The following is a 529,521-nucleotide window of genomic DNA, read 5'->3' on the forward strand; positions in this document are numbered from 1 at the left end:
ACTGCTGTGTGTGTGCACTTTGGATGGGTTAAATGCAGAGCACAAATTCTGAGTATGGGGCACCATACTTGGCTGTATGTCACTTCACTTTCACATTATATATATTAGGTTACACGTTATTATCATGTTAATGTATTGATTAACGCCGACAATTATTTTATTGAGCATTAACAGTTTTTATTATTATTATTGTTATTATTTAGAATTCACATACACACAATCCATGGGTCATAGAGGGGTGAGATGTTGATCAGTACTAGCTTGGGATGGGAGCCATAATACATCTCAACCAAAATAAATATACAAATCACAAAAAAAAACATTTTATCTAACAACAAATAAACATATTCATTGTTGCCCAGCACTAATATACATATATATATTAGTGGTCGACCGATATATCGCCAAGGCATTTTTCAAATATCGGATATATATATATATATATATATATATATATATATATATATATATATATATATATATATATATATATATATATATATATATATATATATATTAGTGGTCGACCGATATATCGCCATGGCATTTTTCAAATATCGGCATCGGTCGATAAGTTTTTCTGTTTTGCCAATGTGTTCGAGGTGGGACTTTTATTTTGATGGCACAGAGAGCAGCACCTGAGCACACAGGGTCTCACATTCTCCCTCTTGTTCACGTCGTCATTAACAGTTCTGTCTAATACGGATAGAAGTCTGTCTAATAATCCGATAGAACTATTAAACAAAGGAATTAAAATTAACGATTGCTTTTATATCACTAGTAATAGAAAGGCAAATATTATAATAATTTCTTGTTTGCCATCAGCATTCAGCAAATACGCATTTACATCATTTAAAAAAAAAAAAAATCTTAAAATGGCTAATGAAAATATAATTTCACAAACCTTGCAAACTTAGTCAAATGCAGTTGTGAGATCTTGTGAAGTGTGCACGTGACCTGCATGATCACGTGTTCTCTGCGTGACTTTCGGTCCGTGCAAATTGAATGCTTTAAACGTTAAATTTGTAATTTCAAATTATGCTGCACTTTATGCATTTGCCCACTGTCATATTCATGTCATTTTTACTGTGTGTATGTAAAATGAGTGTTACCTTGGCTTTACTGAAAAATAAAAATATGATTCCCAATGCACACAAACTTCCCAGAATACTGATTGCATTGTTTATTTTTTGATGCCTTTTTGGTGCCTTTTTAATTATATTTTTATTAAATATTTATTTATTTGTGGAAAATACTTTGTCATCTAAAGTACAAGTATGTTTATTTTACAAAGTAATTTCTTAATCCATTTAACATTTAATTATTTCGCAGATTTTTCAATTATCGATTTTCAAATGATTCTTAAATAATAATTCAAATAAATACAATTATATCGGCTTTATATCAGCCACCCTGCTTTCCAAGATATCGGCATTGGCAATTGGGGGGGGCTAAAAGTCACAATTCTCTTATTTTATTGGCAGAAGCAGGCTTCCACATTATTGTGAACCATTCAAAGAACAACTTTCCTCTATAGCCACTAAGCAATTTAACCCTCATCCTTGTCAAATGTCATCATTTGGGACATTCTGGTAGTGGGTTCAGCTGTGGTTGACTGAGTTTTCTGTTTTGATGTGCGCTAGTTAGCAGGCCAGATGTGATGGGGAAGGGAGGCGGGCGATAGCATATACTCCAAACGCTCTCAGAAGAGTGCTTGACTATGTCACAGGCTTTAAGAGGACAACTGCACTTCATGCTCATTCTCTTAGAGATGCCAGGGCCATTTGAGCTGCTTACATAATAACTGCAGCACACAGTCACAGCGCCTTTATCAGACTTTTGTGTATGCTCATGGGACATCCAAATTCCAGCGTTTCTCTCGTTTTCCGTGTGTGCGAGAAGCTCATTTTGCATGTATGATTCCATGCAAACACCATTCGCACTCCGGAAAACAAAGTAAGAGTTTTTATCTGTGGCCGTCCTTGCAGAAAAGCAGGCCAGCAACTAATTAATCATTAAATCTGAAATTAGCATACAGCATCCTGTGCCTGTGTTTGCAGAGGCCCATAGGAGAACAGAGAGAGAGAGAGAGAGAGAGAGAGGGAAAAGAGGAGAAGAGAAAGAGGGAGAATGAGAGAGACAAAGAAAAATAGATCTCGGGTCTTCAGGACTGATTCACTGGGAATTAAAACTTCAGGGGTGGTCACAGTCACACTATATTTTAAGCATCTCTAAAATTATTTTAGACCTAGTAATGAATTCAGGTGGATTTTTATATTTTCTGAATGTTTAAATTTTTATTGCCATGTAGTTGCTAAGGTGTTTAGAATGGTTGTTAATGCAATGCTATACTATGCAGAATTAAGTGTGTTGTAATTGTAGTTGATCTTTACTAGCATTTCTAATAAAATCTGAATTCTCAAATGAAATAGTATATACTCCAGTAAAATGCAATTTATATGGAATTTTTAACCCTGTACAGCCTGACACATGAAATAATAATCTAAACTAATGGATAAAATAACATAAAAATCAAATGGGGGAAAATGGCATACGTGATTTCTCTTGAGTATCATATTTGTTACAGGTCATATAGTTCGGGGGGGATGCACACCTTTACTAAACTACACACAAAAAAATTGCTCACACAAAAAATGTAGCTGTAAAAAGTGTGCAAGGACAGAAATTGTATTTCACAGAGGTATGAATGAACTAAAGGTGTACATACACTAATTAAAAAGCTCTCTCCCCCTCTCCTTTCTGACTTCGTTCAATGGAATCCATTTACATTTACTACTGAAAGGTCAGCATCTGTGTAAAGCCTGCCTTAATCCTATGCACAAATGAAAAGCAGGACACCAAAGATAGCTAACTCCTAATCTAACAGAATAACCCAATAAAAAGAGACAAGCATTTATGTAATGCATATAGAAACATTTAGTACTCATCTGAAGAAATGTTCTGGGTTCAATTTGAGTTAAGCTCTATCAACAGCATTTGAATTTGTAAGAGTAAAAGTGCATGTGAACATATTTTGTGATTGTTCGTCCTCCAGATTTCAGCAGTTTATAGATTTAAAAAATAAATAAGCAAACAAAACAAAAAACAAAACAAAAATCTAATTTGAATTTAAATGTGAACGGGAGAGGAACATTTAAAGACTTTCCAATGTCCATTGCCTTTCCTAATTTTTTTTTTTATTATTATTTCTGATATTAATATAACTTATTTATAATTTTAAAATAACAGAAATTATTATTAAAAAATAATTCTTAACAACCATTATTTTTTATTTATTATTAATTACTCAATTGATGATAATGTTTAATAATAATAATCTATCGTTATTTAACAATAATTATTAATAATAAAGCTGAACGTCATTTTCTTGTATCCCTTCACATATTGTGAGAAAATTACAGGGTATTCTGGCCTTCTGGCTATACTGTCAAAACAGTGTATTTTAACATTTACTGCACTGCCCCATTTACTTCTGTCAGCTAAGATCTGTGCATCTGCGAAGGAGGAAGTATGTAGCAAATTCAAACATTTCACGTAATGTCATTTCACATTCAACATCGCTCTTTCTCTCTGCCCCATTTGTGTGCTGCTCTTGCCTGTTTCATCTCTCTCTCTCTCTCTTTCTCTCAGGAAAAGAGCAACTCTCCTGCCCTACAAATACTCCTCAAATTACCGCACTCGTCAATCAACAACTCTCAGCAGCCCCAACAGACACCCCACCATAAATAGCAGCTACACTATTACCAAACAATGTGGGAAAGGCCTCAAAGAAGATGCGTACAGCACTACCGAAGCGATTACGCACCCCAGGACACGCGGCCCCCTACAGCAAATGACAAGTTCCTGCAGTTGCTGAGGTTTTTCCAAGAATAGTACAGCACTGAGCCAGAGAGAGAGGATGCGTCCCCAATGGGACACTTCGAGATGAAAATACGGAGGTAGGAAGGTAGCGGAGGGTGGCCCGACATCCCAAAGGCCCCGCTGATGCGCGTGGTATTCGACAAGGCCTGGAGTTTGCCCAATTTCTGTAGGGATAGGAAGAAAAAAGGAAGAGGAGGAATAAAGAATGGGGTGGGTACATCCCTCTGAGTGGTGCAGATAAAATGGAGACAGATACAGCAGTGCCAGAAGAGGAAGAATTCATATGCACAGCTTCAGACACGGGGGCTCCACTGCAGGAGGGAGAAAAGACAGGGAGGGAGGGGCACCAAAAGCTCCAGATCCCATAGATAAATATTTACACAGTAAGAGACAAACCCCCCAGCCATGAAAGGAAAGAGCGAGAGATAGATGCTCTAAAAAAAAGAGAAAGGTGAAGAACATTTCCATTAAGATTACACAAAAGAAACAAAACACAAATAGTAACATTTGAGAATTTACAAAAGAACCTGGAAAATGGAATCTGTCAAGCCGCCTGGGAAAACATTCTGCTCTTTTGCAGGGGTCAGGATGCTTAGAATGAAACTCCTGTATTTTAAAGATATTATCAGTTTAGAAATAAAGGTAAGAGCAAAGGTGTGCGTAAGCAACTTTTTGTGCTTTGCAGTCCCTTCAAATTTCCATCAGGCTCTGGATGAATAAATAAAGCAGCAGTATTTCATTTGAATTCCTGCCTGCTTATATTCTATCTAATAAAAAACTCTCCACTATCCTTTCTAATAAAAATAATAATAATTATTATTATTATAACAATCATCATCCTTATTAATGATTAGTATTATTAATAATTGTATATAATTATAATTACTGAATAGTCAATTATGATATACAGTATATATATACTTACTTAACTTAATAATAATAATAATAATAATAATAGTAAATTATTTAATTATTCCAAAAAAGAAACAATAATTAACTGGTTAATATACCCACAACCCTACGGAAGATAAGCTGTAAATAATGTAAACACACATAGACTACACTTGTAAAATATGTATCATAATCATAATTATTCTTATTAAAACACATATAGTATCCATTTGGATTTACAAACGGTTTGGAAATAGACACTGTAGAGATTGGACTTCTTAGAGCTTTACTTGAATGCATCTGGTCGATACTGTCTTGTTCCATTAAGGCAAAAATAACAAGACTATAACTAAAACAACAACAAATTATGTTTTATGGCTACAAGTTTCCAAGATAGGCAAGTTTGACAAGAAAAGGTCAGTAGATTGCTTCTCAAAGTACAGTATGAATGTTTGATAGTCTGAGGCATCAGAGCAGAAAGAGGACGGTGAGTTTTGACAGCGGATTAGAGACTAAAGAAGACGAGCAAGGTGATGATAGAGGGAGTTGTGCTCCAGTCTGACAGCGGGGAGAGCAGGACGGCCATATGCGCCATCTCTCTGGGCCCTCAGGGAGACAGGAGACAAGGTGACGTACTGAACACGCACGTCCCTACAGGAGCACTGGAACCTGATCAACAACACGGGCCTGACAGTCACTCTAACAACCAGTTTCACGCAGTGAAACGGCAGGAAACGGGACAAGATGAACGCAGTCAAAAGTTACAGTGATGAAGTCAATGATCATGTAAGATCATTAGTCTCGGCTCATCGGTTTTTCCTTACAAGACCTTGTGCACAAATCAATGTGCTGTATAGTGATGCTTTAATGAAGCCCCCTACAGACGAATGAATTCTCTCTCCTTCTCCACAAGAACATGCTTTTCTTATTATGTTAGTATAATCTACTTTAGATAAATCTGTCCTTAAACAAAACACAAAAAACAAAAGAAATGTTGTTTGATTACTTTACATGCCCATCAGAGCATGCATGTCATGTACAGTACAACACTAATATTATTTCAGGGGCTGCAATGAGATGACTAGTCAACCTGTTGAATCTGTACTAAATAGTCATGGATGGTGATGTTTTTCTCTATTATTGTTAACGTGATTTCTGTAGAGAGATATAGAAATATATAAATATAAACTGGATGATATAAAAAGTTGTGGAACTACCGAAACGGCACAGACCATAGATTCATTACATACAAACACTGACTCGCTGACTAATCGAGTTATTTTCTGGGAAACTAGAAAGTATTAGTCATACATGCCCTAGAATATGATACAGAAAAACGCTGTTCTCAAAGCATGAGGTGTTCTTTGTGAAACATCTCAAGAATTCATTAACTACTGAACTTCATTACACCATTTCTTCATGGTGCAACACATCAAGAACATGCCGTGCTTTGAGAACGCTGATAAAATCTTCATTGGCAGCATAGGCACTGCAGCCCCCTTTTAAGTCCCTCTAAAATCTGCAATTAGTCTGTCAGCCCCCTTAAAAATCAGTGCTTGTGTGATCTCTCTTGATGTTTGTTGAAAAAGCAGATGCAGTCAGCTGAGGTTCTTAGGTACTGTTCACACAGAACGTGGTCTTACATTCCATTACTTTTTCATTGTTTTTCTGTGAAAATATGTGGTATATGATGTGTTTGGTCATTGCGCTTGATCCTTACATAATTTGCAGCATCTCACACATGACACACTATTCTAAAAACACAGCACTCAAGTTAAATTAAGTTTTTAAAAAAGTGTCTTTAGATCTTGCACTTTTTTTTCATTAGGGCCAGTTCACACATTTCAGTTGGATTTTTTTCAATTTATTTTTGGTGTTTTTTGCAATTGGACAGTGTAGAGGAGACAGAAAACAGGATTGGGAACGGTCCTTGAGCTATGTCGGCATGGTGCCCACAAGGCTATCAATCACCAACACGGTTCACATTTTCCGCCTAAAAATGCGTGATGGTCTCAAGATGCGCTTTTGAGACATGAATCAATAACAAAAATATTTCTCTCCAGGCTCTTTTTTTTAAGAACCATGCGTGATGGTCTCAAGATGCGCTTTTGAGACATGAATCAAAAACAGAAATATTTCTCTCCAGGCTCTTTTTTTTAAGAACCAGGTTATGATAATCGCTTAAAGAAATGTTATATAATTCAGGGTATACAGTCACAGCCACTATGAGTGCCTCCTCAGCCATGTTGCCGTCAAATAAAACAGTTGCCCTACCAACTTGCTAATGTAAAAAGAAAAAAAAAAACCTTGCAAGTCTTACCCCGCCTCCAGGGTCTTCTGATTGGTTCACCGTTTTGGAACGCAGATCTGTTTTGGAACTTAAAAACGCAGTGCTCATGTGCAAGATGCTGCAAAAAACGCAAGCGCTATGGTCATACACATCCGTCTATGTGTGTTTACATAGAAAAACATTTGGGAAGTAGCACATTGAAATGGAAAAACATTTTCTGTGTGAACGGCCCATTATACTATCCTGCGTCTGTCATTTTTAAATGACTGTTCTGTACTTGTGAATGGCCCCATACTTGGCTCTGGAATACTTGATTCTAATCGTTGCGCCATTTAGACCTATCAACTGTAGTGGAAATTGCCTCAGAGAACTTCCCTATATTAGCCTATTCTAATAATGTTGCAGTGTTCGTCTGGATGGTGATTGTTTTGTACATTAATAGACTGTTTTTAACAAATACCAGTTAAAATAAACTCAAATTACTAAAATCATGTCTGGTCTGAGTGCTATTAATGGTGATAAAGTCCATTAGCTGTGTGTTTACTGTAACTGGAAACGTTATCAGGCCCTGTGCGGTGTCTCATCCCACACACTCTCCCCGTCTGTCCTCTGCATGAGGCTTAGATTAAATAATAAATGATCAATATCACCCGGCAATCGCCACAGTGACTTAGTGCAGCCATCGATCTGGAGCCTGGAGGGACGTGATGAAAAAGAAGTACCGTGACAGGTCGCATCGTCAGGCTTCAGCTCCCCAGACTCAGGAAGATCTGCAGCTCTGGTAATCTAGAGCAGCATCTAAAGTCTGGGCACACCGCCGAGTGCAGGAGCCGCTGCGTTTGTCCTCGCTGTGTGTTTTTGGGTGAGGGAATGTGATTTGAGAAAGAGATGTGATTGAAAGAGTGATGGTTTGTAAGGGCTGACAAGGTATTGGTACATTCCCGAATGCATTTGGAGCTCGGCAAAGGTCACATGCTCACAGGCGAGGGAAGATCATCTACACTTATTCTCCCTGTCGACCTGAGCTGTCTGATGTTGAATTCAGATTTATTCCTATCAGCCCTAGCTGAAAAATCCCAAAATTAAGCAACAGAAATTGTAGAGTATTCTGATGTGAATATGTATCATATGCACACACACACACACACACACACACACACACACACACACACACACACACACACACATTTACTTAAAGAAATGAAGCCTATTTACATAGTCAATGAGAATCAAATTCAATTTAAAAGTATAAAAGCACAGACGTGTAACAGTAGTGAAAATTTAGGGGTATACTGTGATGAAAATGTAACAATTAAGAAAACATTTAATAATAATAATAATAATAATAATAATAATAATAAACTGTTTTAAATTTAAAATAATATAATAATATAATAATAAAAAGCCAATAATAAAATAACAATCATAAAATAATATTTTTATAATAATTTTTTCTTTTATTTAATTACTTTTATATATATATTATTTTATGTATATTATTCAAATTATAAATAAAATAAAATAAAATACAACACACAGTTCCAAAAGAACTAATGACTCCCAATCAGTGTTATTTTAGCATCAAGATACTATTATAGTTTTTATATTTTTAATCATATTTTAATATTTTCAGATAAAATTTTATTAATTTAAATTCGTGTTTGTCATTTTTATTTGTTTTTATTGTTATGCTGTATAAATGTATTAACAGTTATTTTATTTAAAGTATTTTTTTTTTTAATAATTACAAATAATTACCCTGTTCCCAAAATGAAAGTGCCTCTTTAGAACACTATAATATAAGCAATTAAAAATATACATTTTACAAGCTTAAAACACCAAGGCCCCCAATTCAAATAGTGTTCTGTTGAAGAATACACAATATCATTAGGATATGAATCAAATAAGAATCAATTTGGACAATTCTTTAGGATTACGTGATTACAACAACTTTACAAAGCCATGGCTACAATACCACAGCAAGAGTTAGGAAGGTTACTTTTAAAATGTCTTTCACTACAGATTACAAAATACATGCGTTAACTATATTGCATGTTATAAATATCAAAATAACGAACTCATACAAACATACTGTAACTGGCAATCTGTGAGAATATGGCATTTTGTGAAAAAAGGTTCTTATATGATATATGCTATTGTTCCTGACTACAGCACAAGCACACATATATCAAGAGAAATCCAGCAATACAACAGTGAAACAGATAAGGTTCGATGAATCCAAACAACAGCATAATAATGGCATAAAACTGCTCGTTTGATGCTTTGATATTCTGGAAAAGGGTGATTCAAGACAGCCACTCACTGGAGGATTATCTCATCTGGTTTTTGAGGCCTTGATTAGTGTCTGATTTTAGTGATGTTGTTTTCGTGTGATTCAAGCTGAGAAGGATGCTGAGATACTTGACAGACTTGATTACACACATACACGCTTTGCATTCATTGGCTGAAAATGTGCTGCTCACGCTTCGCTGAGCAGAGGAACGGAAAACATCTTTAAGAGGCTGAAGATCAAAGAAAAATGCCTCATGTAAACATTCCTCTGTCAATCAAAGAGACTGGCACATAAACGTCATTCATTTCACTTCCATTTCTTCTATTAATATTCAAATTAAATTATTAGCAACAACAACATTTTTATTTACATCACATTTTCATCAACATCCATTATTTATGAAAAAATATAATAGAATGCAATGTGTATTATAAGGCATTAGGCACAGTGTTAAGGGAGTTAAAGGTACTGTGTACATTTAAAGGTAGTTACAATTACGTAACGTAATTAGGTAAATGTAAATCGTAATTAGGTAGTTACGATTGTCTTATAAATGACCATTAACTACTGTGCTTTTTTGTTTGTTTGTTTTGTAATGGAGCTGTTTTTAAAGAAATAGTTCACCCCAAAATAAAAACTGAAGTCATCTGAGAGTTTGTTTATTCATCAGAACCGGTTTGGAAAAATGTAGCTTTAATTGCAGTAAATGGGTGCCACCAGAATGAGAGTCCATAAAGCTGATAAAAACATTACAATGATCTACAAGTAATCCACACGACTCCAGTCCATCAATTAACATCTTATAAAATTAAAAGCTGCACGTTTGCAATAAACAAATCTGTCATTAAGACATTTTTAACTTCAAACATGTCAGTGGATTTTGATGTGAAAGGACAACATAAAATGGACTTGGTCACTGGAAGATGTGTTATTATGGATTATGGACTTCTTTAAAGTTAAAGACAAAAGTTAAAACACCTTAACTGTGGATTTGTATTTTACAAACACATGGATTTTCACTTCACATTAGACATTAATTGATAAACTGGAGTCATGTCATGGATTATTGTGATGTTTTTACCAGCAGCTGTTTGGACTCTCAATCTGACGGCACCCATTCACTGCAGAGGATCCACTGGTGAGCAAGTAATTTAATGCTAAATCTCTCCAAATCTGTTCAGATGAAGGCAAACTCATCTACATCTTAGATGGCCTGAGGGTGCGTACATTTCAAAAAATTTTCATTTTCTAGATGAATTGTTCCTTTAAGTTAGCAGGGTTCTTTGAGTTACATCCCAACACTGATTATGCACTACTTTATAATGCATTATATATACAGCCTACCCATAAAGATATATCTGATAATTTTGTGCATGTCCTCATGCGGTATACAGTGACTAAAATTGACATCAGAAAAAGTATTCAAGAGTAAGAACGCCGATGCTTTAATATGATTTCAGTCCATACTTATCGCTGCTCTGCTCTGTTAAAAGCATTTTATCAATCGCTCAGATATCTCTAAGAGCATTTCTAAGCAGCAGAGGTGTATAGTTTTACTGCAGTAATACACTTGAGGGTTTGTTAGCACCCATTAGACTTATTCAATATCTTGTTCTCAAACTCACAGAAGGTACAATGACCACAAAACGTCAAAACTAGCTGGAATGTCTCTCTCACACATCCGGTGATGAGCGAAGTTAGTGGCTCAGTCACAGAACAAAGTGCTGGGGAAAAGATGACAAATGTGATTAGCGTGAAACGCAATATTATTTGCTGCAGGTGTGCTTGAAACCTGACACAGGATTGGAAATGGCTGCGGTTGCTTTGGAGCTATTGTTTTTCAAATCACTAGGGGTGTATGACAGACGGGCAGAGGAATTAACAAAGGAGTAATTTAGGATTGTTGGCTTCTCTCCTTCCTGGAGCTCTATAGAGACTTCATAAAACTCTCCTTCCTGGCAGCTATAGTTAAACCATCGCAGCTCTGAGATACAGGAAACCTTCATGCTTTCTGAAACAGAGTAAAGCTTATTTGGGGCCTATCATTGAGATCCAGTGTGACTGTGAGGGAAAGCATCACTATTATTATTGTTTAGATTTATTTAAGTATACAGACATAAAAATTAGACAGCAAGAAGTTGTATTTTTTATTTCTATTCTTACAGCCACGGTGCACTCACTATTCAGTAAAGCACTGTTTACATCAAAATTGTGATTGGTTACTATGGTTACTGTAAGGCAGTTATTATTTATCTTATTCATAGCAAAAATGCTGTTGTTCAGTGCAGCAGATAATTAAGCAAGCTGCTAGAAAAACAGCACGCGACTGTGATATTAGTTCTATTAAAAATGTTGTGTAACTTACATTTTCAGTATTGCCAGTTGTGTTTCTCCGCCAACGAAATCATCCAAACAAAGTCACAAAAAAGCTGACCAATGTGCATCTTCAAACGCTCTGTTTCATTCCTGAATGATTCAGTATTCTGAATGAATCTGTTGAGTGAATGATTCGAGTGGCTCACTCATAAGGCTTTGCTCCTGTGAATCAGCGTTTTTAAACAAATCGGTTGAATAAATCAAGGAAATGACTCACTCGTTAAAAAAAGTTGTAACGTTTCTGTAAAAAAAAATTTAAACAAATAAAAAATCTGAAATTTTGAAAGAATCGGTTCAATGAATCAATCAAATGACTCACTCATAAACACAGTCACTTAAATTTCACCCCCTACTTGCGTAACGATGTAAACTGCAGAAAGAGTCAATGAAAATTGTCACCACTAATGCACAGGCCAGTAATGACAAACAACACATTTGCAATCATCTAGAAAATATACATAAAAACAGCATCACATTGTGTTGGCAAACTCTGAAAGCACCACTTTTTTAAATGAAAAAATGTAAATGTAAAAACCCAGTTGAAGTAAATCCGCTTCAAATTCAAATGAACTAATCATTTCTGCTCTTGAAGAATCAGTGCCATGTTTTGCATCCGTGAAGTATTGTTACATCCTTGAATTACTTGCTAATACATAATGCAACAACTGCCACATAAAGAGCATCCGCATGCATGCAATTTCAGCTTAGACATGTGATTATACATGTTAAACGCACCATCACGCATGTTGCCATGCTGAAATAAAAGATGTTGTGGAAGAGGTGGGCTAATCTGGCTTTCGCTCCCTATAAGCGCATTACACATCTCTGAGCCAACTTCATCTGGAAAGCGAACGCCTTGTCCGATGATTACAGGCGCTGCTGATGTCAGCTCCAGTGATACAGCTACAGCAGATGTATGCTGGGTGATGCAACTGTCATTCAGGCGAAACAGGTTGTGAGCGAGATGGGTCAGTGGTATACAGCTCATCATCTCTTCATCTGAAATTTATAAATGCATGTGTTTGTAAACTTTGCTTGGAAAAAATCTACTTCATAAGAGTTGATGTAATGAAATGATTTTACATAAAGTGCTCTTGAACGCAATGACTTTTCTTGAATGTGAGGCTCAGTGCATCTGTTTCTGGGTAGAAAACATTTCTTTGCACATACTGTACATCTTATGATAAAGAAATGCTGAAAGTCAGTGTGATTGTATCTAAATGCATAACTGAACACAACACGCTTTTTTTACCTACTGTAGCTCGATCCTTGGGTCCCGGGCTCAAATAAACAGGCACAAAGCTTGTCCAAAGGCAGATTAATTTTAGTTTGTTTCCTTGACTTTCCTGAAAGCAAGCCCTTGTAGACAAAAACATTAAAAAAGTTAGATTGATCTTGCTTAGTTTCATTGGACTGAAAATCCTTGAGTCCATGAATTTGCGTGTATAGACTAAGAAAAAAACGTCTGGCGACATCTACTAATTTTTTCAAATGACTCACTCACAAAGACACTTGTAAAGTGAAAATTGCTTGTTTTGCTTCCAAATGAATCATCACTTTTGAACAAATCAGTTGGAATAAATGATTCAAATAACTCACTCATTCATACTGGCATAACAGAGCAACCTGAGACCCTGGAAAATCCTTAGCATCATCCTAGAAATAACCCAAAACTTTTAATAAATGCAGAAATCAGAATGATTTCTGAAGGATCGTGTGACACTGAAAATCAGCTTTGCCATCATAGGAATAAATTACATTTTAAAATATATTCAAAAAGAAAACAGCTCCCTTAAATTGTATTAATATTTCACAATATTACAGTTTTTACTGTATTTTGATCAAATAAATGCAACATTGGTGATTATAGGATATCAAAACATTAATAGAACTACATTAATAGAACACAGTATTTTAATATTCGAAATATCATATTAGATTAATCATGTTAACTACAAAAAAGATTAATTTTTAATCTACTAACAGCCTCAGCCTACATTCATTTATGGAATACAAAAGTGTTATATTTCTGTTGTAATTTCACGCGTCATTGCAAACCTTCGTTTGTGCAGAACACTGAAGGAGACCTTAGAAATGAGCAGTTTACAATGCTCCTCCTGCCATCTCCAGAGAAATAAAAATAAGCACCTCATTTCCGCATGTCATCGTTAGCTTTGCATGACAACACCCAAAAATATTCAGCATGAAACACATTAAAATAAAGAAAATATTGTGTGCTTTCCATCCAGTACTGTATGTGAACTGCATTGCAGGCTTTAAAACAAACTTCCAAAGATCTTTTCAGTTTGTTTCCTGGGGTTAGAGTTTACATTAATATATTAATGCATATGGCTCTCAGACACCTGTACTGAATATATAAGGGTGAATATACCCTCAATATCTAGTTATGAAGACAGAGCCAGTATCTCTCATGTCCTTCATGTCCCACAATGCCACAGGCAATCTAGCCGCATTAGCTCCTTGTCTGATGAATTGGTTACAGCCCGCTCCTATAAGAGATGGCCACACACATGTAAACACACTTGTTTTATAGTGACCAATCGCACATTCATGCATAAACTCTCCTGCACTTGTCCATGCATGCTGATGACAGCGAGAGAGTGAATTTCTGCAGTCTACTCTCCCGTTCCCATAGTGTTCAGGTTGCATTAGGTGTGGCACCAGCTGACGGCCAGGCCTCAGAGATGACCCCACCGCTGTCAGAGCTAGTTAGCCTCTTGCCAGTGATCCAGGCAGGAATTCTGCATCTCCTCGCTGTTTCCGAACAATCTGACTTCGCTGTGCCCTGAAGCCTCTGCTGGAGAGCATGGAAGAGAGCAATGCTGTAGGACTCTTACCATAATTATAGCTGAGTAAGTGCTCCCTTCAGAACAGGAGAGCAGGGTTGGCATTCGGATAGCCAGGCGCTGGCGTTGGAGCTCTGGGTTTAGAGACTGTGGGTGATTAGAGCTCACAGTGGGGCAGCAAGGGGACAAATCAGTGCTGAGAGAATTGGTGTGGGCTAATAACGTCATATAAAAATGCCTAATGAGATGGGGCCCTTTCCGTGATACCAAAATATTCTCTTTGAGCTTAGAATCCTAATGAGCCAAGACATATTTTTCTGTCAGCTCCTCACGATTAGGCAACAATTCCAGCTGACATAAATTAGATTTTGTTTTGTAACTGCATACTGTAGAATGCAAAGCTGCAAGCTAATTTAAAGCAGTGAGAATTACTCTTTGAAAAAAAAAAATAAGATAACTATGGGCTTTAAACAAAAAGCTATGTTGAAGCTTCTTAAGTGGACAGTATATAAATGAAATATAATTTATATACTGTATGATGCAATAAATTAATTCAAGGAAAAAAATATATCACAGCTTGCTTTCAATAGGCCTACGTATTAATAAATAAACACCACATTTTATAATTTAAACAGAGCTGCATTTTTCTGCAAAGGGAATGAGGGTTTTGAATTAATTAGAACACATACATTCATGCTAAATAGAACAGTGAAAACTAGAATACATGGTAAATAGGTCTAAAACTAAAGTTTGTGAACAACTGCATTTAGGCCTAGGCTAAATATTCTGATAAAATAAAAAGCTGAAAATTCAATAAAGGGACTCGGGATTACAGCATTGTTGTTTTGAATCTGTTCAATCATACAAACCATTTGACAAACAAACAGGTTTTCTGGAATCAAATCAAACTTTCCAAAGCTAAATATGAGAGAGAGGGCTATTTAAAATGAACCGATTCACTATAATGATTTCAACTTTGCAGCGCTAGCCTACTTAGAAGAGAGAGTAACGTTTAAGAAGAATTGATTCATTAGAATGAATTGAACTTTCGAGCAGTGGCTCTGAGAAGAACTGATTTGATTTACTAAAATGAATTTGACTTTTCAGCACTACGTATACCAAATGACCATTTAAGAAGAACTTATTCACTAGAATGAGAAAAACTTTCAGGCACTTAGCCTACATCATATGAAGAATCGAATCACTAGCATTAATTGGACTTCATTCGCTTCAGGAGAAAGCGTGTTCGTCATTTAGCTTGCATTATTTGGGTTAAACATTACAAAGTAAAAATGTTTTGTAAAAAATGGAACATTTAGGCCTACACAAAAGATCTACAACATATATTTTGGAAAACAGATAGGGAGTCATTTCATGAATCCTTCAACTGTTGTGTGCCATCATACCTTTTTCCTAATGCATCTAATGAGGTATATGGAAACCATATATTAAACAGGTAAATAACTCAACTACTGTATTTAGCTGGTCATGTTTCAAAATGCTGGCAGACACACATATAAAGTACAGCTCTGAAAAAGCCTTGAACACCCACTGTTCTGAGAAATCAGAGAAAAGTTTGAAGGAGACTTAAGTTTAAATGGATTTAAGAGAGTGTTTTCTTTTCTACTTCATACCTAAAAAGAAATGCCACTACACATACATACTCTACATATATATGGTTTCTATGTTCATTTCTTAAAAGGACTTGACCGTATTATTTTAAAGACTGTTATGTAGCCTAATCTTCTTAATGTTTTGCATTCATAATTGCCCATCTGTCATTTTCACCTTCGGTATTGTCAGAAGATACTTTCTACAGCTGGCAGCTGATGCACAAGGACAGTTAATTTTATTTACAGTGTCATTTACTGTTTCTTGTTGAGAAGACCTTCATTTGTGTCCGTCTGATAGCTGTTTACAGGTGTTTAAAGAGAACATAAAAAGATTAGATCGCAAGCTGTCTGCCATTGTATTTATATTAATTTACCTGTCCTACCTGTCCTTGCTGGCATCGCCATTATTGTCCTCTTCATTCTGAATCTCATTCAAAAGCTTCTAAATAAGAGCACAAGAAGGCATTATTATATTTCATGCTCCCTTTCAGAACACTGGCAAAATGTTACATCATTTAGGGCTATTGAGTTCTTTGATTCATCTAAAGATAGTCTGCATTGATGTTTACTGTGATTAAGAAAGTTTCAAAGTACACAGTGCCAAAAAGAAAAGGGTCAAGAATTTGAAGATATTAAAACTTTGACACAGGACGAATACCTACCATCATAAGATTTAAGAGTCAAATACATTTGCTCGCCATAAATAAATAGATAAATAAATAAAAAATGCATTAATTCTAGGCTAGATGTGAATGTTTAATGGTCTGACCCTTGGGGGTGTTAGGTCACATGATTAACCAGACGAATTATGGGAGGTATTTGACTCTCTCTTTGTTCTTTGACTCTTTTCCTTTTTACAGAACTGAAAATAAATCAGCAGTTCTTAGAAATAACAGAATTAATTAGCACTAAATAGAGCTGCATTGCATTCATCTTCTTGGAATCAAATGTAGCTACAACGGAGGTTAGATAAACAGTTAGACATTTCAATTTTTGCATGGAACATTTGAACATTTTACATTATATATATATATTGAGAGAGAGAGATATATATATATATATATATATATATATATATATATATATATATATATATATATATTGAGAGAGAGAGAGGGAGAGAGAGAGAGAGAGAGAGAGAGAATGTTTCTTAGCGAAAATCCATGTGCATATTGGCGTACACTGTAAAATATTTTTTTTGAAGCTGTAAATAAAATGTAGATTATTGGAGTACATTTTACAAGAAAATACTACTTCAGTTTTTCTACAGTAGTCAACATTTGAAGTGGATCAAAAAGGTTCATCAAAGTTGTTCTAAGACAAGAACACATTTTGGTTTTAGCTTTTACAACAACTTTGATGAAAGATTTTGATCCACTTCAAATGTTGACTACTGTACTTTAAAATGTCACCTTTTATTCATCGTTTTACTAGCTGCTTCTTTATACTTGTTTGTGAAATTTACTAGCAATTTCTGATTGAAAATTATTTCTACACAATTTTTCTTTCAGTGTAGTATTAGAGTGCATATGTCTTTTATCATGATCACTTTAAGGTTGTGGTAATATGCCACTTACTGTAGTACTTCTAATACGTAATAGAAGTATTCCAGATTTTATTCACCCATGATTCCAAATTGTGATAAACGTTAAAGATATACGTTCATTCATACAATCTTGTGCTCATTTTAAAACCATTTTTACCTATAAGCTGCCATTTTGCGTTGTATGTCTTCACAGCAATACATTCTACTCAGCCGCACAGACTGACAGGTCATAAATTATGATTCAGGCCACAGGACATTCATAACAGCTGGCATTTCAACATGTCTGACAGATGAATTCCCTGCTATATTGGTGCCACGGTGTATTCATAAAGCTGGACTACAGATTTGGTTAAAACATTCATTTCCACAGTTCACTGCTATTTTCCACATGTTGATGCAGCGGATCCAGACCTTTCTCTGCGCCAACAGAGTGATGACTCGGTCAGTCTCATTCACACATCATTAAGCCCTGATTGGCTGCGTGATGACCTCAGGACACCTGCCACCTGGCCCTTGAGTCTCCATGACGACCGATTGCTGACTGACATTCATCCTCCGCCTGGCGCCCACAACACCTTCAAACGCCAGCCCGGGGTCTCAGGTTGAGATAGTCGTGCTCGACACATATTGATTTTCCTCTGCTCGATATCAACGTGGATGTTTTCAACCTTAGACGGCGCATATCTGTTATTATTTTACACCTCAGAGCATCGGACAGGCAGAAGCGAACAGAGACCAAGTAGTGAATTCTCACCGACTTCAGCTGGAAGGCAGAGCCTGCATGTCGACTCCCAGTGTGAGATGATGGGAAATTGGAAGAAAGGGCACTAATGTCTTAAAGGAGGATGTTGGAAAGCATCGCATGAGGAAACGAGGAGCAAAGCATGTTATATTTATGTCAAGACAGACTGTAGACAGAGCAGACGGCATATTCAATTTGACGTGAACGAACATGAGACTGTGAGGGATGAATATGTTGAGCGATTGTGTAGTCGACTTGGGAGTCGATCATTCAGCCCCAGGGTGCAAGAACATTCTGAAAAGTGTGCACATAATAATATACAGTAAAGAGGCAAATTATATACTTGACTAACCAAACAGCAGGTAGATGGACTGTAGCCATACTGTAGTAAGATTACAATGCAAAGGGACCTGAACTTATGTATAACATGTAACATTATTAACAATTAAGTAATTGCATTAACAAAGAAACAATTCAGTAAAATAATAACAGTAAAAATACATTTTTAAAAATGGATTTGAATTGAAAATATTTAAGAATTATACATCTAATATTTATAAAGAATACAAAAAAATATGCCTACTAAATAAAGAAATAATTATTATTTTTAGATAATAATTTAATCATTTGTTTTAGATTGTGTAAAATTAAAACATAAAACCAATTATTTAATTTTGGAAATATATGGAAATCCGTTTCCACCACAGGTTAAAACAATAACCTAAATTTCTTTTTTTACATTTTGCAATTCTGAGTTTATATATGAGGGGAAAAAAAGCATTGCAAGAGAAAAGTCAGAATTGTGATATAAAGTCTCAAATACTTTATTTTTTATTGCATGGTGGAACTGGGCTTCCAAAATAATATAATATCAACTATTATTCATCAACTATGCTATTTTTCACACACAAAGCGGGAAAAGGGTCCTTAGAAAGGAAATCGTATTTGGGGGTTCTTGGTAATCAAAAGGGTTGAAAAGCCCTGTGATTGTGGACTCCTAAATGTTGACAAACATTTGACAAACTGCACTGCACTGATGTTTGTCCAGTCAAATTCTCTCTAGACTGAGAAAGCTCCTCCCCCCAATACCACCTGCAACTGAGCTGGCATACACTGACTAAAGTCTAATACTTCTTCAAAACACCAATGTGTTATGCTGTAAAGAGAGTGCCTTTGTACAGAGAAGAAAGAAAATAACATAAACATTTTTTGTAACACTTTTAAAAATAAAGGTTCAAAAAGGGGGTTTTGTAGCCATAGAAGAGCCATTTTGGGTTCCTCAAAGAAACTTTCAGTGAATGTCTCTTTAAAGAACCATTATTTTCTTAGTGTGAAGAACATTTTAATAACCTAATGAAACTTTTTTCTTTTCTTTTTTTCTCATTATACAGCACCTTTTGTGCAGTGGAAAGTTTCCATGGCTGTTAAAGGTTCTTCATTGAAACAAAGATACCAGTAGATGAAAAAGATTGCTTGGAGTCTTACATACTGGACTAATGACTTTATTTGATTTGCTGCACGATCACAAGGCCACATGCTGCGACACATGCAGTGGACCGCAACTTACAATCTTCTTGAGAAAACAATATCACATTGTCTCAGACTAATCAGCTAATATATGACACTGTCTACAACGAGTGTCAGGAGATTATTAAAGCACAAAAGAAAATATGGACAACGAGACTGATTCATTATCTGAACTACATCTCACTGCCAGCTACCAGCCAATCAGGAACTAGAATCTCCGTCCTCTACTTTCAATTAGGACTGCAAGGACATTATATATATGGCAGAAGCGCACAATATGGTGTCAGTGACAACAGTGATAATAATTATTATTGCTTTAATGACAATTATGATACATAATGGTATTATGTAAATATGTTAATGGGCGTGATGATGACGACTATGATGTCATTGGTTTTGTCTAAAATTAGAAATTAGAATGCATTTACAGTCAATGTAACATCAAAATGGACCATATTTACTTTATTAAAGGGAATGTTCACCCAAACAATGAATAAAAATAATTGTTGAATAATTAATCAATTTACTTACTCTCATGCTGTTTCAAACCAGTATGCCTTTCTTACTTTTGTGGAATGCAAAAGATGATATTTTGAAAAAGAATATTTTCCTGTTTGGAAACATCAACATACTCTAGTATTTTTCAAACCTTTTCATTTAACCACCTGTCAGTCATAATCCAGTCATCCAATGGATTAAACCAAGTCCCAACCTACATTCATTTTCTCAACGATTATCCCGTTTCACTCAAAATATGCCACATAATGGAAGTATATATATATATATATATATATATATATATATATATATAATAATCATCATATTACTAGAATGATTTCTGAAGGATCACGTGACATTGAAGACAGTAGTAATGGCTGCTGACAATTCAGCTTTGCCATCACAGGAATAAATTACATTTATATATGCAAATAGAGAACACTTGTTTTAAATTATAATCATATTTCACAAAACTAATGTCAAAAATGTTTGACTTATAGTCTGCTTTATATCCTGAGAGCAAGCACTGGTGCCAGATGCCACTGGATCTGCTATATGAGCTGAGCTCCTCGTCCTTGTGTGAAGAGCTCTTGTCCATTGTGATCCAGCTGAGCTGTGTAGCTTGTATTTAAGTCATCTGTCCACCTTCAATTTTAGCAATGCAACCCCTGCAGGGTACTGGCTGCTGTCCCTGAGCTCAGATCGCTGATTAAAACCCAGCCAAGGCCAAAACGGCTCACACTACAAAGCCTCAGCACACAGCATCAACCTTCGCACTGAACGGAGGAGAGAGAGATCAAAGTACATCACTCCTTTCCACTGCTGGCTGGCTGGAAACATAAATTGCTTGGGTTTAACAAAGAGGGAGAGAGAGAGAGAGAGAGAGAGAGAGAGAGAGAGAGAGAGAGGAACCAAGCTGTTCAAAACTAATCATTCAGATACCTTTATTACATTAGCGGATAAGTTAGAACCGTCTCATCATTGGTGTGGCATCAACGCCACCCAGCGGTCGCAGACTGACACTACACTCTCTGACGGACACGACACGGTTTGTCCCGCCGTGCCGCTGTTCTGTTAATTAGCTTTGCCGCTTTCCCTGCAGTGTCCGGCCCCGAAGGCCTGTAAAGCCCCAGGTTAACTCGGGAAAACGGGCCTGGATGTGCTGAACACAAGGTGACTGCACACCTCTCTAATCTATCGCCGCTTCCCTGTGGAGAGTGTGTTCCCGAAAGCCACTTTCCACCTAAACCGGCCCGTCCCTCTCCATAAAAACGGTGCTTAACACCTTCGCTTTATGAGCAAACAGGCTGAGGAAACAGGTCAGCGCTTTTAAAGTGTTTTTATTCGACCCCCGGGTGCTGTTGGCGTTAACTCTCAAGAAATGGTACATTCAGCACCTCAAAACAAACCCCTAAAATAACCCCTTCCCTGTAATTGTGGCTCTGTATTCCTCTTTGACTGTAAGCTAAACGTCTGAAGTTTTAAAATGAACCGATAAACAAAATTTATCACGATGCATCACATCACTAATTTGTTTGTTTGCACACACACACACACACACACACACACACACACACACACTTGTGTGGGTAGTAAAAAGAATATGAATGGATTCAGTTAATGTGTTTTAGCTACTGAAACAATCACATTTTGGCTTCAGACCAGGATGCTCAAGTGAAAGGAGGCATTTATCTTTATAGAAACGCACTATTCTGCTTTAGTATAAAATAGGCTAAAATAAAATGAAATTAAAAAGTGTCTTTGAATTCTTAAACTCCAAATGATAAATGATAAGAAAGTCAAAATGATAACCAACAATGTTTTCCCATTAAGCAGAATCACAGGGTGCTAAACAACACTGCCCTCTACTGGTTGGGGGGGGGGTTGGAGGGGTCTTAGCTGGTTTAAGCTGGAAGTAGCTGGTTATAGCTATGGCTGGTTTTAGCTGTTATTTTTCAGCAGAGACTCTATCTACAATCTCAATTAGGATTGTCACTGGTCCATTTGAGATATAGGTGGGGGGTAATGTATTATAAATCTGCTTTCCGCCATAAAGCAAGAAGAAGAAGAAGACGCCTCATGCATCTGCTGCTGAGAATATGGCCCTGTCCCAAATGGCGCACTTCATGTGGACTTTCGGTCTCGTAGACTTAAATTGGGCATGCAGTTGTTACCTACAGTTTATACAAACATTATGGTCATTGACCAGTGTTTGATATCTCAAACGTAATAATAGTGCGTTGAGTAGCCTAATATGATCGCATTATGATTCATTAAATAAATAGTGAGCACAAAAATATGATTTCTCTGCATGGCAAGCCATCTCGCAAACACAATGGTAAAAACAACAACAACAATAGGCAGCTTATTCCCCGAACCAGCAGCTCCTGTCAAAAAACAACCAGACCGTTATTTCCAGCGTGACGATCGAGTCTGTCCCAAAAATGCCTCTCAATCCGCCCTCGTGGACTCGTGCCAAGGGCCCTATAGGTCTGCACTACATGATGTCACCAAAGTGTGTACTCTGACGAAGTCCACAAGGCCGGAGTGTGCCATTTGGGACAGGATGAGGACAGGCTGAGGAGAGTTCTAACAGTTTGGACATTGCTTGAATCAGAGGTAAAAAATTATATAAATACTGTTCAGTTTCTTACACAGACCAATCGTTTTGTGTCTTTACACATCAATGTATCGTCACGAGCCGCAGGGTTTAATTTGGTTTTGTTTGTATAAGTGTTTTTTTGTTTGTTTTATTGTATGTTTTAGCCGTGATTCCCATCCACTTACATTATAAGAGTGATAGACTTGCAACGGTTTAAGTTAAAAATCTTGGTTTGTGTTCTACTGAAGAGTCACCTACATCTTGGATGCCCTGGGGGTAAGCAGATAAACATCAAATTTTCATTTTTGGGTGAACTATCCCTTTTAGTATTTTTAATGATTACTAGGCCATTGCTAGTATTTATTTATTTTATTTTTTTATTTTTATTTTGTTTTTCTGGGTAGTTGTCTACTTGTCCAAGTCAAAAAAGAGTATCTGTGATATTCTGGTACTTAGGCCTTGGATTATTTAGTTATCATCATTTAGGTATAATTCTAATTACAAATTACACATTATAAAGCACCACAGAAAATGTAAACAGATCATGCAGAGTTAAAGAAAATCATTTTTAGAGTCCTGCTTATCCTGCTGAAGATAACCCTCCAGAAGAGGGCAGCAACATTTCACATTGAAGTGATAGTACATGGACAGAGAGAAAGGGTCAGCACAGACTCTTAAAATACTTTTCTGTGTGACAAAGGATTTGAACCTTTGCATCTGTGTGATATAAACGGGGATCCAAAAACTCAAGGGTAAAACAAATCTCAATTCTGTGTGCTTTACCCCAGGCTGTTCTGGACCATCTGTGGATTCAGTGTACTATAAAATGGTTTTGATGACAGGGCATCTGCTAAATGATGAACAAAGTCTCATATCTAAAGCACTTGGGAGACATACACAAACATTTCCGTCTATCAAGTCAGCAAGATCCTTCCACTTTCAGTGATGTGTGGGCAAACTTTCTTTATTATTATTATTCTTTTCTCACCTTCTTCATCTTTTTTATTGCAATTCGAGAGATACTTGCCAGATATACTGAAGGCACATATATATTTTAATAAACAAACACAGGCAAAGTTGATAAATACTGTTGTTGGTATAAGAGGCGAATAATACATTGAGTATGAATATTACTGTACATGAATAGGTGAGACATTAAACACACTGTATATAGACAACATTTTACAACTTTACATTGTCCGTAGCAGCTCACTATACATTCACATGCCGTCTTTCTCACATACAAACATCAGAGAGAGGAGCAATCGATCAAACACACATGAACTCTGGTGGGCCACAGGCCTTTCAGACATTAAGGGGAGAATTCAGAGTTGAAGTGCGCATGCTTTTTTTTTCCTTTTTTTTTTTTTTTTTCGCATGCGCTGTCTAATGTTAAGCCCATTTCTACCACATAAAGATAAAGATGCTTTGGTGAATCATACTTATGATACACACTTAGGACTTACGATATAAAAAGAAACAACAAATATTTATGAGATGAAAAGAAATTTTAAATCTCAAATAATCTCAAATAATCTCAAATGACTTAAATACGATCAATTTACATTAAATACATTACAATTAGATATTTTTTGTCAATTATTTCAGACTTTATATGTTATCTCAAAATTATGACTCAAAATTATGATTTTATCTCATGAATGACTTAATTACTTATTTTATCTCATAATTATACATTATGTCATTTGAACTACAACTATATCATTTGAATTACATTTATGGCTTTTGATCTCACAATCATGATGTTTTTTTGTCATAATTTATTTATTTTTTCATCTCATAAATATTACATTTTATGTCATAATTATGATTTAACAAAGCATATTTTTTTCACAAGTTTTAGCTCCTGATTCAGAAAGGCATTATGTAAATGAAGTAACAGTGCAAACTAAATCCGTACTGCCATGTTCAATAGAGAATGTACACAAACAGCTCTTGAAAATGAAAATTTATTTAACTGCAGTTCCAGGACGTTAATTGCAGCAGGCAAATATTGGTGGGTTTTGTGAATAATACACACCCCATAAGTAGCCTAATTTGCATATCCATAAAGGAGGTATGTTTGCACTGAAAATAATGACAATGACTTTATTGCCTGGTTAAATTGGATTACGGTTAGGGAATGGGATGCAGGTTTTCACACCAAAATACTGCGAGTGAATTCTTTCCTCAGTGTGTCTTAACAAAAAGTTTAAGAACAAGCCGCTTCATCATCCAGCAGCCTCTAGGTTTCCGCAAACACAAGTTTCGTATTGTTCCAAAGTTAAAAAACAAAACAAAAAAAACTCCTCTACTACACGAAAACATTTGTTTTGATAAATGTTAAAGCCAAATGAGGTAAGACTGAAGGGCTCTTTTGCCTTGTCTTGTGCTTTAGTAACACTAATCTCAATGTGTTCAACAATGTCCTTACATAAGGACTTGTGCCTTAGGACTCTTACAAATTAAACTCATCCTTCATTTTAACCAACATAATTAGCATTGGGAGTGGTTGGAATACAAACACTTACGAGCCATCACTCAGAGAGCTATTTGTTTAAGCCGACATGATTTTTGGAGGTAATTTCCCAAGCTGATTGTTTTTGGAGGCAGGCCAGCGCGAGGGAACGAGGCGCTCACGGAATGAGCGATCCAAGACCACACAAGAGAAAAAATCACTCGGATTTATCTTACACTGTCTCTGATCTGAAAAACAGCTAAATTAATCGGTAATTTTCCCCTTTATTCTGATGTCTACAAGAACACAAGATGTGCGCTCGCTTTGTTCTCTGTCCTGCAGAGATGCATGTTTCGGCCTCAATGCATCTTTGCAGCATTACACACACTCACATACACACACGCACAAACATAAAATATCACACTCGTTCTTGAGTTTCACAACTGACAAAATGTGCATTTGGAATTAATACAGATATATTTACAAATATATAAAACCACCCAAAGAGGACACTGGAATGGAGGAGGCCAACCTCTTATAAAGGTCTATGAGACCTACGAAAGAACTGGGAGTGATTACCCCACTCCCATGACCACAGTATTTACAACACACATTTCCAAATCCTCCTCTGAATTCCGCTCTAAACCAAACATAGTGTATGGGAACCTCAGATGCTGATATGTTATGACAACTACGATTTTTTGCTGCATGTCACTACAAGCAGGTCATGTCATCTCCGTTCAGGCTTGTGGACAAAATATCAACACTGGAAATGGATGGAACACCTCTGACTATATAAACACCTATGCTGACCAAACGACAATCTGTAATGGTGACACGAGGAGGTGTTATTGAGGGACACAGTGACCTTTCTCATGTGTGTTTTCAAGTATAATCAGGAGCACAAACGCAAAAAAGCCTTATGTGTATACTTTTACCCATAAGATGGTCTACATTTAGCTAACAGCTAACAGCTAATACTTTATCGAGGGGCTTTTTTAATGACACTGTTAATGAGCGTTTTATATCAACAAGCACTTGTAATCATAACAGTCCTCTTTCTCAATGAGGAGCAGCCGAAATGTGCACGTCGGTCAGCTTTGAACGCTTCTAAAGGAGGGAACGGCAGATTCCTGTTGGGATCTGAGAGTTTGTATCCATATATCAAGCCCTGGTCTGAATCCAGACTCAAACTTGGGTTAGGTCTCTGAATCCAATATCCCAACTGAAGTCCAGATTGTTAGTTTGATGGGTAATGTGTGGGTTGAATGTACATACGAATGCTTTGTAGCACACTGCAGCAAGATTTCTCTTGGAGGACTTGAGGTTTTTGGTTGGTGGCCAGGAATTGCTATTGATTCTTGAAACAGATTCTGGCTGCTCGTTCGCTCTTCGGTCCAGTAGTCTTTATCTTTCCGTATGGCTAGTTGCGAATTTAGCCTTTAGAGACTCTATCTCCGAGCGCCTTGCTCTGCGGTTCTGGCATTATTAGGTGAACAAATTGCTTGAATTCAGAGCAACAGTTCCAGCCGCAGTTCTAGCTCTTTGAGTAGTTTCTGAATATATGTTTCTCAGCCAAGCTGGGAAAGTTCCCAAGAACTTTTTCAACAAGAGCTGTTCAGGTGACCCTTAAATCAGGAAATAACCTGTCAGATTTATGAAGATTCTGAATTTTTGTTCTCAAATTGTATGTTCAATCCTGCTTATTCTCAGTCAGTAGTTTAGTTCTGAGTTTGGATAATTTCTGAACACTTTATGAATCCATCCAGCATAGAAGGCTACGTTCATGAAAATGGCCGGTCGGTTGTGTCGGGCACATCCTCTGCCGTTTATGCTCACGCCGACAATGACTTTACTGTTACTCTCTTGGCATACTAGAGGGCCACCATAGTCTTTCTGTGAGTATGAAAAATACAAAAAACAAAAGGTAAAAGGTATAACAAAGGTAAAAGTGCAACCAAAACCCTTACAATGTGTTTCAGTTCAAAAATAAGATTGTATTTGTCTCAATATGTCAGCAATTTAAATAAGTAGCCATTCAACCATTCAAAAGTTTGAGGTCAGAAGATTTTTAAAAGTATTTTTCAAGAAGTCTCACCAAAGCTGCATATATTTGTTCAAACATATTTTCTATTTGAATATATTTTAAAATGTAATAGGAAAATAATATATATTTTTGTAATGACAAAGCTGAATTTTCAGCATCTCTACTCCAGTCTTCAGTGTCACATGAAAAAAATATATGTAAAAAGTCATATTTCATCTTATTTTTGATGTTTATAATTTTTTATTTTTTTTTATTTTTTTTTTTTTTTGCATAAAACCAAGACACTTTTTGTGTAGGTTTCTTTGATTAATAGAACATGCAAAAGAACCACTTTTATTTTGTATAGATATATTTAAAACAATTTATAAGTCTCTACTGGCAATGTAATACATTATTGCATTAAAATTATTCATTTCTGACCAAAAAAAAAACCTCTTACTGACCCCAAACATTTGAATGGTAGCTTATCCTGCAGAGAGTAAATCTAGTAAATAAACTCACCTCGCACACTCCTTCGTCTCTCCTGCCACCAGCACACAGTTTTGAACTGGTGATCGGAATTGTCCCTTTGTGAAGCTGCTGGCATCGTCCATTGCTCACTATAGGCAGATTAACTCTTTTCAACGTTCCCTCATGTCCAGTGCCTGAGAAAGCCAGAAAACACTCTATTACAGACTATATTTGGCACATTTACTTGAATATGAACTCAGATTTATGTGCTTTCCCTCCTGCTTTCACACTGTTACGCTATGTAGTTCCAAAGCGCAAAAAGCTTCCAAAATGCTTTCATCATCAACATGAATTATTTTGGAAGCTATTTGTTAATGTTGCCTCACAACAAAACTAGAACTTTTTTTACGCTCACATTCTAAATATTTGGAGCATTTTTGTGACTTTTTTTCCCCCAAGCACTGGTTAATTTCCTACCCAGCTCCCATTTTTACAATGTATTCAAGTGCTGTTCCTTGGTGTACACACAAGTTTGGGTAATGGATTCATGCTAATCATAAGAACCTAAATTTATGGTCAATTGAAGACACTGGGTGGTTGTTGTGTTAGGCTGGAAGCAAGACAGCAATGTCGTGTGCCTGTGAAGCTGTCAGGTGGTGGGGAGTCTCTGATGACCGGCTCTTAAGTTGAACCCACCTTTGGTCTCACCCCAGCCGTAAACAGAGCATATGGTGTCCTCCTGAATGCTGCAGTCCGCCACGGGCAGCTGAATAATTCCGACTCTCTCTCTTGGGAGTGCAGGTCTGTGTGAAAGAGGAACAGAGAGGTCATTTCATCAACAACAAAGGGATAAGATCAAAGATGGCATTTATTAATAATATACATATTGATTAATCAGCAGTTCTTACTGAGTCAGTCGGAGCAGGGCGAGACTAGAGCCTTCCGGGCCACAGATGACATGCGAGATTCTTCTCTCCTGTCTGTGAAAGTCATTCTCACCCGACTCGTTCAAATGGGATATACCAAGCCAAACTCTGTACTCTGATAGGTCAGGAACACTAGGGGGGAAAGCATGTCATAAAATTATGATTTCAAGTTGTGGGCATAAATTATTCATAAATTTATTTGTGTGTGTATTTGTCGTTAATTTAAGTTTTGTATGACCATTTTCTCTGATCCTTAACATTAAATGGGACATTTTTTATGTCTTTCATGCCAACTGCTTTTTATAATAAGTTGCATCAGATATACTAGAAAACTGCATGTTTACAAGTCCAATATAAGTTTTCAGCCTCTTTGCAATTAAAAAATTCAGAATAGAAGATTTTTGCAGCATTGATTTTACAAATGGCCTTAAAATGTTATTTTTTAGACTAGGAAGGATGTTACAATATGTTTTTGTAGTAAAATGAATCTTCTTATCTCAAAAGTTCAAGCTAAATTTGATTCCCCGTGATATGACCTCTATATTCTTTTTGTGGATAAGTAGATATATGGATGTTTCATGTTATAAGATGCATGTTCTAAAACATCCGCAGCTTTGATTTGTTGGGTTACATGCTCAAGACAAATCATGGAAGCCCGCTGATCACTGACCCTGTGACCCTGAGAATCCAGAGGTCACGGCCAGGGCACGACGGTGACTGTGCAGCAAGGCTGGAGATAATTACCATGACGAGAAGCACTGTCTGTCTGTCAGCACCCACTCCTCCCTGACCAGAGAACCTCCGCACCAGTGAGTGCTCCTGAAGAGACCGAGAGACATCAGACAGTGACGCATCTCCAACATGACTCTCTCACATTATAAAACATGACAGCGCAGGGCTTTACTTCTGAGAAGCTGTCTGAACACTGACTTCATGGACAACTGCACTTTATTTGGAGGGAATTTTACAGTCAATCTGCCTGCGATTTGCTTTTTAGGAAAACAGACAATGTGTGTACTTCTTGCTTAAGTTTTATCAGCTAAGAAGATCAGCACTTTTAGAGTTCATCCCACTATCTGATGTGAGAATAAGTATTGGAACAGTTGCTTCACAGGTCTTTCTCAGTGATCAGCTGTATTCTGTTGCATTAATTATTCAGATATTAAAAGCAGAGAATGTTTCATATCAGTTATATCCATTGCTTCTGCATTCTGAGTATTGCATTCGATGACGACACACACAAACCAGGATGAAGAGGAGGAAGCAGACTCTGAGAGAAAAGCAAGCAATTTGGATGCTAAAAGGAAAGAGGAAGTCAAAGGGCATGGAGAAATCAAAAGTTTGGAGACCACCAGAGACATCAGCAGCCAACAACGACCTGATCGCCTGATACAAACAACAGCAGTTGATGACAGACAAATCATAAAAGCTGTGAAAATGGACCCTAAAATACATGTCTGTAAAATCACCAACAACCTCCAGAAAACTAGGGTGACGATCTGACAATCTACTGTGCGCAGGAGACTTTGACACAGAATTACAGAAGCTACAGCAAGATGCAAACCTCTGACCAGCACCAAAAATAGAAAGGCAAGATTAGAGTTGGCAAAAGCCAGTAAAGTTTTGGAACAGAGTTTTATGGACAGATGAGACAAAGATTAACCTTTATCTAAGTATGGGAAAACAAAAGTGTGGAGAAAAAGGGAACTGCAAATGATCCCAAGCATACAACCTCATCTGTAAAGCATGGTGGAGGTGGTTTCATGGCATGGGCATGGGAACAGGCCCTCTCAATTTTAATGGTGACTTAATGTATGATGGCAGCAGCAGAATGAATTTGGAAAGGTACAAAACCATCTTGGCTACAAATATTCTAGAAAATGCCACCAGACTCGTCAGCAAGCATCAGGAAAATTGCATCAGGACAATGACCCAAAACACCCTGCCAATTCATTCAAGGAGATTATCAGGGCAAAAAAAAAGTCTTAGGTTGCCCAAATCAATCTCCATATTTAAATCGGACTGAACATGAATTTCACCGGCTGAAGAGGAGACAAAAGGCAGAAACTCTCCAAAACAAGCAACAGTTGGAATTGGCTGCATTAAAGGCTGGGAAAAGCATTTCAAAGGATGATACCAAGAGTCTGGTGATGTCTATAGGTCGCAGAATCTCTGCTCTGAATGCACACAAGGGACCTACAACAAAATAATAACTTTTAATCTTTTTACCATACATCTGCCTTAAGTTCATCTGTCCCAAAACTTATGCTCACATCAAATAGTGGGATGAACTCTAAAAGTGCTGTCCTTTTAATTTGGTAAAACATATATGTGTTGAAACAGCTAATAATAAAATGTGAAAATCTGTAGTTTTGTCTCATATTCATCTTTTAATCATATTTGCACGTCTTCACTCCACAGCAAAGCAATTTTGTCTTTACTGTTCCAATACTTATGAAGGGCAATGTGTGTGTGTGTGTGTGTGTGTGTGTATATATATATACTGTATATATATTAGGGCTGTCATCATTAACACATTAACGCATGCGATTCATTTTAAAATAATTTAATGCAGTTAACGCAAAATTACTGAAGCACTATTTCTATTCTAACCCTTTAACCCAATTTTGCTTCTCTGCTTGACATCAGATCATTTTAAGGGAAATGACTCCGGGAAAGTTTTCAGTCCAATGATCCAGGAATGCGTTCAAAGAGTCCATCCAAAACAGCGCTAATATAAAGGAAACCAGGCTGATTACATCAGAGATTGCAGAGCTATGTCATATTCTGTGATTGTCTCTGAAGAGCGCAAGTCCTCACACATCACACGCGCTGTGTGAAGTATAGACTGAATGGCTTGTCAACACATCCCACCGCTGTATGGACAGATGACACAGACACTACGTTTTCTCGACTGGATAACCAGTTTTGCTAGTAAAGTTTTGATGGATGAAGACTGCAATCAAGATAAACAACACACACTCGAACACACAATAACAAAGTGTGTATGAGTTCCCACAAAAAATACACAACACAACTTAAAAATTCACAAAACACACACATAATCACATAAAATTTGATTCCACACACATTCATGATAATGAATGGATCTGTCTACAGTAGTAGATATGCAGTCAGCAGGTGGTGGGATTAGTTTTTTTTTTTTTTGGCATCTCCATGTGGTCCTGTTCGGTATCGCAACTTGACTTCTCTAAAATGTAAAAAGGCTCTTTGCTGTTGCACTGTACACATACTATAAAATTCTGATTTTTTTTTTCTTTCATATGTGCTTATATGGGCTCCTTTGGTGTCCTTTTGGAGTTTAAATACAGATTTTTGAGAATCACCCTTTAATCTTTTGGTTTACTTTGCTGGATATAGCAAATGATGACAAAATAAACATTTGAAGCAAGATAAATGGTATATGCCTAATTTAATGAAGTGTGTGATTAATCGCGATTAATCACAGAAAAAGGGTGTGATTAATCTGTTAAAAAATTTTAATCGATTGACAGCCCTAATATACAGTGTATGTATGTATGTATGTATGTATATATATATATATATATATATATATATATATATATATATTTTTTTTTTTATATATATATATATATATTATTATTATTATTATTTTCTTTTTTTATTAAATCCACATTAGCTATTTACATGGAAGTCTCAAGAGTAGTAGATTTTAAAATAATCATGATAACAGTAAAGCATATGTATATTAAAATATATAATTATAATTAATATTAAATTATAATTTATACATTATAGAAAATATTTTTTCTTTAAACAATTAAAAAATTAATTATATATAATATATAAATGAATGTATAAATTAATTATATACAATTATATATGCCCTTTTTTCTTGATATATTTACTTAAAATCTAAAATGTTTAATAAATAAATAATAACTAATAAAAAGTAATAAAATAATAATAAAAGTCATTTTAAAAACTGTCCTTTAATGACATTTCTTACTAAAACTGTGGAATAAAATAATTTAAAGCAGGAAATTCTAAATAAATATGCTTTATAGTCAATGAAGTCTTAATTAGACTAATTAAATTAAAATTACACGCTGGCAATTCTTCACCTTTCAATAAATACACAGTCTTGAGTTAACAATTCTTAGTGCACCACAAATAATGTTTGTTAATGATATTATTTAACAATGTTACCTACATATTTTGCAAATTGCTTACCCTCTCTGTATGCTGACCATCCAGCTGCCTTCTTTAATCCGGACAGGCCCACCACCGACGATTCTCACCTGCTTGTGAACAAAACATGAGGACTTTGTACCCTCATCTGTAAAGAGAAGCAAAAAGACAAAATGAGGGGTGACATAGAACACAGATCAGAACACAGAAAAACACCCAAAATGTGTTTTTGAAATAATCTTTCTAATGTAATCTGAAGCAAAAGAACATCAGCTGGAAATCTGCACAGTTTAACAACACTTGAAAGACATGATTACCTTTTTGTGGTATATTGTTATGTGAGGGCTCACCTAAAAAGGAAGGAAAAGGAAAGAAAGCTTATTTTTGTTCTAAGCAATGAATAGGCATGAGAAATGAAAAAAAAAAAGATGTGGTCACCAGTGATGGCTGTTTAGAGTATAATTTGAGTGAAAGTGTGTGAGGTCTTTAGCATAGGACTAGTCTTGGTCCAGCATGTGGGACCAGTTAGACCTGCGCAGCACTGAAGATTAACTATACATGCGAGTGTGTGTGTGTGACAGAGACAGAGGGAGTGCTGACAGTCCGAGCCACCTGGACTTTACACTCTTTAATTAAACTAAAACCTCTGTGGAAAGTGTGCGCATGTGTGTGTGAGTGATTGATGTGCTGTATGTAGATTTGTAACACATGGCCTAAATGCTCAACACAAGTCTGCGGTGTCAATGATGAGAGTGCAAGTCAACAGAAAAGCATATGTGGGTACATAATGGTCAAAAAGATGGCTATTGTGTAATGTACAGTATAAAGAAATCAACAGTCATACTTTAATATAAGTAAGGATAGATAGGCTCAAATGAAAGTTAGTGACATTACTTGTACTTAAGTATAAAACTTCCAACACAAGTGTGTGAGAGCTGTTAAATGCTATGAACAATTGATTGACCGTGTTCTTAACTCCAGAAGCACTTCAAATGATTCAGTGAATGAGTGAACTATTACAATACTGTTTAAAAGGTTGAGGTCAAGTAAAGACATTTATAATGTTATAAAAGATTTGTATTTTAAATAAAGAAATGTTTAAAAATTTTTGATTGATCAAAGGATTCTGAAAATATTAAGTAACATATCTGTTTTCTATGGAAGGCTGTTTCTGCCACTGAATAAAAAGTTTACATCTCGCAATTCTGACTTTTTCCTCAGAATTGCGTGATATAAACTTGCTATTGCGAGTTAAGTCAAAATCGAGAAATATGTATATGATAGTGTATATGATATTGTATGATATAAATTCGTAATTCTAAAAACATCAGTCTTTTTTCTTGTCATAACTGGACTTTATAACTCAACACTGTGAGTTTATATCTCAAAAATCATAATTCATCATTGCAAAAAAAAATCAGAATTTAGAAAGTTTATATCTTGCATTTCTGACATTACTTCTCACAATTAAGTGTTTATATCCCGCAATTTTGACTTTACATCTTGCTATTCTGACTTTAAACTCACAATTGTGAGATTATATCACGCAATTCTGAGAATAAAAGTTAGAATTGCGAGTTTATATCATGCAATCCTCAGAAAAAAAAGTCAGAACTGCAAGATGTAATCTCGCAGTTGCAAGAAAATAGACAGAATTGTGAGATAAAAAGTGGCAATTACCTTTATTATTTTTTATTTAAAGGCAGAAACAGGCTTTCATAGTTTTCAACATTAATAATGATAAGAAATGTTTCTTGAGCATCAAATCAGCATACCAGATTCATTTTTAAGATACTGAAGACTTAGGTAATGGCTACAGAAAATTCAGCTAAAACAACAAAAAAATAAAAAAAACAACAAAATTACTAAATTAAAACATTTTAAAGAAATAAATAAATAAATAAATAAATAAATAAATAAATAAATGTTAATTTGAATCAAATAAAGTATATAAAATACTTTTCTTTCTCATAAGAGACTTTTTTATTTTTACTACAATCAAATCAGTGAATTTGTTGTCTGACTAATTGAGACTAATTGAGTGATTTTAATTGTTCAGCTGCATTACAGACACAAACTAGTTCAACTAATTTAATAAAAGTCACCATTTTAAACAAATAACTTACATTACGATAATTTGCAACTTTGCAGTGTTTTGTAGTCTCAAATGAAAGGGTCTTGGAAAAGTGTTTCTTTTTTATACTTTTATGTTCTGCTCTATATATAAAGCTCTGGTTATTGTATTGTGACATAGTTCATTCTAAATTAATAAAATACAGAATTTTAGTCTATTTTAGGCAACATCTCTTTAGAATTTCCCTTTCTGGGTTCAGTGGTTTACATTAGCCTCATATTCCTCAGCTTGTGTTAGACTCTTCATGTTTCAAGCAGCATTTTTAGTGAACCCAAAGGTCTAAATCAGGTTGTAATGTTAGCACAGACAACATGCTGCTCACTCACATGGTTTGAGAGAGCAGTAATCCCAGGGGATGGATGAGCTGTTGGTATAACACCACGGGCCATGTTTGTCCTTGTCCGGGTTTCTGCAGAAGTTCCCTGCCTGTTCAGCCATCACCAAGTCCATATCTCTTTCATTACTGAGAACAAAACAAATCTCATCATTAAAGCAGAAGATGTGCAAAATTAACATGTTAATATAAACATTCAAATCAGGTGCATCAAACAGTCTTCCCAGTGTTTGTAACAAAACAATACATCTAAATCCATTTAGGAGAAGAGTCCAAAGAAACATCTTCTTCTCATAAGTTCATCTTAAGCCCCAGCTGTGTGGAGCTTCTCTCAGGAGGGAAGGTGAAGTATTTAGCTTGTGCATTACTCATGACATGTTTCCCCAAGCTTTTCCACATTATCACTCAGATTCAGGAAGATCCACAGATGCTACAGTTCTCCAAACATTCACCAGAGACCAAAAGTGCTACAATGAAGAGCACATGCATGACACCAATGATTTTCTTGCTGTGCTACTCTAGGCTTCATACAATGTAAACAATCTACGCCTAATGCCCGTCCAACAGTGACCTTTGCAACCCGGCCATGGCGGCTCACAGGCTGCGGGCCAAATAAAGGAGCTGATTGGCTTTGATGTGTTCATGGAGAAGGGTTAGGGTGAGGAAAGGGGTCAGAGGGCGGCTCTAAAGAATCCCGTTCCAGCTGGGTTGGCCTGCCTGCAATTTTTAGGGAATTGAGTCACTCCAACTGCTCCACGTTTACCATCAATTAGAGCTCTTCAGAATGGGGGTCCTGCACTAAAACGTGTTTTTCTTCCTCAGAAAACCGTGAGGGTCTTATTTTCTCAACTAAGACAAATGCAACCTGACAATCCCTGAGCTTTGCATCAATGAGCTGGCAGGGTTCTGGAAAGGTCGACCTTTGACCTGGAACTTGTTCATATAACAGGAAGTTATTTAACGCCACACATCTCAAGGTGAGTGTGGTGGCAGAAACAAAACAGACCTTTTGAGGAAACTATTGCTCGACTCCTCTTAGACTTAAACACACACGCTCACAGATAATGTGCCAATGCACATTAAACACAGGCAAAACTATAACTGGATTGGAGGAAATAGACCACACCTGGCAGGAACAGATATAAACCCTAGCTATTTAACACTCCAGTATGGCTGTAAGTAACTGTGAATGCATATTTGATAGCTCCATTTGCTTACATATATTTTAAAAAACATGAGATATTTCACAAAGCATCTGTCCCATTTATTCACTCTCACCAATTTAACAACAACTTGCTGTGATTTACCCTTGAACTTAATGATTAATGGAGTTTGTTCACCTTGCAAAGCAGCACAAAGGCATCATGGGATTGTCATTGAGATCCTGCATAGCAAGATGTGGACCTATTTTGGTTTCCATGGAAACTGTGTGAATGTCCATGACTGAATATAAATGATAGTTCTGCTTAATACTAGATTATGGAAAATTCATAGAGAAAACTAAATGTTTGTCCGTACTGAAGGACTGTAAACAATCAGTTTCTTGTCTCTGAATCTGTGCATGTTATTTTTTCAATTTAAAGCTCAAGCGATTAAAAAAAAATTGAATATTTACTCTGAACTTAATACACACAGACATTTATTTTGCAATGTAGACATGAATGGACAGCTCTTACCTTTCACTGTGGTCTTTCCATGGAGCACAAGGGATGCCAGAACGTGTTTTTGCCCGTTTTCCATTGTATGTATCACCAATGCCCGTATAACATTCTGAAAAAACATAGCCAGACAAAAAAAAAAAAAAACAGAACATATTTTCAAACTAAAGCAGATATTATAAAGGGGTTGTGCGGTAATAGTAAACAACAACATTTTCTGTGAGTGTGCTTGCCGATGCAAAACTCACAATTATATTTTGTTACTTTTTTACTTACATAGATATGGGTCTGGTCCCTCATTAAAATTTAAATTCACCATTTTTCAGGCAAAAACTATACATGAAATTGCTTAGAAAGTAATGTAACACTTTTCCTCAACCAGTTGCCTGTGTTTAGTATTTTTTACAGGTGCATCTCAATAAATTAGAATGTCGTGGAAAAGTTAATTTATTTCAGTAATTCAACTCAAATTGTGAAACTCATGTATTAAATAAATTCAGTGCACACAGACTGAAGTAGTTTAAGTCTTTGGTTCTTTTAATTGTGATGATTTTGGCTCACATTTAACAAAAACCCACCAATTCACTATCTCAACAAATTAGAATACTTCATAAGAACAATATTTTTTATTTTTTTATTTTTTTTGTGAATTGTTGGCCTTCTGGAAAGTATGATCATTTACTGTACATGTACTCAATACTTGGTAGGGACTCCTTTTGCTTTAATTACTGCCTCAATTCGGCGTGGCATGGAGGGGATTAGTTTCTTTGACAGTGGCCTTCAGCTCATCTGCATTTTTTTGGTCTCTTGTTTCATATTTTCCTCTTGACAATATCCCATAGATTCTCTATGGGGTTCAGGTCTGGTGAGTTTGCTGGCCAGTCAAGCACACCAACATCATGGTCATTTAACCAACCTTTGGTGCTTTTGGCAGTGTGGGCAGGTGCCAAATCCTGCTGGAAAATGAAATCAGCATCTTCAAAAAGCTGGTCAGCAGAAGGAAGCATGAAGTGCTCCAAAATTTATTTGTAAACGGGTGCAGTGACTTTGGTTTTCAAAAAACACAATGGACCAACACCAGCAGATGACATTGCCCCCAAATCATCACAGACTGTGGAAACTTAACACTGGACTTCAAGCAACTTGGGCTATGAGCTTCTCCACCCTTCCTCCAGACTCTAGGACCTTGGTTTCCAAATGAAATACAAAACTTGCTCTCATCTGAAAAGAGGACTTTGGACCACTCAGCAACAGTCCAGTTCTTCTTCTCCTTAGCCCAGGTAAGATGCCTATGACGTTGAGATAGTGATTTGATGGGTTTTTGTTAAATGTGAGCCAAAATCATCACAATTAAAAGAACCAAAGACTTAAACTACTTCAGTCTGTGTGCACTGAATTTATTTAATACAAGAGTTTCACAATTTGAGTTGAATTACTGAAATAAATTAACTTTTCCACGACATTCTAATTTATTGAGATGCACCTGTATATACTATTATAGGTTTTATTAATATATTGAATAAGCTTTATTTTTTAAATCTTCAATTTCCTTTTTGAATTTTAGTTTTAGTAATTTTTTTATGCTCTTCTGTCATTTTTTTTTTTTTTTTTTTTTAGTTTCTATTTAGCTTTAAATTATTTTTTGATTAATCTACATTTTAGTTTTTGTAATTTTAGTACTTTAACTTATTTATTTAAGTTAGCTGCCAGGGCATCATGTCTAATTTTCATTTAATTTAATAAATTATTTTATTTTATTTTATTTTATTTTATTTTATTTTATTTTATTTTACACCACGGCAGCAGTCTATTTTCATGGCAAAAGAGAAAAAAGGGTAAATACACAAAATATGTCATGAACAAAATTTATAAATCAATAACATACAGAAAAATAAAAACATTTAAAGTTAAAGTTTATAAGGCTTTTTAGGTGCACTTTTGATAAAAATTATTGTGCCAAAGATTAAGTTCAAGTTTTACAAACTCAATAAGCAATAATATGCTTGGCAGCCTCTAAATATATGCACAATATGCACAAAGTGAAAAATGAATGCAATGCAGCATGATTAAATATAGATGTTTTAATGATCCCATTGAAAACTTTGTTTTTAATTAGTGCTGTTAACCTAAATGCTTCAAAATTATTATCAAACTCTGCAAGTCAAAGTGCTTTAAGAAACACAGCAGGTTTGTGGAAACACACTGCTTATGGAAACACAGCAGGGCTCCCAGTGCACCACAATAGTCGAATGACCATCCCAACGGGCTCAATTGGAACACCAGCTAAATCGATCTTAACATCAGCGCTTGTGCGAGTCCTTCTATGAAGAGTCTCCTGGGCCCTGCCAGTCACACGAAGCTGTCAGCAGTGATTAATGCTTGACTCATGCTGTCTCATTCCCACACTGCAGCTCCTGCTCCCTGCACATGTTTCAAACAGCCCCCATTAGTGGCCGTGGAGATCGGACTACAGGGACCAGCGTATACCGTTGCCAAGACAGCAAAGAAAGAGCAAATGAAAGAGAGTGAAAAGAAGGGAGAAAGAGCTACGACATTCTTGAGCATCATGAAAAGCAGTTATTTAGATATTATGTCTTGCTGGGGAGGATTAATAAGAACAAAGTCAAGGAAGTTTTTTGAGGGTCGTTTTGATATGCAAAGAAGGAACTACTTCAAAAGTTATAGTTAGCCAAAGAAACATAGTTGGAAGAATGCCAGCCATAACATCATGGAAAACAAGATCAAGCCAGTAGATTATAAACATGTTTCTGAAAAGCAAATTAGTGTAATAGGTTTTATGGTCACTGTCTGTAAACTCGCCTGGCATACTGGCATTTTCGCTCGCAGTACAGAAATACACATCTAGACAGAGAAGAGCCAAAGCCAGGGTCAGACATGTCACAGACATGTCACATGTCATGAGTGTTAAATGTCTCCGGACAAGGGCATGGCTTGAAATACTCTTGAAATAAGCTACAGTTGCCACAGTGCTTTTACCAGATGATTAATATCTGAAACAATTCATTTCAGTGTGCGCTGAAATGTTCAAATGCATTCAAAAGTATCAATATGCCTTGGATTTCAATAAAACAGTACATTTCTCCCTGGATTTTCTCAAAATCACGGATGCTGATATTTTACATAGAATTATCTGTATATTAATGTCCCTGAGCTCAGACAGTCTGTAAGAGTTCATGGCCTGAATAAAAGTACAACACTCTGATCTTGTGCATGACAAATACAATTGAGAACACATGACTCTCTTGAACATTAGCTACCCAATAAGACAATGCCTTTCCATGGTAGCTTCACTGAATTCAAAACACAGTAGCCTTGCGTAAGATATTTTATTTCCCAATGCCTGACTGTGCGCAACAAACAGACACTGATGTCATAAACAAAGTGGTATATATATTTTTTTACCATTATTTAAGAACATATGCTGTAATAAATGTGAGTTGTTATGAAGAGCAATGAGGTCTAAATGGTTAAAACATTTTTTCAAGGTCTGTGTTCATGCACATCTGTGTGAATGAGAATGGAAAATGTAACGCTGTTAGCATGCAACAGGAATGCCAAACTTTCTAATGAATACCAGAAAATAAATATATAATGTGAATGACTCTTACCTTCAGGTTCAGGTAGTGTAACGCCACAGCGAGGGATGTTGGTGCAGAATGCCACAGGTACATTGGGGTCAGTTGTGAAGCACCATGGGAGATGACGACCATCAGGATTCCTACAGTAGTTCTCCCGGAGATCCCTGCAGTGCAGATGCGTACATTTAATCATATATATTGTACACATCACACATCTAGTGTTACAGAGCATATGCTGAACAGACTGAGACTGATCTTAAAAACTACAGGTTTTCAAGAATTATCTGAAGTTTTTTAAAAAAAAATATATAAACTTGTATGGTGACAGATTACAGTCTGGGAAACATTTAAGTTAGATTTTCCTATAGTGATGACAGAATGGAACCAGCATACCTGGTGAACATATTTTGTGCGATATATCAGAAGTGGTTACATATACAGTATAAAAACAATTTCAGATTTTTGTTGTATTTAATTCGACACTGGATATTTATCAGTCGATACTGGAAATTTTATTTGGCATGTTCATCTTAAAATTTATTTTATTTTTATTTAATTTCATTTGTTGGCTGTGTTTGTCCAAGCAAAACTTTTTATTTTGTTCCTTAGATTCCTCATTTAAAAGTATGTTTGTAATTTTTTCACCCATTTTTATCATTTTTCATCTGTTGTGATGTCTAAATATACTAAATGTTTTAGTCTTTCAATAAAAGGCCAGTCAATATTTGAACTATACATCAATACTTAATGCATATGTTTTAGGAGCATTTTCTTACTTGCAACGGTAATTCTGTGGCGTATAAGAGTGTCGATGAGGAAACTGGGCATCCCATCTCTGACAGGTCACTCCCTCAGGGGTGATGCCAACAGTTCCACGATAACCCTCTCCACGTCCACGGAAACAAGTTGTTGTGTTGTCAGTGTCACCGCCGTTGTCTGAATCTGAGTAAACAATGAAAAACAATAACAGAAAGTCAAAGAGAGTGAGAGAATGAAGCATAATATCACTCCTTAGGCATGATGAGTGCTGACTCATAGATTCACTATTAACTGTAAGACTATGCTGCCTGAGGAAGGAATAACAACTGCTTTATCCTGCTTAACAGAGAGACATGCTTCCTGAATGAGTCAAAGCAGTCACTAAATCGGTGACAAATGCTAAAACAGTAGCCTACAGAGCTTTTTTTAGGGCAAAACGTAAGAGTTTTATGAGTGCAAAACAGATATATATTGTTTTTGCCCATGAATCTCATTGCAATAAATTATGCTCATTGGAGACAGTTATTATGTTTACCTCCAATAAACTGCTAGTGCTTCAGTCTGCTAATGAGGCTAGCAGTATGGGGATATAGGCCAAGTCATGCTAATAAAACCCAAAATCAAACTCTCAAATGTATCCAATACACTGAGAATTTGAAGAGATCTACAGTGGTTCCCAGCATATGCAATGTTATCCCAGCTAACAAAAATGTTAACTTTTAAATTAACGTTGTTTCTGAATATTATCAGAATATTTCATTTTTTTCATTTTTGAGTTTTGAAACCGTTTTTTTGTTTTATGTTTATGCAAAGGTCTGCAAAAACAAGTAGGAAGCGTTCCTTTTTATGATTTTACAAACATTATGGCAACATGACTTTCTGAATGTTGAACATTTCTGAACATTTTGAAAACGTTTTGAAACTAGTAAAGTAGTAAGAAAAGAGTAACATTTAAAAAATACTAGACAAACATCCTCGAAAATATTTCAGGAAAAAAAAAAAAAGGTTCCGTGAATGATGTATAAATAATGTATAATTATTTGTGCTAACATTTGAATGTTATTAAAGACCAGATAGGATTTAAACAAACATTCTATTAACATTTCTGGAACAATGTCTATTCAGACCTTTGAGAGAACCTTGCCAGAATGTTCTGAGAACATTCTCTGTTAGCTGGGATTATGTTCGTACAATGTCAGGTTAGCAATTTTTGCGGTCAAGCAAGTGGAAACAATGAGGCACTTTTTCTTGCTATGTTTACTGCAGAGCAGTATTGTATCTTTTAAAAGCATGTTTAGCTTTATAGAGTATCAGATAGTCTTGTTAAGTATGATGTTCGTTCTGCAATTAGACGAAAGCCACTTCTTGTAAAAGCAGATGCACCTATGATGGTTTCCACAGGTAAAAAACGAGTGTCATGCAAAGCTAAACTCTGTTTAGCTACTTATTGAGATGCTGAGGTGTATGAAAAGAAGCTGCGTTCTGCCAAACAGGAAAGAGCGTGGTGAAAAGTTCCTCCCAAGACGGTGATCTTTGAGAATCCGTCACAGGATTTTGCTCAAGGTTACGACATTGACTTGCCAAATAGCTCTGAAATACAAATGCAACCCTTGTGGCTCGGTCTAGAATGGTGAAGAGCACAAGCATCGGACGCCTGAGTTTATGTTTCGCTTCCCACTAGAACCAACATGCCGTCGCCTCGCTAATGAAAATAAACAGAGGCAGCGCGAGGAGGAGGAAGTGGTGAGGGTGTCATTATAATAATAGGTTTTTGGGCAGTTGTGTGTTCGAGCGAACCGGGGGTTTGAAACCCACACGCGTGTTTTGTCTTTAGCGTGGAAGATTTACATAGCACTTGAAACTCAAGCACATTTCTCTCATGCAGATAAGGCAACGCTCCATTGCACTGATGAGGGAAAATAAACACGGAGGCACAGTACTGAAAAGACGGGGCAAGAGCGAGGAAGGAGAAAGAGAGGACAGAGAGTTTTATAGGTGGACCCTCCTCTCTCTCGGTTACAAACAACATTCCTGTGAGGGTCCCAAATGAGAGGGAAGCCAGGGCTACAGGAAGAGGAAGTTGTAAATTTGGCAAACTCTGCCTCTTTTTATTCTCTTTCTCTCTGGCTTCTTTTTGTTCTTCTCTCTGTCTCTTCATCTTACACATAAGATGCAGACGTGCACACTCACCGCACTGTTTGATGTTACAGTACTCCCATGGAGTGCTTGGATCGGTGGTGAAACACCAGGGTCTCTGGCGCCCGTCTGGGTTCCTGCAGTAGTTGTCCTTTAGACCTTTATCGGGGTATCTGTCATAGGAAGGGCAAAACGAACACACTTAACATGCCACATATCAACTATCCTGGTTCTGTGGAAACTTTGATTTATAGGTGGGATAAAATTCTAATAACCTCCAGAAAATACACAACATGATCTCTGCTACTGTTACAACAGGACCTCTTAGGTAAAGCACACAAGACAGAAGCCCATCACTCTGCATACATGTAAAGACAAATAGTTATACAGGTCACAATTTAAGTTTTCCACTATTAGTTAATTTTGAACAGAAATAAATATCATCAATACACTGATGATGTGTCCAGAAGCATCACATGGTGATGTATGTTAAAAGCAAACAGAAAACAATAAGCCTATTTTTATAATATTAATTAAACATTTAAACAGTAGTGTATATTGGCTGATGCCCAGTATTTAATTCTGCATGCTCATTTCCTATATTTTTTTCCTATTAAATACATTTTCAGATAACTTAAAGTCAATCTTAAATAACTATTTGATTGATTGAAATGATTTTAATGTTGAGACTTTTTGTGGCAGACTTGTCTTGTAAAGGGTGAAGAGCTTCTGTCTTGTAATATTCAATGGGTTTTTATGGTTGATTGAAGACATCACAGACAATTTGCCTCTTTGGTAGGTTCACACAAAGCAGTCATTTGATTTAGTGATTTATATCAAACGGGGGCATGACACAGTTCCCATGAGGTCAAGTGGGAAAAAACTTTATTGATTTTTCGAATATTTTTAAAAGTTGCTCACAAATGCCATTCCGGATTAGGCTAAATTCAAAATCATTTACCAAGTATGCAATCTGACATATTAAAAAAAATAGACTTTGTGTGTTTAGAGACCCTTAAGGGAGATTTTCAAAACAAACAGACATTTATTTCAAGATTAACAATATTGTTGTTTCCCAGAACTAAAGATGTAACTGGGCCACTGGAAAGGTTATGCAAAATGAAAATGCCATTGAATGGAAAGTGCATGTACATCAGGTAGCAATGTGGTAAACTCTTTCAGTTGCTATTTTCCGCAGAGTAGGTGTGTAATTGAGTAAAGATGTACAAGGAACTTTAAAACATATTTTTGTCCAACATGAACAAAAAAGATGATGTTTTCCAAAACAAAGTGTAATTTTTCATGACTGCTGTTGGCTATCGCTTTGAGATGCCTGCACACATTGTGATTTCAGACAGATTAAAGCATAGCTGAGTTGTTTTCCACAATTAACATTAAATGACATGAGGCCAATGATCCACTCATGACCCCAGCTTTCTTCAGCAAAACATTATCAAATCACTGACTAGTTTTTCAAATGATATCTGAAACTTTCTTTGAAACTTAATCATCTCAACATCTGAAGAAAATGTGAGTGATGTTTGAGGATGCTATGAGGATGCTAACATTTTCTGATTGGTTGTTAGTTTGTCGCTATGTAGTTGCTAAGGAGTTCTAGAAGGTTCAATTCAGGCAACACCCCAAGTTCCTATAATATTTTAGATTAGTCTCAGGTTCCTCTTTAAAGTGATAGTTCACCAAAAATTAAAATTCTTTTGTTTACTCAGCCTCATGTTGTTCCAGACTTTTATGAATTTCTTTCTTCTGCTGAACACACAAAAAAATATATTTTGAAGAATGTGGGCAAACAAAAAGTTGTTTGTCTCCACTGACTTCCAAGGTACAGAAAAGGTACATCTTTGAAACAATTTAAGGGTGAGTAAATGTCGACATAATTTTTAGGTAAACTATCCCTTTAATGTAAGTCTATGGATTTTGTGTCTTCCAGGTGCAAAATCATAACTATCATCACTTAGAAAAGTAACTGAACACCTTTTTGCAACAAGCCACCTGATTTTAGATATCATCAGTAGCACCCAACAGGCAAACGAAAAAGATTTGCATTTTTCCAAGTATGCCATATTGGCCAAGCCTCTCAAATTAATTGAAAATCCTAACTTAAAGTCAGTCTGACTGAATTGTCCCTTACTGTTTGCATTTTCTGGTAGGTCTCATACCTTTTAGGGTGGAAAAGGTGTTTATGTGGTTCATCAAGGTCCCAGCGCTGGCATTCCCGGCCACTCTCCGTGTGGTCCAATGGTCCACGGTAACTTTCTCCATTACACGTCATACATTCCACTATGGATAAGGAACATGGCTGGTAAGAATTTTAACCAGGACAAGGCCCAAAAGAGTCCAGCTGAGCGACATTAGCATGCTTGTAGAGGATGACTCAACAGGGTTCAACCTTTGTTGTCATGTTAAACGGTTAGAAGACTGCAACTGTGGCCGAATGCTCGTAGTAAATTAGTGCACGTTTGTTACGCATAGACTAATCACTAACGATTAATGACTGCAGGGACTGTAATCACATTTATCAAGATAACAAGCAATTATGGAGCCACATGTGACCCTCAGATTGTCTAAAAATAAATCATCTGACGCTTCAATTTACTAGGCAGACATACCACCCATTAGGTCTTTCTTTTAACCCCAAATGTACATTGCAGCTTCTAAAAGATTTTATACGATCAAAGGTTAAAGCAACATGTAATTATTACAGTACTTAGTAAAAAGCTTAGCAACTAGGACCAAACCAAATATCACAGCAGATGGGGGTCACCTCAGCTAGAGTCATCTCTCTAAATCCTGTTTTAAGTTACAGTACACACAGTATAAGGAACAGATTGCTGTAGTAGAAACAGATGTTAATGTCAGCCACTCTCATGAAAGCATGATTTTCCTTCCTTGTGTTTGTGTGTGTATTTGATTATGGGAAACTAATTTATTAAGAAACCTTCACAGCCACACCATAAAACCCTTCAAATAGACTAAAGGTTCTCTTTGTTGGCCTGATCACTTTCTCTCCAGAAAACCCCTTTTATGTATGCAACTCAATGTGATCTCCTATTAACGAAAATCTCCACTCACTCCAACAATCAAGCCCTTTTAATTCTTCTTCAATAGATAAAGTCTTGAATCTAATAAATGAACAATTCACATTAAAAGGGTGTTTTTAAAGGGCTGAAAATCAATGCAAACCAAGTGCTCATATTAAACAGCTTAAAAAAGAGATATCACAAATGAGATCGTTTAAACATCAAAATTGTTTCTCCAAAACAGTCAACTGAGAACAAATGGAGACTTTTGAAATCTCCCGATGAAAAAACATGCTCACTTTTGCCAAGAAACTGTTTACCATTAAATGTCAGAGATTTAAATTTGAAATTTTCAAAGATTTTCTAATTTCAGTAATTCATCTCTTAATGACCAAATGATCTTAATAATACTGACATAATACTTAATTTCATAGCTCTATCAAATATCAAAAAAAAAAAAAAAAAGCTATAAAAGAGAATACTGTGAACAATAAAATACAAAAGGTTGCTGGTCTTGGACTCACCTTCCGAGCATTGTGGGATGCTGCAGTCCTGGTGCCGTATTTTGGGGTCTGTGGTAAAGCACCAAGGACCTGTTGTGGTGTTGTCTGGATTACGACATAAATTCTCCTGTAGATCTCTGTGCTTGTGCCTCTGAGGTAAGAAACTAATGGAGTGAGAAGAAAACATGAAACTGAAGTGATGTTTGTGAATCATACACAAGCAAAATTGCTCCAAATTTCTTGAACAACATATTGTTACTCTTTGACACAATACTTGATATTTTTAGCTGCAGAGTGAGGTTTAATACTCTTTTATTGATGTTAGCAATCCTTTGCAATTATTAATTTTTTTGTCTTATTATTACAATAACATCTGATACTACAACTGAACTAAGAATTACCAATTTAACTGGATGTCACATGACACAGTTTTGACTTCCAGCCAAGTACAACAGGAGATCTCAATAACTTATATTTATATTAATAAGAATGGCATGACTAACAATATCTTTAACATCAGAACACAGCTGCTACTCTACATTTCATTGTGATGCAAGATCTTAACATGCATGTGGCTCTGGGGAAACTTGCATCTTCGTTTTTTTCTTATTACTTATGGAAAAAGTACAACGGTTGAATCTTTAAACAACAAATGCATGTAGTTAAATAATGATTTTGGCAAGCGAATGGTGTAGTGTAAAGCCTTTGGTCAGACAAGGTCAAAAACTGCACAGTGCTTGAGTTAGAGTTTGCTCATTATGAGCATTGTTGTTTTAGTAGCATTTTACCTTGGCTATTTGAATGTTATGAAAGCAGCATCACACAAAAACAAATATTTTTGGCTACCAATGCCATTACAGAACTACACATTTATCTTTCATCTAATAATCTATTTATTCTGAAACCAAAATCTTGATGGGTTATCACAATAAATTTAAAAGTTACTATATGTGACATGGTGACCACCATGATGGGATGACCCATCCTATATAGACCAATACAGGTCACAATTATGACTGGAATATTTATCTACATCATTTAAAACCTTTTTTTTTTTTCAAAGGTACTATTTCTTTATAGGTACCACTTTATAGTGGTAAAACTCTGAGATGCCGCTAATGCATAGAGTTTCAAAAAGTCTTTTGCCCTTGCCATGCAAATATTTGTAAACCATTAATAAATCATTGCCATAAGCCAAATGGTAATTATCTTTTGTGTAATTGCATTTGGCGTTCATAACACAAATCAACCAAGTTCATGATGATTGATGAATACAGATAAAAATGCAATCTGTGACAAATTAGCTGACCTACAGGCCTGTGTGGTATTTCAGAACGTTCAGGTCCATTGGTTTTTTGAGCCGATAAAGCATGCCTGTGATGTTTCAGAGGCAAGCGTATCAAAAGCTGGCTTTACAACTGTACTGATGTCTATTAGAGAGATAAAAAGAGTTGAAGAAAAAAGAGGAGAGAGAGAGAAGGAAACATCTAGAGCGGGAAAGTTGGTGGTAAGGGTTCAAGGTCTCTGAAAGGTAATTACATTTTCAGGATTTAAGAAAAGTGCATAAAACTTCTGTAAAGGCCAAAAAATAGGGCAGATCTATCGTATCGACTTGCAGAACAGGAAGTAAATCGAAGCACCATGTGGTTTCCCTAATGAATTCCTGTAGCCATAATGAACTCAAAGACGTGTTCTGCATTAGGTATCTTATCTTAGCTTTGTGCTGCTTTCTGTCAAACTCCCACATATGCACAAATCCTCTAAACATGACATCTATTCCAGGCTGCATATGGCTTCTTGGTGTTTATTTTTAGATGTAAGTGTATACAAAAATGTATATTTTAGGGTAAACTTGCCCTGAAGTATTTATGCATAGGCATACATAATTGTAAACAAACGTCTATTTTTGGTCATGCAAGAATGGAAGCAATTGTTTGAAAATGTGCTGGCCGCTCATTGGCGTTCCTGTCATTGACCTGATTGTCTCCGTCGGCCCTCCACTTCTGAGAATCGTCGAGTTGCACTGACTGTCACACTTAGACTCAGCGAGAACCCTCTAACGAATCAAAGCCAGCAAGACAACATGCATAAAACTGCACATTCATCATCATTAGAGACTAATGGGGATTTTTACAACTCACAGAGTCTGTTTTGCCATTAGCTATCTAATAGCGTAATATGTGCATACATTAATAAACTGAAACATACCAAGGAGATGTTAAAAGCTTTCTACACTCCACAAGACTTTTGATAGCCACAAAAATGCACATAGTGGGTAATTGAGTTTCATTGCCCGTAGAGAGAGAGAGAGAGGGAGAGAGAGACCAAACCAAGAATGGGAGGTAAAGAAGATGTGTAAGCACTTACTTGTGTTCATGCGGCGTTTTGGAATTCCAGAGTTGGCACTGGACTCCACTCTTGGTCACCGATCTCTTTCCTTTGTAGTTGAGTCCACTGCCAATGATGCATTCTCTCATGAAGTCTAAAGGACAACAAACATTCAGACACACCTTAGGTTACATAATATTTATGTGCAAAAGTCAGAAACTAAAAAACTCACTAAATTTTGATAAAAAATAAATCACAAACTGACATCACACAAATTGATTGCAAATCAAACTGACATCAAAAACTTAACATGACATTGATTTAATGTAAATTGAACGTCAAACATATTGGCCTACATATACAGTACATTAAACCAATTTCAGTGTGTAATTAGCTACCTATTTTCACCCAATTACCACTGGACGAAATTGCCATCCAAACTAAATTTAAAATGATGTTACTGCATCTTGATCAAGCTTTGGCTCATAGTTGACATCAAATTGAAATCAAGGTGTCCGCTGGGAAGATTATTTATATTGTGAAATATTATCACAATTAAAAATCACTTTTCTGTTTTAACATATTTATTTATTATGTATTTATACATCTGTGATGGCAAAGCTAATTTTTTCAGCGTTAAATAATCCCTCAAAAACCATTCTATTGCTGTATTCTGAATTTGTGCTTTTGTAATATTTTAAATGCCTTAACTGTCACTTTTGATCAACTTGATGTGCACTGGCTGAATAAAATAAAAAATAAAAAAATGTACTGAACACAAAGTCTTCAACAAAGGTCGCTAAAAGTCTCTTAATGTCACTGTTGCACTTTGTTGTCAGCAGTAATACATACAGACAAGCAAAGTCAACAGAAATCCCTGCCTGATCTTTGTGTTTCTGGGTCTGCGTAAACATTTGATAAATGTCAAGTCTTAGGAACAATAGCAATTAGCAATAGTTTTACACTTCAGAAAATCTGCAGTACTGTTAGAAATAGCAGGGAAAAACAGTGGGGTATTTAATTCCAGTGAAAGTCATTTTGCTGTGTCATCCTTATCCTGGTGGTGGATAGATAGAATGAGTGTGTGTTTGCATGAGTGTGTCATCATCACATGGACACTTATCTCACAATTATTCACACTGAAACTTAATTAATCCTTAAGAGTCCAGTACTTGGCTAAGGTTTGAGAACAGCTCTTCATATTATAAAACCCATCAGTGGCAGATTATGCCAGCATAAGCTTAACTCTAGATGTCTTTGAGATTTAAAAGAGTTTAAAAACAAATCATGCACCAGTATAGACATTTAGGTGCAATATCAGTTATAAGCATAAAAAAAATCCCGATATGATGGATGATATCAGAAATCTATACTGTTTCAGAATTTCAACTAAAGCCAAATCTATGATTTTAAATTCTGAAATCTGATGTAGAAAAAAAGTAGTGCTTAAATTAAAAAAAAAAAAAAAGTGCATGCTTCTAATATTGGTTTATTAATTAGATAATTGTATAAGACACTGATATTGGTATATGTTGATTTGATCTATGATAACTCATGCATCCCGATTAGATATGCTCTCTGGCCAAAAGAAAGTCTAACCCTGTGGAAATAAAGAAGGTTTTTACCTTTCTTCTCATATAAGTCAAAGTTGAAGTCATTCTCCATACGGACACCGACGGTGAGGCTGTCATAGGAGAGTAAATGACACTTTGCAGTTTTCTGATCAAAGTTGAATGCTCTGCAAAGATAGCACGTTAATCATATTAAATAATGTTAAGCATACAAAAACAAGAGGATGGTGACAAAACAGATTAAATGTCATGAATTGTCTTCAGTAGATACTTTTATCATGTAAAGCAAAGCATAAAATATTTTGAATAGTCAGGTGATGCCTCAAAAAAAAAAAAACATTGCAAGAGCTAAAGGTCAAATGTCATGCAACCTCATGAAATTTCTATCTACTAAGAGCTGCATTTTCTTTCTATGCAGAAGTAACCAGAGGTCATTGACCTGACACATCAAAATGGAAAATACTTGGACTGCTGATTTTTGATTTCCACTGGTGAAACAGATTCCAGCTGCTTCCTCTCACACTGTGTTGTACACAATTAGCTAATCCAATTCTATTTCAAATCAGCCAGTTTCCAATGGGAGTGTGCTGCTTTTATTTAGACACACTTCAGCTGTTTGTGATTACGTGTAAGGTGGAGTGTCTTTCTGCTTTAATCTTTGTAGACCTCTGTACCTGCAGGTGAACTTGAACTGGAGCTTCCTGTTGCGGCTACAGCGACGTGCACACTTTCCCACACTCATCTTGCGGCCTTTGGACATGTAGGACACATCAGGTGGCGTGACCAAGCGCACAGCATCAGTCTTCTGGTAGTCTTGCAGGGCATGTCTCTTCGTTTCTGCCACACAGAACACACGTGTTAGAACAAGGAGAAGCACCCAAACATGTGTTTCATGACAGATGGTGTGTGATTTTCTTTCTCTTAATCAGTAAAGGCTGGTTATAAGCCTCATGGGAGAGGCTATAAAAAAGAATATATTATTTTACACATATTTTTATAAACATATTTTCCAAATATCCTCTTTTGAGTTCTATAGAAGAAAAAACATCATAGATATTTGGAACGACGTGAGGGTGAGTAAACGATGTAAGTAAAATTCACCCTTTAAATTAAACGCATCTAGAAGTATTACACTCACAAAGATTCAAGTTGTGCAACAACTTACTAATAGTAAGGTCATGAATCGACTAGTCAATTATGGGGTGGGTAGAATACTTATTGGATCATAACATTACTGAGTTGTAACAGTAAAGGAAAAAAAAATATTTGCTATTAAAGTCAGTGGAGCAATAAATTAGGTTTATGTGTATAGCAGGATGCAAAGGCATCAATCACAGTCTGCTTTGGTTAGGTGGTGGAGAGGATTCTGAAGGCCAAAGAAATCTGGCTCTGATCCTTGTGTGCAGCACCAAACCTTCTCAAATCACCACCAGAGCCCATCCATGCCAGCTGCAGTCATAAGAATTGAGTTATCTGTCAAGCACGTGGTTAGAAAGCACCAATTTCACAACCACAAACCACATTGTGAGACCAGGCACGTTTTGTGTGTGTGAAACAAGCCCTAAATTCTTATAGTAGACCAACCAAGGAACTTTACACCCAGTCTAAGCTCTAAAACTGACCCAAAGCCAACAGTCATGCTCTTTGAAAAGACTCCAGCTCTTGACTAACTCTGAATATTATTAGAACATAAGTCTGAACAGAACAACAAGCACTGAGGGTAGATAGGTTAGAAAGGTTTTCTAAACATCTCCTTGGGCTCAATATGTCGGAACAAAGGTTTTTGCGCAACATTATAATGTATTACTATAGTAAAAAATCAATAAAAATGACTAAACACAGAATAATTAATAGACTCTGTGCAATAAAGCAGTTTTGATTTCAAAAGAAGGGTTCATAGTGCCACACTCCAACAATTCATCTCTCCCTTCGGCTCCATGCACACTGTCTGTGACTCATTTATCCAGATGTTTTGCGAAGAAACAGCCCACTCACCATGAATGTCAACATCTGTGAAGTTTTCCGTAGTGAAACTTCATACGATGTTTGGGAACTGTGACGCTTTTGATACATGTGTAATTTGAGTCATGAGCTGAAATTTGTTGGCAATGCCCAATGTATTACAATAGCTGAAAAATTAAACAATTGAAATTTAAGTGATTAATAAAGATGAAAAAAAAAAGTTTAGTTAGCACTGATCTTCAAATTTGATTGGCTGAGGGATGCTCATATTGCTAATAATCATATTGCTGATATTTATTCCAACAACATGTTTCCTGTTTGTATCACTTTGCTTGTCTGTGTTTGCAGAGTTCCAGATCAGAGTATGTGATTTGGCTTCTTTTGGAACTACTGTACTTTTATTAGAGAAAAAAAAAAAAACTATACAAATTACAAAATAAGAAACATGAAACTTTAAAGTCTGTGTGAAGTGGAAGTTGCAACTTATTTATTTATTTTTATTTATTTTATAATATTGTGATGTACTTCACAGTAAAAAAAAAAAAAAAAAAGAATATTGAATAATAAAAAAGAAGGCGGCCCTGATTTTAGCACACCTCCTCACTATCTGTAGCTCGCAACAGACTAAAGATTAGAGGAGGGAAGTTATTAAGGATGTTCCATCCAAGCCATCAGACTGATATTATCAGAAGCAATGCCATTTCAAGCAAATTTCAGATTTTGACTAAAGATTACAAATTATTTGTTAAGATTACATATTGTTAATAATCTTTATTTTATAAGTAAACAGTGAATTTGAGGAAATAAACACATTAAATAATACAATTTAATTATATAAAAAATTATATGTGTGTGTGTGTGTGTGTGTGTGTGTGTGTGTGTGTGTGTGTGTGTGTGTGTGTGTTTTATATGGGTAGATACAAGTAAGTGAGCATAATCTGTATGACGAATTAAAAAAAAAAAAAAAAACTTGAATGTGTTACTTTCATGAAACAAAGATACTTTGTTAATTTTTCAAATCCCAAAAGGCACCAACAGGAATGACCCATAAATAGCATCATGTAAGCTCAAGCAGAGACAGTGTTGGGCATCTCCAGAACACTGTTACAAAAATTAACCATGGTAACCTCAGTTTCCGCCATAAAACAATGTATTACAGTTATTACTATTGCTCTAAAACATAATACAGTTATTACTGTAAAATATGATACACGAGACCCAGTAAGACGCTTTCTCTGACTGAAGGAAAAAACTTACCTGAGTAAACCAAAACGGCCACACAGAGCAAAATTTTGTAAATCCACATGTCGCTTTGGATAGTTGTATGTGACCCCCCTAAAATACACAAGAGATGTCAGAAGTCTTGTCGTTTTCCTTCTCTGAATAAAGCTATTTGTCAGAGAAAGTCTCTAAGTGGCTGTAACTGACTCTCGCGGGTAGTGAGCGAGCGCGTAGTGGAATGACTGAAGATGAGCGCGAGCTGAGAGACTCTACTACCTCACGCGCTCCCTCCCCTTTCCCTCGGTCCATTTAAAGTCGCCTCGCCACTGTCCATTCCCCCACATAATATTATCGTATATTATCGCGTTTCCTGATAGACACCGAGGCTGTTGAACCGATCCGGGAAGTAAAATAAATGCAAACTGTTTATATTTGTTGACTGTCTAATTTATTGGAGCGAATGGAAAGTGTTAAGGAGACGTCAACACAGCTGTGTGATGCTGACTAACCTCCCTGAGGGTGTTCGCGAGGAAAGTTGTGAATTGATAAACTCTGGGCCACTCACGTTGTTTTAGTTTGTAAGACGCGATGGCTTATTTTACATTTGGTTATCGGCAACCCTTTTAGTCATGAACTCAGGCAAGAAATTATTGATTACGTTATCATTCCCAAACATGCTGTCATTTTACTGCCAATCTTAGTTTATGCCAAAATATTATAGATAATACAGTTTCCACAGTTTAGTTTACAGATAAAATTGATTATTGATATTAGCCATACGTCAAATAGGCCTAAGTAAATATTGCCGCGCTTTTCTATTGCTTTCTTGTAAGACATAAGGTACTGAATAAATGAATGAATAAATGAATAAGCAATAAAAAATAAATAACTGAAAAGACAAAATTACAGTTTTGTTATGTATTATTGATACAGCCAAATAAATATATGTCAAATAGATAGAGAGAGAGAGAGAGAGAGAGAGAGAGAGAGACACAAACACACACACACACACACACACACACACACACACACACACACACACACACACATATATATATATATATATAGCCTATATATACACACACACATTATGCACTTTTTATGGAACATCAATAGAAAAAGATACATAAATAAAAAAATAAATTTATGAAAGTTCAAAAGCATTTATAAAAAAAAAATAAAACTTTAAACAAACTAAATAAATACTAGGTACTGCAGCAAAAATTGGTTATGCTAAGTTTGAAGTAATTATAATCTATAATGTATTTATGTGATCCTTTGAGCTGTTATTCTTGTAATTTGTTTTATGGATTCATACCAGCAGGCAGCACAATAAAGGCCTACATCTGTGAAAATTCTCAGAACTACACAACATACGAAGTTTTAAATTAGCAACTACTTTCTGTTGAGAGATGGAGCTCATCTACTCATTGTAATCAGAAACTTACGATACTGATGTCACAATGAACATAATTCATCTTCCCATGCCACACATTTCAGATGGAAGAGAGGGATGAGAGCAGGTTGGAAGCACAAGTTGTTTATTAAACAGCACTACACTCAAGATGCTCTCCTCTTCTCTTGGAACAGAAAGGGCTCTTCTATTGTGCTCCGTGATGGAAACACTCTCCATCTGTTTATTTGTGGTGCATTCATTTTCAAACAGGTATTCCAGGCTGTTTTTCTTTTGGATGGATTTGAGCTTTTTTTGTTTGGATATCAATTTTTCACTCAGTTTGGCATGTTTGTGTATGGCTGGTTGTTTAAGCGCGCTGTGTTTGTATTAGTTTAGTTAATAGGAGAAGTGTTTATGTGAATGTCCTCCGTGACTCTATGATCGTATTGCTTCTCTTTCCTCTGATGATGGAGGTACAAACTACAAATGCCAAACGACATGCCTGACGGCCTCATGGGAGCAATCAGTCACTGTGTGGGTGTATCTAACACCGTTTCCAGCAGTGTCATTCCACATCCTGTCCTCACATCTCTCCACACCTCTGGGTGAATCTCACAACACATCCAGATAACATTTCACCCATAGAATTAACAGAAAAAAAACCACACAAAATTATATTTTGCATAATGAAAATGAAGACTACTTCAGGGTCATTACGTTTTTTTTTACGTTTTGATAATATTTTCAAGACAATTAGACACATTTCACCATAAAATTTTCATTAACGGAATGTTTCAGGACATTTTTTAATACTTTTAATACTTTTTTTTTTTTTTTAATACTGCAATATAATTATATATACACACATTTAAAAGGCTGAAGTCAATAAATATTTTCTGGTTTAAAAAAAAAAACTTTAACAAGGATGCACTGAATTGATCAAAAGTGACAATAAAACCTTTACATTGTCTTTCACACATACACACACAAATAAAATACATTAAAAATATTTTAAATAAATGCTGTACTTTTAAACTTTATATTCAATCCGCAGAACTGTTTTCAACAATTAAGATTAATATAAGAATTAATATAAAAGATTAATATAAAAATAAGAATGAGACTTATTTCTTGGACTGGAATATGTTACATTTTATAAAAGAATAGAAAACAGTAGCTTTAAATTGTAATAATATTTCACAATATTACAGTTTTCACAATATTACAGTTTTATATAAATATAAGCCTCTAAGTGCAGTCTGAAATTTTCATCTAAAATGAGCATTTTTATCAGGCTCCTATGTTTAGGTTCAGTAATTTTCAGTGGTGTAATGTAATACTTCATTACAGTACTTAAGTGGGCATATTTTTTAAGAGTACAGTATCTGTACTTCACTTGAGTTTTTATATTTCAGCCAACTTTTACTTTTACTCCACTACATTTCCTAATTAAAATGTACACTTCCACTCAAACACATTCACCACAAACAAAAAAATACACTAACTACAAAATAGTCAGATGTCAGAAGAACACGGAATGCAGGAAAGTAGGTTTGACGAATCAGTGGTCCGGCGCTTGCAAGTTAAAGTGCGACGTGACATACAGCCAAGTATGGTGACCCATACTCAGAATTCGTGCTCTGCATTTAACCCATCCAAAGTGCACACACACAGCAGTGAACACACACACCGTGAACACACACCCGGAGCAGTGGGCAGCCATTTATGCTGCGGCGCCTGGGAAGCAGTTGGGGGTTCGGTGCCTTGCTCAAGGGCACCTCAGTCATGGTATTGCCAGCCCGAGACTCGAACCCACAAACTTAGGGTTAGGAGTCAAACTCGCTAACCATTAGGCCACGACTTCCGACACCTTTGCTTACGTGCAAACATGTGCGGACACAACCGCGGATGATTCATTTTCCACTCAAGTCGAGACTGGGGTGTGCGATATACAGTATATCTACGATAATATGGTAAGTGATGTTTTAGTGATGTGCGATTTGACATTATCAAGTAGGCTATATCACCAAATCACACACATGCACGTTGTGTGCACACACATTGATTTTTTAGTCTATTAAAACTCAAAATTCCAGGCATTCTAATTTATGGATGGCAAAAATACTTCTCTATGCTTTTTATATTTATATAATTTAATTTAGTTAACTTAATCTATATCACACAAAGAGTACCGTTTTTCTTCAGATATCAGCATGATAACACATTTAATAATCATTTTATACAAGTTCAGTAAAGGTGAATAAGTGACTTACATTTTAGAGGCAATATTGCTTGTTTTTGCTCAATTTTGATTCAGTGATTCCCTATGCCCCAATTCAAAGGGTTTACCCTCCGGAGTGAGAGCTTTGAAGGGTTGAAGGGAGTAGGCAACCAAACAACTGTTTCTTGAAGTGCCCTTCTGCGTCATCATTACGTGCCCATACTGAGGCGCCGTCATCATGCAAAGAATCTGCGCAAAGGATTATGGGAGCCTGAAGTATCCATCAGTTGTACCCTTCGAAATCCTTCATTCTGAAGGGCCCTTTGAAGTGGCCAGTTTTAAGCACTTCGGTTTGGAATGACCATTCAATATGGCGGCCATGATTGTTTTCACTCTGAGCTGCCCTTTGGAGGGTAATATATATAATTTGGAATGCACAGACAGTCAAATGCTTTGTTCCTGAATGAATCAGCTGTTTGAATGAATCAGTTCAATCTCAATAACTCACTCATTAACAGTCACTTGCTGCCACCTACTGGCAGTTTTAATTTCACATTTCGACAATTTATTTTCATATTTTAAATTATTTCAAATATCAGTATTCAACGTTTTATGTTAAAAACAAGACATTTAGTCTATTTATGTATCTGTAACTGCAGGTTAATAGAATCCATGTCCCCTCTGAGATACATTAAACTGTAGGATAAATGCCATTTCAGATGCAGATTCCAGAAATGATTTCTTATGTTGGAATGAAAGACACCAAGTCTATCCAAATATCATCGATTAATCCATCCATCCATCCATTCATCTGTCATCTATCCATCCATCCATCCATCCATCTGTCTGACATCTATCCATCCATCAATTTACCATCTATCATTCCATCAATCCATCCATTTATCATCCATCCATCTGTCCAACTTTTGTACATTCTCTATACATTCACTATTAACTAAGAGTTTTCTCTTAGTAATAATCTTATAATTACGGCTTATTGATAGTAAGTTGTTCGCATTAGTTATGTTTAGGTATGGAGTAAAGATCTAGAATATGGTCATCCATAAGGCATTATGTGCTTTATAAGTACTAATAAACAGCCAATATGCAAGTAATATGTATGCTAATAAGCAACTATTAAAGAGTGTTCCCTAATTTAAAATATTACCCTGCATCCTGTTTGCCACTTCAGTAGAAAATGAATTCAAACAGAGAAACTGATTTGGAAATTGAAAGGCATTTTCAATTCAATTCTGGGTTGTGCACAGACCTGCTAAATATATGTATAATTGGGTGACATAAACCTTGTAAATGTTCAAATCCAGTTTAGGAGTTTAGTAATTAGAAACTGTACTTATGTTGGAATGAAAGACACCAAGTACCGGATGAAGAGCTTCTTATTCTTACCCAAAAATGCAAAATGGAAAAAAGAGTTTTAAACTGAACACAATCTTGCTACTCAAGCTGTGTCTTAACATTTTTTTTATAGCCTATAAATTTATTTGCTTCTTTTCCATTTTGCATTTACTTGGAATTTTACTTTCAATACTTAAGTACGTTTTAAGATTAAAAAATACTTTTTGTACTTAAGTACAATAAATATCATATACTTTAAGACTTTTACTGAAGTAATATTCTAAACGGTGACTTCAACTTCTACAAAAGTCATTTTCTGGTAAGATATCTGTATTTTTACTTGAGTATGGCTTTCGGGTACTTTATACACCACTGGTAATTTTACTCTTATGGCAATGTACAGTATAGGTCCTTTTCTATGCAATTCAAGTGAATTAACTGAACATAAAAATGCTCATTTTAGAAGAAAATTATATATATATATATATATATATATATATATATATATATATATATATATATACACATACAAAAAATAAAATAAGAAATAAGAAACATTTTCATTGATTTTGGGGTGAAACTTGTCCCAGACATATTCTGATCAATCAAATGAATGATTACAGTGCAAACTCTGTCTTATTGCTGACAAAAATACATTCTCTTCTCATCATCTCATTTATACGTATATACATACATAAATGTATATATCATTTGATCTCCTTCTCCTTCTCTGCCAACTTTTCAGTGTCTCTCTACTAGACTAAAACAATGTAGCAACATGGATCAACATGTCAGGAGCCCTTGGTCTGCGTAAAGAGGCTTCAAACCACCATAACTAAGAGCAGATGCATGTAGATTGCACAAGCTGACATCAGAAGAACCCCACTGTTGAAGTCAGAACTACGAGATCTGTGGTCAACCAGGCTACTTATTTGCGTCTAAGTTTGCAAAAATCGTGAACAACACATATGGGGAGATTGGCAATAAATTAAGAAACATTCATTAAAGGACATTTATAGGATGAGTAAAGACATTGATGAGATTGGGAATTTAACAAAGAATTTGCTTCACAGCCACATCAGTGAATAAGTGCAGTGAATTTCATGTGTTCAGGGTGGTCAGAACCACACATCTAAAGGTCACTTTCAGTCTTCAAGGAAGAAGTTTTGAAAACGATTCTTAATTAAAGGGAACATTCATAAATTGTCCATGTGGAATCTGTTACTTCATTATGACAGCTCAAAGGTACAGCTGTGATTCCCACATAACATGCTACTTTGTGAAAGTGAATCGTATGAATCATATTCATAATCTGCTGAAGTTGCAACAGGCTTGATATCTGGATCGGAACACAAACAGCGATTTTGCCACATGTGGTTTGGTCTATGTGTTTAGCCCTTGTTCCCACAAATAAACAAAACAACAGACTAATTCACTCTAGTGTGTGTCTGGTGTCTAACGAAAGCCATGTGCAGTGAACACAAACATATAATGAGTCATTCAGTGTGGTGCTGATGTGGTAAAGATGTAAAGAGCCAGACTTATTTACCTTTCAGTCAAACATGGATGTGTTACTGCTGCTGTGCACATAAATATACACATATTTACAAGCACACTCTATCTATATATCTATCTGTCTATCTATCTATCTATCTATCTATCTATCTATCTATCTATCTATCTATCTATCTATCTATCTATCTATCTATCTATCTATCTATCTATCTATCTATCTATTTATCATTCTATCCATCCATCCACCCACCCACCCATCTATTAATCCATCCATCCATCTGTTTATCATCTATCATTCTATCCATCCATCCACATCATGTATCAATCCATCCATCCTTCCGTTTATCAATTATCATTCTATCCATCCATCCATTTAACATCTATCATGCTATCCATCCAACTATCATCTATTAAACCATCCATTTATCATCCATCCATCTGTCCAACTTTTGTACATTCTCTATACATTCACTATTAACTAAGAGTTTTCTCTTAGTAATAAACTTCTAATTACTGCTTTTTGATAGTAATTTGTTCGTATTAGTTATGTTTAGGTATGGAGTAAAGATCTAGAATACGGTCATCCATAAGGCATTATGTGCTTTATAAGTACTAATAAACAGCCAATATGCAAGTAATATGCATGCTAATAAGCAACTATTAAAGAGTGTTCCCTAATTTATAATTTTCAGTTGAAAATGAATTCAAACGGAGAAACTGATTTGGAAATTGAAAGGCATTTTCAATTCAATTCTGGGTTGTGCACAGACCTGCTAAATATATGTATAATTGGGTGACATAAACCTTGCAAATGTTCAAATCCAGTTGAGGAGTTTAGTAATCAGAAACACAGCAGACTGATAAAAACCACCACTGTGGATTCTGGAAATTACATAATGTTAGCCAATAAGATCAAACTTTTCATTTTTAGGATGCATATTATGTGTGTAACATTTATCAGATGGTCTGCGAACGGTCAGAAAGAGCGCCATCTGAAGTCAATGCTACACACACACAACGCTGTTGTAATAAGGAGGAGTGGAAAACAAGGCAGACAGTCTTTGCAGACAGAATGATGATGGTATTAAGAGCAAAGTGCCCCATATGGAAAACTAAGATGGGGAGATGGAAATTATGACACATGGAAAGAGACAGACAGAGCAATTTTCAAGCATAAAAAAGCATAGGAGGTTAGTTCCTGAGGGTGCTAATAGATTTCCTGCAGCTTTGTAGAGATTTGTCATTCAGATCTGCTGCATGTTTTAGTTTCAGCTGCAGCAAATTACCTGAACCCGTTTCTGACCTCCAAGAACTCACAATATCCTGGCAACCCCTCCTAAAATACATACAGACACACTTGAGTTTCACCTCCCCCCACATACTTAAAATGTTGAGCAGGTATGTGGAACGCAAAAAAAATAAATAAATAAATACAATAATATACAGTCACTTACAAATAAAGCATACAGCTGGATTTGAGCATCCTGTGGTGAAGCTTCCAGGCAGAGTAAACAGAAGAGTCCTCTCCAAATAAACGCACACTTCCTGTGTATGACTCTCACTCTGGATTAGAGATAGCTGATAGCTGAGAGTTGACACTCTTCCTTGTGATGCACTTCCCTATGAAAAAAAAGACAGAAAAAAACTTGATAAATTAGTAGAAATCTGTAAACATACTTATCATGATTGACGACAAAACCATATATAAACATAAAGTACTATTTAAAAACACATGAAATGTGTTTATTTCACATAAAATCCACGTCTCTTTCAATTAAAAACAAAAAAAAAATCCAAAACATTTTTAAATGGGTAAAGGAATTAGTCTATTAGAGGAAATTTTATAATAATCAGCATTTATAAACATTATGAACAGTGAACAGTGAGTTTGTTTCAGTTACAGTGAATTTGGTAATTTTGAAGTAGTTCCACCAAAGCAAAGTTTGGGATGTTTTTTGTTTTCCTTTATAAACAGTATTGTGCTTTCTTTTGGACAAGAAGTCTCCAGAACTTTCTCAAAGTCACGTACATTTACTTCACATTGCAAAAATGTGTATGTCATGTCAAATATTTATGGGTGTTACCACTCGAAAGCCATAATACATTGTATGTAGAGTCGACAGAATGGTCTCATGACAAAGCCATTGTGTTTGTGACAAGTAGTGTTTGGAAGTGGCATCCTTTACCATAGACTTTTCACGTCACATGACTAAACAAACATCCCAAGAACTTTAATACACCAATATAAACACAAAAGATCAAACAAAATCAAAGAAGTATTAAAAGTTACCTTTGTTGCTCCTAAAATGACTAGAAAGCTTCATGAAGAAACACAAGGGAATAACCTTTCATTCTAAAATTGCCATGGGAAAAAAAATTCAACAAAATATAATATTTATTTCAATTAATGCGATTAAAAAATATCTTAGGACTTTCTGTTGGTAGATGAAAAACAGTAGGGGAAAAAGGTGAACAAATCTCATAGATAAAAAAAAAATAAATAAATAAAAAAAGTGAAAACAAAACAAAACAGTAAACAAAACAAAACAGAAAACAATAGTTGCAATGAAACATTTATAACATTTAAACCTCTTCTCAGGTGTGAGGTTTCATTTTATTGTGACTGATTTATTATACGGGCACACTGAATAACATACATGTAAGAGTACAAAATATTATTGACTTTGGCTTAGAATGAGAAACTATGCGAGAAGGACAAAGAGAGCTAGCTCATGTATGTGCAGTGTACAAACATGTTGTTCTTTCTTCACTGTGTCTATAATTGATCTATTAGAGTAAAGTGTTTCAATCACTTATGGTGATCCAGAGGAGCCTGGGCAAATGCAAACACTAATGAGGTAGTCGTAAAACATGTATCTTTCACATGGTGACTGCAAATGTTTGAATTCATCCCATTTGAGGATAGTCTGGGGTACATTTGAAATGACAAAAATGCTACATTTTAGATCTTTAAAGAAACAAAGCCCCAGCCACCTCAGTTTAGCACCCAAACACACAATAAACACACACATCAGTCTCTCTCTACCCACTGAGCACCTGTCAATATGCATCCCCCTAATTAGTCCTTTGATAGTAGCCAGATTTGGAGGGTCCATTACAGGCAGCTGCACACAAGTCAGAAGATCCTGGTCGACTTGAATCAAGGAGCAAGCCTGAGGGGAACACCAGTGAACTTCTGCACTGGTACTGCATAGATTTTGGGGGAAAACCTGTGGAACAGCTATAAGCATATGTGTGTATAAAACTTATATGGAAGATAAAAAGTAAGTCCACTATAAATTACTAATTACTTATTTAAAATTGTAATTTGATTACATTACTAATTACTGCATTTAAAAAGAAATCAGATTACTAATTACTTTGCTTTCAAGTTACTTTCAAGTTTACTTAACTTTTCAAGTTATCAAACCTAAAAAATACACTACAAAGTGAAACTCATAGTTCTTTCATTAATTTAATATTAGTAAGAAGTAAGTCATGTCAAAAACAAATATACAGTACTCTGATAAAATCATCTGTTTGAAACTGTACGGAAATGTTCACCTATAATGTGATCACGCCCAAGCTCATCACGCGATATAAGATAATCATCCATGCGAAACCAGGCTTGAGACATGCGAATATGTGAATGCCCACATCACCTCTGTAAACAAAGAAAGATTCAAGGTCATCTCGGCTGTTTTTTGGAAGAAGATGCGCTGTGAGAAATAGCCTAAGGCTTGAATTTATCTCAGAAGAAGAATGCAATTCAGCTTCATTCATCTTCGGAACACAATTTAAGATATTTTGGATGAAAACCATGTGACTGTCCCATAGACTTCCAAGTAAAATACACCATCAAGGTCCAGAAAAGTATGAAATATATTGTCAGAATAGTCCATCTGCCATCAGTGGTTCAACCATAACGTTATGAAGCGACGAGAATATTTTTTTTTTTGAGAAGAAAACAAAAATAACCACTTTTGTCGCTTCATAACATTACGGTTGAACCACTTATGGCAGATGGACTATTCTGACGATGCTTTTCATACTTTCCTGGACCTTGACAGTGTAATTTACTTGGCAGTCTATGGGACAGTCACAAGCCATGAAGCTTTTACGGGTTTGGAACGACATGGGGGAAAACCATTAATAAAAAAAAAATCCAATATTATGTGGAGAAACCCCCCAATCCAACGGAGTACTTATATTAGAATTACTGTGACATAAACTTGTAAACATTTACTTGTTGAACTTTTCCCAAACTATAATGCCAGACTAAAATATGTGAACTCGAGTGCAACATTTTTGAAATATGATAGGCAAACTTTCATTGCATCTAAATGTTGTAGGACTCATCTGCATTTTAGCTTGCATTCTTCGGTGATAAAGGGCATATTGATGCACAAAACATGGTTTTTACTCAAAATATAACCCCCCCCCACCCCGAATAAAAGTTACTGAATAAAATACAAAAAAATTTAATTTCATACTGTATCTTTAATAAACAAACACGCAAGGGGATATAGATGCTGAGTACTTTTTTAGTGGATTTCCGACTCATATTCCGTGTGGTCCTCCTTCTGACACCTACGCACACAAACACACACCGCGAGGCACATGCAGTGTACAGTCACAAATCTGTGGGCATAAATACACACGCCACTCTTGGGCTTATGGGAAGCATATCTACAGCGGCCCCATGTTTGCGTGATTAGCTCTTGATGAGGCAGTACTAAAGCCATCTGTAAATGTTTTAGCTTACGCACGCACACACACTCTCTCTCTCTTTCCTTTCAGTCCGATTAGGTCTGAAATAAGCACAATAGAGGTGATTAAAACAAACGTCAGGGAGGTTTGTGTGCTCATGGCCCTGCTGGCCTGCTATAATAATTACCATTAATGCTAAATGACCAACAGATGAGCCATTAGCACACGTGTTATTCTGTCTTACATGTTTTCTTATGTGTATGATTTTGAATCTCTGTCTGGGTGTGTTGAATGTGGGTGGGATGTTTCGGTTAATGTTCTGTTATATAGTCATGGTTTGGTACCAGGAAACCAGTGGAACTAGTAGTTGCTGACAGAACATCATCTATCAAGTGGTCATATTGAAGGCAGCGCTGGAGGTCTGGTAGTGTTTCTGAAGGGCATAATAAATTAGCCAGCGGTATTGTTTTGCTCCTTGTGGTTGATGCTGGCCAATTTTTTCTTTTGTTAGGCTGTTTTAACATTGAAAAATACTGACAGAATTAAATATAAGACTTTTTTCCCACTGACAGCTCACATGTGATATTTAAGCAAATTTATCCAAGCCTTGTAGGCCTATATGTGATTTTCTCTCTCTCTCTCTAAGAATTAGATTTGGACTCATATTTCACCCCAAAAAAAATGAAAATCGTGCCATCATTCATGTTGTTCCAAAACAGAATTTCTTTTGCCTAAGGAACACAAAAGAAGATTATTGTTTAGAAATGTTTTCTATATAAATATACATATCTTGACTATATCACAAACAAAAAAACAAATTAATATTGCGAAAATACATCCTAAATGTTGAATTTGGAAAGCAAATCAAATCTGAATGCACTTGAATCACTATTATTTTAATTTAAAGGGGTCATATGATTTCTCTTTGGAGTGTTACAAGCTCTTGGTGCATAAAGAAGATCTGTGAAATTGCAAAGACTAAAGTCTCAAATACAAAGAGATATTCTTTATAAGAGTTAAGGGTCACACCCCCTAAAATGGCTCGTTCTAACACACCCCCACATCTCTACGTCACTATGTGGGAAGATTTGCATAACACCACCCGGATGTTCACGCAAAGAAAGAAGGCATACCTTTTATTCTCTCTATTGTCACAGCTAACATGTTGTGGAGTCACTGTGTGTTTCATTGAAGTGAAACTTTGTTTGGCCTTCCAAAAGAGGACATGACTAGAAATCAGTGGATAAGTTGTATTTCAACACTGTTCAAGAACAGTTCAACCCAAATATTCAGATGTGTGCTGCGTTTCCTGAACCAGTAGCCTGCAATGCGTCTGTGGCACAAAGGCTGTTTCTATAGAGTTGGGCAGTTCAAACTTTTCAAGGACAGTCTGGCGCTTCTGAATCACAGCCTGTAGGTACGTTTTTTTATATTTAAATAATTTGCCAATGATGATTCAAACACGAGTTTTGAGCAGTAGAGTAGGCTTGTTGTTTGTTGTTTCTCAGATCACAAATGCAGACATGGTTTTATCAGTATAAGCCATTATAATCAGTAACGTTAATTATGTCACCACTGGATGCAACAAATGCTTCATTTGTAATGGGTTTTATTTGTTTTGTCTCGTCTTGTGACATCCGAATCGCGAACGATTCTTTCTATTTAACCGGATCTTCTTAGTGAACCGGTCGAACCAGTTCACCAAATCGAACTGAAAGTTTGAAATGGTTCGCGTCTCCAGTATGGACTAATCCACAAATAACTTATTCGGTTTATAAACGTGCTTTACACTCCCTCTGACGCGAAATAAACCAATATCCTGAGTTATTCAGTTACCCCTACATTGACTGAACTGCTAAAAGAGAACCGATGATGGGATGTGCACGAGCAGAGCAGCTGGACTGAGTCTCGTGCTGCTGGGAGACGGCATCACAGCATGTTAAGGGGCATAACATTTCTGTCACACGCTTTAGGCAATAGGCCAATCACAACGCACTGAATAGCTGGCCAATCAGAGCACACCTCACTTTTCACACCGATGAGCCTTATAAAAATCGACGTGTTTCAGAAGGTGGGGCATAGAGGAGAAACTAAAATGTACATTATATGGAAAATATTGTGGTTTTTTTTTTTTTTTACCTTAAACCACATAAACACATTGCATTACACCAAATACCAAATAAGCATCATATGACCCCTTTAAGACTATATTCACAATAAGTGAAAGCTTAATTAAAATGAATAACTATTAATTTTATTGCAGAAGTACTTTTTATTATTTATTATATTTTTTTTTCCATTTCGGAATTCTCAATATTTTAACTTAAATTCAGTTGCTTCCTTCAATTTTTAAGTATTATCAACTTGGTTGTACCAACTTGGTTGTAAAGTTGTTTTAACTTAAATTACATTAAACCAACCTAAAAAAAAAAAATTAGCTGAATTTCATAAAAGGAATTTCATGTCATTTAATTGGCAAGCACCTCTCTAATCTTCTGCATTTTAAAATCAAATTGCAATCTGTTGTTTTAAATTGTGTATTTTATCAAAAATTCCCAGGTTGAAACGGAGGCCCTGGTTTCCCTTTTTCCGATTGCTAGAAATTCCCATGGTGGAATGTCATTACTCTTGACAGCAACAAGAAGACCAATAAAGGAGAACTTTGGGATTTGTAATGCAGATGTAATGGCTACAAATCCATCCTATGGCTTATATGGGTCTTGGCAATTTAATGAGTCAAAGAGAATGAAACGTAACAGTCAATGAGGTAAGAGTAGATGATTACGCTATCATGTTTCAGCCTCTGTTCTCCGATCGATTTTACACATGAGCGCATGCCCTGCGCAACTGCCAACTGAAGTTATGCTTATTGAACGTCTACTACATCTAGAAAAGAGGAGCTGCTGGCACATTGAGTGTGCATGTTTATTTGACTGGTTATATGTTGCTGTCTTACTTGTTCTACCATTAAAAAAGCTCCAGAGGATCGTTACAGGCCCTTTACATATTAATGACTAATTACCATACAGCTCAGTAATGAGAATAACATGTTGCTTCTAATGATCTGAAAGGTCTGGCAGTCATGAACGCTGGCTCTTGCTTTAACACAGCACATAGAATACAATCTATACTCATCAATATTTCATTACACCTAAATTAGAACTAATTCTCTTCTCTCAGTGCAACAAGGCTGTTCAATTTGAGTGGTTGCACAGATCTTTACAATTAGCCACTGAGGCATGGAAATTACCTAAGGACAAAGACTGGGCCCTGTTGTACTGTTTAATAAAGCACCACATCGATATTTGCCAGAGTTAAAGCTGCACTATTAAGACACTGAAGACTTGCAGCTAGTTTCATGCACTCTTGCATTTATTGCTTGCAGGTGAGTCTGGCAGTGGTCACTGTTCAAGTGTTTGACTGCCATTATTCATGTTTTCAAGTTGTTAAACGTGCATCAGAACAGGTTAATATTATTTTTTTCCAGTACCTATAGGCCAATAATTATTTCACGTTTTGGCTGATAACCGATCATTCGACAATAACATGTAAATAAATATAAAACAAAAACAAAAACACACACACACACACACTAAAAATCAAATATATGAAATACTACGAGTAAATGTGGCATCACAACATGTTTTTTTTTTGTGATATGGTTATTATCTGAAATAATTATCACGAATCATTAATTACACAACTCAGAAAAGTAAGTTTTCTGTGATCTAAAAAAAAAAAAATCTAATATAAAAAATAGAAACCAATATAATAAATTTAGTGCTGTCAAACGATTAATCGCGATTAGTCGCATCCAAAATAAAAGTTTATTTTTATTTTATTTTTTACTTTTCAAACTAAAGTTTGTTTACATAATTGTGTATACTGTGTGTATATATATATATATATATATATATATATATATATATATATATACACACACATACAGCATATATTTTGAAAATATTTACATGTATATATTTATATTCATATAACTTATATCATATATAAATACATTTAATATATAAATGTAACATTTTTCTTAAATATATACATGTATGTGTGTGTATTTGTATATACATAATAAGTATACACAGTACACAGACATATACAGTATTATGCAAACAAAAACTTATTTGGATGCAATTAATCGTGATTAATCACTTGACAGCACTAAAATTTTTTACGAATAATAATATTAATCTAATATAATAAATATAGATCTAAAATAAAAATAAGTGAGTTTCAGATTATTGCAAATCTAAACATTAAAATAAATAAATAAATAAATAAATAAATAAATAAATAAAATATTTGTGTACAACTTATTTGGTAGAGCAGTATATTCTTCATACTTGACACAACCTACATTTTTCACCACAATGCTGTAAAATCAGCCTTTTTCCTCGCTTCTTGCTCAAAAACACAAAATGAAACATACAACACGTTATTTAAACAATGACTCCACTAATCCAGTCTGATGCAAAACACGCTGGGAATTGGAAAACCTGTTTCATTTATTGCTTTGTTAACACCAGCAAAAATGGTTACATGTAGTCCTGACGCAAGAATGTATACTTATATATTACAAAATTGGATACAAATTATTGAAAAAATGTTAAAAAAGTGTCTACCTAAGGGTGAACACACCATTCCTTCTGTCCTTGGTTGAACTGGTTACTCTCCTAAAGCACAATCTGTGCTTTATTAAGAGACAGGAACTAATCTGTGACCCTCACACTCCTTACAGAAACAAACAGCACCCTTACAAATCTCAAACCAGCACTGACCAATTAAGTTTCAGTGCACAGAGGTCAGAGGTGAATCCAGAGAGTTAGTCTGGCGCTGTGTGCGAGTCTGTGTGGTTGTATAACCTTCTTTACTGGCAGCTACTACACCTCCTGGATCAAATATTAATAAAAACGTCATTAAAATAAGAGACCAGCTGTAAATTAAACAAGTTATGTTAAGTATAGGTAGAAAACTGGATACTTGTTCTGCATTACAATTAAATACATTGTGACAACTTCCCTGTAAACTACTTTAAAAACTGTGTGCGAGTGGACACTATATGGGTAAAACGTTTGGGGTCAGTAGTTTTTAATGTTTTAAAAGAAGTCTCTTATGCTCATCAAGGCAACATTTAATTGATCAAAAATGCAGTTAAAGCATATGTGAAATATTATTACAATTTAAAATAAAATATGATTTATTCCTGTGATGCAAAGATGAATTTTGAGCATCATTACTCCAGTCTTCTGTGTCAAATGATCATTCAGAAATTCTAATGTCCTGATTTGATGCTCAAGAAATATTTCTATTATAGCAATGTTAAAACCAGTTAAACCAATACATAAAAAAAAAAAAATGTATTTACTGTCACTTTTGATCAGGTAATGCATCCTTGGTGAATAAAAGGACTCATGTCTTTAAAAAAAGTATCTGTAAAAGCTGTTTGAAAGGCAAATAATGGTTACACCACATACTGAATTGATTTAGGAAAAATAAGTTCATTTACTAGCACTATTTCTGCAAATTTTCTGCAAAATTTCTGAACAACATATGTGACCGCTGCAAAACCTGCCACGAGTCCTATAATTGGTTGCTGAGACTAGTTGGGGCCCCAGAGGCCTCTGTGGCCCCACACAAGACCTCAGTACTGGCTCACATTAAAGGGCCTAATGTTAATCTGATCCCTCAGATGCCTTTGCAATATAATTCTAACGGATTGTTTGTCAGCCAAGCGAATATTGCAAGTTCGATCGCTTAGAAAAATAATAGCACACCTCAAACCACATGACTGATGATTCTATTACGAACAAATCACACGTCCAGCCATTGTGTAATGACTGAAACACAGTGCTTAGACTAAACCTAAATATATGTATGTGTATATTTCATAGATACACACAAAGGACAGGGTTTTTTTCTAAATCCCAACGGATAACCTAAACATTAAATAGATCTGTGTTCATCCCTCTGACAGTTTCTACAACCTCCCAGTATCCTTGAAGTGTAATGAATACTGTTATTATTTAGACTTTGATTATCTCCGCTCAGGTTTTGCAGAGAATAGAGTCGTGAGATCTACCGGGTAGCAAGGCAATGGAGTGTCTCTCATATCACATTGTGTTTGTTATTGGTCCATGGCTTGCTTGTTTTGAGATGGTAACTGCGCCCCGGGTCACAAGCTGTGCATCGACGACAAGGCATATCTGATTACGGTGACCCCACGCCCCAGATAACCATCTCAAACCCATCCGCCTGCCCTAAAAGCATCCTGCACATCCAGTAATCTGCTCTCCAAACACCACTGAAGAAATTAAACGATAGTCTCTAAAAAGCCGGAGTGTGGCGCACGCACAGACACACATGCATCTGGACCTCTTCTGCTCAATGGGTCGGAAATAACAGCCAGGGCCTGTCGTCATAGATAGCCTGTTAAAAGCCATCAAAAAGCTAGGAAAGAGCTCCAGAAGATTCGGTCTCCCAAAATCTGGACTAAGGTCCACGCTCCGTCACCCTCAATCAAACGTCATTTCATCTCCCGGAGGGGATGTCCTCTTAGTGGTCGTGTGGGTGCGTTTTCTGATTTTGTCTGTTCGTAAGATAGGCAGAGTCAGCAGGAAATTACTGTTTCATGGTTGTGCTAACTTTTAAGAGGTCACATTTCCTGGGTGGGCATTCCTTGAGTGACTGATACAAAAACAGAAAACATATTATGTGAAAACTAACATAACAAAATGTAAAATGTAAATTTATTTGCTTGAAAAAGGTGAAGACCTCCTGAATGTATCTGGAGATCTAATCAGGACTATATATATGTATGTATAGTGTGTGTGTGTACGTGTTTTATAAATTTTAAAATGTTTTTTAAAAAAAAAAAAAAAAAAAGTAAAATGTAAATTTTATACCAATGCTTTTTTTTCAAGCAGCCATTACTCCAGTCTTATTATTGTTACTAATGTTGAAAACAGTTGTGCTGCTTAATATTATTTATTTATTTTTTTGTAAAAATGCATTATGCATTTTTTGTTTTGCAATGCCAGCAGGATTTACCATGTTGTTAGGGTTTTAAGTATTAGCTGGGATTTTTGTCATTTTTAGCACTTAGGTAGTAACTATTAGCATGTACCTGTTGCTATTCACTGCTTGAATGTGTAGCATATTGGAAGTTCTGTTTCCTAGTCCAAGATAGATAGATAGATAGATAGATAGATAGATAGATAGATAGATAGATAGATAGATAGATAGATAGATAGATAGATAGATAGATAGATAGATAGATAGATAGATAGATAGATAGATAGATAGATGGATGGATGAACAAACAAATAAATTACAATATTAAACCCACAGGTAGTAATGATAAATTTTATTGTGAATATATTATATTTGCACAAGAATTACACATTTGTAAACTTTACAAACTTTTTTGTTTTATTTTCTTGAACAACATTATTGTACAAATGTATACAAAATTGTTTCAGGTGTGTCAAGTTCCACAAAAGATATATATAGTGAGGTGGGCGGGGCTTTGATGCACATACCACGCCCCTTACACCCCTTCCCCACCAATGAACACACACGAATCAAAGAGTGACTTCGACACACTTAGGAAAAGAAGCGCAACCTCAGTGAAAACTTTCCGGCACACCGAGCACCAACACCAGTAAATACAGACACATGGCAGCCCTATGAGGCAGCACAGCAGCTGAGAGCAGCATTCAGAAAACATACAATAAATACACGCATCCAATTCCTCTTTACATGAGGGGGACACGTATGTACACGTCTAACCTTTCATGCGAGGGTCGAAATGTCAAAGAGCATCGCGGGAGCACCATGCAAACCTGAACACACTTAAAAATGTCTGTCCCCTCTTATGTAAAGTGGAATGCTTTTTATGAAACAGATTTTATTGATTTTAACTTTTTGGATTCATGATTTAGACTTTGGAGTGTCTTTTTTCACTACTTCTCAATCAATTGATCTACAATATACTCTTAAAAATAAAGGTTCTTTATCAGTATCTATAAGCTTTAACATCCATGAGATCTTTCCATTCCATAAAAGGTTCTTTATAGAGGAAAAAGATTCTTTAGATTATTAAAATATTCTTCACACTAAGAAGAAGAAGAAGAAGAAGAAGAAGTTTCTTTTAAAGGAATAGTGCATCCAAAAAGAAAAAAAAGAAAAATTTATTTAAAAAATAAAAATACTGGCACTTAGTACACTGTAGATGAGTTTGTTTCATCCTCTGAACAATTTGTCAAAATTTAGCATTACATCACTTACTCGCAATTGTATCCTCTGCAGTAAATGGGTGCCGTCAGAATGACAGTCCAAACAGCTGATAAAAACATCACAATAATCCACAAGTTATGACTCCAGTCCATCATATAACATCTTGTGAAGTGAAAAGCTGTGTTTGTAACGGAATTCTCTATCCATAATATTGCTTTCTCCAGTGAAAAAGTCTGTTTACAAATTTAAAACGTTTAATTTTATGACCTTTTCACCGGAAGAAGCATTATCATGGATTATGGACTCATCTGTTTCTTACAAACACGCAGCTTTTTACTTCAAAAGATGTTTTTCGTTGGTCTGGATTTGTGTGGATTATTGTGATATTTTTTATCAGTTGTTTGAACTCTCATTCTGACAGCACCCATTCACTGAAGAGGATCTATTGGATCCAAACCCATCTAGATTTTGGACGGCCTGTGATTTTCATGTTTGGTTTTCTTTAAGTTATTTTTTGGAGCTTTTATATTTAGATAGTACAGTAGAGTGACGACAGGAAAGCATTGGGTGGAGAAAAGAGAGCAGTATCGACAAAGGACCTCAAGATGGGAATCGAACTCGGGTCGCCGTGAGCGCAGCTGCACTGTTTGTCGACACACTAACCATGAGGTTACTGGTGCCAACAAGGTTTTCTTTTTTGGTGAACAATTCCTTTGAGAACTATTCACTGAAAAGTTTTCTGAAGAACCATGCTTTATGATTTTATTCTACTTTTTTAAAACCTTTATTTTTAAGAGCGTGTCATAAAACGTTTTTTTTTGTGTGTGTATGTGTGTGTGTGTGTGTAATATTAAAAGTTGAAGAAAAAAAAAATCTCTTGTACTCCATCATGATGGATAACATATGAAAACACTTTTTTTTGATGCGAGCCAATAAAATCCCCAGATGAATGCTACTTTTAGGTAATTTGCTGTTCTTGACTAACCGTGTAGGCACTGCCAGATTTCAAGTTTTTAGTTTTAGAATAATCATGTCATTAACCTGTTTCATGTTTTGCGGACGTTCTTTTTCGGACATGGCATGGGATCAATTTGCGTTCAAACGGTGAAGCGGTCTCTGTGGGGTTTGTATACATTTCGCTGGCATTTTAAACCCAGTATAGTTTGTAAAGAGGGGAGTTAGTTCAGCTCTCTTGGATCAAATCACATCTCACGTCGTCGTTTAGTGAGGTATTTAAATGTTACATCCTACAGCCTCCACCCCAGGCCTGAGATGAGAAATCCAGACCCAGAAAGCCTCCGAGGACTCCAAAAACGTCTGTAATAACTCATAAATGTACTGCATATTTAGATCTATAACTCAATGCTACATCAGTGAAGACAGAAAGAAAAATTCATCTCATTCCGAAGGAAAAAGCCTGACGTGGACGCACAGGTGCGAGCGATATTTTGCGGACATCCACTAAACTAAACACACACTTTACTTTAAACTCTACCTCGTGCATTTCTTTACATTTCATTTTCATTTGGCAATCACTATGACATTAAACCTTCCGCCTTCAATTTCAGATGCACTTAATATCATCACTGTAATTACATCACTTTAACAGCCTCCTCATCAAAAAGGCTTTAACAAAGAAATAAAAAAAAAAAAAAATTATAAAACTCCATACAGTCTAATAAAGCCATCATAATTTATTTTTTTGCATGAATATCAAGCCATAGAACTCATGCAAACACTGATTGTACGTTTATATTTTAAAATAGACAAAGCTTTTAAGCCGTCAAATGTTAAAACTTCTCTGAAATGATGAGAGAAGCATGTTATTTTAATCCTGGATACTTGGCCTTTGGATTGTGATGGATAAATATTTCATTTTTTCATAGCTCTAGGCATTGCCTTTGGTTTTTGTTCTTCTTCCAGAACATTCAAAGGAACATGGAAATGTTCCCCTGTTGGCAATAGCTTTGATTGATATTATCTAATCTCATGCAAGTACCTTCTATCAAATAAATAAATAAAACAAACATACATTCAACCATCATAAATGCACGATTCTCCAGGGTTGAGCATTTTTATATCCTGTCATGTGCTGTGTTTTCGCATAGTGGTTCAACATGTGGATGTAATATCTGACACTCTTGTAATATCATGTCTGTCGTGCTGGAACAAAATCTGACAGATGAAATATCTGGACGACATACAGTAAAACTCGCAATCGTCTGATAGCAGGGGTCCTGCAGACGGGATGGGGAGGGTACAAAGCACATTCAGCATGCTCTGGACACTTGGACGCAAGCGTGTGACTTCTGACACAACAAAAAAGGCTTCGCTATACTAATTGGAGCCTGTTCAGTCTTTAGAGTCGTCTGCATTTCACATCAGATGATGCACTCATATGTGGTTTGATCACAAATGAAATTTTCCTTGAATCATGACATTCAACATGGCACTTCTTTCTAACGTTTATATCAGATGCTTAAAGTACCATCAGATGATCGAGTTATCAGGGGATCTCTGAGATGTTTATAATCAGCAACAAAAGAATGCTAAGCCCAAAGACCTAGCAAAAATAATGAAAAAATTTGATAAAATCACATTGGGTGAATCTCAAATGAACTGGAAAGAAATGTCCAGGTCATATGTCACCTCAAAAAAATAAAAAATAAAATAAAAATAAATAAATAAATGAATAAAAAGAAAGAAAAAAAGAAATTATATAAGGTCAATACTGACTTTATTTTCATGGCAATGATTTTCTCCCAAAACCTTGCTATTTATTCTAATGTGAAAAGCAAAAAATACTTGAAATATAATAAAAAATTATATATTATTTAAATTGTAAAGAACAATTTTTAAAGCATAAACACAACACCACTGTTAAAACTTTGGGGTCAGTAAGATTTTTATCTTTTTATGTAAATATTTTAAATAATAATATATGTATATTATAATTATAATATATATATATATATATATATATGTATATATATATATATAATTACATTTAAAATCATTAAAATAATGTAATATTATGCAATAAAATATTACTTAAATATTATTCAGCAAGGATGCATTAATCAAACATAACAGTAAACACTTTTTCAATGTCAAAAAATGATTTTAACATTTTGACATTGAAATTAAATTACATTTAAAAACATTACATTACATTTTTAATTGTAATAATATTTTGCTATATTCTTCATAATAAATGCAGTCTTGGTGAACATAAAAGACCTCTTTTAAATGCATTACAAAATTCTTACCAACCCCAAACTTTTCAGTGGTGCTGTATATATATTCATATCTTTTAATGTTGAGGTGAAATATGACTTACAGATTTCTTCATGAGATTTCCCCTACTGCACATACCAGAGAAATCAAAGAACATAAAACAAGTAAAACAGCCCTTGATGGGCCTAAAGGGCTTGGGTGTGACATCACAGACCTACTACTGCTGCAAAGCTCACTTCCAGCAGAATTCATTATGAGCTCCAGAGCTGAACAGCCTTTCCTGTCCCATTAAACCCTGCTTCAGATCCAGACTGGCGCTGCAAGCCGTCTCTGACCACACTGTTGACACATTATATTTGCCTGTTTGTGGCACTAAACATTTTGCATGATCCATTTCTGTGGTCATAACGTGGTTCTGTGTTAAAAAGATAAGTGTATATATGTCTCTCGTGTCTGACTGTGTTGCTTTTTCTGGTTGGTCTGAGAGGGCAGTGTTTGGCAGTGAGTTGATGAGTCATGTCAATTTACCAAAACAGTAGAGTTTGAATCTGCATTAGTCATATTATTTTGGGTTGACTAACAATCTTAGGTCATATAGTTGAAGTGTGGTAATGTTATGGTCTGTATAATAAGCAGTTCAGTCAGTCTAGTCTGTAGATGTGCTCTGGTCAGGACAAACAGGTTCTGGTTCCAGTAAGCAGCCAGAGTAGAAGGAGCTGAAGAGCCAACATCGGCCAGAGAGACGGACTCAAACTGTAGCCACCACCACAGTCAGATGCGTCCTCCTGCGGTCAATACAGAGACATTAGTGATTTCAACCCCACATAAACACACCTACATACAGTAATACAGTCAGGCCAGACAGTTCAGTTCAGACAAAGCAGCTTAAAGGTCCTTGCACACTAAGTCTGAAATTTTCTTTCTGTATTCGCCATACTTTCCTATCAAAAAGCTTGCTATGGATGCGAAAACGCAGTAAATAGAACCTGATCCATTTTTTTTTTTATGACGTACGAATGTTTCGAAGGCAGTGTGTAATGCCATGTCCACATGTACAAACAGTTTTTCCTTCTTCCGTTTTTTAAAAAATCTCCGTCCACATGAAAACGCAAGCACATGCTATGATGCACTGTCAAGAGCATGCCAAACCAACAGGTGGCGATATAATCTCAACCTTAAAGTCATGTTGGCCAATCAGAAACCGGAAAAAGTTTCAAGTAGGCGGAGATAACAGCACAGGTTCTGACGTCACAAGCCAAAAACTCCGGTTTCGCTGTCTATACGATAACACTGCAACCAGAGTTTTTTTTTTTAATCCACACCCTGGCAGGAGTTTTTAAAAATGTTTCGTTTCAGTAACCTGGCACTGCGTTTGGATGAATGGCCAAACCGCGTAGAAAAAGCAACGGTTTTAAAAATAACTCCATTTGTGTGGACAGGGCCTAAATTTGATTGACACAACGTGAGGTTGTATTTATTTTTTAACGTGTGAAAATTTCGGACGAGAATTTCGGACTCGGTGTGCAAAGACCTTACGGGTTTCCACCTGTTTTTTAAAACATCGCATCTGGTTTGTTTCTGGTTTAAGATGGTCTATCTGCTTTAACCAGTGTTGTATTGTTAACTAAAACTAAAATTGAATTAAGGCTGAAATAAAATTAAATATAAACAATAGAAGTAAAACTTCTAACATTTCTAATAATTTTTGTTTTTTATTGTTTTTATTAGTTTTATGTTGCTTTAGCTCAAAATTGACCAACTAAAAATAAAAGAGATTAAAAAAATCCAAAAAGTTAAAGATAAATAGACATATTAAAATAATCTAACAAATCAAATAATAATAATAAATGAAAAAAACAAAACAAAAAAAAAATATTAAAATTACTAAATTAAAATGTAAGCTGAAAATATAAAACTAAAAAGCTAATTAATAAATACTGTAATGGTATGCAAATAACACTAACATAACACATGCTAACGATGTCGTAGGACCAGTGTTATTTTACTATCTTTAAATTTTAGTTTAAGGTCTATATTTAAGTTCCTTTTATTTTATTTAAAGTTAGTAATTTTGCTGTCTTTTTGTTTATATATATATATATATATACACACAACTATATATATATGTGAAATGAAAAATATATTGTGAAATATATTGTGAATATCAAAACATGTTTTGGCTGAAGTGAAAAGGAATAAATCAAATTAATGACATGCATACAAAAACTCTTGCTGTAGAAATAATGCACGACTCTGACTGATGGTCTATGTTCTGGTCTTCTGAAACTAGACTTGCGCGCTACAGTATGTGCGTGAAGGGCTTGCCAATGAAAGTCCTGGGATGCCCCAGGATTGAAAGGCATAGGGGCGTATCATCAATGTAGGACGGAAACACATCTGGAGTTTCCTATGTTTATACCACAGAAAATCTCTCAGGGAACTAGCTGAAAATGCACTTCCTACTTTCACAGCAGGAGGAAAGCAGTGGCGTCCTGCCTCTAGATTCATACTGAGGCAATGAAGAAACAGTATTTTAACCTACATCTAGACCCCTATATGGCATGACAACCAGATAAAGTCCAGCATGCTACAATTAATTCAATAAAGAGTTAAGAACGATTCAAAGAAATAGTTCGAAATATGAATGGCAGCACACAACAAGATGAAACTGACCATCAAACACAAAGCAGAAACAGCAGCAAAATGATGGATGGGTTATAGGTCAATGAAGAAGAGCCACTGATTGGACACAAAGGCTCATCCTAGCAGTGACAGGCATGATGAGCAACCAATGAGCATTCAACGTGCAAACAGAAAGGAAATGGATGTTAGTTAAAAAAAGAAGAAAAGCAAGCAGTGAATGATGAAGACGCATTTGTTGAGAATTACCCATTTTGGTTATAACTTACATCTGCGTTGTTGTCAAAGCAGACGTCCGGTCCTTTCCTGTACCGAGGGTTCTGGGCCAGCACACATGGATCAGGACCAGTAGCTGAAAGAAATCAATAAGGACAATAGCCAAAACTGCAAAAAAAAAAAAAAGAAAAAAAAAAAAGTTGGACAGGCTTAGATACTTGAGGACTAATTCAAATCAAAATTTTCCCTCTCTGTTTGGGACCCATTTCTTAGGTGGGACATAGCAACCACTCAGTCAACCACTAATGGCTCTTTCGAGGCCTAAAATATGAAGCACTTTTTTGGACTGTAGTGGTCTGGGAGTTATTTATTGTTGTGATTTTGTATTTATTCATTTATTGGTTGGTTGGTTGATTGTCTGTGTTATTTGTGTTTTTTAAATCTGAAAACCTAAAAGAAAGTCGTGGCCTAATGGTTAGAGAGTCGGACTCCCAATCGAAGGGTTGTGAGTTTGAGTCTCGGGCCGGCAGGAATTGTGGGTGGGGGGAGTGCATGTACAGTTCTCTCTCCACCTTCAATACCATGACTTAGGTCCCCTTGAGCAAGGCATCGAACCCCCAACTGCTCCCCGGGCGCCGCAGCATAAAATGGCTGCCCACTGCTCCGGGTGTGTGTTCACAGTGTGTGTGTCTGTTCACTGCTCTGTGTGTATGCACTTTGGATGGGTTAAATGCAGAGCACGAATTCTGAGTATGGGTCACCATACTTTAAAAAAAAACAAAACACTTTTTTCACATTCACTAAAAGTATGCAACAGAAGTCATAATAATAAGAAGAAAAAGTGTAATTCTTTACATATATAATGCTTTTATCTAAAGCGACTTGCACTACAGTTCAAACGTTTGGATTTATGTATTGATTTAAAACTGCAGTAAAAATATAGTAATTTTGTGAAAAATTATTACACTGTAAAATCACTGTTTTCTATTTGAATATATTTTAAAATATAATTTATTCCTGATATGGCAAAGCTGAATTTTCAGCATCATTTCTCCAGTCTTCATTGTCACATGATCCTTCAGAAATCATTCTAATATGCCAACTTGCTGCTCTTATTATCATAATTATGTTATCTTATTATTATTGTCAATATGTTGACAAAAAGTCTGCTGCTTAATTTTTTGATGGAACTTTGATTTTTTTCAGGGTTCTTTTATTAATAGAAAGTTCAAAAGAACAGCAAATTTGTTTAATTTAACGCATCATATTTGCACTAGCTAAATAAACACACAAACAAATAAATAAATACTTCATGCATTCCTTAAATAGTTTGCCCAAAAAGAAAATTACCCCTATTTTTTGAAGTCCAAAAAAGTACATTCAGGATAATGGTCTCAAACTCAATTCCTGGAGGGCCACGGCTCTGCAGTTTAGCTCCAACTCAAACCTGCTTGGAAGTTTCTAGTTTTCCTGAAGAGCTTGATTAGCTGGATCAGATGCGTTTGATTAGGGTTGGAGCAAACTATGCAGAGCTGTGGCCCTCCAGGAATTGAGTTTGAGACCAATGATCCAGGAGGTTAATAAATGCCTTCTGAAGCAAAGTGATACGTTTGTGCAAGAAAAATATCCATATTTAAAACTTTACAAACAATAATCTCAAGGTTCTGCTAACTGTTTTTAGTGGCGTTCCAGCAGATGGCGTAGGATTTGGGTGTAGCGTAAGCCTTTATTAACCCCCAGAGCTGTGTGGGGTACTTCTATGATGGATATCGAACCCCATTCAATGCTTTTATAAAGCTTGTAAGAGCCAGGACATTTTTTAATATAACTAAGATTGGATTTGTCTGAAAGTCATATACACTATGCACAAGTCATATACACTAAGTCATATACACTATTTTCCTTTAAGAATCAAACCCATTTCAAATTTCCTAATTTCAAGCACCATGCTCTACTGATTGAACATGAGTGAATCATTTGAAGGATACAGGGCTGTTCAGCTTGTCTCAGTGGTTTGGGATCGCAGGACAGACAGGAACTCTTGGCGTCAGAGATCAAAAAAACCAAATTTGTGTTTGGGAGCTTCTCGGCCCGGTACATTTGGAAAAAAAGGTGGGAAAACAGCAAAGTCATTAAAACAAACAGCTCTTACAGTTCTCAACAGCTTATATCATAAGACAGGTATCATGGTTTATGCATCTCTAAACTAAGCAGACATAAGCCTCATCGAGATCACCCATTTTACGGAAGGAGCAGTAAACATAAGCAAGCATAAACGGCAGCTGACTTAAAACATTATGCGTAAGCTCTTTGTCAGGAATCAATTATACACATCTTACATATCCAAAATGGTCCCAACATGTGTGCATGTCTTTAGTAAGTGTAACAGGAGATGAGTATATTATATTGTAAATCGGCTTTGGTTGGCAGCTTGTTACGTACTGTCATCGCCGAATGAGTTTCAGCCATGAGTTTTTTTATAGCATTCTCTTTTATAGCTCTCCTCCCTCTCTTTAAAACAGAGTGACACAGGTTTTTGCACCGGCCTGTGTGCATGTAAATGTATAAATGGGGATGTGTGCATAAAAGTCCTTTGTTACACATCACCTGCTCTCTCGGTAATCACAGGCTGTTTACCGCTACCCAGCATGCTCGGCGGTGCATAACGAGCTTCAGATCATAGCGGCCATGGGGTCACACTCAAACAAACACATATGCACACACACACGGAGGGCTTGATGATCACAGAGAAGCATGGAGTCCTAAAGTTCAGTGGCTCACATCTGTCTGCCCTCTGAGGAATGCTTTATTCATGAGAGCAGGAGAGGTTATAAGAGCACAGAAGAGTGTTTCAGGTGGGTTTATATGGTCTCCATGAAAAACATCCTTTGAGAAACTATAGTGATGTTCCAAAACCTAGTGAGTTGCAAACTCAAACATCTTTTTAAAAGGTTAGTCCACACAAAATGAGCATTTTATAATCACTTACTCAAAGTCATGTCACTCTAACACTGGAACTGGAAAAACACATTTTTATTGTATGGACAAAAAAACACAAAATAGTGTTTCACAAAATAATGATAGCAGTGCTGACCTGGAAATAATTGCAGCTTTGTGACTAAAATGTAAAAGTTGCAATGAGTTGTTGCATGGATTTACTAAATATGTACTAAAACCTTGACATAATTGTTCGATTCTATAACTTATTCACAAAAAAAATCCAGAATGTACACTACCATTCAAAAGTTTGGGGTAAGTTCTTCTTCTTCTTTTTTTTTTTTAAAGAAATGTATATTTTATACAACAAGGGTACACTAAATTGATCAAAGTAGACATTTATAATATTCTTTCTTTCTGTTCTTTTGAACTTTGTTCATCAAAGAATCATGAGAAAAAAATCCTTAAAAAATATATCACAGTTTCCACAAAAATATTTAGCATTAAATATTAAACTATTTTCAGCATCGACAATAAATAATAATTTACATATCAGCTTATTAGAATGATTTCTATGACACTGAAGACTGGAGTAATGGCTGTTTAAAATTCAGCTACTCCATCACAGGAATAAATCATGTTTTAAAACATTAAAATATTTAGTTATTTTAAACAAAAAATATTTTTAGTAATTTTAAACATATTAAAATATTAAATTGTAATAATTATGTAATAATCAAAATATTTCTGTTTTTACGTTGCGTTTGAAAGAATACATGCAGCCTTGTTAAGTATAATTTGAAAGAGATTTGCAAAATATATATACTTTATTAAAAAAAGAAAAAAAAAAAGAAAACGTACCAACTCCAAACTTTTTTAAATAGTAGTTGGGTTTAACAAAAGTAACATATATGGTACTCTTTATAAGTTGGAATTTAATTATCACTGAAGTGCAACAACATTAAATATTGCAAATAATACCATCAATTTTCAAAAATATTATTGTGGCCCAGTATACAACACTGAAAACATTACATTTGCAACTGGATATATTTGCATTTATTTCACAGTTTACATTTTCTTTTTTGATTAAAAAACAGCATTCTGTCGGAAAAACTGAAATACACATACATTATTCTAATTGTCAACTTAACACTTATTTTCATTCTTTAAAAATAAATAATGAAACATTAACATTGAATTACTGAAATTATTGGCACTTCTTGCAGTTCATCAGTCGGCTGATACTGTTAATTTGTTGCCTACGGTCTTAATTTGGTATTGATACCATGGGACCAGAGGATGGTAATGCACTGAAGCCAAAATTTCAGTATTGATTCAACCCTAGTGCCTCTGTAGGCAGTAGACAGCAAGGCAGCTCACTAGGTTTCAAAACAGAGGCATTACATAACCTCAGAGGGGAGTGTGTTGTCCAAAAAGCTCTATATCTGTAAGGCTGAAAGAAGACAAGCAGACAACCAATGCAAAAGTCAAAAAAAATAAGAAGTCTAATTTGCCGTAGTCTCCTTGATGTTCTGTTTAAGCCATCCTTTCTCTGGCAATTTCTTCATCCCACCAATCACATGCACACCCCTTACCCTTAACCCTTATCTAGTGTTGATGTCTCAGCGAGAGAGATTGAATTACATACGCCGAAGCTCAGGTCTCGAGCTCCTGAGATCTCACAAATGGATTTCTCTTGTTAAACTTTACATGTCTAAAGTAGTTAACATGGAAGAAAAGCTATCGTACGCAGAGTCACACGTGGGGCTCATAAAAAAGGCGTAGAGTTTCTGTCAGGCCGAGCGCCCCCAACCACCCCAACACGTTTCGCTTTAGCGGTGTTACATTAAACAGCACGGCCGGAGGGATTTACGGCCGGCTGGACGTCGGACGGATCCGGGGAACGAGGGAGCGGGCAGAGGGGACGGAAAGAAAAAGAGAAGGAAAGCTGAGCTGCTCGATCCTTGGAGAGATGACTTACCGGGATGAGCAGTTATCCAGGAAGAGACAGAAAGACAGCGCTGACATCATCTGCACATGCTCACACGCACTCCCACACACGCGGACAGAGGGAATGCGGATGGATTTATGCACACACAAACAGAAAAACAGTCCTCACCTGGAGCAGTTTCCACAGTCCATAGCTCCAGAGAAAGATTTGTTCTCGTTCTCAAAGAAATACTGAGTCTGTTCAGTGATACAGCTCTCTTTGGAGAAGGCATCCGAGAGGTCATCCTCCGAGTACACTGCAAACACACAAACACACCAGCAATATCAAAATATATATATCATGTATATCAAAACACACAAGCGCAAATCAACAGCCTATATATCAAGCACACTCACAAAATACCTGCTGCTTGTTCAATTGATGCAAATTACTACAGCAGTTCTTGAACGTTTTGACAATTAACAGCATTGCATGAAATCAATTTCAATTTTACTATATCAAATGTAAAGTTCACTTAATTTACTCAATGCATTTAAATGACATAATTTCATCCATGTAATAAAGACTTTTTTTTTAATAATTGCAAATAATATATATATATATATATACATATTATTTGCAATTATTTTAAAAATATATATATATATATATACATATTATTTGCAATTATTTTAAAAAAGATATTCTTATATATATATTCTTTTTTTAAAGTGGAAAAAAGATAAGTACACATACATTAGGCCACTAGTATTTTCGCCAACAATTGTGTAGAATTAAAAAGTTAAAATTTTCTTGATTTATTTGAAAAACAACAACAACTACAAAAAACTAAATAATTAAAAGGATCTTGATTTAAAAAATCCAAAGTTCTTGATTGCAAATTAGAAGCGCCAGAAATTCTGTTTTTTTTTATTGAGACATACCTGTTCCCACTATATTTGGGAGAGTCAGACTGAGAAGTAGCTGCTGCAAAACTGACCTAAAAGGAAGAAACAAATGAGAACATCCACTTCATACTGCAATCCTTCTCTATGTCTGTTTCTCAGTGAGTGGTGTCTATTTCTTCTCACCAGACCGCAGTGGAGGCCCACCAGCCTACAGTCAGCATATCTGCTATCGTTGGCTGTCAAAAACAAACACAGAAACATAGATGCCACAATCACAAACAAATTACTTACTTTCCACACAAAATAAATAAATCAAAAACAAACACATACATTCATTCTAAATAAATTAACACGAAAACTATACCACACAAAAAAAATAGAAGCGGAGTCCGGCAGCAGCTTTAGTTTCTCTCTCCGGGTCGCAGACCGATTGGTAGTCATACGTTTTATTAAAAGAGAACAGCGAGGTATTGACCAAAGTTATCATCAGAACAGGGTCCACTTCACCAAAGAACTGACCTATCTGAAACATCAGAGTGAGAATATGAAAACTACTTCTTTGTATGACTGTCAGCACACAGTATTGCTGTACCTGGCATTAGCCTTGTAAATATATTCTACCTGTGTAATATATTCATCCTGATTGGACATGAGCAGAAATCCGCCATCATCCAGAATCACGCAGTCCACTTGCTGAGGAGTGAAACCAGCCATTCATCAGAAACCGAGAGTGAAAGCAGCTTTAGATAAGTGGCTACAGAGGTCAGAGCAGCACGAAGCAGTCAGCGCCCTACCTTATCATTTCTGAGGCACCCGCAGATCTCATCCTTGCACTGCGGAGAGGAAATTATGTGAGGAGAGAGCTAAGAATTCATGAAACAAGTCTTTTACAACATTCATTAGAGCAAGTCAATTCATCTCCGCTCTTAGACAGCAATATCAGCCCATCTAGAGAGGCTGCATTTGTGACTAAACAGCTTCCACATGTGCCGATAAGGAAACGAGGGTCATTTCTGCTTACATTTTTCTTGGTGGTAGCGTTTATGAAGCTGTTCATCCAGGCTGACACATTGAGTTTGACTCCCACCACTGTATGATAACACAAAACACACACTGTCATCGGTGTTGAAATCCTACTCACGCGAGGTCAACAAATATAATGTTAAAAGATTCAGATGATGAGATGAAGCAATGTCAGGGTCAGACAAAGTTCTGAAATTAATGTAGAGAATGACCAAACGATCAGTCACAACCTTCATTAGTCATCAGTGATGAATCATTAAAACACAAGCAAAATTATTTACGCAAGAACTGGCCAATTTCAATAAAACCAAATACCAGTGACATTACTGGGTTTTTTCTTTTAAAGATAACCCACTTACTTAACCACAGAGAAATGACTTTACTACTGGTTGGAAATTCTGGATAATTCACTATATATAGGTCTATTAAAAAACAGTTATAACATTTATTATATCGACCAAATATTTAATAGAAAACATTTTCATTATCATTCAAATGTTAAGAGGCTGTTTTTTTGTTTTTTTTTAATTGTCACATTTGAGTTAAGTATTAATAATACACCATAATAACAAATACATTTTACGAGAAAGAAATGTTGAAATAAAATAATAATAAAATAAAATAAAACAAAGTCAGTTGGACTGCATTTATGTATCTAAGGTTCAAGCAGCTCTATTTTACTGTTTTTTTATTAATTAAAAAAAGAAATAGCTGAATTATAATTTTTTATTATTATTATTTAATCAATAGAAGTACAGCATTTATTTGAAATAGAAATATTTTATAACATTATAAAATGTCTTTACTGTCACGTTTAACCAATTTAATGCATCCTTGGTCAATAAAAATATTAATATAAATAATAAAAAGATCATACTGACCCAAACTTTTGAACAGTTAAGTAGCTGTATTTTTTAGGAGCTCACCAGCAGGTTTGAGTTTTGCTCCATTAATGTCCAAGTCCACTGCTTTACTGACAAGGATACCGGACTCATAACCAGACTCTCTGCTCTCTGTTTCAAGGGAAAAGACAACACAAAAAAAGCATTTAAGGTCACACTTAACCTCATACCTCCACTCCATTCAACAAATCAAAAAACTAATCCAAACAGTAACCTTATTATTATAATGAAACACAAGTAAAATGCAATTCTTCTGGTAACACCTGCCAAGGTAGACATGTTACATCTGATATCGAAATGTTTGAGAGATCTATAAGGGTTTCAGTCTGCTTTCACCATTAACTTAAATGGTAAAACCTCCTATAAACACAAGGACCAGGCATTCCCCTGGGGTTGAGTTTTGGCACATGGGTGCTTCTCGACCGTGTGTGTATTAGTCCTGCAGACCACACGTGCGTGAATGTGAGGTAGTCTCATTGAATGGTAATCCCCCAGTAATATAAGCTTACTCGACCTTGGCAGGAGATCTGTAGGTGTGCATTTCAAGTAGATCAACAGCTGTCTTAGTAAAGCAGTGTGCCAAAGAGAGCACACGTCGATCCAAACGTTAGAGAGGGGATGTGTACTGAAAGAACAAGAGTGTGCTTCTTACTGTTGACGTATGGGGCGGTGAAGATGTATATGTCATTGTCCAGGCTCCTTTTGTAAAAACTTGAGTCATAGGTCTCAGAGTTTTCACCCCATTCTTCCCCGGCACTGAGAAAGAGGGAGAAAAGCGAGAGAAAGAAATAGATTAAGAGGCTTTTAAACAAAATGATGAACAATAGCAATATAAATAATGTAACAATTGAATGCAAGAATGCATAACCCCAAAATCCTACATGAATGCATACAGAGAATCAAATGCCTTGTACTTGATTGAGTGGTTTTCGTTAAGAAAAGGCATCCTGCTTTTATCTAGACAGTGTAATGAAATAATTTAAGAAAGAAAACACAAATGTTTAAATATTAAACCTTTTTACTTGAATGTTTGTTCACTTTCCTACATATACAATAAGAAGAAAGAAATTCAGTTTTATTAAAACTGTGTAACTGTGTTCCTGTGGCTCACATCTATGAATAAAATAAAATAAATATCAAGCAATTAATAAATTAATTTAAAGTGGAGACATAAATCTCAGAGAGGGGACATAAATCTCCAAGATAAGTATTAATAATACAGCATATCAAGTTATTCTTTTATTGGAAATAAATATTGAAAATAAAATAAAATAAAGCCACACCCTATAAAGTTAATTAGACTGCATTTATGAATCTAAGGTTCAAGCAAAGAAAAAGCAAAATACATGATTGTTGGGAAAAAGTAATAAGTAATACTTATTATAAGTGTTATAAGTAATAACAATACAACATCCCAAAAATTTGAGGCAGAAGATAATCTTAAAGCGACAAGTGGAAAATCTCAGCCATGTCAATCAAACCTTATATTTTCCCCCAATGAAGCAAAAAAAGATGATGATTAGCAGTATGTACATGCTGCTCAATGCCAGAAAACGCAAATGTGGTTGGTGCTGTGAAGCTCCAAAAAAGACAAAGAAAACAGGTATTTTGTTTCTGGAACTGAGGTGAGTAAATATGAACTGCAAATAAGTGCACCACTATAGATTCTTAAACACCGTCCTGCTGTTTTACACCACCACAGTAAGTTTATGAACTCAACCAAAGTTTATGAACTCTCATAGATTTAAGCTAATAAAGACAGGAGAAAGAAAGTGAGAGCTGCACATGGCTTCCATAAGAAATCTCAAAAGAGTCACTCTGTACCAGCAACATCCTCTGAAACATCCTCTCTCACTCTTTCTTTCAGTCTTAACCGCAGACCCCTGCGGGGCTTGCAGACAGAAGAAAGATTGTAAAGAATTTAGCATCTCTCACACACACTTGCACACATGGGGATGGAGAAGTGCACATATTTCACACAACTGTGAATGGAACTTACCTTTTAGGATACACACGTGTAATGCCTCCATCTGTAGCCACAAACCGCGCCAAAACTCCATCTCTAATGAAATAAAAAAGACGTCAGTATGTTTAGCATGCAGTTTAGAAGTTTCCCAAAGACCACAAACAGAAACCAAGCAACTCTAGCTCTAGCTGTAACTAGCTTCACACCTGTGAGTGTTTTGTTTAGGTATTCTAGCCTTGTAGTTTAAATTCAATTACTTTAAGAATGTTCCAAGTAACTAATAACACATTCAGCCTCCAAATAAAAACAAAAAAAAACATAATGGAATATTTAGGTCATTCCTCAATGTACAAATTTAACACCATTTGTTTAATTAAAAACACAATTTTGAAATGTGTCATATGCATTAAGTACTGTGTTTTTGGACTCCCACATGGTCGGGTTCTTTAAGCCTGGTTATAATTGCTAGACTCTCGAGTTTGCTTTTGACAATAAGACAGCAGTCTTATTCATGTCAGGACTCTAAACAGAGCTTTGTGTTCAGCAGTTATACGAAGGCGTCTCTATGGTCTGCAGAGATCTTTGAACTTGAAAACTCGAGACATTTCACACAGACATAGATGAGTGTTTTATGTTGTTCCATGTGTGTGATTTTCTCTCAGCTTACACATTCTGATCCTTCCAGACATTGAGAAGGTCTGCTGTGAGACCGGCGTCCAGCAGCAACCGGTTTACAAGAGTGAGATTACCTGAACAATACAGACAAAGAGAAAGGAAAGCCTTTATAGTCAATAGTATTGGATAATGTCATGGAAAACAGCATTTTCCCATTTTCAAACTCCACTCCCTGTCGACCCAGAATGTGGAAACTAACTGCAAAACTGCAGAAATCTTCACGGCTGTGACAATAATTTAAACAAAACAGTTGAAATGAAACAAATGAAACTAGAAAATTGAAAACATAATTTGTTTGTCAGTCTGGTGTACATATATATCGGTCTGTTGCTAATCATAATTCTACATAAACAATTACATACTGTATATACACACAAACCTCTCTTACTGCTCAGGAGAAAAATAATGCTTATTAAGCAAAGATCTTTTGGGTGTGTCTGTTCGTTAGTTCTGTAGCGATAGCATCTCTTTACTGAAAAGAGTGAGTCATAATGGGTAAGAAGAAAGACAGCGCAGGAGTCATTACAGAGCAGACTAATCAATTACAGTGTGATTAAACAGAGCGCTGGCAGGGGTCACCTTCACAGACCGCAGGACCGTCACACACGCTGACATCATTTGAGTGGGAATCAACCTGACTCAGCCACTAAAAGAGAGTAATCTGAGTCCCCTCACCTCTGATATCACTACATCATTTTTTAAAAAATAACCACAGTGGTTTGTGTTTGCAAAAGGTGGTGTTATGCAAGGGGCTGAAAAATTATTTGAAACTTTGATGTCCAGTTGGTTTGATTACATCAGGTTTAATATCACTGCAAAAATGACTCATAAAACACTTGAACATTAAACTATAAACAAAAGAGAGTTCACTGAGGGTGTTTCTATGTTCTATGTTTGAATTTAACCTTCATACTGAATACTGTTTTACTGCATTCTGTGCTAAACACTGAATATATATTTACATTCATAATCAAAGCTTATAATTTCATAGAGACATCAGTAGTATTGGTATCAGTGATAATCACCTTGAGGCAAATAAAAAAGATGCCATTAACCCTCTGGAGTCTAAGGGTATTTCTATTAAAAATATATTGTCTTTGTTGTTTCTACGTTAATTTAAAGATTGAATGTGAAATTATTGCAATATAATAATGTTTAAAAACTTTATTGTTAAGTGGGATTAATCACGATTATTTGTGATTAATTTCAGAAACTAATGTGATTATTTGTTTTTTTAATCAACTGAAAGCACTAAAAAAATACATAAATAAGTAGCAAAGCTTATACTCATCACACAAGAAATGGAAGGTCAAGTTGAGCTTATTGCATTGTGGCACAGCACTCACACTTTAAGATGGATAAATGTGTTCAGGTTTGCACTCACACAGAGGATCATTTGGAGTTTTCCTGTCAATATACTCATTGAAGTCCATCAAAAACTGGGTGTTGTTGGATGAGACTTTGAGGTCCTTGCAGTATTCCCTGAAAAAACATTATTAGTGTTTAATTACAGCAAAACACACAATCAGTTTGATGACCACATTGAGGCGTGCATATTCAAGTAGTGTGACGTTTTCACTAAACATTTTTGCTGCCGTGTCTGTGGGATCCATTGTTAAGGGGAGTAAAGTTTGGGTCTGAAGGTGTGAATTTATAGGCCTTCAAAGACCAATGGAGTCTAGATACAGTCCACATAAACCTGTCACGACTAAAACCTGTCACAGACCAAACCTTTTCTGATCTCTGAGTTTTCTGCTCTGTGAGTGTGGTGTGTGTGTGTGTGTGTTACCTGGGTGCAATAAAGGTGTACCCATATATGCCAAAAATTAATTTCTCCTGCTGCATGGTTTCAAAGGCTACAGAGAGAGAGAGAGAGAGAGAGAGAGAGAGAGAGAGAGATTTAATTATGTTTAGACAGAATACTGAAAACATTTAAAACTATCTACCTATGTCAATATTTAGTAATTCTGAGATTAGACTGGTATAGATGGTAACTTCCCCACAACAACTCCTCCTACTATTTACAAAAAACTTAATAATATTGTTGACAAGATACAAGATATTAGGCTAGATATTCCCTCTCCTTGTCAAGATCCCTCCGTCCATCCACTCTTTACCAGTAAACTCTTTATTGTAAGACAGCTTAAACCCTCTGGATCTTCCTATGACATTCTTCCTCCTCATTTTTTTAAACATATTTTTGAGGTGATTGGGCCTACTGTTCTTAAGATTTTGAACAGCTGCCTTGAATTGGCAATGGTTCCAGATGACATTAAGCATTCCATTGTACATCCATTTCTTAAATAGCCTAATTTAGATCCAACAATGCTAAATAATTTTAGGCCAGTCTCAAAGCTCTCTATGTCTAAAATTTTAGAAAATAGTGTTTCACCAACTATAGAGCTTTCTCTTTAATAACAATATTTTCAAAGTTTTCCAATCGGGTTTTAGGAAAAACCATTCCACAGAAACAACACTGGTTAAAGTTCTGAATGATATTTTACTGACTCTTGATGCTGCAGAATCTGCTATGTTACTGCTGTTAGATCTGAAGGCAGCATTTGATACAATTGACCACTCTGTTTTGATTTCAGGTTTGGAGCACTGGGTGGGCATTTAGGGTAATTCTCTCAAATGGATTCAATTCTATTTTAACAATAGAAGGTTCTCTGTTAGTGTTGGTGAATTTACTTCAGATGCACAACCCCTTACGTGTGGTGTCCCTCAAGGCTCTATTCTCGCTCCAATCTTATTCTGTTTGCACATGCTTCCCTATAGGGTCAATTTTTAGGAAACATGGTGTCTCCTTTCATTGTTACGCTGATGACACCCAAATCTATCTGCCCCTTGAATCTAATAACAAAGGTTTGGATGCTCTGCTGGCAAAAGCAGTAATTAACTGCATGCAGAATGAATGTTTTTAGATAAAAATGAAATGCACTTTTGAGAAGTGACATTATTTTGATAAAACACACACACAGATGTGACATGAGCACTCTGGGGAAAAAAAATAGATGCATGCAAATGACACTGAAAATACTGTAAATGATACAACAACTGATGAATGAAATAAAACACGAAGGTCTGAGAAGAGAAGGGTGCAGTACTTGCCCTTGTTCCCTGTGGTGAAAATCCAACCAATCAGAAGACAAAGAGAAAGACAAAGTTACCACAGTCCATCACAGTCCCAAAAGACATCCAAAATTGTAAACCGGATACTCTGAAAACAGCATTTCATATAAAACATGCTAATGGAGACGATGGTGGTTTCAGATTAAGCAAAAGCCTGGACACACAACAAAGATGTGAGTTTGACATTACAGACGCGAAGAAATGGATGCAGTCCTTTCCATTCAACACAGAGAGTTACGAGAGGAGTGAGCGGAGAGTTTGGCAGGCATGGTAAAATAATTCTGACGCTTGATGAAAACATCAAATGACATGATGGTTGAACAAATTGGCATGTGGTATTCACGATCAGCAAAAAAAAAAAAAAAAAGGTCAGCCAGTGTTTGGTGAAATCACATCAAACTCTCTTTGTACATCAAAGGTGCACACGCAATCAGCCATTGATGTGAGCAGTAGATCAAAACAGAACCAGACCATCTAAGCATACAGGAGAAGTTGATTTGCCTGGAAACTTCTGGACTGCACTTTCACCCAGCCAAACAAAGGATTAACCCTAATTTTTATGTTAGAACAATGAAAATCAACTGTGATTGTAATAAAATCAATATAAAGAAAAGAGATAGACAAAACAACTCAAAACAGTTGTTCTTAATATATTGTTGAGAACTGATGGCATGCTGTGCGTACACAACATTGTTTTCTTGGCTGAGGCAATTGCTTGCAAAATCTAATAAAAGATGAATCGCGAGAGAACCAAAAGGAATAAAGTAGTGCTAGATCCAATGTACATATTTTTACTTAAGCTATGATATGCCATGCATTACTGAATTTACTGGGTTAAGGTGTGCATGTATTGGCTAATTTAAAACAGCTTTGAATTTAGAGCCAGAAATATTCATGTTTTATTTTTTCAGGGTTCATCAAATCTGGCCCTGGAGGTCCATTGTCCTGCAGAGTTTAAATTCAACCCTAATCAAACACACCAGAGCAAGCAAATCATGTTCTTCAGCATTACAAGAGAGTTATTATAGGCAGGTGATGTTGATCAGGTTTGGAGCTAAACTCTGCAGGACAGCGGACCTCCAGGGCTAGATTTGAAGAACCTTGTTTTATATTTTTAAGTGATGCCCTTGAAGGCTATGCTTAGAAGTTTTAGTATTCAACTTTGGTGGTATTACGCTTCTTTTTTTACCATATTACTAAGTGATCTGACTAAAGATCTTCATTTGGCAGATGACAAAAAGGCCAAAACAATTTCACTGACTGAAAGAGGGACCACAGTCATATCTAGAGACCAAAATATCACATTCTTGATGGTGGGCTATCTTGACTTGGGCTACTAAGCAACCACCCAGAATCTTAAAATGTGTTTTAAATCAGGAACATTGTTCAATTAAATATAGAAGTCCTAAACGAGGAAACCGTTGCACAGAATCTGTTAAAGAGACACTTTTCACACACACTGCTGTGTGTACATAATCACAAAAGACTCAAATATGTTTACATGCTCGTGCACTACTAATCATCTTGCACTGTTCCCCAGCTAGCTGCTTGACTTACAATGTTTCTCTTTGCACATGTACAGTATTATGTGAAGTATTCGTTCAGTCTATATATACTTTTTTTTTCGTTTCAGTTTATGTATAGGTAAACATTTATATATAGTATATTGATATTAAAATTCTGTCAGTAGGTTAGTTGTGTATAAGTACAGTGTTTATGTAATTAATATAGTTTGTATTTAGTTTCTTTTAGTTTATTTATAGGTAAAATGAAAACTGAATATATATATATACTATAATATATATATATTATATATATATATATATATATATATATATATATATATATATATATATGTGTGTATATATACATTATTTGTATCTATATATATATATATATATATATATATATATATTAGGGGTGTGCAGCGAAGCCAGTATTTGTATCTGTATTTGTATCTGTAACAATCACAAAATTATTCGTATCTGTATCTGTATTCGGATAAAACCGGAAGTAGGAGGAGCTTGAACCGGAACTTCGTACAGTTATAGTTGTTAAGACAGTTATGTCTATTGTTTTACTGCCTTTCTTTTTTCCCCGTAGTTATCACTGAACAAATATGCTGTGTTTAACTAAAAAAATATTTTTATGATTATAACTTTTATTTAAATATCTTCTAACAGTTGAAGCCGATATTGTATAGGCAGTCTTTCGAGATGTGTTGCAGTTGTGCTTGGGGGAACGCAAGTTCGATTCCCATTTTGGTGACCTTTTGTGATCCAATAAATATTTAAATACTGTATCTTCTATTTAAAACAGTAAGGGTTCCTGTGCAGTTTAGAAATATGGAAATTGATTTAAGTAATTTCCAGGAAATGCATGAAAAATGGCAAGTGCAACACTGCTATTTTATTTGTGCTCATTTCATTTATAGAATTTACACTCATTTACTTCACACACTTGCTACTGCATTGTAATATTAGAGTTTTATGTAAATCAACATAATTTCCTTTGGCTCACCGGTTCCAGCGCAGTTTTAAAAAGTGGCTATTTACCTTAATTAATTTGCAGATCTGGAAAAGTATGGGGAAAAAAAGAGAACAGAGTATGGAAAATATTTGTGTTTCAACTATTTGCCCTATTCAGTGTTCTAAAGTATAAAATCAATTTCTAAAAATAAATTTGATCATACAAGAGAGCTTTCATGACAATCGTTTGGTAATCATCTGAACGTGACTGAATTAATTCCAGGCACTCTTTTTCATTTAGCATCTTTAAGCAGTCTTTTTTGAACTTCACTAAACACCACACAAACCAGCAAAAGATAAAGAAGGAAATATGTAGGCCTAGTAGAAAATGTATCTGTATCTAAGCTGATTATTAGCCTACTCTTGACAGAGAGCTGGCTTGGTCTTTGAAAGACGCGGCTGTCTGATTGGTGATTGCACAGAGCTTATTCCATTTATTCATGTATCATATCGTAGCCTATAAGGTTTTAATCATTGCCTTTTAAATATACACACATATTAGAACATGTATGATGCATTATTTTAGTTGATATTACTCTTGCCAAGCTCTGATTTCTGAGAGATTCACAGAGAGGCAACGGCAATGCGGTGTGGGGGGGGGAAAGGGCGGCAACGGCAATGATATGTGCTCTTTTCATTCATAAAGTTTACATTCATTCACTTCACACACTCATTATTGCGTGACTTTAGGAGGTTTGTGTAAAATATTGTGCTGATCCCCTGGCTCACCTGTTCCCTAGCAAACACCAGAGTGTTCCAGCCTCAGCCGAATATTAGGGCAGAATTATTCGTTATCTGTTATTTGTTTTTGAAGCCATTATCCCCTAATATATATAAAAAATCTAAATATTACTAAATATTATAACAGAATTTAATAAAAATAAAACAGTGTATTTGACTAGCAGCATGGGGTGGGGTGGGGGGGGGGATTGCAAATACAATCGAGCATAATCTGCTGCATTGTCATCTGTGTCTATACACAGTCCCTTATTAGCTCTGCTCTCGTTATTGCCATTAGCAGAGCTTCTGATCAGAAAAACCATGACACAGCCATCACCAGCTGATAAAAGACAGGGAGGCCGACGTGATATGGTTTGTGCATGTCTAAACAGGGTGGTATTAGACCTTTGTTTGTGTGCAAATTGGTGTTTGAAGCTTCTGTCAAATGTGTCAATGAGTTAATGGCCACACATCTGCTCTGAATTTGCCGTCAATATAATTAGCACCATGTCAGATTATTTTCTTCTCAAACTAATGCTCTCAGCATCTCTGTTCTCCAACAAAAACTTTCCACTGCAAAAAATTCTATTTATTCTTTCTCAATATTTTTGTCTTGCTTTCCAGTGCAAACATCAAAACATTCTTAAATGAACAAACATTTACTTGAGAAGATATTAAAGGGTTAGTTCACCCAAAAATTTAAATTAGCCCATAAATTACTCAGCCTTACAAACAAATGCCTCCTGCAGTGAATCGATGCGTTTTTGTAAGAAAATTTCCATATTCAAAACCTAATAATCACTTTAATGTAGCTTGTGCCAACAGTTGTACACTGAAGCAACTCCGGGAGGATGACATATGAGGTCGCATTGCACATTCGCTGGTGAGTCTCATGAAAACCCACGTTTGTTAACAGGAGCAAAGGAAGCAAAGTTTCCTTAGTTAGTGGCATTAAACAGCTTGAAAGATCAAAGACATTTTTTATTATAACTCTGACTAGATTAATCTGAAAGAAGAAACTCATATAAACCTAGAATGACTTGAGGGTGATTTATAGGCTAATTTTAATTTTTTGGGGGTAAACTAACCCTTTAAGTCTTGTTTTCTAAAAATGTGGTGAGGTTTTGCTTAAAACAAGAAAACAATGTCTGCCAATATCTTCTTTTTTTCTTGTTTTAAGCATAAACTCAGGTTTTAAGCAGAAAACAGGACAGTATCTTTTTTATGTAGCTCTAAGTATGATCTAAGGTAAACAAGACAAAAATACTGAGGGCCGTTCACCGCCAAAACGATAAATCTATAGATAACTATGATGATAACTATATCAGCGTGTACACCAACAGATAACAATGTTCTATTTATTATAAGCACACACTGCTGCTATGTAGTCTGTCACTTTAAATGCTTGCACTCTTTAAAGCAGGATGGATTCTGACTGGCTGTCAATGTTTTTATCGTTCATTCGATGGAAAAAATTGTTTTGAAAGTGTTAGCGTTACAGTTATGGTGTTAACTCCGCTATTCTGCATATAAAACTATATCTTTCGTTATCATAATACTTATCATCCTTGGTGTGAACGGGCAATAGGACCATCATTTTTTGCAGTGTTGAGTACTTGGTGACACACACATGTGAGGCTAATCAAGCAGAAACATCCACAACTTCAGGGTTTGCCAGGTACAAGCACCCGAGTCCATCATCACAGTTTTCAGTTACGACCAGCCATAAGGACACATCTCTCGAGAGAACTCCAAGTTCACCTGTTCTTCTCATTATTTGCTCTACATTGCTCCCAAAAGCCACACTTCTCTAGTTCTGCCTTTCTGAAGTTTACATTCGGCTTTCGGCTTTGGTCATACAAGCCCTGTGGAGCTCCCAGAGTGCAAAGTCGGGCTCCTAAGATATCCAGGAGCACTCTGAAGACCACCACAAAACCTGACCCCTGTGCCGCTGCCTCTTTCCCTTTTCTCAATAACCACATGGACCTGCCTTTTTACGAGCCCGTAAACCTATGCCAGGATCCTTTATGACAAAAAATTGAGAGAGAGGGAATAAGAGGAGGAAGAGAGAGAAACAGATACCACATCCCACACATATCTGCAGTAGCACACACCAGGATACAGAAATATCTGTTTTAGCACATTAACACGCAGCCAAACACACTCACACATAATAAATTAGACGCACAATTATAATTGGTGTACAAAACATCAAATTCCTGTGACCGCTTGTGCGGCGAGAGTGGCCCTTCCAGGCTTCAAAACCTGCTTTACTCATTGTTTCAAAAGCTTAAATTTGTTTGTATTTGGCCTGGGGGTGTGGGTTTTTGGTTGGTGGTTTCTCAAGTTCCCTTCCAGGCTTCAAAACCTGCTTTACTCATTGTTTCAAAAGCTTAAATTTCCTTTGTTGGCTTTCTTACATGTAATGACTCAAGTTAAAGCTATGTGGTCTTACAAAGCACAGTTATGCTAAAATAATTATGCTGATGAACAGTGAGAAGAGGGAAAGGCTTCTGGCTCAGAGCTCTGCATTCTAGTATGATAATTCTGCATAATTCATCTCACAAGCCTTCACGCTATGGGCCTGAATGATACAACAAATAGTGTGGCTTGATGTGGAGAGGTGTGCTATTACCTTTCAATGCATTTAGGCTTTATTTCAAACACACATTGAAAGAGTTTTTGGTAATTGGAATAAAGCTGAATAAAAATTTTAAATCCTTAAACAAAAATGGGAAATGCTTCCTTTGCTAACTGAAATAATTCATTTAAAATAGTAAAATTACTAAAACTAAATTTGAAATAAATATAAATTAAAGTGGTGGTTTGCATTTGCATGGGCAATAAAAATCTTTATAAAAACAAAAAAACACAACATCAACAATCATCATTTTTTTTTTTCCTTTTTTTTTTTTTTACTTATCTGTGCATGCATGTTTAGACAAGCACCAAACACTGTTTAATAATCGGCCGATGTTACACAGACCATGCATAACAAAATATAGGCTACTCAAACAAACAGATGAGTTAAGCATAGAAAATGTAGCTTAAAATCATGCATAATTGAATAAAAAATAAATAAAATCTTAATAATGTAAAAAAAAAATGGCTAAAATCAAGAGAACAGACAGTGAGGGAACAGTAAAAGACAAAGAGATAGTACTTGCCCCATTGTGCTGTGCCATTTAAAGATGAAAAGGCAGAAAGGATAGATCAGAAAAAGATTTAGTGTTTTGTACATGTGCATTTATGTAGAATAAATGTGTGTGTGCAGGCTTCTCTGGTAATGTATATCTTCTTTGGTTTAAGGAATAGTCACCATTCTGACATTTTTAAATTAAACACATTTTCTGATTCCGGAAAGAACCATTTTTTTTGATCCGGTTCTTTTCAGGAACGACTGATCTGGTTGTCGAATTCACCTCTCTGATTCGAATGCCTATAATGACTTTGGTCTGTTCGTAAAGCTTCAAAAGACTTCTATATACTACAGGAGCCATTTAGACTACATATAATCATATAGTGATGTTTTAGGTACTATAAACATTCATTATATGAAAAGGAGCAACATAAAACATCCAGAAAACTAACGGCAATTTTCATTTCTGGGTGAACTATTCCTTTAAAGAATGTTCTGGCTTAAATACAAGTTAAGCTCTATCGACAGCATCTGTCAATTACCACGGAAATAGAAGTCTATAGGGCAACGAGATACAATTCGAAAGCATTTTCGACTCAGTTTGCTAAACTGACAGCAAGCCACATGCCATTGACAGAGCTCAACCTGGTATATTCCTCCAAATGAGCTGAGCGCCTGTGTATGTATGCAGATCTGGAACCTCAGAAGCACATGTCCAGAGGGGAGGGAGCGTTCGCAGTCTCTCTTCCCAGCCGGGGCCCCTGTGTGCTAGGGAGAGTCAGATCAAACGCCTGGCTACACTGCTCAGGATGGGTGGAGACCAGCTGGACCTCAGTTTAATACAGAGAGCAGCCCTGACAATCGAGGTCACACTCGCGAGCCGATGAGAAATATTTGCGAGCGGTCTCAGCTATTTCATAAAACAATAGCTTTGCATGCCGAAGGCTCTATCTGATCTTTAGTAAATGATAGTGTGTTTGCTCAACGTGGGGAGCTGGTTTGTGTGTGTTCTGGGTGAGAATGAAATACGGGTACTCACACATGGCTTGTTTTATAGTGTCCCCCAGGTTTGCCTCGATATAATGCAGACTGTATTCAGGCAAAACCAAGGCCAGGCTGCAGAACACCCACACACAGAGGAAAAAGACAAACAAATACTTAAAAGGCATACAAAAACACATTACAGTTATGAAAAACCAACAAAAGCAAAAGCCAACAAACCACCTGTAGTCTGTCCCGTTAACCGGCGCCCAGGTGTACGTCCTGATTCCTCGATCAATGTATCTCTGATATTGTAAATAAAAGGTATAAGTGAAGCAAATATGGTGAAAACTATAGAAGAAAAATTATAGAAGAGCTACGCACCTCATCTTGAGATTTCACAAGCGTTTCTATTGTTTTCTCCCCAGGGTCTCTGTCAATCATCAGAGTCCGTATCTGAGAAAGCGAGAGAGATCAGAATAACTTTGACTTTTACACTGGTACTACAGTGTTAAGTAAGTTACTCTAAAAAGTAATTAAAACAATACAAGGATAGACATGAAGTGGCTCTTTTAATTATTTCAAATAAATCATATAAAATTGCATAAATTATTCTTAAACTGACTAAAGTATTTACAAGGAGAAATTTACTATATAATACATATAATTTTTATATTATATTAATTTAATATAATAACATTAAATGTTACATTTGGACAGTAAATCCACTATTGCTTTATATGGGATTTTTTCTATAGTCTATACAGTATTTAATGCAATTACATGAGAAGTAACAAATTAAATTACAGTAATCCTTTACTTTTTCAAGGGAAAACTACATTTAGTCATTTAGTAGAAGCTTTTATCCAAAGCAACTTACTGTACAAATAAGGACAATAGAAGCAATCAAAACCAACAAAAGAGCAATAATATGCAAATGTTACGACAAATCTTGGTTAGTCTAATGCAGTACATGTAGCAAGGTTCAAATTACAATCAAAGTACAGCCATTAATTACTTAATTACACTGCTTTAAAAACTGCAGATTTTTATCTGCAAACGCATTTCATTTTGTACAAAAAAAAAAAGCTCTGTGACTTGTGTGGTCAGGCATTATGTCCACTACTATCATAAATCACTACTATCTAAGCTAACTATGCATCCCTTGAGCAAAAGGGTGTTTTCAGCACATTTTTGTAACAGAAATGTAAGCATTTGTAAGTATTGAAATACCACACATGAAATCAAAACCTCTCAGGTGTTTCATCAGCATAGCAATAAAATAAAACTGGTGATATCATGCTATTTGTGTTTGTACTGTTTGTGTGTGTTGTGGCATACCTGGACTTTAATATCATTTTCCAGCTCAGCGTCCAGAAAATCCAGTGTAACAGGCTCCTGGAATTTGGGGTTCTAAAGAGGAACCAAATGATGTTAACATTTCTCTCTCTGTAGTTTACTTTCAGCTTTGGGTTGAGTGTTAATGTACTCCAGGTCTACAATACATCACAGTGAAAGTTTCTGTTGAGCTATAGAAATATACAGTGTTGAAAAAGTTCATTTATGTAGGCATAAATCTGATTAATATGTTATTCTACAGAGAGAAGGAAGAAAATAAATTAAAATCAGTCCTTTCATGGAAAAAAAACAGGTATTTTATTTATATTTAATCTCCTTTGTGTCTCCTTTTCATAAACATTCACATTTTTTGAATACTATAGAAATGAAGAGAATGCAAGTAGAAGATTGTGTTTCTGTGAACAGAAAAGTCAATATTTCTGTATTTAACTATGTTAAGTTTTAACATAAAATAACCAAATTAAATCCAAATGTATTAATGTATTTAAAAAACTATTTCTTTACATTTGGCTGTCAAAATATGATTCATGTTTTTGAGTAAGAACCATGTAGATATTAAAATCTAGATTGCTTAACAAAACTTTGCCTCACTCCATTTTATGAGGTCATATTTTCTGTCCAAGAAAGAATGTTTGCTCTTGGAAACAAATGTTTTGGTTCATCTGTATGTATCTCACGTCACATTGCTCATGTACACATTAACAACACTGGCACCTACATCAAATCTATGATGTGAGAAAAGCTTTAAGGTGAAATGAGGCAATCAGACTCTTACATGCAACATGCAGAGCAGGCATGAACACAGTCAGAGGAGAGGATGATGAGGACAGAATCAAAACAGAGACAATGAATAAATAACATGAGACAAAACCATCACATTGAAGAAGGAAGAAAGAAAGAAAGAAAGAAAGAAAGAAAGAAAGAAAGAAGATGGACCGATGACAAGGAGAAAGACAAGGAGGAAAAGGGAGGAAAGAAAGAAGAAAGAAAAAAGAAAGAAAGAAAGAAAGAAAGAAAGAAAGAAAGAAAGAAAGAAGATGGACCGATGAAAGAATGACAAGGGAGGAGAGAAAGAAAGAAAGAAAGAAAGAAAGAAAGAAAGAAAGAAAGAAAGAAAGAAAGAAAGAAAGAAAGAAAGAAAGAAAGGGACATTTAATTGAGAACAAAATCAAAGGAAAAGCATTGAATATGAAAGCAGGAGTGTAATGAGAGACAGACAACACTGAGGAAGGATTTCAAAGTGTTGGGGTCACCCTCTGCTCCGCTACTGGCCCCTGGGGGACCCCCACATCGCCCAGATATGACTGACATGTGTCAGCTTCATGTGTCAATCTAACAGAGCGTGAGAGAGACTGATGAAAACTATGTCTGGCACTTCTTATATAGGATGTGAAAATATGTAAACTATTTCTTTTCTACCATGTGCGAAGCTATTCTGTGCTTGAACGCCAGACATAAACGTGTCATGTCACAGCTGATGTGGGCGTCGCTGTTTATGTTGATTGTGATAATAATAGCACACCACTGAGAGTCACGGTGACTAACCCCATTATCACACTAATTACAGTGTTCGAGAGAGATACAGAAATTGACAAAAAAAAAAGGCCTAATTAAAAACAATCTCAAGCACACAACTACTGATCTGAAGCATGGAGCATACGGTGGCTCCGAGCCAAAAAATACCCACTTGCTTTTTTCTTGCAGAGATATGTCCCCTAAAAGTATTTACAGCACACTTAAAAACTGCATTAATATCATTACATTAGACTTTGAGAAAAGTAGTATCTATAAATAAATAAATTGAAACAAACAAATAATTACATACATTTGTTGTTTTAGAGAGGTCAATACTTTTAAATAATTACATTTAAATAAATAAATAAATAAAAAGTTAAATTTATTTAATTATAATTAAAATGTTATTTTTTTTTATTTTTTTAGTAGCAGTCAGTTCCCTTAAAGGGATTCACTAAGTGTCACAATGGTTTTATACAGTATACTCATTGCTTTATTTAAAACCTATAAACTTATTTTTGTGAAATATTTTGCCTTTTTATTTTTTTTAAGTATGCAAATACTTCCTGGGGCCACTTCATTCAACAAAAACAAAGTATTATTTTAAAACACTGTCAAAGAATCTACAGAGTTACCATCTTTAGCGAGTCCAAACATCTTTCATGCAGAATACGTTGACCAAGAAGCAGTAATTTTTATAAACAGGAAAGGAAGATTTATACAAGTTCCTGCATGTCCCGCCCAAATCCCTCCCTCACCCTGAAACACACAGGCAATGCCAGTTTTAGGAAACATGTAACATATGACCCAAAACAGATGTATGATAATCGCAAAAAAACAGATACCCTATCATATTATCCCTTGAAAAGGACCTATGTGATACAAAACAAGCACTGCATTACTAAAAATCAATATTTGAAAGGAAATCCTTTTTTATTCCGAGTCTAAATAAAAAAGACATTTTGCCAATTAGGAGCCAAAAAAAGCAGCAGAATTTGTGAAACATGTCAGGCAGTCACTTCCCCCATAACGCCACTGTGGGACAGGCAACGCACCGTCTCAGCAAACATTTTTCCTTTCCCTTTTGTCCTTCTCATTTTTCACTCGTGTGTTTTCACTTGGACAGTAAATCATCTTTTTGTTGTTCGCATTACAAATGGAGGTCAAGCGAGAACACAGATCTGCCGTATGAAAAAATCATTACTGAATCCTTCAAGATTACAAGCACATGACACGAATACCAACTGCTTGAGATACGCATTGGATGCGAGTGCTGAACGTGCTACAGTAGGCAGAACTCTCCGCTATATCTGGTAATGGTTGGAACAAATAAAAACCATTATCTTTCTGATCCGCCAGACAGGAAATATCTCGATGAACTCTCACTCTGTAGACACAAACAAACATCAGATGGCATGCTAGCACTCCTGATAACCATTACACACACTTACTGAAGTCATATCCCCGCTGAAAACACCAGCATGACTGATCATAAGCATATGCTTTGTTTTGGATGCTAGTTTGCATGCTTTGTTGGTGTGCTGGTGTCCCCAATAGGCTGTTAAACTAGTTTAACTAGCGGGGCTGGACTACTACCGTTTAAAAGTTTGGGGTCAGTAAGATTAAAAAAAAAGAAAAAAAGAAATTTATACTGTTCATTCAGCAAGGGTGCATTAAATCATCAAAAGGAGAATAAAGACCTCTTCATTGCTACAAAAAAATATTTCAAATAAATAAATAAAAAGTTATTCGTAACTTTTTGAGCTTGTTTCCACCACATTCTTTTTTTATAATAATTATAAGGCAACTTTTATCTCACAATTCTGAGTTGTGAGATGTAAATTAAAATTGAAAGAAAAAAGTCAGAATTGATAGATAAAATGTTGCAATTACCTTTATTATTATTATTATTATTATTATTATTATTATTATTATTATTATTATTATTATTCCGGAGCATAAAAAAAAGACAGATTTGCAAGATGTTACCTTGAAAATGTGAGAAAAAGATCCAAAATTCTATTTTTTTTTTTTTATATATAATTTATTCCAGTGTAAAAGAAAATAATAATTGTGAGATGTAACCTAGAATAAAAATCTGAATTTTAATTAATTTTAAATTCAGATTTAAATGAATAAATAAATGAATAAATTTAAATTTAAATTTAAATAAAAATTTCCTTTTTTTACTCTGCCTATGGTGGAAACTGGCTTCAATAGACACTGTACACTTAAGTAATAGCTGCTGAATATTCAGGTTTACATTACAGGAATCAATGACATTTTTATAAATATTAAAATAGAACAGTACTTTAAATTTTAGTAATATTTCAAAATAGTACTGTTTTTACCATATTTTTGATTTAAAAAAATGCAGCCTTGAGCAAAAAAAAAAAAAAGACTTGACCAAACAAATTAAGGCTAAAAGAAATTGATTGTATTTATTTATTCTTCCTCTTGCTGACAACATATGTGTTGTGTACAAAATACACATATGTAGCATAATTATCACAAACTCTGAGATTTTGGGTTCCAAAACTACAGTAAGCTCAGTAATGCTATTTGGTAATATATGCACTACAGTACAATGCCTCTAAGATTACGGTTTGGAAGGCATACTAGATATCGTACTACAACTACAGGAGCCAAACGAGCTATTGAGCACTATTTCACTCTATTTCTATGACAGAATGGACTGGATCTACCACAGTTTGCATGGTCTCACCTCAGGGAACGTAAGAGCAAGCTTTTTACTTAGCCTGCGGCGACGGCTCTGAATCCTGTTCTAATGAGAAATATGGAGAGGATTTCAGTGGAAACAGAAAGAGGGTTATTTATGGGTGCCAAAAACTGACTTAAGCCTTGAAAGAGACCACACTTGTTAACAATGCTGTTATTGTAAAACACGGTAATCCATCATAGATGAGAACGTTTGAAAGAAATAAAAGTGCATGCTATAAATCGATTCCCATCGTGTAGGCCTTCCTACTGTTTGAACACAATTATTTCGATCTCTGGCGACCAGACAACATATGGCTGACATACTATAAGGGTTTGTTCAATTTCTGCACTGTCAAAATCAAATTAGCCCTTCCTGCAGTGTTCAAAGTCTCCTTGAAAGACTCTCCAAAGTTTTTTCGAAGTGGTCGCTTTCTCTTAACTTTAGCCGACAAATTCAGTCATGTGTTTTGCACCGCTGGATACTGGTGAAGCACTTTGAACTGTTTCCAGTAGATCTGGCACCCCATGGTTTAGTGGCTTGTGTTTGCATATCAGCGCTGCTCGGGGTTAAGTACGGCATCCACAGTTCAGAGATTCAATCCATGCCTACGTGTCTCTCTTAATCAGCTTGCCGATCTGCGGCCGCACCAGATCGCATCTCAACATCTGTCCTTGAGAGATCAAGCCTTCAGATGTGATCAGAGTCGGCTCGCTAAACTAGAGTAAAACCGACCGGATCGCAATGCCTGTTCGGCACATGGAGTCCGCTGGGAGCAATAACGCTGTCGTTTATGTTTGTCATAGCGCATGCACTTCGTTCATTTTTATGCCTTTAACAATATAGGTGAGGTCATTAAAAAAAAGCATTGTTTGCAAGTTATGTTAAGAGTTTGTAAAACTTTACTTCGGTAAAGTCTTTTCCATATGAATGATGGAGAGTGGAAGAAAGCTTCAAGTCTTAGTCGTTTCTTTTAATGCAAAAGCTAGAGGATGGACTTTGAGGCAAGATGGAAATACGTCATAACATTCGTTCTTACTGACGCCAAGGACGGAAATGTGTTCTGTATGCTGGATTTGACTGGCTTGTGGACTGAAGTTAATATTTTCCATATATAAGACCTGGGGCTTTGTTATTTTAATGTCGATTTAACAGCAAACATCATACTTCTCTGACCCAACAATTTAGCAATAACATTGACATGTTTCAGCACATGCCCTAACTCACAATCCAAGTGTCCTCAGGCAGTTACACATTAGGACTCAACAATAAGGATTTTTTTCTGCTGGTTCGGTTGGGGCCATGTTTCATATTTTTACCTGCCCTGTTAAAATGTACTGTTATACACACACTTATATATACATACATATATTATTAATATATATAAATGTTAAGCAGGACAACAGTTTTCAGCATTGATAATAATAAGGAAAACATAAAAAAAAGAGTGTTTGTCCTGCTTACTATTTTTGAAGAAACAGTGATAGTTTTATCAGGATTTTTTAAAGAATAGAAGGTTTAAAAAATATTTATTTGAAATAGTCGGAAACAAATGTAGATTTCTTGTAATAATTTTAAAGTATTCACTGATTAATTCAAGTAATACTTGCTGAAAAGTATTAATTTCTTTCAATAAATAAATAACACTAACCGCAAACTTTTGTACAGTAGTGTATATAATTTTCAAATTTATTTTTTAAATACAATTTCATTTTAATACAATTAATAATTTTTTTTAGAGTTTTAATTAGCAATAATAACAACAAAAATAAATAAAATGTACATACCATATGCACACAATAATATCTTATAACTTCCTATAACTACGTAAAAAAAAAGTCCAATAACTACAAATTAAAACAGTTCACACAATGTCACAATTTCAACAACAACAAAAAAAAACTACATTAGCAGGCTGGATAACGTTGCTTTAGTTACATACTTCAATTAGCATAATCATATAGCATAGATACATCACCCAAAACCAAATGTTTACGATGAATGTTAGATCTCACACTGGCCCCGAGTCATCCTTATTGTCGAGTCCTGCACATGTATAACTCTTTGCGATTGCATTTTGAGCTTAAATCAGAAAACGTCTAAACGATTTTCAATCTACAGCCATCCAGACATAATATATTTAATGCATTTTACCTCCTTAACTTGCGAGACTGTCATGGTGGGCTGGGACTGTCTGAGACTGGGGTGATGGACGGTGCTTTTACCATCCAGACCGAGGATAAACTATGACCCTGAACACATACATGTGATCTCTTTTCTCTTTCACATTCTTTGTTTAAAAGATGAAACACAGACTGGCCAATGTGTGTGGCTGGACGCCAGAATCAAAGGAACCTGCAAACAGACTGATATGTAAGAAGTGTAGTGGAGTTGCATTGAGAAACATGTATGCAGGTTCGCTGCCAGAAGCATGGCGTATTACTTCGGGCGATTTGCAAAGGTTATGTGCAAAGCTCACCCAGCAGAGGGGCTGTGTGCTCCGATCCAAAGGAAAAGCTATATGAGTGGCTGCTTACACACCGCAAATGCCTGTTCGTACATTCTAAATCTACAACTTTACATATGAGGTCAGATACACTTGTCAATAATGATATGAGCTGAATCACTCGCAGATGCTTGATCTTCCCATTGGGTCATGGGATTGATAAATGTAATGTGGTATTACCTATAAAAATATATGAACAGAAGGAAAAAAGGGATAATATTAGGGCTGGGTATTGCAATATGTCAAAATTCAATGCATTACAAAGAATTCCAATCTGAAAATTGAAACCGGACCAAACGCCACATAAGTAACAAATACCATGCTTTGATAAATTATAATTATGAAACATGACCTAAAAAGTTTAAATAATGACATTTTAAGCCATAATTGTGACATGGAATGCAATTAAATCTGACATTTGTTTATAATGAAATTATGAATTTTATTTCTCATACTTTAGGCTTTATATCTCAATTCTCACTTTGTATGCCATAATTATAACTACTTAATATGTTATAATTATGATTATTTGATCATAATTTTTTATTTATTTTTTTTGTCATATGTGGTGGAAATTGGCTTCCATAACAACTGTGGGAGATTAAATTAATACTGGTACAACAATTTAAAGTATCAATGCAATATTAAGAGAAAAAAAATCATCGCAATTATGTTAACATAAGTTTATATTTGCAAAGTTCAAAAGTTTGAGGTCAGCAAGATTTTGATCTTTTGTGGTCTATTATGCTCACTAAGGCTGCATTTATTTGATCATTAATGCAATAAAACTGTAATATTTTGAAATATAATTAATTATAATTAAAATAAACGTTTTCCATTTTAATATATTTTCAAATATAATTTTTTTGTGTGAATGCAAAGCTGAATTTTCAGCATTATTACTCCAGTCTTCAGTGTCACATGATCCTTCAGAAATCATTCTAAAATGCTGATTTGCTGCTAAAAAAAACACTTATTATTATTATTATTAATGTTGAAAACAGTTGTGCTGATTAATATTTTTGCGGAAATTCTGATTTTTTTTTTTTTTTTTTTGTGATGAATAGAAAATTCATATAATTTTTTGAAAAATGTGAGTATTTTTTCTTTTGTGGTAACTTTTCATTAATTTAATGCATCCTTACCAAATGAGTAATATATATATATATATATATATATATATATATATATATATATATATATATATATATATATATATATATATGTAATGTTTGATATATTAACCAACAGTTGTGTAAAATATTTAACCCAACCCTCTGGGCAGTAACCCAACCACTGGGCCAAACCAGCCCAATCGCTTGTATTGTATTGTCATGAGACAATTTATTAAAAATTTCAAATATGTCTTTTGATCAATTTGGACAGCTTTAAAAACAGTAAAATTAGTTACGATTTAGTGCAACATTTTGAATGGATTTCATTCCCTTACAACCTGTTCATCCATGCCAAATCCAATACGCCATCAAAGCTGAGAGGGACAATATTCAGAACAGCGGTTTATCAATTGTGGATTTCAATGGCAGATTCATAACCTAAACTCGGTTCTCTGTAATACTGAACATATGCTTGATATAAATGCATACATGAACACACAGACATGTGTACATGCCATTCAAAGTCACACACACACTCACACACACACATGTAGGTGAGAATGAACATAAATATGCAGCACATATACACTGACAAAAAGGGAGGGGGATATAAAGAGCGAGAGAGATACAAGAACTACAGATGTTAAATAACACCAATGTCAAACAAGACACAAATGTATCAGACAAGTATGTCATGGTTTCCCACCACAAACAGCCTCAAAACCTCTTCCTGGGTCATAAATGTGTTGTGATGTCATATTTGAGGTATTTGGGTAGAGAAAATGCTATGGTACCTTTGGTTGCAGGTTTGGATGGAGCAGTACGTAACCGTTAGGATCAATTGCGAAATAATATCCATTAGGACCAATCTGAAATGAAATAAGAGGAGAACAGTGAGGACACCTCGAAAAAGAAGACCACCATCAAACCCAAATCCCTGCTTGGACCGAATGGGCCTGGTTCCTCCGAGATGTGGCAGTTTATCCCTCACTAGCGGGGTACTGTCTAATATCCCCTGAGAACGTCGACCCGAGCTGTCAATCACCCCCAAGCACTTAGCGTTAATCAAATGTGTCGGTTCATCTGGAAACATTCCTCTGAGCTTAACAGAAAATCACAACCATTTACAAATCAAATGTAAGTACAAGCAGATGTAATGTACAAGGGCTTACGTCCTCTTAAGAGCGATCTTACTGTAAGGAGGCGAAACCGCAAGACGGCAGACCGCAGAACAATAGCGCATTTATCTTATGCATGCCGTGTTATTCTTATTACAGCGACTCAAAGAGTCCGCAAAGAAAACATCTAACACATGAGCTTTGCTTTGTTCTCTTATAAATTGAATTATGTAGCGTTCAAGGAATAGTTCACCCTAAATGAAAACTCGTCGCCGTTTACGCGCCCTCACGTCGTCCCAAAATCAGATTTTCTTTCTTCTCAAGTTTTTTTCCTCATGCAATGAAAGCAAATAAGGCTGTCAAGCACCAAATCTGAGAATAAAGTACCATAAAAGCACCATAAAAATAGTGCTTGTAACTCAGGCGCTATATATTGTCTTTTGAAGCCATACAAGTCTCTTCTTAGACATCAAACTGGTTTTATTTATAGATTTTATTCTACACTACTGTTCAAAAGTTTGCTGTTGGTAAGATTTTTTTTATGTTTTTCAAAGTCTCTTATGTTCACCAAGGATGCATTTATTTGATCAAAACACAGTAAAACTGTGAAATATTATTACGATTTAAAATAACTGTTTTATAATTTAATATAACTTAAAAAGTAATTTATTCCTGTGATGCAAAGCTGAATTTTCAGCATCATTACTCCAGTCTCCAATGTCACTTGATCCTTTAGAAATCATTCTTATATGCTGATTTGATGCTCAAAAAACATTTCTTACTATGAAAGTTATGATTTATTTTTTCCCCAGGATTCTTTATTGAATAGAATATTCAGAAGAACAGCATTTATTTAAAAATACAAATATTTTGTAACACTATAAACGTTTTTGTTACTTTTGATCAACTTAAAATGGAGGCCCATTACAGCTACTGAATAAAAAATAAAAAATGGTAACTGCGACTTTTTATCTCACAATTCTGACTTTTTTTCTTGCAATTGTTATATCACACAATTTTGAAAATAACTAAAGTCTGAATTGTGTATACAAACTCGCAATTGTGCTAAAAAGTCAGAATTATGAGATAAAAAGTCGCAATTACCTTTTTAAAAAATAATTTATTTAGTGTCAGAAACAGGCTTCCATAATGAGTCCTTCCTGAATAAAAATAAATTCTTTCAAAAAACCTTACGGAGCTCAAACTTTTGAACAGTAGTATACATGAAGATTACATGCAAATTAAGACTGAAATTTCTGCTTAAATAAAAAAAAATAAATAATAATAATCACCACTTTTGTGTGATTATTTGATGATGCGTTTTTGTTATTTCTGGAGCTTGTCTTTAAGTCATCATTAACTCTCTCTTTTTTTTTTGTCAAAAAACAAAACAAATAAAAATAAACAAAAAAACACGTGTGAACATTCATCATATCATCTTTGTTGTTTCACAAAGAAAAGTGTATTTGGACAACTTGGGTTTGAAATGAATGAAGGGTGAGTAAATAATGACGGAATATTCATTTTAGGTCAACTATTCTTTTTACTTGAATTTATTTTGTATTTTTTTTATTAGACTGAAACACAAACCGCATGAAATGCTGAATATATGTGAGTTGAAATAGTATGTGTTTGTGGTACTCACTGTGAAGCGGGGCGTCAATCTTTTGATATCATCGAGAGACACATCCACCCCCATCACTCCTAAAATCAACTGGCTCTGATGCTAAAAGAGAGATCAAAAAACACAAAGTTTCTACTCTGACATGCAATGGACTGACATCTATAAACAAATATGAGGCAAAACTACAGCTGGAAAGCATAAAACCTTGAATGAGATTTCACAAGAACACAAACTGTTGCATTTGGGCAAAAATAACAGCCATGAAATTACGTGAAGGTGTAGAGCAACACATCTAAACGGCCTCAACCCTCGTCATCAATACTGGAAATGGATATTAATCTTATCAAAGAAGTCAGTGACGCAGTTGGCGAGTGGAAAGTAACGGCAGCTTTCAGAGGGTCAAGCGGTTTAGTAGACAAGCAACGTACGAATCCTTTGACCCCCAACTAGGAAACTTTAGGATAAGATACTGTATTTATTTTCCATATCTGCTACTTTTGTAGTGTTGCTGAGAAGGTCACTGTCCGCATGGTTAATACATTCAAGAGATAATAAGGTTTACACGTTTGCGTCAGCACTAGCTTTATCCCCATTAAATGTGACAAAAATAGTAGTTTGTTCCAAGAGTTGAACTATTATTAGAGTATTGAGTTCATGACACATCTGGTGTTCTGGACTGGTCATTCGAATGTTTTATTCCCGCTTTTGGGGCTCAGTTTGAAACATTGTTCTTGTTTGTGCACTTAAGGACCTGTGTTCATTTAAAACAATATGTACACAGAGTTTTTTTTTTTTCTTTTCTTTTTTAATGTTACAGCATGTTCACATATCAGAAATAATCTTTGCATTTTCTACAAAGGCTGCTGTTACAGTAAATATATAGCATCAAATTTATAAATACTTTTCAGGTTTTACATTAATATTTATACAAAATGAACCATACTATATACATACAGCTGAAATATCTTGGGTCAGTAAGATTTTTTATTTTTTGTAAGAAATTAATACTTAATCAGCAAAAAACAATCACAATTAATAAAAAATTAAATAAATAAGAAAATAATTAATTGTTAATAAAAAAAAGATAAACTTAACTTACTTTTTAAAATATAACATCATAAAAAAAACTATGGAAGTCCATTTCTGGGGCATTTCCCGCTTCTTTCAAAAAAATAGAAAAAAATCTCACCAACCTTAAACACTTGAACGGTAGTGTATGTGGATTCAATATATCTATAATTTATGTATAAACTGATGTTCAAGATTTTATAAAATTTTGTCCTGTTTGGTCACCCGTTTTACTCTGAAGTAGCTGAAATAGATATGTTTTGATTTTTCAGTCATTACATGATTCCCATTCCACAGCCTTAATTATTTCTCTTTCATACAAAATTCTGAAAGGTAATACTGTACAAATAAAGAGTTTGTGAGTGTTTCCAAACTTTTCAAATCAAGATAAACAATGACCTGACCTGTTTTCGAGATGCGCCCTCCCTGGATTTGGTCTTGTTGAACACAGGTAGAGTTCCTGTGATGACTAGGCCCAACTCCTGAGGTCATGAAGAGAACACAAAAACAATCAAACACAATGCACTTTCACATTTTCTATGATGTTTATTTTAAAAAGGGGCTGTACCAGAGCGTCCAGGTACACGTTGGTCCACTGCACTTGTTTGGCATCTGCAAGGACCATTGGCCTGCCCAAAACATCTAGATACTCCTACGCAGCAGTGAACAACACAATGCAGTCAATGAGTGGTCATCCTTGGACCTTCACATACTGTACTTCTAAACAACTATCTAACCAAATGAATCACATTTGAAACACTTTGGCACTATACAGACCTGTGTGTTTATACGAATGGCTCCAATGGATGGGATTTCATAGAAATATCCTAGGAAACATCAATGAATATCAAGGTGTTTTTTTTTTTTTTTTTAGCAATCCAGTAGTGAATCTGCTTTAAGAGGCTGTGAAACGTAAGAATTATTTTTGTGCTACTGCCACTAGGGGGCAAAAACAGACTGAGCAATACTTACCCTTGTTAGCACAGGCCATCCACTTTATTGGCCCGGTGTCATAGTTATGTTGACCCACAGAGAATGTGAACACACGCACCTACAATCCAACAGCACAGTATTCAAATTCAGAGCACCGTTATTGTATTATGCCAAAAAGATCAAACAAAAAATAAAACTAATGAATGAATGAATATTATTGGCACCCCTCTAAAAATTTACTATAATGTGTTATAAAATGTGTGTAAATGATGATTATAAAATAATGTGTGCAAATATAATAAAGAATAAAAAAACAACAACACATGAATACAAGAATAAAATAAACACTACATATAATAACTGTAATCTTCATTTAAATGTTTTTGAGAAATTGCTTATGATTTATTTAGTACCAATTCCAACCAACCATTTCTACAAAAGTGCTGCTTCATTATAAGAATAGTGTAATATATAAAAATTAGAAATGTTATATAGTAAGTTTCCCCTAAAGGTTATCGTATAAAACCTGTTTTTAGGACTTACTATATAACATTTCTAATATATACATACACACACACATATATTATGTAAACAAAAACTTACTATATAACATTTCTAATATATATATACACACATATATTATGTAAACAAAAACTTACTATATAACATTTCTAATATATATATATATATATATATATATATATATATATATATTAGAAATGTTATATAGTAAGTTTTTGTTTACATAATATATGTGTGTACTGTGTATATTTATTATATATATAAATACACACACATTAATGTATATATTTAAGAAAAATGTTATTTTTATATATTAAATATATTTTTGGATAATATAAATTACATTAATATATATATATATATATATATATATATATATATATATATATATATATATATATATATATATATATTAATAAACCATACATTTCCAAAATATATACTGTACGTGTGTGTGTTTATATATACATAACAAATATACATAACACACACATATTATGCAAACAAAATGCAATTATTTTTGGATGCAATTAATCACGATTAATCTATTGTCACCACTAATATATATATTAGATAGATAGAGAGATAGAGAGAGAGATAGAGAGAGAGAGAGAAAAGAAAACTTTGAAAAGATTTAGAAACATTACGAGAATGTGAGCTTGATTTCCCCAAAGAAAAATATTTGTCAATCAATCAGTCCATCAATCCATCCATCCATCAATCAGTCTTAATACTGATTGAACAACTTTATTTCAAATGAAATTTTTGAAGTGTAACCTAGATCATTTTTGTAATAGTCACAAAAATGTTGGTGTTAGTTACATATGATAAATTTCAAACTGAAATCCAGCTTCTCACGCACCTTTTTGTCAATGTTGTATCTGCTGAAGACCTCCTCTGCTCTCTCCTCGCCTCCATCAGTAAACAGCATTATGATCTTGTTGCAGTTTGCTCTGGTGACGTTTGGCTGAAATAAGCACAATCAGATGCAGTTACACAGAACGACCACCAGAGGTCAGCAGAACACAACAATACTACTTTTACCCTTTTAACCAAACAAATATTACTAAGCAGAGATGATTCCAGGGTTTCAGCCTCAGACTTGTGGCTTATTAGAATATTTCTTGCCTTAAGTCAGCTTATGATTGAATCCATCAGTGACTTAAGGGAAAGATAATATTTAAACTGTGCTTATCAGACTCTACAGTATTTTAACATCAGGTAAAAAGAGGATGAAGAGTGAAATAAGCTTACACATTATTACAGACATTCCTTTCAGTCAACATGAAGAGAAATCACACAAAGTGAAGATTTTAAGGCTGCTGGGGACTAAGACGAAAGACTGAATACTTTTATAGATACATTTTCAATATAAAATCTCCCAAAAACAGCAAAAACTCATACATTTGACAGCTGATTGAAAGCAAATTCGAAGCCTTTGGTATAGTTGGTGATGCCCTTTGCTGTGATGTTCTGCACTGCATCTTTTAAGATCTTCTTATTGCGAACGTTAGCTTGAACCAGGTGGTCGAAACAAGCTGTGTTATTCACTTTTGTGTTAAACTGAAAAAGAGGAGAGAGAGGCATACAGTAAGTGAAAGTCATTGGTCTTCTCATTGTTCATTCGCAGCAAGAGAATTACAACAAAAGTCTGTGTGACTTAAAAGATCTCTATACTGGGGTCAGAACCTCTGCAGGTGTTTGTGAGTATGCGCATGTGTTGTGGTACAGTGATGAAAATAATTTGAGCTGACAAGCTGGATACCCTTACAAGTTTCTAATTTTCTGTTCAGATAGGGCTCTCTGTGTTCTGTCACTTATAGCGGCTGACCCCTGTGAACCTGTTACTTTCAAAGCTTGAGAGATTGAGAACAAGAAAATAGACTTAGGTAGAGGAAGGAAAGAGAGAAAAAAGAGGGAGAATGAACGTGGGAGGGAAAATAAGGAAAAACAGTATACTGCAGACTCCAATAGTCCACAAACAAGATTAAAAAAATCTATACTATGAGAAATTTTATTTTCTATTTATTTTAATGATTAAATTAAATAAATAAAATAAATTAAATATATAATAAAATAAAATAAAATAAAATAAAAAATTAAAATAAAATGAAATAAAAATTTCCAATAATAAAAAAAAGTTAGTTAGTTGAGAATGAAATAAAAATTATTTAATTGAATACCAATTCTACAGAATATATTAAATTCATGAAACAATTTTAAATTGATGGATATATTTTTTTTTACTAAAATTTAATTGAATACCAGTTCTACAGATTATATTAAATTTATGAAACAATTTTAAATTGATAGATATATTCAAGAAGCTAAAACCTCTGAGAAGAGTAAGGCCCAAATCATCTTTTTTTAATTTTTTTTTTATTATTTAGTTTAGTTATTGATAAAAGAATTTCTAATAAATGAAAAAGAAACGGTGAAACATTAAATAATCAAATGTTTTAGTCAATTAAAATTAGTTTTTAAAAATAAGAAAAAAATGTTTTTTCCAAAATATATAATTCAATATTAATTCTAAATGTTATTTCAAAATTATGACACTATTTTCCTGTAAAAAGTTGAAGACTTTATTTTTAGCATTTTATTTCTACTAAGGAAAAAAAAGTTGGTTGGTGAGAGAGTAAAAATAATAAATCAAGTTTTTGGCAATTAAAACTAGAAGATAGTTTCACCGTTTTAGTTATATTTCATGCTAGGATCATTTTAAGTTAGTCAATAGTTTATTTAATACATCAAACAGTTATTTTTACAAAAAGGTTCCTTTGATGCTTAATTGGACACCAGTATGTATCTTACCCAGGGACAGCGCCTCCTATAACCCCAACAATGGGAAAAGTCAGAATGATTAACAGGTGCGAGTCAATTACAGCACCATTACGGCTAATGAGGTGGTATGTGCAAGCTCATGCTAAAATTAAAATGATTACTATATCTCCAGCTCTCCCTGAGGACATGCAAAAGCGCATGATGCACTTCCTGTGGCAAGTGCAAGCAGAACACACCTTCAAACCTCCTGTCTCTACCATAGTGCAGTTTTTCATCTATTTTTTAATGATCCAGTGCTTATTTTTCATTCATGTCGACTCAAAAGGCTTCCTGACTCTGAATTTGTGGCCGGACACAAAGAGACGTGCGCTTGATTAGGACACATGCACCAGTCATTGATGAAACTGTGGGATCAGGTGTCTGTGCTCTGTTGAATGAGCTGGATGTCACAGTGTCTGCTGAATGAACCGATGAGTCACAGTTCGATTAGTCGCTCTAGCGTTGACTGAATATTTAATTAATGCTCAGAATTATCACCACGGAGGCCCCCATGACTCACTGCTCTCAGCATACGGCGGGTTATAAATAGAGGAATAGGACACATTGATGAAACACAGACCCCTACACACAGCAGACGGCGCACACTCACAGTGTAGACAGCTTCGTTGATTATAACGAGAACATTCTAGTTGTGTCACGTCTCTCCCCAGAGGACCGTTTTATTGCTCGGGGGTTGCTCGTTCACAGCTCAGGGGAATTAGAAGAGTTTTCAATTATGCTTTAAGTATTAAAATTTCCTCAGTTGCTTCTTCGAAAAGTCCTATGGTGAAATAAAAATAGTAACAGTATTTATTGGGACCCCAATATGGAGCAGAAGGGTCTTGTATGGGGTCAATAATGACCAGCTGACTGTACATTGTACCACCTTGGATGCTTACAAAATTAAACAGATTTTCATTTTCCTTTATTCTAATTTGGTGTTTCCTAATTTGATGTAAAAATGCTTGTAAATCTCTCATCATGCTATATTATCAACAAAACTCAGATTCAATCTTTTTGTCAAAAAATAAATAAATAAACGGATTAATCATAGGCCTTGAAATAGTGAAATAAGCATTATTTGTGGATAATTTTGACAAAGTTCACTCAAAAACTAAGGTGCATGAAGTCAGAACAATGAGGACAAATTTATGAGCAACTTTTTGTAGGCCATTCATTTTTGACCGCCAGGAACTTCAAAAGCGTAACAGGGTTTTAATCCAATTTAATATATTAACTAGCATTTACAGTAAAATAAATATCCACGTCGGGTCAAAATGACCAGAACAATTTTTAAGAAAACATTTTAACAAAATTACATTATTATAACTATCATTTAATTTTATGTATGTATATATATATATATATATATATATATATATATATATATATATATATATATATATATATTACACACACACACACACACACACACACACACACACACACACACACACACACACACACACACACACACACACACACACACACACATATATATATATATATATATATATATATATACATATACATATTAAGAATATTTAAATTTATTTTATATTATTTTATTTTTAAACTGAATTATTTTAATATGTGAGAAGAAAGAGAGCATGGAGTGATACAAATTATTATACAAAAAAAATAAGAATAGGTGAAGACTTTGCTTGATCAACCAGAATCAAGTATTCCACACCACAGTGGAAATAAACAGCTATTAAATGTATTGACTTGATATGCTGGAAAATGTATAAAAAAAAAAAAAAAAAAAAAAAACCTTTGAGACGTGGTCAAATCTCTTTTGAAACCTTAGAAGAGACACACATGAGTCTTTTTTCTAAAAAGAAAATTCTGAGAAGCAGAAGCACCTGATTCATAAACTGAGCATCTTATTCCACTCTTCATCTCCAAATGGAGAAAGGGACACGTTTCCTGCATAAAATCCACCTCTTAAACCCAGAGTTACCTCAAGGGACCAATTTAAAGCTGTAATCTTATGTTCACCATTCAAATTGTTTGTCATGCTGCAGGTCAATTGCACCAGTCAATCATTTCCTATGAAAATCTGCCCCACAGATGAGTCAATATAAATGATGAATCGGGTAATATCCTTGAACAATTCAGTGGCGGTTGCCACAGCAGAGCCCTAATGAGCATCAATAACCTTGATCCAATATTTGCCTTCATATACAACTAATCAAATATTTATTTGGACAACGACTGAAATTAGAGACACTTTAGCTGACCAGCAAAGCAGAAGACTGTGTTATCATAATATTCATATTTCCTTTGTCTCGCCTTCCTATAAATGTCACATTTGCATGGATATGCACCATCTACAATGATTACAGCTCTTATGTTAAGACAGAAGGCTGAATGTCATCTGTATCACCTACTTTGATTCAGCCTTAAACATATTTTAATTATGGGTTTAATTAATTACGGATTATGCAGCATAATTAACAGGTTAAATATTTGCTTTGATAATGGTTTGATTAAAATGGTTTGCTTGAATATGCAATGCAATGTGTGAAATTTTAATCACATTTTATTTTAAGTACACTGAAAATAGATGAGAAATTCTGTTTTATATAGAAAAAAAAGAAATAAAAACTATGCGATATACTTGAATATTATTGTAAATTGATTATTAAATTGTATAATCAACACACTGTTCACATAAGTTGTTTTCATTTATATTTCATGCATTTTATATTCAAAATCATAACCCAAACACATTTTTTTAATATTGTGTAACCGACTGCATTATTGGTCCACAAATTCTGTATGATCAAATGACAAAATCTCATAATTTCTTTCAGTTGGCTTTTCAAAAATGTATGAAGATTTATGAAATCCTTGGACTACTGTTATAAGAGCCTTAGTGGCTGTGTATGTGACATCATATTACAAAGCCTTGTTAAAATTAGCAACATTTGTTTGTAGGAAACTGTCGAGAGCCCCTGTGCTGCATTCACACACACACACACACACACACACATATACAGTATATACACCAATAACAGGCATATATTGTGTATACATATGTACTGTATGCAATAAGCAGCACACTAGTATTAAATTCCAAACACAGCCTGTATTACAATATATTTTCATTCCAAGTATTGTTCTTCACTGTAACTTGACAGGAATGCATAATATCTCTTTGCATACCAAGGGTTTGGCTTTGTTTATCAAGCAAAATCTATAAAATGTTCATGAAGGAAGCTTAATTATTACAACTGAAATTATTAGAATTTTTTTTTTTTTTATCTTGCATTGCTAAAGCCATAAAACTGTTTATTGATCATAATCCTCCTCACTTTCCTCATTCATAAACTAAATAACTACCACATTTATAGCACATGTTGTTTATACTGGTGGCGATCAACCATCTATAAAATCACAACCATATTATAGATTTATAAATTCAACCAACATAATGCCCACAAAGCCCTTTTATTTAAAACTACAGTACCACAGATGCTCTCAAACTACTGATCTGTACAAACACACACTCCAAATTTGATCTTTGGGTATCCAACTGATGCATCCGCGCTCGAATACACCCAAGCACACTCACACACATAACAAAACGCTACACTCTCATTGGCATACGTTCCCTGAAGCGAAACCTGTTGACAGATCTCACAGAGCTAATCCTTTATCGGAACAGTGATTCTCCAATGCAAGAAAACCTCAAAATCCTCTGAGAAGTGAAAACAATAAATAAATCAAACTTTATTCACTGAAGATTAAGAAATGCGGGATACCAAGCATGGTTTTTGAGGCAATATCACCCTGAGTACAAAAAACTGTGATTGTTCATTTCAAACATGTATGACAGCTTTTTCATACAGTTACAAGAAATGGGGACTGAGGCTTTCAACCTTAAGGACACAAAAGCAACATAAAAGCGTCATAAAAGTGGCAAATGCACTATATTCCAAGTCTTTTCAATTCATACAAATATATTTCAAGCTATTATTTTCTCCTAAAGTGAGCTGTCCAAGAAACAGATCAGTGCGATTTGTGAATGAATCCAATTATGTGAAAGAATCAGACTCATTTAATGATATGACTCAAATGAATCATTCATCAGCTAGGCCTGATTTTCAACTTGCATTTCTCATATTTCTATAACTCTTGGAATACAACATATGTGCCACTTTTATGACAATTTATGGTTTGTTTGGCTTCATTTTTTAAGCTTGAAAGCTTAATGTACATTTTATTCACTTCAGAAAATCAATTCAGGTTTGGAACATCATGAGTGCAAATCTTCATTTTTGGTTGAACTACTCCTTTAAGAAATAATGACCCCTACAACATATATGACAGGTTTCGACATGAGCATCCGGTGAGCTTCTTTGGTCAGAGGAAAATTTGAGAATAAAACTGGCAGCACCTGAGTAAAAGATCAGCTAGCCAAGATGGATTGGGGGCTCCTTCCAAGAGGAATGATATATAGCAATTTCCTCCCTCTTTCTCTGGCCTTCTCTTTCTCACTCAACCTGATCTCTTCTCCTCACTTTGTCCAGCCATTTTCAATTCAGCACACACAGCCCAGAAGCAGCCTTTTCATTAAGCGCCTGTTTTCAAGTGGCAGATCCATATTTCATTACAACTCCTCTGTCTTTCTCTGTCTCACACACACATGCTGTTGTTGCATCACACAGCAACTTGCAACCCACAAACTCTTGAAACTCCTCACTTTAAATTGAATTCAGAGTAACAATGTCTTGTTCCATTTTTACTGTACAGCTGCAGCTAAATACGCTTGTCACACTTTTCTGAGCGATTAATCCCATTCTGTACACACACATTTTTTTTTTTTTTACACACACATTTTTCTTTTTTATGGAAGTGACAAGCACTTTCTGCAACCCTCAAAACTTAGAGTAGTGAAAAACAACTTTTATTAGATCCACATAGTTGCTAATGCAGTGAAGCTACACTTTTTTTGGAAACTGACAGCTCAACTGAAATGCATCTTTCTTGAAGAACGAACTTCACATGGGCTTTAAACTATATGAGGGTAAGCAAACGCTAACAAAATATTAATTTGTTCAAGGAATATTCCACCAAAAATGAAAATTTACCCCCAGACCATCCATTATGTACATGAGTTTGTTTCTTCATCGGAACAGATTTAGAGAACATTTTCATTCCACCACTTGCCTTTGAATCCTCTGCAGTGAATGGGTGCCATCAGGATTAGAGTCCAAACAGCTGATAAAAGCATCACAGTAATCCACAAATAAACCACATGACACCAGTCCATCAATTAATGTCTTGTGAAGTGAAAAGCAGTGTGTTTACAAGAAACAAATCCATCATTAGAACATCACTTATTTCAAGTTAAAGCTCCATAATCTATAATAAAGCTTCCTCCAGTAAATGTGATGTGTCCTCTCACATCAAAATCCACCAGTATATTTGTTCAGGACTGTTTTGGATTATTTTCTCTTGTTGATTTGTGCATATTTCTCTCCTGATTCAGACGAGACAATTTTTCACTGGAGAAAGCAATATTATGGACAGCCAGAAGCAACAGTTCAAAGTTAAAAACATCTTCATGACAAATATATTTCTTACAAACACACAGTGTTTCACTTTACAAGATGTTAATTGTTGGACTGGAGTGCTGTGGATTACTTGTGGATTATTGTGATGTTTTTATCAGCTGTTTGGACTCTCATTCTGACGGCACCCATTCACTGCAGAGGATCCATCAGTGAGAAAGTGATCTAATGCTAAAATTCTCCAAATCTGTTCTGATAAAGAAATAAACTCATCTACACCGTGGATGGCCTAAGAGTGAGTACATTTTATTTTTGAGTGAACTATTCCTTTTACAACTATAAAGAAAGCAACACTTTTATCAACAGAACTTGAGAGCGCGTTAATGTGTCGAGATGCCAAAATGTTGCTACCAGTATCGCTATTCACATGTAGGCTACTCATTTAGCAGACACTATCCAAAGTATGAATTACAAATTAGGAATATTACAACAAAAGCAACTCATCCTAGGAAAACTACTGCTGCAAAACCATGTTCAAGAATTGCTCGGAAAAGTATGGGAATGTATGTGAAAAGCAGAATGAGAAAATGCAATGCTACTCTGTAAACCATTGCAGAAACTGGAATAAGTCCTATGGTTGACAAATCAAAAATCTGCGGTGTGCACACAGCATCTGATCTTACTTACATGGACAACATTGACATAATCGTCATCAGAAAGTGTCTCCAGCATTTCACTGACAGAGGTTCGGATCAGTTTAAGGGTCAGTCCAGATACACTACCACTCCTGCAACACACCAATGCAAACACAATGGCAGTTAAAGGGAAAGTTGACACAAAAAATGAAAATTCTGTCACTATTTAACAGCATGGTAAGCAAAAGATGAAAGAATTTAAATTTTTGGGTGAACTATGCCTTCAAGCCCTAATAAAAGCACTCAAATACAACGTTTAAATAAATGGTATGTTAATATATCTATACACATCCTGCTCTCGCTCTCTCTCTCTCTCTCTCTCTCTCTCTCTCTCTCTACCTTTATATATATATATATCTGTGTCACAGCATCTAAGACTAAACACATATTTAAAAGATTTATAATATTCATAATTTAGAAAGCACATACACATAATACTCACGCATCAACAAGAATCAGCATGTCCTTGGGCGACGCGGCACCTTGAACATACCTGGATACAAAGAATGAAATGTTCTGGAGCTCTTTCAAGGAGAATTTTAAACAGAGAACAAAGAAATGAAGGTTGAAGAAAAAAAGGAAAAAAAAGAAAAAGAATTCAAAGCGCACACACAGAACTACATATTAGTACCAAGGTCGCCGGCGCACATCGTACAGGTCGATTTTACTGGGTGTTTTCCTGGCATCCATCCAAGGGGAAGCTAAATGGACAGAGACAGGATATGGAAATATGAGTGACCCCTGATCCCAAACTCCATCTGATTTGTCACATCTCTGTCGTGAGCACATTAGCGAGCCTCACTAGAAACCTGTTTCTGTGTCCGGTGGGGGGTGGTTTGTGGTTTATATATATATATATACTGACTGCAGTGAGCCAACGTGGGGAAAAAAATGGCCCCAGTAGAATTTCAGCGTCAATTTTTCTATTTAATGGAGAAAATAACCTGGTGCAAATGAGGGTGCTCATCTGTGACTATCACAGCTGAACATCTAACAAGACGAGTTTCCTCATAAATGGCATCCCACGTTTTGACATTTAGTGAGTGGATTGCAACTGTAAGTGCCGACAGATCTAAGACACTGCAATTTGGCTGTAACAAAGTAATCGACCAGTGTTCTGCCGACTATAATGAATTGAAATTTACAAGAACATCAATATTTTACAGGTGTATATGTATCTATAAGGAGACAATCAATAGATGGGAGCCCACATCTTATTATATTACAGTCTTAAAGGAATAGTTGACACAGAAATAAGAAATCACCCATGTCAGTCCAAACCCGTATTACTTTTTTCTTCTATGGAATACAAAAGATGAATTTCTGAAGACTATACCAGGACCTCCTCTCAATATAATAAAACGAATGAGGACCAACATGACAAAAAACAATCAAAAAACACATAAAAGTGGTCCATACAATTTGTGCACTATATTCAGAGTCTGAAATAGAGAAACAAACTAATATACAAGTAATTTTTCAAAGAAAATATTAAAATATAAAATCTAGTGCCTTACACAACTGAAGCACATGTAGGTGTCAAATAAAAGTCCAATATAAACTTTAAGTTCACTGAAAATATTGCCGTTTGTGTTTCATGCTGCATTCATAAAAGTTCATGAGAGAAATATTTGTGAATGAATCATTCTTTTGAGTCAACCTGTTTCACAAAGCCAGTCCGAATGATGCATTCATTGATCTGCTTTTCTCCATTTCAATTGTCAATGATTTTCCAGTGAATAATTTTATTTGGACCTCTTTTATGATGCTCCTTCTTAAAGCTTGACAGCCCCTGTCTTTACTCACTTTTTATTATATGAAAAAGAATAACCAGGATACTGTTCCAAAATTCAGCTTTTGTTTTCTGCATAAGAAAGTATGTCATACAGGTTTGGCAAAATATGAGGATAGATATGAAAAATTCAAACTCTTATAAAACCGTTAAGGGACAGAGGTTCAACGGTGGCTAATACACTATTTATATGCAACATTTTTTTACTAAAGCCTTACCAATTACAAATCTGAAAGTAATGAAAATGAATTGAGCACCTCATTACTTTTCTCCTCTGTCATTAAATCTCAGAAGAATACAATAAGCTCTCTGCTGAGATATTTGATATTATAATTTGTTATGAAAATTTGGTGTAATTTGAGCTGGGACTACATGCTATGTTTACCAATTAGAGACAGTGGAGTCTTGGAAAGGGAGGGGGGGGATGTGTGTGTGTGTGATTCTGATAGTAATGTGCACTGAAATGTGAGTTCTGAATTCAGCAGACACTACAAGTTCATACCTGGGTAATAGCGAGCTAAACCAGTAGCACTGCCGAACACTTGCCATAGTAGCGTTGGATCCTCTTCTCTGTTTTTCTTAAAGACATCCTCCAACGCTTCAGTCCAGTTCAGCTCATTCAACACAATGGTAGCTGGAATACAGGCAATAACATACAATGCATGGTATTTCATTGATTGTTTGTTATGGCCTCGGTCAACAAAAGACTTGGAAAAATTGTTTTTTGTTTTTTATTATTCTAATATTCTGATTAGTGGTCAACAATTTATTTATTTTATTTTTTCCTATGGCCAATTATTATGCTTAGACGCATTTGCACCTCCTAGAAATATGATAGCAACTAGGGCTGTGCATTTAATCGCATTCAATTTGTCGTGCGCATCTCATCAGTAAAGCCGGTCCCATGATTAGTACTAAATCAGCATCACCTGCTTTCAGATGTAGTGGCTTTCACTACACAAAGCCATATTTCACTGACAATTAGGCAAAATTGCCCTCATAATCGCAGATGAATCGCATTCGATTTCGGAAGCGATGTCGCCAAGTTTGTCAGTGAACTACAGCTCTGTGTAGTGAAAGCTGCTCCATCTGAAAGCAGGTGATTCTGATTTAGTACTAATCACGGGACCGGCTTTACTGACGAGATGCGCACGACAATCGAATGCGATTAATTGCACAGCCCTAATAGCAACCATCCAGCGCAGCTTAGCAACCACTGACCAACACCATAGCTCCACCTAACTGCCTATCTAGCTGTATATAATATCTGAACAGATAATTTTGTAAATTCTAAAAAAGTATTACTTATATTACCTTGATATTTATAACAATAGTGATATAGCACTAACAGTGCAATATTTTTTTCTCTTATGCTCATAAAGGCTGCATTTATTTGATGAATAATCAGGGTTATTATAGTTAACTAAAATTAAAATTAACAAACAATTAAAAAAAAACATTATTTTAAATAAAATATATGTTAAAATATAAAATAAAACTTTCTTTATTTCAGCCAGCTGCTAAAAATATGCATAATTTTAATTTAGTTTAACTTAATATAATAAAGTAACTAAAACTAAAACTGAAATAAAAATGAATATATATATATATATATATATATATATATATATATATATATATATATATATATATACACACATTTCACATATATAAACAAAAACTACAAAAAAAAAATGACAGCACACACAAAAAATTACTACACCTTCAATTAAAATAAAATTACAAATCTTTTAAAAAATGATATATATATAAAAAAAACTAACAATATCGCAATGACAATACAGTGAAAACAGTAATATTATGAAATACTATTACAGTTTAAAAGAAGCTTTCTAGTTGAATATATTTTAATTTAAATTTTCATTTATTTCTGTGATGGCAAAGCTGAATTTTCACATGATCTTTCAGAACAAGATCCTTAATAACTCCAACTTTTAACCGGCAGTGTATGTGTATCAATAACTATACATCATCATCATAATCATCATCAAATTGACTGCAAAATTAATTAATTTAAATTATTTATAATATAAAATATTACATCACCTTTGCTTAACAAAGAGTGTAATAAAAAACATTAGAATACTTGAATCTATTTATAGAGGTCACAGTGCTTATAGTGATTTCCACAGTCCAGAGAGAGGAAATGAAGTGAGAGGAGGAGGAGAGACACAACGAGAGGTGTAATTTACTCTCATCTCAACCGCTGTTAACAGAATAATTCTGTGCTATGCACTGAGGGCTCTTCATATCCACAGCCACAAACAAGCTGATTGACTTTATTACATCATCACTGAGGCAACCATGGAAACCTATAATCATCCTATCAAACCTTGCACTTCTGAAAAGGCTGCGTGCTGATAGGCAGTCAGAAGTGCTAGTAGAGATATGCTAATCAAGTGAGAAAACAGCCTGCGTGTCAACAATTATTGTAATGAAGCATGAAAAATTCAGTGTTATAACAACCATAACTTTAATTTTATTGGTTAGCATGCAGCAGAGACAGGAGGGCAGGGTTGAGAGAAAGAAAGAGAGGAAGCAAATGAGGAAATGAAGCACGAGAAGCACATTTCTTCAGCTTTTTGTCTAAAATAGACAAAAGGCTGATCAATGAGTAGAGAGGAACTGAAACCTGCACAATAAATCAGGTTATGTTTGAACTGAATTGCACATATTATAGTATGTGCAAATACTGACATAATCAGAAATATACATTGTCTGACGAAAATGTGAGCTGTGCTTGCCTGTGCAAAACCAGTGCTAGCATGTCTATCTGCCATCTGTCTATCTGTCTTCTATCTATCCATCCATCCATTCATCTGTCCACCTACTTACCTATCTATCCATCCATCCATTCATTTATTCATCTATCTGTTCATCTATCAATTTATACATCCATTCATCTATTCATCTACCTATCTATCTGTTTATCCATCCATCTGTTTGTCCAAATAACCTTCTATCCTTTCATCATCCATCTACCCATCTATATGCCCATCCATCCCTCTACCCATCCATCCAACCATCCATCTATTAATCTCTCTGCCCATCTATGCATCTATCATCCCTCCATCTATCCAATTTGTCTATCTATCCATCTATTAATATATAATACTTATCTATGCATCTATCCATCCATCGATTTGTCCACTGATCTATCCATTCATCTATCATCCACTACACATCTATATGCCCTTGCATTCATCCATTTATTCATCCATCTTTCATCTGTCCGTACATCCATCCATACATCTCATCAACCATTCCACCAACCTATCCATCCATTCATCTATCATCCATCCATCTATCCATCTATTTACCTGTCCATCCATCCATCCATCCACCCACCCACCCATCCATCCATCTATCCACAAAAATATACAACCAACAAAAAAAACACACACAAAACTAAAAAAAATATTTCAAAAAAAAAGAACTACAGGTTAACATAAAACATATAATATATTACAAAACAAAAAAAACATCAAAAAAAATCACGTTAAAACAAATAAATGCAGTATACATTGACTACAATATAACCAGTTATTAATATTTCATTGGTTTTCCCTTGTATTTGATTAGCAGCCATTCTCACGCTCATTCCTCAATAAGCATGTTTACTCACGTTATCACAAATGAAACAATTAATAGGCAAAGCACATACACTATTCAAACATACACTCTCCAAACACAACTATGCAATATGCTTAGAAAACCCACTTCAACATACTGTAATACAACTTCCATAACACTTCTACACAAGTTTTAGGGTTTTTATACACTAAAATTAGCCCATAAGCCCTTTTTGATGGAGGGGTAAAACACAAACACTACAACAAAATAAAAATTCAACAAAAAACAAAATCAAATCAAAACCACACAAATCACATCCACACCACATTACACCTTTCCACAGCACAGCCCTACCCTATCTTCAGTCCAATCTTATTCTTTTAAAAAAAAAAAAACAATTCTAACAATTTAGAATTGTTTTTTTTTTTCTTCCCATGAACAGTAACATATCACAATGCTCCAAAGAATTTATTATTTCCTCAACCTCCACTTATATTACATCCATTCTTTTGGATGTGAAGGAGGGGAAATTGGCCAGCACCCACTGTGAGTTGTCTGTCTTAATCATGGTTAAGTTTTTCTTGGTGTCGGCTGACTGTGGCAGAGGGGGGTCACCCACCCTCCTCTGGCAACCCCTAAACGATGTACTACTTTATCCACGAAAATCCAATTTTCTCCCCAGCGGGAGAAGCAAATCTGTGTTATTTCTGTGTGTCTATGTGTGTGTGTACTGGAGGGTCCAGGCTATTTGTGGTATCTGAGTGTTTGATAGAGGTTGATGTGTGCAAACTTTGCTTTTAGAGTCGCTGGGGAAAAGCCACTAGGTTCTCATCGCCTTACACAGAGTCAACAACCTCCGGAATTAATGGACATATAGGCACTCCAGTAATATTGGACATTACTCACACACAACTCTGTTTCAGCACAGAGTATTAGAGGGTCTGTCACCAGCCTGATTCTACACACATACTGGGTTTCCTTCTGGCGCAAGGTCAGGTCAGACCCAAGACCACAGCAATTATAGCTCTACCCTTCTTGCCTTCCATATATGTCTCTTTCTGTCACTTGGTTATTTTCCCTCCCGCCCACTTTAAAATATACAAGTTTAAAGGAATAGTTCACACACACAAAAATTTAATTCTGCTATCATTTACTAAGAATTATTTTGCAGATTGTCCTGCCCATCTCATCCATATAATGAACTCGAATCATAAAGAGCCTGGCAATTTCCCAAAATTACTAAAAATAATGGTAAAAGTATCTATATGAAAAAATAGTCTATATGACTTCTACTAAGCCATATAACAGCTTTGTTTGAGGACCAGATCACACTGAAGTCATTATTCTGTGCAAATCGTTCCATCTGCAAATATGCCTCAAAACCACAATGACAAAACAAAGATCTCTTTTTATATTTTAGCATTTACTTTTAATATACAGGTATGTGGCAAAATGTATTAACAAAATAAAAATTTTATTTTAACATATTAAAATTAGTAATAACAATTATTATTATTATTATTATTATTATTATCATTATTATTATTATTATAATTATTATTATTATTATTATTATTATTATAGCAAAGATAAAGTTTCACTGCAAATTGAGAAACTGAAATAACTGAATCATGAGCTGCTAGCGTATAAAAGGATACAGTGCTGCATATCACTCTGAAACATGCAGCACATTAGACTATATATTTATGTAAATAAATTGCTGCATTTCCAATTTGCTAATTGCATTAACCCATATCGCACTGACACTTAACACCATTTCAATAACATTGCAGAATATAATAATATTAGTTACTGACTGTGAGTGGGGAAATCCCTTAGTCTTTATATGCCAATAATACTTTCTTTAAATTACAAAATTAACATACATTAATAACCAACAGGCTCTTCTAGTTAAAAAAAAAAAAAAAAAAAAAAAAAACTATGCCATATTTTTGTTTTTTTAATATATTTATTTCATACTAAGTATACACTTAAGACTTACTGATATAAAATTATAATTAACTTAATTTGGAGTATTTCTTCTTAATATTATGCCTAAAATGTGTTTTAATATCACAGTATGCGAGTTTAATATACCAAAAGTACAATTGCAGGGTATTTTTTTAAGCACACCAATATGTAAAAATATATGTAGTATACGTAGCACAAAATAAATGTATTTCAAATACATTTTAGTGTCTGTGATCACAACCACAGACAACCAGATGAAACAACCCTACCCAAAAAGCCTAAATGACTCACACATAAAATTAAAAATGGCAATAGGATTAGGAAATGACTCACAGATAATGGCATAAAATGGTATACAATTACAAGACAAGCGACGAGGAAACTCCCTTCTTGAATTACAGGGGCAGCCACCTCTGTCAGCATGTGTCGGAAAGACTTGGAAACAGTGCTAAGAGACTGAAGCATCACTTTATATCTAAAGTGATTTGGTATTCTGTATTTAAAAAGGCAGCAAACTCATCCTCCATATAACATTATGCTCACCGCAGAGCACATCTGTCTGACCTGATGCCATTTCAAATACCCCACTGCATTGTTTACCAAAGGGCACAATGGCCAAAGTAATTACCTGAATTATTTGTCTTCCATTTGTGTGTGAGTGTGTAGACAAGGTCAATAGGGAAGAGCAGTCTAACACCAAAGAGCCAGACGCTATCCCAGCAGGCCAACTGAGACTCTATAGCTTGGCCAGCCTACTATCCCTGCTTAAAAAGCATTGCAAAATTTAGTTTAAATAGATGCACACGCATACCATGGGCTTATCCAAACAAATGCACCTGCACTTATTCTGACAAAAGTTTCCCCAGAGAGTCTTTGCTGTCAAACGTATTCTATAATTCTCCTAAAAAAGCTCTTCCAAAGCCACATGTATACTCCGTTTTATAACTGACATCCAAAGCAATCAGCAGCAGAGCATCTCATCAGATTCCCAGCAACAGATAATATGTTATGGGGGAGCAGGCAGAGCGCTATGGAAGCATGTTTGTGGAGGGTGGGGGAGTTACTTACAGCCGTCATATATGTCCGTGGGGATATGCACTGCCGTATGGTTGTAGGATGTAAGGCGGTTTTTGAATGACGGGTCTTCTTTAAATTCAGGTCTTATCCGGTTTTTCCTTCCTTCTGTTTCATTGGCTTCAAGCTGGAAGAGAAACAACAGCAATCAACTCTGGTTAAATTGAAACAATATTTCACAAAATTACTGTCTTTAATGTGTTTTGAACAAATAAATGCAAACTTGAATAGTATAAGAGACTTGTTTCAAAAACATTGAAAAAATCTTAAAGATTTCAACATTTTCAATGGTATATGCACAGAAAAATCAGAAAAAAAGAAAGACAGAAAACTCCGTCATCATTTACTCATTTCAAACCCTTATGTCTTTATTTGATCTGCATTGGAGACTAAAGTTTTCAGCAATCATTAAAGGATATAAAAACACCATTAAGGTATCATAAGTGGTCCATACAATTCAAACATTAAATTTTATGTCTCCTGAAGCCGTACAATAGTTTGTGTGACAACAGACCAAAATAAGTTCAAAGTTCCAAATGATATTCTTCTCTTTTAGTCAGCTATTGACCACTGCAACTTTACTGAGTAAAAGATTTGAGAATTCAAGAACCAGACTGGCTCTGTGAACTGGATAAACCGATTCACTGAAAAGATTCGTCTCAAAAGAACAATTCATTCACAAAATGAAGCAACCTTTTGTGTTCCACAGAAGAAAAAGTCATGGGTTTTGAACAACATGTGGATGAGAGATAATAATTTTCATTTTTGAGTAAACTATCCCTTTGAAATTAGTTGGTGCACAAATGCAAGATGTTCACAAAATTGCCATAATTCTCTATAAATTTTATTTGACCTGTCTGATAGATTAGTTGGTAACTAATCAAATCCCACTGAAATCTCCTTTATTCAAATGAATACAAGAAATTTGAAAGCTTACAACAAATATAAATCTCAAAATAAATCTCTAGCCATTTAATCTATCAATATAATCATCTTATTATGCTTTGCACTGCAGGTACTGTATCTGTTCCAAACTAGTGCTTTGCACATTGATGAATAAAACCTCATTTTCTCTATATGTTCCTCCTGCTTTACTTTCTGTCTTGTATTTTACACACTAGTGCACACGCTCCCACCATGTGTTTTACAGACTCATCCTAATTGGCAGTTGAGATGTATGGCACACAGAGAGTGTGTATCCGCCGGCCGAGTCTGCGTCAACTGAGAAGATATATTATCATCATATCTTGACTGCCTGAAATAACTCACACATAAGCTCACTAACGCATGATCATAACTGGATAGAAGAGCTCATGGTTTTCATGTTTGATATAGTATCTGCACTTGAAAAAAACGCTGAGCGTGTCTGTGTGCAGAAGTGTCTTGAATTATATACTCACATTATCCTTGGCATTAAAGTAAACTATATCATCCTCCTGCAGAGAAAGAGAAAAATATGATAATTAAAAGAAAAGAACATTTTTCAGGCAAGGATGTTAAACCACCATTAAGAAATCGTAAAGTGGTCCATACAAATCATAGGCTATAAATACAATATTCTTCCCCTTTAGTGAGAGCTTAACCACTGCAAAAAAATAATAAAATAAAATAAAATAAAAAATAAATCAAAATAAAATAAAATAAAAATTTGAATAATAATAAAAAAGAGAACAGCTCAGATAATAAATAAATGCACTTACTATTATGGGATTCAAACCTGCAACCTTTTGGTTACCAGCCCAAATATTTTAACCCGTACAGTATGACTGTGATGTGTCCTCAGAACACCTACCCATCATGCAATTCATACAGTGGCAGTATCATTGCACTGAGCCAAGTATGCATACAGCACATGTTCCACAGATCTGATCACAGATCATACGTTTGCTTTATAGCAAGTGTGAAATGCATTAAGGAGAGCTAAAGAAAGCTTGGTCATGCCAGGTTTTGCAGCAAGTGGTCAGGATAACCTGCTGGTGGCCCATCATGTTGTCAGGGTCAGGCATTTTCATCATTCACAGCATATGGTGGGTGTGTGTGTGTGCATGTGTGTGTCTACAGTAAAAATAAATCCAGGGGAGAAATGCAGAATGTGTATTCAGTGAAATCAAATCTTCCGACATCTGCAGGGAGTGTGGGAAGTGAAATTAGATCCATTGAGCTGCAACACATTAACACACTTAAACACAAACTCACATGCACACAGAGTAAAGACACTCTGGCCATTGGTACAATCAGATTATTTATTTGTCCATTTGTTCCCTTGTTTGCGTTTAATTGAATGGCTCATGATTTCATTTAACTAAACGAAGAGGTCCAACACACCAAAGCATTAAGCAGTGAAACCGAGCAGAGGTATTATCAATTTCAAAAGCATCTCCTGCCTGCAGTCTTCATTTGGAATGATCTAATTAAAAATCTGCATAACACTTCAGAATTTATTCTTGTGATCAAGTCATCTAAGATGTCTTCCATTGCTTTAAATAAACTTTAATGTGCAGGATGCAAACTGATACTATTTTTTTTAACCTGGCCCCTTTAACTGTTAAAGAGATTACCAAAAAAAAAAAGTTGATACCCAAAAAAATAAAAATCTATCATCATTTATGCACCTTCATGTCATTCCAAACCTGCATGACTGACTTTCTTCTGTGGAATGCTAAAGAAGATATTTTGAAGAATGTTGATATCCAAAATGTTTTGGCTACCAATGACACAATAAATAAATAGAAAAAGAAAAAAAAAAAACCTAGAATTTTCTCTGTTTTGTAGAGAATGGGAAAAAAAGTCAAACAGGTTTGGAACAACATTAAGTGAATAATCAAAGAATTGTAATTTTTGGGTGAACTATCCATTTAAAGGTTGGGTGTTTTAGCATGTTTGTAATAAACAAATCCGTCCTTAAGATATTTTTAACTTCAAACCATTGCTTCCAGCTAAAATACAAGTCCTCTCTACATAATATTGCTTTCTCCAGTAAAAAAGTTGTCTCATCTGAATCAAATCAAACAAATGTGTCTTACAAACCCACAGCTTTTTACCTCACATGATGTTAACTTATATCAAATGCATTTTGACTTAAGAGGACAACAGGGGATGGACTTTTATTTGGGGAGGGGAAATGGATGAAGTGTTACTATGGATTGTGGACTCATATTATGGCCAGAATTTTTTTTTTTTTTTTTTTACGCCTTAATGATGGATGTTTCTTACAAACACACAGCTTTTTACCTCACATGATGTTAACTGATGGGCTACACTCATGTTGTTGTGTTGTGATATTTTATCAGCTGTTTGGACTCTAATTCTGACGGCACCCATTCACTGCAGAGGATCCATCAGTGAGAAAGTGATCTAATGCTAAAATTCTCCAAATCTGTTCAAGTGAAGAAATAAACTCATCTACATTCCAGATGGCCTGAGAGTGAGTAAATATTCAGCAACTTTTCATTTTTTGTGTGAACTATCCCTTTACATCAGGATATGCGATCTGATTGGCTGAAAGGTCACAGAACCATGCTGTTATGCGTGTTACTTTGACCACCATAGTAACAAATCACTTATGAGTAGAGATGGTAGACTAGTCATCCAGCTAGTCGATCAGGGAGGTTACCCAGTTAATGTTGATTTTTTTAACAGCAGTGTTTTAATGAGCATACTATGACTGTTGCACTGTAAAATTCTCCACCAGAAAAGTCTTTAAATCCATGCCCTTTAAAGCACCACTCTAAAGCTAGATGCACTAAGACAGACGTCTTGCCCTTTGCATTGCATCTTGCACTGTTTTTGAGCGTGTCAGGTTAAAAATAATCAAATGTCAATGTCTTGAAACCCTTGCATTCTATTTGATCTATCTGTTTTTGAATGCAATAATGTGTCTTATGTAAACAATACCCCAAAAAAGGCATGATGCATGGCATATTCAATTTCATTTTATTTGTAAAATGTATTATTTGGCTGCTCATGGTGACTGTTAATGGCTAAATTCTTGTGTGAACCAGTAACCTTGTAATAACCAATCCTGAGTTTATTTGAATTAATTTGGATTTAGATTTGCATGATTCCTCTCAATAATTAAATGAAATGAAAACTCTACCATTCACCCTTAAGTCATTCCAAATCTATATGACCTTTTTTTCTCCAGTATAGCATAGAAGGGGATATTTTGGATAAATGTCTGTATTTTTTTGTCCATGTAGAAGTCAATTGTTGTTCAGACCCCAAATATCTTCAAAATATCTTCTGTGTTGGTTGGAAACAACATAAAGGTGATTATATCATGACAGAATTTACATTATCCTTTTAACGTCTATTCTTGTAAAGCCGCTTTATATCTTGTAAAAGGGCAATACCAATAAAACTGGCTTGAGTTGATTTGAAACATTAAATCAAATAGAATAGCTACAGTATATATGCACCTTGTAAATGTTCAGTACACACTTGTAGAAACACTTACTTCAAATTCATCTTTCCATTGATGCTCCATTTGGAAATTCTCTGCTGCAGTTGCCAAAGTCTATAAAAAGAAAAAGAGAAAATAAATCATTTTAATTAGATAAGCACTGCATCAAAGTATCTGTGATCATGATCAAAGCAACTCTGATAATGAGATAGTAAATTAAATGCAACTGTAAAGCAACATTATATAGCCCTACTGGATATATATAGTTCAGTTTTTTCCATCACGATAAAAAAAAAAAAAAAAAAAAGACTAAATGTGCGACTATACACAGACCTTAATCATCAAAACAACTGGACCGAACAAATGAACTGCAAATGGAGATAGATACTGGTCAACATAGAAAGTTATAGAACAAGGGTTCTGGCCCAAAAGGTGATACCAAACAAACGTGTGGGCAAGAGGTCTGACAGGACGGTGAGTTCTGTTTAAGAAAAGGGCAGAAGAGAACAGAATAGAACGGAACATTCAGGTCTTTGTTCTGTCACCCGGAGCTCTCTGCAGCTCAACCCCCGCAACACACGCAGTCTGAGAGTCTTCCCTGAAGGAAACGCTACTGTAACATGGTGTGACATTTCCAGAACAAAGACGAGAATTCATGAGTTCTCACTCTTTGACACATACAATATTTCAGAATATATGTTGGGATTTTTACAACTCAGAACAGAATGAATTCTGGCACTATTGTCAGTTACACACGACCATGGTTAACCTAAATCAGCAAATGTATAACTCAAGAGAAAAATATCATTTTCAATGTTGTGCATAATATATGGAATTTTTTGAGAAGAACTAAACAACTACATTCTTCAGCAGCAACAAACACATTTTTCTAAATAATACAGCGTGACAAAATCACTTAAAACAGTGTTTAATATTACACTCTGTAGCCCTTCTAGCTATGGTAATAATTTATCTATTATGTCATGCTGAATTTTTAGAATAATTCCATTCAAAAAGTTAATGTAAATCACTACAAAAAAACAAACAAAAAAAAAACAAACAAAAGCACTATTAACAGTTTCATTTAAATGTGCCATGATTGGGGCAAAATAGATAAAGGTGGCACAAAAATTAATAATTAAATAAAACACTTTATTAAATAAATACATAAAAACAGTTGTTTATTATAAATACATAACAAAATATATTTAAAAATAAATAAAATTAAATACAAACATTTTTAAACACAAAACTAAAGAATATAAAAGAGTATAAAAATACAATTAAATAAAACATAAATTAATAAATTAATTAATATAAAGCCAATTTTGCGCTACCTTTAACACCACTATATGTAAACGTCCTACTTCTATTTTTATTTTTTATTTTTTTTAAACCTGGCCACACGCTCACACTGTCTTTCATCAGGGCAGGCTGAGTTTCTGAATACTGAACAAGTGTCAACATGTAAACAGACAATCATATGCCAATATGCGTGGTTGGGATATTACAATTAGTAAACCAAATGTTTCTGTAACTTAGTTTCAATAAAATGGTCTAGTTAGACAAGGGAGGAAGGTTTGGATTGTGAACTTTAAAGAGCCTGTCTACATAATACATCAAACTCTTATTTTAAAAAAAGAAAAGAAAATGATATGACAAGAAGATGGAATCATATGAGCATTATTCACTTTAAAGGTCTCCCGGGATGGGGCTTTGCTAAAATTGATGTTCAGTAATGTGAGCTTTCTAACCCAGCATTTGCCTTAAATAAACAGGTCCATCAAACCTCAAAACCCGCCAACAAACACAGATACCTGAGATCATCAGATACTCTATCAATAAAGCCATTACTGCTCCGAAATCCAACCCTTCATCTAGATTCTAGAACTTAGTACTGTATAATTGAGCAATGCCCCACTTCTGAACACCAAAAAGTTGTGCAATTTTTTAAGACGGCAAATCTGGGCTTGTAAGGTGGAAACTAATGATTACATTTCAGATTCAACTCGCTCCAGTCTGCAACACCTCTCACAGTTTCATCAAAAACTTTTACAACAATGACACCCATCATCGAGAAAAAAAAAATGCATTTCATGTTCTTATAAACAGACGGGCACTCACGCACATTATTAGACACCCCAGAGCTGGAAATTTGGACTGAGACAAAGTCCCTTTAAGACAAGTCATTTCACTCGGCAGCCATCTTTGTAACACCTCTCGGGCATGCTCCCATCTCTTTGAATGGGGAACATCAAATTCTCCAAAACTGTTCACCAAGCTTACAATTAAATTTCATATTTGAAATCACTAATAAAATCGGACAACTGCCTCATAAATGTTGTTCATTATGCTCCAATAGCATTAAAAAAAACATTTTTCAGGCTAGATCAGCCAGTACGCATGCGCAGTCCTAAGCACATGTCTCAGAACCACAGACTGTATAAAAACATGGACGTAGTGTCCGTGACGTCACCCATAGTTTTTTGAAGAGCGTTTTTGAAGCTCAAAGTGGGCAGAGCAGGCTGTCGCCATCTTGGCAACGCATCACCGCACGTCACTCCCGGATAATCGAAAATGGGCAAAGAAGCAGGAGCTGGTTGCTGAAACCAAGCCTACCTAGCTCAACATTAATTATGCAGAACTTTAAGGCTTAATATAATTTAAACGGATGAGTTGTCATAAGGGGCAAAATTAGCTATATAGACCAAAACAACTTTTTGTACCAGGCTGTAAACACATTTTTTTCTACTGTAAAGTTGGGAATTTTAACATGGAGAGTCTATAGGACTGACTCCCTTTTGGAGCCAGCCTCTAGTGGCCAGTCGATGACAGATTACAGTTTTAGTCACTTCCGTGTTGGCTTCACGAGAGAGACCGGGAGGTTGCCGCTCGCTCAGAACGCTGATTTTTCTATAGCAACCAGGATGCTTCTAACAGCAGCTGCAGTGACGCGCTGACTTTACAGATTAGCGACTGGCTCTTTTACTTGGCTTCCTTCAATAGCATGGCCATATTGAGCATTGGATTTTTCCTCATTCAAAACTATACAAGTGACACGTCTTGGCTATTCTATAGTCTTTGGCTGAGATCCAGCAGTCTCTGCACCTCCTCTGCACAGTCTGGGAGAAACTAAAAATATACGGTTTCACACTCCAGCACGTACACATTTACACATGCACCCAGCGCTTGTTAAGCAGGATATGTAAGACTGTGTTCAGACTAACCGTGCTCCTAAAGTATGGCAGGAAAATCAGAGAAATGTAAAACAGCAAGTCACTCATCCTCGTGCAAATGCACTACAATTATAACACACCGTCAGCATGGCAAACAAGTCAATATATATCTACACAGCATCAATGGCATGCTGCTGCCATAACAACCGTTTCAAGGAGAGACTCATTAGTGGCCTGCGGTCATTAGAGGCCCTCAAGGAGTAAAGGTTCATGGGGTTTATAATGGAAACTAAGACTGAAGTATTTCTGCTGCTCATTATTGAGAATAATCAATTATGTACAATAGAGATAATGAAAGACGGAGGGTGAGAGTTCCATTCATTCAGATTTTTCCTGGCAAAAAGTAAAGGCAGGCAAAGGTTGAGAGTTGAACTAATGTGAACTCTAATTTCTGCAGCCTCTCAGCAAGAAGACATCATCTTCAGATGAAACCTAGGCTATGTAATGAGTAAAAAAACATTACTGCAGGTAACAAACAAATGCTATTTACAAGTGACATCAATAAAAGAAGGGGGAATGGAAAAAGAAAAGAAAAGAAAAGAAAAGAAAAGAAAAGAAAAGAAAAGAAAAGAAAAGAAAAGAAGCAAAAGCTTACACTTGAGCGAGATGTGCTCAACCAACTCTCTATGTTTTTTGCACAGAACAACCTCCTGGACAGCAACCAATCTGGCTTCATAAGCGACCACTCAACTAAGACTGCACTGCTCTCGGTTACTAAAGCTTTGAGACTGGAAAGAGCAGCTTCCAAATCCTTAGTACTCATCTTCCTGGATCTGTCTGCTGCTTTTGACACAGTTAACCACCAGATCCTCCTCTCCACCCTCATGAAGATGGGCGTCTCAGGAACAGCACTTCAGTGGTTCAAGTCTTACCACTCTGCTAGGTCCTTCAGGATGTCTTGGAGGGGTGAGGTTTCTAATTCACGACTTCTTGCTACTGGGGTTCAACAAGGCTCAGTGCCTGGACCACTTCTCTTCTCCATCTACATGTAATCTTTAGGATCTGTCATTCAGAAGCATGGCTTTTCATATAATTGCTGATGACACTCAAATCTACTTCTCATTCCAACCAGATGATCTAACAGTAGCTGTTCGCATTGCAGCCTGTCTGACAGACATTTCTGACTGGATGATGGATCATCACCTTCAACTCAACCTTGCTAAGACAGAACTGCTCGTGGTCTCAGCCAACCCCGCACTTCATCACAACATCTATATACAGCTAGATTCATCAACCATAACTTCTTCCAGGACAGCCAGGAACATTGGAGTTGTGATCAGTGATCAGTTAAGCTTCACAGCCATATTGCTACAATGGCAGGGCCTCCAGGTTTGCCTTATACAACATTAGGAAGATTAGACCATTCCTATTACAGCAGACCACACAGCTCCTTGTCCAAGCTCTTGTTCTCTCCAGACTGGACTATTGTAATGCTTTCTTGGCGGGCCTTCCTGCATGTACTATCAAACCTCTGCAACTGATTTAGAATGCAGCAGCGAGAGTGGTCTTCAACGAGCTGAATAAAGCTCATGTCACTCTCTTCATCAGCTTGCACTTGCTGCCAATAGTCACTCACATCAAATTCAATGTACTGATGCTTGCCTATAAGACAACCACCAGCGCTGCACCAATATACCTAAACTCGCTAGTTTAGACCTATGCGCCATTCTGCATTCTGCAAGTGAATGACGCCTCATGGTGCCATCCCAAAGAGGCACAAAATCACTCTCACGGACCTTTGCCTGAGCTGCCTATTTCAATCCAAGCAGCTGAGTCTTTAGCCATTTTCAAAAAACATCTAAAGACACATCTTTTTCACCATCACCTGACCAATTAATACTAGCACTTACCTATTAACTATTCGTTTTGGACTAATTCATTTATTAAAAAATAAAATAAAAACCTTTCTATGTGCACTGTGCTAGACTAACTTAGACTTGTCACAGCACTTGTATATTGTTGCTCTCTCATTGGGCTGATTGCTTCTACTTTGTAAGTCGCTTCAGATAAAAGCGTCTGCTAAAAGACTAAATATAAATGAAAAAAACAGAAACAAGAAAACAAATATAACAAGAAAAAAAGAAAGAAAAAGATAAACAAAAAAGGAAAAAAGATAAAAAGAAAAAAAGAAAAGGAAAAAGATAAATAGAAAAGAAAAGAAAAACAAAAAAGACCAAAAAGTGAAAACAAACAAAAAAGGAAGAAAAGAAAAAATATAAAGAAAAAAAGAAAAAACAAAAAGGAAAGAAAAGACAAAAAGAGAAAAACTAAAAAAATTATAAACAAAAAGGAAAAAGAAAATAAAGAAAGAAAAACAAAAAGTGAAAAGGAAAGAAAGAAAATAATTGAATTAGAACTGCAACATGTAACCAATTTTAGTTACAGATTTTTCTTGTTTGTTGTGTTGCTTAATATTTTTGTGGAAACCATGAAATAGAATATTTTGCAACCTTATAAATGTCTTTACTTTCATTTTTAATCAATTATTAAGCCCTACCTCAATAAAAAGTAATTTCTTTCAAAACAAAAAACACCCCAAACTGTCTTCGCAAATGGATAATTTTGTCTTGCATCTCAAAATAATATGTAGCATATAATTTAAAGGGGTCATATGATGCTGCTAAAAAGAACATTAGTTTGTGTATTTGGTGTAATGCAATGTTTTTATGCAGTTTAAGGTTCAAAAAACACATTATTTCCCATATAATGTACATTATTGTTTCTCCTCTATGCCCCGCCTTTCTGAAACGCATCGACTTAAAAAAAAAGAACATTGGTCTGGAAAGCGAGGTGTGCTCTCCAGCTATCCAGTGCATTGTGACTGGCTGAATGCATCAAGCGTACGCCCCTTAACATACTGTGCCGTCTCCCAGGCCAGCAGCACAAGACTAAGTGCAGCTGCTCTGCTCGTGCACACCCCATCATCGGTTCTCTTTTAGCAGTTCAGTCAATGTACTGTTAGGAGTAACTGAATAACTCGGGATATCGGTTTATTTTGCATCAGAGGGAGTGTAATGCACGTTTATAAACCGAATAACTTAAGTAATTTGTGGATTAGTGCGTACTGGAGACTCAAACCGTTTCAAACTTTCAGTTCGATTTGGTGAACTGGTTCGACCGGTTCACTAAGAAGATCCGGTTAAATAGAAAGATTCGTTTGCGATCCAGACATCACTAGACTAGACAAAACCAGTAAAACCCATTACAAACGAGGCATTTGTTGCATCCAGTGGGGACATAATTACTGATTATAATGACTTATACTGTCTTTTTATGCATTGCATAAACATAAAACCATGTCTGCATTTGTGATCTGAGAAACAACAAACAACAAGCCTACTCTACTGCTCACAACTCGTGTTTGAATCATCATTGGCAAATTATTTAATTATAAAAAATGTACTTACAGGCTATGTGTCAGAAGCGCCAGACTGTCTTTGCAAAGTTTGAACTGCCCAACTTTATAGAAACAGCTGCTGTACCATAGATGCATTGCAGGCTACTGGTTCAGGAAACGCAGCACACATCTGAATATTTGGGTTGTACTGTTCTGCAACAGCGAGAATAAAAGTTACGCCTTCTTTATTTGCGTGAACATTTGGGCGGCATTATGCAAATCTTCCCACATAGTGACGTAGAGATGTGGGGGCGTGTTAGAACGAGCCATTTTAGGGGGGTGTGGTTGACTCTTAACTCTTATAAAGAATATCTCTTTGGATTTGTGACTTTTGTCTTTGCAACTTTACAGATCTTCTTTATGCACTAAGAGCTTGTAACACTTCAAAGAGAAAGGAAAATTTTTAATTGCATCATATGACCCCTTTAAGACATGTTTAAGACATATGTTTGAAACAGTCCAGACAACATACATCGTGCAGCATTTTTGTAAGATTTCTAATCAAGCAGTGAATGCAGCACCCATTAAAAGTTGTTCAGCTAAATGGAATCACTTTAGGTCTTAGGTGGACTTGATTCAATAGGCCAACCAAACTGATGACAATCACTCTAGTGACGTGAAGGCAATAAGTGGCACAAAGTGCTACAAGAACTAATGATTTCGGTAAATTATGACCTTTGTGTGTAGAGAACCCACAGTCCCAGTAATAAACTACAGCTGGGTTTGCTTGTTCATCTGCCGCTACTTCACTCGCCTCCAATTCATCAAGCTGATTACAGTAACCACAGTGGAGTAAGTCAATAACCTCACAGGAGGTCCATCAATACCTTTACTCCACTTTAATCTCGCCAGACTGGAGAGAGAGAGGAGGGAAAAAGTGGAGCAAAAGAAAAAAAACATTTAATTATAGAAGGGTTAGTGTCAAAAAGTGCTTTGCGGAATAACTTGTGAAACTCATCTTAAAAACTGCATGCATGTAATGTCCTGATAGGGTAAAAATCTGTGAAAAATGTTATCATATGTGTGGAACATTTGTGTTATAGATATGAATGATACCTCAAATCATGTGGTTTAAAGGGATAGTTGACCCAAAAATGAATTCTGTCATCATTTACTCACTGTCCAGTTGTTTCCAAATGTGTATGAGCTTCTGTCTTCAAAAGTTGCTGGTCCCCTTTGACTTCCATAGTATGGAGAAGAAAAAATAAATAAAAATACTATGGAAGTCAATGGGGACCAGAAACTGTTTGGTTACCCACGTTCTTCAAAACCTCTTCTTTGATGCTTAGCAGAAGAATAAAATTCAAAAAGGTTTGGAACAACTTGAGCGTGAGTAAATGATGACAGAATTAATTTTTGGGTTAACTATCCCTTTAAGTAGATGTGTGATGTTAGACTGGTTATGGTTTCCAATTGGAAGATGATAAAAGAGGTGAAAAATCCCTCTGACTTGCATTGAAGGAGGGACCTGAGCCATGTCTAGAGACCAGAATATCAAAGAATTGAGGGTAGACTCTTTTAACTTGAGCCAGTAAGTAACCACCCCGGACAACACCCTAGCAACAGCATAGCAACACACTAACAACCACTGAGAGCACCTTAGCAACCACCCTCAAATCATCCTTGAAAGCAGCAAGTTTTGTTCACAGTCTTCTTCTGAAGAATTTAATTAAATTCTCTCTTTTTTGGAATATTTGCTTCCCTGTCTTTGAAGTCATTTAAAAATGGTCACATATGAAAAATAGACATGCATTACAAGAAGACAACACCAGCACACGAAGGGCAGAAAAACTATAGGGTTACTTTTTAGGTATAAGGATAATTAAAAAGGACAAAGTAACCCCAGATATAGATGAAAGATGAAGAAAGAAAGATTAGCTGTAGTTTGTAACATACAGTACTTGGGTAAACAAAAAGCAATTTATTATTCAAATATTTTAACAACATCATCACCAGTAATTAGACTTTTAAATAAAATGACATTCTGTAAGTGTCAATCAGAAATGTGCAAACTTTCATATTTCAACCAAAATGTGTTTTTCAATGACCAGTGCCAATATCAATATCTCGTTAGCGGGGCAGAAGATAATTTCAAAAACCATCAAAAACATTATGTTAACTGAAATATTTTTCACTTGAAATCTGTGAAATTTTGAAATCTTAAATAAAATCTAAATATTAAAGATTAAAGATTAACAAAAATGTAATTTTCAAAGCCCTATGAATTCATGAAATTTCCAGAAAATTTATGAAACACACAGTATTTGATTAAATTAAGTTTTATTTTAATCAAATACTGTGTTCCATTAATTTTCTGTACTCCATTTTAATGATTTCATTAATTTTAATAATCAATGCATCTTTGATTAATTGATTTTATAAAAAAAATTATATAAAAATTTAAAACCGTAAGGAGTAATTTTTTTTTTTTTTTTTTTTTAGAAATAATTTTTTTTTTTTTTTTTTTTCAGAAATACAGTGTTGTGTATTTACATTTTTCTGGTAAATAATTTCTGTTAAATATTCCTTAAAAAATAATGTTTTAATAATAATACTAAAATAATTTATAATAAATAATAGTAATTTAATGAGAAAGAAAGAAAGAAAGAAAGAAAGAAAGAAAGAAAGAAAGAAAGAAAGAAAGAAAGAAATGTTGCCTTGAAGTACTACAATTACTAAATTACAAAATTTACTAAAAATACTAAATAACCAAATTATTATATAACTATAAAATTAAAGCACAATTACTAAAACTTAAACGAAAAGGAAAATCAGCACTGAAAATATAAAAGCTAATTTCAAAATAATACTAAATACTATAATAGTATGAATAATAATAACATAACTCTTGTAGGGTTAAACTAACACAGGGGATGTAATGATTCATTTACTAGGCCGATATATCTGTCTATGTATTTTAAGTTGTCACACAACTAAGATTAAACTTCAGAGTTTGAGTACATTAAATGATGAATTACTTGAAAAAAAAAAATATATATTATAAGTAGGAAAAGAATCAAAATAAGAATATGGTATTTTAGTACAGTGGTGCTGTGAAACACTGTAACAACAGGGAATAACCAAGTCAAACACGCCTTTCAAACTTGTTTGCCCCTTGCGATTTAGGCTGATCTTTCCTCATGTTTAACCAGACGGCGAACTCAGGTCCTGTCCGTTTGGAATAAAGGGATTTTGACGGGACTGTAAACCACAGCATCGCATAAAGGTGAAACAAATACATCTCTGAATGAGTGGGGAGAGAGAGAGAGGGAACTCACCGCTGCTATAATATCACTCCCATCAATCCTGGATTATTCTAGCCATGAAAACGCATGACAAAAAAACAAATGACACTCAAAGGCCTGAGCACACATGGGCACATTCATCTTTTTCGCAATTCGCCTCTCATTTACTTCCAGAAAGCATAGCTACCTGCTGCACAAACACTCCGCACAACTGGCAGCCTCATTTATTCTGCACGGATCCCAAAAACCAGCAACAAAGATGGTGCTTACTCCTCAACTCATTCTGATCAGATGCTCGGGAAAAAAATCTAAAATTCACCTTCCTGTCACCTGAATGCACTCCGGTGACCTTACAGTACAGTTGGTCCATTATTCCAGGACAAAGAGCCTGACAGACTGTGAAGTGACACAGGCTATAAACTAAGCAAGGCCGGAGGTATATTACTTTCTAATGGGAGATTTTGGCTGAGTGTCGTCATTGAGTTACGGCAGTCGGTCATAAATCCTGTTTGGTGCTGCTCTCCTGGGCAGTGGCGAGCTTCATAAATGATTCAAGATCTGATGTGCGCGTCTATTCACAGATGAAGATGTCCTCTGCCCTGTGGTGATGGACTGCAGTGGTAAACCCCCACACTAATATGGAGCGCTGCCATGCCCTGGCAGACGTTTAGGCAATGACATTAAAGTGTAATTATTTGCAATAAAGTCAGTAAGGTGATGGAAAAAGAAAACTCATAAATAAACAACACAAACTATAATACAACATTTTTATTTAAATATATAATAATATTAATAATATGCTATTACTATTATTATAACAAAAAAATGCATTAGTGTTATTGTTTAATAATTTTTTTTAACAAATTTATTATTATTATTATTATTTGTAGTAGTGGTAGCAGTAGTAATTGTTATTGTTGTTGTTTATTAGTTGTTTATTATTATAATAGAATAATAATAAATTATTATTATTATTATTATTATTAATCAGTAACTATGATTATAAGTAACATTTTTTGTTTGCTAAATTGAGAAAATAAATAATTAATGTATAGAAAATTACTTCAGTTTGTACATTTAAATTTTTAAATGCTATTATTATTATTATTATTATTATTATTATTATTATTACAAAAATGCATTGTTTTTTGTTTAATTAAATTTAATAAAACAGGTTAAAACAGATTCACACAGGTTAATAAAATTAGTAGTAGTAGTAGTAGTACTAATTATTATTATTATTATTATTATTATTATTACTAGTACTAATTGTTGTTGTTTTATTAGTTTTTATGAATAACTTTTTATTATAGTAGAGCATTAATAATAATAATAATAATAATAAACATTATTGTTTTCATTAATAATGATGACAATAATAATCAATAACTATAACTATCACTAAAAACACTAGCTAAATTAAGATTTTAAATAAAATAAATAAATACATAAAGGACAGAAACTTTAGTTTGTAAATGTTTTTATCAATGCTGGATTTAAAAAAAAATCCAAAAACTCAAAACCACAATACTAAAAAAAAAAAAAAAAAAAAAACATTTTTTTTTATATAAAAACACAAAAAAAAAATTGAAAACGAAATGCAACAAGTTAAAAAATAAAGCAATACGCCCTGTGAAGCCAAACAAAATAAAACAAAGCAAATAAAATGCAATGATATTAGTAAAAACATTATTCTTCTGCCAAACAATGATTGCATCAAAGGGGTTGCCGAGGTGTTTGTAGAGTAATTTATAACAGCTTCGAATGCGGCATAACCAATCAGAATCAAGGACTGGAACTATCTGTTTAATAAAAAAAGAATAAAAAAGCAGTAAACGCTCCTCAGAACACTTCATAGCAACACCCTAGCAACCAAACAAACAGCACAATATCACCGCATCACAGTCTAAATAACTTTTCCATGTATTTTTATTATGTTAATTTAATAAGTCTCATATGGATTCTGTGTGTGTGCTGGATTAACAGCGAATTGGGCAAAAGCAGCACAAGAAGAAGTGCTACAATAGGATTATCCACTACTGTCAAAAAAAAAAATCTTTACAAATGGCAAATGGTATATTCAAATAACCTGGCAATCCAGAGACGGCGGGTGATTATGGTGATGGAAGCCGGTAGAAAGGTGTCTTTAATAATGCGATTCTCCCCAGGGATATTCAGCCTGACAACAATGTTGCATTCATGACTGGATCTTAACACTGCTTTTCCTTTCCCCCAGAGGAGCTGAGAGGAACAATCCAATTACCTCCAAGACATTACATCCAGTGCCATTATTTAAGGGGCATAATCGTTAAACACGGTAGCAAACATTAGATAGACGGTTTAGTGGGACACCTGATTGGAGAAACCCCTTGGCCAGTAATAACATGGAATTTGGATCAGAAAGCTCAGTGCAATTTGACCAAACCACCTTTTTCATTTTCTATTTTCATGTTTATTCACTTTTTGAAAGTGCATGGCTAACAGACTATACCATTTAGGTTGTTATTTTATCTAAATACCATTCTCGTATAAGTTTGTCACCATAAAATAATCTTTGTTTTTAGGATTCTTTTCACAAATCATAACAAATTCAAATTTTCAAACATGTAAGGCCATATGGTTGAGAAAAATAATTGGTGATACTTTAAGGTGTAATTAAGGTGCAACAAGGTTTAATTTGTTAATACATGCAAAAAAAATTTTTCAAAAGTTGTAAATAAAGAGTATATTGTACAAGTGTGACGAGTGGGGTGGGGCCGAGAGCCGTGGGAATGGAGCGAGGCCGGTGGAGTGATTTGGGAAATGAGTGACACCTGCTCCACTCACCGGTCTCGAGTCCCACGGAGGAGATCGGAAGGATACAAAAGAGGAGCAACGAGAGTGAAGGACGAGAGAGGACCAGGCCTGGGTTTTATTTTGTGGTTTGGTTTTTGTTTGTGTGCGGCAGTAGCCAGTGAGGGGCTGTCGCGCTATTTTAATGTTTATTTGGTTATTAAAGTTTTATTTGAGTGTCCGCCGGTTCCCGCCTCCTTCTTCCCGTGATTGTGAAGTTTTTTTATTGTTACACTGGTGCTGTAACCCGGGAGGAAGGAGGGATGCGCTGCTGAAGATCCCTCGCCGCTGGGGTGAATCCGTGGTGCCATCGAGCAGGGCGTAGCAGTCTGGCACCATAGACGCTCAAGGCGGTGGGCTGGAGTGAGTTGCCGGGGACGAACGAACTCGCTGCCGGCCGCCAGCGATGTGGAGTGGCAGCTGCCGTCCGTGAGGGAGCGGAGGAGTTGGTGCCGTTCGTCGGGGGGCCGGAGCCTGCTGCCGTCCCATAGAATGAGGAGGAGCAGGGGACGGGGGACCCCCCGGCCTGCGAGGGGCGATGGGGGTATGTGACGAGAGAGAGAGGACCAGGCCTGGGTTTTATTTTGTGGTTTGGTTTGTGTTTGTGCGCGGCAGTCGCCCGTGAGGGGCTGTCGCACTATTTTAATGTTTATTTGGTTATTAAAGTTTTATTTGAGTGTCCGTCAGTTCCTGCCTCCTTCTTCCCGTGATTGTGAAGTTTTTTTATTGTTACAACAAGAAAGTATTATTTCAGTCTTTCTACATCAAAATTTCATGCTTAATTCAGTGTGCTTAATTCAATTCACTGTGTGTAGAAATTTCTAGTAAATTTCACAAATAATAACAAAGTGAAAATTGTGAATATATATATATATATATATATATATATATATATATATATACATATATATATATACCTATATATATATATATATATATATATACATATATATATATATATATATATCACTTTTACAGCATTTAATAATAATTTATTAATAATATATATATATATATATATATATAGTGATTAGGAACCATGAACTAACAATGATCAACACTTTTACAGCATTTAATAATAATTTATTAATAGGTGTTACTCTACATACCCTAAGTTTGTTATATTTAAGACTGTATCTGTATTTTGTGTTTATTATCTTGTTATTTATTGTTTATTATAGAAAACTAGAAAAAATATCTGTTTGTTGTTAGTTCATGGTACCAAATGCATTAACTAATGTTAACAGAAACTGAATTATTGTAAAGTGTCACCAAGATATTAAACCAAAGACATCATGGCCCACATTTCACAATCCAAACAAATCCTGATGGATACAAGTTCTATTGAATTACAACTACAGAATTGATATTCTGTTTTCACATTATGGAAGTGTGTTTTAAATGCTACTAAATATTGTCTGTAATGTTAAAATAATCTTAAATTGTACAGCACCAGTTCTATTGTGGCTGTATGTCACGATTAACACTAAAAGTTCACAAAAAACACTGTTTCAAGGACACACTATCCATGCTTTTCATTTTCTGAAAAGTTTTCCAGGAGCTATACAGTGCACAGTTCATTTCCCACGCTCTCAATGCCATGCAGCGTAATCGTATCTGTTCTGTGATATTCAGTGAGAAGTGTTTGATGCATATGGATGTAGAGGCGCTCAGACAGCTGCGACTCGGTAGCAAACAGAGTGTGCCGAGCATCCATCGCTCTTACCCTGCTCTCATCAGCGGGCCTCTGGCTGCCTTCACACACATGCCGTTATCGACAGCCCCTTGCTAATGAAGAAGCCGATAGGCTAGAGCAAAGAGACAGATACGTCCCTGGAGTCCAACTCGCCTGAAAATCAATGAGCCATTTACAACAGCCTGCATCCTGTGACACCACACACCAATTTACAACCAGGGGTATTAAGCCATGTAAAACTCTGACTAAATAAATGAATAAAATAAAACAATGGTCAGATGTTGATTTAATCTTTGGCAATATTCAACTATTAATACAGGGGAAAGGAAATAGACCTGTTGTGCTTTGGAAGAGGAATAGAAAAATATATAAAATGTGATTTACTGAACATAAAAAGAGAATGAAAAATAGTGAGAAATAATGTTCATAATCAGTATAATGAACAATCTACATCTATAAAATAATGTCAAATAATCAAATAAATCATTTTTAAAAATAACTTAATCATCAAATAAACAATCAAACATATATACCCTTAAAAATAGATATTTTTATTTGAGGAGCAAGACTGTATAATACTTTAAATTAATTAATTTTTATCATGCCCCACTGGCAAACTTTTTAATTTTCTTGTTGAAAAAAATAAATCTCTTTAAATTTAAAACAAGTCTTAATATTTTATTAAGACTACAACACTGATAAAATATAAATAATTAAAAAATAAAAAATAAAAAAAATCTGTAAACCTCAAAAATAAATTAGTTTTAATATAGTGAATAAAAATGACAACTGAATAAAATCTCTTTAATATCTCAATGTTTTTTTTTTCCTTAAGTTAAATCTAGAAAAAACTGTCCCCTAAGGAAAACACTACCTACCAAATAAATAAATAAATAAATAGTCAGAGAAAATAATGTCAGTCTGTAAAAGTCAGAGATTGTAATATAAACAATTCTCATTATAAACCAAATAATGTGAGCTATGTGAGCCACATTCATTTTATAAAACCATACTCTTGCGGTCTATCAACAATTGGCTTTATTTTCTCTTTTTTATTTAATTTTTCTATAATTGTATGACATAATTTCTTCCTTGGTATCTATGAATGCATCCAACCATGCATCAAGACGAGAACAGAAGGGGCTGAGATGTCAAACGAATAAAAATCACAGAAAGAAAGACAGACTGGGTGTCGGCGGTTCAGACTCCAGACAGCATGTGTCTCAAGTGAAGCAGGCCAAGAATGCAAAGCATCCAATTTGGTGCATTGGCCAATAGAGGCGAATCTGAGAGTATTAGAGTAGAAGATTTATGGGGCTGTCTGTGGCCTAACTGAGCTCTAGGGATAGATTCCCTCTTTCCAGTGGCCTTTCACAAAGGCCAGCACACACTGCTAGGGACAATAAAGATGAGCCACCACCGATGGTTATTACTCTGTGACGTGAGTGTGTACTCATTTATCTCCTGATTGCAAAACACCACACACACGACCACCCACACACTCTCACTCAGACACAACACTATAATTACAGCTCAGACAAATCATGTGACCCCAATACATAGCATAACACAGTCCATTCAATGATCGCTACTGAGGGATCATTTAAATAATTGAATTGCAAGCATTAAAAGTGAAGTGTGTTATTTTTACAATGAAATAAATTGTGATATAATTTCTCCCTAATGACTATAATGTAAGAAAGCCATTTATACTACAGGTTAACCTCCCTGAAAAGTGTAAACAGTGGATATTTACAGTCATTTTGTCATAAGGACAACTAAAATCTCCCTGACAATGACATTCTTATGCGCTTGCCAGCTTCAAATTGGTCTTAGTTCAATCGCATTCATTTGCATAATTGATTCTCAATGTGCAACTGTTCAAAAGTGTTTTAAAGTTCGGGTTGCCAAGATTTGGTTCTTATGCTCACCAGGATTGCATGTATTTGATCAAAAATACAGCAAAAACAGCAATATCGTGAAGACGGTGAATATTGTGAAAATCAAAATAACTGTTTTCTTTTTGAATATATTAAGTTATTCCTGTGATACAAAGCTAAATTTTCAGTGTCACATGATCCTCCAGAAATCATTCTAATATGCTGACTTGCCGCTATACATATATATATATATATATATATATATATATATATATATATATATATATATATATATATATATATATATATATATATAAAGCTTTTCATCAAAGAATGCTACAAATAATTAAGCAATATATTATTATTAATTATTAAGTTAATAATACTTAATAATACAGTGTGAATATTTCCTTTTTTGTGACCTCTGGAAGAAAGAAAGCCATACAGGTTGGAATAACATGAGTGTGAGGAAATGATAGCAATTTAAATTTTTGCATGAACACACACACGTGCACACCATCTTTAAATCAATGTTTGCATGTGGATAGTAGTTAGAAATCCTTTATACCAGTATCATTCCTTCCATAAACAGCATAAATAAGCATCCCAAGCCTGATAACATGTCCATTAAATGAGAATCTGAGCTGTGAATTAACAACTCCATTAGAGAACAAAAAAAAAAAATAACCAACAAAATATAACGCAGATGTCACTGAGCCGTCTGGGCTTATTAAAAATCCTCTGTACACAGCGTGCTTTGATATGAAACTGCTGGACTCTTGCGCAGACATCAGAACGTGATTGTTTCAAGACAACCCCATCTGCCTGTACAACACATTTCACCGAGCTGTGCCATGTTACGTTGCGCTATGCTGCGTTATAGCATCCTGTGTCGTTCTAAGCTGCGTTCCGTGTCAGCCTGTGCTTTGAAAAGCACTGTGTGACTCCGACGGTTGATTACGCGTGTGTAATGCGAGTGAAAGTTCCTCTGGGCCGCTCTCGTTTGATGTGAGGATATTCACATGAGGACGAAAGGCAGCATCTGCTCCAGACACACAGATTCAGTAATCAAGCACACTCATTACAAGCCACACACACACACACAGGGATGCAAGCTGATGTCCCACACACTCACACACACACACATAACGAGATGAAACACCAATAAACCGAGACACGATACGACTTCTGTATTTAACGCCACTGAAAATAGAGCCAATGACACCAGATATGTGGCGTCTGATAGACGTTAGATTACATAACCGATATTGCAGTCTGGCAGATATGTGTGAAAACGTCCAGATTTATGTTGGAGAGCACACATATTCAGTGTTTAATGGATATTTTCTCATCTTGAGCTCTCCTGAGCAAGAAAAATCAGATCTCATAATTCTATTGTTTCTTCTAGAAAGGAATTATTATGACAGGAGATCAAATGGAGTCTAAAAAAAACTCCTCTAGAGTTTTAGAGGATATCTCAATGTCACAGATTTATCTACAATCAATAAAGTCAACAATTAAAAGTCATAATAAATATTTCAATTTGAACGTTAACTCAATTCTCCAAACATCCAGAAATTATTAATACCAACATTCATTTTACATTCCCTAAAATATGTTTTGTTTTGTTCTGTCTAATTTGATTTCCCCAAAGAAATTTTAGGAGAAACAAACAAAAAAAAAAGTTACATAAAAAAGAAACATAAAATACCATTTAAAAGTTTTGAGTTAAAAAGTTTGGAGTAAGTAGATTTTTTTTTTTTTTTTTTTTTAAGAAATTACTTTTACACTTGCATTAAATTGACTGTTAATGACAGTAAAGGCAATCATCATATTGCAAATAGATGCTGTTTTTCAATATTTGTTCAAAGAATAATGAGAATAATAAGAAATGTTTTTAAAGCACCAGATCAGCCTATCAGAATGATTTCTGAAGGATCGTATGACACTGAAGACTGGATTAATTATGCTGAAAATGTAACTTTTCCTTCACAGTAATAAATTACATTTTAAAGTATACTCAAATATACAGTAAAACAGTTATTTTATATTGTAATAATATTTCTGTATATTACATTATTTTTGGTCAAATAAATGCAGTTGTAGTAAACATATTTTTTCTTTTTATTAAACGAATCTTCTTTCAAAAAAATACAAATAAAAAATAAAATTTGTAATGTATCTGACAATTACCAACATGAAATGTCATTTGCAACCCATATTACTTCCAATTTTCACAATCATATCAACTGCAAAACCAAGTCCTTCCCTACTTTTGTTTTTCTCATTGAATATGTATAATATGATAATGTATTCTTGGGTTAACATGATCCAATGGGTTATGTCAGCCAAAAAAGTTGCTTCAGAGGCAGAGCAAAAACATTTATTTTTTTTTTATTTAAAATAATGCACCCCATTGAATTTTGCACAATAAGACCAGAAACATGTATCAAGAAAAAAAATATATATATATAAAACAAAAAAAAAACATCAATTTTTATTTCATGCTGACTTTAAGTATTCCAAGCAGAAAGAGCAACCTTTGAGCAATAAAAGTCTCCTCTGGGGTGGACTTCATGCCATTTGTCTATACGAAAGGACATATTTCGCCTGGAGGTAAAGGATCCCAATTTGAGACGGTGTCAGAAGGATCACACTTTAGCTGTGCTTAATGATCTGACATAGCAGAGAACAGGCAGTCTGGGATGTGTGCACACGGGACAGAGAAATCATTTCAAGTGTCAAACGAAGTCCGTAAGGAAGGAAGACAGAATGTAAAGAGACACTAGCTTTGCCTCAGGCCAACTCTAAATGACTAATTAATTACTCTCTTCAATCCTGCGTGTACTATTCTCTCCCACATACACACATGAAGGTGATTTAATAGAAATTATTCAGCTCTTAATTACTTTTCACATGGCTCTTACAAACAGCAACACACAAAAATTACATTAATAATTCAGTTTTTGAGAATATCCACAACCCAGCTCCCATGATCAAACAAAAATAACATGGCCAGGCTTAATAAACACCAACACAACAGCTGGAGGACAAAGTCCACATCGCTTGGATGTCACCGCTGGCACTGTAATAATCTCAATGAGATTAAACGGGTCAAGAACCGAGTATGATTCATAAACCAGGGTCATATTTCACCACCAAATCAAAGAAAGAAAGAAAACTATACCCCATTGTCATTACTGTAATACAAAAAAGTCATTCTTATTATTGTAATTTTTAAAAATAATTACATCCTGGTCTTTTGCACTTCCACAAAAACACTAATAATGTAAGTATTTTACTGTAATACAGTTACAAATGAAAAAAAAAAAAAAAAAAAGTTGCAAAGAGGCAGAAAATATCTAGTAAATTTCCAGACACTTTCCAAAATTTTCTGAAAGTTTCCAAAAACCCATGGAAAATGTTCAAAATTCTAAAAGGTTTCTGAAATGTTCCACTCTTTTGCAACACTAATCGATTCATCATGGACAATAATGAGATATAATGTGAAACAGTAATGCATTTGTAGGGCAAATACATTAAATTGTGATAGATAGATAGATAGATAGATAGATAGATAGATAGATAGATAGATAGATAGATAGATAGATAGATAGATAGATAGATAGATAGATAGATAGAATGATTCTATGAGACAAAATTCTCTGATCTAACTATCCATCTCCCTCTCACAAACCTCTCCTATTGCACGTAGATAGCAATGATTTAACTATTCTCTAACAAACGCCTCACATCTATTATTAATAGGAACATGAAGGGGGGTGCATTATTCACTCTGATTTTCTGTAGATAACGATTCGGTGAAAAATTACAACTTCCACTGCATGACAAAATGCATATTTACTGGAGTGCCATGCCTAGAAGCAATAATTTCAGCAGTAATTCTGCTTGGTCTCAGTGTGATATTCAACATTGTCTCCTCTGAGATCCCTTAACAGGAAAATATGGACAGAACTGTGAAAATCGTAACAGCCCCCGCTACAGACTGAGGAAATGCAAGTCAATTAGGCTGTAAACATTTCACTATCTACTTAGCTGGACCGAGCAGACAAATATGCACAGTCTAGAGAAGACAATTAAAAAAAAGACTTCATCTCACAGATGGAAGAAATGCCTTTTAATTAGGAAGTAAACATTTCACTAGCTGGGAAAAGTTGGACTGGGGGCGCGAGCCGCAAACAGTAACATATGATGGAACGTCTGGTCTCTGTAATTCATCCGGAATAATTTGAAGCCATGGGATTTATAGGATGTACAGAAGGTGGAGAGGACCCTTCCTGAGCCCAGCATGTGACACGATCCTGCGGCTCAGTACGGCCACTTAAGAGAGCGACCTGCTGAGCACCAACATGCCCCAGGATGAGTGTGGCCGGCTGGAGGATGGTTATCTCAGATATGGTGTTGATCAAGGGGAGGAGAGGGCTGTTTAATAATGCATGTCGAAGCAGACAGGATCAAACGCAGGGCTGAGACCAGGCTTGTCTCAGACAAACCAGGCCACTGGATCGAACAACTTACACGCCTGCACACACACATAAAAAATACAGTCACAGCTGAAGATGAGCGAGATGATGGTTGTAACCTGGCTAAAAGACTTACGTGCATTTCCACTGGCACGGAGCGAGAGTTTTCAATTCATTCCTATGGAAGTTTAGCTTAAATGCTTGCGCAGTTACTAACTCTGATCAACACGCTCACAAATGCATGTCAAAATGACAAGTACCCTGCTAGAAGAGTACCCTACTGATCTGATCAAGGGACAATAATTTACAATAATAATGATTTAAAAATTAATACAAAAATATTATAATGTTGTGTAGTCATCTATAACACCTACTAAAGACACAGCCAGGTTTACTCATTGAAAAATGTATTTGTGTGTAATAATTACTTTATAATTGTATTGGATTCTTAAACACATGCTATACAATTAATGTGAGTCGTGCATTAATTTAAGTGATGACAGCTATTATGGGAGTGGCTTGATGGAGCAAAGGAGATGCCGATAACTTGATCTTGACCCTTAAGAAACTTTCATTAATGCTGTCACGTAAATGAACCGCTAATTACAACATTGAAATAAAAATATAAAACCTGTACAAATACTAGAAATCATAAATATAAATAATATAAAAACATAAAAAAAAAAAAAAAAAAAAATAAAAAACATTTCATTTATCTATTATTACTTTATGTCATTTTGTTCGCTTGGCTGTTTCCAGAAATTTGTCAAGTTTTTCATCAGGTGACTTTTTAAATTATATGATGTCATTACGTTGCTTGCCACCAGCCAATCGCTTCAAATCCGCAAATTCGTTTGAAGAACCAAATTAGCCAGTGATCAGTTATCATGATTACAAGATCTGGATTCTTTCAAATCATCTCAGATGTATTAAGTGAGGTATGAAGAATAGACCCCAGGAAAAGGTAAAGCTGCCTACTGGTAAACAGTCACAAACCTAACAACACATACACACCACATGTGAGAGGTTGTGGCTTATTAACGTGCTGCATTGCTAGCTCTAGTGGCTGTTGTCCTGCAAATATTAAAACCACACCATAATGGGGAAAAGACCTACAGACCACATGTGACACAAACAACCTTTCTCAAGCTTCAAACCAAGCCACACTGTGTTTCATCTGTATTATCAAAGCAGATCACAGAGGTTGGAGCTGAGAAGGCTGAGGGCTTGTGTCTGTGTTTTCAGAATGGTGCAGTGGCTGAGAAAAACAGAGAGACAGATGCTAAAGCAGTTCTTTATTTAGTCAGCTGACGACAGCTCTAGGGGAAGCTATGCCTGCGATTAAAATTTTCATCAATCACTAGAAAAAAAAAGAAAAAAAAAAACAGAAAAAGAATGTGGGGGGAAAAATAGATTTGCATTTCCTTAAGGAAATAGCAGTGGCTGTGAAGCAGAGAAAGAACGGTGTAAAAGTTTTTGCCAATATTAGATTTTAAGATTTATTTCTGTTAATAAAAAGCCAAATCAGAGCTCATAATCTTGTCAGCTGTGCATGAGAATCAGCACACAGCCTGACACCATCTTTGTAGTGTAAAGGCTAGTAGAAGGTTAAACAGATGAAAAAAAAAAAAAACACATTATGATTCAGTATGCAAATGGATGCAAAAGACTAATTACAATTCAGTATGCAAAATATAATAAAGTCATCACTGTCAGATTTCCAGTACCAAAAATTTTACAGTCAGTGGGAGATTTTCAGAAAGTTATCATAAAAAAGAACACACTTGAGGCTCAAATTAAACTAGGAAAGCAGGAAATAGTGTCAAGTTGTTCAAAGAAATTGCAAAAAAAATCATAGAGAAGAAAAAAATCAACAGAAATAAGATTTCTTAGATGACTCACAACCCTCCTTCAATGTAAGCCTATGGAATATTTATTACTGTTAACGAATAAAACGAATTGTTAAATGAAATAAAACCAAAATAAAATAAAACAAATATTATATATAATACTAAATTAAACAAAAACCTAAATTAAACTAAACTAAAAAAAAAATAAAAAATACAAATACGTTTTTTGGAACTAATATAAGTTTAAGTTGAAGCACTAAACTTACAAACTGGAAATAAATCGAAAAAATAAAAATAGAAATATAGTATACTAAATAGTATTTTTTTAAGCATATAAAATTAATAAATTACATTCAAATTAAAACTGAAAAATAAAAATAAAAAGCTAATTCAAAATATCAATAAAAGTATAATCCAAATAATACTAATATAACTTACGATATTTCCTTTTTTTTTTTTTTTTTTTACTTGACAGTCCACTAGGCAAAAACCTGAATGCTAATGAAGTCTGAAAATAGCATTTTTAAAGCACATACAATTAATAAAACCTTATTAAAACTGAAAAATAAAAAGCTAGTTCAAAATGTTAATACTAAAATAAAACTCTCCTATCAGGATTTTTTTGTGCTTATTTGATAGGCCACTACCTGAATGCTAATGAACAGCAAGAACATACATCTGATTTGAGACATCATTCATTTCTGAAGCACGAACAACAGAATGAGTTGCATGCCAAAGTTAAATCCTCACATTTTGCCACATAATATAAATAAAAGCAATCAATACTGTTTACACAAACAGCCTTCATACACAACTTAAGTACAGTAACAAAACATCTCCTCATTAGCGTCTTAGTAAATGACCACCTTGTGGCATTTCCAAGAAAAGGAATCAATATCCAGTCTTGCAAAACCTCAAATGAAACCATCACTCCATCGGCCCTCTCTAATCTTCCTGTACGTATACACAAGACAATTGTCTGACAAATTGTGAGGTAAAAAAGATTAAATCTATTCTAGTGAAACATTTAAGTCAATGTTAAGTGTTCTGGGGAGGCCGAGAGATGTGGGGGATGAAAAACAAGCGCACGAGTGTGTTATTGAGACAGATGTGAGTGAAAGAGCGAGGACATTCCCAAAGGCCTGTCTGTCTGTCACTAAAAGACGAGAGAACACCTGAGTAATGGGCTGAGAAGGACCAGTCCTAACATCCCTCTCTCTCTCCTGCCTCTCTGCAAAGACAACAACATTATTCACACAAACTAATACAATCATCGCCCGACAGCCTTGACCACTACTGAGACTTCCTCTGCATGCTAATGGAGCCACGGGTAGACAAACACAGCAGCCATGCCAAACCCCCTCCAGGTCTGCAGACGGGCATCAGTGAAGCGGGGAAAGCCCGACACATCTGTAGCAGGCGCAGACACCCAGAATCTTTCAAAGGCTGATAACAATTATAACCCGCTGGCATCCGTCCATCCATCTTTCCAAAGGATATGCCAGCTGGCGTGTGCGCGGACACACATGCGAACAAAAGTACACACATTATCATTGATGCTTAGATCAGATGCAGGTCAGTATGAGCACACAAGAGGGTAGATGCAATTTTATTTTGCTGTCTATGAGGCATCTGTTAAACTCCAAACAAGCAACTCAACAAGCATTCTAAATGTACACCTGCGACCACTGACTCTTGATTACATCATGGTTTACAAATTACAGACAAACTATCTAACGGTCTGAACATGCAAACAAATAAAAAAAAAAAATAATAATAATAATAATAAAATAAAATAAAATTTATATATGAATCAAAGATGAAAAGGTATTGTCAAGCATCAAAATAATAAAAGTTTAATACAGCTTTATTTTTTTTTCATAAATTAGAATGTGTCCAGGTTAATTTGATATTTTTCTAAGCATAAAATAATGACAATAATACATTTTCACCATGATTTACAGAAGACAACCACAAAAATGTAATTCAGTAACTTATGCCTTGCCAGGCATATTTAGAACACATTTTAATTATTTAAAATTAGTGTTGTCAAATTGATTAATCGCTATTAATCACATCCAAAATAAAAGTTTGTGTATGTACATATTCATAGTACACACACATATATTGTGTGTACTATGTATATATTATAAATACACAGGAATGCATGTATATATTTAAGAAATATATGTCAAATATAAAATATAATAATATTTTAAATTAAAAGCATGTTTCATTGGTAAATATGTTATGATGAATGTCATTTTTGATATGAGCTATATATATATATATATATATATATATATTTATATATATATATATATATATATATATATATATATATATATATATATATATAAAAATACAAATTATAATTAAGTGTGTGTGATGAATATTTTGTTGTTCTATATATATATTAACATATTTACATGTGTACTTTATATCTTTTGATGTTTATGCAATCATAATCAAATAAATCAGGATGGTCTTACCTCTAGAGCTGCAGCTCGCTTCTTTAAAAAATTTTCTATATTCCGTGCCGCTGTTTCCACAAGCTGTGCCGCATTATTGGTTTTCACAGTGAAATAATTCTGATTATCCATAAAGATCTGCCATAACGGAGAGAAAAAAACACTCATTAGGGACTCTGGTAATGAGGTAACGAGGTGATGGTTTACCGGTAATGATTGTTTTGATAATTAAGCAGGCTTTTATTGAGGCTTAACTCTCACTTATGATTTGTTGGACTGAATACAGATTAAAATACACATACATCAATATGTACAGGGGTGTGTGTGCGTGGTAAAGTGCAAGGCCTTTGAACCTCTGACCTGTCTTAGATTATTTCCAGCGCTGGCTGTGTCTGCTAGAGAAACCAGCTCCTGCTGCAGCTGATCTACCCATTCTTTTATCCTGCAAACACAAACACTCATATTAAATACACAGTTGCAATCTAAATATATACCTAGAGGGGCAGAAAATGTGATGGAAAACATTTCAAGTCTTTATGAAGTAACTAAGCCACAGTCATGAAGACAGCTACATATGTGAGTCATATCGAAAGCAATTTGCAGTATGGAAGAGTTACAGCAAATGTGATCTCATGACAGGTGCTTTTAATATGCACGTTTTAAAAATAGCACGAAGCAGCTACAAATGACTAAATAGTCAGTTAGCACTCTGCAAGCAAGAACTCATGCTGAATAACCTGGTGAATGCACAAAAAACCCTGTCCTTCAGAGCAAACACAAAACACTTCAAGAATAAACAAGTGTACCTCAGAAATGGCTTTAGGGATCGTTTTTTGCGTTATGTAAATGCTGTGCTTTTATTATGAAGTGTGTGTGACCCTACCTGATTGTTTGAACTAAACAAATGGCTCATGTATTTGATCAAGATGACACAAAAATCGATCAAGCATGTCAAATCCTAAATAAACCTGGGCATATTAAACATAGCAGATGAAGGGTTGTACAAACACAAAGAATTTATGAGTGACAAAATGAAATGCATCTGCAGAATAACACACAACTGGCGATCCCTCAAAGTGTTACTCTTTCATATTTTTAAGTATTTATATTTTGAGAAAGCAAAATCTTTCATCTTTAATCTACCAATCCTGTTATAAATCTTATATACTGTACATGGTTGCAGACCTGTTCTTCAAGACAAAATTCAGAGAAGTCACTGGTTCCAATGACTGCTCCGCATGGTTATATAACATCCAATTAATATTAATAATTAATCCTACTGTACAACCACCCTTTGATTGAAACTCTCTTTCTTCATGATATTCCTTGATGTTGCACTGCAAGATGAAAAGAAGAGCAGATCTAAAATTACCCAAACCACGATGAGACATTCAGGAGGTGTTTGCGAAGTGTGAAGTCCATCGGAAAACTAGAGTTACTGTATCATCTCTTGAAGAACTGTATTTCTGACAAACTGTGATCCTAAACACTCATTTGTTTTTATTCAATATACATTTTATATTTTAGCAAAGTATACAATTTTCAAAAGCTGAGCATTTTTGATTTATTTGTTTGTTGCTTATTTATTTTTATTTATTTATTTTTGAGGAAATGTGTCCTTGCTAAATAAAACTTTTAATTTCCTTAAAAAAGTAAATTAAATAAAAAAAAATAATCAAATAATGAATATAAGTTACAAATAATGTGTCACTGTTTCCACAAAAATATTAAGCATAACAGATGTTTTCAACATTAATTACAATGAAAAATGTTTCTTGATAACCAAATCAGCATATTAGAATTACTTCTGAAGGATAAAGATGAATAATGAATACTGAAAATATTAAAATAGGAAATGGTTTAAATTGTAATAATATTTTGCAGCATACTGTTTTTACTGTATTTTAATAAAACAACTGCAGCCTTAGTAAGCCTTTTAAAAAACATTATGTAGTGTATATGAAATTATTTCTAATCTTTAATTATTAAACATTCTCTCAGACTCTCACTCACTTATGCTGCACAGAAATATTCGGTAAAGCATTCTGCCCTCTCATGTATTATTTTTATGAGACCAAAAGTTTGCTGTCTACATAAAAGAAGCTGAGTAGCAAATGTTCAGTGGCTTTGTGATACCAGAGAAGGCCAGGGTCTTACTCTCTTTCACAGAAGAACAAAAACACACATATCCACAGCAGACATCCAAGTTTAAGTCGTGAACCCAGACCGTCAGTACTAGTATAAGAGAATCCTCCGGTGCTCTCTGTATTGGGGTCAGAAACGAATTTGAAAAAGGAAGTGAAAAAAGATAGATGGGTTGCAAAGAACTGTGAATTTAATATAGGCTCCTCCATTCTTCTCCTCTAGTGCTCATTCTATTCTTCTGTCATAGGCTTTTTTCCTCAGAGGCTGGAAACACAGAAGCACAGACATAGGTCCCAAAGTTGGCTGAGGTGATTTCTAACGAGCAGAAGTGGACAGATATGGTTATACCAGCACTTTTTTCCACTAAGTCTGCTAAGTCAAAATGTCCTGTTTGCAACTATGCTTCCAGCAATGTAAAGTCCCGCACATTCTTTAAAACACCCTGTAAACAAGCCATTACCAGTCAGACCTCCTTCGCTCACAGGGCTTTGGCTGGCTCACAGGATGTTGCACACTACCTAGTAAACTTACAACCACACACGCTGCCAGGTTTTATTGTGGAAGAAAAAGCAAAGTTTCTCACAACCACCATGACTCATGGACTAATGCAGCAAAGTCTAAATGTCTGCAGATGTAAGAAATACTCAAAGGAATAGTTGAATCAAAAAATCTTTGTCTGAGCAGATTTGGAGAAACTGTAACATAACATCACTTGCTCAACAATGAATTATCTGCAGTGAATGGGTGCCGTCAGAATGAAAGTCCAAACAGCTGACAAAAACATCACAATAATCCATAAGTAATTATCACAAGTACAATCCATCAATTAACATCTTGTGAAACAAAAAACTGTGTGTTTGTAAGAAATAAATTCATCAAGTTTAACAAATATGAGTAAAAATGAAAAAAAAAAGAGCCCATAATGAATCAATAATTCAAAATAACGCTTCCTCCAGTGAAAGTCCATCCCACATCGAAATAGACCAACATATTTGTTTAGAACTGTTTTAGATTGTTCTCACTTGTAAATGTGCTTGATCTGTGCATATTATTTTATCACTTTTATCAGCTGTTTGGACTCTCATTCTGACGGCACCCATTCACCACAGAGCTACATTTCTCCAATTCTGTTCCAGTGAAGAAACAAAAATCATCTACATCTGGAATGGCCTGAGGGTGAGTACATTTTCAGCAATTTTTCATTTTTTGGGTGAACTATTCCTTTAAGTTGAGGCCTGATGTTCAGTATAATGAACGTACTTAATCTTAATCAGTTAAAATATACTACAATACTTGCAGGTTTCTTACTATGCATAAAATTGGTTTATTATTATGTGTTTTAATGTATTTCAGTCTTTAAAGGTGTAGCCATGATTATTCATAAGAACATACAATGGTGCATTTTGAGGCATAATTAATGCAATAAGAAAACCTTTATAATGTATAATACATACAGGCCTCAAGTGAAGTGTTACCTAACTGTTCATGTATCTTTTAAAGGTACATCCAACAGCATTATCTTGAATTAAAAGAAATGTCTAGTACAGTAGGTAAGATAAAATGTCTAATCAAAGGAAAAAGCCACAGTTCTTTAGATGAATTCTGCTAAAAAGGTAATTTGACAGTGATCATAATGAGTTTATTCCAGCGAATGTGTGCTTTCATTCACTTCCATTTCCAAGGTCCATTCAGAGATTTCCCTGCGCTCCTCTATAATAAGCTATTTAATCCCTTTACAGGCTGAGGATTAGCACTCATCTGACAGGGGAACAGATCTGTGACTCTAAGCTTTTTTTCTTTTTAAAGAACTTATGTCTAAGCTTACACTAAACAGTTGCTGCTGGGAACAATGCAAGGTTCTAGGGAACCATGCAACTATTTTTTTAAGGGGGCACCATAGCAGTCAGACTTGGGTCAGTTAGGACAGATAAAACAAACCTCTAATGCAACTAAACTTGCACGCTTCAGAGAATCCTGTTATTATTTCTTTCTTAAAAACATGTTGCGGATAGCTTAAACATTCCTGTAGTTTAGAATGTTGAGCATGGCACTAGCAACACCAAAGTCAGTGTTTCATTCTCAGGGAATTAACTACTGTAATAAAATGTATACCTTAAATGCAACACAAGTCTGTCAAAAACTCAAAGTTTGGGGTAAGAAAGACGTTTTGAAAGAAGCCTCCTATGCTAACCAAGGCTGTATCAAACATTCAGTAATACAGTAATGCTGTGAAATATTATGACAATTTAAAATAACTGTTTTCTATTTCATATATTTTAAAATGTAATTTATTCCTGTGATGACAAAGCTGAATTTTCAACAGTCTTTACTCAAGTCTTCAGTGTCACATGATCCTTCAGAAATCATTGTAATATGCTGATTTTGGTCTGTGTGTTAGGAGAGCTTCTATTATAAATACTATTTTAAAATGATAATAATAAAACAAACTTTGCACAGCTAATGAAATGAGACTGAGTAAACAATAGAATTTTCCTTTTTGGCGAACTATGCTCCTAAACATACCGCTTATTACAGCATAACATATACCTCTCCACAGGTGAGTGGCGTCTCTGTGTCAGTAAGTGGATGAGTTTGGGACTGAGGGACAGGTGTCTCTGGCTGTCAAGAGGACACAGTCACAGTGATCAACTGCGTCATCTCTCTGTGGGAATCCTCCCTCAGTTCCCTCTCGAAAAAGCCTGTTTCTGCACTAATACTACCAGAGGAGCAGTGTGGCATATGTTGCTCAAAATTGAGTGGATTAGTTATTGAGTACCCTCACTTCCTTTATAAGTGTATCTGAGGCACAGATGGGTGGGATAGCCAAAGGTGTTTTATTTATTTGTTTTGTTGCTGTTTTTGTCTTGATGCACCTTTTCTTTCTCCCCCACAGTAATGGTTTCAACAACTGTTCTACATCCAAGAACAGACAGAAATAAAACTGTGGGAAGCATAAATGAGCTACAGTATATGCAAAAATCACTGCGCTATAAAAAAAAAAAAAAAACCTGACACACATACACATATATTAATACTTTACAGTATCTCTCACAACTAAAGGAGATGTTAACTTAAAGGAGAAAAAGTTATCTTAAAGGGACAGTTCACCCAAAACTGAAAATTTGCTGAAAATGTACCTAACCTCAGGTCATCCAAGATGTAGTTCATCGGAACAGATTAGGAGATATTTGGCATTACATCACTTGTTTACCAATGGATTCTCTTCAGCAAATGGGTGCTGTCAGAATGAGAGTCCAAACAGCTGATAAAACATCACAATAAAACAACAACCAATCCACATGACTCCAGTCCATCAATTAACGTCTTGTGAAGTGAGAAGCCATGTGTTTGTAGTAAACAAATCCATTATTAGAATGTTTTACCTAGCTGTTGTCCTCTCACATTAAAATTCACTGACATTTTTAGAACTGTTTTGCTTGTAAACAGTGCTTTTTTCTGCGCATATTTTTCTCCTGATTCAGACAAGACTACCTTTCACTAGCAAAAGCAATATTATAGACAGAGTACTCACATTTTAGCCAGAAACATTAATTGCTATTCACTTCACAATATGTTTACTGATTGACTGGAGTGTGTGGATTACTTGTGATGTTTTCATTAGCTGTTTGGACTCTCATTCCGATGGCACCCATTCACTGCAGAGTATCCAATGGCGAGCAAGTAATGTAACGCTAACTTTTCCAAATCTGTTCCATTGAAGAAACATTCTCATCTACATACTGGACGGCCTGAGGGTGAGTAAACTTTCAGCAAATTTTCAATTTGTGGTGATCCATTGCTTGAAGCTTTCTCCCTAACTTATAATTTACACTGTACTATTCTGCTGTAACCTTTTCAAGAAAACCTTTTCAACAACTGAAAATGACACAGAGGCACATCATTCTTTTTCATTATATTAAAGCAATGCATTATAGCCATAGATTCTCAGACATCTACCAGAAGAGCCCATTTAACAAAAGAACTTGTTATACTGAACAATTATATCCGGGTTTTTATGGCCATTACAAATATATCAGTCTACATCAGTCAAATCGTTATCTTAATGCATTGCATTAATGCTCTTCACCCCATGCAATAAAACACAATGTGAGACCACAGTCACAATGTAAAAATACACTAATTCTGTCTTTTACTGCATTCAGAAATGACAGTTTATAGATTTATGAAAGCATGTAAAAATCTGTGGCATGTTAAGATTGTATAACAGTGAGGAAACTGACAAATCTCTTGTTCTGCTGTCACAGCCACCTGGTGAAACAATCACTTTTTAAGCAGCAGTGCAGATAAAAAGGGCAATTCATCTCAGATGCATCTGTTGTGAAACATGCCAACAACAGGAATACCTCAATGTACTGAGCTGGGGAACAGCAATGGGCCTTCCGTGCAAATTCACAATCATGCACATCCACAACAGTTTAAACACTTCTTGCATGAGACACAACTTGTATGCTACACAGACTCATTTAAATATCAGGTTAACAAAAACCTTGCCAGCTCAAAACAGAACATTGCTCAACCATCTGTCAGGTCACATCTGTCTCTCACAAACACAATCATTTGTTTGCTATACATGGTAACAATGCACTTCTGTTGAATATTGTTATGCAATACATTGAACTTTTATTCAAGTAACAATGAGGCAAATAATCTGGACATATTTAGCAAGGTAAAATAATGAGTCTATTTTCAGTTAAATATCTCATTCTGAATAATATTTGTAAAGTGAAAAATCTTAAATCAAGGGTAAAGATTACATAAGGTGAAAGTGAAATGGAAACCACAGGAGGTAAAAGCTTTAACCTGGCTTGACTTTAAGATTAGTGTCAGTATAAAGTTAAACACATACACACAATATGTTTGCGAGATTAACAGACCTTAATTTGTCAAAATTCACCAGTAATCTAAAAGAGAGTCTTTAGCTGAAGAACCATTGTGAACAGATCGCTGAGTCAGATTTTAAGAACTGGAGCAGTGAATGAATCATTCTTTTGATACAGTTCTTTTCAATTGGTTAAACCAGCTCACAAATTGTTCTGATTCTTTTACAAATCATATTTCAGCTCTGACTCTCTCAAGATCACTGGGGGTGAAGATCATAATCAGAAGACTTCAGAAGGCTTGGGATTTCGCTCACAAATCATACAGAACACTTTAAGGTCCTTTTTGTTTCCTTTGTTTAGATCTTAACAGTTCTGCAGTCTGGCATGGTAAAGACTTACATGAAAAACCTTTTTTGTTGTTGTTGTTGTGTTTTTTTCACAGAAGGAGGTGACACAGGTTTGGAGCAACATGAGGGTGTGTGAATAATGACAGAATTGTCATTTTCGAGTGAATTACTCCATGCCTTAATAAACAAATCAATAATGGGAAATAATGTCTCCTCCCCCCAATCATTTCACATAATTCATAATATCGATTTGTCTGCTGCATTGTTAAACAACGTTACCTCTTAACAACACTAAACATAATTTATATATTGTCTATAGGTTTACATGTACGTTTCAGCGTTTGGACGTTATTGACCATTATTGGGGTTATATATATGCAGACAATTATTGTTTCTAATGAAACAAACATCTAAATAAAGTATACAGATTACATACGATAAATTCATGTTAACTGCACACAAGTAAATAAATAGTTTTTGTATTATGCATCCAGCACGATTTACACACTCACAAAAACTTAAAATTACACTTACGCACGTTCAAAAAGACACACGGCGGAAGAATGAAAGAAAAAAAAAGCGTATTAATCAACAGCTGAAACACTGTGACGCTCTCCTGCACACACAGCAACGTCAAAGTACTTACATGAGCGGACTGGGGAACTGCGATGGGCACGAGATATGAACAGATGCGAAGAGGAACATCATCAGCACGGAGATTCTGAACGGATTCATGGCCAGATCTGTTGATCTCGAGCGCACCATCATCTGTCAGTCCACACTAGTTACTTTTCTCCAGAGATATAACGCGTCGCTCTCCTGTCCTGCTGGATAATCTTATTATTTCCCGTCATCAGGTTAGAGACAGACGGGATCGGATTGGTGATCAGTGTCCTGTTTGGATAGCTCTATACGCGCCGCTTCATGTTACAAAAGCGCGTGTGTGGCTCTTCGGTGTGATCCTGCGCGCGCTCTGATCAAACTACTGACCCCGTATAGAGGGGAGGGAGAGATCAATAGCCCCGAATGAGCGTCATTCTGCCCCCACCCCTCTCTCTCTTGCCCTCTTATTGCAATAGCCTGCTATCTTTCATCGGATCTTCATGCAATGCAACCCTCTCCAGTCACCCCCACCCTCTTTCTCTCTCCTCCTCCTCCTCCTTCTCTTATGCTTCCTCAACACATACTAAGTAACACCCTCCTGAAATCAAATAAGAACGCGTACAAAAGTCCCGTGATACCCACTGAAAGCCAACTAAGAAGATATGACATTTACATTTTTACTTGAGTGCAGTAAGTTTTTGGCACATAATGAAATAAACTGCAAAGATTTGTTAAAAATATTTGTTTTATTGATATTTTATATAAACTATGGTCAGACAACCTATATAAATACATTGATTTTATATTATTAACACCATCTGCATATGCAATACTACTACTACTACTACTACTACTGATAATAATAATACTTTTGTTTAATCTATTATTTGATAGAATATATAAATATTTATAAAATCTTAACTACTATTACTATAAATTATTATTTATTACTTTTTAATAATAATAAAAGAATAATATTCAACAACAACAAAATAACAACATCAACAACAATAATATATTAAATAAAACATTGCTATCTTCATTCTACATTAAACATTTTATTTATAGATATTTTTATATAAATGTAAATATTTTACATTATATTATTATTTAATTAAATTATTATTCAATATCATTATTATTATTATTATATTTAAAAAATGCTACAGCTGAATGTAGTCATCATTCTACATGAAAAATATCTTATTTACATATGTTGTTATTTATATAAATGACAAACATTTTATATGATAATAAAAATCATCATCATTATGAAAATTAAAATGCCATCTACATTCTACATGAAAACATATTTCTTATATTTATATTATTACATTATAATATAATTATACACATTATATTTTAACAACAACATTTATGATTATTATTATTATTATTATTATAAAAGTAACTCAAACCCAAACTACATGCAAACACTGTGAGCTATTTAATCAACTATTGCCTGAAATACACTGCATTTTTATGCTTTTGTTTGAATCTGATCAATATCAAAGGCTTTCTCTAGCTTGTTTTTCACAAATATTCATTCATTATTCATTTAGGGCATCAGTGAATGATGCATCTCATTCATAAACACATACGTCTATATATCTTGCATGCACAGCATCCTATTTTTTTATATAATATAAGGCAATGCTATAAATCACAGCTGAGTTATATAACTATAATGTTCGTTGAAATGAGATACTTTTTTTTCCTTCCCTATGAAATAAAGTTAATAAGCCAGCGAGCAGGGATGGGAGGCAGGTCGGGGCAGTTAGCGGCGAGTTACCCAGGGATTTCGGCTTTCACCCGTTGCCTAGCAACCGTGCTCTCCGCGGCAACGACGAGTGTCAAAGCGAGACGCGTGCAACAGGGCGCGAGACTGCAAGAGAGCACAAGCTCTATAATAGGAGAGGCCTTGTGCTTTTGTTCCCTGGTCTGTATGCAGGTCCATTAGCACCCATCCATCCCATCGAACTGCGGATCCAATAGGGCCTAGAGGAGGTTTTGTACTGATGCACCACTGCAGAGAAGAGATACAGCGTGACCCTGTGGTAGCTTCAGTAGAAAAGAGTAGCTAACTACATAACAAACCAGGATAAAAGCTCTGGGCCTGCACTCGGCTAAATGAAAAGATGCCGTCCCATCATCAAAAACACACTTTCTCATTAAAACTCCCAATAGGTCTTAAATAGACAGCACTGTTGTGACCTCTTTCCTCTTATGCACGGCCCAGCCGATGATTAAAGGATGCTGGGAAGCGGAGTGCATGTGCACTTTGCTTGCTACCAGTTTAATGTGTTCACCCAACTCTTTTCAGACAGCTCTGTGTTTATGGGGTCGGGCCTGCACACAAGAGGCTCTGGCGGTGAAGTGTATTAGACATCAATGTGCATTAAAAGCATTTCCGAGGACCTTCCAGGTGCATTTGTGGATGAAACTCTTTATGTGCCGGCAGAGTGTTGGTGTGTTTGCGAGCGCGCCTGTGGCTTGACCGTGGGCTGTTCAGTAAAAGCTAATGACCGAGCTTGTTAAATGTCGACAGGAGATTCTCTAGCTGTTTGTCTAGACCAGGGGTTTTCAAATTAGAGGGGTGCAAGGCATTGCTAGACACTATTATTTTATATAATCAAGATACTTTTAGAGTTTTTATTAATATTTTGAATTAGTTTTTATTTTTATGTGTTCCGTTTTCATTTGAATTATAAATTCTATATATATATATATATATATATATATATATATATTATATATATATATATATATATATTAATATTTTGTTATGTCTTTTTGTGATTTTTAGGATTTTTTTCTTTTTCTTTTTTAATAGGTCATAGTATTTATTTATTTATTTATTTTCATTCACTCAATCCAGTTTTAGTTTTGGAACATCAAATTAAACTAAATGAAAGCAGGATGTAAAACAAGTTGTTTATATATAAACAAGTTTAATATATACATATAAACCCGATTAAAAAAAAGTTGGCACACTGTACAAATTGTGAGCAAAAAAGGAATGGAATAATTTACAAATCTCATAAACTTATATTTTATTCACAATAGAATATAGATAACATATCAAATGTTGAAAGTGAGACATTTTGAAATGTCATGCCAAATATTGGCTCATTCTGGATTTCATTAGAGCTACACATTCCAAAAAAGTTGGGACAGGTAGCAATAAGAGGCCAGAAAACCATAATGGATACCCGTGGTCTTCGGGCCCTTAGACGACACTGCATCACATACAGGAATGCTACTGTAATGGAAATCACAACATGGGCTCAGGAATACTTCCAGAAAACATTGTCGGTGAACACAATCCACCGTGTCATTCGCCGTTGCCGGCTAAAACTCTAAAGGTCAAAAAAGAAGCCATATCTAAACATGATCCAGAAGCGGAGGCGTTTTCTCTGGGCCAAGGCTAATTTAAAATGGAAAACTGTTCTGTGGTCAGACGAATCAAAATTTGAAGTTCTTTTTGGAAAACTGGGACGCCATGTCATCCGGACTAAAGAGTACAAGGACAACCCAAGTTGTTATCAGCGCTGAGTTCAGAAGCCTGCATCTCTGATGGAATGGGGTTGCATGAGTGCGTGTGGCATGGCAGCCTACACATCTGGAAAGGCACCATCAATTCTGAAAGGTATATCCAAGTTCTAGAACAACATATGCTCCCATCCAGACGTCGTCTCTTTCAGGGAAGACCTTGCATTTTCCAACATGACAATGCCAGACCACACACTGCATCAATTAAAACATCATGGCTGTGTAGAAGAAGGATCCGGGTACTGAAATGGCCAGCCTGCAGTCCAGATCTTTCACCCATTGAAAACATTTGGCGCATCATAAAGAGGAAGATGTGACAAAGAAGACCTAAGACAGTTGAGCAACTAGAAGCCTGTATTAGACAAGAAAGGGACAACATTCCTATTCCTAAACTTGAGCAACTTGTCTCCTCAGTCCCCAGACGTTTGCAGACTGTTATAAAAAGAAGAGGGGATGCCACACAGTGGTAAACACGGCCTTGTCCCAACTTTTTTGAGATGTGTTTATGCCATGAAATTGAAAATCAACTTATTTTTCCCTTAAAATTATACATTTTCTCAGTTTAAACTTTTGATATGTCATCTATGTTGTATTCTGAATAAAATATTGAAATTTGAAACTTCCACATCATTGCATTCTGTTTTTATTCACAATTTGTACAGTGTCCCAACTTTTTTGGAATCGGGTTTATATATATAATTTATTTTATAATTATTTTATAATGTTGAAGTAACAACATTTTTCACATTTTTAATTTTAGGTTTAATTTCAGTTAACTATAATAACCCTGGTTCTATGTCGTTTGTGAAGTTTAAACAACAAAATAAATAAATAAATAAGATTTTAAAATAAATTTGATTCGATACACAACAACAACAACAACAACAACAATAATAATAGTTTCAAAAAACAAATAAAATTTACAAAAAAAGTACAGTTAAATAAAAATGATTTAAATAAATAATTGAATTAATAAAAAAATAAAACTGGATTTGAATAATACATCTAACAGTACAGTACACTGTACTGTAATATTTTTTGTGAATTTACTAGCAATATCTGAGTAAAAACTTTCCCTAATTTTTTTTTTTTTTTTTTTTTTTTTGCAGTGTAGTAAGTAGCAAAGCGAAATGATGTAGCCTAACAAAAGAAACTAACTCTAGCTACGCGTTGATTAGGCCTGAAACAAAACACAGCATTGCCTCCTGGGAGAGTTTTGAGAACGCTAATTAACTTTAGATATAAGACGTTTGTCAAAGCAGTTCTGCGACGGCTATTGAGCTAAAAATCGTGAGCGGTGTTCGTTCGATTTTCAGGGAAAGCGTTCTCATTTGCACAGTATTACCGAGTAAATCTGGCTGATTAGACGGATCGAAAACAAGCATTTATCACGTTCTGCTGAACTGTGGATGATGAGGATCACACACTCGCTAGCACATCCTGCTATCCGAGCTACATCGCTCCCCTGGGTCCTCCTACCCCTGTACCCTCGTCTCCATGGCAACATGCCCTGCCTCACATTACCCAGAGAGAGAAAAGATGCTTACACTTCTCTCACAGTCGGTGGTTCTTGTTGCTCCTGCTTTGAAACAAACCTGAGGCTATACTGGTGAGTGGTAGTTTCTTTGTGTGGTGGCAGTACTTGTTATCGTTCTGGTAACGCCGCCTTGAGTTCTTTAATTTAGCCCTGACAAAAATGCTGAGAGGATAACGAGGCTCGGATGAGTCAGAGTCCATCTTTCTCCCTCATTTCCTCTTTTACTTAGTAAATATGTTCATGCTTGTTAAAGTTCAAATAATGGGTCAGCCCGAACCATATATCTCAAAATACTGATTCTCTCGTTTCATAAACAGAATCATACAGCTAACACAAATGTTAAGATAATCAAGTTGTTGAACTTCTTTTCAGGAATACAGTATGGCTAGTCTCTGAGGTACTTCCTGTGTAATTATTAGAATTATTATATCGCCATCTGCTGGCCAAACACTATAAATACAAAATCATTCAATTATACACAGTATTTTGCCTCAAAACGGGGAGAAAAACGATAAAATGAACAAATGTAGCAATTAAGTACTTTTTAGTAATCCTAAACCATTCTCGGTAGCTAATGTGATTGTAATCTCCTTGTTATAGGCCCCTAACTGCAAGCTACATTCATAAAAAAATATATATATATAGTGAAATATTATAATTTAAAATATAATTTATTCCTATGATGAATCTTAATTTTCAGCATCATTACTCCAGTCTTCAGTGTCACATGATTCTTCAGAAATCATTCTAATAGGAAGATTTAGTGCTTCTCTGGATTATTATTATTATTTTTTTTTTGATTAACAAAAATAAACAAACATTTATTTAAAATCATTTTGAAATAAAATTTTGAAAAAAATAATTCATTATTAATAATCTAATCATCTATTTTTTTTTATAATTTAAAAAAACTTAATGACCACATAATACATATGTGTGTGTGTGTGTGTGTGTGTAGTGCTGTCAAACGATTTATCGTGATTAATCACATCCAAAATACAAGTTTATGTTTACATAATGTGTGTGTGTACTGTGTATATTTATTAGATATATATAAATACACACACATGCATGTATACATTTAAGAAAAATATGTTAAGTTTGTACATTTAAAATATTTATTTATAATATCAATTATATGAATATAAATATACACATGGAAATATTTTCAAAATATATTTTTTATGTGTGTATTTATATATACATAATAAATAAACACAGTAAACACACATATATATATATATATATAACCTGACTAAGTTCTATGGCCCTAAAACAGGGCTGACAAAGCACTCTGCAATATATAAATGAATTCAACAAACAACCATCAAATAATAATGAAAAATGTAACATTTCTCATGTAACTGTCGACAAGACAAAAGCATCATAGAATCAAAACAATGAAATGCATTTTCACATTTGAAATAGAATCTATTCTTTATTATTTAGACGCAGGGAGAAAGTTTTTATTTCTTAGTTTTCATATATTTTTTCTCTACTGCACAATTTGCATAATTTCATGACATCCTGTGGACAACCATAAAACCATAACATTAGATTTTTTCTACTTTTTTTTTTTTACACGAAGTGAAAAACAAGACTCATTTTACAAGCATTTTTACAGTCCGCATACAACTTCAGATGATGTGTTTAATTTTTCTCTCTTTTTAAACTGAATCTGGAGGCAAAATATATCAACAAACATCTAACAAAACATGCAACATCTATGTAAAAACATAGAAACTCTTAGACAACCATTCAACTGGAGATTTTGTGTTGTCTTTTTTCCTTTTTTTTTTTTTTTGTAACCGTATCGTTTTCATTCTGAGAGATGTTGTTGATTTCGTCAAACAGGTTGGAATGGATTGATCAAACACATGATTTTAAACAGATCCAGATATTACTTTCTTACACAGTTAGACAAGTACAATATGTACAGACAGAGTTTGACCTTGATCACAATCACATGCTCAACGTCAGACCAAATAAATATTCAGACCTCTTCTTGTAGAAAATATCCTATATATTTACAAAATCAAAAAATAACCAAAATCACATTCACACGGTTTACGGCAACTGAATTCATCAAACGCATCAGGATTTTAAAAGGAATGGGGTAATGAAAAGATGATATTTAGAAGTGAAACGAAATCAATGTGCATGTTTAAAGGGACAAACAGAAGAAAAAAAAAAATCACACTTTGAAAGGTGTGATAATCTAAATAAAACTGATGACACTTGTTACAGGTTTTAATTGCCCATCATTATTATGCACCAACATAAAATATGCATTATTATGTTTCACATCTACACTGTTAGCATATATATATATATATATATATATATATATATATATATATATATATATATATATATATATATATATAAAATGTAACATGATGAAATTTAGAAACCTATGAAAACAATAACGTAAAGTACATATGAATAATATGTACTGTGCCATAAAGAGGAAGTAAAAAATAAATAAATAAATAAATAAATAAATAAAAAAATAAATAAATAAAAATAAACACTATACAATATTCATATAATTAATTTCTTTTTTTTTTCTTTTCTTTAACAGATATACATATATTCAGACACTCGCTTGATGTCGCATGTTAAGGTTTATGCAGTCAAAGAACATAATCCATGTTGCATAGATTTACCCAAACAGAACCAGTGGATTTGGTTAAAACATCAGGTTGGCACACGATAGTTCATCTTACTACGACAGCAACCTTATATTCAGGTACATCTGTGCACCAGCTGTGCAAGATGCAGATTAAATCATATGGAAACATTATTGTACATTTTATAAGCCAGGTTACAATACAATCTGTTTCCATGTATGAAATATGTCCACTGATATTAATAATGAAAACACTGACTGTTAAGATAGAAAATTACTGTCTGGTGTTGAGATCCTAGACAGACAAAAACACGTGCCTTTATCCATCAATGGCACATACTAGTGTAACTATTTACTGATATGGTGCAGGTTAAAGAGGCAGTGATCATAATGAAAAAGAACTAAACCGACATGAAAAGTTGAACTTTACACCAAGCACCATTAAAATAAACAACAAATGTTACATCAAGATTTCAATCGAGCCAATTGAGCCAGAAACCTCATGTACGTTAATTATCATCAATATCTTATTTTCCTTTTTTTTTTTTTTTTCTTTTTTTTTTTTTTTTTGTCATTGCATATTTGGATTCCACATACAACTTGGTCACAAAACAGAGACTATTGATGACAACATCTGACAACTAACATGACATTTACTTCAAGATGCTATTCATAAAACAAACACACATCGTGGACACGTACAGTCATACTTCTAGACAGAAAACAGATGCCCTTTAACCTCAGAGAACCCAGTGTAAAGGCTTGAGACACTAAAAACAAAGCACGCCCTCATTTAGCATCCAACAAATAGCCATTCTTGAAATAATCAAGAGGATTGTGTGAAAACCAGATCATCTCGACTTGATTGATGGATCTATGTCCAATAGCTAATGTCAGTCACAACCTGAAGTTTCAACATTCCCTAAACACTGAAGACGACACTCAAGACATTATAAACGGAGGAATCTCGAACTGTGCACGGCTGGATCTTGCATTCAATAAGGGGAATCCATTATATTTATGATTGTCTTTCTTACAGTATAACCTCCATACAGTGCATAACATAGTCAGATATGGTCATTATACATCACATGATTGTGTCAAGAACAATGTCTATCTCCTTGTAAACAATGTTATAATAATCATATAATATATATATATGATTTGGACATGTGATAACAGCTGAAATTACATTGAAATGTAATAATTGTTAGTAATAACTGGCTCATGCCTAAGATATTTTAGATGTAGAATGTAGTTGCAGAAATGACTCCCTCAAATAGACAATAGCAGTGCTCTGGGAGTGGAAATAGACATATATCCTGGTGAATGGCCTCAAACTCTTCGTCATAGTATTTCATTTCAACTGATTTTCTCTTTCCATAATCTATCAGTCATTCCAGATCCACAAACCCACCTTTTACTGTTTTATTTCTCTTTTTTTGGAGGGCACCGATAGGAGATGGACAGCATGTGATTATGGCTGCGTTTGATTGGTGGTGGCAACTAGCTTGTGCCAGCTGACCGCCCGCTTACGCATGTCCACTTTGTCCAGCCAGATGTAGGCCTCACCAATCAGGGTCTTCTTCATAAACTTCCCCCCATTTGACACCAGGAACAGCTGTGAAGAGGAAGGGGATAAAAGACAGGAGAAATGGTAAACAGAAAGTTGGAGGAAATAATTTCAATAATATAATACATACGCTATCGTTTAAAAGTCTGGGGTCAGTAAGATTATTTATTTAATTCATACATATTTGAAATGAATGTTTTTATTTAGTGACAGTAAAAATTTTAAATAAAATGCTTTCTATTCATCAAAAAAAAAAATAATCTTGAAAAAAATGTATCAGGCTTTTCACAAAAATATTAAGCAGCACAACTTTTTAAACTTGATAATAATAAGAAATGTTTTTGAGCATCAAATCAGTATATTAGAATGATTTCTGAAGGACACTAGAGTAATCATGCTGAAAATCCAGCTTTGCATCACAGGAATAAATTGCATTTTAAAATAGATTGGGGGGGGGGGGGGGGGGGGTTTAAATTGTAATAGCATTTCACAATATTCATGTTTCTATTGTATTTACTATCAAATAAATGCAGCCTTAATGTGCAGAAAAAAACTTCTTTCAAAAACATCTTACGACCCCAAATTTTAAATGGCACACACACACACACACATTATATGAAGTCATTTATTTGGACTTCCTCTCCGTAGATTGGTTGTCGTCTTGGATTGTGAAATATATATATATATATATATAGCTATATATATATATATATATATATATATATATATATATATAGCCTATGTATATACCGCCTGTCCGTCATTTTAAATTTGCCTCAGTTTATAATTTCTCTCACCTGAATAGAGTGGCCAACGGGATTCAGGTTAAAACGAAATGTCTCATTGAATGATGGCTCTCTGTCATGGCGACACACTCTGGTCTTCTTCTTTATGATCCTCTTTTGAGTTGCCACATTCACCACATAAAGCTTTACATACAAGTCTACAAAGACAGTTGAAATATTACAGATTCAAATACTCTATCAGCGTCTTTCTCAATGGACATTTCACTTATCTTGACTGCAATATTCATATATCAGTGTCATTTTTGAGGTTGTGTTTGAGGAAAGTTTCATTACCTGGTAGGTGGTCTGGAGATTTGAACTTGTAGGTGATGTTTCTACACTGCAGGACCTCAAGAACCAGCTGCTCTCCTTCAGTCTTCATTTCCTTCTTCAGAGCAACCTTGATCTCACCCATCATCTTACCTACACAGCCATAGACAGGCAGATAGATAGACAGACAGACAGACAGACAAACAGAGAGACAGACAGACAGACAGACAGGCAGATAGATAGACAGACAGACAGACAGATAGATAGACAGACAGACAGACAGACAGACAGACAGACAGACAGACAGACAGACAAAAAAAAAAAAAAAAAAAAAAAAAATAGATAGTCAATAAATATAGATAGATAGATAGATATAGGCTACATAGATAGATAGATAGATATAGGCTACATAGATAGATAGATAGATAGATAGGCAGGCAGGCAGACAGACAGACAGACAGACAGACAGATAGATAGATAGACAGACAGATAAAATATATAAAAAAACATTCTATTTAATATATTTGTTGTCTAATCAAATTTAAATGATTTTTCTCTTGTTGAAGGGCTGAAATGTTGCTGTATGTTGTCATTTGTTCAATATAAGTTAATATAAGTGGTGACCTCTAGTGGGCAGGTGTGGAATTACAATTTTACACTGAGCAGAATGGAACAGCTGGGAACCCAAGCAGGCAAAATCTTTAACTGTTAATACAAAATATATATTTATATGATATAAAACATGGAGCAGTATACCGAAATAGATTACAGAACAAGACATCAGTGGCAAACTAAACACAAAACAATGTTTTGTGTAATGTTCATTATGTTGTACAAAGATAAACAAAAATGTTTAGTAATGCACTTTTGACACTTTGCCATGCTCATGACAAACTTAGAGTCCATGTTTTGTTGTGCAGACATCTGTGTCCTTTGACAGCAACAAAAACACACCCTGTGCTGTGATGAATTATTCAGCAGTGTATGGCAGTGACACAGTAGAGCGGAACAGAAGGGGATGACTGCTGTTTTCCTCTGTCTAACAAGTTCTTAGTCTCCTCAACAGCTTTCAGACAAGCACTAATTCAACCTCAGGGGTGAACCTGACCTGTAGAACATGGTTCAAAGCTCTATTATGACACTCAGTTTGCCAATTTTATTTTGTTCTCATGAGGTTCACTGCTATGAGCACGGAAACATCTAAAAGTAGACTGCGTGTGAACTGAACGTGAAAATGAAACTGCAATATAAAACAGATTGTTACCTTCTGAATCAGACAGGTTCATAGATTCAAGTCCTCTGATTTTATCTGTTCCATTCGGAATGTTTTTCCTGATGAGAAGAAAAGTGTGAGAACTACAACTTTTTACTATTTGGGTATACAAGATTAGATGTCAACTATTTGGGTTTTTTAATTCGGACATATATACAGTTGTAGTTAAAAAAAAAAAATACATTTCAAATCTTATTTAAACTTGCAAATAAAGTTTTTTTTTTCTTTTTTTTATTAAAATAAAGAAATATTACATAAAATTAATAAGAAATATCTCAGAATCTAAAAATTTCATTACATTTTTCATTCAAAATGTTCTCTAAAATTATGATAACACAAAAACTTTGGGGTCAGTAAGTTTTCTTTTTTAATTAATATTAATTTGTTCAGCAATAACATTGAATTAATCAAAAGTGACAGTAAAGACATTTATAATGTTACAAATGATGTTATAAATGTTATAGATGCTGTTCTTTTGACATTTCCATTGATAAATAAATATATATATATATATATATATATATATATATATATATATATATATATATATATATATATATATATATATATATAATATATATCCTGAACAGAAAAAAATTACCACATTCACAGAAAAATATTAAACACACAACTGATAATAAAAATAAATATTTAAATATTTAAGCACCAAATCAGCATATTAGAATGACTTTTTTTAATAAAAAAAAACAGTTATATTAAACTATAATATTTCAAAATATTACTATTTTTACTAGATTTTTGTTTAAATAAATGCATTAACCTTTAACATTAACAATACTGACACAAGTTTTAAAAAGTGGTTTCTTATTTAATTTAATCTCAATATAATCATAATTTTAAATAAAATTACTTATTATTAAAATAGAACATTTTCACTAGTGGTCTCAACAAATTTGGACACAGCTCTTTGATTTATTGTCTCTTTTGTTGATTAAAAGCAAAATATATATACTCAAATCTAAAAAAAAAAAAAAAAAAAAGGTTAGTGTCACAACATGTATTTCACACAATTTTTACTCAGAATTCATTCAAAGATTATTAAAATAAACAAACAAAAAATGTGCAATATACTTTGGCAAAACTGGTGGCACTATCACTCTGTTAATCCAAGCATCATAAATCTATCATTGAAACCAGTGGAGCTACAATGATCTTAGACTTACAATGTTTTTGGGAAACACAGCCCTGCATGGTTATAGGCCAATGCAGATAATCTCAGAACAGCCAAATATCATCCAACATATCAATTTATCAGTCCGCTGGATACACTCAAATCCACAGAATACAGATTAATTACAATTACAGGAGGTAACAGGCAAACTTACAGCTGAGGGACCTGAAATATGGCACTGTCCACAGTGTTAGTGCCCATGTTTTCTTCACTGTCCAGAGTGTATGCATCCCCATCAATCATTCTGTGTTTTGTTTTATCTGTAGAAAAACACAAACACACAAACAGATGATTAGTCATCAGCCATATTATGCAATTTATGCAAAAAGAATGGGTATGCACTTTGCACACAAAGTTATATATGGACAGAAAAGATAAGAGAAAAAAAAAAAAAAAAGACACCATCACAGTGAAATGAAAGTTAATGCACTCTTTTTAAAATAACATTCAACATTGGTTCAAAATCAGAATAGATTTTTATGCAAATATCATGGCTGCCTTGTTTTTAGATTTAAACATTTTGGTGTTTTGCTTCTATACTGGAGGTGTGTTTAGTGTTGAGTTTATTCTTATATTTAGAGAGAGGGAGGAGTCACGTGTCTCTCACCTCCTCTAGCAGAGATCCCTCCATGATGGTCATCTGACTTGATACTTTGTTCTCATTGGCTGGAAGATGTTGTATGATCAGTATGGGGCCAGTTCTGCCTTTAGATGGGGCTGTCTCTACACGGACTCATCCAGAGATTGCATAGTTGCCCTCACATGAAACCAGCTCATGATTTTTACACACCACAGTCATGCGGAGATAGATATGGGTTTGATTTGGGGGTAAGGGCCTGGGATTTTACTTGCAAGGGGTAATGAGGTAACAGAGGGGTTCATCATGCTCTGGATGTCAGTGTGAAGTGTTTTACAAAATTAGCATCTCTATCACGGCAGGAAAGGTTTGTGCTGTACTTTAAGGGATTTTTTTTTAATGCAACAAATGCCTCCTCTGCTACTACAAAATTGGCTGTATTACAAAGAAACACTAAACCTGAATGTCTGGCATGAAATTTTATCTGGGAAATAAAATCTTTAATTGCTAACCCAAGTTTTACTACAGCTGAAGGCAGGTTTGTGATATTCAATTTACGGATGGGAGTTTAACAGACATTGGTAGTTTAAATAATTTAGGGTTTTATAGGCTTTATTAAAAATTAAGACCTTTATAATCTATTTTGCCACTTTTTTTGATGGAATAGTTCACCCAATAATTCATATTTCAAAAATGTACTCACCCTCAAGCCATCCAGGATGTAGGTGAGTTTATTTTGTCATCTAAACCGAAAATAAGCGTTACATCAATTGTTCGCCAGTGGATTGTGAATGGGTGCCGTCAGAATTAGAGTTATTTTTACCGGAGAAAGCAATATTATATAATATAGATAGACTTGTGTGGATTACTGGTGGATTATTGTTGATTATTGTTTTTATCAGCTGTTTGGCACCCATTCACTGCAGAGGATCCATTGATGAGCAGGTGATTTAATGAAATTTCTTCAAATCTGTTCTGATGAAGAAACAAACTCATCTACATCTTAGATCACCTGAGGATGAGTAAATTTTCAGCAAATTTTCAATTTTGGGCCAACTATTACTTGAATAGTTAATAAGATATTTTCTATTTGCTTGATTATTTAATATTAAGTTATATGTTTTCATTTAGTGGTTTTAGGTGTAGGCTTTAATTCATCAACATAAAATGATGAAAACAAAAACTAAACTAAATGAAAAAATGTGTCAGAAAGGTGAGGATGAGAGGGAATGGAAAAGAAATAGCGGAAGAGTGCGAGAACGAGAGGGCAGACAGAAAGGAAGAAAGAAAGACAGAGAACAGATAGGCTGTGAGCTCATGTGAAGTAGTAAGGGTTACTTGGCTGGAATCGGGCCTGTTGCACTGCAGCCTCAGCTGCAGCGATGGCGTTCCCAGCTTCTTCCAGGTGGGCTTGAGTGACGCTGCCTTTGCTCTGGCTGCGTGAGGGGCCGTGGGAGCGCAAGTGACCCTCAGAGGAAGATTTGGAGCTGCCAGGACTACTGTGAGACTTTTCTATTGTAGGGACCTGTGTGTCTGTGAACATAGAGTACATGCTCTCTATTAATCCAGAACTGATCCCAAATGTTAAACCATTCATCTCCTGTTCAAAGATGTTTTTGTTTCAAAAGAAATGAATACTTTTATTCCACAAGGATGCATTAAATGGATCAAAAGTGACAGTAAAGACATTGTAATTTTACAAAAGGTTTCTGTTTCAAATAAACAAGAGTTCTTTTGAACTTTCTACAGTATTTGTCAAGAATCCTGAGGATTTTTTTTAATTTTTTTATCATGGTTTCTACAAAGATATTAAACAGTACAACTATTCTCAACATTAATAAAGTAAGAAATGTTTCTTGAGCACCAAATCAGCATATTAACATTATTTTTAAAGGATCAACTGATTTTGCATAATAGGAATAAATTTAATTTTAAATTCTATTAAAATAGAAGGCAGTTATTTTACAATTCCAATAATGCAGCTTTGGTGACTGAAAAAAAATAAATAAATAAAATGTACTGGTTCCAAACTTTTGAATGGTATACTAAAACAAGTTGCACTATTTACCACCTGTGTGATTCCTGTGTGTATTTTTGTTTATCATGCATTACCTACCTTTAGCAGGGTCAGGGAAAATGCCATGACTTCGGCTCTTGATGACAGAAGTTTTAGGGGACTGTTGGTTCCCTGGTTGCCCTCCTTGACCTCCAGAACCTCCTGGCTCTCCAGGGCCTCCCTGACCTCCGAGTCCCCCAGAGCCGCTGGGCCCCTGTGGAGGGTGGGTTCTTCCATGGTGAATACTCTCGCTTTGCTCCTTTAGAGGGTGCCAGCGAGGCGTGTTATCCAGCTGAGCTGTGTTTGAGAGATCAATGAGCACCTAAAAAAAATTATTAAAAATGTGTTACTCATCTGACTTCATAGAAATGTCTGTTTTCTATAAACTGTTCTTTGGTGGATAATAATATAAACAGATACTGACAGAAACAAAAACTGACTTAATAACAAATTTCGTAACAATAAACCCTGGTAGAGAAGACAAAATGTTAGCTAACATTAAATCACATCTAAGGAATTATGCAAATGATGTTTATCTCTGCCATAGTGTGTGTGTGTGCACGGAATGACACTTTTATCTTATAACACTCACTTCTCCCAGGAAATCATTTGAGGAATATCTGTCATAATCCCACACAGTAACCTCCAGAGTTTTCTTCTTCAGCTGAGTCAAACACACACACACACACACACACACACACACACACACACACACACACACACACACATTTTCAGTCAGATGCAAGAAAAAAAGACATAATTCATCAAGGCATAAACATCTTTTAACATGAAATCTGTGACTCAGTAAACAGCATAGCAATGACAACAAAACTGGGTCAACTTTCAGAGTTTTCAAGCAAGGAATGCCAAATTTGGATTGAAAAAACGGGACACATGGGGGATGTGATTGTGATGTAACTTCCCTTGTGTTTTTGACTAATTTAATTACATGTAAAAAGATCTGTGCATATTCCTTTGACGGCCGCCGTGATTTTGCCAAGTAAGACATGTTCCTGGATCAACATTACTGTCCAAAAATACAGACTTAACCCAGTCCCTACCCCTAAACCTAACCTTACCCATAATTTATTCCTAAAATCAGAGGGAAATGATAGCTGGTTAACAAGGGTGTAGAAGCACCTAACCTTGATTGTAAGCCTAAAACTGACATTTCCTGAAAAGTTATCTCTCTATTCTGATTGGTTGATTGGAATGATGTTCCAGGATCAACAAGGATGTTGATCCAGGAACATGTTGTACTTAGTGAAATCACGCTCACCTTCCTTTGACTATATAGGCCATAATCTTATTCATAGCTAGAGTGAGATGAAAGATGAATTGTAAAAAAATAGTAAAAAGAGAGAAAAATAGAGAGAAAAACACACACAGGGAGAAGTTTTCATATAGATATGATCTTTTAGAAGAGATAAGAGAACTGGCTAATATTTTGAAACAATTTGTTTGAACTCAAATTTATGGTCCCCAAAAAGGAAATAACTATATAGGAACTGAATATAGAAATATTATCTTTTAGAAGAGATAAGCAGAACTAGCTAATGTTTTGAAACTGAATTTATATTTTTTAAATAGGAAATAACTTTATAAAATCTGATCATTTATAAGAAAATGCATAGGTACAGAACCACTATAAAGTTACAGTGATACATATGAAAACAAAAAATTTAGAGTAAATATAAATGTATAGAATATTTTTAATAATATAAATCAAAAGATGCACATTTTCATGAAATATAAATATTTTGTAACATTATGTCTTTCCTTAAATGTGTCCCTAACTTTTACACAGTAGTGTATATATATAATAATAATAATAAAAATACATATATAATAATGTTTGTCGTACTTACCTGCTCCAGATGGATGTTTTTATAAATGACAGTCTGGTTCCACTCTGGGTTCTGAGTCTTCTGGACATACTTAATCCTTCTCTTGTTCTCAGCACTGTGAGGTTATCATGTGGAGACAGGATACAAGGAGCAATAAAATTGGATGGATTTCAAATGTTTATGTAGCATATTTATAGCCACACTTGAGGTTAGCGGAGTTTTATAAAGAGATGACCTCACAAGAGGCAACACCGATGCATCTACAGTCCATGCCACCAATGATGATAATGACATTATCAGATCACAGACTAAAATGTGGAAAAATTCCATCTTCTACATGAGTTTATGGGCAATCTATGCAAGCATACAGCAGCACTAGACTCTTACAATGAGCTGGTGTGAATTTGCACAATGGTAGAGTTGCACAACTGTGCTTAATATTTACTGACTTTGAGGGAATCGTTTCAAGAATTTATTGACATCAAACAAACTTCAGAGGTAGAGGTTGCTTTGAGGTAGATCTGAGACACCGCACAGATGACGCAGTTGGCTTCACCACATGAATGACAGCTAGATAATGAAAGAAAGGAACTCCAAACACGCACACACACACACCATTGAAAAAGCAAAATGAAAAGAAAAAGAAACACCACGCTACCTTGCGTTCTGGACAACCATGACTTGGCTGAACCATTCCGGAGATTTGTATGGAATGCAAAGTAAAAGTAGACAGACAAACAGACAACAGTCAGAGAATCCAAGGAAGGGTAGGCAGAAACCCCTCAAAAACGTGGTCCAGATGGAGTCGTGGCTGTGGGGCTTTTAGAGCCAGACAAAAGGATCATTTGTGCAGGTAATAGGAACTAATCTCATAAACACTGCAGATTTGGCCATTAGGAGATGGCAGATATAGCATTACACACCCCATACTGGTGGAAGCCATATCGATTGAGCTGTCTCCTCAGTCCGAGACACTGAGCTTGATTACTAGGTAGCGTGCTAAGAGAGGAAGGCTAAGCTAATAAAAATTGACTTCTCTAAGGAAGATCTCTTCCACTTTAGCCTTCCAATAAGTAATTTCTGTACTAAAGAGGTGAGGACTTCTGTCCAGGATAGGAGACCTTTAAGCCCACTTGACATACAAGTTTTTATCAGTAACAATTTATTTATTTTTTTCCGTCATCCAGCATGAATAATTTTTTACATTTTCATTCCATTGTTATTATTACGGAATACTTTGTAAAGGGGTACAACGGAGCTAGAGGCGCACTTGATATTGTAGAAAAAAGTGCTTTTTATGAACTTACATTACATTTACTGTATGCATTTAGCAGACGCTTTTATCCAAAGCGACTTACAGTGCATTCAGTCTAACATATTTTTTTAGAAGACCAAGAGTAAAACAATAACAGGAGCTATTCCAGAAAAAGGGTAAAGGAACTAAATTAAGTGACTCAAGATTAAAGTAAAAAAAAAAAAAAAAAAAAAAAAAAAGACAATAAATCAACCACAATTACAACATTTATATATGTGGACAAGGACAAACATAAAAGAAATATACGTTGTACGTACTAGAGACTCTCTAAATCTTTCATTCTTCACTCTTACCATCACTTTAACACTTGCACGCGTCCACACACAAACACACACACACACAGAATCATGTGCACAGGGATACTTACCCTCTCCCTGGCAAGAGATAGACCTTAACGAAGGGGTCTGTGTATCCGTTGTTTTCTCTAGGAGCAAGGTTTCTAGCTTGTAGCACATGAACAATCAGATTGCCCATATTCCTGTCGTAGTTGATTTGAAGCTGGGAAAAGATACATTATGAGATACATACAATAATACTATAGATAGTCTATTCAGATTTAATTTCACTGTAAAATAAGCACTGGAAGGCTGTAATTTAAATTCAATAAAGCAGTCAATACTGGAGTGAGTCATTAAGGCTGATAGATCATAATCAAAGCAAAAAAAAATTTTTTTGCTTTTTAGTGCATTTTTCATTTATTTAAATTAATTCTTATTCATGAACAGTAACAGTGTAAACAACAAAATACTTTTTTTTTCTTCAAAAACTGATTTTTCTTTACTTATACACTGCGCACTTCTGCAATTTTTCATCCTGCACAAATAGTTTTGTATACACAATAAATAAATACCTAAATAACATAAAAAATATAAATTGATATTCTGTTACAATAGATATTCCAAAATCATTTACTTGATGTTTACATTATGTTTACAATATTGTAAACAATATACTTAGCTGTCTTATTCAGATAAGTAGAAATGGGAATAATTACTTAATCTGGTTATGGCAATGTTTTACATGTTGCAAACACAGTCAAAACACAATCATGCAATTTAAATTATTTTTAGACTAGTCTTACACAGTACATATAAATTTGATGATTGTGAAATTGGTGCACAGACTCACTTGTATTTCACCAGTGACTGGATGCGGTTGTGGCTTCAGAACCTCTGCTGACTGAAAAACAAAATAATGAAAAATAAATCCATGTCAGCTTTAAATCTAATTTGTAGTTCCAAAATTTAGACTCAACATTTGGTATATGCTCTATATACAGTATTTGGCATCTTCCTGGACATTTTTACACATACAGCACCTTGCTACTATGGCGCTTCTTGTTGACTGAAGGGGACCCGGGTTGCCCAGGGCTGGGGACCCCACTGGAAGCGGCAGATCCGGTGCCAGAGTGCAAGTGTCCCGCTCTCTCCAGAGCAGACAGCACGGAGGCAGGAGCCTGCTGCTGCGAAACCTTCTGCAGCTCTGCAGCCAGCTGCTTTGGGTCTATACCTGGAGAACGCTGATGCTCACCTACAACACAAAACAAACCCATTTCAACCACGGTTAGGAGTGCAAGAATTCTGATGCGCACATACCATACTAACACATAGATTCATGACCTGAAGTTAAAATAAATGCTAAGGAAAGCTGTAAGACAGGAAGTCACAACTTCCAGTTAAAATAGCAAATAACCATTTATACTACTGGCTGCATGCATATTAGCTGGACCTGGAAGCTCATTTTTGATGCCACTGAAATATAGTAAAACATAAGCTTAGTCAATGTTTTACAGATTGTCCAAGTATTTTGGACTCTGTCCATGACCAAGATGGCTGAAGAGTGAACTGATTTACCTTAAAGGGATTTGTTTTAGCGTGAAAAGCTTATTAAAGGCAGCAAGACATGTAAGCACAGAATGAAGGGAAGAATACAAAATGTTGGAGACACTCACCAGTTCTCAGCTGAGTATGGAGCTCAAGTTGTTGAGGGTGTTCTGTGTTGGAGAGCATGTTTAGATCTCTAAACAGCAATCAAGATAACAAATATATTAGCATACTGACTTAAAGACCAAATACAGGTGCATCTCAATAAATTAGAATGTCATGGAAAAGTTAATTTATTTCAGTAATTCAAATCAAATTGTGAAACTCGTGTATTAAATAAATTCAGTGCACACAGACTGAAGTAGTCTAAGTCTTTGGTTCTTTTAATTGTGATGATTTTGGCTCACATTTAACAAAAACCCACCAATTCACATCTCAACAAATTAGAATACGTCATAAGACCAAAAAAAAAAAAAAAAAAAAGAAAAAAGAAAAAAATAACTTTTTAGTGAATTATTGGCCTTCTAGAAAATATGTTAATTTACTGTACATGTGCTCAATACTTGGTAGGGGCTCCTTTTGCTTTAATCACCGTCTCAATTCAGCGTGGCATGGAGGGGATTCGTTTGTGGCACTGCTGAGGTGGTATGGAAGCCCAGATTTCTTTGACAGTGGCCTTCAGCTCATCTGCATTTTTTTGGTCTCTTGTTTCTTATTTTCCTCTTGACAGTATCCCATAGATTCTCTCTGGGGTTCAGGTCTGGTGAGTTTGCTGGCCAGTCAAGCACACCAACACCATGGTCATTTAACCAACTTTTGGTGCTTTTGGCAGTGTGGGCAGGTGCCAAATCCTGCAGTATAATGAAACCAGCATCTTCAAAAAGCTGGTCAGCAGAAGGAAGTATGAAATGCTTCAAAATTTCTTGGTAAACAGGTTCAGTGACTTTGGTTTTCAAAAAAACACAATGGACCAACACCAGCAGATGACATTGCACCGCCAAATCATCACAGACTGTGGAAACTTAACACTGGACTTCAAGCAACTTGGGCTATGAGTTTCTCCACCCTTCCTCCAGACTCTAGGACCTTGGTTTACAAATGAAATACAAAACTTGCTCTCATCTAAAAAGAGGACTTTGGACCACTGGACAACAGTCCAGTTCTTCTTCTCCTTAGCCCAGGTAAGACACCTCAGGAGTGGCTTAACAAGAGGAATATGACAACTATAGACAAATTCCTTGACACGTCTGTGTGTGGTGGCTCTTGATGCCTTGACCCCAGCCTCAGTCCATTCCTTGTAAAGTTCACTCAAATTCTTGAATCAATTTTGTTTGACAATCCTCATAAGGCAGCGGTTGGTTGTGCATCTTTTTCTTCCACACTTTTTCCTTCCACTCAACTTTCTGTTAACATGCTTGGATACAGCACTCTGTGAACAGCCAGCTTCTTTGGCAATGAATACTTGTGGCGTACCCTCCTTGTGAAGGGTGTCAATGATTTTCTTCTGGACAACTATCAGTCTTCCCTATGATTGTGTAGCCTAGTGAACCAAACTGAGAGACCATTTTGAAGGCTCAGGAAAACTTTGCAGGTGTTTTGAGTTGATTAGCTGATTTGCATGTCACCATATTCTAATTTGTTGAGATAGTGAATTGGTTGGGTTTTGTTAAATGTGAGCAAAAATCATCACAATTAAAAGAACCAAAGACTTAAACTACTTCAGTCTGTGTGCATTGAATTTATTTAATACACGAGTTTCACAATTTGAGTTGAATTACTGAAATAAATGAACTTTTCCACAACATTCTAATTCATTGAGATGCACCTCTATATCAAAATTTATACTTTTAAAATACTTTAAATGATTTTAATTATTCAGCAATGACATTTAATTGATCAAATGTGACAGTAAAGACTTTTACATTTTACAAAAATGATCATGGTTTCAACAACAACAACAATAAAATATTAAGTAGAACAAATGTTTTCAGTGGAGGAATTTTGAGCGATTTCTGAAGGATCAAGTGACGCTGAAGACTGGAATAATGGTTGCTGAAAGTTTTACCATCACAGGAAAATATGACATGATCAAATATATTCAATTCATTTTACTGTTTTTTATGGATGTATTTTTATTTTTTAATCAAACAAATGCAACAGTTGTGTACATGGTACTACCATTGTCTTTGTTCAACAAAAGAGTCCCGTTAACATGGTTATTTTTGTTGGTGCTGTTGGAATAAATCGAGTCTTGAACACTAAATACATTATTGCAACTTACAGGCGCACACATATTTCTGCCTCTCCATACTGCTGACCCACAATGCTTTGCACTTCTTCATATGTCTTTCCCAGCAGAGATATTCCATTCCATTCCAGAACCTGCATTCCTGAGGAACACAGCACATGCCTCAGAACCAGTGAGTGAATACATTTATTAGATTAAAATAGTAAAAACAGATACTCACAGTGCACCTAAGACAAAAGTAAACATTATTTGTCTGCATATTGTTATGGAAAGTATTAAAAAGAGGTGTTGTTTATAAGTCATCTACTGTATGTTTATTTTTAAAAACCTCAAAACTAGAACCGAAAACTATTATGATAGATTCACACACAGATAGACAGATAAATGCTATTGTGATTCTGTAGGGGAAATTCAGGAAAAACAATCACTGAATTAACTACACACATAAATAACACACACACTTTTTCAATAGCACGCTTCACTACACTCACTACAAGAAAACAGTCCTGGAGCATCAGAGACCGAAAATAAGTGCAGAAAACAGAGAGAGGGGAAAAAAGCATCACTGCAAACTCAAGCCCACTTCAGGCCAAACCCCGGGCACTTACACAAATGAAAGCGAGTCTTCAGATAGGTCTTTTGCATTCTGAGTGCTTCAGCGGCTGATAACAACAGGACATCATTCAAATGTCTGTTCATCTCCACACAATCAATCCCTTCAGTTTTCACTCAAAAACCTCTCAAATGTTCAGCAAGTATGTCTGTCATATCTCCATATTATTCTGCAAGATTACCACTAGGCTAAAACCATTTTTCAGCTTTGAAGTTAGTATCTAAATGATTCATGCATATTTGGGAATCCGATTCGGCTCATTTGTTGAAAACACTTTGTGCTATACAAGTGAAGATTTAAAATCATCTTCAAAAGGCTTTAATGTTAAAAATGCTGTAATTTTTCCATTGTTATTCATGAATGGTATAGGTAATCATGGTAAAAATTGCCAATGTGTTACTGATTCACTGGCTAATATAGATGATCACTGTTCTATTTAATATTAAGCATGCATACTTCATGTTTCTAAGTTGAAGCGCATGCATATGAGTATGCATTGTGCAATTGTGCATTCATTTGACTCTTGGCCCAAATAATAATATCGCTCCAGCTATCAGATATTAAATCTGGTCTCTAGCACATTTTCCACTGTGGCAGCAGACATTATTATACTGTATCAAGGGAAAAGCATACTTAAGATAGAGAACAGATGCTCATGTAATCTGCCAGCAGATTGGTGCTTGCATATTTCAGAGATGAAACAAATAAAATAGACAAAAAGTTTTGACACTATAAAAGGAAACATTTTAATACTAAGTGTCTTTGCTAAAATCAAGAGTTATGAAAGAATAAAAATCAAACAAGCAAAAACATGTTCAGGAAGCTGAGCTATTCTCAGAGGAGCTCATCTAAATTGACAAAGCATGCTGAGCCAGCATTTGTCAACCAGGAGAGCAATCATACCGCTACAATAGCCATCCCGGTTAAAATGAAAAATGGATTTCTAAATTAGGCACTTTTCCCTTTGAAAGAATACTGAATGCTTAAAATGAATTATTTTGCTGATGCTTGCTTTAAAACACTTTATAACATGACCTTTAAGAATAGAAAAATGCATGAATCATGTAAACTTTTTGAAACCAAATTTGCTTATTTATCGCATCTTTTTCGCTTCATTAACCCTTTACTGTCTGCAAGAAAATTTAACTTGCTAATGTTATCTGATTGACTAGTTGATAAGTTCTTACCTTCCACAACTTTTCCCATATGCTCAGCACATCCTCCTGCTGAAACCTTCGCGATGTAGGCTCCGATCTCTCCGTTGGTCCCTGGAATCTCTTTTCCACCCACAACTCTGATTCCCAGCCCACTCCCTGAATTCAAACGGGTTCAGTTTAGCTGATGAATGGCTGAGTAATTGGATTCTAATCAGAGTATCTCAGCATCATTTTAAACACGATCTCTTCATCGATATGGCGGATACGGGATATATAGAACATTGTTAGACATAGAGATAGACAATTGCTGTTTTGCTTTTTCTTCCAGTAATTTAATTTACAGGCCTAATTGACTACAATTTGCTGTGTATCTTGTGGAGTAATTGCTATGAGAACATACCTGAGACGGTGTGGTCCTTGGGGTCCTGTTGCAGTTTGATGCGAGAGTGTGGGAAGGGGTAATGGCTGCCTTTCATCTGCATCAACGAGCAAATTAACAACAGCTGAAGTTCTAACAGCACTTTTGCAAATTAAGTCTGGTGTTCTTTCAAAGATAGGTGCATTATATCCATCCATGTGTTTGCATGGTGAATGTGGTTTAAGTAGAAAATGTTCCTGGAATAACATTCAGATTGTAAGGGTTAGCCTTACAGTTTGGGTTGTGGATAAAACATTGATATTGACATATAATTGTACAGATTTAGAGATTTTGTGGTTAAAACTGTGTTTCCAGGAACACATCCTACTTGGCAAAGTCACGTTCACACTGGAGGTGCCACTTTACCTGTCTTCTCTCTGGCCCGGCTTCTGGTCCACCACGTCCCTGGCGAGGTTTGTCAAACCAGTCTGTCTCCTCATGCTGAAGGTGATATGCTAGAAGACAGGAAGAAAGCATCCGCTGTACCATCACAAGAGACAAAACTGGGGCATGTGTCCCACTCCACCACTTTTCTCCCAGACAACCATCCCTTCACCACCCCCAGTTGGGGACACTTGATTGCTAGAGTGTATGAACTGACAGATTGATGGATTTGGGTCAGGGCTTCCAAGAACAATATCTATGTTTCAAAAGGGTCGGACACTTACCTCCCTTCCACAAGGTCTAAAATCAAGAGCATTTGTTTAGATAAATGCTAAGTGTACTAAGTAGCCTGACCCCCCGGAGGAAGCAGTGACAGAGGATGGTGAGGGCAGAAAGAGCAATGATCTGAGACGTTTGTCGAGGCATGCACACATGAACATGCATGCTGTGACTGGGCTACATGTCATGCGTCAAGAATTTGATAGAGAGCTGCTGTGGGAATGAACCACAGCAGATATACGCACATACACACACCATCATACAACGTTGTGATGATGAGATGCCTTATCAAATGTCTGATGATTAGTACATTTTCTGTTAGTACACTCTCTAGTACACTAGTTAATATATACAATTAAAACACTACTCCAACAAAACCACTGCTTTGTTCTATAACACCAGACTTTCATGATGCTAAAGCAATTTACTTATTTTAAATGGCAATCTGCACTCCAAAAAATAGTTTCTTAGAATTTTCGTCTTGTTTTTCTGTAAAAATTTTAAAACATTCTTTAAGATAAATTTAGCTGAGATGCAAATCTAAAACTAAATCATTTTAAGCATAAAAATTAATTACATTTTGTGAGATTCATGCTGAAAATAGCAGGTACGCTCTTAAAAATAAAAGTTCCAAAAGGGAGGTTTGTAGTGATGACCTAGAACCACCATTTTTGGTTCCTTAAAGAACCTCTCAGTGAACAGTTCTTAAAATAAACACATTTTTTTCTTATTGTGAAGTATGAAGAACCTTTTGTGCAATGGAAAGGTTTAATGGATGTTAAAGATTCTTTATGGAACCATCAGTGCCAATAAACAACCTTTATTTTTAAGAGTGTAAGAAAAAGTTTTTTTTTTTTTTTTTTTTTAATATGCAATTTTGGCTCTCAAGTAAACTGATCTTGTTTTGTCTTAAGAATGTTTAGATTTTTTAATTGTAAAAAACAAGACAAAATACCAGTTAAGACAAGGATTTTTGCAGTGTACTTATTCTCATCTACAGAGTCGCAATGCTAATATATAAGATTTGCATCTTATCAGACTGTATATAGGCCTGCTGCTGTTTTTCCAGCTTTCATTTCAAGTAGTCTAGCACTTTCTTCAAAGACATTCGGGAATTCCTAGAATAATTCATAACTCCAGCTAAGGCAGGCATGTCAACACATACCTAAAATAGATCAGGCGAGCAATATCTTCTGTATTGTTTACTGGGTATTTTGCACAACCTGCAGGTGCATTGATTACAATACTGTGTAAGCAAAGCAATTTTTTATTCATGAGGCAGCACTACAGCATGCCACAAATCATCATTTAACTCCTAATAGAGTGAGAAGAAAACTGACAACTGGATCTTTCTGCAGGCGATTTGCAGTAAAGAGCTTGACGTGCTGTCCTTCTGCAAGGAAATGTCACCTTAAATCAACAGTGCCTTCACTTTATTACCCAAGTTAGAGGATGCATTGACCATGGCGAACCTATGGCCTGTGGAAAAATGGCATTCTGGCGAACATGCTATCAGAAGGACATTTTCTCTCTAATGATTTTTTTTCCTGCAACACCAAAAGCACCCTTGTTCTGTATTTCAGACATCAATTTGTTTCGGAGGATTCCATTACATTAGCGGCATTTTGGTGGGGCAAGATAAGTTCCCAGAGTGTCGTTTCCTAATGACACTAACTTGTTCTTGGAAACTTCTGCTACAGTATGCACACATATATACTTGTGTATGTAGTCATGTATGTGCCTTGGTTGATATGATCAGGCCATGTCAGAGAGACCTTGAAGAAGTGCAGTGATAATGAACACCAGGATGGGTCTGAGGTGGACCACTGAGAAACGCCCGTCACTCAAGACTATGGCACACATGAAAGTAGGTTTATGCTTAATGATATTTTGAAGGTTGTTGAACAACAGTTCTCACCTTTCACATTCCAGCTAGGACCTCCAGCTGTAGTACAAACATTGCATTTCAGAGAATTCATAGTAAAATTAGCCTTAAAACAGAGCTATGTTTTGCCAATAAAAAACACACTGTTACATTTGCAGTGGAAGTGGATGATGTACTTTTGCAAATATCTAAATCATGCAATTATCTAATTTTCTAAAATACGTAAAGCACACACAATTGTAGTCAATATTTTACTCTATAGAAAGCCTTTTAAATACATTCTGCATTCTGTAAGGTAGCCCCATAAAAGTAATTGTAATTCAATATAATAATATTTTTAAGATGTCCTAAAAGTATACACAACGGTTTACAGGCAATTATTTCTTTAGCAATACCAGCATTGGCGGTCTTAAATAAATGTCCCAGGTTCAAAACTAACTAAGCTCTATTAACAGCATTTATGGCATATTTGCAGAAACCACATAAAATATGTTTAAAAGTAAAATGGATGGCTATAAACAGCTGTGATTTATTACTTCTGTGTGTTTATACAAACTGATACTACTGAAAGAGCTTTTTGAAACTTAAATGCTGATATTCTCAAGACAGAGGCTGGGGTTATGTCTGTGCAAACCCAGGAGAGTATTTAGTGTTGAAAACCAATATATATTCACACTTTGCACTCTGTTTGTTTATACAATCTTTACACCTGGCTTATGTTAAACTTCTTAAACAGCTTGACGTTTAACATAATATTACACTATGTAGGGATTTTTACATGTTTCTCAATGCTGTTGTCTTATTGGAATTGAGAGTGCCATGAAAGCACAAAGATTTAAAATATGTTTTACAATAAATTTGAATGAAGCATTATACTTATTAATCAAACCATTTGTGTAATGATCTCACATATTATCTATAAGACTGACCTTCAACACACTTTAATACCTGGGTGATTCTAAATAGTAATACTAGTGTAATGTTCACTACAATAAAAAGTAAGAAAAAAAAGTATTCTTCATGTAGCATGCAAGATGTTTTTAAATTCCCATTCATAAGCCATGCAAATAAAAACTGAAATAGCAAGAATTTATTGAGGATGAAAATTGGAAACACGCATGACAGACATTAACATTACATGAAGAAAATTGTTAAACAAGCGAATTACAAGTAGTTGATTAGGAGGTAATAGAAAACTAAGCTCCAGTGAATGTATGTTATAATCAGATTAACTTCTAAATAATTTACAACTTTATATCATCACTTGTCAAAAGCACAAATTTGTCTATTTAATTGTCCACAAGCACAGAAAAGAGGAAAATCTAAATTCATTACATTAATTTTGTCATCTGATTTGTCCAATCTGTGTGATGACATACTTGCATATTTGCAATATAAAATATTCTGGATTAATGAAAACTAGACAAACTAAACGAGGTACTTGCATGAATATAACATATGAGAATGTCTTCACAGGAAGACAGAGGTTTACTTATGATTTACATAAATGGCTTAGTATCCCATAGCTGCTGGAAAGATAGTGAAACATACTGGCAGCTAGTAGACAAATTTATATTCTACCAATCAATCAACTGCATAACTGTTTTTTATTTTTTCCCCAAATACAGCACAAAACAAGATGAATCCCATATATATAATTCATAAATAGTGTACTGCCTTCCTAAGATAACCAGTCACTAAATGATTCTGACAGAATTATAGGATGTTGGAACTTCATAGACTGAAGGCAGATAAGTCACCTCGTCAACTGCAGGGCTGTGATAAATAGCACACTCACTGAGTGTATAATGAATTAAATCAGCTGAGTGAATAGTTTTGAAGATCTTCTTAATTGCTTCTCTTCTTATATTTATATGACAGAACAACAATGGCAAAGGAAACAACCAGTTTCCTTTTGCATTTAAGTAGCATGCAAATTCATTAAGAACTACAAGGCAAACGTTTATGCATAAAAAACAATTATGTATACATATGGAGATTAAATTTAAAATTTAGGAAGATGACATCATGCAAATGTGACAGCCTGCAAAGTGTAAAGCAAAAGATGAAAAGAGTAAAGGAAAATGTAACATTTGAATTTACACACAGATATAAAAAATGCATTCAGAGCCATACAAAAGATGAATATCAACAGAAGCTAGGGTTGAAGATAACAGATCTCATAACAAATTTACCTTCGCTATCTGACATGGCCCCCTGAAGGTCATCCTTTATAAAGGCAATGTCCCGTTCATAGCCACTTGTCCTGGACTCCTCTCTCATGTGCTGCTGGACTTCTGGAAGAGAGTGACTGGAGCCAAACTGGTCCCGTGAGTCTGCTGAGATGGGTGGGAGTGGGCCTGCAGATGCTCTGGCCATGCCCATGGGCTGACCAACAGGGCTCAGTGGACTCTCCTCTTCAGAGTTTTGTGCAACAATGGGAATTCGACCCCTGCTCTGACTAATTGGCAGACTTGTCGGTTTAGCCCTAGATACAAACTGGGAATCAATGCCCTCACCGTCTGTTTTCAGGCGTAGTGAGGAGTTTGACAAGTCTCTTTTGATAGATAGGTCCAGTCCATATACAGAGGAAGGCCTAGAGGAAGGTCTTGACCGAGTGCCACTGGGGTAGGTGCCATCATCGTGAAGGGAAGACCTAACGGTAGGCCCTAGGTTGAGAGATTGGCCAAAGTTGAGTGACTGAGCCAGGTTAGCGGCAAGAGCTGAACCCAAATATTTCTGTTGCTCTGCTAGGTTCTTCCTAAGACCAAATGTGATCTCATCCTGCAAGAGCCTTGCCCTGGCAGACAGTCCACCAACTGAGCTGGCAGAGGCCAAAAAGCTGCTGTAATCTAGTTCAAGGTCCCTGCTCTCTTGGATGGGTGAAAACTTTGTAATTTTGGGGTCAATTAGTGTTTTTTTATTCTTTAGCTGTTTCTGGTAAAGAACTGAGGCAGGAAGTTGCTTGGCAGCTTGCTTCTCTAAAGTTAGTCTCCCAATGCTATATTTCTCAGCTTTGGGGAAATGCCTAAAACTAGTGTCAGAGTGGAGGTAGTGAGGCAGTCCTGTAAACTGTTCGAGATTATCTGTACCGCGTCGAAACTCCTGCTTAATTTGCTGTTTCAACATCTTCAATTCATATGGCTCCTCCATAGAATCCTCGTCTACTTTACCATATGAATGCAATCGAGAAGCAGCCTGAAGAGGACCAAGAAAATCTGCCACATCTGCAGTCCGATGAAGGTCAGCAGCCCGGAGAAGTCGGTCAGCTTTGCTGATATCCTTATCAGCGATACTGAAGCTTGAACCAAGGCCTGTGGAGCTCTTTGTGAGTTCGCCGATGTCATCAATCAAGACATAGTTCCTGGCATTATGGTGATCGAGGTCTGCATAGAAGGACTCAGCTGATATGCTGGACATGGGACTGCTGGCCATGCTGGCCCTCTCTTCCAAGCCCATCCTCAGATCAAGGCTACTGTATTTACCACCGAGATGGGAAACTCCGTAGGCACTCTCTGTGGATGTAGGGACAATTAGGAGGGGCTGGTTGCGTATGACCTCATAGTTTGTCGTGATCTTTGGTTCTAAGTCAGACAAAGTAGTCTGACGTGGTTTCTGTTGCATCAGAAGGAGTGAGGAATGGTCATAGCCAGTCTGCTGGGACTGCTGATTGAGTGAGGGCACTGATGAGTAGATGGATTGGTAGGAGGACACCTGCTGATGGTAAAGAGACTGTTGCTGGTACAGTGTCTGCTGAGGATACTGACTTGTTTGGGATGCATATTGATAATGGGAGTATGGGCTCGTAAGCTGTGCATACTGGGACTCAGACTCAGTCTGTGGTGGAATAAACTGGTTGAACTCTGACTGTGGGGCAGTCCGTGGCCGTTCTAGTCCATGACCATTACCTCGTGCCTCTCTGATGTTGCTAACCTCACTATCTGACATGTAGTCTCGCTCTTCTGCCACTCCTTGTAAGTAGGCTCTCTCCCTCTTCTCCCTCTCTTTCAGTAAAGCCTCTTTTCTTCGATTTATACCCATCTCAAGATATCTCAACTTAGCATCTATCTCTTTCTCCTCCTCATCAAGCTCTGCCTGTATCTTACGGAGTTTTGAGGACTCACGTTCAACTAAATCCAGCTCTTTGTCTATGTCTTGGAGGATTTTGGCCCGCGCCATAGTGGTGTTCCTGCACATTCGTCTTCTGGCAGAAGCAGTGGCGTACCCAGAGAGGCCAATGAGGGTATCTTCTTCCGGTGGTGGATGAGGTAGTGTGCGTTTTACTTTCTTCTGAGTGCCAACTGGTGTGCCGCTCTGAGAACCTTTGCTCTGTTGATTAAAATATAAAATAGAAATAAAAAGAAAAACAAGCACGCAATAGACATGATTTATCCAGCATGGTCACTTGACATGTAATCATTTGGAGAAGGAAAATATAACAAACTGGTCCTTTAGATAACAAGAAAAGAGTGAATACAAGTGCAGTACTTACAGAGTAAGTGTCTGAGTACTGGTACATCATTCTGTCCTCAGTTGTCGGACTGAGTGACTTGGGGTCAGACAGAGATCGTTGTGAGGCCCTTAGTGATCTTGGACTACTGAGATGCCTTGATGAATCAGCGGTAAGCATCTTCTGTGAACTTTTCCCAGGGGAAACTGGTGAAACCGGGGAGCATAACACCTTTGGAGATTTGGTAACTAACGATGCTCCAACATCATCAGCTGTCAGGTGTGTGCTAACACTTATCTCAGCAGGAGCTGGACGTCTTTTATCTCTGTCTGATGTAATATCTGAATCACTTTCTGTTTGGCCCTCTCTGTGTAAATCTACTTTTGTGTCCACCTGAGCCCGAACAGGAGATCTCCTGATTGTCCCTGAATGCTCTGTCTGAACTGAAATCTCTGCTACAGTTTGAATCGCAATACTTGATACCTTGGAGCTTTTTCCCTTCTCTCCATCAGTATATCTACTGGAACGAGACCTGCGTCTACTCCGAACAGGGACGTCCCATTCATCCTGATCCTCATCATCAGTTTGCACACAGCTATCTACACTTCTCCTACTTCTTCTCCTTCTACCAGAAGGAATCTTTTCAACCCCATCTTCATCGTCTGTTTGAACACCACTCTCAATTAATTTCTTTCCACTTAATCCCACACTTTGCTCTTGTTTGGCTGTATCTGGCAGGTTTGTGGACAACTGCATTTGATCCTTTGTCTGTACACTTACTGATACAGGAATGCTTGAACTATACTGTGTAAAAGCCCCAGAAGTTGTTGGTAGCCAATTTTGACCTGTTGTGGAGTCATGGGTGGACACTGCAGATGATGTTGAATTGTCATCTTTCACCGGCCAGTATTGTCCATTATCTCCCCTGGAATATTTTGAGTCAAGGATGATGTCTGAGCTCAAGGGTGGGGACATACCCTCACTTGGCCTGAACCCATATGGGTATATTTTTTGCTCTTGTAGTTGTTGCTGGAGTTGCTGCTGTAATCGATGGATTTGCTCTAACTGAAGTTGCTGCTGTGCAAAGGTTTCTTGCTGAAGAATCAGATGGGCTTTGCGTTCCTCTTCTTTCTGCATTAGAAGTTGTTGCTTCATGTTCTGAAGCTCCTCCAGCTCCTTCTGAACAATGATCTGCTCTTGCTCACGGTAACGCTGTATCTCTTGCCTCTCCCATTCAAGCTCTTCAGCTAGACACAGCTGTTTCAACTTCTCTAACTGTAAGAACTCATGCTCAGCCTTGTACTGCTGGCTCTTGCTGTCATCTAAATCAGGGAAATTAGGGGATATCAGCATGTCCAGTGAGGCTGCTATTACCTCAAGAGTAGCATCCGAGTAGAGCTCAGGGAAGTTTGTCAGGGAGGGAAGGAGACTGGCTAATGCAGAAGGTAGGATATCCTTTGATATATCAGACTGTGGGAATATTGATTGATCTGTGGCTGTGGTGTGTACAAAGCCATATGGAGCAGGCTGATTTTGAAGTGCTGAAAGTGGATCAGTAGAATTGGTGAGACTATTGTATGTTGTGCTAAATATTGAACCTGGTTGGGTAGTAATTGCATACGTGGAGGGAACAGGTACAGCAACCGATGAGTAAACAATGCCATTTCTTTCATTCATCGTTCTTAGTAAACTATTAAAGCCAAACGTCGTTCCTTGAGAATATGGAGTAGTGGTGATCCCAGTAAATGCCAAAGTGCTTTTCTTTGAGTAGTCTAAGGCCTCCTCTGTTATGTTAGGAAAACAAAAATAGCAGCATCATCAGCATCTAAATGAACAATGGCTCTGTTTCATGCAACATTAACTAATAAAAAATCAAATGGAAGCCAAAGAGCATGCAAAGATCTTGTCAGTATCATCAGATTAGCAGGATGCAAAGCCAAAACACTGAGGGACAACACGGAGGCAAATGCATGCATCTGTGTTAAAAAAAAAAGAACAGAAAAAACAAGAATGAAAATCAAGATATTCAGAGAGAGAACATCACAAAAATAAGAGACATAACCAATAAATGATACATTAACATACAAAAATGAATAATAATAATAATAATAATAATAATAAAATAAAAAGTAAAATAAAAAGGATACATGTGCACTATCATACTGACCTGTTGACATTTTAGCTGATGTCAAATCAATAGCCCCCTCAGATGCCCTATTCTGATAGGTGAATCCATTCTTCCTTTCATAACTAAAGAGCCCAGCCTCTTTGAAATTACTGTCAGATATTGAAGCCTTCATGGTACTGAGATCTTCAGTGACAGGTGTTGTGGCAATATCAATTTGATAGCCAATTTGATTGTCTGGTTGTGTGGTCACAGGAGGCTGTGTTCTGCAGCTCCCTGTGAAAGGAAGCCTGTAAATTACATCGCAGCAAACAGTCCGCCTTCCAGATGTTAGATCAACTGGTGTACCGTCGTCTTCCAAAACAGTTGTGACCACTCCAGAAGATGAGGACAAAGCAACCATGGTTTTCATTGGCTTAGAAGTGGTGAGGTCTACAGGTCCAACTGCCGTTGGCTCTGTATGTATGCCATTTGTGAAGTTCAGCGGGGCAATAGTAATGGGCATATGAGTAGGAGCTGTGCCTGCAACAGCTCTGTATGAAAGGTTAATAGGAATCTCTGCACTGGTTGTAGCCTTAGGTTGTGAATTTACAGGTCTGTACACTATCTGTGCAAGTGGCTCAAATGGATTGTATGTGGTAAGTGGAAGAGGCACTGAAGTAGCATTTCCCAGGTCCAGAGGCTTGTCAACTGTGTTGTTGTTGTAGGCAATTGTAGCTGTGCAAGTAACAATTGTTATGCTGTCAGTTACAACAGAGAGTGTTGAGGTGGGGATTATTTCAGCACTAAGATTCACAATTTCGGGCTGTACAGCAGTGGCCTGTCGCCCACTTGATTCACTTGACAAGGAAGACCTACTTGAATCTGGGGCTGTCAAATCCATTCCTTGGTCAGTCATTGTAACATTGACTTTAAATGTGGTAAGATCTATAACATCACTAGGGTATTGTATTCTTCCATTCTGTTTAGGCTTTGGACGGACTTCTGGCTGGATTGTGATTGTAGCACCCATAGGTCCAGGAATGGGTTCGATAGGAATCCTCTCCTGGACAACTGACACAGTTGTTGTTCTTTGTACTTCAGTCGTGACAACTTGGGTTACAAGATTAGGCAATGCATCAGGACACTGCTCAGTTGTTGAGACTGCAGAGTAGACTTGGCTCATGCTTGATATAACTTTATCTTGTCCACACATTTCTTGACTCTCAATAGATTTTGTAAATTGGGTAAATGTGACTGGTACTGGTGGCACAGTTGTTGCAGAGGTCACTACTGAAATTTCTTGTTTTTGCTCATAAACTGTTTGCTGCTCTTGAAGCTGTGTTATTGGTACTGGTGATGGACCCAGTTCAGGTAAGGCCTCTTCAGAAGCTGAGACTATTAGTATTTCTTCCATATCCAATCCTGAAATGTCTTCATTTTGAGCTGGGACTGGAATCTGGGTAATTGTTATTGGAGCAGAATATGTTTTTTGCATTTGTTGCATCTCAAGTTCTTGTTGCACATCACTCACTGTATAGTGAGGAACTGACTTAGTAGAAACCCCTGACATTGGGGCTAAGGCTACTGGTACCTCCTCTGATGATTTTGATGTATGCACCACTGAGACTGGAGCCATGGCAAGAGGAGAAATCAAGGAAGGTGTGGGGTATGTCATTGCCACATATGCTGTTGGTTCCATAGCAATGGGAGGTGGTGGTGGTGCTGCAACAGGTGCTGTTGAAATCAGAGCAGAAGGTGCCATTACAACATGTGGTGTTATAAATGCAGATGGGGAATGCGTTGTATTCTCCATCGTGATATGAGGAACAACAGTCATAGTCTGTGATAGTCCTGATGATGCCTCTACAAGAGGTGCTGAAACAAATGTTTGTACAGAAGCAACTGGCAGCTCTGGGACTGTTACACAAGATTCCATAATACTTTGTCTTGAATCTGCAGCTAGTGTAATATGATGAGTATCTGTTGTGACTGAAGCAAAGTCAGGTGCCATGACCTCAAGGGGCATTACTATATTTAAAGCCGATGTAGGCTTTCGTGGGTCTGATACAATTTGTTCTGAAATTAATGACACAGGTGCATCCACTGCAGATTGAGCAAACACTCTTGGGGCATCAGATGGAACATGCTGTCTGGGAGTTGGCAGTGATGATCTTCTCATCGATGCTTGAGTTGTAATGCCCTCAACAGGTGATCCTGGTTCTGAGGGTAATGTTATCACTACATATGTTTCAAGAGTTCTAGCAAATCTGGGTGACAAAGGTGATTTTGGTGATGAAGCACTGTGCTTGGTCTCTACAGGAGCAGTCAAACTTAGTGGCAAAGCATTTGGAGGTTCCCTTGTTCTTGGCAGCGTTGCAGCACGAACTGCTTGAACAACTACTGGCTCAGGGCTAACTGGTGGCTTTACGCTCTCTCTTGATCTGTGACTAAATACCAGTCCTGGCGGAATACATACAGGTTTGGGAGGAACAGGGGGTGGTGACTTGTGTGTTGGGGTCACAACTGGTTTTATATTTATGCTGGCCACATTTGGTGGGGGTTCATGTAGAGTTATTGTAACTGATGAGGGAGTAGGAATAGACTTTTGCTGGTTAAAATCAGCCTTGGGTACTGCGCTATATAGTAATTCTGGTGGTGAAGCTGGAGGAGGTGGTGGAAATGAAATCACTGGTTTATCTGTTCTTTCTTGAGGAACATGGGGTTTTGCAGATGTCACACAAGGTGGAACTGTTGAATCAATGATGAAACTTGATATTGTGGCTGGATAAGTAAAAGGAGAAACATTAACAATAACAGGGTGCCCTCTCCCATCTTCAATGGTTGTTTTAACTGCCATATTTTCATGATTTGGCAGTCTGACAACAACTTGACCTTGCTGTGTCAGTACAACAGGAGAAATGATTTGTGAAACTGACTGTTGAGAAGAAATTCCATCATCTGGTACATTTTCCTTCTGTATTTCCACCATCCTTTCCTGAATATTGGTCAGCATTGACTGAATTGGTTGGGAGGGTGAAGCTCCAAAAGCAACAGTTGTAGTAACATTGGGAGAAACAACAGAGACTGTCTTTGCAGCAATATGCTCTCCATGACTTGCTGGAGGTGAAACAGTGGCTGCTTGGCCTAATTGGGGTGTCATGTGTGGTCTGGTTTCTGCTGGCCTGTGAATAGGAATTTGAATAGAAACACTGGTTGGTGGCTTAATCTCTGCTAAAGCAGCAATACTGGATTGAGCAGACAGTGGTGTGGCCACTTGTTCAACAGCTGAGCTGGTCTGGTCTGTAGAGAGTTCCTTTGCTGGTATTGAGGCTAATACCACTGTTGGAACAGAAATAGGTGCTTGATCCACTGCTGAAACTATAGCTGGAAGTGGGGCATAGGTTTGAGAAAGTACTGGAAAGGTCAGAGATATTGATTGAGATGGAGATGTAACCAGGTCTGGCATCTGTGCAACAATGGGGATAGTTGTAGAAATGTGACTCCTGAGTGCAGTGGATGGAGGGGTAGGCACTGAAACTGGAGTTTGTTCTTGAACTGCAGTGGACACAAGATCGGGCATTTGAATAATAACAGAAGTTTGTGTTAAAGGTCCTCTGTGTGACTGAATAATAGGTGTAGCAACAGTAGAAGGAATTTTTACATGGTCATCGTTTGAAGGAATTATTGGTGCATCAGCTTGTTTGTCTGCTGTGGCTGATTTAGCAGCTGAAAGTGTTTCATGTATTGCACCGCCCAAAGGTCTTTGAGCTAAATCTTGAAAAGCTGAATCCAGTGTACAGGATGAAACATTATCAGGAGTAGGGACCATTTCCTGTGTAGGTTTTGATATAACTGTTGGTTTTGGTGCAGGAGTTTGATTTGGACCTGGTGTAGGCTTTGAAATAAGAATTTCAGAAGGAGTTGGCGTGCCAGAATATTTTGAGACATGTGGCGAGGCTGGAATGACCGGTAAAGGGGATCCAATAATCTTTGTGGATGATACAACAGGAGCAGTTGCTGATGGGTTTGTTGTGGCTTGCTCAGACACCAAGTCTGGAATGTGAATTACAACTGGGGCAGAAACTTCAGCAACACTGGGGCTAGCTGGAGTAGTTAATTCCAGAACTCCAGAAACTGGGGTGGATGATGGTGCTGTTGTTAGTTCCATATTTGAATCTGGAGATGAGACTGTTGGAGATGTTGGTGGAGACAGTGGTGATATTGCTGTTGTCTCCAAAACATGTTTTGATGAAGGAACTTCACATATTACAGAAATGGGAACTGTTTCAAATGATTCTTCTGGGGCTTGTGGTTCCTCCTCACTTTGAGGTATATCAGTTGGCTCAGGGGAATTTTTTTCTTGTGTGACACTGTCCTCCTCTTCAACTTCCTCTTCACCAGAGGAGCACTGAGTTATCTTTAAGTCAGGAATTGGATATAAAGCTTTAATCCCAGATACATCCTGAGTAGATGTAGTATCTGTAATATAAGGCTCCAAAATGCATTCAATAGGTTCAGCTAGGTTGTCTTCTTCCCCACTTGAAAGGATGAGTATCACCTCAGGGGAATCATATGATGACTCAGACACAGTCAGAGGGGAGGTAGGAGACACAGGAGTTGACTGAGTAGGACTTGTTCCTGGTGTTAAAACATCTTTTTGTATCTTCAATCGCTCTTCATAGGCATCCTCTGTTTCCAACAGTGGCTTTGCTTTTTTATCTGTAGAAAGTGCATCATTTCCAGAAATACTCACATAACAAGTGTCACTGACATCAAGTGGCAAGGATGTGTCAATCTTTGTTGCATGTGCTTGCTGAGCCTCCTTCTCTTTTTGCATGATCTTGCTTCTTTTATTCATCATCTCTTCATAAGCCTCATCTGGTGTCATAAGTATCCTCACCGACTCATGTTCAGAAATCTTTCTCAAATCTTGCTCATGGGTGACTTTACCAAGAGCTGTTGCAGTCTGTTCTTGTTCTTCAACTAACGTTTCATAAGCATAGTCCTCTATTAACATGCCTCCATATAATGGTTCAATATCAGGTGGTGTGAATTTCTCTGATGTTTTGTATTCCTGTGCTTTCTGCATCATTTCCTCATATACCTCTTCAGCAGTCTTTAATGGCTTCTCTGCAGCATCATGTGTTTCAGATGATAATGTTCTGTATTCTGCATTCTCTGGTTCAGATTCAAAACTAGGTGAAAAGTCAGAGAAGGAGGACTTCCGTTCCTCCATCCCTGCTGCCTGCCTTAATTTATTAGTTGTAGTCAAATGATCCTGTCTCCTTTGCATGCCCAGATCATCTCTTTCTGTCTTTAATTTTTTCGTGATCTTTCTAAACTGAGGCTGATCATCTCTTTCATCTTCCTGCTCCGTCTGTTCACCCTCCTCATGTAACGCGTCCTCCTCAGATGAGTCCTCTATAGTGGGAAGGGCCTGACCATGAAGTTTGTGTTTTGCCTTTCTTTGCTGTTTACTCTCTGCTCTTGCCTTTTTATGACTTGGGCTACTATCACTGTCCTCATCAATAGAAGACACAGAAGTAGGTGAAGCTGTTCCTGGTGTGATGCTAGACACCTGAACACTGGATGACCCATCACCCTTGGACGAGTCTTCAGTAAGACTCTCATGCTCCTCTGTGGTCTGTCTAACAGGAGTTTTTTGTGTGCTGGCAACTACTGTGGTATCAGTAGCTATGATCTTCTCATTGTTATTTGACAAATCTATTTCCACTCTGATTTCTTCTAATGCATCGAAGACAGGGATGACTTGGGCAACTTGATCATCTTGGTCATGAGAAGACAGAGTGATATCAGAAATCTCCTCAGGCTCTACAGTAAGTTTCTTTAGGGTACATTTAGGCTTCATGGAATCATCTGATTTTTTAACTTCTCTGGTTTCTTGCTGTGTTTGTTGGTCTTCTCTGTGTTTTTCCTCATCAGAAGGCAAGTTCTCATCTTCACCCATGTGGATAAGTTGCCTTCGTATGAACTCTTCGTCATCTCCAGAGTTTGAACTGTCTAGTTTGTAGTCCTCACTGCTGGAGGAAGCAGGCCTCACTCTTCTTCTCTGTATCTGAGGGGAGGGTTCACTCTCACTGCTGTCCTCATGGTATTGTTTTACACTGTCTGGTGCTCTGACAGGCAACAGTTTTGTAGCAGTTTCTCTTATGGCCATTTGACTTACTCTCTGTATCTCCTTAAGCTCCTCCTCAGCAGAGCTGTATGATTCTACTGATACCGGCAAGATGTCCTTTCTATGTTGCTCTTTAATATCTGCTTTTAAGGTGTCTACTTTAGACATTTCTGGAAGACTGCTATCCATCTGTACCACAACATCTTCGTGTTGTCCTTCTTTTGCAGGTTGAGTGTATGTATCTTCTTTAACCTAAGGAAAATGAAGAAAGAAAAATGGCAAATACATTGAATTAATATTGTAGCTCTTTTCTTAAACATGCCTGCCTCCTATTCATGACTATCAACTTTTTTAATACATTACAATAAAATAATATAAAACAAATGTTTGAATAATAAAATAAAAAAACACATTGCTCAATAATGTATATATGTAATATTATACCTTTACTACATCTGCCTCAGTTGGCACTGCTGGAAGCATAGACGTCGGTTCTGTTTCTACTTGTGTCACGTCAGGGATTTTGTCTTTGCCTGTTTCTTTCAAAGTGACCTCAGCAGCAGTAATAACAGCTTTCTGAGTCTCTGCAGCTCGTATTGGTGCCACCACAGCTGTCATCTCTGTCTGTAGCAGCTCTGTGGTAGGAACAACAGAAAGAGGTGCAGGGACCGCTGGAGTGGTCACCGCTGCCTTTGCAACAGTAGTAGAGATGGCTTTCTCCTCCTCTGTCTGCTTTGCAGGTGATGGTTTTGGCTCAGGTTTTGGAATAGGTGTCTGTGAAGGTGCAGGAGTCTCAGACAACTGTGTTTTGGATGTGACTGTAGGCTTGTCTTTTGGGCTGGATATGGGTATTTTTCCCATGTCTCCCAGCTGCCCAGCTAGAGCTCTCTGTGTTTGACAATTCAAGCACAACCACTCAGCCTGGAAAAAAGACAAATACAATGATATTTGATAAATATACTGCAACAAATAATTTTTAATTTAAATAATATTAAGAAAATATCTCAGAAATACAGACATCCTATTAATTTAGTATCACCAAATATTCTGATGGTCCATACCCCTCCCCCCCAAAAATTAAATATGTTTGAATAAATTACTAACAACCTTAGGGCATGTAATTTATTGAAAGATTGCAGAGACCAGCAATCAAATGCACAATAAAAACACTGTCCTCAGCAATTTTACAAAGGCCCTTTTCTTTTCATTATTTCTGGTTAAAGCAGCAGAAAAATACCTGTCTCTGTTCCTACTGGACGCTTACAGGTGTTTACACGTGTGTGTGTATGTGTATGAGAAAGAATGAGAAAAAAATGCTTGCACTGAGGACATGCTATGATTAAAACATGTACGCTCGCTCGCGCCCACACACACACACACACACAGGGTCTTAACAGGAGATTAAGGTTTATTCCTACATCAAGTGACGCAAACAAACCATAATTCATAGGCACATGGTCTGACTTGAACACTGTTCTTTATGATGTAACACCTCCTCTGCCTCTTTTGTCATACTCAAAGGCTAATTCACAAAGCTGTGATTATAGAAAAAAAAATTGTTTTTAGAAATTGCATTGTAAATCAAATAATTTAAAAAGCATGGGTATGCAAATGAATCCCAAAGGAAAGAAATTGAAAGACAAATCCCAAGACTAACTCCAGACTGAAGCTGTAACTCCATTCTATTAAAAAATGCTGCTAAATCTCCCTATTTGTAGATCATTTGTATTTCATCTCTCTTGCTCTAATGACATTTTATTAATGAATGCAACAGAAAGCTGACAGATGTATTCTGGATCTTTTTAACATTGTGTACTAGAAAGAATAAATGAGCCATAACCAGATGATGGTAGACACATGTAATCACAGACAAAGAGGATAAGTCAATGAGGTAGATCAAGACAGCTTTCCTCTTCAGAACGCATGAATTACAGTAAAATACCAGACTAAAGAACCAGGGTTTGACTGGGTCATTACAAAGTGTCACCATGGAAACCAGATAAGAGTTATCTCCCCAACAGTACAGTCTGTCTTGAGCCTTTAGTTCTGTATCAAAACCTAGTGAGCTGCCTACCTAGACAGCGTCTTAAAGCACCTTAGGTGTGTAAAGGCAGGCTAAAAGCATTGGAACTATTCTTCAGACAGAAGGCAAAATTAATTAAAAAATTAAGTTCAAAATGATTATCATAATGTACTAGTTGGCTCAGTATTGTGTTTATGCTATTGAACTGTAATCTTAGCAAAATGCTAGTGTACATGAACATGCTAATTCTACTGAAATCTTATGAAGGGTAAAGAGTGTTCCAAAAGACAATAACATTTTAATCCACAAACTTAATAAACAGCAACAGATTTGAATAGCTTTGTTGTTCTTGTAAATTTGGGCAAAGTTGTGAATAAATAGTATTAATGGAGTCACATTGGTGAGGCAACTGCCTAGAGCAGCTTGTTTATTAAGAAAAGCCCTTAAGGGCACTTCTGAGCAAGAGAAGCTTCATGAGAAATAAAGTACTTCTAATAAGGTTCAGCATCCAGTACTTAATAAATCCTGAAAATAATGCAACAAATACGAACATGATATACTAGATACTAGCATACTATAAACTAGACTCATAAATTAACTCACAAACACAGCCATAACATGAACAGAAATGCCCATGTTGCAAAAATAAATGAGAACAAGCTCATTTCAACACTGGCTATGGTTTTAGTAAAAGGTGCAATCATCACCACTAATTGGAAACTTGACACCTTATACATATGGAAATCAGGAGAAGCCTGATTCAGCGCACAGGACCATCAGAGCAGGGAAACCAATCAGGAGATTAATTAACAATAAATAGAACCAATCATCTTTTCCAGCAAGTACGACTTTATGAAAGAATGTCCTCATCACTGCTGCTTGTCAGTACTGCAGGAAACGTAGAGTGCTGATCACGGCACATAAATAAAACCGCAAAAACAAAAAGACTGAATTGTGGGTGCTACAAACAGGAAAATATCCAAAAAGTGCTTAATCAAGGTGCTAAACAAGGAAGCCCAAAACAGCATTTTTTTTTTTTTTTTTTTTTTAAATCAATTAGCCTGTGTGTTGCCTGAACTACATGACTAATCTGTTTTATTATTTTGGGATTGACATAACTCCAATCAGCACACAGAATTTTATTTTCTTATTTTTGGAGAATAAATAGATATGCAAACTATGGAGATAACAATAGTGTTGGGATATAACCGATTTTCTTTTTAAGAATATTTTGCCAACATTCACAATCTAAAGTGGCAAAATATCTTCAGTCATTTATAAAATTCTTCCTCTATGTTATCTAAATTATCTTCCTCAACTTTACTTGTCTGCTTTTTATTACAGTAGAGAAATGAGAAAAGGGCAACAGTAGAAGTATGCCTTTCAGATCAATCTGACTACATGCCATAGTGATTACACTTATTCCAGAAAGAGCAGTCAAGGAGAGATATTACTCTCTAAAGCCATATTCGCACGGGATTAGTATTATCTGGGGACCTTGTGTGATTTTCAAAATCACCCCCCCCCCCCCCACACACTTGAATTTCGTGTGGTGCATTCCCACTGGATAAGCGAAGCCTGTGATTTTACTCGAATCTCCCGGATACAATGTCAAGGCTGTGAGAGTCCCGTTCTATGGTCCGGTTAGATGGATTTAAAAAAAAAGAAAGAAACTAATATATTTTCATGCCCTGTGTCATTTACATTTCATCCGGTTAAAATAATATCTCAAGCTTTATGCTTGATTTATTTGTAACACATTAACCTCAAAATCTTTTCAGCTTTCTCTTTCTGCAAATTGTATGGTATAGCGATATGACAGCACCTAAAATACTATCAAATACTCCAGTGCAGCTCCATTCTTTGTGAAAGATGGATAAAAAGGTGCACAGGAAACAAAAACCCAAATGCTGGCCAAATCACAGAGATGCCGATTCGCATAGGACTAATATTATCACAGGACCTCGGTGTTCGGCATAATATGGTAGGTCATTTTCGGGGGAATTTTTACTTTACAAATTACAGACATGGCCGATTGGCAAGGGATTAAGATCACAGACAACCTCCGCAATTATTACAAATGACTGGAGGTCACCAGGTAATACTAATGCAACAAGGAGAGATAAGAAACAGAAACAATATGTCTCTGATAGATGAGGAAATAATGTTTCACAAGAAAAAAACAAAACAAAAAACAAACACCTAAATTTTGAGGGCATTATTACCAATGCTATAAAATATAGCAATCCAGCCAACATAAGAACGAGAACAATAAAGTCTGCACTCTGTTTTACTATGACTTTTTTCATGCAACACAGCAGTGGAAGATCACGCAACATTACCCAACATCATAGCTTCCCACCTCACAGTGTTAGTATGGCTGGTTGCACTTGTTTTGCCATTCGTGCCATTTACTATCGAATATGAAATTCCAAAACTACTAGTACACTGGTAAAAAAAAAACACAGTCTTACGGTTTACGTCTGACTGATCAAGATATTCTCTTGTATGTTAAAGTAGCGTTTTCAGAACTTCTGTAATTTTTTCATGACTTTTTCAGTTGTTTGTGATGACTACTTAATATTTTTTATTTAGATGTATGTGTGTGTATCTCACAATTGCACTCACAAATTGTAATTTCCTGAAATACTGACTACAACCAAAAATGCATTGACTATAGAAATTTGTCAAAAATGAATTTTATTTGACCTTTTAATTTATTAAATTTGCATAACTTCTCCAGACCTAGGAATCATGCTTTTATGAACACACCGAAAATAAATTATTAATTATTTCCCACCCTTTTTTCAGCCCTCAAGGGCACTGTTGAGTCAAGTCAAGTCAAGTCGCCTTTATTTATATACTGCTTTTAACAATAAAGACTGTGTCAAATTAACTGTACAGCATTAAATAGGAAAATAGTGTGTCAATAATGCAAAAATAGTGTGTCAATTATGCAAAAGGCAGTCCATCACTGATTTCAGTTACGTCGTCAAATGTCATCATGCTGAGCAAGAGAGGCTTTACACGGAATAAAGTGCTTCTAATAAGGTTGAACATTCAGTACTCAACAAATCTAGTAAATAATACATCAAATACTAACATGATATAAAAATTACATTTAAATATCTGACATCACTGGGTGCTACGTATTAGATACATATGTATACTCAAGTTTACTGCTGCATTATGTTCTTTTGTCCAGTGTTCTTGGCTGTCCTTGGCCGTAATTTTATGTTTTGTTGGTAGCATCCTAGTAGAATGACTGTGAATAGTATTATTACTTGGTCCTTCCTGTTGTGCAAATGTATCTCTGTGTCCGCTGCAGCTGGTTCTGAACCAGCTGGGCCTGGCTGAACGCCATGCAAAGTCCTCTTTAATTACACACAACTAGCGAGGACCAGCAGGCCTAGAGACTGGCCTCATATGTGCCTTTGTTCTCAGCAATTAACCCCTGAGGAAAACATACCAGTTCTCTGATGATAAAACTCATCAAGCCTTACAGCACCACAACAAGGCACACTCCACTGAAGGAGATATCTGACCTTTTACCAAGCTCTGATCTGTTAAATCTGTTAAACTTCAACCAGCCAGGATGACTTGAGGTAATAGCTAATGACTTAGCCATATAAGTTGCATTTTTTCAATATCTGAAAGCTATACTCATTGCAACCTGTTACTCTCCAGCCATCTAGACAATTGCATTATTCCTTAAGAGCTCCTTAAGATATAGCTCTTCCATTCATCTGCTTAGGGCAGTACAGACTGCAATGCCAAAAGCCATTAGGATAATAACACTTTGTATTCAACATTCACTGCTGGAAAAGCTTGCTCTGTAAATAAATGCATATTAACAGCGTCCCAAGCTGCAGCTCTTTCAAAAAGTATACAACTGCATTTAGTAGTAACATGCCACAAGTTTGCATAATATTCTAAAACATCATAGGGCACATTCCAGGTGAAATAAAACTACAGCCTAGTAAGCATCAACCAGAGTTTGTTTTATTTTGTCAGCCTGCCTGTACTACAAAATCGGAAAAGATTTGCATTTGAGAAGTAAGACGAATTTATAGCCAAAGTTATATATTAGAGGTGCTATTCCTCCATGGGACCAAAGCACTGCAGAGCAGCGTCTGACACCGTATTGATTCCTGGCAGATGCCTTTGGCAACGGTTGTAACTGGCTAATATAGTGAGCTTTCAACCACCCCCGCAGCGATACAGTCATAATAAATCAGGCCCAATGATAATAGAGAATCTTGACCTACTAATCTGTAATAAGCAGAGTGCTTGGCACTGAAGGCACAGAGCCAGACCATGCCGCCCATCGGTGTGACAGAAAGCATATACACAGAGAGATGTGTAGAGAAGGGTTTAAAAAAAAAAAAAAAAAAAAAAATCCTCTTTTTATTCTTGCATGCCTCAACAAAAAGTAAAATTGAAGACATGCAATTTATCTCAGGTGGAGGTTGAAAGACAGAAGGTGAAATATTTCCAAACTATGCTGAGTTCTTCAAAATGCTCTGTTTGTGCCATAGTGATGTTCTTTTGACTGCTCTCATTTAAAGAGCCAAACATGCACAGACACGCTGTAGGAGCATCTAGGGAGCTCACTGCTTTAAAAGCAGCTTGCGAGAAGGGAAAAAAGGTTAGGTGCATCTCTCAAGTCTCGCCTCAGACTATTTATACACCCTTCGTCTCCTCCAGGGCAGCTCTCCTTGTAGACTCGGCAACAGTTGTTGTCTGCATTCGAGAATATGAAATGTCTCTTGCTGCAGCTTTCTGTGATTGCTGCAGCATTTGCAACGGAGGCAATTTCATGCATTGGGGTGCGTGCAACCTATAAATGTCATTAAGACTGTGCAGGTCAAAGATTAGGAGAATTAGATTTGTTGCGGTGTAATTCCTGAAAACTGTGCTTGCTGCAGAATCGCTCTAAAATCATTCCAATATCTTTTGTAGAAAGAAATAAAAGCAACAGACTTACATCTCATCATCTATTTATTTATTTATTTTTGCCTGTGCATTAAAAAACATTGCTGCAAGCAGCAATTATGGAGCCAAACAGCACACTTGTGGAATGGAATAGTGTAATGCAGAGTAGATTTGTGGAATATACCTTGTAAGGCTGCATAGATTTGTGTAGTCATGACAACTGCTGACAGCTAGTGTTTTGAAAACAACCGGTTCAAAGGCTAAAAGCAGATTCATTATTGTATTATTGCTTTTGACCTAAAGCTTAATGTTAATGGCAAATACAGAGCTCCTTTTCAGTATGAAATCTTTTGTTTCAACATTTAGTGTCCTCACTATTAACTTTGTAGCAATGCTACAGTCAATCTGAGCTATTTCCATACTAGCAGATGGCTGTCACCACAATAATTCTGCTAGTCATTTCAATGTACATGTGAATACATCACAGCATTGTGAAAAATAGTCTCCCTTCCTGATTTGCAATACTTGTTTGTCCAAAAGAAGGAGGGATAATCCAATGAAAACTGTTAGATGAGGTTAAAATGATTCTTTCAACAAAATTAAAAATGATATATCTGTTGGGAATAAATTGAAATCAGAAATCTTTAAAATTCAAAGAAAAAATATACTATGATAAAAATTATACTGTTTGGTTAAAAGGGTAATAAAGCTAAAATGCACACTTCCGGTTCAAAGTTTGGACAGATTTTAATTGTTTATTAAAGGAAACAATCAGTGTTTGAATAAATAATACAGTAAATCTTACATCGTAAAATAATATTAGATTAAATTTTTCATTTTAATATATTTAAAAATGTAATTTATTCATGTGACACAAAGCTGAATTTTCAGCAGTCATTACTCTAATCATCAGTGTCACATGATCCTTCAGAAACCATTCAAATATGATAATTTGGTGCTCAAGAAACATTTCTAATTATTATCCAGTTTGAAAACAGTTGTGCTGCCTAATTTTTATTTATTTATTTATTTTTATTTTTATTTTTTTGTGGAAACCGTGATACATTTTTTCAGTCTTCTTTGATGAATAGAAAGTTCAAAAGAACAGCATTTATTTGAAACATTTTTTTTTTGTAACATTATAAATGTTTTACTATCACCTTTAATCAATTTAATCCATTCTTACTGAATAAAGTACTAATTTATAAAATATTAAATGTATGAACAACATTTGAACAATAGTGTATCTAAAACTTTGAACTGTAGATGGAAGAATGTTGCCATCAGGATCAAGAAGACACTCCTCAATCAATGTGCCAAATTTCTCAACGATTTACCATACGGTTCTAGGGGCCACCACAGACTAAATGACAGAAAAAGCAGCCGAGAAAGATTATGACTAACAGATACAATATATGCCCACACGCCTTTGGAGCTTGGCCCCATAAAAAGATAGACTGTAGCCCCTTGCAGGTGAGGTTATATGATACGAGTTAATGACATTAAATTAGTCTAGCAGGTTTTACGTGCCTCTCAGAGTCTCAGTATAATAAACATAATTTATTAGCAAGCAGAACACACCTTGAACTCTTTTTCATGCACTGCACCACTGGGATGATCATATTACTGTGTATAAAGCATTCAGGGCACAGACACACCAAAACACACCCACACATGTGCGCACACACAAGACTAAAAGGAGAAAAAGAGGAAGAGAGAAACTGTGTGCATGGTGGCAATGGCCATGTTGTGTAAACCACCAGAGCATTGTTTCGTGTTAATGGCATGCCATAGAAAACTCGATCCCATCGAGAGGATACAGAACTCTCTCGGGCACAGCTGGGCACCAGTGTATTACCACCAGAGGAACAATGAGGAAACACAGCAGCCAGTAACCACTGCTGTTCAGTCCATTACTGCATATAAGACAAAACAGAACACTCTGTTCTTTAAAGGAGGCATATCATATGAAATTGAATTTCTCGCTTGCAATAAGAGTTTCATGTACAGTAGCTATGTAAACAACAGGAAGGAAATGAAAGTTTAATCTCAAGTACAAACAAACCATCTATTGCAATAAAGCTGCACTAAAGAAAGTGGAAATGGTTGGATTTCTGACATCAGGAAAAAAGAGATATATAATACCTGGAGAAAGCTATCGATTTGCATTCCCATCCATCTTAATGGCAGTTGTTTGGCTAGCGAAGGACATTACTGCACTAAGGTGGAAATGGTAATGTAAACTAAATATCACAGATGTTTTTGGTGCAAGAAACCTTGACGTTGAAGTTAGTGTACAAAATGTAATTTCTCTTTAGCGATAAGAATTTCATATACAGTAGCCATACAACTGGAAGGAACTGAAAGATTAATCAAGTACAAACAGACTATCTATTGCAATAAAGCTGCACTAAAGAAATCAGACATGGTTGGATTTCTGACATCAGAAAAAATAAAATCTATAATACCTGGAGAAAGCTATCGTTTAGCAGTCTCACTCATGTCAATGGCAGGTGCTTGTCTAGTGCAGTTAATCACTGCGTTAAGGTGGAAATGGCAAAGTAAATCTATCACTGTAAATGGACTTGTCCTAATAAATTGTAAAAATAAATAAATAAATTAATTAATTAAATATAAAATGCTAAATTTGTATAATATGACCCCTTTAAAATGTATGACAATGTATTATAGATTATCACCCTAAATGTTCACTGAAATCTAACATGGTTATTCTATCTTTCATAATTAACTACTCATTAATAATGTCTTTATTTTTCGTTTATGCAAAATCTGCAATTGCAAAAAGTTAAACGTCAGCATAGACTGTTAGATGGCATCCAAAAATACACAAGTCCCCTTGGGTCCAGTGACAGTTTTCTTGGAGCCGCTGTCACAATGCTAGCTGAGGTAGATTAAAATTTAAAGCTATTTTTGGCCAACGGTGTGCCAGATGCGGACACGGCATATCACTAAATATCTTAATATCACATATCAGTGTTTGAAGCTATGCCTACAGCCTTCCGCATGACAAATATGTGAATGTGCATTGTCATTCAAAAGGCTTTTCGGGCATACACTGTATTTTTCAATTAACATCAAAAGCACAGGGTCCGTTTTCTTGTGTGAAGGTGCAGGATTGTAGAGGCCAGAGTTAAAGGCTCATGTTAATGGCATATTACAAGAGACTGACTGTGTCATATCCAAAAGAGCAGGATGACAGTGCAGTGCCAAATATGATTTAGCACATAAAAATACAAGGGTGTCTGTTTCTAAGTGTGCCATCTTCTGCAGATACTTTTTTTAAAAATATAAAATAACAGTTTTCTAAATGGTGTGACCCCATGGACTGAATAATAAAAGGACAGAACAACAACAAAAAAAAGAGAAAAATCTATCAAATCTATGAATGCAATAAATAGCCTATTTAAAAACCACTAACTTTTAAACTATACAAAAACAATGCAAATATACCAACTGATAAAACGTCCACATAATAGTGCATACTTTTTCCCTAAACTAATATCAGACGATTTTATCCTGTAACTGGACCTACAGAGGACATGGGTGTACATAATACCCCAACAAAGTCAATTATATTATAGTTAAATTTGCCCATCTACAGCTGTTTCTACACTGCGCACACAGTACATTTTTCAGCTGCAAATATACTGATTACAAAGACATGGCATAAATGTATTTGCACTGATCCACAATTTTAGGAAACAGTGGATCACAGGCGATAGTTCATTAGCATGCACAGCAGGCAGAAAATTAGATGCAAGCTGACTGTCAAAACAGAGCTCCTATAGCTTGTCAGAGTAAAGGCACCATAGGAGCATATTTTACCAGGTTAACAGCTTTCCAAACATAGTCAAGTGTTTACTGATTAATTCAAAATTGAAATTTCCGAATGTTAGCCCATTGTAGCCTATTATATTATTTACACTTTCTAAATAACTGAAATCTAAGTGTTACAAAATGGGGGGAAAAAACAAACACATCAACGATGCTACACTCGTATATGATTTGCTGTGCACCACTGACAAAGAACAGCTGCAGCTGGACATAGAACAGATGGTCATTACAAAATATTAAATACTCTAACATGCCTTATTCTCATGCCATTTCCTTCAGTGTGCTGTAATAATCCACCAATCCATAAATCAAACAGTTTTCTCATTAAATGACTTCTGCAATCACAGTTCTTATGAAAGCAAAGAACACAGCTTGTTGGGATCACAAGCAAGGGAAGTCACATTAGCATAAATGATGGACGGCTGACATGCTGTGGAAGTGGCCATGTGCATGCTGCAGATGGCATGGGAGCTTTAGTCCATCATCCACAAGCACGAGAAAGATGTCTGACAACTCACCCAGCCCCAACCCTCATCACCACCTCCATTTATTGGGATCTCATAAGGCACACCAACCATCTCCAAATTCAAACCCTCGATCACTTTAAATGTGTGCTGCAAGCTGTGGCTCTCTTCAATCAGCCTGTTACGCAATCAAACATTTTGTCTAAACACAGGGATTCTTTCCCCGGAGTCAGCACTCAGCACGTTTCAGCATTAGCATGAAGCTACGCTCTCATAAGTACCACTCATGCAGATGACCGCCTCTGCTCTCCAAGTTTAGTGTTTACTCAAGGCCTGGGCATCTCACCAAATAAAAGTTTGTCCACATTTACAATGCAGAGGGCACGCATAATTTTTATTATTTTTTTTTAATAGTCTTGTTTTGCATACAAACAGCAGATTTAAATCATCACAGCAACACTACTGTCCACTTTCACCACTTTCATTTTTATGCTTTGAATTCCCAAACAGTTTCATTTATTAGCTGCTTTAAATCACCCTAGGGACAACAGAGCCCACTTTAATTTTCTAGGCTTTGGATCCACAAGTCACTTAATTTCTTAGTAGGGTTTTGTTGACTCAATCTACACTGGCTGTTATTGGCCAAACCTGAAAAAATGCCAATCACTCATTGGTCCCTGCAGAATGCTAATGCATTTATTGGCTCTTCTACAGCATCTTTAGCCCTTGTGGAGTTTTAGTGAAATTGCAATCATTTGGAAATAGCCATCTGGAGAATGAGTGGGCATAACAGAGGTTATGGACTGCATGTTGGAGAACCAACCATTCCAGATTTTCTGTCTGTCAGACTCATGCACCCAAGAACATTGGCTAATTAGTCATCAATACATAAGAGTTAAGAAAGATATCAGACTTAGATACCAGTCAAAAAAGCCTTTCGAGTAGTGACTCCCAAACAAGAGTCTAAAGTACTTCAGTGAGGAAATCAAATTAAATTAACAATCAATGCTTTTAGTATCTATTTACTAAGGACACATATCGAAACCAGACCTACAAAAACAAAGACAACAAAATAGTCAATGACTCACCTCAGCAAGGTGAGGCATGGGGTTAAATCCACAGAGATGACATACAGCGCTTTTACATTCAGTGCAGGTATTGTAATTAGGAGGGTCCTTCGAGCCCATGTTAAGATCCACTTTGCAGAGTGGGCAGGTGGATGGTTGAGGTGCACTTTCAGGATCTTTTACTAATTTATCCTGTCCAGTTTCAGGTTTATCCTTTTCTGAAGTAGGTATCATTGATACTTTAGCTTCATTGAGCTGCTCTGGTATCTTTTCAACAGGTGGTTTGTTCTCTTTTTCAGGAAGTACCTTGTTGGTTTCTGTTGCAACAGATCCTTTGTGAGATGTTGGCAGTGCAGCCTTGGCAGAGGCCACTGAGCCTTTGCGAGAAGCTGGTGCTGTAGTAGATTTACCAGACTCAGTAGAGACTGTGGAGCCTTTTCGTGAAGTTGGAGGTGTTGTGGATGGCTCATCTTGAACAGCTGAGGAGATCAGATTAGATGCCGAACTAAATAATGAGGATCCAAAGCCCAGAACTTTCCCGGAGACAGCAGAAACTGACTGTGGTGAGGGTGACCGAGATCTAGCCGTTTCTGTCAGTCCACCAAATCCACCGAAGAACTTTCCTGTGGTTGACTCAGATGGTTTAGAAGAAGTAGGCTGTGCTTTAGGACCACCTAATCCAAAACCAAAAAAATGTGATTCCTGTTTGGGGGGTCCAGCCTCGGCAGGTGGAGCAGATTTTACAGGAGTGGCTATATCTTTGGGTGGCTGTTGTTGTGTTTTCGCAGGATCTGGTCGAGTATCGTTTTGCTTAGGAGGCTCTCTTCTTGGGGTGATTGTATCAGTTGCCTTAGCATCAGTACCTGCCTTTTGTTGAGGGCTTGGAACTGAGATCTCTTTCTTTATTTCTTGAGCAGGGGCAGCTTTCTTTTCGGCTGCAGCAGGCTTCTTGTCAGGTTTAGATTCAACTGGAGCTGTAGATATCTTGTCAACTTTGGATGGAGTTTGGTTATCTTTCACTAAGGGAACTGGCTGAGGGTTCACTGTGGGACTTTCATTTGTTTTCATCCCTGCCTGTGTCCGTTGTACCTGGCAATTCAGGCAGAGCCATTCCTCAACCTGCAATAATTATAAGACAATTACTGGCAATAAGATATTTCATACTCTAATGTCTTGCAGTAGATTTCTATGTAGAAAACCTAATAACTACAAAAAACTGCTGCTTCAACATACATTAATATAACAAATTAAAATAAATGAACACTTATTCACATCATTAACATGGGCTCTGTGAAAAAAAAATGTTATCCTTGCTTTTAAAAAAGCCGGTGAGGGTCAAAGTTGAACTGTTGAACTTATTTTTATACTCCTTGATTACACAAAATAACAAGTAACACTGCTACCGAATATGTCTTGGGAATTTCAGTGGCTTGCCACATTGACATCATGACTACAAATGCACCCTCTTAAATATTATAAAAAAAAAAAAAAAAAAAAAAAAAGCAAATAGGCAATTAGCGGACAAAAAGTCAAAGATATACTGTACTTATCAGCCTTAAAGTAAACATAGACATAAAACTATAAGTGAAATTAGAGCTTAATGTTAGAAGACTAAAAATGCATGGTGAAATGAAAAAAAAAAAAGTTACATTTTATTTATTTATTTATTTATTCCAGAATGCTAGTGACATTGTTATGTTCTGTAATGTGATGACAATGCAAGTTATTCTGGCTTACTGTATGTAAATACTGTATCTACAGTATAATGGAATAAAGACGATAAGAATGGTACATGTGTCTTAAAAGTGTTAAAAGTAGAGATTAAATGTCTTACCTCTGTTTGATGAGGCATTGGATTAAATCCACATTGGCTGCACACTGTTGTCTTGCATTCTGTGCATGTGTTAAAATTCTTGGCATCCTTGGAACCAATATTGAGTTCCACTTTGCATAATGGACAATTGGTTTTGCCTTCTTCAGGAGCAGGTTTCTGAGGTGGTTTGGGTGCTGTGACTTGCTTGATTTCTGCTTTTTTCTCCGCTGGTTTCTCTGCATCTTGTCCAGCGTGTGGTTTGGTGTCTCCTATCTTACTAGAGGCTTGTACCACTGCAGATTCTTTGCAAGATGTGGGAGGAGTAGTCTTAGCAGAGGTCTGGGAAACTGTGGATGCCTTTCGAGAAGTTGGTGGTGTTGTGGAAGGTTCATCCTGTACAGCTGAGCTGATTAAATTAGATGCTGAGCTAAATATAGAGGATCCAAAGCCCAGAACTTTTCCAGACACAGCAGAAACAGACTGTGGTGATGGTGATCGAGATCTAGCTGTTTCTGTCAAGCCACCAAAGCCAAAGAGTTTCCCTGTGGTTGACTCAGATGGCTTAGAGGAAGCAGGTTGTACCTTAGGACCACTAAATCCAAAACCAAAGAAACTGGATTCCTGTGTTGGTGGCTCTGCCTGTAAAGGTGGAGTAGATTTTTCTGGAGACTTATCAGACTCTTTTAAGAGTGTATCAGTTTCTTTGTCTCTCTTTGAATCTGATGTTTCTTTCTTCTGAGATGATGCAGGTTGTACTTTTATGTTGGTCTCTGGTGGTTGTGGTGAAGCTGAGACTGATTCTTTCTTTTGGACATCCACTGAAACAGGAGTCTTAGTTTCATCAAGGATGGCTGCAACTTGAATCTCTTTCTTCTGGGTTTCAGCAACATCATGAACCACGGTTGACACTAATGATGGTGCCTCTGGTGTTATACTTTGTGTTCTTGGAGGTGGTGATGAGATGGAGACATTTTCAGATTGTTCATGGGTCTTCATTTTTGGATGTCCTCGTGGTTCCATTCCATTTAATGCTCGCTTTGTTTGGCAGTTCAAACAAAGCCATTCATTGACCTGCAAAGAGAGATTAAAAAGGAATTCTTGACTTATTTTTTCCATGATATTGATGGAAAATTGATATGAGATTGATTTTTCATGGAGACCAATAAACAAAATACACTGTAGCTGGAGCGACCAAGCATTTTAGATAAGTGTAAATTCATCTGCTCTGTTAAAAGAGTGTTAGCAACAGTTAAAACAGAACAGTAGCATTCTCTTACCTCTGTTTGATGGGGTGTTGGGTTGAATCCACAGAGGTTACAAACAGTGTTCTTGCACTCAGTACAGGTACTGTAGTTAGGGGTGTCCTTTGAACCCACATTAAGATCCACTTTGCAAAGAGGACATGCTCTGGTTTCTGCTTTAGGAGCTGCCACTGCTACTACTGAAGCTTCAGGCACTTCTGAAGCCTGTTGCACCTGATTCTCATCTGTTTTGTCCACCTTTGGTTTGTCTGTTATAGGTGCTTTTTTGTCACCAGTAGGTGGAACTTGTTGAGAAGTAACAGATCCTTTCCGAGAAGCGGGTGGTGTTGGTGTAGTCTTAACTGAAGTTTGGGAAACCACAGATGCCTTGCGAGATGTTGGTGGTGTTGTAGTCTTTGCAGATATTTCAGAAGCTGTGGAAGCCCTACGAGAAGTTGGTGGCGGTGTGGAGGACTCATCTTGAACAGCTGAGGAGATTAGATTAGATGCAGAGTTCAAAAAGGAGGATCCAAATCCCAGAACCTTCCCTGAGACAGCAGTCATTGAAGGCTGAGGGGATCCAGATCGAGCACCACCAAAACCAAAGCTAAAGAAACCTGATTCCTCTTTAGAAGGTTCTGGTTTCTGTTGTACAATCGATTTTGCAAGAGAAGGATCACATTTTGGCATTTCAGTTGGTTGTGTTGTAGCTTGTGTAGGTTTGTTCTCTTGATTCTCTTTAGCAACTGATGTGCTTATCTTCCCAATAACATCTGGCTTATTTTTTGGAGACACTGGAATTGGAGTATGTATGAGAGCCTCCTTATTTTCTGGTATAGTTGGTGGAGATGCTTTGCTAGCCTGTGGCTGTGGTTGAGTAGAGGGAGACACTTGAGCTTTCTTCACCTGGCAGTTCAAACACAGCCATTCCAACATGTAGGAAAATAATTGGAATTAGAATTAAAATAATAAAAGATGTTCTTGAAATTAAACTGAATTGAGACTGAATTAATTGAATTAATGCATTAAATCATGCATGTTGAACTCACAAATAAACAAATGAAGTACTCTTACCTCAGTTTGATGTGGCATTGGATTAAATCCACAAAGATTGCACACAGTGTCCTTGCATTCAGTGCAGGTGTTGTAATTTGGTGGTTCCCTCTTTATGTCCACTTTACAGAGTGGACAGGCTTTTGGAAGCTCCATAACTGGTCTGTTAATTTTCACATTAGCGACTGGTTCTTTGGTCATCTCATCCTGTGGTTTATTTCTCTCTTTTTCCTTTTCATCTTGTTTTGGTGCAGTAATAAGTTTGGCTTCTTCTGCTGGTTTAATTTTTTGTGTGGCTTGTGAAGCTTCTGAACCTTTTCGAGAGGTAGGTGGTGTTGTCTTAATATAACTTTGGGACACAGTGGATCCCTTACGAGAACTTGGTGGAGTTTTGGTGGATGACTCATCTTGAACGGCTGAGGATATCAGATTAGATGCTGAACTAAGGAAAGATGACCCAAAACCCATAACTTTCTCAGAGACAGCAGACTGAGGAGAAGGCGACCGGGATCGAGCACCTCCAAAACCAAACCCAAAGAAACTAGACCCTTCCTTAGTCTGTTCGATTTTAGATGATGGAGCAGGTTTGGAAAGAGAAGCTTCACCTTTAGACTTTTGAGCCTTTGGAGTTGGAGTAATTGTAGGTTTTTTAGTCTCTGCTGGAGGTTTCTTGTCCTGCTCAGCAGGGACACTCTGCTTCTTTTCTGGGAAAGTTGGAATGTGAGCAACTTTCTTTTCTGGAGATGCTGGTGGTACTTTGTTGGATTGTGGTTGTGGCTGAGCAGGGGGAGGTCCTGAGGTTCTCTGTACTTGGCAGGTCAAGCATAGCCATTCTTTCACCTGTTGATTATTTAAAAAAAAAATGTGGTTAATGAAACCATTAAACATACCTTCTTTTAAAAGTCAAAATCTACACAAAAAAATATATATATTTTTTTACATTTTCAATAGATCCTTTACATACATAAATGTTAAAGACATTGACATATGGTACCTCAGTTTGATGGGGATTGGGGTTGAATCCACATATATTACAAACAATTTTCTGGCAAGAACTACAAGAGCTGTAGTTCTGTGGGTCCTTCTTCAGAGTTTCTTTGCAAAGTGGACAGGTTTTTGGAAGTTCCTCTGGAGCATGTGGAGGTTCGGCCAAATTAGGATCTGGGGTTTTCTGCACTGGCTTTGGTTCTAGTATTGTTGTAACAACTGGCTTTGATTTCCCTTCAGGTGGTTTTTGTTTAGCATCCTGAGGAGCAACTGATCCTTTTCGAGAAGTAGGTGGTGTTGGTGTGGCCTTATTTAAAGTCTGGGAAACTGTAGATCCCTTCCGAGATGTTGGTGGAGTTTTGGTGGAGGATTCATCCTGAACAGCCGAAGAGATCAGGTTAGATGCTGAGCTGAGGATGGAAGATCCAAAACCAAAAACCTTATCAGAGACAGCAGTCTGAGGAGAGGGAGACCGAGATCGAGTACCACCGAAACCAAAGCCAAGAAAACTTGACTCTTCTTTATTGTGTTCACCTTTAGGTAGTGGAGCAGACTTGGAAGGAGAAGCATCACCTGTAGATATTTGAGTATTTGGTGTTGTTGGTGTTTTGGTCTCTATAGGAGGTTTCTTTTCCTGCTCAGCTGTAACACTTGGCTTCTTCTCTGGAGTCTTTTCCTTTTGTGGAGATGCTGGTGGAAGTAATTTTTTAGACTGTTGCTGAGCTGGGGGAGGACCTGAAGTTCTCTGCATTTGGCAGGTCAAACACAGCCACTCCTTCACCTGTAGATAATAAGAAAGATTACCACCTGTGACCATACAAACTGATTTACCCATTATTTTAACCTTATCTCTATTATTTACATTACAAAATCTGTACAAAATAATTTCTGGTAACAAAACGAGAGTCTTTATTATAAGATATAATACGTGTATAACACAGACTTACTTCAGTTTGATGTGGACTGGGATTGAATCCACAGAGATTGCAAACTATGCTTTTGCAATAAGTGCAAGAGCTATAGTTTTGTGGGTCCTTCTTAAGGGTCTCTTTACAGAGTGGGCAAGTTTTAGGATGGTCCTCTTTCACTTGCGCTTGTAGAGGTTTGGATGATTGAGCATCTGGTGGCTTTTTCTGTTCTTGGGTTGGTGAAGTGGTTGGATTGGATTTTGCTGCAGTAAGATTTAGTTTAGTGTCTTGTGAAGCTACTGATCCTTTTCGAGAAGTGGGAGGTGTTAGTGTTGTCTTATTCGAAGTCTGGGAAACTGTAGACCCTTTGCGAGAAGTTGGTGGAGTTTTAGAAGGTTCATCCTGGACAGCCAAGGAGATCAGATTGGATGCTGAGCTAAGGAAGGAGGAACCGAAGCCTATAACCTTCCCAGAGACAGCAGACACAGTGGGCTGAGGAGATGGTGACCTCGAACGAGAACCACCAAAACCAAAGCTTAAAAAATCTGAATCCTGTTTATAAGATTCAGATTTAGGTAGTTCATCAGATTTGGCAGGTAAGACATTTTTCTGGATTTGGGCATCTGATGTAGTTTGTTTGGAATCTGCCAGATCGGGTTTGCCTTCTTGTTTCACAGAAGCATTATCCTCTGCTACAACACCCCCAGTGTCTTGTTTTTTTGGTGGTGCAGGTGGAGGTAATTTAGATGTTCCTGGTTTCACAACTTTTGATTCAGGAGCTCTCTGCATCTGGCAGTTCAAACACAGCCATTCCTTCACCTGTAGGATGATGAAAATGGTAACCATGTAATTATGAGAAATAAGGACCACTACTGTTTCATTTTGAGATATTATAGACTGTTCATTCATAATAAATAAATTAACTTGCTGAAATGTATTTTCAATAATTGTGACTGAGAAAAAAATCTGTACAGTATATATAACTATTTTCTCACCTCAGTTTGATGTGGCATTGGGTTGAATCCACAGAGATTACACACAGTGCTCTTGCAAGTAGTACAGGTGCTATAATTTGGTGGATTCCTCATTATGTCTGCCTTACAAAGTGGACAAGCCTTTGGAGTCTCTGACATGTCGTCACCATCTTTTACAGCTTTTCCCTGAACCTCTGTCATGTTTTCTTCAGGTGTCTTGTCTTTCTGCTGATTTTCAACAGATTTAGCTCCCTGTTTTGGTGACACATCTGCTGATCCCTTCTGAGAAGTAGCTGGTGTTAATGTATTCATCACAGGAGTTTGTGAAGCTGATGAAACCTGTTGCTGAGTTGCAAGGAGTGTGGTGGAGGATTCATCTTGTACAGTGGTGGAGATAAGATTAGAAGCCGAACTCAACAGGGAAGAACCAAATCCAAAGACCTTCCCAGAAACACTGGAAGCAGCAGGTTGGGGAGAAGGTGATCTAGAGCGTCCAAAACCAAACAAGCCACTCTCTTCTTTTGTAGATGCAGCCTTTGGTGAGGAAGTAGATTTTGTGGATACAGTGTCATCCTTCTGTGTTGGCTGTACTGGATTTTTGATGTCCTGCTGCTGGGGTGGCTTCTGTGTTGGTGGAACTGCACTAGCCTTCCTAGACCCTGGTGTTGCACCTTCAGATAGTGCAGTCTTTTCTTTTTCAGTAGCACCTGTGGAATCAAGTGGCTTCTTCTGGGGAGGAACAGAAGTTGGTGTTGCTTTCTTTAGTGGTGATACTGGTGGAGGTACTTTGTCAGTCTCAGCTTGAGCTCTTTGCATCTGGCAGTTCAGACATAGCCACTCCTTTTTCTGAAACGGCATTCCAATAATCAGTTTAAAATTGAGCACACAGAGTACTACAAGGAACATATTTGAAATATTAAATTGTTTTTTATTATAATTTTAATGCATTTTTTTCATGCTTAAAAAGTCTAAAGTCATAAATGTTGGTGCCCATAATGTCATCCCCATATACTACCACAGTAATAATTAAATAACAATTATAATAATGAGTATAAGGTGTTTTATGTGCAAGGTAAAAAGGCTGCTTACCTCTGTCTCATGGGGCATGAGGTTAAAGCCACATAGATTACACACAGTGTTTTTGCACTGAGTACAGGTATTGTAATTGGGAGGCTCCTTCTGCAAATCGACTTTACAGAGAGGGCAGGCTTTGGGAAATGATTTAGTGGACTCTGTCCTTGTCGTTTCTGGTAGATCTCTATCTTTTGTATCTGATACAATTGTTGGCTGTGCCTGACTGGCCATGGATTTCTTATCATCTTTTTTTATCTGTTCTTGTATATTTTCAGTATGTACTTTTTTGTCATCTGAAGGAAGCATTTTAGGAGAGACATCAGATCCTTTTGAGGAAGCAGGAGGCGTGCTGGTCTTGAGAGATGTCTGAGAAACTCCAGAACCCTTTCGTGAGGAAGGTGGAGTGGTAATCTTATCTGAAGTCTGGGAAACTGATGAGCCTTTACGAGAAGAGGGTGGGGTTGTAGTCTTAGCAGATAGTTGGGAAGATGTGGATCCTTTGCGAGAAGTGGGTGGTGTTGTAGAAGGCTCATCTAGAGCTGATGAGATCAGATTACTTGCTGAGCTAAAGAGGGAAGAACCAAATCCCAAAACCTTCCCAGAGACAGCAGATGCTGCAGGTGGAAGTAAAGGAGACTGAGATCTACCTCTAGACTCTTCAGGGACTTCAGAGGAGACAGGAACATGTCCATCTTGGGACTTTCCTGGTCTTTGATGCTGTGGGGTAGCTCCTTTAGTGGTTTCTTCTCCTTTTTCTGCAACTTTAGTTTTTGCCCAATCTGTATTTTCAATGCTTTTAGAGTTTACTGCAGCTTCAGACTCCTTCTGTGAGGTTGCAGGAGCTGTTTTAACAGATGTCTGTGAAACTGTAGAACCCTTACGAGAGGAAGGTGGAGTGGTATGAACTTTACTGGAGATTTGTGAAACTGTGGAACCTTTGCGAGAGGTTGGTGGTGTCTTATCAGATATTTGAGAAGCTGTTGAAGCTTTGCGAGAACTAGACGGTGTCGTAGAGGACTCATCTTGAATAGCTGTTGACATTAGATTAGATGCTGAGCTTAAGATTGAAGAACCAAACCCCAGAACCTTCTCTGAGACAGCAGAGACGGCAGGCTGAGGAGAAGGTGATCGAGATCTAACTCCTCCAAAACCAAACCCAAAGAATCCAGGTTTGTCTGGTTGCGGATCAGTTTTTTGAGATTCTGACTTTGGAACTTCTGCAATATTATGTTGTTTAATTTCTCTTTGGTTGGGTTGTTCAGTTTCTGCTAATGTTTGCTTATTGTCTTGTTTCCCTGCCACTTCTGGTTTCTTATCCTTATGAACAGCATCTGCTGGAAGATGTCGCTTTTTCTGTGAAGCATCTGGAGTGGAAGTATCCATTTTAAGTGGTGCAACTTCCTTAGCATGTGACTGAAGCTGCGCAGGATGAGGTTCTGGTGCTTTCTTAATCTGACAAGCCAAACAAAGCCACTTCATCTGTAGATTTGTAAAGTATATTTAATTAATCATTTTGTAACTCAAATTTACATTATACAGCATCTCAAGACTTATGTGGATTAACCACACAGCTTATCAACTTGGAATGTTCCAAGCCAGCTCAGATCAATTAAATTAAAGAAGAGATAAGCATTTTAAGCTCTCCTGTCAACATAAAACTGTTGGTTCTCAAATTTCATCATGATAGTTTTCCATTAAAGTCAGAATTCAAGTCAGCATGAGCTCAAAATTAACACTATATATTCTCTTAATGCAACTCACTGGTCTTATTGTTAACAGTTTATTCATGCATTTTTTTCCCTTTGAATTTGCAATCTTTAAATCAGACTGTAAGAAGAATTTGTTCTTCTTGTGATATGCTATCTTCTCTGTGCAGGCATATGCAAGACCACGCGGAATTTAAGATCTGCCTCCATTCTGGTATGCAATGCTTACTTTTCACAATCAAATCAACAACCGATGGTGTCCCTCCTTCTTTGTTTTTTCTTATTTGATAGAAGTTTTACTCAGAAATGTCACAATTTGTTAATTTTCATAACTCTTTATTTTGATAGTCCACTTTAGACATTGTCTAAAGGGGGCATGTAAAAAATAGCAACAGACGCATCAGTTCATTCTACTTACCCTAACCTAACAGTCTACCGTTACTCTAATTAGTTAGTTGACATGTAGTTGCAAATTATTTAGAGTTAGCTGACATGTAGCTGGAAAGTTACTTACAGTTAATAGTGTCTAATGTGGACTACTTAAATAATGTGTAACTTAAAGTGGTTTGCAATTTCCATTCATGCTGACTTTAACAAAACAACACAACAGTGATATTTTCTTACCTCATTTTCATGGGGCATAGGGTTGAACCCACACAGGTTACATACAAAATTTGTGCATTCAGTGCAGCTGTTGTACTGATCTTTCTTGAGCTCCACCTTGCAAAGTGGGCAGACCTTGGTAAGAGGCTTGGATGTAGGTGTCTCTGATTTATCCTCTTTTACTTTATTTGATAACTCCTTAGACTGTTGAAGTGATGGTGTCTTCTCCTCTTGTTTCTGTCCAATTGATGGTTTAGTATCTTTACTATGTTGAGATTTCTGCAAACCTTGCGTGGTTACAGAATCTTTTTCTGAGCTAGGAGATGTTGTGTTGTTGTTGAACAATGACTGAGATACTGTAGAGCCTTTACGGGAGCCAGGAGGAAGTGTTGTTTCTGAAACTGACGAAACTTTGCGAGAGGTTGGCGGTGTTGTGGAAGGTTCATCCTGAACAGCTGATGATATCAGATTAGAGGCTGTGCTAAGGAAGGAGGAACCAAAGCCTAAAACTTTCCCAGACACAGCAGAAACAGCAGGCTGAGGTGAAGGAGACCTGGAACGAGCCCCACTGAAGCCAAAACCAAAAAATCCAGACTCCTCTTGATGAGGTTTGTCTGATTTCACTTGCTGTGATAACTTCGGCTGACTGAGCTCCTGTGGTGTCATATCAGTGGGCACCCTTCCCCCTACTACAGCTGTTTTCTGACCAGTTCTGGTGGCTTCCTCCACATTATGTTTCTTCTGCACAGATTCTGGAACATCTTGCTCCTTCTTTGGCACTGGTGTTACTTTCTTAGCTTGATCTTGAAGCTCTGCATGGGAAGGCATTGATGCTCGCTGCACCTGACAGGTTAAGCAAAGCCACTCCTTTGCCTGCCAACAAATAAGAGAGTTTGAGAAACCCCAGACAAAATGGTTTCCACAAAGCTCTTAAACTCCAGGTTAAAATAAGATTATTAATGCAGGTTTGATCATACAAAAACTTACACAACAATATTGTTGAATAAGCTGTGGAATTATAATACTGTCAGAAGTATATTATATTAAATGAAAATACTGTAGAGCAGTCCTGGAGGGACAGTGATCTGCATAGTTTACTTCCAACCCTTATCCCATACACCTGTTCATCATTTTTAATAGTCCTGAATACTTTGATAAGCTTGATCAGGTGTTTGATTAGGGTTGGAACTAAACTCTACAGGACACCGGCCCTCCAGGAGCCGAGTTGAAGAGCCCTGCTGTAGAGCCCACAGCTCATTTTCCAAATACTGAATTATCTTACCTCGGTTTGATGAGGCATGGGATTAAACCCACAGAGGTTACATACAATGCTCTTGCATTCAGTGCAGGTGTTGAAGTTTGGAGGATCTTTCTTGAGCTCTACTTTGCAAAGTGGACATTCTTTAGGCAGAGACTGACAGGACATATCAGCTGCTCGAGGCTTTGATGGAGGTGTAGATGGTGCTTTGAAAGTTTGAGATTGCATGGGCTTCTTGTCTGCCAACTGCTTTTGAGAAAGTGGCTTATTTTTCACAGCCTGCATTTTTGTTGAGTCTTGGGATGCTGTAGATGCCTTGTGGGATGAAGCTGCTGCTGCCACAGCAGATGTGGTTTTGAGAGATGTCTGTGAAACCGATGAACCCTTACAAGAGGCGGGCGGCGTTGTAGACTTCACAGAGGTCTGGGAATCAGTTGTACCTTTACGAGGTGGTGGCGGTGTTGTGGAGGACTCATCTTGAACTACTGAAGATATTAGATTAGATGCTGAGCTAAGGAACGAAGAACCAAACCCTAGACTCTTCTCCGAGACAACAGGTTGAGGAGAAGGTGATCGAGATCGAGCACCACCAAAACCAAAGCCAAAGAAACCTGTATCTTCTTTGGAGGAATATGATTTGGCTGGGGCACTACTATCTTTTGGCTGTTGAGGTTTTATATTTTCTTTCTGTGCAGGTTTTTCATTTGGGAGATTTGGTGCTGTAGATGTAGTAGTGGGTTTTCCAAGTGCTGTTTTTGAGTGGTCCTCAGTTCTACTGGCTCCTGGAGGAGGCTGATGTGGAGCTGTTTTGTCTTGTTCTGAGCCAGCATTAGTCTGTAGCTGGGGATTTAGACTTGAAGGTTCAGGTGCTCTCTTTATCTGGCAATTCAAACAGAGCCATTCTTTCACCTGCATGACCAAAATCACAACCACAAATCAACATTATTGTCCTTCATTAAATCAATTATGACCAGTAGAGTAAAATAAACCCTTTCTCTTACCTCTTTTTGATGAAGCATGGGGTTAAATCCACAACGGTTACACACAGTGTTTTTGCAATCGGTGCAGGTGTTAAAATTAGGAGGATCACTGGTAATATCTGCCTTGCAAAGTGGACAGATTTTGGGAAGAGGGAGGGGAGTTTTGTCAACTTTTGCAGACAATGTTTGGTCTATTTTTGGTTTCACAGAAGATTTACTGGATAGCTGAGGTGATTCAGAAATCTTTTTGTCTTCTTTTTGTGCAGTAGGTTGTCTATTTTCCCCTGTGTTTGTGATCTGTGGAACAGCAGAGCTCTTCCGAGACGTGGGTGGTGTTGAGCTCTGGGAAACTGTGGAAGCTTTGCGGGAGGTTGGTGGTGTTATAGATGTCTCATCTTGCACAGCTGAGGATATTAAATTAGATGCTGAGCTGAGAAAGAAGGAACCAAAGCCAAAACCTTTCCCAGATACAGCAGACATAGCAGGCTGAGGAGATGGAGACCTTGACCTAGCACCAACAAAACCCAAAAATCCAGTTTCTTCCTTGGCTGTCTTGGCAGGAACTTCAGATTTGGCTTCCTTTTCTTGCTGCTGGGCTTTTTGGATTGGCAGAGTACCATTTGGAGCCTTGGGTTGTTCTTGTAATTTCTGAGGAGGGTCAATTTTCTCGCCTAATTCAGAAACACCTTCCTTTTGAACTGAGGGTGAAGCCACTGGTTGAGTGGTAGGGATTTTGTTGGGCTGCGCTGTTGTCTCCAGTTTTGGAGCTCCTGGTGGCTCCATTCCTCTTAGAGCTCTTTGAGTCTGACAGTTCAGACAAAGCCATTCTTTCAACTGAAAAGTAAGACAAAGTGGTTAACACGTTCACATACAGTATATCATTGAAAACTTGTAAAAAGTATTAAAAGTCAACGTAACAGTACCTCTGTTTGATGTGGTGTTGGGTTGAACCCACAGAGATTGCACACAGTGTTTTTGCACTCAGTACAAGTGTTGTAGTTGGCAAGGTCCTTTTTGATTTCTACCTTACAAAGTGGGCAGGATTTGGGCAAGGTTTGAGGGCCTTTGTCTGTTTTTGGCATATGTGAAGACGGTTCGGCTTTTTTAATTTGAGATATTGTTGCTTTGTTCTTTTGGTCTGCAGTTAGCTCTGTCTTTTTCTCTTCTTTTTGACCATCTGATTGATTAGCCTTTCCTGTAGACACTGATAATGCAGCCCCTTGTGATGATGCGGACCCTGTGCGAGACCTCGGCGGAGTAGTCTTGAGGGAAGTTTTAGAGACTGAAGGCTCTAAAGGGTTATTTGGTGGTGTCGTAGAAGGTTCATCTTGAACCGCTGATGAAATGAGATTAGATGCTGAGCTCAGGAAGGACGACTTAAATCCTAGGACCTTACCAGACATGGCCGAAACAGCAGGCTGAGGGGATGGTGATTGTGACCGGGCTCCACCGAAGCCCGAAAAGCTGAAAAATCCTGACTGTTCTTGCTCAGTCTCAGCCTGTGGTGCTGCTTTAGACACAGAAGGAGAAGGGGCATTTTTTGCTGTCGGTTGCTGTGAAGGCTTAGGAGAGGGAGCTTTCTTTGCTTCTGCTGCACTAGTCTGTTGTTCATGCATTTCCTTTTTCTGAGAAGCAGGTTGGTTGGCAGGACTACTCTTTATTGGCTGAGCTGTGGGCTGTTTCTCTAAAGGACCATGTGTAGATTCCATCTTTTGAGATTTGCTGGGCTGTGTTTGGGACTTTATAGTGGGTTGTCCCCGAGGCTCTATTCCTTTCAGCGCTCTCTGTGTCTGGCATTTTAAGCAAAGCCACTCTTTTGCCTGCAAAAACATTACAAAAAAAAGAATGAGTTATTTTTCCACATTTATTTTACAACATGAATAACAAATGATAATATTATATATATATACTGTATATATATATATATATATATATATATATATATATATATATTGCAGAATGTATGTAAATTGACCTCACAAGCAGATCACATAACAGCTTAAATAGCTTTAAAGAAATATTTAGAAAACCCTCTGTGACCTTAACATTGGTGATTCATGCTCTTTTTTTGGTTATTAAAGATTGTGTGTGTGTGTGTGTGTGTGTGTGTGTGTGTGTGTGTGTGAAAAAGTGTGTGTGTGTGTGTGTGTGTGTGTGTGTGTGTGTGTGTGTGTGTGTGTGAAAAAAACTGATGTGTATTTATATATTTTGGTTACTTTTAGAAAAATGTTGCAAATGCTTTCATGAGAATCCTTCCCAGCCATCTGAAATTTGAATATGTCAGAGCAGCCCTTACAACTATAGAACTCTCAGCTATAGAGTTTCATGACCCTGGAATACTCCTACACATCACAGACAACTGTAAAGTATACTGAAAATGAATATTCTGCCAGAGGCTACAGAACTACTTTTATAAACACTTTCCAAGCTAGAAGGATGAAACCTCAGTATGTTCATCTCACACCAGCCCTAAGACACTATTCAATGTTTTATTATCCTGAAAATGCAAGTTTTAGAGGCCGACAGTGTAGTCTCTCTGACTTTCCAGTAAGCTAGAAGGCTGAAACAAATATTTTCATATCAGAGCAGTCCTCTGATGACCCATTAAGTCCCATTAGGCTACACAGATAATCCTTTGAAATATTTATCAATGGGTCAATGGGCTCTTTTGTGTTACAAACAACAAAACCATAAAATGTTGATTACCAAGGCCAACTGTAGTATTTGTGCAACTTTCAGAAAAAATGTCTTATTTGCATGAGCTCATATATACATACATACTGTGCACATAAAAATAAAAATAAAATAAAATAATTCACAACTGACATATAGCTAAATGACTGCTTCAAAAAAAATTACAAAAACAGCTTACATTGGTGTCAGTAGGCAGGGACAGCACTGTTACTTTGGCATGCTTTTTTCTAATACGTTTCAAAGTTTTAGCTGGTGTTAAATATGTATTAACTCTTTTAAACAACTTTTGTTCGCTTTTTGCTATTTTGCTACAATGGATCTCTGAGGGTTAAATTAAATGCCGTGTATCTCAAAGTTTTATTTATATTTGTGCTGCCTGCACAATTCTCAAGCACATAGCTCATCCTGAAGCCCAAAGCCAGCAGCACTCTTTTTTAGGCCTAAGGAAACAGACTAAATCATTAAGATAATTGTAGCATGGTATAAAAATATACACCGATGTATTGCATTTGTTAATTCTCTAGACTTAAGGAAGTTCTCAGGTTTGAATATTTCATGATTAAACACTAGCCACACAGTTGTGGCCATGAATGAAGGTGACCTTCATATCAGGAACATTTTTTTTTCACTATTATCTCATTTCAACAACACTGAGCACTTGACACTGAGCACAACCGAGTAGACGATGCCACTGTAATCTACACCTCATCTCTGTGCTTTTGAACTCTCTTGGAAAAGTCTTAGATGTTATCTCAGAGGCCTACCCTCTGAACCTGCTGAGTTTTCATCACACAGCCGGCCATGTGACCAAACTTTTTTTTTTTTTTTTTTCTTGGAGTCACCTTGCCAGGCTGCACATAAACTCTGAAAAGTTAATTACAGAGTCAAGTGTCTTTTGTGCTCAACACATCTTAAAAGATGAAATGGCCATTTAGGGGCCAAACTGGTATGTTCAGGAATTCCATATGATGACAATAGAGGTGGTAAGGGCTCTCTGGGGGACATACATTATTAAAGCAACTTCACTGCTAAAATTAAGCACATGACACATTGCTTGCCTTGGCTATAATAGTCCCTAAATATCCCTAAAATCCCTAAAACCTGCTTGCCAAGATACAAAATTAGTCTGTGTTTTGAAAAATATATACTTGCAAACACAAACATTATTCACGCTAGAATTTGGCATTAGTATGACATTTGTAAAAAGTGTATGTTTATGGCCTCAAGAAAAAATATTGATCCCAGCACTACCAGAAAGTAACCAACTAAACTTAATATTAAACATGATGAAAGTGATTTTAAATGTTTTGCTGACTTCAGCCACACCGAATCTCTCTCAAAAACCTTGCCCTCAATAGACATATTGGCTAAATTTGTAATAGCATTGTAGCATATTATTCTAACTACAGAGAGTGTTTTCTAGTTTTTTTTTTCAAAAAATAAAAAATAATACAAACAAGCGAGAAAAAAAAGCAAAATTGTATTTTTCAGGACATCTATTTATATGTCTGTTACTACATAGTTTTATGTGGGGTATTTCAAATAAAAACTTGACAAAGGTCATAATGACAGTAAAAGAAAATGAAAAAGGACCATCTATACTTAAAAACTAACTTACAAACAAAATTAGGTGATAAAAAGGGAAACCAGCAACAGTGGTAAGAAGTCTTCAAAATAAAAGACATGAATTCCCTAGGATTTAAAAATAAAAGACAAGAATGCCACTAAGGCCTGAAAATAATGACAAACAAATTGGTTACAATGAAACAGTAGATCTAACAACATTAGCTGTGAAAGGAAAATCATTAATCCCCTTGGATCAAAACATACAACACTAAAGCCCACAAGATCATCATGCATGAACCTCTCTCCCCAAGACTATCCTGATGGCTTTGCTGGGTCTGGAAAGTGGCTAAAGCTGCATGGAGAGCTGTCAGGTAAAATAGACAAGCCACTAACTGCAATGTTTGACATATCATTAAACTTCATAACACAAGTTACTAAGCACAGAATGTCTATTTATTCATAACATCTATTTATCACCCAAAGCCCTAATCAGTCTGTGAATCACTCAAATGCATGACTAAAAAAGGAAGAAACAGTGTGAAACTGCACATTAATGTTTTCTTTTTTTGCCTTGAGAGTCAAGCACTTTATTTTTGTAAAGTTTAGGCAGGGAGTAGTCCGAGGTAATTGAGAATCAAGGCACATTTTGTCTCTCTAACAGCCATTTTCGGTCTGCCTTCCACAAGACTGCCTCCACACAAACCAAAGAGACTAGAAAATACATCCATCTTTTACAACAGAATCACTGGAATCACTGAGAACATGTCCTCTGAAATTGCTCTTGACATTTTCTGCCCACAGTTCATTGCACAAACCATAATGTGAACCTACTGCAAGAAAATGCATTCATCTGTTTCTTACCTCTGTTTGATGAGGCACAGGATTAAATCCGCACTGATTACAAACGGTGGCCTTGCATTCAGTGCAGGTACTGTAGTTGGGAGGATCAATTCTCAGGCTTGCCTTGCAGAGTGGACAGGCTTTGGGAGGAAGTTTTGGGCTTTGATCTAATTTAGTGACCTGAGCAGATGAGGTTTCCTTTGTTGTCGTTGTTTTTTGAGTGTCTTGGGGTTTACTTTGTTGCATTTTTCCCTCCTGTGTCTGTGATTTAGGAACACTGGTGGAACCCTTAGTGGCCTCTGAGCCTTTTCTTGAGGAAGGTGGTGTGGAAGTCTTGGCAGAGATTTGGGAAACTGTGGAACCTTTTCGAGAGGTTGGTGGGGTTGTGGAGGGCTCATCCTGGACAGCTGAAATCAAATTGGATGCTGAGCTAAGGAACGAAGAACCAAAGCCTAGAACCTTTCCAGAAACAGAAGAAGCACCGGGCTGTGGAGAAGGAGAGCGGGATCGCGCGCCACCAAAACCAAAACCAAAGAAACTGGACTCTTCTTCTTTTTTAGGGTGCTCAGTCTTTGATGGTGTCTCAGTTTTGGCAGGAGGAGCACCTTTTGTCATCTGTTGTGGAGGAGGTTTTTGTTGTGACGTTTGCTGTGATGGATGAGCTGCTATTGTGCTGGACTGGCTTGACAGTTTCTGACCCTCTGTTGGTTTGGTTGGCTGGCTGGCAGATGGAGGCATCTGCTTACTATGAGGAGTGTTTCTCTGTGCAGGGTTCTGTGATGGTACGTTGTCCTTAGGCTGTGGCTGGGCTTTTAGCATAGTAGGTCCGCTGTTCTCTGCCCCTCCCAGAGCTCTCTGCATCTGGCAATTCAGGCAAAGCCACTCCTTAGCCTGCATACATGGATGATACACATGTGTTATACAATTGCTAGTTTTTAACTTAGAAAGTTCAAATTAATCAGTTGTTTCACATTGTTCTGCACAAAAATACAATTAATACAGTGAAAAATTTCTTCTGAGGAATTAAGATTACTTATTCATGATTGTATTGATGAAAAACTCTATTTACTTCTTTAGTGAACGGTGATAAACAATTGTGAAAATATGAGCTTTGGGGGACAAAACTTTAAAAATTAATCAAGGAATTAAAACCATCACAGTCCAATAAAACATGCTTCAGAGACAGTGGACTCTGGATTGAAACACATAATGGTGAACTTTCACCCGAGAGTAAAAAGTGACATGTAAATCTATAGTGGTCTATTCGGCAACAGATATATATATATCTATATATATATATATATATATATATATATATATATATATATATATATATATATATATATATATATGTATATATATATATATATATATGTATGAGACATGCCTATTGTATACCACTGCTTTATGTATCACGCCAATACAGATTCAAAACGACAAAGAGTTGTTAAATGAATTTTTACTCACGGTTGCATCTGGAGGACTAAACCCACACATGTTACAGACCACTGATTTACATTGTGTGCAGGTGTTATGGTTGGGCGAATCCTTAGACTTAAGATTGAGTTCTGTATTTTTACAGACTTGACAGAGGGATTTCACCCCAGCTCCAGGTCCACCTTTCACTTGAGGCTCTGATGAAGGAGGCCTTGAGCCAACTGCACCTCCTGGATGAGACCCAGGCCCACTTGGGCCATGTTGTTGAGGTCCACCCTTCCCAACACCCTGCTTAGGAGATCTACCCCCACCTGCTCCTTGCTGCAATCCTCCCCTGCCTGCTCCCTGTTGTGGAGGACCTCCTCTCCCAGCTCCTTGCTGTACAGGACTTCCCCGTCCAGCTCCTTGTGGTTGAGATCCACCCCGTCCAGCTCCTTGGCCTCCCCTTCCCACACCCTGTGTCTGCTGTCCACTTTGACTCTGAGGCCCCTGTGAGGCTGGTCGGCCATTCCCCTGTTGTTGAGGATCCTTCTGCTTTGCTGGTCCTGGAGGCTGCTGTTGTTGCTTTTCCTCCTCATCCCCAAAAAGACTGAACTTGTTTACAGCAGAGGACATCGCACTTAGAGGATTCCCCCCACTCAGAAAGTTGGAGGAGAACATGTTGGCTGTTGTGAATGGGGCTCTGAAGACTGGTGTAGTAGAGGGCTGGGATGGGGGGAGCCCAGAGGAGGGAGTCTCTCACCAGTTGCAGTTATCCCTCACATTTACCTCCAGTGGCCCTTAGGAAATAGAAAAAGGACAATGAAAAGAGAGAATTCATGCATCACTTATGTTTTTATTGCACGAATATATATGTGCATGCATTAAACATCAAGTAATACCATATACATAATAATATTAAAATATCAGTAGTTACGGACTCCATAAAAAAATGATTTAATACCATGTTGCATATTAAATATACATAAGTTCAAGACAAAATGGGGTAAAATGAGAATAGCATTTTGACTGAAAGTGTTGTTATTTTCAGGCATAGTTAAGCTAAATTGTCTTCTTCAAAGCAAGTAAAACCATAATTTAAGAAAGAGTGGTACATAGGAAAAGCACAACTTTTTAAACAGTTATCAGCTTCATAAGTCATAATTGTTAACTGACATGTAGAGGTTGTAGATGGAAGATGATCAATCTCACATAGTCACAATCTGCAGTACTCACACTGTCATGTAACATCCAGTCATATAGTAAATAATTTAGATAACACTGAAGTATAGAGGCTCCCTTACTGCCGTGATCATCATGCATTCCCCTCTCGTGTAAAGCATGACTGCATTCGCGCTGTAATTGACTGAGCGTTTGGACGTTTCCCTTCAGCACCCTGGACAGCGTTCTACGCTCAGCTCATGCATCACGTCTCTCTGCCTTTCTGCGTGTAATACAATACGCCACACCATTCACAGCCGTAACTTTACGCGGACACATTTATGACGAGGAACTTTAAAGGGTCAGTGGGTTTTCTGTGTGTATTTATTCGCAAATGTAGAAATGTTTTTCAGTATACCACGAGCCATCAAAATTAAAACCACATTGGCGATCATTAACCTGATATCAACGATAAATTGTCACACTGTGCTCTTCTAACAGCCTACAAATATATATTGACAGATTGTTAAGGTTTTGTTCTACTTCTGCTCCCTCAAAAGCAACATCTATAGCCCGTCGGCATATCCGGGTTGTAAAACCTCCGCTGCATGTGTAAAACACAAATGGGTTTACAACCTTATGTTAAAGAAAACTTAATGTTTCGTTATTTAAATAATTGGCGGTTTTAGTTACACGAAATCAGAATATGCCTGTGCTCCAATTTACCAAAAAAAAAACACTAAAATTATAGGTTGGTTATTTGATATGAGGTTGTAGATGGTAGATGATCAATCTCAGACAGTCACGATCTGCAGTACTCACACTGATCTCGCCACATAACATGCATTCAAACGGGATATAAATGAGCAAACGGTGAGAAATGGAGGTTCCCTCACTGTCCAGATCATGATGCATTTGCCCTTGATCAAACCCTGTCGGAGGATTTCCCAGCCTCATCACTAAAACCGCATCCTTCCGAGAGCATTTCCAGACGAGAAGTATTCCTCTACTATAACACCATAATCATCCTTCCTCAAAACTACCACTGTGATCAGATGGAAAAACATGCTTATTTTTATCAGAACGGCCAGCTGAAGTGGTAAAAACAGCACCCTACCTTACAGCGTGCGAGCATACCTATTTTTTCTCCCATTTCTGTCTCTCTAGTGCTGTTTGGTGATCGGCTGCTCGGCGTCTAGGATGGAGGTTACGAGGATCTGAGGGCATACCCGCTTTCACAATCGCCTCCTGTGCGCATGCGCCGCACATGACGGGTGATCTGCATACATCACCTCGCGAAAATTGAATTTAAAGCGACATAATCATTCGTCTCTGAAAACTCTCCGCTAAAAAATCGGCTTCCGTTTGTTTGGGCATCTGTTAGGGGTTTGAAATCGTTTGGGCAAAAAAAAAAAAAAAAAAAAAAAAAATCATAATTTTATTATTAAAGCACATAAGAATGTTGACGTGTATTAGTATAAATAAATAAAACCTCAAAATTATTAGTATTATCACAATACTGTTTTGATAAAATGCTGATAAAATGTTTAAACTTTTTTTTATTATTATTATGATAATAATGATTAATATTGTTGCCACCTAGTTAACCTGTTATCTGACTTTAATCTTAAAGTAAAAACACATAAAGAAAAGGTGGATACATTAACAATGGATAAAACAACAACAAAAAATTAAATAAAAACATGACAACTTCAATATTACCCACCCCTCTGTCAATACGCAATGATACTACTAACCAATAAACAAACAATTCTAAAGGAAGCTTTTTCTAAAGGAAACTATACAAAACAAAATATGTAACCTATATGTAAAATGTAAAAATATATCAATTGTTGTGCCAGAAAAGATAACCATGTCATTTACATATTTTGTGCTTGAATGAAAATACATATACATACATACATACAACCCTGAGGCGATAGCGTGCATCAGAAGGTTAAACAGCGACGATTACAACATAAATAAGTATATTATTATTATTATTATTATTATTATTATTATTATAGCAGCTTCTAAGAACTCTATCCACTGGATGGAAACTGCTATGACATGCAATCTGGTTTATGTTTATTAATTTAGAAGGTCAACAGTAGTCAGTATAAAAGAGTGAGCCTGTGGCACTGGCCTAAATCAGTTCACCTTCAAATTCACAGTAAACATTGATGGGGTATGACAATTCATTTTCTCACTTGTCTCTTCTACTTTTTCTCTATTCCTGCTTGTCATTTGTCTGTGCATACTCATTCACATGGAGCATCATTCAATTCTAAGGCAGTGAGAGAAGCATGCTTTTCTCTGTTTGCATTATAGGTTTTTTTTGTTTGTTTGTTTTTTTCCCCGCCTGGCAGGATCAGATATGGTCCTGGGAGAATCTAATGTGCTCCACTCTACTGCTAATGGTCGATCCATAAAAGACCATCAGTGCCGCCATGCCAGCACCATTACCTGAGTCTTGCTGCCCCATCCTTCTTCCAGAATGGAGCTCTCAACAGTCATCAGACTTCAAATATTTCAATAACTGGCCAATATAGGATCTCCTCTTTCCTACTGTGTCTAAAGCAGTGGTTCTTAACTGGAGGGAATGCAATTGGTTGAATTATAATTATGCATAGTTAGCAAGTTTATTTTTGTGTAATAAATAGTTATGGTTCTGCATTGGATCACCAACAAAGGAACCAAAGCACTATAAGCGTCTAATGAAGTGTTAATTTCTACTTTACTGAACAGTGATTTTTTTCCCCCCCATGATATACACTTTTTTTTTTTTTTTTTTTTTTTTTTTTTGAAGCATTACAATTAAAAACTCCTGTTAACTGCTTTCACTGAATTCAATGTTTGCAGAGCATGAGTGGCCACTTATCACATCCACAATGTCAAGGGCCAGACATTCCTTATACAGTAAGTGCTCATTTTTTTTATTTTTATTCACGCTTTGAATTGAGCCAAACTTGTACAAACTTGTATCAAATCAAATGACTTTATTGCCTTCATATTCTCTTTCTATTTTTCCCCTTTTCTCTTCTGTAGTTGCTAGTGGAGCCCAATTGCTCACTCAAAAGCCAGACTGAAAACCATGTTTGGATCAAGGTCACATAAATCAGGAGTGCCTGGCTTACAGCCCAGGTGAGTTTTTTACAAGAAACATTTGATTTAAGACAGTAGACCAAGCCTGTCACCCTGCAATGCGCTAAACAAGAGCAGTCTAAACAATCTGCCAAGAAGCTACACCGCAGATTGCATCTCTTCTGCATCTCTTCTGCATCTCTCTGGGGATTAAGTCCAAAACCATAACTGCCATTTACTCCTTTCAATGCAAATGAATTCTCATCACTTTAGAAAAAGCCCTCAATTATTCTGAGCTATAGTCTAGAAATGGTTTATGGAATAATCATATATCACCTCACTGTAATGAGCAGAGTCAAGAAATATTAGGAACAATGTCTCTTCCAACAAAGTCAGTATGTCTTGAAACCATATCATTAAAGGACCTCACCTCCTTGCCCAAGTTTAAAGACAAAAAATTAAAGGTTTGTTCCCCCATAAACCAGAGTTCAGAACTGAACCGAGAATGCATTTTAAATTATGATCCAATTAATGAATTTGATTTGAACTTTAATTGCAGTAGAAAACAGAATGCAGATTTGCAATTCAAATGTAAATATGGAAGTAAAATAACATTTGTGTTCATATTATATAAAAGTAATTGTTTAACTACAAGTCTTTTTGACCTTTAACTTCTAATAAAACTTTTTAAAGAGTTTTTGAAGAATAAAGGTACAGCAGATAGCTAGAACAAGAACAGTACAATATGATTAAACAATAAATAGAACAATAAAACAGTATAATGACAGACAAAACAGATAAAATTACAGATAGAACGATTGACAGAATGATACAATGATAGACGAAAATAGAATGTTACACTTTATTGTAAGGTGTCCTTGTTACAATGTAATTATACATTTAATAACCTTATTATACATTAACTTCATGTATTTACTATATGGGTAGGGTTAGGATTAGGGTTTCGCTTAGGGTTACTCATAATTTATTATTATTATAATAGTAAGTACATGTAATATGTAACATGGACACTTTAAAATAAAGTGTTACCTAATAGAATAATAGATGTAACAATAGAATGACAGATATAACAATAAATAGATAGAACCATAAATATGACAACAGGTCAGATTCAAGACAGATTTATTTACTTAGATGGACAGAACTATAGTTAAAACAGAACAATAGAATGTACGATAGAACAGTAGAATGAATGATTATCGAACAAACGTACGATAGATTGATTGATAGATAGATGTTTCACTGAAGAAATAAAAATCATTGTAACATAATAGTGAGTAAACCATGAATACATTTTCTTTCTTTGTTTTTTTTTTTTTTGTCTGAACTATTTCTTTAATCCAATATGAATCACTACATTAGAACGAGGTTAGCGGCTTGTGTTGAAATAATGTGTTTTTATAAATTCTACCAACATTCTGGAAAATGTTATAAAATTGCTTTGAATGAGGTATGTAGTGAAAGCCAGAATTTGTCTGGAAACAAATGCGTTGCCAAAAAAAAAAAATTGTCTCTAATGCAGTAATGTAACCATAAACAAGAAATTCATCCCAAGTCTCTATTCTGTCACCAAGCAAAATTCTGCCATTAAAACACACAGATCAAGACAGCCAGAGAGAGTTACGTTTCCCCATGGCCTGCTCCTGTGAGTGAGTGTGTGTATGGTCAGGACGTGAGCGAGTCGTGCATGGCTTCAATCCCCTACGCTTCACTCTCCCACTCGGCCTGCACGTCATGTGTTGGGGGAGGGCCGCGTGTATGCGTGTGTGCTGCTGATTATGTGTTGCGTCATGCGTGGGGAAGTGTAAACACTAGGAAGCTGGAATCATTTTTCCTCTCCCACCATTTGTCTGTGTGTGGGTGGGTGGGAGTGTGTCTGTACACATGGCCAGATTGGATTGAATATTTCTCTACACATGGTTACAGCACCATTCTCACCCAGAGGAACAGATATTGCTCTTTCAAAGCAAATCAAAGTGGTCTCATATATATCTCAGGGAGAAATAAAAATGTACACAAATGAGATTGACACATTAAGAGTAAAGAAAATAATAATTTAATGAATTAAATATTTGTGTTTATATTGAGATCTCGCAGACTTTGCTGTGTGTGTGTGTGTGTACAGTTGAGTTCTCACCTGAAACTCTAAAGACATAATGGCAATATCATGATACTGAATAAAGATCATATTCACATCTTATATTTATACTGAACTCCAAAAAACTTTTCCATAACTATGCACCTTCATAAAATATCATAGGAAGATCAAAAGAACAACATTTATTTTGTTTTAGATGATCATTAGAAAGTCCTTGCCATAGTTAATGTCTTTACTGTCACTTTTGATCAATGTCTTAAAAGAAAAATAAAATCTAACTGACCCAAACTTTTGAATGGTAGTATATATGTACACACACACACACACACACACACACACACACACACACACACACACACACACACCTACCTACCTACCTACCTACCTACCTATCTATCTATCTATCTATCTATCGTTTAATGAAAACATAAAAGCGAGTCATTTAATTGAGAACACGTCTTTATAATATTTCATATTTTTCTCATGTTTTAGATGATCATTAGAAAGTCCTTGCCATAGAAAGTTTGAAAACCCTGCACTAGTCATTTTATTGGTTTACTGTAGCTTGCCATAGGCCCATGGATAGATCAGCTCTTTGTTTGTTTGCATGTCTATGTGTGTGTGCATGTGTTTGAGTGATGTCTGGGGATGTAGGAGCATGTCTTTGCTTTTGGTAAGCTCTGCTGCTCCGCTGGGCCTGACATGTTATTCCATCAAGCATGCCTAAACCTTTTGACATTTGTCCTGAAACAAACTTTCTCTTTTTCTGTCCCTTTAAGTATCTCAGCTTTTCATGCATAAACAAATGTAGACATAGAAATCGATGCAAGCTGCTAAAAATATACACGTACCAAAACACGAGGACATGAACAGATGGACAAGCCCAGATAAACAGAAGCGACATTGACAAATACACATTCACACATGCACTCATCACGCTAGGCCTTGAATATTCTTGCTTTTACTCAGCAGTATTCATTCACATAATAAGAGTATATTTGAAGCACACATGCTGATGTTATTAACTGGATGTTGTAATCTACTTATACATACACACAAAGGCAAACATGCACACAAACCTTTAGGCATGTGGAGTACAGCAGAGGGTCAGGCTGTAATCAATACTGTAACTTGAACACCTACTGTTTGCCAGTTTCATTAAATTTAAATATCTGCCCTGTAGAGAAAAAAGATGGACTGCGTTGTCCAGCCAGAAAAAAAAATACATCTTGACAGCTAGTTCACAGCAAACCCCCATCCCTCCATCATATATTCATTTCATATCTGCAAGCCAAGCATGATGTAAAGCTTGCATGTATGATAGTGTACGGTTACGTTATTGAATCTAAAATCTTGGAGCCAATAACCTATCCAAATACTGTTTATTCAAAATAAATAAATAAATAAAAATAAAATAAAAATACACAACTGCAACCACTTACCTAATTTTAGCCCCAACAAATTAAGGTTGAACACATGCAAATAACCCAAGTCCAGTGTGTTTAATGGCGTTAGGCTGTGTGAATTCCCTTAAAAAGCTGTTAAATCCACAGAACATCAGCGTCTCTCCTTGTCATCCATGTTCACAGGCTGCCACTGCACTGCCGCCACTAACTCTGATTTTCCCCACCACTGACCATCATCAACTATCAGCCTAAAAAAATTCTTAAAGAGACAGCATCACTCTCCCCTTGCGCGCTTTGGACACCCCTCCAGCTGACTAGGAACTGCCCTAATCTCCTCCTGCTTGTACGGACCAATCAGAAGCAGGCAGGAAATCAGTAGTGATGTGTAGTGAGAGAGGAAAGAGAGAGAAATAGGCAGCTGCGGATAATAGATATGGAGCGAGCGCAGACAAGAATCAGCAGGAGATTATATACTTAAAAGATCATGCCCAGTATATGATGGCTTGCAGGATGCTGTGACTGGGGTTTTACCATTACCGGTTCAGCGTATGTTAAAGAAATCACTATAAACTGCAACTTCATTAGATAGATAGATACTGTAGATGGATAGATGGATAGATGGATAGATAGATAGATAGATAGATAGATAGATAGATAGATAGATAGATAGATAGATAGATAATCAAGTTTCATCATTTCATTTATTTGACAAATAATTTAGTATTGTAGTGTCAGGGGCATCATGCACTCCTTATTTTGTGGGGGCACTAGTGAAGGGTGGGGGGTTCTTATGCTTGCATTGTGACACACAGAAGCCTCGATACCACTGTATAACTTATATAGGCTTATGTTTTATTTTGTTTTTATTATTATTATTATTATTATTCGAAATATTCCCAAACTATATCATGAAATATCTTGATTCTCGAATATGTGTAAGTAAATGCATTTTGCACCTTTATAGATTGACAAGGGCATGGACAAGAAGTTGTGCAGCATGCCCCGTTAGAAAGGGCCTGATCTTTCTAATGTTGTGCAATGCAAACCTGCAAGATTGAACAGTCTTTGCAATATGGACTTTGAAGGTCAGCTGGTTATCAAAGGTTACACCAAGATTTCTGACCGAAGAGAGAGATTTTTATATATATATATATATATATACTGTATATATATATATATATATATATATATATATACACACACACACACACACACACACACACATATATATATATATAATACAACTGATTTTGTATTTAATGTGAATTTTATAAAAACATTGCAAGTTACTAACACTCTCATTGTACAGAAAGAGAGCATAGCATGTTTACATTATCAAAGAATATTTTCACTTCAGTCTAGCAAGTTTAAGTTTAAGAAAACTCCCATAATAATCACTAAAACTGTTTACACTGTGAAATGAATCTCTTACTTACATTCGTAAGTCTTTGCTTTGTTGTTTCTGATGAGAGAGTTCACCAGAGAATTGAAACACATGACTCATCTGAATGCCTCTGATAGGTCATTGCATTCATAAACTCAACAGAATCGTGTGTGATCGGTTATAATGAGCAATGCTGTAAAAACGTGTATGTCTCTGGCTCTGTGCCACTAGCCACATCCAGACCTGATTACTACCAGACCTGTTGAATCAAGAAATCAGTTAAATAGAACCTGTCTGACAAAGTGAAGCTTGCTTAAAGAGCAACACATCATGCCGCAATCTAAAGAAATGCAAGAAGAGATGAGAAACAAAAAAGTTGACATGTATCAGTCTGGAAAGTATTATAAAGCCCTTTCTAAGGCTTTGGGACTCCAGCGAACCACGGTCAGAGCCATTATCCACAAATGGAGAAAACTTGGAACAGTGATGAACCTTCCCAGGAGTGGCCAGCCTGCCAAAATTACTCCAAGAACGCAATGACATCTCATCCAGGAGGTCATAACCTTGCCTCAATTAAGGTCAGTGTTCATGATTCAACAATAAGAAAGCGACTGGGCAAAAACTGTATCCATGGGAGAGTTCCAAGCCAAAAGCCACTGCTGACCAATAAGAACACAAAGGCTCGTCTCACATTTGCCCCAAAATATCTTGATTATTCCCAAGACTTTTGGGCAAATATTCTGTTGACTGACGCGACAAAATTTGAACTTTTTGGAAAGTGTGTCTCCTGTTACATCTGGCGTAAAACCAGCACAGCATTTCATAAAAAGAACATCATACCAACAGTCACACATGATGGTGGTAGTGTGATGTTCTGGAGCTGCTTTGCAGCTTCAGGACCCAAACGACTTGCCATAATTGATGGAACCATGAATTCTGCACTCTATCAGAAAATCCTGAAGGAGAATGTCTGGCTGTCAGTTTGTGACCTCAAGCTCAAGTGCACTTGGGTTATGCAACAGGACAATGATCCCAAACACACCAGAAGTCCACCTCTGAATGGCTCAAGAAAAACAAAATAAAGGTTTTGGAGTGGCCAAGTCAAAGTCCTGAATTAAATCTGATTGGGATGCTGTGGCATGACCTTAAACATGATTCATGCTCGAAACCCCTCCAATGTGGCTGAATTAAAACAATTCTGCAAAGAAGAGTTGGCCAAAATTCCTTCACAGCAATGTGAAATACTCATTGACAGTTATCGCAAATGCTTGATTGCCCTTAATAAATGAAATCATTCTTTCAAAATTACATTTGTATTTACTCTGGTTATCCTTGTGTAATATTAAAATTTGTTTGATCTAAATCTTTCAAGTGTAAAAAATATGCAAAAAACAGGGTGCTGTAGGTTTCATGGTACTGTAGATGGACTGATAGAATGCAACAGAGATGTTTTTTTTTTTGTTTGTTTGTTTGTTTGTTTATATCATTCTTAACGTTATTCCAGCATCTATGGCTATATTCATGGAGAGAACCAGTTAATCCATACAGTCGATCCATAAACAAGTTTTGTCTTTACACATGCCCGGTGACAATTTAGAGTATGCAAAAGGGAGAAAATTCTGCAAAACAGACAGAATGCTAGAACGTTAAACAGATAGATGGATAGAAGGAATGCTAGAGAGATAGAATGCTACAAATTAGAATGCTAGAATGCTATTTAAACAGACAGACTGACAGAAGGACAGATAAAATGCAAAAGACAGATACAAAGTTAGACCGATAGACAAGGTTAGAGAGACAGAACTCTACAACAGTGATCAATCATCTGAAAAAAAAAAAAGTATATATATATATATATATATATATATATATATATATATATATATATATATATATATATATATATATATATATATATATATTAATCATCTGGAAACCTAATTGCAATTGTGCCATTTGACTCAAGTAAATGGGTCATTGAATGCCCATTTTCCACAAGTTGATATGATTCTTTATGGTCTTAATGAAAAGTCAATAACATACTTTGGTTAATATTTCTCAATTGTAGTGTAAAAACACCCTTTTTACCTTGTTAAAATCAGCTTTTTTCACACCAACCCATTTTGTTGCATTTTCCTTTAAATGCTAATGAGCTCTGCTCGCCCCGCCCCTCTCTTCTGTGGGGTGACGAGCAGTCCTGTTTACCTTAGCCACATTTAGCTGCATTTAGCCACAAAACTTGCTAACTAGCACATTATTAGGAAAGTCGATTTGCAAAGAGTCATTAAAAAACCTTATACTCACTTCATCTGTATAGGTGAAGCTGGATCACGAATGATTTGTGCAAACATAGATGCATTTAGATAGTTCAGTGGGAGCATTCCCTTCAAAAACGAAAGTAACGTTAATTCTCTGTCTTCAGCGGCTCAGATGTCGGAAGTAAATGATGACTACTCGGTTCATTATTACATCCAACAAAAAAACACCTCAATCGCTTAGGAGCCATTCTTGTCTATGACTCTGCTCCGGCGTCAAAACAATGGCGGACTGTTCACAGCTCACTCAGGGTGGGTCTAAAGTAAGATGGTAGTGTCATTCAACTATCGTGGGAGCAGCCATGGTCTGTGTGATGTCACACAGCCAAGAAGCTGAGAATGGCTTGATTTGAAAAAGGGGATATTATTTAACTGCTGAGTTTAAAAAAGACCACTGGGTGGATTTTTATCATTATATTGTGGTTGTGTACACACACTGCCAATACACATTTATGTTCAACATATAAAAGTGAGTTTTGCATCCGATGACCCCTTTAAAGATAAAAGCAGTAGATTATTAGAATGGACTCAAATATTTGTATTATTGTTATTATTATTATTCATACATGCACCATCGAGATATTCTCATTGAATAAATGAATAGGATGAATCACAGAGAGAGCAAGAGGAATGGCTAAATTGACGTGGTTTGTTGATGAGATTTGAGGGGAGGCTCTTTCCCAAGCTGCATCCTCCTGCCAAATGCCGTCTTTGATGGAGTAATGCAATAGCAAGGTCTAGACACTAAGCACTGTATAATTGACGAAGTGTAAAACAAGATGGGCATAAAACCTACCTCAGAAATCTTGCCCTCAACTCTCAATGTTGATTTAATGAGTCACACTCTCTCCAGACCTCAGGCATATCATTTTGTTAATGTTTGCTTTTGGGAATGAGGTGAATACAGAGCCCAGAATATCTTCAAGCTGAAAGCAAACATTCAGAGACCATCTGTTGCATTGTGCGCTTGACATCTGAATGATCCATTTTATGGTTACAAATTAAAAGTGATCAGGAATTTTTTTTTTTTTCTTGCAACAAAATACATTTCCATAACCATCTACTCTCTCGCTAATCATTAGAATTAGATTTTGCCATTATATATATATATATATATATATATTATTTGGGGGAGTCGTGGCCTAATGGTTAGAGAGTCGGACTCCCAATCGAAGGGTTGTGAGTTCGAGTCTCGGGCCGGCAGGAATTGTGGGTGGGGGGAGTGCATGTACAGTTCTCTCTCCACCTTCAATACCACGACTTAGGTGCCCTTGAGCAAGGCATCGAACCCCCAACTGCTCCCCGGGCGCCGCAGCATAAAATGGCTGCCCACTGCTCCGGGTGTGTGTTCACAGTGTGTGTGTGTGTGTTCACTGCTCTGTGTGTGTGCACTTCGGATGGGTTAAATGCAGAGCACTAATTCTGAGTATGGGTCACCATACTTACCCATTTTACAAACATTAAACTCCTTTTTGGAGAAGTATGTTTGTGCTACTGTGCCTTGAACACTCTCTTTGCATGTAAGATAAGTCATAATGCTTAAATAATAAATAATTTAATTATAATTCAATTAATTATTAATTTAAATAATAAAGATAAACTTAATCCAAACCTACCTAATATTGAAACACGTATATTGCAAATTATAGACACTGAAATAGTATCTACTACTTATAGTGTATACTACTGAATAGGCTTTGTTGGAATTAATGTGTTTTTGTGTTGAAATGATATTCATATTCATTTTTCAGGTTTACTATAGCTAAACTATAATTCTGAAATGGAGGATAATTTTGTCAACTACAGAAATATTGCACATTGAAATTGTTTTTCCAGATGCAGCCCAATTAAAACACTGAAGGTGCAATTTAGCACATTTTAAGAGATTCAAGCTGCACATTTGATGTTCAAATAAATTCTCAAAGCATTTTCTGGTGGTGCAGTACTGAGACGTTGCTTAGAAGTTCATGATTGTTCCCTCTCTATGATTTGGAATAACAAAGCCAGGTGCATAATGACACTATTCCCAGCATATGGAGCACGGGGTTAACATCTGCACTGCTGAATGCTTTTATGTGACAGGACTGACAACTGCAGCCTTCACCAAGAACAAACCGGTGAACATATTGCCTTTACTAATGCTGGATTTAGAGTTAGAATCATTGTACTTCAAAACTTAGACACACATATGGCTTTTTTAATGAGCAGCATTGCCAAAATTAATAGAAATTGCTTTGTTTTACCAGAGTAAATACTTGCTTTTCCCTTTAATTAACCATGAAATGCATGACATATACAGTAGTGGTGAACACAGTAAGCTCTCACACATTTTAGTAGTGATGCAAACATGGCTGAAGTAATTCTCTATAAAAAAATAATTCTTTAAAATACTAAAAAAAAATCAAACCCCTTACTAAAATACAAATATAAAACACCTTATTAAAATATTTTTTTTACAGCAATAAAAGTGTAACTTTTTTTTTTTTTTTTTTTTTTGGAATAGTGATTACCACTACTGTTTATTTTGTAGGCTATAACCACAATTGTACTATAAATACCATGGTTAAGCAATTTGTAGTTACCATGTTTTAACTATAGGAAAACTTTGTTTTTGTTTTTTTTTTTGCAATAAAACCATGTTTATTTTCGTAAGGGACAAGCGGTTTTAGCCCGAAAAAATATTTTCATTGACAAAAACAACATACCATCAGACAGTTTCATTGAAAATAGGTACCTGTAGTGACATTTCTGCTAAACGGTACCACTATGGTAATTTCCAGACAGATGGCGATAAAAGGGGGTTTAGTTTTAACCAAAACAGACTTGAATCTATTTACCCTGGCTGTTATTTCTCAGCAGTTCGTCTGTAAATGTGGCACTAAAGTGTTCTATCGCGTTTGAAAATTACGTACCAACTACACTCAACCTTACCAATAATGTTAACAAAAGCAAACAAGAGATAAAAACACGTTTGCTTAAGCAACATTCCCGAGCTTTCTGAGCTCTTTTACCATGACTCCTATACCGAGAAAGTCAGAACAGCAAGGCTATTTAGGCTACGTGATGCAAATGTCACAGTGTATTGCTATACAAATAATACGCTAAGTTTAAAGTGTTTTGTGGTCAGGATATAGTATTGTGCAAGGAACCATGTGAAAATAAGTCTTTCTTAACTGATAATCTGCCCCTATGATCATAATTGTGTGAATAGAAATAAAATAGTTAGCGTTTTGCTGCCTCTAGTGTTCATTTCAGCTGGAAACTGTTGTGAATTGTAAGTGTAAAGGTACGTTTTTGAAGTCTTACAAAAATGTATGTAAAGCATACTTTTCCAGTGTTGCCAATTAAAGTCCTTGGCCTTCTCGTGACATCTCAAACCAACTTAACTCGATGACCTTGAGTTTCATGTCCAGGTTGTTGTGGAAGGGAACACGGAAGAAAAATAGCATCACTTTTCAGGTGTAACTTTCATGACCAGGGGAGAAGTTATACTTCAATATCACCTTCACTGGCTCTGCATGCCCGCGGGGGTGTAAAGTTAGGGAGGTTACTGTACTCCAGTGCCACACTGGGAGATCAAGTCTCTTCTCAAATATTTATAGGCCATCACTGCCACACAGCTGTTGCTGCTGCTACTGCTCAAAAACATGCTAACTGGCCCGTGGTCAATGTGAGCCTGCCTGTCAATCACCACACTGATGCTATCACATAATATAGCAGTAGAAATGCACATTATGTTCGTCACTTCAGCGAGTTTTTGTGGGACTAAGTCTGTATGAATGATGTTGGCTGGGTTGGCTGAAATTATAAGGGCTCGTCTGTTTGAAAGGAAGTGAATACAATGAGAATACTGCGAACTCTATGGTATGATTCGACTGTCAGAAGACTTGATGTAAGACTGCAATGAACCATATTTTCTTACACAATACAGCCTCTCATGTAAGATGACTGAAGCAGAAGTAATGAGACACTCTGTCCCTGCACAAACTCATTTTCCTCAGGCCGCACACATCTTGGCCAAACGCTTTTCATCAATTGTATCACTTGATATCCGACATGGATTAAAGCTTTAGCGTTTGAGCTGACCAACTGGTGGGTTTGTAAGAGATGACGTAAAAACTGTGGGTCTCATCCATTAACTGTGAGCACAATCATAGTCATGCATAAAACCCGTGTGCAAATATTTCACTGAAGAAATTGAGTCATCACATAAGTTTTTCTAAATTTAAGACCAATTTTAGAACTAATTCAAGCCACTCTTTGATGCCTTCTGAAACATTGATACTATAATATCATATACAAGATTTTTGAATATTTTATATTTTCAATAAATTTATATATATAATTGAAAATATAAAATAATTATATATAAATTTATAAATAAGGCGTGTATGCAGGACTTTCTGGTTTCATGTCTATATATACACACCTATTTTTCACCTGTAAAGTTTTGTATCAAAACCTTTCTATACACCTAAGGACACTTGTCAACATTATTAAAGAATGAGATTCAATTTTCAGCTGTAATTGTGATTTACGATATGTGTCGAGGTGTACAAGCCATGCAAATCTACAAGTCAATGCTATTGATTTTAAAAATAAATATTTCCTGCATAGTGTGTCTCCCTGTATATTTTGGGCTGTCAACATGTGTTTGCTGTCCCAGTAACAGATGTTATGTTTTTACAGGGCAAAGGTCGTGATTATGTAATGTGCGTACACGAGTATGTGAGATTACAGAGCGGAACTGAAGACATGAATATCCACACGGCGGGTTATTACTCTCAGATTAAACACATTCTAGCCTGACAGCAGTTTGGTTAAGCTTCTCCTATTGTACAGAGCATAACAGAACAGGGGTCATGAAAAAAATGAGGCATACAATGTGATATTCTAGAGGATGCCACTTAATCCTACAAGGGCAAAAGAGCTTGTCCTTCTGTTGAAGACCACTGGTTTTGTCCCATCATATTTTAAGATCTATATTTTAGACCACTGTTTCATAATTTAATTTTTTGAGTCCTCTAATGTCAGAAACAACCTACAAATATTCTTCAACCCTTTCAAATTAAAGGCCTGAAATGCTCTGGACTCGTCACTTAATGTCTCTCACCAATCTAATGGCATTGGGGTTGCCAGATCTCCAGGACAAAGATCTTAAAATCAAATCAAAACTAGTCTAAAAGCAAAACTCAAAACATACCACTTCCAAACCAAATACAAAAGATCCTAGATTATACATTTTCAGATTTCCTCTCATTTGTAGGCATGCTAAATAAGGTAGCAGATGAAAGTAGAAGTCATCAATTAAAAGCTGAGCTGAAAAACCAACATCATCATTGCCAAATGTCAAATGCTCAAGCTTTGAGAAGAAAAATTAGGCCACAGAATAGTATAAAAGTAGTCTAATTCTGCAGGAAAACCTCAGACGGGGCAACACTGTGCTGCACGACCCACTAATCACATTGCATTACTCTTTCTACAAGGATGTCCCACATGGCTCTGTTTTCGGCCCTTTAATATTCTCCATTTCCACCAAATTACTCAGTTCTCACAGCTTCATGGCTTAATTTTTCTTTTATTCTTTTATTGACAAATCATTGAGTTTTTTTTTTTTTTTTTTTTTTTTTTCTTTCTCAGTGATCTCTGTGATGTCAGTCTGTTTCTCAAAACATCTCGACCTGAATGACAAAAATCCATGTCACTCCTGGTCACAACCTCCTCAGATTAAACTCTCTTCACCTCACCTGAAGGTTGCACAGGTTCCCCAGGATACAGAAAAATCTTTGCATGACCAACTCACATTACAATCCTGCCGTTTCATGCTTCACAACTTAAAGAAAATGAGTCCCAGCTCCTTGGTCAGGCTTGAGGTATTTCATGGCCACATAACTTGTTGGCTTATCCTAAAATTGCAACCACCATCCATGTTAAAACTACAGAACACGTTATATCTTTGCTCAGGTTCTCTCACTGACTAAATGAAGTGTCTTAAAATGAAATTTAAGGCAATTATTCTATTCTAAAGCGCAGTCAACAATGTTACTACATGCTTTCTGTAATCTTAAATCACACTGCACACTGCAATCAGTTACATCTAGTCATCGAAAATATAAAAGACGATTTTATATATATTTTTCTGATGTATGAATATTTGCAATTATTATTGTATTGTTATTATTATTTTAAAAATACAAATGATTTTTTGGTAAATTCTAAGTGCACTGAAGGTCTGACAAATGAATAGGTCTGACAAAATTAAACAAAAACAAACTTTCATGTAAATATATTTTGTAATATAAATTAAAAAATAAAAGTTTAATCGAATTTACAAAGTATATGTAACTGTGTAAAGTAACTGATTTTACAACATTTTGCTGCAGGGAGCACTTCTAATGTTGTGCAATTACATTAGCATTCTTTTTGCCACTCTGAGGTTTGGTGGTACTGTACATGATTTGTATCCACAATAAATGCTCATGTGAATTTATATTCCTCTCTTTTCTTCTCTGCTGATGAATTCTCTACTGGTCCTCTGCATTTCTTTTCTATCTCTTCTGTCTCGTTCACTGCCAGTAGCTCTCCTCTCTATCTCTCTGAGTCAGTGTCTGCGTGCAGAGGCTGATGAATTGTGGGTTTTACTTCAACTCCCTCGCTGTCCTCCTCCATAACTGTGCTGTAGGCAGTGTGAGTAAAGCGAAGCCTTGAGTGTGTGAGCGTGGAGTGTGTTTGCGTGTCTGTTCGTGATGTATTGTGCTCTGCAGAGCAGGGACTGATGGCTATCCTATGTGAACTCTGTTTTTAGCCACATTCTAAAAATAAAGGTTCCAAAGGGGGATTTTACCATTGTTTTTTTTTTTTTTTCTTAGCCTGAAGATCATTTTAATATTCTGAAGAAACTTTTTCCAGTATAAAAGAACCTTCTGTGCAATGAAAAGGTTCTATGGATGTTGTTCATGGGACCATATATGGCAATAAAAAAACCTTATTTGGGATTTATCCTGAACTGAATTGCAGTATTTGGAAAAACTGCTTTTTAATGGACGCTGGGAAAATCAGTTTTTTTTTCTCTCTCTCATCCTCCTCTGGCATCATTCTGAAGTCAAAGACAAGTGTTTATTTGAGAGCCGATGAACTTTGATAAAGAACAGTGGGACTAAGCCTGCTCTGTGATGATATCTGCAGCGTAGCATCACATGAACGCCTTTCAAAGGATTTAACATGTCTGAGAGCACCAGGAAAGCTAAAAGCAAAGATTACAAATAATTATTGGTACTTACATTGTGTTTGATGGATTATTAAAATGGTAGACTAACTCATCAGGTATAGTAATTGGATTTCGTTAAACTGCAGTCTGCTACCTTTCTGATGCTAGATTAATAATATTTACTATTCTCACAATTCTGAAAAAAAGGTGAAATATAAACTTGCAATTCTGAGAAGAAAAGTCCTCACTGAAAGTCAGAATTGATTTAAAGTTGCATATTAGACGAACAAAAAAATACATGAAAATTAACTTTAAGTTAAATTACTAAAATGGAAATTTAAAGCTATATATTAAAATGGAATAGAAAAAAAAAATCAAAACGATTAAAAATCCATTACTTTTATGATCTGTTCAAAAACATTCATGGAAAACAAAAAAATTGAACAATCTGTTAAACATCTCCTTTCGGATTCCATTGAATAAGCAAAATCATGTTTAGTACAGCTTGACGGCACGTAAATGAAGACGGTTTTCATTTTTCAGGGTGAATTATTCCTTTAACATCAACACAAAATGAAAATTGACCCTATTTACTTTTTAAAAGCATGTTGCTGCAGATTCATCTGGGCTAAATGGCTATTTAGGCACTGCTTTAGCAAACTCACATGCCAGGCCTACTTTTTACAATCCAACCAATTCCTGATGGATAAAAATCAAGTTTCATTATCACGAACATTCTAAAAAATGTGCCAAATTGCAGAAGCAAAAGAGGTTGAAAACAGCAATTCACATTCCTTTAAAAGGCTTCATCGCTCTTTACAATCACAGGTGAAGAGTAAAAGGTCAGAAGCTGAAATGAAAGGCGTTTGGTGACAATGCTGAATATTAGGAGGATATCTGTGTTAAGACGAGATAAGACACCTCCACAAAATGCTGTTGCACTGTCAACGGAAGCCTTTCATCCACAAGCATACCACGATCACACACTTTTTCAGGAATCCTTTATAAAAAGAAGTCTGTGGGCGAGGTGAGTAAAGCTAAAGGCAGGAAGCTGGCTGTGAGAGGAATGAGTTCAATAAAACTAGCTCTGAATGAAACCGAGCAAACATCCCTGCTTATGAGAGTATAACTCGTTTTCCTTTCAAGAGGCTAAAATTAGTCTAAATCTACACCGACAGAATGAAAAGAAGTGCTCAGCAAGAAAAGAAGAACTTCTAAGTATCTTCGGGGAATGATTCATACTGTAGATAACTTTCAGCTTCGGCGCCTCCTTTATATTTCCAATTTTAGTGCCGTTTAAAGACTCAGACAAACTGACCATCAGTTTGCCAACTCACTGGGGACATTTTTTATGTAAAATAACTAATTTCAACAATAAAAACAATAGTTTGACCACTTTTTTTCCTTCTACATAGTATGCTTCAATGTAAAAATAATTTAGACTGGTTTTGTAAATGTTTATGTCAGTGTGTGTCTACTTTTAATGGAAAGATTTTTTATTTTTTTAACAATCTTTTTTTTTTTTACCTTTTACTAAAAACTCTAAAATTATATTTTTAAACTATATATCTAAAAATGTCTTCAAAAGTGTTAACTAAGTAAAAAGGTTTCTCACAGAGTTAAAACCAGATCAATCTAATAAAATGTGTGTGTGTGTGTGTGTGTGCGTGTATGTATGTATATACATACATATATATATACTGTATATATATATATATATATATATATATATATATATATATATATACACACACACACACATATATATAAAACTTATGTCATCCTGAAATATTGGTTTTGTAAACTGGGTAAAATAATCATTAAATAGATTGAACTCAACATTCAGATATTAATAGATCAACTATTATAGATCATTTTCTAGTGAATAATGATTTAAATGTATTTACAAGTTATGAAACGATACTATGCTACTAAGCTACTAGCAAATGTCTACATTTATAGTGCCTTTGTGTCCCTTTTAAAGCTTGACAAAATGTGTTGCTATTGGTAACTAAAATGAATTACAACAATTTTTATAAATATTAGATGAAAAACTTAAACTTAGAAAAACTTAAATGAAAATCAGAAACTAATCTTTTTTTAAGTTAAAGTACTAATTACTAAAATAAAATTAAAACTATACAGATTAAAAACAAATTTTAAAAATTACAAAAACAAATAAATATCAAACTAAAATTAAAATGTCAATTAATAAATATAACAATATAAAAATAATACTAAAACAACACTGTTTGTAACCTCCAACCCTCACACAAGTGCCTCGAAAAGAAAGCCTAAAGTCCCATTTAAGCGGGTGAGAAAAATGATGAGAGAAATTTGGATGGTACATTTTCTCCATTCATTTCTAAAAAAATATTTTGGATCCTGGCAAGATATAGAAGAACGGACAGAAAACATAATAAAATAGTTCAGCACATACTGTACTGTACTGATATACACCAATCACAGTCATTTCAGAGCAATAAAACATTAAGTGGAGAATTTGAACACGAGCAAAAGGTTCTTGAACTCAGTGCTATGTTGAAATGTTTTAAATGTGAGAAAAATGAAGGAATGTGGAAGCAATCTTCATTATAATGAATCATCAGCACAGGGTCTGCGCCGCATGTTTATGGTGAGGCGTTATCAGTGACACACTCGGGCGACTGTCTCACTCATAAATGAAACACATTATTTCCATTGCAGACCGGCGTACATATTGCTAATTAAGAGGTCCATCTGCAATAAGCAGAGAGAAGAAGAAAGAGCAGGAGAACGGCTGTGCTGGAAAGTCACAGATAGCAAGGACTGGAGGACCAGACTCTGAATATTAATACGCCATGTTACGGACCTCCATGAATACAAACTGCTTCCATCCATCATGTCAAAAACAAGATGCTTCTTCCCGTCATGCTCACCCTGAACTCCAAAGCTGGGTTTCAGCAAGACATAAGATATATTTCATATCAAACAAAAACAATATAATACACAATTCAGAAGTTTGGGGTCAATAAGATTTTTTCGTCTGGGAAAGTTAACGAATAATTTTATTCAGGAATGATCAAAAGTAAATCTTAAAATAAAGGCACTAATAATGGTACAAAAGATTTGTGTCTCAAATAAATGTAGTTCTTTTCAATTTTCTATTAATCAAAGATTCTCAATCCAGTTTCCACGAAAATATTAAGCAGCGTAACTGTTTTCAATAATAAGAAATGTTTCTTGATCAGCAGATCTGCATATTAAAATGATTTCTGAAGGATCATATGACACTGAAGGCATGAAAAACGGTTGCTGAAAATTCAGCTTTGCCATCATAAGAATATATGACTTTTTAAAACATATTCAAACAGAAAACATATTTTACTATATTACTGCTTTATTGTATATTTGGACTTCTTTCTTTCTTTCTTTTACTCAATCCCAAACTTTTGAACATTAGTGTATATTATAATGAGGTCAATGATACCTGGGGAAAAGTTGAGAAGAGTAAGTTGTCTGTTCGCATTCCTGTTCATCTCAACAGCAGCTGGTCAATGGTGTAGTTACAGCAGGGGTTAACAGGGCCACACTAACCAGCTAAACCTCCACCCTGTGTGGATTTATGGCATTTATTATACAACACTGCAATTAAAAGATTTAACACACTTTTGAACACCATGATACAGGGACTGTTGATCTCATTGAAATATCATCATAATTTGATTCTAATTTTGCAGTTCACAGCAAAAAATATTGTTGCATGTCTTAAACACTAACAAAGGAAGATGACGCTTTTTTAAATGCTAGAAACGCATAACGATAAACCTATATACACAACTGAAATGCATTATTACATGTCCAGTCAAAATCCAAAACCACTACAAAAACACTAACAAATCTTACACCATCTTACCTAGAATAATTTATAAAATAATGAAAATGCAGATAAATATACTCAGTGTGTGCATAAGCTATGTCAGGAGGGTTTTTGAAGCCAAGCAACTGTTCACAGAAATGTTTTCTTCAGCTGAATGGAACTCTTGAATTGTCAGCAGTGGAAAAGTCATTCTGGGAAATCTTCATAGGAAATCTCACATCGTTGACAAGAGGACAGCTGGCCTCCGCCATGTGGCATTGTTCAGAGCAGTCTAAGAGAAAACGTTTCCTTTCACATCCTGAGAGGGTCTTTTAATGGCCCAGTGAGTCAGGTAGCACTGCATGTTTCCGTAGAACAACACAAATGTTACACAAGAACCCTGTACAAATATTCAAACCGATTACACATTTTCTTCCTATTTTTCTATTTTAAAGGTACACTAAGCAATTCCATGCATTTGTAGTATGCATGCTGTATGTGCTATATATGCCACTTTAAAAGACTTATGCAATAATAATGCAATACTCAACCCAAATTTCTGTTTCCAGTTCTACAAATTTTTACATTTTAAATATTTTAAAATCTCCTTATTAATTATTTGATAAAATTACATATAAGTGTCCTAATACCAAATTGAACTAAAAATTTAAAATAAAAAAATTTATTTCCAAGAACAGGATTTGACTCACTGAATTTAAACACAGAAATACACTGCCATTCAAAATATTGGAATTATGAAGATGCAATGCTTATCAAGACTGGATTTACTAGATCAGAAAAATCAGTAATATTGTCAACAGTAAAACTGTAATATTGTGTAATATTACTATTTAAAATAAGAGTTTTGTATTTTAATATATATTTAAAATGTCATTTATTCCTGTGATGCAAAGCTGCATTTTCAGCATCGTTACTCCAATCTTCAGTGTCACATGATCCTTCAGAATTCATTCTAATATACTGATTTGGTGCTCAAGAAACAATTTTCTTACTATCGGTGTAAAAAACAAACAACTGTTCAATATTTATGTGGAAACTGTGATGCATTTATTTTTTCTGAATTACAGGACGCATAAAAAGTTCAAAAGAACAGCATTTATTTGAATAATAAAAAAAAATTTAACACCAAAAAGTCTTAAATTTAATGCGTCCTTGCTGAATAAAAGTATTTCTTTCTTTTAAAAAATCTTAATGACCCCAAATTTTTGAATGGAAGTGTAAATCATCAGAAGAAAAAAAAATAGCAATGTAGTTTATTTGTCACTACATAATGTAAAGGGTTTTATTTTGCTTTCATACATCTGTAAAGTCTATGAAAAATGACTTAGTGTACCTTTAAAAATCTGGTACATTTACTACAGATTAATGGTTTTCAGGTCTAATGATGCAACTCTAAAGACTCTAAAAGAAATGTCTTAATGACTTTACCATTCATTCCTTTTTTAATAATAACAATAATAAAAGTGTCTATATGTAATCGTCTGCACTGAGCATGAGTTTGAAAGTTCTAACAGTCTTTACTGTCCCTGTGTGTGTCGAGGAGCCCGTGCTCTCGCCCGCTGCTCTGCCCCGGGTGTGTACCGCCATTTGGGTGCCATTCCCTTGAGTTTCTTCCTCTTCCTATCAGACACGCACCACACCTTTTCACAGTACTGCTCCACCCGCTGGAAGTTGCTGTAGCCAATCAGCTGCATGAAATCCCTGTACCAGAGTTTTGAGGAGGATGGAGCAGAGGGCAGGCTGGGGAAATGACAGGGCGGAGGTCTGTGTGGAGAATCGCCTTCATCTTCCTCGCCTTTATGCAACAAACCCTCCACTTTCCCCTCATCCAACACCTCCAAAGTGACACGCACCACTGTCTGGACAAAGCCGTGCTCTGTGGACTGGCACACGTAGACCCCTGCGTCTCCCTTCACTATTTTAAGAAGCAACAGGCCGTGGGGGGTCTGAATCACACGATCATCGCCTTTCACCTGAAGGAGAGAAACAGCATGAAAAGGACACGATCAAATTTGTGTACTTCGCTTGATAGGCTGTTCTTGGCTGGTTTCTAGGCTGGTCCAAATCAAACGAGTCCACTTCCAAGTCTTAGTTACATAATCAGATTACTTTTTTCAAGCAACTAGTAAAGTAATGCATTACTTTTAAATTTACAACAACATTTACAAGAGTTACTTTTTCAAATAAGTAACGCCAGTAACAATGTGGTCCCATTTATTCACTAACATCTCTCCTGTCCCTGTGTTGAGAGAAATTGGGAGTAAGTGCAGAGGCACTTCTTTCAGCCTGAGGCTTAGTAAATTCACTTTACAGTTGTTAAAAATATAACCTTTGGGTTTTTTGTTACCAAAAACAAATAAGCAAGCCCAGCCCAGTAATGTAATGAATATTACTAACTGTAAAAAGTATATATATATATATATTGTAATAATAAAAATTTAGAAAGTTCTCAGGGTTAGGGATTGGGAAAGTATTGTCATTTTAATATAATATAATAAAATATAATATAATATAATATAATATAATATAATACAATATAATATAATACAATATAATACAATACAATACAATACAATATAATAAAATTAAATACAATACAATGTAATGTAATGTAATATAATATAATATAATATAATATATGAGCATACAATTATATATTATTATGGAGGGAAATTATTTATTTTATATTATTTATCATTTTTTCCTTCTATAATTATAAAAATAAAAAAGTTAGAGTTAGGTTAGTTAGTATAATATAATATAATAAATACAATTTCTTTTTTAAAATGATAAAAGTCTGTATATTCTGGATGCATGTGTTTGTACCTCATCCATATCGACGCCATGTTGAATGTACCACGTTACAGACGCCTGCAGTGATCGTGGTCTGCACTCCAGCAGGGTACTATTGTTCTCCACACCATAAACCAGCTTTTCTGAGATGATTTGTTCTCTGTAACACAAACATACCCATATTCTAAAAAGCCTAGTCTAATATATTCCTTTTAAGGTGATATTTTCAACACCGTACACAATAAACATCTTGCAACAGAATTCAAACTTGTGTCAACTGTTGACATTGAGTTTTCATTTTTATATTCTCAGTAAACACATTCAAGAAATCCATATATTGTGCTCATGGCGGAGACTCCTGCAGGTAGCTAAGCACACAATCTGAATGCAGCTTGTGAACAGATACTGTCAGTATATTCAAGGGATAGAGATTTTTTTTTTAAATATTGCATTCAAAGGAGCTCAGGGGTACAGTTCTTCTTTTTTCACATTATTAATACCTTTTAACTTCAAATTGAACGTTATAATGATATCAGAGCTTATATTTGAAGTAGATTTTATTCGAGATAAAATGGAGAAATAGAATAGGGAAAATATTTCTGGAATAAAGGAACTGGGCAGTCACTGTCACAGGATGTCTGTCTGCTAAAGTAAAAGCGCCATCTGCGCATAAAGCGCCAGAAACTCTCATTAACTCTACTCTGACCTCTTCAACTTTCACAGATCTCATCCGCCTCATTTTTCCCTATAAAGCTTCTAAGACTCTAATATCCTCCATTGATCAAGCTCTGGCCAGAACATACCACTAAGCTGAAGCCCGTTGCACTGCTGAACCGCGTTGCCATGGCGGACGTCTTGCCGTCTGAAGCGCCTAAAAAAATAAAAGAGAAAAATGAGACATTGATATAACCCAGACACAGCCCGCATGTCTGCCTGCAATTGTCCCAATATCATCCTCCTGCCCAAAGTCTATAACAGCACAGGGAGGTGACAGAAATTCAATCAGACTCGCTCTGGTTTTAGTCTGTACTCTCTGAGTAATGACTCTGACAGGCATTTGGTGCCGATTGTGCATGACTTGTCTGGCTTTGCATACAAAGTGAGCGTGTGATGGGTATTAATATGAGCGAGAGGTGTTAGCATCAATCGCTAACAAGCTCAGACTGATGACCACACTGAGACAGCTGACAGGCCTCTGAGTCGGGATTAGGGAAACACTCCCACTCGGCCTTTGCTCCGATACGCTCGGCACACAAGCACACACACGCTCCCCTGCGGCTAAGTGAAACATCAAAAGAGCTCTGACAAAAACACACACACTCTCCAAGTTCACTGAGCGCACTGATGGAAAAACTGGGTTGGAAAGCAAACAAGATTATGGTGCACATATACATTCTGACAAGCTAGAAACCGTGGACTAAAAAAGTTGCTTAATCAAGAAATGCATTCATAACCTTATTTTGCAACACTAGACGTGGAAATAAAACACAATCTTTTCCAAATGTCAAGACGCTTAAATCTTTCTTATTATAAAAGCAATCTACAGTATCAGTTCTGTCAGTATGTGCACTACCAGTCCAAGACTTATATTTACAGAGGAGTTTTATGCACAGACCTGCCAAATGAGCAAGTTATTTAAGTGTGTTTGTTTAAGATTAAAAGTTAAGAGGCATAAGATGTAATGACTTCTACTAAAAGAGGTTTAAAGGAAAATGTTGGCACCCTTGAATAACATTAAAATCTACATTAACCTAAACAATTAAGAACAAATAATTTATTTGCTGTAAGAAATAAATGTAATAAATTGACCTATTATTATTATTATTGATAATAATAATAATAATAATAACAACAACAGCAATTATTTATGCATTTAGCAAACGCTTTTATCCAAAGCGACTTACAGTGCATTCAGGCTATCAATTTTTACCTATTATGTGTTCCCGGGGAATCGAACCCTCAACCTTGCATTTGTCAACGCAATATATATATATATAGTATAACATATATACATATATATATAGTATAACACTATACAATAATAATAATACATTTAAATGCAATGGCACTAAAACGTATTTAAACCCTAAATAAATAAATAAATATGAATATTATTGCATTACATGACAAAATCTCAAACCAGCAAATCTGAATTTATTTCAACAAAAAATGACAAAATAGTTGCATTAGATTTCAAATAAAATATATATTGTTCAAAATAAGCGTTTTGGACACTTTCTAGTTGTGCAGTTTCTACTTTTCATATCTATGTAATGAGACAATTTTAAGTAAAACAATCTAAAAAATTCTAAAATAATTTTGAATTTATCTACACACACACACACACACACTATTTACATATATACAGTACATATATACACACACATATATATATATGTTTGGAACACTTCAAGGGTGAGTAAACTGAACTACCTCTTTAAGGCCTTATTTCCTGTAAATTTGTTTTGGAACAATATGTAGAGTGAAAAGTGCTACACAAATAAATATGACTTGACTAAATATAAGCTATACATTTACTATATATCTTTATGAAATTGCTGGTACCTTTTTGTATACAGCCCAGCTGGGTAGTACCGGGAACATGTGAACCCGTCCCATGCACAGTAGGGGTCTCTGGCCAGGCAGCAGTCGGCGCAGGCTGAACCGTACAGCCCACACTGGTGCACACGGATCTGTGTTACACCCAGCTCAGAACCCACATACAGCTGTTGCTATGGAGATACAAACACTGCCGTCAACCGCTTTGTTACATGTGATGGATGCCATTATGTCCAAATCATGTTAGCATAATGATGCAGATAAAGTCATTCTACAATTATTTATGTGCATTGGAAATAATACAACATATTACAGTAATAACACAGAAGAAAGGATGCTCATATTTGATTCATATTATTTACTAATCACGGCAAGAATTAATAATTAACTATGAAGCATCTCTGACTTGTTATAAATCACTGAATTTGCCATTGGTATCAAGATGATCACTCATGCATGAAAAGTTTACTCAATAGCACCATCTCCAGGTGGAAAAACTACAGGGTCTGTGAGGACAAACTGAGGAAGTCTTACTCGTTTAGTAGAGATGAGGATCTCTGTAATAGGAACAGGGACCTAGAATGATAAAAAAAATAAAAAAAAGGGTGTTTCTAACAGAAATGAAATGTTTCAATATAAAGATAAAAAGTCAAAGGACTTCTGATGACCTTGAAAACTTGCAATTCCTCCAGAAGAACTTCTTCAACTGCGTTGGCTTCTTTGTTGTAGATTGTGATCATTTTTAATACTACAGAATTATCTGGGTTAAAGAGAGAGAGGATCAGAATTAGTTACTTATAAAATACATTTATTGTATTATTATTATTACTACCATCCTATTTTAATCCGTTAATTTTTTTCAGAAACTTGTTTGTAATGTTTTTTTTTTTCTTATGCTCACCAAGGCTGCAATTATTTGATCAACAAGAGAGTAAAGAGTGTAATATTGTGAAACATTTGTACAATTTAAAATGACTGTTTTCTGATAATTTAATTTATTTTAAAATGTAAATCTTGTAATGGCTGAATTTTCACATGATCTTTCAGAAATCATTCTAATATGTGACCCTGAGCCACAAAACCAGTCATAAGTAGTGCGGGGATATTTGTAGCAATAGCCAACAATACATTGTATGGGTTGAAATGATCCATTTTTCTTTTATGCCAAAAATCATTAGGATGTTAAGTAAAGATCATGTTCCATGAAGGTATTTTGTAAATTTCCTACTGTAAATATATATTAAACCTTCATTTTTGATTAGTGATATGCATTGCTAAGAACTTCATTTGGTCAACTTTAAAGGTGATTTTCTCAAAAGTGATTTTTTTTTGCACACTCAGATTCCAGATTTCCAAATAGCTGCATCTCTGCCAAATATTGTCCTATCCTAACCAACCATACATAAACAGAAAGCTTATTTATTCAAAAAATTGACCCTTATGACTGGTTTTGTGGTCCAGGGTCACATATGCTGATTTCATGCTGAAGTAATATTTCTTATTATTATTTGTTCAGTATAATAATCATTATGTTGAACAGTTGAGCTGTTTTTTTTTTTTTTGTAAAGTTTAGCAGAACAGCATTTATTGAAAAGAGAAATCTTTCATCAAATTAAAATGCCTTTACTGTCACTTTTGATAAACTGAATGCATCCTTGCTGAACAAAAGTATTAATTCCTTTCAAAAAATAAATAATAAATAATCTTACAGACCCCAAACGGTAGTGTCTATCTTCTAAAATAATTGTCAACTTTTTAGAAATACACTAGCTTATAGTTGGCCTTAAAGCTACAAAACTCCATTTTGTACGCTAGAGATCAAATAAAATAATAATAAGTTTATAAGTTTAATAAGTTTATTGTTATGTTCCTTTTAAAAGCAAGACATAAAAAAAGCAAAAAACAATTACATAAAGCCCATGACTGTGCAAATCAGGTTTTAATGTGAATATAAGTACTAAAATTGAATACCAGTCCCTATGAAGAGAACATTGTAGTGTCCGTCCTCAGCTTCCACCCGGTCCACTGCCAGCTGTGTGAGTTTACGTCCTCCTTCAGTGTCCAGCAGAATGGGCTGCCTGTGAACGGGCTGCACCGCTTGGAACATGAGGGGATGGGAACGCACAAAACGCAGGACCTCATCCGGATACTCCTTTGAACTGGAAAACTGGCCTCCGTTTACCTTACTGGCGCACTGCGAGAGACCAAAATCAGTAAATATGAGTACAACATGAACAGAGTTCTCCAAGTCACGAAAGCCTTTCAGGTCTTTCATTTTGTTGAACAGCTCACCCGCTTCTCGCTGCTATAACCTTTTAGAACAAGAGACTAATCAGAAATCCTGCGGTGCACGACTAAAGCTACCAAATTGCCTTTTAAAAGGTCAGCTGTCAGAGACATACCACACATAGAAAGTGAAGAATTGAGACAAATTCTGAAATGTGAACAATGGATGTACCCTGATTCTTCAATATGAGACAAGACACAACACACCAGAGATAATGACTGTGAATTACATGTCATTACTAACTATTGGAAATCAATCTTACTCTTTTATCGGCTGAAGATAAATAGCAAGAGAAGAGCATTAATCAGCACATATCAGATATAATTATAATTCAGACCATGGCAATTTAAATGCCTCGATTTCACAGTACCTCCGTAAGTGCTCGGTTTCAGGCATTAACGTTAAAGAATTGGCATGACATGCTCGAGGAGAATAGTGATGTGCACAGTCATGCTGAAAATAGACTTGTCTGCCATGAGAGATTTTGTGTGTCTGAAGAAATAAGATCCAAAATTCAACATTCACTCAAGTGGGCCTCCAAATGACGCCGTGTGTCAGAGGTATAAACATAACATGCTGTGAGATTTTGTACACTGGTATAAACAAAAAGATGACACAAAGTGACTGATGGAGCAAATATTACTCACCGATCCAGGTCGTGGGTAGGGGACCTTGCCATCGTACACCTTCCAGTGGTGGTCAGTTCGTTCTCGGTATGCAAAAGGACCGTTAAATGCCGCACGGATGTCTTCCATGTTATACATGCATACTGCATATCCTTTAAAGACGGCACTGAGTGAAAACACAGATGAAGATGAGCAACCAGGCTGCTGTTCTCCAAAATAAACGGAGAATATAAAAGTGTACATTGCTCTGTTAAGTGACACATGTGACCTCACCCACCTGGTGGTGCTAAACAGACCAAAGATCTCTGGATTTTTTTCATCTTTCTTCCGTAGCACGAACACATCCTCTATAATAACAAACAGATACACACAAAAAGTGTCAAATCATCAAATAAACCTGAATTTGTGATAAGCGTGATTTTCAGGATCAACATTCTTTTTTGGACCTGGAACAACATCATTAATCAGTGCCCTCTGATTTGGAGTAAGGTTAGGGATAGTTTAATAGGAAAGGATGTTAATCCAGGTGAATGAAATATCTGTTTTTTGGCAGCCGAAATTCTTTAAACTAAAATATTTATATGAGGTACTACTACTTAATATATTAACTTAACATAAAAAACATTCACATATCCAACAAATAAAACATTGACTATAAATACTGATTGGTTACTTTTTTTATACATTTAATTATTTAAAGAGATATCTATTTGAATGTTGCATTTGTATGATTACATTTTAAATTATTACTGTAGACTAAAAAAAAAATTTATTACATTTTTCAATTGTTCATTTGTTTTGTGATTGTGAGAAGATATCAATAAGATAAAACTCCAAGAGCGTTCAAGCCTTAGGGAAAGCAAGAACTAATAAAAATTTAATGCAATGCATGTCGCTTTGCATAAAATCATCTGCCAATTGCATAAAAAAATGAAAGTGTCTTTACACAAGGCCAAACAATACATCTGTAGTATCAAATATTCAGTATCAGTATATCAGTATATTTATTAAAATAATATATACATTTTGTAAAATATAACTGAATAACAAAATTAATAATACCAAATAAATATATAATAGTCTCATCTAGCACTTTACACCGTTGGAACAGATTAGGTGTTTAATAGGACGTCAGTGCAGAAACAATCAAGCTTTCCTCTGAAAGTCAAAGGGCTCATCAGAGAGATACTTCAAGATTACAAAGTTTGGTGATGGCTAAACAGGTTCGAATTTTCAATTCATACAGCTGACTTATGCTGTGAGATCTATTGTGAATTCATCCGGATGGACAGATGGTTGGATGGTGATGGATACCTGAAGAATTCTCTTTAGCGAAAGGCAAAATGTAAAGACCAAAAACTGATTTATCAGCAGTTTTGCTCTGAGGCATATGATGAATAAAATCACTGAGCTGGAAGAAACTGCTCATCTGAGGCTAAAACTGCAGTTTTGTGCTATTGTGGCCATTTCAGTCAAGGGGCCCTACGCTGATGGATTCCAGATACTGCTCAGGACAGTGACTTCCTCTGTATATTACAAAGTCCCAACACAAGAGCTTTATTAAAAGTTGCATACTATCTTCTCTATATACAGTAGTAAGCAATATTAGGGTACTGCATCACAAATATGTCAGAGCTAACCAGATGGCATACTGTTCATGGTTCATTTTACAGCAGAGCAAGGCACTAGCAATGCCAAAAACAGAAAACCTTAAATGCAATGTATGTCGCTTTGGATAAAAGTTTCTGCCAAAGGCAAAAATGCTGTTTTATTTGTATGTGTAAGTGCCAGCACATTCCATTGTATGTATATGTGCAAGCTTCATGGGCTAATATTACAAACAATCCCTTGCACTACAGAATAAGACGAGACTGAGATGTTCAAAATGCTTATAGTACACATCAAACACACAATTTTAGACCTAGTACTTCTATAAATTGAGAGTGAAAGTAAACAAATTAGGCTTCATAACATCTTGCATTATCTTCAGAAATTGCAATTATCAGCAAAAATCCCAATCCCATTATGAAGTAGAAGGTGAAATACTTTTATGGTTTAGACAGGCATGAAAAAGACCACTGGAGAGGAAGACAGAAAGTAGAATGTCCCCTACCAAGCTCGTCAAAGTGTGTGTCAATGCCGTTGGGTCCAGCCACTGAGCAGATCAAACGAGTCTTCAGGAAAGAGCTCCATCTGTTTACCAGCATCCTGTGACCACCCTGGTCATTCTGACAGCAGGGAAGAGAAAAAAGACACTTCATTTCACCTGACCCATGGGTGTCGCTTTTGACAAAGACAAAAAGTAATTGGCCAGTGCTTGGCTGGTTAGCATCAGATATGAATCCCCTGCTGCTTGATGTTGTTATAGAGCACAATTTGCACTATTATGGGAGCAAAAACATTGTTTTTCATTGAAAACCATTCAAAAAACTTGTGTATTTTGACTACATTTTTGCAAGCATTTCATTACATTATAACGTTTTGCCAGAAGTTGCTTATACATAGGGCTGAAACGATTAGTCGACATTATCAACAAATATTTTTGTTGCAGAGTAGTCATTTGATCTCATATGACTTAATGTAAGACCCTGCAGTAACGGGGTGTGACCAGTGTGGCACTGTAGCACAAGACTGTAATTCAGCTCTCCTGATGCAATTCAAGAGAAGAAGACAACGATTCAGTAGAGCAAACGGAGCAGATCCAAACCTGAGGCTGCTGAGCGTCATTTGGATGAATTTGTAAAAATATACTGTGCGCTTTCCTCTCAATAACAAAATAAACACAACAAAAACTGATCAAAGTGTGAAAGCAGCACTTAAGAACACATTTGATTATAGTGATGTGGATGTTTGCACAAACTCTTAAGTTCGGCACTACAGTAAAGAAAAGTCCAGTCACGTCACATTTATTTATATAACGGTACAATGCAATAGATAGCCTTAAATCAAGCAGTTTTACAGTATTAAACATGAAAAACCAGAGCCAGTGTTGCTTTCAGTTAGAATTAAAACTTGATTTTCTGTTATAAAGCAGCTCTCCAGTGTTGAGCTAGCTAATGATAAAATCTTTAAATTATTGGAAAAAAAATATTTCATTAAAGTTTTAGTTTGGTTTGATCTAGCTCAGCACTGTTTTAATTATCATAACCCTACAAGGTATTTAAGAGAGGTTATGTTGTGAATAAAATGTTTAGCCAAAAACAAAACATCCTATCACTTAGGCTACCTTTATTTTGTTTCTTATACACGTGATTTACAAAAAGAGATCTTAATAGGCAGAATGATTTGTCATTCAGCTACTTTCTCATATAGCTAATTAAATGGAGAATAAGAGAGTTTCTCTCTCATCTCATTTTGTGTGCCTACTATATTTTTGTATAAATTAATTGTATAATTGTAATTACATAGTAGCTATGACTTTCAAAAGCGGACCTTAATTTATTTGTTAGAATATGTATATTTTAACTTATTGCAAAAAAATATATAATTTAGAAATGTCTAATGATTAACTAGTTAAATAATCGATGCTTAGTCGACTAATCAGTCTAATAATCTTTAGATTAATCAATTATCAAAATAATCGTTTGTTGCAGCAATACTTATACTGTAGTTTCCCTGTCTGTTGCTTTTGATGTCACTGGATAGCCATAATGAATAGACATACAATCAGTGTTGACATCATTGGCATTTATTGGGGGGGGGGGGGCTGGTTTCCTATGAACCTTTCCTTTGAGTACAGGGGGTCCTACATATGCTATTGAGATGAAGAGGCATTATAGATCATGCATTTGAATGCTAAACAAGACCAATTTGATTAAAAGATCTAAACAAGCATGTTTTTAGTATCATACCGCACAGACTCTGGCCACTCTGGTGTAAACGGCTTTGTTTCCTCCTTCCATGTTGGCCACTCGCTCCGTGAAGAAGTAGTAGACCTTATCATCAGCAGGATCGTCATTGTCAGGGATCACTGCCGAACCCACAAACTTGGGCTCTAGGGAAAAAATAAATCAATAAAATAACAAGATATGGTTAGAATTACACAGAAACACACACTTGCATATACTAGTAAAAGTTTGGATTTTTTTTTTCTTTCATGTTTTTGAAAGAAGCTTCTTCTGCTTACCAAGGTTGCATTTATTGAATAATAAAAAAAATACAGTAAATATTTTGAAATATTTAAAATGTTTTTTTTTTTCAAATCTGGATTTTAAGCATAATCGCTCCAGTCTCATAATCCTTCATAAATCAATCTAATATTGGGGAATGGCTGCTCACGAAGCAATTATTATTATACAGTAGCTAAAACACTGCTTAATATTTATATGAAAACTATCAATTTATGAATTATTATTATTGATGCTCAATTATTAACAATGATTCTTATTATCAATGTAAAAAACTGTTTGTTGCTGTAATATTTATACATTAACATTCAAAACACATTTATTCAGCAAGGATGCACTCAACTGATCAAAAGTGACATTAAAGGATTTCTATCTCAAAAAAGGTTGTTTATTTAACCAAATAATCGGTTTTCACCAAAATACTATAATGATCATGATTCTGAAGGATCATGTGACACTGAAGACTGGAGTAATGAATGCTGAAAATTTAGCTTTAACTTGCAAAACAACATGTACAGTAGGATATAAATCTGTCATTTTAATGTGCAAAATGCATTTGCCTTATATAATCAAATACGAATAAATCCACTATCGCTACAGCTTTGTGCAGTGAATGTGAGTGGGATTAGATCTTCAGTGCTTCATGAGTCAGCAGCGAGAACACTTAACACCAGTTAAACACCATTCAAAACATGAACAGAACTCAACCCCAGACTATTGAGTGCACGCCGAAAATGTAAAAGTCTCCATGGAGTCGTGCTCTAAGCTCTGCATTACGCACTCGAAAGTTATCGAGCAGATGACCTAAGGATGTGATGGTATTTGACCGTGGTTTATTATGTCTAAATGGATGTTAGAGAGATGGATGGAACGTGTCAAACACCTCGCTCTCAGTCTCTCTGTATGATTAATGCATCACAGCAGGGGTCGGAATCACATACGAGAAGTGTGAGAGAATGCCATATTTTTAACATCTGTCTGACAGAATGAATACAAAAGCTTAATTCATGCATAATCCAATCAGAATTTAAGTCAAAACTATCTGTTCTTAAATGCACATTCTGGATCGTTGAAGATCATCTATGCATATACAGTTGGATTCTGTGCATACTGCAAAAATAGCAGCAGTAGTATTGTAGTACGCCATTGTGAATATATTTTCAGTTACACTTAGCGTGGGGCTGATGTGTTAACTGCACCTACAGTGAGGCCACAAGCCTTGCTACAGTGATACGCATGGTAAAAGCATCACTCTCGCTGGTCTGGGCTGAAGGCCAGATCTCTCGTACGGCCGCAGGAGGAGATATACAGCAAAGGGAAGCATAAAACCGGCTCACAGCAGGATGTTGCAGGCCTCTCTAAACCACACACAGAATGAACTGTACATCAATCTTGAATTCTGCTTTATTGCTCTATTTGATTCTATGTATGCGCATTTATGTGTATGATCATTTTATATCCAGTAGCTATACGCTGCCATTCAAAAGTTTGGAATCAGTATTTTTTATGTTTTTAATGGAGTCTCTTTATGCTCATCAAGGCTGTATTTATTTGATCAAGAATACTAAAAAAACAGTAATATTGTGAAATATTATTGCAATTTCTAATATTGGTTTCCTATTTTAATATACTTGAAAATATATTTTATTTCTGTAACACAGCGCTGAATTTTCATCAGCCATTACTTAATTCTTCAATGTCACATGATCCTTCAGAAATCATTCTGAAATTCTGATTTATTATCAATGCTGCTTAATATTTTTTGGAACCAGTGATAATTTTTTCTTTTGAATGAAAAAAAAAAAACAGCATTTATGCAAAATAGAAATCTTTTCTAACAATATACATTTTTAATATCACCTTTTATCTATTTAACACATCCTTGTAAATAAAAGTATTAATTTCTTTAAAAAAAGAGAAAGAAATATTTGAATGAACCCACACTTTTGCATAGTAGTGTATATTGTAACACAAAGTTTCTATTTGAATTAACAATGTGCTTTTTAATTAAATTATATGTTTAAAGTTAAAATAGAACACATTTTAATTTGCAACAATTTCACAATTTTTTTTCTGTATTTTTGATAAAATAAATACAGTCTTGATGAGCAAAAGAAATGTATTTAAAAACATTAAAAATCCCAAAATTGATAATAATAATAATAATAATAATAATAATAATAATAATAATAAAACCTTCATGTAAATAACTACTAGCTTCAATGTAGTTCAAATTCTGTGTGGTTTGTAGGTTGACAAGCTCAGTTTCAAAGCTTGCAAACCAGCATAGTCTTTTTGGTGAAGCCAGCTGACCAAATAAGTGTTGCTGGTTAAAGCTAGATTAAACAACAACAACAACAACTTCTTGAGGACACCAGGAAGCATTAGCTGCAACACAAAGAGCTTGTGTTTTCAACAGTTTTCTCTCACCATTCAGCTGCTGTCTGTCACCCACTTCAGTCCTAATGAAACTGCGGTTGCCAAGACGATATAGAGCGGCATCATTCTCCCAATAATCAGTGTACAAGCCAACAAACAACTCCCCACCTGTCAATCAAACATGATTTAGAGAGAGAGAGAGAGAGAGAGAGAGAGAGAGAGAGAGAGAGAGGGAGAGGGAGAGGGAAATTAAATCAGTAATATGGAATAAAATGGAGAAATGCTTATTGGATTTAATACTGTAAAGGGTTTAAATAATTTAAGCAGTTATTTATTCAGTTTCAATATATTAACAAAGACAAATTTCACTTAAAACTGGTAAGTCTTTAATCAGTTCAGTAATGTTATGATTTCATATTTCACATGAAATTTAAGAATAATATACATCAATATTTAATGACAAACGTTGCATCCCTGAACACTGTCTTATTAAGGTAACGCAGAACAGCTCTGGTAATGTGTTTGTCATATACTCACGTACCACTAGGTGGCACCACATACACTGTAAATAACTCTCTTTCACCAGTGAGTAATAAATCCTGCAGTAAGTCACGAAAGATGTAATGATCTAAAGGGCAATATCAAATTTAGCATCTAAACATTCTTTATTATGAACGATTCTGATGCTTGGCCAGCTGGGAGAGACTAAATTAATAACCCAGCTGAAAACAGTCTGCAGCTGCTGTCAGAGAGGAAGTCATCAAATTCATCTCTCAATTTCCCTTCAATCAAATCCCTGCTGCCGTGTGAATGAGCGCTCTGAAGGGCTAGAGCTGAAGTGTCTTATGAAGAGCTTTCATGCTCGGTGGCCCCTGGCTCAAAACGCACTCGCTTCCTTTCAAAACTCAAGAACACAAACATTCTGAACATCAAGATGAAAAGGAGAGGGTGGGGGAGCTACAGAAAAATAAAGTCATAATAGGATGAAAGATATTTGGATGCCAACAAAAGGAGGAAAAAAACATTAGAGGATGGAGCACTAAAGAAGAAGTTATTCTCTAGAAAGATGCAGGAACGGATGAATGCTTACGGTGCACAGTGGATGCTGAAGGGCTGTTGGGATGGAAAGGACATCTTCCTCTGCCACTCTCTATGTGATCAGACTCCAACCTGAACTCTCCTTTCAGCTGGAACACAAACACACATTTAACAAGCTAAATACAATAAGAAATAAATATTTTTATGAAAAAAAAAAAACAAAAACATTTTAATAATAATGAATGAATGATAATTATAATGAATCTATCGGTCTATCTAATCAAGCATTAACATCTGACTTATTTTTCTCATGACAGTACTCCCACTCAAAATGCCACGTTCATCACCAGCATAGGTTGTGTTTTTATATGCTTGAGCATGAGATCCCCAGCATGACTTGCTGATATGCTGGCGTCCCCTCTAGGTTCCTAAAAAGCTTAACCAGTGAGAGCTGGTCAATCAGCTTCATCAGAAAGATCCTGCTGGTCGAGCAGCTTCATTATTAGTTTTGCTGGTGAACAGCACGGAGAGTCATGCTGGTGTAAGCTGGTATTTTCAGCAGGGCAGACAAAATAGAAATCTGACACTGCAAAGTCTGCAGTTCTTAGCATTGCAGCAAGAAAAAAAAAGAAAAAGAAAAAACAGTGAAAATAATCAATCAGCCTGCGGGCAACTAGCATCATAGAGTATAATGTACTGTATTAACACATCAGTATCAGTGTATATTACAGTAGCTTTTCATCAAATAACACACAGGCCTTCACTGCATTTCCTGCAGTCTCAGGGGAAATATAACATCCAGGTGAAGCAATGGAGGGTGAAATGAGATTGGAGCACACACATCCAAGTCCTTCCCCACATGAAAAGCCCTTTGAAGAATCACTTTCTCTCTACCGTTATTGCAAAGCTCACTTTTACCAGAAGGTGACGGTATACGCTGTGCAACATGTGTCGCAGAACCGGCTTTCACAAGCTTGATTTATGTGTTCTCACACCGTGTGATCCTGGAGAAACAAACACTAGACATGTAACACCAGTCCATCCATCATTTTCTGTCTTAGGATTGTTCTTCTACTCTTTCCGCAGGTAGACGTTTTTTTTTTTTTTTTTTTTCTTGATCATTACTTCATACGAAGCGGGAATGGAAATAAATTCTTAGCCAAACCCATAACTTCAGTTTCATTTTATGAAGCGTGCTGTTACATGGGAGAATTAGGGATATAAATCATAAAGGTTGGCTGTGGTTGATGTGCTGGTTTATGCCGAGGGGCTGTAAGGTCTTTTGCGAACGTACAAATCTTACTTAACACAGCCTTGTGATCACCACACAGATAGCATCAGGGCTTGTGGCCAGCACACATGGTTGGGAATGTGCATATCTGCTCGAGCAGATGATGTGCCTGAAGTAACATTTGTGGCATAGATGAGATGAAACAGATCGAGATTCACATGATAATCAGCACACAAACTCACATGCACACCTTGTGGAAGGACACATGGTTCAGATTTTCATGAGGTTTGGTGATCCTGCTGCGTATTGTCAGGAGGGATGAAATGTTAGGTGAGAGATCAGCTGAAACTGAAAGCCACAGAATACCAAAAATGACTGTTGGTGGACCTCATATGATGCTAACCCAGGAACAACATATAAAACGACCAAATTTTGCTAAATTGCAACTTTTAATCGCAATCGCAAAGTTTAATCACAACATATAATCATTGCAGTTAATAGTGCTCACCGTCTGTTTGATTAAATGTAATTTTTAACTAACTGCATGATTCCTATTGTACATTTCTGCCATAGTCACCACTAATAACTTACTCCTAAATATAATGTAGAAACTTAACATTTTCTGTACAGCTGCTTTGCAACGAAAAGCGCTATACAAATAAACTTGAATTGAACTAGTGATGTGTGCAAAGGTCTGGTTCAAAACCGAGTGAATTGCAAACTGAGTGGTGAAAATGTGCACATTAATAATTTATATTATTTATTAGTGCATACGAATGTATTAAATATTAATAATAAAATACAAAATGTGTTTATTTTCCAATAATAATATATAATTATTTAAGCATAGTTATATAAATACATAATTATTTCTGAGCTGTTACATTTACGCATTTAGCAGACGCTTTTATCCAAAGCGACTTACAGTGCATTCAGGCTAACATTTTTTACCTAACATGCTGTTTTGTTGAACATGATTACTGTTACATGATGTCTAACAGGTCTGTTCAGACCGCTCAAGTAGAAGAAAAAGTTTGTGGTAATCATTACAGCAGAAAAATGTAAGCCATGTCTTAAATGCCCAATTATATGTACTTAAGTTATAAACCAAAGATAATAAGAAATTATAAAACAATTATAAGCAATTATACATCGTTAACAAGCAAAAATACATGGGACATACAAATACCTATCAAGCAATTTAAATTAAACTTAATTATAACTTTTTTTTAATAAATGAATTTATATTAATAGTATTTCTTCTGCCTCATCCTGCATTACATTCCCTGTGAAAAAAGTGTGCTTAATTGTACTAAATGTGCACTTGTAGAAAATTTCAAATCTTAAAAGTATACTTCAAAAACCGTACTTGCAGATAAAGTGCACTTTATAAAAATGTCAGATTAAAAAAGCTGTACTATTAAAGTGTATTTTAAATAATTGTTTTAATAATCTGTTGCAGTGCTTTAAAGAAGTATACTTATTTTGATTGACTAGCATATGTGAAGCACTTGATTACAGTGTTATTACATGCATGTTATATTAAAGTATATTATATATTAGGATGCTCACTATGTTTCAGAACAGCGTTTCATGTGTTTATTCTGTTAAGATGTGAGTGAGGTATGATGTGGGTGTATTAGTATACAAGTATGTGCAAAGCCCATGAGAAAAAGCAGGGTTTTGATGAAAGAGGAGACAGTGAGAGCGAACGGTGTGCTGTGATGTGTCAGGTGATGTGCGTATGGGCGCAAAGGGCCGGAACCGTGCTTATATTCCTGATATTAGAGAAGGAATCCATGCTGGGCCATTCGCTTATGGATACGTGTACATGCCTCTCACTCGCTCTCTCCGGGTTCTGCTTTGTGTCTCCTTAGCTTTATCAGTCTTTCCTGTCATCATAGCTACATCTGCAATATGTCATCCCAGTACTCCAGGGCCGAGTGTGTGTATAATTGTGCAGGTATGTGTGTCCATCTGTGTATATCTGAATGCAAAGCCCATATCTTATGTGCACGGATGCATATGTGTCTTGTATGCGTCTCATTAATGTCTCCGAGTGTTTAGGGTGTAGCTGTTCCAGACTGAGGCGTGTGCTGGAGGCCTGCAGCTCAGAGCTGGAGTTATCAGGCACCCCGCTGAAGCCTGTCTCCTCTAATTAAACCCTCTCTGATCTCCTGCCTATGGCTCCCATAACACCCGTGGCTCTCTCCTTCACCTCTGCTGGAGGGTCAGGGAGCCAGAAGTGCTTCCTATTCCCAGCTATGAGTGCCGATTTCTGAACCTAGTTTGGATTGAAAAAAGCGGGGACAAGTTGGAAATAGAATTCTCCATCTTGAAACCTCCAAAAGATTGAAAAAAAAAAAAAAAAAGTGATAGAAAGCCTGTAGGCCGCCTGCCACGATCCAGATTCTCGGTTTCCTTCAAATAAACGTCTAGTCTTTGCTCTTTTTTTCTTGAATGTTCCTTCAAATAAAGCACGCTTCTCTATGATTAGCCGCTCTGTAATTTGACTGGGGCTCTCCTGGGAGGAAGAAGATGTTTGTTTTCGCTTGTCTGGATGTTTGGTTGGAGATTTGAACAGAGTGAGAATGATAAAACTTCCCGTCGCACACAGTTAAATAAACTCTGTCTGTCTCTCTGGAGACCAGGCTTTCACCACATGAGGTTGAAGAGTGTTAAAGTTGCTTCAGAAAGAAAGTGCTGTCAGGAGTACTTTTTGTCACTTTTACATTATTATTGTTGGGGTTTTGCCTCTTCGTTAAAGAGAATGAGAGGAAGATGTCTGGGTGAGAAAGAAGGCGGCAAGTGATCAAGATACATTGCAGACTGGACTCACCTACATAAGCAAAATGTCAGAATGTTGATGTTTAACATACAAATTAGGATGAAAAAGTCTATAAATGCACCACTTACAGTATATACACTATATAAGATAAGTGGTGCATTTACAGACATAAATGCAAAAAAAAAATAAAAAAAAAATAAATTCCATTTATACAAAATTAAGGTGGTTCTGATGGCATTTATTCTACCTTTGCACTGATTCATTAACTCAGCAGTGTGAAACTGGCATCAACAAATTTCCAACAAACCTCCAAAAACAACAAGCATTTTTTTTCTTCTATGCTTATGGCCTTAAATATTGAAAAGCCAATAAGACATTTTAATAAATTAAGGGTGTGTTGACCAGATTTATTTTAGCATTATTTACATAATATTACAGTGTTCTTTAAATTTAATTTTAATACATTTGTTATGTACTTTTGTCATTTTTATTTAGCTTTGATTTAGTTTTATTTATTTTTATTTTTTAATTTTAGTACTAATTTGTATTGAACGTTTTCATCTAATATTTATATTTTATTTGAGCTTTATTTCAATGAACACAAACTTTTTTCAATTAAAAAATAAATAAATAAATAATTAAGTATTAGTTAACAGTTACAACAGTGCTGTGGACAACCTGTAAAATTTATCTAAATATGTGCTCTAAGTTCAAATGAAGTATGACATGCTGGATCTTTAATGCTCTTATAAGAGATGCAGGTTCGAGTCCACGCAGCAACCTATCCAGATCCCATTCCCATTAACTTACTGTACTTTTCAAAGTTCTAAGAAATAAAGAGGCAAAAATTTATAAATGAACAAAGCCTGATGTATTAAAATTGGCATGCTAAGCATGAAAACCTTCAACTTTTCCACACAGCAGTGCAGATGTAGGTCACATTGTTCAGTCTCTGCCTCTCTAAACCACTAGATTTTTAAAGGGGTCATATGATGCTGCTAAAAAGAACATTATTTTGTGTAGTTGGTGTAATGAAATGTGTTATTGCGGTTTAAGGTAAAAAAACAAAAAAAATAACACATACTGCACATAATTTACACTACTCTTTCTCCTCTATGCCCCGCCTTCTGAAACGCGTCGATTTTTACAAGGCTCATCTCTCTGAAAAGCGAGGTGTGTTGTGATTGGCCAGCTATCTAGTCCGTTGTTATTGGGTGAATGCCTCAAGCGTGAGACGGAAATGTTACGCCTCTTAACATATTGTGATGCCTTGTCTGGCCGCAGTGACGAGACAAAAACATAAAACCCATTATAAACCTGATATAAACATGATTTCTAGTCGTGTTTTCTTTTGGAATGCAAAAAAAAAGTAGTTTCGCTTTCTCAACAGAACAACGTCACACACCGCGGCCTTGAGTGAGCAAAGGCCAGAGGCCTAGAGTGAGCCGTGGTCTAGAGTGAGACACAGCCGGCTTGAATGAGCAGAGGCGGGCGGCTTGAGAACAGTGCGGCAGGCGGATTCTATGAAGGAGCGCACCTTGGTCTTTCAGCAACCACATGTGACGACCCCGGGCTGAACTCCACTTCGTCTTCGGTGAAAGCCGATTTGGTGATCCACAGTGCAAAGTTGATGAATTTCCTCAGTGACCAGCACAGATCAGCTCCAGGCATGACGAAGTGGATATCGTCCTCTTTTAGAAGGCCAAACAAAGTAGTTTCTCTTTCACAGTGAAACACAGCATCTATACGACATGGCAGCGGCGGCAACAAAAATACTACAACGAGAATAAAAGGTACGCCTTCTTTCTTTGCGTGAACACTAGGCGGCGTTATGCAAATCTTTCCACATACTGACGTAGAGATGTGGGGGCGTGTTAGAACGAGCCATTTCAGGGGTGTGTGGAAAAGTCTCAACTTTTATAAAGAATATCTCTTTGGATTTGAGACTTCTTGACAGATCTTCTTTATTCACCAAGAGCTTGTAACACTCCAAAGAGAAAGGAAAATTTGAAATCACATCATATGACCCCTTTAACATTCCTTATAACGATAATACAATTCCATATGCTTTTAAATATGTCTTTCCTTCCAACTGCAAACGGTAAAGTTTCAGCAAGCTGAATACCGGCCACCATGTTATCAGACAGCCCTCCAAACCAAAAGAAATGCACTCCTAAACCTCACGGTGACACACCGCATCTGGATCATTTTACAAATCAAAGATTTCGAAACTAAAAACACGACCAATGTTTTAGTGTCTTGACATGTTAAGCGCTTTAACTTGTTACCATTCTGACTGGTTCCAATTATCGAAAGTCTCTCTGCACGACTCCAGCATGTGTGGAAAACAGTGAGAGTGCCAGTATGGTCTCTGAAGACAAACAACAGCACAACACTGGACACAATTCATCCGTGAGTCACTACGACACATTCCTCAGAAGACAAACAGGACCACCTCAAGACATGTTTTTCTGGAATAAAAGACAGAAAGAGGACAGAAGGCGACACCGGAGCTACATGCGACCTCAGTCTGCTTACTATACAATAAAAAGCTTCCAAGACGTTGCGGTCACTGAGGCATCTCTAAAACTTTGTTGTCAACAACTGTGACTAACATTACGGTTTTAAAACATGCCAATTCCATCATGTTTGTTCACCCTAAAGCTTTTTACTTTGAAAAACAAGAGGGTTTCAGTGATAAAAGAGGCATTATTTTTTCATGTTTTCCCAAAAAAATCTAACCATCCTTGAAATAAGATTTTTTCTTTTTTTAGTATTATTATTATTATTATTATTATTATTTTATTGTAAAATCTTATTAAAATTTTAAAAATGTGTTTTTCATTTCAACACATTCTAAAATTTCCAGTGATGGAAAGCTGAATTTTCAGCATCATTACTCCTGTCTTTAGTGTCACATGATCCTTTAATCATGCTGATTTGCTGCTCAAGAAACATGTCTTATTATTTTCAATGTTGAAAACAGTTGTGCTGCTTAATTTTTTTTTTTTTTTGTGGAAACCATGGTACACTACCATATAGTTTTATTTAAAAATGTCTTTCTCTCTTTTTTTTTTTTAACTCTGCATTGATCAAAAGTGTCAAGAGACATTTATAATGTATATTTGTATAATGTATATTAATAATATACATATTTCAAACTGATTTAAGATTATTTTTTTTGCCACAGCAGAAGACTTACCTCTGTTCCACGGCCCACTCTGATATAGGCACACACTGGGCTGAAGGCTCCAGTCCCACATGCTAACAGGTGGGTGCTGTTATAATGCTGCACCAGCTTAATGTAGTTTGCACACTCCGGCTGTGAGAGAGGGACAGAGAGAAAAAACATAGATAAAGAGATAAAGAAAAGAACGCTTTTAACACTTTTCAAGATAAACACTGTAGCCATGTAACAGGATATCACTGTGTCATATATACTGTACAGGATGTATAACAGATTTACCTTCTCTCTGCCCTGCATTAAACAATCCCCCACCTGCTCCTCAGAGCTCGGCCAGTGAATCTAAAACAGAGAAACAAGCACATGGGTTCTGGTCATGATGTTCTGGCACAGAAATGTGCTTATTGTACTTGGCCCGAACACAGTCATTGTTATATTTTTTGATCTGTGGGTTGCATAAAAAAAGACTGTCCACATTTCTGTAGTTTAAACAATAGAGCATATTGCTAGCAAAGACGGGGTCATGGGTTTAATTCCCAGATAATGCATGAACTGATAATGTAGCTATACCTCAAATGTAATGTAAAGACACTTTGGATCAAAGTATTGCAAAATGCATAAATGTAATTTCTGGTCCAGTACAGTTTCAGAAGAAAGGTATTTGTATCTTATTAACCCCTAAAGGGTAAATATTAGAACCTTGAAAGGTACATATTAGAACCTTAATAGCACATATTAGTGCCTTTTGAAAGGGTGCCGCCGCAGCAACAGCTTTTGTAATATTTTTTTGTGAGACTGTGGAGTGAATTATAACTCTTTACAACCCTCTAATTATAATACTCCCTAAAAGCCTCTTATAAGTCCACTAAAAAATTGTTCCGCTTAAAAACATTTCACACCTGAAGAAATAAAAAGTACTTTTATGTACACTGACATGAGATGAAAACTAATTTGAGAGGCCTATTAAAAAGCTATTACGTAACTTGATTCTTATGTAATACCATCTACTTTATCTCAGTAAAGGCCTTTCCACACTGAGCGCGATGCGAAAAAGCAAGTCGAATCACAGACGAAACAATCCATCACAACAAACGCAAAACAATACCTTCTGCTAATTAACGCTGCATGCTAGGTGGAGGCCGACCAAAAAAACAATCCAATACACCTAACACATGTAACACGTAAATGGATTTAACATCATCCGCTGCTCAATATACAGCATTAAATTAAGATAAACAAGGTTTTACACCAGAAACAAAGCTATCTATAATGCTTACAAGAATAGGCTACATCCTAAAACATAAACAGAAGTACAATTAGCATCAAGCTACACTTGAAAATGTACGTAATTAATGTATTTGCTTATTCACTTGAAACCATCATTGAGTGCTTGTAATAAATTCCAATTGTGATCTATAGTGGATTTTTATTAATAAGCAGACACATGCACTCTTTGTATGTTTAATATCGAGTTGCATACAAAACACAAAGAAAATATATCGTCATAATCATATGTCTATTTGCTTTCATATTTCATGTGTAGAAAAAAGAGTTAACGTGCTCTGACTCATAACACTCGCACACATGGAAGAAAACGGATGGTGCTCTGAAGATCACATAATTCAGTGGACAATTAATGGAAATGTTATTCTGTATAAAGAACATATCTGTTCTCAAATACCAGTGATAACAAGAACTCAGCATCCACTCTCTTCTCTTATCTGATACTCTTCTTCTGTGTTTGCTTACACTGGTTTTTGAAACAGCGCCACCATATCACTGTGCAACAGCAGCTGCTCCAGTCACGAGATCCTAGCTCAAATCTAGCTCATTCCTCTTACCACTGCAAAAAAGCGGAGGATAATGACTGTTTCCAATCTATATGTTGTGTGGTGGGACTGTCATAAAAACCAATCCTGGGTTTTAGGGCCGAAATGTGAAAATCATAAATAAATAAACGTCAGAGACAGTGGAATGGCTGCTTAATACCCCCCAACCTGTTATAAGATACTTTCTTTTGTGCATGAATTAAGGGTGACATCTGTTAATAGGTATTTCTACAATGCAAATGAAAACCAAAAACATCTGCTTTTGACGTTGATGCTACATCCACAACAATAAGTGTAACAGTAATAATTTCATACTAAGTACAGAATACATATATAATTCTACTATATAATGACAGCTTCAGTGCAACAGGTGTAAATTGCTTTGTGCAACGTACTGTCATGAGCCAACCACACACACGCACGTTCAGATGACAATTCTGGACAGACATGGTGCCCAAATCCAACAGCTATGTAAATGCATGTACCTCTTTGTGAGGGGCAGTGATGCGCTCCAGATTGAGTGAGTACAGTATGTCTTTTCCTCCGATGATTAGCCTTTCCTGAGTCTCATCCAGTAACATACTGTAGTGCTGCAGACGCCCCTCTCCGGCCTGGAACACTCTCGTCCTGTTCAGCTCCCATAACTCTACAAACACAAATTACAAAGTAATTGAATCATGTGATTGTTTAGAAAAGTATTAGTCTAACTCTGCTTATTAAACATGATTTGAGGTACCAATTGTGGCCAAATTTAAATTTGTATGGTTAGGGATTTGTTGATGAAGCTGGTTGACCAAGATGATCAAGAAGTCCAGAAGTTCACTCAAAAATGAAAATTATGTCATTGCTTTCTCAAAACAAACACTAAACCACCATAAAAGCAAAGCATCATGTACACTACAATCCAAGTCTTCTGAAGTCAAATGATTGCTCTGTGTGAAAAAAAGAAGAAAAACGGCAAAAGATGTTATTTAATATTATTAATCTGCTATTGAGAATTAAGTTTATAAGAGAATTAGCCAATTTGTGAATGAATCTTTCAGATCTTTTCAAGACTGCATTTATTTGAGCAAAAAAAAAAACAAACAAAAAAAACAGTAAAAACAGTAATATTTTGCAATATTATTACACACACACATATATATATATATATATATATATATATATATATATATACATATATATATATATATATATATATATATATATATATATATATATATATATATATATATATATATTTGAATATAGTTTATATATTTATTCAGCAGTCTTCAGTGTCACATGATCCATCAGAAATCAATTTAATATGCTGATTTGGCTCTTAAGAAACAATCAATGATGAAAATAGTTGTGGTTCTGTTAGCATGCATTAGTAAATCTTTTGTAATATTATGAATGTACCATCACTTTTGATCAGTTTAACCTGTCCATGCTGAATAAAAGTATGACTTAAACAAAAGTAAGAATTTTTGTGAACCCAAACTTTTGTACAGTAGTGTTCATGTATGTTGAACCGTCATAAAGCCCATGACTCCCATCTCTACTCGGTTGCATTTCTTTCCACCAGAGAGTGAGGTCAGGCAGCTGGAACAGGATTAAACAGACCACATATATGAACAAAATTGAACAAAGATGCACTGCTTCATTGAATTGTGATATGAGAGAAATTTGATTATATGATTAATCAAAGTATGGGGGATGTAGATGACTTGTGACAGATTTCCTGAGCATGTTTGCGTGTGTGCGTTGGGTTGCTCCATGGGGAGTTGCCCTCGTAATGATTTATTCGGCGTGTGTGAGTTGGCCCTCCAGTTATACACACCCAATGACAAAATGTGTTTTTCATTTTAAATGCTCTCTGGTTGCTTTAAGACTGAAAAATGGCAGCCTCCCAACACACACACACACACACACACACACACACACAAGGATGCAGGCAGATCCATCGATAAGTGGATACACACACATCACTGGATGCTGGTTGAGTTCAGTGACGCATGGAAAAAAAAAGACAGAAGTATTAAAAGGAACAATTTAGCAAAAAATGGAAAATTCTGCAATTACTTACTCTAAATGTAATTTCCAAACCCGTATGACTTCCTCTTTTATTTAATGTGTATTTTTATGGAATTTCCTAACCACTTTTTTTTTTTTCAATTTTAATGAAAGTGCACAAGGACTGAGGCTGTCAAGCTCCAAAAGAACAAAAATCAACAAAAATAATTTCAAAAAGCATACTCTGAAACAGACCGAAACTTCGAAAGCTATAGCTCTCTGGAAGGGAAGATCATTGAATAATAACTTAAATTTCACCACACAGATCTATCGTATCACTTCAAGAGAGTTGCTTAAGTCATATGCACCAAATTTTTGTCTCCTTTTAGAAGCTTGAAAGCTTCAGTCCCCATTCAGCATAACTGTGTGGAAAAAAAGAGACCAGAATTTCTCCTATTGTTTTCCAAAGAAGAAAGAATGTCATACAGGTTTGGAATGAAACGAGGGGGGGGGTGAATTTTCAATTTTGCGTGAACTAATCCTTTAAAAGAGCCACTTAGAAAGTTAAAGGGCAAAAGTATGTATGGAAAGAAGATAAGCGAAGCAGACAGACAGATAGATAAGGGATAAAAATGGATTACTGAAATGATAGCAGGAAGGATAAACAGACATGAAGAAAGCGGAAAGAGAATGACAAGGTCAAAAACAGACATTTAAAGAGGCAGACTTTGATCATATTTTAGTGTCTGAGAGCACTTCTCCTGAAAAACACTCAGTGTGTCTTTAATTATGTTTATGAGTCTTGCAGTTAATAGAAATGCCTTAGGATACTCAAAAACATGAAAACAAGTAACACTCACACCCACCCACAATGTTCAAGTTCATTTGGAAGTCAATGTAATACCTCACTCTGATATTTAACAGTAAGGTATAAAAGTCAATACAAAACTGATGTAAAAAAAAAAGGTTTTAGGACTCTGAAAAAAAAGAAAAAAGATTCTGAAATGAACCAATATTTGGGAAATATTATATGACAAAAACCAGACAACAACGATGCAGAAAACAGATGAATAAGACAAAGCAGATGAAGACTATGATTAAGTGGACGAAGACTACTACTATGACAACAAGGAAGAAGACAAAGACGAATAATAAAGATAAGACGACAACGATGAAGAAAGAATATTATTATTATTAAATCAGCTTAGAAAAATGCTAAATAGAAGCATTTTTATTAGTGGTCTCAAATGTTGTACCAAGTATCTGCATATCATATGTTTGTTTAGATGTCATCATGTTGAAAGCCCATGAAACAATTTCTTCAAGATGTTACAAATTACAATCCCTTTTACAGTGTCGAGCACCTAACACAACTTGTGGTGGACATGTGTCATACTGAAAGAACCAAGAGTGTGTTAAAGAGAAAAATGAAACGAATAATTGAATGCCTTCAGAAATAAATTTCCAGTTCCCTGACCATATATACAGCAGAATAACAAACAGATTGGATGAAGAATTTCACATTTCATTCACTCTGATTAATCCAAGGTCTTTGGTCTATTGATGTTTATTGGACCTGTCATGTAGTTTTATTTATGTTCAATATATGAAATCAATTCCACTATGCCTCTTTCATTCATTTTGATTATGAGCATCTTTCTCATTTTAAATCTATGGGTATGGCCTCTTGTTCATGAAGATAAATGAGACAGATAAAGAAAAGAAAGAAAACCAGACTTAGTTCATGATTTGATGGGCGTCTATATGTGTTGTTCATCCTCCATAAATATTTATCTAATATACTCCACTTATCAGCAGAAACCAAAATGTAAAGACATACAGGGTTATGATGGTTATAAAGAAACCTTACAACAAACAGCAAATTGCGCATGTCCCAAAGCAAGCCAAGAAAATAATCCTGAACTCCCCGAGGCAACAAGCATTTTAACCCCTCACCGTTATTAACGCAGTGCCCCTGACAGGGCAAGGGTCGCACCATTAGGCTGTTCAGCGGAGGGGTGGGGGAAGAAATCAGGCGAAAAAGACAACCATCCAACCGATATAATAAATTACTGCACCCTTTTTATACTCACTGACTGAATATGTGCAAGTGTGATACTAATTATCTGTAACCCTAACCTAAATGTATATATACAAACATGTATTTATTTATATATAATGATAATGATGGATTTGTTTCTTACAAACACACAGCGTTTTGCTTCACAAGATGTTGACTACATATTGTATCTTGTACATTTACTGAACGAACTTACCACACCAAACAAAACATATACAGTAATCTGTTCAGATGAAGAAGCAAACTCATCTACATATTGTATCTTGTATAGTTACTGAATGAATTTTTCATTTTAAACAAAACGGTTGTGCAAATGATTCAACGACTCATATAAACTCACTTGTTTTGTTCTTAAATTAATAAGTGTTTTGAAAAAAATGAGTTCAAATTGATTCATACTCACCCAAAACAAACACAAACAAAGAGAAACTATGTGGTTGCAAAATGAGTAACTGAGAAATATCCACCAGTAATATGAAAAACACAAATAAGACTCTAGCAATGCTGACTGGACAGTCAAATTTCAGGAACAGAACTAATGGATAAACAATGATTTGCATGCATACGTTATTGGCAAATAATTTATGAATTTAGACTGTAAGTGAAAGCGCTTTTTTATGGGTTCCCCTATGCTCTTAAGACAGGAAGTAACTGTATTTATTCACAGGAAACACTGTCAATCCCATTCTCAGGCCTGTCAGTTAATACAACCAAAAAAGCGGTTATTGAAAGGGAAATGACCCAAACTCTCTTTAATCCAAATCCCCATGTGCTGAACAGGCTGTATTTCCCCGTAAGCCAAACTAAAGACCTGTTTCCTCTGCCTAAGTCATCTGAACCTCAGCCGGGGTGAGCAGGTCTAGGGAAGTGTCGATTCTCCCTAAAGAGGACTTTGGAGGCTGGAAGATTCCAGATTTAAGGAGAGCCGATAGGTTGATTGCGGATGTGGACGTCTACTCCCTTTGCTGAGGGGCTATCTGCAATCGGAGATTGGACGGAAATGCTTTCATCCTAGGAAGGAAAAGAGCTTCGTTCTTTCATCTGTCACTCTGAGTTCCCCATCTTTTGGTCATTTTGTAGACCCCCTGATGGACGAATTTTACATAAATCATATTTTTACACACTGCAGTATAAGGCGAACTTGTCTGTATGAACAGGGGTCCATTTTATTTCAGTCAACGAGGAGGCAAAAGCCAAAGCTAATTACTATAAAAGATCTGATTCTGAGCAGAAGACTGAGGGACTCTGTTTAAGAGAGACTCTGTCCTTTTACACAGCATATTGACTGCGTTAACCTGCTAACCCTAGTAATTATCGTAAGGGTTATCCTGTATTTGGGAATATGATCTTCGCCTTCTTCCAGACAGACTGCATGTCTGGGTAAGGCCATATATCCTTCACAAGTACAGCTCTCTTTAATGGAATCAGTGCATTCAATATTTATTGTTTTCTAATAAAATAAATAAGTAAATAAGCAACCAAAGTCAATAGGCAATCAAAACGCTGCCCTTTATAAATCAATACACATTGATTTGTAGTTTAAATTCTCTAGTTCAAGAATAAAATAAAACCTTTTAAAGTGGCAAAAAATTAAATACATATTTATATTTAAATATTAGCATTGACGTATATATTTTCATGCAGAGGCATACAAATCTAAACGTGCAGCCTGAACATAATCCAATCAACCACCCTTGAAATATTTCTTCTCTAACAAACTCAACTGCTTGGTAAACACTTGTCTCTGCTGATCTGGAATGATGAAGGTTTTTGGTTTAGATATGAAGCCCAGAGGGGTTTGTTTCTTGTGGGCGGGCTGGAAGGGAGAGGTCCCTGATCTAGTGCCCGAGTTTCGGTGTGGCCTTGTAAAGGTGGTGCGATTTGATTTACATATGATTCGCATTGACGCATGCAATTTGTACTTTCAACCTACGCTAAACTGCAGCTGTCATACTTCAGTGAACCAGTACAGAGGAAATGAAGCTGGCTAACATCAACCTGCCCTTCGCTCAACAAAACACTACAGGAGACTAAAACATGAAGAAATGTGGAGGTGAAACAAGCCAGATTCAAACTCAGTTTGCCCATATAAGCACCACAGCACACCAGGTGTCTGACCATCACATTGATCCACTTGACAGGTGACTTATAATTTTATTATATTTTATTATAATTGTATTATTATTATTATTATTATTATAAGTAAATTTGGTTGCAAAACCAATCAAACAATAACTATGTATGAAAATTCTGTCTGAATTTACATAATACATAATACAGTATGAAATTACATAACGTTATGATTTATATTCATTCTAATGCCAAAACACATTAGCCAAAAACACATTTAGATACATTTCACATATAAAACATTCTTTGCATTTATTTATAAACATTTATCTAGCCATTTTATCAGCTGAATATGTCATGGGAAATATCTTATAATTCCATACTCTCATATCATCTCTATGATGAAACAATAGCACTTTAGAGATAAAGCACGTTGCAAAGAGGTGTTTTGTCTGTGCTTTATTGCACGTAGGTCGAGATAAAAGCATTTACCAAAGCGTTTAAAGCAACAGTGGCACATTGACTCCACATTTAGATGCAACGCTCAGTTAAGGGTGAAGATATGAGGTGGGGAGGACTTAGATAAAGATGATTTCCATAAACAATCTCAGCGATGCTTGGGCGAAACATGAGTGAGCAGCCAAAATGGGGGTTTGCTAAATGAATTTTCAGTGATGGTATAATCGGATCAAAGAAAAAAAAAAGAGAAAAAAAAACTGTTGGCGTCATGGAGTGTGATATCATGCAACAGCTCTGTATGGAAAAAAAAAGAGCAGTGTGACCCATCAGACATTGCACAGAAAAAAAAAATGGGGGTAAAAAGCCCCATCTGCTCCTCCATTCATGGGCCAGGGACTTTCTGACCTGTCAATCAAGTTAACAAAGACAGACAGGTATTTTGAATTCAAACATCAGCGCTGACTGAAACAACATGCTACTGGCGATTCCACAGTGGCTACGAGATAAACTTCAATTACCTGCTAGAACACATGATGTGTTGATACATAGCAAATCATCAAGAATACAAACACAAAACACATGTCAATCATTCAGGAGGCGGAGCTAAGCATACAGAGGTCAGGTCCTCCTGATGGAACGTGCTGTGGACCGCATGAGGCTTGCGGAGAGACACATGAAAACACTACCAGATCTGGCTTCTGTGGTGACTGATAGATTTCAGTAGCATTTTGCTCCTTTTGAATTTTTCCTCATGCTGCATTCAAGACTGACAGAAAAAAATCCATTTATAAAAACATGAACTCAACTTTGTGGAACTGGAAATTTCTAGCAAGGGAACTATGATTAAGGAACATTTTGCTGTATATGCACTATACATGCACAAACGAAGAATGATTGAAAAAACTACTAAAAATCTGCCATAGGTGAATCAGCCTTCACAAGGTATTTTAAAATGCATGTGATTATAACAAAACCGCTCTCAGCATTTCTACATGAAACACCCATCTCTTCATATTATAAGTTTTTCACTTTTTAACCTCCTCAACCATCTGAATGTTTCATTAGGATACTCTTCTAGTTCAATGTCTTGGCATGTACGGAGAATAACACACATTTTAAGTGATATCCTTTGAAAACAAAGTGAGGGGCTTTCCATGGTTTTATTCCCTATAATTTTCTCCCACCTGGAATAACCGCTCATACTGTATTTAAGAGCTGCAAAACTCTCAAAAAACACACAAGTGTTGGATACATTAGGGCCTGTCGCTCGCTCACTTCATGGAAAAAGAAGCCTTTCAACACCCAAAGCCAACGGGTTGAGAGATGCCAAAGATTTCTGTTCATAATACATTTTTCTCATATTTAACCTTGACAGAGCCTTGGACAACATGAGAGAGAAGGAACAAAATTGACTACTTGCTGATTTAAATAACAATAAACCTTGACATTTATACATCATAATTAATGAATCGACAGAATAAACCTGACTAAGTAGATCTCCTGAGTAATGTCACATCGTAATTCACATACAGATATAAGGCGATTAGCTCTACTCAAACGTCCTCTCATAAAAACTGCCACAAATGCCTCAAGAGACAAGTCTGTAGAGGATTACTGGGTACCAAAAAAGAGGTCAAACAATTTTCAACCAAAGTTCTGGAGTATGAAATCACTTATCGACACTATGGTTCTCAATCAGTAGTTTGAAAGCTTTCCAGGATGACAGAAAATTACACTGTCTTTACAAAGCCATTGTGTGTCACCTCTAAAATGAATGCCAAATGGACACAAAGTGAGGAAATTAATACAAAGAGCATTAGCTGAAGGACATATATGAGGACTATATGAAAACCATCAACTGCCTGCACTGGAGTACAATATATCAAATATAAGAGGACGTCCCATGGAGTGCCATCCTTGAACGTTTGATGAAATCCAGGCCATTGTTTTATTGAAATGGTTGTTCGGGTTGTTTGATGTGAGGAAAGCTGATTGATGAATACATTGTAAATGACCTGACCTTGGAGATCTCTCATTGACCAGAGAACAACGTGCATTCATTGAAGCCACTGTAAGTCAAGGAAAGTTAAACCCTTCTCGGGGGCCATTTGCAGGTCTGCTGTCCAGAGCTGATTGTACTGACTGTGAAGTTTATTAAAACCCAGGATTTCTTCCTTCCCGTCCTGCTGTCTCTTAAGAACCCGTCTCCATGACGACCCTTCAGATGCCCCGTTTGAAAGGAAATTATGGGTTTATTGGGTAAACAGAACTTTCTGAAATGTCAGGAGAAATACAGAGAAAGACACAGCGAGAGGTAGGAAGAAGCAAGAACAGACCAAAGCAGGAATAAACTCTCCCAAGAACATCATTAATTACGCAATGACCTGCGGGCCAGCTAAACACATGCAGCGCTATCTGGATACAATGACTGGGTGATGAAACAGCAGGAGATTTGCTTGTATAAGTCCTTCTCCTTTCATGTGCTGTGGACTCGAAGCAAAACTTGCCTTTGGAGTGACAAAGAGGTGACTATTACACCTGATCATTTAAGGCTATTTGGAAAATGTCTCTTTTTTTCAATACAATAGAAGTCAATAGGGTCTAATGTTGTTAGGACCACAGAATATCTTTCTAATTATTCTTTATACTTCAGAAGTAAGTCCGTCATACAGGGTTGGAATGTCATGAAAGTGGGTAAATGACAGAATTATTTTTTTTTAGTGAATAACCCCTTTAAATGTGGTCAGAGTCCATTCCAGACCACCTCCAAATAGTTTCAGTAATCCAATCACAATCCAATCAGGGAAAATGCATGTTAATGACAGACGTAAAGTTGGCTGTAATGACCGGATTATGCCAATTTATAACACAAGAGCAGCACACAGAAATGGGTAAATGAAAACCATTAAAACCTTCATATGAAATCATTTGGAACGGTAAAATATTATATTTGAAAATGACATTTTACTCTAAATGTTACAAAAACAATCTTCCGTTTGGGAATAAAATTCCCCCATTCACCAAAAAAAAAAAACCCCTTGGCAAACTCATTTAAAGTCATCTGAGCATAGATCTTAGAGCCTTCTTGGCTACACTGAAGTAGGTTTAAAATTACAGCAGAGACTCGAGAAACACATTAGTCATTATGACCCGAGCCTAAACGCAACATGAACCGTCTAATGGGCTGTTAAACTGTCAATTTAAAACAGAATATAAAAAATAAAACACAGACCTTCATCTTCCCCGCAAAAAGCCAAAAGCTCTGTAAAACAAATCCCAAGGCTAAATTCAAAAACTTAAAGATCATGTTCTCCAGTAAAAGGTGATGAAAACCGATTTAGAGCGCTCAAACTGTGATTAGTCGTTTAGTGATGACTGACGATGGAAAAGCTACTATAGGTTGTTATTAAAGAGCACATAACATGGCAAAACTGAAGTATGTCACCTATTTGACTGTATACTGAAGTGTCAGAGAGCTCAAAATATGTCTCTTTTCTCACATTTATATTGATGTAGGGCGCAAACGTCTTATATGTTTTGGTTGTTTAAAAAAAAAAAACTCATAAAACGTTCACAAACATCCATTTACATGATGATGATAGCTGCGACCAACTGGAGGTCCGTGAGGATTTGTATGTTTGAATGGCTAGAGATTCGGGATAAGAAACTGACACTTTTTATAAGTAGCTAGGACAAGGGCTAAAAGCTCTGGAGAGCTTTTGGGGGGCTCCTTGTTGAAATTTTGCAAGGGGTAACTGTTCAGTAATACTGCACCGAAGCCAGCATGGTTTATTTACATAAGTTAATGCACGAAACTCAAACTCTGTCTTAACAGCGTGACATCACCTCAAACCGGGGTCGGACACTCCAGAACCAGTTGGAAGTGTTTTGAAATAATGTTTAGAGTAGACTGAAACTGAATTCACTCTCGAATAAATATACAACTCTTGCAGATCTTGTGCTCAACATGTTGCCCCTCGGAGCCTGCAGTAGGGAAGAACGTACAATCGTACCGCTACATAATTCGGCCTCACTATTCAATACTCTCAAAAATACTTGCATGTAATCAAGGTGCCTGTAATGTTCGGAATGCACCATTGGGATGCGGTTGGCAATTTTCATGCCTGGAATCACGGCAGCGTTACACTCCCTCATAAACAAACACTTTAGCTCCTACTAATTACACCAATTTCAACGGCAATCTCTTAACTCTCACTTTTGCTGTTTTTAGCCTGATTAAACCCTCAAAGCCATTTAAAAATAAATATCAAATATGCGCAACCACCTACACATTCCCACCCAAACACCTACAAACCAGCTGAATGTGTTGTTGCTTCAGCTGTTAGACAACCAAGCCAAAACATGGCTTTTTCAGAAATAAGCTTCCCTTACACCTAATTAGCATTTGCTGTAGATAATTTTTATTTCTTTAAGCAAAGCTTAGCCAAATCATAGCAGAGAAGCACCTTGCCCTTTAATTTGAATTGCGAATTCCCTTTTGAACTTTGGCAAAGGTTTTATCTCTGAAAAATTACAGGAATAAAACTAATCGAATCTTAACATTGTCATCTTGTCAAGCCCTAACCAAGGATTAAAATGCTTACTAAAATAAATTTAGAAGCTTAAAGAAAATCTTACTCAAACTTCCCTGCCTATAGAGTAAAAATTTATTCCATTAAGAAAAATGCACTTTGCACTGTAGTAGATTTCAATGAAACAAACTGAAATGTAATAACCAGAGCTACTTGTTCTAGTCAAGCAGGAAACAAAGGTGCATTCATAAAATCCACAAAGGAGACAAACTCGAGCTCTATAGATATTGATAAGCGTGTCAAATATGTTCCACTTGAGCACACATAACACAGGTTGCTACAAGACTACACCTTTAGAAAAACATACCATTGTAACTATAGGTTTTGCTCAAATACTATTGATTAATACAGTAAAAATGTGCCAACTTTGTAATATACTGTAAGTCACCACTGTCATAAAAAAATTAATTAAATTGACATCTTCAGATAGAATTTTCCCCGTTATGATTTTACAAATTAGTGGGTGACCTAAATATGTCTTTGACAAGACAAAAAAAAAAAAAAAAAAAAAAAATTATGATGTAGAATAATAAAACGAAGAAGATGCTTGAGAAAGTAACAACAGAATTTATTCTATATTTGATATACAACAAAAATACTATTTTTCAGGACATAAATTATGCCAAACCAGTTTATATTATTACCATGTCTCATATACAGTTTCTTCCATCTAAGTTGGTAGTTCTTGGCCAGAATAAGCTGCACAGAAGCTCAAAGGTCTGGCTACACAAGACTACACAGCAGTCAACATGGCAAAAGAGATTCAAACCCACATCTACTTTTTTTTTTGTTGTTTTTTTTGGGGCTATACTAAAAATGTCTGAGGACTAAAAGACTGAACCAGACTCTAAAAAGGAATCTCTTTGCGTATTTGCAAACTCAATTTTATAATTAACAATCTAGTAAACTGGGCATTCAACAAGCACCATGTCTGGTAAGCAGAAAATCCCCACTCTGGTTAGTACATAGCACATAACAGGCAGATCAGGGCAATATTTAATTAAATCGACTACTGGTTTTAATTTGAGTTATAATTTAAGACATCTTTAAAATTAAGGAGTAAAATCCCATGGGTTTAACCACAAGGCAACCTCCTGTGATTGCTCCAAGGCCTACAAAAATGCCTCAACTATCTCTGAGGTCTTTGTGTTATTCAAATTTTAAAAGCATACATGTTTTTCATTCCATAATGATAGGATACATGCAAAAATGTTTCTTCTGCTGAGTAGAGAACACTTTATCAGTCTAGACATGCAAAGATCACCAAGTGAATGACAGAAACAGAAGCATGGGGGGAATAAAGAAATGGACACCAAGAGAAACTATAAATGGCTAATAAAGAGAAAATTATATGTAAAACAAATCTGTTTTAGAACATTTTTTCCCCTCAAAATCAACCTTTCAAATCAAAAATTTAAACAGGAAAAGAAAAAACAAGGCACATGGAGAAGAATGGTTCTGAGAGGATTGGGAAAGAAATTCCACATTTTATCTTTGCCTGGGGATATTTCCCCTGCTGCCAGCCGGTTTCTTCGCCACACGTCAATCACAATTTGCTTGAGTTTGCCAGCAGCTATGTGCTCAGCCCACTGAATGTGACTCTGAAAATGAATATTGTGACAAATCTAATGTTAAAAGTCACTCAAACACCTCAGTATAAAACCTTTGTCCAGGGCACATAGTGTCAGTGTTTTTCTCAAATTTCCATGAGCAGGTTTTACTGAACGCTCATAGACGGTATTGGTTTGATTTACCATGCACTGAAATTCCACATGGACTCTTGACCATGACCAATGCTGGGGTGTGGATTTTTATATGTCACAGTTTCCAGAGCATTCTGATCAAAGAGGAAGACAGAGTGGCATGGGCTATTTGCTTCGGGCTAGGGTGTTCATCTACAATGGATGCCCCCATCTATCCCTGAATTTCACTGTAAACATGCCAATGAAAGACCAGCATAGTAAAATGAACAGTTTACATTCCTTCAGTGAACCCCTTACGCTGACAGAAAACCACACTGTAGAAGCTCAACCACCGTAACGGTGAGAAAAACACAAATAAAAGAGAATCCAGATGTATTTATGGCAGCACAAGTGACTTCATCCAAATCATTTGCGTGTCCATAATCAACTTCACTGTCATTCATTCATTCACACTATATACCGCGGATTAAAAATGTAGTAGACTCAAAAGTATAACAAATAAATAACTATATAAATAAATAAAACAAGATCATATGAAATCGTACAAAATGAGATTGTATGCAATTCTATAAATGTTACTGTATGAAATGTTACAAAATGAGATTTTACAGAATCTTACAAAAGATCGTACAAATTAGATCATACAACACTGTGATGAATGAAATCAAATGAAACTATAAATTTATCACCAATTTGCCATGAGCGTGTGTTTCAATAGCGATAAAACAAATGTTAACAAATACATATAAATTAAATAACAATACCATTTAATAAATTATTATAAATTTACTTATTTAATTGTTTAAGACAGTTAAGCAATCACTATGCTTATAACCTGTATAAAGTCATTTGGAAGAGCTGTATTGGGATGTCCATCTAAGTCTAAAATTATGGCCAATAATTGGAGCTTCAGCTTCAATTTGACTGAACTTCATGCTCAAGCATTGCACAAACACCCACACACACCTGTTGCCTTACCTTTGTGAGACAGACGTAATCTTGGATACACAGTCTTTGCTGATTGAGTTGCAGAGCAGATCCATAGCGTCATGCAAAGAATGAAGGTCCACACACCCCATGCCATCCTCACGCACTCCTCTTGGAACGTCTCAAACTGATTCCTTACGATCCACCACGAGCAGCCTCCATCCACTGAATGACTGAATTGCAGAAGAAAATTAGTTTGCTGTCATCAGAGCAGTGCGCTGAAACTCACTTCATTTACGCCTAGAGTGTGTTTTGAGATGCTTCTGTGGATTCCAGTGTGAAGAAAGTGTCTAAACTGTGCGCAACGCTGTGACTCAACCCTGGCTGACTGTTCCTGTCACTCTTACCAGAGGCGATGCACTCCCAAAACTCATAAAAATGTGTGAGTGCAAGCGTGTGTCAGACAACAAGCACACTGATCTTGGAGAGCTTCCACCTCCTCTAATGAGAAGAAGACTCCTCTCTTTCCTCTCTCTCTCTCTCTCTCTATGGCTCTGTGAAATACTGCCCTTCCACGTGCCAGCCCTCTCTCCCCTCCTGACTGCTTCAACTTCCCTGCCGCAGACATGGACAACGGCCAAACACTCCCCTCCACCCCCACCCTTCTCTTTCACTCTCTTAGTGTTCTCCTCTGTTTATGATGTACTTCTGTTGTTCTCATCTCAGGGAACATGTAATTTGGTCATATTGTGGTTACCTCAACTGCAGTTGGACAATGTATGAAATTTCAGAAATCAGACAGCTGGCAAATGGCTCAATTAATCAGAAATCTGTGTCATATAAACACTTCCCTCCAGAATATCCATATATAATATATGTATTTATGTCCAGATGAAAGTAATTATGATTGATTTGTGGAAAAAGCATTTTTTAAAAGTCATGTTATCAAAGAAACATCTTTTGGAGTAAGGAAGCAACATTATTTTTTCTATCCGATATAATGTGTAAAATCAATCAGGGCGCTGACACCAGGGTCATGAAGGAGAATGAATTCAAGGCACAATTCATCCAAAATGGAAATTCTGTCATTATTGGAAGTCAGAGGGTTTCAGAATATCATCTTTTCCACAAAACAAAGCCAGGTTTGGAACGACATAAGGGTGAGTAAATGATAATAGAATTTATGTTATTCCAAAGCTGTATGACTTTATTCTGTGGAAAAGATGATATTTTGAAGTCCACTGACTTCCATTAATGACAGAATTAAAATTTGTGGTAAACTGTCCCTTTAAATAATTTAATTACAGTGAAATATTTCCTCAAAAGAATGGAAAATAGAGAAAACAGTCCACACTATCTCACAAGGCTGATTATATATATATATATATATATATATATATATATATATATATATATATATATATATATATATATATATATATATATATATATATATATGTGTGTGTAAAAACATTCTCTGCTCAATAAATAGATAAATAAATAAATACATTCCTGCTACTCTATTAAATTGCTTACCCCCTCTCTCTCTCATACACACACAAACATATTAATTTAAAGCAGGGGTCCCAGTTATTTCCCCCTTGAAAACTAAATTCAACAACAACAATGCATCAGTACATCCATCTTTATACTGTAGCAGCTGTTTTTGATCAAACATATCTATAATTTTCCAGTTAAAAAGTAAAAACAAACATGTCATTTCTTGACAATAAGAATTGGGGCTTTACAATTCATGAGGTAATAATTAAAATAACCCATTGCACATAATCCAGTTGTTGTTGTTCAATTATTGTTTATCCAAGTGTTGTTGTTCAAATTTGGTGGGGGACTCATCTGTTATCAAAAAAAAAAAAAAAAAAAAACAATGCAAAGAACACAAATACTGTTTTGTGTCAATCCCAAACCAGTCAAATTAATTCTGACAAGAAATCAAAAGTGTATTTGTTAGATGATAAAGCGCTGATTCAACTCTTGTCTGACATACTGTCAATCCACACAAACAATTAACAATAGTGTATTTTGATTAATTATGTTGAGGTGCACTCATATTTACAGCTGTCCAGACAATTCCAGTCTTTTCACTAGGAATCTGCGTGCATCTGACATTCAGCTGGAGGGCAGAAGATTTCATCATGCAGATTTTGCAGTCGGTTCAAGTTAGTAACGCAGATTTACCACTTTACTTCATTCAACGCTACACTGTTAAATAGACAACAGACCTTTTTGTCTGCAAAATATATTTTTTGCTTATGTAATGACACGTTTAGGCCTATTTACTCACACTGGGTTTGATTTAAAAATATTTGTAAACATATTTAGTTATACTGGCAAAACTGGGCCATGTTTTTTGTAGTACGCTCACATTCAGCAACTCATACAGACAGATACTTCACTTCCAAAGCAAGACGATTATTATTATTATTATTATTATTATTATTATTAATTATTATCACTATCTATTAACACTATCTAATTAATATTAGGGCTTATTTGTTCCATTATATTTCTTTTTCCGCGTATTTACAGTGTTGTGCATTATATCCAATCACACACATTTATGTTGAGTTTATGAATGCAATGGCCAATAAGAGGTGTTCAGATGAATCATCGCTGAAATAGTAGAGCTTTGTCGTTTAGCGCACACTCGCTGACTGATTTCAACTCTCTCTCTCTCTCTTTATTCATGATACAGTAGGCTATAGATAGCTTCGCTGATTGTAATGGGAGTGTTTTTAAAGTGCATATAATCTGAAGTCAATGTTCTTTAGTAATGTAAGAGTGTTCACACTTGTCATGTTTGATTCAATTGAAAAGGAACTCTGGTTCAATTTCTCTGTTAGTGCAGTTCATTTGAGTAAGTGTAAATGCTGCCATCTGAACCCTGGTGCACACCAAACAAGCAGGCCGAGACCAATAAAAAGATGGGTCTCAGTCCACACGACATGGACCAAATACTTCTAAATGAACCAAAAACAGGATTTAATGACAGGATGTATGCAACATGATTTGATGACGTGGAATGAGCGGTATACCCAAAACAAGATGAGAAGAGAGCAAACGTGGAGCAATGAGGTGGTAAAGTGCCTTTTATGAGCTCTTTGTGAATTTGCAGGTAGAAAAAAGTAAAATCATTACATGCAACAATGAGTGCGCTTATTCCAGCAGACAGCTTTAGGTGTATTGGGTACTTTGATGTCATGTACACCAATCAGTCTGCACAGTGTCAGACACACCCATTGTTGGTGTTCGGTAAGTTCTGTCACAAAATATATGCCATTCAACCTGACCAATCAGGTCGTGAACATATAACTATGCCTTTAGGTTCATTCTTTTTTAGGTTCGCTGTCAAAAATGCCAGTGTGAACGCTACATTACAAATGTAATGTTTTCTTTTTGTTTCTCTTCGATTTCTTAATGTTTTCCAAACGAACCAGGAGAACCGAACTGCAAGTGTGAATGCACTCTAAATGTTCTTTGCTCATTTTCTGTTGCTGCTTTTTGAATAACTGAAGAAATGTAAGCATTATAATTAGTAGCTTACAATGTTTCTTTTGAATTGTTATCAGGCTGATGATAGGATGATATGAAAATTAAGCATATCGCCCAACACTAGTGTAGAGTACACTACTTGCATAAAGAGTTTATCTGAAACAAGTAACAGCTCAAGGGCATGATGGTAACAAAAGGATCTCTGTCTGTGGGTGACCCCAAATACATTGCAGGATACCACTTCCCCTTACAGTTTCCATCTTGTTGTTTTTCAATATTACACACATTAGAATGCCACAAGATGGAAATGAAGGACAGAAGTCAGCTCAGATTTGCACTCGTTCATAGAAACCACCAATGACAAATAAGAAGGAGCGTTCACGCTCTGATCATGACCAAACAATCAACTCACAGCGTAGATCTGGAGCTGTAGTGAATTGTGAGCAATCACTTTCATCTGCGCTTGCGGTTACACAGCCCAATGCTGGAATCATTACAGCAGCTCTGTGTTCACCAATGGTTATTTTTGTGAGCACTATTAAACTGCACTTAACTTTTCTCTTTCAAGCCCCTTTTCTTTGTCATTCTCACAACTACACGTCCCTCTTAGTTTGTGAGGTTTGAGTACCTCCAGTCTGTGATTGATTAACAATCCCGGAGGTTCAGACTGTAGTTACTGAAGCACTTGAGCAAACTTCCAGTTCTTAGATCAATCAAAAATGATTATTAATGACATTCACCTGTCATCTGAGAAGAATAGAGGTCGCTCTGTTCCCCCTGATAGCAGCAGTGCACCGTTTTAATTCGTAAACCAACTGCAGCTGATCGTTGTTAAATTCTGAGATGATCTCATTATACGTACTTCGCATGTGGCATGCTGGTTACGCTTGCTGAATCAGGTGACATCATATCGCTTTGTAAATACTCTACTGGACCTCTAACTTTTTTTCCCTTCATCAAAAAGTGATCAAAAAACTCTCCCATTCAAACAATACCACATAGTTATACTCATTAAAAATCAGTTTATCTCCATCAGTAGGCAGGGAGTACTTGGCCACAAACTCAGAAAAACAGTTTAGATTATAACTTATAAATCTATATATTTAAGAGCAAAAATATCTCAAATCAGTCTTTTTTATATTCTTAAATTTTAACTGCAAACCTGGAATAAAAAAATTATAATAATAATAATTTAAAAAAAATCGTTGGCTTAAAAAGACACTTAAGCTTAATGTAAAAATATGAAAATAACAAAATAACACAATATCAAGTTGAATTTATTAATTTATTTGTTATCATTTTTTATTAAATAATTATTTATTTATAAAATAAATCCAACATACTAGGTCAGTATTTTTTTATTTATTTTTTTGTAAAGTGCGGTCTCTCTCATATGTGCTAACTGGACAAACCTCAACAGTCTCTGAAAAACCTGTTTTTGTGGCATAGTTTAAAAAAAATGGTCAATGAAAAACAGAGACTGAAATCTTGATCTGAAAGATCTGAAAGATGCATTTCTATGTACCATAAACACATATATATATATATATATATATATATATATATATATATATATATATATATATATATATATATATATATATATATATATATATATATATATATATATATATATATATATATATATATATATATATATATATATATATATATTACAGCAAAATTAGACTCAGATAACATTTTCTTGTAAAAAATAACCCAATAATCTGTTTTATTTACAATTTAGAAGAATTCTATTTACTACACTAGTTAAAAAAATGTTTTTTTTTTTTTATTTCAATAGTGAAAAGGTGATCTCATCTTACTTTTCCATAGAGTGACTGTACCAGAATAAAAATAGCAAGGCCTGTGGAACAATGACTAATTGGTTCCTTTTAAATACAATCCGCATGAAACTCCAGTGTGAGTGAGTGTGTCATATGTGTAGAGTTGAAGCTGTTTGAACTGCTTTGGCTGCGTTTCATTCTTGTGAATGAGTTGATACATGCCAGTCACCATATGCCTGCTGCCTATTCCCCTAACCTTTCATTATCCCCTTCTTTCATTCTTTCTTTTATAATAACAGCTATCCGACATACTGACAGTCACCCTACAATCTCCAGCTGAATGAGAGACAGAGAGAGAAACAGAGACATAGAGTGAAGGCTTTTGGCAGCTGAGCCAGTGCAAAGGAAGTCATCAGAAATACTCTGCTCATTCCAGCATGTTCGACACACTTATTATACTGACTGTTTCAAACTGAAATGGAAAAAGATAGTATTGTTTAATATTTCTGCTGTCATACATTTTCTTTGGACACGTGTCTTTTTTTGTATTAGCTGAAAAGGTCAGGTATCTGATGCTGATTTTAAATGCTGCGGCTCTCAGGATGAGGAAACATTTCAGACGATCATTCGTAAGAGGTATAAAAACAGATTTAAGATAAAGTATCTTATGTGCTTTCCTAACAATAAAACAAATCTTGTTTATAAAACCAAATACATAAATGGAAAATTGTATTGCTCCAGGTGACTAAATTAAGTTACGAACATAAACAAAAGAGAAATTTTAAATGCAGTTACATACAAGGATCTTTAACTCTACCATTTTATGGTGCTTCCCTGGAAAAAAAAGGGAATAATGTCATCACAAAAATTAATTAATTAATTTTCCACCAGTGTTGTTACTGTTAACTAAAACTAAGACAATTAAAAAAAACAATTTCTGTTATATAAATATAGCTGAAATAAAATAAATATATTATATTGTCAATTATTAATGACTAAATTATAAAAGCAAATAAATTAAATTGAAATGAAAACTGAAAATATATAAAAAAAAAAACTCATTTTAAATATTAATACTAAAAAAGTACATAAATAATATTAAAATAACACCGACTTTTAAATTCTGTTTCATAAAAAATTTAAATGGGTTACAGTTATGCACAATGGGGTCAAGATTTTTTTTTTTTTCATTAATTGTGATAATTAACATTGGATCATTGTGCTGTTAATGAACTTAACCCAGACTATTCCTTTAAGCAAAAGTCTCCTCTTGTCCTCCATTCAAACTCATTGCTTTATCTCAGGGTAACAACTAAGTTATTTTAAGATATCTCTTTTGTGATGTTTCTTTTCTTTAAACCAAACTGTATCTCTAGCTCATAAACTTGACCTTCTCTTCATCTGTTGATCACAAATATCTTTCCCCTCCAAGTAACCCTGGACATTTTGTTTTGCAGACCCCTTTTAACCCCCCATCCACATCCCCTGTCAGCCCAGACAGCTTGCTGTGTGAAAAAAGACAGTTTAATTCGGTGTTAATATCGCAGATTAGTTTCCCTTTGGCCTTGTCTGGAGCCGCTACATGCTTTTATGATTCACACAGCAGTGAAAATATTTTCTCTCATGTAAATGCTATGAAAACATCCTCCGCCAGCAGACAGCCATACCACAGGGGTGGGAGGAGTGCGCTGTCAGGGTGAAACATGCACCCCATGATGAAAGCTCGTGGACGAGAGACTGCCAGCTCAACAGGGGTGCGAGGCTGCGGCCTGCAACAAAAGCTCTGTTCATCTTCAGAGTGAATTTTGCTCTGCATCTAGTTTACACAGGTGTGCATCACATGTTCTAATAGTTACATGCATTCAAAGCTATCACAAAACTTAATGCATATATAAATTCTACACATTAACTCATTCTAGCATTGCCTAAATGACTCAGCAATGCACGGCTTTAAAGATCCAAATTTTTGTTTGTACTACAGTTGCATAATAATAATAAAAATAAGAAGAAGAAGAAGAAGAAGAAGAAGAAGAAGAAGAAGACTGATATACAGCTAGGCTTTGATTCAAGCTCTTTCAAAGGTCTTGAGTGGCGAAAAATCACTTGTTTGAGAGAAGTATGGAAATTCACACATGGAGAGCCTAAGAGAAATGGATCAGCCATGACCAAGTAGGCTATTCCCTTTAAGTTTTGATCGTGTATCCATCACAATGCCATGGTCGAGCAGGCAAAGCTTTTAAGAGCCTCAAGAGAAGGGCCTCTCTGCTACACTTAACACAAAATGAAGTGCAACTTTCCAGCCAGTACAACAACAAAGCCTCACTCTGTAGGACTGTGGCGGAGCAGAGGATTACCGGCAAGAACATTCTCCATAAAACCCATTTTAGCTGAGGTGATTTCTCAAATGTCAGCAGCTGTAGGTCCATTTTCAATAGAAAGCCTGTTAGTTGCTTCCAACGCAGATGCCTGCATGATTCAAACAGTTGATCAGGTATCACTGTTTTTAATAGAGCCCTCAGCACTTTTTCATTAAGGAAATGTTGTTGTTTTAATATCTGCTCACAGCTCCATGACAGAGATTAGATGGCCATCAGAAGACACAACCTCTCTAAAATGTACAGAGATCTTGCCAACAAGGTCTAAGATGCTGGATCTCTGCCTCTCTGAACTAGAATCCAATAAGGCTGGATTAAAGTTGTATTAAGGTGAATGCTGGAGCCCGATAACACAATTTAAAAGTTAACTAAGTTGACTGTTCTGGTGTCTCATGCTCTGTCAGTCAATCTCTTGCTGCCTTGTGGTAAGAGTAAATGCATGTATAGTACATATTTGTTTTACTTGCATTATGTAATTTACCGATCTTCATCAAATACTCAAATTAAAGACTTCTTTAACTTTTTGATGTACAATATTGGCTAACCCACACTCTTAATAGTTCACACAAAAATGGAAATTCTTGTGTCTCATTGTTTATTTTCCATGTAGGGCCCTATGATTTCCACGATGTGGAAAATGCAGACAGAATCGCAAAATCCAGCCATAAAAATTTAATTTACTGTATAATGCGGAATGTCACAAAATGTGCAAAATTTTGGATGAATAAATACAAAGTCAGTACATTTAAATCCAAATGTGATATGGAAAAGTGCCTGTGAATATTAAGCTGCAAAAAAATATTTAAATACGAATCCTGCATGTTCTGTGCGTGAATGAATGGCGCAGACATATGGTTTCCTTTACTGAATTGCACGTGATGCAGTGTTTTATTCCTCTGCTGCCTCAATATATATTTAATGTTTCTTTTGAGAAAAACTATCGTCATATCATATACAAACAGAAACTTCAAAATCTTCACAGCAACCCGTCAAAATAAAAGATTGTCTTAAATAAACTGTGACAGAAATATTTTAGGCTTATTGTAATGTGCTACTAATACTCCACATGAAAAGCATGCACGTGTAGAGATTTACCGCTGATTACAGAATTGGCTTTACTGATGAGATGTGCATTAATATCATGCCAATATTTTTTTGTTAAATATTCCTTAGAAAAATAAAGCTTTTTTAATCATTTTATTAGTATGGGAAAAAAAAACGGGAAAAAAAAAAGTACAAAATTTTGGGAAAAATATAACTGATTTCATAGGGCCCTACTTTCTAAGTTAATCAAAATATATGACTTTTTTGTCTTTTGTGAAACAAAACGTTTTCAACTAAAAACAAAAAAAGTATGCGTTTGGGGTCCTGAAAATGCAAACTTTTGAAAAGTCACTAACTACTGGCCCGGCATGCAAAATACAGTGTTTTAGTCATTGTCAGGGATCCATGTGAACCGGGATCATTTTGACAACACTGTTGTCTAACCTAAGAATCTGCAAGCATGTGTCAAGAAATCTGGATCATATTTCATGCAAAATCATAAAGAAAAAAAAGTATAGTTTGTATAAAGACATTTAAGCCTACATTTGGGACCTTTTTTCCCCCCAGAAAATTATATTAAATATATTATATTAAAAATAATATTGTTTTCCTCATAATTCTCATTACTGTAAGACATATTGATGTTTTCCTTTTACTATTCCCAATATTTTAAAAGATGATTTTTAGTATAGGAATGTACAGTAAAATAAAATTAAACATTTAAACACTTATTAATTCAATTAAAATGTTATTCACGCAGATTTTCTTTCGGTAAAGCAACACTGTTTTAAGTCACCATGACTAAATGGACTACAAAACACCATAAAAGAACCTTTTAGAAGTTTTTAATTTCATGCTATAATCTTACAGTCATTATAACTTTGGAAATGAATTTAGGCTGTAACTCAGCTCTTTAGCTTTTGTTAAACAGAAAAAAAAAATGAAAACATCGGTATGACATGAGAAAATAATGAAATTTCTTCAGAAGCTACATTCAAACCCAAACAAAATAAGTTACTGAGCAGAGGCTGTCACGACAAGACAAGATTTACTTCACCGCCAGACGTTCTTCAGAAAAAAAAAAAGATTTTAGAACCGCATGCCATGCTGGATTTTATAGCTGCATTAGCACACAGGTTCAGCTGTGATTGTTCTTAACCATCTTAACGCATTACTATTTTGGCAGACATAGTGTCTGTCTGAGTCAGATAAAGCTTTTAGCTTAATAAAGTGAGCTGAGGTATGTCTTTTCCTCACACCGCTTCAACTCATATCTCAAAACAGTGATAAAAATCTAATCTAAAAACTCTGATATAAATAATATTTTGCCACCAACCCTTGAAATCGAAAGGAATGTTATCTAAAAAAGTTTGGAAGCTAGAGATATGACCATGTCTGCTGATAGCTTAAGTGAAACCACATGTCTATTTTTGTCTTTGAGCACACGTAGATGCACTCACCTAAATAAATTCTACATAAACACTGAGCACTATGGATAGGGTAAGGGTTAAGCAATTCAAAATTAAATTACAAGCTAACTCCATATTAACTTGTCTACATTCCTCAATTGATGAGTTATTGTCAGTGAATAAAAACACAGGATGACCTGAATGTCAGTGTTCTGAGAGCTGGTATGATCAGTTTCTCGGTCTCTGACGGTGAATCCAGGTGTGTTTTCACTGGCTCACGCATCACTGCACACACAAACATCAGGCTCCTTGACCGAGGGAGTTTTTCTCTGGGTCCTGAGGGGCTTCAAGAATGTCCAACATACAAACACATTCACAGAAAGACAGGCTTGTATAAAAGAACCACCTGACCCATCCAGTGCATGTCAGAGAGCATCTGGAGAGAAAAGAGGGGAATCTCTAATATAGCATTCTTAGACAAAGTGTTATGAAAGTATGGTTCAACTTACAACAGCATACATAACGTGACATCAAAATACTGAAGAGCTGCTACTGTTCAGAGTTCACAGAATTCCCTACATAATGTTTTATCACATTACTTTGCATGTCAGTCTGTAAAATACCCAAATTAGGCTACTTCAAAAAAAGTTCTGTATGCTGAGGAGTAGCTGCTGTCATTGTGACAAATTAATGTAGACTAAAATTTACAATCTCTGCGGTTGAAACCATCGACCACTTCCATGGATGGAACCCTCTTTCCCACTGAAACCAGAGCTAAGAAACAGTTCAGGCCGGAGGTTTTATGTGGTCTTTCTAAAAAAAGATGACTCACATGAGTGAGTGGAAGTGGGTAAGAATGCTGGTACTTGAGATAATTAGATAGGAATTTTAATTTGGCCATTATTGTTTAGGGTAAACTACACTGACGTTGACCTCTCTCAGTATACTGTGTCCTAAAGTGAGAGAATATTTCTGGATTTTGTCTATGTCATAACAATGATTTTCTTAAACCGTATGTTTTCTCTGTTTTCCAGTAGAAAGATCTAAATATTTTTAAGAAACATTGTGCAAGATATAAACTATCGTTTTTTTCCCTCTCTCAGCTCTCTCAAATGCTTAAACAACAAATAAAATCTACTAAAGAGGTTAAAAAAATATTGAAACTATATTCTCTGAAATCAAGTCTTATCTACAAATTTTCTCCTCAAGAAACTGGAGAGCAAGACACACATGAGTGATGAATGAAACTATTAAAATTTAACCCAGAAAATACATGGAAAACACAATTTGGAAAAAATAAACTGAATTTGAGGAAAAAAATAAAACATTTCAAAGGTCCTTAAAAATTAAATTTTTGTTAAACTTTTAATAAACTGCTGTTAAATTGTGCAAGTTTTATGATTTCAGTTAATTCGGCATGCTTTTTCTATTAATAAACTTTAATTTAACCATTAAAACAGAATTCTAAAATTCTATATTTTGTCTTTTAATAAAAAAAAAGGTTTTAAGTGCAACAAATTAATATAACGTGTTTATAGAAAAAAAGCATCTAATACAATGTAACAAAATATAATCATTTTAAAATAATCTAATATAGATCAATAACATATTGCATATCATGCATAAATACAAGTGTTCCTGGGACTAAAACAACATGATGAACTATAAACTGTTGTCTAGAATGAGAATGTTTGCAAGTACCATTTAAGATATGGGCAGAAGTACAAGATGAGACATTAATAATTTGGTTTCCCCAGTAGAGAAAGAAAGACAATCAATTTTAAATGTGTATACATGCTAAAGATAACAGTCAACTTTTAGGAGTACACTGATATATAGTTGGATTCAAAGCTAACACACACTGACTAAAAGCCACAAAACTACATTTCCAACTTCATGGAGTCTTAAACAAGTCTGTTAATCTGCCACAAATGCAATGTTGAAATATCAAACGAGTGACAGTTTGTGCATTAAGAATACATGCTTTTGAAATATGTGAATCGCCATCTTAACCCATGCTTATCTGCAATACGGGCTGCTTTGATATTACTTCATCCGGAAAGGAAATGTCCAACTCTTTGGCATAAATTCAAGTCTGTGGGTGTGTCTGAATGTATTTGAGTGTAAAATATATATGAGAAACATTATGATGAGAACAGATGAGCCCCAACAGATGGTTGGGTGGTTTAGATGGCCTTACGTGTATTTATCTAATCCAAAAATCTCATGTATACAGTAAAACTGTGCTTCTGTGATTTGTGCTTCCGGCTTTGCTACCGTTCGGACGTTCTAGCTTACTGCTCTGCGCTTTGCTTCTTATTTCTGTACTTTTCTCAGATTTTTCTAAGATTTTTACTTCAGCAGATCAGCACAGTGCTCAAACAACAGATTTTTGGCACAAACACTAAAACTAAAAACTCTTTGGAACTGGAATTATACTACAAAAAGAAGACTTTGCCTCCCACTGCCAGCAGCTTACATTCCGGAGACGGGAAAACAACTGCCTACATTCAAACAGAAGAGAGAGAAAATGCCTCCTGTTGAATATACTTGTTGCATGAATTGCTGCAAACTTCTACAAAGGATTGTGGTTCTTGAAACAAAGTTACTTGCTGGACTTCCAAAACAGGCGGAACACTCAGCAGACCGTCATCATGGACCCTCTCAGCATACAGCCGGTGAGTCCCATGAATCTTCTGAATCTCAACAGTTTATACCAAGTGTAGAGGAACAAGCCGAAACTGATCGCCACACTAATCGATGGCACAAACAGGGAGCGAGACCCAAAGGAACACAAGACATCAGATTGTCACGAGTTTCTCGTATTGCTGCTGTAGCATCCTCTACCCCAGATTCGACTATTACAAGGCTTGTAAATACTGGTATTCTGCCACCCCCTATACATCTTGAGAACAGATTTGAAGCATTAATGAATGCGGGTGAGGAATCCCCAAATGTGATTAAACATGTATCGGATCAGCCAGCAGCTAACACTGCTACTAACAGGCGCTCAAGGTCGAGCAGACAGCGGCATTCAGCTCAGAGCGCAGTCGAGCCCAGGACTCTGATAGTGGGTGACTCTATTATCAGAAACATCAGTAGCAGGACTACAACAACATGCTGCCTTCCTCAAGCAACGGGTTTCTGATGTGAACAAGGAACTTCAGAACATTCTGATGAAGCACAAGACTGCAAATCGAATCATCATCCATGTGGGGAAGAATGATATTCGGAAAGAACAGTCAGAACTCCTTAAGAAGGACTTCAGTGAACTCTTTGAAACACTTTGAAGACTCAAAGTTCAGTCGTTCATCAGTGGACCACTTCCAGCAAGGGGAACAAATATGTTTTCACAGGGTTGCTTGGGCTGAACACATGGCTACAAAGATCTTGCAATATAAAAGGAGTAAATTTCATCGACAACTTCAATCTGTTCTGGGGCCATAGACAACTGTTTAAACCGGATGGCCTCCACCCTAACAAACTTGGAGCTAGAGTGCTTAAGGACAATTTCTACTTCTGCTTACGCCATCCTTCAGCAGAGTATGTCAATTCATTCAGCACACACACACCAGGTCCGAGTCATCATGTGGTTGACATATCCCACAAGGACACTGATAACACCATCCAGCCACAACAAGCACTTCTGATGGACACTATCCCGGCTGAGCCCTGCCCACAGAGCTCCTCACAGACAGACTGTGATGTATCAAAACAGATACAAGACTCAGCACCCAAGGACGACCTTCTGGAAAACAGCCAGGGAAGCCAGGACAACATATCACAGTCACTGGAAACACCAGAGACACAGCCCCTCTCACCGGACACATTATCCCTCTCTCCAGCATCTCCACTTCTGTGCTTCTCACAGAAAATGGAGGAATTGGTGTATGCTGGGACTAAACTCTCTCACTCATTCGCTGCAAGCCCGCAAATATCACCAAAAAAAAAACGCGGGCCCCCCAACCACCAAAGCCTGTGGGCCCTGCTCCTGTGAGAGCTCTCCGACCGCTGCCACAACGCCAGGGCCCAAACCCTCCATCTTCTGTAGGTGAACCAAAAACAACTGATAGCAGCTCTCAGTGATATGTGTCGGGTCCCCGCTATAATAGCAGCAACATTCACAAATGTTTACAGAACAAGCGGGAACCCAGCGTGCCTGTAGCTTTCTATATTTCAGTTTTATCACGTGATAGAAAGTCTAAGGTCTTTTCAAGCTCAAGGGCAAACTCATCGAATCTGCGACCTATAATGCATCAAACTAAGATTGATATAAAGACACAAAGTACTGCCATCAAGTTGGCATTTTTAAACATTCGCTCACTAAAAAATAAATCATTTCTAATCAATGACTTTATAACCACAAACAATCTGGATTTTATGTTTCTAAATGAAACATGGCTAGAAGACAGCTGCAGTGCAACAGTCCTCAATGAAGCAGCCCCTCCTAACTTTACTTTCATGAGTGTCTGCAGGACTGTTAGGAGAGGTGGAGGTGTAGCTGCTCTATTTAAAGATGTCTATCAATGCAAGCAAATGTCATTTGGTCAGTACTTGTCTTTTGAATATCTAGGGATTGTGCTGAAAGGTGCTCCACGCATTCTGTTTATCATTATTTACAGGCCTCCAAAATACTCTCCAGCCTTTGTTGAAGAGGTCACAGAAATGCTATCAATGATTTCCTCAGAGTTTGACTGTTTTGCTATTGCAGGGGATTTTAATATTCATATAGATAATGCAGAAAACAAAATTACAAAAGAAATGATAACGGTTCTAAACACTTTTGACCTGATTCAGCATGTGCATGGACCCACACACAAAGGTGGACACACTCTAGATTTAATCATCAGTAGGGGTCTAAACATTTCATCCATTGTTATTAAGGACGTAGCACTATCTGATCACTTCTGTATTTTCTTTGATATATTAATCTCTGCTACCAATGAATCTAGATCTGTCTCTGTCAGAAGGAGATGCATTAACGATAACACTAGTGTGCGGTTTATGGAGGCTATATCTCCAACACCAAGCATTTCTGCAGACTCTGTTGATCTTCTCTTTGATTCCTTTAACTCAAAAGTTAAGAATGTTATTGATGATATTGCTCCAATAATAGTCAGTAAGAAAAACAAACAGACAGAAATCAGTTTGGAGAAGATCAACAGCAGTTCAGACTATGAAAAGACAATGCAGAAAAGCCGAGCGGATGTGGCGGAAGACGAAACTTGAAATTCACTATAGCATTTATAAAGACAGCCTTCATGCTTTTAATGTGAAACTAGCCACAGCTAGACAGAATTTCTTCTCAAACCTTATAAACAGTAACTTAAACAACACTCGTACTCTTTTTGCCACTGTTGAGAGACTGACAAACCCCCCAAGTCAGATTCCCAGTGAAATGCTCTCAGTTACCAAATGCAATGAGTTTGCTTCCTTCTTTTCTGAGAAGATCATTAATATCAGGAAGGCAATTAGCACATCCTCAAGTAATGCAGAGGTCAGACAGATCTGGACGCAATATCAAAAAGATACTATGTCTATTTTTGAAGCAATTGATAGCAAAATTTTGGAAGAAATAGTGCAGCACCTAAAATCGTCAACCTGCGATCTTGACACACTTCCCACATCTTTTTTCAAAAGTGTGCTTAACTGTTTAGAAGCAGATCTCTTAGAAGTGGTGAACGCCTCACTTCTTTCTGGGACATTTCCAAACTCCCTGAAAAATGCAGTTGTAAAGCCCCTCCTGAAAAAGAGCAATCTTGATAACACCATTCTGAGCAATTATAGACCAATATCTAATCTTCCTTTTATAGGCAAAATTATAGAAAAGGTAGTTTTTAATCAGCTGAACAAATACTTAAACTCAAATGGATACCTGGACAATTTTCAATCTGGTTTTCGACTGCATCACAGCACAGAGACAGCGCTCATTAAGATAATAAATGATATTCGCTTAAATTCTGACTCTGGCAAAATATCAGTGCTGGTATTGCTAGATCTCAGTGCTGCGTTTGACACTGTCGATCATAACATACTACTAGAGAGACTGGAAAACTGGGTCGGGCTTTCTGGGATGGTACTCAAATGGTTCAGGTCATACTTAGAAGGGAGAGGTTATTATGTGAGTCTAGGAGAGCATGAGTCTAAGTGGACGTCCATGACATGCGGAGTCCCACAAGGCTCAATTCTGGCACCGCTCTTGTTTAGCCTGTATATGCTCCCACTAAGTCAGATAATGAGAAAGAACCAAATTGCCTATCACAGCTATGCTGATGATACCCAGATTTACCTAGCCTTATCGCCAAATGACTACAGCCCCATTGACTCCCTCTGCCAATGTATTGATGAAATTAATAGTTGGATGTGCCAGAACTTTCTTCAGTTAAACAAGGAAAAAACTGAAGTTATTGCATTTGGAAACAAAGATGAAGTTTTCCAAGGTGAATGCATACCTTGACTCAAGGGGACAAACAACTAAAAATCAAGTCAGGAATCTTGGTGTGATTCTGGAGACAGACCTTAGTTTCAGTAGTCATGTCAAAGCAGTAACTAAATCAGCATACTATCATCTAAAAAACATTGCAAGAATTAGATGTTTTGTTTCCAGTCAAGACTTAGAGAAACTTGTTCATGCCTTTATCACCAGCAGGGTGGACTATTGTAATGGTCTCCTCACCGGCCTTCCCAAAAAGACCATTAGACAGCTGCAGCTCATCCAGAACGCTGCTGCCAGGATTCTGACTAGAACCAGAAAATCTGAGCATATCACACCAGTCCTCAGGTCCTTACACTGGCTTCCAGTTACATTTAGGATTGATTTTAAAGTACTTTTACTCGTTTATAAATCACTCAATGACCTAGGACCAAAATATATTGCAGATATGTTCACTGAATATAAACCTAACAGACCACTCAGATCATTAGGATCGAGTCAGTTAGAAATACCAAGGGTTCACACAAAAACAAGGGGAGTCCGCCTTTAGTTACTATGCCGCCCGCAGTTGGAATCAGCTTCCAGAAGAGATCAGATGTGCTAAAACATTAGTCACATTTAAATCTAGACTCAAAACTCATCTGTTTAGCTGTGCATTTGTTGAATGAGCAATGTGCGATGTCCGAATTGATTGCACTGTATTTTACATATTCACTATATTCTATGTAAAATCATTTTCTATTTTTAAACTGTTTTAAATTCATTTTAAATACGTCAATTTTTTAATCATTTCCAATGTTTTAAAATTGCCTGTTTTATGTTTTTAAAATTGCTTGTTTTATTTTTGTTATTATTTTTCTTCATGATTATTTTACCTTCTTTTATTGTAAAGCACTTTGAATTACCATTGTGTACGAAATGTGCTATATAAATAAACTTGCCTTGCCTTGCCTTATTAAAACCCTTTGTTATCTGCATGGAAGTTATGTAGACCGTTGAAAAACACTTAGTCCCCAAAGTAATATACAGTTACTTGTCCTGGCTGCCATATCGGACTGAAAAAATTTAACCAAGTTGCGGTATCACAAAACACAAAGACATCTTTAATAAAACTGCCATTTTGTTGTATGAATCTGGAAGTTCTCCAGCTTGACTTGAACATTGCCTCTGAAAGACTCATTAGCAGTGTGATTGTGCTGTAATGACCTCTCATTCCACCTGGTTGTCAAGTCTGCCTCCTGTTTTTGTTTTAAGACCAGCTTTGAACGATTTCGCACCCTGTCTCTTGAGTATTTCCTCACAGTTTTTCCCATAGCGCCATTATTAGTGTCCATTCAAAGTTCTCTGCTCACCTGGTTTAAAACCACTTAATTTCCAATGCATGATATATTTGTGTGTCACGCTTTGTACAGTATGTCATAGTGCAGAAAAAGATCTTACAAGCAGCCCATTGTTCCAATAAACATAAATGTACAACGGTTTGCTCCAAACCTTCTCGACAAATCAAAAGTGAAAAGCCGCAGACGTGCCAGAGAATGGAAACTGTCAGCCATCAATGATGTTTCAATGCTTAACCAGACATGTGCTTGTGTAACTTGTATGCATGTCAGGAAAATCAAAGCCTGGAGCTTTTAACTAATGTTCACTGTATAAAGCCAAACCAAGGGCAGGGCAGCAGAGTTTCAGAACGGCACTGCACAATTTCTGTAAATTCTAAATGACAGGATGTTCAAAAATGACTTGCTATAAAGTGCAATGACTTTAAAACCTCTTTACTTTTTCTTCTTCTTTTTTTTTTTTTTTAAACGTTCTATACCATGCAAAAGTCTTTTCAGATTATTCACAAAAACATTAATATAGGCTATTTTCCAAATAAATAAATAAAAAACTTCTCACTGGTTTATTACAATAATTGCAAAAGAAAGGTTGCTGCTAAAGTAAAAGATAAAAATCTGAGGGTGAACAGACGCTTCTGATTTCTTGTGAGGAAGTGTGAAATTTGAAATTTCATAATGGAGTATAGGCATATGTATCCGAGTCAACCCAAAAGGTCTCACAAACAACAAGATGAAATTAATTAACTTAATACAAATCTGCAGAAAGAAAGAGAACGTGTGTGAGAGAGAGGAAGGGAGAAAAAAAATGTAACTTGATCTTTCTCAGCTGGCTTGAGGAAACTGAAGAATTAAAGCAGAACACTCTTGGAGGGTTTCCTTTGTACTAGTATGACTGGTGCAATTTAAGCCGAACTGAATTGCTCTTATTCCATAATCCAATGAGACCACCCTGGATCCAAAAACACTTGGGCAAATGTTCAGAGCCCATGTTTTTACCCTCTGCATTTTGATCTGCAAGTAAAATTCTAAAGCTAACCAGAAAAGAAATGCTCAAATACTGAATAAATGTAGCTTCTGTTAAATGTCAATAAAGACTGGGCTTTTTAGAAATAAGTCTGGCAAATTATTTTTTTTCTAACTGGAATATGCTTTTAAATGTCATACCATGTGTATTCAAGGATGAAGAAAGTTCTTAAAATACTAAGCTACTTTTTTTTATTTTTGTAATTAAGTCTTGTCGTAACATTTGGCACAAGGACAGAAGATTCAGCTTGGTACAATATTGTTTTGTTTTTGCCTTTTTAAAGTATTAAATATTTTATGCAGTGGCTGCTTCTGAACAAAACTGATTCACATTCAAGAAAAGATAAAAGAAAACAAAGAAAAACTGAAACATATGAGGACCTTCAGGCTTTTAAAACTATTTTATAAGAATATTACTCTTTGGGGCTATTTAAAGTATGAAAATTGAACTAAACAGAAGCTTTCTGTGATGATTAGCATATTTTACTTTTAACACGCGTCACTTTTTACAGTACATATAAATTATTAAAATATAAGTGTGCCATAAAAAGTGATCTGATCAAGTTGTACTGAAACAGCATTCTTACATTAAAGGGTTAAACTAAAGATAATATCCAAAATGTCCAAAAATGTTGGTGCTGACAAGTAAACAATGACTGAAGTTTAATTTTTGGGTGATTCTGGAACTGGTTTTGGATATTCTCCAGTGTTGACTCCTGGTTTAATAAGTTACTGTAGATAAGTGTCCTGTCCCTGTCAGGCTGCTGTTAGTGAGTTCAGGAAGGTTTCGTGGTGAAAAGTAAAAAAATTAAAATAAAAAAAAATAAACGTTTCTCAGAGCTTTCCTGTTCAGTGAAAGAGGTTTTTTTTGTGTTTAACAAGAGCCACAGTGATGACCTTTAGTACACTTCAGCGCCTGGTACAAGTATGATGGGCAATAAAAGTCAAGATGGTACTGAGCAGCCTCAGATCGGACTATTACCAATAAAGACACTAAAAAAAAACACAATTTTAACAAAATTTAATTTGAGACAAATTGTAAATGTCTTTATATTATTTCTCAGACAAAATGCAGCTCATTTCTTTGTGATATTGGTATCTTTTATGTCAAGCAACAGAAATAAAGTGACATTTTAAAAACAAATCCTAAATTAAATAAATACATAAATGAAAAATGCAAATAAAATTAATCTCTTCATATATACAAACTGGTCTTCGCCTGTGCTTTTTCTTAGCTTAGAATTTTTAATTTTTATTATTATTATTATTTAAGAAATATTAGCATGTTGTCCTCGTCGGTGCTACGGGCATCCCGAGTTCGAATTCCAGCTCAAGAACTTTTCCTGATCCCACACCTCCCTCTCTCTCCCACTTAGCTTCCTGTCAGCTCTACACTGTCCTATCTGTCTGTCCAGGGGCAGCTGTGGCCTAATGGTTAGAGAGTTGGACTTGTAACACGAAGGTCGCAGGTTCGAGTCTCGGTGCTGGCAGGAGTTGTAGGTCAGGGGGAGTTAATGAACAGCACTCTCTTCCACTCTCAATACCCATGGCTGAAGTGCCCTTGAGCAAGGCACTGAACCCCCAGTTGTTCCCTGGCCACTGCTCTGGGTGTGTGTTCACGGTGTGTTCACTTCTCACTGCTGTGTGTGTGCACTTGGATGGGTTAAATGCAGAGCACCAGTTCCGAGTATGGGTTACCATACTTGGCAAATGTCACGACTTTCACTTTTTTTCACTTTAATAAAGGCATAAACACCAAAAATAAATCTAAAGAAATATCAGCATGTCCACATTTTCCAGCAGAAAATGCACCTTGTACAGAAAATGCATTTGAAGCAAAAAATAAATAAATAACAGGATGGTCTGAGTTCTTTTCTTTTCTTTTTTTTTTTTTTTTAAATCTTACCAAACCTTTTGAATGGCACTTACTGTATCATAGTTTCTACAAAAACATTAAGCAAAATGTAATTTATTTATATGATGCAAAGGTTAAATTTAAATTTTAAACCAGTTCTTTTAAACTGTAATATTTCACATTATTATGGTTTTTACTGTATTCTTAATCAAATAAATGCAGCCTTTTTGAGCATAAAAGATGTCTATTTAAAAATATAAAAGAATTTACTCAAAACCTTTGAAAAAAAAAAAAAAAAAAAAACTAACTCAACTCCAAAAAAGATAACTTGCATGATAACTTCATGCCATTTTAAAAATAAACAAATTATCGTGACCAATGAATCACACTGTTTAAATCATTAAGTATTACATATTGCTTATTTCCATCCTATTTTAAAAATAGTAGCATAAGCAGTATATGGTATTCCATTCCAAACACAGTCTGTCACCTCTGAGAGAAGGGTGTTCAAGGGTGGATTAAGTCTGCACTCAGCGGTCAGCATCACTCTCTGACCTGTCATTGCTCCAGGGCTCCAGAAAGTCAGAAGAAAGTGTGCTGACATAAGGATTAGCTGATGTCAAGAGGTCAGATAAAAGTTGTGTCATGTTATGTTTGAACGACCTTGAGTCGCACCATATTTGAGTCATATGTAACACTAACACTGCAACTGCGAACACCATTTCACTAGCATGTGACACACTTCTGTCAGCACTAAAAGAAAGATTATATTCTACTCTGACAGTTTAGGTTTGACACAGTCTTAATATGCAACTGATAACCATGGGGTAAATTTAGAAGCAACTCAAGAAAATGTGGTATGTTTACAAAAACAAACTCATAGGCATATCATTTTACTAAGCTAATCTAAAACTTTTTAACTTAATTGAATTACCCTTGAATTCCACTTAGAGTTGTATCTTTCACATCTCGTTGGCCTGATTTCTGATAGCCACAGTAAACTCTTTAGGTGGTAGCCAATGGGGATAAAGCTTCAATAATTAGTGCCACATTACTAGACAGGGCATGGTGCCACGAAACAGGACCACAATCCTCTCGTTCACCTCATTCCAGTGAAACAATCCCTCCGTCTTTGTTGGTATTTAAGCTCTAGTGCGTCTGAGCAGAAGAAACACAGAGTTTCTGTCTTGAACTTCTGGAAGCTATTATAGACGCCTCCTTCAATATCTTGCTCATGCCAAACTACACACCTAAAGCCTGTCCCATCACCCCCACTGCTTCTACACTGCCTCTTCATCTGTAGATGATGAGGTCCTACAGCAAGAACTGGTGATGTATAAGGAGATCAAGGAACAGTGAAACCATTTAATATACCATTAGACTACAAAATAATAATAATAATAATAATAATAATAATAATAATAATAATAATAATAATAACAATAATAATAATAATAATAAAAATATATAAATTACAAAAATAAATCAATACATACATATATTACTATTGCAATAGAATTATAGTACTGTAAAAAGGATTTAAAAATAATAATTAATATTATCATAGATAAAAACAATGAAAACATTTTAATACTATTGTACTACAGTACTGTAAAAAGAGTATTTAATAATAATAATATAAATTATAAAATAAATAAATACAGACATACATTACTATCGCAATAAATTATAGTAATAAAGAGCATTTAATAATAATAATAATAATAATAATATAAATTATAAAATAAATACAGACATTACTACTGCAATAAAACTATAGTAATAAAGAGCATTTAATAATAATAATAATAATAATAATGTTATTAATAAAAAAAAATACTATTTTAGAACTACAGTACTACTGTAAAAAGAGTACTAAATAACAATAATAATAAATCAATACCTGCATATATTAGTACTGCAATAGAACTTTAGTACCGTAAAAAGAGCATTTAATAAATAATAATAATAATAATAATAATAATAATAATAATGTAATAAATAAAATCAATTAAAATACATTACAACTTTAATAGTACTATCTACACTACTGTAAAAAGAGTAAGCATTAATAATAATAAAGTATGCAAAATTCTGACATTTATGACCGACAATTTCTTTTCAGAATATTTTTTTCTCCTCATTTACGAAATTCACATTGTTCATATACTGTACTTTAAGTTGGAATATAGATATACATATACATACAGGAGAAAAAAAATGCTTGACTAATAAACTGAAAATTATTTTAATGTTATGGCCCAAACCCAATAAATTTCCCATAATACATTTCTGTACTAGTTTTTTGTAAATAATTTAAACACTAAAACTAAAATTACTGTGAAAAAGATGCTACAAGTGAATTAAGGAATCGCAACTTTGTTGTGTTGTGCATTTATTGTACAGCACAAAAGAATATATATATATTTAAAAATTTGCTAAAGCTTAGATTTAACAGTGTTATAAAATTGGTCTTTTTAGTGAATGTCAGATGGTAAAAGATAATATGAAATGTAAAAAAAAAAAAAATTAATTTTAAAAAATATATTTAACTTTTTAATCTGAACAGGTCATACCGATTATTAGTGGTTTATTTTATTTATTGATTTTATTTTAATTTTTTATTGTTTGGTAGCAACAAGAGGTTGAGTAAACAATGAATTTTCACTTTTGTTTAACTATTCCTTTAAGAGTGATACTTAAAGCGAGAAAAAAAAGGTGGTGAAATATGAAATTTAACAAAACCTGATGTGACATGGTGATGGCGGTGCACTGCTAAACAAACACACTGCAGGCGTTCTGCACAGAGACGCACTGGTAAACTGACTCACTGAATAAACAAACACTAAATAAGTCCTAATGCCAAAGAAAACCTATCTTCCCCCTCTCTTGTGAGCCTAAAGCCTCCTCCATCATGCTAACACCATTTTATTTTGAGAATTATGGTCATGAATTTGTCACACAGAACACAGAGCCAACCACCACAGCAGGAGAAACTGTGGACTGCATGTTTAGTGTTTTGTGGACTGAATTATTGAAGGTGAGTGTAATTGATGCTGTACAAACACACAAGGCTGCTTTGATACTGCGCTGAGGGTTTGGCACTCGTCCTCAGCCTGCCAAACCCAGAAACCATGACAGAATAATGCCCATAAACAGCGCTAACCAGGAGATAATCCAAAACAAATCCAAATCAAATAGCTGTAGAGCTTCATCTGGGTGTGCTTCGCCGTCTCTATAGGTACATGCCAGTTTAAACAGAGTGAAATGAATAAATGAGGCATTATGCTGGAATAACATTTCATTACACCCTTACAATGCTTGCAACAGCCCTGAGAGGAATGTTACTTGAACCACTAGTCATCAGAGAGGATTGTGGGATTTGTTTGATTTTGTTGTGAGGTTTGTAATGCTTCGTCATTTTCTGGAAATTTAAAGAAAGCGACTAAAGTATAAATACACTACCATTCAACAGTAGAGGTTATGTTTTTAAATGTCTCTCATGCTCACCAAGTCCAAATTTATTTGATCGAAAACACTCAAAAAACAGTGAAATATTATTGATTTCTATTTGAATATATTTTAAAATGGAATTAATTCCTGTGATGCAAATCTACATTTTTAACATCATTACTCCAGTCTTCAGTGTCACATGATCCTTCAGAAATCATTCTAATATGCTTATTGGCTAGAAATAGTAATATTTCTTATTACTGTCAGTTACAGAAACCAAGATAAATTATTTTAGGATTAAATGATGAATAGACAATTCCATTGAAATCTTCTGTAAAAATGTCTTTACTGTCACTTTTGATCAACTTAATGCATCCTTACTGAATAAAAGGGGGGTAGAAGGACAGTCACACTTAGTATTGAAGCAAGAATGTGGTATTTTTTGTTTTTGCAGGTGTCTAGCTCATGTCACCCATGACACTAAAGCAATCAGTCTTGCTCACACTGGCGTTGAACAGACACACACTCAAACGGTGTCTGGTGTTTCACCGTGGCCCTGGTTCCCCTCTGCTAGCTGTCTATCTGCCTCATTGAACATCTCCACATGTGTGATAAGACCAGAGCAGGGGGGCTTGATCTCTGACCTGTGATCTCAATCTGAGGGAATAAATCAGTAATTTTTGTGTGTGTGTGTGTGTGTTAGACTTAATTTAGAGCTTAGTGAAAAATAAACACACAAAAAAAAAAACACAAAACCCACACAGGATGTCGTCTCTTCTAAACCAACACAAAATCACAACATCTTCTAAAATGTAACAAGCCCTCCTTTTAATTGAAGCAATTATGTACTGTTTTGTCTTAACCAATTTAAAAAGACAACTAAATACTAAAATCAGTGATTTTAAATGCTACACATGAACTCAGACATCACAATATTACACTGTACTGTATGAAAAATAGACATTAATTTTGAGATTTGCTAAAGATTACATTTGACATGTTACATGTTATGGCATTTTATTGTATTTGCATTCAGTAATTATATAATAACACTAGCCTATATATTACCTTGAATACAGCAAACTAATGCATCTTGGCACAGTAAAACACAAACTACAGTTTGAGTACATTTGAACATGCAACTATACTTCCAAGAATCCCTCCAGAGGGCAGCATAGAGTCATGAAGCAATACAAGATTGCATTCTGCATTGATAAATAAATGGCCAAGATGTCTATGATAACAGCTACATCATGGCATTGTATACAAGGCAGTGCAAACAGGATCTACATATAAAGATAAAGGGAATAAATATTATATAAATAACTAAACATATACAGTTATCCATATAGGCCTATAGCCAGCATGTGTTAGAAAGGGATTGAAGGAATTGTCCATTAAAGTGTGCTACTGTCTCTGTCAAAATCCTGTTTTTTTCTGAGCTTAATAAAGTTAGACAAATAGTGTTTTAATAATTTGTTTTGCTTATAGTGGTAGTGTAGACCACAAATGACAAGTACTTGAGTTCTACATTATGAACCTACTAGGGCATTCTGTTAATTAATTCTATAGTATTACACATCTGTCCAAAGCTCTGCATGGCCTTCTGGATTAAGTGTCACACACACATTCTGCAGTGCATGTAGAACATATGCCTCAACACATCATGGAACACACAGGCTCATTTGGTTTGAAGCACTCCCAAAGGTGAAAACTTCAAATAACTGCGCTCTGGGAATATATGGTCTGCACCACGGAATCCTGCCCAGTTCATTCATCACACAACCACTAACGCGCTGGTTCATAGATATGGACATTTACGACACACATCTGTGTCCACAGAGCAGTCTGTGGGGTAATCAGGATGACCTCTGACCTCTAGACACTATACATGACCAGCCGTCACCTTTAAGTGTGAGTGAGTTCAAAAGTCCATAAGGGAAAACAAGGGAAACAATAATTATTACACTTTCAGTTCCTGTAACTAGTTCATTTTTATCCTCACCTACAAACATGAATCTGTTCCTCGCATTTCTAACAGCTGAGCTGGATATAGCTGGATTTACAGAATGCTATAAATGTGTTTATAGAGTCATTTAGCTGTGATGGCCTTGTGGTAAATCAACTCTCTGGCAAGCTCTGGGTTTTTAAACCAGTAAATGCAGTACTAAACTCTACCATCAGATGGCAGACATGTCTTTTGTTTTGTTTAGAATAACCAAAACTAGATCTTTACAGTTTACTGAGGAAAATGTCCATGCAAAAACCTGATCCTGAGCTATAGGGTGTTGCTGTGAGGTTGCCAGGGTGTTCTGATCTGGTTTATAGGTGGTAGCTTAATAACAAAGGACTCTGTGATATCCCCAAATTTAGTTGATCTGAAAGAGAAAACTGACCAGAGTAGAAGGTTTATGCTAATAGCTGCTAAAAATCGATACTCCACATAATTGCCTGTGTTCAAGCATATGTTTTATATATATATATTTATTTATTTATTTATTTTTGATAATGATCGCGTTATTTTGGACCTTAAGGTACTTATGACATTTTCTGCTATGGAAGGAAACTCTGCAAAGTCTGTTGCGTGTCAAAAATACAAGTTGTAAATATTTTGTATGCTTTTCAAAGTTCACAAGAAAATACTATTCCAGTTAGTTCAACTGAAGCTAACTTTTGCTGCAAAGTGGTATAACATTAAGCATCTTTTGTCCAGTGAGAATTTCAGGCAGGCGGATATGGTTGTACTTACAGAAATCCAATTTGCTGTATTCACACTCGATCTCAAATGGAACCGATGTCAAAGCAGATCTTAGGCATTCATAGCAAAGCGATGTGTTGTGGTAATGGATGAGACGTGGCATCAACTTCCCAAACATGAAAGAAAATACATAACCTGCAAACATGTAACAATTCATTGAATAATTCGCACCCTGATTTAAATATATTTCGCTAAAAAAAACGCCCCAATACAATATAATATTTTTTTTTTTGATAATGATCGCGTTATATTGTTTTCCGATCAAAAGACCCACCGCTGTCATGATTATAAATGAAGGAAACAACTTAAATGTAACGTTAGCAATTCCATCTACAGAATGTAACCCACACAAACATTTATAAACGAATGGAGGACCCCATTACATCTAACATCGACTTATCTGTGTGTAGAAACTCCATTTCCAGTCCTTCACTATGATAAAGACACTGTTATTCAATATTTCACTTGTTATTGTCGAATATTTTGGATATCGTTAATACGGAGGAAGGCTAATTGAATCCATCCTTCATTTTGCATGACGCTAAACAGATAAAGAAAGTTGATTGGTTAGAAAAGTTACAGTTGATGATGATTGGTTAATACGGAGGAAGGCTAATTGAATCCATCCTTCATTTTGCATTTTTTTTATGTATTTATTTTATATTAGAATTGTATTACAAAAATATTATAGATTCATTAAATGTCATTGTATTGTTCTACATGGATTATTGTGTCAGTAATTTCCCCCTGAAAATTAAGCTTTTGCTTCTCTCAGCAGAATCGTGAGTTTCATGGTTGAGAACCCACTGAACTCCAGCATGAGAGGAAAGACTAATAGCACAAGACATGGAGAATTTTTCCCTGGGCCCAGGTGCAGCGGCCAGAGGACCTAACACAACGGCACAGCCAAGGTAATAAGACACAAGAACGCACCCAGCGGTCCAGCCCTCAGAAACAGGTTTAGAAGAGACATTTATTTGAACAGCAGAATGCATGCCAGAATTGAATAATTTACAGCAGCATTTTCATGTCTTTGTCCCTCGCTTCCAGTTCAGGAGAGTCCATTTGAAAGGTCTAAGCAAGGCAGGTGACCTTTTCTGCCCGATGTCCATTCAAAAAGAGCCAGCCAACCGAGTTCATACTGTTGAGTTTTGCATCTGAAATCCTTTCATTTACAGCGGTTTCCTGTTGGTTATACATTTAGCTACAAAGAGAGAGAATTCATCAGGCAGAAATTACGCCCGTCGATAACACCATCTGTCATTATTAGCAGAATATATTTCAGCACCACCTGGAATCCAACGCCAGACAAATCACTCATTAACAAGAGCAGCTACTGTAAACGAGTATAGAAATGAGTGGTGCTGTAAATTCACATGCAGTTTGTACACAGTGGCATATATTTTGGACCATTTTTTCCATAAATAGTCTATATGTTCACAGCTACATTCAGATATATGTGTGCTGTAGGTGTGAGCGTTTGTGGCCTCAACAAGAAGGGATAAACATGACTTGATAAATCTAATTCGGTGAAAGTAGGACTTTTCAAGGAGTCTGTGAGTCCGGTCCCAGCTGTGTTCTGTCTCTGATCCCAGCAGTTCCAGTCACACAGCTGTCCCTTCCTCAGCCAGGGGACAGGCTCGGGATATTATATAACAGTTGTCAATTTGTCCCCCTTTGCCCTCTCATATTTAAAGTAAATAAAAATAAAAACCAACCCCATTTATTCCCATTTACTTACTCAGTACTAGTTTTTGGACTTATTGCATGGTTACTGATTAAGTCCATAAGTTATTCCAAGTAAAAGAAAGTCTTTTTTCGTAATCTCTCTTAAAAATGTAATAAAACGTAAAAATCTCTAAGACATCTCTGAGCTACGAATATATGAGGAGGAGTGTAACAATGGCGCCACCCATTGGTTGAAACTTTTGTGACGTTAAAAGTTGTCTCAGAGATGGAGCTACATTTTATTACATTTTACTATATATATATATATATATATATATATATATATATATATATACACATATATACATACATATATATGTATGTATGTGTGTGTGTGTATATATATATATATATATATATATATATATATATATATATATATATATATATATATATATATATATATATATATATATATACATACATATACATATATATATATATATATATATATATATACACATACATACATATGTATATATATATATATATATAAATATATATACAATATAAATAAATACATACATATATATGTATATATACAGTATATATATACACATACATATATATGTATATATATATATATATATATATATATATATATATATATATATATATATATATATATATATGTATATATATATATATATATGCTCACTTTTCACAAGGGAATGAAAATGTATAAAATTATAATTAATGCTGTTTCACTCCGAAATGTCACGTTATATTAGCAAAATGTGTTCCAGACATACTATATTTCCATGTTGACTTCAAATATAGCCTTGAATGTTTTGTAAAAAGCAAAAATTTTAATCTAATTTCCTTTTTAGCAGTTACAAATAATAATGTTATGCCATAAACATAATTATTCTTCAGCTGAAAAACAGTCATATACTCTCTATAATGGTAGTGTGGATTGGTTTTTCATAAATTCTGTTTTTGTGCATGTAGTGAAAGCCAGTATTTTCCCCCAAGTATGCCTGACAAACACGACAAAAAGGAACATATGGCAATACCGTTTAACAAATGGCACCATATTTCATATACTCGACCACAATGCTTTTACATAAATGTGAATGTGAACAAAGACCAAAATCATATCAACAAATAACTTAACTGAGGAGAAAAAGTTAGTGAAGAGGGCTTGTTTACCCTCATGGTGCAGTGGTTTACAATGAAGACAACTAATAATAAAATAAATCTATTATGTAATATTTTAGATATACTCTGGCACAGTACAAAATTAAATATTAATATAAAAAAAATAGCAGAAAATATTTTTAGTTGTTTTTCTTGTCAGAAAGAGCTTATTCGGAGGAACAACACAGTTCAATTAATGGATTTGCAGAGGCGTTGCTTTTGCGGCAGATGAAAATAGAAAACACAAGGAGGAAGATAGAAAGAGGGGGAAAGAAAAAGAAAAATAATTCCTAATTAATGGATACGTACATAAACAGAAGGGCCTACCATTCTGATACAAAGATATACAGTATATGTTAAGGTCAACACACTCTATACACATAATATCACTGACAAGTTCATTACCCAGAATGCACTGGGATTGTGCTTCAGCTAAATGGAGGTTAAACAGTGTTCTTTCAGCATCCATGTTTTGCCCCTCATAAAATGAAACAAGGTTTTTATACAGACTGAAACCTGTCTCACAGTATATTTTTGTATTTATGTCATATTTACAGGTATTTCAGTATCTGTTAGCATCTTGTGTCCTGTTACGTCCTCTCAGAGTTCGAGTCTCAATACGTGTGAATGAAGATGTGCTCTGGTTCATAAGTAAATCTCTCACACACATACTACAGGAAATGGAATTCCGCTCTTCCTGTCTCCAGTCTCAGCAGAAGTCTGTTTGATTTCCTGTTTGAGTCCATGTCACACGCTGCGGGGCGCCCGCTGCATCTCGTGGGTCCTACGATTACGTCCTTTCTTGTTCTCTTGTAGCAGCTTCCACTTGCTGGTGTGTGATTGGGTGGAGTGGATGAGCTGGCTGGCGTGTGATTGGCTGGTGTGCAGCAGATTGGCTTTCTGCCTACGCTGTTTCCGTTCTCTTTTCCAAACCTGCTCGCAGAGCTGGTCGACGCTGTTTGGGCTCGGTGGGCTGATGAGGGACAGGAAGTCGCGGTACCACATCTTGCCGTTGGCAGGGTCGTTGATGTCGGTTGTGTCTCGGTGCAGGAGGTCATCCAGATGCTCGGTGGGAATGATGTTGAGTGTGAGGCGGAGGAGGGTCTGGATGAAGCCGTGTTCGACAGCGTGGCAGTAATACACACCCGAGTCCTTCTGATGGAGGGTTCGGATCAACAGACCCTGTTCTGTGCCCAACACCCGCTCATCTGACTTTATCTAAACAAAACACGTGGACATGTGATCAGATCACATGTTTTGGAGTACTGTAAACATCGACAACAACAGTGCCTGATTCTGTTTTCTGTTTTTATTGTCAAATATATGTTTCTTTATGTAACTTTTGTAAGCTGATTCATACCTGACACCAAACTATAAAAATCAACATTGGTGTCAGCATGTTGATAGACATAATTTCATCCAATATCAAACTGTGTTACAGCATGGAATACAACTGAAAAAACTTACAGTATTTATATATTAGCATTAATATTTTGTTCAAACAATAATCAACTTAACAACATGTGATATGTAATGCATATCCATGTATACTTTTTTTCAAACAATAATGAATATTTACAATACAATTATGAACAATAATGAATATTTACAATACAATTATGAATAAATACAGTGCAGTATATCAGGGTAAATCAATCACACAATTCTGAGGAATATTGAGTAAGATTGATGGAAAGCTTGTATGAATTCTGACCTGATATTTAACTTAAAAAATTCAAAAAAAATGTGATTTTTCGGTTCAAACAGCCATTGGTCATACACTTTTTTGAAAAATGATGTTAATTTTTTTCAATGTGAACGCCGCCTTAGCGTTTTCGTCTGGACGGCTAATCCGTATATTTTCTGAAACGATGACGTCATCAGCCCACGTCTCCCCCCCAGTCAGACACCTCTACGTCACGTAACAGCAACAAAAACATGAACAAACACTGAACGATTGTCTTTTTATTAACTAACATTAACACAGATTAATAAATGTATTGTTCCATGTTCGTTTGTGTACCACACGCAAGGTTTATGAGCATAGTCCAAAAGTCTTCTTCTCCGTTTTTAGTGTATCTCTGTGGCAGAATTACAGCGCCACATACTGGTCTGGCATGTATGCTACATCATTTAGCGGTTTCGTGTGGACGCGGATATTTCTTGAGACAAGGAAAAAAAAGATCGGATTGGGGTAAGCTCCGTCTCCGTGTGGACGGGGCCTAAGAACTTAAATAAATAAATAAAAATGAATGAGAAATTATATTTAGATTCTATTTCTGTTATTTTAATAAGCACATATGTAACACTGATCATGTGAACTCCAGTACAAGGTCAGATGTTTTTGCTTCTATTAAAGCACATGATGCTCTTTCCTTGATGAATCATTTTTAAATCATGCTGGAGATCATGATCATCAGGTATGAACAGCTTGATGTCTTAACTGCTAAAAAAATGACTTGTAAAATCGACTGAAAACAAAACATAACAAAACTAAAATGATGTTAATTTTTCAATTGAGCTTTTTAATTGTTATGCTAATAACTGGTCTTTTGGCCTCCACTGTATACATAACAGAACATACCTCTTGTTTGCGGTCCTCTCCATGTCTCTGAAACTGCCAATAAATAAGGGCACGCTGGGATTTAGGACTGCACTCCAGAAAAGAGCTGCTGTTTTCAACCCCATACACCGTCTTATCCAGCAAACCCTTCTCTCCGTCTGCCTCATCTGCTCAAATAGACAGGGAAACAACAGAGAAAGAAGTGAGAAATTTTGATTCTGACACAGACAGACAGGGCATCCAGCATTGAGAATACAAACTGATAGTTCAGACCATATGCTATCACACTAGTGAAGTCACACCCAGCATGTCTATATCACACAGCTGTGTGTCTCTCAGCATGTTTCAGGTCTATAGGGATCCAAGGCCAAGAGAGACCAAAAAAAGAAATCACTTGTTGTGTTAAGTGGCATTTATTCCTCAGTCTTTCATTTTCCTCTGCCATCCTTTTAAGTCTGAACTATGAAACGTCAGAGCGCAGTGCTGTGGGTTAGCGATGCCACTGTAATGAGGTGTTTCCGACACAGAAAATCTGTGTGTGGTCTCCATGAATGTGATCACACAATGTACACTATTGCTGAAACGTTTTTGGTCAGTTAGATTTTTATTTATTTATTTATTTATTTATTTATGTATTTTCATAAATACCTTTTAACATGGATAATAATAGGAAATGCACCAAATCAGCAAAAAAAATATGATTTTTGAAGGATCATGTGATGCTGAAGACTGGAGTTATGATGCTGAAAATTCAGCTTTGCATCACAGGAATAAATATATTTAAATAGAACAGTTTAAACAGTTAATTTAATATTTAAACAGTTATTTAAAATTGTAATAATATTTGACATTACTGTTTTTTATGATCAAATAAATGCAGGAGCATGAGAGACATAAAACATTCTTATAGAATCTTATAAACTTATGAATGGTACTGTACAGTATATCTGCATTGACGTGTGTAAGTGCATGTTCTAAAACCTGTTATTTTTGCAACATCTGTGAAACCGTTTCTCAGCAGTTAAATATGCCATTAACATAGCAGAATGGCCTTTTTAGGCTGTGTTTCATTTCAGAAGCTTTAATTAAACACTAACCTGGCATGTACAGCATGTATGCAGAGCTTTCATTAAAAACCATTATGAACAGTTGCTTTGGCTTCAAAATGTATGTTTTTCCACACATCCTGAATTTTATTTTATGAAGAGACGTTGAGGGAAGTATGAGACCCTGACTGCTTTATTTCTATCATGTTATCACACATAACATAATGTCAAGTGGTAAGATCTGCAAGTTGGATCAACTCGATTCTTGGTCTTGGAACAACAATCAAATTTTCTTCTGTTTTTAGTGCTTGGTTAGAATTAGGGCTAAGATTGTTTGATAGAAATGCTGTTTTAAAACCAATACATCATGTTGGGGAGGTGTTATGCATGGCTGGCAACCAGAAGGTTGTTGGTTTGAGACCCACAAGAAGCGAGACATGAGCCATCACCATTGCAATCTTGTTAAGCAAGATACTTAATCAGGATAATTGTTCCAATTACAGGTGTTTTGGCACTTTGGAAAAAATATTTGATAAATTATTACATAGTTAACTAGTACACTACGATTTAAAAGTTTGGGATCTGTAGTCTCTTATGCTCACCAAGGCTGCTTTTATTTGAATAGATATACAGTAAAAACAGAAGTTTTATTTTCTATTTCAATATATTTCAAACTGTAATGTATTCCTGATGCAAAACCGAATTTTCAGCATCATTACTCCAGTCTTCAGTGTCACATGATTCTTCAGAAATCATTCTAATATGCTGATTTGCTGCTAAAGAAACTTTCTTAATATTATTAATGTTGAAAACAGTGCAGTTTAATATTTTTTGTGGAAACCATTATACATTTCCCCCTCAGAACAGCAATTATTTGAAATAACATTAACATTTTCTTTTTTTCACCTTTGATAAATGTAATGCATACAATCTTGCTGAATGCAATCTCCAAAGTTTTGAACAGTAGGATATATGAGTGTAGTTTTCATGCAAAGACCTAGCAGGAAATTATGGACTGTGTAGATAAAAATGTACAATCACAGTAACAGTGTGTTGCTGCACATACAGTAGTAAACATGTTATGCGATTGCACTGAGATCCGCCAGTATTACCGTGATGCTGTAGATCTGAACACTGAGTCAGAGGGTCTCCATTCCTTATATCCTGACGCCTCGTTCTCCTGCGAATGTACAACACACATAGCAGAAAATTAGAAAGGGCAGGTGAGCGTGAGCACACTGAAACTCACATATCCACTCCTACACACATCTGTCTCACAGAAAAGCTCTCACTATATTATGGTCAAAGTAAATCAAACACAGCTCCACATGAGCATACGTGTGTCTGAAATGGAACCTGTTTCAACTCTGGGCTGTTTATTCTCTAACCTTTATGAAAAGACGTATCATGCAACATGTGTCCTGAGACATCTTGTCCTGAATGTACCTTTGAGGCAACTCCATAATGCTGGCAATATGTGAGGCCTTTTCAGCACCAGTAGCGCACAAAGAACCTCTCTGAGATCCTCGTCCACAAACATATTACTTGCTACTGGAATATGACATGGACTGTAAATGTGAGACCTGACCCGTTCTTGTTTTGGAAATTGAGGATGAAGTATTAAGTAGGGGTATGTTTGCTTTTGACGGCCCAAAGGAGATGAGCTTAAACAGTGAAAACGATAGTGGTGCTCCTAAGTGCTACAGAGGACAGCTGGGAAATCCAATGAGATTATATAATCCAATGAGACTCCTCAAATAAGTTCAAGAACTCAAAGATGAAATGACAGCATTGTGACTTCTAATGTTCAAATATAATAGTAAAACTGACGTTAAAAGGATAATTCACCTAAAAAAGAAAATATTTCTCAATCAGCACATGTTGTTCCAAAACTGTGAATTTCTTTCATCCAAGGAATACAACGAGATACAGCAAGTATTACCAAGTATTAAACTAGTAAATAAATGCCTTTGCTTTTTAAAATAAAGCTAAAATAAAATAAAATAAAATGTATGTTGTATATGTAAAATTTAAACATGTTGTCTTGAGAACTGAAATATAGTTTAAGTGAAGCCCTAATTAGTAAAATAAAAAAATAAATTGAAATAGATCATTTATATTGACAACAATGACAAAATTTAATTACTAAAACAAACTAAAATTAAAATAAACATAAAACAGCTTTGTGAAGCTGACAGAAATTGAAGTCAGTATTTGCTTAAAAAATCATAAATTTTCTAAAATCTTGTGTATTGTGTATTGTATGGCTTCAGAAGACTTAGAATGTAGTGCAGAAGTCTTTATTTATTTCTTTGGTACTTCTTATTTTTGATATGCAGGTCATACAGGTTAGTAACAATATGTACCTAAAAAAATTTCATTTTGGAGTTAATTTTTGTGTCAACCACCAGTTTTGTTATTGTTAACTAAAAGCATGTTTTTGTTCATTTACAGCTGAAATAAAATAAAATATTAGATGTAAACAAAACTTGAAAAAAAGGGTTTTTGATATATATTAGCAACTCAACTTTTGATATATAGTAGCAACTCAAAAGAATTCAGAAACCCATTGTGAAAACATAGTTCATAGAGCATCTTCTTCATCTTAGGTCAACTTTGCAGTGTTTCTGCGTTCCTCATCGTACCTCTTAGCAGTTGGAAAGTATCGGGAACACTGTGAACCGTCCCAGGCGCAGTAAGGATCACGTGCCAGACAGCACTCAGCGCAGGCCTTCCCGTACACGTCACAGCGATGCAGCGGCATCTGAGAAACCCCAATGGTGGATCCAAGATAGAGCTGTTGCTGTAAAGATAGAGCAGAGATATTGAGACTTACTTAACAATGATGGCAAAGTTTTGATGGTCTGTGCTGGTGAGATTGCAGAGTTAACGAGTGTTTCACTGAAAATACGGGAACTTTCTCTGGGCTTGCACGCAGCTGTTTAATTATATATCCCTTCAGATAACCTCTCAGTGTCTGCTTGATTATTCACACCATCTAAAGGAGAGCTCACGCTGCAGTCCTGAGTGTGTGTGTGACAGTGTGTGTGTATGTGTGGCCTCTAATGGCAGTACCTCATGTTGCCGTGTTGTGTGAGTGACTGTGACAGCAGCCCCTGCTCTGCGTAATGTAGCTTGAGGCCAAGCAACGTGTGTGTGTAACCCAGCCTGAGTGTGAGAACTGTGCTGGGTTTTTTGCTACATGATAAATCTGGCTGGTCTATATCACCTCTGTCAACAAAATGCAGTGCAGCATGATAATTTCCCCACAAAACACCCAGTGCTAACTTGGCTGACCAGTTCACTCTTTTTTAAAAACCTCACATGCTGCGCTAGTTGTGCACTTACAGAGATCACATATTAGACTAATTGGGTCTTGTTGTGAGCGATTTAATTTTACACTAAAATAATGATTCATTAACAAGTTTGCATTTAAAATTAGGATAATATTTAGGATCAATTCAAGCTATATGTCTGCAAAAATTACAGTGGTTAAAATAAAATAATACAGCTTAATACGTTAGAATATGATAAACTGAATTGTTTTATTTAAATTTTTATTTCTATATTTATATTAACATTCAAACTTTTGGGTTTGGTAAGATTTTTTTGAATGTTTTTGAAAGATTTTATGTTCACCAAGCATGCAATTATTTGATAAAAAATACAGAAAAACAGTAATATTGTGAAATATGATTAAAATTTTAAATAACTGTTTTCTATTTCAGTATATTTTAAAATGTAATCCATTGTTGTGATGGCAAAACTAACTCTTCAGCAGCCATTACTCCAGTCTACAGTGTCATATGCTCCTTCAGAAATCATATTCATTATGAAAAATCGATTTTAAAGTTGATTTGGTGCTCAAAATATTTATAATCATTATCAGTTGTGCTGCATAACATTTTTGTGCATTGTAGTGATTCATACACTCTCACACACACACACTTTTTAATTCACTCTTTTCCCTGCACTTCAACATACCAATTATGTTCCTCAGACTTGCTTAATTGAATTATATTTAGTACTTCCACTTATTTAAATTGCTTTCATCATCTTTACTGCATTACGAGATCAGTTGTTTTCAGAGTTCTAATAATACCAACCTGCTTTGTGGAGAGTTCCATAGCAGTAATAGCTGTTGGTTCCTGTAAAGAAAATAAGTGTTTTAATGCTTTATATTGGCTATCACCAAATTATTACAAAATGTTCCTAAGAATGAAAAGGGGAAAATAATACAGCTTAAAAATAGTGCCTTTGGAGTGTTTTAGTGGAAAAATGCTACAGTGTAGAATGTAAAGTAGTAGTAGATAGAAAAAGAAAATCTTAATAATAAACCAATTAGAAATAAATCAGTATAATAAACTCTGTAAACCCACTCTGAACACAGTCATCTCTTCCAACAGGACTTCTTCAAGATCATGCCATGTTCCTCTGGGGATAGAAACCACCTTAAGAACAGTGCCCATGTCTATGGTAGAAAAATAACATAATTAACTTGAGCTTTACATACAGTATATGTTTTAAAATAATTAAACAGAAATCAAATGATTTAAAAACTTTATTCCACTCACCAGTGCCAATAAACATGACATCATACTGTCCATCCTCTGCCTCCACCCTGTCCACCACTATCTGTGTGAACTGATAGTCCACATCAGTTTTGATTATGATTGGACGGTTGTTGATGGGGAACACTGGGTTGTACATGGCCGGATGGCTTCTGGCAAATGTGATAACATCATCAGGAAAGTCCTTTGTTGATTCAAAACCATCAAACGTTTTGCTGGGGCACTGTCAACATCCAGAAGAACATGTGTTCAAATCCAAGCAGGCAAGTCACTTTATTTTGAAAAGTGAAATGTAAAAAGGCATCAGCACTGATTGGCCGTCTTACCGTGCCAGGTCTTGGATATGGCACTCGACCCAAAAACGGTACCCACTGGTAGTTGGGTCCATCTCGGTGGGCATAGGGGCCCAGAAACACCCTTCTGATATCCGCCATACTGTACATACACACCGCTGAGCCCTTAAAGATGTTACTGTAAACCCGAGAAACAGCAATTATGAGTTTTTTGACAGCTTTGCTATCAGGGACTTAAGACACAATTATCAAGGTCTGAATACAAAAAGACGGAATAAGCATTCAGGCTTAATGGGAAATTTGGTGTAACTTGGATGTTTTAATACCTGGATGTTGTAAATACAGCATAGATAATAGGGTTTTTGGGATCCTTGGAGCTCATGAGAAAAACATCCTCTGAAAACAATCAAAACAAAATTTAGTAAGTGGCAAACCAAATATGCCAAAATAGAGACGTACAGCAAAATATGAAGGCATTGTCATAGCCTGGGTCACTTACGTAGTTCATCAAAGTGTGTGTCGATGCCGTTCAGACCAGGAACGGAGCAGATTAAACGGGCCTTCAGGAAAGTGGTCCATTTGTTCACCAAACTCCTGTGGCCTCCAAAATCATTCTGTCAGGGACAAATTAAAATGTACTTGTAATATTTTACTTATCATGTTTACTTCAGACATGACGATGTGTAAAAGAATATAATTAGCAGCACTCTTTTTTTTTTTAATTTTCTGAAGAAGGGCTGTGTGCCATTCAGAACTGAGCAGAGAATCCTTTTTGAATTCCTTTTGAATTGAGGTATAAAACAGGAACTAGAATTAATTTTAAAATCTGAAATTTAAGGAAGTTAAATTAGGAAATTCAAAGACATTCGTATAACCCCTATACATTTTAACAATAAAAAATAAAGTTTGTCAATACAAACTCAAACTTTTAAAGTGACATCTGAATTTGAAAGTTTAAAAAAAAGAAAAAAAAATGTTTAAAAAGTTTAAATATTTATGGACTGGTGTGGATGAACATTTCACTTCCCAGAATACCATCTCTATGTATTTTGTCGAATTTATTTGAACTAAAATTCAGTAAATTTCTGTGGGGCATGGCCAATTCAAATTGAATAGAGACAATTCAGTTTATAGGATTATTAATTTCCAGAGCACAAACAAAATCTTCATTCCTATTGAAATGTGATTAAAGGGGTCATGAATAGTTTTGCTTTATATTATAAAATATTATTTTATTTTATTATGTAAAGATTTTCACTTTAAAAAAAAACCTTCTAATTTACAAATAAAAAGCTACTTTCTACCCTGTGACTCTTTTAAGACACTTTTTTCAACACTTTTTGTCACAGCTGCCGAGATTAACTAAGAATTCTACTGAGACATTCACGTTGTTGAAAATAAACAGCCAGCCTTGTGCTAATGTATTCATTTCCATTACGTAATAAAGCAAAATGAGTCATTTTGGCAGCTTGGTTTGAGTAAAAGCAGTTTTTAAACCAACAAGGAAGTTTTGAGATCTGAAACTTACCTTATTTTATGATAAAACAATATCAAAAAACCAACAAAAAGAAAATATACAAAATCATAAACCCTTAAAACTAGATGCACTGCAACATGAAAGTCCCAAAAACATTAACTCCAGTCATCTTTAGCATAGACACAATTTATTTATAGAATGATTATTGATGAATCATTCATTTTAAAGAGGTGTGTGCATGTTATATACACACATGTGTCTACAATCTTGTTTTACGTAAAAACCTGGCAGTCAGCATGTGAGACACACAAGCAATATAAACAATCTCCTTTACTGTGGATTGATCAGCTCTAATTAGCAAGGCTGGAAAATGCACTCTGTATAATAAGACAATTGTCTGCGTCGGTGAAGGGAGGATTCCAGTCATACCGGAATACCGAGCGAGCTGTAATTGAGAACACCTTTCTACCACTTCAAGCTGTAGACTTGCACTTGAGCTGAGTGAGTCTGCCAAAGGCTCACATTTTCTCCACAGAGCAGTCTTTGTTCTCTTGGCTCATGTCTCCTGTGATATTTTAGCCATCTCTTAAGTTTCACGGTGGGGAGTGAGAGCAAGGCCACAAAACAGAGGTGAAGCCAAATGCAAAAACACACTGGCCGAGCCATCCACCCACCTGTATCGCCACTATGAGGAGGAGAGGAATGGAGCAAAGGTGTTTGTATGTATTACCGTAGTAAAGAGAAACCACAAATGAGATCTAGTTAATATCTCGATTGTCTCTTCAACCTACAAGATTAAATGGAAACAGTACAGTTTCTTAAAGTATTTTTCGGAGAAAAAGAGTCCTAAACTGTGCTCAAATTTGCCAAGATATCAACAAAGTCAGAGATTTCAATATGGCATCGTCAGATTGGAAAAATACTGGCAAAATATGCTTGTGGTGACATTTTTGCAAAATTATATTACATAGATTCTTGCAGGTTTTATGACACTTTCAAAGTGAAATGTCCAGTGTGTGGCGTGTTTGGTTTTATCGGTAGTGTTAACAAAAGCAAACATGAGATGTAATCACTTTTGCTGAAGCAACCGTTTCATTTTAGCTCACTTCTACAAGTCTTTTATCTCTATTGGCATATGTGTTTCACAAGATTCATACCTAAGTGCTTTGCAGTGCAAGTGCAATGCTGTACCAGGTGTGCTACCGAGCAAGTTTACTACATCAGAAAGCCATACACATAGAGCTGGTTATATGATGCAAACTTCAAAATGCATTACTTTACAAATGGTAAAAGTGTTGAGGTTGGAGTTTTGCAAAAAAAAATATAGGCAGAGGCATATTTTTCAATGATTCTAGGTTGAATCTGGGGCAAAGCTGAAACGTAACTGATAACTCCAGTTGTCTGAGCTTAAGTGTGTGTGGACCAGCCTGTCTGTGGTCCTTTGGTGTATGGACATGTGAAGAGTATCTGTACCTTGCACAGCTGTCCGATTCTGGCATGTGTGGCTTTGCTGGTTTGCTCTCCATCAATGGCATTCTCTCTGAAGAACAAATAGATCTTGTCGTCTTCAGGGTTGTCGCTCTCTGGGATGAGATGCACACTGATAAATCTAGGATCTGGAAGAACAACAAACAAAACATTAACACAAAATAATAAAAATGCATAATACAACAAAAATAGTGTGGACCAATAACTTCAACAGCAAGAGTACTGACAGTTTTAGATTTCATTTTAAGCTTCATTGTTCATATAGTTGAATGGGTCTGTCTCTCAAATTTACATGTGTGTGTCTTAGTGAAATGTTAAGTGTGCATAGGCTCTATTTATGGTGTTGTGTGCCCCAGCTCTTCACAGCCTGTTTTTCATGGTTATTCAGAGTTATTGCTGTATTCACAGAGGTCCAAGAGCCACATCACAAACATCTCACATGACATTACTGTGGCACCAGCTAACATTGACCTACACAGTCACCTCACCACATCTACACAAACACATACACACACGTGCATACACACACTACTATGACGCAAAACTTGTTCACTGGAGCCAAAGGCATTCATTTAATCTTTAATTGTTACTGTGGTTAACAAAAAAGAAGCATGAGGAAATGATGCTACACACATGCTAGCACACAAAATGTGAGGTAATTATATTTGAGTGTCTGATCGAGATTAAAAATCCAGTTCTTCTGGTTAAGGAGTTCTCTGTTTCTCTCTCACACATATAACTGTCTGTTTCCACAGAAGAAACAGTAATTTAAAATGAGTTATTACATTTGAGAATAAGAAGTTGGAAATAAGAAATAACATCATGTTGTGAGAAATAATTTCACAATTTATAATGTTACAATATTTATATTCCAACAAATATTATTCTTTTGAACTTTCTATTCAAAGAATCCTGAAAAAAAAGTATCATCTTAAAATCTTTGGCTAATGGCTGCTAAAATTTCAGCTTTGCTTCACAGGAATAAATTACATTTAAAGTATATTAAAATAGAAAACTGTTATTTTGAACTGTAATTATGTTGCACAGATTACTGTTTTAACTGTATTCTTTTTAATTATTGTTGTGTTGACGAACATAGGAAAGCTAAAAAATCTAAGATACATTTGAACAGTAGTGTCTGTGTACATAATATTTTTATTTGTTTGCATTCATTTTAAAATATATACAAAGCTTTGTGTAAATATATGTTTGTGTCTCACCATTGAGCCATCTGGAGTCATGCTGCTCCGTTCTGATTGGATGGTGCTTGCCTAACGTTCGGAAAATGGCAAAGTCCCGGCCCATGAAGTCAGCTGACGTCCCAGCATAAAGTTCCCCATCTGATGATCAAAAACACTAATTAAAACTCATATTTAAGATGGTTGATGTGAGATCAATATGGATGGCAAGAATGAAATGTCAGGAGACAGGAGGAACTACTGTAGTTCAGTCTGGGTTTTGTAAACTTTAATAACGGCTCAGGTGAAGACTCAAAGAGGTGTGACAGTCAACACTCGCAGGCAATTTCACGCTTAAGGATGGCGTGAGAGAACTGGACTGTGTGTGTGTGTGTGTGTGTGTGTGTCATGAGTGACCTTTAATCTGAGATGAGAGATTTAACAGTAGAATGCTCTGCAGCTAAAGCACAAAACCAAAGGAACAGTCTGCACTGGTCATCCTCGAAGAGAGAGCATTAATCAAGGGTGTTGAGTTTCCATTCAGAACCCATGAACCAGAGCAAAACACACTCCAGATTATGCACTGCCACACACCAAATACACAAACACAGACCTGTATTATGTTTCTCTAACCAAATCTGCTTTATGTTCTGTTTATAGTTTAATTAATTTCTCAGAGTGACAAACAAAATAGCTCAGTGAAGCATAACAACTGCTACTGAGAAAACAAACATGTGCACTGTAATTATATTATCAGCACATTTGAGTCAAAAGTTGAATTGAAAATGTAACATCAATGAGATTGTATTTGATACATAAACTTTCTGTTTATTTCTATTAGATACTATATTTAAATTAGATTCTGAATCCTTTATTGTCCAAAGTGGTCTTATATTTGGACCCCACTGAACAAACTACACACATTTTCTTAAAATTAAATTAAATTAAATTAAATTAAATTAAATTAAATTAAATTAAATTAACTTAAATTAAATTAAATTAAATTAAATTAAATAAATAAGTACATTTTTGGAATTAGTCACAGTTTACTTTTTTGTCTTCTCTGTGCATTTTATTTGTATTATGTTACCAGTAACCTATTACTTGCTTGTTTTTATAGATTATAACCTACACAGTGACAATCTAATCCAAACAAATCTAATAAAATTTTTAGAGCGGGTAATGAATCTAGTCATGTGACATTACACTACCCATGTAAAAATGTGAAAAGTCAAGAAAATGAATTCATTTTTTTTAGTTTATATAAAACATCTACCTGTACAAACTTTTTAAGACCCTTAAAATTAAATTTTGACTTTTAGGATTACAATGAACTTAAATATTAACCAGAAAATCAGTCGTTCATATTCAGCATCACTCACCGATCAGCATGGAAGCAGTCAGCAGTTTGGGGTCATAGGGACTCTTTCCACGGCCATTCTCAAAGCTTGATGACCCTAACTGAAAGATGTTGTCCTGGACAGAGAAGACCACAAAATTAATCTGTGCAAATGACAATACACAATGAAACAAATCAAATTTCCTTCTAGGCAACTCTGTGATTTAAAACATTTTAGCATAATTTTTAGGTCTTGTCTAAGTGAACAAAGCTTCTAAATAATCAAAAGTGACATAATTTGATAAAACTGAATCACCAGTAAACTGTAAAAGAATAACTGATGTTGGATGGATTTACCTCCGGGCGTTTGCCCACTTCCACATAAGCACAGACGGGATGGAAGGCTCCTGTTCCACACACATACAAGTGCGTCTGATTAAATGGCTGCAGAACCTTTATGAAGTTTGAGCACTCTCTCTGCAGACAGAGAGAACAAAACATCAATTAATGATCATAAAAATGGCATTCATATTGATGTAGCCAATATTTTACCAACAGAGACTTCCAAAACAACACCATGAACATGACAGAGAGAAAAGCAAACTAAATCTGTGGTGTATCTATATTTCTTGATTCACAGTGATCACTAGGTTCTTAGATAAATAAACACATGCCATCTGTGTCAACAAATGCTGACAGACACAGCTTATCACCTACACACACACATGCACGCACACATGCAGTGGACGCTTAGGACACACTTAATGTATGAATGTCAGCAGCAAATCAGCATATTCAAATTTCTAATTGATCATGTGACACTGAAGACTGGAGTAATGATGCTGAAAATTCAGTTTGCATTACAGGAATAAATTACATTTTAAAATACATTCATATTCTATATATATTAAATTGTAATAATATTTTACAATTTTACTGTTTTATTGCATTTTTTTACAGTAGTGTAGATGGATGAAGTATTTGTTTACTTTCTGATTTTTTTTTTTAATGCTTACTGAAACAGTAATTGTGGTGATCTAAACCTGTGATTAGGACACCTGTGTGCACTTGAGGGGGACTGACTTCAAACATTTACTAATAATTACCTTCATATTATCACCTTCAATATTATAGGGGTTCACTCATAGGTTTAGGTTGCATAATGATGTGTTTTGATGTCATCAAATTGTCATGCTGTAATCTGTGTAATCTGACTCAATCATTTCATGTTCTTTAATATTGGGTAATTCCTCTGTTTATGTGATTTCTGTGTTCATCAAACTCCTACAGCTGAATTCCACACACAGCGGCACAGCTGACCAACATGCTCCCACAAAGCGCTTCATTAAAAGGAAAATATTACAACAGCTGGAGCTGTTTTTCAGCAGGGTGTTTAGTGCATTAACAGGGAAATCCTGTTATAGGCGTCCATAGCTCCCCAGTGGCCTGTACTCTCAGGGTTAGTGTGCGTGTGTGTTTGTGTTTGTGTGTGTGTGTGTGTGTGTGTGTGTGTGTGTGTGTGTGTGTGTGTGTGTGTGTGTGTGTGTTATTTGTGTGTTATTTAAAATAAATAACAGGTATTTATACATCATGGTAGTGCCAGCTCCACTGTAGCATCTGAGCAGGGATTTTGCCTATGGAAATGTGCATGTGTGTGATGATCAGAAGCTCCTCACTTGTGTTAAAGCCACGTGTCTGAGCAAGTCTCATCTGGAACAGACTGACGTGACTCATCTGATGTGGAAAAGGTTTACAGAAAAGTATGACAACATATAATATGTGACTCAAAGATTTGGCTTTTTCTACACCATCAATATTGACTGACTGATACTTTCGTTTAGCTATATTTCTCCAACCTCCTATCCCAACCTAATATATCATGATAATTATATGTAACTCATTTGTATGGTGATTTCTCCCAGCAACCAGCAAACATTTGTTAATTGGATAACTCAGACTTAATTTAAACTGACATGTTTCTGCACACACCTTCATCAAGACAAAACCGCATGGTTTTAATTAAAGTTTAAGCTCTCCAGTCAATATATTGCTGGTTCACCTTCTTAATAGTGGATTGTCACTTCTATACACCTTGTTTGATAGTAAAATTGCACAGTAACCAATAGGAAAATAATAGTATTTAAAAGATTTCAAAAAGTTGCTCTGTCCATGCTGATTTTGACCAAGCCTTATCTGAAAAAAATAAAAAAAAAATAAAAAAAATAATAAATAAAAAAAATACAATTAAAATTAAAAATTAAATAAATTAAATTAAATTAAATTACATAAAATAAATTAAATAATACAAATAGTTTTAAATGTCAATATTTCATGCTCATTTTAATTAATTCTAAGTGTACAAATGCATTTAAAACACTTTGAAATTACAACTGTAAATGAAATAAAATTAAACTAAAATAAAATAAAATAAAATTTATAAAACAAAATGTTTAAATACAATAAAATACTTTTTTTTTTTTTTAATAAATGCTAATTTTATGTTAAAGTTATTTATTGCAAAATCCACAGATGAATTCAAAGACTTCTAATTAAACACTTAATTTGACCTAACATGCAGCACCACCACCAACATAAATGGTTGGTTTTGTGACGACTTCTGGTCCATAAGCATTGATCTCACTCTCTTTTTGTTTTTTACAAATTGCGGGTGAGAACCTTCAACAGGACCCGCAGTTTTCTACCTTCATTGGCCTTCAAAAGGGCTATAAATTGATGTAGTCCCACTTACTTTAAACAAGCTTGAGTCAGCCTCTCTTTGAGCAGAACAAGCCTCAGTCAATCTGTCTCTTTTCAGCAGCACCCCTCTCTTCACATAAAAGCCATCTTTCAGAGAGCACCCCGCCATTCATCGAAACCATGTTTACATCAAAATGCATGTTATTGCAATTCAAATAAGCACCATTGAAACCCAACCAACCTTATAGTTTCTTTATGATGCTAACAGCACAGAGGGCCGCTTTCTATGGCTCTATATGTTCAAGGCAGCGCCTCGGGCAGGATCCGCAATGGAATTTATGAGAGCAAATGGCAGCCCAGCCTGGAAAGTGTTTACACACCGTTGTCCCACAATTCAGTGATTTGGTTTTTATTCATTCTTCCACTAACATCTGCTGAACTGATTTTCTGAGAGAAACCTTCAACTTTGTTTGTGAAAGCAAAAGACAGATGACAGACAAGCCCAGCTTTACCTTCTCAGAATGAGCGGTTCTTGTTAAAAGCAAACCAATCGTGTCTTGATTTTGGATCCATTTCAAATATTACATTTACTTTCAATAAAAGACATATATAATGGAATATATATATATATATATATATATATATATATATATATATATATATATTGCTCATTTAAAAGCTGACGTACTATGTAAATACACTTCTGCACAAAAGTTTGGGGTCAGATTTTTACTGTTTTTGAACAAACTCTCATTTGCTCACCAAGGTAGCATTTATTGGATTAAAAATAAAGTCAGATATTATGAAATATTATAAAAATTTAAAATAACTTTTTTCTATTTTAAATAATTTTAAAATGTAATTTATTCTTGTGATACAAAGCTGAATTTTCTACATCATTACGCCACTCTTCAAAGTCACATGATCCTTCATGAATTCATTTTATTGTGCTGCTCAAGTAACATTTCTTATTATTATCAAAGTTGAAAATTCAGTAAAATATTAGTTCTGATAATCGCCCTCTTCACAGCTAAAGATTTTTGTGTAATCATTTATGTAGTTTCATCTTGCTGATCTTATTATAAGTTAAATCATGCATGCATGTACTACAAAGAGAGGCATGTGAGAGATGAAGCAGAGAGAAGTGGAACAGTGCAGACAAACAAGCAGTTCACTGCATCAGTGAGGTCTCTCCGACAGATCTCAGGGTCGTGGAGAGGACAGAAGAGAGAGGATGGAAAAAAAATACAAAGTGAAAGAGAAGCACTTACCTGGACGTCCTTGCCAGCCCACTTGCATTCATCTCGTCGAGAAGGTGAAGGAGGCCAGGATATCTACCGGTCAGAGAGAGAGAGAGAGAGAAAGTTAAAGGAGAAAGAATATACTGGGGAATATTTTTTTGTCTATTAACCTTTAGAGACCCACTGCAGCAACCTACTTGTTTTGAGCAAGTAAATAAACATTACAAATTTTTCCACTTAATATCGGTTAAAACTACAAAACAGCAGTAATTCACCCTAAAATATACCAAAGCAACAAGTTTATAAGGACAATATTACAATTTGAATCTCCCAGCATGCAAAACAAACACATCACATTAAGATAACACATTGATAACCATTTTGGATCAAATTTATCAATCTACAAAAACTATAATATAAAATTGTAATATTATTGTATTATATATTATATAATTAATTTCACAATTTATTACATGTTTAGTAATAAAAAAGGTAAAAAATTTACATAATCACACAAGAGAGTCCTTCAAGTTCAGTAATAACAAATATTTCTTATTATTAACAATGTTAAAAACAGTTGGGCTACTTAATTTATTTATTTTATTTATTTTTTAAAATGTTTTTTCCCCCCTCAGGGCTCTTTGATGAAGATAAAGTAAATATAAAAAAAACACTTTATTTGAAGTAGAAATTGTAACATTATACATTTGAAATATTATAAATATCTTACTGTCACCTTTGACCAATGTAATGCATCCTTGCTAAATAAAATGATTAAGTTAATAAATAAATAAATAACTTACTGACCAAAAACGGTCAGAACATTTGTTTATCCTAATTTCTAGCTTGTAAACCATTTGCAATTGTATACTTCGTAAAACCAAATTTGAAATATGCATAATCACCAAAATTTGTATAACCACTGACTTCCTAAAAATATGCCTGTCCCTAAGCTCCAACATATATTCCATTCTTTAACACAAATCTGTATATAACAAAATTAGCTGTAGCATTAGCACGAGTCTAGACACAACTTTCCAGATGTGTTGTGTAAATCCTAGGAATCGTGCAAGAGGTCTTTGGTGGAAAGAGTAATGGAATTGTATTAATGAGAAGAACTGAATATTCACTCTTGGAAGTTGGCATGGAGGAAAACAGTTTTCTTTGGTAGCGGTACATGTTGCCCTCATTAGACCTGCATTATAAAAGTGTCAACGTTTTCCTGACAATAACTGAATTATTTGACCCCCTTTTTTGTTTTATAATGGGAAAAAATGACCAATGGAAACATCTCTATAAACCTCATTCAGCTCAGGAAAATAAATTATTCAGAATAAATTAAAAAAGAGAGAGAGAGAGAGAGAGAGAACATGTTCTGTGTGAACGGCTTCTTACAATGTAACAAAGATAGCTGACTAAAGTAAATTATTCAGAATAAATTATATATATATATTGTTTTTTTATTTATATCCTGTGCTTCCTCATACAGCAGCATTTATATTATCTTTGCTCTGTGAAGGTTATGTTTATAAAGTTGCATATAGACTAAAGTGGGCTGTGGTTTTGCCGTTTGTCTGTACTTTGCTACGTTTATTTTGTTCATTATTTATCCAGGTGAATGGATAGCAGCTCTCAGCCAGACTCTATGTGATCAGTATGACAGCTTTGCCCTGAAATATTCATACTCTTTCACTGGAAACAGATCCCCCTGTGTGCTGATGTGTTCATGTTTGTGTGTATAAGACTGAGAGAGAGAGAACAAGAGAATAAGAGAGAGAGAGAGCGAGAGAACAAGAGAGAGAGACCATGTATGTTCAAGTAGCAAGTACAGCTGTTTTATTTATAACCTTTATGTATTTAAAGCATATAATCTACCAAATCCAGCAAATGTTGGATTCAATTATCAACTTGTTTCTGTCGATTATGACAGGTTTTCTATTTCTTATTTAAATGGATTGATTGTAGGACTCATTGATCTGAGAGTGTACACCTCAGTATTGGGGTAGACTTCATCAGATTCTGTTATAGAAATATTCTGGTTATCCTGATTGTTTAAATAGCTGTTCTAACACCCTCTTCTTACCAGTTGCATGTCCAGATTGATGTCCACCAAGTTGAAGGACAGCACATGGTCTTTGGCCCCCACAAAGAGCCGACCTCTCTCCTCGTCCAATAAAAAGGTGTGATAGGCAGAGCTGTTGGCCAATCCGTTGAAAGTGAGCAGGTTGTTGGACTCCAACATTTCTGTGGGAAAAAGTGAATATAGTATATTGGATTTATTGGGTCTCCTGCAACCTTCAAAAGCAAAAACTGACAGAAATATTAACAACCATATGCTGAGCTTTCAAATATGGTCCACAATACGTAAAACTTGATGCTTTCCGACCTCATCTTCATTTTTAAGAGTTATATGGTTGAGAGGGAGACAGATAGATGGACCTTGGCTCTGACAGCGAACAGCTCAGCAGGGATGGCAGCTCTGCTCTAGTGTGTGTGTGAGACGTGTGACTGTGGTTTGGCTAAAAGAGAGCTGGGAAAGCTGGCAAAAGATATTGCTTGTGGATTTTGCATTTGTTCCTTATGTAGTTTATTCTCTACACAGCAAAAAGTGGAATGAAACCAAGCCAACAACAGTAATCTACATAAATTAACTTATTTGTTTGTTATAGGAATAGCTTAACCAAAAATGACATTTCGGTCTTCATTTATTCGCCCTCAGATTCACTCAACAGTGACTGACAAGCCACAAGAAAGCACAGTAAATGTATCAAGTCTTCAGAAGACGTGCAGTAGCTTTCTGTGAGGAACAGACTGGAATTTGAGCTATCTTGAGATTTAAATGCAGTGATGATATCTGAGGGCTACAGTGGATTTTCAGTGAATAATGACTGTCAATTTTGGTTTGTTCCTCAAACAAACCTATCATGTTGCTTCAGACCACTGAGAATAAAGTGTATGTGTTGTAAGGAACATTTATTTTTCGGCTATCAAGTCCTTTTTGGACTGCACTGTATTAAAAAACACTTTGAACAGGATGCCTTACATCTTTAATATACTCTCAGAAAAAAAACTGTCACTTGGGCAGTACCCTTCAAAAGGTACACCTTTGCACCTTATTTACTCCTAAAGAGTGCATATTAGTAGCTTAAAAGTGCATATTGGTACCTGGATGGCTCAAACTAGTGCCTGTTGAAAGGGTACAGCCCCAGTCACAGCTCTGGTATCAATTTTTCAGAGTTTACATCTCTTAACTGATATTCTACACAAGAAAGCAAGTCATACAGGTCTGGAACATGTATGAGGGAGGGGAAAAGACTGCAGAATCTGTTTAAGTCACTAAGACAAAAAAAAAAAAAAAAAATCTAAAGTTTTGTCAGAGTCAGCATGTAGCAGTCAACATGCAGACCTAACTGTGGGTCTCTGTCCATCATTATATATAACTCTTAAGTTTGTTCTGTTAGTTGGTGTCTGGTGTGAGGCCACGTTAAAGTAAAACAGAAAAAGTGCGACAGGACCAGCAAGCTATAATTACAGCATTTGTTCTAAAGGGAAGTAAGATTTTCCCTGCCGTCACACTTAAATTGCTCTCCAGAGGGACATTAATAGCAGCTGAGAAATATGGAAGTGTTTGGACAATTATTATAACCTATGAGTGTGTTAGGCTGGTGAACGTGATTTCACCAAGTACCACATGTTCCTGGATCAACATCCTTGTTGATCCTGGAACAACATTCCTATCAACCAATGAGAATTGAGAGATAACTTTTCAGGAAATGTCAGTTTTAGGCTTAATATCAGGGTTAGGTGCTTCTACTCCCTTGTTAATCATCTATCATTCCACACTGATTTTAGGAATAAATTATGGGTATGGTTAGGTTTAGGGGTAGGGATTGGGTTAAGTCTATATTTTTTGACAGTTATGTTGATCCAGGATCAACAAAAGATTCAGGAACATGTCTTACTTGGCAAAATCAAGGCGACCAGGTTGGGTTTTAGGTTGTATTAGGTTAAGGCAAAAAGGGCAGCAGAATAATCCACATTACTTTTAGGATCCAAAAAAATGTTTTTAAGCCTGTTGGTTACCTACCAAAAATTGCAAATTAATTAATTAATTTATTCATTAATAAAAAGCATGTTATACACACACACACAAATATAAGCAAGTGAATGAAAGAATGAATTAAGGAATACTTAAAGCAATTTTGCATCATATAAATCTTCTACTACACACTCACACACTTGAAATGTATTTCTTTGTCAGAATGGGTTTTCAAAGGGCCTGAGGGGAAAAAGTGGAAGAACAGGCGAGAGGAAAGAGTGAAAGAGGAAAGTGTGAGAAAGGAAAGACAAAACCTATGGAGTGCCACAGAGGAGAAGAGAAGACCAGAATGAAGAAAGGTTAAGACTAAGGTTGAGATGACTTAAAAGAGGTCAGTTAGAGAAGAGGAGAAAGAGAGAACAAGAGTGAATCTCTCGCTTGGGTTTGGAGTGGCTGTGGTGTTTCCATTTGGCACCATGACTAAAAAAACACTCAGAATGCCTTCTGTACACTCAGACACATTCGAAACACTGTGGAATTCACCTCACCATCACTTCAATGTGAACACAAAACAAAACACATTCTCTAACAAAAAAAAAACCTTTCAAACAAAAAAAAAACAGAAAAGAAAGCTATAATCCTTTCATTTCAGTCAAAGCCTCACACAAAATCAGACAGTTTTTCATCTCTGTGCTCACTATGGGGAAAGGAATTGTGGAATTGGTTTAAACATGGTAAAATTTGTAAAAACAGAGCACTATTATTCACAGCTGAAAGACTTGGTAAATAAGCAAAGCTGTAAACAAAATAAGTGAAATGCACATTTAGACTTTTTTGAAAATATATTTACATTGTACAATATTTGCTTATTTTAAGTCAATATATTAATTATTTCATTTCAGTATCATTGAACATAAACCTATCACTAGCATACAGTTCAAAGCAATGCATTTTGCAATGTTAACAGTGTATAGGACTGTATAGGATTTTCCTCTGAGCTTTATGTAAAAGAAACATTTGTTGAATTATGTCATTGTTGCTGTCATAAGCTCTCCCTTTTTTGATGTGCTTTATGCTCACTTCTGCTTCTGATGGTGTAAACGTGTGACTATGTGCGTTTGGTGGTTTTGCATGAGTGTGTAATATCAGCTGACACAGGCGTCTCATCGGATTGTCAAGGGTCTGCTTGCGCAATGCACTTGGTGCTGAGAAGAGGTCTAATTAAAATATTCACACACATACAGCAGCCAAACACACAAACAGTCTCTTAAACTGCAAAATGACTCCATCAACAATCACAAACACTCAATTTAGGGAGGAAATTAAGTGCACTTAATTACTGTCGAAGTTTGAAAAGCATTGCATTTGAACAAATAGTCTGTGTACAGTATGTACAAATGTGTGAATGTTCTAAACCAGTGTGACTTTGTTGTAATTGTGTCATCATCAAAACAAATCAGTCATCAAGTTTTTCTCTGTTAAATATGTGAAAACAAAGCATGAGGAAATGTTTAGATTTTTTAACGTCTCTGTTATGATCCAGATGGTTGCCAGGGCATTCCAAACTCAAAAATCAGATACCACAGATAGAACATCATCAGGCAATTAGTACATCATTCTGCTCATTGTGCATGTCTTTGAGTGTCTGATCAGATTGAGGTGTGAGAAGTGCATTTAATTGGGTTTGGTAATAAAATACCTTCTGAGAACATTAAGTTTTCAACCCAGAGCAATAAAACCTGATCTTGTGTAAAACGTGAATATGAGATTTATGATCTAACTGCCTAGTAAAACAGTGAAAAGTGCTTTTTTTAAATCAGAAATATCCATTACACACCACCACATAACTCTGATATAAAGACTCAAAAGGTAACTGCTCTTGGCAGGTTTCACTTAGAATTCAACTATAGCGACAGTTGCTGTGTGAATCAATAGTTCATGAGCTGTAATTATCATATAGCCCAGAGTTATTTATCTATTAAAGACTACCTGAGAACACCCTGAGGAACAGGTTCTCAGAATGAAAGATTTGAGCTGCAAAGACAAAGACAAGGAACAACAAATGGGTTCAATCGAACTATAAATCTAGATGTAACTAAATATTTAAGATTGGGAAGATCAAATGTAAAACTTTAGCAGTCAATTACTGAGATCACTAGCATCAAAAAACTAATGGTACAGATTAGAAACACATTTCACAAAGTCTGCAAAGAAATCTGCAGATGTATTATTGGTTTGTTATTTGGAAAAAAGATCATTTTAAAACCTGAGTCACCGAATTTATAATATTTAAAAACTTTCAAAATGAAACAAATGAAACCAGTTAAAATAAAAAAGAAAAAACAAAACTTCAAAAATCTAAACACACCAAACAAAACAAAAAAAAAAAAAAAACAAAAAAGCATAAATGTTATCTTTATGCCTTATATATATTCTTTCAAAATTTTGTGGTCAGTTAATAAGGTTTTTATTAACCAGTTAATGCTTTTATTTAGTCAAGTGATAGTAAAGACACTTATAATGCTACAAAAGATTTCAAAGACAACTTTCTATTCATCATGAAAAATGTATGAAACTAAAATATTAAGCAGCACAACTGTTTTCAACATCAATAATAATTAAAAATGTTTCTTGACCAGCAAATCAGCATATTAGAAGGATTTCTAAAGGATCATGTGATAATGAAGACTGGAGTAATCATGCTGAAAAAGCAACTTTGTCATCACAGGAATAAATACAATATTAAAAGGTATTAAAATAGAAAGCAGCCATTTAAAATTGTAATTATATTTTACAATATTACTGTATTTTAGATCAAATAAATGCAGCTTTGGTGAGCACATTCAACTTCATAAGAGACTTCTTTAAAAAAAACACTTTTAAAACCCCTTTAAAAACCTCAAAACTGAAACATAAGTGTACCATGGTTTAGCTGAGTCAGGACAAAACCGGGTCAAGTTCTGTTTCAGATTTAAAAACAGACGGTGCCCATTGCCTGGCATTGCGGGTAATCTACAGTAGCAGCACGCAGTCACACAGGAGGAAGTGGCTTTAGACATGTTGCTTATCTGAACTTCGCCGGTTTAAAGAGGAGAAGAGCTGGTCTCAGCCTCTTCAAACCACTGAGGCCATCTCTCTGTCTCTTTCCCTCCATCTATTGTTGTGGAAAAACATCTGAGAATACAAGCGAGGAGGGGAGGGCAGGTGGAGGCAGAGGAACAGTCCCATCTGAGGCTGATAAAAATAAACTTCCCTACCCTACATACTGCCTGCGCTCTCTTCTCTGCAGGGCACATGTTTATGTGTGTGTGTGTGTGTGGGCAGACGAAACATGAGCACTATCCACGCTCACCTTTTTCCATTCGTCACAACATGCATGTCCATCTAATCAAATCTGGAGTTCTGATTATTAGTGTACCTAATTGTTTGAACTCTTTCCACAGGGTCCAAAAATGATTTTAAGGCAATCAAATACCTGAAATCAAATCAAATCCAATTCCCCTCGTGACTTTTTGCTTTCCAAGGGGAAAACCTGTATTATGGCATAAATAGTTTCCATTTCACAGGAATTTGGCAGAGTATTGTTTTAGATGTGTGTACTCTAACGCTGCGGCTTTATTTCTGAAGAGGATATGGAGAGTTCACATGCTGCAAATGCTATCCAACACCAGATTCTTTGTTTGTGGAATAAAAGCTTAATTAAAGTGAAATAAAATTTCTCTCATTCCTTCATTAGATTATAGCCGTCTTAAAACATTAACTTCGGAATGACACACACACACACAAAAAAAAACACACAAACAAACACAAACACACACACACACACACACACAAACCACACACACACACACACACACACACACACACACACACACACTCACACACACATACAGTACTAAAGCAGGCAATCTCTTGTTTCTTTGCCACCTATTTGAGACAACATGCAGCCACATCCATGTTCTTTATGTCTTTCCCCACCAGTTGACATTTATGTAAAGGTGTTATTGTTAACTTGCCCCGGGAACTTTCAGCTCAGATGGGGACACATACCATCCCTGTGAGGAACACCAGTGCTCAGTCAGGACTTCCTCATGGGTGGCTTCCTCTCCACACACACCTCTATTCTATGGAAATACAGCTGTAGGGACTCTACAGCATGTATGTCAATGTTTACAGGTTTGACTGTATATGTGAGGACCACATTTTGGAATATATTCTCACTTAGTAAAACACAATAAAAACAACTTGTGAAGACATTTAAAGTGGTCCTCAATATGTAAAAGGTTCATAATTCAGCCAAATCATGTTTGGATTCAAGTATGATAATGTGAGCAGGTTTCTGTGAAGATTAGAGTATAGAAAATATCATTATAGTATGAAAATCATTATGTCTATGGGAGGACCTCTAGGAAATGTTGTTGACTTGTAAATGGCTCAACTTGTCTGGGTCATGTTATCAGGATCATAAATAAAAATAAAAACAATAAAATGTAATTTAATTTAATAAAAAAATAAAAAAAAAATGTTTAAATAAATTTTATATTTAAAAAAAAAAAAACGATTTTTCAAAAAGTCAAAAAAAATTTTTTTTTTTTATAATTATTTATTATCATTTAAAATGGATTTAACCAATGGAATGCATGTTTGTAAGCAAGCAGGTAAGTGCATAAATGAACAAAGTGCATAAATAAGTGAATAAATAAATACAAGTTAACAACAAGACATTTACTTTTTATGGTGTTCTTTTGTGTATTAATAATATTCTGCAATAAATATTACCCACACAAACCTGTTTTATAACTATTAATGCTATAATAAGTTATATTTCTTAAATATAATTTTTTTTAAAACACTTTCTTTCTTTAATCCAACCTACAATGACTACAAGCAAACAGTTCTAGGATTCTCACAAAAATTGGCTAAGCAAATGGTTCGATTTTGGTTGCAACAATCTGTTTGTCCGAGTAAAGGAAGACAAATGTTTAAAAAAAAAAAAAAAAAACTTTCATTTAAGAGAATTCAGCAAAGGATGAATTAGCCAGACTGTGGTGGCAAATGTTCACAGGTGTGTGAGTTTGCTCTGGTGCTGGTGGATATCAGAATCAGTCTTGGCATTTCACCAAGCCGTGTTTGCTAAGATCAGCCTAGAGTACATTGCAAACACACACACACACACACACACACACACACACACACACACACACACACACACACACACACACTCTCTCGCTCTCTCTCTCTCTCTCTAGGTGCAAAACACAAACACATATTCCCTCTCCATCTCTCTTTGTCTCTTTCTTCATTGTTTTCCACACAAACAGTGTGTGTATGCCTGTAGGTGTCAGTGTTTGATACGGTAAACAGCTCCAGAGGTGTGTGTGTGTGTGTGTGTGTGTTGGGGCAGATGAGAGCTCTGGGTACTTAAGGAGCCCCCCGTGTGTTTGTGCATGCGTGCGTGCTGGATCGAGCACGTCTGTCGCCTGACAGTCACACACCGCGGTTCATATAGAGCTCAGCTTCCACCAGCCAACTAATGAGGAGCTGTCAGTGCAATTAGAAAGCTGGCAGAGAGAGAAATGGCTCACTTTTATACAGCCATCTGCCCTGACTGTTAAACCTCTCTCTGTGTCTCTTTCTAATTACAGAGGGAGGGAGGAACGAGCTCTTGCATTTAAACACTCATTCTGTGAATTCACTCGCTTCATCACAAACACCAACCGGATGTGAAGAGTTGTGATGTTTTAACAAAACCGCACCGTTAAAAACAGCCACCTTGCATTATACTGTCTGCAATTATCATAACACACTCCCTCAAAACACTGGGAACCTTATAAACAATTTACTCCAGCTGAGCAACAAAAGTGGAGGAAAGTACATGCAGAGAAGAATATAATAGATCAGTGGTTCTCAAGCAGTGGGTCGTGACCCAAAAGTGGGCAAGTCTGTTCTGATAGGGACAAACAATGCTTGTATAGCAGTAATAAAATCTAACATCATGCATAGTTATTACAGCAAAATAAACAGGCTTTTCCACATTTCCTATTTATGGTGCAACTTTGGTATATCTTGGCAGATGCTAATCAAATTAACAGATGCCAACATAGACAGTCTGAATGACATGTTCTCTTATTAAAAAAAAAAAAAAAGAGAGACATGAATAAATCTTTGCAAAACCACTGTGATAGATCATTTATGATTTACTGATATTATTAAGTTAGACTCTAAATGTACAGGATGTGAATTAAAAACAGAGTTTAGTCTGTATGTTTGGCGTTTGAACTGTATACGTGTAGGTGTTTCAGGGAAACAATGAATGCCAGCGGTTTAAACATTCCCACCTGTGCATCCAGACAAACGCATTCAGCCCACAGGCTCTGTGAACGCACAAACTTAACAACACATGCCTGATTTAATCTGTGCATGATACTGAACTAATTTCTCAATATTGTGTGATACATAATACTGTATCTTGTAGAATTAATCCTAAATGCTAAATGTTTCGGTCCTATAAGTGGTAACAGCTAAAATAACAGTTTTTTTTTGTTTGTTTGTTTTTTTTTAAGTCAAATGTAATTTTTTATATTACTGAATCAACCATAGCAGGTTATCCAAACAAAAATAATATTTCAGGGCAGATAAGGTAGAAATGTGCAGATCCACTTTTTTAAGGTTAAATGTCAAAAATTAAGAAAAAGAAGAAAAAAAGAGAGAAAGGCATTGTTGATCAAATCTAAGATTAACACTTAACAGAAAAAAAAAAACTGGAATATGTTTTACAAGAAAATAGTTTTTTCTGCTTTCTACTTTAAAATTTCACATTCAGTTCAGTGTGTTGCTTTGTAATTATTTGTGTAATTGACTTCTCAGTGAAGACTGTTAAATCCTAAACCAACTTTTCTTCAGTGTGGTTGCACTGCTGGTAAAAAAAAGAAATAAATAAAAAAATGTAATTTTTAATCTATAGTTTCACCTCTCAGCACTAGCCAAACACAATTTCACTTTCAATAGTACCTCTCTAATATTTTAGTTATGAATATTTTTCAGAATCATCTTTCAAAATTACCAACCATACATAATTAAACCATGTGAATCATCATAATAAAGCAACCAGACCTGTATATCAACTCCAGGCAAGAAAGCATCAAGAAACTTTAACATTTGCTCTTCTAAGCTTCCTCAATCATTTTCTGATTTCCCCCTTTCCCAAAATCAGAAGGTGACTGACCTTTATATGAGAGTTTGAGCCGGGGTACGTTGTTCTTGCTCCTCTGAGCGTCGGTTCCTCTCTCCGGCACGCCGAGTGTCCACAGCAGCAGTACAATCCCCCACAGGTAGTCCATTTTCACCCCTGCCTGTGTGCAGTCCACTGGCCTCTGGTAACACTGTTTCGTTCAGCAATCCAGTCCTTCGGAGGATGGAGCAGGTGTGTCTGTATGTTCAAGAAGTCACACAAAGATCACATCTCTCCTGGTGAAGCAGTCACAGCCTCAGGAGAGGACCACGAGTGTCCACACCACTCACTGTCTCACTTTAAAGTGTGTTCCTGTGGTTGTTTATCTCCTAGATGTTGTGTGCTCTTCCTCTGACTGTTTTAAATAGTAACACAGTTGAGACTAAACTCAACTAAAGCTCGGTGAAGCCCTAGGCGCTCCTCTCTCTCTCTCTCTTTCTATCTTTGCAAAAGCTCAGTGCACACACGGTCACAGCGCAAGACTGAGAGAGAGCGGAGCCAGCTGAGAAAGACTGAGTGAGAGCGAGAGAGAGAGAGACAGAGAGAGAGAGAGAGAGAGGAAAGGGGAGGGCTGTGCTTCCAGCAGAAGATCCTCTAGGTAGACTTTTTTCCTACTTCCACATCCCACACACACTGTCAAAGTTGCACTCACTCTACAAGAATCATTCTGACATTGGAGGGCATGTGTGGTGTGGTGTGATAGATATTTCCTAACCTCACTGTCCTGGTTTCCCAATGTTTATTTTGCTCTATATCAAACGCAAGAACAGACTTTATGTTCTACTCGAAACATTTGGAAGTTGTCTCTTCCTGTCCATGTCTCGCACTGTTCTCTGCCGCCCAGGAGTCTGAAAACACTCGTCAAACTCCACCCTCACACCAGACGTTATTTTTAGCACGTCTCCACGTGTGAGGTGAAGGCGTGTGGCAGGAAGGATGATATTCCATGTTTAAAGAAAGGCTGGTCAGGACACTTTTAAAGTTAAAGTGATAGTTCATCATTTACTCGTTTTCATATCACATATCAGTAATTTACACTGTCAAGATACAAAAGTATCATAAAACTGGTCCATCAAACTTGTGTGCTTTATTTTTGTGTTGACAAAAATAAAGCACAATCACATCAATTTTTTTTTTTTTTTTTTTGGAAAAACAAATATATACTTTTATTTAACAAGGATTCATTAAATTGATCAACAGTGACAGTAAATAAGACATTCATAAAGTTGCTAAATATTTATTTTAAATAAATGCTGTTCTATTCATTAATGTTCCAAACCTCAGAAGTGTGTATTTGGCACAGAAATACTCTGTTATATGTCCAAATCATTATTATTATTATTAATTTTAATTAAATGTGGCCATGTTTAGCATGAGAATCCAACTCTTTAACAAATAACTCAACATGCATGAAACAGCATTGGACCCCCTCTTTAAGATTTTTGTGAGCATATTTGATTGACGCCAGTTTCTGTGATTCCACCCACTCCACCCCAAATCCATTGACCTCATTATCTGTGATCCCTCCCCAACAGAACAGAACATACCAACACTTCTAGAAGACAATGGAGCAGTCTATGAATGATTCCAGTGCTTTCAGTCTGATCTCTTTTTAATATCCCAAAGCCATGATGCTGGCTATTGTAACATGATAATGTTGAACAACGGGCCACCAGACTTCTCTTCATATTTCTGTTTGGCACAAAACACACAGAGCATGAATACTTCAGTAATTGGGATTTAATTTGTTTTGACAAACGAGCTTGCGACTGACAGGACCGTCCAAAGCTCTCAGCAACAGATGCAATATGAGAGGAAAAAAGTGACAGAGAATACTGGGAATATGTCATATGATATGATACAATTACTTTCTCAGTAAATTATATAATAGAGGAGTAAAGGCTAAAAAAAAAAAAAATAAATGCATTTATTTGATCAAAAATACAATAAAAACAACAATATTGTGAAATAGTATTACAGTTTAAATATGTAATATACACTACTCAACATTTGAAGTGGATCAAAACCTTTCATCAAAGTTGCCCTACAAATGCGTTCTTGTCTTAGGACAACTGTGAAGAACATTTTTGATCCACTTCAAAGGCTGACTATTATATTTTAAAATAATTTATTCAAAGCTGAATTTTCAGCATCACATGATCCTTCAGAAATCATTCCAATGTGCTGATTTAGTGCTCTAAACATTTCATATTAAAATATAATACAGAAAACAGTTATCTTAAATGGTAATATTTCACAAAATGAGTTTTTTACTGTATTTTTGTTCAAATAAATGCGGTCTTGCTGAGCATAAGACACTTCTTGCAAATTCATTTTAAAAATCTAAATTATTTTAAACTTTGACTGGCTGTAGTGCTGGAATCACTACTAAATGAAGAAAATCTAGACATTAACTAAATGATTTTTAGAATCTTGGCAGGGGTTAGTCCTAACGTTTTGCTTATAGACAACACAATTTTTGCTTACTGTGTGAATTTAAGCATTTGTTTCTCATAATGAGAAATGCCAGCCGTAAGATTAGGCTGAGGAGAATGAACTCTGTTTATTCAAGTTGATGTGGAGTCATGATAAAGTAGCAAGTGTTTGCCTGCTATATAAAGGTTTGGAAAGAGAGTCTGTTAATGGGTAAATAATGAGGCCAGCGTGCAGAGCGAGAGCGGCAGTCTGCCAAGTTAGTTCAAGTAGTGTTCAATTTTCATTAAGGTTGCCTCCTACTACAGTGAGCTCCCCACTGATTTCCCATCTAATTGATGTCTGCTTCCAGCGAGAAACACAAACTCAAGCAATTGAACTTCACACCTAAATAAACACATCAGATTCTACTACTGAACTCAGTGAATAGGCCTAAACTGTCTAAGAAATAGTGGAAGAAGAAGTACATGAAATTAGCTGAAATATTTACTAGAAAAACATGCAAGGATTGGATTATGTGTAGAACGTCCAGCATTCGAATTCTACAGAAATCTGCCAGAATCCACGTGGGCCTGGCAGAAAGTACTAAATGTATTCTATTTTTTTTCTATTTCATTTTTTTTCTCTGATTCAATCATTCATCCCATGAGTCTCTCTGACAGCGCTGCTAAAAAAAAAAAAAAAAAAAAAGGATTCTGCTGAAGCATATTCCTGCATGACTCCAACTATTACACAACTCAATTCAATGCCACTCACTCACACAAGGCCAGCATGGCGTCATACAGCTTTCCGGTCTTTTCTAGCAAATCTCACATTGGAATCAGATGACCAAGGGCCTGAATTACATAATTTTAATATCAGATGGGAAGAATGAATTTCTGCGGAAAGCAAACGTGTATGCAAGTAATTCAAGACAAACAAGGGAATTTCATTGGACATTTCCTCTTGTGTCCCAAAAACACTGCTACAGTGTAAAAGAGCAGCATTTGTACATATAATAGTGTCAGAGTTTTGTGTCAAAACATAAATACATAAATACATCTGAGTTCATCTCACTGGTTCTCAAACCTGATTTTACATTAGATACCAACTTTCCAATTTGAATTTTTTATATTACCAGACGTGTAAACTGCATAGGCTCACATTTTGACACAACATAGACCAAATAGGAAAGTTTGTGTTATTGCTCAAGAATCTGTGCTAACAGGCAGAAATAAATAAAGCCCTTTGGAGAAGCGTGGAAGATCCAGAACTAATTCTCTTTCAAACACACTCAGTGATATGAAAACTGAAGCTCCTGAGAGTTTGTATATTCAGGCTGGAAGAAAACCCTTCATCTGGAAGATCGTTTGGTTATTGCTTATTGTCTTTGTGAAGTAACCCAGCCTGATTCTATATACCCTCCCAATCCACGTGTCAAGCTTTTCAAGGTCCACATCATGGACTAAGAACGTATTCACAAAGCCCTTTATTTGTAATGTATTCTTTTTTAAATAGTGAGTAATGTTAAAGACTTTCACAGGTACATTGCTACAAAAGATTTTTAATTTCAAATAAATTATGTTCTTTTAAACCTTCTATTCATCAAATAATCCAAAAAAAAAAAAAAAACATTGCGGTTTACAAAAAATTAGCAACACAACTGTTTTCAGCATTGATAATACTAATAAATGCTTTTTTGATCACCAAATCAGCATATCAGAATGATTTCTGAAGGACCGTGTGACACTGTAGAGACTGGAGTAATGATGCTGAAAATTCAGTTTTAAATATATTTAAATAGAAAATTATCAAGTAATTATTATATTATATTATATTATATTATATTATATTATATTATATTATATTATATTATATTATATTATAAAAAAATAAAAAAATCATACCAATCCCAAACTTTTTATGGAATGTTAACATATATTACATCAAAACAAGTGTAACAATATCGGATTCTGAGATTTGGATGAATACATCATTTTACACTATTTCAAAGCTAAAAATTAGAAAAAAAAACACATTAGCACTGAACACATATCATAAGATTATAAGGAATGCTAATAAAATTACTATAACCATTTGGGACCAATAATGAAGAGGTCAAACAAGAATCCGCTAAGAACTGGATAAACTGAAAGAAATAAACTGAAAATGGCATTTTCAGTTTATCCAGCAGGATATTATTTGATTCTTAGTGGATTTGTATATGATCCTCTTTGGACAGGCTCCAAATTATGCTAGAAATTCCATTAACATTCCTTAAAGATTTTTGACTAAAAGTTGCTAATGAACTACTTAAAAATGTTCTGAGTCAGTTCAAGTTTTAAACAAACATCTCACGGGGTGATTTTAGTCACAGAGTTCAAATAAAATGTTTTAAAAATTAAATATTCTTCTTGCATCTTTTATTAAGGATCTATTAAGAGTGAAACCACAGGAAACATGAAGATCCCACTCAGAACTTATTTATACAATGCAAACCCTCCCATCAGCCCACACAGAACATACATCAAAACAGACATAAAGACATGCCCACACCCACTCTGATGCCCACACCTCTTCCAGACCCCCATCACCCTCTTTAAACCCTTTCAGGTTCCATCCACCCTTCCTGGCCACCTCTCAACCTCCACCCACTACTGACCGCTTGGGTGGAGCGTTCGAGGCCTCATCTGTTCAAACACTCTGGGAAAGTAATCCCATAAATGAGGCTGTTTAGCTCAGCCATTTGTCCAAAAGCCCACGCAGAGTCTGTCCCGGGACTGTGGGACGGTGTGACAGGTGTGAGAAGATGCTGAGGGAGGCAGTGTGAGTCGTGATGAAAGAAGAAGCGAGGAATTATGGTTTACCTGATATGATAATGTAAGATGACACAAAGGCTTTCCACAAACACGGTTTTATTAGACTGAGGGAATCCATCTGTCACTGAAAATCAAACAGGGGTTGAGGAAAGTCAATCAACCTCATGGGGTTTTATGGTAAATGTGATATCACTTACAAAAAGTACTTTGGTACTAATGTGGTATTTTGGACAGTGGACTATGGTAAATGTGACATCGCTTACAAAAAAGTACCAATGTACTATGGTAAATGTGATACAACTTACAAAATACCATGGTGCTACTAGGTTTTTTTTTGTTTTTTTTTTTTTGGACATAGTACTATGGTAAATATCAGATCACTTACAAAAAATTTCCATGGTATTAATATGGTATTTTGGACTTGGTACTATTGTAAATCTGATATAACTTACAAAAAGTACCATGGTACAAATATGGTATTTTGGGCATTGTACTACTGTATGTCAAATGCCATATCACTTAAATACCATGGTAAAATTGTGGTATTTTGGACATGTTATAATGTTAAATGTCATATCACATACAGCACAAAAACTTTGTTAAATGTGATTTTACAAAAAGTATCACAATACTATCATGGTTTTGGACAAGTATTTCAATACCATGGTACATTTCTAAGAATTACCACTGACAATTGTCACTGTACCCAGTTAATTCCACAGCATTAATTGTAAGGAATATATTTGGACATACTGATAAAAAAAAAAATCATGGTATTATTATAGAGTATAATCCCTTAAAATGTACTTTGGCAGTACCATGGTACAGTACAGTGACGGCATTGGATGAAATTTTATTTACCATGCTATTTATATGACACTGCCATGATCCCAGTCTAAGTACCATGGCACGTTTCTAAGTGATCTAAATACTGAATACAAAGTACATTCCATACCATAATCAGTACCATAGTAAAGTACAATATCTCCATCTGATACATAACTGCAATTGTTGTGTGTGTACCAAGGTACCATCTCTAAACCATGGTAATATGATGGTATGTTTTGATACTCAGTATGTTGGCTGTATGTATGGCTTCAATGCAGATTAAATTAATTCAGATTAAATGCGTTAATCTGAACTGATCTACTCTCACAGGCTATGCAGTCATTTAAAATAGCAGGACATGTACACAAAAGTAGTTATAAAAGAGAGATGGCAGAAGAGGGGAGTGGCCTAATTTCTGAATGTCCCATCGTGATCCAAACACAGACCGTCACCTTCTGGGTGTCGATAACGTGCCCTAACCAGGAGCAATTATTTACTCTATAAACATTTCCTGGTAGAACCCTGTCTGAGACCAGCATGCAGTATTAATGGACAAGAACACCACGCCGTGTGAGTCAGTGTCTCTCTCTCAATAAAAAATGGATGGCAAAATAACGTGAAAAACCACAAAGCCATGAATAAATTACTCTGCGCAATGTGCTTGCCTTCCCACCGTGCAGAGGTCGGCCCGCCCTTCCCTTAAGTGGCATCGGGCACATGGTGAAACTGGGACCTCACAGTACTGACCTTTAACACAGCTGCTAAGTTGCACAGAAGCCGCACATGTGGTTTAAATCAGATAACATTTCGTTCAACCATTTTGCGCCGTTTTACACACAAATGTAGGTGTGTTAGTGCTGAATAACTCTTAAGTTTGGGGTTGGTAATTTTTTTTTTTTATGTTTTTGAAAGATTTCATTCTGGTATATGCATCGCTCGCTGCCTACTAATGCAATTTTCAGTCCCATTCTAGAATAGAACTACCTAGAACTGTCATGTGCAAACATAAGCTAAACATAAGTTTGCATTTTTTAGGTGCAAACTACTGTAGTAGCATCTCAATCTCAATGTGCTTCCAAACCCTCTCTCTCAAACCTAAATATGAGCTTGATTCTGAAATTAAATCCACATTGCTGTAATTAACCTCATTTGTGAGAGCTAAACCCAATTACCATGCAAATTCCCAGAGACTGAGAAACTCCTACCTGTAGCTTAAGGCAGCCACGGCCTTGAAGAAGATTTTAACCAACTGCCTCAGGTCTGCTAAGCGGGATTAAAGCAATTCATTCAAGTCTTTCAGCTGCAGACAAAAGCATGTCTTTAAAGCACTACTCTTGACTCTAATCACTTTCCTAACACACATACGCACTGGCCCGAGCCAACCTTAAGAACAGAGAGGGAAATACAGTGACAGGCAGACGGAAGACGGGATGTGAGGGAGTTTGAGGAGATGAAGGGATCACAACAGCATCTAATGTTTTAAACTATGCAAAGCTCAACTGAAAAGCTGTGGAGCTAAAAGAAACATTACTATTTTACTCATTTCAAGTTGCCTTTAAAAGCATATTTGACTGATTTTATATACAATAATCGAATTAAGACCAAATTAGTGACAAACCATGCCAAGATAGTGCTGTCTACTTCTTGCACTGGTAAGAACAGTTTTTCTAGATAGCACAATTTAAACAACATGAATGAAAATACAAGTACAGTATAGTGTATTCTTGCACTGGTAAAGGACCTATATATACATAATATAAGCTCTTGCCGAAGGGTCTTGGAACAGTCACTCTTCTTTGGCATCCCTTTCATTTCCCTCGCCGACACTTGGTCTTTGTATGGGGAGGAGAAATGCCAGCAATTTTCCACTTTGTACTCATATAAACTGGATACATAAGCACTTTCAGTTTTCTGTCCATATGCAACCACCAGCCCCTGAAATCCATCCATCATCCAGTCAACATATGCAGGGCCACCTTGATGTCAAAACCCAAAATAGTCATGAATACCCAGCCCCTCAGAGAAGCTGTTCTTGAACTAGTTCCCAAGAACATTTTTGCATGCATTTGTGAATTCCATCATCTGTAAACAATAACAACCCAACAAAACCAACCAAATAATGCAGGTATAATTAATTCTGATAAAACTTTACAATAAGGTTCTATACTTTTACATTAGTTAATGCAATAACTTTACAAAAAAAAAAAGAAATAAATCTAGGTAATTTTAATGTATACTGTATACTCAATTTGATATTAAAGTAAATGTACTTTTTTTTTTTTTTTTTTACAATTTAAGTCATATGAATAAACTTTAGTTCACATATAAGAACATAAAATAAAAATTAACATGTATGGTATTTTATATAAAGCACTTTTAATATACTGTAGATTGATAAATTCTGTGGAAGTGTGTTCATTTTTGGTTCTGCCTAATGATTTAAAGGAAAAATTCATTTATCATTATTAACCCTCATGTTTTTCCAAATCTGCATCCAAACAGTGTTTTATTTTTATTTATCTATTTATTTATTTATTTATTTATTTATTTATTTATTTATTTTTTCAAATGAGGTGCAATTTTTCAATTTAGTTTGGACCCCAATTTTCTCAAAATCACATTAAAAAAATAAAATAAATAAATAAATACACACACACACACACACACACACACACACACACACACACACACACACACACATATATATATAAATATATATATATATATATATATCAACCTGCTGTTGAGACGTGGTTGTGATATATATATATATATATATATATATATATATATATATAATATATATATATTATATATATATATATATATATATATATATATCACACATATATATATATATCACAACCACGTCTCAACAGCAGGTTTGGATTGATTTGGGACAACTGTCCATTTAAGTAATGTTAATGAATTGAACATTACTGTAATAACCTTAATTCCAAATGGAATATGAAAAAAAAAATACTGTTAAACAGATAATTAAATTTATTAATAACAATAATTACAATGAACAGATTCTTATATTAAATAAACTCTCCTGAATGTGTTCTGTTATCATGAGACCACAAAGTGACAAACTGGCATCAAGATTTATGGATATCCTGACACCACTGTCTTAAGCCATGGAAAGGCTCCAGCAGGGCTTGTCAAGGCTAGCTGAGATCATTTAAAAAAATACAGGGGGAACGCCTGAAAAGGAGGAGAAAGGGGGTGGACAGAAAGTGAGTGGCCTGCATGTAAGGTTACACCTTCACAGAGTAGTCATAACAAAAAACTTTACCAAATCCATAAAGCCTGTACCTCTGGCTTCCATTTCCCCTATAACAGCACCCACACAATTGACATGTGTCACAGAAACCTCCAAGAGTCATTTATTGCAGAGTTCAGCAAAGAGAACATCGTAGAACATCATGTTCCATCGTATATTCAGCCTGATGTGCACAGCTTCAGAAATGTATATACCTACAATATATATATATATATATATATATATATATATATATATATATATATATATATATATATATATATATATTTGTATAGTTACATTTCACACTAATATTTTTGAACCCCTATACCTTACACTTCACTGCTCAATAAAATAAAACAATCTGCTGATGAATGTGGTAACAATACTTTCAATTTTTTTTTAAGAAATTAATAATTTTTTCAGAAAGGATGGATTATATTAATCATTAAATTGATTAAATACAATAAAACCAACTTATAAAAATCCATGAATTCAATATTCATTGAACCATTTTTTTTTTAAAACATTAGTATGTTTATAAGGTTGTTAATACATAAAATACTATTTAAATAATATAAATATGTGAATAATGTATGTTTCAGTGTTTCTACAAACATATAAAAATGTATCCATGCTAAAATAATACTTCACATACAAATACTTACCTAAACGCTTCATAATTTCTGACAATCACAATGGGAATTTCCAACTAACTTTACATGATTTGTCAATCAACAATAGATTTGGAACATCCCCATTTAATTTTTTCAGTCAGTTCCAATCAACAGTTCAAAGCACAGTCGTGTGGTGAACTTCTCCAACAATACCTAGAGGTGTTCACAAGGGATGGTTTAATGCATTTTCTGTACTAAGTATTTAGTCTTTCAACTTCCACTCAGGAACATTGCACTATGCAAAGGTGGTAAAACACTTAAAACAAGTTCAAAAAGAAACTTCAGAATGAACATTGTCATATAATCCTGCTGAGCACAAACCAAAGAATATAAACGTCTGATTACTTCACTCTTGCAACAATTCTTAAAGCAACCTTCCACCCACACACCACCTCTTCTATTTTCCGATATCGTTAATTAAGTCTGGGGAAAATAACTTATTAAGCCTTTTCCTCAAGCACTTCCATGGTGGACAACAGTTCTCAGAAACTCAGTGACCTCATGAAAATATTGTAAGCTCAATAGTGGGTAAATTACAGACACCAACCATCTAAAACTCAAAGAGACCTTACATCAGGATTTATGCAGACCATCTCCAAGTGGGCAGCAGCAGAAGGTATGGGTCCATTAAGACTGAATGGAGAGAAGCCCTTCAGGTATCTTTGATCAGCAGTGAGAAGCTCAATGCTTGCAGACATGTGCCACACAGCATTAGGTGTGAATGCCCTCTTCATAAACCCAGAAGAACGGCGGACTGTAAACACTAACAGAGAAGAAGTGTGACTGCGAGAGGTTGTTTGGCTTACCATACCGCTTCCGCTGGACTCTCTCGTTACAGTAGATTTATTTCACCTGTGCACGCTTTCTCTTTGTGTCATAAATCACTGAACGCTGTCAATGTGGCCGGTATTGTTCCAAAGCAATTATTTCCTAATGGGTCATTTGAGTAAAAGCCACAGCGACAGAGATTGATATTGTTGTAAAATATCTGAATGTGCTTTTTTGGTGACCCATGGTGAAACTAAATGTCAGATACTGCTCAATGTATTTTGGAAACGTTCTCTCCTGTGGCATGCATTGACTGAATTTCACACTTTTAATTGCTTTGTAGACAAATCTAGAGTTGAGGCTCCAATGAATGAAAGCCAATCCTAGTGTAGAGTCTTGTTCACAAAAGGATCAATGGAGAGGAAAAAACATCTCCACTAGTGAAACATCAAGGAGATGAATAGCAGGTTGAGTAGCAGATAATCAGCCACTTATCAGGGACCCAACAGGAGGACAGTAGACAATAGGGCCTTTCTCACTGCTTTAGTTCCAGAACTAAATGTACAGTACTAAAGTACTGGGACGATTTTGGGTGAACTGTTTCCCAGTACCATTTAAAGGGTTGCATTCGCACCGAGAGTGTGTACTAGGACGTGACGTAAGCCGGTCGACAGCGATGTAATTTGTGTGCGGCTTTCAACAACGTTAACAACAGGAGGATGGAGGATGCTGTGATCGGGGCTGTGTTTTTGTTGTGTCTCGCGGGTTTCACAATAATGGACATGGAATGTCGACATAAAATCGTAAAGCGATTGAAAGAACAGAAAGGAGGACTAAGAATCTCCAACGACAACTGGCAGTGCTATATTTGCTACAAGTGCCTGCACTTCAGCGTCCGTATATTTATCGCTGTTCATCATACTTGCAGAATAAGTTGACACAGTGTTTACAATATGTTACACGGCATTTTAAATCATGGCGGATAAGGGCGTTTTCAAACGTGTTTGGCCAATCAATGTCTACTTACGTCATGGGTAGTACCAGTTGTGCTGGTTAGACCCTGCTCCGGTGTTGGAGCTAATTTGGTTCTCGAAAATGGCAGTCCGGTACTAAAAATCACACCCAGTTCCTGCGGTGCGAAAATGCCCAAAAGTGGGTAGTTCCACAATTAGTTCTGGTACTATGAAAAGGTTCCTGTGGTTCGAAAGGCCCTATTATCACCTACTAGGGCAACTATAGTCTAGGAAAGAATGCTGGCATCTTGCAGTTTTTTAGTCACAAATAAAAGAGTATTGTGCATTCCAGATGTAATTACTGTACATTCCCTGCTGAACTAGACTAGACAGACTGGTTTTAGATGACCAATGCTGGTCTATTACTGACACAAACTGGTTAATATGATTTTTGTTGCAGGTAAACCAGTGTGATCACCTAAAATCCCAAAAGTGCTCAAAACATACAAACTGCTTAAATGCTTGGGGTTGGTATGATATATTGCATATACAGTATATACATTTTTAAGTCTTACCAAAGCTGCATTTATTTAATTAAAAATATAGTAAAATCATATATATTGTGAATTATTATTTCAATTTAAAATAGTTGTTTTATATTTGAATATATTTTAAAATGTAATTTATTTTTGTGATGCAAAGCTGAATTTTCCATCATCTTCATCAATTTTTAAAACAGCTGTGCTGATACATATTTTTGTTTTTCAAGTTTAAAATAACTATTTATTTGAAACAATGTTTTGTAACATTACTTATGTCTTTATTGTCATTTTTGTTCAATTTAATGCATATATTCTATAAAATATACATTTTTTATTTAAAGAAACATTTTTTACTGATCCCAAATGTTTGAACAGTAGTTTAGCATTGTCGATTAAGACTTCAGGTTGGCCATGGTCACCAGCTGAACCACTTTAACTAGTTTAGGTTGGTTATGTCTGCAAGGATGTTCTTTGAACTAGAGTGCAACTTCTATAGGACTAATTTATTTTTCAAGAAAATATTTGAAATTATTTAAAAAAAAAAAGTTTCAAACAATAGTATGTAAAATATTAAAAGCCTTCTTTGCTGTTGCTCAGGCTACATGTTTCTGTCCGGTCAATGGTGTGATTACATCTTTACATGTTCTCAGTGACATTGATAAGGTGTTGTATTGATCAGAGCAGTGTTCTACACTGACTGTGATGAGTGTGAGGCCGAGGTCACAGTAAATTCAATGCTGAATTCAAGTTTCCTCTTTCAGGAGATCCTGAACAACAATGCAGTCCAGTAATCACCTCTGAGCTTTGTGCTGCTGAAAGAGATGAAGGAAGACAGTAACTGACTTTTTTACTCAAATACAGGAAAGAGTGGACAGAAGGATGGAGAGATGGATGGATAAAATGTTAAAGGAATAATTAGTTCACCTCTGATGTCTACCAACACATACACCTTCCCAAATTAGAAAGACAGAGAAGGGTTGTGCTCCTTGATGCTGTTTTGTGTTTTCAATTTCTTTTTTGTTTTGCTAGAATGAAAACAGTCAGGGAACATTGCACAGCTTTTACAGCTCAATGCATGACAGATGCTTTCCATTCATGGACTTGACCAGAGTGCACAGCGTTTTACCATGTGAGCTTTCACACACACACACACACACACACACACACACACACACACACACACACACACACACACACACACACACACACACACACACACACACACACACACACACACACACACACACACACACTAAATGCACTAAAACCGTCAGACAATGTGCATGAGCAGAATTACAGCTCTTATAACTAAAGTAACCTCCTTAACCACTAACCACCGTGTTTGAAACTGTATTAAACATACTCTTTATAAATAGCATTTCATGAATGCATAACTTCTAACATATTACAGCTTATGGTTGTCAATCAATTAAAACAATAGAATTGATGGCATAATATGCTGAATTATTAACTAAAGAAATGCCAATGAATCTAAATCAAACACTGAATAGATATTACAAAAAGTGGCTTTAGAGGTCAAAACATTGTTTGTATTTTTTTCCATATCACTAAACAAAGTAGGACACATGGTTAAATGTGTTAATTTGTACCATTATTTTTATTTTTAAATACTTAATTGCGCTAAATGAACATGTTAAATTGTGTAAATATAAACATTCATGTATACAGTAATGAAAAAGATTCAACATATAATAAAGTTCATGTGGTAGTATCAAGTATTCCTTCACTCATGTAATGACATGTCAATCTCTCTCTGTACCCTTGGGCAGACTGACTAAACAGACACCGCCAATTTACTGCTAATTAGACTGGAGGAAATTGCACCTCGTTTTAATTTACTGCTCGACAGCAGCCAATATTTGACACAACACACCCACACTCCACGTCCATCCAGGTGTTGAAGGAGAAAGAGGGAGAGAGAGAGAGACAGAGAGAGAAAGAGAGAGAGAGAGAAACACCCATACAGATAGACCTACAGAGGGAGAGAGAGTCAGAGAGGCAGGCAGACAGAGAGAGAGAGAGAGAGCGCTTGATTATAAAGTCCAGACAGTGATCACATGTATATGCACACTTAGGACAGCAGTGCAAACAGGTGCATTGCAACACTTTTCCTTCTGTATACACTCAAATCCAAGCATATAAAAAATTTATACACAGACATTTTTATACAGACGTTATGGACATCTACATATTCAAACTTGGAAAATTCAATCAATTTGGCCTCATGAGATGTCATAATAATCCATAAAGTGAAATCTTAGATGGTGAAATGATAAAAGCTTGGTTGTGGGTCAAAGATGAAAAGGGGTTTTACAGAATGGAACAGGGATTTAACATTATTTCACCCATAGTTTGAGATTTCATTTTCAAAAAAGTTATCTGAAACATTAAAAGAGACACTTTACCTGCATTTAATATGCTTTCTATGTATATAAAATCACTTTTGTCTTGGCTTTGACCCTTACATATATAAACCTAAGCATAAAACACAACCAACCATTACACAAGCTCTCAACTTAACCATGTTTGTAATAGGAAAAACAATAAACAGCCAGCCAGCAAAGTCACTAAATAATTTACAGTTTCACCATCTTGTAAGTACTCATGAGTGTGCTGGATATGAGACACAAAAACCAATGTTGTTTGGCATCTCTGAAGTGAAACCTGGCACATCACATCTCCATGTGTCAAGTTTGTTTACGCATGCGGAAGTGTAAACAAAGATTAAGAGTTACAGCAAAAGGAAATATTTCCAGATAATAACTTACATTTCAAAAATTCTTCAAAACATGTCACTTTTGTTCCACTGATGAAAAAAGTCAGGTTTAGAATGACATGAGGAAGAGTAAATGATAACAGAATTTTCTAATTGTATTTTTAGGGTGAGCTTTACCTTTAAATGTAACTTTACCTTGAATTGGTTTCTAAGCACAGCTACTTAATATGCTCAAAAATCTAAGTAGAATTTGAGCGTTTCCAGGTAATCTTGAGCTCACGCTCATGGAAACCGTATCTGCCAAGCCACTTAACCCCAGTAAGCCTCGATCCCTGAACCCACTTGCACAATGTTATTTTTACCAGCAAACCCTCAACCGCTGCAACACACAGGTATAAGCTTTGGAATTTGGCCTGGAAGGAAACAATAACATGCATAAAATAAAGGAGGAATCATTGAACAATGCATCCTGACCCAAACCTGACTGCAAAACACCCTGTTACCCTGAGGAGAAAGAGTATAAACACACACACACAGCCCAGATATCCGATTACAGCCCTGATAAGCAGAAACACTTTCCCCTGGCAGATCAACTGTTGTGTGTAATACGGTGAGAGATGGTTTCCACAACCTCCTGTCATCAGGACTCAGGACATATTGAGCCGTCCCTTTAATGCCTGACCAGAAACTCACAGCACATTAGTAATCTATGGCAAGCCAAGTGTCCCAGTGCCAGCCTGAGAAAGGCCTCATTCATGAAGAGAAAGGGAAAGATAATGATAAAGAAAAGGGAAGAGAAAGTAAGCGGAAGCTTCGATCTTCTCTGCCCGTCTACTCTACATACGGTTGTGTTGTAATCGCGTGACAGCCAAGCTGATTTACCATTCAAAGAAGGGGCCCCTTGGTTCAGTAACCTGTTTACCACAATTACAAATGACCCCTCCCCCCAAAACACACATGCACATATCACATTCTGCATGTCTCCCGCATTCCCACACCCTTTTTAAGGGGACTTCTGCTGGGATATCATACGATTTCTGGTTACAAGAGCAATCTGAAATGCATAACAGAAATGAGAACAAAAAATAGCAAATAATAAATCATCATCATCATCATCAATACAATGATTAAAGAGACCCAAAATATATTACTCATAATATATTACTTTTTATATATTACAGAAATGTGAATATAAAAATAACAAATAATAATAATAATAATAATAATAATAATAATAATTAAATATTATTATTATTATTATTATTATTATTATTATTATTATTATTATTATATCAAAATTCACCTTTATTTTTTTATTCATGCATTGTACTTAACACTTTGTGTTTACATAATATGTGTGTACTGTGTAAATTTATATGTATATATAAATAAACACAAACACGCACACAAATACATGTATATATGCAATATGTTCATGCATATTTTTCTATAATAGAAATCATTCATATATATGTGTGTGTGTGTGTGTGTGTGTACTGTATGTATGTTTGTGTATTTAAATATAAATATACACGGCACACACACATATTATGTAAACAAACTTTTGGATGTGATTAATTGTGATGATCGATTAGACAGCATTAATATACAGTATAAATACAGCATGAATAAATAAACTAACAAATTAATGAATAAATAAATAAAAGACTCACTTTGCAGCTATGGCTAATGCTAATTAGGGAAGAATTTAATGGAACTTGGCACTGTGCTTTAAAAGCTTAAAAAAAAAAAAAAAAAAACTTTAATATGATCAATTATTTTGGCACCATGTTGGGTTGCCACTTGATGTCCACTATACAATCTTGGTCCTAAAGCAAAACCAGCTGAGAACCACTGCTGTATGCCAAAAGGTATGAGTGTTTGCGCACTGAAGGAGCTCTCTAAGTCTCTCTGAGAGCGGGTGAGCCATACAAAACTCAGCACCCCCAAAAACAAAAGCACTCTTGACCCCTCAAAACTCTGAATGCACCCAACTCAATAATGAGAGGAGGCAGATACAGGGACAAATTGTTCTCATGATCGTTTGATGTATCTATCTAGAGTAAGGGGTTTTTGGCAATAAATAAATAAGTGCAAAGACAAAAACGAGAGAAGTGTTAGACCATGAAAGCTATTCATTAGGTTGCATAACGACAGAGTCAGTTACCAAAAATAGCATTATTGTTTGAAGCAGATTAATTTGCATGACATTGCTATCGCATGCTTTAATCTTCTAAAGTACCACTTTTGACCTCATTGCCAATTTATCACAATATCATTCAGAGCAATTAAACAAACAAGCTTGAAAGCTTTAGAAATGGTCACTGGCGGTCTGATAAAGTCTGCCATGCTGTTGCATAATGAATCAAAAAGATTGTGTATCTGTTGTCCCCGAACTGTGTGCACCATCTTGCTCCAGTCTCATGAACTTTGCCAAGAACAGTGTGTCTTTAGCTCACATTAAGTGGGTCATGGCGCTTGTTCTATTGTCCCAAGGTCTCAAACTGAAGCTGGTTACGTGACGAGTTGTAATGATGCTGCTCACGCGATGAGTACAACTTACAGAAGACACTAGAGCGGACCCTTCACATGCTTGTCTAACAAATGCAACCTACACTTTTGAAAATAAAGGTTCCAAAATAACGCTTTTGCAGGGATTCCATAAAAGAACCTTTCAGTTAACAGTTATTAAAGGAACCATTTTTTTAGTGTGAAAAACTATTTAAAATTCTAAAGAAAAAAAAAGGTTCTTCTGTAGCATCGCATGCTTTTGAATCCTTTATTTTAAAAGTGAACCTTTTGTGCAATGAAGAGGTTTCATGAATGATAAAGGTTCTTCATGGAACCATTGATGCTAACCACTGCAAAAACAATGATGCCCACTCATAAGTAAAATATTTACGGGCATCAATGGCTCTATGAAGAACTTTCAACATTCATGGAAACCTCTTCCCATTGCACAAAAGGTTCTACATAGTGGAAAACTGGAAATTTGTTCATTAGACGATTAAAATGTTCTTCACAATAAGTAAAATAATTATTTTAAGAACTCTTTAATGAAATTTTCTTTGGGGAACCCAAAAATTGTTCTACGGCATCGCTGCAAAACCCCACTTTCGGAAAAAAATTTTTGAACGGTTTTCTGAAAACCACAAAATACACCTTTGCAACCACTTAACAAGGACCTGGCAACCACCTATAACACCCTAGCAACATGATGGTAACTTTTGCATGACAAGCACAACTAATCTACAGTAGTTTAACTAATTTAGTTCTTCAGTATGAAATAAGCACACACACACACACACACACACACACACACACACACACACACACACACACACAGAGAGGAAGAGAGAGAGAGGCAAAAATAAAAGAAGAAGCAAATTAACTCATCTTGTCTGTGTCAAACCTGAACAGAAAAGATTTACAATAGTTCTTGATGACAGTAGCACTCTGTGTTAGTGTTTGATGATTCAGTTGTTCTTATCTAAATTCAATTTTACATTCATTACCGTTATCTTAATTAGCTATTCGTCTCTGTTATCTTAATTTGTCTCCCTAACATATTCTGCATTTAGGTAATGAAGTGTTCATAATGAACTCATGGTTTGCTTAATTAAGATATCTTTCCTTTTGTTTTTGAAAAACCTTGAGCTAACTTTAAATGTTGAACATGTCTGTAACCACTTCCTCCAAAATGACAACTCTTTTAAGAGCTTTGTACTCTGCAGATAACCCTATTGACCCTGAATTGACAATTAAGCAAATCAGTTTTTGAATTTTAAAAGGTTTAGCATGGTGTCCCCAAAAAGTTTTTGGATATTTAAGGCACGTTTAACAACACTTTTAAAAATAAAGGTTCTTTACTAATATCGACAGTTCCATTAAGAACTTTTAAAATCCACATAACCTTTTCTTTGCATAAAAGTTTCCTTATACACTCTTAAAATAAAAATTCTAAACGAGGGTTTTTGCAGCAATGCCATTAAAAAATTAGTTTGGGTTCCCCAAATAACTTTTAAACACTTCTTAAAAGAACCATTATTTATTTTATTTTAATAATCTAAAAAACCCTTTTCTACTATAAAGAATCACTACAATGGAAAGGTACATGGATATTAAATGTTCTTCACAGAAACATCAATGGCAATAAAGAACCTTTATTTCTAAGAGTGTTTAAAAAAAGGTTCTTCAGACCATTAAAAATATCTTCACACTTGGTTCTTTCTTCACATAAAATGGTTCTTTTAAGAACTTTTCACTTAAATCTTCATTGGAGAACTCAAAATGGTACTTCTGGCAATCACAAAGTGTTTATATATATATTTTTTTCAAAATACATGAGAAAATATTTGTAATTTTTTTTTGTTAATTTTTGGCCAAAACCTAATGCATGTCCCTCTCTCAGTTTGCTAAGCAGATGCAAAAGTGATCGATTCCACCATAGCTGAAAGAAGAAATGCTGACAAGCTGTTTTGTGGTGGCTCAACTAACATCTCCGGATCAGGTGCAGAGACCAAAAGGAGGAGACCGGAGGTCATTCTGGGTGATGGCAGACACACAGAGCCAGAACACAGCTTTGACACAGGCTTTGGAAAGCATTCACCCCCGGCTGACCCTCCTCTGTCCAGACGTGAGGACCCATGGAGGTGGGCCGCACATCACCGGAACCAGCCGGCCTCTCCACGCTCACTGCATCCTGTCAAAGATGAATCTGATACTCGCACACAGTTTGCAAACAAAGCAGGGTCGGAACGGGGGCTACCTGCAGGGTAATATAGCAGCAAGAGAACCGTGCAATGCATGTGCTATATCACTCAGGCACAGAGGGGGAGAATGAATGAGAAAAGACGGGAGGAAGAGATAGGTGGATGCATGCAAAAAGGAATGTGTTTGGAGGTCTTCTATGCATTTACACATGCTATATTTTACTAGAATCTACAGTGCTGTGAAAAGGTTTTTGTCCCCTTCCTGTTTTTTGTTTTTTTTTTGTTTGTTTGTTTGTTTGTTTTTTTGCATATTTGTCACACTTAAAAGATTAAACCCGAGTAAAATTCAAATTCATATTTAATTTATTAAGGGGAAAAAGCTGTCCATAAACAGTCAATATATCCATAATAATCATATATGGATTCAGCATTAGAGATGCACAGATATTAAAAATATATGCTGAATTAAAGGGTTAGTTCACCCAAAAATGAAAATTAGCTCATAAATTACTCACCCTCAAGTCATCCTAGGTGTATATGACTTTCTTCTTTCAGAATAATCCAGTCGGAGTTATATTAAAAATTGTCTTTGATCTTTCAAGCTGTCTAATGGCAGTCAGCGGGTGTTGCAGTACATCAGTCCAAAAGAAGTGAAATAAAAAGTGCCTCACACAAAGTCCTACTGTAGCGAATCAATGTGTTTTTGTAAGAAAAATGACCATATTTAAAACGTAATAATCACTTTAATCTAGCTTGTGCTCACTGTTGTCCACGGAAGCAGTTCCGGGCTGGTCATGTATGAGGTCGGCGTTGTGCATGCACTGCTCAAAAGTGACACATGCGGAAAAGCAGCGCAGAGATCAAAACAAAACAACGGTCACTAATTAGAAGTACAAAACGAGGATTTGTAAAGAAGAATGTCGGAGGATTTCGATATAAGCCAAGAGGAGACAGATTTTCCTTTGCTAAAGTAAGATTTTCCTTTGCTCCTGTTAACAAACGTTGGTTTTCACGAGACTCACCAGCACATGCGCAACGCCGACCTCATATGTCATCCTTCCGGAGCTGCTTCCATGTACAACTGTTGGCGCAAGCTAGATTAAAGTGATTATTACTTTTGAATATGGATATTTTTCTTTAAGAAATCGATTTGCTAAAGGAGGCCTTTGTTCACCCCCCGGAGCCACGTGAGACACTTTTTTTATGGCTGGGCGCTTTTTATTTTGGACTGAAGCACTGCAACACCCACTGAGTGGCATTAAACAGCTTGAAAGATCAAAGAAATTTTTTTATATAACTCCGACTGGAATTGTCTAAAAGAAGAAAGTCATATACACCTAGGATGACTTGAGGGTGAGTAATTTATGGACTAATTTTCATTTTTGGGAGAACTAACCCTTTAACAATATTATAAACCTATACAATTTTGATGAAATAAATTAATGATAAAAAATATACAAAACTAACTAAAACATACATTATACATGAATTTAGGTATCACAGCATTATAATGTACATTATGACAAATATTAATAAAAAAATTGAGTAATTATTACATTTAACAGTGTTAACTTATTTTAAATTATCGTTAAAGTGAATGTGTAAATATATAGTGCATCCCTATACAGCAGTTATGAAAATATATACATCACAAATTCAACTACATTTCTTTTAAAGTCATTCATTAATAAAATAACATGCCACTGACATGTTGCCGGTTACTTTATGTTTAATGCATAATCGGGGAAAAATGCCACAGTGCAATTACATGTGACAAAATACAATACAAACCCACAAGAGAAAAAACATTATCAAAAGATATAAAAATGCAATATTCATTACAGTCTAAAGAAGACTGCTATGAGATTTCAGTTTAATACCCTTCATATCTATTACTAAAATATTTCTAGGTCATCTCATAGTAATTTAAAAGCTTTTAGGGCTGGTATTTTAAGTGTCACCCTTATTAAAATGCTAAAAAGTAGCTAATCCTTTCACAAGATCTAAAAAAATGTGCTTGATGTGCTTTAAGGTTCAAGTCATTAGGATTCCAAATGTAGGATGTCTGTGCCCACCAGAAGCATTCCAGCAGTACGGCTGTGGTGTTTGGTGGAGTGTTCAGGAGCCGTGGGGCGAGCAGGTAGGCAGTGTTTTAAAGGAAGTCATTTGTTCAGGCAGACTGGAAATGTAGAAGAATGGAAACCTGAGCATTCTCTTAAGATGACCTTGTAGATACAGCAAGACCTAAAAGCTCTACAATGGCAAAGCTTGTGCTTTTAATGGCACACGTGTGCAGAGGAAATACTTTTATTGAGCTTGGGAGAAACTGACACTGAAATGTAGAGACATAGAAATGCTCCCAATGAAAGATGTTATAAAATGCCATATTTTAAGAAAAGTTACAATTTTGATCTTCTAAATTCAGCAGGAAAATCTAACACCAGTCCACCCACAGAAAATGTAAAAAAGTATATTTAAGCATTAGGGTTTTTTTTTGTTGTCTTTTTTTTTTTTTTTTTTTTTTGTAAATTGAAAGCAGTTTACATAGATGCAATAAATGCCTATTTGAAGTAAGTTGTTCAGTTTATAATGATGAACATTCTGGTGAATGTCAGTAAAAGATTATTTTTTAAATATTCAATTGACAAAAAATAAATAAATACATTTTTTTAAAAAAATCACAAATTACTATTATATCTATTTTATCTATTAATAAACAGCAAAAGAAATCTTCTGTGGAACACGTTAAACAGAGAAAGATTAATTAATTGCAGAATATAATAGTGTTTAAAACAAACCCAAACCAGAATGCAGTTCTGCCTTCCAAGCACTGTAATAAATGTAAATTTAAATTTAAAAAAACATTTACAAGCAAATGCAAGAGCCTAATTGCCTTATTTGATTAACCTCACCACAAATTACTTTAAAAAGTGCTTTAAAAAGAATACAGTAACTGTAATTGTAAGAAAAATATTAAGATGTAATATTTGAAACGAAAAGCAGACTAGAAGAATGAAATTATTTCATGTGAGACAGCGCCGCTGCTTATGCAGAGGTTCATTAGGAACTGAATCACAGCCACATGGAACGCAATGGTCAGCTGTCGGCGACCATTTCAAAGCAATCCTCTATCCTGACAGAAACCACTGTGGTCATTAGCTCACTGTTCAGTAACACAACTCTGAAGTTTCAGCGCGGGGAGACAGGCAGCATACTTTCTACAACAATCCAGAGGTCTTTTCCTGTCACGAATCAATTACCCATGTGTGCAACTACCCATATGTCATTTAAGAAAAGTGGAAGCAATTACATGGAATAGTTTAAGTGACTCCATGCGTACAACATCCATGAATAATATTAATAAACCTTGCAAAGGCCACGTTGTAAACGGCTCCCAGAATTCCGCTGTAATTCACTGCTATGAATATGTCTTTCATGGGACTTAATTTACGTAAACCTTCTGGAAACAGATTAGTGACAGAAAAAAAAAAATACAACACTTTTGGAGCTTTTTTTATTTTACTGTTATACCTATAGACTATTAATATGCTCTAATGTTAACAGACACGAATTTCATGGAGTTTATGCCAACTAATCTGTTTTAATGCAACTTGAAGAGACATAATAATGTATGCAACGTGGGCAGTTCTGTCTCTTTCCTGCTTTGTTTTGAAAACTAAAATAAAAATCATAAATAGAGGAAAGAGTGAAATATAAGTTAGAAAGAAGTCACTCAGATTTAACTATTTGTCACAATGGTTTCTGACTGTACTTATGTACTTATGATTTCCAACATGTGGAAAACACAGAATTGCAGAATCATAAAGTATTGTCATACAAGAACTATTGTGTGGACTAATGTTTGTGAATATTATGCTGCAAAAATACTATTTAAATATATATCATGCATGTTCTGCATGTCTCTGTGTCAATGAAAGGTGCAGATGCATGGATTCATTTACTACACACATACTGAAGTGCGGGTGATGCTCTTTGTGTTTTAAGCTTCTGCCGCCTCAATATATGAGTACATGAACACATGAACATAATCTCTAGAACTGCTCTGAGAATCACTTCATGAGCATTTCACCATTTCTTTTGAGAAATCTATCGTCATATCATATACAAACAGACACTTAAAGGTCTTTACAGCAACACTTCAAAACAAAAGTTAGGTTTAACTTGAAGAAATTATGACAGAAAAATATAAGTTAATGTAATAATAGTACTACTACTACTAATAATAAAATTATTGGGGTGAATTCAGGTGGGCCACTTTTTGTAAAATGTATAATTAAGATACCTAAATGTGTTTTTTTCTTTTTTCTTTTCTTTTTTCTTTTTGTCAACTTTCAGCTATGTTGTTTCAATTAATAATAATAAAAAATAAATAAATAAATAAATAAAAAAACAGATTTCATAGGGCCTTATATACTGAACGCCAAACATGGCAAGTGCTGCTGAAAACTGCCATTTTCAACCTTATTGGATGGCTAATTCTCAGGACCCATCCCAAATACCACCTTACGGCCCTCAGAGTCTGTAAGACTTCTGTAAGATTATGCCGGCTACACTGCTGCAGAGTAGTACACAAGACACAGAGTAGTACATTTTTATGAATCAGTATTGGCAAGTGAAAATTAACCAGCCATACCTAAAATCCAAGCACAAGATCACCTCTGTAACATGTTTTTTTTTCTCTCTCTCTCTCTCTCTTTCTTTTTTGATTGCCTCCTTCCTTGAAAGTAATCAGGTTTTACAAGAAGTCCTTTGGAGCTGTGTCCTATATGAGCCACCCGTGGCCACATGTTAGCGGCCAGCTCCAGCTAATGAAAGGTGTAATGTTGCATTATAAATCTACACATGGAAAATACAAGCACAGTGTCTGAATTCTGCGGTCAGAGGACATCTGTCTAACATTTATTATCTCCACTCTTAATGTTTGTGCTTTGAACCTAAACAATAAATCAAAATAATGTCTCCCACAGTTCTTTATGCAAAGGTTTCATATCAATATGTAGTTAGCAACAACCTACAGTAGCTACTACCCACAACACTCTAGCACTGCCTAAAACCATGCTAGCAATTCTGTAGGACAATTTTTCAATAAAATTAAACCACAGGACCAGGCAAAAACATGGATGTGTCCTCATGTGATATTGTTTTTTATATAATCAGTTACAGTATGTTAACTCAGTTCGAACATTTGTGCTATTCTGTAAAGTAATGGTTGTGCTGCTACTGTAAAAAGCGTGAGTATATAAAGTCTTTGTGAAGTCTTTGAAAGCCGTACAGTCGAATCCCCTGATAGCTATCTGCCAGAGCAGCGCTTTACAGACAGACTGCGTTGAAAGAGCCGAATGGGACATTTGTCAACATTACGCCCTCAGAAAGCAAGGCCAGACATATCTCCACAGCACTACTAACAACCGTCTTTCGCTCTTAATTAAAAATAAGTGCACAAAGGGAATGGTGGACATTAAAAACACACAGTGACACACACATTGAAACATCTGAACAGCTGGTAGATATGTATTTCTGCCTAATGGCCCAGAATTTAGCCAGCAGGCATGAGTGAGCGCGCTCACCCTTAACTAGTCCCTCTGGAATAAGATGATCACATAGAACCATCCTACTGTCTGTCAGCAAAACCATCTCTCAATGAGATAATCACTACGGCATTTATATTACGATTCAATATGCGTGATGGCTGAACAAAGTCCTGCTGTATTCCAGTCACATGGCATGATATAAATAGTGCAATTATCTTGAACTATAGAAAGCATCTAAGAAAAATGGTCTCATACATATGCATGGAGAGCAGTACGTTTATTTTTATTTTCACTTTCTTCACACAATTAAAGAGGTAAAATGCATAAAATTATCATAAAATGTAAGACCAAAAAATACATCTGCCTTGATTACATGAAATATATGGAAAAATTCATGACTTATTTGGGATATACTGGTGACACAAAAAGGTTCCGTTTGTTAACATTAATAATTAACTAACAATGAAAAATAATTATTCAGTATTAATCTTTAACTAATTAAAAATTAATTTTTAACATTAGATATTATTATAAACAAATACAATTTTTTTTACATTTTTAAGTTATATAAATAAAACAAGCTAGTTTAAGTATCATGAAAAATAGCACTTTATTTTTTTCTAAAAAACAAAAAACATTAACATTAAAGAAAATATATTAGAAACTTCTTAGCAGCATTATATACATTTTTAACATTTTAAGCTTTATAAATAAAAATTCAATCAATGAATAATGAACGAATACAAATTAACAATAATATTATTCATATATTAACGTTAACAACATTAACCTAGATTAATAAATGGCATGAAAAAGATTAATTGTTAATCCATAAAAATGCATTAATTTAAACGAATTGAACATTTCTGTAAAGTATTACTCATTTACTTAGGCATTACAGAAATTTCCCAGCATCCCTTGTGAACGATTTTCTTCATTTCTGCTCAATTAGAGAGAAGGAAAAAAAAGAAACAGAAAAAAACCTTTATGTCCTAAGTTCACAGATTCTGACCTTTATGTGAGCTTCTGGGATCAATTTTGGATTCTCTGTAAAATCCAGAATTTACACTAAATATTTTTTTTTATTGATCAAATAGTAAACGCTCTTGCTCACTGATATCATAAACACTGTCAATAAAGTATTTATTTTTCACCTGATCCATGATATTACGCATGGGAAAAACTTACTATTATTGCAGGTCTCAGTGCACATCTACTCACGCTCGGTTGGCCTGCAGGGCTTGTGTCCGGATATCCCTGCGTCATCCACCTTCATAACAGCTGGATTCACCAAATGACGTTCTCTGTGCGTTCAACACCTGCAGCCATCACAGCCCTTATTACCAGAGCAATAAACCTGACGAAGACAAATAAAGATAAAGGAATATAACGTAAACCCAACAAACAGCAAAAACATGGATCTGGATGAGATTAAAGACCATGAAATTGTACGTCTAATGGTAGTTGTATATGCCACACCCATTCTCGCTTTCACACAATCACACACACACACACACACACACAATAGATGAGGGGACCCTCCTAGTTACAGCTCTAATTTGGGAACAAGACCGCAGGTCTCAAGGGCTGATGATGGCGTAGCCACACCTGAGCACACGCCGACATCAAGATGCTCTTGAACTTGGGATTAATATCAAACCCTTGGTGTGTTTGCGCATTAGAAAAGGGGAGGTGTGAATTGAGCTCTGCATAAATGTGTGCATTTGTTCCCATGGAATAATGTGATCCATCACATATGCATTAATTGCACTTTGTGCACGAGAATGCAATTCCTGTGATGTTATCCAGACTCTAACTCTAGAAACCTCTCAAAACACTTTAGAAACCACCTAGCAACTACCCACAATGTTCTAGCAGCTCCCTATAAACAATGCAGAACCTCAGCAACCATCCATAACATTCTATAAGAACTTCCTAGAAACCAATCAGAACACATTAGCAACCACTCACAACAATCTAGCATTCTACCATTCTAACCTCTCAGAAGCTTAGCACTCCCATAGAAACCACCAACAACATTCTAACAACTCTGTAGAAACCACCCAGAACACTTTAGCAACCTCCAAGAACCAATCACAATGTTCTAGTAACTTCCTAAAAATCACTCAGAACCTTAGCACTTCTAGTAGCATCCCAGAAACAATGCAGAACCTAAGCAACCACCCACAACATTCTAGAAAATCTCCAGAAAACACCTTGGCAACACTCTTGCAACTACCTACAACACTCTACACAATGCCATAGAAATGTATCTAAAAATGTTTAAAAAAAATCTAGTCCAATTCAATAGGACAATTTTACACATTCAAAACAACACTGAATTATAAAACAAAATCGAATTTGTTATAGATAACATGGATATCTGCAGTGACATTATTAAGGATACTTCCTGCAAGAGTGCAATTCCTGTGATGTTAGCCAGACTCTGCAGGTGAGAACTCGTCTGGAAGGCCAGTCTGCATACTGAAGGGGGGCGTAAGGAAATGTGTAGTGATTAGCATGAAAGTCAGACAGAGAGGGAGCAGCTGACTGTGTCCATACGGGGTGTGTTTTATCCATTTTCATTGTTTCCTTAAAGATTTGCAATAAATATATTCCAAAGATCGCAGGGTCCATCATCTGGACTGTTACTCAGAAAAGCATCAGTTCCAAGAGCAGAGAGGCATCCAAGTTAAGCATTCCTATCACACAGAACACAAAAGTGTTTTATTGCTTGAGCACGATCAATACAAGAGAGAGCATATTTAAATGACGTGAACTTTATACATTCTTAATACAATTTATATTGTTTAAAAATTGCTATTGGATGAAGAACAAAAGTAAATAACTGCTCATTTCTCCTTGCCATAACTAATGCACAGTGTTCCAGTATAACCAATGCAGCTGATATACTGACAGTCATCATAATTTTGATTTATTTAAATGTCTTCTTTGGGAACACTTCACAATACTTAAGCACTTAAGACATCATTTCTAGTTCACCAAAAAATATGATTTTAAGTAAAAAAAAAAAAAAAAAAAAGGCCTGTTTGTCACACAAAGCTATCATAGAAGCTTATATACTAGTACATACTACTATGCATGTGTAATGTACACACACACACACACACACACACACACACATATATATATTTATATATGTGTATATATATATATATATATATATATATATATATATATATATATACTAAGGTTTACAGTCAAAATCTCTTTAGTTATATTGAAAATATTGCCTGGACATTCTGTCAAAGATCTCATATTGTGTTGCATAGCAGAAAAAAAAAATATCACATGCATTTTAAACAATATGGGAGTGAGCAAATTTTGATAGAATACTTATTTTGGGTGAAATATTTAAAGTATCACAGCAGTCATTCACAGTTTGGGTTGTGCAATTATGTTATTTTGTCAATGACAATAATTGTGCTCTAACTGGAAATTGTGTGTCTGTTAATGAATGACTGAGGTTAATGCATTTTCAGAAATACACCTTGTTATTTAAATGGCATGATTGGTATTGTTTCCCCAAGCTTTAAGTTGTTTTTCACATTAGCATGACTACTGACATCTAGGCTTGTGGAAAAGTTTGAGCTGCTGATTAATATCCAAGCTTTGGACCTGGTCCTTTTAATCAATGCAAGCTCATTTGAACTTTATAAAAATTTTATATATGCAACAACAACAACAAAAAATCATATACTGTAATAGACTGTTCATTTTTCATTAAAACAGCCAGGCAAAATGATTTCCTTCAGGAAGTGTTTACTAAGAAAAATATACTGAAGTTACCACATTTACCCACAGTAAACAAACACATCATCATCTACCCCATCGTTTTTATGGAGTGGTGGAAGAGTCTGTTGCAAAAATTGCAGAGCTAGTCTATGGAATATCATTAAAGCTTTATTAAACAGATTACTCCTGGAAATAAGAAAAAGACATCCGGCTGGAAGCCATTTATAAAAGCAAAACTGAAAGAGTTTTATGTATAGTTTAATCAAACACACATATGGTCTACATACAAACGCACACACTGAATCCTCTCAGGGTCATTTCCTTTATCCATTTAAATCTGCACACGAGGACATGACCTCTCCTGCGGCTCTCCTAATGAAGGATGAAAAAACAGGCAGGAAATTATTTTTCTGATTGAAAATGTTTGGAATTTTTCACCACCCTCGCAATATTAATATGAATTAGTGCGGCGACACTAAATGAATGTGAATATGCAATTTTTGCTACCCATAAATGTCCATCATTCCTGTGGTAGACCCTGTAACCTTGACTTGTAAACAGGCAAAGAAAAAAAAAGCTTCGCTCAACTAAAAGCCATCCTGATTCAAAATTGAAGGGCATTTCTATGCACAAGCAGTGTAACCCGGGGTCATTCTATTTGGATTTCTTTAAAGAGCTGTCAGCAGTGAGGAAATGCATTTCCTTTTTTTAATGGATCATATCTGCAGTCTAAAATATATGTGTCCTTCTCCACCTTAACTTTTAACCTTTATGAGACATGCAACAGGCCTGGGATTTTAAGTTTTGCCTGCAGTGGCATTTTTCCCATGATTCACTGAGCCAGCAGACCTTGGTGACTGTGCCAATTATAATGACTCATTCTGTCATCATATACTCACCCTGTCATTCCAAACATGCATGACTTTCTTCTTTGGAACACAAAATACTTTTTTATTAGTATTGGGGGGGGGGGGGGGCATTTTTTAAATATATTTTTGTGTGTGTGTTCCACAGAAGAAAGAAAGTCATGCAGGTTTGAAATTAAATGAGTGTGGTTCATTTTTGGGTAGAAATAAAGTTTTGTTGTCATTTGAGTTTTTAAAGGAATAAGAACACTAGGTATTTCATCTGCCCATATGTATGTGATTATACAAAAAAGCACCTGAAAAGTAAAACAAAAAGCCCTGATATCCTCCTATATTCCATCCGGAGCAATTGCTCTGTTTATTATTGCAGGAAGTCAATCAATGATGGGAAATAAGAGCTGCTTCAGGGCTGCACTGTCTAATAACATAGTAAAGAGGCCTAATAAGGAACAGTCATTGTGATCTGTGTTTATGTGAGTCCGGAGATCAGGAGTTCTTGGGTTAAAAAGCATCTGATGAACAGGACTTAACTGTTCCACATCCACATGATATTTTTAAAGTGTTTTTGCTCACTCAAAAATGAAAAATGTGTCATTATCTAATGCAGCTCATGTTGTTCCGAGGCTTCATGACATTATATTTTATAAAAATAAATAAATACATTTTTGGAAGATGTACATAAGTTCATATAGTGACTGTTATGGAAGCTTATTTCAGCCATGTGAGAAAAAAAAAAAAAAAAAAACATTTAAATAATAATTGTAACTTTTTATCCCACAAAAAAAAAATTCCCATGCAGTTTATATTTCACAACTTGGAGTTTGTTTCTCACAATTCTGAGAAAAAAAGTCAGAATTTCAAGACACACAGTAAACTTGCAAGATACAAACTCACAACTCTGCGGGAAATTATGTAAATGATGTAAACTCAGAATTTGGACTTTCTCGTAATTCTGTGTTTTTATCTCACATTTCTGATTTTGTTATTTCCAATTCTGAGAAAAAAAAAAGTCAGAATTGCAAGAAACAAAGTCTCAGTTGGGAGAATAAACTCAGAATGCGAGAAAAAAAATCACAATTACCTTTTCATCTTTTTTTAGCCGGTGGCAGAAACGGGCTTTCATAGACAAGCTTCAAAATAGGCAAAAAATCACCATAAAAGTAGTATCAGAAAGAATGTTCTGAATTGGAATAACATGAGAGTAGGCTAAATAAAGGCAGAATTTTCTTCTTTCCTTTTTTTCTCTTTAAATTCTACTGATGGGAAGTTTGAAATGGGTACCTTCTACAGAAAAATGACTGATCCAGTAGAGAATACCTGTCATGTCCTCTCCCATCCCTCCACCTCAGTCACAGGATATCCTAACACAGGAAGAGGCTAAATGTTGCCATGACAACAGTAGCATGAGTCACTCAGGGTTACTGTAGTATCCTGCTGAGGACTTCCTGTACTGGACCATCAGGCTTCAGTCGATGACCTTTTATCTACGGAACAGCATGACGGCCTGTGCTGTCTTTTCTTGTTCCTCCTGCTAGCACAGTGTGGACATCTGAAAGTATTCAATATTTATATGACATTTGCTCTGTATTTGTGATATTATAGTGTCTATTACAAAACTAAAGGAAATTACGGTTTATTGTAAAAAAGTTCGAGGACAGCCTGGAAGAGGAAGTCAGGTCATGTGATGAGTAAAAGGAAATGAGAAGGAGGGTGAAATGTGATGCTGTGACAGCAGTAAAACGAATGCTTTTGCGGGAAAGGAAGGCAGGGGTGTGCAAGTCATTCAGTCTGATGTGATCAGTTCATGAACAACCATCAACCATGTGCGTACATTTGACATTTGACGTAAATCAGTCACATTAGGACATCAGAACAGAAGGATGTGTCTCTCAACAGAACATCTCCTTGTTTCTGACCTCATTAATAAAGTGCATGGGGGAAAAAAGTGAGTAATATGGACACAGATGCTTTAAAAACTGCTTAAAAACTAAATACTAGATACAGTTCTGAGATGTGAACTAACTACATTTTTCTGTACCTTCCTACCATCAGGTCATTGAAACATTCAAACACACAAACAAACAAACGCATTCATTTAAAGGCACCACAGGCATTTGCAGTAATTCAAATGTTTGGACACGCTTGACTGAATTTGTTGTGCTTTTCATATAAATTTTTAAAAACTGATATATTTTACCTTGAAATGTCAGTTTCAAAACCATTCTGATGGTACACTGATGTCTTCGCAACAAATGCACATATACAGCAATTACAATAACATATTTATGACAGTGAGTTCCATTCAATGAACTGTAGGGGGCTCCAAAGTCGCAAAAATACACAAAACTACATACAGTTGCTTTAAATAACTTTTGATGTGAAGGCTTCTGCTTATATGTTAATTAGTTAATAAGTTTTGAAGACAAATAAGATAAAATTAAAAAAAAATACAATTTTAAAGACTGAGTGTAACTGGAGAATCAGGAAAAATAGCCAACAGCAAAACCTAATGTAATAAATCATAAATAATAAAATATGACCAATATCTTCATTTCATTATTATCGTCATTAATTTTATATAATAATTACAAAAGTTTTTTTTTTTTATTATAAATACAATAATCAGTTAAAATAATAAAATATTATTGATTATCTTTTATTATATATATTATCGATTATTATTATTATTATTATTATTATTATTATTATTATTAGGCAAATAGACATTAAAATGACCGATACACATTTTTATTATTGTACTTTTTATACGCATTTTTTTTTATTATTATTCTATATATTATAGCTGAATAGAATATTATACACATAGAATACTTCTCAATGCACTCGAATCTTTCATGCTCTGTGACAAAAAAGAACAGAAAGTAATCAGGCACAGTTTTTTAAACATCATCTTGACTCTCTTTAATGATTTATTAAGTGGTGTCCATCTTGGAAATATTGGAAAAATTGTTGGAAATATGAATCTGATTTTGTAAAAACTGTTGATATTCTCATTAAATAATGAGAAAGATGCTAAATATGAAGAAAAAGATGCTAAAAACCAAGAAAAGGATCAAGACTGATCTGACAAATATTTTTTATGAACAACATAGTATGTGTAAAATGAGTCGACGATGAGACAACCGAGGGGAAATTTCAGTGGAAGTGTAGAGCTCGTAATGAAACAGAGAATTAGTGGAACGAGCTGTGGGAAATGGAAAATCGGTCCCTGGATACAAAAAAAAACAAAAAAACTGTTATTGTTTTTAGATCAGTGAGGTGTTTGAAGAGGGAGAAGTAAGACTATCTCTTCCTCTTCCTCTCTTGAGAAAGTGCTGGTGTATTACACAGGTGGCAGTAGTTATCTTTTACACACTCTTTCTGTTTGTCTTTCTGCCTTTCACCTCATCTACACCGCTAGTGATGCAACAAACTACACACTTCCATTATAATCAGTTGAGCTTTTTACCAAAATGCATGCTGGGGACTTTAAAACCCTTAAGACCATTGCTCAATATGAAACTGACATTGGCTACTTTATCTTTTATGATTGTTATACAGTATGCCATTAAGTAGCAACAGAAATGATAAAACCTACTACCTTGGACAACTGTGTAAGTAATTGTCCTTCAAGCAGGTGCTGATGATTTGCACAGACAGGGGAACACTGGTTACTCTGTCCATCAGGAAAACAGTGGCACTGAACATTAGGTCAGTGTGTTTGATGGGGGTAAAGCTGGACTAAAGTTATTCTAACAGCTCTCAGGTCATTAGCACTCTGTAGGGAAACCAGCGGGGGAGCGTTTCACAAGACCAACCTCAGCACAGACACCACAACTCGTACCCAGAAAGAGACAGAGATGGCGCTCTGATCAGTGGCCCATGGATCTCTGTGTGAGAACAGGTCAGGCTTTGGTGAGAGTCAATGGAGATTCCAGTTGATTGTCATCTGGTAAAGACAGAAACACACAGATGTACATACATCATTCTGAGGTTTCCAGTCCTATGGCTGTTTAGGGGTTTAAAAGACGGCAAAAACTGTAAAGTAAACTTGAAATAAATTCTAAATAATTATCCAGTGTTGATCAGCAAATCATGGATAGTATTTTGAAAAAAAATTGTTCATCCAAACATTAAATAATTGCAAACTGTTATACTCACCCCATTCCAAACCTGTATGTTATTTTCCTATGAAGGAAAAGGAGGATTTTTTTATTATTTTTTTTAAATACACTGTAAAATTTGCTATATTTAAAGTCTTTATTAAGTCAGCTAACAGCTGTTGTGTAACAGAAATTTAGCAATTTTCTGAAAATTCTGAAAAATCCTATGGCTAAGCTCTGAAATTTTATTTACAGCCATGTTTAAAATAAAATAAAATAAAATAAAATAAAATAAAATAAAAACCCTTGTATATAAAATAATAAAATACACAAAAGTAAAAAATAAATAAATTAAATTAAATGAAAACTCTTAAATGTCTTTTTCACATGGCTTGTTTTTACTAACTTTATTGTACTAACTTTATTCATAGTGTTGATCACTATGAACTGTCACATAATTTAAAAATCAATTGCATTTTCAATGGAAAAAATAAGCAGCATAGAGGTTTCTAATGACGTGTGAGTCAGTGAATGATGAAAGAATTGTCATTTTTGGCTGAACTATTCTTTTAATGATGAAATGTTACAGACCATTAACTTTCATGAAGAAGTCATTGATATTAAATGTTGTTATAATGCTGCTCATTTAAGTCTGCATTCATACCAGGCGTATGTTAAATAAACACTACAGGTTAAAGTCTATTCCAGAACATTGCTCCTGCAGCATCTGGACTGCTCAGTTGGATAGGTTTCAGTCATTTACGGGAGGTCAAAATGAGCTCCAGCACAATGGTGCCTGTCTCCTGAACCACAAGCGCTCGGACAGAACGTTTCCCTGACATTGACCATTCTCCTCACTTCCTGCACGTATGCATGTTTTCATCCGTCACGCCTGGGCCCTGCCACCAACATCTGCAGTCCTGTGGGAGCTGCAAACACAATATAAACCTTTTTGGAACACAGATCTCTGGGGATGGGCTACACTTTTGTCCATCAGACCCAGTTTCCTGAGGAGAAATCTTGAGCCCGGCCACTGAAACCCAATCTATGTGCGGACGAAGTACAGAGAGCCTCCACCTTCTCTCCCATGAGACACTTTTTCACTGGGGTTTAACCAGACATCAGCATTCAAAATGGCTCTTAACCTTTTGAGAATGAGAAAGGAGTAACCTCATCACAAAACAAAAGCCTATGGTGCACATCAGAATGGGGCAATTCTTTATTTTGGGGTAATTTTGACTACGTGAAGTCTAAAAATGTCAATTTGTCAAATCTTTGAAAAGGTTTTCAAACTATATTTTTTAACTATTTCCATGTTAAAATATTAATTGCATTATCTTTAATTAAAAAAAAAAAAATAAAAGCAAAAGCCCATGACAAATAAAAAAAAAAAAAAAAAAAAAAAAAAAAAAAAAAAAAAAAAAAAAAAAAAATAAAATAAAATAAAATAAAATAAAATAAAGAACAACCCCATCAACCCCCACAAAATAACTCATTTAGAAAATAAATGTAATAAAAAGAAGCCTTGCTTTTGAACAGGCAAAAGGCATAAAATATAACAATAAAAATGACCAATGAAGATACAAGCACAAAAAAAGAAAAAAAAATTAAATAAAGTAAAATAAAGAACCTCAGCAACCACAACAAATAACAATAAAGCAATAACAATAACAATAAAAATGACTGACCAATGAAGATACAAGCACAAAATAAATAAGGCAAAATAAAGAACAACCTCAGCAACCACCACAAATTAACTAGTCTTTTAAAAAAAATATTAAATAATGTATATTAAGAAATAAAATATCCTAGATACTTACATTGCATTGAAAGTACACATTTACATTTTATCAGTTTGTTGCCTTCCCCTGGGAATCAAACCCACAACCTTGGCCTTACTGTACTGTTTGAGCTACAGGAAAGCTCAAATGAAATGAAAAATAAAATAAAATAAAATAAAATAAAATAAAATAAAATAAAATAAAATAAAATAAAATAAAATAAAATAAAATAAACAGATAGAAATATACAAAATGTCTAGTGGAGATTACCTTTCCAAACATAGAAATACTGTAATAGCTACAGCCAAGATAATATACAACATATAAACATCTTAAAACAGAGCCGCCAACCAGCTGCAGGCCAGAAGCTTCACAGCTCAAAGCTCAAGGAGTCGCACCTATATGAACATCAAAATATGTACCAATATTCAGCCCTAAAACCCTTTAAATTAGAAAAGTTACTCAAGGCATCAAAAGAAACCAAAAGTCAGAAATATTATCATGCAGACAGACTATTGGCAGCCGGCTCATGCTCACATACAGACAGTGCATCTTCAGAGTTGGTGGGATGGGAATAGCTCTGTCACACTAGTGAGAATATACAACCTAGTTTAGGTTACTGGCGCTAAGACCAGTCTGCCTAGTAATAAGATCCAGCAATGACACATCTAGTTAGATAAGTACTGATAATGATGGACATAATGTTCTATTGTTATAGACAATGACATGAAATAGCAAGGGCAAGTACATCAGCAACAAAACTTTGGTCCATAATGTATTAGTTCAATAGTGTACATTATATTATATGGTTTCAGAAAAAAAATTAAAATATAACTATTTTTACTTTTATAATAACATTATTCCACCATATACAAGAAAACTGAGAAGCACTTTAACCTTTTTTTTTTAAGAACAAAATAAACTTAGATTTAATGTAAGCATACATATATTATTTTTTATTACACATACATATAATAAAGTCCATAAAAATACTACTCATTTGCTCAACGGTAGATTTTTTGCCAAGTAACACTCACAAAACATGCTTGTAATTGTAATTCTGCATGAATAAAACATTAGATGTTTTGATAAATGAAAAACTCAATGTTTCTCTTGGTTTTCTGGCATTTGTTTTGTTGCTTTGTCATAACCGCAGGATCTTATATTACACATTATTGTTGCTTGAGGCAATATATGCTGGTATCTGTTGCATATTTGACCCCTCTCGATGGGTACATGCCCCTTCTGAAGATGGCTCTTGGCAAGCTGACACACTGGATGTGTCGGCTTAAAAACCATATTAATTACCAGCCAGACTCCTGAGTTCTGTTATTCAATACCTTCATCTCTCATCACGAAACAGTCGGCCACACACACACACACACAGTTTACCCTGTGGCCAAAAGCCAAACATTTCCATTACTCCGTGACCTTTCCTAAAATACCATAATGGAAACCACAGGCTGTTTAGCATTTGCATACTACACCAACATAAGTTCAGCCAAGAGCCTTTAACCTAAACACCAAACCTATACCTAGCCACCATGGAAAATTCTACAGTAATTGATAAAACCAAATACAAACCGTGAAGGAGACGTGAATCCGTCCAATATGGGACAGACGTTCTCAAGCAAACAAGTTTCCACCATGATACTGAGCTACTTTAACCAGGTCTCGGTGCTCCTGAGGCCAGGCAGTAAAACGGCGCCATATCCCAGGACAAATACGCAGCTTTATACTTGAACCACAAATCTGTTATTATTCCTCACGGTCTTCCAAGAGAAATTACAGAAAGTTTCATGTTTAAAGGTAATAATGAGCCAGGCCGGTCCGGCCCTTTGAGGACAAAAAGAAAACAACACCATTACGCATAAAGAGCCAAGAAATAAGTACAGTCACCTCCACGTGTGATTCAACGAAATATAAACATCAAAATGAATAAGAAAGCTAACATAAATACATGTCTTCTTAATCAAGCTGTCCTATTTTCACCATGACAAACATTGGTGCATTTTTATTCTGGATTCTGCACTTACCTAAGATGACAATTGGACTTAATTGAAAACCAGATGAAGTTGTCAATTATTAACGTTCTCAAAATATTACCAAAAATGCCAAGTTCTGTAATGTTACTTGGTACAAGCTGAATGGTTCATGTTGCATATGCAGCAAATGAGCTTGCTGCTTTTCATTTAAATGGTTGGTTAACATTCACGACAGCAGTCTGCAGCATGAAACCCTTCACCTTCCCCAGCTCCACCTGTATAGATCTGCTACAGGTTATTTTATACGCTATTTGTTCAGCAGCAGTTTGTCTTAAATACCTACAGCAAAAAAAAAAAAAAAAAAATATATATCATTCATGGAACATTTCTGAAATGGTTTAGTTCATAACTTATACTGTATGGCAAACCTCAACTGCTTGATTGTTACTGTATTTCATCCAAAAATGTAAACTATTTTATAGCTCATCGATATTTTAAATGTTTTATATATAGCACAGCCTAGTAGTGAACGTAAATTACACTCACATAAAGCGATGTATATACTATAGCAAGCTACATGATTAATTGTATCATTAAAAAAATGTTATCTGTATTATTACACAGCTCTATAGATAAAGTATTATATTATATACATTTTTTGCACAAATTACACTCATGTAAAGTAAAATACACTATATAGCAAATCTCAACTGTCATGTAACTATCACACAGTTGGATTTATAAACGCGTATGTCTAACTATATCTGGATACATACATTATATTTTCATATATAGCATATAATATAACTGCTTGATTGCTTGTATTGTTGCAAAAGTCAATTATATTATCACCCAGCTCTAATATGCTGATTGTAACTATGAAAAGTTAGATAGATGGATGGATGGATGGATGGATGGATGGATGGATGGATGGATGGATGGATAGATAGATAGATAGATAGATAGATAGATAGATAGATAGATAGATAGATAGATAGATAGATAGATAGATAGATAGATAGATAGATAGATAGATAGATAGATAGATAGATAGATAGATATTTATTGCAGGGTTAAAGATTTAAATCCCATGTGGGGTGACTGTGACCTGAAGTGCCCTTGAACAAGATACCTAAGATTGTTCCAAGGGAACTGTCCCCTTAATAATGGCACTGAAATTCGCTTTGGATAAAAGTGACACCGTGGCAATCGTGAAAATATGTTTTCACTCGTAACGCAGGTCATTAAGACAGCGGAGTGAGGAAGACGCCTGCATGTTTTAAGGTTAGAGGAATGGTGGTTGATCAGAAGGGGCAGGATCTGGATTCTCGTGTTTGAAGTTCAAGTAGAGGCGAGCGGTTCAGATAGCTGGGTTGATTTTGGCCTGGTTAAACTCTGGCGGCAAGAGCAAAAAAAGCTCTGGTTGTTTACCCAAACCGGGGTGTGTTTGGATTGGATATCCTCATTGCCCTTCACTGTGATCCTCAAGACAACTGGAGTTTCCCCTAGTCGGTTTCCTTGTCCTCTGTCATGCAGCGGGAACCATCTGCCAAGATTTTGTTTTTCTCCAATGAATCATGGATGTCCAAACGTGTTATATGCTATCTAAAAACCACCACACGCACGGACACAAGTGCAGGACAGGCTGTGGCCCAGTTTCTCCGAGCGCCTGAATGTGTTAGACACACGTGTGTGGCATTAGCGAGACGCTTGCTCTTCGTGTGGTCTGTAAGACTATATGAGCATGTATCGCTCATACGTGCCTGTCTCAGTTTCACATGGATCTACTGATACTACACCCAGCGTTCCTTTAGGGAGCTAATGACCGATCCGCGCTTTCATTCAGCTCTTGTTCTGTGAGTATGTAAACTTGCGTGAATAATTATAAAGCACTCTTTCATCGTATCTGCCATTTATTTATTACTACAGCTGTTTGGGAGTTCCTCCATAGTGCTGTGGCCAAATCAGGGTTATTATTGTTAACTTAAACTAAAGCATAAAGAATATAATTTTGTTACTTGAAACTAAATAAATATTAACTGAACAAAAATAAATAAATACATACATACATATAGATTTATATGAATATAGTTTATTCAATGATTATATAGTAATTTTGTATAAATAAGTAAAAAAAAAAACAATAAAACTAAAACAAATCCCTTAAATGCTACAAGTGAATTTAGCCATTACAACATTATAATGTTCAAACTTCCACAATTTTGAGATTGCATTTACCCATGTCATTAAATTATTAGTGGTTTGATGATTCAATATTAATATTAAATTATGGCAAAGGTAATAAATGAATAAATAAAGTATATTTAATTGTGCACACTCTTCCTAAAATTCTATTTTCGATTACATTTGCCATCATCTAATATTTATCTTAGATTACTAAAGAAATTATGATTAATCGGTACCAATTTATGGATATAGAAAATGTCCAATATTGGCCGATACCCGATATATTATGCAAACATAAATCAATCTGTGCTGGCAACCAAATTATGGCTCTCACATTAAAAGAGAAGAGAAAGCAGTATATTTCACAGCCTGCGACTAGCTATAGCATTACAACCATTAATAAAAATCAAGTTAAGATGAACCAGGAAGTCCACAGACACCCTGATCACTCCCATGAGGTGCAAATGCAAACACATTGACATAAGCTCCTCCATTACCCTAAAGGCCTTGTGTGTGAGGAAGGTGTCGACAGAATCACACTGTCTGCTGATTGGACGTCTTCATGTCGGTGTTATTTTAATGTCTCTGTGTCTTCAGTGTGTCTGTTTCCACTGGAACGCGGGAGGTCAGTGTGTATGTGTCCGACCTCTTATTTTTAGTGGATGTAAACAGTATGAGTGACACTCTTGTCAGTTATCTCAGAGTTTGAGTGAGGCTCCGAAGATGGACGGGTTAATTAGTTGGGTCAAGGTCTCTCCTCAACATTCTTAAAGTGACATACATACAGCACGGGGTTAAAACTTCACCTCCCACAGTCATGGCTGATATTCTTTTAAAGTAACGTGTGCAGTGAGGCTCTACAACACAATTCTGTTTGTCTCTAATTGTTTTCAAAAGAATAAAGGGATGTGACGCAGACTGGATTGGCTCCAATGGCTGTCAGCAATCAAACACAAAAAACTCATGTCCGGTCTACAAAGATGATTTGCTTAAAGGTATTCATGACATGTTCTGGAGCAATAGGTAAAAGGGAATCAGTTTATAAATGTTTATTGTTTTAAACATATTAATCCATTTATAGTGGCAATTAAACATAATAGGCATTAAATATTTCTTTAGTTATCTCTAAAGTGCACTTGAATTAGTTTTAGATCATTTGACTTGACGTTATGGTGCCTTGGAAGCCTGCCTAAAATCAGTGTCCTTAAGAGGTGCCTTCAAAACACTTTCTGGGATTATAATAATTAATGAAAACTGCAATCTAAAATTAAAAATTGTTTTCATCGTCTGACATCTAACTTAAAACTATAAAAGCAGAACTGAGGAAAAAGTGAAACTAAACTATACATTTTCATCACTCCAATACTAATTTAAATAAAAATGGACACAAATGAATTACCAGTGCATTAATATATAAAAAACTCTGCTATGAAGGCACTTACTGACTGTGCTGTGATGCACTCACTCCTATACATTAACTCTAAAAAGTTTAAAACAACATATGTAAACTAACAAAAACTAAGCAAACCTTAAAATACAAAATCAAAATTAAAAACATAATATTTGAAAATATAATAACAACCCTGCTGTAAAGTGTCTACTGGCTGAGCTGTAAGGCACAACGTGTGTGTGTGCGTGAGATTGCTAAGTACATTAGCGTTAAGTGTGTGTAGGTGTTGTGTGCTAGTGAATGATGTGATACCACGTCTCCTAGAGTCTCAGTAGCCAATTATCTCGAGCTATCAGCATGTGTATGCGTGTGCTTAAAAGCAAAGTCCTGTATCCCTTCTGCAGCTCTTATATAAAGTGGTTGATGGCGTCTTTCAATGACCAGACATGACATGCGATGGACAAACAACCATGCTGTGTGTTTGTGTGTGTGTGAGAGAGTTAGAGGGGTTGATTAATGGACAGACTCAGGCTCAGATGTCACTCGGGATGCAGGTGTGAGTCTGATAAGTTGACCGCATCCACTGCAAAGCCCTCTCATTATCCTCTTGAAAGAGTGAGATGGAAGATGTGGAGACAGCTATTTCAAATAAATAGGAAAATCTTCATGCCAGTTTCTATCAAGATAATAATTTGGTTTGGAAATGAATAGTTCAGGCAAATACTGTGTTATCATTTGTTCACCTTTATGTTGTTCCACCTTTATGTTCAATTATGAACTCAATATGAACATACAACCCATGTTTTGATACGTTTATGCTAAGTTCGGTGTTCATTTAAACTTAAAAGCTCCAGTCCCCAATTATGATTTATTTTAATAAGAGAGCAACCAGCATTCAGTATTCAAGATTTTTAATTTTGTGTTATACATTGTAAAAGTTATACATGAGGGTGAGTAAATAATGACAAATATTGGCTTCCTAGAACAATATGGTGATTTCAAGCTTTAGAATAGAGGCAACAAAAGTAATAACAAAATTAATAATAACTGCTCCAAATTATACAGAAGCCCACAGAGGCCATACAATATATATATATATATATATATATATATATATATATATATATATATATATATATATATATATATATATTCCTCTAAAGTTATACTGTATTACTGAAATAAGACAGAAAAATAGCACAAATGAAAGTTTCATAAATTAAATATACATAAAGAGCAAACAGCCTATTCTATTCTTTTCTACTCTATTCTATTATTTGCCTGATAGAAAAACAAAGATATAAAAGTTTTGCTCAACATGAACAAGAAATAGTAGGAATCCATTTTTATATCAGTTAGATTATTAATTTTAGTACAGCAGTATGGATTGCAAATTCATATTTAAATATATCCAGACACAGAGCAACTCTTTTTCCAGACCTTATGAGTGGCACCACCTGAGTAAACATACTAAAACAACAGGTGTAAAGGCACCAGCTGAAGGATCACTCTCACCCTTAAGAAAGTCAAATCACAAACCAGATCTCTTTAAAAACCCAATATAATCTCCAACATTTCTCATCAAGTCCAAATGATTTAAGCTATGCCATCTACATTTGTTTTCTTACTACATGCCAACAACGGAGACAAAGTTGATCATGAAGTCGTTTAAATCTTCAGAGCTCTGAACTTCTTCCATACACAATTTTACATTTAGCAGACACTTTTATCCAAAGCAACTTACAGTGTGCATTCAGGCTAACATTTTTTTTTTGACCTAACGTGTTCCTTGGGAATCAAACCCACAACCTTTTGCACTGCTAACGCAATGCTCTACCACTGAGCCACAAGAACACTTTTATTTTTAAAGTATAACTTCAAGTTTAGCAGAACTATGGGGTAGAACTTCAAGTTTTTCTCCATTTCGGTTTCACTGTCCTTCACAACTCAGCTTTAACAATAAGAAAAAAGCAATACACTATATTGAGCATGTCACAATGGCCATTTGCTGCCAAGTACATCCTAACGTCTGCTCAGCCAATGAAACAACCATTAATGTTAGATGTTAGATGTTACGTTTTAAAGATCAAGCTCCACTGAACCACACAAGTTACATTTCAAAGTGATATTCTCAGAGCACTATGACATATGACACCAAGTGAACAAAAAAAAAAAGCAATGACGATTGTGCCGACTAATCGTTTTTTGCATCTTAGCGAAAGGGCAGACAAACTGTTTAACGCTGTTCATCTGTGAGGTATTTGGCACAGACGAGGACTGGAAAGTCTCTGCAATGCAGTATCCTTCATGCTTTCTAGAGTATGAAATGACAATTCAGCCTCTGTCAGATAAAAGCAAAAGCAGAAGATGGGTTTGATAACCTTTAACTATAATGAAAACTTTGCCCACATTCAGTATTTTTTTGCCCTTCTGAATGTCCATTTTCCTTTGTATGCAGCATATGGTCTTTAAACATGCTTCGGATCTGCATTGCTCGACTGGAAGAGCTGTGTTTGGCTTCAATCCCAGAATGCATAGCGCTCTGCACAGACTGTGTCAATGAGTATGTGTTTGTTTTAAACAACCTAATATCGTAGGTCAACTCCAGACACAAATTTACCATACTCTAAGACTAAAATAAGTTTTTAATGGAGATGTTCCAGGAAAACTGCAGGTTAATGCAAAACTAAAATAACAGGTCTGGACAAGCTTTCCTGTTATGCTAATATGGCTCTTTTGGTTAAAATAGCCACTCCTGATTGTATTAAATACAACGTGTTTTTTATACAGCATGGAGATCTTTAATCATGGCTGACACACTGGATGGGTTTCTAGACCTGATTAGCGCTCGCGGTTTTGACTCATCCTTCAGAATAGGTTATTTTGGTCATTTTGCACGATGTTAATTTAGCTTTTCTGGCAGGTTAGGCCTCTGTGTGGCGTCTGGATCCCTCACGGCTCAGGTGCTGAAGAGCGAAGCAGTGATGACCATCTGCAGAGACTTCAAACAAACTGCCATCTGCTTCAGATTACTGCAACCAAAGCAGCCCACCAATAAACCAGCCAGAGAGAGAGAGAGAGAGAGAGAGAGAGAGAGAGAGAGAGAGGTGGCATGCATACAGCTCTCATCAATCACTTTTACTTCTTCTCACAGACTCCTAAAAACTCTCTCGCACCTGTGTTGTGGACGCAGTTGCTATCAAAAACACCATTTTGCTTTCCTTATTAAATTGTATTTTACTTGTTGGCACTCTGAGTGGAATAAATGCCCTTAGTTGAATGTGCTATTGTTTAAAGCGTACGGAAACCGCTAAATGTAATATATCTATCAGTCTGCTTAGGCTCATATTTGTCCCAGTGAAGGTTCTCTCAACACTCACTCAACAAATGGTTGCTATGGTGCCATTTCAGGTGCATTAATAGAAATGAAAACATCTGTTCGCTCACAGACATTAATTAGCGGTGATAAATCAGTGGTTAGAGAGCTCCTCTGAGAGGAGATGTCTCATTCTACCAACTCCTCGGTCATCAGAGTCATTGCTTACTTACTATGAAACTGGAGTGTAATGTGGCCACTAAGTTCATCAAAATTACTCAAAATGAAAAAATTAAGCCCCAAAACAGACCAACAACCTCTTCCTGGCATTAGTTCACTATTTGTCAGAGATGCAGTATAGTAAATTGTAAAGTCCTTTTCCAAATGGCACACTTGATATGGACTTGTGGTATCACAACCTTTGTAAATTCCACAAAGTCATTTTGGGTCTCATCTCTCAATTTTATGATTCACAAAGCTACTCACTAGTGTCCCTATTGTGCACTTTTATCAAACTTCATATTTTGATTAAATGCATTTTTTTAAATAAATTCAAGTTTTTATTCAATTAGCATTCAAATGACCAAAAGTTACATTAAAGTCTTACTAAAAGAAAAACTTTTGCAAAAACAGCCATTTTAAATCATTCTTGTTGTTTTTAACTAAAAATAACAACATCACAACAAAAGTCTTAAGAAAATCAAATCATCATAACATAAATAATAAAAATAAATGTCCCTTGAGCAGTAAATCAGCATATTATAATGATTTCTGAAGGATCATGTGACACTGAAGACTGGAGTAATGATGCTGAAAATTCAGCTTCGCATCACAGGAATAAATAACATTTTAAAATACATTCAACTAGAAAATAGCTATTTTAGATCAAATAAATGTAGCCATGATGAGCATAAGAGACTTTAATTAAAAAAAAAAAAGCCTGTAAAGAAAACAGACATTCTTCTAGAAAAAAAAACAAACAAAAACAAAAAAACAAAACATGAAAGGTATAAAAACTCATTGACCAAAAAAAAGTACCTAAATTTAATAATTCGCTATAAATATAATCGGATAATCTTATCTGAATTACTCAATTAAATCTGTAAAACACACTAAATCTGTATGAATTTGACTAAGACTGAAGTACAATGAAAGCAGCTCTTTCCTGCCTGTAACATTTACCTGATTTAACAATGCATGCTGAGTGTTTCTTTCTTTTGGCATTGTTTGCACTATGTTTACTCAGCTGAGGTTATTCTCTTATGCAACATTCATGCAAATTCCAGCACGCAGTGGATTTAAAGTAATTAGCATTTTTACAAGGGCTTTTAGGAGGATTTCCTCAATAAAACAGAACAGGTCTTTATAAAAAAGATTAAAGTAAATTTACCCACTTCTTCTCATTATTTGTTTACAGCATTATGCACACAGTCAGGAATACAAACATGACATTAAAGTGTTATATTTAAGTCTGATGTCCATAATGGCTTTTTAAATCTTCGCTCAAAGATCCTCAAAAGTAACATTCCAGTGTACATTAGCTGAATAATTGTGATTAAAATGCAGCTAACAGCACTGACACGTGTGGAGGTGTTTTATATAGAGTGGGCTGCTTTCCTGCACTCAACAGTACAGGTTTATGGGAAGTCTTGAAATAATTGCAGAGATGAAACACCTGGACAAAAAGTCTTGACCCTTATCAGCTGACTAACAATACATCCAGCGATCAGCCTGTCTTGTGCTGTCTGATTTCATTACACTGACAAAATATGAATGCAACTATTCATGCCTGCTGCCTGCCTGAATCTCCTGGATTAAATCAGCAAACATAATCAGAGTTAATCAGAGCCTCAGAGTAAAAAATAAAAATAAAAATCATGAGCTAAAGCTGAAAATAAGAATGTTACTTTATGAGATATAATAACAAACTGTGAGAAATACAGTCACAATTGTTGAACATAAAGTCATTGTGAGAAATAATGTAATAATTACCTTATTATTACTTACCTACTTACTTAACTCTGGGATGGAAACAAGCTTCCATAAAAATAACTAAAAAACTTAAACTTTAAATATGTGTGTGTGTGTGTGTGTGTGTGTGTGTGTGTGTGTGTGTGTGTGTGTGTGTGTGTGTGTGTGTGTGCACAAGTACATACTGTATATAAAGTCTTAACAAAATAAAAGTATTTATTATATGCAGGATTTTATTGTCAGCTACACCCACCATCGTCCAAGGATATAAAGAGATGGTGAAAGGAAGAAGAATGCATGAAGAAAAGAAGTAAGGGATATTTTGTAAAAGACAATCTGACACCAGTTCTGCGGTGTTCTTCAGAATCTTGCTACCAGTCAATGTGCTTTTAATTCCTGTGCAGGGTGAACCTGATCTCTGTCCTGACTCTGGCCTTGGCCCATAGTGAGTGAGTGAGAGTGGAGAGTGTATCAGTGATCAATAGAGCACAAGAACACACTTACTCTGCTGTTTACTGAATCAAAAACCTTACGGCTAGTTTATCAGTGTCTTATGATGTCCTATGATTTATAAATGCTGTGTTTTTGTGTAGTGTCAATAATAAATAAATCAGTTCCGCATTTAAAGTCAAATCAAATGTCAAACCTTTTGTGCTGTTATACACTTTTTTTTATTTTTCTCTTTCTTTATCTCTTTCTTCAATTCTTTCTTGTTAAACTAGAAGAGTTAGATTTATATTTCTGCCTGAACAGATATTGGAAGACCAGTGGACCTAAATAAATAAGACTGACAGCATTCAACAAAATTTTCTGCTCTATTATTTGCCTAAGAAAAAATAAAGAGCTTTTCTTGAGCAAGGCCAATGAAATGCACATGATATTGTGATTGTGTTAAACAATCAGCATAGGAAACTGAATGGTTTCGATAGCAAGACGTTTGAATGAAATTATCTTCGACATGCACTGAGAGGTTCGCTGTGGTTTCCAGAGTGCAGCTCTGAAAAGTCGCCAAAATCCTGTCAAACTGCACTTGTCTTACGCAAGCTAACATTCCTAGAGTTTAATCTGGGACAGAGTTTATACACTCAGCACTGCTTTAAAGCTCATTAGTAGTTGATATAATATTTTTCTCATTATGTTTTTTGTGCCTAACATGATTGCTGAGCTGCAACAAACTATAATCTTGTGCAATTCTGTCTACAGATGAGTCAACTAGACAGGCAGTAAAGTAGTCATTTTTAAAATTTATTTATTTATTTTTTAGCTTTAATGATTTTCAGCACACTAACAGTAACTGTAAAGGCCCAGCCGCGAGCCAAAACACTTTCTAACAGCTTGAGCCTCTAAATTCATACCTTTAAAGGAAGAGTTCAACCAAAAACTGAAAAATTGCTTAAAATGTACTCACCCTCTAGCTATCCAAGATGTAGATGAGTTTGTTTCTTCATCTAAACAGATTTGAAGAAATATAGCATTACAGCACTTGCTCACCAATGGGTCCTCTGCAGTGAATGGGTGCCGTCAGAATTAGAGTCCATCTTACCTCTTAGATGGCCTGAGAGTAAGGAGAGTTTTTAGCTAATTTTCATTTTGGGGGAACTATTTTTATAAAGCAATGCAACTAAATGAATGAATTAATTAATTAAAAAAAAATCAACAATAAATTTCAAGACAATTATAGTTGGACACAGACTGTTACATGTTAGATGCTTAAGTTGCATCAGGTCAGTGTTATTGCAAATGACATTGTTTCTCTGTGTTGAGTGATCCATGAAAAGCTTGTGCTGCCCTGCCACAACCTTTTACCCACAAACCCTGGGAGCACAGGGTCAAAGGTCAGACCAATGTTTTTTTTTTTATTTTTTTTTGAGTGGGGTTGATTGTCAAATTATTCAAAATATCTGTTAGGTGAGTAAATTAGTTAAACGAGTGAAAAAAAAAATCATCATTCACAAGCTTCAAACATTATAGATAATTATTACCAAATGTACTTTAAAATTGAGTATTCTTTCATCTTCCAAAACATCTGCATAGCGATGCTCAGCAATGTCAGGTTTCTGCTCAAAGGCACCCTTCGTCATCTTTGATGTCAGCGACACGAGCAGCCTTCCCAGAGCTCCTACTGTCCCTAAATCAACAAACATTTACCCATAACACATGATCAAGATGGGGCAGAACTGAATACAGATGAGTCCATGCAGGAGCTGTAACTCAATCCCCAACCATCTGACCCTTGAACTAAAAAAAAAAAAAAAAACTATCAGCAAAATCAATTCAGCTAATTATGAGTCCAATACAGGGAGATTATTTGCTCTTTATTGATGAGTTTGCTTTTAAAACACGTGAATGTCACACCTAATTTATCTTTTCACAAAATTAATGCTATTCTATTCACAATGTCTGAGCCACCTTGCCACCTTGTAAGGTAATGGTATAGGGATCTTTCCAAAATCATATGTGATAATATTTTATTTAATACTTTTATTATTATTTTGTAATCAGTTATGTGCTTTAGGGTGTTTTTCTTTTTTATTTTAAGGTTATACATTTTATTTTAATGTTTATTGCATTATTTTAGTGTAGTTTGTGTTACCCTAATGGCACCTTTTTTATCATTGTGGGTGGAATAAAGGAATTCTCTGTATCTACAGGCCCATATTTTTCAGATCTTAAACCAGCTGTGGCCTGTAATGTCAGAGATGGTGGTACTTGGAAAATTAAGATGCTTCGCAAACACAGACATACAAATGTATCCTGTGAATGAAGCCATCACTCCACAGGTGTGTGTGTGTGTGTGCGTGTGTGTGTGTGTGTGTGTGTGTGTGTGTGTGTGTGTAGCATGTCGTGGCAGCGCTCAGGTGAAGGCATAAATCAGGTATGAGCTACACAGGTAGTCATTACACCCTCAGAGGTAACAACTGCTTCTCTCTCCATCATACATTCCTCTTTACCTTCTTCCCTCAGGACACTATCAATATTCCTCTCTTGTCACTGGCTTAAAGGAAGCTTCTCTCTCTCTTTCTGTCTGTCAGCGCTGCCATACACATCTGGAGCAGCCTAATTGCCCTGTAATATTCTGCCAAACACACCTTGTACCTCCTTGATATCTCAATCCTCTACTTTTTTCCATGACATTTGTTTTGAGAAGTCAGTTCTGTCAGCTCCTGCGTAAAAAACACACACAAACATACCTGTGTGTGTTTTTGTAGCTTATATGCAGATAAATGATTCAAATCAGTCATAGCTCAAAGGATTATGTCCATTACATTAAAAAAATACAGTTTTATCAATAGTCCTTGTTTATAATATTTACATGCTGTTGTTTCAATGTCTTCTTCTCCTTTTTTTAAATACTTTTGTTCAGCAAGGACACATTAAATTAAACAAAAGTGACATTAAAAACATTCATAATGATAATCAAATAAAAACTGTTCTTTTGAACTCTCTATTCATCAAAGGGGGGTTGTCTCAATTTGCAGAAGAAAAAAATATGAATCTACAAAAACTGTATATAAAAAAATGTGTTTTCAGCTTTGATAATTTAAAAATAAATAAATAAAAATTCTTTGGCAAGTCGAAATATTAAAATGATTTCTGAAGGATCATGTGACACTGAAGACTGGAGGAATGATGCTGAAAATTCAGCTTTGCATCACAGGAATAAAATAAAATTTAAAATATATTAAAATAGAAAACAATAACTTAAAACTGTAATGATATTTCACAATATTACTTGCAAAAACGTTTTGGTACTATTCATATACACATATTTTCTCAGAATGCATTTCCCAGAATAAATTCTACTTCCTGTGATTCCATTTCAACTTCCTGTGGAGTATGCCCAATTCAGTTGAATGTATTTGTTTTTCATGTCCATCTGACCACTTCTATCTGCTTGCATTGACATTTATTACTAAAATGAGAATATTGGTGTGCATCAACTGATACTAGACTTGATACTAGGAAAAAGAAAACTTAAATTTAGTAGCAAGAATCACAACTGGCCTCTAGTTTTCCACTGGTTTATTGTGATAGGTGCTCCAATTTGTTCTGGCTATTAAATAAACCATGAAGCTTTAAAAACTCTCAAATGTACTGTCTGAAATATTCATCAGCTTTGTTAACAAAGAGAGAGCGAGAGAGCGAGAGAGCAAGTGCTCTTATAAACTCAACAACAGAGCATAGAATGATAAATAAGAAACCAACACAAAATTTCTCCTTTTTCAAAGAAAAATTAATTCAAGCAGAATACTGTAGAACATCCATTCCACATGAAGATCATATAATTATCTATATCCGTCTTTTCTCCTCTCCACAGGCTTTTGGAATACCGCAGGCTTGCCGTAAGGAATTCATGAACCCTGTGTGCCGGATTCACCGCGGGAGAAAATAACACAAAAACACTGAACACAACTACTGATGATACAACCACAAATTCCTCAAATACTCAGATCTCAGCTGGAGCAGAAGCAACATTATACGGTTATGATAATGCTGCTTGAAATGATATGTGCTTTCATTCCAGGTCTCATAAATCATCTTTTTGTCTTTGTCCTGTAGAGGACACGGTCATCGTGTGTCCTGCGTCCACTGGGAAAGTGTAAGATGCATTAGTTAGTTTGAGTCAGGACGTGTGCACTCATATCTGCAAACATGTGCACTTTCTGAGATCATGAGTGGACTGACCTACAGCAGAGTCTGTATTATGGGTTGCACATCTAGTCAATTAATTCTACCACTATACGATGCTATAGGTCTGCATACATTGTTCTTGTCAGTTGCACAAAATTAATGTTTTCAAAACTGTTCACCATCATATGCATATACTCTATATATGGTATTATACTCAACTTTACCTGAAGAAAGTGCAGCTAAAGCACTTTCAATTCACTAAGCATGTTACATACCTATTATTGGTTTTGTGTTAAAGCACCAGCTTTTCACAGACAATGTGATGCTGTAATGATGAAATGAGCAGTAAGCAATACTAAACAAAGGAGATGAATATAAAACATCTGGTAACATTTTTGGTAAAATATGCAAAATCAGAGCCAAGTAGCAAAACTGTGGCCCAATTTAGTCCAGACATCTTCCAAAAGACTAGAAGGAACATAAATGACTGAGGCAACCACTCTAATTTCTACCAACAAGACCATCTAGACCTTGCCCATCAGGCCAGACTCACTCATTTGTGGCCTTCAGGTCATATGGTGACCTCAAATCATGTAAGATCAAATTTAGAAGTCGTAATTATGAATGTGATTTTCTTTAGTTTCCAAGTTGAGGGCATCACTGAGAAAACACATAGGATGTAATAAATTATTAAAATGTATGTTTTTTTTTTTTAAATGAAACCAAGTTGCATATACAAAACACCATAGTATTGAACAATTGTGATAGAATATATGATTCAATTTACAGAACATAAATAAATTGAATAAAAACATAAAAAAGCAAAAACATACCCTATGCACAGTCATCATTTTGTAGACATAGAGTTAAAAAAGGAATTAAAAAATATTTTGAATTAAACTAAAAAAATACATTTTATGTAGAAAAGTTACATCATCATCTTGATCCGACCAAAGTTATTCAAACACAACCGATGACGTAATTGTTCAATATTTTTATGGGATGAATTTGCCATCATTACATCTGGCCGCATGTGAATGTAAAACACCTGAAAGTAAAGTAAAGTAAAGTAAAGTAAAGTAAAGTAAAATAAAAATCAGTTAAAACAAAATAAATAAATATGAAACTTTTTTATTCCAACTAAAATTTAATTGTAGTTTTCCTAAACTCATAAGTAGCAATATTTTAAATATACGATTCTAAGTAAAGAAACTTGTTTATATAGACAACACCCAGCTGAGCCTAATCTATCCGATTTGAAACTTTCATGCTCTGTCTGTCTGTTTCTCTCTCGTTCTATTAACCCGCTCCACCTTTGACCTGCCTCAGCTCGAAGCAGAACATCTCTGTTAATAGATGCTCTTGTATGGTTAAAGAGCTCCAGCGATTACCACTACAGGAGGGCATTCTAGAGAGAAAAGATCACTTTCTGCTTGTCTTGGCCATAGCGGGATGCACAGGAAGAGAAAGCGGTATTACTCAAGACTTTAGCACTGATAAATGAGTTCTCCCATCAGCCCAGAAACAGTCATTTCCATTTCATTTCACTCCACGTGTGGTTGTCACTGCAGTCCGCGGCCTTGCCCCGAATCAGACAGAAAGCCCTTGTTGTCAAACCCAGAGCAAAGACGGATCCCGTGTTGGTGTTCTGGCACGATGTGGTTCATTTAGGACTTGTTTACTTGTGTAAAATGATTATGAATTAGATTTATAAAGGATTAAACTGTTGTTTATTTTCTCACTTTAAGATGCAATGAATTTGTGCGTGTGGATTTGTGTGTGCGATTGTGACCTACTGACCTTGACTTCCTCAGCAGGGCAACGCATGCACTATTTGACCAAACGATGGAGGAGATGAGAAATCCTGATTGGAGAGGAGCCCTGACCTTGAAAACACAAGCACACATGCTTCAGGCACTGAGGTTATCTGAGGTCACACTCTATTGTAAAGTATGTGTGAGGAGTTCACTCCCTCTCTAACCTGATCTGAGGCAGCTTGACCTCAGGGAAACGCCGTACAGCGATGAATCTCTCAGATCAATCATAACAGCAGCACTGCGTGACTCTCGTTCAGATGTGAAGTCATGGGTTATGAGATATATCTTTGCCTGGAGTGTGTGTCTGTGCGTACTTGTGATTACGAGGCTGTGACAGAGATATGGGGTCAGGCTGTTTAATCTATATTACATCACATGTATTGAACTCTTGTGTTTAACCCTTAAATGGTTTTTGTATCCTGAGGGAGATAGATACTGGAGAGCCTGGGAGAGGAACAGTGAGTGAGACAAAAATAATATACTCTCTTCATCTAAATATAAAATGATAAGATAAAAACTACAAAATTTAAAATGAAAAGCAGTATTTTGAAGACTATTTATGTTCTATTTGATGTGGTAATAGCAAATAACTTTATGGTATTTTGTGAATAAACCTAATGGCAAAACAAAAACATCTGTTTTATTAAATAATGGAATGGTAATTTAAAGACAATGAATTGAATACATTATATATCTTGCATTCTGTGCCATAGCCAATCAAGGATTACTTGAAGGGATTGTTCACCAAAAAATTACTGTCATCTACTCCCCACATACTCTTTTCATACACTATCATAAACTTTCAAAAGACTTGAAATATACTCTCTTTTTGGAGCTTGACAAGACCATGGCAAACATAAACTGTAATTGTATGGAAAAGCAGCCTGGGCATTCTGCTAAACTTTCTTTTGTGTTTATGTGAAGGGAAAAAAATCATACTTGGTTTGACTGACATGGAGAGAGGAAGACAGAACTATTGTGAACTATTGTGTAAATTATTTCTTTAAATAACAAAGACATTTTCTTTTCTTCATTGCACAATTAAGTAGAAATAAAAACAGTTTATTTCAACACCATGGTAATTTTAAATATCGTCATATGCCATAAACAAATTACCTACAGTAAGACACATTGCAAAAATACAAAAATAATGTAATTTACTCAGTGAAACTTAAATGCTTGGTTAAAACTGTAAAAAGAGAATTCTATGTAAATAATCCTAAAGCATGCACAATCTCATGTACAAATAATATAAATATTTACATACATTCAACATGAACGCAATTTTATTCTTGGTTAAAATTAAGGCGCAATGAACAGGTGTTATGCTGTTTTGAAAAACGTCCCCAATCCAGACATTTTTAGACTGGAAAATCTTTGTTTTTAACATTGTTTATAGATTTACAGGAATATAATTTAAGTATACCATACCTTGCCCAAAGGGGCATTAACAAAACTAATAGATTCTGACATATTTTCAAGATCAGTCAAGATGACTGATGTTCAAGTGGGCATTTTTGCAAAAGGTTCATTTTTAAATGGTAAAGAATCTCTGCGTCACTTTTTTTAAGGGACTGGTCCAAAAGAAAACAAGATTAATGTGGCATTTCACTGATATTTCTAAAAGATTTTTTGCTTGACTGGTCAAGAGATGATTCATTTCTGTCTTTGTATTTGGTTTATAGTTCATTTAATCCACATTCAGAGGCTCCATGGGCATTGTGACCGGTCTAACCTCACACTCGATTCCAGGCCTCATTGGCGCCTCTAGTGGTGGCGTCGGTTCCTGCTCTTGCGGAGCTCTTGAACATGCTTCCATTTGCCCTTCTGTTTTTGCTTCTTCTCTTTGTGCCAGAGCGTTTCGCAGTACTCATCCAGAGAGCGCACAGGAACACTCAACATGCGCAAGTAGTCCTTATAGCGCTGACGAGGTTCGGTAACAGGCGGATTATCTGATGATTCCCGTGTAGCAGGTTGGTGTGCTTGGATCTGTCCATGGTCCAGGACATGAAGAGAGAGGTGGAGGAGGGTACGGGTGAATCTGTGCTCCTGGGAGGTGCAGAAGTATGAACCTGCGTCGCTATGCTGGAGCCAACGAATCAGCAAACCTCGCTCGGTTATCAGCACACGCTCATCTGGTTTGATCTGCAACAAATACACAGAATTACTGATTCTTTCATAAAAATCAACCATATCAACAAATTCTTTCTCGGACACACACAACAGCTTATTCATAGCCAAACAGTGGTTTTATGTGTCACTTGCTGGGTTTATTCTCATAAATCATTCTGCCCAGGATCCCACAGCGAGACTCCTTCAAGGTCATAGATCAGTCTTTAATCTCCGCGCTCCATTTCCTGCTGACCTCACATTACACCATCTGATTGATCATTAGATTCTAATTAGGCAAATTAGACAAGCTGACCACATGAAGAAAAAGAAAAAGGGTGGCAGAGTAGTGTTATGCCCTTGGTCTTGTGATTTCAGGGTCTACTTTCAACTTAAAGTGTTTGCATGATCTATTGCACTGATCTATATCCAAGGTACTCAGAGTGCAAAAAACATCTTCCAAATCAGGTCTTTACCCATATATGATAAACCTATAATAAAAATTTATATTTTAGAATTGTCTGGACAGATTTTACACAAATGCATGCTATTTGCCATCTGTGTAACATTGTGTTCCTACACAGAAAAAAAATAGCTCAGCCTCAGGCTGTTGGTAGCGTGGAGCTGAAAGTTTGTTGTCATAACAAACAAGAAAAATTGACCATGGATCATTCAAAATGACAAATTTTTAAAATAATGTTTGTAAAAACAGCAACAAAAAAGACGAGATGTTCTATATCCATCTGTGCACCGGTGCCTCGAACCACATCTATCCATACAACATTATTCAGTAAGAGGCATGCAGATTTAGTTTTAAATCATAATGGGCCAAAGTTATATAGTGTAGTTTTAAAGGTTGCTGATGTCACAATCTTTTTGATTTAGTTGCATAAATAAAGCAAATTTACATTGGATTATGCATATTTATTATACATTTAGGTTCAAGGCTGATGCTCTCATGCAAAGAAAGATCTCTTTTTACAGATTTTGATTTAGACAAATGAATCAGTTTTGCTAAATCATTTAAAATAACTGATTCAAAATAATTTATTCATAAATCAGTCATCTCCACCATTTTAAATCATGCTAATATTTTTCTGTAAATATCAGTTTTCCATCTCTTCACCTCCCTTCCCTTCCGTTCCAGGTTGCTTATTCTTTCGCTCTCTTATTTTTTTTTTCTGTTATCTGTGTTTTTGAGCCTGCTGATTTCTCCTGCTAGTCACGCTGTTGTCGTGGACTAAATCAATACAGCTGTGCAGTACGAAGAGGAGGGAAAGAAAGCTTCAAAGCATACTGAATCCCTGTAAAAACACACACAAACCGCTTACCACTGCATTGTCTTATGCTAATCTCTCTGCCATCTAAAGGACGCTTCAAGGAAATGCAACAGCCATAATTGCACTGAAAAAACCCTTAATATATTTGCATTATAAATTTGGAGTGTGACTTTTAAGTGATACCTTGCAGAAACGTGTCAGGAATGAGCGGAAACTGGGCGGTTTCGCACTGTCTGCAGAACCTGTGACAGCTGGAACTAAAACATAAAGGCTAAGGGCACATGAGTGTCAAGATGAAACGCATGTGTATGTCATGGAGATGTTCGGGTGAGTGGGTGTGTTTTAAGTGAATGTGTGTGTCTGTGTTTCGTATCTCGGTAGTATATCACGGCGTGTAACTCCCGCTGAAGGTTTTACTGGAGGGCAGGAGGAAACTGGCCTCTGATCACAGACGCAGGTTTAAGTGCAGCATTGGTCTCAGTGCCGGGTCAAAGGCATTAAAACCACGATACGAGGCCTCTGTCTGTCTGCGGCCTCTCTGGACACCGCTGGGTCTGGCTGTGGGTTTTGAGAAAAAGAGAGAAGGTCTGGAACCTTCAACATGGGATCTGTATCACATCTCAAATACGAGCTGGCCTGCCAGCGACCCACAGTCCTATGGGAAATTATATTTAGTTGTAAAAAGAGGGTAGTGAAGAGCGTGGAAAAAATGGGTAGAGGTATGGAGGGAAAAAGAGGAAGAGAAGGCTTGGAGGAGCGAGAACAGCCCTGTTTAGAATTGGTAGTCATTTACAGGTTCTTATTCAGATTTTTTAAAATAATACTGGCAAGATTTGCATGACGTTTGGTTCTGTTAATAGTTCCAGAATGTCAGCTTGTCATAATAAAATATGCTGCATACTAAATGCTTTTAAACTTTAGACTTAATCTTTGCTGTTGTCATGTCGGCCCTGTATCATTTAGATTGTAGTTGAAATATCACATTTTCAAAAAGTAATTATTCAAATTACTTAGAATTAGCATACAGTAAATCTGTTCACTGTGAAAACAATTAAATTTAATTAGTTGAACATGGTTCAAATATGGCTAGATCAAGCAAGGTTAATTTAGTTAAAATGTATGAGAATGGTTTGCATAAAAATTATGATTTATTGATGATAAATATATAAACAGTTAAAGCATATTTATACACATTCAGGGTATTAGCACTATGACTAGAGTCAAGTCAAGTCACCTTTACTTATATAGCACTTTTAACAACACAGATTGTCAAAGCAGCTTTACGGTATTAAATAGGAAAATAGTGTGTGATAATGCAAAAGGACAACAGTAAACACTCAATTTTCAGTTAAACTTGTTTCATTTATGCAATTAAAATACATAAATCTTAACATAGGTCTAATTATTGTATCACCTTTGCATGACAACAAAATCAATCCAAGTTTAGGTATTTTTTAAGAATTACATAAGTTAATTGATTTTATAGAATTGTTAAAGAGCTAAAATCAGAATTAGAACCAGAATAAATCAATTCTTTACAGTTCCCATCCCCTAGTTCTCTTGTTGTGTTCTCATCTGTGTGGGATATGAAGGGTCCATTCTGTTATTGTAACCAGATATCAGTTTACTCTGATTCGATAAACATTCACACAAACACCCAAGCGCTGTTTTCTCTTCTATCATTCATTGTTGTCTTTTACGAGGTGAAGTGTGGGCTGATATTTTAAGATTGCACCACACGTGTGAGATTGTGCGTGTGTTGCAGGTGTTTTGGGCAGCTGTGTGGTAGGGAGTAGTTTTGTGCTGTGGGAAAGACAAGAGTAATAAAGGAGGAGAAGAAAAGCAGGAAGGGAAACTAAAACAAAACAAATGCATCATAGCAGGAGTAATGTTTACTTGAGACGTGGGACAGCAGGGTATTTCTAAAAGCAGGAAACAGCACGTTTTTTCTCGAATTGCATCAACCCTGTGAAATTTGTGCTGAGATTTGACCTTCTGCTGTCATGCCTCCCCAAATGTGTCTTCAAATCAATTCTCTCTCTCTCTCTCTCTCTCTCTCTCTCTCACACACACACACACACACACACACTCCTGTTGGGACTAATTGTTGTGGTGATGGATCAATAGAAGGATATGCTGATCTACCATTCCAGAGTCAGACTTGGCCCCCGTCTATTCATCACAGCTAATAAAGACAAGAGACACCCATGACACAAGGTTAAAATGACCTCTGTATCCGCACTATGAACTTTCCACTACACACATAGCTCCATTACAACTCACTTGAAAGGACTGCTGTTCACAAATGCTGCATAAATCTAGAGAAGATAGCACAAATAAACTCCCTCTGGCAGTTTAAAGGGACAAAGATATCTGAAAGACAAATGCATTTGTATGTGTTTCTAAAGTAAGATATGCATGTCACCCAGGTGCATGACTCCCAATCGACAGCAGTGGAGATGAGATGAGATTAAATACGTAGGTGGAAAACACTGAACCAGAGAGATGAATCCACAAGAGAAGGTCACTTCTTGACAGCACTGCTGTGTTCTGTATCTCTGTTTGTGTTCCCTCTGTTTCTATGCCTCAGGCCATTTTCATGATTACCAATAGAACTGTTCCAGTTATCTGTTTCTCTGTTATAACACATTGTTTAGTAAGACGATCTTCAGAATTATGTAACATCTATTTTTCCTTAACATCAGGGGGTTCAGAGTTACTCTAAATCAGCTTCTAGAGTGTGTCCGATCATAAAAAGCATATGATATTGAAAAGATATTGTTATGAAAGAGAAACTATGACTGGAATACGCCCAGGCTATACTTTATATATTTATGCTAAGTGATGTTTAAAACACTGCGAAACAAAACAGCAATTTTTAAAAATCCATTGTATGGTACAACCATTCATTTATTGACTTTTTAGTGGCTTTGTTAATATGGTTCATGTAAACAAAATAATTGATCAAATAATTTTCGCCAACTAATTTTGTTCTTTGCATCCGATTTAAAGTAAAATACTGAAATATATAAATAATAAATACTTATTAAATATTTACTTTTGTAGTGTAACTAACTACTTACTAACTGACCAAAAAAAAAAAAAAAAGAGAGAGAGAGAGAACTAGGAAAGTGTGTGAATAATACACACACACACACACACACACACACAAAGGCACAGACTGAGACTGGTGTATGTTGATTTTACCTCTTGACGGTGGTCCGCTCCTGGCTTCAGTATGAACCAGCGAATCAAGGCCTGCTGGGATTTTGAAACGCACTCAAGAAAAGAGGAGTTACTCTCTACTCCATACAACACCTTCTCCTCGACATTCCTCCCTAACACCGCCAAAGATAGAGAGAGAGAGTTATCAGCATATCAGAAAGACAGTAAAGGTATTTTTTGGGTTAGTGTTGAGATCCATTAGGTGAGCCCCACAGGACAATGCAACATCTTAAAACAAAACAGAGCTTTTAGTGCTTTTATGCTCCATATGTGCACAAACACACACACATGCCTCCTTACCATCCTCTGTGTCCCAGCAATGGCTGGATGGGTCTCCATGTTTGATATCCTGCCGTCTGGCCCTCCTGTAAGCACAAGTAAAAAAACTTTTTTAGATTCAGATTCATTTTGATTACATCTTAGACTTCTTAAACAACAGCTGATCAAATTAAGGCAAATACAGCTTGTGTTTTTAATATTGTTCAGCATCCATTCATTAATTTTCAAACGTAAATGGTCAGTATAACATTTTCAGACAGAAAATATGTATAATAGATATGCATTCTTCTTGTTATGCCAAGCTATCAAATATTTTATTGGGTAGAAATATTGAGAAAATCACAAACAACTGAAAAAGTGGGTCATGGGGTCTATGAATATTGTTGTAGAAAATGAAGTCCTGGAGCCAAAAAGGTTGAGAACCACTAGATAAATCAATCATAAATCCAAAATAGCAAGAGCAATTAGAACAAAATATACAAACTGGCTGATCTAAAGTTTAATCTTCAGAACAAGAAAATTAAACGACTACAGTCATGCTATGCATTTCATTTCATTTTAAACACTAAACAAGTACCACCATGATTTTTCTAAAAATACCCTTAGCTCTTTCTGTACAACAAACTTCAGTGAATCTTAATGAACCCACAAAGCATATTTCAAACACAGCCATCTGACAGCCAAATAATCTCCAAAACAAACTAAAATTCCTCTCTCTGTGTGTCTGCCTATCTCTCGCTCTCTCTCTCTGCAGGACTGACCTGGCCTCCTTGTGTCAGTGGCGGACCGGAGAGCCGGGGAGAGAAAGGGCAAGAAAACTTCTCTGGCAGCTCAAATACATCATCTCAACAACAAAGCAACTTTAATCAATTTGCCTGTCCAGTTCAGTCCCACTACACCCTATGGCACAGGAAAAATCAAATATTTATCATATTCTTCTCTGTGCTGAACTCCAGGAAACGACTCACCCTGGAGAAGTAGGTCAGAAAGAGGGCACCACAAAACCCTCTCTCTCTTTTAACTTTCTGCTATCCCAAAAACCTCAGCGCACCAAACTGCACACGATGCACATCTCTAGGATATTGTAGGACACATGTGGCTTTGGATTTTTGTGTGAGCCGATAAGAGGACAAAACAATTAAACAGAGGTGCTGACTCTGTGAATCAATGTCAAGGCTTCGCATCGACTCTTTGGGACAATGGCTTTATCGGTTCATGTCTGTGTGTGTTACCTTTTGGAGGCTGGAATGTATCTGGAGCACTGGGTGCCGTCCCAAGCGCAGTAGGGGTCTCTAGCCAGGCAGCATTCTGCACAGCCCTGCCCATAAATATGGCACCTGTGAAGGGACACCTGCACCAACCCGTCGCTTCCTCCAACAAACAGCTGCTGCTGCACACACAAACACACACACACACACATAAACAAAGTACTAAACCAGGTGCAATGACAAAAAAAAAAAAGTGCTTACTGGAGCAAACTCTCTAACAGAGTTATCAATCAGCATAATTTGTCTTTTTGGTCCAACAAACTCTCAAAAGAACATGTACAATAAAAGTTGTGGTGCTATTGCTTTTCTCTCAGCATGAATCTGAACAAAATCAGGCAATCACAGCAGAGCTTCCCATGAAACACCCTTGTAAAAGCAAATGCTGTTCAAGAACTTATTTGAAACCATTTAATGTTTTCAAGTGGTAGTATTCACCATAGCGAATTAGAGGCAGAAGTAAAATGTTGATTAGATAATGAGACAAAGTTTCCATCCAACCCCTGTGTTATCCATATGATTTCTTATCTGTACCCTATTATCCTCTGCTATTAAAAAGAAAAAGGCCTTAAAAAATAATAACTGTGGTAAGAATTGGTCAAGTGGCCCGCTGATGTAACCATAAGGTTCTATCTTTGTGCAGTAGAAAGGAGGACAAAAGCTTTTTGGGTGAACCGCAAACTTAACCATGAACTCCTAAAGATAGTAAGAGATCATTGGACAAATGGGAGTGTAAAGGAAAAATGAAAGGAATGGCCAAAAAACAGGAGAAACAGACTTATCTGTGAGACTCTGATAAAAGCACAAACAATGGAGGCCATAACACATCTGTTATGAGACTGAGGCTTGAGTTTAGATTTTTCATTTATAAAATTATTCATTTTCTTTCTTTATTTCCCAAGCTAAATATTTAGTTTACTAGAACCAAGTTTGAACTTCTGTTCTTACCTGCTTTGAGGAGATTTCCATGTTGAGGATGGGCGAGGGACTCTGGATAAATATACACCAATATTGTTAGAAGCTGAACTTTTTATTTAATAGTGTTTGTTTATTGTTTTTACTAGTGTGTTGTTGTTCATTCATCCTCTTTGAAATATTTACCTTGAACACCTGAAGCTCCTCTAAAATGATCTCCTCTGTGGACCAGTTTTCTTGAGTGATGCTGACAACCTTCAAAACTGATCCCGTATCTGTACAGACACATGCACACATTTTTGTATTTTAAGCTGTACTGCCATCTGCTGGTTGTTTTACAAGAAAAACTTTCTTGTATGTTTCACAAGAAAATACTTTTTCAGTTTTTCTGCTTCTAAACTTTAAATTTAATTCAATTGTTACAATGTGTAATTATTTGTGACATTTCCAAGCAATTTTTAAGTGAAAATTGTTTCTATACCGGTAATTATTTTCAGTGTACAGGGTTTAAAGTGTTTCAAACCTTTACTGCATTTTGAACACCACAGTTAACAAACAAAATAAAAATATATTTAAAAAAAGTCTTTGTAGCCACTTCACTGGATCATTAAAGCTTTTTAAAATACTAAAATAAAATATGCATCATATTTTCTTAAGTGGTGCAAAATGCAACATTATATCTTATTGTTACATATCACTAGTAACATTTGTGTTGTCTTTTTTTACCTGTGCCCAAGAACATAACAGCATACTGTCCATCCTCAGCTGCCACGCGGTCCACTACAATCTGAGTAAGCCGATACTCCGTATTGATACGAGTGAAAACTGGCCGGCCCGTCATTGGGTGCACAGAGCGGTACATTAGCGGGTGCAGCCGTATAAAACTGATGACTTCATCTGGAAAGTCTTTAGTAGTTTTTATATGAGGATCATATGTCCGACTGGGGCACTGTGAAAGAAAGAAAAGATTTACAGTTATTCATTTTTAAATTAAAACAGCAAAAAATCATGGAAGTAATTACAAATATGCACTCAAATAAAGTAATGTAATTGCCTTTGGTATTATAATAAATGATATATTTGTGTAAACCAGGAACATCCAATCATGCTCCAGTAGGGCCAGTGTCCTTCAGATGCTTGGGAGTTTTTGGTAAGTCTGAAGACCTTTATTAGCTGGTTCAGGTGTGTTTAATTAGGGTTGGAGCTAAACTCTGCAGGACAGTCGTCTTTCAGGAGCAGGTTTGGACACCACTGGTGTAAACAAGTATTTTGAATCACTGTATGTAAAGTGTTAGGTATATATAGTGTTATGTCTCCCTCTAGTGGTAATGTATAAAACTCCTCACTCAAAGTGTCAGTGACTAAAAGACGAAAAACAGCCCTGATAGTGTTACTAACCGTGCCTGGTCTTGGGTAGGGGATTCTGCCTTCATATTCCACCCAGCGATGGTCCGGTCCCTCTTTATGAGAATACGGTCCATTAAACACAGCACGGATGTCTTCCATGTTGTAGACACATACCGCTGATCCTTTAAAGATAGAACTGTCCCCCAAAAAATATGTTGAAAACAAAACATGACTACCACAGTAAAAGAAAGTGCATTACAAAGGGGCAAATATACAAATAACCGTGTTTTTAATTGGACTATTCATCTATAAAATAGATTTGAAATCATTTTATACCAAATCAACATTTCACAATGGATTTTAAGCTATGGTACTCAGACCAAAAGCAATGAAATATTGACATGCTCACTGTAGGAGCTGTGTCTTACCTGGTGGTGGTGAACACTCCGTACACCGTTGGATTTCTTTCATCTCTGCTAGGTAGGAGAAAGATGTCCTCTGTAACACACACACACACACACACAAAATAAAAAATAAAAATGAAAAAAATCACAATGAACATCTTTTTAAATGCTAAGAAGTATAATAAAACTGAAATATGTTTTTGTGAGAGGGAGCAAGAACAGAAAACATATCACTCACGGAGCTCATCAAAGTGCGTGTCCACTCCATCTGGTCCAGGAATGGAGCACACAAGTCTTGCTTTGAGGAATGTTGTCCACTTGTTGGTAAGACTTCTCAAACCTCCAACGTCATTCTGTACACAAACACAAGAGCATAGAGGGTCTCTTAATTCTGTTGTGCGGAAAGCATATTTATCATTTAAATCCTAAATTTTATAGTCTTTATAATAAGAGTGAAAAAACAGAATTTGCTTCTGATTAGATCAGCTTATCTAATTAACCATGAGACTACAAAAAAACACAAACCTCTCAGTTAAACAGACTTCAGAGGTACACAAACTTGCACACAAGAGAGACAAAGAAAGAGAGTTCAAGAAATTGAGAAGAGCGAATGAGGGAGTTTACAATGGGAATATAACGACCCTCTTTGTAAATTCTCCAAGTGCAGGTTTATGTCTTTAGATGCACAATAGAGCACTGAGAGGTCTTAGAACGAGAAGACATGCTGAGAACACTTAAATGAATCTCCTCATTATAGCCAGAAGGGTTTAATCAAAGGATTGCAATGATTTCACCTACACCCACTTAGGGCAGCATACATATTCCTCCTCTGCCATTATCCTTGTTGAATAACACACACACTTGAGAAAATGTGGGGGGGGGACCTAAAAGAGGTTTAGGAGTGGTGTTATCCAAATTCTTTAATCTTCAAAGATGCCCTCTCTAGTGTTAGACCAGTTATCCAGTGAGGAATCTGGCCTCGGATAGCTTTACAGCTCACTCCTAAAGCTATAAAAACCCACCCACTTCAGACCAAGAATTTTGCAATAGAGCTTGGAATTTTTATAGCATACAGTCCGAGAGGATGAGCCTACAGCATTAAGAAAACTGCTTTAAATCACTGACTTTTTATAATTGCAGGCTGACAGGAGACTTGCATGGACAATTACTTAAAATGACTACTGAGCGCTATTCAATGCTTGATTCTGAATAGTCAATTGCAGCATTCTGCATTGAAATATTTTTGCATATCAATAACTGTTTTCAACATACAGTATAAACCGTATCATTTCTGTATGAATCATTTTGGGGTCAGAAAGACTTTTTACTGTTCCGGAGAGAACTCTCTTATGTTCACCAAGGTTGCATTTATTTGATGGAAAATACAGTAAAAACAAAAAGAGTAACACTGTAAAATCTTATTACAATTTAAACACTCTATATATTTTAAAATTTTATTCATTTCTGTGATGCAAAGCTGAATTTTCAGCAGCCATTACTCCAGTCATCAATGTCACATAAAATAAAATAAAATAAAATAAAATAAAATAAAATAAAATAAAATAAAATCTTACTGACCCCAAACTGAACTGAAATGAAGTTAAATAGATATGATTAACAACTTATTGCCTGGTTGATCCTTGTCTTTATTTGATATTCTTCTTATAGTGCAAGTTTCTTTATTTGCACATTATAAACTGAATTAATAATTGTGGTGGCTTTCACCCCGTGCCTGAACCCAACAGTTCATGGCCAAATACTGCTACAATCTGAACGATAGTGTACATGCATCAGTGCTGGTTTTACAGTATGTCTCTTGTATCACTCATGGTCATATTACTATGTGGTTTCTTTCTTCTCACATAATACAATAATTTTAACACAAAACGGTATAACTGTATACATAAAACTATACATTAGTTTCTTAAAAAAAAAAAAAAAAAAAAAAAAAAAAAACTACAGCTGTCTTTCCATATGTTTTTGTTTAAAACGCATGCCATTTGTTTATTGCATTGATTACCCATGTGTACACGTTGAGGGTTTTAAAAGTTCAAAACAAGATTATATGTAGCTAATAATATTAAATTAAACTGAAGGTTCTTATGAGTAATCACCACCCAGGATCGCAAATGGCAAAATTAATTCCATCTTCTGTGTGCTTTGATGACAGACTTGTGGAAGAGACCTTTGTAAAGGGAATCAATTACTCACTTTCTTTAGGGAGCGACCTTGTGAATAGAGTTCATTTCCCACAGTGTTCTTCATGGATGTGAAAATGATGCATTTGCGGTCAGTGTGATGTTTGAACTGTTGTTCCCCATAGTTTATATTGACTTCAGATGAATTCAAATCTGACTTATTTATGGAAGGTTTTTGTGCAGTGCCCCCAGCCTTCAAAGTGAACTGTTGTTAAGGGATGGGCAGAACACAATGTGTTAACATGAAGTCACTGAGCACACTTATTTCACTACACAAGGGCCTTCCACTGTCATCATGAACAACGACTTGGGCAGCAATTACATGGCCAGACCTCTGCTATGATTTACCCCGCCTGACAACAGTGGTTTGGTCCGCTTTCAGCAGATCACATCAAGGGGAACGTACCAGGAAGCCTCCCCTCCCAGGGGAAGCACATTTAATCTTATGTGCTAAGGAAGGATCAGAGAGATGAGGTGAGTTCCTCTCTGATCAGGCAGCGTGAGGACAGGTCTTACCCGGCAGATCCTGGCGACACGAGACAGCACGCTCTTGTCCGTAGTGCTCCCATCACGGGACGCCTCACGGAAAAAGAAGTAAATCTTGTCATCGTCAGGGTTGTAGGTGTCTGCAATGGGATGGGCAGAAATAAACTTGCCCTCTGTTGGGACAAAAGAGAGAAAAGCTGGTCAGATTTATTATGGTCAATTGGTCATTTATTTCTGTCATGCCAATCCTCCAATTACTTTACTCACAAGAAAGTGTGGAGGCCTATTAAAGGAGCTAAGACTCACTGTTTGTTTGTTTGAGTATAAAGTCAAAACTGTATCCTACTGTTTAGTGTAAATGCTAGGCATTTCCTTTTAGACTTACAGCAGACTGTTAATGGGTGTTTAGGACTGGAAAATAGACTGTGTGGGTTTAAACTCCATTAAATTGCATCAGACACTAGAAGAGCTCTAACATTGAGGAGGAAACCAAAGGTGGAAGAAAGACAGTCATTAACTCAATGACTAGACAAAGACTGTATTATACTGGACTCTCTGCAAATGACTCCAACCCAAATAGAGAGGGGAGAAGAGGAGATGAAAATGCCAGCAGTTGGTATAAAGGATTGGAGTGTCACTACTTAGTTATTCAGAGTCCAAGCAGAAGATATACTGTATCACATTTAGTTTTTCAAGATATTTAAGAGGTGGAAGTCCAAAGATAAAATTTATGAGCTATTTGACACATTTATGGGTATATCTAAAAACCTCAGTTTGACTTAATAACAGCAAATGCAATTTTGTACACTCTGGCAACTCTCACACACCTGACCACAAATTATTTTTTTCTATGCTGGGTGATTTGACTCATCAGTTTTTATGAATTAAGGATCTTTTCTCCTAATCATGTGAGCTATATATCCTAGACACACAGGCAACGCCTCAAATGTGGCATATTTTAATGCTGTAATAACTTTTCCTGTGAGAATAAATCAGTTTGTGGTATCAGTGTATTAATGACTGTGCCTTTGCTATTTTCTGTGGTTTTGGTTTTTCCCTTTCTGTCACTTTTGTTTTGTATGTGTGTTAGCATGAGTGTGATCATATGTGTGTGGCCAAATGCTGTTTTTATATACACTATCATTTATGGTACACAAAAGTTTAGGGTAAGTATGACTTCTTTTTTTGGAAAGAAATTTATACTTTTTTTTCCAGAGAGGATGTATTAATTCTATGAAAAGCAAAACATTTCTTTTTCCAGTAAATGCTGTTTTTTTTGTTTTTTTTACTTTCTATCTTTCATAAAAGAATCTTTTCATAAAAAATATTAAGCAGCACAACTGTATTCAACATTGATTATAAAAGGAAAGGCTTTTTTAAATCACCAAATTAGTATAATAAAATTATAGAATCATGTGACACTGAAAACTGGGGTAATACAGTATGTGCTGAAAATTTAGCTTTGCATCACAGGAATTAAAAAATAATAATAAAAAAAAAAACATCAAAATAGAAGGCAGTTATTTTAAATTGTAATATACTGTTAAAGAATATTGATATTTTTACTGTAAGCTTTGATCAAATAAATGCAGCCTTAGTGAGCATAACTGATTTCTTTAAAAAAAAAAAAATGCAACGTAAACCATTACTGCAAAATTCCCTCATTAAACTCCCTCATTCAGAACTCATCAAGGACAATAAATTAAACCTAAAAACTCAACTAAACAGGTTGTATGTCATTTACTTAGTGCTGGTATGAGTGTATTGAAGCGGACTGGTGGGGAGCACTGACCGTTGATCCAGTAGTCCTCAGAGATGTCTGTGCGAATGTACTGCTGGTCTGGGGGTGGGCCAAGAGAGCGGCTAAACGTGCTGTCCTTGCCCAGGAAATCAGACGCCGTGCCAGCATAGAGATACTGATCTGAAAACATAAAAAGGGAGCATCTCAGTGTAAACATTGAGCTGCGGTCAGTCGGGCTGTAGGCGTGTTTACTACAGCTGACCATCAAGTCATCAGCTTCAGCATTGTTTTGTTCTCTTTTCCTCACACGTGCACTGAAAAAAATTCATTGAATTTACTAATTTTTAAAGGTAAGTGGTTGCAATCAATGTATTTTAGCTACTTTTAAATAAACAAATTTAGTCGACTAACTTTTTTAAAAAAAAAAAGTTTAAATTATTTTTTAATGTAGCTAAAATAAATAGTTTGCAACCATTTAAAATTTAGTATAATTTTTTTCAGTGTGATATACAAGCCCAACTGAGGTCATACAATATGTTCCATAAATAAATTACCATCTCCATAATATCCATGACAGATAAAATGGGTTTATTATGTTTTTAAAATCACTCAGCGATTTCTATCTGAGTTATCATTTGGTGTTTGGGCCTCCACCCTACCTCACCCTTCTCTCTATGTATGTGGTTTGGAGCAAATCTTGATGATATCGAGGAGAACGTGGAGAACGTTTATGGCTGTCCATGTTAATAAACAAACACTCAACCACACTGTTGAAGGAGGAGTTCAACCAAAAGTAAAAAAATCTAATTTCAGTACTGGTTTTGGATTTTAACTTACATATTTGACTTAACCTATAGTCCATTTCGCCCACAAAGCTGGATGACTTTTATGATGAATTTATTTTATTTTTTTTGGTGCTTTGTAAAGATGATATATAACTGCACACTCACTTGCAAATAAACTACTTTACTTAATTAACCAATGTTTCGGCAAGAACTCTTTGCAAAAATGGAGTTAATTTGTTAACAGATGTTCAGGAGCAGGGGGACGCCCCAAACAATCACCTGACTTCCTGAAACTTCCATATATATCGGGTCACCTTATACCATACTGCTAGTCTCGTTCTCTCGAAGGACAGATGGACTCGCGTGGCCTGGGCGGTGCTCTGTTCGATTCAATGTCACTGGCAACACTTGAGGATCACCTCTCATTGTCCCGATCGGAGTCTCTTTCCGAGCGGTCGCGTTCGGTCACGCACATTCCGGGCCACGAGTGTCTACTCCCAGGCTCATCTCGGGAGGACTCTGAGCTGTTCCCGGTCTCCACCCTCTCCGTCAGTGGGATCCGTGGGCCGAGATCGCCATCATCGTTTGCGTGGTGGACGCAGAAACTGAATTTTTGCTCCCCTCGTGAGCCGCTTCTCTGACGCTTCCTCAGCGCTCCCATTGCACGTCTTTCAGAATCCAGAGCCGAGGACAACTGGACCACGGGTTGCCTTCAACACGCACTTAAATCCAAGGTATCCAATTCAATCGTGCAGATAACAAACAGTTATTTCGACTATATTCAGTATCAATAAAACTTCTGTCATAACAAACTTTTAGCCCTCAGCACTTCCGGAAACTCCTAGGGAGTCACTCTCCGTCACACGTGACATCACGAGAATTATCCTCCAAAGCATCAGACAGCAGCTCCCTCTAGTGGCAGGCAAGACGTAATTCCACCTGCCCTCGCTCAATCTGATCTCTCCCAAAATTCTTCTCTTCTCTATGCTCACAGTTTGCTCATAAAACTCCACTCACAAACATCCTTTCATCCCAACATCCATTCTCATACCCTTCCCTTCAGCTGATTACAGCAATACGGCTCACAGCCCAAAGACACGCAGGCTGGTTAAATTGAACATTCTAAATTGTGACCCCTTGACTATGTATTACAGACTTGTGTACGGATTGATTTATGTATTAACTGATTTTCGCCATGAAATATAGCCACATATGCTGATATGGCTTAATAAGTAAATAAACAAACAATCAGCAATACAGCTCCATGTTCAATTATCTATAGCTACTTCTAAATTCCAGATGCCCATTCACTGTCCCTCACGCCAAAGTCCTTTTAAGACAAGTCATGTCACTCGGCGGCCATATTTAAAACGCCAATTAGGCATGCAAGAGCAACTCCTATCTCTTTGTATGGTGAAACATCAAATTCTCCAAAACTGTTCACTAAGCTTATGATAAAATTTCATATTTGAAATCACCAAAGAAATCTGACAACAACTGTGTCATAAATGTTGTTATTTTTGCTCAAATAGCGTTATTAAAAGCTTAATTATTCAGTCTAGATCAATCAGTGCGCATGCGCAGTCCTAAGCGCACGTCTCAGACCACTGACTGTTTCTATAGCAACCGGGACGCTTCTAACAGCAGCTGCAGTGACGCGCTCACTTTTCAGATTAGCAATTAGCTCTTTCATTCAGAAGGCGGGGCTTCCTGCGATTGAGCGGCCATATTGAGCATTGCATTTTTTCCCCATTCAAAACTAAAGGAGTGGCACGTCTTGGGTATTCTATAGTCTAGGAGTAGTTGATCCCTGACAAGTAGGTTTAGAAACGCACATGTGGATCTTAGGAAGGAATGAGCGTAAGATGTTAAGTTGTGAATGGACGGCGGGGCTATTAATTAGTAGTATATTTTAATTTAATGCCAGGTCAGCATCTTACGCTATTTTCATGGCAAACAATTAAAATATGTATAAGTATAATAAGTATAACAAATACAATAAAACTTCATAAAATTCTAAAACTTTCTAAGTAGAGGTTAGAGATTGTTAGAGACACAGGGCCATATTCCTGTAAACAGCTGAAGTCAGGGTGGAAAAAATTTATGTTGGGATCAAAGGATGTTTGTGACTGGGGTGTGTTGCAAGATGCAGGGAGGGAGGGCAGGAGAGGGAAAATGAATAGAAGATTTGGAATTAGAATTGGAGGTTGAAGGAGACCGGCTGGTCTGCGTGAGCAAATGAATAACCACTGGCTACGATTGCCCAGCTTTCTCTCATTCTCACACATTTGTACTAACAAAGGCTTACGAAAACAAGAACCTGCGTTAACCATTGAACGCCTGAACTATTTAGCCTCTGCATCCTCTCCGTATGATCAGGCATTCCGAGCTCACGCTTAAATCAGCTCTTCCCAACTTTGGGGGTCCTAATTGTCCAGCCTAAATATATGCTAGAAACGTTACCCCCACCCTGAGTCTCGCTGAGCCCTCAATTCTAGATGCCCTGATCAACCTGACCATCATCCCATTCCCTCGACCCCTTCATCCTCTTTCTACTCTTCCCCAACTCTCTGTTCAACTAACAGTTTCATAGCTTGTTTGTGGTGTGGTCCTAGCTAGTGAAATGGAGTTAATTGGTTAACAGATGTTCAGGAGCAGTTGCACGCCCCAAACAATCACCTGACTTCCTGAAACCTCCATATATATGGGGTCACCTTATACTGTACTGCTAGTCTCGTTCTCTCGAACCCACCCTTCCCTCCCTTTCTCATCCATTCAGTCAACCTTATCCCACATTATCTTTCTTTCAGGTTGTATCGGGGGGTCCTAATTGTCCAGCCTAAATATATGCTCGAGACAGTACCTGCACCCTGAGTCTCGCTGAGCCCTCAATTCTAGATGCCCTGATCAACCTGACCATCATCCCATTCCCTCGACCCCTTCATCCTCTTTCTACTCTTCCCCAACTCTCTGTTCAACTAACAGTTTCATAGCTTGTTTGTGGCGTGGTCCTAGCTAGTGAAACATTGGTTAATTGGTTAACAGATGTTCAGGAGCAGGGGCACGCCCCAAACAATCACCTGACTTCCTGAAACCTCCATATATATGGGGTCACCTTATACTGTACTGCTAGTCTCGTTCTCTCGAACCCACCCTTCCCTCCCTTTCTCATCCATTCAGCCAACCTTATCCCACATTATCTTTCTTTCAGGTTGTATCGGGGGGTCCTAATTGCCCAGCCTAAATATATGCTCGAGACAGTACCTGCACCCTAAATCTCGCTGAGCCATCAATTCTAGATGCCCTGATCAACCTGACCATCATCCCATTCCCTCGACCCCTTCATCCTCTTTCTACTCTTCCCCAACTCTCTGTTCAACTAACAGTTTCATAGCTTGTTTGTGGCGTGGTCCTAGCTAGTGAAACATTGGTTAATTAAATAAAGTAGTTTATTTGAAAGTGAGTGTTTATATCCTCTGTACACAACTTTGATATCTTCCGACCTGCACCTCGTATGGTGTGCATGTGCTTTTTATTTTACAGCATTAGAGCTAATGTTAGCATCAAGCTACATCAGACAATTTATGAAATTATTAGTACACTTTTACTTAAAACTCACTTTAAATCCCGATCGAGTGTTTGTAATAACTTCCTTTTGCGATCACAGGTGGAATGTTGGTTGTTTACTGTTGTAAAAAATATGCTATTTATAGCCTTTTACATCGCTGCACAAGTTAGCATTTCAGATGTACATTTTCAATATTTTCTATAAAAATGCCCCAAATCTCAAGAAAATCTCATACCAAGCTTTACTATCGTAATCGCGTGTTTATTGTTTGGATATGTTATGGTTACAGAGGTTTCTCAGTGTTGTTGTGGTCAGATATCAACACGGAAGAGTGAAAGAATCATGTGACACGATGTGACGTTGTCTTGTTATGAGACTCTAAGATTGACAAGACGAAGGACGAATCAGAGTCTGTGTGACTCACATCACGAGCACAGAGAGGGAGACACACACAGAGACAGCGCTGGGAGAGGCTATTTATCATCAGATCGCGTAATCAGTGGAAAATGAAATAGAAATGATGATTCTGTCAGAAGAAATATGAAGTAAACATCAGTAAATATATCAATATATCTCCGGAGATATGCATCTTTGGTCTATAAACCCTTATTGACGCTGTTCAGTGAGTCTATGTGAACACAAATAAACCACTGCTGACGTGACTGAATATTAATGCGTGGTGAATTTCTATTCAAAATTTGGCATAATACGGATTTATTATTTTGCACTCCTGACATAAATTAATAAATAACTGTAACTGCAACAATGTTTTATCAAAAAACAGTGGTCAAATATCGAAGCTAGAGTCTTTAAACTTTCAACTGATGCACAGTTTCTCCAGATCAAGTAAGAGAGTGATGTTTAACGTGCTGTGAAAGTGAAACAATAATAATCTGGGGCCGTCGGCGATCTTTGACGGCTAAGGGGTTAAGAAGCTTTTTTTGGAGCTTGTCACAAAATGTTTTCATTGCATTAAATTTCTTCAAAACATTTGTGTTTCATGCAAGTCAGTCTTAGAATGATATGACAGTGAGTAAATGATGACAATTTTCCCTTTTGAGTAAACAATTTTTTTAAACTTTCCTAGTTCAGGTCTTTTTATGAAGATTACATTATAGCAATCCAATTTCTGGTAGGAAGGAAGGATCTGTAATGACTAATGGCTGTAATTAATCAAACTTTGTTCAGCTGGAAAAATTCAGGCTTCAATACAACCCACAAAAATGGAACTCAAGAAAAAAAGTAAAGTTCACAGCTGGTACTCTTGACAGGGTGTGACATTTCTCTGCAGCCCTCCATTGGAAACATAAGGGTCGGTTTAACTTGAAGCCAAAAATAAATTTCTGACAGACAGTACAGAGGAACCAGGATTTTCGTGGGAGAAAGCCGATCACGTGCAAAGAGTAAAATGCTCTTTACATCAGGTATGTGTTTATAGAAGGAAGATATGTTAGAGGCCCACCTGTGAGTACTGAAGCAAAGGGCTGGTGTGGATCAAAAGGACATTTCATTCGGCCAGATTCCATAGTGTTGCTGTGTAGGTGCAGCCAGCTGTCCTAATGATAACACAAAACACTCACCATTAATATTTACCATACAACAATACCGGAGAATCAAACAGAAAACATCAATATAATCTGTGTGGAAACAGTCCATCATTTAATTCCTTGCCTCTTTGTGACCTTTGACCTCTAAGAAAGCACAAGTGGGGTGGAATGCTCCAGTACCACAGGCGTAGACATGACTCCGGTTATAGCTGTGTAAAACTCGAATGAAATTAGCACATTCGGTCTGAGGTAGAGAGAGAAAGAGAGAGAATGGGAACATGTGAAGTGGCCTTAAAAACTATTTGGTCAAAGTAACAAAGTGGTCTTTATCATGAAATATATTACCAGCATACTTAAGTGTTTCACAAAAAGAAGTTTGCAAGATTTCAGATGACAAAATAATCAATATTCTGTTTAAAAAAATCATGGTTCAAGGGACCGAATTAGTACATTCACTAAAAATCACTTTGGGATGAAGTGAACTAATTTAATTTGTTTAATAGTTTGGTAAGACAACATTTCTTATTATTAATGTTGGAAACAGTTGTTCAGCTTTATTTTTGTGGAGATTATGGTACATGCAATGACATGCATTGGAGGTCTGAAGCAAATAATTTACAGTTCCATTTTACAAGACAGGTGTGAGTTAGAGAGGACAGGCTGTGTATTGCAATGTTCATTCAACAAACATATTTACATTTACATAACATTTAGTCATTTAGCAGATGCTTTTATCCAAAGCAACTTACAAATGAGGACAATATAAGCAATCAAAACTGTAAGTGCAAATGACAAGTCTTGGTTAGCCTAACGCAGTACATGTAGCAAGGTTTTTTTTATTATATATATATATATATATATATATATATATATATATATATATATATATATATATATATATATATATATATATATATATATACACGCACAAACACACACATATAACACACATATATACACACAAAGAAAACAAGTAAATAGAATAGATAGAATAGAATTAAAATAGAATAGAAAGTGTTAGAGGGCCAAATAAAGATATATATACTGACTGATACTTACAAGACGGTTTTTGCCAGCCAGTATACACATATCCACCCTGTCTCTTGGAGCTGGCCAGCTCAGCTGGAAGTGAGAAACATACACACAAAAAGTCAATTCAGGTAAAAATACAAGCAACACATACCTTGTAATTTATACAGTGAGCACAAGTGTTTACAATTGTCTCTAATGGAATTGTTTCAGAAAGGTAATTCAACCATGAAGTGTAAACTGTACAAAAACTTTGATTTAGACTGAGATTAAGCTGGGACTCAAAGTAGGATTTTAAACAGAGTTTAATAAATTGTGTATTTAACAGATGAAAAGCTGTACACATGAAATACTGTACAAACGTGAGTTCTGAGTTAAGCTCACGAGAGGGAGGATGATGAACAGATAAAGAGTGATGAAGGGGCTGCTGGCCCTGTCTCTGCATACATAAAAAGCTTAAGCGCTTAGTACACACAGGGCTGACCTTTGACCTTGACCTACCAGAGCCGTCTCTACATGTAATAAGCAATCCATGATTACACATGCTCGTGAGACGACTTTACATGATGGTGCTTTGAAGATTGGCATGCCTACCGCAAACTGAAAATGGGCTCAATACGCATACTCCACTATACAAATGAGAACAAGTGCATGAACAGACAAACACATTACATAAACACACGCACACACACACACACACACACACACACACACACACATACACACACATACAAAGGTCAGCACATCAGAAAGACCTGTTTTTTGCAGTTGGAGCTCTGCCTCCACCTCTGCATACTTTTAAGATAATACAATATTATTCAATTATATATACTTAATAAATGATGTGCATGACACAATGCACTTTAAGGGTCAAAAAAAAAAAAAACCTGACAAAAAATTTACAAAAAAATTAATAAATAAAAATAAAAAAAATAAATAAAAACATTTTGGGTAATGAAAATTGTATTTTATAAAATACATGTTGGATAATTTAAATATTTATATTGAAAATATATAATAAAAATATCCCAAAAATATATGAGAAAAAGTCATTAAAACTTCTATATTAAAAAAAGCCATTTTTGGAATATTCTAAAATGCATCTGAAAATATATATTTTTGCCATGGGTGCCTACTTATGTGAGAAAGACAAAAATTGTTTTGGTAAGGTCGGCTCAGGAGCTCTGTGGGGTGATGCTGTGGGAATATCTAGATGTGACAGTGAAATAACTGGGAGAACTTTTCAAAGTGAAAGTACAAAGTGTACTAAAGGAACTCTTGAGGCAGAGATGTGCAGAGCCCCATAACACACTACTAGCATGAATGTATTCATAAGCTAAACATATCCAGAGACTCTCACACCATGCTATCAGCCATTTTTGTGAGATTAGAAAGGTATAAACAGTTTTGATTTGTACTTAGTTTAAACCAGATTATGTTATCCAAGTACAGGAGTTGACAGTTGACAGTTCTATAACAAAGTCAACAGTTTTATAACAAAAAAAAAGGGAAAATAATTTTGTTCCCACAATAAAACATGCACCTGTTTGACAAAAGACAGACAAACAAATAAAAACATAAAATTTATAAAATGAATCTGACTTGGGGATAGGCTCTTGGACCAGTAAAGCGACCTCCTACAAACAACACTCTGGCAATATATAGTACTCCACTGATCATAGCGACAACGTTTGCACTGGCGAGCACCATATTTAGGATCTAGTTTACACACAATGTTTCACTCAAAACTTGCATTTGATATAGTTCTATTCACTAAATGAGAAAATATGGTTTAATATAATTACAGGAACAAGAAGAGAAACCTGATTAAAAATAAATAAATAAATAAAAAACACTGTTCTAAACCGTTCTTGGTCAATCAAGAAACAATATCTATTATAATTCTCACATCTGTTGAAAACTGTTTTTTTTTTTCGGTTTTTTTTTTTTTTTTTTTTCAAATGAAAAAAACCTGTCAACCAGTCTGAGAGTGAGTGAATGCTCTTCTAAATTATTCTATGGAAAAATGTGCTATGTTTCGCCCCAGACCACACATAGTGTCTTTACGTTCCTTTTCACAGAGACTTGATTCTGCATGTCTGCAGGTGTGAGCCTTTTAAGGTGTGTGTATTTAACCTTTTTGGGGTGTTTATTTATGTCGTCTGGGTCCATTAGGTAGATGTGGTCTTTGGCTCCCAGAAGTAATCTGCTTCTCTCTTCATCCAATAGGACTGTCTGAAACCGCTGCCCCTCGCTGGAACCCACAAATGGCACCACGCTTCGAGAATGGATCAGTTCTGTAAAAGTCAAATGAGTGTGAATACAGACATATAAACATATAGCATGTTCTATATGCACAAACATACTAAATAAACTGTTTATCAGAATAGAGACTTGTGCAAGAGCTTTATGTGTGAAGGAGTATGTGCACGAATGTGCATCTGTCTAAGCATTGCATTGCAGAAATAAATCAAAAATTTTATCATATCACCACTATTGCCCACTCTTCCGAATCTCTCACACTTCTAATATAACGAGAGGCATCTTTTACTTCTATATTCCATATTATCTACAGTAACCATATCCTCGGGGCTATCTGTCATCTATGTGTTCAGATTCCATCCTGATAAGGTTTCATCCTGTCTTTAACATCAGCCCATTTACTAAACCTCCCTCCTCCAACCCTTACTTCACCTGCCAAATATGAACCAAAAGCCTCGGAGCTGTTTGAGATTTCAGCTGGATCTAATCGCTCCACCTATCAATTCTCACATGTCAACACAGCGGCAGATTAGCTCGATGGTTCATTTGCTGTAGGTTTCATATTTCACTTCTTCTGCTCTCTGAGAGAGCAATGACAAATTCTGTTATTCTCGCTGAAGAGTGATGGTTAACAGCTTAGACAGCTGAGTTCTGATTGGCGTTTGCACACAATGAGCGTAAGCCAAAAGTTGTCATGATAGCACAAATAAGCTTAAAAGTTCCAGGCTATCAACACCAACATAAGAGAGGTGGAAAATCTGTAAAGGTGATGTTGTTAAGCCTTATTCATACTCTCTTTGATACGTACAAGCTGAACTCTCTAGATACATAATTCTTAGGATATTTTTGAAACACGTAATGGCATTTGACTAAAGCACAAAATCTTAGTAGACTTGGACAGGGTCCTAACATTTCTCCACCCTATGTTCTGCTCTCCTTGCACACAAACATAACCATCTGCCAGTAGCCTCAAAGCAAGAAAATCTGGCAGTGTGCACTTAAACACCATGGAAAGCAGGTCTGTAGATTCGTTTATGTTTTCTGATCCTCTTTTTATTCTGTTTTGAATTCTGAATTTCACATATACACACCATTTCACATTCATTCTTTCCATCTCTCAGTTTTAAGCTACCTCCCTGCATGTCTGCCATGTACATATATCGTTTAAACAGCCATGTGAGGGGTGGGTCACGGAGCATCAGGGTTATGAGTCTAGAGCGTCAAGAAGCAGAATAAATCCTAGGACTTAACTATTTATTCTCTTGGGTGCAGGGTCGAGGATGGGTCATTTTTGATCAATATTTATAAGACAAAAAATCCTCTCCAAAATAAAACCCCATTCATGCTAATGCCTGACTAGCTGACGCTAATCTACTCTGCAAACAGTTTAAGGTCAGAGTCCTGCTGAAAGATCCCTGCTTAGCAATGAAATCTACAGAGATTTATCTGGAGTTCTGGAGCTTTATCTGCACCCCTCGAGGAATCAACTCTCGCATCCCCTAAGAGCAGTAGTCTGTAAATTACAGCTAGACAATGTTTTCTGAGGATATTTAAAATGTGCATTTGACAAATCCATTACAAATATTAAATGTTCTTTCCTAATTATATCAGAGACAATATAATGATGAGAAAATGGATCTATTGCCTTAAAAGGGATAAAGTTCAAACCTACAGTATATGATTTCTTCTATATAAAAGAAGACATTTAGCAGAATGTTTGAACTGCTTGTTTCCATTCAACAAAAGGGGATGGGAACCAAGCTTTGTAAAGCTCCAAAAAACTGAAAAAAAAAAATAAAAAATAAAAAAGAAGTAGTAAAAGTAGTCCAGACAACTCTTGCGGCTGTGGTCGCCATTCACTTTCATTGTATGAACATTATGAATGTTAGCTAAAATTAAAATAAAATGTAAAAAATTAAAAAAAAAAAAAGTTTATTTTAGCATAAGATACAAAATTTACAGACCTTTGTTATATTCTTTGTGATTTTAAAAATTTTGAAATGCAAGCTTGGCAAACAGATTTGGATATTTCAGACTAATCCCATTCAAGTACAAAGAAGCTATACTTCCATGTCTATACTTCCATGCCACAGAGCAAAGGGACTCTAACAAGAACTTCTTATAAATCCAATTTTATAAGCTTGTAGTGTAATGCTTCACTTCTGCGGTTTGCTGATCGTAGTGGCTTAACAATTATTCTTATAAGAAATGCAGACTCCCTGTGGAAACATAAAGAAAGTATTGTCCATTCAGTTCAATCTTTACATTGTGCTGTACAGTTCAACCTTCACACTGTGAGCTATTTCAGCCCTACAGGTAGACCATTTATCTTCAGGCAATGGCAAAGCATAAAGGTTGATGACTGAAATACAAACCTATGAAGTAATGCACAATTTAAGAGGATGACAAATTAAGGTACCCACAGCCAAAAACAGAGCACTAATGTCACAGAGCAAGACTTCTTTAAAGATTTCTCAGACGGTAGAGGATTACACTCTTAGGTGTAATCAATATCCTGCCTGTGGTTTGGGAAGAGAGCCAAACTAGTGAAAAAAAACCATGACCATATTTATGACCTGCTTGTTTTACATCTGTTTAGAGAGCCACAGCCAACTGGGAACCATATAGTTATAAATTCATTGTAAACTATACTGTGAGTTCTTAAATTGCTGTTTTCCAAAACAAGGCTTTGTGTTTTCATGTTCATGACTCTGTCATGCATGTCTATACCATCATGCGTGTACATTTTATGTCAAACACACGTAAATATACCACTCATAAAACAATCTATTACCCTTACTCAAGTTCCCCGTGCCGAGGGAGACTGTATTTAATATAAATATTTACACAACCTGAAGATAATATTTTGATGCATTTCACTGGACATTGTCAGCTAGGAGTGATGTTAGCGACAGAGAGAATATTGTTTAGTTGACTCCAGAACACTAAGAGATTGTACTATATCTAACGCAGATCAGATGTTCCACTTTTAGCCTTCCTTTAAGAGAAAAACAAGAGGAACTTACTGCCGAACGGCCTTGAGGTGTGCACGCAGCCTTGCATACTTCTGGATAATGACTGTTAAAAAGGAGTGCAGTGATACAGAAATGGTGCCGATGTTTTTATGAGAGCATCTGCTCAGATGATAGATTGTGAAAGACTGTACTTCTGCATCCTGTCCAACAGGACCAAACATGGAGCGAAACAGCAAGTTTTATGATCAAACTGACCTGCTCAGGGTAGCATAATGGATTAGAAAAACTTGTAAAAAGCCCAGCAGGAACCAATATGGTGTATGTAAATATAGAGGACATCAAAGATAGGACATTAAAGACAGTTTTAAATGACTATTGCAAATGATTATTGCACAGGTGTCCCTTAGGCTGGCCACAATAAAAGTCCATTCTAAAATTTGCAGTTTTACTGTATTGGGGGGGTCCGGGGGAGTTCGAAAACCAGTCAGTATCTGGTGTGACCACCATTTGCCTCACTCAGTGCAACACATCTCCTTCGCATAGAGTTGATCAGGTTGTTGATTGTGGCCTGTGGAATGTTGGTCCACTCCTCTTCAATGGCTGTGCAAAGTTGCTGGATATTGGCATATGTATTTTTTTGTCTGTGTTGTTGTCTCTGTGTACTGAAAGCTTATGTTACTAAAACAAATTCCTTGTATGCACAAGCATACTTGCCAATAAAGCTCTTTCTAATTCTGATTCTGATTCTAAAAGGAATACTACTGTAAAAAAGCACCTTATTTGTTTAAATTGTTTGCAAACCAAATGTTATTGCACTTTTGTTCATATAGCAGCACTTTTAAATGAAAAAAAAAAGTGCACAATACACTTCTTTTTAAAACACAATATAAAATTTTGCACAAAAATACAAAAAAAACCACAAAAAAGTTTTATTAATAATCGATAAAAAATTTTTTCCACAACAACAAAAAAACTGACTGCCACAAATAGATTTTCCAAAAGGCTTTGACTTTGTTGAATAAACATGATCACTGCACGTTTCAAAATCAAACCCCGGTGCAGGTGTTTTTATATCACTGTATTTCTGAAGGAAACCAACTGTCTTCAGAAAATTGTGGATGTCATTTACATTTCATCTTGCATGTAATGTCTGATAAAGCAATGTTAGTGAGCAGAGCTTTAAAACAGAAAAACAATGGCAATGTGTTAAGACAAATAAACTAAAACTAAAGTAAACACTTTTTGTCTTGTTTAAAGGATGTTTAATGTTAGATATAGACTAACATACATAATTTTTCTAACAAAAATTAATTTAATTTTAGATCTAGGGTTAGAAAGAAAGAAAGAAAGAAAGAAAGAAACAAACAAACAAACAAACAAACAATGGGTTAAGAAAAATGGCTTCCTAGTAAATTTATCTTGTTTAAAAAATGTTTACATATAGATTCACTGTGGGGGGGATATGGATTGCAAAAATAATTTTTTATTTTTTTATTTATTATTCTCTTTTTTTTGCAGTGTAACATTAATGTTTATTTGCACTTTAGTACTTATATAAATATATATAAAAATAAAGGTTTCTTTATTATCTGTCTATAAAAAAATACAGTTCAACATTCAAATTTCAACTGTTGACACTCAAGAAAAAAATATCTAGCACAAGTAAGACAACTGTCTGTTCTCTCTTCTCATTCACGTCAGCTATGGCAAACTGACGCACAGCATGTAGGATTTTTATGCTAAAGAAACTAAAAATAAACAGACGCCCCTGCACAGTCACAGTCATATTTTTATTGGCGTGAGTTTCCTGATACGGATGAAGGTCCATTTCAGTAGTGCTGGCATACTGTGGGTCAGTCTTTAAGGCGCTATAACTTTTATTTCCCTCAGTGGCATAAAACAAACACTGCATTCAAGTAACTCCTCAAATCGAAGCAGGAACTGAACACAGAAGAGAATGAAAAAGAGAGAAAGAAAAGGAAAAAAGCACAGAAAAGTACTTTTATCTCTTCTTGTTGATTAGAAAAAACATTAATGTCTAAAGGATTTTTTATCACTTGTCAGCACTATCAAAAACACGTTCTAGAACAACATGGTATCTAATCAAAGTTGCTACTGATGTTGTAAAGCCCAGTGCAGATTTATCATGCGTCTACAACTTCGGACAATGTATGCATGACTTTTAACAATCCATGTGTCAGTGCACTTAAATGAGTAACGACATGTTGTTACTTTTAACAGTTGTTTCTTTTACACCACACTCACTTTATAGCATCATGCATTTATCTTGCCAAGAAATAAGTATGCATGTGTGTGTGTTTGAGAGTGTGGCACTGCTATGGTGTTGTCAGCGTAACTCCAGTGATAAGCTAAAATGTGCTTTGCTCGTGGGATCGCTGTTGAGATCAGAGAGTTAATGCCTTATTGACTTATCAATCCTTTGAAGCCGCAGCTGCAGTTGAGCGATCAAACACAATCACAGGTAGAGGTATGGAGGGCGTTCACAGCACGAAACAGTGGTTAGCAAATACCACAAGAGATGCAGACAGTTACAGTGATGTACTGGGTAAAATCCCAGACCTTAGTCGTCAAGTCCTTATTTAACCTCTCATTATGAAACGGTAATTTTGTTCTAGAACGTCTGATGCAGCAAAATATACAGAATTATGCTCATAAACAAACAAATGCAGGTGTACATGCAACTAGATTTTTTTTACATGTGAGAGGTAGGGGTTGGTGATATGACCCAAATCTTACATTATGATATGAGTAATTTTAAAGTTACTTTAGCTTGAAATAAAGTTATAATATAAAAATGTAAGATACCGTTGAAATTAGGGCACCCTCAACTAAGGCTTTTTCTGATCGACTAGTAGTCGTTCATTTGAAGCATTAGTCGACTAATCACACGTTTATTAATAAACCATTTAAATCATTATTATGAGCCTTTAATTGCATACATAGCCTAATAAGCGCTCAAGTACATGCATAAAGCTTGCCACAGCGCACTGGCAGAAGTAATGATTATGAATGTTTCAGGGAAAAACAGTAAGGAGACTGCATTAACATTTTAATAATTTGAAAAACTAGTGCTTTTTGTTTTCGGATTAAGAGATGAAGTCAGCGACACTGTTTCGCGTTCAAGTTCACAGACTGAGATGGCAGAAAGCACATCATGTTTGCTTTCATTATTTTACTATTGTGAGTGCACAATGGTATTGTGAGTGCACATAAATGAATGTAGTTTCTTTAAAGATTTGAAAGATGTATTACTCTTATCTGTATGACCAAAAATGAGAGATTATTTTTAAATCAAGTGAGAGCACCGGCGCCTCCATCTGTCTGCAGTGAGCGAGCTGTTGTTCAGCTTGTGCACAGATACTCGAATAGCGGACATATCTCTAGGTTAACATTAGACTGAGCGGCCATAAAAGTTGCTAATACCAAAATACATAAGATAATAAACAATATATGAGATCACAGAAAAATATACTAGAACATTTATATCCCCTCCCACACTCTACACTATAACCACCATAGACTAGCCGTTAATGATCTGTCCATCACAGACTGCATGACTGTATGGCCATAGATTTATTTATTTTTTTCTTATTTTTTTCTACAACTAAGCAACTAATACAATTTTGGTCGAACAAGTCTTTTGAGAACTGAATCTTAAAGTCTAGAGTTTTTGCTTTAAAATTATGTGAAAATCATACTCATTCACAGAAAACAATATATTCATTTAAATTTTCTAAGAAAAAGAAAAAGTATATGCGAGGAGGCGTGAATGATCATGCATAATGCTGTGATTCACACCTGAGATGACAAAGGCCCGCATAATGAGCTGCATAATGAGCCTTTCAGTCAGGTATGTGAGTTATCAAAGATAATATTTTTCTAAAGATAATAATTTTTCTTTGAGAAATTATTTGGTCTATAACAATTAAAATCAGCTTCATATAAAAACAATAGATTTCTATGACATATATCATTTAGATAGCGAAGTGTGTATGTGTGCTCTCAGTAAATACAATATACAAAATGTGCATACTGCTGCTGTGATATGTAGCACATCCCTTATGTACACTCAATCAGTCACATGCGCAGTCTAAATACTGACCTCATACAAGTGAGTGGTAAACCTCCACATCCCTTATGTACACTCAATCAGTCACATGCGCAGTCTAAATACTGACCTCATACAAGTGAGTGGTAAAACCTCTCATCACACTCCTACATGTTCTTCAAAATGTATCCTTTAAAAATGACAAATGTTCCAGCAGATATTTCAAATAATTACATAGAAATTCAGCAAAACACTAAAGATTTAATAGATCATTTTAGAAAGAAATCATCTACATAGAGCAATGTAAAAGCTTTTTGGAATAAACAGAATGTTAAATAAAGTTTAAAAGTCACACAAATACAAAATTTACCTTTGTAGCCGAGTTTAACTCTTGGCACGCTCTCCTTCTTAGAGTTCACCTCCGGGAGAGAGAAGAAGAGCATCACCAATGTAGACCACCAGACACTGGAGAACCACCCCATCCGCAGATGGTGATGTCTGCTCCTCTGTCTTTGTTTGTCTGGTTCCTCTGCAGTCTTCATGATGAGAGAGGAGAGCTCTGCTGCTGCAGACCTGTGATAGAGTGGACAGTTAGATGGAGTCATCTAAGGGAGTGGCTGAGCATCTCTGTGGGAGGTGTGTGAGTGCATGTGTGTGTGTGTTTGAGGTCTTGTTAAATCCCAAGCAAATGTTCAGCTGTTTTACTGTGGTCTCTTTCAGGCATGTCTATGCATTTTAGCAGCTATGCATCAGCTGCTGCTCCATTCAAGTCCTTTCTTTTGTCCACCAACACACATACTTTCTCTCTCTCTTTCTAAATCTGTTTGTCTCTAAACAAAAGGTCAGCTTGATGAGGGCAGCCACTTTCAGCCTTCTTTCAAATGCCTTTCTTTTATTTTCTCACATCATCTTTCATCTGCTCTGTCTCCGTCTCCCTTTCTCACTTCTTCAACAAACAGTATTCGGCTGGGGCGACAATCATGTCTGAATCTCTGCTTCATTAGTCAACAGAGTGCCATGAAATTGTGGGAGAGAGTAAGAAAACTGTAGTCGTCTGTCTTTATTAGGAGATTTCCTTCAGCAGGGAATCATTTAGAACAAGGATTCACACACTTCAGATCAGGGGCTCTCAAAACAGTCCTATTATTTTTGATGAAGGAACGAGTGAAAGAGTGAATGAAAAGGGGGCATGGAGGGACTTATACTATGTTGTTCAACAACCAGCTAGTGAATTTATGTAGATTATTAGCAGTGTTGCTTTAAAGGAAATGAATTAGGAGACTTCTCAGCGAGGGTTTGAGAGTGCTGACAGCGTGCTGTGCTTTGGCATGCTTACAGTAAAATCTTCCCTGAGAATTTTAATCTCAAATTCATCTTTTAAAGCACTGCTTTTTCCAAATTTTGGAACAAATTCACCATCTTTGACAAAAAAAAATTCAAGAGAATTACTGTCAGACTTCCAATCACCTACCGAGTAATGTCGCCATTATTATGCATTACATATCTATATATTATAAGGATTATGACAGTTCTGTGCAATAAACGGTTATACACTCTAAAAAACACTGGGCTATTTAATTAGACCCAGTTTGGGTTGATAATCATTTATAAGCAGAAACCAAATCATGCAAGGTTGGAAATGTTTCTAGCGTTTATTACAGGCTTTCTGTGTGTTTCTTGGTGGCACTGAAAGCTTAATGCTTTGGTCACACAAGGACTATTGTGGTTGGTGAAAAGGAACCAAATAACTAGTTAAAAATATTCTTAAACCCATGGTATTCAATATTTATTCAGCAATGTTCACTGAAAGTTTAAAAAAGCAACTTCAATTAACTGTATAAGTAACTTGATTTGTCATTCATTTCTTCTTTTTTTCTCACTCAAATACATTTTGTTTTTACTATTGCTTGTATTTCTACATGTGTTATGTCACTTTTATTTCCAACCCATTTTGGGTTATTTTTAATCTGGGAGTATAGTCATTTTTAAACAATAGTTGAGTTAAAACAACAACCCATAATGTTGGGTCAAAACAACCCAGCACCAGGTTCATCCCTTTTTGACCCAGCAAAATGACACAAACTGGGTTGTTTCTAACCAAGAATTTGTTTAGACTAAAGCATATTTATTTGATGAACATCAATCACCATAATGAATTTAATGCAAATAGTGTTCATATATTTCAAAGACCCACTGCAATCCAAACACATCTAGTTTTTAGGCAGCTGATAAAGATATACATTGTCACTAAGGAATGTTCCTCTAATACTGCACATTTATCAACAGTAGACAGTCATATCTCTAACGTAAAGATAAGTCAGATTTGTCTGTTTATTTAAAGAATAAGGCGGCATCAGAGATAGCTTTGATTATGATGGATCATACTGCATTCATGACATGTAGAGCAGATTTAAAGGGGCTGAGGGAGTGATCTCAGAGTGCAAGTGTTACGAGGATATCAGCATGGGGGCTCTTGGGTAATGCTTAAGTCTTGTAAGTTCACATATCAAACAATAGAACTTCTTTCCAAAGATTTTAAATGTTTTCTTCCTCCTCCACAAAGACACATTTTTCCTCTTCTTTGACATCACAGCTATTGTCTCTTGCAAACATCTCCTGGACAGATTCCTCCACCTACCACAGACATAGTTTTTACTGTTATTTTACTGTTCAGCTTTACAAAAGGTCAGTCCAAGTTCATTATTATGAGCTCTGGTTACGTATTTTTGTTATTCTTGGCAGGGGTCAATCTTTTATCTGTGGTTGTAGTTGGGTGTAAGGGTTACCCTTCGCTCTGTGTAAATAATGTTCATATCAACATAAGCACACGCAGACACCAAGGCCATGTTATGTTTTCATAATCATAACATGGAAAGAAAATTTGTCTTTGTAGCATTACAAGTAATTCGTATCAAGTTCAAGGTGGTGGTTGGACTAACACTGGTTTTTAGAGAATATAATAATATCCTATCATTTGACCCCATATTTTTCTGGCTTCAATATTTTATATAGCCCTGTTACATTATATTACATTTACCTCCAATGGATCTTAGAATTTCAGCTCCCATGGCTGCAAGCTGTACAGCTACTGTTTTGTTCATTAAAACAGAACAATTCAAAAGCTAAAAAAATATTGTCATAGGTAACGGAAATATGGTTTTGTTGCTGCCAGATATGGAAAAAGGTCTGATTGAATTGAAATGCAGCTAAATTAGTTTGGCAGCATTCATTTATTATTTCACATGACTCTAATTGTACTCTAATGACTGAAGTTGAATTATTCAAAACAAAGCAAAGGCTATTTTTTATAAGTGTAAAAAAGATACAGAATGTTTACACTGAGTGTAAGTCATAGGCACTTTTACACAAAGTATAAATAGCAACAAACATAATTTCTTTATACTACTGTTAAGTGCAAATAGTTTGCAAATTATCAGAAACAGTACAAGTAGTAACAGCTGTGATCATGTGATCTCAACATGGCATATGTCCCACAAAGACTCGAGTTGGGCATCTATACTCTATCTCACGTGAGAATAATTTTAAGGATATTTCATGAAATTGATGTTAATTTTTTTCATGTGTTAAACTTGAAAACTCCTCAGAGCACATTGTGAAAATGTGCTACATGGTCTGTAACTTAAACATTAAAATTGCTGTGAAAATTTCCAAGAAAATTATTGCTTGGTAATGATCAGTCAAAAGTAAAACTATGTTAAGTATTTTTAGTGAATAAATAAACATAATGACATGCATTTACTCACAAAGAATGAAATAAAAAGTTGTTCGTTTACAAAAAACACCATTTATTCCAGTCATAACGCCACTGAATCCTGTATACACGATTCTGTGACCCGGTAATGTGTATACAACCCATCTCAATACCTAGAACGAAAACATTTGTAAAATCTTATTTCCCATTTGTTGTGAATACATTATATTTGCCTCAGGACATTACTGAATGACTGACAGCTAACATATGTAGAGAAAGGAAAAGCAGACCTTTACTTGAACTCATTGAATAGTTTTCATATGACAGTTTGGACAGTCCTTTGGCCTCAACTTATACGCCCAATCACACGGCACAAGAGCAGACACAAACTGACGATGTCATAATGATGCAATCTCAAATTTCATTTCTAATCCTCAACAACTGTTTCCTACAGTCTATAAGTCTGACATAAAGGCAGTTTATTTTTATATACATCCACAGCCGCTCATGAAGGTTATCATCATCATCCATGGATTGTTGCACTCTGTCTATTATGGTAAAGGCAACTGAAAAAGATATCAAGTATCGCCACATTGTTAAACAGAGGAAAGAGTACAGATAAAAAGCTTTCAATTGTTCTGCAGACTTTTAAAAGGGTGAAACTCTGTATTTAGTCCAGTTTGTTTGAGCCAAGTCCATGTTTAATGATATATTTTTAAGCCCCCTTCTCATCTTTAAAGGAGGAAAGGTTTTAACTTTCATACCTGCACTTAGCTCAGAGAGAGCCAGGTGCATATCTAATGACAGAGAGCAGAAAGAGAGCAGTGAAGAAATTCCTCTCTGCCAACATTCCCATACCTCATTATATGCCCGGAATACCTGACACTGTCTGTCTGTCTGTGAGTGACAGGTTTAGGGAATTATGGGTAATTCAATACATCCTGAGAGGAACCTCCATAGCCGTAATGGAGAGCAGACAAAGTGCTCGACTAATGTCTCCTGTCGATTAGCTGTGTTTGGAGTGAATGGATTAAAAACTGTACTGTTACCCACACATACTGTAGGTGAAGAGGGGGCGGATGGTGTAAGGTTTAGGCCATGTGAAGGAAGGATAAGGACGAGGTGTTTGACATTGTTCTGTGTTTTTATCAAGAGTGTTCAGGTGTGTTAGGATGCTGACAGGAGCCCTTTAAGGGAGACAAGGCTGAACACAACACGTCAGCCAATCATTTTAAGATACAAGCATTCACACACTTAAAACAGTATCAGTGAAAAACAGGAACTCGTGAACTCGTCTAATACCAGTTAGGGGTGTAGTGTGTCCAAAACATAACAGAATTATTCAAGGAACATTTGGCCTGCTCAGGTAAGTTTGAAATTAGTTTGAGAACACTCTGTGTGCAAGAAGATGGATTGGTTTTTAGCAATGTGCATTGTCAAAGTAACTTGTGGTACATGGCTAACCTGCTTCGGAGCAGATATTATTCTGGGTAAGAGATTGCAAACCAAAACTGGACTGATCAGCTGTGAGCAAAGTGGCATATATCTGATGCAATAAAGCCACTCATCCTGGATCTCTTGCTCCAAAATTAAATAAATTGCCTGGCTTTTGCTGCTAATTATTTATTATATTTATTTTATATAAATTATATAAAATAAAAAATAGCCTTAAGTTATTACAGATAGGTAATAAATTATGATTATTTTAAGTATAACAATTTGACAATTAATAGTTAACTTTCAAATTAAATTACATACAATTACAAACTTTAGAAAATATTATTATTATTTTTCTTATTATTATTATTATTATTATTATTGTTTTATTATTATTAGCTCTTTAAAAACCTATATAAATTAATTAAATTAGTTCTGTTTATTCACTTGCATTAATATAATTAGATATTTTTCAGCTGCTGTCTCAAAACTTTGTTTTTCTTGCCTTGTAAATGTGTCGCAGTTCATAATATTTACATAACGATTGCTTACTCTTCATCAAACAAGTGAACACTAAACTTTCTTTGAAACTGAGCTTCTTCAACAAGCTTTGTGTAACAGGCCCTATTGAAGTGGCTCACTAAATGGTACTTCAAAATGTTAGGTGTGCCATTCATTTTCTAAACAATCAGATGATTTTCATATGGTGGATGATTAAAAAATAGAAATTTAGACAGAAGAGCAACACAGAGAAAACCTTAATAATATAGACATGGGCCAACCACACCCTGGCAACCATCTAGAAATGCCGCAGCAACCACTTGACGGCTATTTTTGCACAGCAAGCATAACTTTTTCTTTATAAAAACGAAAAAGTTGCTGCACTATGGCACAGTCTTCTGTCTTCTAAATGAGTCAAGAAACCTGGGATTTAAAAGAATCAAAGTTAGTTTGTCTTACTGGCTCATATACTGCTAATGTAGTGAGGAGAGACAGTGAGGCGAGTCAGACAGAGAGAAATTGTATGAGTGAGAGACATAAGTCTAAGAAATCAGTAGCACTTCTGTGCTAGAGCCTTTTAACACCCAGGTGGCACTATGCTCCTAGGACGTGCAGTAAACACACTTAGACACGTCACGGACTCACACACACACACAGCAACTAAAATCCATCACTCTGCCACTTACTGCCCTACTTTGATTTTTGAGCAGAGGAAATCCAGCTCCCCACCCTCTGTGGTATCATGTTTTCCTCTCCAAATATATGTCAGAGGTCCAGCTTGCTGAATTAAGCAAAGCAAAACATTATGTTGAGAACATAGATATAACTATACATTATGGCATGTGTGCCTATGCATGCAAACTAAATAAAAACAGCTACACTCATGTTTTACCATTAAAAAGTTTAATATTTTTTTCAATATAGGTATATGAACTGCTAATATTTACTTTAATCAATATTTAATAAGAAACACACACATGCATATAGTCTGTAAAGTGTGTATACGACATCTGTGGCTTATGACTGAGACTTTCTCTTGGTCTCACCCCATAAAACCGCAGGGTACATGAGCGATAGTTTCCATAAAGTCTGTGTGCATCACAGAGAGGTATTATCCGGCCCGTTAACACGGGGAAAATGCCACTGGGAAAAAAAGAGACCCCTCTCATCCACTCAAGTACTATGTTCTGGCTTGCTTTCGTCCTCTTAGTCGAGAGTTAATGCCAATCCCAGCTCAGCTGTTGGCGTGGATGTGTGAGGAGGACCAGAGGCAGACTGAGAATCTCCCATCTTTCATTCCCCTGACAGACACCACAGACAAGCTTTTACTCCCATCACACATTCCTCACCAGCAAATCTGGCCAGCCGTTTGAAAATAGACCTTATCTGCTTTTATAACCTTATTAATCTTTTCCTTAATTTAAAACCGTCCATGAAATCAAAATGGGAGTTTAAAGGCTTTAATCCATGTTTTAAGGCCTTCAGTATGCTAGAAAGTTGATAGAAATGAGCAGATATACAAAGCACACTTAAATTTTAGAGAAACTTGTAAACAAAACCTACTGGTGACCCACTGTGCCAAATGACACCCTGAGCCTTTGTGGTCCTCCTCTGATATCCACATTTTGGTGACGTAATGCCACATAGATTGTTGAGTATACTCTGTCCCGGAACCTGCAGCAATATGCACTTTTCTGAAACTGAAATTACATAATACGCCCCTCACAAGTCCCATTCCTCTAATACCATCTGCCACTGACTAGAAATGGCTAAATCAAATCACAATTCACAGCGCTGTATAAAACCTAAGGCAAAACTACAATGGGAACAGGAAAGAAAATTGCTATTTAACTGGTATTGTTTTTATTAAAATATTAATTCTAAATGAAAAAAAAAATCATTTAAATATATTCATTATTGTATATGTAAATAAAATAATAATTTAAATAAAAGGGGTAAATATATCTAATTATTTCATTTATTTAATTATACATTATTTAATTATGAAATAATGAATTAATACTAAAATATGTAAATAAAATATAATGTTAATTAAAAAAGCAAGCTTGGATGTGTGCTTTTGTAAAGATGCCATTGTACAATAGCTTCATGCACTTGTTAAAGTCAAACATTTGCTTTACACTAACTTCCCACTGCCAGCAAGACAGTGTTTAATAAAGTGCAGCTGCGATTTAAATCTTCTGAAATAAAACATGTTTCCTATCACCTAAAAATGAGTGGAGAGGAGAAAAGGGGAGAGCAACGCATGATTAACAGCCTCAAACAACATCACTGCAAATACTGATCTTTATGAGAGCAGCAATAAATTTTACACATTGGAGTCTGTATCACTCAGAGCAGACAAGCCACTGTAGTGCTGGTGTATCTTTAATATGAATGTGATAATAATATAATCTTATATTACCTAACATGACTGTCGCTTTCGACTATAGTAACGTTACGTCAAAATTAAAAGACACAAACTGTCATCTATCCTCAGTGGTGCTCTTTAAAACTTCATCAGAATATGTTTGAACTACTGAAAATGGACATTTTAATGACGTTTTAAACTTTTCTGCTCAACATAGAACAATGAAATGCAATAAAATACTTTAATGTTAACAATAAACGGGTACCTGTGAGAGCCGGTGTCTGTCGTTATTTTCCGGGAGTCTGAGTCGCAGTTTGACACTTCAGGATCCGTTATTATCCAAAATCATGCTTGAAATGTCTGCAAGACGTGTCCACTGTTCCCAAACTAAGCTCTCTTCAACTTAATAAGGGGAGACACATAAAACGAAAACAAATAAAAAGACTAATGAACTGTTCTCTGAGTGTGACTGGACTCTGTGAGTTTAGCTGAGGTATCCGCGTCTGTGGCGCTACTGGCTGCTGGCTCGAGCTGAGAGCGCCAATTAGCGCCGCGTGCAGAGACGGGAGGGCGGGGAGCGCGAGAAAGCAGCGCACGCTGCAACATACTCATACGTTTCACGTGAGTTGGAGATACTGTCATTTGTGCTGACAATTTTAATCGTTTAATCGATTTAACTATATTTCTTTTATGAAAAAAAAAAAAAAAAATATATATATATATATATATATATATATTATATATATATATATATATATATATATATATATATATATATATATATATATATTCGATTTGAATAAAATCCTGACTGAAGGAGACATTTTCCCTATGTGAAAATAAAAACTAGAATGCACTCGAAGTGAACAACCTAATAATGAAGTCGGATTAGGTCGATGAATGCGCGACTACTGCAAGAAGCCTATACTGTATGATGCCTTCGCCTGATGTGCACTGGCAGAAGCTTATAATGTATAACATTTATTACAATTTATACTTTGGGCCATTGAATGCTTAAATCTGATTGGCTGACGAATGTTCTAAGGTGTGCAATTAAGCAAGGCGAACACACAGAAACAAACACCATTACAAAAACAAAACACATCGGCAAATTACAAAAATAAAAACATATAGTAAACAAAAGGCTAAAAACAACAGATGAGTCCCAACTGACCAAAAATAAACACATATATAAAAAAAAACAATAGAAATGACAGATTATTGTTTTTCAGATTTTTCAGATGTTTCCCTCAACATTTAGACAGGCTCCTATAACTCCACTACTTAAGAAACCCACCCTCAACTCAACTCTTTTAGAGAACTACAGACCAGTTTCCCTTCTTCCTTTCATTGCAAAAACACTTGAACGAGCTGTGTTCAACCAAGTCTCTGCCTTTCTCACACAGAACAACTTCCTTGACAGCAACCAATCTGGCTTCAGAAGTGGACATTCATCTGAGACTGCCTTGCTCTCAGTTGTTGAAGCCCTAAGACTGGCAAGAGTGGAATCCAAATCTTCCATACTTATCTTGCTTGATTTGTCCGCTGCTTTTGACACTGTTAACCACCAGATCCTCCTGTCAACCCTACTGGCAAAGGGCATTACCTATCAGATAGGTCCTTCAAAGTATCTTAAAGAGGTGAGGTGTCCAAGTCGCAACATCTAACTACTGGGGTGCCTCGGGGCTCAGTTCTTGGACCACTTCTCTTCTCTGTCTAAATGGCATCATTAGGTTCTGTCATTCAGAAACATGGCTTTTCATACCACTGCTATGCTGATGACACTCAACTCTACTCTCATTCCATCCTGATGATCCGACGGTAGCTGCTCGCATCTCAACTTGTCTAACAGACATTTCTTGCTGGATGAAGGACCATCACCTTCAGCTCAACCTTGCCAAGACAGAACTGCCTGTGGTTCCAGCAAACCCATCGTTTCATCACAATTTCACCATCCAGTTATGCACATCAACAATAACTCCTTCAAAAACAGCCAGAAACCTTGGAGTTATGACTGATGATCAGCTAACTTTCTCAGACCACATTGCTAAAACTGTCCAGTCCTGCAGATTTGCTTTATTCAACATCAATAAGATCAGGCCCTTTCTTTCGGAACATGCTGCACAAATCCTTGTTCAAGCTCTTGTTCTGTCCAGGCTAGACTATTGCAATGCTCTCTTGGCAGGTCTTCCAGCCAGTTCTATCAAACCTTTACAATTAATCCAGAACGCGGCAGCAAGATTAATTTTTAATGAGCCGAAAAGATTACACGTCACACCTACCAATAGCTGCTCAAATAAAATTCAAGGCATTGATGTTTGCCTACAAAACCACCACTGGCTCTGCACCCATTTACCTAAATTCATTACTTCAGACTTACTGTATGTGCCCTCTAGAAGCTTGCGTTCTGCATGTGAACATCGCTTGATTGTGCCATACCAAAGAAGCAAAAAGTGACTTTTACAGACTTTTAAATTAAATGTTCCCTCCTGGTGGAATGACCTGCCCAACTCAATCTGAGCAGCATCGTCTTAAAACACACCTCTTCCATCTTTATTTGTCCCTCTAACTTTAGCACTCACTATTCTAATTATATTCTTAAAAAAAATTAAAATCTAACTAGCTTTCTAATCTTTTTGTATTCTATCTGTTTTCTTTTCATTTATTATACAATTAACAAAAGCAACCAAAAAAGACCTCTAACACTAGCTTGCTCTATTCTTTTTCTATTCTATCTGTTTTCTTTTATATTTATTGTATTATTTTCAACAACCCTTGCTATAAACGTGTACTGCGTTCAAGCTAACTGGTCTAGACATTTTTGGAATATAGCACTTGGATGAGTAAATCATTGCTTTTAGAGTACAAAACTTTTGAAAGCCCGACCCACATATCATTGACTGATTGCTTCCATTGTCCTTACTCATTTGTAAATAATGTCTCTTGAATTATAAAAATAATGCTTGTCTGCAGAACCACCCGGGTTTGCATTATTTTCTAATAAGTTAGAATGACTTAAATGTAAATGTAAATTTAGTCTTTTTTGCCACATACATGAGGTTGAAACTGAGCACTGCTATACTTTCCCCTTCCCATAAATTCATCAAGACATACTGCACTCAAAGAGCTTCAGAATGTGAATCTACTGTAAACTCAGCTGCCCTTCTGAGTATATTAATCAAATCATAAAGGCTTCTTGTTGGAGATTGTAACATGTGGTTGTATTATTTGGCAAAATATACTGTAAGCAACTGAAATATTGTGATTAATCTGGAAACTCCTAAAAACCAAGGGCAAGAATGCTTACTGACCTTTTTGGGATGTGCTTTGGATAAAATGCAGGACAGTCTATGTAAAAACAACTGGGTGTTGTTGAGAAAAGTGGCTTGCTGTCTTACAACGCTGCCAAAGACGTATGAAGTGGAATATTCCCCTGGAAAGAACTTTTGAGAGTTGTCTATAAGTGTATATGGGTGTGAGTGTGTGTGTAACAGAATTAGGTCAGAAACAATGCGTGGCCAATGCATTGCAAGTGTGTGAGTTCTACAGTAACAAATTTTCTGTCTAATTTTAGTCAGAATTTAGACAAATGTTGTGTTTTTCTTTTTTTAAGTGTTTAATTATTTTTAAATATGATATCAACATTGTTGATATATAACTTTCTTTTTCTCAAGAGAAAAATCAGACAATTGGGAGTCTTAATTTGAATTTAATTTAATCTAACTGATGTCTAAGGGTGTATTCACACCAGGAATGTCCACTAGAGTCAGGATCATCAACTTCATTGCGACAATGACTCATAAAACACTAGTTTATTAGTAAATATTTCAAATATCTCCTCACTATTTTCTCCCAACATAGTCATGGTAATTTTTGCAGCAAGTTTTAGTTAGCGCGCTCACGTCACATTGCTGTGCAATTTGCATGTGTTTTTAAGCATTGTGGTTTAAAAACAAGTGATTTAAGCCACTGAAACGCAAATAACAGCATTATATGTGCGAGCTGTCTGTTTCTGAGCGTGATTTCTGCAATTGGGTCAGATCAAGGTCGAGTCATATTCACACCTTAAACGAACCATACCAGAGTTTGTTTGGAAGCGGACCGAGACCACCTCTTCAGCTGGGTCTTGGTGCGGTTGTTTGTTCCGTACCAGAATGCGATTGCTGTATTCACACCTGCCAAAAATGTCCGCACAAAGAGGGGAAACGAACTTGAGATTTATTGCCATTAATGGTTTCATGAAGAACTTTTAACATGCATAAAACCTTTCCATTACACAAAAGGCTCTTTATAGTGAAAAAAGGTACTTTAGATTCAGTGTTCTTTACTGTAACAAAAAAAAAAAAAAAAAAAAATTTTCCAAAAACCCATTTTGGAAACTTTTTAGGAGTGTAAATATTAACATTCATGTTCACATCTGCATAGAATATGACTTGGGCCTTAGCCTTTAAATGTGTAATCTAGGAAGCCCAGTAAATGTTTTTGAAATTCTGATATAAAACAAAGATATTACTTAATTTACCAACAGCAAGCCAACTGAGCTTCAATCTCTATCCTAAGCCAGAGTGCTGAGAGAAATCTGTAAGTAATTTCTGCAGTAATCTGTAGTAGAAATCTACTGAGCTGAGGGCCCAGAGCCAACACGCTACACCAAGGGACCTTTCAGTTCCCGTTCCCCACACAGAACAACTTATTAGTGCAAAGACACAGAAGGAGTGATTAGCCAATCATGCCATTAGTGCAGTCTATGAGCCAGGCCTCTGGCTGAGCACTCCCACAATGCAACAGGCCATGTTATCCATGCTTATCAATGATTAGGATAAGTATCAATAATGAAATCACGCTAGCCACTTGAAAAATTGTGGGGGGTTCATCAACCATGAAGGTCCACTGGGGATTTGGGAATGGGTGGCGAAGCATGCCTAAATAACACACATACACACACACACACACACACACAAAAAAAAAAAAAAGTATGTGGTGATTTTAAGTATCTTCTTCACGGACATATACTGGCCAGGATTGATAAATTGCCTAAAATGCCTGGGTTTTGGCTTTGTTTTCCTGTCACAATTCTTTAAAGTCCTCAAACATAATACCCGTATTTGCATTGTCTTGACCATTCTCTGTAGATCCCATGCCATAACTGGATTGGTCGATTATGTACAATGCCTGCCTGCTCACTATAGGTAAAATTGCTTTCCAGTCATTATCAACAGGAAAACAAAGCAGAAACATTTTGCTTTGGACATTTTAGGCAATTTAGAAATTCTGACCAGAACATGTAATGGAAATTTTAAGAAAACATGTTCTTTATTCTATTCTTATGTTATATGGGCATTTCTTGGTCAATGTTTTGTACTGTTACAAGGGGGACAATATATATCTCAAACAATACCCCATGACTCTGATTATAATTATTGTATGGTTATTTTCATACTATATATGCATGTAAGATGTTTATATAGTCTTTTCAACTGCTGTAAATACTGTCTTTGTCAATGTATTAACTCCCTGCTAAGTATCTGGATGTATTACAAGGAGTTTCTTTGTACTATGACATAAAGAACCAGACTTGACTGAAGCCTTTTGTCTGTATGACACTAAGATAGAAATGCAGATTAGTTGGGAATATGAGTGAATTTATCAGCATTATAGAAGTCATTTTTTCACATTTTTCCATTAAAAAAAATCTAAAACTTAATATTTGAAGATTTCTGGACTCTGAACATTTTAAAGTACTTTTCCCCTGAAAGTACATGTGAACGATGTTTGTGTGCTTGTCCATATGAGGAGAGGGTCATTTCACAGTGTAAACAAAGACATTTTAATGTCAAACTGAGTTTAGTCACAACCCAGACATTTTTGGCAATTTAGAAATCTTGGGCAGGATGTTTCCAGGAAAAAGAAGTACTGTACAGTGTGAGTCCTTCAGAAATACATGGGCATACATTATTACACATTCCTCCTCAACTCCCCATGAGACTGAAGGGGGTTTTCAGCATTCTTCAAGACTGGACCGGACCGGACCATTAATTGCACTCCATCCATCCAGAAGCAAAATTTATGCCCTGCACTAATTCTCACCGACAACCATCAGAACAATTTTCCATCTTGATCAGAACATTAAAGTTTCTTTGTTTAATTTTGCCGGTTCAGATCCCTGAGCATTCGTCCCCTCATCTGTGGCATTGCACTAAAAACAATCACTGTTTTGACAAAGCAGGCAGAAAGATGCCCTGATATCTGCTGTTTGTGTTTTTTCCAACACACAGTATGCAAGCGAGCACAGGTTGTTTTCTAACCAGCCCTGAGTGAATTCGCTGTAAATAAACAGTGTGGCAGTCTACATAGTCTCACTCTTCCATAGGAAAACACTTAACGGGAAAAATCTATTTAACCACAATTGCACTGAAAACATGTAATCAGCCAAGCAAAGTTTTCTCTCATTCTGTAATGTGTTTATTTACCCCTCACTTTTTCACGAATGGCAAGCGTCTGTGCATAGGATTATTTATTTTTCTTCTTCACCAGACAGCTTGATTCTTTGGTGCGACCGAGCTTTCTTGCAAAGATCTGAAACATACGGGACACATAAACACACCATATAGTACAGTGACAGTCAGAGGTGTGTCTGCTCTAGTTGACATCATGCTAGAACAGATAAACAACTAAAATACATCTATGTGACTGTTTATCTTTGAAAAGAGGACGACGCATGAAAGTAATGGAAAGCATATATGTTTTGACAGTAACATAAGATGAGGACTGGCTAAAATATAAATCTGAATTCCAGTACCAACTCTGTTTATTTGTTTACGGTGTGTCATACAGTATAATCCACATACTTCAGCAATGACATGTTGATATCTGTCAGGAAACCAGTTTCCTCTGAGCTTCCATTCCTCTAGAATCCGAACGTAAACATTGTGCGTTCGGTAGAGATCATTTTGTTTGTTCTTGGGAGATCTTATGTGGGATTCATTCATCTACTTCCCCTTCTTTTTATAATTGTTTCTCCTAGACAAATAGTTCAACATCTCAGTATGCCCTTTATAATCAAACTCTTCCTAAATCAAGTGATCCACATTGACTTTGTAGTATAGCTCTGTATTCTTACTCTATGCCAACAACTGTCTCATTTGTTCCTACAGTATCTTTATTTTTCCTTAGGAATATTAAATCTAAGACAGAGCTGATGAAACATAACTGCGAACTCTGAGTCTCCCGAGCTATGAGAGAACAACCTGTGAACAATAAAATTTTCCTTTCTGTCTATTTGCAGCTTTGAAAATATCAAATGTAACTTGAGCTGAAAAAATCAAATACTTCAGTGAGTTTGAGAGATTTTTATAGAGAGCCCAGTGTGAGATGTCTGGGAGCATGTGGAGCAAAATTGATATGATTTTTTTGGGGGAAAAATAAGAAAATGAGAACTAAGGAGGATGGAACAGAGAAAAGGGGACAGCAGAAGGGAGATTACATGCTTCTCACCTGCAGGGGATGTTTGGGAAATAGTTACAGAGAAAATTTGTTTAAAGTGTAATGTCAGCCAACTGGTACACACACTCTTGCTTGTGCCTCGACAATGGGGGAACATTTGTGTGTGTGTGTGTGTGTGTGTGTGTGTGTGTGTGTGTGTGTGTGTGTGTGTGTGTGTGTGTGTGTGTGTGTGTGTGTGCCACTAAAATTGTCAGAAAAAGCTGTAAGGTGTTCTGAGTAATGGTGCAGGTGTTAAAAATGTGTTTAGCTTTACATCACTGTGACCTACAACAACCATAAACCACTTTTCATGTGACTCATGTGTAAAAGGTCAAAATGAATACCTGTATGTTAACAAGAAGGGAGATGAGCTGCATGCAATGCATCATATATGGGCAAACTATTCCATGTTTCACATAGAAAGGATTAACCAGATACTGCAAGTACAATGTTGGCTTTGATAATTTAAATATGTGCTTGGGGTGTTTAGAAAGATCCTAATATAAACTTACAGGAAATACCCACTGGTTCAGACTAAAGTCATTTATTTGTATTAAATTCTGCTTTAAGGCTGTGTTCAGTGTCTCACCCAGACGAACACCCCAGATGAATGTCTGCCCTGAGACATCGGGTGTTAACGAAAACCATCTGATAACAAAACAAAAACAAAAAATGCTAAGAATTTTGCAGGAACACACATACAAACACAAAAGTGAAGTGTATAATGACAGGTTTCCCAAACACACACCTTGACTGTTATTTGTCCAGAAAATATAAAAAATATAGTCCCTCCCCAATCTAATTCCATTGGTTGAGCCGATGTTGCTGTTTTGGACTCGCTAGGATGCTTTACACTTGTTTACGTTATGAGGGAATGTTACAGTATGTAACATATACACATATACATATACACATAAGCCTGTTATTTCTATCTTTTGCTGTAGTGTGTCAGCAGGAAATAACATTCCTTTTGCCATTCATTGTAATAATCCAGTGAAATTTGTGTATGCACAAGGAGTCTGACAACAGCCAGTGCTTCACACAGAAGTCTAAACTCACCATCATCCAGTCTGTCTGGAATGACATGAAGAAACAGAACAAACTGAGACAGACTAAATCCAGAAGAAATGTGGCAATCTCTCCAAGATGCTTGAAGAAACCTACCGGCAAAGCTACAGTACTGTGAAAAGTTTTAGGCACTTGTGTAAAAATGCTGTAAACTGAGAATGCTTTCAAAAATAATGTCATAAATAGATTTGATTTATCATTTAACTTCATTTAACTAAATCAAATCAACAGTTGGTGCAACCAACCTTTTTGTTTAAAACAGCTTTTTTCTTAGGTACACTTGCACATAGATTTTCAGGTAGCTTTGCAGGTCAGTTTCTTGAAGCTTCTTGGAGATGTTGCCACAGTTCTTCTGGATTTAGTCTGTCTCAGTTTGTTCTGTTTCTTCATGTCATTCCAGACAGTTTAAGTTTAAGTTAGGTTTATGCATTTAGCAGATGCTTTTATCCAAAGCGACTTACAGTGTATTCAGGCTATCAATTTTTACCTATCATGTGTTCCCGGGGAATCGAACGCAATGCTCTACCACTTGAGCTACAGGAGCACAGACAGACTGGATGATGGTGAGATCAGACATCTGTGTGGAGCACTGGCTGTTGTCAGGCTCCTCGTGCATACAAAAAAATTCACTGGATTATTACAATATTATTGCTTTCTCCAGTAAAAAGAGTCATCTTATCTGAATCAGGAGAGAAATATGCACAGATCAAGCACTGTTTATAAGTAAAAACGGTCCAAAACAGATCTAAACAAATATGTCAGTGAGATTTGATGTGAGATGACAAAAGGGGATGGACTTTTTCCACTGGAGGATGGATTATGGACTTGCTTTATGGCCAGAAGCAAATTAAAATGGCTTAATGATGTATTTGTTTCTTTCAAAAATGCAGCTTTTCGCTTCACAAGACATTAATAGAGTCTTTTGGATTACTTGTTGATTATCGTGATGTTTTTATATAATGCTAAATTTCTCCAAATCTGGTCTGATGAAGAAACAAAATCATCAATATCTTTGATGGCTTGAGTGTGAGTAGATTTTCAGCAAATTTTAATTTGGGGGGGAATTATTTCTTTAAATGAAATAGGTGTATTTTACCATAAAATAAATGACACAACCTATCAAAACACATATTTTAACCTATCATGCCCACACCTTAAACTTAACCCTCCAGCCCTTTGAATAAACCACAAAGATGGACAGTTTTTGCCACAATGTTCCCACAGTCACAATCCACACTTGTCAGGGTGTTCACCTTTCCTTCCCATCATTTCCCTTCTCTCAAATTCTGATTCCACCCATGCCTTGGGCTTTTCCACTTTGGCATGAACCCCATGGACACTTTTTCTTGTGAATCATATCAAAGTCATTTGCTATGATTCAATTACCCTGTAAGCGGAGGGTATCCATTTTCATTTGCACAAAACCTGAGATGATTTGCTTGGAATGGTATTCCACTGAAAATAACACACTTAACCTTTCTGCCTTCTTACTAGTTTAATGTGTGTGTGTATCTCTCATAATGCCAATCATATTAAGTCTGCACCTCCATTTAATTAGTTTGAATATCCCCAGCCTCTTCAAATCAGAATAATTAGACAACTCCTGGGTCATTCCTGCATTATGCAGTACCTTTTGAACTCTCTTACTTTTACATAAAGAATACTGTGTGTTTGTGCTGTAATATTCTCCTGGGTCATTCCTGCATTATGCAGTACCTTTTGAACTCTCTTACTTTTACATAAAGAATACTGTGTGTTTGTGCTGTAATATAGGGATGCATTTCTGTAAGGCCTTCAGAAATATGTTCAGTTAACGTGCATCATTTTGTTAATTTTATACAATATCAAGACAAACAGCATAATGGAAACCTAAGAGGATGAAAATAAAAAGGTTATGCTAGCCATTTCTAAGTAATGATTATTAGCTTAAATGAGAGTGTCATGTTGAACCATCTTTTGATTTTATCATATCAAATGTATGTAAATTGATCAAACATGAAGAAATGTTTTAGAGCAAGACAAACAAATTGATACCACTACGTCACAGAATCCATTAAATCTATTGCTAATACTTACTCATGTTCGTCCTGTTGTTTTCCCTCCAAAATTGATGTGACTTCCTGAAGGATGATGGCACTAGAAGAAAAAACATCAACTTATTAAAAGAAAAAATGACAGTGATATATAAGACATAGAAAAAACTATAAACTAATCAACAATTAATATCTGAAAACTTTTGTTTTGTATTAAAGAATAAAATACAATAAAATAAAACAATTAAAAATGATTTAAAATGCATATCTATTAAATATTACCATCTTTTTTATTTCATTATTTTAATATTTTATCCTGAATATGAAGACAGATGAATCATGAAAATGTACTGCACAATATCCTCCTTTTCTGTCCTCCAGTCCTTTCTTCTGCTGAACTGGCAGCAGTGGCAGTAGGTCAAAGTCCCACAGCTTGTGACAGAGAGGAAACGAGGGTGAGAAGCATGGGATCGGCACTTCCTGCCTAACTAGTGACTGACAGACACCACTGGGCTTTGTCCTCCTCCCACTGGTACTTACTGTCTGCTGGCCCTTTTGTGGCCTGGGCATTGCTATGATGGACAGATAGCCATTTAAACACAGAGGGAGGAGGGGAAGCTAAAGCAAAGATGACAAATCTAAGAATTCTGGATAGTAAAATTTAAAACCAGGTGGTTTGACGTCTGGCCAGGCTTATGTTCAGCTGTTCTTATATAGCTGTAAAGCTTATATGCTGTATTATAATACAGCAGTTCTTCACTGCTGTCAAGCTGACAAATGCCCAAAACTGGAAAACAAGGCATAGATACAGATAAGAAAATACCTTTTTTTTAGTGTGTACCATATTCCTAGTCAAGTTAAGTCAAGTTTCAGCATTAAACGCTGGCTGCAGGGCAAGTGTTAGTTACATAAGGAAGAATGGCCAGAGTTCACAAAGTGATGGTGAATCCTGGAAGATACTCATACAGACACAATACATGCTTTGTATGTATTACCTCAATACCTTCCATTCAATGGTCTCATCTGAAAACAACACTCTTCCAAATCAAAAAGTGGCTCTTATGCCTCCTAATAATCCATGATCTACAGGACGAGAGTTACACCCTACATTTAAAAACTATGGATCTTTTCAAGGCCAAAATGTTCTGTATTGGCAATGATTCAGTACACATTAATTTTTTATTGCAAACACAGTTTTTGCCTAAGCCAAGCTGTCATTTGACAGAATTTTGCTGTGGGGTGATTTCAGCATTGAGACTTCCTTACATAGTCAACTCTACTAATAATTTAGCAAGATAAGAACATTGTGACCCAGCCCACCGACCAATCTCTTTCTGTTTCTTTTCTTAAAATATGTGTCTTACTGTATTCTTCCGTCCGCAGAGATTGGCATCTATGGGAAAGAGAGCAAGTATGAAGCATACTGTAGTATATTTAGGGTTATACGCAATGCCTGTGGTCCAGTCTAACAACTTTATGCTTCTCTCGCCTTATCTGACATCTGCATTGTAGAGGGAAAACGCACAGGACCCCACAGGCCGTCCATATTGCTGCCTGCCAGTAAAATACATTTGAGTACCTATCAGATCTGTAACCAGATCTGTAAGTTAAGTGTGATAACTCACTCGCTATGTTTTCTTTCTTAAAAAATATCAAAATTTTATTGATCCCACAGGTAAATCTCTTAGGAGTTTATTTATGTATAAAGCAAGAACATTACTGAAACACAGATGAGATTTCGAAATAACAAATCTGTGAACAGAACCAGTTTCATATGACTGTTGACTATGAATACGCTGAAGAAAAAAAATGGTGTAGAAACAATTTTCACTCAGAAATTGCTAGTAAATTTAATAAACAATTACAAAGAAATGGTGAGTAACACATTTAAGCATGACATTTCGCAGCAGAAAAACTGAAATAGTATTTTCTTGTGAAATGTCCTATTCTAACTTCAAACATTTTATACTGTGAGTGGTGCTGTATGATGTATTATTTATTTAAAATCAAATGTAATTTAGTTGTTTTGTTCTTTTTATTAGAAAAAAATATATATATTTATTTTAATAATAAATTGTGTATTTAAATCACATTTTATTTCATTTAAACAGTTTATTTATTTACATATTAATATATTTATTTATTAACAATTTTTTATTGTGTATGCTTGACATAAATACAAATGATTGTGTGGGTTTGTGCTTGCTGAATGCATGTGTGTGTGTTCCACATTCCTCACATGAATCAGATGGACTTGTAGCTGTATCCTGTGAGAGGCTCTAATGACGGTAGTTTGTAATTGTGCTCAGTGGAGTGGGGAGAACTGTTCGGCGATAAACTGTCTGTCCCTGGTTAAGTAAACTCAACAGGTCAGGGGGGAATTGTTTTAGAGATGACCCTTTCTATTCCGTCTGACCAGAAAATGCCATTAAAGACTGAAATAGTTGTGCACGTCTGTCTATGTGTGCATGTAAATATATGTGTGTAAGTATGTGGCTTGTGTCCCATTTTATATTTTTACAACCCCAGTACAGCCACATTTTATAGTGACTGACAGTCAGCCAAGTGACTTATGCTGAGCTTTAGACCTTCAGGTCCTCATTTATCTGAATAATTAATGAAATTTGTCAATTTAATGAAATTTGTCTACATTTATTGCAGATAATGCTGGAAAATATGTTGTTTAACATTACATTCAATGATTAATTTGTGCTATATGTATAATAATATACTGTCAAATCTCACTAGGCCCTTTGTTTTTGCGATTTTATCCTGTTTACACTTCATTTGATGAATGTAATTGAAATTGTAGGCATATGTTTAAAAAGTGTTGTTTTAAATCAGTGGTGGCCCATGAATTTTAAAGGAATAATTCACCCATAAATGAAAATTGGCTGAAAAGTTACTCACCCTGAGATGAGTTTGTTTCTTCATCAGAACAGATCCGGAGAAATGTAACATTGCATCACTTGTTCAACAATGAATCCTCTGCAATTAAGCTTGTGTAAACGTCTGTAAACTCAGTGGAAGCAATCAACAAACCAGAAATATCTGCAATTATTTGAAGTAATTATTTGAAGTGGAAATTAGGTCTATTTTTTATTAAATATGGCAAAAGCATGTCATACAGAAGAAATCTGCAAACTGACAGAATCAGGAGTAAAAAAAAAAAAGCGATAAACAGCAAACAGAAAATAAAACAGCAATTATCAAGAAAATAAAAATGAGAAAGTAAGGGGGAAAGTATGCACTTAGTTATTTTAAGGCCTGTTATGCCAATTAAATGTTAAAATGTAAATGTATGATACATCACAACTGGAATATAGTAGCATTTAGCTGCTGTCCTGAAAAGATATGAAACAACAGTACTATTTCCAGACAGCATTTATTGTTATTTTTAACATCCTTCTATAAACTTAGAATTTATGAATTGGTCTAATCCAAGCAGCACCATAAAAATAATTTCAGTAATCATATGACTGCTTTGCTCCAGAAACCATCCAAAGGATGCAGTCATTTGAAAAGCAAATTTTAATGGAAAAACAATTATGAACAATTCAAAGTCATTAGCGGCGTGGGAGCAGAGTGGATGTGTGCATGTTTTTTTTGTGTGTGCTGATGTGTCTCCAAGGAGGTCATTACTGAAAGGCTGGTTTAGTAAAGGTGTGTGTTAACACTCTCAGTGCCATACTTTTGGAGGACTGGCGGATTATAGGCACAGAAGGTGTGGTGTATGTCAGGCCTACTGACTGCTGCCATACGTAAAACACTTTTCAACATCAATTAGGGAATAATATGTGCATTGTGATGCGGGCAGCACATTTAGAGCTGCATCTGTGAAAAATAAAAAGTGGCTCAATAATGGCATTTCCAGGCAAATACAATTAAAGGGCTTTTAGCACTGTGGTTTAAATTGGTGCCACATTTAGTCTTGTTAAAGTCACAGTGCAGGTATTTCAGTACTCTGGCACAAACACAACCTTGTTATCTGCCTCATTACAGAAAGATACTGCAACCATTAAAGTTTCCTTTACACATACAGAGCTTTAATCACCACATATACAGCTTTCACATTTCACATCACTCTCGCTAAGTTCATTGTATATGCTGTTGAGAGTCCCTGACAAGTATAAAAAAAAACATTTTTTTTTTCTTTTTGCTGTTTGCAAAAGTAAGTGTAACTTCATAATATAATAAAAAAAACACATTTGGTTAACTGTATCTTATATCTTAGTAATAGTTCAGCTATTATTTAATCATTGGTTATTAAAGCACAAAAATGTAAGTACAGGTGCTAATGGAGGATGGATAGATGGATAAATCAGTAACTGTTTTAACCTTTTGTAATAGTTGTGTCTGAGTCGCTCAGTTGTCCTCAGTTTGAAATGATGAATCTCAAAATCATACAGCCACTGCTGGAAAGGGGTCAAATATGCATAAGATGCTGGAAAACCAAAGAATGTGCATGACCTGGTGGATTTTTCTGAAGAACAGCGGACAGCTGACCTGCTCAGGGCCAACAAAAAACTCATAAACAACTGAGTCATACAGTCATGGATCATCCAGGTAACAAGCCACAGTATTAAGATTCAAGGGTATGTAAAATTTTGAACGGGCTCATTTTTATATATTCAGTTATTATTTTGTTTTGTGGAGTATATGTAAACATCTGTTATGTGAAATAGCTTATTCTGGACAGCGCTAAATAAAATATAACATACCATTTGCAAGATTTATTTTATTTTATTCAAATTATTAACAATTTGCATATTCTGCAAGGAGTACTTAAAACAAAGTGCAAACAAATATGCCATAATTGCTTATTTACAGCTGCCAACGAACATGTGAGTGTGATTTGGGTTAGGTTTATTAAAAATGGCCAGTAGTTGCCTAATGACACATTCTGCGTGAAACCTGATATCCACTTATCATTAACGGACTGTTACCTGTCTTTTTTATATCCAGGTTTATACCCTCTGCTCTGAACTGTCACCTCTCTGACCCTCTGTTATTGACGCCATATCTGGCAGGAAAACTTATAAATTGTTTAAGTGTGTGTGTGTGTGTGTGTGTGTGTGTGTGTGTGTGTGTGTGTGTGTGTGTGTGTGTGTGTGTGACACATTGAAGGAAAGTATATGAAAGATCTAAAACAGTCCAGCCTCATTAGAAATGGGGAACGTTATTAACGCTGTGCACCCAGAGCACCCTGGGAAGAAAGGGCCACATGGTCATATGACTTACTGACACCAGTAACAACACCAGCAGTCCCACAATAAATCTCCACAAACTAATCAGACCAGTACTCCTAACTAACCCACATTAAATGCCTCTCTCTGTGGCACCAGACATAATTTAAGTATTTATTAAAAACTGTTGAAATTCCACACGCCGTTAAGACTTAGTAGACATAATCTAATATTTTGTATTCTTTCTTGATTTTGAATTGATTTATAGGTACATTTGTTTAAAAGACAGACTGGCAGGCAGACAGACAGACAGACAGACAGATTAATGATGTGCAGACAGAAAGATAAAATGAGAGCTGCAGTACAATAACAGAATTATTATCCGATGAACATTTATTTCACTGTAATCCAAGTGAAAATAAATCAATCAATAGCATTTCTATCCATTTCCATCCTCTTTAGAAACATCTCATTGGCTGCATCACACACACTTCCTGCCCTGCTGTTTTTAAGCTATTGTATCCTCAAGGCTCTTCATGCTAATGTCCGTTGTGTGTGTGCAGAGAGAGAAAGAGGTTAAAGACAGAGGTGAGGGATCACAGGAAGCCCCAGAGTGCTTCATTAAGAGGGTCAAAGTGGGTTAAGCTCAGTGCACCTGTGAAGAGTGAACCCAGGGGAGAGAGCTCAGAGAAGACACACACACACACACACACACACACACACACACACACACACACACACAGTCCAGTGCATCCGATGCGCTCCACTAGAAACAGCAATTATACTGCCATTATTACTCTTAGCTTTAATTATAATATGTTTAATGCATGCATCTACTATGAGAACGCACTTTGCATATTTCCATATCTAAAAGAGAAGACTGCAAACACTTTAATGTATGAAATGTGTATTCTGCACATAATAAAGGTTTCAATTAGTACTTTTTACAGCCATTTTAAGAATGTTTTAAATTCCACAAAGAGTTTAATTTAAATGTTTCCACATGAAACTATTTTTTTCTAAACATTTTTATTTTCTTTCTTGAGTGTTTGCTGAATTTTGCTGAAAAAAATAATAAATAAATAATAACCTTGATCTGCATTATGCGGTAACTTTTAAATAACTTATTTTATATACTTTAAGTCAGAAATATTTAAGTTCATAAAATAAACTTAAATATATTAAGGGTTAAATCAGATAGAAATGGCTAACAATTACAGTTTACCTCTTTTTGTGCCACAAAGTAGCACTGAAGCACCTTTACTTTTAATTGCATGTGATTAACATACAATTAGTTTCAATAAATATCAGCATATTTGAGTTAAAATTGTAAATTAAACAAAAAAAAAGGAATTTATTTATGAATAGAACATTGTTAACATAAATGTAAATTTGCTTATTTGTTTCGCAATCTAGAAACATCTTTCATTTTTCTCTTTTTTTATCTTAGAATCTATTATTTCACTCTGCATTTTCGGAAGTCCTAAAACTTAATTTACTTAAGATTTAAGATTTTCGCTTTCAATTTTCAGTGTGGTCTCAAGAGATTCAGATCTCACTGTATACTTATTTAAAAAAAATAACTAAACAGAATTTCATGAAAACCATAAGGGCAGGACATGACCCCCAGTGACCCAGACAGACATTAATATAGTAAACCGTTAAAAGAGGCTCTTTGTAGAATGACCCCTCGTTGCCGTGGGTTACTCAAGGGCATCCACCACTTACCCTTCAGGCAACATCTGAAAGGTCAACAGTCTAATTGGTCAATATTTCTTCCGTGCTGCATTAAAACCAGCATCAGCTGCCCAGAGCAGTACAGAGGCTGCTGTTATCCTGGTTCATCACAGCTGTATGAACCTAAACTAGATCAAATTCACAAAGGAGCACCTCCATAAAGGACCACCATAACCATTATAAAAAAATAAAATAAAAATAAAAAATAAAAGGATACATTTTAAGATGATGCAGTTAAGTTTTAAAATGCCTGGTAAATTATTAAATAAATAAATAAATTTAATAAACCAAATGATTTATTTATTTATTAATAATCAAAATAAAAAAGTATAGAGATAATTGGTAAATAAATAAATGAATTTTGTTTACAATAATTAATTATTGTACAAAAATGTATTATTAACATGTTACATTTATTACTAAAATTATTAGTAAATAAATATGATTAGTAAATAAATAAATAAATACTAACATACATACATACATACATACATAAACTGACTGTGTAAATCTTGATCATGAATGGACAAACATTCAAGTTTATTTCCAAGATTTCATTAAAAAAATTAAAATTAAAATTAAAATAGTTCATGGCAGAGTTTGCCCAATTTGTGTGTGTGTTTGTTTGTGTGTCTTGACTGTTTGTTCCACATAAGAATGAAAATATGGGTTTCATCTTACATGAGGGTGGAAAATCATTTTTGGTGAACTATTCTTTTAAAAAATGTCTGCAGGTTTTATTGCCTAGGCATGTTTTATGATTTTGCGCTTGCATTTGAGGAATGCTGGTATGTTTTCTAGCAGTCGTTCAGATCAGGCCTGTGTCCACATCATCTCAGAACATTAAATCTGGCAAAAGTTCTCTCCCCAAGCAGTCCATCACTACAGCTCAGACTGCATGACCTCACGTCTGCACTTCTGTTTGTAATGACCGCCGAGCATATTTCACTCTACCACAGGGATACTTTACACCCAATCATCCATCTTCCTCAAGGGAAAACCTTGTGTCTGTAGCTCCCAGCAGACATCAGAAGGAAACCTACTGTCACTGCCCAACAGTACAAATGCCTCCCATTCTTGCACTGATGGGACACTTCAGCAAGGCAAATTAAATTCCCCTCCCTGTCACTGGAGATTTGCTTTACTAGTTCAATAATCAATCATATTTGGATGATCTTTCCTTTTTCATCTGATTAGCTTCCTGTGAGCATTGCAGTGGTCTCTGGAACCGATTACAATAATTATGCATATGCAGAGAAGTCGGGCGTGATACATCACACCTGTCCACAGGACAACGTAATATTAAACTTTTATTCAACCTCTTTAGTCTCTGGGGATCGAAACATGTTTTTTTAAAGAGAGATCGATCTGGCCAACAATTACAGCTTAAAACAATACATCAATACTATTACGAACAAAGATGTGTTAAAAAGGAAACTAGCCAGCAAAAAGTCAGTGTCTGAACAGTTCTCCAAAAATACAATAAAAACACTAAATTAACTTTTCTATTTGAACATATATATAAGTATTCATGTGATGTAAAACTGAGTTTTCAGCATCATTGTTACCTCAATATGTGTTTATTTCAGTTTTTATGGTTTCAATTCAAAAAATATATGGATATATGTGATATGAAAATAGCCTAATGCAAAATTATTAACACCTGTCAAATGTCATTGTCTTCTGTGCAAAAATTAGACATATTAATCAACAATACTTTCCTGGAGCTATAGATACACAATATTAATATGCTATCATTGGCTGTGGAAAATAGGCAGTGAACAGAAGTTTGTCTTTGTACATTTTTATCAATCATGACAGCTAAATATATATCAAATTATGGAGAAGATCATCACAACAGGGCATATACTACATTAAGACACATTTGGTCTGAGCTGATTCAGAAACCAGAATGGACAGTCTCAGTAAATTGTATACTAGATCACAGTAATTTGCTCCATCCTCTACAATCTACCATCTAAAATGACTATACAGTACAAAATCAACTCATATTACGCAACTAAACAATGTAAAGTTGGTGATTTGTCAAGTATTTCTGTATAAAACGCGTTCATTATGACTGAACAATCACGCACTCATTGCTACAGTCCTCACAAATCCTTCCTGTTTGAAATATTCATAGGAAACACACCTCCGGCTTTCTCGTACTCACATATCCATACTGAAGCAATCTTGCAAAGCAAGAGCAGTAAAGTAAATGAAAGCATGTGTGCGTTCACCTATAGCATCAGCAGACATCTGTGATACTGTTTAACCTGAGCCCTTTGTTTAAAACCCTGTCTCAAAGAGGAGACAAAAACCAACTGCCAGCCACTCGGAGTGAAACAGATGGAGAGAGACGGAGAGAGAGTGGCAGGGTTGGCGTTTGAAGTGTTGATGCAGTTGTTGCAGCTCTGGTGGTCTTAGACTGGCTGACTGGATGGTTAGACAGATAAACACACCTTTGAGAGTATAGGAAGTGACTGAAGAATTTCCACTGCACGTTCAGGCCTCTTTTCCTCTCATGACTTCTACTTCTTGTTGTCCAGGTGGCAACTTTTCAGCGACACTCCAAATGTGATGGCTCACAAAAGCAAAGTCTTATGACCAAGAATGTAACCAAATAAATAAGATTAGGGCAAAAAAGATAAACATTTAAGAACTGATCACTGAAGCACAACAGAAATCACTCATATGAATATTTGGGACAAAGAATATAATGTTGTGAAAACTCACAGATTAAATTATACAATTCTTAAAAAAAATCTACATTTGAAAAAAAAAGACCTTAACCAAAAAAATAACATATGGTTTTTAATTTTTACAAATAATCTGCAGTTGACAAAAACTGTCCTTAACAAAAGAATTGATTTGTTTGGATAAACATAATTCTGAGTCCAGGAGATTTCTAACCTGGAAGGGAATAGAGGAGAAATGATTGCCAGCTCCTTTTAATGAGAACACTCTTCAATTTTGGGGGACCAAAAACAATTATTTCTGATTTGTCCTCATTAAGTTAGAGAGATATATTTGATAACCGTTTCTTACTATCCCAGATACATTCCAACAATGGTTGAATGGAATCGCCAGCTTTCAATGGCAAGTACAGCTGAGTATCGTCCGGATATAAATGAAATGAAACAATATGCATCCTATAATATCCCCCAGAGAACACATATAAGTTACAAAGAAGCGGGCCCAGAATAGAGCCATGAGGTACTCCACTAATAATAGGGGCAGATAATGGACCATGGTAAGGCAGTACCCCTGATACCGATCAAATTCTGTAAATGCTGTAAGATCAAGTAGTATCAATACAGCATTTTAACCAGCATCAACTGCAAGCAAAATGTCACTGAACACTTTAAGTAAGGCAGAATCTGTACTATGATAAGCAGTGAATCCAGACTGAAAAGGTTTTAATAAGTTAGCTGTATTTAAAAAATGGGATCAATTGTCACTGCACAACTTTTTCTAAACGCTTTGACAAAAATGATAACTTACAGACAAGCCAATAATTATTAAAGCAACTTTCATCCAAACCTTGTTTCTTAAGCAAAGGCTGAACAATCGCATGCTTAAAACAGTTCAGAATCACCCCAGTTTCTAATACAATCTAAGAAGCATCTAGAACATGCTAGCAACCCTATAGAACACTATAGCAACCACCCAGGGTGCCCTAACAACCACCTTGGAACAATCTAGGAACCATATAGGACAACCTAGCAACTTCCCAGAAGATCCTAGCAACCATCCATCACACCATAGCAACCATCTAACACACCATAGCAACCATCCAGAGGGCCTAACAACCACCTGGAACCATCTAGAACAACCTAGCAACTTCCCAGAAGACCCTATAAACCATCCAGCACACCCAAGCAACCATCCAGAACACCACAGCATACCAACCAACCAAAGTGCCCTAGCAACCATCTCTCTTTCCATCTTAATATATTTACTTGCTTTATTTTGGTTGCTACCATGGACATCAGGTTGTAGATCCGATCTGTAAACCTATCCTAGTAGCCCACTTCTCTGATGATTTAAATGTCTCTAACATAAAATAGACTTGTTTCAGACATATAAATGACAGACACTCCATCCAGTCCCTCTATTTGGTACAAACGTCACACACAGAACTCTATAATCAGTCTGGTTTGCTTATACATCACAGGAACCAGCTTAGAATGATCACACTGGGTTGATTATACATGCCAAAAGAAAGAAGGACTCACAGGAAAGACTCATTACACAGAAGAAATTATCAACTACTAAAGAATTCCCTGCACTGAAATAGAGAACTTCAGCTAGCTACTACTTTTGCCAAGGGTGTGTGTTTATCTCTCAGATAGCAGCAGTGATGCATACTGACAAGGTCACGAGTCATTATCAGTCTGTTTCCTGTTTGATGGGTGACCACACTGATTTCTCTTACCCTTCATCCAACACACACACTTTCGGTGGGTGTTCTCCTGTTGCTTTTCTCGTAGCTTACCCTGTTGGATGGCACAGTTCATTTAGATGACGCATTGTGGCTTCAGAGGCCATGCTGATTGGACGCAAACTACCGCCAGATCAAACAAGGTATATTTGCTCTCTTTCACACACACAATCCAGCTGTCAATATGAAACACGGCCCATCTGCGTCACAAAAGGTAAAGCGGCTTCCTTCACTTTCCCATTAACCTTTGTGTTTTCACATGCAAGCGCTGACATAATGATAAAACATAGGAGGAAATCAAACACTGTCAGGTCTTTCATAAATAATAAAACTTGGATGCAAGTGTAATGTGAACAGCCACACTTTGTTTCCCTGCCAGGTCGGCGAGAGCAGAGGAGCCTCTGTGAGGTACGACAGTCTCAGCTTTCCTCACACTTTCACTGCTGCCAAAGCAAAGAGGCCCGTACAGCCAAATCTCAGATAACATTATTCTAAAATGACCCATGCTTTAACACTAGTCATATTCAAGTAGTTATACTTGAGTTTGAGATGTGAATGTGTCAATTAACCTATCCAATGCTTATAAAATAGTGAAAATGTGATTATTGGTGGTTATTATTGTTATTGGGTGTTCTGCATGGTTACTAGGGCACTCTGGGTGGTTGCACAGGTGAACTGGCTACTAGGTGGTTGCTAGGTGTTTTTAGGGTGTTATGGATAGGTCCTCTTGTGTTTTAAGGTGGTTGCTAGATCATTCTGAGTGGTTGCTAGAACACTTTGGGTTGCTATGGTGGGTTGTTGCTAGGGCAGTTCTAGATGGTTACTAGGGTGTTTTGGATAATTGCTAGGATGTTTCAGGAGGTTTTAAGGGTGTTCTGAGTGGCTGCTAGGGTGTACTGGGTGTAAGGTGGCTATTACGGGGTTGTGGGTGGTTACTGGGATGTTTGAAGGTGATTGCTAGAGCATTCTGAGTGGCTGCTAGGGTGTTCTGTGATGTTGCTAGGGCGTTCTAGGAGGTTCTTAGGGTGTTTAGAGTTGTTGCTAGGGTGTATTGGATGCTAGGTGTCTGTTAGGGTGTTCTGGATGGTTGCTGGGTTGTTTTAAAGTGATAGAGGATTGCTAGAACACTTTGGGTGGTTGCTGTGGATTTCTGGATGGTTTGTAGGGTGTTCTGGGTGGTTGCTAAGATGCCCTAGGTGCTAGATAGGGAGTGCTAATGGTTGCTAGGGTGTTTTAGCGTGTTCTGTGTGGTTGCTGGTGTGTTTTAAGGTGGCTGCTAGAGCATTCTGAATGGTTTCTATGGTGTTCTGTGAGGTTTCTAGGGTGCTCTGGGAGGTTCTTAGGGGGTTCTGAGTGGTTGCTAGGGTGTGCTTGATGCTAGATGGCTGTTAGGGTGATTTAGTGTGTTTTGGATGGTTGCTGGGGTGTTTTAAGGTGGTATCTAAAGCATTCTATGTGGTTGCTATGATGTTCTGGATGGTTCCTAGGGTGTTCTGGGTGGCTGCTAGGGTGCACTAGTTGCTAGATAGGGAGTGCTAAGTGCTTGCTAGGGCGTTTTAGGGTGTTCTGTGTGGTTGCTGGGGTGTTTTAAGGTGGTTCTTAGAGCATTCAGAATGGTTGTTTGGGTGTTCTGTGAGGTTGCTAGGGTGTTCTGAGTGGTTGCTAGGGTGTACTGGGTGCTATATGGCTGTTATGGTGCATTGGGGTGTTCTGCATGGTTGCTGGGGTGTTTTAAGGTGGTTGCTAGAGCATTCTGAGTGGTTGCTATGATGTTCTGTGAGGTTGCTAGGGCACTCTGGGTAGTTGCTGAGGTGTGCTAGGAGGTTTCTAGGACATGTGTTTTCTATGGTGTTTCAAAAGTTGTGAGGGAATTCTGGATGGTTGCTAGGGTACTCTGCTAGGGCATTTCTTAGTTAGTTTTTATTGTGTTCTGGATGATAATTAGGCCATTTCAATGTGATGTGATTTCTGCATGTAAAGGGAACAACACAATCTGAAATTTACCACCAACACATAGAGAATTCAACATCAGGTCACATAAAAAATAAATATAGACACATAAGAGGTCCTGTTAACATATATATTTTTAAATGTTTTCTATAATGTCTTATAAAATTTATCTATAAAATGTCCTGCAAAACATTTCAACAACATATAAAATGTACATTTAGAAATGCAATTCAAAATGCTAAAAGTTGCAGTAAGTAAAATTGACAGATAGTTGCTGAAATGGGTACTGCAGCCTGAACTATTGAAGAGAGTAATTTATCTCATTCCCTACACCTCAGACTCAATGCTCATGCAGGTTGCCAGATTAATGACACACAACAGGAACAAGCACAATTAACAATGAATCACTGTAAGATAATGAGTTGATTTATCCGTGTTTTAATATGCCTCTGATCACAGATCTTTTTAGATGGATGCTGAGGATGTTTTAGGTCAGTTTGAATCTGCAATCTCTGACCCAGTTTTGTTTGTTGACTGGTTTGCTGTTTTCCCCACAAAAAAACAAAATCACACATGTTGAATTACTATTGCCAGTGGCTGGGGTCACACCAAAACAAAAACAGACATTCCGACATGGAACACACATTTCAAAGTAGATTAATTGGTTGTAGCATTGCTTTTCGGAAAAACAAATATCTGCAAACATATTATAGTATTTTTATGTTTTAGTACAGTCAAAATTTGCAACACATTTAAATAAACTGATTTCTGATTTTCTGAAATACAGCACCTTTAAATAAACTTATTTCTGATTTTCAAACTTAAGTAATACCTATACCTAATAAAAGTTCAGTGTCGAAGGCTCTCGTTAAGCCATGACCAATCTCATTTATGCTCTATTAAACGAATAACTGAATATAACTGTTTCAACCTCAGTCTCTGACGGAACACTCTATATTTCTAAGCCACAATAGTTCAACTGAACTATTTAAAGTTTATAGCCGGGCTCTACTCATTATGATAAAAGACAAAAGGTTTTGTTTTAGGGGCTGATAAAAAGTGCAGCTGGGGTAAGAGTGTGTCTAAAACGGACTGTTTTTGGCATTAAGCCTACAAAAGGAAAATCTCTTTGACAGTAAAGCAGCAGGGTTTCAAGCAGTAACACAGCACCGTCCCGATTACTTAAACACACTCGCCAAATCATCTCCACCACTCAAAACATGACATTAGAACACCATTAGAGAGTAAATATTCTTGCACTGCATTATCACCGTCCATTTCACTTTCTATTTAATCACGACATGATCAAATGTGCACATGTGACAAATTACTTGAATGATAAAACAACAAGGTTTATGTTTTCATACATGGAAATCTATGTCTATATCTTTCTCATTGGGTAGGTTTTTACATTTAGATCTTTGCTGATAATTTTCACTTGCGCCAATATAAACTCCAAGATTATTCAAAGAATAACGGGTCATTTAGGTGCCATTTAACCATTGAAGCAACAACATAAACTGGACTATACTGCCTTGAAATTTCTCATTATTAACCAGAAACAGGTGTGCTTGGCAAGGAACGGGGCAATAATTATATGTTACTGGTTTAATACAAGCATAGCATGAAAATAATTTGGACAGAGTTTAAAGAGGGAGAGACAGACTGTAGTCTGCACAATTTCAAACTCCTGAGTTTCTAAACATTATTGTCCATTTATGGAGAGAGGTCTGAACAGCTTGCTAATGAATCAAGTCAAGGTGGATGAATTGGGGGGAAAAATTATTTTTAAATGTGAGTTTGTGTATTTTAAAACTGGCTTTAAAAGTTTGCATCATAAGGCCTACTAAATTAGTAGACTTAGTCTAAATATTATTAAGTTGGTGACCCCGGTGTACAGTGGCTCCATCGTTACTAACCTGAATGACTTACTTTCTTCTGTGGAACAGTCTCTGTGTTTTTTGGACTCCAAACATCTTCTTTCATATTCTGCAGAAGAAGAAAAAAAATCATTAGTCACATTGTACTTTTCTTTTTTGTTGTTGTTGAAATAACGCCACTTTAATATTTTGTATCTATTTTGTATCACATTTTTAAGGGTAGCGTAAGTGTACAAATACTTTTGGGTGCAACTGCGTGCTTAAAAAAATTATTAGAAGCTGTATATAAAACAAAGATTATTGGAGTACGTTTACAGCAGTAAATACAGTTTTTCTACTTCAAAATATTATTTAAAACTTTGGTGTTAGTAATTTTTTTTGGGGGGGGGGGTGCATTAAATTAATTAAAAGTGACATCAAATACTGGAGTGATGAGTGCTGAAAAATCAGTTTTGCATCAAATAACTAAATTTTCTAATATATTAAAATGGAAAACAGTTCTAATATTATTTCAAAATATTTCTGTTTTTTCGGTATCTTTGATCAAATAAATGTAGCCATGGAAAGCATAAGAGCATTTCCTTCCCAAACATTTGAATGGTCGTGTATTTTACTAAGAATATAATTTGCTAGTTATGCTTTAAAATGCAACTATTTTATAACAGATCTTACATGTAAATTTTGCACATTGAAAGCCAAACTTGAAAGAAAAACAGTCATAGAGAAAGAGTGTGAGAGTGAATGAACATAAGGAGGGAGAAAGAGGGAAAAAATGGACATCAAAAAGAAGAGGGAATGGTATCCAGAGGGAAATGAATCTCCTGCGTGCGTTTGATATTGAACTGCAGGATGAACTGCAGGTGTGGAAGAGTTCACACGCTTTAAATTTACTCTACAACCCCTTTGTAGTACAATACGTAATAAAATACAGTATGCATTAATGTACAGTACCGACTCAAGAGAGGACAGTGGACACATCGGCCATGAATCTGACCCCCATTCACCTTTATCAGCAATCTCATCACCATTTTACGTCATCCGCACCTTGGGGCAGCTGCACGGGCATCTATGAACTTCTAGGGGAAGCACGGACTTCACAAAGTGAGGCGTTAATGATACTAACAGGCCTGAATGTCAAGGAGAGGGTTAAAATGTCAGAAGCAGTACGGTAAATTTACAGACAGAAGCACTGTCCCATTCGTCTTCCATGCGACGATGACACCAGACTTGCTGCATTCGCCAGCTCTTTGAGGATTTCAAAAACAAAAGAGCTTACAAATCTCCCAAAGCATCAGTTCGTCAGGGGGAAACAAGGCAGGTGTGTGTGTATGTGCGTGTGCGTGTGTAGGCCTATTAGCCGGGAGCAGATATTCACAGCTGCCTCATCACAAGACTAGAGGAAGCACTCCAGTCAGAGTGAGACTATTCTCAGAGACTTTAAACCCACACATGAGAGGAGTTTGAGTTGCTAGAGGAAAGATATATGACTGGAATATTAATTCCACATCAGAGACAGAGGATTTTACGTCACTCTGTACGTCTTTAGAGAAAAAAACAAACACAAGATGTGCACTAGCACAGGTTTTCAGACATACTCTGATATATTAGACTATGTGAATTTATTAGCACATTTACATGTGAATGAACATTGCATCACAGACTGGTCAATCAGTTAGTATATTAGATGGACATTACAGTATACCCTGTATGTATGTTTCAGTGCAGGTTACACTGGGCTTGTAAAGCTACCAAAGACTGCCCTCTGGTGACTTGATGCATCATCTAACAATGGTTTTAGAGGGGAAACATTTGCATTCCTGAAAACAGATTTAAAATAGGGTAACCATTCGCGATATTTTTACGGGACGCGTCCTTGCCAGGATTTCCATATTGCCTAAAATATCCACGTTTTGGTTTTTTGCACTGTGCAGATCGATCGTTGTATGACATCCACGAGATCTATACAGAGCAGAGCAGACGGCCTTATCGCTTCCAGTCGAACGAAAGAACTAACACGTGCGCGTATTTGCATCGCTTTGATCGTTCTCTGTAGATCTCACCTTCTCACGCGCCACGATTGGTCGATTATATACAAAACCTGCATATTATTGTTCAAACTACTTTGGATGTTTTAAGCAATATAAAAATTCTGCCCAAGACGTGTCCTGTATGAATGGCACATATGGCCACACTAATTTAAAAAAAATATTAATAATAGTTTAAAACAAATTCTGTCCTCATTTACGCAACACATTTTGCTCAACATTATTTCTTCTTCTGTGGAACACAACATAAGATGTTTAACAGAATGTCTGAACTGCTCTTTTCCATATAATGTATATATAAACAGCATTTTCATCACATGAATAGATTACTTTAATATATTACACTCATTTTAAATTGTGTTTCACTATATTTTGTATTAAATATTTAAGTGCGGACTTAGCATAAGAGGCTTTAAAAAACAAAACTTACTGACCCCAAACTTTTGAACGGTTGTATATAATATATAAAGAAATTCATGTTTTTAATTACTGAAAATCACCCAAGTAATATGAAAAGATGAAATAATTAATTTCCAGTAAACAAACCCTTTAAAAATGAATTGTGTGCAACAAGAACATGCAAACTCATTTCATTAAGAACAAAAAGATACAGGAAGCACATTAATCTGAAATAGGTTTGGATTTCATTACAAAGTTCTTTGGTCACAAAGTCAGATGACTGTCTGACAGCCATGTCTATAGTTTTCACAATGTGCTTTCAGTTAACTGTCCGCTTTTGAATCTCCAACAAATAGTGTGTTACTGTCTCCATGGATATCCACAGAAACCCTGTGAATTTGAGGAATGTTTCCCGCTGTGTGGGTCGTAAAAGAGAGTGTTTTCGCATTAACCGTAAAGATGGCTGTTCAATGAGGTGCTCTTTTGAGGACAGAGTTGGACTGACAGAAAGAAAGAGAGTGCTTGAACGGTTTAAAGCACTATGGTTACAGAAGCTTAAATGGGGGATTGATTTGCTCCATTCTATTATACATATAAAACTCCAGGCATGCATGACCACTAGGTGTTGCTGTTGTTCATTTTGTAACCCTGCACTGTACATCACTTAGTCTGCATTATAGATAGCTCCACATCTATTGAATTTATATACAGTATAGTTTAAAAGAAAATTATAAGCTTTATTACAAGCTGTATCTTTCGCACCTTTTTGTTATCAGAGGATCTAAATATACTTATCAAAATGGTTATGAATTATTTATTATACAGTTAACTGACCTTAGCTAACATATTGGTAGAAATATAGTGCATCTGACAGGAGAGCGGATATTGCAACTGTTCTCTTTACAATTAGTGATGTTATCACACTTTCAGTTAGAAAATCAACTAACAGAGTACTGTCAGCAAAAGTGGGCTTCTCACCAATCTCAGCCAGCAAAGACAAATGGGAATGCTTTACTTAAAAACTTAATCCCTAAAAAAAAAAGAAAATTAGCTTTTAAGGTGTTTTGTTTTTAAATGACGACTGAATGTTCAAATAATTTTTTTGATTTTTTTTATGTTTTTGAAAAAAAGCCTCTTATTCTTACCAATGCTGCATTTATTGTTTAAAAATATGGTAAACTGTAATATTGTAAAATACAATTTAAATTAACTTTTTTCTAATTAAATTTATATTAAAATGTGATTTATTCCTGTGATGCAAAGCTGAATTTTCAGCAGCGATTACTCCTGTCTTCAGTGTCCCACGATCCTTCAGAAATCATTTTAATATGCCGATCTGCTGCTCAAGAAACATTATTATTATTACTGTCATTGTTGAAAACTGCTTAATTTTTTGGTGAAAATTGTTAGGATTCTCATCTTTACTGTCGCTTTTTATCAATTTAATGCATATTATCTTACTGACCCCAAACATATTAACAGTAGTGTATATTGTTGGAAAATTGTATTTGTATGTTTTAATACTGTCCCACTCAGTGTTGGGGAAATTTACATTTACAAGTAACTAGTTACTTGAAAAAGTAATCTGATTACATAACTCACATTACTTGTAATCTGTTACCTTCAACACTGGTCCCACGTTAGCTTCTTATGATAATCTAAGACAGAAATTTTCAGGTTAATTGGGACATTCTTCACTGTTCTGATGGATTGCGAACATTAATCATCATACTATGAGCTAACATGTCAAGAACAATGTCATACATCGATTACAGCCTAGACATTTCCTGCCTAATTAAAGCAGTTCTATGTCACAGACATGATACATATATGTTCTATGTATTTTTACATGGTAGCTGGAACAAACTGGCCAACAGTTGATCCATGCTGATGTGTATAATGGATCAATCACCTTCTGGGGCCAAGACTGACCTAGCTTTGCCACCTTAAACTGACTAATTCAACCAAATTTTACATTTTGACTTTTGAGAGACAAAAATATTCAGAAAATTTTGGTAGTTCTTAAGGTAGAAATACGATCTGCTCTATAATTCTGAGTCACTTTGACCAAGAAACTCATGATATTTAATGGAGTAAAATAAAAATAAATGTCTCTGCTTTCTATTGATACTCCAAACCAATGTTGAGACCCCCCCCACCCCCTTTTTTTACTGTAATACATAAAAGTGTGCCTTTGGGTCAAAGTGTCTTAATGAAGCAGGTCAAATTGCTATGAATTTAAAATCACTGTTTCACTTTACCTGAGAAAAAAAAGTGAAATGCAATGCCTAACTGTATGTGCAAAAGTCTATGATTATCATAGAAATAGCATATAATAAAGTTCTGGCATCACGAAGCACTCAACAGATCATAATATAAATCTTTTATGTACTAAGTTACACTTAGTACATAAAAGTTCTCCCTACAATTCGTCAACAAATTGTGCTTTCTTGTTTAGTGTCTGATAATGTTCTTGTCATAGATATTGAGTTAAACACTGCAGTCTAAATGAAACGAATATGCAAATAAGTTGAGCTGTAATGACAGTGAGTTTAAGAGCTCACTGAACTGCAATCAAATTTTTGGTATTACAGTATATGCTTGAATTTGTCACTGCTAGATTAATTAAATAAACAGCCGAGCATATGACTTCATTCATTTATATACTGTATATATATATATATATATATATATATATATATATATATATATATATATTCTCAGGCTGTTTTAGGAAATTGTGTACACAAATCCAGGCATTGACAAAGTTGAAGTCTGCAGTGGGATATTTGTTTTCTTATAGCAGTGGACTGAAAGGTCCTCCTTTCGATTAGGACTTTCCTCTCTTGCAGCTGAGACAAAGATCTCTGATGTGGAACATTAAAGGTGAGCTAAAGCTGTCCACTGAGCAATGAGGTGTATAATAAAGGAAACCCAAGGGTCTGGAGAAGGTCAAGAGCACTGGTTACCACACCACACAGACCCGTGCTCCAGCGGTGGCCAACCGGCACCCATTCTTATCAGCTTTACCTGACTTCTGTGTGAAAATGTACAAGGTATCAGGAAGAAAAAAAAAGAGCACATCTTCTCATCAGCAGGAGACCCCAGAGACATCCAGCATGCACTTAGGAGAAGCACCAGATGACTGACAGGATCTGTCCGCGAGTATCAGAGAGAACAGCTTAAGGAGAATAAGCCAGCTGAGACATTCTGTACAGGTCTGAAACCAGAGCTCAAGAATCATGCTTTAGTTTACTTGGTGAGTAATTATGAAGGGCAATATATATGAGCACTGTTCAGATATGTAGATATGTAAGTTATATGGAAAAACTTAATCACTGTTTGCCAAGACGATGAGTATACCACCTAAGTGAGAAAAATACATTTATTTTGTGCTAAGTATACTACAAATACATTTACATATTTATATGCTTAATACCCTGCAATTGTACTTTTGGTATATGTACTAAACTAGTATACCTAGAGTCTGCTAAATTGGAACAACTAATTTTCTGCTAAACATAACTAAAGATAGACTTACAGTAAGTATATTTGATTGTGCTAAAGTTTTACTTTGTACTCTCATCCAGTACCTCCGAGTTTGTTGTGGCATCAATAAAAAAATGCCAAAAAAAAAAACAGAAGAGGACTGTTGCTGGAGAATTTGTATCCACCGTTGTATGTTTGCATGTATTGTATCATGTAAAACGGGAACATGAAAGGAATATTCTAAAAGCAACTCATGTAAACACCTTAATCATAATACTGTCTTATAAATATAAATATATATATATATATAGTACAGGTCAAAATATATATATATATATATATATATATATATATATATATATATATATATATATATATATATACAGTACAGGTCAAAAGTTTGGAAACATTGCTATTTTTAATGTTTTTGAAAGAAGTCTCTTCTGCTCATCAAGCCTGCATTTATTTAATCAAAAATACAGAAAAAAAACAGTAATATTGTGAAATATTATTACAACTTAAAATAATAGTTTTCTATTTGAATATACTTTAAAAAAAATAATTTATTCCTGTGATGCAAAGCTGATTTTTCAGCATCATTACTCCAGCCTTCAGTGTCACATGTAACATCCAGTCTATCACATGATCATTTAGAATCATTCCAATATTCTGATTTATTATGAGTGTTGGAAACAGCTCTGCTGTCTAATATATTTGATGAATAAAAGGTTAAAAAGAACTGCATTTATTAAAAAAAAAAAAAAAAAAAATTCTAATAATATATATTCTAATAATATATTTTCTTTACTATCACTTTTTATCAATTTAACACATCCTTGCTGAATAAAAGTATTAATTTTATTAAAAAAAACGAAAGAAAGAAAAAAATTACTGACCCCAAATTACTGACCAGTATTGTGTATTGTTATTACAAAATATTTTATATTTTAAAAACATAGCTTCTTTTTTTTTATTTTAATTTTTTTTTAACAATATTACAAAAAATTCAGCTTTGCATCACAGAAATAAATTATATTTTAAAGTATAAAAAATTTAAAAACAATTATTTTAAATTGTAATAATATATCACAATATTACATTTTTTTCTGTATTTTTGATCAAATAAATGCAGGCTTGATGAGCAGAAGAAACTTTTTTCAAAAACATTAAAAATAGTAATCTTTCCAAACTTTTGACCTGTTAATCATATATATATATATATATATAAACTCATTAGAATCACTTGTTGGTTAATCGGAATCCCCTATTTGTGCTGTATACTATTGATTTGCTAAAAAGTACTAGCTGAGAGTCATTTGTTTGAGAATCTTACTACGCAGCATGCTTTTAATTAACTAAAAAGAACCAGATCATAACAGTCATTCTTTAAGGAAACCGACTACACTTGTGCTTTATGTCTTTGATTGACTGCAAAGAACCAAATTAGAGTCATTTATTCAGAAAATGGCTTACAGTGGTTCTGATTCACTAAAAAGAACACATTCATAAGAGCCAAAATGCCGGTCTTCAGTGAAGTCCATTTTACCTCAGTCTAGCTCTAATAGATTCAGGATCTCAGCTGAGACCAGCTATGCTTTTTAGAACCTTTTGTTATGATTTTTGATGCCCCCTTAAAGCTGTTTTGGCAGAACACCCTCTCCTAGAAAGATCTGCTATTGTTCCAAGTGACCATACAGAGCTTATTGACTTTCGAGTTGTTCAATTGGATCGTACAGTACAAGACTGACTGAGTGACTCTTTCCACGCTGATAAATATCAATTTGTCTTTGTTTTCATAAATGCCTATTGAATTTTCAAGCTGGTAACCTGACCCTGATGATATTATAAGGAAAAATAATTCTAAGTGAGCTTTACACAGAGCAGAAGTGGCTGTAATCAAGTCTGGCAGTGCTGGACCAGCTGACTCTAATTATCCCTTTAATTTGGTTAATTTAAGGAGAGGACAATTGCTTTTTCTCTAAAGGCTAGTTTGTGTCATATAACTTTGTTCAGTCTACATAAATTAAATAAGTAAGTAGTACAATTACTTTAGTTAGGTTCTTTTAGCAATCACTAGATTTTCTCTAAAGGCCTAAAAAGATTCATTCTGTTGAGGAAATGAGTTAAAGCTTTGTTCACACTGCACACAAATCTGATTTAGTTTTTAAATCCAATCTTTAGAAAAGACTGTCAGTTTGCAGGTAATGAAATCTCATTTTTTTAAGTTAGTATAGTCGATGTCTGCTGTTTCTACATTAGTTGCTATGGTAATGATATAAGGACCTGCTGTCAGTGTGGAAAAAGAGGAAGAAACACAAATTTTGCTGCTGCTCATGTGTATGATGACAACTCACTGCATTGGTGAACTCTCAGGGTACATGAGATGACTTAAACGAGCCATTTTATGCATTCATCCACATGCTGTGTCCAAAACCGCTGACTTGTTCACTCATTTACTATTCATTACATAAAGTTTGCTGTAAGATGAAAGAGTGAATGAAAACTGGTGTGCTCAAACACTGTCCAGATAAAACTGCACTGTTTTGAATTCTGAATGATGAAAAACTACTTTGGATCTGACTGTTTAGACTAAAACTCATTACCAAAAAATCTGATTATAACCAGATTTTAAATCACATATTGATGTGATCTGATGGTAAACATCAGATTTGAAAACAGACTTGAGTCAGATACATCAAAAAAAAAATGGTGCCTATTGGAGCAAAGCTAACTGCAGATAGGCTACATGCAAATCATATTATAATGCATTTAATAGACATACTGTAGTATTGCAAAATGATTCCGCAACATTTTAATTTTCTTTTTAACGCTACCGTAGTTTCATATGACATAATGCTTCATATCTCATTGCACTCAAATCTGTGCAGCCATGCTACGTTGACTTTTATGAGTTTCATAACTCCCCTCTTCAATGGCATGAAGACTATTGCAACAAACATGAGAAGCAATGCATTCGATTATGCTGCACAAAAGTCAAAGCTTGGTTTGCTGTCATATTTTGAGGAAATATGTTCCCATTACAGTATTTAAGTTACTAAATGTTAAAGTGCATGATTCAAACAATCAAACTGTGCTGTTGCAAGTGGTGATGGTACAGTTTAAAAAAATAAAATAAAATAATGCCCATCTATGATTCCATAAAGAACCTTTAACATCAGTGGAATCTTTTCATTTCCACAAACGATTTTTAAAATGTTCTTCAATCTAAAAATAAATTAGTGATGCGACATACAGCCAAGTATGGTTAACCATACTCAGAATTCGTGCTCTGCATTTAACCCATCCAAAGTGCACACACACAGCAGTGAACACACACGGAGCAGTGGGCAGCCATTTATGCTGCGGTGCCCGGGGAGCAGTTGGGGGTTCAGTGCCTTGCTCAAGGGCACCTCAGTCATGGTACTGACGACCCCGGACTCGAACCCACAACCTTAGGGTTAGGAGTCAAACTCTCTAACCATTAGGCCATGACTTCTCATGAAATAAAAGTTCCAGAATGGTTCTTCTTCCATAGAAGAACCATTTAGTGAGCATTTTGGGGTTTTTTTTGTTTTTGTTTTTTTTTAGTGTGAGGAACATCTAAATATTTTTTTTCCACTATAAGGAAGCTTTAGTGGTTCCATGGATGTGGAAGGCTTATATATGGAGTTAATAGCTTTGTGGTTAGTGCATAGACATATAGCGCAACTGTGCTCACAGTGACCCGAGTTCAAATCCTGCTCACCTCTCTCCACCCCAGTACTTTCATGTCATCTCTCCACTGTCCTCTCAAAATCAAAGGCACAAAAATGGGTATTTTAAGAACTTTTCACTGAAAGGATCCTTGAGGAACCAAAAACTGTTCTTCTGTGAAAATCCCCTTTTGGAACTTTTATTTTTAAGATTGTATTATACAGAAAAGCATTTAATTGTGTCAGACCCATTCTGTAAGTTCTCACCTGTCTGACATTTCTAATCAGCCACCAAGCCATTCCAACCATCTAGAAGGATTTAATCCACCTCTCTGCACACAAGTTTGGTTTCAGATCCTCTTTACACTGGATCACTAAAGGGGCACATCTATAATTCATTAATGGCTGAACTGGGTAAACATCACCAAGCATTAGTTTAAAATGGATGAATGTGTTTGGAGAGCTGGGACAAACTTTGCTCTCATGGTGCTCCACTAATTGCCACAATCAGCACTGCGATAAAGTGAATTTAAAAACACTTCTGATGCATCCAAATAGCACTTCAGTGTAAGAGATTTCAAGATGATGCAAGATATACACTGCTGTTTCCAACAGGAATTATTTGTGTCTGAATGAGTTAGTGCTTTTTTAATGGAGTTTCAAGATATCAGTGATCAATCAATCGTGATGTTCCCCTTCACCATCACCTCTACAGCAGATCCCATTTAGATTAGCAGGAGGCAGAAGGGGAGAGTGTGAGATTGACAAGGCCAGGCTGCTTTATCTAATGCCCGTAAAAAACACAGAGCCAAGGCGCAACCGCCTGAGGTGTTTCAGGACATGTTCTCATTGTCTGGTGAAAGAAGAGAAGCTGCAGACCTCCAATTCAAGAGCCAAAGTCAATTGTGGCTCACTGAATTGTACTGCACCATCTCAAACTTCACTCACCTCAAGCAAACTGTCAAAAAAACACTTAACTAATTTTGCAGTACTTGCACTATTATATAATTTGCATTTTAAAGCTGAACTGTGATTTCTGCACCATTAGCATCTTCAAATGGAATAAAAAACTTTCTTCAGATTTTCTTCTTAATATAATATAATATAATATAATATAATATGATGTTATATAATAACAATATATAATAACTTTTTCAGATCCACTTCTTTAAGTAAACATTTCTAATATCTTTAATAGTCTGCTCTCTTTGAAATCACAATGGGAACATTAAACAGTAAACGTCATCCTATAACCGTCTTGCATTTTAATTGGTTAACACTTTATTTTAAGGTGTCCTTGTTACACGTTATATACACTTACTATTATAATAACAATAAATTATGCATAATTTCACACAAGTAACCTTAAGCCAAACCCTAATCCTAACCATATAGTTAGGTGTAAATAAGGTACAAAAGTGTAACTTTTTAAAAGCGTACTGCCCTAATGGCAGCTTTTTGTACTATTTTTATCCGAGAGTGTATGCTATATCTGGCAGTACTACAGTACAGGCACTGTTCGCATTTTGTAATAGTTTTCATATTGCTCTAGATGTATACTTTTAGTGCTTATAGAGCTACCTGCTGGAGTAAGTAGGTCACTTACATAATACACAGGCTCTCCTGTAATTCATTGCAGAGTCTGGTGAGAATGTAAATGAACATGGAGTACAAAACATCTCACAAAAACACTCTTCACAAAATTACTCCTAGTGTAATACCATAATTGTGTCCAACTCCAGTCAACATTCTCTTCCATCGAATGAAACACAGAAATGATCAAAACATCCCTTTTCATGGGGAAATGTGGGAATACATTAAACAGATCTGAGCTTTCGGATGACCAAAGCACTGGATATGCAGGTATCATTTTCACAGGTGCATCAGATGTTTTGTAGTAATAATGTGCTCTGGTGTGGACAGAGATAATGCAAAACCAAAAACAACAGAACCTCATAATGCTAATAACATCACAATTGCTGCTATTGAGGACACCTCTAGAGTCCCACACCTGCACAATTTCCAGCTCTATCTGTGTCGACATCATCAGATGGCAAAAAAGAGCTATTTATTTCACGGATATGAGTGGCTACTCTTCTAAACAAAGACGCTGTGTGTATCGCAACAACAACATTAGCGTCCCGGCTTCGTGGACAAGACAAAACACAACCGTTGAGGGCCTTTCTATTCAAATGGAGAAAAATAGGAAACAGAGAGAGCAGAATTGGTCTACAGAAGGTAAGTGTCCATATTAATTCATGTCCAGATGAGGAACTCTCCTGTTTAGCACATCACAGGCTTGTGTTTCACTGTCACGGATTTGATTAGCCCAGGTAATGAATTAATGTGAGCCCGCATTAAAACGGCCAGGTTGCCCAGGTCAGGAATAATGTGTGGACACAATGGAAGAGCAATACACACACTCCAAGCTGATACGGAGTGTATAAAGCCGTTTCACTGATGTTCTGCCAGGATTTTTGCAACTGAAAAGTAGTTTGTGATGTTTGCTAGAATAACTATTGCTACAGCTCATATAAAGAAAACTAAGTTAAGTTTCAGTGGTAACTTGTCCTGCAATGTTTGGGCAGCAGACATTCCATAATAATAAGAAAAATCAATATAAAAAGTATTTTAAATATTTTTTGAAATGCTACATTCTGTAAAACCCAAAATTCCTATCTCAAAAAATTAGCATATCATGAAAAGGTTCTCTAAACGAGCTATTAACCTAATAATCTGAACCAACTAATTAACTCTAAACACCTGCAAAAGATTCCTGAGGCTTTTAAAAACTCCCAGCCTGGTTCATTACTCAAAACCGCAATCATGGGTAAGACTGCCGACCTGACTGCTGTCCAGAAGGCCATCATTGACACCCTCAAGCGAGATGGTAAGACACAGAAGGAAATTTCTGAATGAATAGGCTGTTCCCAGAGTGCTGTATCAAGGCACCTCAGTGGGAAGTCTGTGGGAAGGAAAAAAGTGTGGCAAAAAACGCTGCACAACGAGAAGAGGTGACCGGACCCTGAGGAAGATTGTGGAGAAGGACCGATTCCAGACCTTGGGGGACCTGCGGAAGCAGTGGACTGAGTCTGGAGTAGAAACATCCAGAGCCACCGTGCACAGGCGTGTGCTTTTGAACCAGAAACAGCGGCAGAAGCGCTTGACCTGGGCTACAGAGACGCAGCACTGGACTATTGCTCAGTGGTCCAAAGTACTTTTTTCGGATGAAAGCAAATTTTGCATGTCATTCGGAAATAAAGGTGCCAGAGTATGGAGGAAGACTGGGGAGAAGGAAATGCCAAAATGCCTGAAGTCCAGTGTCAAGTACCCACAGTCAGTGATGGTCTGGGGTGCCATGTCAGCTGCTGGTGTTGGTCCACTGTGTTTTATCAAAGGCAGGGTCAATGCAGCTAGCTATCAGGAGATTTTGGAGCACTTCATGCTTCCATCTGCTGAAAAGCTTTATGGAGATGAAGATTTCGTTTTTCAGCACGACCTGGCACCTGCTCACAGTGCCAAAACCACTGGTAAATGGTTTACTGACCATGGTATTACTGTGCTCAATTGGTCTGCCAACTCTCCTGACCTGAACCCCATAGAGAATCTGTGGGATATTGTGAAGAGAAAGTTGAGAGACGCAAGACCCAACACTCTGGATAAGCTTAAGGCCGCTATCGAAGCATCCTGGGCCTCCATAACACCTCAGCAGTGCCACAGGCTGATTGCCTCCATGCCACGCCGCATTAAAGCAGTCATTTCTGCAAAAGGATTCCCGACCAAGTATTGAGTGCATAACTGAACATAATTATTTGAAGGTTGACTTTTTTTGTATTAAAAACACTTTTCTTTTATTGGTCGGATGAAATATGCTAATTTTTTGAGATAGGAATTTTGGGTTTTCATGAGCTGTATGCCAAAATCATCAGTATTAAAACAATAAAAGACCTGAAATATTTCAGTTGGTGTGCAATGAATCTAAAATATATGAAAGTTTAATTTTTATCATTACATTATGAAAAATAATGAACTTTTATCACAATATGCAAATTTTTTGAGAAGGACCTATATATAGTTTTTTTTTTTTTTTTTTTTTTAACCATTGGGTATATATTTGCTAACATCCTAGTAACTACAAATACTTTTCCTAACAACCATACCAAACATCATTGCAACCACTTAGCTATGTGCTAACAAAAACTCAGAACCCCTTGGCAACGCCCTGGTGATCATGTGACAGGTTGTTTTCAGGGCCAAATCAGACCTGATAGTACAAAAGTGCAGGCATTTTGTTTCTCTTGAAAAACTGAACATCTCTCTGCAACCCTGCTTCTAATTAGTTCATTAAAAACAGAATCACATTAGTCTGACTTCACGCCTGCAAGCTGGCTCATGTTTTATCAGAACAGGAGGAAAAGAAGAGTTCAGGAGGGCTGAACAACGAGATGGTGTAAATTAAACAACCGTGAAAACAAATTACAAGGACGGCCCATGGAAGAAAAGGAAGGGAATTACTTCATTGTAAGAATAATGGCATAAAGAAACATTGCCCTTAACAAAAAACTGTTTTGCTGAATAGAAATAAACTGATTATTTTGTGTGTCCTGTGGTTCTGAAAATTGGTCACCCAGGTATCTGTGCATGTTGCATTTTGCCAGTTTTTCACATTCATAAATAACTGCAAAGCACTAAGTAGACTAGTTTAGTTAGCTGAATTTGTGTTTCTGAGATGTACCAGTCAGAATAAAAATTCCTCACACAACAGTGTGCACTAAAGGCAAATTATGGTACTTATATATTTCTAATGTGTGTGTGTGTGTATGTACTTTTAAGGTACTGATATGTATTCTTTAGGGGTAATTAAGGTAAAAACGTATACTTTTTGAAAATCTGCTGCCCCAGTGACAGCTTTTGTACCTTTTGTATCTGGTCCAAATCAGTACATATGATGAAAAACATTCTGATAATTGTAACTAAACCAATTAAACCAATCTGAATAGAGCTTTAATTACATTAAAAAAAAAAAAAAGCCATGAGCTAACTGACAGTGAAGGAAGTGCAAACAAATGAACATTCGAATATTGCCAAAAGCCTCAGAGCAGCTCATTACACCAATAGAACTAAAGCAAAAGCTTATTATTGTTCATCTCTCTTTATATAGCCAAACAAACAGCCTCATTTGTTGAATATTGTTGAATGGATTATTTGGGTAAAAGAAGCAATGAATAAGGGCCATTATTCCCCACCTATATCATTTACCCCTCATAATCGTTTTGCAAACGTGTCCCCAGATGTAATTCTTAGCTGTCAAAAGTATAAATTGCCAAGCCTTGGGGCCTGGTGTTAAACAGCAGGTTTTTACCTTCCTAACATATTAAATGACCTTGGATATTATAAATCATCAAATGTTCAAGGTATTCCTTGAATAACAAAGTGATAAAAATATTCAAACAATGGCTATGTTTGCTGCAGTTAAGTGTTTTCTTCAATTAAATTTCATCTTACAATAACAATGGCTATGTTTGCTGCAGTTAAGTGTTGTGTGATGATGTTCTATTTTGTCTAAGGGAATAAATGAACATTAGCTAAAAAGGGATTTGTTTTATTCCATTTCATCTTTAAATGGGCCACGAGATAAAGGAAGCTTATATATTTACATACATTTGCACTGCTCTATTTGTAGTTAATCCAAACCATTCAGTCTATTCATTTTTATCTTGAAATGACTAAACACAAACAAAACATTATTATTTGAGCTTAGGATCTCTTAGATGTCTTTTATCTGTTAAATGTCTTCAGAGATCAAAGCGACGTCTTGAGGCTGTTTTGACTAAAACAATGTCTCAGGTTCTTATTGTTCGTTTACAAAACAAAATAAAGCAAAAACAACTGACTGACCTTCTTGTGATTATTCTCTTAAGTGTTGCTTCTTGTTTAATCTTTATTGACATGAAAAAGGGTGTTGGGTAAGGCTTGGGTTTGCTCAGAGCAGATGCACTTGACCCTATCAGAGAGCATCGCTCAATATTAGCATCTTCCTCTTCTGCCACTCGCTCACTTCTGTGTTCTATAATGTGAAGTGCCTCCTTTGGTGTTGTGAAAGGTTAAGTGTGTAAATAAATGCAAAGTATGGCTGTTGTGTTTGGTTTTGAAGGGAATGAGTCAATCAAATCATAACGGGTGCTGAATCGTAAAGCTTTTGGAGGTCAATGAGTTATTTGTGTAGCGTTCAAAGTGACAGTTCACCCAAAAATTTAAATTCTGTTATCATTTACTCTTTCTTTTCAAACCCAGGCACACTGGAAAAACATTCCTCCACCAGCATTTTTGCAAAACTCACCTATTAATACAAGTTACTGTAGTTTCCAGCTGAAATAAACACTAGAGGCAGTTCAGCGCCAACATCATTTATTGCTTTTCACATAAATTATGATTACTGATAATGATTAAGCACAGTTCCTTGCACGACACTCACCTCAAAACTCTTTTACCATAGCACGATTTGTAAACAAATACATTTTGATGTTTGAATCACACCAGCTCCATATATGGCTTTTTTAATGTAGTAAACTTGCTCAGTAGCTCACCTGGTACAGCATTGCACATGCAATACAGAGCGCTCAGGCACAATGCTCATAAAATAGCTCAACAAGACAAAACAAAATAAAAGCAAAATAAAATTAAAATATCACTACAAAAAAAAAAAAATATATATTTTTTTATTTAACACTATTACGTGTTACGTTATTTTCAAATGCAATAAAATGTTAACATTTAAAGGCCACTCGTAGGGCATTAGATTTTTTAGCACTTTTAAACTTTTTAGCACCTCTCACTGGACATTTCACTTTGAAATTGGCACACAATGTGCAAAAAGTAAAAAAGTTTTGAATAACTTTCCTGTTTTGTTGGATTGTCCCTTTTATATGGTGCAATATGTTTTCACAGAATCATATGACTAATTGTTATCAGAAAAGAAAGATATCTGAAAAACTGTACAACCCGATATTATTTTTTAACATTCTGGGCCTCTAAAACCAGGTGAGAAAACTAATATTGGACAGTGCCACATAGCTGGATTTCAATCAGCTAGAGAGAGAGAGAGAGAGAGAGAGAGAGAGAGAGAGAGATGTGTGTGTGTGAGTGTGTGTGAGTGTGTGAGTGTGTGTGTGTGTGTGTGTGTGTGTGTGTGTGTGTGTGTGTGTGTGTGAGAGAGAGAGAGAGAGAGAGAGAGAGAGAGAGAGAGAGAGAGAGAGAGAGAACAATGCAAATGTGTAACTAGATTTAAATTAGATTGAAACACATGAGTTCAGCATTAGGAGAATAGGGTTTATCGATTTAACACAAGGTATAATAAATGATTGCTTCATTCTGAGAATAAGTGTAAATCAGTAAAACAATAAATCATTATGACTTTCAAATTTAACATTCACAATAAACAAAAAAAAAACATAACATATTTCATGAGGTTCTTTCTGGAGGAGACTTGTCAACTACTGTATATACTGTAGATCAAGCTGTAACATGTTCAATGCAGGTTAGGAGCAAAGTAGATGAAAATGAAGATACAAATCATTGAATTCAAATTAAAGAGATATTTCACTGCAAAATGAAAATTCTGACATCATTTACACACTCTCATGTCATCCCAAAACTGTATGCCATTCTTTCCCCTGTAGAACACACACATACACAAAATAATATTTTGAAAAACATATAGTAAGTATTAAATTATTTTTGTGTGAACAATCCCTTTGACTAATGCAAATTTGTTTATAAAGAACATACAGCAGTGCATTTGTTTTTCATATCTTTCCCTTCTTCTTTTCATCTCTCCACCTCCATCCACCAAAAGCAAGTGATGTGATCAATTGTTGTGTCCCAATAAACAGGACTGACAGCGTCAGCAGTGATTTTTGAGCCTGGACATGATTTTAATTTACAGTGATGCTACCTTGAGGTTAGTACAAAGTACCTTTGTAGTACATTCAAATTAATATTCAAATCAATAACTTAAAATAATCACTAATCACTCAGTATGCAAACATTTCATAATTATGAAATAACTCAATTTCTGATTATGTAACAGCTTTACAGAAATTGCTTTGTCTTTGAATATTCAGTGAAAATGAGTGCAGTCTTATTAATCACATTTTTAACACTCTTAATTAGAAGGACTATGGATTTTATCTCTTTTTAATATTCTAAAGGATGGGAGATTGGCACTTTAATTGAGTTCAGTGTTCAAATAGTGGTCAGGGAAATTGCGATGTGATCTCATATCATATCATTTGAGCAGATTCTACAACAGCCACACTGTTATTTAAAGGGGACGGAGCCAAAATAACATTGGGATCAATCCAAGCAAATTCTACGAACAGAGCTAATGCACAATTTGCCATGAATAATCTGTATTAATGTCTCCTGGTATTGTGAGATGAAAGAAAAATAAAACACTCACAGTAACAATTGCAGGCACATTTAATCCGTGTCTAACCACAAATATGAGCCACATAAAGGTGGAATGTGCCATTTCTGTGCCATTAGCGGCTTCACAGAATTGTTTTAAGACCAAGAGTTTAATTTTTTAAAGGTTAAATATTTCATACAAGTTTAATATGCAGTGACAACTACAGGTAAGACTTTAAATGTTTTTTTAAAAGAGTATTTTATTTATTTTATGCTCAACAGTGTTGCAACAGTTATTTGTTTAGTACAAACAGTACTACTGTGAAATATTATTACTATTTAAATCAACTGCTTTATATTTTAATATATTTCAAAATGTAATTTATTCCTGTGATGGCAAGCTGAATTTTCAGCATCATTACACCAGTCTGCAGAGTCACATGATCCATCAGAAATCATTCTATTATGGTGATTTACTGCTCAAGAAACATTTCTTATTTTCAATGTTAAATATTAGAATGTAAAGTCGGCAACACCAAAGCAAAGTTTAGATTAATGTGCGTGCTTTTGCCTCCTTTTTTGTTTATTTTCAATGTTAGAAACAGTTGTGTTGCTTAATATTTTTGTAGAAACCAGGATACATATATTTTTTTTAATTCTTTGATGAATAGAAAGCACAAAAGAAGATGAAAAATAAATCTTAAAATATTTTGTAACATCACCTATGTCTTTACTTTTTATCAATTGAATGCATCCTTGCTGAATAAAAGTATTATTTATTTAAAAATAATTTAGATTGGTAGTGCATAAATTAAGCCACTTAAAAAAAAAACAACTGCTGTTTCAGCTTCCCGATTAACAACATTAACTCGTCCAACGGCATGACCTTGGAGGTGGGACTATCTGTTTGCTGGACCAATGGTAGATGGGGAAACCAGTTTGAAAATAGTCATTATTTTTGCAATTCCATTTAGGGATGTTAGTTAAAAATAGGATACACACTTCAGATCTCAGTTTTTATGTTTTACATTCAAACATATTCCTTACCATGCTGTGCAAAACTGAGAAGCTACGGTACCGTGGAAATAAAACAATCCTTTTAGGCATCAATTCAGTGCACCCTCTCTGTGCTGAGAGAGGACGGTGATGAATCATCCATCTGTTAAAACACACACACGCACACACACATGCTAAAGAGGAAAGTTTTCTCACTATGTGACACACATTCATACATTTGTGAGAGTTTGTCCCAGGGCTCTTCAAATGTGTGCATGGAGAATACGGTGAATGAATCTGTCTAATCTGGGCATTGGTATTCGCGGCTGTTTGTGCTGGTTGTGTGGTAGGATTTGGGAATGGCTGGAGGGGACAGAGCCCATGAGAAGCTGTGGGTATTGTGTTGGGTTGAGGATACCAGGCTGGAGAAGTGGTCTCCTCTGAGGAACTATAGAGACCGAGGCAGTTCCCATGCTCCAGTGCTCTGTGGAACACTGCATTGTGTGGGGCCTCTACTTCAGGCCAGCGATAAAGCCTCTCCAAACCTTTAATTACCCACAATTCTCTATTCCCTTCTGTTTGTCTGTCTCCATTTCATTCAACCAGTATCTCATCGGAACGCAATTTTAAGTGCGAAGCTTTGACATGTCAGCGCGCAATTATTCAACTGACTACACAGACTGAATATTTCCTCTTTGCATTAGTGCAGTGCATTATTCAAAAATGGTTTGTTTATTTTTGACTGAACGTGGGAATATTTGCTGCATGAGATATTTTAACAGCATTATACATCTTCGGTGGGACTATCTGTTTGCTCGACCAATGAAAAAAAAGTGAAAGTGACGTGACACTCAGCCAAGTATGGTGACCCATACTCAGAATTGGTGCTCTGCATTTAACCCATCCAAAGTGCACACACACAGATGTGAACACACACACACCGTGAACACACACCCACAGCAGTGGGCAGCCATTTACGCTGGGGCGCCCAGGGAGCAGTTGGGGGTTCGGTGCCTTGATCAAGGGCACCTCAGTTGTGGTATTGCCGGCCCGAGACTCGAACCCACAACCTTAGGGTTAGGAGTCAAACTCTCAGTGGTAGATGGGGAAACCAGTTTAACCCTGTTTAATACTGTTGCAGTATTATGGTTTTAATAGTATTTTTGATCAAATAAATGCCATGGTGAGCATTTTTCTTTTTGAGACAAAAAATTACTGAGCCCAACTTTTAAACGGTATTGTATGAAGGACACAAAAGTAATTTTGTAGAATGACCCAGATTATTGGGCTCCTGAAGATTAAAACAACAGCCAAAAATGAGACAGAGCACTGCCCGTGTGGGATGCTTCCTAGCCACAGAGCTAATGAAGAAAATAAGGGGAAGTAACAGAAGACCAGAGATCCAGTGGCACAGGGAGATTCTTCAAAAGTTGAAGGAAAGTCTTCCAAGAAAGGCTATCACTGATTTCACATCTCAAGTCAGCTTGTCATGTCTAATAGCATGAATATTTAATGCACAGCAGAAAAGATGAGAAGTTGTCTTATCTGAAATATGGATTTCCTCATTGGGCCTAATAAATATTTGACTTAATAAGCAGCTAGACAGACTAATGATTAGCTGAGTTTAAATAGTTAATAGAGGGCAGATATGAGGAGAGAAGTACCATTATGTGCACCCATTGCTGTCATTATGACGTCAGAAGAAGAGAACATGATAATGAAACTGCTCATCATACTGATGGTGACCATAATGCCAAAAACACACAAAACTCAAACCCAATGCAAACCAAAAGTTACACATGAGAGTATGACCTGAAGCCAGCACAGGTTGAATAGCAGACCATGATCATGCACTACACAAAAGTTATGCAAAAAAAAAAAAAAAAACCTTCCATAAGTTTGTATAAGAAATACTTTGTTGAAAACAAAGTAAAAATGAGTTTTGTAATTACCAGAGCTGTTCGTATCACAGTATGGCTTCAGAACAATCATCTAAATCCAAGAATATCAGCCAGAAGACAGTAAAGAGGGATGACAACAGGAAGCCTGATCAAACTTGCTAGAACAAGCCCTCATCCATTTGACAACTTCCTATAACAGTAACAGGAAATTCATTTATTCACAGTGACCTTAAAGACTGCCAGCCAATTCTCTGACAATTACTTCAGCGGAGACCAGATACGCTGTAATTTTGCTCATGGTTTAATGAAAGCCTGATTCCAGGAACATTTAAGCTCTTTTAAAAGCAATGATCATTTATAGGCCTGTGTAACGCATGGGTCAGGGAATTGTGTCTCATTCTTTTATTTCAAAACCAATCTAAATTGCTTGTACACAATGTACAAGTTAGATTGGCTGCATACATTCATTACATAAATTCAAAGTGTCTATTAGCATTTGGACCTGATACTAATCTGAACTCAACTAGCTGCAAGGCATACTGGGTAACCAGTGGCACTACTAAACTTCAGTACCTAAAAGTATTGATAACAAATATACACTGAAAAAAAAAAAATATTAGGTGTAAGATTTACTGTAAAAACAATTTTCATACAGAAATTGCTAGTAAAATGTACTGTACATTTAATTACAAGGAAACTTTGTATTAAAGAAAGATTGTATCAAAGTAACATTGAATTAGAAAAAACTGAAATAGCAATTTCTTGTAAAATGAAAAAATAAATCAGTTTTCACAGTGCATATCTAATTACAAATGGAATGTTTCAACCAATGTTTGTGGGCAACCTCTATTTTGTGTTTCATACGAATTTCAGTAGTTTGATGTTAGCATGTTTCTAAGATAGCAACATGCTTACATCAAGCAATAGCAAATTGTGAGTAGCCCTATTTGTGTTGTTTCTTGTATACATTCAACTATACCAGTTTTTTTTAGCATTGCTCCCCCTTAAATGGGTCTTAGTGTACTTGTGCATGTGACATTTTGAGCAATTACTGACACTAGATGTGACACAGGCACAATGTGTTAGAGAGAGCATTTCTTTATGCAGCTTTTCTTCAGGCATGTATGTGTGTATGAAAGCAAAAAGGTGCAAAATTCAAAAACACTGGCCTCTTAAATCACTACCTCAGCCTTTTCCCTTGGGATATTACATATGTGTAGTGGTCCTACACAAACACACACACACACAAGTTCAGCAGGTTCACCCATGTCCCTCTGTAGTTGAAGCCCACTTTGGTTTTTGTATGTCAAGTGATGTGTGAAGATAATCCCTGGAGATCAAATACACCAGAGTGTGTGTGTGTGTGTGTGTGTGTGTGTGTGTGTGTGTGTGTGTGTGTGTGTGTGTGTGTGTGTGTGTGTGTGTGTGTGTGTGTGTGTGTGTGTGTGCCTTTCCTCAAAATAAGCAGCAGGAGGACCGATCCACCCAATCTTACACAATCCAGCACTTTCTCTCTCTCATACGCACACATAAGACAAAAACACACACAGAGAGGCGAGAGAATGAAAATCAGGGTATGAGTTTCTCTCCTGACTCACTCATCTGCTATCAGTCACTCCCACACTGCTTCCACACATCGAGAATAGCAGAGGAAGAATAAACAAATATTTAGAAATGTTCTGTAGCCAGGACTGCATGAGCAACAGAGAGATAACTTACGGCGGTTATAACTGTTACTGGCACATTCAGGCTTATTTTTCACGTTTGGTCCATCCTTAAAGGGATATTTCACACAAAAAAAGAGAATTCTGTCATCATTTACTCACCCTCATATCTTCTGAAATACAAGGAGCTATTTAAATCAGAATGTCCAAGCTGTTTTTACCATACAAAACATCAATAAAAGCAAAGGATGACGAAAGTTGTGAACAACAAAAGATTCTTAGTCAATAAGAACCTGCAACATATAGACAAAAAGGAGTTTTCAAGCAATAGATAGCCACAAGCGTAGTGGCACAATGCAGATTACCACAGAAAATAAATCATTTCAAAATAAATAGAAAATAGCAAAAATGGTTGCAGTGGCACTGAAGTGTTCTGAAGAGTTTAAAAGCAGAAATGTGAAGTGAGTATTTTTGTTAAGAATGTCTATGAATTATTCAGCAAAAACCAGTTTATTATTCGAGCAAGTTGTGTAAATCATCCTTTTAAAGTTAGGAATATTTTTCTAGGTGGATGAACTTCTGGTTATGTGTTATCGATGTCATTTTTATAAGTGTAATTTGTTCCATGCAAACAGTGCTTTGCAGTAATTGCATCAGGTCCCTTTCTGGTATCTTTGCTCATATTGTATGAAAATTACCATGTTTAGCATATTCGTCCTGACATTGAAATTGACATATTACATAACTTTTCACAGACAGTTTAAAAGATGATTCTATCATACTAGTCTCATGCAAAAACATAATGTTTAGATCTTGTGGCTATACTTTTCAGATTTTCTGCATTTTAATTCATTATGAGCCCCTATGTCCATTTTACCTTTCTAAAATAAAGAAGACTTGTTATCCATGTTATGCCACAAATGCAGTAGATCTTAAAGGAATAGTTCACCCAAAAATTAAAATTTGGATGAGTTTGTGTCTTCATCAGAACAGATTTAGCATTATATCACTTGCTCATCAGTGGATCCTCTGTATTAAATGGGTGCCTTCATTAAGGTATTTTGACATTAAACATGTTATGAATAAAATTATGAATTATGAATAGAGGACTAGCACTCTACTGAGTGCCAGTTTGAGGTTAAGACATTTTAATTATAGACTTGTTTCTTACAAACACACAGCTTTTCAATTTATAAGATGTTAATTGATGGATTGGAGTCATGCTGATTACTTGTGGATTATTGTGATGCTTTTATCAGCTGTTTGAACTCTCATTCTGACAGCACCCATTCACTGCAGAGGATCTACAGTTGAGAATGTGATGTTATGTTAAATTTTTCCAAATCTGTTTTGATGAAGAAACAAACTCATCTTGGATGGCCTGAGGGTGAGTACATTTTCAGCTTTTTTTTTTTTTTTGTTTGTTTGTTTGTTTGTTTGTTTTGGGGGGGGGCTAAACTATTCTTTTTATTTATTTTCTTTTTACATTTAACCCACAAAATTACTGTTTATATTAAATAAGATTACTCCATATCCACTGTCATTATTATACTTAATCTGTGCTGCAAATGCTTTGGCAATATGCAGTTTTTGTCATTCTAATAAAGCACACTAAATGTAATTAAAAACAGTGAAATATGAATCGATCGAGAGAGAGAGAGAGAGAGAGAGAGAGAGAGAGAGAGAGAGAGAGAGAGAGAGAGAGAGAGAGGGTGAAAGTAAGATATGCACTGTACTAGATAGCAGAAAGAGGCTAGAAAGCAGCTTACAGTAAGATAAGAGACAGAGAGCTGGCTCTAAAAGGTGACGGTGTGCATGAAAGTGACATGAAGCGAGTCAGTGTTCACATTCATGCTTTATTTTCATACTATTCACTCTCGCCCACTGCGGACGTTAAGAGCTGTTATACCGGCTCTCCTGTGGGCGATTACACAAACACACATATGTCTGCTTATCAGAGTCTCAGTAAGCTTCAAGGCACCCTCCATGGGCACATGAATAGATAGAGACTTAAAGTGTGTAGGGCCATGAAGAGATTTGTTGTTTTATGCACTCAAGCCTGGCAATAGCCCCCACGGTGTATTGATTAGTTACACACAAACACACATGCACACACCTCCCTCTATCCCATATTCTCCATTTTATTTGTGTAAACGCATGACTGATTTCACTCTAGGCTGTGCAGGACAGTATTTTCAGACTCCAACTCATTTCAGAGTCGGAATGACTTGTGAATCAGGGAGCGCACATCTACCGTGAGTCAAGTCTTTTCACAGGGTGACTGTCGAAACTTGGATGCTGCGCTGAATTTGACTCATTCAGGAACAAAACAGAAAATCGCATCCATGTGGTGAAAGAGGTTTTGCAAAGTTGGACATGTTCCTGGATCAGCATCCTTACTGGTCCTGGTTCAACTTTCCTATCAATCAGTCAATCAATCAGATTTTAGGTTTAAGTTTAGGATTTGGGCTACCTGCATGAATGATTTTTAGAGAAAAAATATTTGAAACTGGGCCAGAAAAGTCCTAAAACAAAAACAAAATAGAGCCACAAAGATGGCTCTGGCTATGTTGAGGATACAGGAAGTTACACTATACATTAAGCTATACAAAATTGGATAAAAATAATTCTGTTGTGACCATTTTCCGAGAGTTTAACATGGTAGTATACATGACAATATTAATATGTTTGGTTCTGGCGGAATAGATCTGCTACGCTGCTACAGCAATAGACCTGCTGCTGTGAGCATGTAGAAAAAATATTTGAAATACACCTATATATAACATACTATACATGAAATTAGCCCGTAGCAGATCTAGACAGGTGGAGCTGGGGAAGGTGAAGAGTTTCTGAAGCGCTCTACAACTGCTACAATCACTAGCCAAGTATCTGAATGTTGAGCAGTAACAGTTTAATAAACTGTTTATTAATAGTTAGTAAGGTAGTTGTTAAGTTTGGTATTGGGTACGATTAGGGATGTAAAATATGGTCATGCAGAATATGTGCTTTATACATACTAATAAACAGCCAATATGTTAATAATATGCATTTTAGCAAGATAACGCAGGAAATTTTGCTATTATTCTGAATGCCTGATATACTATCTATCTATATATCTATCTATCTATCTATCTATCTATCTATCTATCCATCCATCCATCCATCCATCCATCCATCCATCTAATAAATCACCAGGAATTGATCCAGGAACACATCCTTAAAAATCCACAACTCACAACAGCTTTCAGTCGCCCACTTCATCTTTTCAAGTGGCATATTCATAAACGAATGCCACCGATGAGCAAATGGACTTAAAGTTTTTAGAGAACAGGCTGCACATCAAGCCAAGATTACCAAACAACGATGGCGTGAAATGCGCATAAATCTAAAGCCATCACATTAATCAAGAAAGCATTTGCAATAAACTCCAAAATACAGGCCAAGCACAGCCATCACAAACACTTCTGATGATCACATTAACCGGCTTTATTAATGGGACATTGAGTTTTGATCTGATTGGCCGTGCATTCCATTTATTTATGTAAATGATCAGCTCATGAGGGAAATGTGCCGTTCCACAGCTGAATGCTGAGATGATTAATGTATGACGTCCCAGATAACATCACGGAGAGACTTAAGGCCCGCCGCGTGCCTCGCATAGCCAGCAGCGGAAACGGAATTAAACATGAACTAGGATGACAGGGAAACACAGGGCTGATTGGACATGACAGCAAGCTTTGATAGTCTAATTCACAAACATATTCAACTTTAAGCCAGGGCAAAAACATGATAAACAAAGGAACAAATGCAGCTTGATAGATGCAATACATGTAGTGCGCCACACAATCTAAAGGTGAAACCATTTCAGAGACCGACTAGATAGACTGCTAAGACGATAAGCCAGAGGAAGGCCGTTTAAAGGCACTCAAGAGCGCTGTATTCTGTTCACACAGGCACATGAATTGTTGTTTTGCCCTTGGCGTATGGTCGTTTCACAACTGAAGTCATTACAGAACAAACGCTGACATTTTATCTGAGATTTTCCCGCCTCCTCTGAATGTTTATGTGTGTCTCTCTGCAGTCCAGTGCATCTAATCCAGTGTACGGTTTACTTATCTCAAGTCTGTAGATCAATACATGTCTGAAACAGCATTTCAGCTCTAATCCGGCTGATTAAAACAACACCGTTACTTTGACTTTCAGTTGGGGTAATCTTTGACCTAACACTGCCTTTTTGGCTTCCGATTGTAATATTTCACCTGTTTTTTTCCCCACATATTGCGCTTATGTGCGCTAGCGCTCACATTTAATACCTGACCTATTTATGATTTTTCAGATATCTTCAGATGAGATAGCGCTAATGAAGATTTCTTCCGCATCACAACAGATTTGCTAACAGATTCTTGAGGACTCTCTTGTTATTTTGCGCTAATTTCAGCTGTGAAATGTTTTTTTTCTGGCAAGGCCGAGAGCGTGTGATTAGAATGTTATTAAATGCTTTTATGTCAGTGCTATTGAACTGACTGCCAAAGGAGACAGTGTGTGCCTTTGGCGTCTCAATCTGCCAGCACAGAACACACAGCCCACGGTTTCAAATGAGCACAGAGCACTTGGAAAACAGAAGCGGCATCGTGATCTGTGTCTCTGTTTCTTATGATTTCAGGAAGTTTTAATGTGGCAAACAATAATTATTCTTAGAGTAACATTTCCTACACCTTTCCTAGTTTTAGAATAGCACTTTACACGGCTATTTTAATACCAGTCTTTAGACGTTGCTGTCAGTATACTGTTTTTAAAAATGGTACACTGTATGTTAAATATTGCAAACTAAGTGAATGATAGCCCAAATCATGTTGCTTGTTGAGAAGAGGTATGTCATTGCTTTTTAAGTGCTTTTTATAATGGTTTTTGCCTGGTAGACAATAAAGGCAAAACTAATCCAATAGACTCAAAAAAAAAAAAAAAAAAAAAATAGGGGGTAGAAGAAAATAGGGGGTAAAATATATATATATATATATATATATATATATATATATATATATTTTTTTTTTTTTTTTTTTTTTTTTTTTTTTAAAGGTACGAGAACAAATAAAATAACCTTTTTAAAAAGTATAGCAACAACCTAGCAATGACAAAGAAGACATTAAATAAATTGTATGAAAATTAAAATAGGGGGAAAAATTAAATCAAATATATTTAATAAGAGTATTTTCAAGAAGCCTAACAACATCACAGGAACCCACAACACTTCAGAAACATATAGCGGTGAGTTTTGTATAGGTGAACACATTTTCTTATAAAGTAAAAATCCAGTTTAGTATCCTACATTATATTTCCTGTCAGTATTCTTAAACATCAAATTCACTCTTTACCCGCCAGCATTTTTGAAAAAATTTGCCAGCCACCGCCAGCAATTTTGATGATTTTCACAAAAATTTTATGGCCCACAGTATATTTTGCTGTATGAATATTTGAAGATGCAGTGCACCAAAATAAAGATCAAAGCCTCTACTTTTAAACAAAAAAATCTGTTTTATTCTAGCTTAAAGCATTATTTTTTTTATCAACACCCGAATATTGGTAGGTTTTATAAAAATGTATAATTTTGAGCAAAAAGGTGAGAAAATTACATTTTTATCAAAAACTACACCTGGATAATATTCAGTACGATTATCAAAGCATAAATCCAGTAAATCGCTTCCATCAACACCTCCAAAGCTTGCACAGACATATACCACTTCCTGGATCATCATTTTACTCCATGACATTATGCAGTTTTCATTTATATGCTGTCTATTGCTGATTATTGCATTATTTATCATATGCATCTGTTTACATAAGAGATCGCTCGTTTCTCCATCCTGATCACATGTGTTTTCGTTCAGAAGGTTTTGTACTCATTCAGAAGATGTGTAATAGTGCCCCCGAGTGTATAACAGTGAAAACACGAATAGCCGTAAAAACTTGTCTTCTAAATGACGAGATAACTCGTCAATGGTGGGAAATTAGTTAAAATCCAGTTTTAAAACAAACCTTCTGAACACAGATTTTTCTCCCCATATGAATTCATAAAACAGCAGCAGAGCTGGCATCAACTTCCTCTCTTCACAGGAAATGAAAGCTTTCATATCACATGCTAAACCGATAATAAGACCTGGCTAAGTTTTATTAGAAACCAATCACTGTCAAATTGATAATGAATCCTTCACATAAGTAGAACGATCTCAGTGTGTGTGTGTACTAAGGAATGCTGACCACACGCCTATGCACAGCTTTAAACTCTTGTGCTTTTGAGAGGGACCACATATTATTATAAATAAATCAATAAATACGTGAACCAGCTGTAATCCATCATCCATTTAGTATTTTATCCATTTTTTAAGGGTCCATTTACTATTATAAACCCATTATGGCTCAGTGTGTGCGTTTGTGTGAATTTAACGCAGCCATGCAGAGTGTAAGTGGAACATCGAGGAGACATCTCTCGAGAAACAATACTGCTTTCTCTTCTGTGAACCTCCAGCGCTCTGAATTTGGGAGGCAGAGAGAGAAAGAGGGAATCAGCTTTTTTCTTCACCTCTCTTCCGCCGTGGAGAGCCTCTTTTCATGGAGAGCAGCTTGAGTCCTCACAAAGACATGAGAGGCCAGTGTGTCCATCTAGAGCAGCTCAGCCAGGAGAACTCTGTCTCTGCATATGTGTATAGATGTCCGTGTGTGTGTGTGGGTTCCACTGCAAACAGAAAGTTAGGGCTGCCATGGCTTTGGGCAAAGCTTTCTTTGTTGGGAAAAATAATGCCAACGAACAATGTGAGAAATGTCTAACTGTTTTGTTCGCCTTCTTTGCTTTTAAACCAATAGTTCACTTTAAAATAAAATTCATATTTACTCACTCTCATGCTGTTTGAAACACATAAGAGTGTTTTTGTTCTATGAAACACAAAAGATCTTAACATACTGTTTTGAAGAGCTGAAGAGTGATAAAAAAAAAACAATAGGGAAAAAGATGAATTAAAGCAAAATACTACCAGATTGGGGTTGGTAAGAGTTTTTGAAATAAGTCTCTTTATGAAATAAGTCCAAAACTTCATTTATTTGACTGAAAAAAATACATTTATAATAATAATAATACTGTGAAATATTATTGCAATTAAAAATAACTGCTTTTTATTTTTATATATTTTAAAATGTAATTTATTCATGTGATGGCAAAGCTGAATTTTCCTCACATTTCTGATTATTATCAGTGTATTAAACATTATTTTCAGGATTCTGTGACACACAAAAAGTTCAAAAGAACAGCATTTTTTTTTTTTTATCAGAAAGTTCAAAAGAACTGTATTCTATAACTATCAGACTTTTTTTGCAGCCAAAATAAAATAAAATAAAAAAAAAATAAAAATTCACCTCAAAATAAAAATGACTGTAATTATACTGTATATATACTATGATTTATACACCCTCATAATGTTTGAAAGCCCCTCATGACATTTGTTTTTGTTCCATGAAATACAAAAGATGCTTAGGACAGGCCCAGGTTGCTCATTTCCAAGAGACAAAATCATGAAAAAGCATTTGTGAAATTTATGCCTAAAATTTAAGCTTTTAGGAATAAATTTGCATTTGTGCATATTAAATTTTTTTACAGCACAACATTATTAAAATCATCCAATGTCATTGGTTCCTACATGACAGCATTTTGATTGAGTAAATAATGACAAACTTTTTATTCAGGGATGAACTATTTCTTTAATTATTCTTTGGATCACAGCAGGACAGTTGAGTTATGTGCACAGTTTCAGTAAATAAAATGGCACACAAACATCCTCATAATGACATACCAACAAACAGATGCAGGAAGACTCAATGGAGTGAATAGTGAGCTATTTATGGACAATCCTTTTCCAAACTCGAACCCTCCACATCAGAACATGGACAAACAAAATAATTAACTACATAACTGCTGCACTCTTGAACTGTACATTGCTAACTTTTGGAGAGTACAATGCCAAAATTATGTTTACACTACAAACAGGCTTGGCACGTCTCAATTTGGACGCCATCCGACTGATAAAGATGCCTGAAGATTTCCTAATACCTGAATCCATAACAGCAGGGCTCGTAATGACATAAAGAGTAGAGAACAAGCCAAGTTGGAGAAAGATAAGGAATACTAAAATGACTCCGTTCTCATCACCAGCTCCAGATCAGTGGAGAGCGTTTTCAAAGGGGAACAAGTCGAAACTTTCAGCTAAAGAGTGAATCGACTGACCCCTTTTCCCTTGAAGGGGAGATAAAGAATAGGAAGGAGAGGATATGTAATGCTGGCTGGCACATAAATATCGGAGGGTGAGGTGTATAATAATTAGCCCGTTTAATTAGCCGTCTGTGTCGGACTGTGTGCAACTGTCCCAAATGACAGTAAGCGGCACTGACGCTCAAACCGACCACAGAGTGGACATCTGAGACCCTGAGAATGGCACCGCACGCTTTCTGACTCTCACATACAAGAACACACACACGCTTGCTGAGAATGAGCAATCCAAAATTGAGCTCATCAGCGTAGCCATATGCTCTACCACACACACTTTAACACTTCTTTGGTCATGACTCCAATTTGTAGCACACACACACAGAAACAAACAAATGCATTAAATATATTAACAGATATTTCCAGATTTTTGTATCATTTAATTAATTTATTTAGGTAGCACTATAGGGACCAATTCTCACTATTAACTAGTTGCTTATTAGCATGCCAATTATTAACATATTGGCTGTTTATTAGCACTTATAAACCACATATTCTGTATGACCAAATTCTACATCCCTAATCCTACTTAATACCTAAACATAACAACAACCTAACTATTAATAATAATACAATTTTAAAAATATGTGTTAAAAAACGCCTTTTAATCATATAAAAAGTTCTGTATAAATAATACATAGTGTAAACCATGTCAAAAACTAACAAAAAGCACTATGAAATTACCATAATACCATAGTGCTCTTTGATGTAAGTAGCATTTTAAAATACATGATTTAACATGGTATTTAGTTTTTATATGTACTGCATACAAACACGAATACTGTTCAAAAGTAGGATCTGTAAATATTTTAAATATTTTTCATTTTCTTTTTTTTCATTCTCTTATTCTCATCTAGGCTAAATTTATTTGATTACAAATACAGGAAAAACTAATTTTGTAATATATATATATATATATATATATATATATATACATATATATATATATATATATTATATATACTGTATATATATAATTATAATTGAAAATAAGTTTTCTATTTTATGTTTCAGAATTGTAATTTATTTCTTTGATGCAAAGTTGAATTTTTAGCACCATTACCATGCTGATTTGCTGCTCAAGAAACAGATGATTTATCATTATTATTGTACTAGTTACATTTTTTATAGAAAACTATGATACATATTTTCTGTATTCATTGACCGATTGAAGTTCAAAAGAGCAGCATTTATTTGAAATCTAAATCTTTTGTAACAATATAAATGTATGTGTGTGTGTGTGTGTGTGTGTGTGTGTGTGTGTGTGTGTGTGTGTGTGTGTGTGTGTGTGTGTGTATGTATATATATATATATATATGTGTGTGTGAATTTAGGACAGAAAAAAAAAATTGTGGTTGGGGGATGTGGGAAAGATTCTCTGACCCGAGGGAAGCCACCACAGATTAAATGAATATGTCTAGGTTACAATAAGATAGATCGCATCATAAATGTTAGATCATTTTTTATCAAATCGCAGAATTAAATATTAAAAGGATGGATAATGAACTGCGCTATCCCGTTCTCAGTCCAGAACACTTTTCAAGACTTCTGACAGACACAGTCACAGTGATACAATAGAGCAGTCCGCAATAATCCTGGCTTCAAACCGCTAGCTAAATCTCCCTAACTATGTCGGCCTTCATTGTCTTGCTTCATGTTTTTCGCTTATGAGGACTGCCAATAGTAAACTCCAACAAATCTTTATGTTTGCGAATTTGAATGAAAAGTTTCAGTTATTTCAGGAAGAGCTTTAAGCTTATATTATAAAATATGTCAGTAGCTCTTTTTGTTGCTAACAAAGGCTCAGTAGAGGAGCTGAAAGGAGTCTAGAAGCTTCTTCTCCTGTGTGACATTTTCCCCATTACAGCTGCAACTGTGGCGCGCTATTGAGGATGTATCTGTGGCACAGATCTTAGGCAGCGCTCACAGAAAGAGAAAAGAGTGACACTATCAAAGAGACGAGGCAGTCAGGAGCCCAACCTGGGGAATTAACTTCCTCTTTCTGACCTACAGGATAACTCAGACACATACGACACCCACTCAAACAAACACACACTCACACTCAAAGGCTGTTTCAAAACACTGAGGTAAATGTACCCCTACAGCTTTATGTTTCCTCTCATATGTCCTTTACAGAAAAGCAGGTTGCCATCATACAGTGATAGTATCAAATGATATATAGCACCATAATACAAACCCGATTCCAAAAAAGTTGGGACACTGAACAAATTGAGAGTAAAAAAGGAATGGAATAATTTACAAATCTCATGAACTTATATTTTATTCACAATAGAATATAGATAACATATCAAATGTTGAAAATGAGACATTCTGAATGTAATGCCAAATATTGGCTCATTTTGGATTTCATGAGAGCTACACATTCCAAAACAGTTGGGACAGGTAGCAATAAGAGGCCAGAAAAGTTAAATGTACATATAAGGAACAGCTGGAGGACCAATTTGCAACTTATTAGGTCAATTGGCAACATGATTGGGTATAAAAAGAGCCTCTCAGAGTGGCAGTGTCTCTCAGAAGTCAAGATCGGCAGAGGAACACCAATTCCCCCAATGCTGCAGCGAAAAATAGTAGAGCAATGTCAGAAATATCAGTGCATAATATCATCCAAAGATTCAGAGAATCTGGAACAATCTCTTTGCGTAAGGGTCAAGGCTGGAAAACCATACTGGATGCCCATGATTTTCTGGCCTTTATACGGCACTTAGAATACTTCCAGAAAACATTGTCGGTGAACACAATCCACCGTGCCATTCGCCGTTGCCGGCTAAAACTCTACAGGTCAAAAAAGAATCCATATCTAAACATGATCCAGAAGCACAGGCATATTTTCTGGGACAAGGCTCATTTAAAATGGACTGTGACAAAATGGAAAACTGTTCTGTAGTCAGACGAATCAAAATTTGAAGTTTTCTTTGGAAAACTGGGACGCCATGTCATCTGGACTAAAGAGGACAAGGAGAACCCAAATTGTTATCAGCGCTCAGTTCAGAAGCCTGCATCTCTGATGGTATGGGGTTGCATGAGTGCGTGTGGCATGGGCAGCTTACACATCTGGAAAGGCACCATCAATGCTGAAAGGTATATCCAAGTTCTAGAACAACATATGCTCCCATCCAGACGTCGTCTCTTTCAGGGAAGACCTTGCATTTTCCAACATGACAATGCCAGACCCACACACTGCATCAATTACAACATCATGGCTGCGTAGAAGAAGGATCCGGGTACTGAAATGGCCAGCCTGCAGTCCAGATCTTTCACCCATAGAATACATTTGGCGCATCATAAAGAGGAAGATGTGACAAAGAAGACCTAAGACAGTTGAGCAACTAGAAGCCTGTATTAGACAAGAATGGGACAACATTCCTATTCCTAAACTTGAGCAACTTGTCTCCTCAGTCCCCAGACGTTTGCAGACTGTTATAAAAAAGAAGAGGGGATGCCACACAGTGGTAAACATGGCCTTGTCCCAACTTTTTTGAGATGTGTTGATGCCATGAAATTTAAAATCAACTTATTTTTCCCTTAAAATTATACATTTTCTCAGTTTAAACATTTGATATGTCATCTATGTTGTATTTCTATAGTACAGTGTACAATAAATGTACAAAGTAGTATTTAGTAGTACCATGGATTATCATTTTAAAACTGCATCATCATAGTAATATACAGTAATTTGACACCATCACCATGGTACCAGTACTTTTTAAGGGTAATACCACAGTATTTTTTGTTTGTTTTTTTGTATTTTGGTATTACCACAGTACATAAAAAAATAAAATAACACTCCCATAATACCATGTCCAAAAAATTGAGATACCATGTTACTTTTTGTAATTATATTTACTTATTTTTTACATTACTGAATTGCTGTATGAGATGGTTTAGTATAAGCATTGTTCCTCACTAGATAGATAGATAATTCAGGTAAAGTGATAAAGAGCTAAGCGAAAACAGCCGGAGTGGCAGATGTCTCCTCCATAGGCATCTGAGGAACGAAAGCAGCCGAGCAAGCCCAGCAGAGCACACTCTCTCCAGGCTTGAGCATCCAGATCAGGCCTCCACACTGTGGGTCACCTCCAGAAGTTAATGACCCTCTCTGGGTCTGAACCGGTCCACCACAGGTGGCACATTAACCCTGCGGCACGAAAGAAGTGGCCTGTAAACTCCTCACAGCATGAGGACAAATTTATCAGATCTGTGTGAGCAAAGAACACTGACAACTTGGACAGCTGGACAAATCTCCTCAATTTAGCCACCATCTCTCATCGCATGTTACACCGATCGGCACATTTCTAACACTTACTTGCAGACAGGTAAGCACACTCACATCCCCACAGAAATCACACACTCGCAACCAATTGGTGGCGACAAATCAAAGTTCTTCTCTGAATTTCTTTGTGTACCATCATCCCGATGCTTCTCATTGTAGCAATGCACAGCTGCTGTATCAGAGCCGCTGATTAATCAATAATTCAGTATGGAGAGTTAATGTTTGATGAGCAGAGCTCTTGTGGTCAAGCACTAACGAATGGTGGCTATGATGGTTAACTGGGAACGATTGTTTCGATCGGGATAAGGAGGAAGACGGCATGTGGACTGAAACACAAACTGACACGCTCCTGAAACATGCACTTTAACCTGATTTGTGCAACATAGATAAAGTGAATAGTATGGCTGTAGCACATTTACATCATTTCAGTAGAATAACGCACTTTCCTTTGGCCTATTTTTTAACAGTAAAAAATGATTTACTTCTCTTGTTTACAGCATTTCAAAAGGATGTTCTCCAACATTGTATCAGCCTTATGGTTATTGTAAGTAATTATCTGAACAGTGTATATACTTTTTCACAGTTGGTTAGTTAATTAAAAGTACTTATTTCACTTTTTAGTAGTGAACACGAAAACTGAAAACAAGGGTTTTGCTCTTAATCAGGTGTATCACTTTATCATTGTTTGTTCAAAAGGAATAGTTGACATAAAAATGAATATTCTGTCAAAAATGTCACTCAAAAAAATTTTGAGTTATGCATATAGCTGTTCCCAGAAGGAGGGAAATGAGGTACAACACATGACTATGGGATATTGCGCTCTTGCACCATCTGCTGAAGACACCTATATTCACGCCTGAAAGGCCTATGACGCATGAGGACGTGGGTGGGCCTACCTGCCCACAGCATATAAATGCAGTCGCATGTGTCATTCCCTTTGTTTAGTCCAGCTCTTCAATGAGCCTCTGACTGCGCAGGGCCCAGAGGTGTTGTACTTCGTTTCCCTCCTTCTGGGAACAGTAGTTACACGCATAACTCAACATTCCCATTCAGTCGGTTCACTCGGTACAACACATGACTATGGGACATATATTCATGTCCCGCAAAGTCACCGAACTAAACATAAGGGACCAGCACTGCCACATACCCCATGTGTTTCACGGGAGCAACGGACCCTGGCTTGCAACTCCTGTGGTGATCACGGACCTAGCCACCATTGCCGCAGTGATATCTAGTCGGTAAAACTGAACAAACGTGTGCAGTGACACCCAACTAGCTGCTGCACAAATGTCTTCAACAGACACTCCTCTAAATAATGCCCATGATGTTGCCATGCCCCTCATTGACTGCACAAGCACCCCCGTAGGCAGGGCCTAACCTCTGTTCTTGTATTCAATAGAAATTTCCTCCACAATCCAGTGTGAAAGGCGCTGCTTAGACAGTGGCTTCCCTTGAACTGAGTGGCAAAACACACAAACAGCTGATCAGAAGAACACGCAGCCCACGTCTGGTCCACATACCTACGTAGAGCCCACACAGGGCACAATGCATGAAGCTTCCTATACTCCTCAAAGTCAATAGAGAGGTTTGACAGAGCGGGCAGCTCAAATGAGAGTGCGCTATACATCCCTAACAAGACTTTAGGTGTTTACACTGCATTCGAATGCAACACCACTCTCGCCCATCCAATGTGAACTGGATGCATGTGGGATTGCCAGCAGCCATTTATAAGACAACATCCTCAGATTTAGGGACGCTAACAGCTCAAAAGGAGGTTCACACATAAAGCCCTGTTGTCGATGGTGCCCTAGAATTGTGGCCACCACGTTGATAGGGAATCCCGCTGCCATTGGATTCAGCCCTCTCAGCGGGTTAGCCCACAGAGACCAAAGCCCCGGCTGAGAATGCAGAATTTGACTCCCTGCGTGTGACAGCAGGCCATTCCACAGTGAAAGACACCACGGCGTCCCGACAGTAGCACCATGATTCCTGCGTACCACGTCTTTGTTGGCCAGCAAGGTGCCACCAGAATCAGTGCTAGACCCTCCTGACGCACCCGGTTCGGTCTTGCCGAACCGATCCCAGATCTGCGCTATTTTTCGCAGGCACAAGCGCCACTCCCTGACCTGTGAACCAGCCCTGTAAAGCATGTTCGCCCCACCATTCAGATGGCCCAGTATGTGCACTGCCCTGAGTGACGCTAAATGCTCGCTGCTCCACATCAGGACCTTCCACGTCAATTGCAACAGGGGAAGAGAGCAAGTACCCCTTGCATGTTTATATATGACATCACTGTCGTGTTGTCTGTTCTGACTAACACATGTTGCCCCACAAGCGCTAGGCAAAGTGTTCCAGTGCCAGACAAATCAGAGCCTGAATGCACACCGGCGTAATTGTCACCTGTCTGTTTAAATGCCGTACGGCATTCAACCCCGTGCTCAGCGCGCATCTCTGAAATGCATGCATGAAGAGGAGACCCAAACGGACAACCACTAACATCGAGGCAATGAGTCCCAGCAGTCTCAACACCGAATGAAAACGGATACGCTTGCCCACCTGAAACTGAGCCAGACAACTGCGAAAATCCTCTGCCCTTGGTACCGACAGCATAGCTGCGTTCTGTACAGAATCTATTTCTAAACCAAGATATGAAATCTGCTGATTTGGAACCAGGGAGCTCTTTTTTTAGATTTATTAAAAATCTCAGAGCCCGCAAATGAGAAACAAGCACTTGTGTCTGCAACACTGCTTGCTCCCTGCTGTCTGCGGCCAGGAGCAGGTTGTCCAAATAGGCAAACACTCTCATGCCCCGACGCCATAATGGTTCCAACATTTCGTAAAAATGTGCAGCGCTAGGGATAGCCCCAACAGCAGGACTTGAAACTCGTATGCAGTCCCCATGAAGGAGAACCTTAGAAACCTTCTCTGCCCTGGGTGGATTGTGATATGGAAATATGCATCAGTCAATCCACCAATGCAAACCAATCCCGGGGAATTTCCGAAACTGAGTTTGTGATTACTCCGCCGAAACAGGGGGATGCACGCAAGAAACTGCAGCCGGTAGCCCAACTAAATCGAGCAAAGAACCCACGGTGTTGGTGCTCATGTGTGCCACCGTTCGAGGCAGACAGCGAGGGATCCATGTCATTACCCAGGAAATCCCCGCATCTACCGGCACACAATGCTGGATATGACATATCACTGCATCTTTCCACTTTGTCGGCACCTGGCCCGACTGCGAGGTTAGTGTTTCTAAACCATTTTGATTTTCTTGACCAATCAACACGAGGCATTGCATGCTGAACAAAGTTTTTTATTGAAAATAAATTAACGTTGAACCAGTTCTCTTGCAGGGTCTTTTCCATGGTGAGAGAAGAACGCGGCTACCTCTGAGCCGACATTCCTCTCCATCCTGCAGGCTAGGGACTGGACTGTCCTTTCTTCCCCGCAGAGAAATGGCCACCTTTTGCCGGAGGCGGACCCTTCCTTCCTGGCCTCGCCTGCTGCTGCATACACACCCTTCCCATTTCCCAAACACCAGGCCTGAAGCTTGATGCTGTCACTGAAGCCGAGCTGTCACTCTCCCAAGCAAATGGCTTGATAGGTCTGCAGCAAAGACACAGAGTTTAATGCCCTGGCCATGCAGGCTTGCTCGCTGTAGATCCTGCCCAGCTGCTTACACGAGAACCTGCAAGGGCCCATCAGGAGAGTAGGGGTACCTGTGATACCACTATTTTGCGTGGATGCCAGGTATGCAGAATGCTCCATTGGGGGGGCCGGCACCAATCCACAGACACACTGGGCAGTGCTCGCGAGTATCCTTTTCAGACAGTGGATACCCACATACCATGGGACAGGGGCAAGATTATTTTTTTGTGCTAGACACCCTACTCGAAAAAGAGTTAATTAGTCCTTGTTAGTGTAGCTAAACTTCCAACTAACAACCTTTTTCTTCATCTGCCTATTTTTCCGTAGTTTCAACAACGATCACCACCATGGGCTTTCTCTTGTAAATGTGGTGTGATGTGTCCTAGCAGCACGTTGAAGAGCAGAAGAACAACACGGGAATGACGCATGTGACTGCATTTATATGCTGTGCGCAGGTAGCCCCGCCCACATTGTCATGTGTCATTGGCCTTTTAGGCGTGAATATAGGTGTCTTCAGCAGATGGCACAAGAGCGCAATATCCGACTGATTGTAGTGACACCGACTGAATGGGTACACAATTTAAAAATTCTCCCCATTTGAAAATAGCAACATACATTTTACTGAGGTTTCTGGTTTAATGTTGTCTTTTTACTTCACGAGATAATTGCAAAAGTTTACACATGCAAAAACCCATTCAACACGCCCATGTTAACTTCAAATGAGCACATTACTGTGGTTTACATTAAGTTACACATTTCATAGATTTCGGTTAACATGTCGTATTAAGCATAATGGCTTATAAAAGGGAGAAAGACTGCGTGATCTCTTCATATCTTTTCACGTCACAGAAACACAAAAATATCAACAAGCCAAAATTAGCTAAAATTCATTATAACACAGCTTTTGACATTAAGGGTTTTGTGGAATAACAAGGTGAAAGACCACATTCGCTTAACTTAAATTTCCCTCAGACATAACGTTATCATAAAATGCTTCTTCAATGTTTTTATACATGTTGTACGTTTGTGTATAAATATATAAGTTTTAAATAAAACACCTTTTTAATATACGTTTTGATAAATTCAGTCTAAGTACAAATATTTATTCAGCCTGAACTTGAACTTATTATGCCTGAACTTGACTTACAGCACACTTAAATATCCACTTTTCTTCGGATATACAAATCATAAAACAGTTTCTAAAAATCCACTCAAAAAATATTTAATGTTGCATGATTTTCTTGTTAAATTTTGTCTAAAAAATAACATTCGTTTAGTGGCACTTACCTGAAGCATGAACTTGACAAGATGGCAGCACTGTCTCTCCTGCGAAGCCATTCAGGCTTGTGCACGTGCGGAAGGATCTCAGTGTTGGTTGGATTTGTTTTTATTAGTTCAGTCAACAATGACATTCTAAAATGTTGACTGGATTTGAAAATAACCATTCATTTAATGTTTTTAAAATATATTTGTGCAGACTTAATATGTCTTCTCAACTAAGCACAAGCAATAAAATTAGTTCCACTTAAATATTTTTGCCCTTCCAACATTTTGTTAGTTTTTTTTTTCTTTTTCTTTTATTCAATTAAACATAAAAATAAAAGCTAAAACAATACAATGAAGAATAATTTTAATTTTAGGCTTTTGCTCACCCAAAGCTGTTGATTGACTTCAAAAGAATTGGAATATAGTGAACAAATATCATGGACCACTTTTATGATCCTTTTATGCTTATACCTTTTTATCTTTGCTGCTTGAGGGCCTAAAATCTACCTTCATTATACAAGAAAAATCTCTGTAAACATTCTTCGGAATTTCTTCTTTTATGTTCTACAAAAGAAAGATATATATAAAGCAGCACCAAACAAAATGTAAATAAAAAATAATGTTTACCATCATTCCACCTCTCTGTCAAATCATCTGGTTTTCATATTCAGTAGGTGTCCCTTTACATTAATCTGTGAGAGCAGAAAGTACTTTAACATCAATGCAATTACACATTTCAACTTTTAGTATGTTGTTTGAAATAACATTATATAAAAGCATTCTCTGCATTTCTGCCAGTGTATTTCTGAGAGTTTAAGACAGCAGAGTTAAGCTGACATCTTAGCTTTCTGCAAAGAGACAAAGACCGAGAGAGATGCTGTGGCATGAAAGACCATATTAACACTCATTGAAGCATGTCTGGTGGTTCTGTTTAAATGAGGCCCTTCACACTCCACTTCCCCATTTTGAGAAACACTGGAATCACCTTCATTAAAAAGGGAACAACATTCTTTAAATAATCCTAATCCAACTTTGAAGCATTTTGGGACCCTGGTTTCGGTTGTTCTATTATTAAAATGCAGCCGTACGGCCAGCCAGAGACACACAAGGGTGTTGCTATGTAAGAAATAAAGTCTTGGAATGCAACAAGAATTGCTCTATGTTATTTTTTGACAGTAATAAAGCATAAAAATACCATAATATGTTTGCAGATATTTAGGAAACATGCTCCTGCTACAGCCAGTTATTTTACTTTGAAATGTGCGTTCTGTGTCAGAATGTCTGTTTTTGTTTTGGTGTGTGTGATTCTGCCCACTGTCAGTTTACCCAATAGCATTTCAACCCCCTGGATTACAAATCATTGGACACAGCGCATTGCACATGAAAGCCTACAAATGAACTGGGTCAGAGATTGCAGATTCTTTCTATCTATCTATATATCTATCTATCTATCTATCTATCTATGTCCATCCATCTATCTATCTATCTATCTATTTAAACTGAACCTCAAAGTGTCCCTATTATGGATTTTTGAAAATCACCTTTCATGCACTGTGTAACACAGCTCTGAGTGAATGAAAACAACCTGTACATTTTTTTAATCTGAAAGTGCACCATGTATAAAATTATTGTTTCTCAAAAGAAAGAGTCGACTCTGAATCATTGAAATTAGTCATTTTTTAAAACAAATCCCAAGCCTTTTCATGCTGAAGTCAATATGAAGCATTAGCATATTGTCCAACCACTTGTTGGTCTTTTCACAGTGATGCAAATTCATTCTTTGCCACTAGGTGCCACTTTTGGAGCGGTAAAATAGCTGTTTCCCTGGTAACGCTGTGCTCACAAATGCTGCTTTATCAGGCATCACAAGCAAGACAAAATGGAAATGAAATCTCCAATCTGACCAATCACCGCAGATTAGCGTCACGCAAAGGAGGGGTTTGGAAAAATTAATCAAAAAGCGAATCATTACATATTCATTAATCAAAACCTGTTGTAATAAATGCATAATATAAGAAAATGAAAGTGTTTTGACCTTGCATGATATGCATGACCAAAATATGAACCTTTCATTACCCATAATAGGGGCATTTTAATGCCAGAGTAAAAAAGTTCAACAATTCTAGGCTGTTCTTTAAGATCACTGACATACTTTGAGATCTGGTGTGTTTTACAGCCTCAATCTGGTGTCCATGCCTCCGTAACCAAAACTAATTATCATCCAACCCCGCAGTCATTGCCATAAAAAGTCCCCAAATTAACAGACACATGGCGTCTCACCTTCACACACCCTGGCTACAGACAGCTAAACAGCCTGCAACAGGTGTATGTTTGATGCTTATGTAGTGATCTTCTACACCCAGTTAACAATGTTAAGATGCTCCTTTGTGACTATAAAGAGACATGTTAGATGAGTCAACCTTATAGTCAAAGTCACAATTTGTACTGAATTCTCAGAAACAGTACTTCACAGATCTTGTCAAGTCAAGGTGACTCTTGATCTTGTCTCTTCAGTCGGTGGTGGCATCATGTTTCTTAGTCTCTGGAAATAAACAGCAGAGGGTTAATAATTTCATCAAAATGTTCAAAAGCTTTAAGGTCATTTTTTATGGGACTGATAGGTTAGTTATGGTGGATCTGAGGCACAGAAAGGCCTTAGTGACTGTGTATGTGTGCACACACTGAAAAGTAATCAATCAGTGGAGCATGGCTGCCATTGTGCAGTTGATAAATGAGCCATTGATAATCGTATTAATACGTGGACTGCTCTGAACATTAAGATCATGGATGTCTACAGAGGGGGAACAGATGGACTCACCCTATGTGGGGGAAGTGTTAAACTCTCTCTGTCACTGTCCTGCTCTCTCTATTTCTCACTCTCTCACACTGACTCTAATTCTGCACATGAAAACGTCTGTGGGGGGACGTGTGAGAGGGTGGGCTTCTTCTTTTTCCTTTCCATTTCCTTTCCTTTAATTTACTAATTTCTTCTTTTATTTTGTTTCTTTCTATCTTTCCTTCTCTGTCATTCCTTCTTTAAGTTTTCATTTCCTGCATTCTTTCTCCTTTTACTTTGTCTTTCTTTTTGCTTCTTTCCTTTTTGTTTCCTATCTTTCGGTCCTTCCTTTTTTCCTCCTCCCTTTTTGCTGCCTACCTTTGTTTGACATTCCTTCCATTATTTTATGTAACTTTGCTTTCCTTACTTTTCCCATTTTCAATTCCTTGCTCCATTTGTTTCTTTCTACCGTCATTCTCCTTCCTTCCATCCTTTCTTTTACTCCATCCATTTTGCTTTTTACCTTTCTGTCTGTCATTCCTTCTTTTCTTTTACATAACTTTGCTTCCCCTTCCTTTTTTCCTGTTTGTTTATTCATTCCTTCCTTCCTTTGTTTGTCCCTCCTTTAATCCTTAGTTTGCTTGTTCATTTCTTCCTTTCTTCTATAGTTTGTTAATTCTTTCCTTCCTTCCTTTGCTTGCTCCTTACCTCCTTCCTCCATCTGTTTGTTCATTTGTCCCTTCTTTCATTTGGTTGTTGTTTACGTTGTTTCTTCCTTACTTTTCATCTCATCTGTCCATTTCTTTTTTCTTACCAAATTACAAATTTTCCTTTCCAACTTTTTCTTGTCTATTTCCCTTCTCCCTATTTATTCCTTTCTTTTGTTCAATTAATTTTCTCCCTTCCCTTTTCTGTAGTTCCCTTCCATCCCATCTGTCCATCCCTTTTCTTCCCAAAATTCCATTTTTCCTTTCCAATTACCTTTATTTATTTATTTATTTATTTATTTATTTATTTTCCTCCTCCCTCTGTTTCTAATCCCACACATCACTTTTTACTTCCTCTCCCCTCCTCTCTTTTACCAACAACTCAATATGAACAATATGACAATACTGGACAATATGAAGAGGCACCCGGCACAAAAGATCTGGCTTAACTGTGTATAGGTGTTTGTCTGTACATTTTTGTGTATGTGTGTGTGAGAGACAGAGAGAGAGAGAAAGAGAGAGAGGCGTTTGACCACAAAAACAGTTCTGCATGCAAACGTACAAAGCCTCTATTCTTCAGAGGGCCAGTGTGTAGAGGAGACTGTTGCTTTAGAGGCATCCATCAAAGCTGTGGTACCAGCAGCAGGGCTCTGAGAAACTACACTGGGAAACAGCTTTGATTGACAGGCTGATCATAGTTCTCACTCTTATTCAGATTAATCGAAGAGAGGTCAAGGGCAATCCAGTTGAGATGTCCAGACACCATTTCTCTCTCTCTTTTATATTTACACACTTAGGCTACATTTACAAAGAATAATAATAACCATGATGTCAAAATCATGACTGTTCAGACTGTCAAATGTCAAATTGCAAACATTGTGATCCAATTCATTGCTATGCAGTCACTGAAATCTGTGTCACATGAGGGGAAAAAAATCTGATTTGGGACACATTCAGCTGTACTGTCAACATGCCTTTTATTTTGATAGGCAGCTTATACTTTTTTAAAATTAATACTATATAAAAATTAAACAACATGATTATTATTATTATTATTATTATTATTATTATTATTATTAATATTATTAAGCTACAGCGGTAGTACTTACTCTAAATAAATTGCTGAATGACATTAAAAAATAAAAAATTAAAATTAAAGTCATGTTGAAGGGGTGGACAATGATGAAATGAATGTTAAAAAATACGGACAGGACATATTTAAAAGAAAGAAAAAAAAAAGTTTACATCAAAACCCAGCAAAACCTGACTTGGAAATAATATTTGGAGCCTGAGAGAAAATATATATATATATATATATGTATATATACGCTACCGTTTAAAAGTTTGGGATGAAAACAATTTTTAATGGGGTTTTTTTTAACAGTAGTTTCTTATGCTCATCAAGGCTGGATTTATCAAAAATACAGGAAAAAAATTAATATCGTGAAATATTATTACTATGTAAAATAAAATTTTACATTAACATTAAAATCAAATTTATTTCTGTGATACAAAGTTGAATTTTCAGCTTCATTACTTCAGTCTTCAGTAGGCCTGTCGCGATAATTAAATAACCGTCTAATCGCGGTTATTTGATCTAAGCACGGATGTTTCAGACAACCGCGATTATTGTGCTTTTTATATGGCACAAGGGGGAGTCATACACCAAAAGAAACAGAAGAGCACCAGTTTGCTTTTTCATGCACTGTATAGCCTATCATCTGAAGCCCTTCCACATCTTAATGTGAGGGACAGAACTGTATTTACATTGTTAAATTTAAGTTAACATAAACTCATCTTCCTTCTGTTGCAGCAGTCAGTCATTCTCCGCTCAGCATTCAAACAGCACCTTACGTTAAGTTATGACCGTCAGCATGGTAAAAATCTTTCTCCATGGTGATATATTCCCATTATAATACTTGACGTGAAGATAAAGGTCTGGGGATTCGCATAAAATGACATCTTCCTGGAGTTCATTGCTCTCTCATTTATCTTCTCTGTTTGTACCAAGTGCAGCGCGCTGTGACTTATGTTGTTTCAAGCACATCATTCTGTACTCTAGATGTGCATAAGCGCTGCAACTCTATGATACTTCAAGCACATCATCTGCACCCTGGATGTGCATAAGAGCTTTGTGCCTTGAAGCGTTTCACTTTATCAAAGTTTTGCACACAGAAAGATTAGAAGCCTTTCTTTTTCTCATGATTTCTATCTTATTTTCATGAATGCATTTTGTGAGAATACAAATTGTTAACAGAATAAACATGTTTAAATTGTAGTTTGTGCACCTTATATTTCTTTTAAAGATATTGTTTTTGTTGCTAAATTATACAGTCAGCTAGTTTAATTTCATAGCTTATATATTTTTATTCAAATTTAGTTTTTCTCTGTAATGAGGAAGTAAATAGCGCTGGTGTTAGATCTGTATTTAATCTAGAATTTAATCTTACACTGCAAAATAATAACTCAAAAAAGATTAAAAGATAACATAATTATTTACTGAACTCTTAAATGTATCAATTATATAATGAAATCCTAAAAAAAAACTGACAATTAATCGTGATAATCATCATAATCGCTCAAAGCCCTAAAACAGACAATTAATCACAATAACCGTGACTATTTTTAGACAATTAATCGTCAGCCAGATTTCATAATCTTGACAGCCCTAGTCTTCAGTGTCACATGACCCTTCAGAAATTATTCTAATATGCTGATTTATTATCAAGGCTGGAAACTGCTGTGCTGCTTAATATTTTTTTGGAAACTGTGATTCTTTTTTCAGAATTCTTTGATGAATAAAAAGTTAAAAAGAAGAGCATTTATTTAAAATAGAAATCTGTTCTAACAATATACACTACCGTTCAAAAGTTTGAAGTCAGTAAATTTTTATTCTTTCTTTTTTTGAAAGAAATTAAAACTTTTATTCAGCAAAGATGTGTTAAATTGATAAGAAGTGATAGCAAAGATTTATATTGTTAGAAAAGATTTATATTTTGAATAAATGCTTTTTATTCATCAAAGAATCCTGAAAAAAGTATTGCAGTTTCCAAAAAAAAAAAAATATATATATATATATATATATATATATATATATATATATATATATATATATATATATATATATATATATTGGCAGCACAACTGTTTATTGTTATATTAAAATAGAAACTATTATTTGATATTGTAATAACATTTTGCAAGATTACTGTTTTTTTTTCCTGGATTTTTGATCGGCCTCGTTTACACTGCAGTCCTAGATTCCCAATTCTTATGTGTCGCTTACACTCCAACAGATGCCAAATTTTTGAATGGCAGTGTGTGTGTGTGTGTGTGTGTGTGTGTGTGTGTGTGTGTGTGTGTGTGTGTGTGTGTGTGTTAATCAACTTATTATAATTAGCTTTATATAAAAAATGGAAATATATATATATATATATATATATATATATATATATATATATATATATATATATATATAAATCTCTAAATTTTGTTTTGTTTTAAACTTTAAGGGGCACACTTGCTTATAGACCTCACAGTTAACAAACAGTAGGAAAGAAAGCTGCAAAACTCCAGTTTTGATATAATGGGGTCATACATGAAACATGTTGATAGTCACAGTAATATGCACTGTATTATTAGTAATGCTTTGCCTGAAGACCTATTTATAGATCATTATGCTTGTATCCACATAATAATTTGTAGAAACACAACATATTCCACCTCAGACTTACAAAAGTGGCGATTACATGCCTCAATAGAGATATTAAGCAATGACAGAGAGGTTAAATAATTCACATCGGTAGGCGACTCATAAAAGTCTTCCATCTGGAAGTCACTACTCATTCCCAACAACATGCATCCCCATGCAATAACACTGGCACATTTGTAAATCTCATATGTAGCTGTAAATGGCCCGTTAGATCATCTGTCACTTTTAGAGGACAGAACCAGAGAATGAGAGAGAGAGAAACTGAGAAAGAAGAGAGAGAGAGGGAGGGAAATTGGGGGGCGGGGGGTCTAACAGCACACCCCGGAGGGTCCTTGCTCAAATAATTCCTCTTAAGTCTCATTTGTTTAGCGGTAGACCCGGCGTGGTATTAATAAATGCTGCCAATTTCCGTTCCCCTTGATATGCATTGCTCACTATTAGAGGTCACCATTAAAATGGCATAAACATTGTTTCAAGATTGGATTTCACCTCCTTACCTCTTTTTTATATTGTAAAAGTGCATAATATTAACTCTAATGTAAAATATTATAATGTATGAATGCATATAAAGATGTAAATCATGTTGATAATGTAAAAAAAAAAAAAACACCTCATGTGGACGGACTAATACAGCTGATCTGGTGTGTGTGTGTGTGTGTGTGTGTGTGGTCCTTGTATAGCCTACGTTATGGGTGTATAATGTAGTAATACCATTACATTTTGACCTTGTGGGGACATTTTTTGGTCCCCATGAGGAATCAAGCTAATAAATCATACAGAATGAAGTTTTTAGGAAATCTAAAATAGCGGAAAGTTTTATGTGAGGGGTAGGGTTAGGAGTAGGGTTAGGGTAAGGGGATAGAAAATACAGTTTGTACAGTATAAAAACCATTACATCAATGGAATGCCCCCATAAAACATGAAAACCAGTGTGTATGTGTGTATCTAACAAAACTAGATATGACAATTATGGATGTCCTGTTAAGAGAAAAACAATAGATGTTTAATTCAATGTGTAACTATCTTTATTTATTTATTTAGAAGTCTGTCATTGTCCACATTAGCTAGGTAAATGTGTGTTTGTGTGTGATCAGTGTACGCTAATGCCTCACATCAGTGCTTGTACAACATTAGCTAAACACCACACAGTGCATGCCAACTAGTTTATCACACACACACACACACACACACACACACAATCAGTATGTGGTTTCTTACAATACAGAAATTAAACATCCACATTTCCGAATTCCATTCCACACTTCACCGACTTGAAAAAAGGTGAATCAATTATATAAAAAAAAATCCTCCGCAAATGAACATTTTGTATTTTATTATATTGCAGTAAAGTGTGGACAATGCAGAGCGCCACACACACAAGCGCAACCATGCATGTGCCTTTGCTCCGTCCAATTGCAGCCCATTCGAGGGGAACCACAGGCTTAAATACTTGCATTTTAATGACACCCAACAGACCTCGTTGACATCACGTCTGAGACAGAATGAATTAGTACTGAAGGACAGAAATCTTACTGCTCATCCTACACTGTAAAGCCCAACATGCTCAAATGTTTACAAGTGTCCGGATGTCTCAATAGGGTCAGCATAATGAGACAGAAGTGTAGCCACACATAATAAAGATGACAGATTGCAGATGTTAAATTGGTTATCTAAACAATTACCTTAAATTGAAATGACCATGGTCTCTCTGTGCATAATTAATACTCTCAGAGATGTGTTTGTATGCAGAATGAAAATGATCTGGCTGCATATCTAACATCACTGCGCACTGCTGTCGGTGGGCAGAGCTCATTTCACACAGAGCCGCTGATACCCCCACTCATAACCGATCAATGTTTTGTTGGATTTAAACATGCATTTGAAAAATACACATGCAATTCATAATGTTGATCTACTGTATGCATTAATATAACTAATACCCAATTATGACTA

The 529,521-nt window shown here is 36.0% G+C and overlaps 6 protein-coding genes across 14 annotated transcripts; all 6 read right to left on the reverse strand.

The window, feature by feature from the left end:
- Window positions 1-24,010: 24,010 nt before the first annotated feature.
- LOC109108837 (hepatocyte growth factor) lies at window positions 24,011-54,891 on the reverse strand. Its single transcript, XM_042744363.1, has 18 exons — window positions 54,401-54,891; window positions 51,856-52,018; window positions 51,236-51,348; window positions 49,650-49,764; window positions 47,304-47,446; window positions 45,919-46,039; window positions 43,796-43,914; window positions 41,623-41,788; window positions 40,877-41,010; window positions 37,266-37,359; window positions 35,582-35,718; window positions 33,439-33,471; window positions 33,164-33,269; window positions 29,693-29,767; window positions 28,931-29,080; window positions 28,719-28,825; window positions 28,074-28,216; window positions 24,011-27,421 (listed from the first exon to the last, which is right to left on the reverse strand). The coding sequence occupies exons 1-18, from the start codon at window positions 54,447-54,449 to the stop codon at window positions 27,239-27,241; spliced, it is 2,151 nt and encodes a 716-aa protein (XP_042600297.1). The 5' UTR covers window positions 54,450-54,891; the 3' UTR covers window positions 24,011-27,238.
- A 21,986-nt stretch (window positions 54,892-76,877) lies between these two features.
- LOC109070518 (voltage-dependent calcium channel subunit alpha-2/delta-1) lies at window positions 76,878-170,641 on the reverse strand. Its single transcript, XM_042744365.1, has 39 exons — window positions 170,169-170,641; window positions 162,550-162,631; window positions 162,211-162,327; window positions 137,153-137,212; window positions 134,097-134,132; window positions 132,691-132,823; window positions 126,560-126,691; window positions 124,897-124,966; window positions 124,708-124,758; window positions 124,258-124,357; window positions 116,630-116,788; window positions 116,088-116,192; window positions 114,743-114,821; window positions 114,548-114,597; window positions 114,339-114,422; window positions 114,175-114,252; window positions 112,724-112,804; window positions 110,755-110,829; window positions 102,088-102,159; window positions 101,131-101,202; window positions 100,990-101,051; window positions 100,801-100,881; window positions 92,713-92,722; window positions 92,036-92,082; window positions 91,631-91,728; window positions 90,239-90,320; window positions 89,605-89,667; window positions 88,258-88,361; window positions 87,630-87,716; window positions 86,702-86,769; window positions 86,475-86,513; window positions 86,302-86,373; window positions 86,045-86,203; window positions 85,864-85,916; window positions 85,717-85,772; window positions 84,962-85,088; window positions 81,891-82,003; window positions 79,956-80,038; window positions 76,878-77,831 (listed from the first exon to the last, which is right to left on the reverse strand). Exons 1-39 carry the CDS (start codon window positions 170,288-170,290, stop codon window positions 77,715-77,717), a joined length of 3,279 nt encoding a protein of 1,092 aa, XP_042600299.1. The 5' UTR covers window positions 170,291-170,641; the 3' UTR covers window positions 76,878-77,714.
- A 5,988-nt stretch (window positions 170,642-176,629) lies between these two features.
- Window positions 176,630-265,108, reverse strand: pclob (piccolo presynaptic cytomatrix protein b). Of its 7 annotated transcripts, none has more exons than XM_042744369.1 (38): window positions 263,837-265,108; window positions 241,743-242,491; window positions 240,297-241,166; window positions 236,099-236,995; window positions 235,197-236,009; window positions 234,220-235,104; window positions 232,959-233,810; window positions 230,644-232,107; window positions 229,576-230,400; window positions 228,620-229,399; window positions 227,680-228,453; window positions 226,707-227,525; window positions 225,669-226,562; window positions 224,413-225,462; window positions 222,600-223,697; window positions 210,679-211,155; window positions 204,159-210,486; window positions 202,034-203,775; window positions 199,737-201,870; window positions 197,575-197,601; window positions 195,360-195,448; window positions 194,976-195,051; window positions 194,606-194,731; window positions 192,839-192,947; window positions 190,686-190,753; window positions 190,053-190,264; window positions 189,863-189,913; window positions 189,102-189,232; window positions 188,078-188,104; window positions 187,441-187,534; window positions 186,165-186,236; window positions 185,633-185,894; window positions 184,855-185,049; window positions 183,094-183,199; window positions 181,739-181,806; window positions 180,499-180,627; window positions 180,217-180,362; window positions 176,630-179,467 (listed from the first exon to the last, which is right to left on the reverse strand). In XM_042744369.1, the coding sequence occupies exons 2-38, from the start codon at window positions 242,370-242,372 to the stop codon at window positions 179,324-179,326; spliced, it is 25,464 nt and encodes an 8,487-aa protein (XP_042600303.1). In that variant the 5' UTR covers window positions 242,373-242,491; window positions 263,837-265,108; the 3' UTR covers window positions 176,630-179,323. The 7 variants fall into 7 exon arrangements, with proteins under 7 accessions (XP_042600303.1, XP_042600301.1, XP_042600304.1 ...); XM_042744367.1 differs by lacking the exon at window positions 263,837-265,108 and adding an exon at window positions 249,498-249,727; XM_042744370.1 differs by lacking the exon at window positions 263,837-265,108 and adding an exon at window positions 249,135-249,261.
- A 355-nt stretch (window positions 265,109-265,463) lies between these two features.
- Window positions 265,464-303,496, reverse strand: sema3e (sema domain, immunoglobulin domain (Ig), short basic domain, secreted, (semaphorin) 3E). Its single transcript, XM_042744374.1, has 17 exons — window positions 302,948-303,496; window positions 289,553-289,713; window positions 287,521-287,580; window positions 287,257-287,376; window positions 280,088-280,184; window positions 279,049-279,165; window positions 276,343-276,485; window positions 274,605-274,719; window positions 272,769-272,838; window positions 272,513-272,657; window positions 271,550-271,772; window positions 270,247-270,338; window positions 270,113-270,154; window positions 269,585-269,751; window positions 267,823-267,890; window positions 267,053-267,177; window positions 265,464-266,199 (listed from the first exon to the last, which is right to left on the reverse strand). Exons 1-17 carry the CDS (start codon window positions 303,051-303,053, stop codon window positions 265,744-265,746), a joined length of 2,307 nt encoding a protein of 768 aa, XP_042600308.1. The 5' UTR covers window positions 303,054-303,496; the 3' UTR covers window positions 265,464-265,743.
- Window positions 303,497-332,235: 28,739 nt separating this feature from the next.
- On the reverse strand, window positions 332,236-362,430 carry sema3ab (sema domain, immunoglobulin domain (Ig), short basic domain, secreted, (semaphorin) 3Ab). Its single transcript, XM_042744373.1, has 17 exons — window positions 361,906-362,430; window positions 352,725-352,885; window positions 350,672-350,734; window positions 347,061-347,180; window positions 346,747-346,840; window positions 345,407-345,526; window positions 344,172-344,314; window positions 341,721-341,835; window positions 341,548-341,617; window positions 341,255-341,399; window positions 340,932-341,151; window positions 340,737-340,828; window positions 340,464-340,505; window positions 339,003-339,160; window positions 337,470-337,537; window positions 335,333-335,478; window positions 332,236-333,966 (listed from the first exon to the last, which is right to left on the reverse strand). Exons 1-17 carry the CDS (start codon window positions 362,018-362,020, stop codon window positions 333,496-333,498), a joined length of 2,343 nt encoding a protein of 780 aa, XP_042600307.1. The 5' UTR covers window positions 362,021-362,430; the 3' UTR covers window positions 332,236-333,495.
- Window positions 362,431-416,021: 53,591 nt separating this feature from the next.
- On the reverse strand, window positions 416,022-465,696 carry sema3d (sema domain, immunoglobulin domain (Ig), short basic domain, secreted, (semaphorin) 3D). 3 transcript variants are annotated; one of them, XM_042744376.1, is made up of 19 exons: window positions 465,351-465,696; window positions 465,112-465,171; window positions 446,835-447,037; window positions 439,295-439,455; window positions 437,189-437,251; window positions 436,254-436,373; window positions 436,045-436,138; window positions 430,281-430,409; window positions 428,519-428,661; window positions 426,043-426,157; window positions 425,829-425,898; window positions 425,452-425,596; window positions 424,780-425,002; window positions 424,240-424,328; window positions 424,087-424,128; window positions 423,106-423,263; window positions 421,895-421,959; window positions 421,577-421,707; window positions 416,023-417,125 (listed from the first exon to the last, which is right to left on the reverse strand). In XM_042744376.1, the coding sequence occupies exons 3-19, from the start codon at window positions 447,004-447,006 to the stop codon at window positions 416,748-416,750; spliced, it is 2,298 nt and encodes a 765-aa protein (XP_042600310.1). In that variant the 5' UTR covers window positions 447,007-447,037; window positions 465,112-465,171; window positions 465,351-465,696; the 3' UTR covers window positions 416,023-416,747. The 3 variants fall into 3 exon arrangements, with proteins under 3 accessions (XP_042600311.1, XP_042600310.1, XP_042600309.1); XM_042744377.1 differs by lacking the exons at window positions 465,112-465,171; window positions 465,351-465,696 and adding an exon at window positions 454,751-455,020 and having other exon boundaries at window positions 416,022-417,125; window positions 423,106-423,260; XM_042744375.1 differs by lacking the exons at window positions 465,112-465,171; window positions 465,351-465,696 and adding an exon at window positions 454,751-455,020 and having other exon boundaries at window positions 416,024-417,125.
- Between the last annotated feature and the right edge of the window lie 63,825 nt (window positions 465,697-529,521).

The sequence above is a fragment of the Cyprinus carpio genome, chromosome B18 (genome assembly GCF_018340385.1).
Source record: "Cyprinus carpio isolate SPL01 chromosome B18, ASM1834038v1, whole genome shotgun sequence".
In the NCBI taxonomy this organism is placed as follows: Eukaryota; Metazoa; Chordata; class Actinopteri; order Cypriniformes; family Cyprinidae; genus Cyprinus; species Cyprinus carpio.

Excerpts from the sequence above, each read along its gene's own strand:
- LOC109108837 (XM_042744363.1), bottom strand. The coding sequence starts at position 54,449 with ATGTGGATTTACAAAATTTTGCTCTGTGTGGCCGTTTTGGTTTACTCA. Across the intron at positions 52,019-54,400 it reads GGCCGTTTTGGTTTACTCAG|AAACGAAGAGACATGCCCTG; the intron begins GTAAGTTTTTTC and ends TCTGTGTGGCAG. Across the intron at positions 33,472-35,581 it reads TTACTGCTCTCTCAAACCAT|GTGAGCCCTCACATAACAAT; the intron begins GTGAGTGAGCAG and ends CTTCCTTTTTAG.
- LOC109070518 (XM_042744365.1), bottom strand. The coding sequence starts at position 170,290 with ATGATGGTGCGCTCGAGATCAACAGATCTGGCCATGAATCCGTTCAGA. Across the intron at positions 91,729-92,035 it reads TACACCTTTATTGCACCCAG|GGAATACTGCAAGGACCTCA; the intron begins GTAACACACACA and ends ATGTTTTTTCAG. Across the intron at positions 88,362-89,604 it reads ACACGTGTGTATCCTAAAAG|TGCCGGGGAAGAATGGGGTG; the intron begins GTAAGTTCCATT and ends CCTCTTTCTCAG.
- pclob (XM_042744369.1), bottom strand. The coding sequence starts at position 242,372 with ATGTTCTCCTCCAACTTTCTGAGTGGGGGGAATCCTCTAAGTGCGATG. Across the intron at positions 197,602-199,736 it reads GGCCATGTCAGATAGCGAAG|CTGGAGGTCCTAGCTGGAAT; the intron begins GTAAATTTGTTA and ends TTTGTACTACAG. Across the intron at positions 189,233-189,862 it reads CAGTCACTGGTGAAATACAA|CTTCAAATCAACTACGACAG; the intron begins GTGAGTCTGTGC and ends ATCTTTTCCCAG.
- sema3e (XM_042744374.1), bottom strand. The coding sequence starts at position 303,053 with ATGGCATGGGGTGTGTGGACCTTCATTCTTTGCATGACGCTATGGATC. Across the intron at positions 272,658-272,768 it reads GGTCTGTTTAGCACCACCAG|TGCCGTCTTTAAAGGATATG; the intron begins GTGGGTGAGGTC and ends GTTTTCACTCAG. Across the intron at positions 267,891-269,584 it reads GCTGGGCTGTATACAAAAAG|GCGCTTCAGACGGCAAGACG; the intron begins GTACCAGCAATT and ends TTATTTTTTTAG.
- sema3ab (XM_042744373.1), bottom strand. The coding sequence starts at position 362,020 with ATGGACTACCTGTGGGGGATTGTACTGCTGCTGTGGACACTCGGCGTG. Across the intron at positions 339,161-340,463 it reads TGGAACTCTCCACAAAGCAG|CAACAGCTCTATCTTGGATC; the intron begins GTTGGTATTATT and ends CTATCTTTACAG. Across the intron at positions 337,538-339,002 it reads TACTTTCCAACTGCTAAGAG|GAGAACGAGGCGTCAGGATA; the intron begins GTACGATGAGGA and ends GTACATTCGCAG.
- sema3d (XM_042744376.1), bottom strand. The coding sequence starts at position 447,006 with ATGAAGACTGCAGAGGAACCAGACAAACAAAGACAGAGGAGCAGACAT. Across the intron at positions 437,252-439,294 it reads TAAATAAACACCCCAAAAAG|CTGAGCTGGCCAGCTCCAAG; the intron begins GTTAAATACACA and ends TCTCACTTCCAG. Across the intron at positions 421,960-423,105 it reads TACATTCCAGCCTCCAAAAG|GAGGGCCAGACGGCAGGATA; the intron begins GTAACACACACA and ends TTGTGCTTACAG.